The 539,806-nt window shown below is 59.0% G+C and overlaps 30 protein-coding genes, 1 long non-coding RNA gene and 2 other non-coding genes across 70 annotated transcripts in view; 13 read left to right on the plus strand and 20 right to left on the minus strand.

Annotated features, from left to right (window-relative positions):
• Positions 1-11,708: 11,708 nt before the first annotated feature.
• Positions 11,709-17,478, minus strand: FAM174C (family with sequence similarity 174 member C). The gene is made up of 3 exons (XM_072845100.1): positions 17,026-17,478; positions 16,168-16,329; positions 11,709-15,576 (listed from the first exon to the last, which is right to left on the minus strand). The coding sequence occupies exons 1-3, from the start codon at positions 17,277-17,279 to the stop codon at positions 15,573-15,575; spliced, it is 420 nt and encodes a 139-aa protein (XP_072701201.1). The 5' UTR covers positions 17,280-17,478; the 3' UTR covers positions 11,709-15,572.
• Positions 17,479-21,387: 3,909 nt separating this feature from the next.
• Positions 21,388-26,348, minus strand: CIRBP (cold inducible RNA binding protein). 4 transcript variants are annotated; one of them, XR_012039595.1, is made up of 8 exons: positions 26,193-26,348; positions 25,259-25,367; positions 25,066-25,172; positions 24,530-24,668; positions 24,356-24,440; positions 24,162-24,226; positions 21,710-21,815; positions 21,388-21,545 (listed from the first exon to the last, which is right to left on the minus strand). XR_012039595.1 is itself a non-coding variant. In XM_072845385.1 (7 exons), exons 2-7 carry the CDS (start codon positions 25,359-25,361, stop codon positions 23,720-23,722), a joined length of 516 nt encoding a protein of 171 aa, XP_072701486.1. In that variant the 5' UTR covers positions 25,362-25,367; positions 26,193-26,348; the 3' UTR covers positions 22,995-23,719. The 4 variants fall into 4 exon arrangements, 2 of the variants coding, with proteins under 2 accessions (XP_072701486.1, XP_072701485.1); XR_012039594.1 differs by having other exon boundaries at positions 24,162-24,229; XM_072845385.1 differs by lacking the exons at positions 21,388-21,545; positions 21,710-21,815 and adding an exon at positions 22,995-23,736.
• A 30,984-nt stretch (positions 26,349-57,332) lies between these two features.
• On the minus strand, positions 57,333-71,902 carry MIDN (midnolin). Of its 2 annotated transcripts, none has more exons than XM_072845507.1 (8): positions 71,736-71,902; positions 69,387-69,612; positions 68,218-68,305; positions 67,871-67,933; positions 61,698-62,084; positions 61,000-61,132; positions 60,584-60,877; positions 57,333-58,182 (listed from the first exon to the last, which is right to left on the minus strand). In XM_072845507.1, the coding sequence occupies exons 2-8, from the start codon at positions 69,602-69,604 to the stop codon at positions 57,920-57,922; spliced, it is 1,446 nt and encodes a 481-aa protein (XP_072701608.1). In that variant the 5' UTR covers positions 69,605-69,612; positions 71,736-71,902; the 3' UTR covers positions 57,333-57,919. The 2 variants fall into 2 exon arrangements, with proteins under 2 accessions (XP_072701608.1, XP_072701609.1); XM_072845508.1 differs by lacking the exon at positions 71,736-71,902 and adding an exon at positions 69,730-70,224.
• A 16,113-nt stretch (positions 71,903-88,015) lies between these two features.
• ATP5F1D (ATP synthase F1 subunit delta) lies at positions 88,016-91,724 on the minus strand. 3 transcript variants are annotated; one of them, XR_012039627.1, is made up of 6 exons: positions 91,518-91,724; positions 90,257-90,410; positions 89,699-89,787; positions 89,034-89,161; positions 88,393-88,471; positions 88,016-88,141 (listed from the first exon to the last, which is right to left on the minus strand). XR_012039627.1 is itself a non-coding variant. In XM_072845855.1 (6 exons), exons 1-4 carry the CDS (start codon positions 91,647-91,649, stop codon positions 89,039-89,041), a joined length of 498 nt encoding a protein of 165 aa, XP_072701956.1. In that variant the 5' UTR covers positions 91,650-91,724; the 3' UTR covers positions 88,016-88,141; positions 88,393-88,434; positions 89,034-89,038. The 3 variants fall into 3 exon arrangements, 2 of the variants coding, with proteins under 2 accessions (XP_072701956.1, XP_072701955.1); XM_072845855.1 differs by having other exon boundaries at positions 88,393-88,434; XM_072845854.1 differs by lacking the exon at positions 88,393-88,471 and having other exon boundaries at positions 91,518-91,722.
• On the plus strand, positions 91,704-100,795 carry CBARP (CACN subunit beta associated regulatory protein). 6 transcript variants are annotated; one of them, XM_072845847.1, is made up of 10 exons: positions 91,704-92,306; positions 94,640-94,831; positions 95,450-95,614; positions 95,726-95,787; positions 96,137-96,302; positions 96,374-96,548; positions 96,743-96,895; positions 97,238-97,445; positions 97,562-97,745; positions 98,031-100,795. In XM_072845847.1, the coding sequence occupies exons 2-10, from the start codon at positions 94,791-94,793 to the stop codon at positions 99,211-99,213; spliced, it is 2,337 nt and encodes a 778-aa protein (XP_072701948.1). In that variant the 5' UTR covers positions 91,704-92,306; positions 94,640-94,790; the 3' UTR covers positions 99,214-100,795. The 6 variants fall into 6 exon arrangements, with proteins under 6 accessions (XP_072701948.1, XP_072701950.1, XP_072701947.1 ...); XM_072845849.1 differs by having other exon boundaries at positions 95,469-95,614; XM_072845846.1 differs by having other exon boundaries at positions 94,760-94,831.
• Positions 100,796-100,868: 73 nt separating this feature from the next.
• Positions 100,869-147,879, minus strand: STK11 (serine/threonine kinase 11). Of its 2 annotated transcripts, none has more exons than XM_072845852.1 (10): positions 146,169-147,855; positions 135,929-136,012; positions 131,948-132,037; positions 130,555-130,687; positions 129,934-130,070; positions 129,276-129,403; positions 120,830-120,887; positions 111,690-111,883; positions 103,014-103,248; positions 100,869-101,476 (listed from the first exon to the last, which is right to left on the minus strand). In XM_072845852.1, exons 1-9 carry the CDS (start codon positions 146,456-146,458, stop codon positions 103,040-103,042), a joined length of 1,323 nt encoding a protein of 440 aa, XP_072701953.1. In that variant the 5' UTR covers positions 146,459-147,855; the 3' UTR covers positions 100,869-101,476; positions 103,014-103,039. The 2 variants fall into 2 exon arrangements, 1 of the variants encoding a protein (XP_072701953.1); XR_012039626.1 differs by lacking the exon at positions 100,869-101,476 and adding an exon at positions 103,763-104,684 and having other exon boundaries at positions 103,111-103,248; positions 146,169-147,879.
• An 8,013-nt stretch (positions 147,880-155,892) lies between these two features.
• SBNO2 (strawberry notch homolog 2) lies at positions 155,893-223,681 on the plus strand. Of its 4 annotated transcripts, none has more exons than XM_072845248.1 (32): positions 155,893-156,024; positions 170,168-170,391; positions 171,509-171,588; positions 178,564-178,687; positions 196,854-197,018; positions 202,886-202,978; positions 203,624-203,720; positions 204,126-204,286; positions 204,743-204,876; positions 205,410-205,500; positions 206,855-206,998; positions 207,517-207,634; positions 208,067-208,172; positions 208,365-208,518; positions 208,915-209,091; positions 209,752-209,849; positions 212,357-212,439; positions 213,479-213,679; positions 214,245-214,420; positions 214,626-214,757; positions 215,043-215,178; positions 215,838-215,950; positions 216,468-216,539; positions 217,043-217,151; positions 217,470-217,544; positions 217,912-218,055; positions 218,262-218,356; positions 218,707-218,799; positions 219,019-219,150; positions 219,385-219,461; positions 219,640-219,830; positions 220,281-223,681. In XM_072845248.1, exons 2-32 carry the CDS (start codon positions 170,266-170,268, stop codon positions 220,901-220,903), a joined length of 4,320 nt encoding a protein of 1,439 aa, XP_072701349.1. In that variant the 5' UTR covers positions 155,893-156,024; positions 170,168-170,265; the 3' UTR covers positions 220,904-223,681. The 4 variants fall into 4 exon arrangements, with proteins under 4 accessions (XP_072701349.1, XP_072701348.1, XP_072701350.1 ...); XM_072845247.1 differs by lacking the exon at positions 155,893-156,024 and adding an exon at positions 156,635-156,789; XM_072845249.1 differs by lacking the exons at positions 155,893-156,024; positions 170,168-170,391; positions 171,509-171,588 and adding an exon at positions 177,726-177,922.
• A 1,556-nt stretch (positions 223,682-225,237) lies between these two features.
• On the minus strand, positions 225,238-227,721 carry GPX4 (glutathione peroxidase 4). The gene is made up of 7 exons (XM_072845269.1): positions 227,633-227,721; positions 227,114-227,208; positions 226,750-226,894; positions 226,482-226,633; positions 226,332-226,356; positions 225,863-225,922; positions 225,238-225,519 (listed from the first exon to the last, which is right to left on the minus strand). Exons 1-7 carry the CDS (start codon positions 227,705-227,707, stop codon positions 225,487-225,489), a joined length of 585 nt encoding a protein of 194 aa, XP_072701370.1. The 5' UTR covers positions 227,708-227,721; the 3' UTR covers positions 225,238-225,486.
• A 297-nt stretch (positions 227,722-228,018) lies between these two features.
• On the plus strand, positions 228,019-231,130 carry POLR2E (RNA polymerase II, I and III subunit E). The gene is made up of 8 exons (XM_072845584.1): positions 228,019-228,298; positions 228,475-228,649; positions 228,792-228,907; positions 229,339-229,419; positions 229,644-229,702; positions 229,883-229,961; positions 230,416-230,495; positions 230,810-231,130. Exons 1-7 carry the CDS (start codon positions 228,242-228,244, stop codon positions 230,479-230,481), a joined length of 633 nt encoding a protein of 210 aa, XP_072701685.1. The 5' UTR covers positions 228,019-228,241; the 3' UTR covers positions 230,482-230,495; positions 230,810-231,130.
• Positions 231,131-231,140: 10 nt separating this feature from the next.
• Positions 231,141-252,739, minus strand: ARHGAP45 (Rho GTPase activating protein 45). 3 transcript variants are annotated; one of them, XM_072845583.1, is made up of 24 exons: positions 252,563-252,739; positions 251,735-251,996; positions 249,137-249,467; positions 247,248-247,391; positions 246,039-246,123; positions 245,478-245,550; positions 244,887-244,965; positions 244,361-244,498; positions 244,061-244,125; positions 243,409-243,519; positions 242,704-242,784; positions 242,276-242,455; positions 241,902-242,039; positions 241,409-241,599; positions 240,923-241,083; positions 240,416-240,493; positions 239,477-239,578; positions 238,932-239,095; positions 237,992-238,180; positions 237,479-237,616; positions 235,722-235,960; positions 235,125-235,386; positions 234,543-234,645; positions 231,141-234,352 (listed from the first exon to the last, which is right to left on the minus strand). In XM_072845583.1, the coding sequence occupies exons 2-24, from the start codon at positions 251,822-251,824 to the stop codon at positions 233,961-233,963; spliced, it is 3,534 nt and encodes a 1,177-aa protein (XP_072701684.1). In that variant the 5' UTR covers positions 251,825-251,996; positions 252,563-252,739; the 3' UTR covers positions 231,141-233,960. The 3 variants fall into 3 exon arrangements, with proteins under 3 accessions (XP_072701684.1, XP_072701683.1, XP_072701682.1); XM_072845582.1 differs by lacking the exons at positions 251,735-251,996; positions 252,563-252,739 and adding an exon at positions 250,892-251,114 and having other exon boundaries at positions 241,445-241,599; XM_072845581.1 differs by lacking the exons at positions 251,735-251,996; positions 252,563-252,739 and adding an exon at positions 250,892-251,114.
• A 735-nt stretch (positions 252,740-253,474) lies between these two features.
• CNN2 (calponin 2) lies at positions 253,475-258,912 on the plus strand. The gene is made up of 7 exons (XM_072845573.1): positions 253,475-253,634; positions 256,836-256,957; positions 257,337-257,403; positions 257,514-257,651; positions 257,823-257,939; positions 258,257-258,403; positions 258,476-258,912. Exons 1-7 carry the CDS (start codon positions 253,572-253,574, stop codon positions 258,740-258,742), a joined length of 921 nt encoding a protein of 306 aa, XP_072701674.1. The 5' UTR covers positions 253,475-253,571; the 3' UTR covers positions 258,743-258,912.
• A 3,756-nt stretch (positions 258,913-262,668) lies between these two features.
• Positions 262,669-276,732, plus strand: ABCA7 (ATP binding cassette subfamily A member 7). The gene is made up of 48 exons (XM_072845230.1): positions 262,669-262,734; positions 262,837-262,930; positions 263,159-263,300; positions 263,376-263,503; positions 263,600-263,694; positions 264,077-264,166; positions 264,309-264,546; positions 264,678-264,817; positions 264,892-265,008; positions 265,176-265,355; positions 265,429-265,637; positions 265,735-265,911; positions 266,116-266,338; positions 266,442-266,663; positions 266,792-266,996; positions 267,066-267,182; positions 267,372-267,543; positions 267,753-267,884; positions 268,013-268,152; positions 268,237-268,374; positions 268,554-268,765; positions 268,904-268,976; positions 269,269-269,471; positions 269,613-269,661; positions 269,894-269,956; positions 270,583-270,737; positions 270,841-270,965; positions 271,057-271,131; positions 271,385-271,580; positions 271,711-271,805; positions 272,052-272,084; positions 272,324-272,429; positions 272,530-272,604; positions 272,846-273,015; positions 273,086-273,263; positions 273,361-273,476; positions 273,685-273,829; positions 273,918-274,041; positions 274,148-274,277; positions 274,370-274,490; positions 274,618-274,680; positions 274,757-274,863; positions 275,101-275,242; positions 275,312-275,446; positions 275,526-275,629; positions 275,717-275,809; positions 275,918-276,155; positions 276,234-276,732. Exons 1-48 carry the CDS (start codon positions 262,669-262,671, stop codon positions 276,381-276,383), a joined length of 6,501 nt encoding a protein of 2,166 aa, XP_072701331.1. The 3' UTR covers positions 276,384-276,732.
• Positions 276,733-277,398: 666 nt separating this feature from the next.
• On the minus strand, positions 277,399-277,505 carry LOC140643747 (U6 spliceosomal RNA). Its single transcript, XR_012039639.1, has one exon. It is a non-coding gene; the product is annotated as a U6 spliceosomal RNA (small nuclear RNA).
• Positions 277,506-277,813: 308 nt separating this feature from the next.
• TMEM259 (transmembrane protein 259) lies at positions 277,814-292,067 on the plus strand. Of its 2 annotated transcripts, none has more exons than XM_072845089.1 (11): positions 277,814-278,634; positions 280,887-281,153; positions 281,479-281,647; positions 283,841-283,951; positions 285,281-285,403; positions 285,749-285,849; positions 286,780-286,837; positions 287,151-287,234; positions 287,801-287,933; positions 288,340-288,439; positions 289,321-292,067. In XM_072845089.1, exons 1-11 carry the CDS (start codon positions 278,401-278,403, stop codon positions 290,167-290,169), a joined length of 2,229 nt encoding a protein of 742 aa, XP_072701190.1. In that variant the 5' UTR covers positions 277,814-278,400; the 3' UTR covers positions 290,170-292,067. The 2 variants fall into 2 exon arrangements, with proteins under 2 accessions (XP_072701190.1, XP_072701191.1); XM_072845090.1 differs by having other exon boundaries at positions 281,479-281,593.
• A 36-nt stretch (positions 292,068-292,103) lies between these two features.
• GRIN3B (glutamate ionotropic receptor NMDA type subunit 3B) lies at positions 292,104-299,774 on the minus strand. Of its 6 annotated transcripts, none has more exons than XM_072845088.1 (11): positions 299,156-299,774; positions 297,582-297,641; positions 297,043-297,329; positions 295,495-296,545; positions 294,887-295,032; positions 294,560-294,675; positions 294,235-294,386; positions 293,983-294,147; positions 293,760-293,827; positions 293,308-293,631; positions 292,104-292,896 (listed from the first exon to the last, which is right to left on the minus strand). In XM_072845088.1, exons 1-11 carry the CDS (start codon positions 299,642-299,644, stop codon positions 292,683-292,685), a joined length of 3,072 nt encoding a protein of 1,023 aa, XP_072701189.1. In that variant the 5' UTR covers positions 299,645-299,774; the 3' UTR covers positions 292,104-292,682. The 6 variants fall into 6 exon arrangements, with proteins under 6 accessions (XP_072701189.1, XP_072701188.1, XP_072701185.1 ...); XM_072845087.1 differs by having other exon boundaries at positions 297,582-297,683; XM_072845084.1 differs by having other exon boundaries at positions 297,043-297,641.
• A 2,052-nt stretch (positions 299,775-301,826) lies between these two features.
• Positions 301,827-313,212, minus strand: WDR18 (WD repeat domain 18). The gene is made up of 10 exons (XM_072845732.1): positions 312,941-313,212; positions 311,364-311,474; positions 309,748-309,881; positions 309,046-309,187; positions 308,260-308,403; positions 307,958-308,022; positions 307,720-307,844; positions 304,081-304,247; positions 302,939-303,007; positions 301,827-302,648 (listed from the first exon to the last, which is right to left on the minus strand). The coding sequence occupies exons 1-10, from the start codon at positions 313,148-313,150 to the stop codon at positions 302,517-302,519; spliced, it is 1,299 nt and encodes a 432-aa protein (XP_072701833.1). The 5' UTR covers positions 313,151-313,212; the 3' UTR covers positions 301,827-302,516.
• Positions 313,213-315,059: 1,847 nt separating this feature from the next.
• ARID3A (AT-rich interaction domain 3A) lies at positions 315,060-339,249 on the minus strand. The gene is given in 10 exon segments (XM_072845674.1): positions 315,060-316,745; positions 316,974-317,063; positions 317,152-317,448; positions 317,784-318,031; positions 318,225-318,408; positions 319,462-319,534; positions 334,159-334,474; positions 335,140-335,443; positions 335,446-336,127; positions 339,128-339,249. Coding segments are annotated over 9 exon segments (1,860 nt in total). The 5' UTR covers positions 335,561-336,127; positions 339,128-339,249; the 3' UTR covers positions 315,060-316,512.
• A 383-nt stretch (positions 339,250-339,632) lies between these two features.
• On the plus strand, positions 339,633-349,396 carry R3HDM4 (R3H domain containing 4). Of its 2 annotated transcripts, XM_072845098.1 has the most exons (8): positions 339,633-339,771; positions 343,365-343,519; positions 343,655-343,773; positions 344,795-344,918; positions 345,439-345,524; positions 346,837-346,922; positions 347,293-347,348; positions 348,044-348,287. In XM_072845098.1, exons 1-8 carry the CDS (start codon positions 339,728-339,730, stop codon positions 348,145-348,147), a joined length of 774 nt encoding a protein of 257 aa, XP_072701199.1. In that variant the 5' UTR covers positions 339,633-339,727; the 3' UTR covers positions 348,148-348,287. The 2 variants fall into 2 exon arrangements, with proteins under 2 accessions (XP_072701199.1, XP_072701198.1); XM_072845097.1 differs by lacking the exon at positions 345,439-345,524 and having other exon boundaries at positions 348,044-349,396.
• A 114-nt stretch (positions 349,397-349,510) lies between these two features.
• LOC140643748 (U6 spliceosomal RNA) lies at positions 349,511-349,617 on the minus strand. Its single transcript, XR_012039640.1, has one exon. It is a non-coding gene; the product is annotated as a U6 spliceosomal RNA (small nuclear RNA).
• A 262-nt stretch (positions 349,618-349,879) lies between these two features.
• Positions 349,880-361,476, plus strand: MED16 (mediator complex subunit 16). Of its 3 annotated transcripts, none has more exons than XM_072845096.1 (15): positions 349,880-350,026; positions 350,474-350,682; positions 351,098-351,205; positions 351,423-351,592; positions 352,504-352,935; positions 353,851-353,956; positions 354,651-354,806; positions 355,162-355,373; positions 355,649-355,855; positions 356,283-356,493; positions 356,704-356,837; positions 357,244-357,436; positions 357,690-357,906; positions 358,312-358,395; positions 359,514-361,476. In XM_072845096.1, exons 2-15 carry the CDS (start codon positions 350,547-350,549, stop codon positions 359,638-359,640), a joined length of 2,493 nt encoding a protein of 830 aa, XP_072701197.1. In that variant the 5' UTR covers positions 349,880-350,026; positions 350,474-350,546; the 3' UTR covers positions 359,641-361,476. The 3 variants fall into 3 exon arrangements, with proteins under 3 accessions (XP_072701197.1, XP_072701195.1, XP_072701194.1); XM_072845094.1 differs by lacking the exon at positions 349,880-350,026 and adding an exon at positions 350,033-350,375; XM_072845093.1 differs by lacking the exon at positions 349,880-350,026 and having other exon boundaries at positions 350,033-350,682.
• Positions 361,477-363,037: 1,561 nt separating this feature from the next.
• LOC140643495 (complement factor D-like) lies at positions 363,038-365,491 on the minus strand. The gene is made up of 5 exons (XM_072845323.1): positions 365,425-365,491; positions 365,025-365,178; positions 364,584-364,728; positions 363,925-364,182; positions 363,038-363,349 (listed from the first exon to the last, which is right to left on the minus strand). Exons 1-5 carry the CDS (start codon positions 365,489-365,491, stop codon positions 363,176-363,178), a joined length of 798 nt encoding a protein of 265 aa, XP_072701424.1. The 3' UTR covers positions 363,038-363,175.
• Positions 365,492-367,985: 2,494 nt separating this feature from the next.
• Positions 367,986-372,398, plus strand: PLPPR3 (phospholipid phosphatase related 3). Its single transcript, XM_072845322.1, has 8 exons — positions 367,986-368,108; positions 368,777-368,896; positions 369,060-369,245; positions 369,448-369,577; positions 369,784-369,979; positions 370,089-370,146; positions 370,485-370,658; positions 370,771-372,398. The coding sequence occupies exons 2-8, from the start codon at positions 368,822-368,824 to the stop codon at positions 372,031-372,033; spliced, it is 2,082 nt and encodes a 693-aa protein (XP_072701423.1). The 5' UTR covers positions 367,986-368,108; positions 368,777-368,821; the 3' UTR covers positions 372,034-372,398.
• Positions 372,399-378,691: 6,293 nt separating this feature from the next.
• PTBP1 (polypyrimidine tract binding protein 1) lies at positions 378,692-410,261 on the minus strand. 4 transcript variants are annotated; one of them, XM_072845909.1, is made up of 15 exons: positions 410,133-410,261; positions 405,860-405,890; positions 393,786-393,861; positions 392,642-392,814; positions 391,449-391,595; positions 390,065-390,235; positions 389,159-389,269; positions 388,600-388,774; positions 387,912-387,989; positions 386,494-386,642; positions 383,753-383,786; positions 383,165-383,257; positions 382,584-382,800; positions 382,253-382,330; positions 378,692-381,834 (listed from the first exon to the last, which is right to left on the minus strand). In XM_072845909.1, the coding sequence occupies exons 1-15, from the start codon at positions 410,138-410,140 to the stop codon at positions 381,702-381,704; spliced, it is 1,674 nt and encodes a 557-aa protein (XP_072702010.1). In that variant the 5' UTR covers positions 410,141-410,261; the 3' UTR covers positions 378,692-381,701. The 4 variants fall into 4 exon arrangements, with proteins under 4 accessions (XP_072702010.1, XP_072702009.1, XP_072702011.1 ...); XM_072845908.1 differs by having other exon boundaries at positions 387,900-387,989; XM_072845910.1 differs by lacking the exon at positions 410,133-410,261 and adding an exon at positions 410,022-410,042 and having other exon boundaries at positions 387,900-387,989.
• Positions 410,262-421,452: 11,191 nt separating this feature from the next.
• LOC140643607 (uncharacterized protein KIAA1958-like) lies at positions 421,453-436,551 on the plus strand. Its single transcript, XM_072845651.1, has 4 exons — positions 421,453-421,539; positions 429,653-429,741; positions 430,536-431,736; positions 434,960-436,551. The coding sequence occupies exons 2-4, from the start codon at positions 429,739-429,741 to the stop codon at positions 435,805-435,807; spliced, it is 2,052 nt and encodes a 683-aa protein (XP_072701752.1). The 5' UTR covers positions 421,453-421,539; positions 429,653-429,738; the 3' UTR covers positions 435,808-436,551.
• A 2,971-nt stretch (positions 436,552-439,522) lies between these two features.
• MISP (mitotic spindle positioning) lies at positions 439,523-446,621 on the minus strand. 3 transcript variants are annotated; one of them, XM_072845648.1, is made up of 6 exons: positions 446,491-446,557; positions 444,900-445,038; positions 441,978-444,149; positions 440,884-441,095; positions 440,404-440,442; positions 439,523-440,128 (listed from the first exon to the last, which is right to left on the minus strand). In XM_072845648.1, exons 3-6 carry the CDS (start codon positions 444,022-444,024, stop codon positions 440,042-440,044), a joined length of 2,385 nt encoding a protein of 794 aa, XP_072701749.1. In that variant the 5' UTR covers positions 444,025-444,149; positions 444,900-445,038; positions 446,491-446,557; the 3' UTR covers positions 439,523-440,041. The 3 variants fall into 3 exon arrangements, with proteins under 3 accessions (XP_072701749.1, XP_072701748.1, XP_072701751.1); XM_072845647.1 differs by lacking the exon at positions 444,900-445,038 and having other exon boundaries at positions 446,491-446,621; XM_072845650.1 differs by lacking the exons at positions 444,900-445,038; positions 446,491-446,557 and adding an exon at positions 445,773-445,899.
• A 2,945-nt stretch (positions 446,622-449,566) lies between these two features.
• Positions 449,567-469,470, minus strand: PALM (paralemmin). 4 transcript variants are annotated; one of them, XM_072845574.1, is made up of 9 exons: positions 469,268-469,470; positions 459,473-459,521; positions 458,175-458,255; positions 457,941-458,071; positions 456,525-456,648; positions 456,045-456,066; positions 455,699-455,788; positions 454,525-454,656; positions 449,567-452,972 (listed from the first exon to the last, which is right to left on the minus strand). In XM_072845574.1, exons 1-9 carry the CDS (start codon positions 469,270-469,272, stop codon positions 452,386-452,388), a joined length of 1,221 nt encoding a protein of 406 aa, XP_072701675.1. In that variant the 5' UTR covers positions 469,273-469,470; the 3' UTR covers positions 449,567-452,385. The 4 variants fall into 4 exon arrangements, with proteins under 4 accessions (XP_072701675.1, XP_072701676.1, XP_072701677.1 ...); XM_072845575.1 differs by having other exon boundaries at positions 455,699-455,761; positions 469,268-469,469; XM_072845576.1 differs by lacking the exon at positions 454,525-454,656.
• A 1,183-nt stretch (positions 469,471-470,653) lies between these two features.
• PRSS57 (serine protease 57) lies at positions 470,654-472,532 on the plus strand. Its single transcript, XM_072845856.1, has 5 exons — positions 470,654-470,738; positions 471,015-471,168; positions 471,392-471,536; positions 472,010-472,270; positions 472,356-472,532. The coding sequence occupies exons 1-5, from the start codon at positions 470,669-470,671 to the stop codon at positions 472,530-472,532; spliced, it is 807 nt and encodes a 268-aa protein (XP_072701957.1). The 5' UTR covers positions 470,654-470,668.
• Positions 472,533-475,592: 3,060 nt separating this feature from the next.
• On the minus strand, positions 475,593-485,521 carry FSTL3 (follistatin like 3). Its single transcript, XM_072845746.1, has 5 exons — positions 485,378-485,521; positions 482,318-482,503; positions 479,096-479,311; positions 477,141-477,368; positions 475,593-477,026 (listed from the first exon to the last, which is right to left on the minus strand). The coding sequence occupies exons 1-5, from the start codon at positions 485,436-485,438 to the stop codon at positions 476,974-476,976; spliced, it is 744 nt and encodes a 247-aa protein (XP_072701847.1). The 5' UTR covers positions 485,439-485,521; the 3' UTR covers positions 475,593-476,973.
• A 12,583-nt stretch (positions 485,522-498,104) lies between these two features.
• RNF126 (ring finger protein 126) lies at positions 498,105-507,155 on the plus strand. 2 transcript variants are annotated; one of them, XR_012039628.1, is made up of 10 exons: positions 498,105-498,195; positions 501,450-501,508; positions 503,000-503,063; positions 503,609-503,850; positions 504,509-504,577; positions 504,663-504,732; positions 504,964-505,057; positions 505,512-505,627; positions 505,861-506,073; positions 506,966-507,155. XR_012039628.1 is itself a non-coding variant. In XM_072845894.1 (9 exons), the coding sequence occupies exons 1-9, from the start codon at positions 498,121-498,123 to the stop codon at positions 506,008-506,010; spliced, it is 939 nt and encodes a 312-aa protein (XP_072701995.1). In that variant the 5' UTR covers positions 498,105-498,120; the 3' UTR covers positions 506,011-507,155. The 2 variants fall into 2 exon arrangements, 1 of the variants encoding a protein (XP_072701995.1); XM_072845894.1 differs by having other exon boundaries at positions 505,861-507,155.
• LOC140643730 (uncharacterized) lies at positions 499,245-500,206 on the minus strand. Its single transcript, XR_012039629.1, has 3 exons — positions 499,942-500,206; positions 499,709-499,848; positions 499,245-499,520 (listed from the first exon to the last, which is right to left on the minus strand). It is a non-coding gene; the product is annotated as an uncharacterized lncRNA (long non-coding RNA).
• FGF22 (fibroblast growth factor 22) lies at positions 507,132-514,718 on the minus strand. Of its 2 annotated transcripts, none has more exons than XM_072845896.1 (3): positions 514,401-514,718; positions 510,619-510,722; positions 507,132-510,313 (listed from the first exon to the last, which is right to left on the minus strand). In XM_072845896.1, the coding sequence occupies exons 1-3, from the start codon at positions 514,648-514,650 to the stop codon at positions 510,122-510,124; spliced, it is 546 nt and encodes a 181-aa protein (XP_072701997.1). In that variant the 5' UTR covers positions 514,651-514,718; the 3' UTR covers positions 507,132-510,121. The 2 variants fall into 2 exon arrangements, with proteins under 2 accessions (XP_072701997.1, XP_072701996.1); XM_072845895.1 differs by having other exon boundaries at positions 507,132-510,316.
• Positions 514,719-515,147: 429 nt separating this feature from the next.
• Positions 515,148-534,306, plus strand: POLRMT (RNA polymerase mitochondrial). 2 transcript variants are annotated; one of them, XM_072845891.1, is made up of 21 exons: positions 515,148-515,304; positions 516,168-516,263; positions 516,936-517,603; positions 517,985-518,115; positions 521,038-521,224; positions 521,720-521,869; positions 522,034-522,201; positions 522,541-522,711; positions 523,418-523,657; positions 523,907-524,686; positions 525,219-525,341; positions 527,321-527,443; positions 528,438-528,617; positions 529,379-529,465; positions 529,766-529,879; positions 530,579-530,628; positions 530,920-531,018; positions 531,353-531,425; positions 531,919-532,001; positions 532,598-532,668; positions 533,534-534,306. In XM_072845891.1, exons 1-21 carry the CDS (start codon positions 515,247-515,249, stop codon positions 533,581-533,583), a joined length of 3,702 nt encoding a protein of 1,233 aa, XP_072701992.1. In that variant the 5' UTR covers positions 515,148-515,246; the 3' UTR covers positions 533,584-534,306. The 2 variants fall into 2 exon arrangements, with proteins under 2 accessions (XP_072701992.1, XP_072701993.1); XM_072845892.1 differs by lacking the exon at positions 529,766-529,879.
• A 705-nt stretch (positions 534,307-535,011) lies between these two features.
• The window catches only part of HCN2 (hyperpolarization activated cyclic nucleotide gated potassium and sodium channel 2), a 15,255-nt gene continuing 10,460 nt past the window's right edge, over positions 535,012-539,806 (minus strand). Inside the window, exons 3-8 of the mRNA XM_072845646.1 lie at positions 539,684-539,806; positions 538,408-538,626; positions 537,992-538,138; positions 537,443-537,683; positions 537,099-537,263; positions 535,012-536,948 (exon numbers count right to left, since the gene is read on the minus strand). The exon at positions 539,684-539,806 is cut by the window's right edge and continues 39 nt beyond it. Coding sequence (XP_072701747.1) covers positions 535,996-536,948; positions 537,099-537,263; positions 537,443-537,683; positions 537,992-538,138; positions 538,408-538,626; positions 539,684-539,806 — 1,848 coding nt within the window. The 3' untranslated portion in view covers positions 535,012-535,995. The remainder of the gene's footprint in view (positions 536,949-537,098; positions 537,264-537,442; positions 537,684-537,991; positions 538,139-538,407; positions 538,627-539,683) is intronic.

Raw genomic sequence — 539,806 nt, forward strand, 5'->3', positions numbered from 1 at the left:
CTTCCTACCAAAGCCAACCTGCAAACACCTCGGGCCCTAAAAGGGGATTTTCCCTCCGTGCCCGGTTTCACCGATGCCGCGGGCTCCGATGAAGGGTTCAGAAGAACCCGACTCGTGCAGGGCAGAGCACGGGTGCCCCCTTGGTCCCGTCCCACGTGCACGTGCCAGGCTCCGAATGCAGCGTCAGACCTGTTGGCAGCCACCAAGAAGCTGGAAACCAACCCGAAAACCAGCCGGTGCCCGACTGCTCCGTGGCCGGGGAGAGGGGCTGCCCAGGGGGCTGCTCCATGCGAGTCCCTCAGCAGTCGGCCGAGATTTTTTTCCCCTCCTCCTTTAATCTTCTGACCGCAGTGAAACCAGACTCTTTGACTCGGCCGTTTTGCTCCTTGTCCCAACAACTCGGCCTGGGGTCGATGCCTGCACCCCAGCCAGAGCTCTGCTCCTGGCTCGAAGGGTGAGGAAGCAGAGAGGGTTGGGTTGGCTCCACACAGCAAAGCGGCACGGCAGGAACGAGAGGATCTGGGGCTTTCTCTGGTAGACCCCTGCCCCTTCCCAAGCCCAGAAATCGGCCCCAGGAGCCCCCGCTCTCCACTACAGAGCACTGACGGTTTCTGCTGCAGACCTGGCGACGGCCCAGGATACCCCGACGCAGTCCCCAGACGGGGCACCCCTACAACTGCAGGGCTTGGGACCAAGCAAACAGGTAAGCAGGAGATCCACCCCCAGGGAAGCACCATTCCCCCGTGAACACAGCGGGGAGCAACACGGCGTCGAGCACCGAGCAGAGCCCAGCGCGCGTGCCCTGGCCGAGGCACGCCGACCCAGGCGGGAGCGGGCGCCGGCACAATCCGGGTGTGCCGTCGGTGCTCCCGGCTCGGCGAGGTGTCGGCGAGGTGCGGCAGGCGACCGGGGGGCGGTCAGGGCAGGGCTGTCCCTGGGGACCCCGGGTCTGGCCGGCACGAGGGTCCCGGCAGGTCGGCGGCGCGTCAGCGGAGCTGCCCGCAGAGCCTGGCAGCCCCCTGCCAGCGCGGTCTGCTCCAAAGACAGCTCGAGGAAACCTGCCGGTGCAATCGCTCGATTAGCTCTCCCATTTCAGAGAAATGAGGCAGGACTGGTGCTGCTCCGAGATCCATTTCCCCCCTCCCGTCTTTTCGTGGATTTGCATCTCTCTTTTGGGCAGCTCCCGTTTCCAGCACAGAAAGGGCTCTGTTCAGGTCTCCCCCCTCCTTTTCTAGCAATTGTTATGTTAAAATCCCCAGGACATGTTTCTGCAAAGAATTAAAAGAGGGTGAGGAAGAGATTGTTTTCGTCGGTGTCTCACTAAGTCTCTGACCTTGAGCGTGAATGGAAAACAAGAAAAAAGGGACTTTATGCTAATATCACTCACTAAGCACAAGGGGGAAAAATAATAACGGCAAATGAAGATTATGAATGCAAATCAACTTAATAAAGAGACAGGGTCTGTGCAGGAGTCTTGTTTTGCTCTTGTATAGATGACTTGCGCTGTCTGGTTGCGCTGCACCCCAGGTCTAATCATTACAAGTTATATCAGGAGAGGAAAAAAAAAGAACAGGAAAGGTTTAATTCTCTAATTATGACATTGTTCATTTCCCCTGCTCACGGCTGTTCATTTCAAGAGGCGTCTCACACCGGCCCTTCGCAGGTAGCTCAAAACCCGTCTCCCTCAAGTAACTTCCAGCCGTTTACTATCAGGAATCGGCCCACCGCCACGCAGGTCCTGCTGTGCCGGAGCCGGATCCCAGGCTCGGGACCCTGGTCCCGCATTAGGGGGGTGCAGCCACTCCTGCAGGTACAAGGGGACGTCGTGTCCGTGCTCCTCGGAGCCGCATCTCCTCCCCAGCCAAGGCTCCAGCAGGAGAAAGCCATCACCCAGGCGGGGTCCGGGAGCCGCGGGACCACCCTGCTCTCCAGCCAGCTCCTTCGGCAAGGCTCTGCCTCACGCACGTTTATTTTTTTCCTCCCCTTTTCCATTCTCTCATCAGCCTTTTCAGCCGAGGCTGCCACACTACGGCATGGGGACTGGCTCTCAGCATCTGTGCACAGAGCATCCAGCGTAACAAAGCCCTGATCCTGGCAGGGATCTCAGGCACTATCATAACACCATCATAATAGCTTTAAAGCAGCGACAGCCCTGACAAAGAACACAGTCACGCCAGCCTTGTCCACATTCAGATCAAGAGCGGCAGCGGGAACCCGCTGGCTTCTTTTGAGTGGGTATTTGTTTACACGCAGGGAAGTTGCGATGGAAATGGCTGGGGCTGGTCCTTGGCGTGGCATTTCCGAGGCTGCGCGAGTTTAACTGCCTCTTTTGACTCTCTAAATGCACCTTCGCCACGGGTGAAACGCTCCTAGACAAAGCTCTGCTTTGTAAGAAGTAAAAACCTGAGCTCGGACCCACACGCATTAAGAAAGGTCACTACCTTGCTGGAAGATGCTGAAAACCCAGGTCTGCATGAAAAGGTGATGCCGTCGCTGCTATTGCGTCTTCCCAGGCCCTCCCGGGGCAACGTTTGGGGCACAGAGGGTGCTGCCTCACTGGAAGTTAGGAATGCTTTTCCTTTCTTCCACAAAAGCAAAATCAAGGTCAATTCTATTTAAATGAGCCTTACGCTGGCCTGGGAGATGAAATCAGGCCCCAATTCAATTTAAAACTGATGCCCTGCTCACTACAAATCCCACCGGGCTAACTGAAACCCAGGCTGAATTAATTTCTGAACTGCCAGGGCCTCCAGCACCCCGCTCCCTCCCAGCCCCGCTCCTCTCCGGGGACCCAGCACGTCCCCAACTTCGAATAAAGCAGGCCGGTTCCCCCTGCCCCGCGCTGCCGTTTCAGGCTGCCTGCAGACCCAGGGCTGGCTCTGCCCTCAGGACGCGCTTGCAAACTTGGTCTAAACGGGCTAAAGAATTTGTGGCGTGTTTAAACGAGAGCAAACCCTCCGAAACCCCACGATCCAGGGAGCAGGTACCTCGCCGAGGTCTGAAAACCATTCCTCCCGCTCCGGGTCACACTTCTCCATCGATGCCACGGCAGCACGAGCCGTGGCTGGTGTTATCTTCATCCCACAAACACCCCCCTTCCCTCCCCTTCCAAACAACATCCACAAGAGAGTTTAGGCTGGGAACGCAGCTCTTTAATCTCCAGCAAGCCTTTGACAACCTGTCTCGTCCTGGCTTTTAGCTGCGTGAGAGCTGTTCGCTAATGGAGCATTAACCTTGGAGAGCTTCTGCAATTACTCCAACACTAATTCTGACAGTTTTTGGTGTATCTGTTTGTTCTTTTGACAGGCAAAAGGAATTTCTTTCTAAAAGCTGTTTGATACATTTGAGACCTTCTGTCCACATTTTCTTTTTTTCTGCTCGAGATGGGAAGGTGGGGGAGAACGAGCGGAGGTAGAGACGCTACCTTCCCGCAGACACGTCGGTATAGGCAAAAGTCAAGATATTTCCCCCCTTCCAAATCCCTCCCACCTCTGCTTTAAGTCACAGAAGCGTTTGGTCTCTCCTGACCTCATTAGGGTAATTAGTAAACCTTTTGAAGCTGGGAGAATGGCTCTGAGCTGTGGGAAAGTGATGAGAGCAAAGAGCCTCTAAAAGGAGCGCGCATGGATGGAGAAAGGGGGAGAAAAACATCTTCTGCCGCGAAGAAGTGACCTGCAGAAACGGAGGGGAAGGGGAGGCGGACGAGGAGCATGCTGGCAGCCTTGCTCCCCGGAAATCTCCTTAAATTGCCTCTTTTAAGAGGATGGAAATCCAAGTCCTGGTTATCCCATAAGACGCTGCGGGCAACCAAAGAGCAGGGAAGAAAAATGGTGGTGGGGCAGGCGCGGGCTGAGACCCGAGGATCTCTCTTCAGTTCTCTGATCTGCCACCGCTTCCCTGGATGCCCTTTGGCAAATCAGTTCTCGCTGTGCCTTAATCCTTCCTTCATTTAAAAAAAAAAAAGGTTCCCTACATGTTATCTGCCTCAGTCTTTAATAGTCAGACCAGTTGTTCTGAGGGTACCCAGCCCCCTGAGCTGGAAGACAGGGATGGGGAGCAGAATGAAGCCCCCAGAATCCAAGGGGAGATGGTTAGGGACCTGCTACACCACTTAGACACGCACAGGTCTATGGGGCCGCGTGGGATCCACCCAAGGGCACTGAGGGAGCTGGCGAAGTGCTCACCAAGCCATTTTCCATCCTTTACCAGCAGTCCTGGCTCACCAGGGAGGTCCCAGTTGACTGGAGGTCAGCAAATGTGACACCCGTCTACAAGAAGGGCCGGAAGGAGGATCCGGGGAGCTACAGGGCTGTCAGCCTGACCTCGGTGCCGGGGAAGCTGATGGAGCAGATCATCCTGAGTGCCATCACGCGGCACGTACAGGACAACCAGGTGACCAGGCCCACCCAGCATGGGTTTAGGAAAGGCAGGTCCTGCTTGACCAACCTGATCTCCTTCCACGACAAGGTGACCCGCCTAGCGGATGAGGGCAAGGCTGTGGATGTTGTCTACCTGGACTTTAGTAAAGCCTTTGACACTGTTTCCCACAGCATTCTCCTGGAGAAACTGGCTGCTCACAGCTTGAACAAGCGTAGTCATTGCTGGGTAAAAAACTGGCTGGATGGCCAAGCCCAATGAGCTGTGGTGAATCCAGCTGGTGGCCGGTCACCAGGGGGGTTCCCCAGGGCTCTGTGTTGGGGCCAGTCCTGTTTAATGTCTTTATCAATGATCTGGACGAAGGGATCGAGTGCACCCTCGGTCAGTTTGCAGATGACACCAAGTTGGGCGGGAGTGTTGATCTGCTGGAGGGGAGGAAGGCTCTGCAGAGGGACCTGGACAGGCTGGATCCATGGGCTGGGGCCAACTGTGTGAGGTTCAACAAGGTTCAGTGCCGGGTCCTGCACCTGGGTCACAGCAACCCCACGCAACGCTGCAGGCTTGGGGAGGAGTGGCTGGAAAGCTGCCTGGCGGAAAAGGACCTGGGGGTGTTGGCCGACAGCCAGCTGAGTATGAGCCAGCAGTGTGCCCAGGTGGCCAAGGCGGCCAACAGCATCCTGGCTTGTATCAGCAATAGTGTGGCCAGCAGGAGTAGGGCAGTGATCGTGTCCCTGTACTGGGCACTGGTGAGGCCGCACCTCGAATGCTGTGTTCAGTGTTGGGCCCCTCACTCCAAGAGAGACATGGAGGGGCTGGAGCGTGTCCAGAGAAGGGCAACGGAGCTGGGGAAGGGTCTGGAGCACAAGGCTGATGGGGAGCGGCTGAGGGACCTGGGGTTGTTCAGCCTGGAGAGAAGGAGGCTGAGGGGAGACCTCCTCGCTCTCTACAACTGCCTGAAAGGAGGCTGGAGAGAGGTGGGGGTCAGTCTCCCAAGTAACAAGTGATAGGACAAGAGGAAATGGCCTCAAGTTGCACCAGGGGAGGTTTAGACTGGATATTAGGAAAAATTTCTTCACTGAAAGGGTTGTCGAGCACTGGAACAGGCTGCCCAGGGCAGTGGTGGAGTCGCCATCCCTGGAGGTACTTAAAAGATGTGTAGATGTGGTGCTTAGGGACACGGTGTAGCGGTGGGCTTGGTAGTGTTAGGTTAACGGTTGGACTCGATGATCTTAAAGGTCTTTTCCAACCTAAACGATTCTACGATTCTGTGATTTTCTACATGGAAAACATGCTTCGGAGGGAAAGGGCTATCTCCGACTGCGTGCCTGCATGGCCCCCAGCGAAACCACCCCAGGTGGAAGCAGCGCACAATGAACAGCTTGGTCTGAAGTCTGATAAGGCAACGGGGACATTCCTGCCGGCTTCAGATGGAGGAAGAAAGTTATTTTGGTTTGAACACCGCTTTCACTAAAATGGCCCGAGCCACCAGTTAACACCTGCATGCGCATGTCTGAAAGGAATGGGAACCTTCATTAAGGACACATAGTCCTCCCTTCCTCTAATAAACACAGAAAACGTTTTCAGTGCACTCATCCAAGCCAGTCAAGAAGCCAAAACGATGACTGTGGAGAAGCTAAAGTTATAACATGGATAAAAACCTCCACTTCTGAAAGAAAAAAGCAGTATCTCAAACCTTTGCTATATATCACAAAGGGCACAAACCTAATACTTCTCTGCATTCTTTAGAAATAGGGAGTTTGATGTGAGAGAAAAGCAGATTAAAATAACACCGGCAAAAAAAGAGATCAGAATATACCCTGGTACCAGAGAATTCGAACCAACATGTCCCCAGGTCCCGCTGTGCCTTCAGCTGCACACAATGACCGCCACACTGCCATCGTTCTGCTCAGCTTTTCTGAGATGCCCCATTATATGGGGCTCCCCAGCCTGGTGCCACAGCAAACCCTCCATCCCTCCAGGAAAACATCCCGTCGGGAGCTGCTCCCCGGGGATGTCCTCGGCTGCAGGAGCTGGGCGGAGGTGGGCCAGCCCACCCAGGCTGCCCGGCCACCAGGGATTTCGGCAAGATGCCTCTGGCCTGCCTTGAACAGAGGCACAAGGTTTAGATTTGATGCACGCGAAAGCTAAATGAACGAATTATGACCACGCAGCCTTCAGGGGGCCGTCGATGTTCCAGAGCTGGGTGACAACTCCGGCAGTGCCCGATGGTGGCCGTGGGCACGGGACCTGCAGGGACAGCTTTGCAAAACACCCCAAGAAGGCATTGGGGCGGGCATGCACGGGCATTGCCCACAGACAGCGGCGGGTTCAAAGGACCGTGTTGGTCACGAGCAGGACTGTCCCGAGCTGAGCAACCACCAGGCAGGGAGAGATGAAAGTCGTGTTTGTTGGAGAAGCCAACCTCAGCTGGGATGGCCTTGGAGAAGGCACCGCTGTAAGGCAGGGCCAGGATAAAACCACCCCACAGCCCTGCCTGGGGTTTTGGAGGTAAAGCCGCACCATGGCCCCCCCCAAATGCACAAAACCCCCCAGCTTCTTGTTCACGGCGTTAATGCCCGTCAGGTTTTTAACTATCAGAAACAGTATTTACACCGCTTCTGTCAGAGAGAGGGGGTAGCGCGCACTCAGCTCGGGTTGAACAATGAAACGATTAGGATTATTTTAAGTACGTGAGGTTTTCTCTTTAAAAGAGCAAGAGTAATTAACCACCAGAACGTATTAGCAGCATATCAGGGATGCAGTAAATGCTCCATCACTCAGTTGTTTCAGACGAATGCTGGCATCCTTTCAAGAGAAACCTTCTAGTTTCACCGCACACAAAAAAGGACAAACCAGCCGGTGCTCTGCGGGAGGCTGAGCACGATGAACATAATGGTCTCTTCTAGCTGCAAAACCTGCAAATCTCAACACTTCCATTTCCCGGCTCTTATTAACCAGCAGACGGGAGCGTTACTGTGATTGCAAAGAGAGCAAGAGGATCCCCGAGTGCCGACAACAACAGTTGCTGTGGTTTGCAGCATGGCCAGCATGGAAACGTACCAAAACCAGGAGAAGCTTCCACCAGGCAAGGGAGTGAGGAGGCATCAGCCGATGCAACCGTTCACACACAAGTTCAGTGCCATTTCAGTTCGATTTGCTGGCACTGGAAGCAACGATACAAACCTCTCAACGCCCAGGAGCCACGATTACCAGGAATCGGGTGATGTGCTCCAACATGTCAGCTCCCCATTTGCCTACATCCCAGAAACCAATGTTAATTAAAACGGCTGGTAATTGTCTGCAAGCACCTCTACATGGGCAGGGCGGTCCCCGAACCCATAAGAAACCCTGCTGAAGCAAACAAGATCCGTACAGATCCACAGCAGTCCCACAGCCCATGGAAGCACTTCCACCAAATCGGACCCGACATCCCCGTTTTCTAGCGATTTCATCTCGTAGGGGCATTGAAGTTTCATCCTCTCAACAGGTATCCTTGGACGTGGGCTTTAGCTCGCGTCTTTGATCTGGCAACGTAAAGAAGAAAATACCGAAGTGTAACATCCGAGACGTTCATCTCAAATTTAATTTTAGGGACATCTTCTCCCTTCCATGCATGCAGTCACACATTAGCATGCAACAGAAGTACAGCATCCCCTTTAATGTTTACTCATCCTTAGATTGCAAAAATTGTTGTGTGAATTCCTTCTTCAATTAGCTCTGGTACTCAAAAAAAAAAATTGTTCCGTTGCCAGTACAGTTATGATCATTTCTTTCCTTTATACTTTTATTCCCCAGTGTAACTTAAAAAGAAAACGCTTCTCCATTCTCCCCTGCAAAGCCCCCCTTTAAAAATTTTTAAAACAAAAACAACCAACGTTTCTAAAGGAAAGGCTTTTGTGGCTGAAGTGCCACTTCCATTCACCTTTCCATCATGTAAGGGAAGAAAATAAAGATCAGAAGAAGGATTTAGACAAAAAGCCAACTAAGTAAAGCCAATTTTTTATACAGAAGAATCCTGCTAGTTGTGTAGAAGAGCTTTGTTGAGTGGAACAGAACAGACATCAGAGGAGACTCTACAGCAGGTTTTCAAATATTTCCAGCTCCCTTCCCAACGTGCAGCCTGTATTCCACAACAAACACAGAGACATAATTTCAGAGCAGCTCCAGTACCCACAGAGCACTGCAGAATTAAGTCTACCATCTTGTTTGCAGCATTTGGTGAGGAAAACTACCCCGGACGCTCCCTGCGAAGAGTCCCCGGAGCCGGAGGGACGCTGACAGCGCCTTCGGAAACACAGAAGGCAAAATTGTGAGCGCAGCTAAAAACGTGTGCGTGGAGGTTGCACTTCCAAGAGACACGGACACGCCTGAAGGTCCACCACTCCGCAAGCGTATTAGCAATAAATTGAACAAAACGCTTGCAACATCTTACCACAACTACACTCATTTCCTCACTCATCGAGGGCTGCCTCTTGCCGCTTAACACCGCACCCGGCCAGTCCCACCCCAGGTCGTAGTTTCAAGCAGTGTTTGCAAGCCAGCCGTGAAGAAGATTCCTCACTTTCTCCTTCTTTTACAAATATGAAATCTAAAGCACAGGTGACCTGTGTGAAGCCAGATGAACGGCAAGAAGCAGAATACAGCGCTTAGCTCGCAACGCTGCCCTTCCACAGAAGGGGACCGAGAACCTGGTGCATTCATGGTGACATCAGTAACAGCGCGCTGGAAGGCCCCTAACCCAGGGGATGGAGATCTGCCAACGCAGATAATGCCACCTATTACAGCTGAGCTTCTCCGCAGAACTAGAGGAATCTACCTCCTTGACAAAGGGCTCTGAAATCCATGAATGAAACATCCTTTACCCATAGTGAAACCCTATGTTTCTCTTTTTTTTCCTCCCCTGGTGACTGGAGGGACTTGGACCATCTCTTCTTCTATACAACGAACAGAGAACTTGCAGACTATCGTCCACACACGCACCCAAAACCCCCAACTTTATACATGAACCCTCATTAAAAAAACAGGTCTGAGTACCGAGAGCAAGAAAAGTGCTCTTCTACGCCAGCAGAAAGCCGAGAGGTGGTTCCTCCCCCAGAACCCTGCTGCAGAGGTTATTTTGCACTCCACGGAGCACGGCGGCAAGGTACAACACTGCAGCAGCAAACAGGCTAGTGAAATCAAAAGAGCTTACCAGCACTCAGCAAACGGCCTGCAGTTCCCATTTCGAGGAAAGAAATTTGCATCCAAAGCACCAAGAGTACTTTAACTTGAGTTTAAAATAAATTCAGAGCAGATCCATGCCGCCAGCTTGTGTTTGTGACTGGAATCCCAGCCAGCGCCAGCCTGAGCTTCTCCCCAGCTGGAGACCTCAGCGAGAGCCTCTCCTCGGCTGAGGTGAGAGCTCCGGCTTGTAGCACAGAGCAGACAAAGAACAGGGCCAGGAAAATGGTGTGGAGGACAACACATCTGCAGCTAATCCAGCACGCACAGGCCACAGCCATTAGCGCTAACTGGGGCCACCAGCCCCCTGAGCCTGAAAATGAACAAGCACTTGGTTTGCATCCCATTGCAGCTCCCAGCATCTCACACAGCCCAGGGCTTGAAAGCCTGATGCTGTCCTGCCCGTGCTGCTGCCACGGTGAACGCTCTCCATTAGCTCATTAAGCACTGCAGTTAATTTTGCACAGCACGCTCCCCAGGGAAAGCCAGGTACACACCGAAGGGTGCTGCTCCGGTAGGGTTGGGTTTTCACATGTCTGTGCAATGCTGTGCCGCGCTTACTGGAGGCACACGGACTGGGAAACATGACTTGAAGGAGAAGGGAGGAAACCCTGGGCCAAGCTTTAGTCCTGCTGGGGTTTATGCCAAGCCTTGGACCAGCCCAAGACAACTCTGCGCTCTGCACAGACAAGCCTTTCCCTCGTGGTAGCGAGCTCCCGTGCGAGCAGGGAGCGTACAGCTTAATTCAATCAAATTAGGGTATCTTAAAACTTTGTCTGTCCCAGAATCATAAAAAGTCTTTGCAAACAAGTACTAACAGGGCTAGGTTAAATCCAGCTGAGGTAAAGCCCAGGGTGAGAGCACCACCCGCAGCTGGGAGAAACCCTCTCCAGGCACGCAGCTCCCAAAGAGACGCCCCAAAACCTGCTGCTCCCCCACCCCGAAGCCAAGAGACACAGCCCCTGAGAGGGCAACTTCCACCTCATTCCCAGACAGCTGCTTGAGGGAAGACTTGCCTTTGTAAGGCATCAGGATTTATTTTCAGATTCACCAGGTGCTGCCAGTGCCCCCTGAGCCGGCATGTTTGGTCTGCGAGTGCCATCTACAGGGTTCCCCTGCTCACCGGCCCCTCTCCTGCCAGCTCCCTGCCTGGCCCTAACACCAGCTGCCCTCTCCGCACAGCACGACAGAAGCCCCTACCAGTAACAAGGTTAAAACACAGAGCAAACTAAAGCCTCTTCCCTCCCGAGCTGTGCCATGCTCCAGGACGAGCGTGCAGCCACCCACCTCCTGGGCATAGGACACGGGGACACGACCAGGAGAGCAGGGTGGCAGAGCGGGACACGGGGAACTTGGCTTCTCGTTTCTTCAGTGCCACTAATCTACACAACCAAAATCTGCACAACCACCCTCCTTTGCAAGATGGATGCAAAGCAGATGTTAGTAACCAGGGAACACCCTTAATTTTGTTCAGGCTTTAATTCTTTGCACTGAGGAGCCAGGACATCCCCACCCAGGGGACAGCCTCTCCTTCCCGACTCCCAGATAAGCAAAACGTAACTTGGTTCTTCTACAGCGGAGTGGCTGGGATCACCCTTGCAGGGATTTGTCTTCTGTACGAGAAAAGGGATTAACGTAAGAACAGGGAGAAAAGAAGGGGAGGAAGCTTTAGAACATTGAAACAAACCCTGAGATGATGGGCGAAGGCGAGCACCAGGCAATGAGAGAGAAGTGTGCGTTTAATACACAAAAAGGGTTGATAGCGTCACTCTATTGCCAAGCAGAGAGCAAGGCAACGCTCAGCTAGGGCAGCTGAGCGGAGAAAGGCTCCATAAAAGCACCATCCCATCGGCTCAGCAGCAAGCCGGCCACGTGAGGTGCCCCGCAGAACAACCCCGAATGCTGGCGGCCAAGCACACTGCCATGGAGGAATTGGGTGAAATGGAATGCTTTATTTCATTTGTTTGAAGATACAATGGAGGGGGGATGCCGTAAATGAAAGTAAAACAATCAATCAATACAGGACTGGTTGCTATTTAAAAATAAATCAACAATTCAAGCAGGAGGCTGAAAGACTAACTCCTCCATTCCTGAGAGCACAGACAACACAATGCACTCAAGCGCTGTTTTATTGACTTCTTGGCAATCTGCTCAGACCACAGGTCCATCTCCCAGCACTTTAGCGCTGCAGATCCCATTCCAGTCGCATGTACAAACGAAACAAAACAGAAGCACGTTAGTAACAATAGAGAGCTGATGCTCATATCGCTCTCAGTCAATCTCATTAACCTCAGCAGATGGTCCAGTCGATTTGCCTAGTAGTTCAATATCAACAGCAGAGGATTCGATACAGCCCTCCAAGAAGATCAGAGAGGCAATTACGTAAACTTTTGAAATTAGGCTTTGGCTTAAACAATAGTGATTGTTTCAAGCGAACTCTGTAGCAGCCACTTGTGACACACGCAGGCCGGTGACTGCGCAGCATCGTAGGGAACCGCGCACTCCGCTCTCGGTCCTCACCACCCTGCCCCCATCAGCTCCGACAGCCTTTTGGCAAGGATCGGCAGGAGCCCTGCACAGGCCAACGGTAATGGGCAGCCAGAGTCCACAGCCTCCCACTAACACCCTGATTCACTCTAGAGAAAGAAAAGTGCAGCAGTAGCTGGTGAGGCATCAGCCTGCCCAGGGGCAGACACACCTTCCTCATACAAGCACAGCACTGCAGCGATGCAGCCGTGCAGCTCCCAGACCGGAGCTGTCTCGCATGCTCAGAGCACAAGCGTGTCTGTTTGCATCCGTGTATTTAAATCTATGCTGAAAAACTACTGGAAGTTATAACCGTTGTAAAGAGACCTACTAGGCTATCTACACGGGTATCAAATACACATAAAGTAACTAAAACTATAACTGCAGTAACTACCGAACTGCTCTCTTATTATGGAAACATAATGCAAGGCTTTAAAAGCCACTATTATTAGCAAGATCTGCCCCCAAAAAGCCTGCACTGGCCTCGCGCTCTTTGCCCATGGGTGCACTGTTCCACCGCTGTGAGGAGAAGCTGCTGCAATAGCTCCAATTTATTCTTCCAGGAGAAATGGAGATCAGTAAAAGCTGTGCCAGCAATAGATTTGTCCTCAAAGGAGTCTCGGGTCTGTAATCAGCACCTTTGTTTTCTCCTCTCAGAAGATGCCTTTAACAATGATTTAGAACAGAGCAGGAATGTAACGTCTTGGCCTCCGAAGAGCAAATCCAGACTACCGCTGCTTCCAAGATGCAGGATGCTTCAGGGGAAAATGGAAATAACCACACAGGGTCACTGATTACGGCTCAGACCTGTCTCTAGCCAAAACAGGATCAGAATAAAAGTGACAGCAATGCTACACTACAGCCCCACAATCACGTTCTTATTCTCCACATGATGAAACCCACCCCTTCAAAGACAGCCAGCGGAAGGACTCTGAAAACATGTACGTGGTGCATAGATACTGGGCTGGCACACCCTCTGGGCCTTCAACCTAACTACCATTTGCCTACGTAGTACCAGAATAGGGACCTCGTTATGTGCTCTGGCTGTATCCCTCCACATCCTTCCCTGCTCAAATTCTAAATACCTATTACAGCAAAATCAAATTCTATCAAAATTATTTTCATGGTAGAACCTACGGCTTGAGGTCCCCTCTTTGATCAAAATCATTCAACTGTTAACATTAAAAAAATCATCCGCTCTTGCGAGGTAAGGAAACTTCAAAATTGCAAAACCCATCTGCCCAACGAAGAGCAGAGCCTAAAGGATGATCAAGTTAATCACCTCAGATAAAGAAAGGCCAACGAATGTGTCAATCAAAACGCTGAGCCAGGGCACGCCAGTGGACTGAAATACAGTCAGGCTTACCTGGCTTCGGCACAACGCAAGAAACAACTTTGCAGAGGGAGTCGAAGAGCCAGAGAAAGTTATCAGCATGTATAGACCTGCCAGCCTGTGCAGGATCAAGGAAGATACGCTACCACGAATCAAACCAACCAGCTCTCTGATCACCCAAGGGGCAGCAACGGCCAGATTTAGCCATTACTGCTATCCTCACAGAGGAACGCAGCGAACGCTTTCATCTCTGCATCAGCTAAACAAGCAGAGAGTACCTAAAAGAGGCATGAAAGGATACAAATGATATGAAATTAGGGCACATCCAAGTGCTGTGTTCACATGACAGCATTACTAAAAATATATATATATTTAAAAATCTTTTGCACGTGTGCAAGACAGAGCTGCCAGCACCTGGGGTGACATTTCTCCAGGAAACCTCACCCACTCTGCGCTGAGAAATGCTGCCCCTCGCACAGGTGAGCACCGGGATCACACCACTCCCTCAGCTGCCTGATGAGGGATTTCAGAGCAGCAGCCAGACCCCGAGCTCCCAGGTGACTTGCAGCAAAACCATTTCTCCTTGCTACTTGATAAGGATATCCCTTCTGCCCCGCTCTTTTTGTTAAGTGTCAGTTTTGTCCCCTTACCAAAGAGGATCTGCTAACCAAATGAGAGGAGCCATTACTCCGAAGACATTCTCGGTCTTCATCTTAAAGGTAAGGTCAAGCAGGGAACTCCCTGGCCTGCAGGGTAACTCCCTTGGGTTCTCCTAACAAAGGCACTACCAGTTTTGGGTGGAAGCGGGACTTAAGGATCCAGGTCTGCACTGCCCGTAGTTTTTAAGGAAGGGCCTTCCCTTCAAGGCTAAAACGTGCCATGAACAGGAGCACTTTGCAAGCATTTTTCACCATTTTAGCAGCAGATGCACCTAACAATGGCCTTCTAACACATTCACATTTGGTCCTACACAATAAGAACCCAAATATCAACACAGTGGGCTGCACAGAAACATCCCAGTTTGCTGGGCTGACAGCGGGACATAGCTTGAGTACCAGCAAACGGAGTGAAACTCCAGTACCCTTTAAGAAGAGATTATTTCTGAGCCAGGGCTGTCTCGGTTTAAGAATCACAGTTCATAGGGGTTTGGGTCCCCCTTTTCCAGGTATCAGATGCTCAGAGACAGGTCACTCATCACACTAGCAGTTAAGGTTCTCTGACTCAAACCACAGCGCTCTGGCTCTTCCTCGGGTGACCTCAGAGCCAGCAGCTCAAAATCCAGAAGCTTGGTAAACGTCACACATTTCTCTGGTGCACACACCATTGCAGCTGGGCAGAACAGGCTGAACACTCGCAGCCCCACAGACTACACGACTGATTGCTCTTTTGGAGAAATGCTCCTTTGGGCTAAGTGGCACCTTTCATTTGTAAACGTCTTTGCTCTGTAAACCCATGTAATGACCTGTATTACCACGTGTAACTGCTAACCCTGCAACTACAAGAACACTGATGGATTTAACTCATTCCCAAAGCTATTCTCTGTCTGAACTAACACAACACTATCCACACCCACCGCTAGCGTAACAGACAACAAGAGCTCTCCCAGCTCCTACCAGATCAGAGCTGACTACAGAGACAATTCCTAAAGAAGTAACCTGATAGTGGATGAAGGAAAGAGGATCAGCCTGCAAAAGGAATCCACTTGCCTGATAGTTCAAGCTGACTGCCACAGTCGGTAGAGAGGGATATGAGCACCTATAAAATACTGAGAGGCCAGCAGACACAGCTGCAGCACTTCAGTCCAGAGCGGCAAGATTTCAAATGCTGAGCATTCATCCAGGAGTTACGTTTTCCTCAGCATCTCCCCGTGCAGTTAACAGCACCCAACACAGCATCCACCTGCATTTAGCATGCAGCTCCACCTTTCCCCAAAAATGTGTGTGAAGAAAACAGGTTTGGTCCCCTTTCCCCTGCCCCAGCTATGGAAGTGTTTGTACTGTTAATGAATAGTCATTATAAGCAATTATAAAAAATAAAACTTGAGGACTGGTAAGGTGATTCCACTGGACTTGCACCCCCTTGGTCAGTCTGTGCAGTTGGTGCCACTGGTCCCAAATCATCTGGAAAAAAGAAGACACCCAGCATCAGCGTGAGCATGTACAACGTGACAGATCACTACCAACCTCAAAACAGCTGGGGGAGCTGAGAGGCCAGACAGCAAGCTATGCCGAGGTAATGTTCCTCCTCAGCTTTAAAAAACACATCCTCCAGAGAAATCAAACTTGCGTGATCCACAGGATGAAAGCACATCGCTGTGAAAGCAGGAATGGATGCCCCGATGGGACCGTGAGCTTCAAGCTGCGATGTGACTCGGGAGCAATTCCCAAACTGAAAAAAACAGGAGTTTTTGTCTTCCTGTCTAATGCAGGGAGGCTCAGACTGGACAGGAGGGCTGTCTCTCCCTCCTACGGGCCTGCTAAACACAAGGCACAAAGTGGTGCTCCAAACAAACCCGGTACGTCTCTTTCTGTGCTTGGTCAGAAAATGAAGAAAAGCAAGATAAAGTCTGTGTGCCAATACAGAGAGACCACACACAGAAGTTTAATTTATGCAGATCTGGTTATAGGATCTGTGCCAAAGCTCCCACATCTTTAGAAAAGGAGTCTTAGCCCCTTGCGAGGAAAAGAGAAACATACAAAATACCCGCTTACCGCCTCAGATTTCTTGTTTCAAACACCGTGTCCTCGTCGCTGTCGAACGAGGCCATCTCTATGTTCTCATCGTAATTCGACAGGAGGCCATATTTCTTCCGCTGAGGTTTCTTCAACCTGAATTGAGTTTTGCGCTCATTTCTGGGTCCCTCTGATCTCGGGCTGGGGGACACAGAGGGCACAGAGTGAGTGTGCTGTCACACGACAGGTTTGCACAGAGACAGGGCTTTTATGAGTAAAGGGCAAAACGAGTGGCACTGGGAGACGTTTTATCGCTGCTAATTACCTTAGGTAATTAACAGTGGCATGAATTTACAGCAGCATTTCCCAGGCAGTACCAGAGGGATGCACGGGGAAGCACAGCTCCGGCCTGGCAGAGGGAGGGATCCAGGGCAAACAGGGCACAACCCCGGGGCCGGGGACCGGGACAGGCAGGGGCACAACCCCGGGGCCGGGGGGCGGGACCAGGGCAGGCAGGGGCACAGCCCCGGAGCCCGGGGCGGGGGGGACCGGGGCAGGCAGGGGCACAGCCCCGGAGCCCGGGGGACCGGGGCAGGCAGGGGAACAGCCCCGGAGCCCGGGGCGGGGGGCACCGGGGCAGGCAGGGGCACAGCCCCGCAGCCCGGGGCGGGGGGGACCGGGGCAGGCAGGGGCACAGCCCCGGAGCCCGGGGGACCGGGGCAGGCAGGGGAACAGCCCCGGAGCCCGGGGCGGGGGGCACCGGGGCAGGCAGGGGCACAGCCCCGGAGCCCGGGGCGGGGGGGACCGGGGCAGGCAGGGGCACAGCCCCGGAGCCCGGGGCGGGGGGGACCGGGGCAGGCAGGGGCACAGCCCCGGGCCGGGCCGGCCCGCACTCACCGGAACGCCCGCAGGAGGAAGTAGAGCGCGGCCAGCGCCGAGAGGGCGCTCAGCACGTACACCGCCCGCTTCAGCACCGGCAGCCCCGATCCCGGCAGCGGGCCCGGCCGCGTCCCGTTACCCGCGGCCGCCCGCGGCGCCTCCGTGCCGTTGAGCGAGCTCGACGTGGCTGAAGGAGCGGGGGAGGCGGCCCAGCCGACGTGCAGAAGGAGGAGGAGGAGGAGGAGAAGGCAGAGGGGCTCCGGCCGCAGCATGGCCGGGCCGGGCCGGGCCGGGCCGGGCCGGGCGGCGTGGAGCGGCGAGCGGCGCCTCAGCCGGGCGGGCGCAGGAAGGCGGCGGGACGGTGCCGCGCGGCGCAGGCACCGGCCAGGCCCGGCGGAGCCGCACGTGGCGTTCCGGGGCAGCGCCGTTCCGGGCCGGCCAAGGGCGCCCAGCCCCGGCCCGGCCTCGCCCCGCCGCCCCCGTTCCGCCTCTCAGGGCGGAGGCTTCTCCCCTCTCAATGCGAGTCCTCCCTCAGGGCCGCCATTCCCCCTCACAGCTGCCACAAGCCCCTCAGCGCCATTTCCCGCTCAGGGCCACCGTTCCCCCCTCACAGCACGACTCCCTCCCTCAGGGCCGCCATTTTCCCCTCAGGGTCCCTGTCCGTCGCCCCCCCCCCCCCCCGGCCATCATTTCTCCCTCAAGGCTGCCATTTCCCTGCCACCATGGGCAGCCGGAGATGAACATTGCTTCAAACACGAGCATTCCGAGTATTTCCGACAACCGCCTTGTTTCTCCACAGGATCTCCGGACTGACCCGGGGGCTCCGTCAGTCACCCTGAAGCACAGCCCCACGTCCCCCTGCAAGCTTTCCTCTCAGGGACAGGGCTGGAGCTGCCCGGACACACGAGACTTGAAGAAAAGGGCATTTTGGCTGGAAATGGGTCACCCCCTGCAGCTAGCTATTCCCTCAACCCATCCCAGCAACAAATCATTAATGCAGTGCCATAATTAGCGATGCCAAAATAACAGCACCTCGAACTAGGCCTCTATTTTTGCACCTATTAATTACTTCTGCCTGCGTTTAAGCATCTAGGCATCCTAGTTAGGAAGGCATTTCAAATAATGCTTTGTAAGGATTTACAGACTGAATTCATTTAAACGTCACCCGACTGCATTTTTATCAGCAAAGGTTTCTCACACTCTCTCGCCCCTATATTTAATATCATCCTCTATTAACATGCAAAATCCTCCCTGGTGAATTGCTAGCTACAGCCCCCAAAAGTGTGTCAGCTGATTTCTTTTTTTAAACCCTGTTCACTTAGATAATTTGAAAAAGGTTAAAAAAAGAAGAAAAAGTAGGTTTCAGGAAGTGAGCTGGATAATCATTCCCATTCTGCATGCACCAAACGTCCCCAGGGGCCTCATGGACTCTCACACGAGGAAAGCGCGATGGCTCGCTACCTCACTGAATTCCTTTGTGCCTGGGACTCCCCAGCCAGAGAAAACATTTCTCAGTAAGAGCACAAGTTTTTAAAGCTGGCTTTACCCATTAATTTAGCTTATTTATAGCAGCTAAGTGTCTGGCCTCCATCACACCCGCACTGGAGAGCTGATTCAAGCGGCAGCAGAACAGGAGCGGCGGCTGTGCCTCGGTAGGTTGGCAAACCACCACAGCCTTCCTTAATAACCAGGCTTTACGGCGTGGACCAGAGAATACGCAATCAGTTCTGCCCTTCAAACATGCTGCAGCAGTCATTGTTACCGGGCAAAATGCTCACCTAATTTCTTCAAAGGCACTTAGGTGGTATGAGCAGACTTTTTTGCATAATACACTGCTCTTAAAAGACTGTCCTTCAAGTGGGGCACAGCATAGCCAAAAGCCAGAGAAGTATCAGTAAAAAAAAGGGGGGCATGGGAGCAAGATAAGGATAAAACAATCAAATGTGTTCTTTTAATACAAAAAGGGTGAGCAGGAGAGTAGCAGAGACCATCAGAAACCCTCTTACTGCCTTCACATATCACATTGCAGCCTCCTGCCCGGTTCTTTCCAAAGCTGCCAAAAATATATTCACAGCTGTCAGCCTCTCTAGCAGTATAAATCCTCCTCCTCGTTATTGAGCTGCCACATTTTCAGGATTTAACCAAGAACAAGACCTCATTTTTCATGAGCATCAGGCACGTGCATCAATTCAGTTTGAGCCAAGTGAGCCCGGTTACAGTGGGTCTCTTGGAAAGGCAGTGCTCATTTTAGAGCCCCGTGCCAGCAATCGGTCAGACCAGCGGGGTAACAGAAATAATCAAAGCTGCTTCCACTCTACAGCATAGCGTGGCAAGACATGGGTATAACAAAGATGACAGCCTGAAGGGCAGAGACATTTAAGGACAGTTTGAGTTAGTGTGATGTATCGGAAAACATCCACCACTACATAGGGAAGAGTTCTTATAATCCACGGCACACAAGAGAGTCAAGGACCAGCTGGAGGAATTCAGCAACCAGCACTCACCTGACTTCATTACAAGCCAATGAGACAGGGACTAGGTAGCAAGTGGATAAAAAAATTAAGAATATTCTACATGTACAGAAGAGGAAGAAAAGGGCAGTTTGCCTGGCTACTTTTAACTTTTTGATGGTCCATTTTGAAGATGGGACTTAAAACTGGGCAAGAGAAAACCCTAATCCAACAGAGTTGGGCTTAGAAAGTTTGATCTCTACAGCATACTCCAACTGACACAAAAGGCTGAAAATTCTCCCAGTAACTTTACTGCAGAGCAGGTAAAGGGTAACAGACCAGAGAAAAGTTACACGTCATCAGTACTGGAGTGCAAACTTCCTGCAAGGACACGTGAATTCCCTTGCTCTGTGCCTTACCTGCCCTTCCACAGAGCGAGGAAAAACCCGTCTTTAGCGTCCAGCACCACACTGCACAGACAGTGCGAGCCCCGTAGGTCAGGGACAGAGCCACAAGACAGGTATTTGTTTGGATGCAAGGTAGGGCAAGCAAAATTACAGCAGTTAACAAAACAGCAATCAAGAACCTTAATTAAACACAACCCAAGTGTTTTAACTCCTGCACAGAGTAAGTCTCTGCAGAATACAACAGACATCGCAAATAAAAGGCAACATCTGCTATTTAGGGAAGATGGCACTGAGTCTTTTATTAGCCATTCTATTCCATAGTCAAAGGAATCAATACAAAGTTGCAGTCTCTGCAATTGGTGGCTTATTTGCCTTTCATCTTCAGCCGAATTTCCCATCCACACATACCAGGAGGATTTGCTCTGACTCCTCTTTCAGGCACAGGCAAATGTTTTCAAAGTTTTAAAAAATTGCCAGCTGTTAGGACTGTGCTATTAACCCATCCAGGCAGCTCATTCTTTGCCCTGTATCTGTACAGGGCACCTTCCTGGCATTAATCAGAGTGGTGAAACCAGTTCCTATCCCCTCAGAAAACTGTCCTACCAGCCTTTTTGAAGCCCGAGTGCTCCCACCATCCATCTGAAGCTTAATTGCAGTACTCAAAAGCTGCACAGCTCAGTACTGCTTCAACCCTCGTCGTGTTCCTCTTCTCATCTCCAAGCACCTAGCACTTTTCACCTGATGAAGTTGCTCTACTAGAAAATTCCAGGACATAAAAGACCAGAGTTAATTTGCTAATACTCAAATTGTTATTTTCCAGACTTAGATAAAAATAATTTTTAATGGAAGTGATCCTAAAACCCAAACTGTAAAGTCTGAGTTACAAATAACCACTTCATTGAGATGGGAAACCCAGGGCAACTTTGTCTTGAGCCAAGTACTTAAACACACAGAAACCATCAGTTGCAGCACAGGCCAATCTCATGTCCCACCTGAAAATCCCAAGGTGTAGAACTTCGGAAATGTGCCGCCACTTCTCTAAGTAGCAGAACCACCACATTAACTTGCATCAGCAAAACAATTTTAATTAATGTGTATGGAAGGAAATAATTTGTTACCCAAGCTCGAAAAAGCTTTAGCATTTAAGTGCAAATTAAACTTTTGTATTCTTTACCATTTCGACTGGCAGAAGGCCCTTCTGTTCTGCACAATACCGACTCCTCATTTATGCAACTGCTCATCTGACAGTTCCTTCAGGTGTTGCCGCTTCACTGTCAGTTTTGCAGAGGCACAGACTTAGGGTAATTAGGCCACTTAAGTCAAGGTTACAGCAATGCAATTAAATTTCTTCCTCAAACTCACCCTGCAAGACAGGTTACCCTCTCTGTCCACCTCCCCAACCAGAACAGCACTGGTTTATTTTGCACTTTTAGCTGGGCTGTACACCAGGTAACTATATTTCTATTGTATGCCTTGGCCACAATCTAATATTCTCATGTTTCCCCACAAAAGTACTACAGAGATTCATTTTTTCCACATTCCAGTATTTTATTCTAGCTTGACTTATTTCCTTGTTCAATTGACCTATATAGAAATCAGTAACAACACTGCTCAAAGCTCTTCATCTCCACCACTCCACACAATGGCTGTCCTTCTTGGTCTTCTCTGACGCATTTCATTGCTGAAATAAAGTTAAGACAGTAAATTTAAAGTCTGTAAATTTTCACCCAGAAACTACTGGTCAGTTACCACTTACAGAATAGCACTGTAAAACAGTAACAGAGCCAAACCTTTTGGCTCAGGAAAAGCTACACGGGCAAGGGGCAGGCTGAGCAGAGACGTTACCTGGTTGGCAAACTCGTGTCTTGGTCCTGCTTCCTTGGAACGAACACTCTCCTTCCTCAGAATCCCCACTCAGCTTCCCTGTCGAGTGTCCCATCTTCTCTTCAGCCTGCCAAAGCAAAGGTGCATTAATAAAAATATCAAACGGAGCCTTTACATTGCCACCCACCTCCCCCAACACAAGTCACATCAGATACGAGGGTTTCACAAGCCATTCGCTGAACCCATCACATCACAGAAGCACAGTCTGGGAAAACTGTTCCAGGGCTGGCTGATGCCTTTGATATGCCAGCCAAAGTATCATTTGATCCCTAAGCAGAGAGTTAACCACTTTGACATGGCTGCTTAGGAAGTGTGGGCTATGGGAAAAAGTTAATGGCAACAAGTAGGATGGCAAAGAAAGCTACAATTAAAGTGAGCAACTTAATGAAGTCTAGGAAGATTCTCAATAGATGAACACATATCAAGTCAGGGAATTCGTTTCCCATCTTGCTTCCATACCTACTAGCAAGACATGACTGCATGCCCAACTCTGATCTGTGGAACTGAAGTTGTGCCACAAGCCAAAGGTTGCATACGGCATGGGTTAAAATTTTTCCATCAGTTGACCAAAATTGTCAAAGGAATATTTCACAGGTACATTAGACTTTCAAATGAGCTCTCAACAAGAGGAAGGATGCGGACATGAGCAAAAGGAGTTACCTCGAATTACAGGACTATTTCCACATATGAACTAGCCAAGAGAGCAGCTTTCGTCTCAGAGGTTTCTGTTGGAGGCACAACACTTCTTTTCTCCAAGGACACTGCAGTTTCCATATGCTAGCAAAGAATTCTTAGAACTTGTAAGGCAATGACAAAGCTAGCTAATTACGGCAATTTACCTACCATTGAACACTTGTCAAGCTAGTAACTAGTCCAGTTACTAAAGGACTGATTCTTCACTACAGCTTTTCAATGCAGGCTATTTCAGTATTTTCAGGAAACATCAATTATCCTACCTAACACTAGCGTTCCCTCGACTTCTGACTTAGGCTGTGAGTACTAGAACATCCTAAGGTATATACTTTCAGTCCTCTGCCTCTAGACAAGTTTGACTATTCTTACGTGAAAGTATGTCGACAAATTCACATGTCAAGACCGATTAAATTCTAGCAACTGGTCAATAAATCTGGCTTGCTCTGACACTGTCACTAGTCTTCTCCTCTCCTCTGGCATCCTCTACTACTTAGACTGTTCTTCATCTTCAAGGATTGTGTTGTGCAATGAAATGTAAATGTCAGGAGCAGAGTTCATTTCAGACGGTCTTTTAATAGGCTTCGTAAAGCCAAAGAAAACTGTATACAAGAATCCTTTACCACTTCAAATACAATATCAATGGAATATGCATATTTCTTCCAGTAAAAAAGGACAATATAAATAAACATTTTCAAGAACCTCTTTTATGGTAAGTTTGCAAGTCTATTTCTGGGTAATTTACATCATTACAACAGTAAAAATACCGTTATGCAGGTTGAACATACAAGCAAGTTTCTCTTTAGATATATCAAGGTGGTTTGCCTTCCAATTTGTACCCAGGCTGCATTCCTACCTTGCTACACTAAAGGAATGTTACAAAAGACGAAGGTAATGCACTTAAAAAAAAAGTCCACAGCTTGTTCAGCTTCCAGTGAACATTGAATTAAAGGTCCTTTCTATCTCAAAAGAAACTGAATTGGGGCCCCAACTTCACAACTTTAAAAAAAACACCTTGGCTCATCATGAAGGATAAAATAAAATCTGAAGTGCTTTCAAAAAAGATTAAAAACACTTGAAAGCAGAGCTTTCTTAAAGAAAAGTCTAATTAGACCATCTTATATCAGAAGCTGTCAGGCTGTGTTTGACAAGATTAGAACTGATAATACTACAAAAGTGAAAATACAAGTAGATGTACTACACAATAACGATTTCAGCGAAGCTCCAAAAATCTTTATAAATACAGCCATTGGAAGGACGATCTTGAGTCAGGAAGGATTTTTACTCGTTGTGTGTAGCTGAGGACAAGAAGCAGGCACAATTGTAAAGGCACTGAAGCATAGACAAGTTCCAGCATTTTACTCCCTTGCATTATTTCAGAAGCTAGTGCTAGTTCGCTACACCGTAAGAGAACTCCCCCACCCTTGATTAAAGTTTGTTAGGGCATCCGAGTTTTGTCTTAAGTCTCAAGCTCGAGGAACGTATTTTAAAAACTTGCTTTGCCTTAGATCCAAGCAACTCCTACACATGCATTACAAATTAGAAATTTAAACGGCACAACCACGTCCAAAGCCTGGCAGATTGGTTCTTACGGGCAAGAACAGAAATAGTGGTACAGTCCAACTGAGCCTTACAGTATTTCCAGACTCAAGTACAGGGTCAGAAGGTTTAGAGAGTTCCTACAGCATACGTACTCATCATTCCCATTTGAACCAAGACTTACCGTAACTGTCATAACTGTCTCTGTAGGATCCTCCTGAAGACCTGTCGCCATAGCCACCTTGACTCCTGCTGTTAAAAACATTCACATGCTTTGTATTTGCTCAACTGTTTCTGGAGCCTATTGACATTCACGTCAAACGGGCAACAGGCTTCAAGAGCTTCGCAACAACCCGCTAGCAGTTGCAATGACTTTACCTGCTATTATAGTAGTCTCTGGAGCCATTATATCCTCCACTTCTGGAATCAAATCTGCTTCCGCCATAGCCTCTCTCTCCGCCTCCTTGAAGAGACACCACATCATGGGGTGATCATCATTCTGACGAACGCCATTACCACTTCAGGAACTGCAAGTCATTCACGCACACTCACCTCTAGAGAAGCCACGGCCCCGACCTCTGCTGCCACGGAAAAAGCCTCTGCCCCCAGAAGACCCCCCTCTGTATCCACGAGATCTGTTCTCTGATGATTTTCCAGCCTGGTCAACTCTGATCTGACGTCCATCTACAGACTACAAACAGAAAAAAATAAGCCACCTTGATATTTAAACATTTAAATAGCAAAACACATACACAATGAGTTAACACACCTTCATTGTTAGCTAAGCCATACCAGAATTTACTAGTTCTTACAAAGGTTTTATTTAACGTCACAACTAAGCCAACCACACAAGTTGATGTTCAACCAGCATATACAGGCATTCCTATAAAGGGTCACTATTTTTCAGCCATATAGGTTGGGTCATGAAACTTTAGCAATTGGTATTCTTTATTATTTATATCATTTCATTGTTTTGAGACACTAGTATTTACCTGTTTTTCTACGTGGCATTGAACAGAAGCACATCTTTTGGAATTCTCTTACTACATTTCAAGGAAATCAAACAAGCTGTTCCAAAGCCTCCTTACCTTTCCATTCATGGCCATCATTGCATCTTTAGCATCATCTATGTTTTCAAAAGTGACAAAGCCAAAACCTCTGGATCTCTGAGTCTCTCTGTCTTTCACCACAACAACTATAAAGAAGGGGGGAAAATGCATCAGCACCTGTGCAGCCTAACAAGTTTACAAAAGTCATCACAGCTTGGTACTGCGATCTTACCTTCAGAAATTTGTCCATATTTAGAAAAGACTTGTTCCAATGACTGCTCATTGGTGTCAAAACTCAGTCCACCGACAAAGAGTTTTCCCTCATCTGATGCCATTCTGACCTGCAAAGTCAATGTATCCGAAGTCAATACCTCAAAAAAAAAATATTCCCACGACGTCGGAAAAATTAAATTGGTTATAACGTCACCAATAATTCGTTCCTATACGACGCATACGCTCAAACTCCGGTGAACTAGTGCTTTATATTACAGAGGATATTCTATAGCTTGGCTCCGGACCAAGCGCCTTCCCCCGGGAAGCAGAGCTGCAGCCAGGCATGAGGGCCTGCCGCAGCCGCCAGCAGAGCGGCCCCAGCCGCGCAGCGCAGCCTGCCCGGGCGCAGGCAGGGCCCGGAGGCCGCCTCCCGGGCGCTCACCCCACCGGGCTCCCTCCGCAGGGCCCCGCGGCTCCGCCGGCTCCGAGCGCCCGCCACAGCGGCGCTCCCCGGCCCGCGGGCCCCGCTCCTCCCGGCGGCCCAGCGCGCATGCGCGCTCCACGGGGCCTCCCGCCGCCCCGACCCCCGCCCGGGCGCGAGACCCCCGCCCCCCGCCCCTCCCTCCCGGCCCGCCCACCTGGCGCAGGCGCAGTCCAACGCCCCTCCTCCCGCCCGCCGCCATTTTGCACCGTCGAGGCTCGTCGCCATTTTGTTTCCGAGGGCGCATTCCCCCTCCCCCCGGCCCCTTCCCCGGCCCGGCACACAGCCGGGACAGCTCCGCCGGGCTCCCCGCAGCCGCGGAGGACACCCGTGCCGCGGGAGCGGCGCCCCGTTCCGGACTCCCCCACGTTCAAGCCCTCTGTCTCCTAAGACACATTTCCTTGAGCTCTGGCGCTCCGAGCCTCCCCGGCCCAGCCCGGCCGCAGCCCGCCCACCGCGGCGGGCGCCTTACCGGTGCCCTGGAGGTGCGGGATCCACACAGCACTTCAAAGCTTCGGCGCGATGTACGCTGAGGCTGGCGGGGCGGCGGCTTATAAACGCCCGCGCTGTGTCCCGCCCATCTTATGAATATGCAGATTAACCCCACTGCAAGGCGGGGCGACTAACGCCACCAAAGTGCTGCCGCCGCTGCACCACCTGATTGGGCTGGATCTTGTTAATATTCATGAGCCCCGCCGGGGGGCGAGGGGAGGAGGGAGCGAAAACAAAACCGCTGCATTCCCCCCCGCCCCCTCCTCCCACCTGGGGGCGGGGCGCGGAGGGAGGCGCGGATTGGCTGGGAGCGCGGAGCCCGTCGGCCGGGAGAGCCCCTGTGAGAAGAAAGGAAGTGGAGGCAGCTGATTGGCCGGGGGCCGCTCCGGCCCCGCCCTCCCTGGCGGCCGGCACGCCGAGGGGGGCGTGTCCACGCTGCCCCAGTTTCGCGCCCTTCTCGGCAATGCGGCGGCTGCAGACAAAGGGGCCGCCTGAGGGGGCCGCCGCCATCTTGGGTGGCGAGCGCTGCTGGCCCTGGCCCGGGCCCGGGCCCTGACCTCGGCCTCGGCCTCGGTCTCCCCCCTCCTCCCGGGCCGTCCTCCCGCCGTGTGCCGCCCGCGCCGGGCAGGCCCGCTCCGCTGCTCTGCGTGTCCCCTAGGTGCGGCCTGCCCGCCCCTCAGGGCCCCGCTGCCCCCTCTCTCCCCTCCTCTGAGGGAGGCAGCGGGGGCCGGCCTGTCCGCGGCGCATCAGGGCCGGAGCCCCGCACGCTGCAGAGGCCCTGCCTGTCCCCACGTCTCCCTACGCCTCAGCACTCAGCTCGCTGCCAGAGCGGGGCTCCGTGGCACGGCGGTAGGTTCCCCTCGTCCCTGGCAGGCCCAGGGTCACGGCTTCGTCGCCCCCAGGCGCCCACGCCCGAGCGAGCACGCTGCCCCCAGAGCCGGCAGAGCCTCCCGGGGCGGCCGCCCTCCTCTCCCTGCCCCGCAGGGTTAGGCAGCTATTCCGCCTTCCCTCTCCCTCCTCCTTTGAAGTGTTGTGCTGGTGCCTCCACACCCCCACACATGCTTGGGAGAGCACAAATGAATGTAAAAAGCAACCCCATCGCTGGTTCCAAAGCATAAATGGTTTTGTTTAAAAAAATAATAATAAAAGGACTTTACTCAGCCCATTTTTACTGACATGTTTAAAAGCCCACCCTGGGGTTTTTCTAAGGTAAGAATGTGTTCAGCATTAAAAACTTCCTTATTGAAAGAGGAAACTGCCTGACAAACACGTGTCTCTGCAAGGGACTACACCGGTTTAAAAAGCCCTAAAAATAAAATTTTCCAGTTTTTCATACAGCAACTACAACCTCATCTAGAAAATGCAGAACAGTATTTTAAAGCATCTGAGAGGAAGAGACACACAGGAGGAAAACAGCGGCGTGCAGACAAGAGCCGGCAAGAAAGGGTGGAAGAAAACAAGGCGAGGACAGGCCTCTGGAGGTCACCTCATCTGTCCCCCTGCCTGGAGGCAGGACCGGGCCACATCGGCTCTGCCTCGGAGAGGAGGTTACACTGCGAGAGGAGCCGGTAATTTCCTTTGCAGTTTGCAGCAGCAGGAGTGTGCGCACAACCCCGGCCTGCCTCCTTCCCTCCCGTCACCTCTGTAGTGCCCAGAGCGTTCCTGGTCGGAGCAGGGCTGCAGAGAATAGTAACACTGGCGTTGTTTAAATCAGGGCTGTTTGTTCGATAACACGACTGATTTCCTAACTGAGCGCTGAGACAGAGTAAAAAGAAACCGTCTTCTGCCCACTATTGTTCTGTAAAAGCAGCGAGTACCCTTTCTCTGCCTCACAGAGTAAGGAAATCGGGCTTTTCCTCTCTGATTTGTTATTACAGCTTTTGGGATCTACAGGAAAAGGGTTGTTTTGTACACAAGCGCGTCTAGTAATTATGAAATACAGAGGAATCTCGGTATTGCACTCTGCCCGAATCTCAGCTGTTGTACACACAAAAATAGGTGTTTCATTACTCCTCAGCGTGGCTCTCACAACAGCACGCTGTCTGCGGGTTTTGTGTTACAGTGCTATGGCATCGGCGGTTTTGCCAAGCATACGGGGCCGGCAGGGACAGCGCTGCCAGCTGCCGCCAAAGCGCTCGGAAGCGTGTAAAAAACCTGGTATTGATGAGGCACCGATCTAGTAGTAGTAGTATTTTCTTACTGACAAAACCATGAAAAAACTAGTTAACTTTCCAGTCCTGAGAGCAAATTAACAACACTGAATAATGATAATAATAATATACGTTATATATACAACCTATTGGTGATTAAGTGTATCTGATAAGCTTTGCAGTAAAAGGAGAAGAAAAGGTTCAACACTAGGGAAATGTTAGAGCAATAGTTAAAAAGAGAATGAAACTGAATAGTAGGATAAAGTAGTACAATAGTTTATGCAAATGAAAAACCTGTTTCCTGATTTGAGGAGGGTATTTTAATTTTAAACTCTGGGTTTGACTTGTTGAATGAGCCTGGGCTATTTTTCAATTCTACCCAATTTTGCGTGGGGCTGCGTGGTCCATCAGTGCACCGGTCAGTCGTGGCCCGGAGGAGCGAGGAGGCTCGTCTGCCGTTAGAGACAGCAAATCAGTTTTTGCCCTTCAAGAGGGAAGAGAGCCCAACCCTGAGCTTGCATCCCCAGCATGGCATTTTGATTAAATTAGCGACGCATTAACGTGAGCATTTCTGGTCCATGATGAGGGCAGATAAAGTGACCTTGACGCATGGAGCCATTTTCCTAGCGGCACGAGTGACAGCAAGGACGGCTCCTTGGGATGCTGGAGGGGAGGAGCAGCACCGCGCCGCCGGCCTGTTCCCGAGACCGGCGGTACTGCAAATGTTAAGGGAAAAACACCGGTTTTAATTGTTTGTTTAATCCCTCACGCAAAGCCAGCGCAGGTTGGGTGTTTTGCAAAATAGCACTGTTAACCTTCCTCTGCTGCTTCAGGGGAATTTTAGTCCCAGCAGAATGAAAGGCTTGTGGGAGCAGTGTAGCTCCTGTGACAGTGAACGGCAATTGCAGCTCTGCCCGGATTTCTCCCCAAAAGTGTGATTTTGGTCTCGTTTGGGTGCGTGTTGATGCCTTTCCTTTGACACTGACAGAGTCGCTCTGTGAAACAAGGTGAGAGCCAGGCCGAATCGAGATCGCCCGTGCTGCCTCCACTCCCGTCCCAGTTCTGCAGCTCTCGGGAGGTTTCGTGTGCTCCAGTTCCGCTTATTCCTCCCTGCCTGATCCAGGGCATTGGACGCAGCGCATGTCGCTTCAGCCTGCAAACAGGCAGCTACGGCAGCCCCGCTTCCCCCTGCCCGGCGCAGGCAGGGGTTCCTGCCCTGCCCGAGGGGCTCTGGGACGGACCCAGTACGGGGACATCTCAATACGTAGCACAGGGCTGAAACCAGCGCTGGGGAGCAGCCCAGCAGGTAACTCGCCTGGCAGATTTTGCAGGTTGTTACGGCTGTTAATTAAGCAATGAAATATAACGTGCATGATTTATGTCACTAGAGCAAACCTTCCCGCAGCAGTGGCTGGCACCGACACAGCTCCTGGCCGGAGGGTCCCAAAGCGCTCGACGCCCAGGAAAGAGCACGCAGAGTTAACTTTGCACCGTTCCTGCTGGCGGGCCGGACGCCCGAATCCCCCCTGCGCGAGTTTTGGAGCCGAGCATCGTCGTTTGTTTTCTCTGGCCAAAGCCCATTTTCAATCACCTGTAGCTGTCTGTGAGCAGGGACTGCGGCTGCAGTGACCTAATATGGTGAAAGCGCCGGCGCTTCGTCAAGGACCACAAATAGCCGTCTTGAACTGCGCGCTCTTCAAAGCAGAGCCTGTGTCTTCATGTATGTAGGCTGCGGTGTGCAATGGTTGCTAAATAGTAAATCACAAGAGGCTGGAGGGATCTCGGGGATCGTCTTTGTTGAATCAAGCGACCTCACGCCTGACATTATTTTCACCCATTATTTAAAACCTCCAGTGACAGAGATTATGGTACCAAACACCATATCAATGAAAAGACTTATTTCTTGGAAGAGTCCCCCTTCCAGCAGCACGTCAGCATTTAGTGCCACATCGAAATACGTTTGGGGAGCACCGATACGATGGGCTGTGCTAAACGCCTGCCCTCGCCTTCATCACCGCGGTTCCCAGAGCTATACAAGCCTCTCTCTTGCCTCCGAGGGAGTTTTGCCTGGGGTGCATCCTGCAGCCAAGCAGCCCTTCCTGCAGCACTGTGGGTTTCTTTGGGGGGGTCCCCACTGAGCCACGCTTACTGTCTGTGTTTGTAGGGACCTTTTTCCAATCCCCCGCGCTCCACGCTTTTCCACGGCACACAGCAGTTTGGCGTTTGCCCAGAGCCACGCAGCAGCTGAGTCTGAACCTGCTCAGCAGCGCTGGCCCCTGCTCGGAAGACTGAGCTGGGAGCCAAGGGCAGAGCCGAGGCATCCGCCCCGGGCACCGCTCTGATGAGGTTTCCAAACCCCAGAGCAGCCCTGCGTGCCTACGGGTGCCGTGGCCTCGGGCGAGGGCTGGGGAGAGGAGCTGCCAGGAGGGATGGGGGGAGAGCGGGTTGGGAAGGAGCACGGGGGCAGCGGGCCGGGGCGGACGGGCACCCGAGTGCCTTGCAACAGCGCTGGTCATCTCACGGTCTGCGGCTTACGCCGCCTCCGTGACGGCAGGACCGGAGAGGGGACAAACCCATCCCCGTAGCCCACGTTCGCCCCGTGCTCCGGCATCGCGTTCCTCCCCCTGAGCCTGAGCGAAGCGCCCGGGACCACCCTTCCCGCACACAGAGGGGCAGCTGGAGGGGGCGGCGGGGCGAGCACGGCTGCCCAGCTGCTGCCGCAGAGCACGCCAGCCCAAACCGCGCTGGCGGAAGAGCCGCCTCCTCTCTCTCTGCTGTTGTTGGGATTGCAGGGAAAGAGGGAACGCCAGGCCGGACTGAACCAGGGGTCCCCCGGGCCTCCATCCCGTCCCTCGCCAAACCGACTGCTCCTCGGTCTCCCCTGCAAGGGCAGCCTACGCTGCAAAGCAGAGAGGCTTCCACGGCCGCCTGCGCGCGGCGTGGGGAAAGCGCGCAGAGCCGCTCCCTGCACGGGAGGATCTCTGTCCCCCCCCCCGACCCTTTCTGTCCCCAGCGAGTCTGCGTGACCGCGCACGGTCTCATTGCCAGCCTTGGACCCAGAAGCAAGGAGCGAAATACTGAGGCGGTTCGGAATTTGGGAACTGGCAGTCCCAAAGCCCACAGGAAAAAAAAAATTCCCTTCTCTCTTACTACTTTCCCTGAGGGAGTTGCTTATCCAGCTTTGCAGTTTGAAAAAAAAAAAAAAAAAGCCCTGACGCAATCCTGCCGTTGCCATGGCAAGGAGCGTTGCTGCTGCATTTTCCTCTGCGAGTTACTGTGAGGGGTAGGACAAAGCCACAGCGAGCAAAGCGCTCAGATCCAGAGCAAGGCTTGCAAAAAGCTGCATGAAATCTGGGTTGGCACATATTGCCGTAGGGCGGTGGGGGTTACAGCAGCGTGGGGATACCCAAACCTGAATATCAGGAAATGAGTTCAGTTCCCAATCCACCCTGGCGAGAGCTCAGCCTCCGTCATTCCCGGCTTTAGCTCCGTCTTGTGCATCTTCCCGTCTTCTCTGACTACGCCCTTGCAACGAGCGACCACTTCGTCCCCGGTTCTCCATCGCTCCATCCCTGTCGCTTACACCAGCAAAAATGAATCCAGAGCGGCGTACGGAGTGGTCTCACCCCAGTTTAAGCAGCACACGCTTCACACGGGGGTAGGTACCTGCACGTGGCGGGAGGAGGCCAGACTGCAGACGGGCACCGGCGGATCACAGAGTCACAGAATCGCATAGGTTGGAAAAGCCCTTTAAGATCATCGAGTCCAACCGTAAACCTAACACCACCAAGCCCACCACTACACCATGTCCCTAAGCACCTCATCCAAATGGCTTTTAAATCCCTCCAGGGATGGCGACTCCACCACTGCCCTGGGCAGCCTGTTCCAGTGCTTGATAACCCTTTCAGTGAAGTAAAATTTCCTAATATCCGGTCTAAGGGAGGCAGCAGCACTGCAGAGATGCAGAAGGCATCGCCTGCGGGAGTTACAACCCTGGCTGCTGCTCGCCGGTACCTCACCAGTTTGGAGCTGGTGATGGGGAAGGCAGACCCCGTACCCAGGGGCTCGGGGTCTGCAAGAGCTGCTGGGGTTGAGAGGAGGAACAGCCCAGCTCAGAGCCATCGGCCCCAGGCAGCTCCTTCAGAAAGGTCTCCCGAAGGGCAGAGCCTGTTCCCCTTGCGCTGGGCCGCCCGGGTGCCCCGGGAGGAGGAAGGGACGCAAGCAGGACCCCGAGCAGCTCAGGGGAGCCCGGCCGGGAGACCTGAGACCTGTCCCTGGCAAGGATGGCGAGAACCAAAGCCCAGAGAGCAGCACCCCTGGGTCCCGAGAACCCAGTCTCGGGACAGAGCCCCAGCACCATGCTCCGTGCCTCTGGGGAGGGGATGCAGGGCTGGGGATGCCGGTGCACCCAGGCTGAGGTTCGGAAGGGATTCGGCACCGGGGATGCCGGTGCACCCAGGCTGAGGTTCGGAAGGGATTCAGCACCGGGGATGCCGGTGCACCCAGGCTGAGGTTCAGAAGGGATTTGGCACCGGGGATGCTGGTGCACCCAGGCTGAGGTTCGGAAGGGATTCGGCACCGGGGATGCCGGTGCACCCAGGCTGAGGTTCGGAAGGGATTCGGCACCGGGGATGCCGGTGCACCCAGGCTGAGGTTCGGAAGGGATTCGGCACCGGGGATGCCGGTGCACCCAGGCTGAGGTTAGGAAGGGATTCGGCACCGGGGATGCCGGTGCACCCAGGCTGAGGTTAGGAAGCTGGTGAAAATAGCATGTGGTAACCAAGGCAACAATGTAAATGGCTTGGCTCTAAGCAGTTTTATCAGGGACTGATGCTGTGCTTCTCAGCCAGATTATGGAAAACTAAATCCTCTGTTGTCACACCACCAATACCTGCCCAAACAGAGCTGAAATTTAGAAACACCTGAACACAGGTGCCACATCACACCTGAGAAACTGCAAGACCTCTTTTGGGGCGCACGATAGCAAGGGCTGTGCCCTGTCTGCCCAGGTTGTGCTGCTGTTCACCTGGGTCGAGGATCCATCCAGAGCCTGGCCACCTGCCCAGCCAAGACGGTGCCCATGTAGCCCTGGCCCTGCCTCTGCCCCAAGGTGCACATCGGAGACGTTCGGCTGACGCTTCCCAGCTTGCAAAGCAAACTGGCTTTGGGGTCTGACACCAACAGCGAGGCAGGGGATCGCACTTCGATCCAAGCAGTCGGTTTTGCCATCCTAGCTGGAAGGGCAGGTCAAATCTCGTGCCACTAACAGCTCCACGCCGTGAGAACAGCCTCGGATCAGCCACCACCTCGGGGGCCCGCAAAGGGCACGGCTCAGCCTCCCTTAGTTGTGTCCCCGGGCTTTCGGAGGGCTGAAGCGCACCGGCTCTTGTCGTTTGCTTCTGCAGTGGCTGCAGTTTTCGGCTCCCCTTTAGGGCCCTCAGGAACATCTGGAAGAGGCCAGGCTTTCTACAGAGCCCACACCTCTCCATGCCATGGCCGTGCCCCGCTCCCCTCCGCAGGCTGCCCTCACCAGGGGCCAGCTGCCCCGCAGCACGCAGTGGCTCCGGCAAAGAGCCTCGTCAACCCGCCTGGGCACTTGCAGTGGAATTTGTACCCTTTCCTTCTAGCGTCACCACCTTGCAGGCATCAGTGCTGACGTTACAGCCGCTGGTTACGTAGCGATGCTTTACTGGCATAAAACCTTTCACCTCCCAGCTCTGCCGCGCTGAAGTGCCAGGCTGTACCGTGGGCGACTTGGTTTGGTGCAGCAGCACCGGCTGCTCGCTCGCACCCACGGGATCCCGGCTGCCCGGAAAGCCCAGGTGGGGGTCTGCCCTGGCTGCTGCCCCTTCTAGCAGGGCATCGCCGGGCTCCGTAGGTGGGCTCTCCCCCGGCCCCCCTGCATCTGCCAGGGTCCCCCTGTGCAAAATGCAGCTACTTCTGGTGTGGAAAAAGCCGCCGCAGACAGAGACGTGCGTTTCTCTCTCCCACCTTCACTCCTGTCAACCTACCAGCTGTATTAAGGACTCATCTCGGTTATATAAGCTCTCATTAATCATCATCTAAGAGTATTTGCAGCATAGGAGTTCTTAAGGTCAGGAGATGCTACCCAAGGACACAATAAACAAACTTCCCCTGTGCGAACACCGAGTGACCTTGCAGGACAGAGAGGGCTGCAGGAAGGTTTTTATCCACAGTCTGTAGGGGAAAAAAGCTGCCAGGAACACGGTATCTCTCCCCAACAAGGGATGAAATACGCGCCGAGGTGAGCCAGCCTGGGTGCCGGAGGAAACTGGAGCTTTTCCGCACCCCTTGGCCCCCTCCGTGCACTTGCCCACGCTGCAGGGACTGGGTGGCACTGCCGGCACACTGGTGTTTGCTGCCACGATTTGCAGCAGGGCTGGTGGTCTTGTAGCCCCCCAGGCCCATGCAGGGTGGCCTTTGGTCCAGCTCCCTGCCCCAGGGCTGCCCAGCACACCCGGTGTCCCCCCTCCCTCCCTCTCTGCTCATCAGCAAGTCACCGTGCGCTGCCATTTCCCTGCCTGCGAGGGCGAGTGAATGTAAATCACCTCCAGATCTGCAGAGAAACGCAGCCCCTCCTGAGCAGCTTTATTGCTATCGACACAAGAAGCGGCGCGGTGGAGCGAGCCGGGATTCTGCGGGAACAGCCACGATTGCAGAAACCCCTGAACTGCAGCATCAACGTTTCTGCCTTGCCCAGAAGGTTCCCGCGCCCTCGCATGAGCTCATCCTGCACCGTCCCCCTTCCGAGCCTCCCCGCTCCGCCAGCAGCAGCAGCCAGGCTGTAACCCAACCTCTCCCCAAGCCCTCTGCGCCCGCCGCGCTGCAGAGGAGGAATGAGAAACGACAGCGGAGCAGATTCTTGGCTGTCTGGGTCACTTTCTCCCCACGCTGCCTCTCGTGAAGCTCCGAGTCATGCGACTCCTTCTCTTTTTTTTCCCTTAAGGCAGGGAAACGAGTCGGGAAAGTTCCCCCACGAGCTGATCTGGGTGAAGGCAGGTAGAGGCAAGGTCTCTGCCTCCAGCAGCACCACGCCTGCCCGGGGAGCCGTGCATTTGCAGGGAAAGGCCGGATTTTGGCATTGCACAGGCTGGTGCCAGCCCAGCACGGCCGCCCCGGGCTGGGGGAGCGACTCCTGGAGCGAGGAGCTTTTTGGGGGAGCTCGGCAACCCCCAGCATCCTTTGTCTTTGCAGTTATCGCCCCATCCTGCCTCCCCCTAAACTCGTGCCATCGGATTACCCAGCGCTGGGGGCTGCCAACCAGCCCCGGAGCGGCTGGGGAACCTCTCCCCTCCCGGCAGCCGGGCAGGGGGCTGCCCCACACCAGGCACGACGGAGGGGTCCACGGGCGAGCCGCTGCCCGGCCCCAGCGTGCTCCTCACCCGCCTGCGTCCCCTCGCCCCGCTGAACCATTACCTTGGACCAGGTAAAAGCCAGGACTTGGTACAGCCATGCTCCCCGCCACTGGCACCCGCAGGAGGGGAGGCTCCTTCCAAGGGCCGATCCCCGGGGCCTGCCTTCCCCGCGGGCAGGGTGGGGGCTTCCTCACGCAGGCGGAAAATGGGCCTGGGACCTTGCAAGAGGGCAGGGTGCAGCTCTGCGCAGGGGCAGCCGGGCCCCGGAGACGCAGCGTGGGTCTGACCTCACCCCCAGCCCTCCGCGGGGCACGGCGATGCCTTCGCCAGAGCAACCCAGATGCCCGGCATCCCACCGGCCTCACGCTTCTGCAAGGAGCCGCAATGCCCATTGCCGGCGTCCCGCCACCCCCGGGGCCACCCCGGTCCGCTTCCCCAGGCAAACCTGCGCAGGAGCCCCTTCCTGCCCCCGGCCCTCCCCGTATCGCTGCCCCAAGAGCGGCCAGGGAGGAGACGGGTGCTGTCAGCCTCCCATCCAGGCGAGGCGAAGGGCAGCAAGGGGCCGCAGCACCCCCGTGCTGAGCTCCCCACCGCCACGTCCCAGGGACGGCACCGGCACGTAGCCCCACTCTGCACGGGAAATTCTCCCCCCCCCAAGGCCGCCACGAACCCAGCCTTGCTGTCAGAGCCCCCGAAAGCGCTGGAAAGCCGCAGCCGGCTGCTAATTAAACAGCCCGGCGCTGCCCCAGAAAGCTGAGCTCTCCCCTGGCATCGCCGCCGCGCTGGGAGCTGGACGTGACCTGCTTCCCAACGCGGCGAGAGGGGAGGATGGGACCGAGCCGTGGGCCAGCACCGAGCGTGGCACTGCCCCAGCCCCAACACCCCCGAGAGCAGCAGGGACCACCAGGAATCCCCCAGGGCAGAAACCAGCCCTTCCCGGGGCTGCAGCCCCCTCCCCGGCTCCTTTAAAAGCCCAGCAAATGCGCAGTGGGATGCTGCTTAATTCCCTCCCAGCTGCTGGGTAATCTCCTTCCAGCTGCGCGGGGGGGGGTCGGGAGGGGGGACATTTCATATTTAACAGCATTTCTGCAGCCCCCTCCCCTGCTCTCGCCCACCCCCTCGCAGCCCCTTCTCCCTGCGTGGCCGGGAGGGAGCCGCTATTGTTCGGCGCAGGCGGCTGGGCGGACAAAGGGGGGCACCAGCGGCGGGGAGGGGGCGGGGGGGACGGGCTGCGGGGAGCTGGTGTCTGGGGGGGACGCATGGGGGTTCTCTGCCAGCCCCACCGAATTCACCCTCCCTGCAGGATGGGGCAGATCTAAACCAGACCCCCGCTAAGGGCCGGGGGCTGTGGGCGGGGGGCTGGGATGGGGGGGTTACGCCTTGGACGGGGGGCGTGCGGCTGGGTGTGCGGGGTACAGCAGGGAGCAGGGCTGCAAACACCCGCAGGGCTCTCGCCTCTCCCTCGCTGCTCTCCCAGCACCCCTCTGCTCCCTTCCAGCCCCTGGCAGAGCCGAGAGCGGGGCTCCCTGCCGCTGCCCCCCGACCCATGCGCTGCGCCCGGCGAAGGAGGCTCTGCCCTCACCCTCCCCAGCCAGCCTTCGCGCCGGGCGTCAGCCCGCAGCGGGCACGGGGCCACGCGGGTGGTGGAAAAAATGTGGGTCGGGCAGGAGAGAGGGCAGCGAAAGCACCGGTGTGATGAGTCATGCCTGGCCTCAGCACCGCAGGGCAGGGCCCGGAGCATCAGCCCCATATTTGTCCTCACTGGTGCTTGAGCAAGCGTGGGGCTGGCGTGGGGCTGGCCCCAGCCCCTTGCTGGCCCCAGGGCCGCCTGGCACAGCCCCAGCCCCACCGCCAGCGGCCGCTGGCACCGCACACGCTGAGGCAGCCGGTGCTGCGAGCGGAGCTTTGCCCCCCTCCCGCCTGGCTTTCGGCTTGCCTGTGCACCCAAAGGTGCTGGGGGCACCCCCTTACCCGGGCCGGGCGAGGGCAGGGCGCTGGGGGCGAGGATGGCAGAGGAGATGCCCAGCGGCACCCGGGGCCAGGCGCTGCCCAGCCACCCCGCCCAGGGAGGTCACGGTTTGCCCGGATGTGGGACAAGCATCGGTGGGACACGCGGGCCACCCCGACCCACCAGCCCCACTCGTGTGCCCCGGGCACCGGGGGGTCCAGCCCGGGCTCCTGTGCCTGGCTGCGGTGGGGGATCTGTGGCCGTGGGGCTCAGTGCGAGGTGGGCGCTGGGGGCTTCGGCCGGGCCCCCTGCCCGCGGCGGGCAGCCCAGCCGTGGCCCTGGCCGGGGGCAGCCCTGGGGGCCGAGGGGTCCGACCACTGCCCAGCCTCCGCTCCCCCCCAGGTTTGTGTTTTGGAAAAAATTAAAAAAAAAAAAAAAAAAAAGGCAGCGAGATCCGGGAAGCGGGGGCCGCAGTTCCTGTTTTAACGCCCACGGTTCTCACACTCGGCCCCGGCCCCCCCCCATGCTGCACGGGGACCGCTGCGGGCAGGGTGCTGCCGGGGGGGGCTGGCAGCGGCGGGGGGTGCAGGCCTGCAGCCGGGCTCTGCAGAGCTCCCGGGGACCCGCCGAGCCCCCCACCCCAGGGCACCCACAGGGTGGGTGTGCAAGGGGTGGGGGGCGTGGGAGCGGGCGGGGGCGTTTGCACGCACCGCGCTGTGCACAGCCCACCGCAGCCTCACCGTGCAGCTGCCGGACGGCAGCCACGCCTGCACCCTGCCCCACGGCACCGACACCTGCACCCTGCCCCACGGCACCCATGAGCTGCAGCGTGGCCGGAGCACATCGCCGCCCTGGGGAACCTGCCCCGAGCCCCTCGTGGTGTTGCAGCCCGGACCCCTGCCCCGGCCGGCGCGGAGCTGCGGGTGGGTGAGGCTGTGCTGGGACGCGGTGCCCGGGCACGGTGCCCAGCCCCACAGCGGGCTGCCACGAGCTGCTGGGGGGCTCGGCAGAGCCGGGGCTGAGCCACGTCCGGCCGGGCAGCCCTGACGGGAGCTGCAAGGCGCGGTGGGAACACGGGCTGCGGCTGCTTTCCTACGCCCCCACCCACTCCCCCCCGTGCCCCAGCAGCACCCGGCTCCCCACGGGCGGCAGCGGGGGTGGCCGGGCTCAGCCGGGCCAGCGGGACCCCCTGCTCACGGGAGCGGGGGTGCGGCGCGCCCCGGCTCACCGGTGCCAGCTTGCGGCTCCGCCACCGCCGTGTCCCCTTGGGCACGGCTCCCCACCGCGCAGCCCCCACGCAGGGCCCCAGAGAGCTGGCGGGGAGGGGAGCGACGCTCCATCGGCCTCTCCTGTGCCCTGGCCACGTCGCTTTGGGGATGTCCCCCATCCTGGGTGGCCGGCCCCGTCCCCAGCCGGCCCATTCTGCCCGCCATCTCTCGAGGCAGCCACCCACCGCCCCTCTGGGCCCCCCACCCGTGGGTGCCCACGGTGCCGGAGGGTGCTGAGCATTGCCGTGGCGGTGGCAGCAGAGGGCAGCCACGCTACATGCACGGCACCGATCCTGCCTGGCACCACACGCGTGTGCCCCTGCAGCCCACGCGTGTGCTCCGGCCACGGCCACGCTGTGCGCAGCAGCACCCCCGTGCCACCCCGTGCTGGGTCCCGTCCGCGTCCCCCTCCCCGAGCGAGACCTGGCTCTGTGGCAAGGGGCAGGCCAGGGGCACCCCTGGCTCCCAGCTGCAAATGGGGCCGATCCTGGCGCCCCGCACCTCCCTTAGCACCCCGCAATCCTGCCGCAGGATGGCCCGGGGCTTTGGGCGCCGGCAGGATCGGGCCGTTGCCCACCCACGCCTGCAGGGTTGAACGCATGCGGCCGTAGCGGCGTGCAGACCTGGGCTCCCCACGCGGACCCCCGGGTGCAGCGGCCGTGGGTGGCGTGGCAGAGGGGGCCAGCGAAGCAGCAGGAGCTGCCTGGGGACGGGGACCACCTGCCCGAGCCCCCGCCGCTCCCCTCGCCCACCCCGGCCCCGCACAGGGGGTGGTCGCAGCACCAGCGCTCGGGGGCTGCAGCCGCCCGGCCGCGCTGGAGGCGGTGGGTGGTCCTGGGGCTTCCCTGGCGCAGGGCCCAGCTCCAGCCCCCGTGCCCCCCTCGCACGCCTGAGCCCCCCACGCCGCCAGACCCCCCCCGTAGCCACCCAGCAGGTTCCCATTCCCGGTGCGGTGCCAGGCCCCTGAGCACCCCGCGGCAGCCAGCAGGGCCCCGGCAGCCAGCACGGGACCACGCAGACGTGCGGGCGCACGCGTGGGCACGCATGCACGGGAACGCATGTGCACAGAAACACGCACGTGGGTACCTGCACACACGCACGGGAACGCACCCACACCCCAGCGTGGAGGCTGCCGCAGGGCAGACGGGGTCGCCCACCGGCAGAACCACGTGTGCACGCACCCATGCTGCAACCCGATGGTGAGAAGACCGCCTCGCGCAGCCTCCGACACGCCAGCGGCACACGCGTGTGCAAGCGTGTGTGCAACAGTGCCGGCCGGACCCACCGCCGTGCAGCGAGCGGTCAGAGGTGACGGCAGCGTGAGCTCTCTTCCCTGTCCTCGAGTGACTGTCTGCTTCGGGATGAATCACACGCCGTCCCCGTGCCTCGGTTTCCCCACTGGGGCTGGTGGCCCCGGGCTCTTTTGCAGGAGAGGAACCAGACAGCGCCAGGGGCCCCGTCTGCCCGCCCTGCCCCAGGCTGGGGCCCCGCAGCCCCGCACCCCCAGGGCACACCAGCCCATGCACTCGGCTTCGCACGCGCGTGCACGCGCAGGGCACACATGCCAGTTCCCACACGCATGTGCACACCCTGTGCACGCTCTGCACAGGGACAGCTCACACCCACACCTCGGCCCTTGCACACGCACACACACACACACAGGCACACACGCTGGCTGGCACCCGCCGTGCACACACGTGTGCAACCACACTCATGTGCAACCACACACATGTGCAATCACACGTGTGCACCCAGTCAGCCCCCCCCCCCCCCCCGGCCCGGCACCGTGTGCCTGGGCCCCTCGGCGGCTCTGCACCCCCGCTGCGCCCCGCTGCGCCCCACTGCAGCGTCTCCGTGGCAACGCTCCGGATTTATCAATGGAGACACTGCGGGAAAACGCTCCCAGAGAGGCGGGAGAAGGGGGGGGGGGGGAGTTGGCCAGGAGCCGGTGGGGGACAGACGGGCGGCCACGGGGGCCGTGGGAAGTCGGGGCGCAGGAGGGGGCTGTGCATGCTTGCAGGGCGGGCGCACAGGCGTGTGTGGCAGGGCTGCAGCGTGCACACACGTGTGCAAGGGGAGCTGCAAACGGGGGGGGGGGGCTGGGTAGTCTGGCTCTTCCCCGCGCACCTTCCGGAGCCCCTCGGCGTGGCACCCCGGCAGGCACCGCGGGCTGTCGGGGGGCTCCAGGCCCTGCGCGGGCAGGGGACGTGCCGCAGGGGGCCGGGAGAGGGTCCTGTGGCGAGGGGCAGCCGCTCCCTGCCTGCAGACGGGCAGGATTTCCCTTCCCTGCTCTGCGGCTGGTGACAGCAGCAAGGGACAGTGAGGGACAGAGCTGGCGGTGGCAGCAGCCCCCGGCTCTGGAGGGGGCCGGGGCCGAGGCATGAGAGCAGGGACCTGTGCTCCCAGGTCCTCCCCCTTGCTCTGGGGGGATAGGAGGGGGGTGACACGGACGGGGGGGGCCAGGGCCGCTGGGTGCCCCCTGCCCGGGGGAAGTGCTGCCTGGTGCTTCGCACGCAGGCCGTGAGTCAGGCGCCCGACTCTATTCTCGGTCTGTCCCTGACTCAGCGCGTGGCCCTGGGCAGGACACGCCGAGCCCCACGCTCCCACCGTGGGGAAGGGGAAGCGATGCGGGGACCCCCAGGGCGGCGATGTCCCCAGCCGTGCCACAGGACCGGGCGCCCTCAAACAGCTCCCACCGGCCCCAGGGCTCGGTGCCGTGGCCCCGGCACTGTGCGTGCCACCAGCACCGCGGCTCGGCACAGTCCCCAGGGACCCGGCCAGGGGAAATGTCGCGGGCAGAGCCGTGGCACAGCTCTGACCCGACATCTGCCTCCACTTGGAGGCTCCCGCCGGGCCTCGGGGGACGGGACGGGGATCGGTGCCAATCGGTGCATTGGCATCACGCGGCTGCAGGACGGGTCACAGCCCGGGCAGGCTGGAACGGGGCAAAGAGCAGAGCTGGGGGCCCGGGACGCGGCTGGGGACGTGACCCAGGAGGGGGACGGGGCGGCGGGGGCGGCACCACCGAGCCGGGGCATCAGGAGGGTCACGGGCCCGCCGGGGGGTCCGGCTGCGACGCGCGGGGCGGGCGGGCTGCTCCCCCGCCGACACACCTTGTTTTGCCCCAAAGCAGCGGCGAGGCGCGAGCTGCCGGCTGGGGCCGAGGGTGGCAGCGGGGCTGGGTGCGGGGAGGGCGAGCAGCCCCGGGCGGGTGGCCCTGGCAGTCCCTGCCCTTGATCTCTTCCTGACCAGCGACCCCACGCCTCTCTGCCTCAGTTTCCCTCTTGCCCCTTCTCTGTTGAGATGGCAGGGTTTCCTGGCAGAGGGCTCTGCCGCGCTGGCACAAGCCCCAGAGGACACCGATGGCATGCGTGGGCACCCAAATCCCTCCCACATCAGCCCAGCCACCTCTTGCAGGAGCCACAGTCACTCCACACAAGAATGACCGTTAATTCATGCACGAGCACCCAGTTAATCCCTGCACGGAGGCACCAGCAGTTCACGCATGAGCACCCTACTCACACACGCATGAGCGCACCGTCCGTCTGCACACGAGCGCACGATTCATTCACACGGGAGCACATGCTCAGCGCATGCATGCTTGTACACTTGGTTCGCAGACGAGCGCCCAATTAATCCACGCATCGACATGCAATTACCTCACACATGACACCCAACTGTTCACGCATGAGCACCCGGTTTGTACCTGCAGGACCCGGTTAACGTGACCCACACCAGAGCAGGTACACCCAACCATGAGACCGCAGCCCCTGGAGCAAAGCCAAGGGCAGGCAGGAGCCACCATGCAGCCAGCGCCCGCCTCCCGTCCCCGTCACCCACCGAAGAGCCCGGACGGGCGAGCGCAGCCCCCGGCGAGAACATGGGTGGCTGAGATGAGGGGGGGATGGGGGGGCTCAAGCCAAGCCTGGGGTTGGGCGGGAGGAAGGTGTTTACCGAAGCGTTTGCTGAATTGTTTATGTTTTCCTCTTCCTCAAGACCCAAATCAGTGATGAGAAGTTTGAGTTAATTGGCAATAAATTAAATTAAGCAAAAAATTCCCGAGCTGAGACGGCTTTGCCAGCAACACCTGGTGCCCTCGTGCCTCCGTGCCAGCCCCGGCCCTGCTCGCCGCCCCTCGCTGGGGCTCGCCGTGGCAGAGCCGGGCTGGGCACCCTCGAGGGGACGTGCCAGCCGTGCCGGGCACTGCCAGGATTGCATCGGCACGGCCCGAGCTGCCACGAGAGACCGGTGCCTCTCCCGGAGCCTCACGTGCGTCGGTCGCTGCCCCGGCACGGTGGGCGGGTTCCCGCCATCGGTGTGGGCCCCTCGCATGGGGGGAGCACGGGCGGGAATTGCCCCGTCGCCCCACAGCAAGGCACGAGCACTGAGCCCCCCACCCCTGCACCTCCCGCCTCTGCCTTCGGCCTCGCGGCCCCGAGCAGGAGCCGGGCTCTCCCTCCTGTACGAGGCGCCCAGGCACCCTGGGGACGGGCACGGCTGCCCACGTACCGCACCCGGCGGGGACGTTCCCCGCAGCCGCTTCCAGGAAGGTCTGTAGAGGAGGAGATGGGGATCTCGGGTTCACACCAGCTCAGCACTTTCGCAGACCTCACCAGCCCCGTCACACCCGGCTCATCACATGCCTGCTCATACACACACACACACGCACCCGCCACGGGCCTCCGGCCAAACCCACAACAGACAGCGAAGAAAAGAGCAAAAAGGAGGAAAAAAAAAAAAAAAAAATCCAGTAAGTGAATGACCCTTTTTCCAGCCTCACCACAAAACATTCCTGACATTTTGGGCTACGCCGGCAAGGACGCGCGTATGCACGGGGCCCCGAGTCACGCTTGGGACTTGCTGGTGGTGACAGTGACGGCACAGCCCCACCGAGGGTCGGGGCGATGGGCCCGGCGCCCGGGCACAGCATCGCTGCAGCGCTCGCAGCTCCCCCCGTGCTGGCTGACACGCTGGCTCTGCCCCGGCTGCAGCAGGGCCTGGAGGAAGCTCCTTTGGGCTGAGAACAGTCAAAACTCGGAGCAGAGATGGGACCTGCAGGTCAGGGGCTTGGGCTGCATCTTAGGGGGTGCAGGACTGGGACCAGGCAGAGCCGGGCAGCCGGCAGCCCCGGGGGACAGCCTGGCCGTCCCCCAGCTCGCTCCCAGCCCGGCAGGGCATGCAGCTGAGCCGCAGGGTGCCCGGGCAGGCCGGCCACGGCATGGACCAGGGCAGTTGCATACGGTTGGGTTTTCCAACCCGCCAGCCGAGGGAGAGGCCGTGCGGCCCCAGCCCAGGTGAGCCCAGACCCTGGAAATCCCCGGCAGCCGGAGCCAGGCGCCCGCCCGGCACCGGCCACCGCAGCTCCTGCAAAGGCGCCTTCACCTCGGGGCGAAAAGCAGGCGTTTGGGGATCCCCAGCCCCGCCAGTGCCCGGTCACCCCCCCCGGCCCCCGCATCCAGGACCCCCGGCCACCATCCTGCTGGCCGCGGGGCAGGGCACGGTGCCTGCTGGGGACCGGCAGCGCTTCCCCTCCCGGCAGGAGCCAGGACGCCCGGCTGCTGGCCCAGGAAAGATCTCCGCTGTGCCCGGAAACTTGCTGACTTCTGAAAAAGAGGTCTTGGAAATAAAACCTCATCCGAGGTCCCGGGGACAGCGGGCTGGCGGCAGGGCCGTGCCGAGCGCAGGCGGCTGGTGGGCGCGAGCAGCAGCCGTGCCGCTGCGCTCTAACGCTTTATTAATCATGGCCTGGATCAGCTATTCCGTGATTTTGCCGGGATCGATGCTGGGCTGGCAGCTCTGTAATTAGCTGACTCAGCCTCTTTACCCTTCGCAACCCCTGGCCGAGCGCGGCTTTTTCCCCTGTCCTGGAAGTCCCCAGTGCTCTGCCCCGGCTCCCACCGAGCTCCTTGGCTGCCGCTGCTTCAGGGCTCCGGCAGCCACCGCTCGCTGCCCTCGGTCCCCCTGTCCCCACCTGCCTGGCACCAGCCCTGCTGCCCCTTTCCCACGCCCGTGCCCTCAGATGCAACCGCCGCTGCCGCTGCCCGGCCCAGCACCGGCTCCGTCCCAGCTCCTCCCCGGCTCGGGGGTTACCACAGCCTCTGCAGGGGAACCGTCCCACCCCGTCCCCACCGAGCAGCCAGCCCCGAGCATTGCCCCTGCAGAGCCCCTCGGGACCCCCCAGCCGCACAACCGGCTCCTGCACAGGCAGGGACGCGTCCCCGCCAGGTCGACCCCAGCCCCGCGGGGTCCCCGCTGCACAGCGGGAGCCGGGGTCCCCCCGCGCCCGTCCCGGCTGCCCGCTCGGAGCCGCTGGCGTGTGCCGCGGAACCTCTCGAGGCTTTTTCTCAGGGCTGAGCTACCTGCGCACGCCGGGGGTGGATTCGCTGCTTCGCTCTCACACCCCTAACACCTCCCTGAACGGCACCAGCCGAGCCTTGCACCTCTGGAGCGCTGCTGCCGACACCCGAAACGTCCCCGCGCTGCCGCGCGTCTCTCTCTGAACCTGGAGCAGCTCCAGACCCTGCTTGGGCTGCAGCCGCCCGCCCGCAGCCCCCAGTGCACCCCACCGCAACGCTGCTGGCGGTGCGGGGAGCGGCTGGGGACAGCGGTGCCCAGTGCACGTCCGCGTGCATGGCCACGTGCGCGGCTGCAGCGCCGCGGCTGCTCCCAAAGCCGCTGCCGCCCCGGGGGGCTCGGCAGATGGGGCGCACCGGCGGCTCCCCCGGCACTGCCGGGGCGCGGAGGAAGCGCGGCTTCACATGGACTCACCTGTTTGTTTGTTTAACAGATGAGTCATTCCCGGATCGCCCCGCGTCCCCGCGCCTCCCCACCTGCCTGCCGCTGACTCACCTTGGCTCCGCAGGCGCTCGCTGCCGGCTCTGGCGGCCGCTCGCCATGACCCCCCGCTGCCACCCCCCAGACCCCGGCCCCGCGGAGGGGACCGCAGCCCCACGGGGACACGTGGGGTCTGCTCAGGAGGGCGAATGCCGCGGTGCTTAGCAGCGCCCGGGACAGGAGGTGGCGAGGGGCAGAGTTAAGGGGATTCGGCTGAACCCGGTGGAAGCAACCGTGCCAGGGCACGGGCAGCGATGTGCCGCAGGAGGCCGCGGGCAGCGTGGGCAGGGGCAAACTGCGGGGCACGGGGCCAGGGCGAGCTCAGCAGAGCCAGGTGCTGGAGGGAAGGGCAGGGGTGGCTGCCCCAGTCATTGCGAAAGTGATTCTGGCGAGCAGGGCCTGGGAACGGGGCGAGCGGGGAGGGGGCAGCGGCTCCACCTCGCTCTGACTCACAGAGGCCGCCCCTGCCACGGCACAGCATCCCGGGCACCGCATGGCACCACTGACCACCGGCACAGCACCCCGGGCCCCCGCAGCCAGCCCCCGCCCGCGTCCCCATCCCGTCCCTGGGCTGTGACCACAGATGCACAGACCCGCCCAGGGCGCAGGCAGGACCCCATCTGCTCTGGCCAAAGGTGCTGGTGCCCTGGGCCCGTGGCACGAGCCCCTCTCCCCTCTGCAGCCACCAGCACCTGCCCCTTGCCCGTGCCCAGGTCCCCGGCGATGCCTGCGGGACGCTGCGGCACCCCGGACCCCCAGCAGGCGCAGGGCCGGCAGCCGGAGCAGCCGCAGTGCCCGGTGCCAGTGGTGGCTCAGCGCCAGGGGCAGGTGGAGCCACCGCCGCACCCCAGACCCGTGGCAAACCCACGGCAGGTGGAGCAGCCCCGGCCACGTTTGGTGCCGGTGCTGTACCGGGGCTTGCAGCCCCCCCAGGGGCACCGGCATGTCGGGCCAGGGAAGGAGCAGGTCGGCGACAGGCAGATCCCATGCCGTGGGGCTGGGACGGGACGGGGAGCAGCCGCTGGCCGGGGCCACTGAGGGGGTGGCAGGAGCCTGGGCAGCGGGATGGGAGATGCCCAGTGCCAGGCGTGCTGTCGTGACCGGCCCATGGCGTGCACCCAAAGGTAACGGCTCCACAGGTACCCCCTGAGCAGAGGGGAGCCCTCCCGGGTGGGAGCTCGGGGCAGCGCCTGGCACCGCTGCCCGGGGCTGGCACGCCGAGTTCAGCCAGGGCTGCGCGCAGCCGGCACCACCAGAAACACCCCGGGAAATGTGCCCGAGCCTGAACCCGGTGCCCAGCTCGGCTGGGAGTCGGGGCGTGCGTGGTGCCACCCCGAGTGCCCTGGGCCGCCTCCTCCCACCTGCCCAAAGGCACCGGGGTCCCCACGGCCACACAAGGACCCTGCGGTCCCCACGGCCCACAGCAGCCCAGGGAAGGGGCACATCCCCCCGGCGCTGCTCCCAGCAGCCCGACGGGGAGCCCCAGCACCCGGCTGCGTCCCACCGGGCCGGCTGCGGCTCAGGTCCCGCAGGCTCCACGTGGCTGCGATGGCCGGGCTGGCCGGGGGTGGGGAGAGGCAGGAATCCAGGACTGAGTCACGGCTTCCTCTGCGAGCCCGTGAGTCATTCCCCGGCAGCACCGAGACGCAGGGCCCGGCGTGCAGAGGCCGCTGGGGAGGCGAAGTGCGCACGGCTGCATGTGAGGGCAACCCCCGACATGTGCGTGTGCACGGCCCAGCACACCCACCCGCCCCGGCCTGCGCGCGCACACACACGCTGACATCGGTGCACGACCACGGGCAGGCGGTGGGGACACACGTGTGGCCCCACGTGCAGACGTGCCCGGGAGCACAAGTAAGCACCAGGACATGTGTGCATACGCACACGCATGCTCTCGTCTGCCCGTGTCCCCAACATGCACAAACCCAAACTGCCGGAGGACCCGTCTGTGCAAGATGCACACGAGTGCGGCCGTGCAAGCATGCACGCCCAGCCCCATGCAGACCTGGTGGCACTTACCCACCACGCTCGTACCTCGGACCCCGGGCTGGAGCCCACCTGCGGGGCTGGAACAGCAGCCGAGAAACGAGCAGCAGCTTCTCCTGCACCCCGTGGCCGTGGCTCCTCGCTCCAGATGCCCTGGGAAGGCAGAAGAGGCCGTCAGGAAGCTTCGTCCAGCTCCCGCTCACCCCGTGCCCACGCTGCAGCCCTGAGCTTTCTGCCACCACACACGCAGGCCCCGGCACGACCGGTGCCCACAGTGCCCCAGTGCCCGTCTGTCCTCCCATGCAGCTGGACCTGGGACGCACGGACGGCTGCAGCAGAGCCGGAGACGCAGGGCCTGCACAGCCCCCCCGCACACGCAGCCGTGGGCGCACACGTGTGCACGCGCATAGGCAGGACCTGCACCCACCCTTACGTACGGGACCGGGACATCCCCCTCTGCCGCTTGTGGGGTGGGTGCAGGCGGTTCGCACCTCTGGCACCCACAGCCACCATGCTCCCCGCTGGCACTCGCTGCACCCCCAGCGTGGGGCTGGACCCCACACGGCCACGTGCCCACAGGGGTTTCCGGGGGGGGACTCCCCGCCACGCTGGGGGGGTTCTGCGCTCTGCTCTGCAGAGCTGGAGCTCAGCACCACAACCACAGAGCGGGGCGGGGGGGGTGTTCAGGCTGCGCCAAGCCCAGCCCATGGTGGGAACCGCCGGGGCCTGGCGAGCGCAGGGCAGGGCTCCTGCCGCAGCCCTGGGTGGGGGCCACCCCGCCGACGTGGCAGCCGCCCTGGGTGGGGGTCAGGACGGCTGGGGCTGCCCGGGCAGCGGGGTGCGTGAGCCGGCAGGAGCCCCAGGGGAGCCCCCTGCAGCCGCGCAAACGAGGGGACCGCGCCCCCCCGCAGGCACATGGCCCCCCAGCCCCGGGCCCGCAGGGGGGCACAGGGACCCCCCGGCCCCCCCGGCCGCCGCTCAGCACCGGGGCTCCCCCGGCCCGGCCCGGCCCGGTCCCCCGCGGTGCTCGGCGCTGCAGGGGCACCGTGTGTACGGGGGAGGGGGGGGGGCGCTGCCCGCGCGGCGGGAGCCGGGGCGGTTGCCACGGTAACGGGCCTCCCTCGCGCCGCCGTGAATGAATGGGCCGGGAGCGCGCGGCGCGATCTATGAATGAATGAGCGCGCGGGGCCGAGCGGGGCCGGGGCGGCGCGGAAAGCCCGGAACGGAGCGCGGAAAGTCCGGAACGGGGCGCAGAGCCCGGAGCGGAGTCTGCAGCCCAGCTCCGCCACGCCGCCGCCCGAGGGTCCCACGCACGGCCCGGCCGGTCCCGCGTGTCCCCGCGCAGCCGCCTGCCCGCCCCCGAGCCCCCCCGCCCGCAGCGGCATCGGGCACCCGGGGCTGGGGGAGAGCGGTGGGTGCCGGTGCCATCCCGCTCCGCTGCCGCGGGATCCGGGCCGGGCTTTTCCGCCGGAGCGGGCCAGGGGTCCGGCTCGCCGGCGGGCGGCAAGACCCGGCCTGGATGCCGCGGGTGGAGGGGAAGCGCCGGTGCGGGGCCGGGGCAGGACTCGAGCTGCGCCCACCGGCCCGGCCCGGCCCGGCTGCGCGGCGGCCCCTGCCCTGCTCCGGGACGGCCCCGGCCCCGCGGCAGCGTCTGGCGTGGGTCCCGCTCCGGCCATGCACCGTGTGGGGCCGTCTCCCCGCTCCGGCCATGCACCGGTCAGGGCCTGTGACCCCCCACACACACACGTCCCAGCGGGGAGCACCCCATTTTCTTGCTTGGCGCCCTTGGACACTCTCATGGGACCCCTTTACGCCCAAGCCAGGCATCTCCGAGGGACACGCAAAGGGGCCGGAGCCCTGAGGGCCCCCCCGTCCTGCCTGCAGCGCAGCAGCCCCAGCACAGGCTGCCTGGAGGGCTCCAAAGCCGGAGCTCCCCCTCCCGCACCCCTGGCCTGGGCACCCCCAGGGCTCGCTGCCTGGGGGTGCCCAGGCTGGGCCCCGCCACCCCAGCCCAGGTTGCGTACCGAACCCTGACCCCTACCCCTGCCCCTATTTCATGGGTAGGGGCTGCTGCTGGGGCTCCCGGGGGACCCCGTCCCCAGGCCGCCCTCCCACAGGGCCGGGGGGGGGGGGGGGGCGTGGGCAGGCTGTGGGGTGCACTGGTCAGAGCGGGGGGGTCCCCGGGTGAGCCTTCGCCCCTCCGCAGGGCCAAGGCGCGCAGCCCTGCCCAGGCCCCCCCTCGCCCCCCGCCTCCGCCCCGATAACGCGGTTCCCAGAAGGCAGGATGGCGGCAGGGGGCACCGCCTTATCTTCCCAGCAGGGTCCGGGTCAGCCCTGGTTGTCATCGGCCCCAGAACGGGCCGTTCCCAGCACAGGCGGGCGGAGGAAACCGCATTGCAACAGGCGGGCTGGCTCCCGCGCCGGGGAGGGGGCATTCCTGGGCTGCCTGGGGGCTGAGTCACCCCCGGCCACCGCGGCCACGCACACGCGCGGCCACACGCATGGACGCGCCACGGCCACGCACGCAGAGCGCGTGCGTGCGGCAAAACCCGCAGGGACGCGGCGACGCGCGCGTGCGGAGCCACGCGGCACGGCCGTGGCCCTGCTCGCGGGAGCGCACGCACGGAGCGACGCACGCGGGGACTCACGCGGACGCGGCACGGCTGTGGGCACAGGTGTGGGGACGGGCACGGGCAGCACCGCACACCCAGAGAGAGGCAGCACAGCTGCAGCCGAGCACACGGGGACACGCGTGTGGGCACACGCAGTGACACACGCGTGGGCACACGCAGTGACACACGCAGCCCTGACCGCGCAGAGACACAACGTGCACCCTCAGGGACCATGTGCACGCAAGCATGCACATGCACATACATGCACGCACGCACGAACACGCACACGGGGGGGTGCAGGCATGTGTCACCCAGCAAATGCCACCGCGCAGCACAGCCGAGGGCTGAGCATCCTCCAGCCGTGAGCAGCCCACGTGGAGACCCCCAGCAGGCTGCACGTCCCCAGCTCCTGGGTGCATGGAGGACGGGGGGGGGCAGGGGGGCCACCGCAGCCCCCGGGGAGCCGGCTGCGGGGGTGTGCACAGGGCATGCGGCCGAGCGTCGCCTGCTCGCCGGGACTGCATCACCCGCACGCTGACGCATCGCTACCTGTGGGTCCCGCTGCTATATATAGCCCCACGCACGCCCCATCTGCTCGCTCGGCGCAGCGGCTGGTGGCGGGGGGGGGACGGGACACCAGGCTCCGTGCCCCCCGTGCCACCAGAGCCCAGGGGCCAGGTGGCCCCACGCCAGCCCTGAAAACCTCAGCGGCAGCCGGGGGGGAGCGCGGCAGCGGTGGCACCGTGCCACCTGGCAGGGCCCCGGCTGGCAGGGCCAGCGTGGACGTCACGAGGGCTCCTCGAGGTCCTCGTAAACACGGTGACGCACCGGCGCTGCCCTCCGGCCCCTGTGTCCCTGCCGGCCCTGCCACGCTGCCGGGACCACAGTGTGCTGGCCCCGCAGCCCACCCCCTGCCTGGCACCCGGCCGGGACCCCCATGGCGCAGGCTGCAGGGTTGGGGTGACGTGGGGAGACGCCCCTCGCCGACACTGGTGTCACCAGGGGCATTTAAGCACCGTCCCCTGTGTAACCCAACCGGGGGGGCTGAGCCTGAGCCCCCTCCCACAACACCGCCAGCTGGGAGATGCTTTTGGGGGGGGTCCCCATGACGCGGAGGAGGGAGATTTGGGGTCTTTGCTGCTGGCAAAGGCAGCTGGCAAGGGCAGGCAGCCAGACTGGGACTCCCAGTGTGACCAGCGCCGGTTTCCAGTGCGGCGCTGTGGGACGGGCTCCTGCTGCTGCTCTGTCCCCGCTCCAACCCCGGCCCAGCCCCATGGGGGTCCCTGGGGAGCAGGCCGGGCGGCGTGCCCCTGGCTCCGCGGCCCCCGTGATATCACCGCCCAGGCACGCCGGGCTGCCTCCGCCGACCGCGGCCACGGGCCAGGCTGGGGGGGCCGGGGAGGCCCCGCAGCCACAGGGGCCGAGCAGCGCACGGGGGGACCCTCTGCACCCCAGCTGGGCTGGGAGGGAGCCGGGGGACGCGGGGTGGGGGGGCTGGTGTGCGCACACCCCACGCACGCAACACCCACGCGTGCACAGCCGTGCTCACACACGTGTGCACGTGCACTGCTTGCACACGCGTGCACCCTCACAGACCGCTCCGGGGGACCCCTCGCTGCACACAGGGTGCTCAGCCCCTGCCCCCGGGGGACCCCCGGCCCCCCCTGTGCCGGCACCCCAGCCGGGGTCCCCTGGGGCCCAGGGGCTGCACACCCACGGCCGGGCTGCAGGCGCACACACGAGTGTGCACCCTGGCTGCATGCTCTGCGTGCACACGCGTGTGCAAGGGCCCGGGGACATGTGTGGGGTGGAGGGTGGCTTCGGGGAGTGGTGTGGGGCCGGAGAGAGGTGTGGGGCCGGGGGGAGCAGTGTGGGGCCGGGGGAGCGGTGTGGGGCTGGGGAAGAGGTGTGGGGCCGGGAGTGGTGTGGGGCCGGGGAGAGGCGTGGGGCCGGGGGGAGCAGTGTGGGGCCGGGGGAGTGGTGTGGGGCTGGGGAGAGGTGTGGGGCCGGGGGAGCGGTGTGGGGCCGGGGAAGAGGTGTGGGGCCGGGGGAGCGGTGTGGGGCCAGGGGAGCGGTGTGGGGCTGGGGAAGAGGTGTGGGGCCGGGGAGTGGTGTGGGGCCGGGGAGAGGTGTGGGGCCGGGGAGCGGTGTGGGGCCGGGGAGCGGTGTGGGGCCGGGGAGTGGTGTGGGGCCGGGGAGTGGTGTGGGGCCGGGGAGCAGTGTGGGGCCGCGGAGCGGTGTGGGGCCGGGGGAGCGCTGTGGGGCTGGGGAAGAGGTGTGGGGCCGGGGAGTGGTGTGGGGCTGGGGAGCGGTGTGGGGCCGGGGGAGCGCTGTGGGGCTGGGGAAGAGGTGTGGGGCCGGGGGAGCGGTGTGGGGCCGGGGAACGGTGTGGGGCCGGAGAGAGGTGTGGGGCCGGGGAGCGGTGTGGGGCCGGAGAGAGGTGTGGGGCCGGGGAGCGGTGTGGGGCCGGGCCGGGCCGCGGCCGGCCGGGGGGTGGGGTGCGACATTCCTTGCGGCGCTTGTTATTTTATCTGGTTCAAAGTCAGTTCCTGGAATGTTTTTAATTCCAGGACCCGTCCTGCGCCGGCAGCTCCTGCCCCAGCCCCCCCCGCCGCCTCCGCGCCCGGGCTGCTGCGGGGCTCGGCCCTTCGGGGGGGCCTCTGCACGCCGCGGCGATGCCCGGGGTGCACCCGTGGGTGCCCGAGCCCCGGCAGGTGCCCCCAAAGCCGGGCGGCGGGGAGCCCGTCTGCAGCCCCGCGCTGGGACCGCGCTGCCGGCGGCCGCCGAGTCCCGGCTCCTGCCGGGGCCACGCTGGCAGCTCGTCGCCCACCCGGCGCCCGGCAGAGCCACGCCGGCACCGTCCCTGGCCCGCGGCCACCGCCGGGCGCAGCCTCCGGGTGCCCCGGCGAGCGGCGGGTGGCACCGGGGCTCTGCGGGGCTGGGGCTCCATCCCGAGCGGCGTCCAGCCCCGCGGCAGCCCCGGGGGAAGCCGGGCGAGCGGGAGGTGACGGCGGGGGTCCCGGTGCCGCGGAGGCACGCCAAGCGGCCGGGCACACGCCGCCACGCTTGCACGCGTGTTTGCAGGCAGGGGGTTACGTGCGGGCACCCACAAGCTGTGGCAAAGGCCGGGCTGTGCTTGCGGGGTGGGGGGGTGTAGGGTGCAGTGGGTGGGCGTGCAAGGGGCTGGGCGTGCAAGGAGCTGATGTGCGGCCGCCATGCGTGCCTGGACTGGGCGTGCGCCCCATGCAGCGTGGGGCCGCGGCTGTGGCCGGCACTGTGGGTGTGTGCCGGGGCCCACGGGTGTGCCGGGAGGGCCGTGGAAGCCGCCAGGCGCTCGCCCGCTGTGGGTGTTTCCTGGCGCACCCTCTGCTGTGGGGGCTGGGCTGGGGGGGGCACCCGCCAGCCGTGTATGGGTAGGGGGGCCCTGGGGGGTCCTCAGCCCTCTCCTGCTGGCACCCACAGCTCAGGTCCCCCCGCCGCGGCAGGGCTGCACCACTGAAGGCAAATATTTGCCCCAGGCCCGCGGCCGAGGCCCCACCGGGTTGCCTGCGGGGTGTTTGCCGGGTGTTTCCATGCTCACCCGGCCATGGGCTGCACCCGGGCACTGGGGGGGCACCCGCTCCCCTGCCAGGAGCTGCAGCCGTGCACGGCCGAGGCCGGGGCACGGTCGCTCCCCCGGGGGCTGAAACACAGCAGGGGCGTGCTGGGAGCGTGCGCTGGCTCACGCGTGTGCCCATCTCCGTGTGCACAACCACAACCCCCTGTGCACAGCCCCCCCCCCGCCCCCCAGCACCCCCTGTGCACGCAGCCCCATGCGTACCCTTCTGCGAACACCCGCCCGCCCGCAGCCCTCGCCCTGTGCAAGCACACACCCGCCTGCACGGACGCACACCCGCAGGGTGACACCCGTGCTGCCCCCCCAGCGGGCACCACACCAAAGGCGCGACGCTGGCGCTGCCGGATTGCTCCATACTGGGAGGACTGGGCTGAGTGCAGCCTCGCCGGCGTGGGCCTGGCCCCGCAGCAGCGCCAGGGCAGGGTGGGGGGCCGGGGCGCTGGCCGGGCTGGGGGCAGCGAGGAGGAGGAGTAGGAGGAGGCAGGATGGGGTGCGGGGGGGGTGCAGAGCACCCGGACGCCTGGGCTGGGCAGCGAGTGCGGCTCTGCCTGGCCTCGCCCCGCCGCCAGCGACCCCCCCACTTTATCACCAGCATCTGCTGGCCCCGGGCGCAGTGATGTCACCCCGGTGGCACGGCGCGATGCAGCACCCCATGTCCCAGCTTGCCTCCTGCCGCGCTGCAGACACCTCCTGCGGGCGCCCGTGCCACGGCACCCTGTGCCGAGCTGGCCTGTGCCATGCCGTGCTGTGCCATGCCGTGCCATGCTGTGCCGTGCCGTGTCGTGCTTTGGGGCCAGGCCTGTCCCATGCACAGCACCCCAGGCCACTGACCCTGCAGCACCCCCTGGCCACGCTGCTCCCCCAGTTCCCTCGGGGCCCCCCAAACCCTGAGCTGAGGCCACGGGACGGGAGCAGACGTCGGGACCCCCGGGCTGGGCTGGGGGGGTCGGGGTCCCCGGAGGACCACCCGCAGCGTGGCTGTTTGCGTGTGCGTCCCCGCGCACAGCTGCCTGCGCGTGTCCGTCTGCACGCACACGCGTGCACGTGAGCAGCCGGGCATGAGCGTGCCCATGTGCAAACAGGCGGGCGTGAGCGTGCCCACGTGCGTGTGTCCCCCGCGCGTGCCCGGCCGGGCAGCGATTGCCTTAAAAGGCCTCTGCCGTTTGCTCCCGGCACGGCGAGCGGCTCCTCTTCCCATTGCCAAATTTGGCGCGAGTGGTGCGGGCCGGGGGTGTCGGGGGGGGCGGCCCGGGGCTCGCTCTACCCGAAATGACGTCAAAGCGGGGTGCTGGCAGTGGGACGCCCGGTACGGCACATGTCACCGCAGGAACCTGAGCCACTTCCTCTCCCGGCCTTGGCTTCCTCCGGCACTCGGCTGCCCCTGGGGGCTCGGGGTCTGGCGAGGCCCCCCCAGCCCCATGGCTGGACCCCCGGGTGTTCCTGCAGGGGAAGAGCCACCGGTCCCAGCTGGGCAATCCCGTCCCGTCCGCGGGGTGCTGGGGCCCCCGGGGGGCTCCGGATCGTCCCCCCTCCCCGGCTTCCTCCTCCAAGTCCCTGGGGTGCAGGGACAGGGCTGGACGGGGCTGTGGCAGAGGGGACACGCGCAGGGTGCGGGGGACAGGGCTGGGGACACAGGCAGGCACGAAGGGCCGTGGGCTTGGGGACGCTCCTGCCCCCTCCCCAGACAACAGGCGTGCCGGGGTCCTGGGAGTGCCGATGCCCACCCTGTCACCGCGTCCCTGTGCCGGGCGCAGGGGCGCAGCGCAGGGCTGCTCCAGCCCACGGCGTCCCCAGGCGTGGCTCCACGCAGCCACCCGTGCCCTGAGCCCCCCTGGTTTCCTCCCAGGGACCCCAGTGGCCTCTCCCCCCAGGAGCGAAGGGGCAAGGGGAAGCGGGCACCCGCGGGTGGGACGGCGCTGACTCACGTCCCCAAGGCCATCCCCACCTCGTTACCTTTCCCGGGGCGGGGGAAAGCCGCGGGGAAACGAACCTGCAGCTGCAGGTGGGGAAACTGAGGCACGGCCGTGCCAGGCCCTGGAGACTGAACCGGGGCGTCGGGGCGGCAGCGGGTTCACGGCCACCAACCCCTCCGCCCCGGCCTGCGGCCGCCCCGCTGTGACGCAGGAGGGCCGGTGAGGCCGGCACGGGAAGGAGGGTGCCAGCACCCACGGCTGGCCTGGCTGGTGGAACCGGCCCGGCTCCTCGGGGCAGCGGCGGAGCGCGGCAGCACGGCCGGTGGGACGGGGCCGCCTTCACCCAGGCGGGCGAGCGCCACGCAGCCCCGGAGGCCGGGGTCTGGCGAGGGTTGGAAACACCGGCCCTGGGCGCCCAGGGCGAGGGGACCCCAGCCCCATTCCCCCTTCCTGGGAGGAGGGGGCAGCTCCATCACACCCCCCCCCCCCCCCCCCATGCTTTTGGGTTTCCCTTCCTCCTGCAGGGCCGGGTGTGTGCACGCTTGTACATGAGACCGTGTGCATAGCTGGGCACACACGTGTGCACATGCATGTACCGCTCTGAACATATGCACGGCCATGCGTGCTTGGCCGTGCGTAGGGATGTGCACGGGTGTGCGCACATATGGATGTGCAGAGCTGAATACGTGCGTGGCTATGCGTGTGCACAGGTAGGGGGTACGCGTGGCCACGCGTGTGCAGGGGGGCTGCACACATGTATGTGTAGTGCTGAACGTGTGCGTGGCTGTGCGTGTGCATGAGGTCAATAACTTTAAGGCGCTGCACCCGGCAGGTCGGGGTGCCCGGCTGTCCCTGCACTGCCCTGTCCCACCCCCCCATCCCCACACTGACGGCAACGGCAGGCACGGTTGCATCCAGACTGCCCAAATTTATTTCAAAAATAAAAAATAAAATATTAAAGACCGAAAGCCTCGCTCTCCCCCCCGCCCCCCCTCCCCAAAACACACAAAAAAGACTTTTACAGACAAAAAACACATCACATGGGTTCTCTATTTGCACAGATCTCCTGACGAAAAAAATCAAAGTCGGACAAGAAAAAGGATTTCTACGGCCTATGCAAGACTATGTCAGTATTGGCTCAGTCGGGTAATTAATGTCTATAAATATTAGCCCCACGGCTTGCGGACAGCCATGACCGAGTACTGGGTTTGTTTATTTTTTTTTAATTCTTTTTTTTTTTTTTCCTTCTCCTTTTTTAAGTTAAAAAAGAAAATCCAGCCAACCAAGAGGCAGGCGGGAAGGAGTCCAGCGACTCGGAAGTTGGTCTCAGCCGCAGAGGGAAGGCGCCATTTCTTTTCTCCCCCCAAACAAAATTAAAACCCACCCCAAAACAACGCTTCCCCCCCCCCCCCCCCCCGGCTGCGGCAGCGGGGCCGGCGGCGCCCAGGCACATGCGTGTGTCCCCCAGCCGCCCGGGGGGGTCCCAGCCCCGCAGCCGAGCAATGCTACATATAGAAGGGAAGGAAAACGAACGGCCCCCAAACCCAGGGGAGCCCCAGCACCTCCGAAAGAGACTTCATCTCCTCCCGCCCGCACCAGGGGGAGACGCTGGGGGGCCGGAGCCCCCCCCGCTGCGCCCCTCTTCACAGCAAAGCAGCAGCTTTGATATCCCCCAGGGACCCCCCGGCTGCCGGGACCCCCCACTCCTGACTGGGGAGGATGTGGGAGGGGGCCAGCAGCTCCTGCCTGCTCCCCCCCCATCTCCCCAAACCCAACCGAGCCGGGGGGGTGAGGCTGCCCTGGCCGCCCCCCCCCCCACCCCCCCATGAAACGCTTCCCCCAGCACAGGCAGGGTCAGCCCCGAGGTGTCCGGTCGCAGAAGATGGCAAATCTAGAGGAGATCTGGCCCATGACAACAGAAATGACACCACCGCCAGCCGGGGCGGCGGGAGCGGGGCCCCCCCGGCAGAGTCCGCGGCCCCGGGGCCCCCCCCGGGCACGGCTCTATGCTACGACAAACTCCGATTTCATGTCCGCCTTGACCTCCGGCTTCCACACCGAGTCCTCGAAGTCCAGGTCCAGGCTGCCCTCGCTGGAGACGCTGCTGTTGCTGTTGGTCCGGCTGGACTTGCGGTTCGGCAGCCAGTGGTAGGGGGCCCGGGCGTCCCGGCGAGCCTTCCGGCGCAGCCGCTTCTGCTGCATCAGCAGTTGCAGCCGCTCCACCTTGCAGCGCGTCGCCCGGTTCTCCGTCTGCCGCAAGCGGTCCCCTGCAACGGCAAAGGTGGCGGGGGGTCACGGGGGGCTGACCTTCCCCGCACCGGGGGGGGACGACGCCGACGACGCAGCCCCTCCCCACCCTCCAGCATCCCACGGCACAGCCGCCAGCACGGATGCACAGACACCCCCAAAGCGGGGTCCCCGCCAGCCTGCGGGACGGCCGGCACCGGGCTGCTCCCCATGGGGGAGAAGCCCCTTCCTGCGGTGCTTTGCCAAAGGGGGGCATTTCCCCGGCGAGGGAGGAGAAGCGCCAGCCCGGCCGCCCCCTCCACCGCGGCACAGCAGCCGGCGCGGGCCCGGCCCCGCTGCGGCGCGTGGGAGGACGAACAATTGAAGCTCCAGACATGGGCTTCAGTGCTGGGAGAGAGGAAAAAAGGGATCCCGCTCCAGAACAAACTTGGCTGGGAGCGGGCAGGGGGCTGGGAGCACCGAACCCCCATCTGCGGCGGCCGGGAAGGGGGACACGGCAAAGCCACGCAAAGGGGACGGAGCAGCTCTGCTTCCCTCCTGCCTCAGTTTCCCCCATGCAGCCACCCCAGGACAGGGACACGGCTGCACCATCAGCACCGAACGCCGCTGCTCCAACGGCCCCACGTGAACCCAGCGGGTAAAGCCCCGGTCCGGCCCCAGATCCGAAATGCAGCCCAAACCTCAGGGCACCCACCGCTCGCCGACTGGCACAACGGGGCCCTGAGCTGGTCCCAGGGGACAGGGACAGAGCCCACCACGGCCACCCCCAAAGCAGTGGGGCAGTCCCACTCGGGCGCACCACGCTGAGCTGTGGCCCCTTGCACAGCCCCAGGACACCCCCCCCCCGTGAATGCTCCGGCATCACCCTCCAGACCATGGGTGGAAACGCACGCCAGAAACGGGGGGACAACCCCCCTGCAAACACAAGCGAGGCCCCTTCTGGGGCAGACAGGGGAGACGGGGTCCTGGCACGGAGCAGAGCCACCTGGGTGGCCCTGCCACAAGTGCCACCGGGGCTGGACGCCGGCTGCCCCGACCCCGAGCCGCGGTGCGGGGCCGGTGACAGGTTTGGGGGCATCTGTCTCCCTTGCCGGGAATTTCACACTGGTGCAAAAACGTGCAAAGGGGATTGGGGGGGGCCAGACCAAGCGGGGTGAGCCCGGTCAGGGAGGACCCGTCGCACCGGGGGGGGGCTAGTTTCCCCCCACCAACACACCCTGCCGCAAGGCGCAGGTGGCCCTGGGAAGCCCCGGCATCGGGCCGGCTGCGGCAGCACACCGGGACCCCGGCCACGTCACCGAGGGCTGGGAGCTGGCACCGAGCCGCCCCCGGCAGGGGCCCGGACCCCCCTCGGCCGGGAGAGAAGGAAGAGAAAACCCGGAGGGGAGGGCGAGCCCCCCCGGCCAGCACCGCGGTTTCACTTCTTTTCTCTAAGCAAATCACGGGGGGGCCGGGGCGGGCGCCTCCGGGCGCCTTCCGGCCTCGGGGCGCGCAGGTGTGCACCCCGCAACCGCCCGGGGAGCCGCCCTCCGTGCCCCGGTGGGGTCTGGACCCCCCCAGCCAAACCCACCTTCGCCCCCAGCCTGGGGCAGCGGGTTTGCAAATGGGGAGGTGGGCGAGGACTGGGAGTCCATGTCCCCCCCCCCAAAACCTCCACCCCGGTGGCAAGGGCAGGTCCAGAGCTCCCAGGGGAGCAGGGACAGAGACGGGGACATCGTAGCTGCCCCCCCCGTGCCCTCCCCGATGGGATCCTTTGTTTCCACAGGGTTTTGCAGCCAGCAGAGGGGTCAGAGCAGGGCAGGGGTGGGGGGCTCTCCCCCACGTCGCCGGGGGTGCTGGCCCCCTCCCAGCCACAGGGGAGGGCAGGGGCTCTGCCGCAGCCCCTTCCCATGGGTCCCGGCCGAAATTTCGCTGGCCCCTGCCCCATCCTGCCTGCCAGCCCCCTGCCTGCTCCCTCTGCTGCAGGCAGGAGCAGGGCAGAGCCTCGGGGTGCCTGGGCCTGCTCCAGCACACCCAGTTGGGCAGAGAGAAGCGAGCGGCCAGTCACGACAGTGGAAAAAATTTCTATAAAAACCAGAGGCTCCCGTGACTCCGCAGCCCCGGGCTCTGCGGGAGCGGGGGCTGTCGTGGGGAGCGACCCCGTGCAGAAAGGGGTCAGCTCTGGCCCTGCTGAGGGTAGCGGGGGGCAGGGGCTCCCCAGCCCCTCTCTGCCCATCCTGGCTGCAAACACCTGCAGACCCAAGCGGGACGGGACAGACCAAGGACACCAAGAGGTGCCAAAGCCAAACCCCAGTGGGCTCCCGGCACCGGCACAGGCAGCACGCAGGCGGCGCGGCCGGTCAAGTTGCCCCTGGCACACAGCAGACCCCGGGGGCCGGCAGCGGCCCCCTCCCATGCGAGGCACAAGGCAGCCGGGCTTACCGCTGGGCTTGCACATCCGGATCTGGCTTTGGCACTGGACGACGGGGTGCAGGGGTGGGGAGGCCGTGGCTGCCGGCAGCGGCTCTGAGGTAGTTTTGGTGGCGAGGTCCGGGGAGGCGGGGGGCGAGGAGGAGGAGGAGGAGAACTGCGTCTGGCAGCGGAGCTGCGTCAGGGACTGGGGCATGCCCTGGTAGTGTCGCGTGGCGCTGAGGAGGTCATTCAGGATCTGCAGGATGGTGCCGATGTCCCGCCGCGGCCGCCCGCTGCTGTCCTGGCAGTTGGGGTGCAAAGTGCCTGCGGCGATGGGGGGAAAAGAGGTGGGTGTGAGACGAGGAGCAGCCGCCCCCAGACCCACGTCCCCCACACCCGCCCCAGCCCCTCCACCGGAGCCCCCGGGGACGCTCGGCATCACTTACCGGAGAAGGTCCCTGAGAAGACCCCAGGCGCGTGGTTGACGAAGCTCTCGATGACCGCGCCGGGTTTGCGGGATCGGGCCGTGGGGGCAGGACTGCTGCCCGGGGAGCTGCTGCTGCGGGTGCCGCAGTCCACCTGGGCAGGCAGGAGAGACATGGGATCAGCCTCCGGGCAGGGGCCCAGGCGTGCCGGGGCGCTGGGGGGGGCGCGCAGCCCTGCTCCAGCCCTTCTGCCCCCCACAAATGGTCAGGAGACCCCTGCAGCAGCCCCGGGCAGGAAGCAGGGTCCAGCAGGCGCCACCAGCCCCAGTTTTACTGGGACACAAGGAACTGTGGCTGTCCCACCCCCCCCCGCGCACTGGTGTCCCCAGCCCTGGGGGTCCTGACAGTCACCCCCTGGGCCAGCTGTGCTCTGCAAGGGGGAAAGGGAAGCGGCAGCAGAGCGCGCTGGCAGGCAGCTCCTGCCTGGCCGTGGGGACAGGACGGGTCTGAAGACGAGCAGAGCGAGAGCCTGGATGACACCCTGTCCCCGAGCCCCTCCCGGGGACCTGGGGGCATTTTGCAAACCGGGCAGGGGAACACCCTTGTTCCACGCGTGGGGAAACTGAGGCAGGGAAGGGCATCGCCACAGCAGGGCTGGGAAGCGCACGGCTTTGCTCCCCTGCCCCAAAGGCACCGGGAGCCCCCCAGGCCCGACTCACCTCTGAGCAGGAGGAGACCACGCTGCTGTTCACCGTCTGCGTGCTGGCCCCGTGTGACCGGAACATCCCGGCGGTGACGGGAGCAGGGTGGGGGGCGTTACAGTACATGGGGGGGGCCGGTGCGGCGGGCGCGGGGCTGGGAGCCGGACTCTGCTGGCACGCAGGCACCACGGGGATGCGGGCGAAGCCGGAGCCGGCGCTGCCGTGCAGCGTCCGGCAGTGGGGGCTGGCGGCAGCCCCTGCCTCGCCTCGGCTGGCGATGACGTGCCGGTGCTGGAGCTGCCCGCTGCTCTGCTGAGCTGCCAGCTGGAGCTGCACGAACATCATATGGTCGCCCACGCGCAGGGCCAGGGTCAGCGGCGACCGTCCCGACAAGAAGTCGTTGACCTGGGGAGAGAAGGACCCCCGTCAGCCCCAGCACGCAGCGAGCCCACCACGCAGAGCCCCCCCAGCGCCGAGCAGGGGACAGCTGTTGCCCCCGCGAGTCTCACCAGGGCCGTGCGGCCGTAGGGACGGGTCATTAGGGCAGCGAGGGGATGACCCCCTCCCCGCAGCCCTTTTCCGGGGCCTTGGCTGTGCCAGCCTGGCAGGCAGGCGAGCCCGGCCATCGTCCCCGTGCGACCCCAGCCCGGTGCCAGCTCCATCAGCTGACAGCGCCGGGGGGTTATTTTTCTCCCTCCTGTCCTCCCCGCCCTTTCTGTCCCAGCACAAAACGGCTGTGCCATGCCCGCCCGCCCTCCCCGGCGGTGAACCCGCCGCAGCCAGGGTGCTCCTGCCAGCGCCCGGCGGGCAGGGCCGGGCAGGGGCCGCAGCCGGGGCTGCTGTGCAGCCGCACACCCGCCCCCGGGGCCAGCGCCGCTCCTCCGGCCAGCCCCGGGCCAGCACGGAGAGGGGCTGGGGGGGCTGCCCCCCGCCCCCAGCACACGGAGCGAGCTCCTCGCCAGGAGGATGGGAAGGGGGCAGGTGAGGACGTGCCGGGTCCCTGCTGTGCCCGCTGCCGTGGCTTGGGGCTATCAGGCAGGAAAGGGAGGGGAGGGCAGCCCACCTCCCCCCCCCCGCTTCCCTCCCCAAACGCAGCCCCGGGGAGGGGGGGCAGGCCTGGGGGAGTGGCGGCACAGGCAGGATCTGCCCCTGCCCACCCAGGAGCCTCCGTCGCAGGCAGGTGTCGGAGCAGCTGCAGCGTGGAGACAAGAGCGGGGGCTTGACCCTGCCCAGGTTGTGAGGGGGGCCCCCCAATCCCCACCACCTGCTGCCGCCCCCCCCCCAGCACACCACTCAGCCCCCCCAGGATGCATAAATCACTCGACATCTGTGCTAGGGAACGGGGGAGCCCCCCCCCCCCGTACCGCTGAGAATCCCCCCACATTCCGGGGGGGGGGGCTGGGGCAGCCGCGAACCCCTGCTCGTGCCTTCGTGTGCGCTGCCGGGGGGGTTGTGCCTCTCGCCCCCGCCAGCCCTGCCGCCCGGCCGGCTGAAGGGCAGGAGCTCACGCACAGGCAGGGCTGTGGGCAGGACACCGGGTCACAGCTAATGGGGATGACGCCACCGCCGCCCCCCCCAGCCGAGCTATTCTAGGGCACAGCAAGGACTGGCTTTCCCAGCCCGTCACGTGCAGCGCCGTGCACGGCTCCCGGCAGACGTCACCCACCCACACCCCCACCAGCACCTTCGGGGCGCAGCCATCGCCTGCGGCAGGATGAGGTGAGGGGTCCCAGCTGCGCTCCCCCATCACCCCCCTGGCCCCCCACCCGCTCCCCAGCCAAGGGCCAGCACCTCTGCAGAGCACAGCCCCCCTGGTCCCCCCCAGCCCCGTCCCGGCTCCCCCGCGCCCTGTTCCAGCGGAGGCCGGTTCTGAGAAGCCGTGGGAAAAGCAGCTTTAAAAATACCAGCAGCAAAGCCCCGAGCATGTCAGGCGGAGGCTGCAGAGGAAGAAGTGGGCGTGAAGGAGACACTGCAGCTCTGGACACGGAGGTTACGGGGTGAGGGGGCGGGAGAGGACGGCAGGCATGCACACGGGCATGTGTGCGCACACGCGTGTGCGTGCACACAGCACCTGGCCACAGGAAAGCGTCACCCCGGCCCCCATCCTGCCCCACGGCTCAGACTCTGCCTCGGTTTCCCTGCCCGCAGCAGCCGGGGACGGATGCGTGCCCGGCTGGCAGCTCTGCCCCCCCGCAGCACCGTACCGGCCCCACAAATGCGGCACCTGGTCCCCACCGCTCGGTCATGACCGCCCCAGCTCCAGCCACAACAGCCCCTCCGGCATTGCCGGCGCGGCCGTCACAGCTCCTGCGTGGAGCCCTCCGCGGGTGGCAGTGCCGGGCAGGCAGAGGCTGCCCACGGCCCCCGGACCCCCCTGGCCCAGCTGCTGCTCTTGGAGCCGGCGTAGGTGGGACATTTCCCACAGGGCACAGCCACAGAGACCCCACAGACCCCCAAACTGGGATCCGCACGCCGCTCTCCCAGCTGGGGTGCGGAGACTGGGTTTGGGGAAGGGGACCGGACCCCTCCCGCCACCCAGCAGGGCCCAGCCCCGTGCCCGGGACGGGCAGGGCAGCTCCCATCCTCCCCTCCACTGAGACCCTGAGTGGGGAGCAGGGTCCACTCGCAGCCCTCCCGGCCCCATCCCACGTGCAGGGGGGGCAGCGGGAGCAGCCGGGGCAGGAGCACCCACGCCGGCTCCCGCCGCCCTCCACCGACCCCCCGGCATCCCGGCTGCCCTCGCTCTGTACCGAAGCCTGCCCGGGGGAGCCCCGCACACCTCCCCGGGGCCCCCTGACGTCAGCCGGCACCCGAGGCCGCCTCCCCGCTCCATCTGACTCACACCTGCCTGCGTCCTGCCTGCGTCCTGCCTGACCCCTCGCCAGCGCTGCGAGAAACCAGAGCACCCCAAACCCACGCCGAGCCCATGCCACCGGGCGCTTCCCAGCGGGAACAAAAATAACCCCTTCCTCCCCAGGCGTGGGGGTCTCACGGCCGCCCCCCGGCCCCCTGCACCCCCCACACCAGGCAGCCGGGGGCTCGGCTGCAGCGCTGAGCCGGCTGGGCCCCCGCGGCACCCCGGGCAGGGCGGCCGGCCCGGCGGGACCACGGCTCCGGGGCTCCCAGCGCCCGCCCCCACGCCGCTGCCAACCCCCCCGGCGAAACCAGGCCGCTCCAATGCAAACACGTCCCACCCAGCCGCCTGCTCGGCCGCCCACGGCCAGCCGGGGAGGACCCCGTCCCTCCCTGCCAGCACTGCCACAGGGGCTGGGACAGCCCCACCGGGGCGGGGGTCCCGGGACCACTGGGCCCCCAAAGCCCCTGTGCCCAGGGGTCCCCCGGGACCCTGCCAAGCCCTGGGAGGGGATCCAGCTGCACCGGGCCGGGCTCCGGGCCCGCAGGGACGGGGCAAGTGTCTCCCGGCTGCTTCTCAGAAACGCCGATGACTCAGAGAACGCCGCATTCCCGCCTCGCTCCAACGCCTGGCCCCGTGTCACCCCGGCCCCCAGCCCCAGACACCCCCGGGCTGGCGGAGCGCGGGAGCTGCCCCCGGCCAGCCCCTGCCCCGAGCGGGGAGGGCAGCACCCCCACAAAAACGCCGGCAAGCTGTCCTGCTTCGGCTCCTGGCAGACCCGGAGGGGAAAGGCCAGCCCAGACCGAGGACGCGGCGGGGGGAGCAGGAAACGCGCCCCCCCCAGCCCCTGCGGGCTCCCAACACGCTCTCCAGCCGGGCGCAGCTGCGGCCGACAGCTGGGTCCCACCGCCGAGATGCTCGCGCCGCTGCTCGGGGGTTTTTCCATGCCAAGGAGGGCAGAGGGCCAGAGCCCCTCGGCCGCATTCCTCTGGCCGCAGCCCCTGGCAGACCCGGGCTGGCCAGGCAGGATGCGCCCCCGTCGTCCGTCCCGTCCCCCCCCCCCCAGCGCTCCGCAGTCGGGCAGAAGGGCTGAGGCTGCGGGATCAAATGCCAGCTGCCCGCTCGGGCGCTGCCGTGCCGGGGCCGTGGGCACAGCTCCCTGGAAAGCGGGGGCGGCCGCCGAGCGTGCCCGGCGGAAGGAAGCGTGGCGAGCCCTTCCACGAAGACCCCGTGCCGCTCAGTCGGGGCCCAGCGTCACCTCCCGCCCGGCAGCCGCTTCCCCAAGGCACCTGGGTGGGAGGGGGTGGCAGCGCCCCGGCCCCCCCGCCGCCCCCAGAGGAAGTCGGCGCAGCTCTCCCTGCGCTGCCGGAGGATGCGTGACGCAGGCAGAGCCGAGCAAAGCATGAATGAGAGGAGTGGTTTCCTGCCCCCCCCCTCCGCCCCCCAGGTGCTGGCGGTTCCTCCTGCACAGCCCTGGCTTCCTGAATCACCGACCCGGGAGGAACCTGCAGTGGGCAGGGAGGCGCGGAGCCGCTTCCCGCAGCCGGCACCGCCAGCCTGCCGCGGCACGCCCGGGCTGCCAGGCCCCCGGCCCGCCTGGCAGAGCCTGGAGGGGAAAACCGTGTTGCAGCCGCCGGCCCCGGTGGGCCACCAGACCGTAGCCCACACACCTCTCCTCCGCCCCTGCTGCGCTTGGCCGGCAGGGACCGCAGCCGCCCGCCCGATGGGAGCTGTGCTGGGCATTACAAGCCCCACAGATGCAGGGGGTACCCCAAGCCCCCCTGCTCTGGGCAGCCCCAGGGGTTCCCTGGCCCTGCTGCTCCCCAGTACATCCCACCTCACCACCCACCCCGGCGGGGAGCTGCGCAAGCCCACCAGAAGTGGCTGCAGGCCTAAGGCCGGGACGTTCCCCGGGACCCCCGGGGGGTGGGCTGCCAGAACCAGCCCCCTCGCACAGCTCTGCACCCCAGCTGGGACGGGCAGCATCCCTGTGAGCAAACCGGGCTCCACGGGGCCCAGGGGACCCTGGCAGGGGAAGGCAGAGGCAAGAGCCAACCTCCGGCACAGGACTCCTGGCCCAAGCTCACCCCCTTGGCCCACACAGGGTTACACCAGCTGCCAAAAGTCAAGGTCACCCCGGGCAGCCAAGGGCACCGCGGGTCAGCAAAGGTCCCCACGCACGGGGCAGCCCTGGCCCTTGCCACATCTCCGTGGGGTCACAGCCATGCCCCCACCAAGCCCCCCTGTCCAGCCCCGGGCGAGCGGCAGCACAGCGTGGGGCTCAGCCCCCTTCTCCAAACTCAGCAAGGCAGGTTGAAAAAAAACCAAAACAACCAAACCCCAAACCTTTAAAGAAATAAGCTGCAGCACTGGCCGGAAAGGAAGGAAAGAGTTTAACGGCAATAATAAAGAGACTTAAAACAAAGAAGCCAGGGCCTGCGCGGCTGGGGGTAAATTCCACCTTCGCGGCAGGCAGCCGGTGGCTGCGTGCGCACCCGCGGCGGCTCACCCAGCCCTGGGAACGCTTCCTCTCCGTGCGCCGCAGGCGGAGGACCCCCCCGCCCATGACACCTCCCGCGCTGGAGGCCGCCCCGCCAGCCGCCAAGAAACTTCACAGTTATTCTAAACACGGCCCCCGCCAGCACCACCCCCCACCCGCACCCCACCTCGGCACCCCAGCCCAAGGCCGCTGAGCGGGCACGCGGAGAGCGCCAGAACACCCGGGCACGGCCAATTTCCCCCCCGCATCCCCCCAAGGACGGCTCCAAGGAGAGGGGGAAGAGTCCTCTGGGCGCTGGGAGGAAAAAACCGGGCTCTGCAGCCCCACAAGCCCCCGGCACGGCCCAGTGGCCCCACGAGCCCCCGGCACGGCCCTGCCAGCCCCCCCTCAGCGCACGCCGGCGGCCCCGGTCCCAGTGCGGGGCAGGCAGCCAGCCCTGCCTCTGCACCACGGGGCGGGAGGCTGTGGGGGGCTGCAGCCTCGCACCCCCGGGCAGGGCCCTGGGCCGCCGGGCTCTGCCGCCGACCTGCTGCGTGACCTTGAGTGAGTCACTTCACCTCCCAGCGCCTCTGCCCTCCCCGGCTGCCGGCTTGTTTGGGCTGCGAGCGCTGCAGCGTGGGACCTCCCTGTGCTCGGTGCTGCACAGGATGACGGTGCCCGCCCCGGGCACCACCCTCAGCGCTCCCAACCCCTTCTGAAGGTGAAACCTAAACGAGGCACTAAACACCAAAGCCTTTCGGGAGAGGAAGAGGAGTCAGGTCGCAGCAGTCCCTTCCCTCCCACCGCCCCGCAGAGCCTCCTTTGTCTCTATCGGTGCCCCGGCATCGAGCCTCTCACCTGAGTTTCAGTTAAGCTTTCCAGAGCTTGCATCACCGACTGTTCTGGCCTGGACGCCTGGGACTGGAAAAAAAAGGAGGAGGGGGGGATTAACATTACAAATGCAGAGAAGGAGGGGGCGTCTGTGCGGCAGGAGGGGAGGGATGACATGTCACTTCCACTATTTCTACACAAGCCCTGAGAAAGCAGTGAAATATTAAACCTGCTGCCGTGCCCAGCCCAGCGCTGCCTCCTCAGCGAGGGCTGGGGCAGCGGAGCCGCAGGGCTGCCAGCACATCCTCGCCCAGGGCTTTAATAATAGATGGGGACGAGTGGGAGGGAGGGAGCAGCAGAAAAAGGCCGTTTACCATCAAGCCGGCCTCCACGGTGGGCACCAGCGTCAGCTTGCTTCCTTCCACGACCCCCAGGTCCTGCAGTTTTCCAGAACTGAGTCGGCTGTGGGGGAGAGGGAACAGATGCCAAAGGCAAGGTCAGCGCCGCCCCGGCTACACGCACCGACGTGGGGGGGACACCGGCCGCGAGCCTGGCTGCTCCCAGGGGACCGAGCCCCCCCTCAAGCACCCCCACCCCAAGTGTTTCCGACACCTGACAGGCAGGAGGGGAACCCTGCATCCCGCTGCCTCTTCCCCGCCTGCCCCCTGCCCCCCGGGGGGCAGCACAGGGTGCTGGGGTACCCCTGCTCCGTGCCCGGGGCAAAGGGGGCCCGGGGGTGCTGCCGGGGCGAGGGAGCCAGCGAGGACCCGGTCGGGGGCTGGGGGGGCCGCGGGGCTTCGTGGCACAGGAAACCTGCCCACGGGGGGGGGGGATGTGGGTGGGTGGGAGAGAGGCTGGGACCAGCGTGGGGTGGGGGAGGCGGCACGGGAGGACGTGCCCCCCCGGACCCGTAGGTGCCGGCAGATGGACGCGGTCTCCCCCCCTTCCCTTCTCCGATCCGGGCGAGACTCTTTAAGTTACTCCAGGCCGGGGCTGAGCACAGCGCGGGGGAGCCCGGCCCCGCTCGGGCTCCGCTCCACTCGGGGGGGCTGCGCAGCCCCCTCGGACCGGGCCTTTGGCAGACAAAGGACCCCCCCCCCCCAGCAGCCGCCGGCTGCCCCCGGCCCTCCCAGCGCTGGGGGCTCGGGGGGAGCCGGGCCGCGCCGCCGCCGAAGTTGAGCCCAGAACAAAGGGCAGGGCCCCCGCGGGGCACGGCCGGGCCCGCCGCCCACAAAGGAGCCCCGGCAAGGGCCGAGCGAGGGGGCGGCGGCCGCGCTCCGGTCCCCGGCACGGCCCGGAGCCTCCCTCCCTCCGCCCCGGCCCCCGGCTCGCCCCCGCCCGCGGCCCCCCGGGCTGCTCCCCCCCCCCCCCCCCGGCTCTGCCCGCCCCGACCCGCGGAGGAATGGGGCCAGGCAGGGGGAAGGGGGGCGGGAGCCTTTGTGCGGTGCCGAGCCCGGTGCGAGGGGGCCGCCCCCGCAGCCAGCCCCGCTGCCGGGGGGGATGGGGACCCCGGCGGGCCCCCCCGAGCCGCGCCGAGCCCTACCTCTCTTTGTGCAGCAGAGCCAGCCGCTCCTTGGGCACCTTGAGCCGCTGGGACAGCCGCCGCTTCAGCCCCTCCACCGTCTCCTCGGCGGGCACGGAGAGCTCATAGCGGGTCCCGGTGGTGGTGTTGATGTAGAGGTTCATGGGGGGCTCGTTCGGGACCACCTCGCAGGCGGGAGCCCCGCGGCTGCAGCTCCTGGCGCCGGGCTGCGGGTCCATCCGCCGACCTGCGGGGGGAGCGGCGGTCGGTGCCGGGGGGCGACGCAGGAACGCGGAGGGGGGGGGGGGAAGCGGACAAAGGAGGGAGCGGGGCCCGCTCCGCCGCACGCCCCGGCGGTACCCACGGGAACTCCGGCTCCGCTTCGAGTTCTCCGTGCCGGGTCCGGGAGGAGCCGAGGGGGGGCCGGGGGGCGATCCCCGGGCCGCGCTGGCACCGGCCGGGCCCTCCGCGGCCCAGGCAAAATAAATAAAATATTAAAAAAAAAAAAATTCTCCCGTTCTCCTCCCGCTCCGCCGGCTGCTGGCGGGGCCGCGGGGCTCGGGGAGGCGGCGCTGGCTGCCTGCGGGAGGGGGGCGGTGGAAGCGGCGCTGGCTGCCTGCTGCCTGCCCTGCCTGCTGCCTGCCCTGCCTGCTGCCTGCCGCCTCCTTTCTTTCTCCTCGCCGCCGCTCTCCTTTCTGTGCGGGGTTTCTGGGGGCGGGGTGCGGGCCCGGAGGCCGCGGCGAGGGGCGGGGAGGCGCGGAGGACGCTTCGCTCCCCCCTTTCTTTGGGGCCGGACCCGCCGAACCGGCAGCCGCCGCCGCCGCCGCTGCCGTGGAAGCGCCGAGCGGGGGGGGGCTGGGGGGGGAGGGCGTGCGGGGGGGAAGTTACAATGTAGCAACGTCCCGCGGGCGGGGCCTCGCCCTCATTCACTCCGGCTCCTCCGGCGGCCGCAGCCAATGGGAGCGCGCCCAGCGCCCAGACATCCGCGGTGGTAGCCAATAGGAAGCGGGAGCAGGCTCCCCACGTGGCCCGGTGGGAGGGCGGCCCGGCCGGATTCCTCCCGCCCACGCGGCCGCGCGGCCCCGCCCCCTCCACCGCCCCCCGCGCGCCCTCGCGCCGCGCCTGGGAGCCATTCATAATCCCGGGCGCACAACAAAGGGGCCCCGGGGCAGCGCGGGGGGCCCGGGCCCGGGCCCGGCCCCGGTCGGCAGCGCCGAGCACCCGGCGGGGCGCGGGGCTGCCCGGGGCCGGGGCCCTGCCGGGGCCGGGGGGAGGCGGCGGGGCTAGGGGTTGGGGGGCCGCGGAGGGGTGAACGCGGGACACAGGCAGGCAGGCTTAGGCGGCGGCCCGGAGCGCCGCGGCGGGGCGGGGGCGGTGAGCGGCCCCCGCACCGGAGGAGGCCACGGCGGGAGGAGACTGCCCGCCGGGCCGGGCGGGAACCGGAGCCCCAGGAGCCGAGTGACGCGGGGACACCGAGGCGGAAAGGGCGGAGGGGGGGGGGGGATATACACACAGTCACCCGCGGCCGGTCACACCCGCCCGGTCACCCTCCCGGTGACGCCGTTACAGCTACGGGAAACTGCCCGGACGCGGGGCTGAGCCCCCCACGCCCACCCCCAGTACACTCCCGCCCCCCACCCCAAATCCTGCGGCGGGGACCCCCGACCCAGCGGCCCCAGGCCCAGCCGCCCCGGCCCCGGGGGGGGGGGGGGGGTGTGGAACGGCCGCAGCAGCCCCGGGGCCCCGGCCCGGCGCCCTCACCGGGGAGGGGGGGGGGGCTATGAGTCAGCAAAGCGCGGGCGCCCTCTGCCGGCCCCGCCGCGCCTCCTGCGCCGGGGGGGGCCGCGGCGGGGTCCGGGAGCCCTTGCCGAGACACCGGGGAGCCCGGCCGCGGTTCCCCGCGGGGCCGCTGTCCACCCGCCGATACGGAGCGAACCAGCCCGGGCAGCCCCCCCTCGGCACGCCGCGGCTGGGGGCGAGGGGCCGCTCCCCGGGACGCGGCGGGGGGTGAGCGGGGCGCACACCCACCCCCCCCCCCGCCGGGAGGCCGCGCTCGGGGTCCCCGGCAGCCGGAGCGAGGGGAGCCGGCGCCGCTGCCCGTGCCCCGCGGGCAGGCAAAGTCCCGAGTGGCCGGCGGCACGGAGGGTCCTGGCGAGTGGGAAGCGTTCCCGGACACCGCAAGCGGCTGGGCTCTGCCGTGCGTCCCCCCCCGGGGAGCCGCCGGGCCCGGGGAAGCGGGGTCACCCCGCCCGCTCCGGGAAAAGCGAATGAGCGCAGCCCCGGTCCGCGGATCCCTCCCCCGCGCCCCCCAGCCCGGCGCGGGCCCCCCGACGGCCCGGCCCCCCCGCAGCCAGCCCCGGCCCCACTCACCGAGCCCGGAGCGGGGCCCCGCGGTTCCCCGGCGCGGCTGGAGCTCAGCTGCCTCCGGCGGCAGAAGGGAGAAAGAGACCCCCCGAAACTTCCCGGGGGGGTCGCGGTGCCGTGCCCCCTCCCGAGCGCTGGAGCCGGTCCGAGCGCAGCCCTGACGCGGAGCTGCTGGGGAGGTGCCCCAAGTTTTATCCCGCACCGCCCGGGGTGGAGCCTGGCGGGGGCAGGGACCGGCCTGGCCCCGGCACCGGCCCCGGCACCGGCCCCGGCCTCGGCGGGCCCCGCAGGTGACGCGGCCGCACCTGCTCCCGGGGGGGGTCCCGACCCTTGCCTCCCGGTCCCGGTCCCGGTCCCGGTCCTGGGGGTCCCAGCCCCTGCCCCCCGTCCCGGCTCCTGCTCCCGGGGTCCCGGCTCGGCGTCCCCCTGCTCCCGGTCTCGGCCCCCCGGCGGGGGGGGCGGAGGGGGGTCTCGGCCTCTCCCGGGGTCGCGGCTCTGCCCCTCCGGGGGTCCCGGTCCCAGCTCTGCCCCCGCTGCTCACAAGTGCTCGGGGCTGCACACGGGGCCGCTGCGTCCCGCGGGGGGGGCAGGGGGGGGCGCCTCCCGCGGGCGGTGCGGAGGGGACGGTCCGGACACCTCTGCCCGGCCGGGTGCCCCGTCACCGGGGTCCAAGTCAGTCCGTGCGCAGGAGGCGATGGGCTGAGCTCTCCTGGGGAGCCGAGCTTCGAAGCGGCTCCCGGCGGGGACTCTCTGCTGTCCGCTAGCGAGGCTGGGCCGTGCCCCCCCCGGGCCTCCCGCTGCCCAGCCGCCTACTGCCCAGCCAGGACAAAGCCTCGGCCCCACGGGATTTTTTGGAGCGGAGGAGAAGCGGGCTGTGGTACCGCTGGTGCTGGGGGGTGAGGTCCCGGCACCCCGGAGCGGAGGCCACGGGCCGGTTTCCCCCCGGACCGGGCCGGGGTCTGCGGGGCCGGTGGCCGCCCCGGCCTGCCGCAGGGAGGATGCCGGGGAGATGCTGCCTGACCGCGGGCTGACTCCGCCGGGCCTCTCCCCCGCAGACAATGCCCTGGCACACCGAGGCACAAAGCAGCTGGCGGGGGGATCTGGCGGCCGCTCTGCGGCGAGGAGGGGGCCGCGCATCCCCGACCCACGAGGCAGCAGCAAAGGGGGCCCGGAGGGAGCCGGGGGGAGCTCTCGGGAGCCCCAAAATGCTGCGGCTCTTTCGCTCCCGAAGGCCACCCCTGGGGTCGGCGCAGATCGCAGCCGGAGCCGCGCTGGGGTGGGAGCGAGGCCCCTCCATGTGCGAGGAGCGGAGCCGGGCTGGGAGGGAGGGAGGGAGGGAGGGAGCCTTTGTGGCGCAGCCCGGGGCCCCCCGCCCGCCCCGGCCCCCTCCGGGCTCTCGGGAGGGAGATGAGCTCAGGCGGCTCCGGCTCCGGCTCCTGCCATTGTTGTCCCTGGGAGAGGGGCCGGGGCAGGGACGCGCCATTGTTCTCCCCGGGAGCTGCGGAGCCCCGAGCCCGCGAAGCCGCCCCTGCGGGGGCCACGTCCCCAGCTTGCTGTGTGGGGTGAGGCCCCCGGAGCAGCGAGAAGAGGGGGCAGCCGGGCCCCGGCAGGTTTGGCCCTGCCACAGTTCGGGCTCGTGCACCGGCAGGGGCCGTGGTGGGGACAAGGCGTCACCCCGGAGCCACCTCCTCGTGGAGCAGGGCCCGGCTGCCAGCCCCTGGCTCGCAGCTCCGCGGCCCGGATCTGCAGGGAGGGACAAGGGGACATCATGGCCATGGGGCAGCTACTCCGGCACTGGCTGAGAGCGTGGCCCGCTCGGGTCCATCGGCAAAGTGTGCCGTGCCCCAAGGGCAGGGCACCTCCCCACCGGCTGCCACCACGTCCCCGCAGCCCTGGGGAGCCCTGTTCCCGGCCGCCACCCTCCCCGCACAGCTCCATCTCCTTCCTGGGAGGAAGCTCATCTCCTGCATCATTCCCATGACTCCAGGAGCTGGTGCTTTAGGAAGCATGTGCAGATTTCAGTATGGTTGAAGGTATCCGGAGCCTCCAGAGACATAAGCCGGGAGATCCCAGGATTCCCAGCAGCCTAGATTTTGTGTGTTTAGTTTATTGTGTTGCCCTGGGAATAAATCGTTAAAGATTACAGTCAGACTCGGGCATAATTGCTGTGCAGCATCAGAGGCTCCTGCCGTCTCCAGAGGGAGCGTTCTCCAAGGCCCGCACAGCTGAGCAGCTTGGGGAGAGATGATCCGACGAGCAAATACCTACACAAATCCCGCTGCAGGCCACACGCAGCTCCCGCAATCCGCTTAGCTAACCTGGGCCCTGCAGATTAGCCCCCGCGGTGGCTTGCGGCCACGGAGCGAGCGGCTCACGCACACCAGGGCGGGCAGCGCGGGCGGCGCGGGCGCCGGGGCGGAGGAGAGGGGCTTACCCGGGGTCCCGCGGGGACGCTTCCCACGGGGCCTGGCCGGTGCGCACGTCCCGGTGTAAGGGTGGACTCGGGCAGGACCGCGGTGTCGGCTCCTCCGCGTCCCTCGGCGCTGCCCCGTCCCGCCGGCCCCGGCTTCAGCTGGGAGCCCTGAATCTTTTGGGGGCTGGTTCTTGGAAGTCCTGTCCCTCGAAGGAAGGGAATTCCCAGCCCTCATTCTTTGGGGAAATCCCCCACCAGCCCCGGGCAGCAGCTTTTTTCTTTTCTTTCTCCTTTTTTTTTTTCTTTTTTCTTTCCTTCCCTTTTGGACTGAATTCCTGGCTGATTTCACAGCTTTGGCAAACAGGGATTTTATCGCAGGTCTCTGCATTCCCCTCGCAGGCGCGGGGTCATGGGATTAGGGCAGAGCTGACGCCGGGCTCGGGCAGAGCTGGGGAGAGGAGGGAAGAGGGGGGGGTCTCGCTCCTGTGGCTGCAGAAGACGCAGGGCTGCAGCCTGGGGGGCCCTTTTCCTCCACGACTTCTCCAGGCCCCCAGCCCGGGGAGGGGAGCGATCCCATCCCTGCGGGGAGCAGAGCTGGCACGGCCGCGAAGGGGCCGATGCCGGCAGGCACGGCGCAGGCAGCGGGGCGCAGCTGCACGGTGCCCGGTCGAGGCCTCGCCGCAGAGCTGCCGGCAGCGAGTGGGAGCGTTCCCACGGGCGCGGGGCCAGCGGCAGGGCGCGCGCGGGGCACACCCCAGCAGGAGGGTGCAGCCGAACCGCTTCACCTCCGCCTGCCCGGTCCGGCCCACCAGGCACCGCCGGCACCGCCGCGGTGGGCGAGGCGCAGGGCCGCTGGCTGGGGGTCCCGGCTCCCCCTCCCCGTCCCCCGAGCCCCGCGGGGCCGAGCAGCTCAGCCTTAGTCACAGTGGCGAGCGGTGACTCACGTCGCCCCGGCGTACTCAGGTGAGCCATCGCTTGTTGCTGTGAGTAAGGAGCCGGCAATCCCCACCTTCCCGGCACAGAGCCAGGCACGAACCCCCGAGGCTGGAGCCCCCCATCCCGCCAGGCTCGGGGCTGCCTCGTGGCGGGCGCGGGGTGTCCTTGGGCAGGACGGCGGTGCCTGTGCCGGTGACGCTGGTGGGGCTGTAAACACCCAGGCGTGTCCTCAGAAACACAATCGGCTCCGTGTGTTTCCCGGCTCTCGGGGATGTGTCCTGGTGGCCCTTGGCAGCGCGTCCGGGCGTTGCAGCCTGGGGACACCCCAGCTGCCGGCCCAATACAGCCAGAGCTGGTGGCCCAGGCTGGCCTCGCCTGCCATGCCCTGGCTCTGGGGCACCCCACACCCTCTGGGGGCTCTGCCCATCACCCCGGCCTCGGCCCCAGCTGAGGCCAGGCAAGCCCCAGAGATGAAGTCACCCCTGGAGTGACTCAGGCAGCCACGGGGCACGGGGGGGCCGGGCACCCCGAGCCACCCCGCGGGCGGGGGGGACAGCGCAGGGCTGGACGGCTCCCACTGGCCCCCGGGATGAGGCAGCTCCCGGCCGTGCCGTGCCGTGACCGCCAGTCACCGCAGAGGCTCCCACCCGCAGCCTGGCCCCGGCCCCGGGAAGGATGGCGAATCCCTCTGGATATAGCAGCACCACGGGCTCAGGTGTGGGGCCATACTTGGCTGTGCTGGGCCACGGCCCCGCTGCCCACAGTGAGGCCAGGGCTATTCTCGGCTCCCTGAGCTCACAGTCCCCTTCGGGACGCTGAGGTCTCCGTCCCTGCTGACGCAGGGCGAGCGGCTCCCTGTCCTCGGCTCCGCTGCCTCCCTGCCAGCCCCTGACGCCGCCGGCCCGTGGCCAGCACCCCCCGGCCGGGCGGGAGCGGGGATTTGACTCTCTCCCCTCACGGGCCGGTGCGGTACATGGGCAGGTTGGCCCAGCTGTGCCGGAGGCCGGGCACGGGCAGCCAGCTGGCCCCAGCCCTGCTCGACGTCCCTGGGTCAGCGTGCCGACGGGGCTGGGGGCATCTCCCCTGCCTCGCTCCCTGCCCAGAGCCCAGAGCCCAGAGCCCAGAGCCGCGCTGGGACAGGCGGGGGGAACCCTGGACCCTGGACCCCAGCACCGGCCATGTCCAGTCCTGCCCCGTGCACCAGCTCTGCCGCTGCCCTTCTGCCACCACAGCCCCTGTCCCCCCCGAGCCCCGTCCGGCACCCCAGCCCACAGAGGAGCCCAGCACCAGCCCCGCGCCGAGTGCCGGAGGCGGTGTGGCAATTGCAGAAATCACGGGTCAGGAGAGGTCCTGGTGGTTGCGTCAGCACCGTGGGCGCACGCTGCCGGCTCGTGCCCACGGACAGGACCCTCCCCTGGGCACGGGCCGGGGGCTGAGACCCCCCAGCGGGGCAGGACCTGGCTCCTGCTCCCGGGGACCCCTGGAAACGCGGGCGTCCAGCCCCTGCCAGGGTAGGAAGGGGCACGGGGGACACGGTCCCCCACCCGTCGTGGCCAAGAGGAACCGGAGCCCTGACACCCTGCACCCGTCCCTCCCACGGAAAGCCCTTTCCCAGCCAGGCTGGGCCTCGGGCTGGACCCAGCCCCGGTCTCAGCTCAGCACTGCGCAGTTGTTTCTCAGACGCCGCGACATTTCTTGGTTTGCTTTAAATCACCGGCTCCAGGAGTCAGATGACAACTCAGCTTGTTGTTGTTGTTGTTATTGTTATTATTGTTGTTATTATCATTATTATTATTATTATTATTATTATTATAAAGCTTAAGCAAGTTGCCAGCCCTGGGGAGGGCAAGGACCTGGGATTTCGGTAGCCTCCTTGGGTACACGCAGAACCTTGTTCCTGGGGTGAGCCAGGCTCATAAATCAGGGGGAAAGTACAATCCCCCCATCCCATCCCATCCCATCCCATCCCATCCCATCCCATCCCATCCCATCCCATCCCTCAGCTCCCACCGCGGGGGCTGGCTGGGGCGGTTTGTGGTCCAGCCTGGGCGAGAGCGGAGCCGAGGTTGCCCCGGCCGCGAGCCAGCCAGCACTGCCCGCACCGCACCGTGCCTCTGCCGCCATCCCGGAGCTGATCCCCTCGGCTGCGTGGCCACGGCTCCCCCCTCGCCCCGAAGCTGCCCCTGCCCTCGCCTCACCCCAGCCGGGCCCGTGGGTGCGGGAGCAGGGGCTGCCCCACCGGTATCGGCATCGCCCGGGGAAGGGGACCGTTGCTGCCATGGGCAGGGTCTCCATGGGAGCCGAGCGGAGGCAGCGGTGCCGCCGTCGCAGACCCCGGGACCCCATCACAGCCCTGCCCCGGGTGGTCCCGCAGCCTGGCCACCCCCGGGACTCCCACCGCCATAATGCACCGTGGCCACCCTGGAGGGGGTGGGGCCGGAGTGTCCCGCGATGCGGCGTGGGGGGTGTAGTCCGGCTGCCCCACTTTGGGGCGTTCAGTTGGGGTGCAGCATCCTCAGCACCCACCCCTCAACCCTGCCCCGTGGCCAGGGAGAGCTTGGCGCGCCCACCCGGGGGGTCCCACGGGACACGGCTGGCTGACGGGGGGCACCGACAGGCAGTGAGCCCACCCGTGGGGGCCTGACCCCGCTGCCCACGGGGCATCTGCCAAATCCTGCCTGCACAAAGGGCGGAGGCAGAGCCGGGGCCGTGTAGGACGGATCCTGGAGAGCCCGAGCGTCTGCCAAGGGCCGGGGGCAATGCCAGCACGGGGCCCCCGGGGCCCGGCGTCGGGTGGCCAGTGGGGGGGGTGCGTGGGGTGCCACGTCCCGCCGGGCCACCCCACGCGCTGACACACGGGCACACACTCAGCGCAGCGGCATCCCCGCCCCGCGCCTGCCCACTGCTCCACTTGGAGCTGCGTCAGGAATGCGGGAACCTCCTCCGGGCGGGGGGCATGGTGCCGGCGGGGTGGCAGGCACCCCTCCACCCCACCTCCCCAGCGCCGCCCTGGGGGGCTCGGGGCTGCTGCCCCAGCGGCTAGGGTCCGGTGGGGCGGCCGGCAGCCCCGCAGCACCGTGGGTTTGGCGGCCTCTGGCAGAGCGTGGGGCGTGGGACGGTGCAGACACGGGCGCGTGGGCATGCTCGCACACGGCCCCGCTGCCCAGTGCCGTCCCTGCCTCTCTGCCGAGGGCTGGCACCCACCGAAGCAGCCGAAGCCGGGGAGGAGGAAAAGGAGTGCCACGGGTGGGTTGTGCCGCAGGAAACCCCGACCCAGGGCGGGCTGGGGACGGGAGGAGGCGCTTCCTCCCGGCCTCGTCCCCGCACACGCGTGTGCAACCCCTCCAGCGGCACCGTCCCAAACGGGCACATGCACGCTCGTGCACATACACGCGTGCTCGCTCTGCACCCAGCAACCGCCACACACGCTCCCGTGCGTGTGCGCACGCTCACACACATCCACGTTTGCCCAGGTGGGTGCTGCACCCCCACCCACGCTCCCTCCTGGCCAGGCCGGACGCTGGCTCACGCCGTTCGCACACATCCCGTCATGGGCGCACGCACCCCCTCACTTCCCGGCCAGGCTGCGCTCTCCCCCCAGCCACAGTTCCTGTTTACGGTGATGGAGCCGCCCGGCCGGCCCTCCCTGCACCGGCGGGGTCTGGCCGGGGCAGGGGGCACCGCCACGAGCCCTGCCACGTGGCCCTGGCCGAGGGACACCGGTGCCGCTGCCTCGCCCCGTGCCTGACCCCGGGTCCCGGTGCTGCTTGGGGAGGCAGGGCCGGTTCCTGGCTGATGGCTGCACGCGGTCACCCGCTCCCCCACGGATGCGGGGCCACGGACTATTCTGGGAACGGCGGCAGGAAATCCTGGCGGGGAGGAGAGCCGGACCCCGCGTGCCACCGGCACCGGCGCTGCCATGCTGGGCAGAGGGGAAGCTGCCACGCGTGGAGGTGTGGATGCCCCTGACCTGTGCCCCGTGCTGCTGGGCACTTGGGCATCGGGCTGTCCCAGCACCCCTGGGCAGGGCTGGCTCTCGCCCTCCCTCCTGCCGGACCCTCCCGGCTGCCCAGGGATGCCGGCCGGAGCGGGGCTGCCCTGCGCCCCTTCCCCAGCGGGGGGGATGGAGGGAGGTGCCGTGCCCAGGGTCGGGGTGAGTCAGTGGGGAGCGAAGAGCAGATGGAGGAATCCAGCCCTGGGCCGGACCCACTGTGCCGCATTCCCCAGCGCCGAGACGCTGCGGGGAGACGGGCTCAGCTCATCCCCGGCGTGCTACCTGTGGGGAAACTGAGGCACCGACCAGGGAAGTGACTCATCCTGCACTGTGGCCTTTTAAATGCCCTGCTCTGATTAGATAATGGACGGAAGGATCAGAGAGAGCCGAACAACCCCTCATTAAACCTTTGTCTCCCCATAGCGCCTTCAGCTCCCAACGGAGACCTCGGCCACGCCGGGCCGGTGCTGGCCTGGCGTGGAGGCAGCCCTGCCCCGAAACACGCCTGCTCACATCCGCCACGAGGCCCCTGTGTGCCAGGCAGCTGGCGGCGTGGCAGTGCGCGGGCTGGAGCACGCCCCGGCACCCCGTGTGCCGGCAAAGGCAGGAGCCGTCCCGGCCAACGGCGGGGCTGCGGGGGCTGTACCCGAGCCCTGCCGGACCCCGCTGCCCGGAGAGCCCGGAGCCGAAGCCGGATGCTTCTCCACCCCCTCGCCCGGATGATGCCGAGAGCATCCCAGGATGCTGCTGGGTGGGCAGCTCCCTCCAGGCAGGCACAGACCATGGGGGTCCGCTGCCCGCCGGGCTGGGGGGGCCGGCGGGCAGGAACTGGAGCTCCCCGATTGCGTTAGCCGCGGTGATGAAAGAGGCACACGTGGTGGCAGAGCTCGAGCCACCGGGGACGGGAATGGGGAAGGAAGCGCCACGCTGGGGCTCTCCTTCTGCCTCTCTTCTGTCTCCTCTTCGTGCTCAGAACTCGGCCCTGGGGAGGGGTTGCCGTAGCCAGATTTACACCAAGGCTGTGACAGTCCTCCAGACAAGGCCGGCGTCTCGGGGCAGCCGGCACGGAGCGGCTCCCAGGCCGGGGTTTGGCACCGCGCGGGGCTGGGGTCAGGGAGGAGCGAGGGCTCTGCCGGCGGCTGAGCTTGGCCGAGACCGGCTGCGGCAGCCCCGGAGCTGCCTGGGCTGAAAGAGCCCTCCTGGCAGGGGGAGGCAGGTCCCGCTCTCCCGGTGCCTGCAGTCCCGGCTCCCCGGGGGCTGCTGGCGTGACCGGGCAGTCGCCCATCGGTGCTTCTGCGAGGGTGCTGCCGGCAGGGCCGGGACAGCGTCGGGTGCTCTCTGCAGGATTAGGTTTTTGAGGGGAAATGTGATATGGCAGCGATAGGTTAGGCTGCAGGAGATTAGATCATCTGTGGTTTTGGGAGCATCAGCAGAGCGGGGCTCTTGTGTAACCTCTGCAGCGCCTGCCTCCCGCCGCCCTCCCCAGGCGGCACAGCCCCTGCCAGCCCCCGCCGGCCCCCGCCCCGCTGAGCCCCTCATCACCGATGAACCAAAAATGCAGCGACGTCGCCGCTGCTTCGATGGAAACCGAGAGACTCGGGAGCCCGCCTGTGCTCGGCGCGGGGTGGATGCTTGGCCAAACAAGAGCCAAACAAAAGCAAAAGAGAAACTCGCTTCGCAGCAGCCCCAGCGCTGCCTGCCCTTCTCAGGTGCTCCTGGCAGCCTTCAAAGCGAAAAGCATCAGCTCACGTTTTACAGGAGATGCATTTCCAAAGGAAAACGCTGCCAGTTAAGCCCCCAGCCCGGTCCCTTCCCTTTTCCTCCAGCCACAGCCATTTGCTGAATCCGAGATGAAGTCAGAAAGCTCCCGGCCAGGGCCCCGCGCGATGGCCGTCACGGCCCGGCTCTGCTTATCTGACTCTTTGCTCACGGGACGCCCTTGGCACGAGCCGTCCGGCCTCGTGCCGCTCCTCCCGCAGCCGTAAGGAGCAGGTACCCGCAGCCTGCCGGGGGCTGCAGCGTCGCAGCTCGACTGGGTCACGGCCCCCCCCTGCCCAGCCAGGACCCCCGCACCGTGGAGCAGCCCCCAGCCCCCCCGGTGCGGGACGCCTGCGCTCCTGTGTCCTGCGGGACCGGGAGCAGGGGTGCTGCAGCACAGCCGGTCCTCGCTCCCCAAACTGGGCAAAGCAGCCCTGGGGAGTGGGCGACCGCGGTTGGAGCAGATGGGGGGATGTGGGGTGCACGACTCCCCGCCCCACTGACGGCGCAACATGCGCTTGTGCACACTCTGCGCCCACACCCGGCCCCGTCGGAGGGGCCCCCGCCTGCCCTGCCTGCCCTGCCCGCCCCGCTCGCTGCGGGAGATGCTGGCTTTTCCCACGCCCGGCCAGGAGCCTGCGCCCTTGGGGTGCCCCAGCTGGGACACGAGGTGCGGGGGCTGCAGCCGGCCGGGGTCGGGGCCCATCTGCGAGACAGGATGTGGGGCCGGACGGGGGACACAATGCGGGGAAGCGACGAGGGGTGAGCAGCGACAGGGACGTCCCGCAGCGGCGCAGGCAGGCTGGTCCTGGCACACCCAGAACCCCCCCTGGCTGGGAGCGAGTGGGGTCACAGCCCCTCCAGCCCCCGGCTCTCCCGGGCACCTCGGTGCGCTCCGGGGCAACCGCAATGGCCGTGGCCCAACGGCACAGCGGGGACGGAGGCAGCTCCGGCTCCTCCCGGCCCTCCGCGTCCCCCCGCCGCACCGGGCGCTCCCCAGCACCCTGCACCTGCCTGGCCCGGGGGGCCCTGCCTGCAGCAGCCTGTCCGCGGGCAGCCGGGACGTGAAGGAGCTGGTTGGGCCGGGCGTTGGGGTGGGAGCGGGGTCCGCTCTGCCCACACAGGTGTGGCCGTGCCGGCTGCAGGCAGGGAAGCTCCGCGCCCGGCTGGCCCCGTCTTGCTGGGTGGCAGCAGCCTCCCGCGCCGCTCTCCACCCCGGGGCGGGCAGGCACACCCCATCATTACGCCCCAGAGCAGCTGCCGGCGCTGCCCGGGCAGGGAGGGGATGGCGGGGGGCAGAGCCGGCTGGCATGGCCAGGTGGGGACGGGGACAGGAGCCGGCCTGGCCAGGTGGGGACGGGGATGGCAGGAAGCCATCGCCTACCCCGTTGCGTGGCCCTCGCCTGCCGGGGGGGAGGAGGGCGAGCGGTGGGCACGCGTGGCCCCTCCCTGCGTGGGACCCTGCGGGGGCACCCCGAGCCCCGCGGTGGCCCCGGCACACGGGGGGAAGCAGACGGGGTCAGGCTCAGCAGCTGCTCGGGCCGTGCCCCACGGGGCTGCGGCACACAATGACCCCATTGAGGTCCCGCGGGGCGGCGGGGGGGGGCACCCAAGGTGGCGGTGGCAGAAGTGACTCCAGTGTCACGCCAGGCCTCAATCCCTGCTATTTATACCCGGCGGAGGGGCGGCCATTCAGCACACAGGCGGCCTTTGAGGGAGCGGGGATGAAAGCGCTACCGTCCCCTCCTCCCCGCCGCATGCCGGGGCATCCCCGAGGGCAGCCGGCCCCAGCCCCCCCGGCTTCCCCTTCCCACCCCGAGCCCCAGCCCGGCGCCAGCCCTGCCAGGAAGCGCCCCACCACCGGGGCCAGCTGCAGCCGCTTCCTCCCGGCCAGCCCCGCCAGGAACTGGGGAGCCCGCGGGGGCTCCAAGCTGCAGCGAGGCGAGGGGCACCGAGCGGCGGACGGAGCCCCGGGGCTCGCGGGGGCTCGTGCTGAGACGCCGGGGTGCTGGGTGCCAGGCTCCAGCCGGGAACTCCTTGGGAACCTCCCAGCTTTACCAAGGGCGAAGTCCCGGCACATCAAAGGCAGGCGGGGGCAGCGGGAACCAGGGCAGGAGCCTTTGGTCCCTGCCAGCGCCCAGCTCCACCGCCCCACGGTGCTCCCACCGCCCCACGCCGGGGTCCCGTGCCGGCACACCTGGGTCCGGGGCTGTGCACCCCTGCGGCGTGGCACCCAGCCCATCGCTGTGGCAACCGCCACCAGCTCCGGGTGTATTTTCTGCACCGGGGCCGCCGTGGGAACCTGGCTGGGTGCCACCTCATTCCACTTGGGCTCTCTGGGCCGCCTTTGTAGCCAGCTTCGAGCCCAGCTGGCAGCCGCTTCCTCCCCAGCCTCCCCCTGCCCCGCGCAGGTCGTGGCCCCGGCCGGGGGGGCGGTGGGAGGGGGCTTCGCTCGGACCCCCAGCACGGGGCCGCGCGCCCTCCTCCACGCGCCCGGCGGCTTTGGGCCGGCTCCAGCGAAGCCAAGCGCGACCGGCCGCCAAGGCTGCCCCGGGCGAGGGCTGCGGCCGCCGAGCCCCAGCCAAGGCACCTGGGACCCCAGGGCAACGCGCCGCCCCCACTGCCCCTCGCCTGACCCCAGCAGCTCCCCCGGGGGCTTCCCGGGGGGGGGGACGCCCCCAGGGGTGGTATCCCCGAGCAGCGCAGTGCAGCAGCAGGGTCTGGGATTCCCACGTCCCGTCCCTGCTCTCCCCAGCCTGCAAGTGGCTTTCCCCATCCGTGCCTCAGTTTCCCCAGGAGAGAACCTGCCCCAGGCCAAGGGTTTGCCGCGCTCACCAGCACAGCGCTCAGAGGCTGTTGGCCCGGGAGCGGCATGGCAAGCGCCGTCGTGCTGGCTACAACACCCGCCCTCTGCAACACCCATCGGCACTCGCTCCTGCACCCGCATTTTGGGGGGTGAGGCCGGGGAGGCCGGTGGGGTGATGTCTCCCCATGGCTCCACCGCCATCTGCCGGCAAATCACCCCAGAAGTGGGCCGGGGCCAGATCCTGCCTGCCGCCGTGCCCCGAGCCAAGGTCCCCTGCTCCTGCCTGTCCTGCCCGCGGGGATTTTCCCTGAGCCCTGCCACGCTCCCACCACGGGGACGGGACCACGTGCGTGGGAGGTCAGCGGAAGAGGAGCATTTTCCAGTGCTGGAAACCGAGAGGAAAAAGGTTGCAGGACGGAACAATTAACGCAGCGCGGGTTAATCATTACAGCAGCGCTCCCCCCCTGGAGAAGGAAGTTGCGAGGATTCGGCCTTCGAGCCACCCAAGGGCAACGTGGCCCAAGGACACGGCCGGGCTGGTGCTGGCAGCGCGCGGAGCCTCCGCTGACCTTCCCACGCCAGGACCAGCGCCGCAGGCAGCAGCCCACGGCCACGGGGGCCGGGGAGGGGTCCTGGCCAGAGCCAGATCCGCACCCGGGTGCCGCAAAGCCTTGGCAGGGACGGGCAGGGTGCCGCCCGGCGCCGAGGCTCCCCAAGCCCCCCCACTCGGCCCCCTTCCCTGGGGGGCTGTGAGCGGGGCCGCCTTCCACCTCCACAGCCCCCCGGGCAGCGGGTGCCCCCGGCAGGGACAAGGGGTGGGGGGCAGCCCCGGCCCCGATGTCACAACACGGGCACCGAGGACGCGGGGCAAAAGCGGGGCGGCTGCGAGAGGCCGAGCACCGCGGGCTCGGGCAGGGAAAGGGGTGGCTCTGCCAGATGAGTCAGTGCAGCCGGGGGAATCCTGGGGCTGCGGTGGGGTTTGGGTTTCTTTTTCCTGCAGAGAGACGAGAGCTCGAACCTTTCCCCTGCATTCGGGATCTGGGTGGGACAGTGGAAATGCCATGTGGCCAAGCACGGGGAGGGGACGCCAGCGCCAGGAGATTCAGCCCGGCGGAGCCCGGCCCCTCTCGGAAATCATCCCCCAAGAGAAGAGATGCGGCCGGTGCCGCTGGCAGAAATGGTGATGCTTCACTTTCCAAGCGCTCCCGGCCCAGCTCCCCACCCTCCATCTGGCAGCAGAAGATGCAAGTCATGGGCGAAAGCCCTCGGTGGAAAGGAAGGAGGAGGGCGACTCGCCGGCCCCCCGCCCCGCTCACGCCATTTTCCAGGCAGCCCTTCCCTCCTGCGCATTAACGTTTCCCTCTCACGCCCACCCCGCCCCGCCGCGCTCGAAAGCTGGAGACAAACACATCCCAGGCTGCCCGCAATAACCCCACCACGCTGCGCCGACGCTCGCGGCTGCCACGGCCCGCGGCCCCCAGCGGGGACCGAAGCACAGGGGCAAGGTGCTGCCCCGGCACCCACCGCCCCAAAAAGCAGCGGGGAAAGACCTCTCGCCCCAGCTGCGGTTGGAGGTGACGGTCCCCAAGGGCACGTGCCAGTGCTCCAGGGACAGCCAAGCACCGTGCTGGTGCCACCGCCAGCCGGGACAGCCCCCCACCTCCCCAGGCCAGGCCGGGTTGGGGAGCAGAGGAGAGAGGATTCACCCGCTGAATCACATCAGCGGTACCGGCACGGTCCACGCCGGGGCTTGACCCCCATCTCCCCCCCGTCCCCCTGGCCCCGGCCGGGTCCGTCCCCGCAGCACCGATGCCGAGCCGGGAGCGGGCAAGGGCTTCGCCTCTGGTTCAGCCGTAGCCGCACGTCTCCCGCGCCACGCAGAGTCAGAGACCATTTTGGTGGCATCCAGCGGGACGTGACTGATCGCGGCTCCCGGCGTGGGCAGAGGGAGCCGAGAGCTCGGCGCGGCGATCCGGGGGAGGAGGATAACGCTGCTCTTGACAGAACCAGATAATTGGCAGTGATGGGAAAGGACAGAGGCAGGCGAGGGGCTCAGAGCCGAGGCCACAGCGCCGGGACCCTGCGGGGACCGGGCTGGGCTGCGAGGGGGAGCAGGGAGAACCTGGGAACACCTTGCCCTGCACCCCCAAACTGCAGGGCAGGGTGAGCGGGGCCGCGGTGCCATCGGCCGGGGCGCAGGCAGTCCCTGCCCGGCACTGCTCTGGTCCTGCCTGGCAGCGGCAGGGGGGCTGCCGGCGCAGGGTTTAGGTAAAAAAACCCTTTCCCCACACCCAGGAGGGCAGGAGAGCCCCTGCCCAGGGGCAGAGCTGCCTCCCGCGGCACGGCCGGGGCACGGGCGTCCCCAGGGTCTCTCGGCCACCCTGGACACGGGGCGAGCCGGAGGTGCCCTCACTGCTCCCCCCAAATGCAGACAAGCCCCAGCAGGCATCACGCCGCGGAGAGCCCGGCCAAGGGCACCCTGCGAGGGGGCAGGGCCGGATCCCTGCTGGCCCCCGGTCCCCCCGGCGCTGGCGGGAGGCAGTGGGAAGAGCTGGTGAGAGGACGCTGACGGAGACACTTTTTTCCCATCCTAAAAATAGCAGCTGGCCGTTTCCCCAGCTTCCCGGCCTCGCCAACGCTCTTCCATTAGATGAAAAAAAAAAAAAACCAAAAAAAAAAACCCCAGCCACCTTCCGTCAGAAAGAGAGCGGCTGCGTGTGTCGAGAGAGGCACACGCACGCCGCAAATAGAAACCGGGGACAGAGGAGAGTGAGAGGGAGCGGAAGAGGGAGCGAAGCCGTCCGTCCCCAGTTATTCCCGAGATGTTTTAATTAGCACTCGCTCTGACTTTGAGGCTTTGCTTATGCACAGCACAACGTATGACCTTTTAAAAAAAAAAAAAAAAAAAATGGAAAGAGAGGGGAAGGGAAGAAAAAGGCACTGGAGCAGCTCAGAAATCGGGAAGTCGGCTGAGCTTCAAATAGGCTCAGCGTCAGGCACTCAGAGGCTTTTAATAAGCTACAGAGTGAGAAATTTAACACCACAGGTACTATTTTTGATCACTTGTGGAGGGGGGGAGAGAAAGACAGAGCGAGCAAGAGGAGGGGGAGGAGGTGGTGGTGAGAAGAAGAGGAGGCAGCCAAGATTACATCCTGGGTGGCAGCGCCGAAAATAGCCGTGCCCCGCTCCGACTGCGGAGCCGCGGGGAGCCGAGCTCACGGCCCGTGGGGAGGGCAGGCAGGAGGCCGAACCTGCTGCCCGCTGACCTTTGCTGGAGCAGCTGCCCACACACACAGGCAAGCCAACTCGCGTTCCCAGGCTGGAAGAGTGCAGGGAAAAGGGGATTAGAGCAAGGCAGAGGGACTGCAGTCCTGCGTTCCCAGGGGCCGGCGGCTGCCTCGGCCTCCCCCGGCTGGTGAGCCCGCGCTGGGGGGGCTCGCGCAGCAGAAGGAACCTGAAATCCCTCTGGGGAGGCGTGGGGAGGACGGCACTGAGCGAGGAGCCTGGCAGCAGATGGTGCCGTTGGCAAGACACGCATCCTCAGGCGTCTGGCACAGGCAGAACCGGCCCCTCGCTCGAACCCACTCCTTCCCAGTGGCGCTGCCGTTTCTCGAGGTGCGTGGGGACGGGCGAGCTCGCTGCAGACACTTGAGCACCTCCCGCTTCCTCCCGGCTGCGAGGACCCCAGGGCAGCCTCCTCAGTCGGGGCTGCTGGCTAGCAAGCCCCCAGGCAAGCAGCGACTTCAGCAGAGCAACATCATCAGCCACCCCCGCCACACACGGATTCAGGAAAGACTCCCACCACGTACGGCATCTGCTTCCCTCTCCGCACCAAGCCTGTCTCCGAGGAGCAGGGGGAGATTTCCCCTGCTCTGCGTGCCACACGCACGGTGGAAACGCAGCAGCAGGGGAATGGGTCAAAGCCTGGGCAGCTGCTGTCCAGCTGCAAGAAGCACCGTGAAGAAACAGCCCAGCCGACGTGAATTCCTGCAGCAACGCAGCCGGGAGGCCGAGCAAAAGCCGGCGTTGGATGGGGCGGGGGAGTCAGGACAAGAAGCCTCTGGTACAGACCTGCGCTGCCCTGTGGATGCCTCCTCCCGCACCGCCGTAATCTTGCTGTCCAGGTGGATTATTGGAGGTGGAGGTGGCTGACAGCACAGGGAGGAGGTTATAAAATCTGCCCGATAAGCCTTCCGTGGGTGAATCTCCCCGGGGAATCCCCAGCCGAACCCCAGGGCCGTGCTGGAGGTACACCTTCCCTGAGCGACTGCACCCCGGCAGACCCCAGCGGGGGGGCAGGAGCCTGCCCCGGGCACCCAGCCGCCGGCGCAGCACAAGCTGCAATTTGCTGCCTCAGAAGAAGGTGACATGCTACGAGACGGGATTACATTTCCTTTTAATTGATCCGTTTTCTCCGCCTCCATTTGTCCCACACCATCTGTACAATCGGGGAAGCCAGGACAAGCAGGACAGTCTGGGGTTTCTCTACATCGACAGTGGGATTCCTGCAACACACAGAAGCGGAGTCGGTTTTAACGCAGGGTGGGCTCGGCAAAGCGGTGGATTCTGATCGAGGGCTTGGCCCTGGCTCAGGCTGTTAAACCGCTGCGAGTAAACAAGAGCCACCGGCTCTCTCAGACCTGACCTCACGGGCCAAAGAGCACAGGGACCAGAGATCAGGGAGATAGCGGGGGAGCCACTGCCCTGCTGTACCTGCTCCAGGGAGAGGCCATCGGGGAGGCTTTTGGTGACTCACCTGCCAGGCACAGCTCACGCTGCTGCGGAGTAAGTCTCCCAGCTGCCAGCACGTGGGAAGAGGAGGGATGAGGCACAGCCTTAGCAGGGCAGAGGGAAAAGGGGCCACGAGGTAAGCAGCCCGGCCTTGCCTCCCCCGGGACAGAAGCTGTTTGTTTTCAGTGGAAGGGAGCGTACACAGAGCAGAGGCCGCACATCGCTCTCCCTGCGGGGCCCCAGGCATCCAGCCTGCTCCCGAGCTGCTCGCTGGCGTGGGCTGTCCCAGCAGGGACCTGGAGGCAGCAGCGAGGCCCCACCAGTGACTGCAGGCTCCCAGCCCGTCCCCGTGGCACCCTGCGGCGGCGTGGCGTGGCACGGCACGGCGTGGCACGGCACAGCGCCGGGCCCTGCTGCCATCTAGTGGCTCCGGATCCGCTCCGGGCCGGGGTCCCCCATGAGTCCCCCAGAGCTGACACCCGACCACGGAAAGGGACAGCTCTCGTGTCACCGCTCCCCGAAACCCGGGCACGAGCCCCTGTCCACCCCCGGGCAGCCCAGCAGGCCTGGCTGCTGTGGGAGGAAGCTCCCCATGGGCAGCACGGAGCAGGGACTCGTCTCCAGAGCAGGTCTGGAAATCTCAGCCAGGATATAGGTGACATTTACCTTAATTACTCCAGGGCTTTTACAAGGGCTTCATTAGCTTCTACTTTAATCTGAGCTTCTGCTTTAGCTGCTTCATCAGATGCTGCAGCCATCTCTGAAACAGCCTTCTCCAGGTTTGATTTTGCAGTCTGAACATGAGAGCACAAGGAAGGCGTCATCGAGAGACCACCGCAGGACAGGCGACTTGTCCTACAGCCCTCGAGTCACTCCTCTCCCACCCCTCCCTTCGCTGCAGTCGTTGGCCCCACAGACCCGCTTACACGGCTGCGCTGGCAGCAGACGCCTTATCAACAGGCCCTGCTAGGGAAAAGCTGTTCCCGAGACTGAGGGGGGTGGGAAGGGGCAAGATCAGCATCTGACCGAGGGGAGGGAAGTGGCCTGGAGAAGGGTTAACGACTGCGCGGCTTCCTCTCTCCACAGCCTGTGGAGACTTGGCTGAGGAGGAGCTCTGAGCCTTTGATCCCTATCAGCGGGCGATGGGGAAGCTCGGGGTGAAGGCACAGCCCCTGGTCTGGGCATGCTTTCTGCAGCCACAGGAAGCTCCCGAGACAGCCGCCCCACGAGAGAAGCAGGGAGCAAATCCTCCTCCACGAGGGAGCCCGGCTGCCAGGGCCTGCCCGAGGGAGGCAGGGTGCAGCCCGGCCCACGGGGGCTGGGGTACTCACAGCCAGATCCAGCATGTCCATCGTCACCGCCTCCTCCGCCAGCACCTGCACGGTGGAGTCTGCGTGGACCGTGACAGAGCCGCTGCTCACTGCGAAGGCACAACGGCGGGGGCCGAGTCAGGCAGCGCAGGCAGGGCTGCCAGGTGGGCCTCGTTTGGGGTCCGCACACAGGAGAGCACTGGCGAGCTGATCCCCGGACCCTCCACGATCCCCTTTGCCAAAACCAAACCTAGCCGCCCTGCCCTAACATTTCCCAAGTCCCGCAGGGACTCGTTTCCTACCAAAAGGGAAGCTAAAGCAGGGGATGCTCCCAGAGAGTCTGAACAGAACCAAGAAAACCTGACCCCGGACCACGGCCTCGCACAGAGCCCCATCTTCCAGGGCAGATCCCCGGCCCCGCAGGGCAGCCTCCAGCAGCCTCTGGGAGGCTGGGAAAGCAGAAATCCCTGGAAGTGCACCAGGGCACACCTTGATTGGCAGAGTCTCCCTTGCGAAAGCCCTGAGAACATCCCCCCACGCACGCTTTCCTCCCTCCCCAGCTCCGCCTGCTGTACTTACCGAAGTACTTGGTGGCCGTGCCATCCTCAGCATAAACCGTCACGACTCCCGGTTTGAGGACCTGCAGGGTGGGGACGTGAGAGGCCAGGATACCGAAGGAGCCGGTCAGCGTGGGCACGTCCACCTGCTTCACGTTGGCGCCATTGTAAAACACCTGGATGGGGAGATGGAAACAGTCCGTCAGCAGGAATGGAGGGGAAGGAGAGAGGTGGAGGGACTCTGGAGGGCCGAGGGATGCGGTGGGCAGCCTGCTCCCACCCCGAGGGCCGGAGGGAGCAGTCCTGCTCCCGGCGGCTGGCAGGCCGCGGGGTTTAGCACACAGCAAGGTGTGACCAGGACAGCCTGAACCTTCACAGGGTGGGAGGGGGGCCGGGCTCTGGAGGAGGGGTCCTGGCAAACGGAGTGGGAAAGCGCTCCGAGCCTCCCGAAAGGCGTGGTGGTGGCGGTGGCAGGGAGGCGGCACGCGGAGACACGAAGTCGGGAGTGGGCGAGAGGCGAAGGGTGCAGCCGGGAGCAGCCCGAGACGAGCGTAGGGAGGCCTTGACGCCAACCGTCGCCGCTCCGATGGGAGTCAGCGATGCCGCAGCCTCCGTGCGAGCGTCCCACACAGCTCTGCCGATGCGGCGCAAATCCTCCCTTGCAACGCCGCGGCCCTGGCCCGAGCACCCTGCCAGCGCCTTGCCCCGGAGAGCGGCAACCCCGGCTCCGCCGCGGCCCCGGGCGCCTCGGGGCAGACAGAGGCCGTGCCCCGGCACCCGGGAAACCGCCCGGGGCGGCGGCGCCGGCAGCAGGGCCGGGCCCGAGCAGCCGCGGCGGCTCCGGCAGCAGGGCCGGGGCTGGAAGAGCAAGACCGTCCCCCCGCGGGCCCCGGCAGAGCTGCAGCGGGGGCGGGCCGGGGAGGGCGGCGGGAGAAGGGGGCAGCTGGCCGGGGATGGGGGGGCTCGGCAGCGGCGGGCCGCGGCCGGGGCCAAGGGCAGGCGCGGCGGAGCCGGTGCCGGCACGGCAGGAGCCGCAGGGACCGCCGCGCAGCCCCGCCACCGCCAGCCCGGCTCCCGATCGAGCCCGCCCGCTCCTTCCCGGCCCCGGGAGCCGTCTCCAGCCCCGCCGCTCCCCGCCCCGGCGCCCAGCTCCGTCCCAGCCCCGGGCACAGACAACCCTGCGGGGGCGGCAGCGCCGGCCTCGCCCCGGGGCCCGCAGCGCCCGCAGCCGAAGCGGCGGCGACCGACGGGGCCCGGCCCGGCGGGCCGGGCCCGCGGCCTACCTGCGTGGGCGAGGCGAAGGTGAAGGCCATGGGGACCGGCCCGGCGGCGGGGTCGGCATAGCCGCGGGCGCGGGGCGGCGGCAGCGCCGGGCGGGCGGCGAGGCGCAGGAAGAGGCGGCGGGCGCGGAACATGGCGGCGGCGGCGGCGGCGGGCCCGGGGCGACGGCAAGGGCGAGCGGGCGGCGCGGGGCAGGCCGGGACGGCGGCGGGACTACAACTCCCAGCCTGCCCCGCGCCGCGCGACTACACGGCCCGTGGGGCGCATGGCCGCCAGCCGGAAGTGACGCCACAGGGCGGGACCGAGGGGGAGCATGGGAGTTGTAGTTCCCGCGCCCCGCCCGCTGTTTGTCCCGCTGGTCGGGGCGGCGGGGCGGGGGGACGCGGCCCCGCAGAGCCCCGGGCCGGCCCCCGCCCCCCCGCTCCGCCCCGGGCGCTGCTGCGGGGCGATGGGCCCCGAGGGAGGAGCAGCCCCCCCGGCTCCGGCCGTGCCCCGCAGCCCCGGCGGCGCGGGGGCCGGTCCCGCCCCGCGCCCTGCCCGTCCCGCCGCGGGGGGCCCCGACCTGCGACCGCTCCCGGGGCTGCGGTGCCGGGGGCAGGAGGGGCTGGGGGGGCCGGGGGCTGCGCTGGCTCGGGGGCGGGCAGGGCCGGGGCGGGCAGGGCTCGGGGCAGCCCCTGGCCCCACGTGACGCCCGCGCCGCGCGGGGGCGGCTCCGGTTCATTCATAAATCCCGGGGCCGCCCCGCCGCACCGAGCGCAGCGGCGGCGATGGAGCCCCGGTCCCAGTTGTAGGTGAGTGTCTGGCCCCGCAGCCTCGCGACAGCCCCTATCGCGACAGCCGCAGCCGACCCGGCCGAGGGGAGCCCATCACGCCCCACTGCGCGTGGAGGTCCCGGGGGCTCCTGCCTCGCTGTCACCAGCCCTGCCCGCATCCCTGCCCCACAGCCCTGCTCGCATCCCTGCCCGCATCCCCGCCCCACAGCCCTGCCTGCATCTCTGCCTGCAGCCCTGCCTGCAGCCCCCGTCACCGGGCTGGGGCCGGGGGGGCCGTTGCTGCCGGGGGGAGCAGAGCGGGTCCCTCCGCCCCCCGGCCCAGCCGGGCCCCGCGGGACACACGCACGCGTGGGGCGCAGACCCGCCCCGGCCCTCCCGCTCCCACGGGCGCACACGTGTAGGAGCGCGGCAGCACCGGGGTCCCCCGGCCCCGAGCCCCCCCGCCCTGGGCACCGGCAGCGGGCGGGAGCGGGACCCCGTGCCCGCAGCCGCGGGGACAGCCCGGGGACCGCGGGGACCGGCCCCCTCCTCCAGACAATGGCCGTCCTGTTCCCGCCGGGTCGCCATGGAGACGGGATTCCTCCATGATGGGGAACAGGAGGGACATTCTTCCCGCTCACCCCGGCCCCCCGCGCCCCCCGCCTCGGGCCAGGGGCTGCCCCGCCGGGACCCCACCCGTGGGGTGCCCATCCCGCTCGGAGCCGCAGCCCCTCGCCCACTCCCCCGTGCCAGGCCTGGGGTCCCCCCGTACCCCCGGCACGGCTGGGGGCCAGAGGAGGGACCCCCCCTTCTCCTGCCCCTGGGGGTCTCGGGGGGGGGTGTCGTGTCACCCCACGCTGCCCCGCTCGCCCCAGCAGCTCAGAGATGCCCGAAGGCCGGCGCAGGCGGGGGGTCTCCACCCTGGGTGGTCCCCGGCACCCCGATATCCCCCCGAGGGGTTTGTACCCCGAGCCGTGGCAGGGCTGTCCCCAGCCCTGTGCGGCGCAGCCGTCGTGGCTCTCACCGCCGGCCGTGACACTGTCACCGCCCGCGCTGTCCCCGCAAGCTGGGGACAAGCTGGGCTTTTCCCACCCGGCTCCATTCACATTTTTCGCTGACCTGATTCTGAGCGGTTTCCGAGCGCCCCAGCCAGCGCAACGCCCACCCCTGCCCGCCACCCTGGGGCTCCCCCCGACACCAGCATCGCCCACCCTAGCTCAGCAGCCGGGGACACACGGACGGGGACACACGGATCCGCAGCAGGAGCCAGAGCTCGGCAGCCCCAGGGAGAGCCCCCCCGGAGCCGTGCTGGGCGGCACGGGAGCACGAGGAGGTCTCAGTCCAAAGGCTGCGGGGTTTATGCCACGGCAGGGGTGTGGAGGTGTCCGTCTGTCCGGCCGTCTGTCCCCTGGCCCCAGTGGCTCTTGCTCCTCAGGAGCTCGGCCCTTCTCCATCACCCGTGGGCCCAGAGGCAGCCCCGTCCCCTCCCGCATGGGGACAGTCCGGTGACGGAGCCGCTGTCTGGCTGACTCAGAAGCGTCACCCATCGTGCTCCAGTGACACCCACGCCAGCTCCCTTCGCGCAAGGTGTGGGGCAGCCGTCTGCCGCCCTTTCCTGCCCAGGTGCCCCGAGCGCTGCTCCCCCCTGAGCTCCCACGGGCAGGGGCCAGGCAGCCCGGACCCCCGGCAGCCCCATCCCCTCCGGCTGCGGTGCCTGGGTGCTGGGGGCCGCGTTTTGGCCCCGTGGCTCCCTGGGGACGGCAATGCTGGGGCAGCACAATGTCACCTCCTTCCCTGCGAGCCACCCCGGGGGGGACCCCAGGGCAGGGTCAGGCCCCCTCAGGGCAGGGTCAGGCCCCCCCAGACCAGCTCTGGCCACCAGCACCGGCCACCACTCGGGAGCTCTGGCTCCCAGCCCGGCGTGGGGAGCTGACCTCTCCCAGCTGCCGGCGTGGGGCTCCACGGGCGCAGGGACGGGGTCTGTGCCCCACGCGAGCCCGGGCGGCCCCGGGGCTGGGCGCAGGGTGGCAGCAGCGCCCGTCCCACCCCAGGGGCTGTGCCCGGTGGGGGGCGAGGGGGCTCCCCGGGGAGGGGCAGCGGTCCTGCCTCCTTCTCCCCATCCCGGGCCCCACCTGCGTCCCTGCGTCCCTGCATCCCTCCATCCCTCCATCCTCCCTCCGGAGCCACCTTCCCTCCCTCCCTCCTGACCACACCCTCCGCCCCTCCCTCCATCCTCCATCCTCCATCCCTCCCTCCATCCTCCATCCTCCATCCCTCCCTCCATCCTCCATCCCTCCCTCCATCCTCCCTCCTGACCACACCCTCCCTCCATCTCTCCATCCCGGTCCCTCCCTCCCGGTCCCTCCCGGCAGCTCCGCACCGCGGGGCCGGGCAGGGCCCGGGGCCGGGCAGGAACCGCCGCCGCCGCCGCCGCCCCCGGCCCGGCCCCGCCGCCCCGGCCCGGCGCCTCCCGCTGTCTCCCCCCGCCCCAGGACGCGCTCGGGCCGGGACGGACCATGAGCGATGACCCGACACCGTGGGACAACGCGACGGAGAGCACCACGGTGAGCGGGGCCGCCCTGCCCGCCCCTGCCCCCGCTGCCGTCCCCGGGGTCCCGGGGGAGGGTGGGGACGCGCGTCCCGGCGTGGGGCAGCGCCTGGGGGCGTGGGGTCTGCGTGGCTGCCGTGGGGCTGGGGTCCGCGCCCGGGTGGGGACAGCAGCGGCCAGCCAGCCCCGCTGTCACCCGCCCTGCTCTGCCCGTCCTGGGGGTGGGTGACACCTCTCTGTGCCCTGCGCAGCCCCCCGAGATGCTCTGCAGCCCCCCCGAGGTGCTCTGGGTGCTGGGGTCCTGGCTGCCGCCGCCGCCGGATCAGCCCCTCTCCCACAGCCGGGGCTGCCGGCCTGGGGGTGCGAGCACCGACCCCCGCGCTGGGGCAGGGCTGGGGTCCCATCCCCGCTCCCGCTGGGTGTGGGGGCCGCTGGCGGCTCCGCGCCCCGGCTGCGGTTGCCTTGGTGAAGGCAGGTCCCCGGAGCCGGCAGCAGGCCCGGGGGCGGCGGGGGAGCGCGAGCGTCTCCGGGGAGCAGCGCTCCGCGTCAGCCTCGGCGCGGGAGGGGGCTGCCCCAGCGCCCCGGCGGGGCAGGGTTTGGGGCTGGGCCCGTGACCCCCACCCCGGCGGCTCAGCCCCTGCCGCCCTGCGCAGGCGGTGCCCGGCGAGGTGTCCCCCCAGGATGGCTACGTGCTGCTCCTCGCCCTGCTCTCCATCTTCATCGGGGGCACCCTGGTCCTGCTCTCCAGCATCCTGATCATCTGCCGCCGGTGCTGCGAGGCCAACCGCCGGCACTCCAGGTGGGCAACGGGCTGCCGGACAGGTGATGCCGCTGTCCCCGGCGTGTGTGGCACCGTGAAGGGGGCCGGGGGTGCCAGTATGGGACATATCTGACCCTCCTCCCCCTGCAGAGCCAGCGATGACCCCGAGAAAACCAACACCACCTACCTGGACGACTCGCAGCCAGCCCAGGGTGAGTGCCACGGCGGGGCCAGGGGTGCCGCGGTGACTTGCCAGCGATCACCCCCCAGTAACACCAGCAGCACCCCCAGCTCCCCGGGGGGGGTAAAGCTGCTCTTGGGCCCTCCCCTCTTCTGGGTGCAGCCCCCAGCCCTGGGGCGGGGATGGCCACGCACCCCCCGCGCCCTCCGTCATCCATCCCAGCGGTGCCCTGGCTGCGCGAGCAGGACCGGCGGCCAGGAGCGGGGACCGCCGGGCTGGCATTGAGGCCCTGGGTACAGCAAGTTTGCCAGGCCTCAGCTGGGGAAGCTGGCCCGCACCGCGGCAGGGGGGGCCCTGGTTGTTGAGCCCCTTCTCCACAGATATCACCATCAAAGTGGAGGACCCCGACTGCCTGTCGTCCTCCAGCTACCGGGATGTGGAGAGCGAGCGGTTCCTGTCCTCCAGCTCCTCCACCGCCCGCCGCGTCTCCTTCAACGAGGCCGCGCTCTTCGACCAGGGCAAGAAGACCCAGGAGAAGGGGAGGAGGTGAAGCTCTGGGCTGGGCTGGGGGGGCCAGGGGGCTGGGGCCGCCCCTCCTAACCCGGCGTGCCCGGCAGGTACACGCTGACGGAGGGGGACTTCCACCACCTGAAGAACGCCCGCCTGACCCACCTGCACCTCCCGCCACCTGCCCTCAAGATTGTCACCATCCACGAGTGCGAGTCCAGCGAGAACAGCCTGGCCATGACCCCCCGCCTGCCCCCGCCCAAGCCCGGCCTCGCCATCTTCCAGGTGAGACCCCAGCACCCGGGGGGGATGACCGGGGGAGATGGGGGGTCCCGCAGCACCCCAGGGAGGCACCGCCGGACCAGGGTGGGAGTCTCAGGGCATTGCTGGATGCGGGGACGGGAGGTCCTGGGGTGCAGGGGGCCCCTCCTGGTCCCCGACCCTCGTGCGAAGCCCCCTGAGCACGCTCTGCCTTGCAGCCCCCCGCGGGGGCCCTGCCCCAGCCGGCGCTCCCCAGCCATGCCGTGTGCCCCAGCTCTGCCCTGCCCGGGGACACCTACAACTCCACCGTGGACACCAGCTTCGCCGAGGCCAGCCCGTCCGCCTCCTCCGACTCTGGGGAGGGCCCCTCGGTGAGTGCTGGGGTGGGGGGCCGGGACCGGGCAGGGGAAGGGGCTCTCCAGCCTCGGCAGCCTGCACAGCCCCAGGGATCCTGTCCCTGCCCCGATCCCCCAGCACAGGGGGGCTGCCTGCCCCCCCTGCTCCGTGCCAGGGCTCTGGGGAGAGAGGTGGGCATCCAGCTAGAAACAGGCTTTGCCCCCCCCCCTCCCCGCCCCGTCCCCGTCCCCTGCCCCGGGGGACATTTGTGCATCTGCTGCAGCTGGGCTTGGCAGGAGAGGGACAAAGGAGCTGAGCTGGGGGGGCTGGGGGCCGTGCCTGGAGCTGAGCGGGCACTCACGGCCCCCCCTCCCCAGTTCGCAGCAGTGCCCAGGAGCGGGAAGGCGGCTGGGGCGGGCAGCGCCAGCCCTGGGGAGCCCTCCCCGGCCTCCGCACAGGGCACGGTCCTGCAGTTCTTCACCCGCCTGCGCCGCCACGCCAGCCTGGACGGGGCCAGCCCCTACTTCAGGATCAAGAAGTGGAAGCTGGAGAGCACCCAGCGGGCGTCCAGCCTGGACACGAGAGGTGGGAGCCGGGGCATGGTCCTGCGGGGATGTGCCGGGCAGGTGGAGATGCGTGGGCAGGGCGGGTCACCGTGCCGGAACGCGATGTCCCCCCAGCGCTGCCCTGTGCCCCCCCAGGGTCCCCCAAGCGGCGGCAGTTCCAGCGTCAGCGGGCGGCCAGCGAGAGCATGGACCAGGAGGACCGGGACCCTCACCAGACCGACATCATCCAGTACATCGCCCGCACGGACGACGTGGCCTTCCACCCCGCGGGCGGCCCCTTCCTGCCATCCCCCGCCAGCCCCCCACCCTCTCTCGGCAGGTATTTTTCAGTAGATAGAGGGGATGGGGACGGGCGAGCCGGGCACCGGGGGACCCCGTGCTGCCCCGGGCACGGGGGGGGCTCCCACCTTCGTGCAGCTTTGGTGGGGTGGCTCTTGGGTGAGGGGTCCGGGGAGAGTCGGTGATGGGGAGGGTGGATCAGGGCATGGGCAGGGCGGTGGGGACGGCACGGGGGACCGTGTGGCACTGCTGCGAAGCCTGCAGGTGCTGGGCTGGCATCTCCCCCGTCCGCTGCTCGGCCGTGACACCGGGGTGGTGCCCGCAGGCTAGAGCCGGGCGAGGGGGGCGCGGGCAGCCCCGGCGAGGCGGGTGTCCCGGAGCAGCCCAGCGCCTACCACGACATCTGGAGCCTGCGTGCCTCGCTGGAGCTGTACGCCTCCTCCGAGCGGAGCAACGACCAGGACTCGGTGCGCAGTGACGGTGGGGACAGCGTCTCCTCTGCCGGTGGCATGCCCCCCTGCCCCTCCTCCTCCCTGGACGAGGCCGAAGGCCCCGAGGAGAAGCTCTGGGGTCGGCCCAAGCCGGAGGAGTCGGAGCCCGGCACGCGCAAGCTGCTGCAGATGGACAGCGGCTACGCCTCCATCGAGGCGCCCAGCCGGGGGGGCGAGGAGGGGCCACCCAAGGACCAGACAGCCTCCGAGAAGCGCATTTGCTTCACCAGCGCGGGGCGGAAAGGTACCATCTTCGAGAGCTTCGAGGGCCGGGAGCCGGAGGAGGAGGAGGAAGACGAGGAGGAGGAGGAGGAGGAGGAGGAGGGGAGCACGGCCCAGGGTGCAGCGGGTGGGGGACCCCCCCATCCCCCCAGCCCCCTGGCCTGGTCCCCGTACGGGCAGATGTTCCCGGGGCGGGACGCGCTGCCCCGGCGGGACTACAGCATCGACGAGAAGACGGACGCCCTGTTCAACGCCTTCGTGCGTCACGACCCCCAGTTCGACGAGTCGCCGCTGCGGGGGAAGCACCGCTCCCGCACCCACCTCCGCAAGCAGTGGCAGCACGCCAAGCAGTACAGCGACCCCGGCGTGCGCTACCCCGCGCTGGAGCGGCACCGCACGCCCCTGCGCCGCGGGGACAGCGCCAACTACCCCCTGGACGCCCGCTTCCACAGCCCCCTGCCCCGCATCGTCAGTGCCGGCGACGAGGAGGCGGCGGAGGCGGCCGATGGGGTCCCCCCTGCCCCGGCGCTGCCCGACCCCGAGATCCAGGTGATCGTGGAGGAGCCCGGAGAAGCGGCCCCCGAGCCCAAGGCCGGCTCTGAGCCCCCTGGGGACGACGACTGCCCCAGCCCCGGGAGGTGCCTGGGGCTGGGCTCCGGCTCGGAGCTGATGGACAAGATCGCCGGCGGCCTCGAGGAGCGGCTCTACGGGCACTTGAGGAAAGCGGGAGAGAGCACCGAGTGCGCGGTGGCCGTGGCGGCCAGCGATGCCCCCCCCGACCACAGCCCTGTCTAGGCCCAGTGCGAGGGGGAGAGACCCCGGCGCAGGGGGGCTCGGCCCCCACCGGGGTTCGGGGCTCCATCCCCTTCTGCTGCCGGCGTGGGGACCAGCCCGGTGCCCGGGGCGCCGTGGGAAGGGTGGCCCCGGCCTGGGAAGGCCAGGAGGGCGTGTGGGGTCCCCTGGCCGTACCCCCCCACCGTGGGGGTCCGGTAGCACGGGGTGGCCGAGCCCCCTCGCTCCCGGGAGCGAGGTGCCGGGCGGCAGCGGAGGGCCCCGGGCCAGGGGTGCCCGGGGGGGTCGGGGCGCAGAGGGGGAGCAGAGCGTTGGCCGGGAGGTCAGCGAGGAGGGACTTTGCTAATAAACCCCCAAACCCAGCTGAGGCCTAATCCTTACCTCACGGCAGAGCTGTGTAGCAGATACGCTCTCCCCTCTCTCTCTGCTTTCTTTACAAGCAATAATGCCTCCCGTCCGGCCGGGGAACGTCCTCACGGGGAAGGGGCCGGAGCTGGGCAGCCCCCGGGCCGGCTGGGGGCTGCTGCGGTGCCGCCCTGGCAGGGGGGACAGTTATTTGGGGAGGGGGGAGTCGCCTCCTTGTCCCCACGAGCCGCCCGGCGCCGCACGGAGCCTGGGATCTAAACTGGAAGCGTGGGCCTGGGGCTGCCGTGCCGGGGCAGGAGGACGCCCACGGGGTTTGTGCGTCCCGTCCCGGGGGCACGGGCGAGCCGTGGGCCCCGCAGCAGCACCCCGAGGGCTGGGGGGGGGGGGCAGGACCAGCCCTGGGGCACCCCTGTAAATACCCCCCGCCGGGGTGGGGGCTGCCCATCGCCTGCCCCTGCTGCTGTCCCCGCTGCCCGGCGTGCAGGGGGAGGGCAGAGCGTGGGGTCGGGCCAGCACGCGCCGTGGGTGACCCCCGAGTGCTCCGCACCCCTCGCCCTCCCCGAGAGCTCGGCGCCGGGCTCGAGGTGTTCAGAGGATATTTATTGATTTTTACAGAGGTGGATGCTGCTGCTCCGGGGGAGGGGTTTGCTTTTTATTGGGTTTTTATTTGTCTTTCAAAGGATGGGTGAAAAAAAGGAAAAAAACAAAAAAAAAAAGCCCAAGCTGTGTTACCTGGGAGAGGCGGCAGCGGGGCAGGCAGGAGGGGCAGGCAGGGATCAGCTGAGGGCCCCCCGCGCCCCTCCACAGCACCCCAATTGCATGCGAGTAAAGAGGCCGGGTCGCTGCTTCCCTCCGCAAAGCCTGTCCAAAGCACTAACTCGATCTACAACTCAGCGTTTTTAAGTCTATAAACAAAGGAGAAAAAAAAAAAAAACCAACCAAACCAACTGTGACTTTTCTGAGCTTGCTTCTTACCGTCCATCCCCGGGAACGGCGTCCTGCCCTGCCCGCGAGCTGCTGGGGAGGGCAGGGGCCTGGGGCCCGCTCCTGCCCCGGCGTCGCGCCCGTGGCTGCTCCCAGCAGAGCAGCGTTTGCCTGGGGGGGCCCGCGCCCACCCAAAAGGAGCAGAGCCCCCAGGAAGAGGGGCTGGCCCAAGACCCAGCCCATGCCCCCCACCCCGCCTGCTGCAGGAGGAAGGACATGAAACCCACCTCACTGTTTTCACTTTATTTTTTTTTTTTCTTTAAAAAAAAAAAAAAGAAAAGAAAAAAAGACGACGAACGCACCCATTCCCTTTTCTGAGCCCTTTTACAGCATGCAGGTTTAATAGAGTTTTGCTTTGTCTTAATACCTGTTTTTTTTTTTTCCTCATCTGGTTTATTTTAAACACATCACGATGTGTAGGAATCTCTAAATATACCGCAAATATAAACAAAAAAAAAAAAGAGAGAGGAAAATATATAATATATAACAGTAGTCTAAAACATAAAGTGCACGGCAATGGCTTTGCACGACTTCTACACAGCCAGGGTGGGCACGGCCATGCCCGGCAGGGAGAGGGGCACGGGTCCCACCGCACCCCGGCCCCGCTCATCCCACCCTTCCCATCGCAAAATTAAAAACAGAATCAGTGTCTTGATTGGCAAAGAGTGATTGGGGAGGAGGGGCAGCATCTTCGCAGCCGGAGATTTCATCTTCCAAGGTGGTAAGTGGGGCCTGGCCACCATCAGCTTCTGGTTCCTGGCGCTGTCCGGAGCGGGGGGCCGCAGGGAAGGTGGGGGCGGTTTCCTCAGTTGGTTTCCTCTGGTTTCTTTTTGGATTGCAAGCACGGTCCGCTCCCAGGAGAGAGGCGGAGATGGGGCGAGGACGGGGGATGCGGGCTGGCCTGGGCCCTGGGACGCTGTTTGCAGGAGAGCAGAGAGGAGGGGGGTTAGGCAGGGCTGGTGCCAAAGCGGGGGTGCAAACCCCTGCTCTGCTCCTGGCCCCTGCTGCGACCGCGGGCAGGTCGCACCCCGGGCCCTGCTCCGGGTCCCCCTCTCCCGCCAGCACCGCGCGGACGGGAGGGAGCGAGGGCCTGGGGACCCTCCTCTGTGCCCAGGAGGGGTGGGCGTGCTGGCACAGCGCCTGGCCCGTTGGAAGCAAAAACCCGAGGGGAAAGTGCAGTCAAGGAACTTCATTTACGCCAAGGCGAGGGGAGCGCCTTTTTTCTTTCAAAGGTTTTAAGGTGCTGACTAAAGGAGGGTGCAGTGCAAGAGCGGGTGATTTCCAACCCGGCCGTCCCGGCAATGCACGCGGGAGGAGAGCGGAGGCAGTGACCGAGCCAGGCTCCGGCAGCCGGCACGGACCTTCTCCTTCCCGAAACCGCTGGGCAGCTGCCGCAGAGCCCCCACGGCGGGTACCCGAGCAGGAAGGGGCGAGAGGAGCAGCAGATCCCCGGGGAGACCCAGATCCAAGGCATTTGCTTGCCGATAGAGTAACTCCCCATGCAGGTGACTCATTCCCAGCCATGAATTAAAGATGAAAGCTGCCACAGGGGCTGAGCGCAGGTCTGACAGCTGCAGGGGGAGGAACAGGCTTTTATTTCTGGCTTTTTTCACACCACAAAGCTGGTCGTGATCCAAACAGATAACAGAGCCTCAGCCCCACGGAGCGCCGGTGACGAGCGCAAGCGTGAGGCCGGGGGTGGATGAGCGCTGAACATGAGTCATTGCTGGCTCACTTATGAATGAGGGGTGGGAAGAAGGGGACAGGGCTGCGGAGCCGAGGAGGAAAGAGCCGGAAGGAGGAGGGGGAAGCGGGGAGGGCGCTCAGCTTCCCCGAGGAGAGGAAGGGGCTTGGGCACGGCCGTGGCCCGGCCACGGGTGACACGGCCACCTCCTAGACCAGGGGGGAGGTCCCACGGGGATCTCTCTCCGGGACACCGCTGGAAACATCCCGGTGCTCAGCATCCCGCTGCAGCCCAGCTCCTCCGCACGCCGCACGCTTTGTGTTCCCCCCAGTTGGGAGCAGCAGGGGAGAAAGCCGGGGGACCCCGGTGCCAAGGGAGGGGGGTTGTCACAACAGCCTGACCGCAGCCCAGGAGGGGAGAAAGGATTACGACAGCAGCTCTCGTCCGACACGGCAGCAGCTTGCGAGGAGGGGGGAGAGCAGAGCCAGGCAGGCAGCAGAGCAGGGCACAGGGAGGAGGGGGCACAGGGGGGTCCCCACTGGGCTCTGCACCCCCCCGACACTGCAGGGGATCCAGGCTCTGGCTGCCAGGGACATTTGCAGAGGGATGCGCAGGCCCCAGAGCTCTCCCCTCTCCGCACCCGGGACTACAAAACACCCTTCCTAGCTCCCTCCTGCTGCCCACGGCTGGGGCAGACTTAGATGTGTCCCCCCTTCCCTGGGCAGTCACCCGGGGTGACCAACCCCCCCGGGGACGCGGCCGCCCGTACCTGTGCAGAGCGCGGGGGCTCCCGCCTCACTGCTGCTTGCAGGTGGAGAGCTTGCGGATCTTGCTGCTGGCAGAGCAGGCCTTGCGGGAGGGGTTGGAAGAGGCGCTCGCCCGCCGCTCTGCCTTCGATTTGGTGCTCAGCTGTCCCGTCTCCGTCCCGTTCATGCACACGGCCTTGGGCAGCCCTTTGCCGCGGCTCTGCCCGTTCTGCCCTGCCTCCTCCTCAGGCACCTGTCCTGCAAGGGAAGGGAGGTGGTGAGGCAGAGGGAGGGCAGCAGCCCCGGAGCATCGCCTCCACCGAAGAGCAACCCTTCCCCTCGCGCAGAAGGCATGCTGCTCCCGAGGGAAACCAGAGCCCGTTTCTACACCTTTGAGGACCACGGGAAAGGCAGCCCAAACGGGGGCTGCGTGAGGCAGGCGGCCCAAGACCATATCTCCCTCCCAGCTCCCACCAAGGACTGGTTTTACCCCCGTTTCTCCAGCACGCAGCAGCTGGCGGTCCCCAGCACACAAGAGAAAAGAAAACCTGAGGCAGTGAGCAAGAACCACGGTCCTGGCCTCGAGAACGGCGTGCTCCCTCCTCCCCGAGCCGGCTGGGCAGCCGCCATGCCCACCCTGAGCCCCCAGGCAGCAGCCTGGCTCCGGGCCGGGAGCAGAGGGGCAGCAGTGGAGGAAGTCACTCCTCCTCCTCCTCCTCCCTCCTGCTACCTTCTCTGGAGGAGGGTGCAAGTCCCAGCCCCATCCACAGACCTGCGGAGTACCCTCCCAGGGGCTTGGTGGTTGTAGAGCAAACACCCATCTGCTTTCGCAGCGCGCGGGAAGGTCTGCTTCACCCGTGGCAGCGCGGCCGTGTCTGGCAGGGGCCGGGGACACTGCCCCTTTAGGCAGCGACGCGGCAGCTCAGCCATGCCACCGTCCCCTGAAGGGGACACCCAGATGGGAGAATGGCTTCAGACCAGCCCCTCTCCCCTCTTCTGTGGGCCAGCTCAGCGTGACTCAGCACAGCAGATGAAGAGCCATTTCCAGAGGCATCTGCCCACTGCCATGGCTGGACAGGGCTCGGGTCGCATCCGTTCGCCCAGGGAGCGATGAAGGGCCCCCCCAGCGCAGCCCCGGCCCGGAGCGGGAGGGCACGCAGCGGCACACGCAGCCCCGCGTGCTCCCGTGGGTAACGCGGCGCAGCCCCCGGCCAGGCGCAGGGCCGATGAGAGGATTCGTCAGGTTCCCGGCTCCCCCCCACCGGATCCAGCCGAGGCAATTTCCTTCCAGCAGGAATGTCACGCTCCAGGGCCCTTCAGTTATGACTCAGAGGCTTGAGTGGAAGCGAAGGCTGTAAGACGATTACGTATAATTTTCTTTAAAGGATGCTCAATCCTTTCTCCGCCAAGGCCGAACAGCACGTCATCTCTCTGTACTTGCGCCAGTGATCACCCCACCGCTGCTGAGCTCGGGGAGGAGGGGGACACACATAGGGTCGTGGGAGAGCCGCATCTCTGGAGGAGAACGGCGGGGGTCCACCTCGGACCCCTGGGCTCTCCTCCACCTCGCTGCATCCCTCCTGGGTACCGCTGCGGGCTCCCGTCCGCTCTGCTCCCGTCCTCCGTCCCCACACGGCTATTACAGGGAGCCCGGCAAGTCCTCCGCAGGTGAAGAGTCATTTGGGAGACAAAAGCTGCAAGGGGACACAGAGGTCACCTTGTTCAGACAAAGTCACCTTCAGCACCCACCTTCCTCTGCCCGGAGAGCTCGCGCTGGGGAGAGGGATCAGCCTCGCCGAATGCTCGCAGAGACCCGAAGCAGCAGCGGCGGTGGGAGCCTGGAGCCGGCACAGACCACGGCCCCTCTGCCTGGTGGGGACCAGCTTTGGTGAAGCCTCACCAGTGCGGAGACTGGGAGCAAAGCACAGGCTGCAGCAGGGCAATAGCCGGCAGGCTAGAGCAAACACGCATCCTTGGAAATAAGGCAGCGGATTGAGCACTTCCATGGCCAGCACGGCCTGGCACAGGCTGCGAGCACCAGAGAACCAGGGCGCTCACCAGGGAGCGGATTTCTTCCCCTAAAAGCAGGCTTAGCTGCAGCGCTGGGCCCAGGCAGGAACTACCTTGAGAAATTACCCTGCTGATTGATCTATAGATCAAAGCAGTCGGTTCTTCGAGCTAGTCAGCTGCGCTCCCGGCTTGCTAAGAGCTCGGGAGCACCTTCCCCGTGCTGTGGTTTGGACGCTCCAGCATGCCAGAGCCGGGCCTCTGGCCGTGCAAAAAGGGGTGAGGTACTGCTGGTCTACCACAGGCTCGGGCCAGGGGCCCAAAAACAGCGAGAAAGGGAGGGTAGGACGGATCCGCCTGTTGCGGGGCGACTCTGGGTTACAAATGCAAATCGATTCCGCCACAGACCTGCTGGTGAGCTGCCCCTTGTATCCGTCCCGATGGCTCCACCAAGCCTTGACACAGCTCCTCGTTACTGGCTTGTTGCCGCTTACCTGAGCGGTTCTGCCTTGCCACGGGAGGAGACAAGGATCGACTCGCCAGGGACGGCCGCTGGCTGCGTGCACCCAAGCCCACCGCTGCCAGAGCCGACGGCACCCACTGCGCTCCCCGGGGGGGGCTGTCCTTGCACCTCCCAAGAAATACAGACCCAGCTCCTCGCACAGCTCGCCACAACGGATGGAAGCACCCTGGACATCTGTCATTACCTTCAATACTTTCTGAAAATGACTCCAAGGTGAGAGGCTCAGGAGCACGAAGCAGAAACGCTAGCCGTACCCGGCTGTGCACTTCCAGACCTGCTATCGATCTGATCAGCTTCCAGCTTCTGACCCCTTCAGAGGGGGTGACTTGCTAGAAAAGGCCGAGACCCCCAACCTCTAGGAGCCCCTCCAGAAGACGGGGACACGCTGTCCCCAGAGCTCCTCCAGGGACGGGGCTCTCCCAGCGACCGGGGAGCAGAGCAGCTCGCCGTGGGTCAGGCTGCAGCCCCAGAGCAGCGCAGCCCGGCCATACCCCCCGCCCGGAGTTCAGGGTTTTTCCTCTTCTCCCTACATCCCAACCGCATGTCTGCGGAGCCTCAAATAACCCCATTCAGAGCAAAGCTGAACACTTATCCTTCCCCTCCCTCAGCTGAACTCAGGCCAAGTCCATTAACATTTCTGACTAGGGAGGGAAAAAAAAAAATCCAAACAGTTCATTTGTCTTTGTGTGACTCTTCCCTCCTCCCCCTCCCAGCCTGCTTGAAAAGCACAGTCCCAGGAGTCTATTATGGATACCAAGGAGGGAGGGTGAATTGCAAGCTAATTTTACCTCCTTCACCAATGACAGTTGCTGACGTTCAAATTAATGAAAATAAAAATTCAACATGGGATGAAGTCTTGGCAACTGTCCGCCCACGCGGAAGCCAGTGACCCAGTGCTGTGTCTGTTCAAACAGCTATATCCTACCTTACCATTACCGGTGCATGAACAGCGCTAAAAATAAAATAAATAAAAGGAGGGCTGAGAGAGGCATTGAGAACGTGCACGTTCGTCCTTGCCACCTCTCACATTTCTTAATGGCTCCATCCAGCTCATTCAGGCACAAAAAAGGTTTCAAAATAAAACCGTGAAGAGCTTTTGAATTGCTGTTTGTCAGACACAAACACGCATACATGATTTGCAGCTAGAAACGTACCTTTTCAAGCACCAGGCTTTACTTAAAGACTCCAGTCCTGGCTTTATTTTCCAGCCGCAGACTGAATGCTAAGGGAGCAAAACAAAAAACCCAAAACCCAGAATCAAGCTATGCAGCCATTTGCCTCTGCAGGAGGACTGGGCTGCAGTGCAGGAAGGGGTTAATGGTAGGGGAGGAAAAAAAAAAAGCAGAGCACACAGCCTTCTAAATCTGAAACGCAGCACAAAAGCAACAAGCAAGATGCTTACATCCATTTATTGCATATGCTGCCTCTCTCCAAAGAAGGAGGCAGCCACTTCTGGAGAGGATGCTTTGTCACGTGCTCAGTGCCACAGTTATTCTCTCCTCAGCACTTCCCTCAGAAGAGATGTTTAACACTGATTGAACCAGGGGCATGTAACATTTAAAGCTCTCTACAGAGCTGCATAAATCTTTAAATAACCCTTTAAAAATAAAAGCACATTCTCAAAGCCCATTCTTCCTGTGAAGAATGCAAGATTTAATGAGGTTCCCTCTTTTCCCCTCCCAAATTGAACACCCACTCCCACCTATGAGTCACTTGTACTCCTGCTCTCGCTGCCCAACAGAACCATAACTGAATTGATCAGTCATTTACAAGGTTTTTTTAATTTTTATTTTAATATGGAGTCACTGTTAGAAATGTAACACTCGCACGGAGCTGAGCAAGTTCAAAAGGATCCTGCAGGAAGACTTGGGTAAAAAAAAAAAAAGATTAACATTTATTTGCTGTGCAAGCTGCCCCCCTGCCTTTGCAAATGCCATGCAAACCCACCGGAGCATTCTGTACCCCCGCTCGGCTCCCTCCTCACCCCCGCTCCCCCATGAGCTTGTTGTGAGTGCTGCACTTTGGTGAGGGGATTTCTGTCCATCACAAACAGTGAACCGGCAAACTGCACCTTCATATCCCATCTCACCAGCCCCTCTTACTCTTTTTTTTTGTTGTTAACAGCCTTATTTTAAGGGATCTCTACAAGTCCTGTGAGTAGCTTGACCTCTGCCACAGCCTGATCAGAAGCCGTAGGGTAAAGCAGAGAGAATGATCCATCACAGTGGACCGGTTCTCAGCTGTTCAGTGCTGAAGTCCAAATCAAATCTGTTCCTGCCGGGTTTGGGGGCACACTGGACTATGCTCTCTGCCCTTTCTAGGGCAAGCCAAGCCAGAGGTGATTTGTCTGAAGGAGAAGAATTTGTTCGATGCTCAAATATGTTCCCAAATCAGGGGTGGCAAAGAGCCACACGTGTTCAGACTCAACGACCTACCTAAGCCAGGGCCCTGCCCGACGGCGGCGGCTGCTCAGGAGCAGCACAAGAACATCCAGTATAGAGAAGTCCTCCTCCTGCTCCGGATGGTTCCCTGGGGACTTCCTGAGCTGTAGCCCACTGCTGTGTTTGCTAGCCCCCAGGGAATCCACCCTTCATGGACGCATCCAACTCAGTCACCAGCACTACAAAAGCGTAACACCCAAGTGCCGGGAAGAGGACATTCAGACTGGCTGGAAACAACGCTTTATTTCACTATCTACCTAAGCAATTAAGCAACAACTCTTGAAATAACTGAAAGGTTAAAACCCGTCACCATTCACCAGGTAAGTTAAACCAAAACCATGTCCAGCTCACCCACCCTGGCTAACTGTAACATGGGAAGTGCTGGCCTATGGGGCCACAATTAACCTTTAGGTCTCTAATCCCTCTGAAACAGCACAAATTACACACGAGAACTCAAAAAAAATCTTCCAGTAATTTGCCTGTCATCTTCTGAATGACAGCTCTTATTTGGGTTTAAATACTGCTGTTTGCATTGGGAGTGTATAATAGCTGATATTACTGTTCTGGAGATGATCTCCCACTATCACAGTCACCTGCCTGTGTGGGGGTACCTCCACCTCAGCTGGCAGATAAGACGCGGCTGCCGGAGGAGCACCTGCACCAGCACGGGCCGGGCTCCCGGGCGTGCACGGGGCAGTAACGCTGCCCGTGGGATGCAGCCACAGCCGCCCACGGCGGGAGGAGGCCTGGGAGCGGACATCAACAGTCTAATGGCAGGGAGGCGTGCGCACGAGGGCACAATGCTTCGCCCGCTCGGTGCGGAGGGCTCAGCGCCAACCCTCACGCGACCAAGAAGAGGATCTCGCACGCTCTGCTGTTCTTCAAAGGGAGGGCAGAGCATGGTGTTTTTCCAAGTGCAGACGGTAACATGCAACTCCCAAGCTACAGGGCTGCAGGCCAGAGACACTCAACAGCAACCAGGACAGACAGCTCTGTCCTGGGCCTGCTGGACACACAACCGCTCTCTGATGCTGGAAATTTGCCTAAGCTTCCACTTTTTAATCACACGGAAGTGCATAAACCAGACAGCAACGCAGGCTAATCACCACTGGTAAAGTTAAAAAGAAACAAAACATTTTAACGAGAGTGAGAACAGACAGGAATGCATCTTCTGTACAAAATCATTCATGGGGCAGGTCTGCAGGAATGGGCTGGATTTCATGAGCCGAGTAACCCACTCTGAAAGGGGTCACAAACCGTCTTCCTCTGCAGCATGCTGACTCCCTACAGCCACCCTGTGCTTAAAAATAGAGAGGCAAAAACTAAAGAATGATTCCCTTGCAGAACAAAGTTACCTGCTTTGGAAACAATACAACTGTCCTGGAGATAGGTATGACCCTGATGAAGCCTGGGGGAAGCAAGGAGATGATCCTGCACTCTCCAGCCACTGCCATTAGCTCAGGCCACGGGAAGCCCAAGAGGGCAGTGGCTTTGGGGCCTAGGCTAAGCTTCACGCTCCTCTTCTGTGCCCATGGCTGATGGGAGCACGGCTTCCTCTCCAAACAGCTCGTCATGGCTGCTCAGTGCTCCGCTCTGTCCTCTAAGCCCTGCCTCAGCTTCCTCCTCTGCAGCTGGGAACGCACAGGGAAGCAACAGAGCACCGTTAGACATGCACATGCTTATTCTCTAGACTGATGCCAGAAAAGCAGTGTCGGACTGTCCTGGGGGCTCTTGGGTTGGCTGCGAGATAGTCAAGTGCTAAGAGCAACAGATCTGCTCTCACAGAGGTTATCGTCTTGGAAGGCTGGTCCTCCATGGGAGGTTACGGGCACACACAGACCAACCATACCCTCCTTCTGCCTTTTGAAGACAGTTCAGAAAGGAAAATGTAAAGCTAGAGAGGGATGCGAGTGATGCTGGTTATGGATTTTCAAGCCTGGCAGCCTCATCATTGTGCTCGGGCCCCACTGCCTGTGACAGGGCTTCCAGCCCCAACGTTTCTGCAGAATTACATCTCGGGCATTTATGCATGGGCTGTTCCCAGCAAGAGCTCTTGCAGAGGAAAACGGCTAACCTCTGACAAGAGGAAAAGCATCTGGCAGTCCTCTTCTCTCCTGCTTGTGTACTTAGAAAGGCCCTAGCAATCAAGTATGTGCTTCAGCGAGCCTATCGCATTTTTAAGAGGATCCCTCCTTTCAAAAAGCCTCCACTAAGCTGTGAGGAAAGGCCTGGCCCTAGTCAGGTTCTAGCACAAAAGTCTGCGGGATGTGAGAAGAGAGCAAAGGACAGAGCTCTGCAGGTCACCCAGCTGGCACTGGGACATTAGTTCTATTAGAAAAGGTTATAAATTACCCGACTGTCACCAGTGAATCAGCACTTGGAAATAAATCTATTTCACTTTGATGAGAGTCCCTTCATCTTGGCAGGCCCCACCTCCGACCCACCTACATATCGGTTTGGCTGAACATCTGAGCAGACACCCTGTTGGGGACCGTTACCCAAGGATGTCATACAGCATGGAGCAAAGCGCTGGCGTAGCGAGTTGGGCTCAAAGCAGCCTCTCCCTTTCTCCCCTTGGAAGCCAATCTTGTTTCAAGTTGTTGCCCAAAGAAATTTTCAGCATTGGGTACAATTACGATTCAAGGCCTGACACTTTATTCTTCCATGATAGTGCTTCAAAAAAGCAATTTCTGCCTAACCAGGAAACCAAGAGAAAAACAAGGTCTTCAGGTGCAAGGTTTGGTAAAACCAGACCTTGCTTTTACTCAGGTCCACAGAAGCTCACCAGGTCATCATTAAGGAAAAACTAAAGCAGCTTGGTTAGTCTTGAACTACAGAAACTAGGTCAGTTGCAGGTACCTCTAATCACACTGTGGTAAAGTAAATCAGCATCCCTACAAACAGTACTTGAAACCTTCCCTCCAAAACAATTAAACTAGGCCGCAGCAATTAATCTAGAAACTCATGTTCTGTTGATGTAGGCAGTGAGAACACAGGCAGCGAGACAAAGGAACTGCTGCCTTGATCATACAGTACCGCTGCTGCAATGACTGTAAAGCTGAGCAGTCTTTGTCCTTAGTCTTACCACAGACATGCCCTTCAGCCTTCTGCTCACGAGCTGCATGGCTTACAGGTACAGAGAGGCCAAAGAAGGAAAGCTACTTCATTACCACCGCTTCGTAAGAACCGCATGGTTAAAGCCACACACGCCCCTGTACTTACTGGTCAGCTTACCTTAAAACAACAGGAAATCCCTAATAAAGAAAGAAGCAATTCTGTAAACAGATAGTTACCAGACTGGAGCAGAAAAAAGGCCTCAGTGTAAGGCTACAAGCATCCTCCTTCCCCAGATGTGCCATCTACTCTGAACACTGAGTCATTTTAGGGCTCTGCTCCAAAATAACTCAGTCTAGCAAAACTGGCCGAAAGAATTAAATGTGCTAAACAACCAAGTCCAGCAGGAGCAAGCTATTACTGGGTGGAGGAAGGAAATTGGCATATGGGTAACACGCAGGAAGGGGCATCCTGGCTGATCAAATAAAGGACCAAGGCATCCGGAGCATCGTGGCTCACTCACTATGCGTCACTCACACCACTTAATAATCAATAGTCTCCTCCACTGCTGAAAGGATTATTCGGACCTCGAGGCCTTTCTCAAAAGGCTTTAAACAGACAAAACCAAAAAAAGCCACTTCTGCCCTACCTGTCCCAGCATCATTCTCTCCTACCTGGTACTGTGAAGTCCTGAGTGTAGATGATATCATCTTCAATGTCATACAAGTCATCATCTTCTTCCTCATTGTAGCCATGCAGATCTTCCAGATAAGGCACCGCCGTCATACTTCTCCACCTGTCCTTTGTTTCTGGGCTGGGAGGTATGGGCACCAGAGCCTCTGCCTGAGCATGTTTCTTACGAAACCAACTGCAAAGAGTTCAAGAGCAGAGTTTCATCAGTACAGCTTCACTTTTCAGAACGCATGGAGAAATCCTTGACACTACGAGATGGTCCCATTCCACCCCAATATTCAAAGGTATGTGCAGTTTGTTTACGGAAAACTTCCTAGCCAGTTTTGTGTCACTGCAGGTTTTTTAATGTGTAATAACTGAGAGAGGCGAGGGTCAAGAAAGGCCACTCTGTCTTGCTGACAATGCTGCAGGGACACCAACAGCTGCGTAAGGCGCTCCACGAGGTGCTCCATCCACTGGGTGCTTTGTCAGCTAAGGAGAAACTAACAGGTCTGCCTGGAAACAGAGTGCAGGAAGACGTTCTCCATCACCAACTCAAGCCCAAACTACCTACCTATAAGTCAAACCACATTATTAGAGCTGCTAGAGCTCCCAAGTTGTATTGCCAAAGCAAGCAGAAAAGGAGAAACTGCAATCCTAAAGTTGAGGCTAATCCAGTGCAACAAGACAAAAGAAAGGTTGCAGAATGTCAGTTTAAGGAGAGTGGTATTTACTCGCAGGTATTTACTTTAAACAGGCAGTTTTCAACAAGACCACAGCAAACACACTTATGCTTTATCTTCTTATCCCACCTCTGTCTCAAGGGACTTCTATTACCATTAAAACCAGTAGCCGTAGTGCTACCATCTGCCCAGTAAAGGATATCAGCTCTGAAGGCTGTTCTTAATCAGATCAAGAATCCAACAGGCTTGCATCACATCAGCATCTCAGAAGCCACATGGGTGGTCTCTTCAGTTTTTATCATACCTTCATAGCAGGGTTCCAACACCAGACTGTCTCTGGGACATCTATCAGCGCTGCATGTGGGCACCGAAAGTTTCCTAGAAGTACTGCTGGAACCTCCGCACTCCTACCGATCCTCTCTTGAACGCGGGTGCGAACAGAAGTTCCTCCAGACCTAGGTACTTCTAACATGCCTTTCCAGCCCACGCTACTCCTTGCTCCCCCTGCAACACGTCCCACAGCAGGGAGAATCAGCTGCCTATGGCTAGCAAATGAAAAGGTCAGGCGATGGCCATCCAGTCGCTCCCTCCCCGATAAATGGCGGTGTTCTCCTGCCTTTGAAGGTGGTGTGCCCAGCAGCTGGCTGTCCCTGCAGCAGGAAGGCTGTCCTACAGAGACTTTATCAGGCTGTCACTTACGCCTTGCCCTGGAGGGTCATTCTACACAGAGGAAGGGTCAGAAAGCATCAAAACCTCCCACATTCAGGACCATCTCCTGAACTGCAGCCTGCTTTCCTGATAAACTTTTGAATCGGCACTGATATCAACCCCCCTGTTTCTGCCCTGTGGGCTGGATGTCAGTTAAGCCACTGGGACCTATTCTTCCTGGTCCTTTGCACAGTAACAAAGGAAAGAAAAGCCTCACCGGATCAACTGCACTTGTGCTCACCTTGCTAAATATTATGTAGATGCCCCTTACCTGCACAAAGGGACATTCAGAGTCTTTCACAGCAGGAGGTAGCCTAGAAAGTCTAAGCCTTTTTCCTCCCTCTCACAGTTTACTTTGGGCCACAAAAGGGTGCTGGGGTCAGTGGTGACCCTTTTGTGCCACAAAAGGGTGCAGCACCCTGCAAAAGGGTGCTGTTACCTTGGGCCACAAAAGGAAGCAACTTACGGTCTTCTCTAAAAACACACCTCAAAAGCAGAGCAAGATCTAAAATTATCCCCTCGCAGCATATTCACTTCTTTGCCCGACGACTGCTGCCCTAGACAAGCCCGATGTGACACGAGTGCTTCCCCCTCCGTAGTTTGCACAGGCATCCAGTAACTCCTGGCTAATAACCACTGAGGAGGGCCCGAGGCCAGTCACCAAAGAGCTCTTATAAACCTGAGCCATCTGTTTTTTATCACTCTAGTTCCAAATTCATTTTAGGAAATAAGGATTGGATGCACCTCCTGCACAGAAGAATGGTAATTATAATTTTGTTCTAGTCTTGCATTGCTTTGACAGTAGGCCTAAAAAAAGTGGCAATCTAACAAAATTATCCAGCAAAAGGAAGGAGTTAGGAGATAAACAAATGAAAGTGTAGCTACTGGGACAAATCAGCTAGGATTCAAAGGAGGAGTGAACCCCTATCCAGAAACCCTGCTTCACAATTAGCATCCTCAAACCATTTTCCCTGTAGTGATTGACTTCTAAAGTCAGCCCACTGCTCTGAGGAAGGCAGCATCTTGCCATTTGCAGTAAGAAAGAGTGAAGTAGTCCCTATAACATAAAGTTTCAAAAGGAAATGTGTTTCAAAAGGAAATGTTTTGGTTAATCACAGAGCATGTCAACGTCATGCAAGGAATCCTGTTCCATCCTTCCATGCTTACAGTCTGAACAGATGGACAACCCCCCAAACAGCGATGAGGCTGGCACTTTCCAGTTACACACCCATGTGGATCTACTGGCGTTTCTTCCACGGCCATACCGTGACTAGACTGGAAGCCGTGGTGAAAGCAGCATATTTTAGGAAAGCGCCAGAGAACTGGACGCAGACCTAATTTGTCAGGTATGACCTCTGGTGCGTGAAGTGGCATTGCAAGAGTTAAGCAAAATGTCATCCCAGCTACTGGGCTGGCAGGAAGTGAGCGAGCGGGTCCAACATAACTAGATTCTGGCCAACAGTTTTAGCAAACCCTGTGGATGGCTTCCTTGGTGATGTGCATGGCGCACAGCACTCCTAATCTGATCATTTGATTTCCTTTCCTTGGGAGACTGCTTTTATCAAGGAAGTGACTGCCAAGATAGCAAATTCAGCCTAGGCTGAGCCAGCCTGGCAGGATCATCTAGCACAGGAACAGAAGACCCAGCACAGCCACCAGCTATTTTTGCCAGGGGCACTGGAGCTAGAGGGACCCAAACTAAATGCCAGGGACCTAAGGAGAATGGAATATACAGGACAAATGAAATCAGAATGACCATTATGAAAAGGAGTATTTTAAAGGGAGAAAGCCTAGAAGTCTATAGCAACTAGTGTTTTTATTTTGCTGTGTTTCAGCTCTGCCTCTTTCTTTCCTTCTGTCCTACTTACCAGGAGAGTAAAAATAGGTTTTTATTAACAGCAGAAACCTGAATCACTGTACTCTAGTCATAATGATTCCATCCTCTGGGAGGTGATTTCAAATACTTGCATATGCATATATGGTAATGAGGATATAGAGTGAGAAGAGAAATTCATTGAAGTTCTAAGAAAATCAAAGACCTCTTGGAAGAAGCCTCAAGCAATTCTGTATGGAGTAGCAGAGTATTTCCTGGCAAGCAATTTTCCAGCAGGGACAGAGATTCTGCTTTCTGCACTGGTGCTAAATGTTATTAGTGAAGATTTGCTCTTCAGCTGGGGACTGCTGGCTCCGTCAAATGCCCTAATCTGGCTCAAGAAGCTACTGGCCACTGACTAAGTGAGAAAGCAGCTGCTCTCCCACAGTGCAACTCTCCCATCGGTCAGCGATGCAGACAAGATAAAGTCCCTCCTCACCCTGCCTTCACCACTGACCCCAACACACAGGCTGGCTTAGCGTACTGCTGACAGAGTGCCCTATTTCACCATTTACTCCCAAACAGTTTCACTGATGTTTTCTGAGCCGACTGCCCTGGCACAAATCTAGCCATTTACCTGGTGCTCGCAGACTGCTGCTTCAGCACTAGGGGAAAAGCAAAGCTTTTGCAGATCTCAAAAGTGCCCCTTGTCCAGAACATCCCCTGGAAGAGGCAGATTCCTCTCTGGTCTGTGAAACACTTCTTAGCCACTCCCAGTCCTTTGAAACGGAGTGAAGGGAGCAGGAGTAAGAGATCATTTCTTACTACTTCGCAAGCTTGTTGAGAATGCCTGCAAAGCACAGAAACTCCAGACAGCAGCGGCACAAGTATTAACTGTGATCCTGCCAGTTAAGAAGCGGTGTCCAGACGAGTTGCTATAATCTACAGGGAGATAAGACAGCAAGGGTCAAGGACTGAATGAAAAAAGGAATCTGGGTTGACCAATGCTTAATGAGCCTGTCTGGTTTGCAGCTTCCAAGCTCAAATTTTACATCAGAAGTCATCACTCTGCTCTATAAGCAAGGTTAAAATAAGAATCAGTAAGCACAGCTGCAGCTTCCAGATACTTACAGCTAATTCACTTCCCATTCTAGGTCACAAATATTTCAGTTTGCTTGTTTTGTACATGGACAATTTTCTCTGAAACCAGATGCCAAGCTGCAGATCACCACCTTGCCAGCAAGGTTCGGTTATGAATGATTCTCCACCTCCCACGGTACCATGTAAGGGCTTCAAGCTTACTGGAAGGTCACTGTCACCACAAGGAGCAATTAACAGCATTCCAGTTTAATTCAGTCCTCTCGCAGACAAACGTGGAAGGTACACAACAGTAAGCCCTGGGGAAAGGCAACATATGCTAGCAATAAATATATAGCAGCGTCCCTGCAACCACTGCTCCAACTCCTGTAATACCAAGAGATGTCCAAGTTCTTAAGTCAGGTTCATAAAAAATAGAAGTGAGTAAGACAGAGAAGGAGTTTTCCCCGAGCTGATGCTAGGGCCAAAGGTGACAGCTCAGACTCCTACGGGGAGAGGTCTGCGCACAGATGGAGACTCACATTCCTTTAACACACCATACACAGTTGCATTATGAAACTGATTTGCAGAATGTGGGTAGAACCACCAAAGATTCCTTCCATGTGCCTGGCAGAGGCAAGGCAGGCAGGCCCAGGTGCCTCAGCAAGAAAGGAGAGGAGGAGTGCTTTTTTTTGTCTGTGTCCCGCCGAGGGGAGATTACTGCATGACACCAGGGACAAGGGATGGGAAAAGCCCATGAGTATACACGCTGCAGCAGAGGGTAAGGGAAACCCTTCTCACTCCCTCAAATGCAGGCACAGAACTCAAGGAGCACGCTCGGCACCTGCAAAGGAATCTATAGTGGCAACACACACAGATTTCCAAGGGGTTCACTACCCGGGGTTTGAACAGCACGGCAGAGCATCCAACAGCTACCCTCCAAACCTCGTGGGGAGGACTCTGGGGTGAGCAAAAGCACTCGGGAAGGTGGCACGGCAGTGTCAAGAGGAGACACTAGCCCAGCAGGTTAATTTGCACTTCCACTAATAAAAGGTGGAAGTGCCTTCCCTTTCTTGCTATAAACTCTTGCAATCGTATCTATGACTGAGCAAATTAAGTGTGACACTTCTGGAGAAGGAAAGCAAGATGGTTGCCTTGGAAACAAGGGACAGAGGTAGAATTCTGCATCCACTTCATCACTTTAAGTGCTGCAGCGGGGTCAGTGAATTAGTTACAAAATGCAGTATAGGAGCATTAAGCCCTTCAGCAAAAGCACGGGGCAGAGAGGAGATGGTGAATAATCTATAGGGAGCAGGTTGCTAACTCCCTGACTCTCGGCGGCTTTTCTTCACTGCCCCGCACCCCCACCCCAGGAGTGCAAAATATTCACAGGGGTGAACTAAAAGTGTCAGTTTTCCATTGAACATCATCCTATCCAGATCCTTCTGGGAAGAGCAGGTTTCAAGGCTCTTTCATTGTTATTCAGGGGTCAGCTTCTGGCAGTTCATAAACTCTGAGGTGACAGGCTGAGAGAGTTTTAATTCATTTCAATTTACAACTGGTAGGTCTGCACTGCATAGATTGACTAGGTTTGAAAAGCCTCTGAAAGCAAAGAAGAGAATTTAGCTTTGTCCTGCTGAATTAAAACAAAGTGCAGAAACATGAGTTTGATGCAAGAGTTCAGCTACAGAAGCGAGGAGTGGAGGAAGGCAGCTGGCAGGTATGAAACTAAGCAGAGTCTTCCTGCAGCGTTCTTCAGACAGGGCTGCCACTACAGGGGGAAAAAGCATTTGGAGCAGCTGACAAGAATAAAGGCTGGAATAGCAGAATTACCATCGCCGGGCAATAAACACGTGCCTGGCTGCCTTCTCTGCCTCCTGCAGCTCTGTTGCTTCATGGAGCAATACTCAACACTTCCTCAGTGTTTCCCCTGACCCACTGATTAAGCCTTTTATCCTTGATCCCACTACAAGAGCGAGACCCATCACTTTATGGAAGATGAAATGTGAGCTGTTTATCCAGCTCTGGATGGATCCTGGCCGCCCAGCTCCGTGGCCGCAGGACACCCGCTCCGTGACGCTTCCCTTGGGATCACCCTTCCCCGCAGGACGGGGGAATGCTGCCCCTTCCCACCGCGCTGACACGAGCCTGGTCTAGCAGCTTTGGGCTCCAACGCAAAACACGCTGCCCAAGACACGGGGGCTATTCCTGTTGATTTTCGGTGTGCTTTGATAATCTCGCTTGTCCGTATGAGCAAGTTACCAGTAACATCAGCTCAAAGACATGAAAGGAGACTTCCAGCAGCACGGAAAGGCGCTGGGTAATTCTGGTTTGAGCCAGTATCCATCTCAGCAGGGCAGCCCGGGTAAGTCGCTTGATGTTTCTATAGTCTAGTTCCTGTGCCTTAACACATGCTTTTGTGGGAGGAGAGTAGAGAAACCCAAAATCATTAATGACTTACTCCCCCACACGCTAGAAATCTAAGGATTCTAGAAATCAAGTCTTTTCTTACTAAAATGCTTTCCAAAAACCCTCTGACACTATCTGAATGGCTACCTGCTGTCCTTCCGATTGCTTTGTTCAATTTAAAAAAAAAAAAATCAGGGTCAGGTTAAGCATAAGGGCTAAGCTTCTCTTCTATTTAAAGGAAAGCTGAGAGAACCAAACACTGGATTCTTTAGCACAATGCTACTCGACAAAAAGGAGATGGACAGACACATCCAAAGCCCAAGGCTGCAAGCTCTGCTGTGCTTGATGTAATTATTAGGATGCCACAGCAGGAGGAAGGAGGCAATTACTAATAGGGGAGAAAAGCCTGTTAAGAAGCACTGGCTAAGCTCACAGAAAACTAATAAGAGACTAAGCCTTGGAAAAACTCCTGCCTTTGCAGGTAGAGTCTTTCTTCAGCTCCTCTCAGTGCCACGAGAGGAACAGCCTCCCCACCAGCAGCTGCGCCCAATTCGAGGGCAGGCTGTGCCTACAGAGCATGGCAGATTTGCGACTGTCCTCCTCCATGCCAGAAGCATGCTCTAGTTTCTCCTGCTTTCTAACTACAGGCAGGGTCTCTAGAGAAACCCCTTTGCTTCCAGCTGGGCAAAGCTGACGCAAAAACTCACTGCCACATGGGAGAAGTATAAAATCAAGTCTATAGAGTTGGATGACTAGCTCCAATACCTAGCAGATAGCAGCACATGGGAACCAACTACACTGCCCCGAACTTAGGGGCAGCTCACTGCAGCCTTTGGACCCACAGCATTGACAGGAAAGAACGTGCTTTCAGTGCTGTTCTCAACACTAACAGCGTACTCCACAGACTTAATTCCTGCCATGCTTCTTTACAGTGCTTACTGACAAAGCATCGGTTTGACTGCGTGGCAAGCTGATCACCACCCTACGACTAGCTGTAATGAACAGAACTACTTCATTACAAAGTACAAAAGCATACAGTGCTTTGCTGTCCAGCTTCAAGCGCTCTAGTCCTCGGTGGTAGATGGGAGGGCAGTCAGTAACAGCAGGAGCTATTGTTTGGAAGACCGGCTCTATATGGTGCTTTAAATGCCACGTGGCATTTAAGAGGCCAGCCCCGAGCAGTGTCTTTTATGGCCCACTATTATTGGGAGGCATGTGCATGGGGAAAGGCAGTCTTGAAAAGCAAATGCCTGGTCCTATCATCTCCCAGACCCAGTGAAATAACCAATGCACAGTGCTTGGCTACTATTTAAAAGAGTCAGCCTGACTGCTTAATTAATTGACCAGGCAACTACATAAGACCTGCCTCCCCGGCCTCTTTGATCTTCGCCAGGGGTAGGTCGCAGTTGCTCCTCTGCAGAACACCAGCGCAGTTCAAGCCTGTCAGGTTTTGTTCTGTGGCTCCTGCAGATGCCTCCCATGCCATAACATCTACCAGGGATCATCATCTGACAGCACACGGCTACCACTGCTGGTTTTTTTCAGACACACAACAAGAAAATAGTGCTCTTCCTGCCTGCAGGCAGCACAAAGGAGGCCCATCACCTTCCAGGATCAGAGCCTTGTTTTTACAAGGGTCCCAAAAGCTTTCTGGGCAAGCTTGTAGGCAGGACCTCTGCCGAGCAGCTGCGGTCCAGCAGGCAGCTCTGCGTGTCCTCAGAAGCACTTCCTATTCAAATAGGAGATAAGCTAATGCAGCCTCCGCGATGAAGCATCCTTATGATGCTTTTTGTTCTTGTACTTTTATCCGCCCAGGAAATCTCTGCTCAGAGGCAGCATGTTCAAACAGATCCTTTAAAGAAAAAAAACCAAAAAACAAACCCTCAGAGATAACGGGGCCTTTACCCCCTCAGACAATGGCAAGGATAAAGGGGGAGGATATGGAGGAGGGAGGATTATGACATTAAAGAGAAAGAAAAAAAATTTCCTATTGTCCTCGAACGCTTCTCCACATACTGATTCCATATGGAGCAAATACCAAGGGATATTTCTGTCACCAGACTGTCCAGAAAACCAGAACTAACACACATTACTAAACAGTCCTAGTTCCATAACCCAGCTTTAAGGAACTTCTGCTCCATTAGTACTAGCTGACCTCTGAAAAAAATTATCCAGAGCCCTTAATTATCAGGAACCAGTCACGCTAGAAACATATTTTCAACATATTCATTATTTACCAGTTAGCAATTCAAATGCTTTAACCGGATGCTCTAATAGGAGGAAAAAAAGCCAAGTAGAGGTTGCCAGAGCTCCAGCAGAGCTGGAGGAAGGATATCTAGTGACTTCCATGTGTCTGCTGTCAAAAGGAAAAATGAGTTGAGAGCAATAGCACAGGTACATTAGCATAAGAAGCAGAAAGAGAATGACTAATAGGAAGAAGCTGAACACTCACTTGTGCTGCCTTATCTGCTGTATTGAAAATCTCTTGGCTGGGTCGTATTCAAGCATCCCTGAAAAGAAGGAAAAAAAGTCCAGGTGTGATCACAGATGCTCTCAGCCAAGTTGAAGACAGGAAGCATAAAGCTCTACCCTTCCCTCCCCCCTCCCGCCCCCAACAGCGACTGCTGCGTCCAGTCCTCCTGGCAGCTTAGGGAGCCTTTACCTCCAGGAAGAATCTGCTGCATCGGTCACAGGAAGCTCAGCACAAAACCCCGACTTCATTGCTGACTACCTGATCAAGTCTGTGCCTCAGTTTCCCCACCTGCAAAGTGGATATGACCCTTCCCTCCTTCACGCTGCAGGGACAGAGGCTTGTACAGCCCTGGATCTTATGTCCAAGCACGTCTCCAGGCAAAGAACATCAAGACTTTGCATTTCATAGATAATGCTATTGAACTTTCTCCATGGAAGAGCCAAAGCCTTAGGCACAGCATATATCCAGTTGCTCAGCATCCCAGAAACCCTAGTCTAGTGAAATCCTATTCTGGAAGTACAGCTGGGGAGAACTGACAAAAAGATAACCCTACTGTCCATCCTTTTGCCCTAGCCAGGAGTTTGATGTCTGGCATCATCTGCTAAGATAACTGGGGTGGGGGTGAGAAGAGGGGGGGAGAGGAAAAGTAGCTTATCTGTATTTTCTCTAGGAGAGAGGGAGCTGGATTCCTTAAACAGACTCATGAGATGCCCACTCTGATCCACTGTCTTTAAAAAGCTTCACAACTCAACAGAAGGGAAGTAGCAAATTTTGCCGTGTTCTTCAGAAACTAGCCAATGGGACCTAACAAGTCTCACCCAGCAGCATCCAAGATATTCTCCAATGAAGGTTCCAAGAATATATTAATCTAATGAATGTTAACAAAGTCTCACTGCTGTACATTACATGGAGTTTTGCTTTTACTGGATGATGCCCCCTTGTTGCTCTTGAAGCACAAGCGCTGTTGAGTCTTGCACAGGTAGCACGAAGAGTAAGGTTTTGGAAAGAGGTGAGAGAACAGGAGGACCCCGTCTCCAGCAACCAGAAGAAAAGAAAGGCTAAGCAGCAGAACAGACTGTCAAACAGGAGTTAAGAAAGTCAGGACACGGAGCGAACAGTGCAGAGTGCTGGGGAGAGCCAGTACAAGGACACAATGAAAACAGAAGGACGGGAGATACATTTGGATGGACACTTAGGAAGGGAGGGCTGGAAAGAGACACTGTAGTTCAAGTAAGAAGTTGCAAGGGCTTTGCAGGTGAATTTCTGCAATACTGTTGAACAAAGGTAATGGAAGAGATAAATCACCAACAGCACATGCGATAACAAAAGCTGATCCAGAACATCTTCCTAGTCGGTTCAGTTTGTATCACGTTACTAACAGTAATGAATATGGGCAAAGAAAAGGTACAGCGTGGAAGGAATGAAGTTATTTTCCCCCCAGAAACCAAAATAGAGTTTGCCACGGCAATTTGTAAAGGTTTATCAGTGCTGATGACAGCACAAATAGCTTTAAGGCAGATGGGATCACTACTGATCGACATTGCATCACTATGAAGTAGGTTAAGGAAACACGGGAAGACCTCTCCAGGCTAGCGAAGGTCAAGTGCATCACAAGCATCTGGCCTCATAAACTCGAGGCACTAGTCTTCAGAGCCCAACTCTTCAGAGCTCTCTGAAGCTTTAGAGCATACCGGAAATTTATACTTGCCTTGCCAAAACCATAAAACCCACCATATGGCTATGCTGACTTACATAGCTGAGCTCGACTGGAGCTAAAGCAATAGCTCCCTGCTCAAGAGCTCTGAACCTTGAGAGTAGTTCCTCATCTTGGGTATCTTCTCCCCTGAATAGGCTGAAGCCCTATGAGCAAGCAACCTCCAGTCCAGGCTGCAGCTACAGATGAAAACTGTATGTGGCAGGAGGTGATTAATGCCAGCGACAGAAGCCGAACAGCTCAGCTGCCAGGTCTGCAACTGAGGAACACCACTGAAAGTGTACTTTGAGATGGTCTGACAGGAAGGGTGAGAGAAGGGAAGCTATGGTTGAACCATCTTCAGCAGAGAAGGGATCTGATCCTGAATCTTGCTGTCCTGCAAAGTGCTACAATGCTTGTAATACAACATTCAGGTGCTTTCATAGGGCTAATTCCAAGTTGTTTCCTCACCTCAGCCATAGTTAAAGAAACAATACTAGAGAAAGCCCTCCCTTCTTCAGTGAGTACTACGAAACAAACTTCCTTACAGTTAAAAAAAACAATTATCAGTTTAATACTGAACACAGCCTTTATCAGGGACTTTCTCCACAACAAGGGTCCTTGCAATGTGCTTTCCTCCTTTCTTCTGTACTCCAGCATGTGTCCGTAGTAGTCCCTGCAGCCTTCTCGGAATCACAGAAGAGCTGAGGTTGGAAGGGACCTCTGGAGATCATCCAGCACAACCCTCTTGCTCAAAGCAGGGTCAGCTTGCCCAGGACTGCGTCCAGTTGGGTTTCAAATGTCTCTAAGGATGGAAACTCTACAACCCCCCTATGCAACCTGTTCCAGTGCTCAACCACCCTTGCAGTAAAGGAGTTCTCATGTTCAGACATAATTTCTCCTCACGTTACAAGAAAAGAATAATTGTAAAAGAAGATGGGAAGGTGGTTCAGAGAAAAAATCCCACACCTAATTAAATTACCTATTAATAAGATTATTAGGCAGTAGCTTCACAACCGAGATGCCCAAATGTGTTGGCTTTTTTTTTTTTAAAGAAATAGGACTGCGAAGAGATCTTACATGAAGTCTAGGGGACACCAAAGCAAGTACTGGCTAGGTTATCTCATTAATGTAATCAGAAACAGGTAAGTCAGGACACCACCCTCCCCCTCCCCCCCAATTCATTTCTTTAAAGACCACATTTCAAGGTGTTTTTGGAATCCAGCTTGTTAGCATCAAGTTCAGGATAAACTTCTGCACGTCCAAGCAGATACAACTGGAAACTCTTCACAGAAATGTGAAGTAGAGTGGGACTGTCTCGAGGCTCTCGCACTTCCAGTTTGGGATTAATTTCACTAGGGTGCTGCTGAAGAGGAGTCGGAGCACCCTCATAAGCAGCTCACTTTGACCAAAGGAAAAAAAATAAACATGCAGCAATTCAAACACTGTCTAGGGAATGACAGGGCTAACAAAGAAATTTAAGGCATTTACCAGATGAAACCAGTACAAGCAGAGGATAAAGTTCTAAGGTAACTTATTAAAAGAGGTCTAACAGGACCAGTTACAAATAGCTATGGGGCAGAGAGCTGTATTGTTCTCAAGCAATTAAAAAGGCATAAATAAGATAATTGAGCAAAAAGAATGTTTACTTTAATGAAAAAGGACCATATTTTGGGCAATGTTTGACAAAATGGAAAGCCCAATCACCAAAAATGTACATTCACGCGTTCAGCTCTGACGCACTCATGGCAGCTCTGCGGCTGAAGTCCTGTACTGAAAAGAGACTTCACCAAGACAAAACATCATGTACTATTCACCAGCCAAGTCATCTAAGAGTGTCTGCCCACAGTAACCACACATACTCTCTACCATTTACGGTAAAGATTTCCATGCAGTTTATCTGCGAGTAGAGATGAGACACACTGAACAGGGTGATTCTTCAGGAGGACGCCTAACTCGCAAACCTCTGCTCCCGTGGTATTTCAGAAGGATTCGCTGTGCCCGTACATAGGATATTGTGCCCATTACAGCACGCCGGCAGTCTCAAGCCCCTTTCAAATTATGTCAAGTGGTGATCCGGAAGCTGGAGACCACAAACCTGTCTGAGCTCCTTACAGGCTCCAGCCCACACACTTCAAAAATCCTGAACAAGTATAGCATTATATCATGTGGTAGACTATCTAGTTTTTAGCAGACAGCACAATCTTAGATATGTCGTTTGAGAAGCCGGAAGAAATCTAACAGCAAGAGTTAATGAGCTCAACCTGGATTTCACTTCAGAGTCTCCAACTCAGATCAACATTTAAAACAACCAATACAAAAGCAGTATAAGTCCAATTTCTAAAATGAGACAGGACTTTTTCCCTCTCCTTCATCCTCCACAAGCATAGCCAGACGTTCTGACCAGAAACTCCCTCTGCAGGCAAATCTTGAGTCTTTGATCAAACACATGCGGAAGACTTGCCACTGGATGGGTTACAGACACCAGCCTGCCTGACGGTTGGCTCCGGGGACTCCCTGCTACTACAGAATTAAAGCATCCCACTGTCATCAGAACGCACATCCTCTCACCATCCCGGTAGTAAAAGGTCATGGCAGTTACACAGAAGTGAGAAAACAAAATGCTGAGAAACAAACAGACTTGTCCCCCATCACAAAGTCTGTAGCAGAGCCTGGAAATCAATCCAGACGCTTAATGCAGAGACTGCAGTCTCAGAGCTCTCTCTTTCAGTTAGAAAAGCATATTAGAAAAGGAGGAAGAAAAGCTGACCTTGTGCATTTTTCTTGTCCAGAAGCAAATTGCATACAAGTTGATAAGTCATGTGCAGATGGTGACAGAAGAACCTTAAGGCTATTTATAAATGCTTCCACTCTGACACATCTTTACTGACTGTACACACAGAAGCCAGAACAGTACTAGCCCTTCTCTTTGCCATCAGTGAAGAATATAAATAAAGCTTCATCCCTGATTAGGGAAGACAAAGAGGAGCAGCATCCCAGCTAATCTGTTGAAATACACTGTCATGCAAGTCTCTTTACCAGTCAAATACCACAGAAGCTTTAAGACCTCTAAATTCTGCTTCGTCTGGAAAGAGGAACAAAGAAATAGAAACAAGCTCAAAGGGGCGGGAGTAAAAAAAAACACTAAAAAAAGTAGTCAACAGAAAAAAACTTAAAAAGTGTATTCTACTGTTTGCTTCACAGACAGACCGGTACTATGGTCAACACAGCACTTATAGCCAGAGAGGAAACAAGCACTTTGCAGCATACTGAACTCTTCCTTACAATAAAACCAGAACAAATGCTTGCGGCACTGCAGAGTGCTTTAAGAGTCTTTTAAAAGCAATGCAAAGGCGAAACAAAGTCTCTAGTGAGATAGAGCTGAGCTGTGGGTGTCTGTGCTGCTCATATAAAAGCAGCAGACAGCCATTGACAATATCTGATCTGCAGGCTTTTGATTCAGTTTCAACCTGCTGCAGAAGTAGCAGGCACCTACCAGAAACACAGATGTTCTGGAGGAAAAGCATGCAAGTTTTGTCACCATAGCTACGTAGTATCACCACTGCAAGGCTCGGGCCTTGTCTTCAGCAGATGCTATCTGCTGGGCAGTGGAGATGCTCAGGCCTCCGAAGAATGGAGGGAGCCGAGGCAATCCCACTGCATAATTCAGTACCTCAGGCCCACTGGGTACTCTAACCACTAGAAAAAGTGAAGTGCATCAAACCAAACAAGGAGAATATCAGGAGTTTTTGCCAGCTTTGACTGTGTAACAAGTGCATACGACAAGATGAGGGGTGGGAGAGTGTTCTCGGGTGGGATGGAGGGAGGACAGTAAAAGGAATCCTTAGGACTTCCCACCACCCTGGAAGAAAGGGTCAAGTTGATAGAGAGACACAGACACCTCCTCTGCCTACCAAACGCACTCGACTTGCATCTCTGTAGTGTCCAGACACAGAAGGGATGAAGACAGACAGCAGCTAGCATGAAGGAGGCAACTCAGGCTGGGAGAGACGGACAAAGGGCATCAGGTGCCAGGCTCCTCTGTTTAAAATGATGCAGAAGGAAAAGTAAGAGATTCTGACTCCAGGTCTCATACAGGGGATGGAAAGGGAACTAAAAAGGGAGTTATTCTGCTAATGAAGGATAAGATTTGAAGCTATCAATATCCTCAGGACAAGAAAAGGGAAACAACTGCCACACTCATTTTCCCTGGGGGACAACACTAAGTGCAGCTGAGAGGCTTATCACAAGCCTCAAATGATTTCTGCTGGATGCTTTAGAAGACTGGCTGCCAGTCTACATGGGCCACTGGATTTACTCCATTTGGGCAATTCCAAAGCTCATAAAAAAGGCCGTGTTTTGAGTCAGCATTCACACATCAAACGCCACATATAGATCAGGACATCGTTCCCTGGGGCACGCAGATACAACATGAAACACACATCAGTCAGCAGTGCTGGGCCGTAAGCAGTAGCCACATTAATCTCAGCAGAACGGCCAAGATACCAGCTGCGCTGAGTGCAATTGGAAGCAATGCCTTATGTAATGCTTTCTGAAAGCTGTTAAAGCTAGGCAATGCTTTGTGAAACACATGGAAATAACTTCTTTCGTAACTGGTATGGGGCCAGATAAGCTCCAATAGTCTCCTATGAGGGGGATTGCAGGGGGTCTGCCACCTCCTCGGTGCTGGGGGGCTGCGGGGAGCCCCGCTGCAGGCAGCGGCGGGCAGAGCTCGGACAGACAGCACCACCTGCCGCCGCCGCCCGGCACCGAGCGAGGACACCCGCGTCCCCAGCTCTGCACCGGGCCGGCCCGCGGCGGAGGTGACCCCACGGGGCAAGAAAGCGAGTCCAGGCTGGAGCTGCAGCTCCTCGCAGCCATCCACGCAGGAGCCGGGAGCCCACGGGCAGCGCAGCCTTCCCCGCAGAGGCATGTCCTGGTTTGGGCTGGGCTGGGGTTAATGTTCTTCCTAGTAGCTGGTATAGTGCTGTGTGTTGGATTTAGCATGAGGATAATGTGATGACACACTGATGTTTTAGTTGTTGCTAAGTAGTGCTTATACTAAGTCAAGGACTTTTCAGCTCCCCGTGCTCTGCTGGGCGTACAAGGAGCTGGGAGGGGGCACAGCCAGGACAGCTGACCCACACCAGCCAAAGGGCTATTCCATACCATACGGCGTCACGCACAGTATAGAAATTGGGGGGAGTTGGCTGGGGGGCAGCAATGGCTGCTCGGGGACAGGCTGGGATCGGTCAGCAGGTGGTGAGCAGTTGTATCACTTGTTTGTTTTTCCTGGGTTTTGTTTCTCTCTCTCTCCCTCTCCCCTTGTTTTCCTTTTCATTACAATTTATTATGATTATGATTATTGTTATTAGATTTTATTTCAATTATTAAACTGTTCTCATCTCAACCCATGAGTTTTCTTACTTTTGCTCTTCAGATTCTCTCCCCCACCCCACCACGGGGAGGGTGAGCGAGCGGCTGCGTGGGGCTTGGTTGCCGACTGGGGTTACACCATGACAGGCACAACTGCTGCCATTTGCAGCATGAAGCACAGCCATAAAATGCTCTGAAATTGCTAATCTTTTGGCTAGCCACAAACTGCAACAGCACCGTGACCACATAGAGGACCCAGCGCAGTACACAACCCCCCGGTTTAGCGATAACATCCGTCTTACAAGCAGACCTGACGGCACTGCTGACAGGAGGAAGGGAAGCTGACTCAGTTTGCTCACAGTGCCCCACAGCTCTTCACTCACACTAACCTCCTAACCCTGTGTAGCACAAGAACCAGAAAAATAAACCTGAAACAAGACAGCATCATTTCATATTTGAGGTCTGATCTTTCACAAACAGCTGAAGACAAAGAAGAGAGAGCAAGCCCGTGCTAAGGGCTGGGGAGCAGTACCGCACCTGGCTGCTTTGCTGCCAATGAGGCAGCCGGAACCCTGGTCAGGATCTCCCCCGTGCTAGAATCACATCCTATCTGCTGCCAAACGGGCATCAAACTGGCTGCTACGCACAGCATAACTGCTGCCCTGACTATTCAGCTTTCAAAAGTAGAGACTGTTCAGCACTAAACCTCAAACTATTGCAGTAAGTGACAGGAATAAAAAAACCAAACAAAACCCACCACCCTCTCCTTCTACCCAGAAGGTGCCACTCCTGCTTCTACCACAGCCTCGTTGTGAAAGCAGGCACTGGCCACTTTGCTCCAATATCCTTGCAGCTCTAAATTTGGGGGGAAGGAGGAGACAACTGGGATTGAAGCAAATAAACTCAGAGCGGAGGCTGATGGGGAAGGACAGCAGAACCTGAGTACTCAGTATTTCATTATGGAAAGCTTGGGCAGGGAATTTAACTGAGTGTTCTCACTTGCAAAACCCACATAAATGCTATGATGCAATTTAAACCTCTTGTGGGCTTTGTCTTTAGGTTTAAAAGCTTCTTGGAGCACAAGAAACATAATGCGAGAACCACCTCTATAAAGAGTAGTGACTGCAACCCATGCGGTGTTTAGTGTATCTCAGGAAAACACCAGTGTTGAAGATCTTTCAAAGTCTTATAAGGTTCATAAGTGTAACCTCCCTTTCTAGCAGGATCCTTGGAATGAAGGATCTGGAATCTTCACAGGATACTTGCAATGAAGCTCTCCCCTGGCACTAGGCAAGCTGAGTATTTGTTGCACCTATAGATTTTACCCGTCCTTTTAGAGTCAGGTGGGAGACTCACCTCTCAATAAGTCTGAGAGCGGAGGACCACAATCCTCTGGAATTGTGTAGTCACCTTTCCCGATGTTTTCAAATAATTTATAGATATTATCCCCTTCAAAGGGGTATAGACCCGTTGTAATGTTGTATCTGTAAAGGCAGAAGGAGAAGCTGTATGAGAAAAAAGCACACAGAACAGGTGTTCAGTTCTTATGTGACTACGTAAACCAGAAGGTTTACGCCAAGAGGAATCTAAAAGATGAATATTTGACAGTATTTGGAATGCCGCTTTAAACTTAGCCTTCCTTTATCACAGCCTCTTCATTCACATGAGTCAAAACCACCAAGACACCTCCCTCCCTGACAGGCTGGGATGGAAGAAACGTAAAAATAAATACTAGAGATATTTGTGGTTTCTATTATTACAGTAGCTGTGCATCTTGGATGCTGAGAAATGGCTGGCAGAGTGACTCTCCGAGAGTAAATATTACTTTCTTCAGAATTACAAGCACTTTGGGGAACATATGCCCATCCAAAGGAGGGACCAACAGACATACACCCTCCCTGCTCCCCCCAACGACGTACAGAAGAGCAGCGATGACAGCAGATAGCACAAGACTGAGCTATTTGGGGGCTTGTAATTTCTTATTGCAATTCCTGGATGCTGCACGGGCACTTACAGTGTGACCCCTGCGGACCAGATGTCTACTTTAAAGCCTGAAAAGGTGTCAAGGCCATTGGCAATTTCTGGTGGCTGGAATGCTGGCGACCCTTGGCTCGTTCTGCACGTGTCATCCTCTGCAAACGGATGCAATGCCTGCAGCAGAAGAGACCGATTAGTTTCAAACTTTCAAGGCAGACAAGTTATAACTGTTAGAAAAGTTTCACCTGGGGAAAAAAAGGAGAAACTGCTACTGAAAATCTCCTTACATATCATAAGCACATGTCACTACAATAACTACATGCCATCAGTAACAATTCTTGCACCACTCCCACCTAGCTAAGACAGTCTTCATATAGTAAGAAGGATAAGGTTATGTAGCTTATCGCCATTTCACCACACTTTTGGGTTTGTCTAAGACCGATGTCTTCCTCTATATGCTTCCCAGATGGAAGTTTTGTGCTGTTATCAACAAAAGTGTTTTGCCAATTACAATAAATATTCAGTCACTCTAGAGCACTCTGCAAGTTTAACAGAACAAAAGCCTAAGTGCACAATAAATTAACTGACACCACAAAGGTGACCTAAATCTAAATGTCACGCTTCCTACGTTCCTGACTTGGCCACAGTTCTCACATACCTCTGCTACGCCTAAATCAGATATTTTTAGTGTCCCATTGGTTGTTAGCAGGAGGTTCCCCGGTTTTATATCCTTGTGGACAATCCCTTGGCTGTGCAAGTATTCTAAGCCGTCTATAAGCTGACAAAAGTACCTGCAGAAAGGGTTAAGAGGAAAAAAGTCAAGCACTTCCACAGACTAAGACTATGTGAACTACTGATAATACGTAAAGCAAAGAGTGCTGTTATTGGAAACAAGTTGGAAATACATTTACACTTGATGCTTAGGAACTTGAGATTGAACTGTGGTGTATAAGAAATGGTACTTTATCGTCTGACAAAGTCAGAAGTTACCTGCCAGAGCTCTGCAGCAGTGTGCTAACCACTTCAGACTCTGGGCTCCTCCTCACCAAAGCCCTCTTCACAAGTCTGCGTATTTTGTAAGTGCTGAGCACCACGCTGGCACAGACCTGATAGTTAATTCTGACATCTGCTCTAGTCTAGGCTAAGTTAAGCTAGCAAAGATGCTCTTCCAGTGGCATAGCTTCCTCTAACAGGGGGTGGGAAAAAAAGTTTCCTTTAGCCAGTAGAAAGGAATGTTTTGCTGGTACAGCTTACTGGCTGAGCAAAGGAACCATGGATATGGTCAGAGACTATGGGCAGGCCCCTACTGTAACGTAGCAAGCACTGCGCATTGACAGCCTGGCAACAATTGCGCATGCACATCTTTTATCTTGTAATATCCAGAAATAATACTTGACTTAATGTGCCTGTATTTCACGTAGGCTATCTGTAATCTCAGACACTTTTTTAAACAAAATTAAAATAGGACCATAAAAATATATAGTCACCACAGATCTGCTGGTCTGCCCTGATTTGATATACAAGACAATCTTCTTGTATCTATTTCCAGAAGTCTAAGGTTCCTTTACTTGTAGAGTGAAAGGGGCTTCAGATTATCCTGTCTACTAACTAAACAAGCTAACAGATCACGCTGGATATTGCCAATCCTTAATCCATCCAAAGACCTTTAATCTCTTGACACTGAACTGTACGGCTTGCCTCCATTTAGGCAGGGCAAGTCCTCACGGATTCCTCCACTGCACCCATCTTTGCTGAACAGCAGAGATGTAGGAAAGGGGCCAGAAAGGGTTGTCATGCGTCTCATGAAGGAAAACAAAAGTAACAGAAAATTCAATAGAAAGATGTTTTTTCTTCCTAGAATCTAAGGGCTATCCCTGCCACCACTTCGTTAGTTTTTCATTTTTTCCATGGATGTAAAAGATGCAGTTATTACACAAAGCCAGTTTTACTCTAAAGTGCAGCCAGCAGCCTAAGCAGAGTAGAACGTCTCGAATTCAAGAGAGCACAGTGGTGAGAGGCTAATGCAGCCTAAGGAACAAAACCGTACTTACCCGTGAGCCTGAAAAACTGGAAACCTCTTTTCTGGGACACTGTCCAGCATTTCCTGCATCCCACACACGCAGTACTCCATCACCATATACGTGAAGGCAGAGTTAAGGAATCTTCAAGGTTAAACACTTCTCAGGCAAATGCTGTGTGAGGACTGCAGCCCCATCCCAGTGCAACTGGAGAGCTGCTGCACCGGCACTCCTGTTACTGGGTACACACACGCTGGAGAGGTAGAGCCGGCGCTGTGCTGCACCTCCTGAAGTAGCGACCTTCCTCCAACTGCCTAACAGGAGGAGGCAACGAACCCATGAGAAAACTCTTCTGCTTAATGACCAGTTGCAACTCCGTGATCAGACCTGAACCAGGATGTGAACTCCACAGAAATGAAGTTGGAGATCTCACAAGCATGACAGAGATAGGATAATACTCTGAAGTGGCAACAAAAAGTTAGGGAACCCCTGGCAGAAGAGCTGTAGGTTGTAGTATATTCTCAATACCCTGGCTGTTCCGCACTTGGCATAAGTGAGCTCCCATCACCTTCCCCAAAGTTTGTTATTCTTAATTTCCTGTGTCAAAATGATACTGCCGTATGCGCTTACTTAACAGCTGCTGCTTACCCCCATCCCCACAGTAGTATTTCAGTAGCAGGAGAAAAGATCCCTAGAGAACTGGGAAGCTTTTTTGAAACTGCATGGATTAAAAAAAAAGTTACAAGAGAATGCCAAGAACTAGTGGCACTTTTTAGCATTGGTTCCCTTGCAGCATATTCTAGTTTTCATCTCCTTACGCTTTAATGTTGGGGCCAAACAATGGAAACGACAACTGCCTAAAGCAGTAATTGCCTCTTTTCCTCCTCTCCCTAGGCTCTTAAAGGCAGCCTGTGTGCTGAGAGGGGCTTGCAAGAACAGACCCTGAGACATCTGGTGGCTTTGCCAAGGGAGTGCACCTTCGAGATAAAGAGCAGAGAAAAGCATGACTGTCAGGCAGCCAGTGTTCTCCAGTAACACAAAGCATTTCTTTGGTCACTAATTATTCCTGGCAGATGCCTTCTTAACCTAAGTCTAAAATAAGTTGCTTATGTCCCAAGATGCCATCTTAACTCGAGGCAGAAGAGGCTGAAGAGACGACCTGTGCTTTAAATGGGATCTGTGCTAAAAATTGTGTTGCCCTGTTGCAGCACGTTCTATCGAGGAGCTCAAAACACCATCCTAACTCATTAAATTTGTGCTACATTCCCCACATGAGCTGCTCTTCAGAGGGACACTAAAGCACTATAAGATTTTATGATGGGCACAATGCCACCCAGTAAATCAGCAGAAGCAAGAATAGCAGAAAGAGCTCCCAAAATTCATTCCTACCATTTCTTACTCTGGAAGAAATCTGTGAACTACTTATATCACAGTGATGTGGAAGACATCAACTCTCCCACCTTCAAGAGAACAATACTAACAGTAGATTCTATAGACTAACTCCCGGGAAGCAAAGCCCAGGTCTCGTTCTCATCTACAAAGGACAGCCTGATTTTGGTTTCATTTGCTGCCAGACTGTTTTTCACCCCTTCTTTTGTAACTGATCCATCTCTGGTTGATCAGCCAGATCAGAGTACAAGCTTTCAGGCTGGAGCAGATCTATTACAGGTGCCCCAACAAGACCGAGACTCTCAATTCTTCTAATCAATAGGGTTCTGCTCCCACGCACAACTGCACATACCAGTACCAGAAGCTGTCGAGAGAGGGTGCCAACTGGGATGCTGCTTATTGAACTGGGTTTATTTTCTGCCTGGATTAGTTCTCCATTCATCACTAGCTCTGCATTCCCAGCCACAGCAGGTCATCAAAGCAGCCCATTAAATACTAAATGCAGTTGATATTTTTAATCCAGTCATCACAGCTTTCCCTTTACCAAAGAAAATCACTGAAGGCTTTGACGAGGCAGGTAAGTTGTTAAAACACTATCTTCCCCAGTATAAACATGGCTGAAGCCTGCAGTTCACTTCTATCAGCAACAGGACACTCAGGTGAGAATAGAATCCTTCCTTCTTCTGCAGGCCCAACTGCAAATGCCACAATAGTCATTCTGGAAATGAGGACTTTTCTTTTTTAGTAGTAAGAGGGAAGTTGACATCCCTATCCTATACCCCACTCAGCTTCCATCTTGCATTGCTTCCTGCAAGGCACTAATACAGGCATTTGCATGACTACGCAGTGAAATGAGTAAGGGAACTGACCTACAGAGAAGCCAGCCTAAAAGAGAAAGTTACTTTTCAGCTGGATCTGTTCCCAAACCTGTTTACCATGTGGCTGCACAAGCATTTGTACTGCCACATCCTCAGACATGCTGCACAGGCACCGGCAGTGCCAACGAGAAGCTGGAGAAAGGTTAAGCAAGAACGTGATCGTGGATGAATTCCTGCTCCCAGCCCCAGTGAAAACCACACATTTCTCCAGGTATTGCCACTCACATGCACAGAACAAGCAGGTGTAGAAACAAACTTTCCAAGAGTGTAGAAGCAGATAAAAAATAGCGAAGTCAACCTCTACTTGCAAGGGAAAAGTACTGAAAAACCATTTGTTCTTTTTCAAACACTACTGTTCAGGAGGTAAAGCAAGGAACCTCCTCTGGGCTTAGAGAGGTCACGTTTCTGAATGACCGTTGTGGTTGTCATCACCTGTTACCAACACATGAGGTCTCTCTCGGGCTCTTTTTCCCCATGCTTCTCCTTTAGCATCCCAGCTTCTTATTAATTAAATGGTATCTTTCTATAGACAGTAATTGAATTACAGGCCTTTCGGTCTGTTAGGGCTACAAAACACAAGCAGAAGTTGTCGTGCTTTTTTTATACTAACGATTTGGTGGCAGAGTGTTTGATCTAATTAAAGCACACAATTAAATTACCCATTTTATGAAGTACTGTAATTGGAAGACAGCATTTAGAAAACACTGTCAAAAATAAAAGCAACCATTTATAACATGTACTACAACAGATCAGCTCAATAAACTTACAAACTAGTTCAAGTCGAAGTGCGCTCTAAGTGTGGCAGACTCATTAGAAATCCAGCTACTCACTTGCGAGTTAAGGCATGCGATTACATTGGTCAGTGTCTATGCGTCCGTGGGGGACACACCGCACTGGAATAACATGTTAAAGTCTGAAAGATGCACCGAGATCACAAGCCACAGCTTTGTTTCAAGAACTGAACAGTTTAGCCTCAAAAAGCTGGGCTGTAGATCTCACAGGAACAATATGCTTTCAACCTCTCATGACTGTTACAAGCTTTAGGTCACTTAAAGCACTATCACAAGGGACTTTCACACGAACAACAAAATAGAGGAGGCTTGGGAGTTCATCTTATCTGGTTAAGGATAACCTGCAGCAAAGCATACCAACTGCCCACAGAAAAGGCAGCACTGCAGCAGTACAGACCCTCCAAAGGCAAGGAGAGAGCTGCAGGCACCCGGATGCCAGTGAGCAAGTGGACTTTTTTTTTCTTCTTTTGAGGGAAAGAAAAAAAAACCTAAGCCACTGCCAAGGACTTAAAGGAAAAAGCATTACAAAAATTGATTTCACATAGGATAGACAATAAAAGGTCCATTTTCAGGGGGAAAAAAAGCACTAATATATACCACAGCTAGGACAGGAGGTTAGAAATGACAGATCCACAGCTATTTTTTAATCTCCGAGCTGCTGAAGGTCACACAATAAAACACAGTATTTGAGAGCCAGTTCTCTCCTACCCCAGCCCTGCATCTGTAACCTGGGGACAATATTTCCTTTCCTAACTGGGAAGCTGGGAAACTTAAGAAAATGTACTTGTGTGGAAAGTATTCCAGACATGCAGTATGTTTAATACCAGTGAAAGCAATTTTAAGCTTAAGAAACATTCAAAAGGGCCTTAACAAAAGCAGAACTATAATGATTCAGCACTATAGCAGAGAACAATGGGAATTCAAACCTTGTTAACAACTGTGTGAAAAAAGGATATATTTTCTGCTTCTCTTCATTGTATAATACATCTACCAACTGGATAACATTTTTGTGCCGCAATCGTCGCAGGAGCTGAATTTCCCTGCAGGAAGAGAAAAGGAAAAAAGTTATGTTTGAAAAACCTATTTCCTTAATATGGAATGAAAATTAATGTTTTCTAAGTCACATGGATTTTAAAGACACTTCAAACCATATTAGTCCCAGCTGCTTCACCTAAGATACCTATGGGTGCTGTTTGACAGAAGGTCTTGTGTGTTCTTGAATTCATTAGTCCAAGGTTAGACCATGAAAATACTTACTGGTCACTGACTAGGACTCTGAACAAGTGCCCTTTCAGTTAACACTACACAGCCAGTCAGTTTTCTCTGGGCAGGAATTTTAGACCATTGGTAAACAAGAGCAGGACAACTATTCTCAAGGAGCAACCTACCTTTGTGCCGGACATGAAATTGGTCATAGGAATGCCCTGTGCCAACGCTTTGGTGCCATTCAACACAGGCTGCGTTACTTCTGCTCATATAAAGTTTTATTCTGTACTCCAATGTAAGCCTTATTCCGGTGTTACCTATAAAATCTGTGCAGTGCTCCCCTTTAGCTATTTGACTGGTCAACAGTAGGACGTTGACAGCCGAACAGCCCCGTTCAAAGCGAGCAGGAACAAGACAATGGCAAGCTTGATCAGAAGTAGTGCATCATGCTGAGCCGACCCACAGAAAACAACTCCTGGTGAGATCCTGCTGGACCCTCAGCCACCAGGCTGCGTGGAAAGAGAAAGCAACCTGAGGACGGACTCTGCAAATCCCCCGCCTCCACGGGCAGCGCTGGCACTGGACTTGCAAGGGCCTGGTGCAGCAAGCCAAGCCTCCGCCTCCCACCCAGACAAGAGGGGTTTACAGTGTCCCCTGCGGTCCCCTTCTCAGCTCACACCCTCCCCTATGGCCCTGGGCAAGTGCCTCACCGTTCCCAGTTAAAGCTAGTGCTGACTAAAGGAAAGGTATAATTGGAACTGAAACGCTGCCCTGCCAACTCCTCAGGCAAGTCAAAGCCTACCCTGATTTGCTCTGCACGTCAAAGACGCAGCTTTATCAGCTTCCCTCCCATTAAAGCTTTTCAAACAATGCTGGACTGTTGGGAGCTTAGCTCACTATCAGTCTCTTCAGTTAAACCCCTAAAGATGCACTACATTTATGTTTACCATAATATCTAGGACAGTCACTTCCAAGACAAACCTTTTATGTTTGCACTTCGTGCTTCTTTACACGTAAGTGTCATCTGTAGTTACAAGAGCAGAAATAAGTTTGCTTGGGCTTCCAGTCTTCATACTTCAGGGTGTGTTTTTAAATCAGCATCGTGACCAGGAACAACCCCCACAGATGTCAGTGGAACGCAGCATCGTGCAGTGAGGTGCGCTCCTGCTGTCACAGGCAGGCAGTGCCCGGTGCCAAATGCGGCAGCGCCGCTAACGCACTGTATAACCCATTTCAACACAAAGTCTGTTATTTAGCTGGGAAGCAACTTGCATATCAGTTACTTGCCAAAAAAAGAAATAAAAAGTTTCTATACCTAACAAGCAATTCCTTCTGATAGTTGTATTGTGAACTGATAGAAGTCATTTAAACATAAATATAAAAACATCAGAAACTGGCTAATCTACTAAAGACATGAACAAATGAAACTAAATTTATTTTTTTATTATACCACATGAAATTCATCTGAAGAGGGGCTGTTCCGCAGAACATGATTCTCTTCAGAACATATAAACTACAGAAAAACCAGGAGAGGTACCTCACTAGCAAAAAGAGACAACTGCATCACCAGCAGCCCTGCATCTTGCACGATGCACGTGGTCTGCAGCCAGAAAAGGGAAGACAGACGACATGCCGAGGCTGCCAAAGGGGCAGCGAGTCTCCAGCCTTCCCGACCCCAGAAGCCCTGCACAATAGACGTCAGAGCTGAGGGATGGAAGAACTCCAGAGATGTTCACAGGCAGGAGATGACAACGGCCTCCCAGCAGTCCCTCAGCCCCTGCAGAGCTGGGTCCCAGCAGCCCCAAACCCTGCCTTGGCACCCCTCAGGCTCACCTCCTCGCTCTTGACCTGACCCATCCAGAGACCTCCCACAGCAACACAACCCTGCTCCCCGCCGCACGAACCACGCGTAGAGCTGCTTGGAAGTCATGCACAGTTTAACAGCTACAGGCTGCCCACCCCTGAGCACCACCAAATACAAGAAGCTGTTCAGTGTCGGGGTTGCAGGCCAAAGACCCCTGAGCTGGCCAGTCTGTTAGTCCATTTGTGTGATCAGTTTAAGGGTCTTTACAGTAGAGTTAGTACAGAAATCATCCTGAAGACACATCAAATTCCCCATATGCAGTAGCCAACTATTGAGGCAGTTTCATAGCGCCCTTTATCAAAGCTATAACTTCCAGGAGAAGTCAAAAATGAAGCAATCAATGTGAGAATTGCAACATTAGTCTCAAGAATGAGTCGAAAACAGCTAATAACTACATTTCTTCCAAACTTTATTCCTAACTTGACTGAATGGTTCAGAGATCTGAACTGAATCCTCTGTTTGTGGAGAACAAATAATGTAAAACTGAGTGACGGGACATCTTCCCTTGGCTATGAAAATGGACCCTTTATGTCATCTCATATCAGCTATTTTGATCTGTGTCTCTTGGGATTTTGTGCTGTGCTCCAAGCCACATTTTAGTATCTTTTGCATTAAACTCAGCCTGCAAAATCCCACGGATGCCAGCTGTGAAGAGAAACAGGAGGATCAGGACAGTCAGGTCAGGGTGGTTCTGTCAGTGTCTGGAAGTGCAGATATTGCCCTTCACTTTGTTCTTCTGCTAAACTGTAAATAAACTCTTCTTTCCAGCTTCTTTCTCATGCTGTTTGGTAAGTTGCTTTAAGAAGCATGGTTACATTTCCACAGTTTGGACTCTTGAAAGCAGCATTACAAGGAATTCAGAGCACAGCTTCGGAAGGAAGAGCCTCTGCCCAAACACATGACACACGGAGCTCGGAAAGCCACTCACCCTCGCCTGCACAATTAGCCAGCCTCTAATAACAGGCTGTGGCCAGTACAAAGGCTTGTTGATGCATCACATCTGATTAACAAACCAGTAACTGCTCCTTCGAAAGGCTCCCAAGATGCAGGAACGCAAGCAGGTTTTTAAAGAACTTTTAAGGATCCCTGACCAGTAGTATTACTTCACTACCAAAGTCTAGGTAGGCCGGGCACTCTTCCTTTATCATATATGGCTTAAAAAAAAAATATGATAGCTAAACAGAAACCTAGGATAACAAGGCAAAGCTCAGAAGAGTGTTTAGCTTAAATGGCAGACAGATTTGCAAAGTGATGCAGCCGCTCTAATTATAGTAATGACCAAAAGGCTGAAGTGGATTAAATTAGCATAGAAACTGCAGCCAGCATTAGTGTAGGTCTAAGAAGTTTCTCCGTAATGAAGGGAGACGGGCTGAGTGCTCAGACCAAGCCGGCAAGAGAGGGACTGAACACACATACTTATTTAAATAAGACTACTTTGCTGTGAAAGCAAAGAAAGCTTCCAATATTAGGAACACATTTAAAATCCTGATCCCAACAGCTCCCTGTGTAATATGGCTTGAAAGCACAAATACTAATTCCTTCCACCTTTAACGGACTAATAAATATTTCATATTTCTGTAATGATTTTTTTTTTCCAGGAGGACTTTGTGAACCAATCTTAAATGCCGGTGAAGTGCACCCACCTCTGGGGCAGAAGCCAAGCAGCCCATTTCCCAGAGGAAAGATTATTTCTATTTTTAGCTACTCTTGCATTCTAGAACGAGTGAGGAACAGAGACAGCCAGACCACAGTCACCTCCCGTTCCATTTCAGTTTTCAAACTTCACCGCCTAAGTGAACGTAGGTGCTCACCTCATCAGAAGGTGCCTAAATTTACATTTTTCAAAATTAACAACAAAAAAGCCACCCCAGCCCACTGCTTTCTTTGCCATTTGCCTGCACAACAGTGTTTCAGTTGACAGCACTGGGAAAGAGATTTGCATGCCTACCGTTTACTGCCTTTCCTCTCAACCAAGGCAAGGTGGCTTCCTGCCTTTCCCATACTAGCCTAGTGAATCTGCTCAGTTTTTCAGGATACCCTCCGAGCTGCTGCAGCTTTGCCTCCTTTCCTTGCTACCTCTAAAATTTAACATTAAATTGAAGTCACAACAGTTGCTTTTGAGATCAGACCTCTCCCCAACGCAGAGGGAAAGGGAGAACCCCAGCGAGGGGGCTAGCCTGTGCTTTCTGCAATGTGGTAATCACCTCCATACCCATCCTACTCAACACCACTGTTATGTGGCCAGAATAGTCTCCATTATGGAATTCTGTTCCTAGTTTTCCAGACTAGAAAGCCCTCAAGTGTGCAACAAGACAGACTGTCAGAGTTTGGGGCCTGTTTCAAAGTATAACCATCTTGGAGGAAGAAGGGAAGAGAAAATAAAAGATCTTCTAACTCAAAGGTTTCTATGTGGTTCTGTCAGACCCGTTAAGCTCATCCTGACAGATTAAGACTTATCCCTAGCAAGGTACCTTGCTTTGGCAAATAACAGGGTGTTGGTGTTGCTCAGAACTGTATATAGCAAAGCTGCCTACTTGTACCATGTGCTACACAATTTTGGAAGATGCCAAGGACAGCCAGGAAAGACGACATTCTTTCCTGGACCATTCCAATAAGAGCGCATCTTCACCATAAGATTTAGCATTGTTTGTACGGTTTGTTTCAAGCCTCAGTTTCATCAAATCCATTCTTGCTTAAATAAAAATGAGCAGTACAGCCAAAAGATTCATTCCCCTCCTTTGGTTGACAAGTTTCCTCCACAGGTCTAACCTTTCAGGATTTTACTGGAGACACATGACGGTGAATCTTTTCCATACTACCTACCAGGTCAGATCGTATGTCAGAAACCAGGGTTTACAGCAGGTCTGCAGCGAGAGCTTTCAGCCTGGAAGCAGCTTACCCTCACCCACTCCTTTACTCTCTGGCACACAACCGTGCCCATCTCAAGCTCTCTACATACGGCACGTGGTACTGAGGAGCCAGGCACAAGGAACTGGCACACCTCCACCGCAGAGCTGGTGCCACAGCGAAGGGAAGAGACGTGCAGAGAACAGCTCCATATGCCAGTTCTGGCACATACCATAAAGCCACTAACACCATTCTTGCTAACTGCTACAAAGGACTCAAGAATCATTCATGGTCTTTACGCAACTGAACAACTACATTATGTATTTATTTAGACTGATTTTGTAATCCTGTATAGCCAAAGCAAGTTTTAATTACAAGTTAGTATCCCCAATAAAAGCAGATTAACTTAAAGGTCTAGCTTGCGAACAGCTTTTTCCTGTTTATTTCACCTAAAAAATAGCCCTCCACTTGCAAGGATGCAACTTGTCATCTTCATCCACGTGAGAAACTGCACCTCTTCGCTCTCACAAGCATGAGTGATGCTTCAGATAAGAGACTGAGCAGAGCACTTCACTATTTCCTTCTTCAAACTAAGCTTTACACGTCCGAATGTACATCGACATGGGGAGGGGCTGACATCATTACATGTTGATGAATCTAGTGCTGACCTACATCTTTGAAGTTTTAGTATCCAAACGGTTCTTCTCCAGCTATTACCCAAAATAACGTTGTGAGCATTATAGCATCTCCACCACGTTCCCACTGCCTCTCCCTCCCCTGGGGCCACAACAAGTCAAGACACAGAAACACCCACTGTGGTCACCGCGCTTCTTTCTTTACGTGCACCCAGAAGCCCCCGAGAGGTTAAATGCTGCCGACACAGATCAGCACGCACCCTCTGCCACCAAACAGATCAGCACGCACCCTCTGCCACCAAACAGATCAGCACGCACCCTCTGCCACCAAACAGATCAGCACGCACCCTCTGCCACCAAACACGGCGACCTGGACCCTGACAGCTCTCACCGTGCAGAAGCTGACAGCAACAGGCAGGCCAGCCCTCGCAGGCAGGCCCCTACTCCAGAACTGCGTGTGTGAGCCCGAGGGACTGCTAAGGGAGGTGAAGATCGCAGAGTTACTTTTTCCTTTTACTAGTTCCAGGCCTTCCTCCACACCACACTCCCAGCAGGGATGCCTGACACTACAAGCCCTATATCCACCACAGCACAGCTACCTGCGCTCTTCTACGGATTACAGTCTCCAACATTTCACCACTGAACCCAAGCAAATATCCAGCTTAGCAAAGAAAATAACAGAGCCACCCGGTTACATATTGCAGACCTTTTTGGTTGGGAGTGAGGACAGGAAACAGATGAGTCAGCTTTAGCCCATCTTCATCTAAAGCACACGCCTCTGCAGCTTGCAACAAGTCCTTCCTTCAGCAGAACTGTCCGTGTTCTGAGGTGCGAGACTCTTGATTTGCAGACCCAAAGAGCAAATTGTCAAAGTACAGGCCTACTACACATTTTAAGCCTCTAAGGAATTCTAATGAGCATATATTCAAATCTAAGTAATCACTGAGTGTGGTAAGTACAGTACAAGACACCTGGGATACGCACAGAAAGTCCCAAACACTTAATTAAAATGTGAGGCTATTAGCACACAGTTTTATTAAACTTGTGCTGCTAGAGACAAATAGTCTTCCAAATTTTCTTTCATCTTTTTGGCAAGCCTACTAAACTAATTTTTTTATGTTAACTGGAAGCAGTAATTAGCCATAGCACTGTCTGGTTGACTAAGCCACCCCAACCTTTCTCTAGAGTGACTGAAGAGAAATGCAGATTCCCTAGACTGACTTAGGGAAATGGGAGTCTTACGAGTTTAAACCCTCAACATCCTCACCAGGATTCACAGATCCCTTAAGGGCTCATTTTTCAGGGGCAGAACTGGAGTATTTTGAAGTAGAGAAGAATCATTCAATTTTATAAGTCTCAAACATCTTTCAGTCATAATTTCTAGGTCCCCAGAACTCTTTACCGCACCAAGAGACAGGGCTGGGGCAACCAGCCCACACACGCAGGATAAGGCTGCAGCCTCAAACGTTAGTAAGGAGTAACACAAAGATGGCATTAACAGTCAGAGCTCCTCGCGTTGTAACTCCAGCCCCATGTATCCAGGGTCCCCAACGCAAGGCACGGCCCTGTACCATCCTCCGCAGCTCATCGTTATTGTGCTTTCCCTTGCTGTCATTACCCTCTGTATACTACCCACTCACCTAATTACCCAAGGGCCAACAGTCTAGGAACTGTTTTCTAGGGAATTTCTTTGATGACACACTATCAATGCAAGTTTCACCTTCACCACAGCAGCAGCAATACCGAGGCATCCTGCGATAATGGCAGAGGCACAAGCCCATTGTAATAATTCAATTACATCTCTGTCAAACAAACCAAGTCACTTATGCAGCTTTTTCCCCTATGGTAAGAAATGCTGGACATCACTTTAGTAAGAAGAGGCACCGTCTTTGCAGTTAAGAGAAAACTGTACAAGGTATTCTGAGGCTGAAAAAGCAAATGGTCACTTCCAAGAGATAAGCACTTTTAAACCAAGCCTGAACACACGCCCTAATTGCTCAGACCCTCTGCCAGCGCACTTCTAACACGCCTGCAGCACTACACAAAGAAATGAAGCCGCAGAGAGCAGGCTAATAGTTAAGGCGTTACGCAGTGATTCTCCAGCAGAGAAAACAATTCATCAGGGATTCCGAAAACTCTCACTCCTGACCATTTACCATGATCGCAAACGCTTTGGAAGAGCCTTCTGCTTGCACATACCACCGGGGGCACCGGCAGGGAGAGGGAGCACCAAGCACTGGTCTAGTTCTGGTGGCAGATGAAGAGATTTTTAACCTCAGAGGGCACCAACTGAAGTTGGGATGTTTACAAAGATTAGACAACTAATCACACTCATCTCGCACATGTACTGAGCTGCAGACATCCTTGTCTAGATAAGGATGCAAGTGGGACTGGAAGCAGGCCTCACTAACACAGGAATGACATATTTACTTTTTACTGCACTTATTAGTAGCTTTTAAGAAAGAAAGTAGAACCTATTGGTGCGATTCAGTTCACAATCTGATTTTCTGCTGTTCTATTACATGCGAGTAGTTTGCCAGGTATAAAGCACTCAGCAAAACTGCTCAAACGCAGCTGTAGAAAGTGAAATTTTAATGGAGTCTGGCCAAGCAATGTGACATTAAAAAAAAAATTATGTTGGAGTACTTTCCAGTGGACCTGGAAATACAGCAATGGTTTGCTTCCCCCCATCCATACTGACCAGTCAAACCATACAGGTTTGATGGCGTATCTCACCACAACAGGTCTACTCAGAGCGGAGACAGCTTTTGCTGCCTGTTGTGGTAGTGCCAAAGGGTTTTGCTAAGGTCAGATTTCCATGGGTACCACAAAAATATGACATTTTGCCCTAAAAAAATTCACCACTGAAAAAACAGATAAAGCAAACGAATAGGTGGACAAAGAGAAAAGGACAAGGTGACAAAAATAGGAACTTGAACTAAAGTAAACCCTTGTTACAAGACAACATCGAAAATCTGCCTCAGTGTTTTGAAGCAGGTGCAGCTGAGCCAGAAAAACATCCACGGCAAAACAGAGCAGTGCTTGGCTAGTCTGCTTTAATAACTAACCTCAGTGAAACCAAACAAGACATTCACAGACAGGCTCTGTGCATGAATAAAACTTCTACAGAGTTCACTTCAGGACACAGGACCATCACCATGGCTCCGATACCAGGAAATTATCCTGTTCTTTGGCAAGCCCTTCTTCAGTAAGAGGGGGAAAAAATAGAAAATTAAACTTTCACAAAGGAGGGAACAATCTTCCCCTTCTCCAGTAGAAGCTCTCGATGTAACTCAAGGAGGCAGCAAGGGTGGAAAGGGGCACTCATGCCTTTACCAGAAAAGCAAGAAACATTTTATTACACATTAACCAACAGTTTACTCTGATTCTGAACTCGAGCCAGCAAAGGAGAGAAAGGGAGGTCCCGGCATTAGGATTTGTGACTATTTCATAGCTAAGTCTGTCACTGAAGGTTAAAAGGCAGACTTAAACAGCTCACTGACAGAAGTCCCGGTACAGGATGTGAAATATCTCGCAGCTGAGCTCGGAAACTCAAACCAAACTGCGAAACAGAAACAAGACTCTGCTAGGTCAGGGCTCTACGCTCAGCACGCCACAGCTAAAGGCGCAATACAAGAGTCTTCTAAACATCTCATAAGTTTTCCCTCCCACTACGAGATAAACCCTTGCAAATAGTTTGTTTTGGCTGCGGAAGGCTCCCCTTCACAGCAGATAAACAGCTATCTCGCAGGGCTGGGACAAACAGCTTGCTGCGGAAAACACAGCTGGCTGCGAGGTCCCCGCAAGCAGAGCACAGCCCCAAGAAAAGGGAAAGTTTCACACACCCAGCCCCACAGATGAAGCATAACACCAGGCTTCTCCCACAGTTAATTTTAATTAGTTACTTGTGCCCTGACTAATCAGCATGTAACTGGCACTTCGAAAGCTTCCAAGCACAGATCTTGAGTCACTGGGAAAAAAAAAAAAAAAGGTTGACAACCCTTGTCCCCATTTTACAGCTGCAGAAGTCAACTGAAAAGAGCCTTGAATTACTTCCCAAACTCATCAGACAGAGCGAAACCAAGAATAAACCCCAAGGCTTCCTATGCCCATTGGGTGCCCAATACATTGGATCACGTTCCAGGCACCCACTACATGGGTAGGAGCAACAACTGCCATCCCAAAGAGCTCAGGAACCACACGCCCCTAGACGGATACACAAATACTGCAGACCGCAACGACACAAAGTGTATTTCTGCACTCTCAGCTCTACCACCTCTCACCTTTCCTAGCCAACAGCACCACAGTTTACCTCTTCAACGTGAAATCTTAAAGAGGAATTCCTTCAAGAAATACTATTTTACTCTTTAAGCAATGCTATTAAAGAAGTGGCGTGTGTTACGGGCTGTCTGTTCAGACAGACAGACCTGCCCCTCTTGCCCTTGAGAACCAGCTCCCTTCCCTGTTCCCAACCTCCGTACTGGCTGCAGTTCAACGGTAAAGAGATTCCCGACTACCTACGGTTTAGGAAGCACTTCCACAGCAGAAGGCCAAGTTGTTACTTAAAATGACACAGAACTTCACCTGGAAAATAATGACAAAGTTTAACCCCTCAGTTCCCAGCTACCAGAAATATTTACTCACTTTTTCACATTTGCCTCCCCATTGGGAATTCTGCGTAGCTTCTTCTTCTTCAGTATTTTCACAGCTCTCCTACAGAGGGTTTCAGAGTCCAACATCTCCTTGACTTTGCCGTAAGACCCTTCTCCAAGTAAGTCTCCCATCAGGTATTTGCCAATGAGCTTGGCCCTTTTCCGCCGTGGCTGGTAGATGACCTCCGTAGAGTCAATGCGATGGATAAAAGTGTCCATCCCCACAGACATCAGCTCGCTCTCTACAAACATACCCAGCTGCTGTGGCTCCTGCATATCCATCCTGGATTAAGTTCCTTAACCTGTTTTCCTTAAGCACTCAGGGTTTTAATCCTGTTTATGAGTTTCCAACACTCCCTTTTACTCCTTCTTGAAAAAAAATATCCAGAAGATTGTACAAACATGAATAAAAAAACAAAAACAAAAAAACCAAAAAACCTATGAGCTGCTTCCAGCTCAATTGGATGCTAAAAGATCCAGGCCTGGCTCCAGTAACACAATGTCTTTTAAAAAGAATATATATCTTTGACCAGATACACTCAGTTTGGGACTTGCTTTGCCTCCGACCTGGTCCCACTGCTAGGGTTCTTTCAAGTCAACTTGGCCTTTAACTTGGCCCAGTTTGATTCTTAAGTGCTAGGTCATCCTCTGGGACTTTAGGCCACCACATAAAAACAGACAATTGCCGAGTCTCTTTCGTGACTTTCCATTCCTAGTAGATCATAGTCACCAACTCCAAACCGGGTGGCAGGGGAAGCGTTTCTGCCCTGCTGTCCTCACCGTCCGGGTATGACACAGATGGGGTTTTTTCAGCCGTTTGGAAGCTGGAACCAAGTTTCTTTGAAGGAGTTTTCAGAAACAATTCTAACGTCTTCGCTTTTCACGCCTACAAAAGTTTGAGGCCTTCGGTGCCTATCAAGATCTCCCAGGGGCATCCTTCAACCACCTGGATTCCGCCTGGCACATGATGTGTCACCACCACTGGTCCAGGTGTCAGCCGGTGCCAGACAACACAAAACCTGCTAGAGCTTTACCGACCCACCTTAAAACGGCAACAACCGGGAGGAAGTAATTCTCTCTGCCCAGTACCCAAAACACCCCATTCCCTTGCCAAGGGAAGGTCAACGAGGAGATGCCAACCTCGCCCGGGGTCCCCCCCCCCACGCCCCTTCCCCAGGTGTCACCCGGGGTGGGGAGGGAAACGAGCGGCACCGCAGCCGCCCCCGGGGAAAGCGGGGAAGGGGCGAAAGCGGGATAAAACACTTGCAGTGCAACCAAAGTAGCGATGGAGCCAGGAGGGAAGGGAGCCCCGGGGGGCGAGGCGGCCTCCGGTTGCTCCCCAGCCGCAGCCGAGCTCCCCGCTCCCACGGCGGGGCGGGGGGAGCCCGCCCGGGACGGGCCCTTCCCCCGCGGGCCGGGGACGAGCCCCGCAGGCAGCTCCGGCCGCTCCCTCAGCCCCGGGCCTCCGCACCCCGCTGTCGAGTCGGGGGAGGGGGGCGGGCAGCCTCGTCCCCCCTCCCCGCCGCCGGGCTCGGGAACCGGGCCGGGGCCGGGTCCCGGCGCCGCGCTCCGCCCCCACCGCGCCCCCCTCGCCTCGGGGGGAGCCCCGCCAGCCGCTGCCCCCGCTCTGCCACCGCGGCCCTGCCCAGGGGCCCGCTCCAGCCGCCCCGCGAGCCCGCCGGCTCCCGCCGCCGCCCCTTTACCCCCGCCGCACCGCGCACGCCGCCGCCATTTTGTTTACCTCCCGCCCCCGCCCGGCCCCGCCGCGCTCCCGCCGCTGCCCCCTCCGGGCCTCGCACCTCCCTGGCGACCGACGTGCGCTCCCATTGGCCGCGGCGCCGGCCCCGCCCCCGCGCGCTCGCCCGCTGGTTGGCTGCGGCGGCGCCACGAGGGGGCGGAGCCGGCGGTGCGCCTTTCGCTTCCGGTTGGCTCGCCGCTTTTCCAGCCCGCCCACCCACTCTGGCGGGCGGCGGGGCGCTGTGATAGACCGCGGGAGCTGTCCGTCACCGGCAGGGGCGGGGCTGACGGCGGCGGGGCGGTGGAGGGCAAAGGGCAAAGGGCAGGGGGCGGAGGGCGAAGGGGAAGCGGGTGCCATGGAGACGGGGCGCGGGGCCTGTCCCCGCCGTGTCTGCGATCGCGGCCTGCCGGGGCCTGCCCCGCCGGGGCGCCGGGCCGCCGGGAGCGGAGCCGGGCCTGCCGGGGCGCGGAGCCCTGCCCTGCCGGGAGCCGGCCCCGCTGCCGCCGTCCTCACGGGCTGCCCGCCCTGGGGCTGCCCTGCAGCAGCGCCAAGGTTGGGGTGAACCTGGGGCCTCCCCGGTCTCCCGTGCGCCAGCTCCCCAGGCCTGCGGAGCTCCGCTCAGCTCCCGGTGTGTCCCAGCCGCCTCTGCCCAGGGCAGTCGGGCAGGGCCGGGCGGGGCTGAGCGGTTCCTGCTGCCGGTGCCCTCCCTGCCACGCAGAGCCCGTCCGGCGGGTCTGTCGGCGGGGAGCGGGCTCAGGTCTGGCCGGGGCTGACGGCCGGGCAGCTGCTCCTCCACCGCCGCCTTCTAGGAACAGTCAGCGACTCGGCACTGCCCGTTTTCGGGCAGAGCACAAACGCTCTTGAGTCAAACCGCGTCTTTCTTGGGAACCTCGTCTGCTGACCCGTACACTTTGTGTTAAATTTAACGTGCGTTAAACCTCTGCAAGGTGTGCGGGGAATTCTGCTACGAGAGCTCTCCTGAGGTGGGGATACCCTTCCCCTCCTCGGTGCCCGCCGGCCCGTCCCCCGGCACTGCCCGCTCAGGCCCCTTCTTCCCGTCCTGCCCCCACCGAAGGCTCCCGATGGGTCCGGCACACTTGGGTGTTTTGCTGAGGGCATTCAGTCCCAACGCCTGTTTTCACGCTCCAGGATAATAATAAATAACGGACAGCAAATAAAACAGAACGCGGTTTTTATCTGTGACCCTCAGAGGTGATACAGGCACCGGGGACGCCGCAGCAGCCTCTGAAGTGAAGCCAGCGCTGGGCTGGGAGGCGGCGTCTGTTTTCTTTCTGCTGTGCGTTGTCAGCGCGGGCACTGAAGTCTTCCGTTCCCGATCAAAAGCGCGACTGGGGAAGCGTTTCCATCGAGTCGACCGCAGCGTTCGTGCTCCTGCCGATCCTGGAACCCGCAGGCGATCCTTGCTGCCCGTCCTCGGCAGCGCGACGGCCTCCTCTGGCCGCGGGCTCAGGTGTTGGGGAAAGACCATCCAGTGATCCCTAAACCACAGCTGACCCCGGCTGCGTCCCGACCCTTCCCCGCCTGGAGAACGGCCGGGGACGTCGCTCTGGCTGCGGTAGGTGGATTTCCTGGGGAATTTACCGACATCATTTGTCGTCTTCGTTCCAGATGCTCGCTCATGTACCCCCCCCGACCCCCTCGCCCTTTTTTTCATCTCACAACTATTTATTTGCCTTTCGCTGTGTTTCAGCAGCAGCACCCAGGGATCACCCCAGGCCCCGGGAGACACACGGCGCCGTCGGAGATAATCCTGCCCAAACGGCTTATCCCCCCAGCAGGCAGGACAGGCAGCGGACAGGCAGGGACGCTCCTCCCAGCACAGCCAGGCCTGGAAACGCAGGGCCAAAACCCCCTGCCAGGAGCCCTCCGGTCCCCCCGAGGCAGCCCCCAGTGCAGATCACCTCCGGCACACGTTTATCCTTTAGAAACCTTCCCACCCCCGGCGCAGCCCGCGCCAGAGCTGAACTGAGGCTCTTGAGGGAGATTGTTCCTAATATGTCATGCAAATTTCTTGGTGCCATAAATCTCCACAGGCTTCCCGCTTTCTCTGCCAGCACCAGAGGCCATACCAGGTCCAGTCCGGTGTCTCTGGCTCCGTACTCGCTCGCCCGCCTTGCAAAGCTTCTCCCGCAGCTCTCCCAGCCGGCGCCGGTGGTCCCGTGCTTTCAGCAGCGCGTGTTTAAGGGCATTTAAAGGCAGGGACACAGATTCCTCAAAACCCCCCCAAGCTGGACGCTGCTGAAATCTGTGTAAAACTTGTTCTTCTCCGCTTTTATTGCAACAGGAAAGTTTCTATGTGGGAGAAAGAGGGAGTGGGGAGCTGCCCCCTCCCGGCAGGGTGGCCGGTGGGTTTGCACCGACCCCGCAGCCCCGAGGACAGCTCTGCATCAGCCCGAGCAGCGAGGGAGTCGCTGCCTGGGCTTGTTTGTTTTTTAAAGGCTCTGTTATTTGTTTGACAAATTTCCAGCTGTTATTTTCTCTTATTTGTTTGCCACAGTTTCCAGCTGTTGCCGTTTGCTCTGGTCGGTGCGTTACAAAAGGAGAAGAAAACATCCCTGATTTGACACGGGCAATGGTTCCCTTTGAATAAGTTGTGGTTTTCTTTACGTTGAATTTTGCACTAAAACATGTTATAAGCCCTTCTCCCGGAAGGGATTTGGTTACTTGGGAATATCTACCTTTATTAAAAAATGAAAATAGCCTGCTAGCCCTTGTGGCCATGCACAAGAGCTTGGAGAAGGCTAGGGAAAAAAATGAGAGGGCATGACAGCAATCCCCAGCACAGCAGTTCCAGAGAGGTCCATGGTTTCCTTAAGCTCCTCTCTGGATTTGGGCAGCGGGAGCACTTCCTCCTCCTTGTCCTGAGCGAGGGGACACCCGGCACCGGGGGGTGACACGTGGGAAGCCGGGGGGGTTGGATGAGGCCAAACAGCTGCAAGGGCGTCCTCCAAAATAGCCGCCCAGCGCCCAGCTCCACCGCCCCGGCCAGAAACCCCGGCACGTCCCGAGGGGGACGAGCTGTTCTCAGCACGGGCGCTGGCACGGCCACCAGCCCCAGACAGCCTCGGCGACAGCCAAGACGCTTCTCCTGCGGGGATTCTCTGCCGTCTAATAAGGCTCGGGCTTCACACCGCTGCTTTCCCCCCATAAGGGCGTCAGAAGGGTCTCACCGGGCGCACCGGAGCACGCTGCAGCCTCCCTCCCAGCCCAGCCAGCACGTGCCCTGCCAAATCGCTGGGGCGAGGGTTTGCGCTATGACAGCCAGCTCCAGCTCCAGCGTAGAGGCCGCCGGCCCAGCCCGTGCCGTGCCAGCTCCCGCCAGGGAGCAGCTGGTCGCAGGTGCCGGCACGCTTGGTCCGAGCAGTTACCAGCTGCACACCCGCTTCCAAACACACGGAGGAACCAAGATGCTTGCGGCCGCAGCTTCCCCCCAGGCCCTGCTGCACTAGGGGTTAAAAACCCTTTAGCAAAGGGATCGAGCCGGGCTCGGCTGGGAGTCACACATGGGGCACCAGCTCCAAAAGCTGAGCCGTTATTTTGAGGCAGGACAGGACAAACCCACGAGCTCTGCCTTTTCACGAGAGCTCCTGGCACCCCACAGGATCACAAAGCACAGGCAGGAGCGCCCTGAGCCCATTTTGGGGGGGCTGAGCAGTGTCACAGCAATCCCTCCACCCTGGGATCCCCAAGGCTCGGTGGGTCCCCAGGGACGGGGGTCAGAGCACGGTGATGCTCCGGGTCTCACCCCAGCTCCGTTGCTGGTTTGTCTGGGGTGTCCAGCCCCAAAACTGCACGAGGAGGTAGGGGAAGCTCCACGGGCTGCTGAGCATCTCCCGAGCACAGAAGAGGGGGTGCACAGGAGCAGGCTGCCCTGCCGAGCCCCCCCGGCTCCTGCCTGCAGCGCTGCTGCTCCCTCGCAGGCTTTTCTCATGACAGCGCCCAACCACATGTGATTTACTTCGATCTTGGCACCGAGTCCAGAGTGCTGGAAAGCGATCACCCAAATTCTGGTAAGTGCCGTGCTTCCCCTTCCCGAGAGGGACGGGTTCCCAGCAGCAGGAGGGCAGGATCGATTGGAAACCGTCCACGGCAGAGAAACCCAGGCGGGAGGCAGCTCCCATTGCTTCGGCTGCAGCTCCCGTATCTGCGTTGCATCAGCCGCACTCTGCTCCCTGCCCGTCCTGCTGCCCACCCCACCGGGCTGGCAGGAAAAGAGGCTCCCCCGGAGGCGAAATCCTGCCCGACCCTCCAGGAATGGGCAGCTGGAGGGGGGCAAGCCAGGGTCTCACTGCAGGGACCCCCAGCACACAGGGGGTGTCCCCAGGCCCCCTCGGATGCCCCAGCACTGTCTCCCAGCAGGGCCTTGCAGCTCTGTCGGCTTTCCCAAGCATCTGCACCAGCATCTTCACCTCCAGCGGGGAGGTCAGCCTGCCCAGGAGCCCAGGGGGTCAGGCTGACACCTACAAAACTCGTTGCATGTGGGCCACCGCACGGTGCACGGCCACCGCTGCCACCTCGTCCCCTCCACCGGATGGGGCAAAGCCCAGAGCCCTCGGCCACGGCCCCACTTCCCAGCCAGAGGGGCAGGGAAGGGTCTGCCCAAACAGGAGGTGGTTTTGCAGGACTCTCCCACCCCAGGACGGTCCCTGCCGGGTCCCGTCCCTGCCTCCCTGCCCGGTCCAGCCCCGCCACCAGCACAGACGGGACCCCTGGCACTGGGGCAGCCCAGCTCCCGGCAGGCTGCCAGTCCGTCCCCGTGGCCGCTTCTTCCCGAAGCTGCGGGGAGGCACGGGGCCAGCTGGGCGCGGGGGTCCTCGCTCCTCACCCCTCCTCACCCCGGTGGAAAGTCAGGGGATTTCCAGGCCGTGGGAAAAAACAGGAACCGGCCACATGTGACAGCGGCCGGGCTCACCCCAACACGGCCATGGCTAGTGGGAGCCGCTCTGCAGCACGCACAAGAGCAAAGCCTGCTGGACCAGGGCCCCAGAGCTCCATCTTTGACCCCATTTCCCTGGGACCAGGTGCCCCCCAGGGACCCAGCTGCCCAGGAAGGGCTTTTTCTGGGGAAGCCAGGCTATTTCCTGGGCACATCCCTCCCCTACAAGGGCCAAAGCATCAGCACGCAGCTCGGCCGGGTCCCCAGCACATCTCCTCCTTGCACCCCACCGGTACGGGCACAGGGCAGCCCCAGTGCTCCCAGTCCCACCGCCCCAGACCAGCACCACTTCTGCTTCATCCCCTCCTTGGGGGTTTCCTCTCCAGCCCATCCCAGCTCTGCCCAGCAGGGAGGTGCAGGGCAGGGCTGCCATGGAGGTGACCCCCCACACAGGGGGGTGCCAGGGAAGGCAGAGCCCTCTGCACGCCAGGAGCATCCCTGCCCGCTCCCCAGCTCTGGGGGCTGCGGCTGAAGGCAGCCAAACCACAGCCTGTCGCTGCCTGCAGCAGGGGCTGTGCTGCAGCCTCACGGCTTGGGAAATGCCTGTCTCGTGTCACAGCAGCAACAGGTTCAACAAGAAAACTTGCGCTGGCGTCCCCTCCAAGACGCTGCCTTCTCCCTGTGCTACTGGAACAGCAGCAGCAGGCTCCAGAGGAGGTGTTCCCCATCGGCACCCACCCCACTGCCTGTTCTCCCCTGAGCTGAGCCTCCCCACCCCTGCACTTGCCCCACCGGGGTCCTACTACCAGCACAGCCCAGGGGTGCTCCTGCAGAAGCACCTGGAAGCCCTCCCCTCCCTTATTAAGAGGTGGCAATTAAGGCAGAGGCTTTATCTGCACTCCTGCCCAGGGAGCTGTGCTGTTGCAGGAGAGGGTGAGCGGCAGGGTGGGCTGGGGCATGCCCAGGGCTTTGGAGCAGCTCCTGCCTGCAGCCAGAGCGTGTGGGGCTCGGTGGGGCACGGGTGGCTCGGTGGGGCAGGGTGCCCACACATCTGAAGCGTGGCAGCACCTCCCAGGCTGTGCCCTCTGCGGGGGGAGTGCTCCGGGGCAGAGCCCGCACCTCGGGGCCGCTGGCTTTGTGGGGCTCCCTCGGTGGCAGCCCCTGGGGACTGCGGGCTGGGGCAGCGGGGCCAGCGGGTTCGTGTCTAAAATGGGAACTGGGCTGGGACGGGGGGGAGGAGGCGATCGCGGTAAGTGAAATAAGTGGTTTTGGCACCAGCTGCAGAGGCGTTGGTGGTTATGGGAGGAGACTGGTTCATTGCTGAATGGATCAGTACATGTTCTTCCAGTGTATCTACTTATTCATATTTATATCATACTAAATAAATAGCTCTAGGGGATTTTAGACCCTTAAAATGCATGGCTAGCTAGACTCCAGCAATTGCTCTCAGATAAGATGGCTGGTAGCCCGGATGGGGATGAGGACGGTCCTGCCTGGCCCACGGGGATGCTGCTCACGCCTCCAGTGTGCCCGCGGCCCCGTGTGGGGCAGGAGCCAGAGCAGGGCAATTTATTACAGGGATGTGATTTAATGGAGCCAGAGCCTTTGGCGTTAAGCTCTGGAGAAAGGATATTTCAGAAAGCATGAGACATTAATTTCATTAATTAATGCGTGCAAATGAATGAAGTCTTCTGAGAGCAGCACTCATTGATGGGATTAAAAGCCCAAATGTGACAAACTCTGTGCTTGGGTCTGAGCAGGAGAAAGGGAACCTTCCCCTCGGGGCTGCAGAGGGGACGTCACCGGAGGCAGCACTGCCCTTCCCCACGGCAGAGCCTGCGGGATGGGGGTCCCGGTCCAGGGTGCTCTGGCTGCGCCACGCGTGTTGTGGCCATTGGGAGAGGGGGGCTGTGTTCCCCTCCGCCCTCGTGAGGTTCCCCAGCTGGTTTAGGGGGCTGGGTTCCGGCAAAGTCATCTGCTAACGGCAGCAGGTTGTGGGAGAGGCGAGGGAGCCTGGGAGGCTGAGGTTTTGCTGCTGTGGGCTCTAAACTCCCCAAGATGAGATGCTCAGCTCCTGGAAGAGGGAAGGGGCCCAGCCGAGCGTGTCTGTGCCCAGCCAAGCGCACGCCTGAGACTCCCCGGCAGCACCGAGCGGGAGGGGAGCTGCCTTCCTCCGGGGCTGCTGCGAGAAACCCCAAACCTTTTGTTCTCATCATCTCCTTTGAAGACAGCTCCTTTGATGGGTACGAAGCTGCTCTCGCTGGCAGCCAGCCGCTGGGCGGGCTCGTGCTGCTGGGGTTTGCATGCAAACCCCAGCAGGGCCAGGGTCCCACACTCCCTGAACCCCTTCAGAGGGGACTGCCCCGCTCCCGAAAGGGCCTTCGCCCCCCAGCCTCATCGGACAAAGACTCCTAAATGTCCCTAAATCCGGGCTGCCTGTGCTGTGCCAGCCCGCGCCTCGCTGCGGCCTGGGGCTTCGCTGTGGGCGCAGAGCCCGGGGTGTTTCCCGTCAGCCAGCTGGGTTCCCTGTTATCAACGGGATCATCCCCGTACCGCAGCCGAGAGGCTGGAGATTAAACCGGAGCGCTGGGCCCCTGTGCCAAGCACCGCACGCAGCTGCTGCCGGTGGCAAAGCGTCTCGGCACGCCAGAGCGGCAAGTTTGCCCCGGCCCCAGCGTCACAGACTTCCCTGGTCAAGGTCCCCCCTCCCTCCCGATGGTGCCTCTGGCAAGAGCCCGATGTTTCCAAAGGCCAAGCAGATAGCGGTGGTTCTGGTCTGCCGGCGCTTTCCTTCTTGGGGATAAATCAAACCCGAGATACCCGTGCTGCCGCCGCTGCGTTAGGGATGCCAACGTAAAAATAGACCTATCTGGCAGGCTTTTTTATATGACCCCATCAGGACTTTTGTGCTTATCCTGAGGCTTAAAAGGGGCACAGATCCAATGTAAGCCATGGGAAATTAAAAAAAAAACCAAAACATTACAGGAATGGGTGGGAGGGAGAAGCCAGGAGCGTGGGGTGAACTGCCAGAGCAGTTTATTTTTCAGCTCTGTGATTCAGCACTTCAGCTGATTTGCAGTTAATTCTTCGAGCAGGACTCCTGCGGGATGGCAGCGAGCGGACATTCCTTGGAAGCTGCTCAGGATTTTAGCGTTTCCCTTTTCAGCTCTCTTGCTTCCTCTGGAGGCAGATAGCCGCTGCCCTGTTCTGCAGGTAGGAAACCCGAGGAATTTCCCTTCCTTGGTGAGGAGAGCGACCCGCCAGCACCCACTGGGGCCGCGGGCCGACGCTGGCTGCGTGAGCGGCCGAGGCCGCCCAAGACTTCGGTTTCCCTCCGCAGTCGGTGCCTTCCCCGCGGGAGGCGAGGCCGACGCTGCCGGGCCCGCGTCAGCGCAGAGGCCGGCGGGGCGGGCCCGGAGGGACGGGGCTGCCGCACGCCCCGCCGCTCGGAAGGGCCTGGGCGGTGGCTTCTGGGCCGGGAAGCGCCGCTCCGCGGGCAGCTCCCGGCGCTGACCGGAGGGAGGGCGGCGCAGGCCCTGCCCGCGGGGAGACGCCGGCTCCCGCTGCGGCCGGAGACACGGGCCCGGGGGGGTCCCTCGGGCCCGGGGGGTCCCTCAGCCCCGGCCCTTCCTGGCCCCCGCAGCCGCTTCCCAGCGCCGCGGGCCCTGCTGCCTCTACACCAGCCCGGGGCCTGGGCCCTCCCTTGCCGGCTCTTACCGGGGCCCGGGCCCGGGCCCGAGCCCAGTCCCCGTCCCCGTCCCCGTCCCCGTGGCCGTGGCCGTGCCCGTCCCCGTGGCCGGTTCCCGCCCGTGCCCGGTTCCCCCCCGGTCCCGGTTCACGCCGCCCCGTCCCGGCCCCGCCCCCCGCCCACTTCCGGCCCGGAAGTCCGTGTCCCCCCCAAGATGGCGGCCGCGCGGAACCCGGAAGTGCCGAGAGGCGGTGGCCGCCGGGCGGGAGCCTGAGCCCCCCGGGACGCAGGTAAGGGCGGCCCGCGCCCCGCTGCCCCCGCCGCGGATCCCGCGCCGGCAGCCCCTCGAGGCCGGGTCGCGGGGCTGCCCCCGCCGCGGCGCTGCCCCGGGGCCGGTGGGGCTGAGGCCTCGGTCCCCTCGGGCCGCCGCCGCACCCCGTCCCGGTCCCCTCAGCGGGCGGAGAGCCCTGGGCCCCGCTCCGTGCGGCCGGGCCGGGGGCGGTCCTGGGGCCCTACGGGGGGAGCGCGGCCCCCCGGCGCGCCGCCGCCGCGGCCGGGCCTGCCCGGTGCCGCCGGTCGCCGCTGAGGGAGCGGGCCGGGCCGCGGCGGGGCCCTCGGGCCGCCCGGGCCGCGTGTGGCTGTGCCTCGGGGCCGGGGAGCAGCCGGGCTGGGGGCAGCGAGCGCCAGCCCCCGCTGCCCACCCCCCCCCCCCCCCGGCCGGGCGGGTCGCTTGTGTTTCTCCACGCGTGTCCGTCTCTCGGGAGGTGCCACGGGTGGAGCCGGGGTTACGGCGGTGAAACGGTTACAGCCCGCTGAGCGCGGTCGCCGGGGTCTGTCCCGTTTGGTTTGCGAAGAGCCGGTCTGCGTGTCGACACCCGCCGCTAACGTGTTTCTCCGTCGTAGAAGAACGAAAGACGCGGCAGAGCGAAGCTCGTCCGGCGTCGGGGCCGTTTCTTCTGCCGCTGGTCCCGGTTTCGGGGAAGGACCAGCCTCGTCTGCCTCTGCCTAAGGCCTGCTCCTGGAACGGGAACCGTTGCCTGGGCAGCAGCTGAGATGGCAAAGGCCAGCGAGCCCTCATTTTTCTGCGCTCCTTGTTCAGCTGCTTTGAAATCCGGTGCTGTGAAAATGTGTACAGAAATCCATCGCGGGCCAAGGCCTTGGTTGCCAAGTTTCTGCCTGTTGTGGTGTAGCTCTTAATGGCCCAATTAAGAGCCTCTGAAAAATAGAGCTTATGCTAACAGACTCTTAACTCTAGTGCTGTTAGCGGTCACCGGTGTACTTGGTTCTTAACATAATTAAACACTAGCGCAAGGTTTAAGAGCTCCATTCTCGAAAGTAACTATAAATATCAGCATAAGAACTGTGACTTCAATTTAGCGTGCTCCATTTACAATTAAAATAAGATGGCCTTTTGCAGGGCAAGTTCTGCAGGTTCAGTGCTGGGATCTAAAAGCCTGCAAGGGTGTTCCTGGCTTGTGCACTATTACTGTTGGAAATTTAGTGGGCAGAAAGGTATCGGCTGTACCTGTGCAGTGCCGTTGTCTTCTGCAGGTTATCTACGTGTCGCCTGAAATGTTGAGCTCTCTCTGACCTACGTGGGTATGTCTAAACCGAAGAGCAGCCGCTGCTGGCAGTGCGTTTCAGTGGAAAATTACGTGCTAATACTTTTGCTTTGAGTTCAGGGAACGTTGTGCATCCCATAAAGCAGTAAAAATTTTTGCAGAGTTCATTAGGTAGGATGCCAGCTGGAGACTCTGGAAGCCTGAATTCTGTTCTTATCTCTGCTGCTTGCTCTTGTTTTGATGGCGGTCTATTTGCTTGATGTTCGCACCCTCACTTTCCCGCAATAAGACTTAGACCTGTAGCAGCTCAGCTGAATGAAGTCTCGTTCAAACACTAGTGTGAGTACTCTTCAGAGGAAGAGCGCTCGAATTCTCCAAAGTACTTTTTCAATCATTGCCAAAGTAGCAGCCTAAAACCATCTGAAATCTCAGTGCTTAGCACTGGCGTAGTGCAAAGCTGGCGTTATCCTGCAACCACTGTATTCCGTCTGCCAGCCTGCCCAGTGTTAGATGCTGATGGGCATTAGAGAGTCTCTGTCTAATTAGAGAGTGGCATTTTTTATCTGGGGCTATTTCATGCAGTAGCTAGGATGGCTGATGAAAGTTGAAAAAGAAAGGTACGTTTCCCCCTCCTCCCTCCTTCGATAGTGTTTTGCCTGTTCTTGGAACCATACTCGTGCTTTTGCTGGGCTTTCAGGCCAGCTGAAAGAGAAGCTATTTTTTCTTTATAAAGGAAGATGTAACGGTAAACCCACAGAACTTGACAGGAGATGGCACGGCCAGTGCATTTTGCAACTTTTTTTTTTTTCTTGAACGATTAGATCTCAAGTTTGATCTTTTAAAAGCGTTCCGAAAGGTTTTGCTGAGTCCCATGTGTGGGTTTTTCTTTTCTTATGTATGAACTCATACTTTTTAAAAAAAACCCTAGAAATTCTTACTGTCTTGCTAAATGTGGTTTCCTCCCATACTTTACCTTCTTCAGGGTCTTACATCCTCATCCTTGAACAGGAACAGACTTCTCCTGTTTGTCCCTCCCTTTAGCTGCCTGGTTGCTTGCTGTCGAGTGTTGATGTTTTGTTTTGTGCTTGCTGAGCTCTCCACGCAGTGGGTCCCCCCCTCTAATCCCTGCCGACTCTGGAAGAAAAAAAGCAGGACCAAGCGTCATGTTTCGTCATGTGCCAGACATGGGACAGGCTGCATCTGCCAGACCGGACGCTCACTGAAAAGCTACAGCTACTTTCATCGCAGGTTTTTTTAACACTAAAGTATACATGGACAGGAGTTTTTTAAATTTTTTTTGTTTAAAATAGTGAGCGTATGGTGTGTTTGAGGGTTGTGTTCCCTGACTGAATAGGCCTCTTTAATGGTTAAGTTATAGATCCCTGAAATGGAGGGTCTATAATAAAAATGCTGACACAGGTTTAAAGCTTTTTGAATAGTGACACTGTAATAAAGAGCCAACTGTGTAGTCACTGAATACTGCGCTGTGACTTTTAATCGTGAGAGTCTGGATCTCTCAGGAAAGCCTTCTAGGCTTAATTAGGAGTTTTATATTCTCCCAAAACGTTTTTTCAGCTTAAAACTCTTCACTCTTTTTTGGTAACACGATCAAGGTCTGTAAACATGTAGCTATGCAAGAGGGGAATACATGCCTCTCACAGAGAAAGTATACATTGAGCGTGCCTGGAGGTTAGCTGGGTTGAAATGGTGTTTATGTGCTTACGAGCAATAGGGAAGCAGGCTTTGATGTCCTGGAGTATTTTTTCTGCTGCGAATGGCTGCATGTGAAACAGAACATCGAGGCCTGCTCAGCTCCGGTGGAGAGTGTTTCTTCCAACCTGTCTCTCGTCATTGAAACGGGGGGTAGAGCAAAGCGCAGAGAATCCGCGGACCTCTGTTTTCTTGGCTTCTGACCTTAGTCAGCCAAGTTCTTTGTGCTCTTCTCTTTCCCTTTAATTAAGTAGTGTAATGACGCATTTCTACCTTGCAGGTGTGCTTCGGAGGTTGACTTCATTAGTGTTTGTGTGGGGCTTGTGTTACAGCTCCGTCCAGGTGTGCTTCGCTGCTGCCGGACCTTGGCTGTGCTGAGCGCCGTGGCTGCCGTGTTAGCCGGCAGCCAGCACCCGTCGTGCTCTCGCCGTGGTTTCATTTCTTCCAGGACTGCACTGGTGACAGGCGTGAGAAGGGGAGCAGCTCTGACGCTCCCGGTGCCCTGCTCGGGCTCTGCCCCGCTGGCGGGGGGTGTTCAAGCCCCTGCTTTTGAGAACAGTTTCGTGCATTCGCTGTCTGAGCCGCTGGACTGACTCAACCTGAGCTCTGCCTTACAGGGCTTGCGTGTTTACGCTTTGAAAATTTCAGTGCATGGTTGTGTGAGGGTGATGCTGTATAGATTTACACAAAAATGTGCTGAGTGTTTCTTGGCAGAAGCATGTGTAGTGAATGGGGAGGCATTTTTGCTCTGTCCAGGAATAGTCGTCTCTCTTCTCCGAGGTGGAAGAGCAGGGACAGATGGAATCTGTCCCTGCCGTACAAGCAAGCTTTACTTTGAGCCTGGGTCCCTGCTGGGGCAATATTTTGTTGCTCAAAGCAGAACGTTTGAATTTAGAGACAGACCATCAGTGAGAGCAGCCTGCGAGCGGAAGGGATGGCCGTCTGCTTTGCAGCCGCTTCACTGTAGGGAAGTAACATGAAACTTGGAACAGTGAAGCGGGGACCCGACAGCTCCGCTGGTGGAGAAACAGAGCCCAGGGAAGCAGGAGAGATAATGTTCTGGAGTCACCGTGAGCTACATGAATGAAAAGTGAGGTCAGCATTGCAGGTAGCATCAGCAATTAACTTTAATTGTGCAGCCTTGAAACAAAAGTATCTGTGGAAGAGTTAAGGCAATGTATGTTGGTGGATAGATTAAGGAACTTTCTGTTGTTGCTAAAGCTGCCGTGCCACTTAATTGCCTAATATTAATCCCTGGAAATTTAGGGAATGGCACATTGGGGTAGATGCCAGCAACAAGACTCCAGATTAAGCTTTTTCCTTCTCATTATTTACTCTTGCATTTCTGTGCGAGGATTAAGGCCACTGTGACTCTCACAAATCTCCAAACAGCACCAGGGAGTGTCCCAGTGGTGGGCGGTGCGATTCTGGGTGCAGCACAGGCCTTGGTTGGTGCAAAGGTGCTTTATACTGGTGTTGATCCCTCTCATGGTGGGGAGAAGAATGACCCTGTTGGTGTTTGGTAGGGCCGGGTGGATGACGGGGAGGTGAGCCTCCTTTCCTTACCAGCTGCGCTTGCTCTGGGGCCTGAGCTTGTTCCCGTGCGATGGGGTGGCAGTCACCGTCTGTGCAGTCTGTCTCCATACGTGGATGCACTCGGCCATGCTGTACGGCACCTCCTCGCTAATGGTATGGCTATTTCCATGGCAGACCTGTACAGTATAAATACAGCCGCTGTTCTCTTCCCTAATAAGTCAGATTTTGCCCTGACTTTGTCAACCGTGGTTCCTTATTGTGTTCCTTGTTCTTGCCTGTGCTCCTACAGTCCTTGCAACGTGACCTGTCTCTTGAGTGTTGTTTTTCAACTTTTTTTTTTTCCTGGCACTTATAATAATTAAGTCTGTTACATGCTAATTTAAACCTGCCTGACTTGCTTTAAATCTACCTGTGTGGGACAGTTAATATTTTCTTGTAAAGAGAACTTTTCCTTCCAAAAAGCTGTCTTTGACTCCCCCCCCCCCGTATGGTCTGAACTTCAAATGAGGAGGAGCTAGCACTGCTTGAAGCGTAAAGCTCTTCCTTTTCATTCTGGAAACACCACTGTCTTTGGAGGGCAAGTTTGCTCTTTTGCCTGCACCACCATATATCTTGCATAGATCTGGCAAGAAGCTTTGGAATGATCTCAATTCTTCTTCCCTTTGCTTACAGCTATCTCATTCCAGCAGTTAATCTGTCAAATAGATTGTTTCACCCGGCAATTCCGTATGGAGCTGCATAGCCCAGGTAAGCAGCAAGGGTTGCCCCGTTTCCTCCTCAGTGTTGCTCAGGCGCCTGGCTGTGCTGTGCCTACGTGCTTACAGCTCTACGCCTGTACAGAGCAAACGCTCCCAAGCACGTTCTTCCTTGCCGACAGTGTTCAGGAGTTCAAGGTGGCTTAAAGTCCTTGGGTTAGCGTGCCCTAAAGTGATTCCGTTTTCATCACCGATAATAAGTATCTTTTTGGTTGGTGTTATCCTATGCATTTGTAACTGGACCGGGTTGTATTCCTCATCTGCCTAAGGTTAGATTTTTCACCCCTCTTTTCTGTAACTCTAATGGTACTTTGAAGTTGTCTGCATCAGGCTCACATTTTTTTCACGATTTCTAATATGCAAGGTTGGAGACATATTCTTCCTTTCTATGTTTCCATTGAGATAAGTGCATGGAATCGGTATATCTCTCTCTTCTAAGATCGTTCCTGGTAAGGAGCAAACTTTGGATTCTTTGGCTTTCAAATATAAATCGACCAGTTGCTTGCTTAAGAACAGTAGAGAGCTAGAGTGAGTCACCCAGAGTATTTTCTGTTTCTGCATTAACTTCTGCCTTCTTTGTAAATTAACTTGAAATTCCTTTTCCAACAGTGTTTCAGGTACTTAAACAAACAGTACTGTATTTAATTTTGCTCTGCAAAGAACTGGATTTGCCTAATGAAAAAGAGCTAAGTTGCAAGCAGTGGAGAGCATGAAAAAATGGTATTTCCATTCATGTTTTGCCTTATCTGCAGGGAAAAGATTTGATACTTCTGTTCATGTTGAACTTTTGTACTCGGATGCTATCTTTTGTCTGCTAGGCCCTATTCTAAATATGATGGAGCCTCATGGTAGCTCTGCGAGGGGACCATGACTGTATCAGAAGGGTAGATCCTAGCTTCTCTCCCTTGGTTTTCCTGTTTCTCCGAGTGAGTCACTGCCGGTGACTGGGGCTCTGAATCGAACCCTTCCCTTCTCATCCCTCAAGGCAAAACATTGTTTGGTCTAAACTGTCCAAAAATATGGCAAGAAGAAACATTAAAGGGGAACTTGAAGCTGCCTTGGCACTTGAGACATAAAAATGGCTTGATGTTCCGTCGTATGAAGTTCCCATTTCTTTGGGCAGTTATATACTAATGGTGTTCTGCAGAATTCCATCCAGCTGCAGCTCCCGCGGGTGCCCGTGTCGATGGCTCACCAGCGGCAGCACGTTGGTGGAAGGAGTGGATGGAGCGGGGTAGGGGAACGAGGCTTGGGGCTCCCTTTCTGCTCCGTGGGTGTGGGTGGGCAGGTGGGAGGGGAATTAATCTGCAAGCAGGAGAAGGAACTAGATCAAATTTCTGAGGTCTTTTTGTCATTATTGAGTGCATGGTAATTCACGATCAGCAGGTTTAGCTCTGACTGTTCCATGCATACCTGTGGTTTCCTAGCTGTCTTCCTTTAATGGAGACAATTTAAAATACGCTAACAAAGCCTGAAACACAACAGGAGGAAGTGCTTGCATTTACTGAGTGTACAATGGGTTATTTTCACCTCTCTTGATTGCAGATACCCGTGAACTGAGCCCTTACCCACAGCTCTATCGATCCTGATTATTGCAGAGCAGTTTGTTATGTTTTTCAAATTGGAAATTGTCTGCTGCAGTGCTGGTCCAATAAAATTCTAAAAAGCTCAAGCTGTTAAAAGTTAAAATTTGTGCTCTGTAACCTCTAGGCGTGATGAATTCCAGACTGAAGCTGCCCCTTACTGTCTGGACTGAATAGCAAACCTTTAAGAAAACTGTTATTAATATTGAAACTTTCTATAGCTTAATCAGAAGAACTCGTGATATAATCAAATTGCTCACGGGGCTTTATCACGCTATGCAGGGAACCAGTTTCATGATTAAACATAGGCTGCTCAGCCGTAAACGAGCAAGTCCAATGGGTTTTTTCATGCTCCTGTAATCATTGCTTGAGTGCCACCACTCTGAACCTGGGAGATCACTTTGCTGTTTCTTGGCGATGCTTGCAGAAGCAGATTACTGAAGTTCTTGAAGTTAGGAACCTTGTCCAGGCACTGGTCTGCAGAGCCGGTGTTCTCCTCTCCCAGACTTTACCCTTTATGCCTTTAACATAACTGCTGGGAATGGGAGTCTCATCTTTGGTGATTCTAGGAAACTTCTCAGCTTGGTCTAGGTAAGCAGCTTTACAGATTGTGCTTTGAGATTTTCTGTAATTATATAGGTTTTGTGGCAGGGAAATGAAAAAATCCATTCCAGTGAATTTTTTTTTTTAGGGGATTTATCCTTGCACTGTTTGGTGGTGTAGTTTTTTTGGTTTGGTTTTTTTTTTTTGGTTTGGGGTTTGGTTTTTTTTTTGGTGGGTTTGCTTTTTTTGGTTGTATTGCTCCCTGAATAGTTATCATGGCAGTGGAGTGCTTCAGTTAATTCTATGTGACAAATAACCCATCTGGAAAATCAGTCTGATTACTCTGCGGTTATATGAAGCATAATCCACTTGGGAAGCTTTTTGAAATTCCTTGTTAGTGGTTGGTACCTCCTTGTACTAAGGACCGTTTCCTGTGCTCACGGGGATGTGACGTATGCCACGCACCGGGGTTTGTTTCGGTATGATGTCCTAGTATGACTTCTGTCATTGAGTTCAAGGTCGCTATTTTCCATGATTCTGCATTCTTTATTTTCTAGCGCTATGAAAAACTTGAGTCAATTCTCGATTCTTGAATTTGGTAGTAGCACTCTGCTTGTTTAGGTTCTTTTTTCCTAAGTAGAAAATTTAAAAGTGAGTAATTGGCAAACATCCCGTGTCTGGTTGTCAAAGGCTAACAGGACAGGGGAGAGGTTTTTAAAAAGATTTTTTATCTGTGACTTGTGAAAGAGAGTTTTAACTCTATGGTTTGAATCTTAGATGGTACCAGAGGTTACTCTGAAACTTCAGAAAAAATAAGTATTAGTCTATGTAACTAGAACCTTTTTTGACTGCTAAGATCAAAAGTTGGCATCAGTAATTCCATTTTTGTTCACTGCTGGCTCTGGAGTTTCTAATACTCCCAAGTAAATTTGTTGCTGATAGTGCCCTAGTCTTGTTTTTAAATACATCCTGGTGGGCCACTTGCATGCTTGTGCAATGGAAATGACCTTAAACTAGAGAGCTCTGATTTGCCTTAACGGTGGGAACTGTTACTTTGTTGGAGTATATTTGGTAAGAGAAGAAGTGGCAAAATGTTTAAGGAAAAGTTTGCTGTAACAGTTCACTTGCAAACTGTGGGTCTCTGTGTTTATCAGTTTTTATTGTTACAACGACAGGATGGGATGTGGAAATGAGAGCGCTTTGGCTTGCAAGGAACTTGCTGATTTTCATGGTTTTCCATGATGAGGCTGCCTGGAGGATGGTGAGACAAGCACATACCAAAGGCTGTTTCCACTTCTCCTGTTCTCGTGACAGGTATTGTCCTGCTGGCCTCGGGCTCATGTACATCTCTGAAACTGGCTTCAGTCAGTTTTTTCTTTATTTTTTTCTTGGAATTTGAGTGCATAAGCCAGACAGCAGCCCCCTCTTATCAGAGTGTGAGCTTATAGCGAGAGCTGTTACAAACTCCATGTTAATCATCCCAGGAACCTGATGTAACCGCCGTCTTCCTGCATGGAGAACAGAAGATTATTCTGCAGCACTGAAGCTTTGGCGGAGCGGAGAAGGTTGGGTTTGGTGATGTCCAGCACATGCTCTGCTGCTGGGTTGCTCGTGCTGCTCTGGTTGGACAAGAAGTGCCTTCAGCATCCTCTGGCATCGAGGCAATGGATGGAAAGGGTGCAGGGTGTAGAGTGAATTCTTGATGCCTCTTGCTTCCTTCCCGCTGTTATCGATGCTTGGATGTATTTTGGAATATACACTAGCTAGAGACCCCCCGTAAACCAAGGTGATACCGTACTCCAGCTTTCTGATTCCCATGTTTGTATTCAGACTTTAGTGGCTTGTTCTGTGTAAGTAAATGCTGACAGGGCACAATTGCATTTATCAGAACTAGCAAGGAGCTCACGTGGGTGGATGGTTAATAGCAACCTTGTGATGGTTATTAGCTGTTGTATGACGTGTGCGTTATGGTAATGTGTCTTCAGCAGTGCACCGTTTTCTTTTGGGTTAACTAGAAAATGTTGACGGGATTCGTCCTCTTTCGGTGTGGCCTGGGGACAAGACTGGGAGTCCATGACATTTGGGTTTCATTCTTAACTGTTACTGGTTTTCTTGGCATCTCCGAACAAAAGATCTCTAGATTTTTGGGTTGCCCATCTATAAGGCTGGACTACTGTTCACTTTGATCTCTTCAGAGGAATTATGTCATGCAAATTCAATGTGTTGTCTTTTACCATCTGACCATTGCTCAAGCATAGAAGTTTACAGTTCCTTAAGCAGTTTTCCTTCATTTTGCTGATTGGGTGTGATGTATTGTGCAAGAGTTTTCCTAAGGAACTAACTCTGTTTTAGGGAAAGGCACTCTGCTCTGCAGAGAATCTGGCCAGTGCAATCTGGTGTTGCCAAGACACGAGATAATGTAGAGCAGGCAGGGAGAAATTCTGATATTGATTTTACCCTTCATAAGTTACTTTGGATGTGTGAGTAAAGCTGTATATTTGCTACAGCTGTTACGGGAATAACTGCTTCTGATTTCTTATCGAAAGCTGTTATAAATGGGAGGAAAAAAAAAGCAGCAAAACCCCCTGAAGTCACTGGTGAAAAGAACAGACACGGTATTTTAAAGGCACCAGAGGATGTCGATATCTCTAAAGCAGTCTGTGACATTGACCCTTAGGTCAGCAAACCTCACCACCTCTGTTCAGGAACAGCTGAGCAGTATTTAAAGGTAATCTTTAAAAAACAAAACAAGGAAAAAAAAGGCTGTCTTCCTTACAGCCTTGCACTGCCAACGTCTCTCTTGAGTTGGAAGGCTGGAGGATCTTGGAGCAGGTTGATGGAAGTGGAAAACAAACCTAATTGTAGGTTTGCTGCTCTGCTCCCTGCTGCTTCATTTGGGGATTGGGATGTTGTAGCACAGGCTTAATTTGTAATCTAGGTCCTCTTGTCAAATCTACCAAGACAAGAAGAAAAGCGGGGAATTTTATGACTGGGAGGAGGAATGAGGCAGGGCTATTTTTTAAGCAAACCCTTCCATTTAATCTGTTTTGTGCACTGGAGATAAGTGGAGCCATGATAAAACTTTGTCGTGTCTCTTATTACTTTCTTCCTTAGATGTAACTTAAAATTTCATAGGATCTCTTGTGGACCACCAGTGGCATCGGAGAACAATTTAAAGGAAAAGAAAAAAGGAACCCTAAAGCGCAGCGAGGAAGGCATCCCCTGGGATGATTGTGTAGCCATCATGCTGAAGCATAGGTTCATTTCTCGCTGGTGACGCTTTTTACTGCTTCTCTTCACAATGGGCTTGGGGTCAAAGTCTGCATTTATGCATCCCTGTTCACGAGTTCTGTTGCAATAAATCATGTGGCTTGGGAGGAAGAAGTCCTTGAATATTTTAATGTCTTTGCAGTCTTCTGTGCGCAGAGCCACTTGATAGGTGGGATGTGAATGTTGGGCTGCCTGAGGAAATTCATCTGCAGTCCTTTGTCTTCAGGAGATGTAACATAAAGCAGGTTTCGCTTAAGTAATAGGACTTCAGCATCAACGCTGAATTTGTGCGTGGCTGGGGCCAGAGGACCCACCAGTGGTACTGCTGCTCCTGCAGCTGCACTGGTGAGCTGACTTTTGTCAAGGAAGGCTGTGATTAGGCAGCTTCTAATGAGGCTTCAAGGCTACAAGTGGTTGACAGGCTGTGTTTTGGGAACCCTGGTGCTAACGTTTGGCTAATAAATCCAGAGGCCTGAGGCCAGTATAACAATATTAATTAGGATGCTGGAGTGCTAGCTAAATGTTTTTAGCTATTTTTTGCTCCTGGGCTTATGGACTATAAAGCCTGAGTGTGGATTTTATGGTGTAATAAAAAGAAACACTTCTGCTTGTAAAAGAATGAGACTGCAGTAAATCTCTGGTGACATAAAGCTAGTGAAAAGGATCTAGGTGATCCCAGGCCTTTGTAAAGAGTATTTATTCTGTTAGCGATTAACTAAAAGGGTCTGAGATTTTTGTAGCTTAATCATCTTTTCAGGTAGCCTGGTGTTACTTCTGCTGGTGTATAAACTTTATTCTCTGGAGGTGGTGATGTTTCCTTGTGCTTTCCTGGGGAAAACGCTTGCATCTTGGTCATCTCTTTTTTTTTTTTTTTTTTTTTTTTTTTTTTTTTTTTTACAATTTGTCAGGCTGTGGGAAGAGGCAAAGACTGGATGAGCAAACTCTGCAGTCTGTTTAAACCCACGGCTGCTGGGAGGACTGGCCAGTCTGCTCCTGGGGAAGTTGCCTTCTGCTCCGCAGCCCCACCCCGATGAGCCGCAGCTTTCATCCAGCACGGGCTTGTGAGCTTACGTAAACCGTGTGCATCCCAGTGTGACTACCTCTTTAGCTAAAATAAAAGGGGAATACTTTTTTAAACCGCAAAGTGCTTAGCCTCTGGCAAATGATTTAATTCAGTCTGGAAGCCTGCGTCTTGTGAAGGCATTTGTGCGCCCGCAATTTGTTCGAGGAGCAGAGGCAGCGGGATTGTCTGTCTCTGCTCTTCACCCGGAAAGTCCCCTGAATTCGAGGGTTTTGCCTGGCAACTTTTCACCAAGGGATTGGTGTCGGCCTCTCCACCCTGGGCTCGGCAGGGATGTCGTTGGTCCCCTGCGGGTTCTGCAGCCTGCGCATGCGAGCCCTGCTCGAAGCTCTCCTGGAATGGCTGCTGCCACCAGAGAAAGAAAGAAAGAAAGAAAGAAAGAGTCACTTTAATTTCACTTTCCATTACAAACGCAGAAATAATTTTGTCCGCTGAAAGGTCACTTATTTTTAAAGGGACTCTGACTCAGAAAAGACTTTTCAAAAATACTCCTTCTAGCAAGTAGTATCTTCTAAGTGATCAAAGCTGGCGTATTTTACATTGCAGCTTCAGTTTGTGCTACTTAGTTTTTCTGCTTGGCTAGCTTGCTCGTTGAGAATATATTGGCCATTTTCATTTACTCGGCTGTCATGCTGGTGGCAGACAGGGTCATGGGAGGCAGAAGAGGGACAAAGAAAGATGCAATGGAAGTGGACATCATGGATGCTTTTCTCTTGCTCCTCTGGTTGTATAGATTGCTTTTACCATATCTTTTTTTTTTTTAATCCATTAAATCCAATTGGAAATTGATGTTCTGTGGGGTTATGGAGAATTTAGCGGGAAAAAAATCAGACATTACTTTGGAGGTTTTGACTGAGAAGTTGCACTGAAGGCAATGTCTTATCGTGAGGTTAATCCCTGCCTTAAAACTCTTGCTTTAGCAAGCCTGATTCTGAAATCTCATCTTGCTAGCAACAGGGAAAATGCAAGACAGCTGGTACATTCTTATATTTGTTAGATTAATAGTATTCATGCTATAAGTATGCTATCCGGTTTGACCTTTGTGCATAGCAGTGGTGAAAAGTATTAGTGCACACTGCACTGTGAAATTAGGGAGACATCAAAGCCCAGCGAGATCGGAGATGTGAGTGCGCTCAGACCCCGCGAGGTGATTCACCCATTGCTCAGCGTGGCCATTGGTACTCCGTGGAACGATGTTCTACCTACATAGCATATTTTCATGAAAACGGGGGATTTTGGGGAACTGATCATCATGAGTTTGCACAGAAGTGCACAATCTTTTTGTATCTTAGACCGGAAAATTCCTCAAGCTAAAAACCAGCTGTGTGTCTACTGCAGAAATCACAGATGATTGTGATGATCTGCCAGACTTCCGCAGTGTTTGCAGCGAGGCAGGAGAGGTGTGTTTAATGTAAGTTCACAGGTCTGGGTGAATTCCAGGTGTGGTGATATTTGAGAACTCTCTTTCTCAGCAGAAACCTCTCTTTTATAAAGAGGCAGCAGGCATTTCACAGGCTGACGTCTGTTTACTGATCTCTTAGCTACATTTGGTCTTGGAAGTGGTTTGTTTGTTTTTTTTTCTTCGCCCCTTTAAAAAAATTTAAATGTGCATTTCTTTTCCACCCTAGGACATGGTGCAGGGTGAAGAGCACAGATAAAGAACCTTCCACCACTCCATAGCCTGTTCCACCTGCCCTGAGGACTTCATGCGGCAGGACGCAGGCTGATGCCCTCAGCACGCCCTGCCATGGACGGGGGGAAGAACTATCCGCAGCACGAGCACCAGCAGTCAGGCAATACACTCTACAGCATCCCCGGCCTCCGCTCCCAGCTCGCCGTGCCAGCCATGGAGGTGAGGGCCCCAACAGCTTCTCGGGGAGGGGCAGGGAGAGGCTCTTTGGAGAGCGTCACCAGAAGGGCTCTGAGCAGAGCACTCCAGCCTGTCAAATCCTGGGAGTCCTTGTGCGTGTTTACAGGAGCTATTTACCAGACTTTCTAGGCAGCTGTCCAGGGGCATGAAGTATTGATTGGGAGTGCTGGAGGGTTGAGGTGACGGCTGTCTGCTGCCTTTGAAGTGGGAGGAGGAAAACAAGGCTGTGATTAAAACAATGCCTCTCTCAAAGCTGGTGGGTGCCAGGCTCCTCGGGAAAGGACTAAAGAGTTTACGCAGAATTGCAGACTTTGTTTCTACCCCAGCTTGTCTCTCTGAGACATGCTAAATCTATTGCTGGGTCCAGCTGTGCCTTTTTTGAGAGTGGCAGAGATGAATAGGGTTGTATTTGTCCTGCTACTGCTGCTAAAACAAGACCGGGTCCCTGATGCATTTGTTCTCAACAGGGCAAAATGCAAACGTCTATCCCAAAATAGCTTACGTGTTCCTGCAGTTTTCTGGCTTTATTTATAACTCTTGTTTGAGTTTTGTCACGTATGGGAACACAGAGGTTAAAAAAAGAGGCCCATTTCACCAAGTGCATGTTGCTTCAAGCATGAGGTATCATTGCTTTGGACGCAAAAAAGGACAGATGAAAGACTGATCTGTAGCTGAGTAATAAGATACTGTATTCTTTCCATGATTGTATTGGTACATGCTCAGCTAAAAGCTTCCCATTAATGTTGGAGACTGTTTAGGGAGGTGGGAAGACAAAAAGAACGATGTTTTTGGGTGTTTACCTATGCAAGCCAATTTAAAGTTAATGGGTTGGTGCTTGCTTTCTGCAGAGACTGAGCTTAAAGGGCTGGGAAAGGGGACAGTAATAGGCAATTAGGTTCAAAAGCTCAAACTGGAGTGTAGCACTCTATTTCTCCTCCTGTGAGAGATGAAGAGCCACCTCTGCGTGTGGAAGGCACTGAGGGAGAGAAGTCATAAGCCTGGCCTGGGGTCTGCAGCTGTAGGTAATGTGAGGACAGGACAGTAAAACAGGACTGTGCCAGTCCTCTCCTGCTGTAACTGTTCTGGTTTCTCCTTTCAGAATTCCATGCTGGCTGCCGACTCATGGAGTAGCTGCTACCCTGCCTCTTTCCCAACCTCATCTTTCCCAAGTGAAAACCAGTGAGTGCTGTTCTCCTTTGTATAATTCCCCTCTGCTCTTGCACACCCCATGATTCAACTGTTTCTTTACTGCTGTCCTTGTTTACTTTATTTCACTAACTGATGGGGAAATAATTGCATCACAGACTGATCTTGTGGCATTTCATAAACTGCTACATCTTGGAAAAAGCAGCAAACATTTTTTTTTTTTTTTAAAAAAAAGATAAAAACTTTGATTTCCGGTAAACCTGGAGGCTGCTATAAGGGAGGAACAGCCTTGTTTTAGCCTGGATTTCTTACACTAATGGAGTTCTTAAAAACACACCGTTAGCACAATCTAGCTGAGCAAATACGTCATGCAGTCTAGCTTTATACAGCTGGTGCAGACAAGGAAGAAGGTATTACTGGTACCAGGTGGCAGACGTACAGGTGAAGTGAACTTAACAACTTTTGCTGTGTAGGTGACTGGAAGCTGACTAAATACTACCATCTCATGTCTACATTGAAAAACGTGTAGAGGCCCTAACTGTGCAAGCCAGCGTTCATCAAGAGTCATGACTTTTTCTTCTGGTTATAACTGATGTTCTTCACTGATAACCTCATCCCACAAGGTGTGAGGTGATGAGTTACGGGCTCGTGTGAGGAACTGTGACTGACTTCTAAGTAAAGCTGCCTAGTGTACAGCACAGCTTAGTGCTGTAAAGCGGAGTTGTGATGGGTTTCGGTAACCTTCCCGTAGTAACAGTGGCCCTGTCTGATGGGAAAGACATCAGCCATGTGCTTTCTAGATTCAGTGCAAAAACTTTTCTAGATTACATGCCCAAAATAGCATTTCTGAGGGATCTTCGCGTAACAATAAACATTGTTCTTCCTTCTCCCCCTTTATGATGAACCTCCATCCGGGATCAGAAGGTAGGATATGACAGGAGATGTTTGGGACAACATGAAGCGGCCTTGTGCCACCACTGAGTGACTTGGATTGGAACTCTGTTGCGACTGGGAGATGCTGATTGTTGGGAAGAAGGTTTGAAGGCTGATCGATGGCTGCTTTGGTCTCTGTGAGCACAGGGAGTGTCGCAGATACACAGGATGTGTTTTTATTTAGGTCAGAGGTGGGAGGAAGGAAAAATAAAAGAAAAATAACCTGGTATTGTGAGCTAGTAACTGTGTTCCAGGTGCTCGAGGATTTAGTTTAACCTCCTTCCTAAAGGGATTTTAGCATCTTTGTGGAAAAGCAGAGATATCCATCCTCGGGAGTGTGTAAATTCCAGCCTGGCTGGCAGCAGCGAGAATGAGCTCCTCTGTTCAGAGGGACGAGCTGCGTTTTGTCTCTGTATTAGTTCTTCTTGCTTCTCACGTGCCTGGTCCACCTCAGTCTCCAGAGTGAGCTAGCCAGCAACGATAGGGTGGATGGAATAGGGCAGTTCTTGACGTAAGATTGCCAAGAAGCTGTCCCACAGGTGCTGAATGGAGCTCTGCCTTGCTAGCTACTCCCCAAAGTGAGAATTTGAGAGGAGTTATCAGATAAGTTCAGTGTCTTTGCTCTTAGCTAGCCTGTCTCTGATTGGAAGAGGGTGTACTTTTTAAGCATGATTCCTGTAAATTACACTTTGTGAGGCCTCGAGAGAGCTATAACAGAATTTCTGTTTTGCTGTATTGAACCACAAGATTAGATTGTGTTTATCTATTGTGTTGGGTTTTTTTCTTTGACCATTTGTTCTGGCTTTGCCCCTTGCTTTCTTCCTGTTCAGTGCTGCTCTGCTGCTCCTGTCAACTCTGCTGGAAACCTTATCTAGTTATAGCCTCGATCCTGCAAAGACATGCCTGCTTTTAACACCAATGTAAACTTGTCGACTTTGCTATAGTTACTTTTGGAAATGAGGCTCATTGTAGCAATTCCTTGCTAGAGAATGATTTAGCCAAGGCTGCACCTTTAGCTTTCCTGTTTTTTTATATCCTGGTAATTGTAAAAATTACCTTTCAGGTGAAATTTTCCATATCTGTATTTCACAAAAAACCAAAGAAGTCCATCCTTTTGTATTTGAAAACTGCAGCTGAATCTTTTTTTAGGTGGATTTAGGGTTAGGGCGTTACAGGTAGGAATCCTGAAAGGGATGGAAACATTAAAAAATGGGATTGTAAAGGGAGTTGTAATTATAACCTATGTTGTAAAATAGAAAAATGCAGATGGCATTAGAGTTAGTACAAGTTTCTCTTCAAAATCCTTGCAGAAGAAATCTCATTTGCAAGTGGCTGTGTTTGGACATGGCTTATTCTCATAGCAACAGCTTTGTCCTGAAGCAGGTTTTTCCTGTTTCTTTTCAGTAGTTAACTTGCATGCTAGAGAATTTCTTTAAAAGATACCAAAGCTTGCCTCTTTGTTTCAGATTTTCCTAACCTGAAAAATGTAAACAGTGTATTAAACCTTGCTGAAAGAACAAATGAGGTTCAGGTCCCCTGTAGGGAAGAGCTGTAGCTCAGTTAATTTCTAAGGCAGTTATCCCTGAAGAGCTGGGCTTCCTTCGCAGCTGTAGGCTCAAGACATTCCGTGCTTCAGGGAAATCTGGGTCAGTCCAGTTGTGCTGTTGGAAGTGGTGTCACACATCTGCAAAAACGTACTTCTCAAAACCTGGAGCAAAGCTTTCTTCTGCAATTTCCAAAACACACAACACCCTATTTTCCTGCTGTTTTCATGCCCTTTTCTACTTTGCCACCTGCCTGTGGAGTATTACTTACCATAATAGTAAAGTAGGCTTTGAAAAACATAAATTGGTCTAATGATGGGGAAGAAGAGTGCCAGACTGATGCCGAGGCAGCCTGTGACCTCGCCAGCTTGTCTCTGATCTGCTGGCCTGAGATGTGGAGTTTGCATCTCTGAACGGAGGGCTATAACATCAGAGCATGAAGTCTGGCCAAAATACACATAGGAGGTCTCCAGTGAAATTGCAGCATTGCCCCAGAAGGGCTTCAGACGCATCGGACTCATTGATGAGCAGCTGGTATGAAGCATGCGAGGCAGGCACAATATCACAGTAGTCTAAACAAGTGGTGTTATAGCAAGCTTAAGCTGTCAAAGTATGGAGACCCATCTCCGGGAGGGAAGTGCATTGCATTGCTCACCTCTGAGATGTGGATTCCTGTAAAAGCCTGTCCACAGTGTGTTCCTCTAGATCCTGCTGTTGAAAGTCCTGAGTTGAGGAAAACTGAAGGAAATTATCAAATTCTTTACAGAAAAAAAACCCCAGCAAACCAAAGCAATCCAACTAACACCACACCCCCCCACCCCCCAACATTCTGTTGGAGTATGTGAAATAGCCCTACCCTGAGACCCATAGGCTGGACTGACATCAGATGATTTGGGCGACTGAGATGTCAGCTCAGGTTTGCCTCGTACCAAACTCTTCCACTGCTGCTATGTTAGAGTGGGTGGCAGCAAAAAAAAGCAGTCTTGCTCTTTAAAGCAATTGTCTGAACTTGATATAATCCAAAGGTGCTCCCCACCCAGCTCATAATGTCCCAGGACTCAGGGATGAAAGACTTTCTCTGGGCAAGTGCTTTATTCCTTCAAGAAGGGTAGGAACCATCTCTGCAGTAAGACTGTTGGTGCTTGTTGGGTTCTGAATGTTGCACACCTTCGTGTACTTTCCTTCGTGTTTTCCTGCAGGAGAATGTCCCTCTAGCTTTCTAAATATTCTTTTCATAACAGCTGAATTTTTGGGCTTGGTTTTATTGGCTTGTTTTGCTTGTGGGGCAGGGAGCAGACACTTATTTTTCTTAACCAGTACCTGTTGAAGGACATGTATCGGGTCAGCACACGTAACCTCGTCTTCACACAACGAAATGCTGATTTCTACAAACTCTTCAGCCAGATTCCCTCTTTCTCCTTTGTGAAAGAGAGTTCAAACAGAAGCAGGAGACCAGCATTCCTTCCCTTTTGTCTGTGTGGTTTCATTGGGGTGACTACCTTTCCGCAAAGCAAAGTGGTGTTGATGCTGGCTGAGTCGCAATGGAGCATTCCTCTTCTGGTTGGAGCCAGCGCAGCCTCTTCTGACTGAAGAGCACAGCGCTTCTCCGAACTAAACTTCACTTCAGTGCAGAATTAATTTCTCTAAGAACTTAATGACTAAATGTGTTTAGTCATTTGGGTTGAAAAGTTCTGGTTTTATTCATCAAGAAGATCAGCACTTGGTTTTCTGCAGCTGAAAGAAGTAAAATAAGATGACTCCAAACTCCCTGGCATTAACTCATTAAACTGTGATCTTGGTGCTGAAGAGACAGGTTTCACTGACTAAATGATAAGCACATGTGTTAGTAATTGATGTAGGGCCTTGATTGCTTCAAGAGCCAACCTCAATGATTAAAGTGAATCAGTGGCCTGAGAGGGACTGGTGTAGCTCTTGCACACAACCACTGGATGGACCTCAATTGTGCGTGTCCCTGGCTGCCTTCCGAGTTCAGTCACAGGGGTTTTGGCTCTGGGATGGGCCAGGTTAGCCGGAGCCTGGCTCTTCATGGGCGAGTTGAGTGTCTCCATGGCAGGACACGGAACTTGCAGTGTTGGAGTTGATGAATGCAGGTGGTGTGTTCTGTTGTCCAGGACACCCGGTTCCTTCTTTAGTGCTGCAGCTCGAAGTCAGATCTGAGGATGTGAGTCCAAATGGGCAGTCTTTTGTAAATCCAGTGTGATTAAACCCAGTAAAATGATTTTTAGTTATCCAGTGAATACCCTCAGCCTCTGAGGGGAAGCTTTTGAGCCAGAGTAGCTTCCATGGAGCAGTTTACCAGTAACTAAGTCCTGGAGAGGGTGAGCAGGTACGTACAGGGCAGGCTGTTTTCACATCTTTGCTTTGGCAATACAGCAAGGTTCACATGCTCGATTCTTCCAGTTAACACTTTTTTTTTTTCAGTTTAATTCAAGCTAACTTGTCAGTGGCTTTATGCCAGCTCTTCAAATGCGGGTGAATATCTTTAAGTTCTTATTGAAAAAAAGGTAAAGCACAGCACCAAAGGTACTAAAAGGACTTTGGCAAACACTGCATACTTGGTGGCTTTCCTAAGAGGATCTCAAAGCAGTGCACTGAGTTGCTGTTGGCTCTTATTTCAGACTGCAAGAAGAAAGTGCATCTCACATTCACAGATTTGAAAACCAAGATTAAGGGAAGCAAAATAACATACCAAAGCTGGTCATTCCACAGCAGTTCAGGCCAGGGAGGTTGGGCTGTCTTGGTCTCCTTCCTGTTACCTTAACTGACTCTTGTCCAGACCCACGAGGTGCTGGTGAAATAGGAGGCGGTGTTCACTTTTCCGGTAAAAATAGTTTTCCCCTTCCCTGGTTAGTTCGTTAGTGCTGGCCAAGCTCTGTCCTCATGCAAGAGAGATGGTGAGACCACAGCGGTTTCGACTTGAAAGCAATTTAAACAAGCCTTTCCCTGTATTCAACATTCATTCCCAGAATTTATGCACAGATTTTAATTTGCCTGAATAGATTAGGAGGAGCCGAGAGCCAGTGCTGGATTGTCAGAGCTACTGCGTGCAGGTGTGCTAAATCCACCCCTCTGCGTTCGCAGGGTGACTTTCGGTGCGTCTCTGCAGTAGGTAAAACAGCGGCAGCACTGAAAAGAAGGAAAAAAGGAAGAGGGGGAGGGAGCTGTTCCTTTCCGAGGGTATTATCTTTAATGATGAAAAAAGAGCAGGAAAAATGTGTTCGGCAGTGTGAGATAACTGTGTTTGCACATAAATACATATGTAAATGTTAAGCATGGTGTATTAATGAGCTGCTAGCCACACATGGCATTTTAATTGCTTAATAATACTTTGGCAGTGCAGTCATTCCCCAGCTCTGCTCCTGGGTAGTATTTCTTCTTAAATTTTGTTTCTCCCTCCCCCCCTCAGTGCCTTGTTAAAGTTTATTGCTGTGGGTTCTGTAACCCTGGCATTATGAAGAACGTACAACTTGCCACAAGAGGAAACCAGTCAGATCGGGTGAAACATTTTAGTGGTTCCAGCATGCAAACGTGTTGGGTGGCGATTGCCCAAGCAGCATGAGTGCACAGCCCTTACGGGAAAGATTACGAAGCACATTCCTTGCTCCTGCAGGAGAGGGAAAGGGCTTGTGTGTGTAATAGCAAAACCAGAAGATGGTCGTGTAGTGCAGGCCAGAGGCTCCTCCTGGGAAGGAGGAAGGGAATTGTCTGCTCTTTTGCAGCTCTTACCTCCTCTCTGCTCGGAGGAAGCTGGTGCTGGGGAAGGAGAGGCAGGAGGAAGCGCTGGCATGTGCCCTACCCAGGAGGGAGCAGCTGGAAGACCTTTGCTTTTTTCACTTGTTAGTTCAGCAGAGAACTTGCTTTGTAACTCGGTATGGTCGGTTACGTCCATAGTTCATCTCTGTCTGGGCTAATAGTTCTGTCCAGGGTTGCATGTCCCTAACCCTTCCATTTTTATCTGTCTTTAAGATGTGTGACTGGTAAACCTTCCTGTCGGGGGTGTGCAAAGGGGGGTGTTTGCTTTCCCTCTCTGCTCGTTTGCAGGGCTGTTTCAGTTTTATGGCCCAAACTAGTGTTCAGGTGTGGTATTTCCGTGAAACTTGATGCTTGTCCTTATGCAATGTGATTGTCAGGTTCCATCACACCCATCAAACGCTTGGCGCTGGGACATCTCAGAGGCTTAATTTTGCTTTGTTGTTAGGACTGAAATATTTAGTCCTGCAGAACCTCTTTATCTATTAAATCCTTCCCAGTTTACACAAATTGCTAAGAATTGAATTCTTAATACAACTTTCCCGACTCTTACGCTACTGAGTCTGGGAAGTAGGATATAGCTTGTGGATGTATTATTTTGCCTAGACATCTCTTCTGGATAAACACAGCTTTTTTTAATATCGATCTCCTGTATGTGTCATCCCATAGTTGCAGCTTCACCACTGATGATGGAGTCTGAAGCAACCTGAGAAATACTCAGGGCTGACAGGAAATAACTGCTTTTCCCATTTCCTTACAGGCAATATTTTAATTCCCCTCACGATTTTTATATGAATTCCATCAGCAGACCACATTTCTTGGATACAAACTATGCATCTGTGGACCCCACTGACTTCTTACCAAAAAATGGTGATTTTCCTCAGGTAAGTACATAGCTACTGATGGCTTTGGGGGAGAACGATACTTTATGGTGATGGGTTTTATTTTCAGTATTGCCTTATTGAGGGGAAAAGAAGAGATGTGCAATGTCTTAAATTTGTCCAGCACCTGATAGGAATTGTGTGCAATTGGGATGGATTCTCTGACAACAGCAATTCAGAAGCTATCCGTTGGCTTGGTAGGAGCTTATCTGTGGTAAAATTGCTTCTGTCTTTTAAAGTGATGTTTAACATAAACACTGAAAGTGCATGGGAGAATCCTGCTTGCAGGAGGGTATAGGTAAGTGTGAACGTGAACACGCTTCAGTCAGTTAAATAATTTGCCTCCTGAAACACTCTTCACTCGCATATGTTGCACGTGCTTTCTCACTGATTACAAGTGGTGGATTCCTGAATAGTGAATATTTAGGGATTACATCAACTCAGTGCCTAGCAAACTGAGATTGGAGCCAGTTCATTTTTTGCAGAGCTGAAGTGTGGGAGGAATGAATAGTCACCCTGGTTCATTCAGCATCTTTAGGGACCAAGAGGCATCCTCACCCAGGGGTCTCTCTGGGTGGGAAGGAGCTCTTTTCCATGGCATTTTTGAAATGTTGCACTGGCTTTTGGCAACATCTCATTATAAGATTGTCAGTAAAGACTGGAAAGCAGCTGATACGACAGAGCTGGCTCGGAATAAAGAAGGGACTAGCTATATCCTTTCTAGGAATTAATATAGATATTATCAGTGTCTGGCTGTCTGTGTTCTTTGCATTAGGGTTTCCCCCAGCATCTGAAGGTACATAATGAGTAAAACTGCAGAATGTTACCCTGCTTTGACCTATCAAGGCAACAGCCAAACTGAATGAATCCCTAGTCTTGGCTCTCCTATCTCAGTAAGTCACTCTTCTGGTTATCTGGGAAGCATGCAGGTGCCAGATGCAGTCCAGCGTCCTGCCTCTGGTAGGCAAAGGGCACAGCCCGCCGTGCTTCAAAACCCTGTGGGAAGTAGCCAAGGAGAAGCAGTGCAGGTGGAGTTACAGAGCACCCTTTTACTTCCAACCCCTGACTTGTGTCCTGAACCATTGTCTGAGCACGACTCTCCCATCAGATGAGAAACACGAGAAGGAGCGGGGCAGTGGCAGTGCTCTGGGACAGGCACATGCTTCAAGCCCTGTGCAGAAGAGCTTTCTCGGTTAGACAATGCTACAGGGAGCTTATATTAGAAATTAGTGACTGATATTTTTTTAGTATGCTTAAGGTCTTCTAATGAGACCTGATTAACAGGTTGGTTGGAGGCTCATCAGTCGCTGACAGATTGGACCTTCAAGCCTCAGGGGTGCTTGGAGGGTCTCAGAGGAACCTTTAAGGTGTGCAAAATCATGGGCTATCTTCAGAATCTTCATCTGTGTTATTTATAAGTCAAACTTGTTTCACTGGAAGTATTATTTTTTTCTCATCACAAAGAAGCTTACCGTCAGAGCCAAGCTTCCTCTGAGTGTGGGAACTAGCTAATCTGAACATCACAGCTGCCTGCTTCAGGTTTGTGACTCGGTGTGGTAGATAAGCGCAGGGGCACTGTTTGGGTGTTGTGTAAGATGGAGCCAAGTTTGTTGTTTTCCCCTCTTCTCTGTTCAGGTGAAGATTGACCTTTCTGGATGTTTCACTATTAATTCGAAGCATGCCTTACAATGTAGCCCTAAGTTGCTGAAAACAGTGCAAGGGAGACATGAGGGTAAGCTGGGGCAGTATGGATGTATTTCATGTAGCATCATGCTTTGACACACCGAGAAATACTTCAGTAGGTCCCAGTAAGCTGCTGTGTGCTTTTGAATGTATTTTATTTTCAGTAACTGTTGAATGTCAAGACACATGTATAAACAGAAACCTTTTCCTTCGTAATCTGTCTCCTCTTCCTGCATGATTCATTAATTGCTGCATCAGCAAATTGATGCATTTCCCCTCTTCTTGAGGGGAATGTGTTAATGCCCCCTTAATTGTGCTTTTATTTTCTTGGCATGGCTAAAGAGAGGTTTCGAACCTCCTTGGGGCTCTGATTTCTGCAGGTTTGGATGGGGATTTGTGCCATTTGAGGTGAGCCACTGGTGTGGTAGCCCAACTTCAACTGCCTGAGCAAAGCTGCTGGGCGTGCCTCACGTTAGTGACTCGCCTGACGCAGCGGATCTGGTTAGTCACCAGCAGCTGTTGACCAGAGTCTTCTAACTGGATAAAAGCAGATAAGTAAATGAATCGTAATAGCATTGATCTTTGCCTCCTGCAGAATTAATTGTGGGAGGAATGCGACAGAAATGTGATCCCATCAACTTGTGGAAGCCATTTAGCAGGCTGCGATGGGAAGAGGGAGAGAGGTCCTCTCCATAGGTCTCAGCTTGCAGGTCTGATGTAGTTTGGCTGATGGGTTTAATGCAAAAAGGGCTTAATTATTTCTTTAAGTTATGTATTTTCTAGTATCTAAGTGGTCGATCAGCTTCCTTCCCCTGCTGCATCACGGAAATTGATCTCAGCCAGCTTGGAAGAGCACCTTTTTGGAGATTCTTTGTGAAAAGGAGATGCTTCTTTGTGTCGGCTAGGTGATAAAAGAGCAGGAGGGCTCTGAGACAAACCAGACATAAATGACCTCAAATGATTTCTGGAACAAGAAATAATTCTTGTGCCACTCTCATCCTTTGGGAGAGGAAGTGACAGTCGGGAGCGAGGTGATTGTAGGCAGTTATGCTTTTGCTTGGACCCTTTCTTTGCAAGCCAACTGCTGTGAGACTGCACCTATTACAACGTGCTTGCAAGTGTTCTTCTGCTTCAAGTATAGAAACAATAAAGTGTCCATCTCCGAATCTAACACAGCCAAGCCAGTTCTTTTACTCGGGTATTGTACCACATAATAGCAGGTAGTACTATTTACGTTCCCACGAGGAACAGAGCATTTATATGGGTGCTTTTCTGTGCTGGTTTGTGGTTGTCTGTAAGCCTATGCACTGAGCATCACTGCTTGGGGCTTTCTGCAGATTCCCTGTGTGCTCTGAAACTGAGAAACACTGAATAAGACCTTTGTTAGAGCTTTGTTTTCCAATCTGAAACTGATCTGATCAAGCTTGTACCTCAGAGGGATGGTGTCTGTCTAGAGCTGCCACCGGGCAGACGGACAGGAGTGCTCCCCCAGTGTCTAGTGTGACAGTGCCCATTGATGTGAAATAACACTAGTGTTGTGCTCAACTGTCTCTTGAAGAGGTGTTTCAGGCTTTAGTCATCCTCCAGCTCAAACGGCTTGTTCTGCTGAAGTGTGGAGCCAGATCAGCCTTTCTGAACGCTCGGCTTTTGACTTTTGAGCTTTCTACGTGGTTTGCTCCTAGTGCTCTCACATATTATAATGCAATAAGCGCTAACATGGAAATCCCTTGATAAAATCTAGGGCTTTCTGAACTGCTAGTCATTGCTCATCCAAAGAAAAGCTGATAATTGTTTCACTGGAGCCAGAATTAGAGCCTGGATCTGGTAGAGCAGCAGGCACTTAACTGGAAGCAGTGGCATCAGCCTGGAGTCATCCGGGAGCGTCCTGGAGCTTTTCCATCCCTTGCTTCGGCAATATTTTCCACTTTACTGATTTCTTGCTGTCCCAGATGCCAAACTGTTAAATATTAACAGTCTGCCTGGAAAGCTGAAACATGCCATTCAGAAGGTGTGGGAGCAGCTTGGGTGGTTATGGTTTTCCAGGTGACTGTATAGGAAAGTACCTATCTTTTCTGTACTTGCCTAGTGTGGTGGTAGGAGTGGCAAGTCCCGTTAAACTTTGTGCTGTTACGACCATGCCAAACAGAGGAGTGAAACCAAAGAGGGAACATGAGGAGTTTGCTGCATGCATTGGTAAGAGATTCTTGATTAAATCTGTGGTCACTGGGCAGACAAGATGGATTGAGTGCTTATGTGAGAACCTGTGCTGCCTTCGTACATGAATAGAGACTATTCCCTTGTCTGCTCAGATACCAAAATCCTATCTGTGATAGTTCAACAGCACAGGAGAGCTTGCTATCCCCTTGGGCGACAGCCCTTTGTGTATCTCAGCAGCCTGCCAGTGCTTGACTTCTGCGTGCTGTCCTGGGGGGGCAGAGGAAGGAGATGGAAATGTCATCTCTGATCTGGAGCAAAGCTTTGTGATCCCTGTGTGTGATCTGACAGCGAGACGGTGAACGCTGCCTCCCCAAAATGTACCTGCAGCTGTTCTGGGCTGCAGCGGGACTCCAGCCTGGCCTTGGACTGCGTAGCCTGTAGGCAGTTTGTCTCCTTAAAGAGTTTTCCAGGAATACTGAAAATGGATTTAAAAAGTCTAAAGAGCAAATGGCTAATGATTCTGAGGTATTTGTGTAGTAAACACTTTCTGTTGGTGGTGATGATCGGAGGATTGTTCATGTGCCATAGGGTTTGGAGGACTCGAGGATTCGGAGAGTGGGAAGGCCGATGCATTTTCCTCCAGCACTGGCTCCCCTCTATCTTCTCTCCATATTTTGTTTCGGAGGTCCTCAGCTTGGACCTTCAGAGTGTAAAGCCTTTGCTGGCCTGAGGATGCTGTGAGTGGGAGTTGCCACATTTCTTAATTGCTCTGGGAATTTCTTTTTAGTTGAATCATTCACCGCTGCCACTTGGGTCTGGTGAAGAGCGATTTCTGTGTGTATCGCAGCAGCCTCGCTGAATGCCTTCTGCATATCGGAAAAGGTGCTTCATTTGCACGGTCAGAACGGCCTAATGTGAACCTCAACTTGTTTCCTCCAAAATATTTTTTGTTTTTGGCTTGCTGTTGGGTGATTCATCCTTGCCGGTCTGTTGGCATTCTTTATATAAACAAGTGGCTTAAACTGAGGTTCAGAAAATAGTTATATGAGGCCATATTGGGGTCTGATAGCATTCCTTGATCTTGGGAACTGTTGTCTTAAGCCAAAGTCTTGCCCAGGCTCTGTGGTGTCATCTCTTTATGTAAAAGTCTACTGATTGCACACATGTCCTTAGAAATCGGAGTCCTGAAGAGAAGCAGGTTTTGCTTTCCTTTGCTTCCCTCACTTTCTGCTGTTTATTCCTCCAGCCTCAGTGCTGGTGGGTTGGAGTCCAGTGCTTGTGTGCAGTAATTCTGCTGCAAAGGCATTTTTATCATGTCAGTGCTATCCTGTGTCACTGATGGTAAGAGCTGTTAATTGCCACAACAAAACACTAGATCCAGGAGGTTTTAACTTATACTTTGGCATCTGCTGTCCCTCAGCAGGGGTGTGTGGTGAGCTGTTGTCTGTCCCCAGAGCCTCATAAAAGCAGAGCAGCCTCTTCTAGAAAAGCATACCTGTCACTTAAATACTTGCTGCTCTTAGCCACCACAGACTTTTCTTTAAACTTCACTGTTCTATCCTGTTTAGAATTACTTAAAGCACATGACTCTGCCCATTTCCTCCTTCCTTTTGTTATTTAAAATGATCCTGCCTGTTTCTGATAGTCAATCTGTTTCCCTTCGCTTAACTTCATTTGACTTGCTCCTTGTGGCTATCCAGAACAGGACTTTTCTGAACGCACGGAAGCCTCCTCTCCTGACTTCATTTGCCATAAGTTACACTGAAAAATAAACCCGATCTTTTTGCAAGTGAGGGTGAGCAGCTCCTGTTGAGTGTGGAAGGTGTGGACAGAGCGGGTGTGCAAGAGGGCTCTGCAGAACTCCTTCCTTTTCTCCTCAGTGAAGCAGCTCTATGCTTTGGCAGGAAACTCAGGTATCCTTTCTGAAATTTGAGTTGTGCTTGGACTGGAGGAAGGAGGGCAGTCCAGATCGATTTAGCTTGTGGGGGCAGGGAAGAATTGGCTGCTCTTGGGTAGAGTAATTTGCAGTAATGCTGTAAAGATGCAGTTACAGCCTTGTTTGAGCCGCTTGTGGTGTGTGGGGGCTCTTGACCACATGTGTTAATCATAAACCAGCCCTCTTTTCACTACCAGCCCCTTGTAATCTCTGATGAATCTATCTTGTTAAAGGTGGGGGGGGAGAAATTAACCTACTCTTAAAAAAAGTATTAATTTTTAAAAGTGCTTCAGTGCACAGAGCTGTGGTGATTTAAGAGAAATCAATGTAACAGTTATTAAATTATATGAAAGACTTGGTTCTGACTGAAATGAAGAGTTTCCTGGAATAAGAAACGTCCTGGAGCTTCCTATCGCTGTCCTGGAGTTATGTCTACAGGGAATACAGATATTAAAATCAATTTGAAGACAATTAACTGGCTCTGGTGCCTTTGAAGCATTTTATGAACAAGTTGCTTTACATGCTCATGTCTTTGTTTTTGCACTCCAGGGTTGGGGTTTTGGCTGACTTAATTACACTTTAAAAACACTTTTGGTGTGATGCCTAACACTTACTTCAGGCCTTGGTTTAGAAAAAGGAAGGCTGTGATTATAACGGCTCATCCGACCTAGTTACAGTAAGTATGGTGAAATTGTGTTGGTGATGATGGTGTGCGCTCCTTGGCAGGACGGCCACGAGCGTGGTATTTGTGTGTCTGCCACTGCCCTGCTCTCGGCGTGGGCTCCTGCCTCACCGTGGCTCACCGCGTGTAGGGTGCCTGGATGATGATACATCAGATAATGCACTTTGAGGTGATCCACCAGGTTACACAGCCATGCACCCGCCTGAGCTCCCAACTTGGAACTGAGCGAGTATTGCTGTTGGTGTGCGAGGAGACAGTGGCATCAGCCTGGGCTGTTGGCACGTGTGAAGGGGTTGGCTGCTTTGGAGGTGAGCTGTGCTGGAAACAGGCACACCGGTAGCTGGTCAGTGCCCATGCGCTGGGTTCACAGCGAAGGGCCAGACCAGGCAGGTGTGTGTGGGTGCTACAGCCCTTTCCTGGACTGCAGGGCTCGGACACCAGCACAGGATTGCCCGACCGAGTGCTCGGTTTGCTCTGATCGGCTGATTTAGCCACCCTGAGCTGGTTACCGAGGAGGAGGGGACACATCTGGGATGCAGCTGACGTTATTCTAAAGCAAGGTCTCCTTTAGGTTGGAGGAACCATGCTTTAGGAGTAAATCTTTCCCTTCCGTGTATAAGAGGAGCTCTTGGGACTATCTGAGGTGGAGACACCTGTGGTTAAGTGAGAGTAATTCTGCTTTTGAGGCATAATTTGTTGTCAGTTGTGCTTGGCTGCGGATTGCAGGAGCCAGCCAAGTTGCCCCATGGCCCTAGGGAGGGGGTACAAGGGCCTGGAGGGCTCTGGCATCTCCCCCATCTCCCCCGTTCCAGACTTGTTTTCATCTGTATTGCTACCTTCAAACAGTGATGTCCACCTCTGGGCAGGAGAGAAGGCACAGGAGGTGATGGAGAACTGCCTTCTGAAGCTCTTGGCAAGCACTGTTCTCTGCCTCCTCCCCTTCATAAAGCTAACAAAAGCAGGAAAAGTACTGGTCTGAAACAGAGTGCTCTTAAAAAATGCTGGTAATATAATTTAATAGCAGACCACTGGGAGACGTTTTAAAATAGATGCTTTAATTCAAAGCAGAATCGGTCTGAGTCAGTCTGATCAAGTGAGTTTCCCCATCTCCAGTTCTGCTGGCAGTCACTGTGTGTCCTGATCCGTAACGTGGTCAGAACAGCAGTGGTCCTACCACAGCAGTCGCCACGAGCAATATCGCCTCTGACACGCAGACCTTCTTCAGTCATTTTTGTTTCCCTGGCCTCATAAGTTTGTTATTCCCCGAGTCGCAGCATCTCGCTGCCTGCTGCTGCGCACTGGTTTCCTCCAGCTTTCAGGATCACCTGCAAGAGTTTACTCTCTCGCTGGCTTTCTATTATACTTCACAAGTTTTCCTGGTTTCTCCTTATTTTAAGGCTCTCTGCACTCCCTCCAGCCCGGGAGATCCCCTCTGCGCTTGCTCGGTGGCAGGCAGTCTCCTGGTCCTCTCCCCATCCCTGAACAAGCAGCAATTGCCTTCCACATTTCCAGTCCTCAAGGGAGCCATGTGCTGGCAGGGCTTGCTGATCCGAACACCCCCCTCACACACGCTGAATTTCAGCTCTGGTTATAAAATACCGACCAGCTGCTTCGTTATCCTTGTTCTTAGTATCTGTTTTAAAAATAAACCATTTGTGGTCTCAACTTGTCAAAGCCTCTCAGTGCAGTCACTCACCACGCACCTTGCTTCCTCTTGCTCGCTTTTGAAACTAGAGCAGAGGCTGCCCTGTGCGTGGCAGGAATGGCTCTTGGTTCTCAAAACAGCCAAAATGCAAAGCAGAGCCTTGCTGCCAGCTGGGTGAAACCAGTCGTGTCACGGGAACAGGAAAAGCAAGGCACGGTCTGTACAATACATCCTCTCCCATCTTTCATCCCTCTGAAAAAAAAAAAACAACCCAACCCTGTTAGGACAAACCGCGTGTGCAGATATTCAGTACTCTGCCACCCTTTAGCTATAGACTTACTTTTCCAAGAGACGTTGCTGTGATCTGATGATCTATCCTAGTCACTGCTCGGGTATCCCTCCCGCATGTGCAGCTGCCTCTTACGTGGGATGGGTACCCAGCAGCTTGGCATGCAGAGATGTTCAGGGGCCCGACGGCTTTTTTTCACAACGGTCTCACCGGCTCGGGAAGCCGAGCCTGGAGCATGCTTGGACACATCTGAATATCCCATCTTTTGGCAGCTAAGTATTTCAGGAAATTTAGTCCTGAACTCGTTGGTTGCATGAGGGGGATGAGCTGCCAGGTCTTCTCCTGTACGGGTGTGTTAGTCTATATTGGTTTGTATCTGTGCTTTCCTAGAAGTTGAGCACATGCTTTTGAGAAACCACTGGCACGTTCAGGAAGCTGTTCTGTAGGGCAGTGATTAGGAGGTGGTAGAGGATGCTGTGGAGGTCACCCAGCAAAGTCACTAACTGGGTTGTGCATTTCAGTCTTTTTGCTGGAAGGCGGTAAGTCAAATTAATGTGAATGCTGGAATAATCCTGCTTTTCTGTCCCTGTCTGTCAGCACGTGTGTTCGTGAATTAATTGTGGAGAGTGGAAATGCTGTGGCATGCCTTCTCCCCTAGGACAGGTTGTTAAAATTCCAGGTGGTGGTTTCTCAGTGGGTTACCTTATCTTCTGTGATTATATTATTGTGGTCTTGCAAAATCAATTTAGCAGTCCTGGTTATCTATAACAATGTCATATGTCTTGCTTCCTTTTGGCAGTCCAGTTGTGTTGCCTACATTTTGCCCCATTTCTCCACTAACAGAAAAGGAAGAGAAAATAAACCACGTCCTTTTTTAAAGGTTGTATAAATACCAAAACCTTGCAGGTCTTAGGCAAGAGTTGGTGGTTTAATCAAGGTCACACAGCAAAGCAGTCACCAGCAAGTCACTAATGAAGACGTTTCTAAAATGTATTTAGTCTCTTCACTTCAAACGTATCATTAATGCACCTATCCCAAGCTCCAGGGCACTACCAGCTAATTAAATACAATCAAATTCAGATAAAAGCAGCAGTGAAAACCCACTGCCTTTCTCCACCCCAAACCAGTTGCCCACAGAAACCAAACGCTTCATTTTCACCACAGTTCCTGCAGAATGCCTCTCCTGTAGCAGCACTCGTGTAGCTGCTGCTCGCGGCCTTCACCGGGCGGTGAAATGTGCTCTAGTAGCAGAAGGAGCCCAGCAGCGATGCTCCAGCTCCTCCCGGGGCGAGGGCTGCGGGGGCTGCCCTTTCCTCGCTTCCTCCGACTGCGGCACCAGCATCCCTGGCTGCAGTCTGACTGCCTGGGGAAAGGCATTTTCCTTTCCCATTTACTTATTGAAAAAACTCTTCTGGACTAAGTGTTTTGCATGATGGAACATGGGTCCTCATTATTAAGGGCTATTAATGTATTAATCCCCGTGGAACCGCTGTGCTGCAGCTGGTTGTGCCATGTACTCGGCTGTCCTTGGAAATGAGCCCTGGTGTGGGTTTACCACCTGCGGGTGGTTTTCCAGCCCCGGAACCCAGCGTGTCTTTCTTGCAGGGGCCGGTCCTCCCTCCTCATCTGATGTCGTAAAGCAAAACTACCCCCCTCAGGTTTACCTCCCCTGATTCTCAGAGGGGTTGGAGAGCACCTCATTTTCTGCTCTCATCTCTCGCAGGCCTGGTAGGGGCTTTGCTGTCTTCTGTTGCTCCAAAGTTTTGTTTTTGCCTCGCAACGTGGGATTTTTCCAGCAGTTCTGGGCCCGAGGCCCCAAGAGCACTTGCATCAGCAATGACAGCAGGCACCAAGCGCCGGCTGTAACGCAGGACAGTGACGAACTGCGTTTCACTTGAAGCCGTGCCATGATTGCGTGGAAGGACTTGGAGCAGGAACAGAGATCTGCAGCCAGCGCTCCTCTCCCCGTCCTCAGCGTGTGCATCTGCACTGCTGGGTTCATGCTCTGCCGCGTTTGCTGGCCAGGTTGAGTCCCTCTCCCTGCCCTCCTCTGGTGGCACGGCTGCCCGAGAACGGCTAGCAGCGAGCCGTGCCAAAGCTGGGCTCCCGGACATGGAGCGGTGCAGCCTCCAGCCTGGGTCTGAGCCGCAGCAGCCGAGCCCGTGGGAGTGGAGGGGACTAACCCCGCGGCCAGAGCCCGGCACCGGTGCTGCTGCCGGCTGTGCTGGGGCGAAGCAAACAGGAACCTCTTGCACCCAAAGCAAACAGAAAAACTCTCATGTTTTTTTCTGCGGGGTGGTGGGTACTCTGGCAAATTCGCTTCTCCTTCAGCCTCGGGCAGCGTTGGAGCAGACTTTCCTTAAGCTTACGATGAGTGACTCCCTTTCAGATGTCCCTTTTTTGTGCCTTTTTCTCTTCCCCACCAGAAACGTTGCTTATTTCTGTTACCAAAACTGTTAAATAAAGTCAAAAGGGAAGGCCTTGGAAAAAGAAGGCAATGTTCCTGGACACAGAAAAATCACAGTGATTTAGAAAAGAAAGTTAAAAAAATAGCTACTCCTTTTTATTCTCTAATTGCAATATTTGGGGTGGGGCAGATACTGAAGACAAAAGAAAGCACGTGGCTCTTGGGGGCAGGGGGGAAGCTGTGAATACTTTTCATAATCTTTTTCAGTTTGATTACTTCATCTGAGCCCCCGAAATCGGGAGGGCAGGAACCCCCAGCCCCAAAGCAGGAGCTGCTGTGGGGGAAACACTGGTGCTGTCTTTGGTGGACGGGGGGACGAGCCAAGGGGAGCCGGGCTCCTGCCCGGACCTCTCCTGTCCCGTGTCTGGCCACGCCGCTGCGGAGCACAGCTTTGTTTACAGTGCATCTGTGGTTGAATTACACCACATACAGTAATTCTCATCGCATTGCCAGTAATTTCACTGACTTACCAAGCAGGCATCATTTCCTGAAAGTCAGCCCTTGTACTTAGAGGAAGTAAGAGCACTCTCCTTCATGACTAAACACTATATGCAAATTTCCACAGGCTTAGGACAGACGCACTGTATGGCTGTCCTTTTTTCCTCCATTTTCACTCCTTCCTTCTGCATGTTAATTTTTAAAAACCCTTGATGAGCTCTCTTCCTGGCTGTTGCTGCTGTCGCGGTCATGAATGAAGACCTTTCTCCATTATATACTGAAAAATCTCACCTTACTGCTTCATCCACGTCCTGCTCTGCCGACAGCAAACTGAATGCTGTTCTAAAATGTCCCAAATGCAGTTCTGGCTAAAGTTCCCATCTCTCTACAAGGTAATGCCTGATTTTTCTTTTTTTTCTCCTCCTTGGAATTCCCGGTGTGTTTTGTTTGCAAGGGTAGCCAGCTCCAGCTGCTGCCCCGGGCTCGTGTGTCCCCCATAATTATTGCAATGGCAGCAGAGGCTTAGGGGTGACGACTCTCGATGCAAGGCAGTGGGAGCAGATTTACTGTGCTGAAGATGTGATTTGTGTTTGGCTGAAACGTGTGGTACTTGGAGACTGTTCCTGTCGGTTACGACTTGGTCACTAACTGTGAAACTCGGAGGAAGAGGAGCTGTGTGGAGAATTGATCGGTGTGTTTATGTAGTTGTAATAGCTTTAGGAGTTTTATTTTTAAGCCAGATGCTGGGTACAGAAAAGCAAGGGAACCGCTTGCCAGCCAGAGCACTGAACCCTTAAGACTGCGAGTTTATTGCCCCATATTTAGAAAGACTTTGGATTTTGGCAGCTAAAAGATTTTCTTTTAGTGATTGACTTCTTACATTGCAGCTGTTAATTCTTGATTCTCTCTTTCCTGAAACATAATTTGCTTAATCTGTGATTTTCGAGGCACCAAATCTTTCTTGTCTGACAGTGTAGCTTTGTTCATGTATGTATGTGTGTGCCTGTGTATATATATGTTGGGTTCGGTTTTTTTTTTTTTAAAAACCCTATCAACTGTGTGCTATACAGCGGAGTAATTGATAGTTGCTGTGCAGAAGGAGTATTTGTTTCCTCTATGTCTGGATTGTGAGCAAATAAACCATTTATATTGATGGCTTGATAGCCAAAAATATTTTTAGGATGCATAGTCCTTCTGTATTTAGACTTCACCTGTTCTTTCATTACTTTTAACAAAGACTTTGTTTTGGCTAAAGGAACTGAGCTGTTTCCAGTGGCTGGGAGAAAGAGGTTAACTGTTTGGGTGGTTTTACCCTGATTTTTTTCTGATCTTTTCTAGGGAGTTAATTCTTGGTTTTGGTAATTTTTCTGTTTTGGGATAATGATAGAAATAATGCGCCATAGCAGCATCAACTGGCGATGCATTTGCACTCACAGTTTAGAAGTCCAGCAAATGATTATCATTGATTTATCAAGTTACTCACTAGAGCATCTTCTGACATGAAGACCAGACGATGATTTGTGATCCTCTATCTCCCGTTCTAGGACGTTGATGTTATTTCAACTTCAATGTGAAAAAGGAACATGCTGACGAGTCCCACAGCCAGCAGCTGTGCATAGCCTCGGCATCGGCTGGCTGTTGACCCCTTATAAAATTCTCCATTAAGCAGTCACCCTGCTGCAAGGGAATCGCCCTTTTGCCATTTTATAGCGGGCTTCTATAAACTTCATCTCTGACTCGAGCAGTTTGTTCTGAACCGTGTTTTCACAGCAGACTTCAGGGTCTCCCTTTGTGTCCGTCCTTCTGTAATGGGAGAAACTGGGAAAAGTCTGTGCTGTGAGACGCAGCGCTCGGGGTTGAGATCTTCAAGCTGGCGTTTCACCCAGGTGTTCGCTGTCCTGGTGCAGAGCGGTGTTTAACAAAGCAGGCTGAAGAGATGGAGGCAAAGCAGGTCTGCCAGCCCCCTGCGGTAAAATTCTTCTAACCAGTGATGATCTGCAGTGTGCTGTCTGGATTTTGGTTGTAGGCTATGCTAAATTGGAGGGGACCCCCCCCCCCCCCCCCAACCAAATAGCCTGATTCCAGAAATAAGATTTACACAGAGAATGGTTACAGAATAGCGTTTGAAATAAAGATCCTGCCTTGTGGGATAACTTCCATCTGTTGCAGAAATTTGACTTCCACTGAGACATAAAATAAGTGCTATTACTGGAAAAACCTCTTATTTCCAGTGAGAAAATGTTAAAATTCTTGATTAATCGGTCTTAAACAGGGACAAAATAACTCGCCTTAAATCCTGACAACTGAGACGGGTGACCTCTCTGGAGCAATTTCACCGAGCAGCTTCTCAAGCATGTCAGACCGTTCGAAAAGCAGAAGCAGCACTTTCCAGATCTGGGAGCTGGCTTTGCAGTCCCTCCGCTCGGCTCATCGCCCCTTTCCAGCGCTTGCTGCACCTGTAATCTCCTCACTCTTCATGGTTTCTTGGGTGTCTCTTCTACCCCCAACGTCTTAATCTCCTTTTCAGGTGCTTCTGTCTGTGCATAGCGGGCTTTTGGCTGAGGGTCTCTCCTAGCTGGGATCAGCTGTAACCGGTATCAGTGGGTCTGAGAGTGGCTTTATCCCACTGAGGAAAGGAATCCTTTTGCTCACTCTGTTATTTCATGAGCCGATGGTTTAGGTGATGATCCTTCCTTTCCCTTGAGGAGACTAAGGTAGCTGCTCCTGTTTGCTCCATATAAAGCAGTGGAGTAATTAGTCAAGGCATGGTTTATAATGACACAGGTTGCAGTTATCAGTGTTGCCTTGTATTAAACAATTACACTGCATTTTGTACATAAGCAAGTCCAATTTACTGGGGTTACACTGTAAGCTCTCCAGGGCGGGGATCTAGCAGGTTACTAGTTTTAGTGCTCTTTAGATAATGTAATTAGGTAAGACAAATGGGAGACTCTGAACGTTTGTGACTAATGCCTCATAATACTGCAAAAGGATGGGCTCACTGAAGTAATTTCCAGGACTAATAATATCCTCTCTCTGACTTGGAGGCTGATTTCCTCTTCCCCATTTCAGTCCCGTGCTCCGAGCAGAGGGAGTGGTGGTGGAGATGGTGGGGCTGGAGCCTTTGCTGGGGGGTTGAAGGGGCTGGGGTCGGGAAGGCGGAGAGCGCTTGCCGGGGTGTCTTGGGTTGTGTTACGGTGCTTTCACACGTCCCGTTGCTATTCCAGCCCTGCACTTTCCTCTCTTCGGGACCCTAATGGGCAATGGCCACCCTAGTCTGCTCTACAGTCCTCTTGTTGCCATGCCTATGTGTTTGCAGATGTTTCCTCCTGAACCGACTTCTGTCAGTGGTATTTGCAAATGAATAAAACCTGCACAGAAGTGTCTTACCATAGCTCAGCGATGAGACCGGGTGGGGATCTGAGACCATCCAGCTCCTTGAGATGCTGCTGCTGCTGTCCCTGGGTGGTGAAGCCCTCAAGTGAAACTCTGTCAGTTAAATGCCCAAGTAGATCCACGTGGTAAAGGTTTTCATAATGAAAAGAAAAAACGAAAACCCCCTGGCTTAACAAAGCTGGGTTTGCCTTGCAACTCCAGCCTTTTGGTTTCGCTCTTTCTTGCCTGTAGCGTGGTATCTCCCAGGCCTGCCTGTCCTTGAGAGAAGAAAAATGTGCTTCTCCTCTCAGCATGCAGATTATAATAAATGCCTTTCATCTTTTAGATTTCATGTCAAGGATGATGATGTCTCCTCTTGCTTGTTATGAACAGGAACTAGTTCTTGCACCTCCTCGTGTGAGCTGGGCTCTGAAGGCTCGTTGGGAGCAAGCTTCCGCTCTTCGTCATGCCTGCCGAACACTGTGCAACGTGTGTGAGGTGGGCCAGGCCCGAGGTGTGCTTTTTTTAGTTTTGCATTCAGGATCTCCCTAGGCACCTGTGAAAAGTAACACGTCTGCGTCTCGGGACCGGCTGCTTCCCCAGCCGTTGTTTGTTGCCTGTGGACAAAGCACTTGTACCGTCAGGGATTTCGAGTGGGAGTGTTGTAGTTCCAGGTCCATCTCAGGAGCTGTTTGGGTCCCTGTGTTGTGGTGGGTACTCAAGAAGATAGTAGCTGTTGCTTCTAGTGCTGGGCTTTGAAAGACACTTCTTCAAAGCAATTCTTATGAGCCTCTTGATACCAGTCTGTATTTATCCCCTGTGTAGTATCTGGACTGTCAGACACCCTAAGTGGAGTTTCCAGCTGCTTTGGGTCCTCCGACTGCTGCGTAAGTCCAGTGTATCAGGTACCAGAGCAGACGGGTGACGGAGCAGTCCATCTCTCTCTCCTTTCTGGGAATGGCCAAAAGAGTTGCTACAAAATTGATCTAAACTGTTTTATACCAGGCATAGTATGAGAGAGTAGTATTAGGTGAATTGTTAAACTCTCTTCCTAAGCCCAAATGTCAGTGCTCTCTGCTTTACCTGTGTCCCGGTTGGATCTGAAGAGATGTGGTAGCACAGGAGCGTAGATCGTGGTGACAGTCTGGAGGCTGTTGAACTCCTGCAGCGCTTGTTCTTGGGATCTTGAGTCCAGAGGAAGCAGCAGAAGGGTGGCGAGGACAGCAAGGGGAGATGATGGCTTGTTTCAGCAGCACAGTGGTTCGAGGTAATCGGCAAGTGTCTCTGCAGAGGACTGCAGGGTTGAGAGAGGCTACAGACCTTGGGAGGTGGGAGTTAATGGAAAAAAAAAATCTCAATAGCATGAACAATGTTAGCTTGAATCCCATATACACTGCCCGTACAGTACTCTAAAGCAGGAGCTTAAGGCTGTGGGAGGTAGACAGGCAGGTTCCCGCAGGATGCACAAGGCACTTGCTCTTGCCAAGAAACACCATATTTATGCAAGTGTTTTCCTGCTTTCTCGAGTGTGAAACAGAGCCCCATTTCCAGAGATCACGTAATTCTGCAATGATAAATCTAGGTGCCTGCTTCAGTCTCTGAAAAGCCTTGGTTTCTGAGTAATCCTAAAATAGCCACAGAAATATCAAGAGTAGGAGCTGCACAGGAAACGCTGCCCGCCTGCTGTTGGGCTGACAGCAGCCGTGTCACACATGAGCACAAGCACCCGGTGCTAGCAGAAGGGTGTCCCGCATCGCAGTACCGCCCTGGCAGCACAGCCTAACAAACAGCCCTGTCTCCGTGAGCCTTTGGGTCCCCCAGTTGGTTTTTGACAAATGCAAACTTTACACATCGTGCCTGCAATCTGTTACTGCTTGCCTTCGCTTTAGTGCATCGGTGCTCTCGCACAGCTGCCAGCGCCTGCACCTGTGGCTTCGGAGTAGCGACTGTCTTCTTGGGTGCCACACAAGACATATCTGGGAAGAAGGTGAAGGGAACGTGTCCCGATGGTTTTAAACTCTGCAAAAACATAACTTTTGATAGCAATCGGGGGGGAGTCTGACCCAGCTCTGCCTGAAGCCCTTAGGAACAGCGCAAGCAGGCTGAGCTGTTCATGATTTTATGTCAGGCAGGGCTAAGTGACTTTTAAAAAATCTTTGGCTGCCTTTCCACCTTGTAGTAGGAAATTGGCCCTTAACTGGAAATGAACAGCGATTTCTCCTCATATCAGACACTGCGGCTCTCCTGGCAGCCACGCTGTGGTATTATCGCACTCATTTGGTTATCTGGCCTAGCGGAGAGCTTGAGCTGGCTGTGTGCTGACAAACCCGACCCTTGTGAACAACCACAAAACTGATTTGTGTTGGCAGAGTCCTCTGGGGCACCGAGAAAGACCTGTTGGTCTGTCTGCATGTTCCTTTGGGACAGAGGCACGTCTCCAGCAGGACCCGTGTGCTGGAGCTTGGTGTTTCGAAGTACGTTGCTCTTCAGTAAAGAGCAGACAAAGTTTTTCTGCTTTGAAAAAGTCTGAAAGTGGTTTTTGACGTGGAAGGAGAGCAGAGGTGATGTGATGGAGTCAGGGAAGGTGCAGTGATCTGTGCCAGAGCTAAGGACGTAGAGTAAGAAGTGCTTTTTAGCTATCAGTTCTTGCCACCTGAAATTTGAAAAACCAGACAAGGAGTCGATGATAGGGAGGGGACTGAAGGCTCTTTCTGAGCTAGATCCGCGTGACTCAAACCACCATCATCACTGGGTTGGCACAAAATAAAACAATTGTAAGCCATCCCAGCACAGGCACCAGAAAAAGAGCAAGGGCAGAGCCCAATTCTCGTCACTGAAGCACACTCCCTTCTTGTCCGGACTGAAGCATGCCCTTGGGAAAAGGATTGGTAGATTTGCCAGGATTTATCTAGATGCAAATCTAGATGACACTGGCGCTCCTTCCCCCCTGCTCCTGGCAGCCTCCTTTGTGCAGAAGCTGGCATGAGGGGACTAATTTTTTCTGAAGCCTCCAGATATTGCTGTGTTATAAATTGCAATTAAATAGCTGTATGATTATCAGGCGTAGCTGGTACTCTGTGGGCTTCTGTGCGTGAATGAAATACTTGAGTCCTTTGGGTGTTAGACTGAGGACTTTTCACCCCTCAGCAGTCTTTTTAATCAAATACAAAGTTGAGGTGACTGATGTCTTGTTCAAAACTCTTTATTCCACTCCTGTATGTGGAGATGCGCACAGTCTGAGTTAGTCTTGAACGTGTACTGGCACTTCTGTCCAGTCAATTTTTTTCTTAGTTTTTCAAGAAACTGAGATTTTAAAACAGCTGCTTAGAGCATGTCCTCATTTACAAGTTAATTCTGAAGTTTTGTGGAGCATGAAGTAACAGAGCTGCTAATTTAATAGCAAAAAATTAAAACTTCCTGGATGAGTAGGTGTGAGAAAGGAGCTCCCTGGTCTTCTCATCCTGCATCCTCTAACTGTGGTCACTTCTCCATTTCAGGATTCTTCATACCTCGATGAGCTCTCCAACAACAACTCCCTCTTCTCGTCCCCTGCGGATTCCCTCTCTGACATTGCAGATCCTAAGGACTTCTTGCCTGCCGATAGTCTGAACCACGTGCCAACACTATGGGATGTAAACACGCCGCAGCAGAACCAAATAGAGGTACGGGCTGCTCCTCTTCCATCCTCCCCATCAGACAATAAATACCTCAGGCTTCATCCCATGCTGTTTTCACCAAGAAATTAAGAAACTAACCCAGTTCCCTACAGGGGTGAAGTTGCAGTATGATGATGATGTTACCAACTTCACTTGAGGAGGGAAGGGGTGAAGTGATTACGCATACTTTAGTCTCCTGGAAGCAGGAGAGAACCCAGACATCCTCAAAGGGACACGTGCACTCTTTCAGAGTATGGTGCAGGCACTAGCTCTTTCTTCTGACAGCTGTGGCAGGTGGGTGCATCACGAGGAAGATGTATCCCTAAAACATTCAGCAGGTCCAGAGTGGCCTGCAACAGGGCACTCAGGAGTGCTGAAGAGATGGACTCAAGGAAAAGCACTGTGACATAGATCATTAACTGTCCCCAGCAGCAGCCACCACCATTTGTTTATTCTCCATGGCAAATATTTTAGTAACAATGACTAAAAAACAAACTCTGTCTCAACTTAAGACTGACCATTTGTGTTTACTTTGTGAGTTGAAGTCCCTGCAAGCTTTTACATCTTTGAGTTTTCCTGGGCGTGTGATCTCCCGGCAGTCCCACAGCAACATGTGGTTCTGTGCATTTTTACCAGCCTTCTGCCATCTGTTTTCCCTCATCTGCTGGGACTGATTACTCACTATTGCACAACCTGGTATCAGTCACTATGGGTAGCCGCTGGCTTTGGTTGTTGGTGGAACCGATACCATACACATCTGCTGAATCTCTAGATCTCAGCTCTCACAGTGGATGCCCAGCCATGCAGTAGGTTTCCTTTGTAGGTCATTGTCTTATGAAGATTGTGGGGAAAAAACATTCAACGTGAATGCCCCAGAAGGCAATCTGGCATGCCTGTGCTTTAGTCACTGTTGTATTTTGGGGTTCTGTTGTGTTTATAGAGGCTGCAGTTTGCAGTTAGTCGTGTGTCTGACCGTAGTTCCATGATGAACGCTGGCTGTTTGCCACAGCTTGGAAATAAGAGTCTCGGCAGCAGTTCTGCTTTGAAATGGTGCTGCTGTGTGGCTCAGTGACAGGTTGGCATTGAAGGAGTGTGGCTTGGTGGCGAGGGTCCTGGCCTGGGACTTGGGTAATCAAAGCTCCTGCCTGCCTCAGACTTTCTGTGAGATCTTAGGCCATTCATGCAGATCCTCAAATCGGACACCTGAGCTCTTGCTGAAATCACTGAGATTTGATCACCTTTATAGACCTTTCCAGCATCTGTTTGGCCCTCAGCGTGTCTGTAATTGGAGGCAGAGAATACCACTGCCCTCCCTCCTGGGGATAAATGTGTTACAGATCAAGGGCCATGCCGCTGTGCTGGCAGCGAGGGCTGCACAGGCAATCCACACGCAGCCTGGTAACTTTGGACCAGTTGGAACTTGAAGTTTGAGACAGCAGGAAGAGAGCAGAGCGATTTGAACCAAAGAAATGTTTGAAGACATCACAGGCTTGTAAACTGGATGATTAAAAAAACTGGAAAACAGATACATCCCCCAAGACAGAGAAGGCATGTGCCTTATTACTCCTAGTCTCCTATTATTATTGGTTTTTTACATAGTAGCCTAAATCACTACAGAAATAGTTCTGTCGTGTCTTGTTTCTAAACATGTGAACTCTGGTCGAGATAACTTGATGCCTAAAAAAGCTTGTAGTTTTGTGACTGTGGAGTATAACAGCAAAAAATCTACTGGGAAGAGCCGTTCTAATCCAGCGTAAAGAATGCAAGTGAGAAACAAATATGTGTCATGTAAGTGTGAGGCTAACTTGTCTGACCGTAGCAGAGCAGCCGTCTCAGGTCTTGTTGCATGCTGTTCTTCACGTCCTCCCCTCACCCCTTGTTGTCCTGCAGAGCACTTGGGTTCAGATAAGGCCAATTAACTCCTTGGGATTCCATTTATAAACGACTTCCTTTTGAAAAGAATCTCTAGCTATTTTAAACGTTGTCTTATCTGTGTTTTCTGAATACAGAGCTGGTTGGGGGGGGTTGTTGCTTTTTTGGTGGTTTTTTTTTTCCTACTGAGTTTGACATTTCGTGATGAGGTGTCAGTTAAGTACATCCTAGTCAGGAGATTTCAGTTCATTTTTGCATGGAGGTGGTAACTCACAGGACACTAGGTAAATGGATTGTCAGATTGACTCACGATTGGCAACTGTTTTACTACCTGAATTTCAAATATGCTTTTTTTGTTGTTGTTAAAGGAGGCAAACAAGTGATCTGTTGCAAAATCTCGAGGCAGTGCCGAAGAAAAGGTTCCTTACTGTAACATTCAGTGCAGGACAGAGACTTTGCTGACATCCTGCACCAATAGACAAGCAATTTAGATAATCTTTCCCTGTCCCTTCCCACATCATTACACCACCATCATTTTCCGTAAAATTGCAGGAATTTTGGCTTTTGAGTACTGGACTGGACATCGGTCACGTTACACTGTATGTAGCCCAGGTGAATTCAGTCCTAATCCATTTGGATACGGTACATCCCCTCAGTTGGAGCTGTGCAGTCAGCTTTTACCCAGGAGCAATGGCCAGCCTTGCACTGTGTTGTCAGGACAGTAGTTAATTTACTGTCTCAGAGAATTTCAGTCTCAGAGATTCAGGCGGAGCAGAAACAGCAATCTCTAACCAGCCCTGATACGCGGGACATCTCGTAAGTGAAGCTGGATGCATCCTGCGTGAGACCCACATACGGATCCCAGGTACGAGAACGGCCTTGTGCCTCGTCCTCTTTAAAAAAGAAACGAACTGTCTTCTGTCGTGTAGCAATTTGAAGATAGGGTGTGGAAAAGGCTATATCCGTATTTTAGCTTTCCTCCTTCTTTCTGTCAGCTGTCACTAGCACTGCGGAAGTGGGTTTACAGAAAGGGGGACAGAGCAAAATTGGAGAAAAGCATCACAGTGAGACTGTGCAATGCCGAACATTTCAAGCTCACTAAGAAACGCTTATCTCCAGTGCCCAGTGCCGAAGCTTTAGGTGGAGCGTTTGTGATTGAAGAGGAAGTGGCTGGGCGCAGAGCTGCCTTCATGTGCCCACGTGGAGAGAGCTGTTATCCGTAAAGAAGGGAGATATATCTAATGTGTTGGCTCTGTTTATCATTTCAGGAATAGGCAGGGAGGGAAGAGCTACTACACTGTTAAATATTTGCAGGAGTTAGCAGAAAAAACACACTTGATTCATTTGTAATGGAGTTGTGAAATACCTTTTAAAAATAGTTCATGTAATCCATTGTGTTTTCTCACAACCATCTCACAAGTTTACAGTGTTTTTAAGATTGGGGAAGCAAAGCCCTGCCTCTGAAGCCTGTAGCTAGAATTTCTGTGAGTTGCTGATGTCGTTTTTTCTGTCTAACTCATTCACAGCACTTTAAAAATGTGAACACCATTCTCCTAGCTCAATACATAGGGAATGAATTTATGCAGAGGGGAGTTGGCTTGTCAGCCAGATGTGGCTGTTTCTTTTCCCATGGAAGTCACGGCAAGATGGGGCAAAACGGAGAATAATGCAGAGAGGAAAAAAATGGAGTAAGACCAAGTCTTGATTGTGCAATTGTCAGCAGCTTTACTGAACGAGTCTCTCTCCTGCACAGATCCAAGTGTTCTCATGTATGCTGTGCGTGCCTCTTATGTTAATGTTTTCAGATGCGTACCGTAGAGGAAGGAGAAAATCAAACTGGGATTCGGGCGAGAGTAGAGAAAGGAAGGAATTGTACAGGTTCAGTCTGGGGCAAGATGATATATCACCCACCATAGCTCCTGGTCCCACCTGGGCTGGCCCTCACGGCGTATTCTCAGCCATGCAGTTAGTTTTTCAGTGCTCCAAACAACCAAGGGTTCTGTCACTCCTTTGCAGTACCTGAGGTGAAACGCTGTGTGCCAAAGCCACGTTGCTGAATTGGGATAGCAGGGATTTATACTTTGAAGATTGCCTGATGCAAAACCAGACCTGCGTTAACTTTCCACTGCTAGAACTGAGAGAAGCGTGTCCTGCCATTCCCAGCAGATCTGGGCCTTTCTCTTGCCTAAGAAGAAACTTTTATACTGAGCTCAGATTTGTAGGTGGAGATGTTTCACCTGCTCTCCAGATTTGTTGGCACTGAAAATAGCTCTTCCGTCCAGCTTCCTTCTGGTAATTCTGACTCAGGCTTCCAGTAATGGAGGGTGTTTTTTTCTTTCTTCTTCTTTTTTTTTTTTTTTTTTTTTTTTAATTTAAAAAAAGGAAATAATCGGCGTGTTTATGCTTAAGAACTTCCCATCTTTCACTTCTGCTGGTGGAGCATGGGTCTCTCTCTAAGTCTGGCACTCTTTGCAGGCTATAAACTTGAAGTAGTGCTGCTTCTGGAGTCGCTGATTACTTTGGATGCCACGAGCTGCTGGCTTGACCTTGCTCGCTGTCGGGAAATTCCAGCGTGATTTTGTTTGCGTGGGGGCTGACAAAGGATCTCCTCGATTGTGCCTTCCCAGCCAGGAGTGTCTTGGGAGCTCTCCTAGCTGGCTGCGGTGCAGCGGGCTGGATGGTCCAAAGCCATCATTAACTCTGAGACAGCGGTTGGCGCCTGGAGAGACCTGGCCAGCCCGTACGGCAGCCTGACCCCCACCATCGCTGGCCTGCTGGGCATCTCGGTGCGATTTGAGCTCCTGGGCCTCGTGGCTGGTCTCCGTAGTGGAGGTCCTCACCAGTGGAGGTCCTGGTCTCTGCAAGAGTGAGGTGAACCTGAGGGGCAGCTGGAAGCGTGCAGGCTTTGGTGGTCTCAGGCAAAGGATAGCGATCCTTAACCTCGGGACAGCTGTTAATTGGTGCTGACCCACGGGTTGTGTTCTGGTGCGGTTATCTAATTACTTGGAACAGTGGTTTTAATGCTAAAACCAAAATTGCAAAATTGTTAAGTAAATGCTTGCCTCAAGGGCAGTTTGTAAGAAGATGTAAAGTGGTGGTGTTCTGATTTAATGCTCGGTCCTTTCCCAGCGATGGCTTTTGGTTGCAATTTTGTTCAGTCTTTCCCATTCCCCCTGTTTGGATCTCCTTGGCTGTACTCCAGTCTCCCCTTCTGGTCCCCAAAGTGATGCTGTTTCTCTTCCATTAGCAAATCCAACCCAGAGCTCTCAGTTGGACTCACCAGTTCAGAATAAAACATGCGATCCCGCAATGAGAATCTGCACAGCTCCTTTTAACGGGGACCTGTCTTGTTGGGAACGGCAGAGCAGTTTTGTACACGGCTCCCTTCAAAGCAAATGGGAAAACAGTGACTAATGTAACTGCTCCAGTGCAGAGCAAATCCAGTATTCCCATAATAAACTTCGATCAGGTTTTGACAGGGACCGCTGGCTTGTCAGAGTCCTTTGAAAGTGGCGACGTTTGCACAGGTAATCTGTTAGTGCTAATGGGAGGTGTATGAAAGGTGGGCTTATGCCTGAGATCTCGTGTTTAAAGGCAAAACGTGCCACTTTGGGATGACCCGTCTCAGTGCTGTGTAGTTTGGCAGAAAGACTCCAGTCCTGCAGGTGTGGGAGGACGTGTGTCCCTGCAGGCTTTCATCACACGTGGGCACATGCACAACATGTTCACACTTCTTGCAGGAATGTGTTTACCTTGGTCAGTTATTCCCTGTATGTGTTGACAAAGGCATGTATGGCATTTGCAAGGTGTATTAGTTTCCAGAATATTGCCCAGGGCTTTTCATTCACAAACAGAAAGTATTAAAGCCGACTGACATCATCAGAGTGTGAGATCTGAGTACAGAGCACAAGTATCTTTACTGTTGTTGTATTTTCATAGTTGTTGGGGTCGGAGGGCTGAGGGTTAAGACTGCTTTCTCACCTGCACCCTTTCTGTTCCAGCTGTTCTCACCCAGCAGATCGTTCACTGGCTTAAACTGTTCAAATGACCATGTTCCTGCTGTCCCCAACACCCCGCTCCTCATAAGCTACCAGGTGAGAACGATGGTTGGCTTCAGTAGGATCGGACACCAGGCTCTTACTTGGTAACATCGCAGAGCAGAGGGGAGCAGTTCTGACCATTTTTCCCTTCAGAGGGAGTGAGACAAGAAAATCAGACAGATACAGGTCACTGCCCTTTCCCAGAAGTGTCTTATATTTCCCTTGGTGGAACCTTGCTATGTTAAAGAATTATTTGGGCTTTCTTTACAGCTAAACCAGCACAGTCTATAGAGGCTGCTCTTCCTGGAATTGCATGACTTTGCTTTATGCTGCTGAGTACCATGCTGAGTTTAAAGCTGGTCTAGGTCCCTTACTCAGGGCCAGATTAGAGCACAGCTGGGCAGAATTCTTGCTAGCCCACAGCCCCTCTGAAAAGTGATGTAAACATCTTTCCCTAATTTGGTGTGGACTAGGCGTTGAAAGTAGCTCTTAAAGCACTTGCTGGGCCCCCGGGGTGGGCTCTCGCAGATGTTTTTCCTCATGTTGCTGTAGTCTAGAAATGAGGTGAATTGTGTTTGAAGGGTTTGTGAATTTGCATAGGGATGGTTTAAATGGTACTTTCTGGCACTGGGTAGCACTGCGTGTGCCCATAGTTCAATGAGAACGTTAACATTTGGTCAATGCTGTGTTTCTTTTCAGTCTCAGGCTCCTGCAGAAGAGGAGGATGAAGGTGAGGAGGAAGAAACGGAAGAGCTGGGGCAAACGGAGACCTATGCAGAATATATACCTTCAAAGTGTGAGTGTCTTGCCATCGCATGAGTATGGGAAGTTCTGTTAACTCCATTGTGGACCAACCTAGTTAACTGCTCCCTTATTTTCCTGCAAGCAGTATATGGTGTTTTTTGTGGCACATCCCAAGCTTGTGATTTTCTAGGAAAACTTTACCAGTGTACTGATCCTTTGTTGGTGCTACGCTAATTTAACAGAACACTTTTCCGTTGCTTGCTTTTGGGGGAGCCATGACTTGGTTTTGGCAGTCTGAAATTTCAATGGAACAAAAGAGTGAAGAGCAGGTGTTGGGCTTCTCTCTTCTCTTCCCGAGCAGAGGGCTAAGACTATTACTATGAGGTCTGCAGTCCTTTTTGAGGTGCCCTGTGGGAGTGAAGATCTTGAGTTATCTGTTTTCTGCGTTGTCATTTAGCCAAGATTGGGAAGCACCACCCTGACCTCGTGGTTGAAACGAGCACTCTATCCAGCGTCCCCCCGCCCGACATCACCTACAGCCTTTCCCTGCCGTGCTCCGTTGCCGACAAAGGGTCACTCTCTGCACTACAGCTGGAAGCAATCATTTATGCCTGCCAGGTATGTGGCTCCACCTCGCCCAGCTTGCATGTCTTACACTAGAAAGGAACTGCCTTTTGTACGGACAGATGTTCAGGTGTGTTTTAAAATAACCTGTAATATAAGTGATGAAACTTCAGAAGCTTTGGCATATGGCATTTTAAATGCCTTTTGAAAGGATTATTTGAAGCCAGGGACTTCTGAGGGGTCTGTTTCCCAAAGAGGCAGGAACTCTTGACTTTTGTTGCAGAGGGGAGTGCTTTACATTTTGGGGGCCTGGGGGCCTTTTCCGTGAACTACCACTTGTGAGCTTGGCCATGACACTTAACCATTCCTGCTGTCATTTATCTGAGCAGGAAATGCACTTGCATCGATGGGATATGTGAAAGGGTTAAGTGGTGCTTTTATAAGCTCACATGAAAGCTGTTAGCAAAGGCAAATCCCATTTAATTCCCATTTCTTTTCTTGATTTTGCAGCAACATGAAGTTTTATTACCCAATGGGCAGCGAGCTGGGTTCCTCATTGGGGATGGTGCTGGAGTTGGAAAGGGCAGGACAGTTGCGGGCATCATCTTTGAAAATTATCTTAAAGGGAGGAAAAAAGCTCTGTGGTAAGTTGTTTGGTTTGGGTTTTTTTCTCTTTTCCCGTAAGACCTTGGAGTTAGTTTGGATCTGGGAGTAAGGAATTCCTTAGTGCTGATGTTGGCTTTATAGTTGACTCATGCTGTGGCCTTTGGTAAGTCGTTTCCACCTCTTTGTGCCTGTTTGCTGCCTGTGAAATGGGAATATTTCCCCTGCAGCGGTGATGGAGAATGAGTCACTATGAAATAGCAGATTATGTACTACTTGGAGCGCAATGTCAAGTCTATGCCCGCTGTCTTTGAAGTCGGTGGAGGGACTTCATTTGTGGACTTCCCGGGTGCAGACTCAAGCCCCTAGAGTATGGGGTTTTACTGCAGGATACACACAGCTTGTCGTAAGTGGCAGACTGGAGTCTGCTGTAGCATCTTGCGTTGAGGTGTGTGGGCAGTTGGAAATGCGACAGTTTTGCACACCTACTGTTGCTTTAGTCAGAGCTATTAATCACTGTGCATGCCCTGACTATCTCCTTAGGAGATAACCAGACCCACGTCTTGCTTTGCAGGTTCAGCGTCTCCAATGATCTCAAGTATGATGCTGAGAGAGACCTGAAGGACATTGAAGCCTCCCACATTCCTGTGCATGCTTTGAATAAGGTAAGGGAGAGAAGTTGTAATGGTGTTCTGGAAAATCAGCCTACAGTAGCAGTTAGATGGATCCGCCTTAGCATGTAAAGTAGCAGTCGTTTCTGCCTCCGCGTGGCTGGTGGCACAGGCAGTAGCAGACAGCAAGCTGCTTGCTGTTCCCTTCTCTCAGCATGCTCTTCCCACTCTGGACTTTTGCTATTTTTATACGCTCTGCAGAGCTGCGTTGTGAGCACAGAGCTGTTTCCTGCAGGGAGTGAGAAGTGTCTCCAGGCAAGTGCAAAGTGCAGCAGGACCGGAACATTTCTCGCCAGTCCTGAAGAGTCCAGCAGAGGGAACAGCCCCTGTTAGATGGGGCCGTACTCCGCTCTCCTGGGCTAACGTTTCCCAGCGCTGGTTTCATGGAACCGCTTTTCAGAGCATGCGAGTAAGGGAGCACGTGTAAATGCACAGATTGGTGCCTGGCAGGGGGCTGCAGACACACGGTGCCATGGCTGAGCACGTGGGCATTTCTCCCCAGCTGAGCGAATCAGAGAATTTTCAGACTTTCTTCCAGTTATTCAGTGATGAGGATGAAGTATTTCTCAAAAGAAATGACCAGCAGTTGTGTAGTGACTATTCACAGAGTTCTTTGTGGCCTGTGCTTTAGTCTCTTGTCCAGTGCATCAGCCTTGTCCAGGCTTGTGTTTGCCACACCGCTGGCCAGTTCACGGAAACACTCTCCTCTGGTTTTTAATGGTGTTGAACAACCAGCTCTTACAAAGTCAATGGAAACCACATGTGTTCAACACCTCTGAATGCACTCTATTAAGAGACTGAAAGGGATGTTTGTTTTCAGACTAAAAAGGCTTTAAGTGGAACTTTCTTCAGATTGGGACCATGGGTTTTTTCCCCCTACCTTTTATTCCATGACAGTAAGATAGGCAACAGCCTCACCTGGTCAAAGATAAAATTATTTTCTAGAATTAATTAAAACAGATGGGAGGGTTCAAAACAATTGAACATTCTGTTCCTTAAAAAAAATGAAGCAACTTCAGTTGGCCAGAAAATGGAAGTCCTAGCGTGGTCTCCACATTTCACTGCATGCGTCCAGATGTGCTGACACATCGGCTAGTGGAACTTGTCCAGAGATTTAAAGTCCCTGTCATCACCATATCTCAGTGCCAAACAGAAGTGCTAAAGACGTCAGCTACCAGCAGTCTTTTGTCCGTTCTGCTCTCAGATTGGGTTTTGTTCTTGGAGGCAGGAGCATGTGTCCTGCACAGTCACAGCACAATCAGCGGTATCGACTGTGGGCAAAGAATGGGTGCGACATACCGGGGACAAGCCTCATGAGTGTGTCTGCTCTTGTTCTTCCTTTCTGCAGATTAAATACGGTGACACAGCTACCTCAGAAGGAGTCCTCTTTGCCACTTATTCTGCGCTGATTGGTGAAAGCCAGGCAGGCGGGCAGCACAGGACACGCTTAAAACAAATTTTGGACTGGTGCAGGGAAAATTTTGATGGAGTTGTATCCTTTTAAAAAAAAACCAAAAAACTGGAGAGAGAGAGAGAGAGAGAAGAATTGCATGCTTGTGATTATACTTCACCAAGGAACAAAGAGCTTGGGGCCATCTGAAGTCACTGGGAGCAGCTGTGCTGAGCAGCCTGGTGCCTTCAGTAGATATTTAAATGCTGTAAGCACATGCATCCCCCACGCTTCTCTCTCCTCTTCCGCAGGCTGCAGTGGTAATGGGAGGAGGGGAAGAACACAGCTGGGATTAACCTTTTCAGCATTCTTCTCCCTCAGCAATACAAGACAAGACACACCTTGGAAGTGAAGGGAGAGGGAGGGGGAAATGACTTTGGGCTCTGAGGAGCAGAGGACTAGGCAAAACCAACAGATTTCACGCAGTGTGGGGAACGAGTCACTCCTGTTGATATTGGGACTGGTTCAGTTGGCTGGAGGAGGCTGGGTTGTATTTTCTGTCTGCTCCCATCCTCGTGATGAAAATAGATCCTTTCTCCTTAACTGACGTTCCCCTCCAGATTGTGTTTGATGAATGCCACAAAGCCAAAAATGCCAGCTCTACTAAAATGGGCAAAGCAGTGCTGGACCTTCAGAACAAACTGCCTCAAGCAAGGGTTGTTTATGCCAGTGCCACAGGTAAGCTTCTCTCGGCATTGTGTGGGCGCCGTGCGTAAACGGTCGCCAGTCACCTCTGTGATCTGAAGGATGCCCTTGAGATGTGAGCACGTACGCCGAGAGTACACGTTCATGCAAGAAGAGGTGAATGGTACTGCAGTGCTAGAGGGGAGCCTAGGGTGCTAAGATCTGCCCCGAGCCCCGTCGCTGCCCATTACTCGTGACTTTTTGGCAAGTCAGACTAGTTTGTCTCCAGTTAACCTTGTTCCTGGCCAGCTGTTCAGCTGTATGATGATGCTTGCCCACTTAGTGTATGGAGGGCAATGTTTGGAAAGGTCCTTGGGTCTCCTGAGGCATGATGGCAAGGACCGTCCTCTTAAGAGTTCACTGTACTCGACTCAAAACTATTCACAACTTCTGTGGTTTTGCTGACAGTGAATTCTGTTCAAACAGGTGCCTCTGAGCCAAAAAACATGATTTACATGAGCCGCCTGGGAATCTGGGGGGAGGGCACCCCTTTCAGAGCGTTTGATGAGTTCCTGCACGCAATTGAAAAGAGGTAAGTCATGTCCAGCATCCCTTTTCACGTGGCTTACATTTTGTGGCAGCCTTTGTTTGGGAAATGGTGCGATGCCTGAGGACAGTGTCTGAGGACAGCGTGAGCCAGGAGAGGTGGTGGTTCTGCAGAGGCACCTCCCCGGTGCCGCCCTGTAGCAGAGGAAGGGGTTTCACAGCTGTCTTCCTCTCCCAGGGGAGTTGGTGCAATGGAGATCGTGGCAATGGACATGAAGGTCAGTGGAATGTACATTGCCAGGCAGCTCAGTTTCACTGGAGTGACCTTCAGAATCGAGGAGATCCCGCTGGATCAGCAGTACAAGATTGTCTACGACAAGGCAGCGAAGTTGGTGAGCTGGTCCCGCTGCAGTGGGGAGACTGATGTTTAATTGCGCTTTGGGCACGGGCACTTGTTATGTGGGAGGGTTTGAGGACCCTAATCGTGGCCATGACCACAGACTTTGTAAGAAAGAAAAGGGGTACGCATGCTCAGCTTACATAAAAAATGATCTTATATTTTTTTGCTTCTATTTAAAAGTTCCCTATTTGCAAACCAGAGCTTGCAACATCATGCTAGCGCAGAAAGGAGAGAATGACCAGACTGTTCATTCAGCCTAACCCAGTGACATAAATACTGATGTTAAATCAGGTTATCAAACCCCAGACTGTTCTAATAACCTCCTGCACAGCAGTAATGAAAAAGAAAACTAAGATATTAACTTGGCCTTTCTCGGTATTGTCTGCAGTGGGCAGAGGCCTTGATGGTGTTCCAGCAGGCAGCCGACTGGATCGGCTTGGAGTCTCGGAAATCCTTGTGGGGTCAGTTCTGGTCAGCTCACCAGCGCTTCTTCAAGTATCTCTGCATTGCTGCTAAAGTCCGGCGACTCGTTGAGCTTGCCAAGGAAGAGCTGGCGAAGGATAAGGTGTGGTATCAGAGCCTCGCTGCAGTGGCAGCAGCCATCAGTCTTACAAGTGATTTTTTTGTAGTCTGCAACCAAAGGGAGTTAATTATTGTTCAACTTGACTTGAAAGCAATTTCAAACCTCTTTAAGGATGAATTTCTCTCCAGATTAACCAGAATGAAGTGCAGTGTCCAGGTTTCTGAGAATATTCACGGTAAATTATACTGGGGAGTTAACATGGTCTCGTCTTCTGAGGCATTACCCACCGCTCATTTGTGGTAGATGTGGGCAAGCTGATCTGAAACAGTATTTTGGGTCATGTTCAAGCTCGAAGAGGTACCAGATCCTTCACGTTGAGCACAGCCCTGTCCTTTCATCCATCTGGATGTGATTTGGAAATTCTAGGCAGAAACTGCCTAGCAAAGTCAGTTAGCTTCTGTAATCGGAGTCATCCTCTCTGTGGTGTGAGCAGATGTAGGGTTTTGGATGTTGAAGGACTTGAGATGGTTCTTGATCAGGAGCTCTGCTACAGGCCCAACACGTATGTGGGGTAGGGTCCAAGGGAGACGTACCTGGGACTGTGAAATACAATCCCTTGAGCCTGTAGCTGTTTGCCCTGACACCGGCTGCGGTACGCCCTCCCTGACGCCTTGCTGTGCCGTCCCTTGTGTTTCCCTGCAGTGTATCGTCATCGGCCTGCAGTCCACCGGGGAGGCTCGCACCAGAGAAGTCCTGGATGAGAACGATGGGCATCTAAATTGTTTTGTCTCTGCTGCAGAGTGAGTTAAAAATCCCTGTTTTTCTGCTGGGGAGATGCATGGGAGGCTGGAGGCGTGCTAGGGAAAGCCCTGCCCTGGGGCCACTTATCACTTGCAGTTCTTGAAATGCAGTTTCATAACGCCTCGCCCTGCACAAGCTGTAAATAGAGAGGACGCTTAGCTGGGTCCTTGAGGCACTATTTCTTCAGCCTGCCTTTATGAGCTAGATCCTGGATTTTGAAGTTTCCTGTGGTCCAAACTTGCATGAACAGCCTGATCCGACTCTCTACACACTGAAAGGAATTGGCAGGCGTAGGAGAGCGAGAAATACGAGCTCAGATGTGGTTTGTGTGGGTCTGACTTTGGAAAATGGGGCTGTTGACAGTGAAGAAATGAGCAAGAGAATCTCATGTAATGACAGAGGCTGGGATGATAACGTGAGGCAGCATCGCTGGAGCAGCGAGAGGAAGGAGTGGTCCAAGGAGTTTAGATTTGCCAGTGTTGGCTTTCAGCACGCGTACGAGGCAGGACACGTTCAATTACCAGGCTTCTGCAGTGTCCTGGTTGTGTTGCCTTTGTTCCTAGCTGAAGGGCGAGTTGGTTGTGCCTGAAGTGAAGCCAGCAGCAGGACTCCTGCTACCCATTCAGCAGAGAACGAGGCTTATGCTCCCCCACATTTCTACAGCTTTCAATATACTGGCCCGTCCCATGAACGCAGCTGTTCCTGCATGATGGGTGACGAAAACCTGGGACATCGGGTTGAGTTGTGTCTCCTCTGTTCTGCAGGCGACAGGGCTGTTACTGCTTTCTTTTGAAGTGACTTTTAATGCAGGTGAAAGCAATGAGAGATGCCAGAGACAGTATGTGTCCAGTTTAGGCAAAGCTTTCCTCCCTTATTGGTGGAGGGGTTGTGTTGGTCTGTGTCACTCCGCTGTCTCCAGTCCATTCCTGAAAAACAAATTCCAGTTTGGTGACAGTGCGCAAGGCGAGTCTAACAACTGCTTGGATTGATTTGGTCTCTTGGATTGGTTTTCATGTCGCAGAATTCAGAGGAACTTGGGCTGGAGGACTACGTGGTCCCTTTGAGCCTTGCTCAGCTGTTGAAGGAGGAAGGGTCTGTTAGTGATCACGCACACTGCTTGACTCTGTCCCCAGTTCTAGAGGCAAGAGCTCTTTGCTCAGCAGCATTGGCCAGATAACTGAGTGTCTTCTGGCATCTGCTGGGCCTCCAACTGCAGTGTCCTGGTTTTACAGCACTTCAGGGGATTTCTTGATGGGAGTGTGCTGGGAAGAAGCAGTTGTTTAAAAGATGCCAAGAAACGGGGTTAAAAATAAACAGATTGTTCAGTGAGTGAATACCAGCCCAACCCTTTGTTTGCAGGGGAGACGGGGAGTACAAGTGTCGGGAAAATGAGCAAGGTTTCATGGCAGGGAGGCTCCAGACCTGAGAGTGAGTCTTTGCATTCTGAGCCCGGGGTCACCCCAGCACACGGGACAAAAGGGCTCGTCCTGGTGCCGTGTAATCGCAATCACTTGACAGCCAGCACAGGGCTCTGCCCGTTCAGGGAGTGGTGCTGTCTCTGTCTCCTTCAGCCCCTCACACCAAGGGTCTCAGAGCTCCCTCCCTGGTTCCCAAGACTCCCTCTTTCTCACACGGGCGAGTTGTCATGTCCATACCTCTCAGCTGTTGCTTTCAACGTTTGTTGTTTTTTTTTTTTTTCTTCAACCAGAGCTCATTCAGCGCTGCCTTCTCATTGCACTGGGGGTTCATCCCCACCCGACATGATCAGCATTTAAGCATTTGCTCTGTTATTTGCAGAACAGCCCACAGAAACATTTGTTTTCCACCTCTTATGATTTTTTCCATTCACCTGAAACCACTACATATCCGTGTTTTGTCACTTTTCTCTGTTTGTGGGCAAGCGAGCCCACGTCCAGTTAATCGGAGGACTTGGTGGAGCACATTTGTTGGACAGCCTGACGGTGGTCTCTGCTATCAGAGCATGGAGAGGGGCTGGGACGCTGGGACTTACTGGATTTTTCAGTAGTGATGTAACAGCTTCCCAGTATAGTGTTTCCCGTTTAAAACTCTCTCTTAGTTGCTATATAAAGGTCTTGCAACTTTGGCATGCCACGTGGTCTGCTGCAGTGTCTCCCTGGAATGGCTCTGCTCCCTCCGCCAGCAGGGAGGCCACGGCAGAGAGCATTTTCCCCAGCATTACAGTGCTTTGCATCCCTCAGCACGCCCGTTTCACGGCTGAGGATCTGCTGGCGCAGCCCATGCTCCCGTGGCCAACTTCTGTGTCTCCCAGCAGAGCCCGTTGGTGAAACACACTCAGTCTGAGTTGCTGCTGTTCTGGAGAGCCATGCTGTACCAGTGGCTGGCTGATCACGCGCTAGTAATTGTGGTGCAGGATTTACCCCTCTTTCATGAAATGTGGTGCTATCTCAAATACACATTGCTACATGATAACCGGCAGATGTTCCTATTCCTGGTAGCTAGAATAAATTTTGCATCTTACTTTCAGAGGCGTCTTTCTATCACTAATTCAGAAGCACTTTCCTTCAACCAAAAGAAAGAGAGAAAAAGGAACTGGCATTAAAAGAAAACGTAAGAGCACACTCCACTGCCCAGCACCTGACCTCCTGCCTTGCTGCTTCACCCCAGCCACTCAGCTTTTTCTTTTTCTTTTTCCCTTTTCCCTACTTCATGCTTTTTGCTACTCTGCCCTGGTTTCAGTTTGCCCTCCTGCACATCTCCCGTCACTCTCTCTCATCTGGAGGACGGCAGCTCTAGGTCATTCACCCTTTCCTCCCTCTAACCCACTTCCCTGTCACAGCGTAGGTCCTCGCCTCCACCACTTGCCCAGTAGCTATGCCCCTCTCCCTCAGCCGCTTCCTTGCCGAGACTGGTGGGCAGATTGCACAAGAGTCCTGGCTGCATGTCTGAAGCCCTCTTGCAGCAAGGGGGGTTTCTCCGCTACCCCTTACTTAGAGCACGGCAGGTGTCCTGGGGGAAAAAAAAATCACTTCCCTGCCAAACTATTGGCTGCGGCTGCAGGTAAGAAGAGTTTTGGGATTTCTCCTCCAGTGGGATGTGGGAAAGGGGGAAGAGGGGGACAGCAGCACTGGCAGATTGTGGAGGTTGTCCTGACTGGCTGCTGTTGCAGAGCAGCCTGCGCAAGCTGGTTTGTGAACCCTCTCACGTAGCAGGGGCATGTCTTACTGTGCTTGGAAGTAAACAATGTCCCAAAACACTGGCACCTTCCCGTGTCCTGCACATTCCTCTGGAGGCAATCAAACCTGCGGACTCCTTCCCCTGAGGAGTTAGCACTGCTTAGAGCCGGCTGTGTGTTCATCCTGACGTGTGCAACTAGCTTCAGCCCTGATAAAGATTGCCTTGTTCTTCCTTTCTCTCTCTTCCTTTCTCTTTCTTTCTCTTTCTTTCTCTCCGTCCCCCTCTCTCCTTCCCTTCCTAACTCCCCCTCGCCTCCCCGAGAGGCTCTGTCTCTCCAAGATCAGCCTTTCATTTGGGGCAATCTCAGCTATTTTTGTGATTTCTCCTCCTCTTTCTGAGCTGGCACTTGCTGTTCTGTATTGATGCACAAGGCTGGGGACTCTGCCTTGACACCGCTTGCTCTCCCTTGCAGGGAAGCAGAGGGGCCGCTGCGCCAAGGCTCTGAAGGGCATGTGTGACCCCGCGGGCGTGATCAAGATCAGCGATGACAGCAGCACCGACTCTGACATGGGGCTCGACAGTGACTTCAACTCCTCCCCGGAATCCGTGTTTGAGACGGACGATGTCATCTTCGTTGAGCACACCTACAATGGCTTCGCAGCTGAGGATGGAAGTAAGGAGAGCAGAGCAGGGGTCAGCTCCTTCCTCCCCGGGGGGAGCTGGGAACAGGAGTCACTTCGTTCTAGTGCGTGGCACCCAGTGCGTGGGTGCACGGCTGGAGACAGCCACCCACCCCAGGGCCCCGCGTGGGCAGTGGCAGATCAGACGTGTCCCTTGGAGGGTCTGGCTAAGGGGCTTGCAGAGTCAGTGAGCTGCTGCGAGGAGGCTTTCTTGGTGTCGTCTTGGAACGGTGAAGCGCCTTCTGTGCTTGGGACAGCTTTATGATCTTGGCTAGATTTTATCCTGTGATGGTCAGACTTGGGATTGTGAGGTTGATTCACATTAACTTGCTGTGATCGGTGAGCAGGAAGAATTTGCCCTGCGTGCTCCTTTCCCCACCAAAACAGGGGGAAGCACAGCGGGAATTCACTCCATGCTCAGCAGCATTTATTGCAAGTCAAGGTGTCTTTGCCTGCTCATCAGATGGTGCCCCCAGAAGCCCTTTGTGACTCCCCCTTCCCCCCCGGCTCTGATTTCCAATTATCAGGTACTCTAAACTTTTGCATTTTACGTTCCAGATAATTTTCACGTGCTGCCTTCCCAGAAAGAGATTCATGGCTTGAGAGAACTCGAACATGTGGAAAAGATGAAGCAGGACCTCCTAGCAAAAGTAAAAGCACTGGGCAAAGAGCTACCTCTCAATACCTTGGATGAACTGATCAATCACTTTGGGGGCCCGGAGCATGTGGCTGAGGTACTCCTCACAATCAAGAGTGTATTTCGGTGGCACTGGGTGACAGGAAAAGGGGCCAGTAAAGGGGGTTCCTGCTGGAAGAGGGTTTCCTCTCCTTCCTTGCAATCTGTAAAAGCTGTTGAGAATTGACTTTCTAAATTGACTTGGTGCGCCGTGCAGGTCTCTCCCCTCTGCTAACAGCCTCTCTCCTGTCTGGTGTGTGCAGATGACGGGGCGGAAGGGCCGGGTAGTTTGCAGACCGGACGGCTCCGTCATGTTCGAGTCTCGTGCGGAGCAAGGCCTCTCTATAGACCACGTCAACCTGAAGGAGAAGGAGCGTTTTATGAAAGGGGAAAAGGTGAGTCAGGTTTGAGCCAAGGAGACCTCCAAACACCTGCATGGGAGCGAGTACACTGAGAGGGGAAGGAGAGGGAGGGTGCCTTTGCATGCTTTTGCCTTGCCAGCTTCAGGCCAAAAAGGCTCTGCAGCTTTTCTGACTGTCTGTCTGACCTGCTGGAGGGTGACAAGGAGTCCTGGGTCCCTTCACGGGCTGGGGAGTTGCACTGTGGGCTGTTTCATGAAGTGGTTTGCAGATGTTCAGGAATCTCACTCCCCTTTCTCACTCGTTGTCTCTCTCCCTTAGCTTGTAGCAATAATCTCTGAGGCCTCCAGCTCCGGTATCTCTCTCCAAGCAGACAGACGGGTGAAAAACCAGAAGCGCCGGGTCCACATGACACTGGAGTTGCCCTGGAGCGCAGACCGGGCCATACAGCAGTTTGGTGAGGGCTGGGTGTTCTTGGTCACTGTCCCCTTCCCCTGAGTGCGGTTCAGACCACGGAGCCTCTGGCAGCCCTGGGAAGGAAAGGTGCGCGTGGCCGCCCAAGCCAGGCTCGTGCTGCAGCCAGGGCAGGTGTATTTAGCTTTCTGAGATAGAGCACCTTGCAGAGCACAGTGCTCCTGTGTTTTGCCAGGATGGAAATGCAGACACAAAGCAGTTGTGACTGATTTATCTTGTGGGGAAGGTTTGCGTTGACTTCAGGAGTGATTTGCAGTGTGGGAAGGGGGAACCCTCCCATACACGTTAGCAGTGTGTCCTCATGACACATGGCCGGGGTGCCTGGGGATTTCTGTTCCACCCTGGGGAGGCTCTGTAGGATGGGGAGGGACAGTTCCTCAATACGTGAGCACAAAAGAAGTAATGCACATCCTAGCTCAAACTGGGGAGTCACTCCTCAGCCCCAGAGGGTCAGGGCTATAAACTCCACTCTGCCAAGGTCTCAGCAGCACCAGGGTGATGAATGTGACTGTGCCTCTGTCCTTTGAAAACCAGCATGATAGAAAGTTATTTTGGCGCGCTCACCTCCTGCTCAGCTTCCCTTCCCGTACCAGCCAGGCTGTACCAACATCTCCTTTCACTTCTGTTCTCATGTCCCTGTAGGCCGAACGCACCGATCGAACCAGGTTTCTGCTCCAGAGTATGTCTTCCTTATCTCTGAGCTGGCAGGAGAGAGGAGGTTTGCATCCATCGTGGCAAAACGTCTGGAGAGCCTAGTAAGTGCCCTGCAGCAAAGAGATTAATGTGTCAGGTCCAGTTCTCTCTGAAGAGCTTCGATTTCGGTGTTCCCCTGGCATGGCCAGTGTAACTAGTACAGGGGATTGCATCACCCCTGACCGAAGGCATTGCAGTTGTGGAACACAGAAGGCTTTCAGCATCCTGGGATTTGGGAAAGGAAGTGAAGAAGAATACGTAACCAAGGCATCAGGAGGAATTTCAGGGAAGCAGAACCCAATTCCAGATGCTGGAATTCCCCCACTGTTATGGGAGCGTAAACCCCTCTGTTTCCAGAAAGCTGATGAAATAATTAATGGAATAATTAGTTTGTTTCATTTTTCTTCACTTCTGATAAATCCCCAAATACTTTGGTAAAGTCTCAGTATTCCAGAGGATCACTGCCTCCCCAGAGCATGTTCTTATCCTGGCCTCTTCTGAGACGTGGCTTTGGCCATCCTTCTCTGGGGTGTTGCAACAGCTAAAAGTAAGAACTTTTTGCTTGGTCTGCCTTCCTAGGGTGCCTTAACCCACGGAGACCGACGGGCCACTGAATCCCGAGACCTCAGCAAGTACAACTTTGAGAATAAGGTAACTTGTGGCTGTTCTCGGGGTAGCTCAGCCAAGGAGGGGTTGAAGTAGTTAGCAAGTACCTTCAGTGGGAGCCAGAGCCAGGAAGATCATTGCTGGCATCTACAGGCAGGATCTGGCCTAGCACCCAGCTCCCCGCGGGTAGCCTCATGTACAGCATACAGAACTGCGTCAGTAATCAGCGTTGTGCATCTGAGCACCACACTGGTGCGAGGGTTGTGCTCCCACGGGGGAGCAGGGAAGGGCGCTTGGGCCCCTGTCCCCAAGGGAGCTGGTGCCAGCACCGGGGTGCGGACGAGCAGGTTCCTATACTCTGGTCCCATAGGGACAGAGGAGGTCCCTGACACACGGCTTCCCCTTGGCACAGCCACCAGGTCAGTGGCCTTTCCTGGAGGCGATGGCTTTCTCCGCGGCACACAGCAGAAGTGTTGCGACACACTCAGTCCACTGCTGGGCTGCCAATGTGGGTTTGTCCCAGATTAGATTCTTGTCTCCTTTCACAGTACGGGGCTAAAGCACTAGACAGAGTTCTCTCCACTATCCTCAACCACACGGAGAACAGAGTTCCTGTGCCCAAGAGCTATGACAGAGGGGAGGCTGCGTTTTTCCATGGTAAGAACATTACCAGCTCTGGGGTTTCTTTGCATCTTGCTGGCCAGGTCGGTCTCGGGTTTGGGATGCTTGAAGAACGGAGCAGCAGGCTGGAGCAGAAGGTCAGAGAGGGGAACAGTACCACTGGCTTAGCAGCTCACTAGTGAGCAGGGCAATTGGCCACCCAGATGCATGTCACCCTGCCAGAGGTGGGGGAAAACGGGTCTGGGACAAGCTTAGCTGTGAAATAACGGGCACAGCTCGTGGGGAGGCAGCCCTGCAGGACTGCTGAGGAGAAGCTTAACCCTAACGTGCACAAGCTGTCTTCTGCCATTCCAGAAATGAAGCAAGGTCTCATCTCTGTGGGGATCTGCTGCAATCAGATGAAATATGGCACCGTCTCAGTGGAGAAGGGTATGTGTCAAGCTTTTCCTGTCCAGCGTAGGGGAGAAGTGAAAGAGGCAGGGGTGTCCTGGCCCACCCGGTCCATCTGCAGGGGAGCACAGCCTCGAGGGGTTTGCTGTGCAGCTGGGGCAGGATGTTTGCTTTGAGGGGAGGGTCCTGTGGGGATTAGCCCACACTGCAGGTCACATTTCCCTGCGCAGCCTGGCAGCTGGCTACAGCTGGAGGAGCAGCCCTTGGGCTGCTCTCTTGTGCATTGGCGCTGTGCTGCCGTTGGGAAGGGACGATGGGTGGCTTGTTGGGTGGCTCTCCTTGGGAGCGTGCTGGTGGGCTACATGTCCGGCTGCGCCATGTTCCCTGACCCAGCACGCTCTTGCAGACTGCTCCATCACCAAGTTCCTGAACCGCATCCTGGGTCTGGAGGTGGACAAGCAGAACATGCTCTTCCAGTATTTTTCTGACACCTTTGACTATCTGATTGAGAAGGACAAGAAGGAGGGCAAATACGACATGGGCATCCTAGGTATGGAGAAAGAGGGGTGGCCAGACCTCTCCCTACCGCATCCCTGAGGTTCTCTGCTCCTCCCTGTGCTGACTGATGGCTGTTCCACGGCCACAGCCATCTTGGGCACTGCGGTGTCCCCACACAGCACAGATCTTGAGGCTCTTGCAGGGAGAGGAGGTGGTATGGGAAGATGTATCTTACAGCAGTCTTTTCTCCTTCTACAGATTTAGCCCCAGGAGTGGATGAGATCTATGAGGAGAGCAAGGAGGTCTTCCTGACCCCTGGGCACCCGCAGGATGGGCAGGTTGTGTTTTATAAGGTAGGCAGCCTGCACAGCTATCTCTGCAGTCCAGTCTTCTCCAGTCCTTCCCAGTCTGGGGCTGTGAGCTGCTGGGTCCCTCCCCCTGCCCTGTGGCTTTGTGTCATGTTTCAGTCACATCTGCCTTGGCCGTGAGCAGGTGACTGATGCTGGGAGTTACACAGAGGAGGCAAGGAGAGGCCCTGCCCCAGGGGCTCAGGCTGCCGTACCCGTGAGGGCAGTCTGGAAGTGCCTCTTTCTAGGCTGCAGCAGCAGCAACTTTGTATTGAGGGTGCGATTTGTGAGACAGACACTGATGCACTTGTCCTGCGCTCTGAAGTTACAGAATCCCTCTGTTTGTCCCTGTTTAGATCAGTGTCGACAGAGGCTTAAAGTGGGAGGAAGCTTATGAGAAGTCACTCAAACTGACAGGATCCTTCGATGGGTTCTACCTCTCCTACAAGGTAGGTCCCGGGGCTCTGCCAGGGTGGCACCTCAGCTTGTGGAGAGTGACTCCAACAGGAGAAGGTCCACCATGGCTGTAAGAGGTCTACGTCTGGCCTCTTGCTGGGGGCTGGGAGATGCTTCCAGGAACCCCCATCCTGGAAGGAAGGGGCTAGTTTAGAGAAGTATGGGCTTGGGGAGAGAGGCTGTGACTGTAACCATCAGCTCTACCCCGACAGATGCGAGGCTGCAAACACACCTGTCTGCTGGCAGAGCAGGGCCGCGGGAAGAACTTCATCCTCTACAAGCCAAATATTGGGAAGCAAAGCCAGCCTGAGAGCCTGGACAGTCTGCAGAAGAAGTACCGGCGGGTAGGTGGGAGCTGCAGCCCTGCAGTGTGGGGAGAGGGAAAAGCCTCTTCCTCTGGGCAGGGGTGGCTTTGGAAGGACATCTGCTGTAACCCCTCACAGCTCCTTGTAGCCCTGTTGTGGATTGGACAGAGATAGTGGTAGCACCTGTGTGTCCTGACTCCCAGCCCTGGATTTCAAGTCTCAGCTGCATGTTGGACAGTGGAAAATCTCTAACGCTGTGTGTTTCTTCTGCAGGTGCTGCCCGAGGAAGCCAAGGAGCACTGGGAGAGCAGTTACCACTTCTCCTTGCAGAAGTGTAACCATGCTGTCTGGTAAGGCATCTGCAGCCCCAACCTGTCCTGCCCTCCCCAAGGCAGAGCTGGTGTTGGGGAGAGGGTCCCTGGCTGTGGCATTGGGAAGGGCCGCGACAGGGAGGCTGTGGGTGGGGGATCCTGCTCTGCCGTCAGAGCCTGGGCTGATTCGGGTGGTTTTTTCCCATTTGAACTGAAGGAACAGGAGCTGCAAGCTGATCCAGGAGGGGAAGGAGTGCTTCCAGGGCATGCGCCTGCGTCACTACTACATGCTGTGTGGGGCTCTGCTGCGGGTCTGGAGCAAGATCGCCAGCATCATGGCAGACATCACCAACACCAGCTACCTGCAGATCGTCCGCCTCAAGACCAAGGAGAAGAAGAAACAAGTCGGTGGGTGAAGTGCTGGGAAGGGGAAGGGGAGTGGGACATTTTAGGAGAAGGAAGAAAGGGTCCAGCTGCCCAGTGCCAACATTCCCTTGCCTAAACAGGGCCATGTCCCAGCCTGGAAGCACCCACTGCTTAGGTGACCCCATGGAAAGGAGGGGAGCTGGGGCTACCCTGACGTGTGTTTGGGCACTGGGCAGAGGGCGAGCCAGGCCTGAGCTCCCCCCTCCGCGGCCATGGGAAGCGGTACTGTTGCACCTGCTGCGAGCCTGCCGTGGAGCTGCTTTTGCTCTGGTTGCAGTCCTGTCTCCCTGCTTTGCCGTCCGGCCGAGAGGCGAAGCGGGCTGGGAGTGTGCTTGACAAATAGGCCCCAGTGCTGCTGCCCGTCGCTCTGTCCCCACAGTGCCCCATCCCTTCCCGAAGTGCTTCGGGGACTGATGCACGTTCCTCCCCTAGGGATAAAGATCCCCGAGAGCTGTGTCCATAAAGTGCTGGAGGAGCTCAAGCAGATGGACGAGAACGTGAAGCGAAAGCACAACCGGCTCCTCCAGGCCCAAGAGCAGAGCCCGCAGTTCTCCCTGCCGCTGCACATCCTGCCGCAGCCCCTGGACCTCACGCAGACGGGGCCCCAGGTCCCCTTGCCCAGGCACTCCCTGCACCAGGACGAGATCCTGGACTTGACCTACAGCCCTCCCAGCAACAGCATTCCCGATGTGGTGATGAACCCAGAGCCCGGTGCGTTGTGCTTCCCCTCGGAGCCCGTTCTCCAGCCACACCAGCAGCACAGATTACCCTTTGGCTTCAGCCACCCTTCTGCCTTCAAGAGCCCGGTCCCCGTCCTGGAGGGGAACGTGCCTCTGAGCTCCTCGCTGCATGAACACCTGCCTCTGCCTCACCCAGGACCCTTGCAGACACTGCAGCAGCAGCAGGAAGATTTTGTCCAACAGGATGGGAATATCAATTTTAGAGAGATCCTGGAGGACATGCTACGGACGTTAAATGGGGGCCCCCAGGAGAACATACTCCCCCAGGAGCGCCAGAGTGTGATCCAGTTCAGGGGGCGTTTCCCAGACTTCTGAAAGCCAGCTGGGCACACCCGGCGATGTTCGGCCGCTGTGGATCCATATCCTTTGGTGCAGAGGTGAGAGCTGGGGAGCCCTGGCTTTTCTACTGGTTTGGACTGACCCTTTTCTGTTCTCGAGGGAAGAAAAAAACCCTATAGTTCCTTAAAGCAAAGTTTATTTATATATAATATACAGTCAGGCATGTATAGATTTGTATGTAACATGCGCTTGGGGGGAGTTGAGTGCTGCCAAGTTCAGCTGATCTGGACTGATGGTCTCTGCTGTGTTCAAGTCCTGCTCAAAGGTCAGTGCCCGTGTAGGACTGAGGAGAGAGGCCCGCTCCTCCGCGCCCGTCCCCCTGCAGACTACTGAATTTCCAAGCTGGGTCGTGCCTTCCCCAGCCCTCCAGCCCAGAGACCTGGTCCCCCCCGAGAGCTGGCTGACCAAACTCTGTCTGCGTCGGCTGCTGCCAGCTTTCCTCTTGGGCTGCCCCAGCCCTGCTGTCGACCCTGAGGCTGCTCTGGAGGGCTGGGTCTGAAGGCAGGGGTGAAGGGGAAGGAGTCGGGAGCCACTGAGCTCAAGTTGTCCCTCTGTGCAGGGCTGAGCAGGCGTAGCTGAGAGAAGCAAAACTGACTGCCTGCTCTGCCCTTCCTGGGAAGGGACACCGACACCTCTGGGGCTGCCTGAGCTCCACGGGAGAGGGCAGGAGCTGGCTGCACCCGCGCCTCGTTTGTCAGTATCGTAGCAGAGCTTGTGAGTTTGTCAGAGCTCAGCCACGCCGGGACCATGGGGGGATTCCCCGGAGCAGAAGGGCCACGTGTCCCATCAGCCTGTCCTGCACTTTAGCCTCGCAAGGTCACTGTGGCTGGCCGTGCTTTGTCCAACTTCTCGCTATCGTGTGGTGTCCTTTCACCTGGCCGTCTCACCGGTCCTGTTCTCTAGGGCTTGTCCTTGGCTGGGCCATGGACGCAGGCCCGGGTGTCTGGATCTGGGCGACCGAGCCCTGCCCACCGCTGACCTTGGTGAGAGCTGCTCCCAGGCCCCAGAAGGGAAGAGTTCCCTGGTGAGTGCCAGGGATATGCAGTATCGCTGCTCATGCTGCAAATTCAACCTCCAATACCAAAGAGCAAAGGTCTGCTTTGCAAAGCGCTGCCCCAGACAACGCACTGCCCCTCGGCCAGGAGCGGCTGGGCGAGCTGCCTTCTCCCCAGGACAGAGGGAGCCTCCAGCCACTTCTGTCACCATCCCTGTTCCAGCAGCATCTCACCTCGGCAGGTCCCGGGGAAACTGTCTTTTGTTTTCTCTCTTTAATCTAAGGAGTCTGGCAGGAAGCTGCCTGCTGGCAGGAATGCTCCAGGCCTGGCAGCTCCTCCGCAAGCCTCCCCTCTGCTGTGTTTCTTTTCTCTGCCTTGAGTCATCAAGGTATTTCCTAGAAGCGGCACCAGGATGTTTTCAGGGGAAGGACGTGAGACCTCCCCTGGCTGACCCGGCCCCTCCTTGGAGAGGACCTGCGGAAGAAGGTCCAGCCAGGAGAGGTGGCTGCTGGGGTCCCCCACGCCCTGACACGTCAGTCTTGAGGGGGCTGGAGCTTTACCGTGGCTGGTTAAGTCCCCTCCTCCAGGCAGAGAGCCTTGACACCCCCCCATGTCCCCCCGGGGCTCAGGGACTGGCAGAGCGTCCTGTTGCTGTTGGGAAGTGCTTTGGGTCAGTGTCCGCAGTGTTTGTGCTCCTGCTGAGACGGGAGCTGCCTTCCCTGACATTAAGACCATGGACCTGCCCTGCGTGATGCACGCGTGGGCTCGTTTTTGAGGTTGCTCTGGTCCCTGCCCTTCATTCTGGGGGCTTGTCCTTACCCCCCACCCTCCCCAGCTGGCATCTGCCTCCCACCAGCCTGCCTGGCCGGGGTCAGCCCTGCAGTTGCTCAAGGCTGCGTTTTACTGCATTCAAGGAAACCTCCTTACCTCGAAGTAAACACCAAAGACGGGGAGCCCCTGCGTGTCCCCGCCCCAGGGCCCTGCTGCTGCCCCGAGAGGTTTGTGCTTTTCCTGCAGCTTTGCTCATGGCAGCCATGCTCGCCTCTTGCCGTGGGGCCGTCCGGGGATCGCCGCTTTCTCGGGGTGCCGCAACAGCCTTTTCCTAGTCCTGAAGAGAGCAAGGCTCTCCCTTTCCCCAGACCCTCCTCTATTTAAAATATGTCCCAGTCCACACCACTCGTGGAGAGGCCCTGGCTTCGCCCATGTCCTGGTTCGTTCGCTCGGCTCTTGCTGAATTCTCAGCAAGGAGAGAAAAGGATGCCAGGAAAACCCATTTCAGAGAGGCTCAAACTCAGGAACAGCGAGGAGGAATTCTCCCGCTAGGCACCCTCCGCCAGCCACTTCTCCGCCATCACCCGGAACCTTACCTGGTGGCTTTGATGTTAGTTTTAAAATATATGCAATTCTCCCTCCCTGATCTCTGGAAAGACAGAGAGCACCTTCAAGGAGGCCCTTCCCTGCCCCGATCCTGTGTTTTTGTCAGGGTTAATAATATGTAACAATATCTTTTAACTAAATTATTATGCAGTTGTCCTACTGATTGTATGTATTTTTAAATGAGTCCCTTTTTTTCTTCCCTTACACCTTTTTGTTAGCACTTTTTAATCCGCTTGTTGTTTGCCTTTGTTTTTCTATGTGTATTTATAATTAATTGAGATGTATATATGTAAAGAGATTTTTTTAGAATATGTGCCTTTGACTAATAATTCCTGAATTTTCTACTTGCCTCAGAAGGATAATTTTTCATTCTGCTCAGTAAAAACGGAAAGGAAGCCACATACGAGATTTCTGTAAGTCCCAACTCTCTGTCTGTCTCTCTGTCTGTCCAGAGGCGTAGACCTGTCCCAGGATCCCATCTGGGACTCGGATCAGGATAGGGAATCCGAGGGCCAGGGTCCCACTGGCAGCTGGAGTTGATCTCCTGCGTCACCAACTCAGTGGCAGTTGAGGACTGCTGGCCCGAGCCACCCCCTTCTCCCGGGGCCGAGCGGGGCCGAGCCAGGCAGGGGCTGTGCGGAGGAGGATCTCTCTGGAGCCAGCCCGGGCACTGGCCTTCAACGAGGCTGCTCCTTCCCGGCTTTGCTGGGGAAAACACAGATGAAAGAGCCACTGTTCAGCCGTGTTCCTCCAGCACGAGCTGTCGCTGCTTCCTCACTTGTGGCTGCTGCGGGGCCGGGACATCTCGCCCAGGCACTGCTGGCCCCGCTCTGTCCCCGGGGAGGTGGGGTGGTGGTGAGCCATGGGCGCCGGCAACAGAGGAGCAGTTCGCACCTCGCCTTGTGCAACCGCGGCTGGGCATTGCCGGCGCTGCCGACAGAGTTCCTGCCCGGACCGAGTGGGGCAGCTCCCGAAAGCAGCCCACCTACCCCGGGGGAGCCGAGCGGTCAGGCAGGCTGGAGCAGGATCCTCCTGGCATCCTTGATGTGCTGGGCTGCAGGCACGGGGCGGGGATCAGACTTGTGGGGGGACCCCAGCAAGGACCCTGGGGGTCTTCCCCACTCCACCCTTGGCCCCGCATTGGGGACAGGGCTCCCCATGGGGGCCTGGGGTGGTTGGGGGCTGTGGATGTTAAGGGGAGACCCAGCGCCTCCCCCAGTCCCTGGGGAAAAGAGGCAAAGCAGCGCTCCTGCACAGCAAATCACCCGTGAAATGCGAGCTCTCCCTGCCCACGGGAGATGCTGGCCCTCCGTGGGCTTGGCCAGACAAGGCTGCGCCTTTGCAAGCGCCAACGAGCTGCAGCCAAGACTTCCCGAGGAGGATGGGTGCACCTGCGGTCCTGCACGCTGCAGTCAGACACGACTCGGGCTACGTGAGGTATTTCACCGTGTCCCAAGCCGACTCGGTTCTGTTTTGCAGTAGTTGCTTCTGGACACGGCTTGCGCCATTGCTGGAACTGGCCCCTTCGCTGCCCTGCCAGGGCCAGGAGGGGTAGTGGGGCCAGGGGCGTGCTGCTGAGCACCCAGACTTTGCCCGTAGTCTGTCAGCCTTCAGCTGCCTTGGGAGAAAAACAACCCTGTTGCCTCATTGGGGCAGATGCCTGTTGGTTTAGGGCGAGGAAGGATTGCAGCTACGCTCCCAGGGGGACACATGCCTTCCCCCTGCTCTGCATTTCCCTGCGTGAGCCCCTCAGGAGCGCCGGCTGACCCAGGATTTGTGTGCAATTCCCCCCTCAGCACTAATGAGGATTATCCCTGCTGGGCTCAGGAGTTGCATAAGGTGTTGGCTCCCCTGCAAAGCTCTGGGTTCTCACCGGGAGCAGCGCAGCAGATCCAGCCCTGTCCTGTCCACTCAATTCCACACACCCAGACACAACCGGTCATTTCTAATGTTTATTGCAAGGAGATACGAGATCCTGCTTTATGTCCAGAGGAGAGGGCTGCCCAGCAGCAGCCACCGGCCCCGTGCAGCCTTCTTCCAGCAGGTGCACGCCAGATCTTCAGGTCTGCCTCACCAGCGAGCTGGCTTGAAGACAGGCCGTCATTGGGGCTGGGTGAGAAGGCTCCACAGGCAGCAGGAGGGCTGGTGCTGGGTCGAAGGGACAGCGCAGGAGTGAGATGAGCAGATCTACAGGTAGGCAGGCAGGTCCTTCTCGATCAACTGTGAGAAGGAAGGGAGCATCGCACGACAGGAACATCGCTGCCCCGAAAACATGCCCGAAGCCCCCTCTGTCCACCCCTGCTTGGAACCACCTACCCACCCTGTGCTGGGCACCCACTTTCCCTGGTGCCACAGCAACCCTCCCAAGAGCACAGGGGTGCCTGTTCTCCCCCCAGCCAAAGGGGAAGAGAGCTGAGACACGGCAGCAGAGCCTGCTCCGGAGCAGTGCTCAGCCCCAGCACCGCCGTGTTTCTCTGCAGAGAGCTGCTGCCAGTGTCGTGCTTCCCCTTCTCCCGTGGGTCAGGCAGAGCTGTAACACCAGCCATGCCACCAGCAGACTTACGTAGGGATCCTCCATTGGACTGTACCTCTTCACCACCTGGCCCTCCCGGTTAATGAGGAACTGTGGAAGTGAAGCAGCACCCAGGTGAGCGAGTCCAGCTGTAACATGGGCTCTGCAGCCCTGCGACAGCAGCAGAGCAGCCCAGGAGGCTGCTTATGGTGGGGTGGGGCTGGGGCAGGTCCTGCCTGCAGAGCTGTAGCCCCTGGCAGACCTGCTCCCCCCTCAGCTGGTTGCTGCCTCTGTGGGACAGGGCTGGAGATAACCAGGCTAGGGGCTCCTGGGGGTCTCCGGGCACAGGACAGTGCAGGAACCCCTCGGGACGCTCCTACCCCGACATCCAGGGTAACGGCACAGAGCGGAGCCTGTGCGTGAGGATCCCTCCTCCCTGCAATGCCTCAGGGGCTCCCACTGCCCCCAAAGAGTGAGGGTGCGACCCAGGCGAGCCTGGGCCAAGGCAGCTGTGTCCTACCTTCGTGAAGTTCCATTTTATCGCACTAGGAGAAAAAAACCACAAACAAAAAAACAGGAGTGAGACTGTGGCAGAAAAAACCCTTCCTCTTGCTGCAGCAAGCTCCTCCCTGCCGGGGTGGCTTCCACAGCCCCCCCTTCCCACACTCACTTGCCCAGGGTGCCTCTTCCTTTGGGCTGGTCCTTCATCCACTTCCACAGCGGGTGGGCATCGTCCCCGTTGACATCGATCTTACTGTACATGTCAAACTTCACACCGTAGTTTTCAGCAAATGCCTTAATCTGAGCGTTGTCCCCGGGCTCCTGAGGAACGCCACAGAAGGGGTGGCCCTGTGAGCGTCTGGGGCCGCACACGGAGCCCGGCCGGCGAGGGCCGTCCTTGCGCTCCCGGGGAGCCCTCGCCCCGTGCCCCCACATACCTGTTTTCCAAACTGGTTGCAGGGAAAGCCCAGGATGCGTAAACCCCTCTCAGCGTATCGGGCGTGCAAGTCAACAAGCTGAGTGTAGTTTACAGCGGTTTTTCCTCATTTTGAAGCCACGTTGGTGATGATGCAGACGTAGCCCCTGGAAAGGGGGTGAATGAGCAGCCCTTCCCCCGGCAGGAGCAGGGAGAGGCCCCTCACCTCCCCGGGGCGAGACGCCCGTAAAGAAGCTGCTCTCCGGGTTATGCAACGGATCGCCCGGGCGCGGCTGAATCACCGAGGCCCTTTGCGCCGCGTTCCTCCCCCAGGGCCCTGGGCCCCACGCCCCACGGCCGAGCGGCGCCCGGCCCTTCCCGCCTACCGGTACTTCTCCAGGGAGACGTCGTTGCCATCGATGTCTCGAGCGTGGAAGTCATAGATGGCCTTGGCCGAGCGCCAGTCCTCCGCCTGGGCACACTGCGGGGACGCCGGGAGACGCCGTCAGCGCCGGCCGCCCCCACCCCCCCGCGTCCCCTCCGGCCGGGGGGAGCCCCGCAGCGACCGGCCCCGCACCGGCGGCTCGCCGCCTCCGTCCCCCCGCCGGGGCCGGCAGCTCCGCGCCCTTCGCTTCCCAGAGCGACCCCCGCGCTCCCCGGGGAGGGAGGGGGGGGAGGCCTCGCCCGCTCCCCGCTCGGCCGGGCCCGCGCCCCCGGCCCCGCGCCCGGCCAGGCCTCAGGCCTCGCCGCCCGCCCTAGGGCGCCTCGCGGCCGCGGCAGCAGCCCCGGGAGAGCCCCGGCCCCAACCCCCACCGACCCGCAGCCCCCGCCGCCCTGGCCTGGCCCCGGGGTGGGGTGGGGTGGGGTGGGGTGGGGCGGAGCGGGCCCGGCCGGGTCGCACGCACCATGCTCCGCACCGAGCCCCGCGCCGCCGCCGCCCCGCACAGCAGCGCCCGCCTGACCGCCCGACCCCATCCCATGGCACCACCCCGCCCCCGGCCCCTCGGCCAATCGACGTCCCGGGCGCTCGGAGGCACCGCCCCTTGCGTCCGCGCAGCCAGTCGGCGCGCAGAGGGGCGTGCCAGGCGGGCAGGTGACCCATGGCAGAGCAGGGTGGGCGGGGTCGCCGCGGGGATGTTTATTGGGGGACGGGCGAGACCATGGGGGCGGGGGGATAGGGACAGACCATGGGGCGGAGTGGGGGAGGTCAGGCCGCGGGGCGCCGCGGGCCGAGCCCCCCGCCGCGGCGGCGACTTCCTTTCTGACCGACGCCTGGGCCGCGGCCTCTCCCGGGCTGGGACGCAGACAGCCGGGGAACCGCCCCGGCTGCGGAAGAGGGACCCCCGGTCCCCCGAGCGAGCGAGCGGCGGGAGGCGGCCCGCGGCGAACTACAGCTCCCAGGAGCCCCCGCGGTCCAGGCCCCCGCGGCCGCCCCGGCGCCGCCTGTCGCCGCGCGGGCAGGCATTAGCGCGGGCGGCCCGTGGGGGCCTCGGGCGGCGCGGGCGGCGGGCGCCATGGACGACGAGGAGGAGACGTACCGGCTGTGGAAGATCCGCAAGACCATCATGCAGGTGCGGGCGGCGGCGGGGGCTGGCGGGGCCGAGCCCGGCGGGGCAGAGCCCGGCGGGGCAGCGGGGGCTGCGCGGCGGCCTGGCGGTGGCCCGGCCCGGCCCGGCCCGGCCCGTCCGCGGGGCCCGCGGCGGAGCGGTGACGGCGGGGCCGCCTGACCCGAGGGCGCTCCCGGCAGCTCTGCCACGACCGGGGCTACCTGGTGACCCAGGACGAGCTGGACCAGACGCTGGAGGAGTTCAAGGCGCAGTTCGGGGACAAGCCCAGCGAGGGCCGGCCCCGGCGCACGGACCTGACGGTGCTGGTGGCTCACAACGACGATCCCACCGACCAGATGTTCGTCTTCTTCCCGGGTGAGCGGCGGCGGTTCCCGGGGCCGCGCCGCCTCTGCCCGGCGCGGTCCGAAGCGGGGCGGGAGCGAGGGCTTCGCTCTCGGAGGGGCTCCCGGAGAGCGGGAGGGGGCTCTGCCTGACCCGGGGGCTGCTCCTTCCCCAGAGGAGCCCAAGGTTGGGATAAAGACGATCAAGATGTACTGCCAGAGGATGCAGGAGGAGAACATCACCCGGGCGCTGATCGTGGTGCAGCAAGGCATGACCCCCTCGGCAAAGCAGGTACCAAGCGCCCTAAGGGACGGCTGCCTCCGAGTCGGGGTTGTTGTGGGCCGTGGATGGTCTGCTTTGCAGTGCTGCTTTAGGTTCGTAAAGCCTGGAATTTCCTTCCGGACAAAATCTCCCGCTAAAGCCTGTGGCACCTTAATGCAGGCTCCTTCTTAACACGCAAACGTATCTGACCAGAGCAGCCGGTCTGGTTCCAGAAGAACAGCTGACGGCCCGTCAGCAGTCGGGAGGTTGATGGGAGAAAAGAGGATGTTTGCCAGCGGTCAAGAGATCTGCGCGCTCTTTGCCTGCGTAGCTGTATCTGTGCGAGCACGAGTGTAGCGATTCCACGTTTGCAGTGACTGGTGTTTGCTGAGGCGCAGGTCTGAGCGCAGGCAGGGCTGCCCCGAGCAGCGCTGCAGCCTGACAGACCTTTCCCTTTTCAGTCCCTGGTAGATATGGCTCCCAAATACATCCTGGAGCAGTTCCTGCAGCAGGAGCTTCTGATCAACATCACAGAACACGAGGTGAGCAGCGTCGGGCAGGGGAGCGAGGGCGGGATGATCAGTCTTTTGCGCTGAGCCGTGACTCGGGCTGCTCTTAGAGACCTTCCCTCGGTTGGAAGGCCAGGCTGAGCGCCGCAGTCGTAGTTTTCTTCCTTACAAATGTGTTGCTTCTCCCGCTGCTGTGAGGAGCCAGTCGCTGTCTCTGGCTTTCTGATCTTACAGTCTCTCTCCCCTGTTGTTTACAGTTGGTCCCGGAGCACGTTGTCATGACAAAGGAAGAAGTAACGGAGCTACTGGCCAGATAGTATCCTTTGTTTGTTCCTTCCCTTCCTGCCTGGGTGTGATGCGTACTTGCTTTGGGCTGAAAATGAATACGCTCGCGTGCAATGGTTTATTGCTTTGTTCCGTGAGCTCTGCTAACGAACGGGCGCCTGGGCCAGTTGCGTGTTCTGCTGGGGGAGCTTCTCCTTGACTCCCTGCGCAGTAAGCTGAGAGAGAACCAGCTCCCGAGGATACAGGCCGGTGATCCTGTGGCCCGGTACTTCGGAATAAAGCGTGGTCAGGTAAGAGAGAAGTAGACTCGGGCAACAGTTCCCTTGGGCAGGGCAAGGAGCTGAGGTCCCCTACAGTGCTTCAGAACTCTTGGAGACAGGACGGGTATCTCTTCCAAACGTAAAAGCTGTTGTAGGTTAGGCGTGGACGTGCGTAAGCTGAGCAGGCTTCTAGCACGGACACGGCGGTCTCGGCTGCCCGCGGGATCGGCTGGTAACAGCCAGCAGATGTGACGCCAGCCCCACGCTCTGTGATCTCCCCTGGCGCTGGGGGGTGGCACTTCCACGCTACGCTCCCAGCTGAAGCAGGGAGCCCAGCGCCGACCGCCTCTGTGGCTGCCGAGTGCCGCAGCTTTACAGCCACGCTGCCTGGGCCTGCGTGCGCGCCTGCGTCGGGCAGGGAAGCCCTGCAGGGGAAACTCGCCGCCAGCTTCTCCCTCGTGAGTTCCTTCTGTCGGCCTTCTAGGTAGTGAAGATCATAAGACCGAGTGAGACTGCGGGCCGCTACATCACCTACAGGCTGGTGCAGTGATCTGGAGCTATCGGGTAAGGCGGAGTGCGAAACCCTCTGGCTAGCGGAGGGCTTTGGGCAGTGCCTTAGACTTAGGCTGGGCCGTTCCAGGATTGACTTGAAGTGAGCTGCCTCCAGGAAAAGATTATCTCAAAACTTTAAATCATTTGTGGAGGGAACTGCTAGTGAGAGGACAGACCAGAGCGAGGCTTACCTGGTCTCATGCCTCAGTATCCACCGTTCAGGACGTGCCTGTCGGTGTTCAGGGCATTCAGTGGGGCTCGGCCTTGAGAGCGGTCTGCTGAGGGAGGCCTGAGGTGATTCACATCCCGAGTTCTCTTTCTTCCAGGTGTGGAAGAGTTGTGTGACACCTCCCCATCTTCCCATCCACCGGCAACTTACAGACCCGCTGAGATGTCTGCCTTTTTGTAGATGGCTGAGAAAATTCTCTTTCCATGTTGCCTCTAGGCAGTCGTGTTACTTGGCCTAATTCCTTGTTTTCCAGCGTGGACTTGGCTGTAACTCCTTACTCTTCACTAAGGACTCATGCCATGGAAGTAACCTGAAGCAAGTGATTTGTGCAGGGAGGAAGCGAGTGGAAAAAGGCTTTTGCTTTCCTATTTTATTTATAGGATCCTATTTTTAATAAAGCTTTGTACTCTCGCTGTTCCGCACTGGTATTGTATTTCTCAGCCTCTCCCTGTACCAAAGGGCTTCTGGACTTTGCGAATTCCCATGTTTTTCATTCTGTTTAGAATTAACTTGCTGCTGAGGCTCTGATGGACTCTCCGTCAGGGCTGAGCCAAGGGCTGACCCTGCAGAACTCTGATCCAGCTGTCGTGTGCAGTTTTGACGCTGCAATTCAGACTTACCTCATTGCTTACCTTATCTGTTCTACCCTCTGGCCCTTGTTTTCAGACCTTGGTGGTCAGATATTGCAATGCAGAGTTGCTTATCACCCCCCAGTCACTTTCACTTTAATCTGTTCCAGGTCTCTTGAGGGTTTTTAAACTTGTTTACTTGCTAGAAATACTTGGAGTACTTCCTTACAGCGCTTAGCCTCCCGCTGCCATGGGCGTATGCATCTGGAAGACTCTGATCTCCAGGACAGGCACGGGTTGGAACACACTGATTTTATTTATTTTTTTGGAAGCATGTCAATCTGAACGCAGCGAAACGTAACGCAGCTTCATACAGCAGTACAGGCATGTCATAACAAACACGCTTTACTTCTTCCACACTGAACTAATACACAAATAGAAGGGTGCCTGTTACCATGTGAAGCTCAAGCGTAGCTTTTGTCCCTTCCCTCACTCGCATTCACCTGTCATCCGTCCTCGCAAACACACGTGGTACCGCCCGTGGTAGCAGTGCTGGTAGCAAGAGGGCGGTCGGCCTCGTTCCTCTTGCTACCGTGGAAATGACCTGCTGGAAAAATCCAACCATCTTGTTGAAGAGCTGCGGACAGAATGTCTCACAGGTATCTCCAGCTCTTCTTTGGCTCAGTTATAAACCATTTAGCTGTGAATTAACTTTGGTTTTGTGTACCTTTAACCTACTATGCTGAGATGCATTTCCGATTAGTCTCGGAGAGCTCTGGGAACTGGAAAGCCCAGGCCCTCCCCTGTGCTGGAGACTGATCCTCTAAGGGGTCAAACGTCTGGTTGATGGCCCAGTTCTACAATAACGAGGTGCATGTAACCCTCCAAATGCTGCTCGGTGTATCTTCAGCTGGAACACCCCTCCTGCTTCACTCGCTTGGCTTCCTTGGCCGGAGATCTGCCTCTGCCTTCCCCCTCGCTGTCCCCTGGGATGCTCCTCAGACCTGGAGCGGCGAGGTCTGACGCGTGAGCAGACAGAGCGAGAGATGATCTGGGGTCCAGCATCCCGCTGAGGAAGGGTCTGGCTAATTATTAGAAAACAGCTTTGGGTTTGTGCAATTTCTTAGGAACCGTGGGCTGCGAGGTGCCCTTGCACATCTGTCCCCGACCGGGAGCTCGTGGTCTTTGCTTGTCGTGCGTCCTCCCGGGCCGAGGGTCTAGTGGCACGCTCAGCGGTGACGGCAGGAACGCAGCCCAGGTACAAGCAGCGTAAGAGAAGGAAACAGCTTTCAGCTCTTTCAAAGCTTAAAATCTACTTGTTTCTCTATGCTTCAGTGCAGAAAAGTCTCGTAGCTTTAAAAAAAAACAACTTTGGCTGGTCTTGTTTAACCCTTTAAGTTCCTTTGCCAGCAGAGGTAGTGGATTCATGTTGAAGGGTTATCTCTTTACAAAAAAAAAGCCTCTTACACTGGCAGGGGCTGTGACTCGACTCAGGCCGTGGCGGTCCTGAGGAGGAGGCATCTCCCCTTGGTGACCTGCTCTCTGCCCAGCTCCATCTCGGGGCCAGCTGGAAGAGCAAAGGTGTAGTCCTGGACTTGCAGCGTAAGATTTTTGGAGGCCAAATGTCTATCCAAAAAACCGCTGAGAGATCAGGCAATCAATGCTCAGGACCCTGCAGCCAGGAAACCCTGTCCCCTGAGCTTGCTCACAGCCTGCGGGTTGCTCTTTGCGTGGCTCCTGCCAAGTAGAAAAATGCCCATAAATACAAGCAGCAATGCAAATCTTGTCAGCCGAGCCAGGAAGGGCACGTCGCTGGTTGAGCCCTGTGTTGCTGAGAAGTGCTGAGGCAGTAAATTCATCGCTGGACTTTGGGTGCCTGGTACAGCCAGCTATAAATGATAAATGTACCTTGCAGGGCCTGGCAAACGGTGCAGCCACGGCCCTAAAGGCGAGGCTGGCTCTGTGCAAGATGGTGCGGGTAGCTTTTACCCAGCTACGGCGAACCAGCACTCCTCTGGCCGCCTCGTCCCTTCCCGGCGAGCTGTTCCCCAGGCCGGCAGAGCCAGCCCGCGCGTGCGGTGCTTGGCCTTGTCCGTCTGTCCGTGCGGTGCCCGTGCCTTGCTGCAGTGCCCGTCTCCCGCCCACTGTTGGGGAACTCTCCCTGTGTCACCTCCTGGCAGCCTTGTCTGCTCTTCCAGCCACAGCCAGCGAGAATGGTCAGATCCTTTGACTCTTCCTATCTCGATTGCTGCAGTAGAGGCGTAGGATTAGGGAGCGCGGCAAAAATTAAGCCTGTGACCTGGCATGGGCACAGCAAAGCCCTGGGTTCCTTCCCAGTCCGGAACAACAAGCGAAGGGTCTGCCCTGCTTCAGCTCCTTCCCAAGAAACGCTTCGTGGGCTGCTGGGTTGAGCAGGGGCTCCCAGCACTCGAGGCAGACTGACCCGATTTTCCCCGTCGGGAGCCAAGGGGCTCAGGGGTTTTGTGTGAAAGCTCCAGCCACGAAACAGCGAGGACTGGCCTGCAGCTGACACACCAAACCCCCCTGAGCTGCCCGTGGCTCCGTGCTGTCCCTCCCCACCCCTCAATGTCACAGCTTTGCGAGTCGCTGCACCCGGGTAGTTTCTGGATTTTGCCCCTTTGCCCCGTCCCAGCGTCCGCGGTATTTTTGTTCGGTGGCTTAGATAAACCGGGGCTGCTGCTCGCGGCTGTCTTGGCACCTGGCTGCCAGATGCCGGGCAGCGGCAGGCACGGATGTGTTGTTGGACTGGTTTGTGTTGTAGTCCGTGTGGGCAGCGGAAAGGCAGCTCTCGGGGTATTCTTCTGCATCGCTTTGCTCTTCTCCCGGGGGGCTGCAGCAGCGGGGAGCAGTGCCCTCCACGTCCGACTGGCCCATGCTGCAGCTCCGGCTCCACTGCCCCTCGCTCCCGTCGTCGCAGAACTGAGCTTCGTCTGTGCTGGTCTCGCTCTCCTGTTTCGTTAGCTGGGTTCGTGGGCTCCCATCCGCAGCGGCCAGCAACTCCCCGCTGTCCTCCAGCTCGGAGTCGGAGTCAACGGAGCGGTCGCCGGACTCTGCGGGACAGAGGGAACCCTGTGCTGTGCTCTTGCCCAGCACCACGGCATCAGCAGGAGCTTTGTTCAGGGAACTTGTGGTCTTCAGGACAGGGGAAGGGCTTTGTGTCATCGCCACTAGTGCCATACCTCGTACCTCCCGAGAGACCTGTGCCCGCTGGGGAGGAGCCACCGGGTGCCTTTCACTTACCTGCGAATGAATCGGCGCTGTAATCCAAATTCCCCTTCTCTGAAGAAAGCTCTAGGTAGGGGCCGCTTCCAGGAGGAGCTGCGGGCTGGGAGCCTGCGTTGGCCTGCGAGGAAGAGGTACAGCGGTGAGGGCATGGAGGAGAAGAAAACTCTCATTCGCTGCGAAACGGTTCCAGAAATCTCATTGTTCACTGGAGAAATACCAACTTGTCCCGGTGTAAAAGTGCGTAGGCTCCATCCTCCCGCCCCCTGCCTGTCTCACCTGCTGAGACTGTTCTTTTGGGGCAGAAAATCACTCGCAAGCGGAGTGAGGACATGACGAAGCAAGGCGGGTTTCCTAAGAGAAAGGCAACAGCACGGGCCAGACCCGTACCATCGTGTGGCACAGCAGGGACGGGGAACGTCGCTGGTGCGATCCGCGGGGCAGAGCACGAGGCCGGGGCAGCGTGCAGGAGAGGGGTGGGGGTGTGAGGGCTGCAGGAGGGTCTGCCCCAGCTGATGGGCTCCGGGTTGCGAGCGCAGCCAGGCTGTCCCGGTGGGCTCCGCGTGCCCTACGGGTGCTCCCTTCTCCAGGGACTCCTACCAGGTCAGAGCAGCTGGCTGCCTCCTCCGTGCTGTCTGCGGTGTATCTGCTGGAGTCGGCCAGCACCGCGGCCTCCTTGTTCTCAAAGATGGTCGAATAGAAGATGATGAGTGCCTCGATGATGCGAGCTTGGTGGGGATAATCAACCAGCGAGGACAAGGAAATAGTGGCATCCGTGGGCCTTGGGCGCATCAGTGTTGGCCCAAAGACGATGCCCAGGTTGCTTGAGGTCATCTTGTTGTCCTGTTCCACTTCCACGATCCTGGGGAGGAGGAGGAGGAGGAGGAAGAACAACTCGTGAGAGCAAGCAGGGAGAGGGGACGGGTGGACAGGCAAGGCTTGCCCAGCCTGCCGCATCCAGGCTGGAGGAGGTGCTGGGCTGGCAGCGCTGGGGTCCCCTCTCGTGGCACACACGAGCTTCGAGAGCGGCAGAGAAGTAGCTGCAGCCACAGATCTACCTCCCTGCTCCTGGGAAGGGCTGGGCTGTCCCCGCTGCCAGCGTGGGTCCAGTGGGGAGGCCGCACTGACCTTCCCACTCCAGGGAAGAAAGGGAAGGTGCCCCAGCACCCGCAGGGGCTCCGGACCTGCCCTTCTCACCTTCTCAGGTGCTGCAGGAGGTACTGCAGCGTGGCCATGTTCTCCCAGGGAAGCTCCTTCAGCAGCTCCTTCAGCTTCAGCACCAGGTTCACCACCACCTTGTCCGTGTCGGCCCCTTTGTCCACCAGCTCAGGGCCCCCTTTCCCGCTCTTGCTCTTGGCCTCGCCGCCCTGTAAGCTCTCCTTGGCCAGGCCCATCAGCTCGTTGTACATGCGGAAGGGCATAATGGGCTCCGGCAGCTGCAGGCAAGAACAGGGGAGGTGGGTGCTGGGGAGCCGTGCCTCCCGGTCCCCGAGACCTAGCCCTGCCCGGTGCTGTTGAGCGGAGGAAACCTGGGGCCCTTCTACAGCAAGGAAACCTCCCCGGTGCGCGCAAAGCGTGCTATCCAGAAGGTAGTGTTTATTTATCCATCTCCTGAAGCGTGTAAATCCAGCCGCGTTTGTCCTAGCCAATTAGGACCTGTGAAGTTCAAGCAAAAAGCAGCGTTTGATCAACGCGTGGGTGCTCTCTGCTGGATGGGTCCCTCCAGGTCAAGGTTAAGGGATTCTCTTTTTTCCCCAGCGAAGCCCTGGCCTGGGGTGGGCACAGCAGCAGGTTCCCCAGCAGACGGGAGGTGTTAGAAAGAGGACAGGAATGAGTTGGTCTGGGGGTGGAGAAGGCAGGATGTAATCGGCATAGCCTGCAGCAAAGGTGGGGCTGTGGTTAGCTGGGAACTCTTGCTTTGAAGTTTGTATAAAGCAGCCAGAGCAGCATGTTAACTAATTGGTGGTTTTGCATGGCTGGCGAAGTTTTCAGGGTGGCTTAAACAGACGGTTTTGGGGACAGGCTGCCTCTCACAGCAGAGCAGGTTCCCTCCAGTCCGGCACTTTACAGAGGGACTTTAAACCCATTTCTCTGCAGCGAGACCTTGGACTGTGACCTCTCTTTCCGCTCTGCTTTTCTCTGGAGAAACCTCGGAGGCAATTCAGAGCCCTCCTCTCCTCTCTGTGCAGGGAACGCGGGGACAAGGCTCCCTCCTTGAGCTGAGCCCCGCTCGCGAGTTAACGCACGGGGCCCTTCTGCGGAGTTACACCAGCCCTCCGAGAAAGGCAGCACTAAAGAGTTAAGCGGCGAGGCTGCAGTGCGAAGGAGAAGCTGCTTCCTCTCCTTCTGCCTTGTGGTGGCTGGTTGGAGGATGTGGGTGATGCCTTCGCACTGCCAGCTTTCGCTTGCGTATTGGCGTTCGCTGGGGGTGGAGAACTGCTGCGAGCAGGGCACAGCGCCCGGCTGAGCCCACCGCAGGGCGACCCGAGGGGCTCGGAGACGTGAGCTCAGCCCCGGCTCTGCCGTGCAGAGCGACCTTTGCTGGATCACTTCCCTTTTCATCTGCCCGGTTCCCCAGTTGCCAAGGGGAGGGAGGATTTGCTGCTTCTGCACGTTGTTTTTCTGGGGATGCGAAAGCCGCTGCTGCAGCGGCGGAGGAGCCACGCGAAGCGATGGCGGGTGAGTTGTGCGAGGGCTCACCGAGAGCAGGAAACCCGCGGTCAGGTCGGAGGAGGCGCAGCGTGAGCGCTCTTCCCCACTCGTGCACGTGGTCCCATCTCCACTGCTGATCCACTCCCACCACCCCCGCTGCCGTACAGTTATTGAGCCCAGTTTGTGCAGAATTACTCCTGCCAGAGATGACTCGGTGAAGCCAGGTTTGGTTTTGGGAACGTGGTTCCTCTGGCCCCCTCTCCCCTCCTCCCCCCCAGCAGAAGGTATCACCAGCACCTTACCTGTCTCAGGTAGAGCTTCAAGACGTTGCTGATGTCATGAGGGGAGGCCTGGGACAGCTCCACCAGCTCCTTCCCATTCTCAAATGCCTGGCAAAGCTTCTCCACGCGGGTCTTGACGCCATTAACTCGGTAGATGCCCTGTAAAAGAGAGAAAAGTGGAGTTGAAGTGAGGAGAGATGCTTCTCTTCCTGTCTGCATGAGACAGGGAGCTTCTAGCTCCCACCCTCTCCTTTTGGGGCTGGAAATCCCTCTCAGAAGTCGTTCTGGGACATCCCCTTCCAGCTCAGATGTTACTGTCATTTCTGTTTCATAGGAAAGAGGGAGGCAAGAGAAGTGAGTTTCCAAGGTCAGAATTTGGGGTATCAGGGCCAAGTTTATCACCTGGGACTTTCTGGCTTCCTGCCTCTGCTAATCTGAAAAACGAGTTGTTGGTTTTCATACCAAGGCAGATCATTTCAAGAGAAGGCGGCTCAGCCAGCTTAGCTGAAGAAGAGGGAAGAGAGAGTGCGTCACCTTGGTTTTCAGTGCCCGCTTCTCAATCTCAGAAATGCACTTCTTGATGATGAAGGGGATGCCATCTGAGCTACTCTGAGAAGCCTTTGTGAAGTCTTGCCCGAAAAGCTGCAGCTTCCCTTGGAGTTTCTTGTGCCCGCACTGGATGGCCAAGGTTTCCAGACACTTCTTGTGGCAGGCCAGGTAGCACTGGAAAACACAGGGAAATGCGTGGAGGTGGGAGACAGCACCGGGGGTTAGGCAGAAGGGCAGCCACTGAGAGACCAGGCATCGCCCAGAGAACGAGGAGCTCGTTGAGCAGGACGGCAGACAGGAAAAATGCCGTTCTCGGAGACACCGCAGGACCAATGTGAAGCACGTGGACCCCTCCCCAAAGCGGCACGAGGCCGATGTTTTGAGCGGTGTGTTCCCGACAGCTGCTGTTGGTCAAGTCAGTGGGGATCACGTCCCCTGAACAGAGCAGCCATCCTCGCCCTGCATGGGGTCAGCCCTCCTCAGCCCTGGGAGCGACTGGCCTGTCTCAGAGGGACAGACCCCAAGCCACGACGGAGCATGAACCAGTCCTAGAACCGGACAAAAAAGCAGCAGCAGCCGGGAACGTCTTCCTAAACCCAGGTTAGAGCTGTGCTAAGGTAGACCTGCCCCAAAGTTCATGCTGGCACCTCTGCGTCCACAGGGAACTTAGACCTCCTGGCTGTGGCTACCCCCGTGGTTTGGACCACACGCGTGTCAGGGCTCCTGGCTGGTTTCTACAGCAAACCTGTGACACCCAAGTGAGACGCTGCACCGCAGTACGCTGCTGCAGAGCGTGTGGCTCTCATCTGGGGACAGAGTGAACCGCAGCACTGTACACAGGGAGCGGTGAGGTCACCCCGTTCATGGGACATATCCTCCATCTCTTCCACCCACTGAGCTCTCTTCCCACTTCTCCCAGCTTTACCTCCTCGCATTCTGCTCCCTGGAAGTAAACGTAGCTGTTGCACTCCCGACACTTGGAAGGGGCACGGAGCTTCCTCAGCCGATGAGTCTGGGCAGCCTTGGATAAGCCAACGTTTCGGAAGGGCCCTGTCGGAGCCGCCATCTCTGGCGTGATCCCATTGATGCCTACGAGCAGAACAAAAAGCAACGCAGCTGCATCCTGGCTCCTGAGGAGGTAAGGTGAAGCAAAGCTCGAGCAGAGGGGTCACTGTCACAGAGCAGACGACCAGCCAGATGCACTCGTTCTTTAGCAACATTGCAAATAACCCGTGCTCTGAGGTGGGCAGCCCTGGCTCATCTGTTCCCACTGCTTTGAGCAGAGCTCAGCCCTTGCTAAGGGAAATGCTGTTGGGCTCCTCGTGGGGTCACCGTCAGGAATCCTCCCAGCAGTTGCTCAGTTTACCTTCACAACTACTGAGTTTGGGAAAAGTCAACCTGCAGCTAGCTTTGCCGTGGCGTGCGGGTGCGCAGCAGGAGCACCGCGTCACCTCCCGCGCTGTCACCTACTCTGCTCAAAGGGGCTGGCGTTCTCATCCTTCTCTTCCAGCTCTTCGCTGGAGGACATGGTGCCGTTGGAAGACAACCGCTGGAGTTTATGGCTGAATTCACCTGTCGAAAGAAAACCCACAAGCCAGTGAGATTACTGGCAAAGTTGTCTCTCTTCTGAGTGCGCTCTGATGCTCGTGGCTGATTCCCACAGCAAGCAGTCGTGTGCCTTGTGCCGCTGGGGCAGCTCTCTGGAGAAGATGAGAAGCTGGGAGCTGGCAGGGGCTGTGCGTGCCCGTACATCCCATCCCATCCCATCCCATCCCATCCCATCCCATCCCATCCCATCCCATCCATCCCATCCCATCCCATCCATCCCATCCTCATCCCATCCTCATCCCATCCCATCCCATCCCATCCCATCCCATCCATCCCATCCTCATCCCATCCCATCCCATCCCATCCCATCCCATCCCATCCCATCCCATCCATCCCATCCTCATCCCATCCATCCCGTCCCATCCCGTCCCATCCCATCCCATCCTATCTCATCCCATCCCATCCCATCCCATCCCATCCCATCCCATCCCATCCCATCCCATCCATCCCATCCTCATCCCATCCCATCCCATCCCATCCCATCCCATCCCATCCCATCCATCCCATCCTCATCCCATCCATCCCGTCCCATCCCGTCCCATCCCATCCCATCCTATCTCATCCCATCCCATCCCATCCCATCCCATCCCATCCCATCCCATCCCACCCCATCCCCATCCCATCCCATCCCATCCCATCCTGTTGGAGACTGGGATCAGAGCACTTATTTACAACACAGTGTTATTACAAGGCAGATAAAAGAGAGGAGCGGCAGGTCTCGCCTAGCTCCGATGCTCTGGTTTTAGGCTGACCGTATTAGAAGGGGAAGGACTGCCTGCCTGGGCTGTTTTCGGTATCTACCTGCGCTTGAATCCAGGCTGCTGTCACCTTCAGTGGTGGAGGTTGGCCAGGATTTGTGGACCTGGTGTCCCCTCCCACCTGCAGAGGGAAACACACAGTCCATTTGAGATTGCTTCCTGCGTTGAGGACAGAAACACGGGAGAAGAGCCTAGACTCTTGGAGACACTTAAATTACTGAAGGAAGCTGCTTGGTTTCCTGTTGAGAGGCTGCTGAAGGGGCTGTGATGCCTTCAGTAACGCATCCAGCAAGGGAAAGAAGAGATGGGAAGATGGAGCATGGTCTGTTAGGTAGCACTAGCAAAAGCAAAAAGCCCCCATGGAGCTGATTTTGTGTCCTTCAGGAAATTCAGCTTGCGAGGCTTCCAGCCTGTCCTACTGCTGCGAAGAGAAGCCCCACCTCGGTACCCATGGAGGTCCTGCTTTGCCCCTGACCAGGGGGAGGACGCAGCCTGCTGCGAGCGGTGCCGTGGGGACGGCGACGCAGAGGCTCCTCTGCTCCGGGCTCACCTCTCCGCTCAGCCGCCGCAGCCCTGCTTTGCTGCTCCTTGGCTCCTGCCCCTCCTTCCGAGACGGTCCCGTCCTTGGGCAGCCCGGCCCCGTCAGAGCCAGCATTCGTTGAGAAGTCATTGGCATTGAAGCTGCCTTTCCGCGTCCGAGTAAAGGGGGACCTGGTGGGCAGAAAGAAGGAGAAAAGGGAACATCCAAGTGGATGAGAAGGAAGGACACTTGAAAACCTTATTCATGGCTGCTATCCACCTGTCCTGGGATTTACAGTCCCCTGTCTCAGGTACTAGACAGCCCGTCTCATCCATCGGAGGATGTGAGGGGAATTCCCCGCTGCTCCAGCCCCGGATTTCCCAGCAGGAGCTGCCTTCGGGCACACCGAAAGCGTGCTGGTTTCTGCAGGGGAGCACAGTGCCAGCCCAGGGAAGGGTGCCAGCGACAGAGAAGAGGCGTGTAAAACAGCAGTGGTTTTCCCCTCTCCTTTCCTACCAGGCGTTGTGCGAGACGTAGGGCTCAAAGTCGTACTGGATGTCAGGTTCGTCTCCTCGCTGCAGCTGCTTGACGTGAGAGGCGTATTGCTGCCCGGGGTCGTAGAGCTTGCTGCTCTCACACAGTGTCTGGAAGTTGACGGGCAGTGGAGCCGTCTGCATGTGCATGATCTGGTAGAAGGAGATTGTGGCCTAAAAATAACGTAGAGAAAATCAGACATGAGCTTTGTGAGGCGACATACATGGAAGAGAGAGACAAGGAGCTCCAGGTTAGATGGGAAATCAGGAGCACAGAGCGCTGCTTGGTCTGCAGCCTTGAGCCTTGGCTTTTCAGAGCCCAAGGGAGTGAAGAGAGCTCTACATCCACCTGGACCACATCTGAAATAGGAGCAGCTAAGCCAGGTCTGCTGGGGAGGCAGCTCTGAACCTCTCCTGAGCAGGGTACGGCCACCCCCTGCCCTGGGGACCATCCCAAGCGAGCAAGCCCCACTCACCGTCTTGATGACCTGGTCACTCTGTTTGATCACTTCGTGGATCTGCCGCAAGGAGTTCACCTTGGTATCCTCCAGCTCCTGCTTCTGGGTATTTGCATCGGCAACACAGGTCCGATACGTGGCCATCGCCTCTTCTGCCTGAGAGGTGGGAGAGCAAGAGATGGGAACAGTGCATAGGTAAGGAGAACAAGGAGAACAGCTCTCCGCACTTGGACCCCGTTCCTCCAGGCGTTCCTGCGCCGTGTCCGAGGATCCGCGGGGAGCTCAGTTCAGTCCACTCAGCTCAGGGCTGCCCCTGTACTAGGACAGCAAGGAGTGAGAAGGTTCTTGCCAGGCAGACACTCAGCCGGAGTCCAGAGCTCTCATGTCCCTACCTTGTTCTTGGCTTCCTCTTCCAGCCGCCTCTTCTTGTCCAGGGTTTTGGTGGTGATGCTGCTGGTGGTGTTCTGCTGCTCCTCTTCCGCTTTCACTGCCATGTACTTGGCCTTGTCGTGCTCCTCGCTGCGCTGCATGTATATCTGCTTGGCCTTGCGCAGGTTGACCTCTGCCTCTTGCTGCCAGTGAAAACAGTGACCCCGGGTGAGGACTGAACTCTGCAAGGGGGTCGTTATCCCCTGCGAGCTCCCCAGGGCTCCTTCCCTGGCCCCTGCGCCCCGTGTTTCTCCGGCGTCCCCCAGCACAGCAGAGGCTGCTGGAGAGGGGCAAGGAGTCCAGCATCCTCGGAGGGGTGCATGTCCCGGGGGTACTCCGGACTGGCCTCGGGGAGCGCAAACCCAGCCCGTGCCGTGTGGCTGTTACTCACCAGTTTCCTCTGCGCCCGGTGCCACTGCTCCTTGATCTCCTTCCTCCGTTTTTCATGTTCAAGGCGTCTCACTGTTAGCGGCTGAATCGGGAGGGAGAAACAACCCCCACGGTGGCCTGAGCTAAATGCTTGCCGCTCTTCCCTTTGCAAAAGGCTTTGCAAGGAGAAGTTCCCTGTGGCGGTTGTTATCATTCCCCAGCGCGTCTGGGCTCGGTTACAGGGAGGGTTTGTGTCATGGACAAAAATCTGCAGCCTGGGAAGTGCCAGATGCAGTTTCCCTCCAGACTGAGCTGAGCAAGAGCCACCCTCTGCAACGACCGGACATCAGCTCTGGAGAGCGGCTGTCCCTGGGAGATGGGTGGTCTGTGCTGGAGGGGGAACATGGGAACGCAGAGAGGCCTCGGGTGAGGTGGAGCTCGATAAGGAGGTGCCGTTTGATTTGCCAGGCTTGGGGGCTTTCTCCTAGATGCTGTATCTAACCCCTCGAAGGACCCGGCATCTGGCTGAGAGCTTGGGCTCATCGATCCGCTGAGGCCAGAGCAAAGCCAGGGAATGCCGAGCCCGAGCGGTGGCTGAGCCGAGCAGCAACTGGATTCCAGTTTCTGAAAGAGCTGCCTGTGGCAGAAGGACTAAGGAGACCACCAGCCTCCCTCGCTGCCCAGCCGCCGGGGAAGACCCTTCCGAGATGGCCTTTCATCCTCTCACCTGGAGGAAGGTTTGGTGCTGCAGGGTGTTGGCAGCCTGCAGAACCGACGTCCCGTGCTCCATATCCTGCTCCAGGGCCAGCAGGTAGATGGACAGGAAAGGCATGTTGGTCTGAGAAACGAGAAAACGCGTGACGCTGAGCCCCAGCACTGCAGCGTGAACCAAAGGAGACGCACCCTCTGGTGCCGCGCTCGGGGAAGAAGAGCGAGAGGCTCGGCTTGGCTGCCCGCTACTGCTAAAAGCCCTGTCCTGGACCGAGGCAGTGTGGTCGCAGGCTGCCAAGGGACTGCTTGGAGGGAGGTCGGAGGGGGCTAGAAGGGCCCCGTGGCGTCGCCTGCCCGGCGCCTGGGCCTCAGAGCAGGGGCTGGGGCACATCTGGCGCGTGAGCCTCCCCGGGCTCTCCCTGCTGGCACAGCCGGCAGGGCCAGGGCAGTACCGGCTACCGATGGAGGAGCTTTTGCAGGGTCTCAGCGTTATCCTTTGCTTTGGCTTGGATGCGTGAATTTTGCCACACAAAGAGCTTTGGAGAACTGCACGCTTGTTCTCCTGGGCAAAAAGCTGGGTCACACAAAACAAGCTCTCCAGGGCTGCTTGCTCCTGATACAGCCCGACAGCCTGGACACCGGGTGGCTCTGGGGACATGTGGGCTTACCTCCTGACTGATGGTCTGCTTGCAGCTGTTTGCCATCTTCTGAAGCCCTTTGGCGAACTCCATCTCTGGAAGAAAGAGGTTGGAAGTGAAAAGACGTACGAGAGACCAGGATTTCCCTGGGGATTGGGTTCCTTTTGAAAAATAAATCAGGAACTTCAGGAATGAAGTTCACCACTGCCCTTGCAATGCCTGACTCCCTCAGCCTCATGCCTCGTAGAGGACCTCGACCTGTTCTGATGCTGCTCCAAGGAGTTCAGCCCCGCTCCGGAGAGGACCCACCCGCCGTCCTCCCCGGCTCACCCAGCGTGGTCCTTTTCTCCAGGTAGCCAATGAGGTCCTTCATGTACTTGGAGATGTTTTTGGCGTACTGGAGGGCAGCGTCCACCCCCCCCTCGCAGCGCTGCAGCGTCACGTCCACTTCCTCGGCAGGAGGACGGCCTGCGGTGGGACAAGGTGGGGGGAGAAAGAGGAGAGAGACACTGAATGTGCTGCTGCCGCTGTGTTCGCTGACCCGCTCCCTCCAAACGCCTCCGAGTTCCCAGGAGCACTGGAACAGCCGGGAAAACCCCAGGACCGCCTGGCTCCCCCCCGCCAGCTCCGTGAGCTTTCAGTGCAAACCTCCCCATATCTGTGCTGGCATCGTGCTGTGCTGGTGTCCTGCCGGCTCCCGGTGCCAGCAGCAGCTCTGCTGCCTTTTCTCAGCCGAGGAGCCCTGTGCGGCTCAGAACAGCGGCAGCGATGGGGAAGACGCCGGTTCCTGCCGGCCGGTCTGCTCAGCCACGTACCCCACCACCCCAAACCCTGCACCCGGTGTCTGCCTGCTTACCTGCGTCATAGCTTTCCATGCCCGAAGGCATGCCGTCTCCTCCAGGCCCGGGGATCCCCCCATAGAGGCTCTCCATAGTCTTTGGGAATTGGGAAAGAAAAGGGACTGATCAGAGAAGAGGAAGGGGAGTAGTTGGAGGGGCTGGCGGGTAGAGGGGAGGCAGAAACCCGGAGCTGCTGGAGCCTTTCTGCTGTTGCTGGAAGTCTCCCATGCCCAGCCCGTGGCCCTACAGGAAGGCCATGAGCTAACGGGAACATCGCTGGAGAAATACCTTGCTCTGCGCACACACTAGACCAGGGCAGAGCTAAGGAGAGCAACCAGAGCCCTGTTTTCTGCCTCTGTTGACAGAGCTGCTCCATCCCTTCCCGAGCCACCTTGCCCTTTGGATCGAGCTGCCAAGTGGCTTTTCCCTTCCTTGGGATGGCGGCGAGGACAGGAGCAAGCAGGCAAAGACTACGCGCAGCTCCGATGGGCTTGGAGGTGAGCTGGGAATCCCACGTCTGGGGCCGGGGGCTTCAGCCCCTTCCCGAGCCGCGTCTGAGCGCCCCGGCACATCCCGAGACCCACGCGATGGGAGCGGGCATCACCCACCTGGTTCTGGTCGCTGGGTGGGATGGAGAGGATGGTGCTGCTGTCCACCTCCCCCATGAGGAACTCGGACACGCTGTGACGAGAGGAATACGACTGGGCTCAGCAAAAGGAGGACGGGCAGTGACAAGCAGGGCTGTCACCCAGCAGCACGCGACCCACATCCGAGGGACTGGGCGAGGGCCAGGGCAGTCGGGGCTGCGGTACTGGTTTCAGTGGGGATCAGCTCAGCTCCACGTGACGTGGTCTTGGTAATTCAGGTGGAGGAGCAGAGCTTGGCCCAGCACTGAAGAGGGGCCGGGAGATGGAGCCTACGGGCTCGAGCAGGCTTTGGGGTCCCTCCTCGGTGCTGGAGGCATTGCTGGTGCGAGCGGCAGGAGGAGTGAATCTGCCCTCCCCGCGGGGTCTCTGCGGTCCCCAAACCACCCCCAAACCAGCCGCCGCTGTGGGGCTGTGCGTGGGCGAGGGGACGGGGAGGAGGGTGGAGACATGTCCTGGCTGGCAGGGGCCACGGGGCCCATCGGGGGACCTTCTCCGGGGGTCGGCTGGCCAAAAGTCCCTTACGTGCTGCTGAAGGACACTGCGATGGTCTCCACGGCCTTCTCGAACTCCCGCTTGTCCGTCTCATTGTTGGATTCGTAATGGAAACCTGGAAACGAGGAGACGCGGAAGCCCTGTCACCACAAGCGCCTGTCCCTGCCTCAGCCAGGAGAAGGACCTGCGGGCTCCTGCTGGCTCAGGAGCTGGCCCAGGCTCGAGGGAGCAGCGGGGAGGAGAGGACTGTCCCTGCGGATGACAGACGTTCTCTAGGGCAGCACAGTGTCTCTGCTCCCCCGTTTCTCCCGGGACTGACTTCCCGGCCAGCATCGCTCGGCTCACGTTTCTCTTCGCTCCCGTTTCCCAGGGCTGCTGGAAAAGTGCTGCTGACCGTGGAGCTGCTCCACTGCCTCCACTGGCCTACGGCACCTCCAGAGCCCCCTGCTCCGAGGCGGGACGGCTTCCTCCCAGAGGGCTCTCGCCCACGGCCGAAAGAGGAACTGCCGGCGGCAGTGGGAACCGGTGCAGACGGTGCTTGGCAGACGCCCAGGCCAAGGGACGCTCGTGGCGCCTTCGCCAGCGGCCAGGGCTTCTGGGCAGACCCTGGTGCCTTTCGGGTCAGCTCCTCTGGGGTGCCGGGGCTGGTGACCTGAGCCCCCCTGCTGCGGTGAGGGGCTGGGATCTGCTCCCACCCCTCTGTCCGGGGACGTGGGCAGCCTGAACTCGCTCCGTCCCGGCCCCGCGTGGGGCCAGCCCCACAGCAGACCTCCTGCCACCCGCCACGAGGCTTCCTGTCCCCTCGCGGTTGCTGCTCGGTGTCCAGGAAGCAGCACGGTGACGCAAAATGTTGTGCTCTGCCTGCGGTTAGTGCAGCCGTCCCCCTCCCCGCTGGTGTAACTGTGGGCAGGAGGTGGTGCCCCAGCCAGGATCTGGGCTCCACAGACCCCGCTCTTATAAACACGAGGTGCTGCCAGGAGCAGGATCCGATTATTTAAGTGTTTTTCCTGCGGTTGTGCTTGGAAAACCCCAGGCAGGGATCAGGCCTCTGTCATTTCTGACACTACATTGTCCTTGAAACTAAAACACAGCAAGCAGGCAGCTGATGCCTTCACCCCCTCTGCCTGTCCGTGGGGCAGCTCCGCTCCCGGCAGCCCCGCCACGGGCTCCCCAGGCCCTGCACATCCCAGCACGGGGCAGGACGGGAGCGGGACAGAGCTCCTGGCCCCATCATCTCACCCTTGACTTTGGAGATGAGGGTCCCGGCAGCCGTCAGGGTCTCCAGGGTGTTGAGCAGCGGGTACTTGTTGATGACCTGGCGCAGGATGCGGAGGGTTTCGCCCAGGCACTCGTGGGCCAGCGGCCGCTGGGGCTCCTTGGGGTCTGCAAGAGAGGGGGGCTGAAACACTGCCCCGCGTCCCTGCCCCACGTCCCTGCCCCGCGTCCCTGCCCCACGTCCCTGCCCTCCGGAGCCTCCCATCCACCCCCTGCCAGCCACGTCCTGGGCAGGGTCCCGCCAGGCTCCCAGACCGTGCAGCCCATCCCCTTGGCTTTGGGGGGGCAGGACTGGCACGGCCATGTCCCGCTTGTCCAGCACCTCCCCAGCCCGCCCCTTCCATCCCCGCCGTGGCGAAACCAGCCGGCGTGTCCCCTGCCCGGTGCCGCAGCGGGCCTGGGGCAGCCCGACCTTTTAGGCATTTTTTCCTCAGTAGTAACTTTTTCCCTTGAAAGCGGTTTGGGAATTTCCTCCTCGTTTCCTTCCCTTCCTCCCCACCGGACGGGCACTCCCAGCCGCCGGGAGGGATGCGGCAGGTCCGTCCCGCCGCCATGCCCCATCCAGCCAGGCTCGCCGCGTCCCACGGGGCCCTTTCCCGGGAACCGTCCCCTCCACGGGCTCCAGCTGCCAGCCCGGGGGTCTGGCCCGGCTCCCCGCCAGCACGGTGCCGGGGCTGGGGCTTGGGGCCGGGCACGGGCAGCCTTGTTAGGGGGTGAGGAGCCTGCCGTAGGGAAGCGCTGGGATGGCAGACTGGCACCGGCCGCCTGGCCGGGCACACCCCCCCTCCCCATCGCAGCCCCCAGCTCGGGGTCGGGAAGGGGTTTCCTCCATTTCCTCTCCCATTTCCAGGCCCCTTCCGGAGTGGGAAGTGGGGAGACCAACGGGGCTGGGAATGGGGCTGGATGGGTGCAGAGGAGAGCCGGACTCTCCAAAATCACGGCTGCGTCCCGCAGGTCAGCCCCAACCTCTCCCCATCTCTTTGGCGGCTTGGGGACGGCACCGTCCCGGCTGTCCCAAACCGGGTCCAGCAAAACCGCGGACCCCGAGCAGGGACGGCAGCAGGACGGTCACCATCCGGATCAGGGATGTTTCCTCCCCGCCCTGCAATGCCCAAACCTTCACAGGGACCTGGAGGCATCGCCCTCCCGGCTGCCATCCCACTGCCCCCCGGCAGCGCAGCCCCCAGCCACGTTCCCGCTGGCCCAGCCGTGGATCTGGCCGCTGGGGCCGTCGGCCGCAGTGCCCCGGGCTGGGCGCTGCCGTTTTCCATGGCAAGTGGGGATGCGTCAACATGTTTGCAAAGCCAGCGACGAAAACACGGTGTCATGTGACCCCCCCCTCCGCAGCCCCACCTCGCCGCGGGGACCACAAGACCGCCGTCCTCGGGCAGGGACACCCACGTGTGGCCCCACGGCCCACCCAGCCCCGCGCCCGCGCCAGGGCACCGGCCCCATGCCGCCGGCCGCCCCGGTGAGGTTGGTCCGGCAGGGCAGGGGCCAGGGGGCCGTGCCTGGTGCCCTGCGGGGCTCCGGGGGCCCTGGCAGGCAGCTGGCACTGCCGCGCTGTAAACAGGAAAGCGGGCGGATGAAAATAGCTCGCAGGCAGGAAGCCGCGTTATCCTGGCTCCGAGCTCCCGGCAGCCACCCGCCACCTTCTGCCCGTGGCTGCTGCGGCTCCGCAGGGCCCCCCGGGGGTCCCGTTCCCCTCCCGGGCCAGGCAGAGACCCCCACCCACGGGTCCGGTCCCTTCCCGGGGAGGGGATGCTCCCGTGCCGTCCCCGCGGCAGCGGGTGGTTTGGAGCTGCGTGGGCAGCACCGGGGCTCGCGGGGGCCGGGGGCATCCCGGCACTCACCGTCGCGCAGCACCACGTCCCGCAGGTTCTCCAGGGCTTCGGCGAAGCGGGCCACGTCCGTCAGCAGCTGGGAGATGTCCTCCGTGTCGATGAAGGGGCCCTCCCCGCCGTCCATGGGGCTGTAGGACATGGGGGTCTTGTGGCCCTTGGGCACGGGCCGGGGGCCCGCCGGGGTGAGGGGGAAGCCGGCGGCGCTGGCATGGCGGCTGAGGCTGGTGGGGCGCTTGAGGGTACCCACGGTGCTGGGGCTGGTGCTGAGCTTGGAGCTGGCGGGGGGCAGCTCCCCCGGGCCGGAGCCGGGCGCCTCCAGGCAGTCCTTGCGGGAGAGGTCCTGGGGAGCAGGGACGAGCGTGAGGCCCCGGCAGGCACGGCCGGTGCCACGGGGCACGGCCGGGACCCCGGCTCGGGCAGGGAGAGGGCAGCACCCCGGGACCCCCATGCCACCAGCCTGGAGGGACAGGCTGTCGTCTGAGGGGCGGGTGCCAGACCCTGCAGCCGCGCGGTGCCTCGGTTTCCCCAGGTTGGTACCCTGGCAGAGCCCGGGGGCGATCCTGCCCGGCCGCGGCGTGGGGATGAGGCATAGCCCTGCCCGGCATTTCCAGACCTTTGGGGATCTCGGGGTGGGGGGGACAGTCTCAGGGCCCCGCAGGGCGAAGGCAGCGACTCCGCCAGCGAGAAACCAACAGCGGAGCAGCAGCTGGCAGGGTTTGGGCGCTCGCCCGGCCAGGGCCACCGTCCCCACCGTCCCCACCGTCCCCACCGGGCCGCAGGCAGCCCCCGGCAGCTGGCATTGCCCAAGGCTCCCGGGCTCCCGGCGAATTCACCGCTCCCAGCACGGGGGTTTCACAAGCAATATCAGCTCTGAAACCACAGGCCAGGAGCCGGCCCGGCCCCCCTGTCTGCCCACTTGCCCCGTGGCCCCAGCTGGCCCCCGCCAGCCCCTGAGGGTCCGGGTTTGTCCTGGGGAGCACCCGATGACCATGTGGGTGACACTGCCTTGTCCCCACCAGCACCCACCGCGCTGCAGCTGCCCATCCCCGGGGGGGCTTTGGGGACCCTGGCACGGCCAAACGGCAGCAGGATCCGGCCCCACACGTCCCTTCCTCTTTTTCGCCCTGTCCCATCCCCAGGTCGGGCACAGCCCCTGCCCTGCCAGGGATGGGGCAGGGACGGGGACACCTCCCCGGCCGCTATCTGGAGACTTTGCAGATGTTTTACGGATGGAGGGACCCCCCAATTTCTAGGGGTAAAATTGCCCTGAGGGAGGGGCTGGTACTGGCACCTTCCGGGGCCGTGCACCACGCAGGGGCCACGCGCCCAGCGAGGGTCCTCACGGCACAAGGAGGGGACCTGCGGCCAGCCTCGTCCCTCCAGCAGCTCCTGTCGTGACCCTCAGGCACCCAGGTGTGACATGAGCGTGCTGGGTCTCAGCATCCCCAGCCGGGCGCTGCCGGCTCGGCGGGGCCGGAAGCCGTGTTTGGTACCAATGGGGGAGACACGGGGCGCCTTCCCCTCACGAGCGACCCGGCCGGGAGCACGAGGCTGCCGCGGGCGAGAGTGAACCGGGGCAGCTCAGCCCCACGCTGCCTCCGGGGTTGCCCCAGCCGCGGGGCTGCAAGGGGGCTGCCCAAAGGCCCCCACCCCAAAATGGCTGGGGCCATTTGAAAAACCTGTCCCCGTCCCCTCCCAGGGTGCAGCAGCCCCGGAGACCCCGGTCCCTCCCCACCAGCGCCCGCGGGGTGCACCCGGCCGTACCGTCAGCCACACGGCAGGCGCGTGGGGCAGCGAGTCCAGGGAGGGTTTGGGCGAGTGGGTTTTACCCGTCCTGCGGCGCTCTGCCGAGCAGGGGCTGTAGCTGTTCCTCCCAGCCGTCCGGCCCAGCATCCCTCCGTCTGCCACCCATAGGGGCTCTCCCGGGGGGAGTCGGGGAGGAGGGTGGGGACGGGGACAGGGATGGGGATGGGTGCCCCTTGCTAGAGAGCTGCGGGCGGGCTCTCGGGCCCCATCGGCCCCATCTTGCCAGCCCCGTCTCGCCCCACGCTCTGCGGGCTGGGGCGCGGGCGCAGCGCAGGCGCGGGGCGGGCAGTGCCAGGGTGCGCAGAGGAGCCCCGGCCACCAGCCAGCCCCGCGGAGGCGAGGCGCTTCCTCCCGCACCCCTCCAGCACCGGGGGGTGCCCGCAAGTACATAAATACACGGCAGAGCCAAGGCACCGGGGCTGCCCCCGAGCCCGGGTGTCCCCCCGCTCCCGCCCCTGTCCCCTGGGCAGTTTGGGGGTTTCTCTGCCCTCCCCAAACCCTCGGCCGCAGCCCTCACCGCCGGGCTCCCCTGCCCTTGGCCAGAGCCCCCCATTTCCTCCCCGGCCCCGCTCGCCCTCCTGCCTCCCCAGGCTGCTGCTCCGTCCCCTTCGTCTGGGGCAAAATCTCCCCCCCCAGGCCCAGTGAGCAGGGTCCTTCCTCAGCTCCCTCCTCCTCCTCCTCCTCGCGGACCCCCTGGCCATACCCAGGTCTCCCTTCCCACCCCGCGGCTCTTCCCAGCGGCTCCGTGGCCCCATGGCCCCCGTGGCCCCTGCCCCGCTGGGGGGGACAGGGGACACTCACCGGCAGGGTCTGCGGGACGGGGCTTCCCGCCCGGCTCTTCTTGGAGATGGAGGGGGTTTTCATCAACTCCCGCTTCTTCCGGGAGAACATGGTTCCCGGGGGTGGCCAAGCCCCTGCCCTCGGTGGCCTCTCGCTCGGCGTGGCCGCGGTGCCTGGCTGCCAGCACCGCGCTCCTCACCGTGCCGGCCACATTCGCCGGGGCCAACTGTCAGGAGGGCGCGTGTGACGCCGCCTTATTTCCTCATCGGCTTCGCAGGCGAACCTGAAACAGGAAAAGCCAAATGCACACCCAGGGCGCGAGGCCGGGGGGAAGGGGGACCCCGGCTGCCCCTCAGGGGGCTCGGGCCTGTTCTCCAGCCTGGCAGGAGGCGGCAGAGAAGAGGCCATTGCTCTCGGGGCGGGGGGCTCGGGGTGGCCGTTTGTGGGGAGGGGGGGAGGGGGTGGTGCTGCACCCCACGGCTGCACAGAGGAGTCCGGGGGACAGAGAGCCCCACGCTGTGGGACCGGGGCTGACCCCCATGGGACCCCAGGCCTCTGTGGGGTTCTCCCCTGTTTTTGGGGGTGTCTGTCAGTCCAGGGAAGATGAGCCCCGTCCCGCGGGGCATTGCTGGAGGCCCCGGGTGTGGGGGCGCGTGGGATGCAGGGCTCCGGGCTCCCACCCGTGGGATGCTCCCAGCTCTGCCTCCCCCGTGGGTTCTGCCGGTGCCGGTGCCGGGACGGCCCGGCCCCAGCGGCCCCCCCGGGGTCACTGCCCTGCCGCTGCCCCTGCCCCCGGCCCCCGCCAGCCTGCAGCCTCTGTGCACCCACGGCCCCCCACCCGTGACTCACCCACCCACGGGGTAACGCAGCCCCTCAGCGGTCTGTTCACCGACAGGAGCACCCAGCCAGGCGGCGGATAAACCCCGGGAGAGGGACGCGACGGGACGCGACGGGACGGGACGGGACGGGACGGGACGGGGCGGGCCCCCCCGGGGTGCCGCTCCCGCAGCGTGGGGACCCCCGGGCGGGTCCTGCCCCGGCCGCTGCCCACCGGGCTGCTCGGGGCGGCTGCCGCCCCCGCGGGCGGCCAAGGGGGGGAAGCCCGCTTCGGCCCCGGGATCCCCCCCGCGGGGCCGCGCTGCCGGCCGGGCCGGGGCCGCCTCTCGTGGGCCATCTGCCGGCCGCGGGGCGGGGAGCGGCCGGGCCGGGCCCCGGCCCCGGCCCCGGGCCGGACCCGGCGGCTCCCGGGGGTCGGGGCGCGGGACGAGCTCGTGGGGTGCGCGTGGGGGTGTATGCGGGGGGGGGGGGTAGGTAGAGGTGCGGGGGGGGTGCGCGTACGCGTGCCCCGCCTGTGCGCGTGGCCGTGGGTGCGCGCGCGCGTGTGCGTGAGCGCGCGTGTGCAGGGGAGTGCCCGTGGGTCGGGGGGTGCGTGTGTGCGCGTCCGTCCAGGGATGTGCCCGTGGGTCGGTGGCGGGCACATCTGTGTATGCGCGTCTATAGGTGCCCGTCTATAGGGGTGTGCGTGTGCCCGTGCGCGTGCCCGCGTGCGGGTGCGCGTGTGGGTGCGTGTGCCCACGCGTGCCCGGGACGGCTCCAGCCCCGACCCCGGCCCCGGCCCCCGCGGGCTGCCGGTGCCCCCCGGGTCCCCTCGGGTCCCCCCGGTCCCGGTGTCGGGGTGCGGGGCCCCCCCGCGATCCGGCCGCTCCTGCCCTTATTTGGGCATTTCGGCCCCGTCCAATCAGCGCGGGGGGGCGGCCCCGCCCCCCGCCCCGCCCGGCCCCGCCCTCCCGCCGCTCCCCGCTCCCGCGCCGCTCCCCGCTCCGGTGCCGGCTCCGCTCCCCGCTCCCCGCTCCCCGCCATGAGCAGCTCCCAGTTCAACAAGGGCCCGTCCTACGGCCTCTCCGCCGAGGTCAAGAACCGGGTGAGCCGCGGCGGGGTCCGGGGGGGCCGGTGCCACCGGGCGGGGGCGAGTCGGGGGCCGGGGGGTGCCGGGGACACCGGGCGCTGCGGCTCCCGGTGCTCCTGGGGGCCCTGGAGAGCCGGGCATCCCGGTGCGGCTGGGGGGTCCCGGTTGCATCCCGGGGGCCTGGAGAGCCGGGGGGTCCCGGTGAGCCCCGGGCATGCGGAGCCGGAGGGGGCCCGGTGCCTCCGGGGGCGGAGAGTGGAGAAGTCCCGGGGGTGGAGATCAGGGGGTCCCGGCGCCACCGGCGGGCGGGGAGCCGGGGGTCCCGGTGTGCCGGGGGCTCTGAGGGGCGGGGGGTGCCGGGGCTGGGCTCCCGGTCTCGGGGTGCCCAGGCCCTGCCCGCGGGGTCCCGGGGAGGTGTCTCCAGGGCACCGGGGCTGGGAGAGGTCCCGGGGACCGGCCGCCTCGCCAGCCCCCGCCCAGGCCCGTGCGGTGGCCGCTATCGCCCCTCGCGCCCGGCAAATCCCGGGGCACCGTTCCCGTCCGCACCCGGGGCTGGGGGCGATGGCCCCGGCCCCCCGCGGCTCCGGACGCCTTTCGCCGCTGCTCCCCGCCGCTTCTCCGCTTCTGCTTCCCCGCAGCTCCGCGTCCCCGGCGGGATGCTCCGACCTGGCCCGTGGCCCCACGGCCCTCGCTGGGGACGGGGCTGGTGGCCCCAGCGGGGCGCGGGCAGGAGCAGACCCCGGCCCACGCCTGCCCCTCGGAGCCCGGGCCCCCCCGGCTGGGCACACCCGGGGCACCCTTGGCCACCCAGGCCTCGTGTGCCCGAGCCACTCTCCCGCAGAGGTGCCGCCGAGGTGCCGCGGGGCCGGAAGGGGAAAGGGGAACCGGTGCCTCCGGCCGCGCTGTCTACACCCCGAGGAAGGAGCCGGGCACCGCAGGGTGCGGGCAGCTGCCCTGCCTGCCAGGCCAGGTGAAATCTCCCCTTGACCGAAACGCTGAGGACAGGGCTGGGGTGCTGGCGAGCAGTGCTGGATGCCTGGGTGCACCCCGCGACTCCGGGTGCCCCTGTCCCAGCCTTCGCTGTGCCCCTTGCAGAGCGGCTGTGCCGCTGCGGCGGGGGGCACAGGGGTCCTGCCGGGCCGGGGGAGCGGGGGGACACAGCAACCCCTTCCCTCGGCTGTGCTCCCCCGCAGCCCGGGGCTGTGGTCAGGGCTGGGCTCCGGGGACCGCTGCCACCCCGGGTGGTGGCACGGGCAGTGCCCGGCCGGTGCTGGGTGAGCAGAGGCTGAGCCGTGGTCACCCGCGGCCCCGGGGCAGTTGGCCGGTTGCCCCGTGTGGCTGCACCCTGCCCGGGGACGCAGGAGCTGCCCGGACGGGGCTGGGGCAGGCAGGAGAAGGGGCTCTGGGCCGCTGCCTGCGCCGCTGCCGGGGCTCGGCCACGCATGGCTGTGGGGATGCGGCGGCCGTGGCCGCGGCTGGGGCCGGGCTCTCCTTGCCCGGCCTTGCAGGGGATTTGCATTTCATCACTGAGCGAAGACGGGCCCCTGCTTGCATCTGGGCTGGGCTCACCAGTGCTGAGCGGGTGGACACGCGCTGGAGCCTCGCCGCTGCACGCTCTTGGGCGCTTCAGCTTGATTCAGCAAGACTTAAGCCAGTTTAACTGCCCTGGTGTGTGCTGCTGACATCACCGACTGGGAACCAGTTAAACCAGTGGCAGCCTCCCAGTCCATTCAAGGTGCTGCAAACTGGGCTGTAGTGGGATCTGGTCCCCTCTGCCCCTTCCTGTGCCCCGGGGAACCCCCACACTGGCCGTGGGCTGGGAAGAGGAACTGGCACCGGCTGCCCTCGCACCGGCAAATCAGCTGGTAGGACAGTGGGATCCCCGGCCGGGACGCGTGTGGCGTCGTGAGCGTGACCCTGCCCGGCTGGCCCGGCCCTGCATCCCGCACCGGTCGAGCTTCCCCTTTGGGGCCGGAGCTGTGGGGCTGCAGCTCAGCGCAGGCTGTGGGCACGGCCGGTGTCTCCCCACCGGGCAGCGGGGCTGGACCGTGCCCATCCCGGGGTCTCCCTGTGGCCGGGATCCCCCGGGGCTCACAGCCCTGGTGCGTACCAGGACCGGGAGGGGACGGGATGGCGAGAGGTCGGTGGCTGCCTTGCGGCCGTCCCCGGGTGCCGGCTGAGCGCAGGGGGGGCCGGGCTGGGGCAGCGGCAGCACTCGGGGCTCCCAGGCTCTTCCCGTGCAGCCCCCTCCTTCCCGCCCCAGGCCGGGGTGCCTTTTCCTTCCCTCGCGGGCCAGGGCCGAGGCGATGCTGCCGGTGATGCCGCCGGCCCGGGCAGCTGGTCTCCATTTGGGAGGAGGCGTCCGCATTCCTGGCATAGCCGCGGTGACCAAGGAATCTGCGGCGGCGCGTTCGGCACCGCCGGAGGGGAGAGCATCGTGCGGCCGGGGACCCCCAGGGCTCGGTGCCGGGCTCCCGTGGGCTCCAGGGGACAGGGAGGAACAGGCCCTTGGGGGGGCATTTCCCCCCGGCCCCTGCGGGCAGTTCCTCCTCATCCTCCTTGGAAAGGTTCAGAAGCCGCCGTGTTTGAGGGGCTCCGTGCTCTGCGGGCTCGCGCCAGATCCGGCCGCGCCAGCGCCTGTGTCTGATGGCAGCATGGTGCTCGTGCTCCCGTCCCCATTCCCATGCAAGGGGCACAGGCTGGGGGACGGGCAGGGGCGGCGCGGCTGCCCTTGCTCCCCAGACTGTGCGTATATTTGGGGCAAAACCAGCCGATGGACGGGGATGCGGGAAGCTGGAGGCAGGGGGAGATGTCCTCCCCTGTGATGGGGTCACACTGTGGCCTTGCTCCCAGCCGTGGCTCTTGCTGCCTGCACCCCCGGGGGGTTCCTGCGCACCAGGAAATCGGGGCTCAGCAAATATCCCAGGGCTGTCCAAGCCACCCGCTGCGCCCACCTCGCCCGCTGCGCCCACCTCGCCCCCTGGCTCTCTGGGGCTGGGGGCAGCCAGGCTGTGGGGCGCAATCCACTGCCCTGCAGAGGCTGGGGACGGGGTGCCAGTGTCCCCAGTGCTTCCCGAGGACAGCGTTCGGGACTGGGCTGCTGTCCCCAGACCTCACTGTGGGTCTGTGCCCGGGGTGGGGGAGCCGTCCCCCATGAGGGGTTTGGGGTGCACGCCGGGGCCGTGCCTGAGCTGCCCCCTCGCCGTCCCCTCCCAGCTCGCCCAGAAGTACGACCCGCAGAAGGAGGCTGAGCTGCGGACGTGGATCGAGAGCGTCACGGGGCAGCAGATCGGGCCCGATTTCCAGAAGGGGCTGAAGGATGGGGTGATCCTCTGCGAGTGAGTCCCACGCTGCTGACCGGGCGATGCCGAGCGCAGCCCCTTGGCCCCTGCTCTGTTTGGACGGGGACGCGGGAGACCTGCCCTCCAGGGGACCCCCGCCAAGCCCTTGGGGTGGGAAGGGCGGGTGCTGGATCTGGCCATGCCCATGCCGGTGGGACCTGACAGAGGTTTTCTCTGCGGCTCTGCTTGGCCGGAGTGCCCCCAAAGTGCCCGTGTCTGGGGGGAGCCCTGGGGGCCAGCAGGGACTTGGGGGGGGGAAATCACCTCGTGCTTGTGGGGGAGACCTGGGCTGGACCTTCCCGAAAAGGGCCCGTGCCCTGCTGCCGCCTGGGGTCTCTGCCCCACTGCAGCCCCCGCTCCCCCTGCCTCCCTCCAGGCTCATGAACAAGCTGCAGCCCAACTCGGTGAGGAAGATCAACCGCTCGGCTCAGAACTGGCACCAGGTAGGTGTGGGCAGCCCTGCCTGCAACCCGGCTGCTGCGGCGGCCCCGGCTCTGCCCCGGCCCCTCTGCCGTCACCCATCAGGGTCTGAGCCCTCTCCCCCTACCCCCAGCTCGAGAACCTCTCCAACTTCATCAAGGCCATGGCCAGCTACGGCATGAACCCCGTGGACCTCTTTGAAGCCAACGACCTCTTTGAGAGCGGGAACCTGACGCAGGTGCAGGTGTCGCTGCTGGCGCTGGCGGGCATGGTGAGCGCACGGGGACGAGCAGCTTGGGAGGGGGTGCAGCCCCATGGGGACCAACTGAGCAGACCCCCAGCTTGGGGTGGCGCCCGTGAGACCCCACGGCACCCCCTGCCCAGGGAGGAGAGGGTGGGAGGTCTGGGACCCCCGTCCTTCCTCACCACCCCTCCCTGGCAGGCCAAGACGAAGGGGCTGCAGAGCGGCGTGGACATCGGCGTGAAGTACTCGGAGAAGCAGCAGAGGAACTTCGACGAGGCCAAGATGAAGGCTGGGCAGTGCGTGATCGGGCTGCAGGTGGGCTGGCCCCGTGTCTGCTCCCAAGGGCCAGGGTGCCGGGTGAGGGGACCCCGGTTTTATCAAACCCTCAGCACGCACCGTCATGGCTCCAAGCACGGCTGGGGGGACCTGAGGCTCAAGGTGCCTCGAGTGTCCTCGGGATCTGGGACCATCTCGGCTCCGTGTCCGAACCCTGGCACTCAATGTCCAGGAGAGGCTGCGCCTGGGCTGGGTCAGGGAGCGCTGCCTGTGCCCCCCGGGCTGCGGGGGGACGGGGAGGGAGGAGAAGGGGCACATGTGGGGCAGCGCTCGGTCTCACCAGACCCCCTTGTCAGATGGGCACCAACAAGTGTGCCAGCCAGTCCGGCATGACGGCCTACGGCACCAGGAGACACCTCTACGACCCCAAGAACCAGATCCTGCCGCCCATGGACCACTCCACCATCAGCCTCCAGATGGGCACCAACAAGTGTGCCAGCCAGGTGAGCCACCGCGGCCGCGGTGGGGAGGGGGGGGAGACCGTGGCCGAGCCCTGCTCCATCCTGTCCTTCCAGGTGGGCATGACGGCTCCCGGCACCAGGAGACACATCTACGACGCCAAGATGGGGACGGAGAAGTGCGACAACTCCTCCATGTCGCTGCAGATGGGCTCCAACCAGGGTGCCAACCAGAGCGGCCAGGTCTTCGGCTTGGGCCGCCAGATCTATGACCCCAAGTACTGCCCGCAGGGCAGCCAGGGCGAGGTGGCCAACGCTGCCTGTGACCAGAGCGGGGACCCTCCCGGGTACCAGTACTACCGCGAGGAGGAGGAGAGCTACTGAGCGGGACGTCACCCAGCCCTGTCTCGCACCATCTCGTGTACAGACCCCACCGCCAGCAACATTCCAGCCTCTACTTTCGTCATTCCTTCTTTTTAAACTTTTTTTTTTTTTAAATTTTTAAATGAATCTATTTTTCTGAGCAAGGAAATAAAGACCCCGTTTCTAGAGAAGAGACTGGCTGTTTCCTGCAGCCCATGGGCATCCCCGGGCCCCAGCGCAGCCCCGGCATTTGCAGCAGGAAGGCGGTGGATGCTCCAGCACTGAGGAGCGGACGGTGTGTCTTCTCACGCAGCCAAGACGATGCGTTCCCACCCAGCACCCACCACACCGCCCCGTGATGCTCTGCCGTGGCAGCACCCGGATCCCTTGGCAAGGGGGGGAGCAGTCGCCCACGCTGCCCCCGGTGCCGCTTCTTGTCCCCGTGCTGGCAGGACCCGGCTCAGCCCCGCGGAGGAGAGGGGCTCGGGTCGGCGGGATGTGGTGGGACCGCGGCCAGGAGAGACCCCCGGCGTGGGGGAGCCCAGGGTGCTGCGGGGCCTTGGCCAGGGGACGGGGGATTGTGTGTGTGTGTGAGCGTGTGTGTGCGCACCGCCGGCAGCCTTGCGCTCTCGCGTGGTCTCTGGAAGCGAAGCTGGAAATGCCTTTTTTGCAGAATTCATAGGGACCAAGTTTCCGAGGCTCCAGTCGTGGCCGCAGGGCTGGGCTGGGACCTGGCACACCCGGCTGCGGCTCCCACAGCCGCAGCAATCGGATCGCCGGGCAGGCCGGAGCCAAGGCTGGCTCTGACGGCCGCATCCTGCACCACGGGGCGATGCCCGAGCGCAGGCGGCTGCCAGGGCGGCGCGCGGGGCGGGGGACACCGGTGCACGGCGCAGCCCCTTGCTGTGCCCGTCGGCTTCTTCGCCCCGTGGGGTTTTTAATGCAGATGCTCTTATATTGAAACCTTTTTTTTAAAAAAAACCCCAACTTTTTAACTTAAGCAGGAGATGTTTTCTGGTGCAGGCTCCTTGTGTCGGTGCTCAGGCCGGGTCCCCCATGCCTGGGCGGGGGGTGGGAGCTGCCGCAGACCTGGGCAAGACCCCAGAGGGCTGAGCTGCTGCGTGTCCCCCGGGGCCGGGGGGCCGAGCGGGAGCTGGGAGCTGGCAGTGGGGCGAGCGGTGCCGTGTGCCGGTCCTGAACGTGGGCAACCAAAAGCCTCCCGAAGGGACGCGCTGCGCCGGGCCCTGCCCAGGCAGGGATCCGCGTTTTGGGGTGAAACGCTGCGTTTCAGAGGCCGCGCTCCCCCCGCTCGGGCCGTACCGCCCGCGGCAACGAGCAGCTCGGCTTCGCTCCCGGGGGCCCTGCGGTACCGAGCTGCCCAGGTCCACCGGCGCCAGCCCGGTGCTACCGGCTGCGCTGCCCGCCGCGGCGTGACTCAGCGGTCTCTGCCTTCGGGGACCCTCCCGGGGCCATCGCTGCCACCCCCGGTGCCCCCCACCCCGGGGCTGTGACAGCCCCGCGGGCTCGGGGACCCCGGCGGGGAAGGGGCTGTCCCCCCGGAGCCCGGCGAGGGGGGGACGCGGGTGGGGGGCCTCTCCCTGCCCACGGCCTCGGCGGGCAGCCACGGCGTCCACGGGCAGTGGGACGGCCTCTCACCCGGGGGGGGGGTCTCAGCCCACCCCAGGGCCGGGCTGCCGCGCCCGTGGCGGGGGCTCCGCTGCCCCGTGTGGGGCCCGCAGGGGCTGGGTGTGGCAGGGGTGTGGCAGGGGCGGGGCGGGGCGGAGGGTGCGGCAGGGCCACAGCTGGGCAGGGGAAGGGCAGGGCAAGCGCAGAGGCGGGGAGAGACGGGGACGGGGACGGGGACGGGCTCCTGCCCCTCGCACGCCCCTGTGTCCCCCCGCCCCGCGCCGCACCGGCCCCTTTAAGACCCGCTTTCCGTGACGTCATGCCGGCGGCTACTTTGTAGCGCGGGAGGGCGGGGCCTGCGCGCGAGCCCGGCGGAGCGGCCCGGCGGAGCCCGCGGGGTCTCTTAAAGGGGCCGCGCGGTGGCGGCGTGAGCAGGTAACGGGGGGCCCGGGCCGGGAGCTGCTGCGGGCGGGGGGGGCTGTGCCGCCGGGAGCCGGCCTCGGCTTCGCAGCGTCCCCCCGGAGCTGTCCCCACGTCCCCATCATCCCCCCGGGGTTGTCCCCGTGTTCCCCCCGGGGCTGTCCGTGTCCCCCCCCGAGCTGTCCCCATCACCCCCCGGGGCTGTCCCCATCATCCCCCCGAGCTGTCCCTATGTCCCCCCCCGGGCGGTCCCCATGTCCCCATCATCCCCCCGGTCCCTCTGCCTCCCCGTGGCTCCGCACCCCGCCCAGCGCGGAGCTCGGTGCGGCGGGGCCGGGGCCGGGGGGGGCCGGGGTCGGGGGCCGCCGTGCTGCCGGTTGCAGCGATGGGGGGTGTTTGTCCCCCGTGGGGTGACTGAGCAGATTCCCACGCGTGTCCCCTTCTGGGAGGCGGCTTCTGGAGGATCCCGGTGGTCTGTGTTCGGTTTGTCCCGAAAAGAGCCGCTGCCCCCGGCCGCGCTGCGGCTCCTCCCGGCCCGGCAGCCCCGCAGCATCCCCCGGTCCCGGCGCCAGCCGCCGGTGTCACCCCCAGCCCGGCAGCCGCCTCTGGGCCCGGGGCGCGGGGTCCCCCCCGCTCCCGCTGCGGCGGGGGTGGGTGGCAGAGCTGCCCCCAAGCCCCGCTGCCCCCTCGGGGGAATCCTCCCCCGGGCCCCCGCTCTGCTGCCGCTCGTGTCCGGCCCCGCAGGCCGATTAGCCGGATTTCCCAGCCGGGATCCTAATCCCGCTGGCTGGTGCCCGCTTATCCCCGCCGCGCCCGGGGACCCGGCTTAACCCCGAGCGCAGGCAGAGCCGGCAGCGGGCAGGCCATCGCCTGCCTGCCCTCCTGCCCGGGCCGCGGCCGGGCATGGCGGAGGTGCGAGGCCGCGGGAGGCGAGAGGGCGGGCGGGTGAGTCCGCAGCTTCGGCCACCAACGCGGGGTGGTGGAAGGGGCAGCGCGGGTGACCCGGGGGTGTCCCGAGCTCGCGGTGGCCCAGGGGCAGCTCCGGAGCTGGCCTTTCCCGGGGCGTGGGTGTTCACCGGGCAGGAAGCTGCGAGTTCGGTCGTGCCACCTCTGCCTGCCGGGGTTTGGCACGAAGCCGGCCCGTGCGGCCGGATGGGGAGGCTGCCGCTTTGCTGCCAGGTCCTGGGGGCTGCCGACCCGCTGGGCCCTGTCCGGGGGCGGGTGAAGTCCCAGGAGCTGTCTGGGCACAGGGGCTCGCTGGGATGGGGCTGGGACGGGGACGGAGCTGCCGGGGCCCCAGCACAGCTTGGGGGGCACCTGTGGGACCTGGGTGTCTGAGCTCATGCCTCAAGCCCATTGCATGGGGGTCATTTCCCCTCCTGGGGCACTGAGGGTCTGACCAGAAACACCCGACTTCACTGCTGGCCCGGCCACATCCCTCACACGGGGGAAACTGAGGCACGGGCAGGTCCCAGGCCTCCCCCGGGCTGCCCAGCTCTCCGGGGCTCGGAGCCGCTCCTGTAGCCGGGGCTGCTGGGGTGCCCGGCTGCTCCCCGTGCTTGCCGTGCTGTGTGGGTCCCGCTCACCGCTCCTAACGCAGCGCTGACCTGGAGGGACTTGCAGAGCTTGTGCCCTATTTTGCTGCTTTTGGTTTAGAAAAGAATGAGATTTGAGGGCTTTGCTTCGGAAAGGAGCTTTGCTGCAGGAATGCCAGGCCGGCTCCTCCCAGTCCCCGGAGCTCAGCCGTGTGCCCGGCGCTTTGCCCGGTGTGGGATAAGCCCCGAGCCAGAGGGAAGCGAGAGCCCCAACCGTCGCCCCCAGCTTGGTGCTGACTCCCCCCCGCTCTCGCCCGCAGCCGGAGCTGAGCGGGGTGCGGGGCACGCACCCCCCGCGCCCCCGCCATGGCCGTGGGCACCCAGCTGGGGCTGCTGCTCTGGAAGAACTTCACCTACCGCCGGCGGCAGCGGGTGAGCGGGCACCCGGAGCCACTGGGTCCTGGTGCGGGGGGCAGGCAGAGCCCTGGGGGCTGAGGGGGACAGGGACCCCCCCAACCATGGGTCTCCCCCCAGCTCCAGCTGGCCATCGAGCTCCTGTGGCCCCTCTTCCTCTTCTTCATCTTGATCTCGGTGCGGCAATCCCACCCGCCCTTCAAGCAGCATGAGTGTGAGTGTCCTGTGCCCTCTGGGGCGGCCCCCCCCCGTGCCTGCTGGGGACCCCCCTTGCGTGGGAGCCCTGCGGGGCCCCGGCACAGCCCTGGGTGGCACCGGGGAAGGCAAACCTGCGAGGCGGACGTGAGCCGGGGGCTCGCTGGCATCTCCCCGCTCGGGGGTGTGTGCGGCCCCGGGGGTCCCGCGCTGCCCCCCCCCGGACCCATCTCTCCCTCTCCCGCAGGCCACTTCCCCAACAAGGCCCTGCCCTCGGCCGGGACCCTGCCCTGGCTCCAGGGCATCGTCTGCAACATGAACAACCCCTGCTTTCGGCACCCGACGGCGGGAGAGGCCCCCGGCCTGGTGGGCAACTTCGACGGCTCCATGTGAGCGGCGGGGGGCTGCGGGGCCTGAGCGGGCAGCGGGGCCGGGGTCTCACCGCCCACCCTGCGCCCCCGCAGCCTCTCCCGCCTGCTGGCCGAGGCCCGGCAGGTCCTGCTCCGCGCCGATGGGCAACGGCTCCTGCACAGCTTCGCCCGGCTCCTGCCCGCTCTGCGCCGGCTCCGGGGGAGCGGGGCTCAGCAGAGGGGTGAGCACCGGGGACGGGGGGTGCCGGGAGAGCGAGACCCCCCCCCGGCTGACCCCTGCCCCCCCCCAGCCCTGCCGGTGAGGGACTACCTGAGAGAGGACGAGACCTTCTCGCAGTTCCTCCGGAGCAACACATCTCTTCCCCCCGCGCTGGTGGACGAGCTGATGGGGGCTCGGCTCAGCCCCCGCGTCGTGAGTGTCGGCGCAGCACCCGCTCCCGCTGCCCGCGGTGCCGGCGGCTGCGGCGTGACTGGCCTTCTCCCGCCAGCTCTCCCTGGTGGGCACCCGCCTCCCGCTGAAGGCCGTGGTCTGCGACGCCTCGGAGCTGGGGGGCTTCCTGGCCGGGGGCGATGCGGCCTCCACCCAGCGCCTGCAGCGGGGGCTCTGCGCCCTGCCCGGGCCCCAGCTCCGCGCCATGGAGGGCTCCTTCCTCTCCCAGCTCGACCTCCCCCGGCTCCTGGCGGTGAGCCCCCCGCCCGGGCAGGCGCTGGGACCTGCTGGGTGCTGGAAGGCGCCGGGGCGGAGACCCCCGCCCCCCCCGGAGGGGCTGTGACCCCCTTCCCATGCATTGTAGGAACGGCTGAGCTCGGAGGCGGGCAGCATCGCTGGCACCGTGGAAGCCGTGGGCACCTTCCTGCGGGATGCGGCATCCCTGACGGAGGAGGTAGCACCTCGCTCCCCGGTCCCCCGCACAAGCGTCCCCCCCTCCGCCCCCCTGCACCCCAGCAGTGCCCCGCTCTCCGCGGTGTCCCTGGGCATCCCTGTCCCCCGCAGCCACGCTCTGCTCCCCCTCCCGCTCTCCCCAGGTCTCCTCCATGACCAGCCTTGCCGAGCTGCGGCGGGAGCTCGGGGTGCTGGCGACCCCCAACGCCAGCGCCTCCGGCTCGGGCGCCTTCAGGGCCCTGTCGCGCATCGCCTGCGGGCACCCCGAGGGCGGGGGGCTCAGGGTCCCCTCCCTCAACTGGTACGAGGACAACGACGTCAAAGCCTTCCTGGACCGCAACAGCTCGGAGCGGAGAGCCGCGGCCCCGGGCAGCGCCAGCAGTGAGTGGGCTGGGCTGCGGGGGGGCTCGGCCAGGGGCTTGCTGGGCACGGGCCCCCGGGGCTGCCCGGGAGGCGGCAGGGGGCCAGCGCGGGGGGGCCGGTGGCGAGGGCTCGGCTCTACCCCCGCCCAGGTCCCTTCTGCCGAGAGCTGGTCCGCAGCCTGGAGTCCAGCCCGCTTTCGCAGATCTTCTGGCGGGGGGTCAAGCCCCTCTTCGTGGGTAAGATCCTGTACGCGCCGCCCGGCCCCGGCCCCGACAGCATCATGGCCGAGGTGAGCGGGGGGCTCCGGGGGGGGCTGGGGGGGGGGGCTCACCCCGGCCCTGCCTCACCCCCTGCCCCGCGCAGGTGAACCGGACCTTCCGGGAGCTGGCGGTGCTGGGGGAGGTGGGGGGAGCCTGGCGGGAGCTGGGACCCCGCATCTACGCCTTCCTCAACGGCAGCCTGGAGATGCAGGTCCTCCGGGTGCGTGACCCCCAGACCCTCTCCCCACCGGGGACCGGGCTGCAGTGGGGTGCGGGATAGGGGTGCGGTGGGGTGGTTGCAGCTGGGGCTCCTGGCCGGGAGCGGGGTGGGCTGCAGCTGGGAGCGGGGTGGGCTGCATCGCCCCGCCGTACCCTGGTGCTTTGCAGGACCTGCTGCTGGCCCCGGCGACGGCCCAGCTCCTGGACGGGTTCCTCAACGGCACCTCCTGGAAGCTGCCGGCGCTGGCTGGGTTCCTGGCGGGGCCGGCGGCGGGGCCGGGGCTCACCTGGCACCAGGTGTACGCCGATGCCGACACGGTCCTGAGCACGCTGTCGCAGTTCATGGAGGTGCGTGTCGGCCCAGTTGCCCGGGCGGGCTGGCTCCCCGAGCCCCGCTGAGCCCTGCCTGCCCTGCCCGCAGTGTGTCTGCCTGGACAAGATCGAGGCGGTGGCCACCGAGGAGCAGCTGGTGGCCCGGGCCCTGGAGCTGCTGGAGGAGCAGCGGTTCTGGGCAGCTGTGGTCTTCCAGCCCCCCACCAACGCCACGGCCCCCACGCTGCCCCCCCACGTCCGCTACAAGATCCGCATGGACATCGACGATGTCACAAGGACCAACAAGATCAAGGACAGGTCGGGGGACGCCCACCCCTGTGGCCTCCACGGCCGCCCGAGCAGCCTGTGCCCACGGTGGGGGGTCCCCCCTCCCAGCACCGTGCTCTGCCCCCAGGTTTTGGGACCCGGGCCCCGCGGCCGACCCCTTCAGCGACCTGCGCTACGTGTGGGGGGGGTTCGTCTACGTGCAGGACCTGGTGGAGCAGGCGGTGGTGCGGGTGCAGACCGGGGCTGCCCCACGGACGGGGGTCTACGTCCAGCAAATGCCCTACCCCTGCTACGTGGACGATGTGTGAGTGGGCGGTGGGGGATGGCCCCGGCCCCCCGGGACCCCCGCGTGACCCACTGCTGCAGGGGACGGAGCCAAGTATCCTGCAGCATCGCTGCCCCGGGGGGGGGGTGGCACGGGGCTGGTCTGTGTCCCGGGTGTCCCCTGCTCGGCGGTGGCCCCAGGGTGTCAGGCTGGAGGTGGAAGGGCCGGTGCCATCTCCCGCAGGTTCCTGCGGGTCCTGAACCGCTCGCTGCCCCTCTTCATGACGCTGGCCTGGATCTACTCTGTGGCCATGATCATCAAGGGCGTGGTGCACGAGAAGGAGACGCGTCTCAAGGAGACCATGAAGACCATGGGGCTGAGCAGCGGGATCCTCTGGCTCAGCTGGTTCCTCAGCAGCTTCATCCCCTTCCTCCTCAGCTCTGCCCTCCTCGTCCTCATCCTCAAGGCAGGTTGCAGGATATGGGGGATAGCGTGGGTGACGCGGGGAGTGTCAGGTCTGGGAGTCGGCACGGGGGGCTCTGCAGGCTCCAACCTGCCTCGATCCGCAGCTGGGAAACATCCTGCCCTACAGCGACCCGGCCGTCATCTTCCTCTTCCTCAGCACCTTCTCGGTGGCCACCATCAGCCAGTGCTTCCTCATCAGCACCTTCTTCCCCCGCGCCAACCTGGCCTCGGCTTGCGGTGGCATCATCTACTTCTCCCTTTACCTGCCCTACGTGCTGTGCGTCGCCTGGCGCGACCACATCACCTTCCCGCTCCGCGTCCTCGTGGTGAGCGGCTGTGGCTGCCCCCTCCCCGATGCCCCTCAGGCGCCCCGGGCGTGCCGGGCAGGGGGCTTTGGGGCTGAACCCCCCTGGGCCGGTCTTTCTGCCCATGCTGCCCTTCTTGCTGCCGCCAGAGCCTGCTGTCGCCGGTGGCTTTTGGCTTCGGCTGCGAGTACTTCTCCCTCTATGAGGAGCAGGGGGTGGGCATCCAGTGGCACAACCTGGGTGCCAGCCCTGTGCCGGGAGACCCCTACAACTTCGCCACGGCCATGGGGCTGCTGCTGCTGGACGCCGGCCTCTATGGCCTGGCCACCTGGTACCTCGAGGGCGTCTTCCCAGGTGAGCACACCCCCCCGGCGCCCGGCAGCCCCCCCGGCCCCGGCCCCGCTCAGCCCCTGTCTGCTGCAGGTCAGTACGGGATCCCCAAGCCCTGGAATTTCCCCTTCCTGAAGAGCTACTGGCTTGGAGAGCCGTCCTCGGCCAGGCACCCCCCGTACCCCACCAGCCCCCTCACTGCGCCCCAAGGTGAGCCCCTGCCCCTGCCTGCCCCGGAGCCACGCGGCTGAAGGGCAGCAGCCACCGAGCTGGGCTCGAGCCTTCCTGCCCGGGCTTTGCCCCCCGGTGAGGGGGCCTGCCCCATGGCGGGGGGTCCTGCCCCCCCATGGCAAGGGGTCTTGCCCCCGGCGAGGGCCGTGACCCTCCGGTGGCTTCCAGTGCTGGTGGAGGAGCCGCCTGCCCAGCTCCAGCCCGGCGTCTCCATCCGCAACCTGGTGAAGATTTACCGCAACAGCAGCCGCGTGGCCGTCAACGGGCTGAGCCTGGACTTCTACGAGGGGCAGATCACCTCCTTCCTGGGCCACAACGGGGCTGGCAAGACCACCACCATGTGAGCTGGAGGGGCTGGGGTCTGCCGGGGGGGCTGCATGGCCACGGCCGGGGGCCAGGAGCTGAGCCTGGCTCTGCCCTGGCCCTGTCCCTTCCTGGGTCCCCGCGAGGCCGGGCTCTGAGCATCCCGCGTAGAACAGGGCACCCTGGCCCCGAGCCCCGCTGGTCCTGCGCTCCGTGACCCCCTTTCCCTGCCGGTCCCCCATCCAGGTCCATCCTGACCGGCCTCCTGCCCCCCACCTCCGGGACTGCCTATATCCTGGGCTGGGACATCCGCTCCGATATCGACAGCATCCGCAAAACCATGGGGACGTGTCCCCAGCACAACGTGCTCTTCGACATGTAGGCAGGGGCAGGGCAGGCGGGGGGGCAGTGCCGGGGGCTGGCGCAGGCAGGGCTGGCGCAGGCAGGGCTGGTGCAGGCAGGGCTGCCCGCCTCATCCCTGCCCGCCCCATCCCTGCCCGCCCCAGCCTGACGGTGGAGGAGCACGTCTGGTTCTACGGGCGGCTGAAGGGGCTGTCGGAGGAGCGGGTGAAGGCGGAGATGGAGCAGCTGATCCAGGACATGGGGCTGCCCCACAAGCGCCGGGAGCAGACCAGGAACCTCTCGGGTGCGTGCGGGGGGCAGGACCAGCACCCGGGAGGGGGTCCGTGGCCCCGGGCCCCCCCTCAACGCTGTCTATGCTGCCCTGCAGGCGGGATGCAGCGGAAGCTCTCAGTGGCCATCGCCTTCGTGGGTGGCTCCCGGGTGGTCATCCTGGACGAGCCCACGGCCGGCGTCGACCCCTACTCCCGCCGCAGCATCTGGGAGCTGCTGCTCAAGTACCGCAAAGGTCAGGGCTGGGGGGACGGGGGGGATCCCGCTTCCCCCTCCGTGTGTCTGGGCCCCCCAGCCACGGAGAACCGGCAGCAGGGCCCATGGGGCGAGCAGGGAGAAGTGCTGGTGGGGAGATGCCCACAAAGGGGGGTCCAGCGAGGAGGTCGGGGGTCCAGCCCGCTGCCTGCCCCCCAGGCCGCACCATCATCCTGTCCACCCACTACATGGACGAGGCGGAGCTGCTGGGGGACCGCACCGCCATCATCTCGCAGGGCCGGCTCTGCTGCTGCGGGTCCCCGCTTTTCCTCAAGGCCAGGCTGGGCACCGGCTACCACCTCACCCTGGTGAAGCGGGAGCAGGTCGGGACGGGCGGGAGCACTGGCACCATCCCCAGCACCACCAAAAAGGTGGGTCCCTCCGCCCCGCCGAGCATCAGCCAAAAGGGCGGCCGGTGCCTCCATCATGGGTATCGGGGAGTGCCGAGCCCCAGGCTCGGGGTCGGATGCCGTCGCGGGGTGCCAGGCTCCGGCCGCCCTTTCCCGCAGGACGGCAGCGACTCGGAGCACAGCAGCGACACGGGCCTGGGCAGCGAGCGGGGCAGCGAGGCCAGCGCCGTGGGTGAGGGTCCCATCCCTCCCTGCGCCCTCAGTGCGGCGTCACCCCCCGGGTGCTCCCCACGTGTCCCCCGTCGGCCGGGGGGGGGCCTGTGGGTGCATTCACAGGGTGCGCCCTGCCCTGCCGCCGGCTCTTGGCCCCCCTGCACTCGTGGGGTGGAAGGGGCTCCCTGCCCTCCTGCCCACTGCAAACCTCCCCCGAGGACCCCCAGACCGGGCACACGCCAACTTTGGCCAGCTCCTGTGCCGGCCACTGGCCCCTGCCCCAGGTTTCCAGCCCTCCCCGTCCCCCCCAGATGTGGCCCAGCTGTTGGCGCTGATCCAGAAGCTGGTCCCCGGCTCCCGGCTGGTGGAGGACATTGGGCACGAGGTGCTCTTTGTCCTGCCCTACAGCGGGGCCAAGGACGGGGCCTTCGGGGACCTCTTCCGCGAGCTGGACGCCCGCCTGGGGGAACTGGGCATCTCCAGCTACGGCATCTCCGACACCACCCTGGAAGAGGTACCCGGAGGAGCTGCGGCGCCTGGGGTGCCCACCCTCCCCGGAGCTCTGCCGGGGGCTGCCCGCGACCTGGGGGATTTGCCTTGCCAGGGTGGTGGGTGCTGGCGGCCGTGTGTAATGCCAGCCCCCTCCCGCCCTCAGATCTTTCTGAAGGTGGCCCAGGACATGGGGGTGGAAGCTGACACGGCAGGTAAAATGCCTCTGTGCTGGCCGGAGCTGGCCTTCGGGGTGCCGGGGTGCGGGGGGGGCAGAGGGAGATGCTCAGCAGCCTGGAGCAGAGGGGTGCGGGTGTCCCCAGCACCCCGTGTGGCCCTCGCCCTTCCCAGGGCTGGGGTTCCCGCTGGGAGCACCCATAGGTGCAGGGAGGTGTCACAGGCTGTGGCCTTGGTCCCACCTTGGCGCTCTCACCCCCGTTTTGTCAGGCACAAGGAGAGGAGCAGCCCCCGGCGAGGGGGGGGACGCGGAAGCAGCCGACGGGGAGCTGGGTAAGGAGGGGGGAGCTGAGACCTGGGACCCTCGAGCCGCCCGGCCCCTGCTGCTGGGTGCCCCCTGCCTTCACCCCCTGGGCTGGGGCCGCGGCACGCGTCCATCCGGGCACGCGCCCATCCAAGCAGGCATCCCTTCGGACACGCATCCCTTTGGGCAGGCAGCGGGCAGGGGGGGCTCAGGGACGCTCGTGGTGGGTTTGGGGGAGCCCGGCTCCGTACAGGGGTCGGGGTGGGACATGAAATCCCAGGGGACGTGTCCGGGCCCCTTCTCCTGGAGACAGAGGTGGCGTGGGGGCAGCCGCGGGAGTCTGGGGGGGCTGCGATAGTTTGGGGAGCCGGCTCTGCCCTGGGTCGGTGCTGACCCCGGCTGGGCAGGCGCCGGCGTGGCTGTAACCCCTCTTTCCTCTCCTTTGCACTGAGCCCAAGGAGCCCGGCGAGGTAGGAGCAGGGGGCTGGGGGAGCTGGGGGGGGCTCCCGTCGCGTCCCCGCGTCCAGCGCCCCGTCCCCGCCAGGGTGGGGGGACGCCCCTGCCAGCACACCGTCCCCCCACGCCGGGCGTGAGCCCCTGCCCCTCGCCGCCGGCTCTGCCAGGGCTGGAGCCGGACCCCCCTCTGCCCTTGCAGCGGAGGAGCCCCAGGAGACGGACCTGCTGCGCGGGGCGGCCGAGCAGGCCTGCCGCAGGGTGAGGGGCTGGGCGCTCACCCGCCAGCAGCTCCGCGCCCTCTTCATCAAGAGGATGCTCCACGCCCGACGCAGCACCCGGGGCTTCTTCGCACAGGTACGGCCGGGGGACGGGAATGGGACGGGGCCGTGGCACGGAGGGTGGGGAGGGGATGGGGCAGGAGGCTGCGGAGCCGGCCCTGACCCCCGGCCCCCGGCAGATCGTCCTGCCCGCCGTCTTCGTCTGCATCGCGCTGCTCTTCAGCCTCATCGTGCCGCCCTTCGGGAAGTACCCACCGCTGCGCCTCCAGCCCTGGATGTACGGGCAGCAGTTCACCTTCTTCAGGTGGGTCCCCATCCCTGTGTCCCCCCATGTCCCCCTCCCCCCTGTCCCGCAGCCCCTGCCGCCGCCGGCTCACTCCCGCATCTCCCGGCAGCAACGACGCCCCGGGGGACCCCGACACGGCTCGGCTCCTGGACGCGCTCCTGGCCGAGCCGGGCTTCGGCACTAAGTGCATGAAGGACGCTGGGGAGGCGTGAGTGCCTGCGCCCCGGGGGGCTGGAGGGGCTGCGAGGGGGCAGCTTGGGCTTGGCCCCCGCCTCGGCGCCTGCCTCTCCCCCGGGAGCAGCCCTGCCAGCCGGTGCCACGCTGCGGGACCCCCAGCCATCCCCGTGGCAGGGGGCGATGGCAGCCGCGGGCGGGGGGCACTGGCTCGCACCAGGCTGGTAACGGGGGTCTCTCTCCCCCCGCGGTGCCGCGTCCAGGACGGGGCCGTGCCCCCCAGCTTCCCACCCCGATGGCTTCTTGACCCCCCCGGCCCCGCCAGCCCTGCTGGAAGCGCTGCGGCGTGGGAACTGGACACGGGCCGAGCCGTCCCCCCCCTGCCTGTGCAGCGGGCCGGGGGCTCGCAGGATGCTGCCCGACTGCCCCGAGGGCGCCGGGGGGCTCCCACCGCCCCAGGTAACCCCCAGCCCGCAGCGGGGCCAGCCCGGCCCCGGGGCACCGGCGCTGCTGGGTGCGGGTGCAGGTGACGCTCTGGGGAGGCCAGCGGGGCCAAGCGTCCGTCCAGCCCGTCTGTCCGTCCACCCAGATGCAAAGGGGCACAGGCGACGTCCTGCAGAACCTGACGGGCAGAAACATCTCCGACTACCTGGTGAAGACCTACCCCCAGATCATCCGCCGAGGGTGAGTGCTGGGGCCGGGGACACCGCGGGGACACCGCGGGGGAAGACGGGGCAGGGCTCTGGCACAAGCTGCCACCGCGCTGGAATCAGGGAGGGACGCTGGGGACCAAACCCAGCCAGGGCTGGAGGCAGCGAGGGCACCGCAGGGTAAGGGGGAAGTGCGGGGGGGGCTTGTGGCCAGGCAGACAGGCGCTGCCGTAACATATTCCTCGGGGGGGGTCTTCCCCCCCCCCCCCATTTCTTTCAGGCTGAGGAACAAGAAGTGGGTGAACGAGCAGAGGTGAGCCCGGGCAGGGGCTGGGGTCTCGTGCAGATGCGGGGGGAGGCAGGAGCTCCCCTGTGGGGTTGGACAGAGCCTGAGAAATCCACAGGCAGAGTCCTCATCTGGGCAACCTCAGCCCTTCACTGCGTGTCCCTCACCGTGGCATCTGGGGGGGTGGGGTGCCCAGGGCAGGATGGAGGGGCCGGGAGGGTTTCCATGGGATGGCAGGTTTGGAAGTGCCCATCTCTCCCCCGCAGGTACGGTGGCTTTTCTCTGGGCGCCGGCGGCTCTCAGGCCCTGCCGTCGGCGGTGGAGGTGGATGCGGCGGTGCTGGAGCTCCGGGCACTCTTCAACGTCACCCCGGTACGGCCGGGGCTCTGCTCCCCCCGGCTCGGCTCCGGCATCCCGGCGCTGGCAGGGCTCTGGCCCGAGCCTGCTCCTCACCCTGTGTTCCCACACCCAGGGCAGCCCCTTGGACCGGCTCCTGGGCAACCTCAGCCGCTTCATCGAGGGCTTGGATGCTCGCAGGAACGTCAAGGTGCGCCCAGCCCCGGGGCTGGGGGTCCCGCAGGGGCGAGAGCTGGGAGGCAGCGGGGACGCAGCACCCGGGTCCCCATCCGGGCTTGGAGCAGCTCAAGAAGGACCGAGCCCAGCCGGGGCTGGAGGGGAGCGGGAGCCCGGTGGGGTGTGGGGTGCTGCGGGCGCAGCCGGCAGTGGTGCCGGGGTGGGCGCCGGGGCGGCAGGGGGGCTCTGAGCTGCCGGGCTCCCCTGGGCTGCAGGTCTGGTTCAACAACAAGGGCTGGCACGCCATGGTCTCCTTCCTCAACGTGGCCAGCAACGCGCTGCTGCGCGCCCGGCTGCCTGCTGGCACCGACCCCGCGCTCTATGGCATCACGGCCACCAACCACCCCCTCAACCTCACCAAGGAGCAGCTCTCGGAGGCCGCCCTGTGAGTGCCGGGGACAGGGGTCCCGCAGGGTCCCCCCTCGTCCCGGGCTGAGCCCTCCCCTCCACGGCAGGATGGCCACCTCGGTGGACGTGCTGGTCTCCATCTGCGTGATCTTCGCCATGTCCTTCGTCCCGGCCAGCTTCGTGCTCTTCCTCATCGAGGAGCGGGTCAGCAAGGCCAAGCACTTGCAGTTCGTCAGCGGGATGAAGCCCATCACCTACTGGCTGGGCAACTTCGCCTGGGACATGGTGCGGGACAGGGATGGGGACAGGGATGGGGTACAGCTCCCGGGGGGCCAGGTCCCGTTTGTGACACCACCCCCCCCCGGCTTCTCTGTGTCCGCAGTGCAACTACCTGGTCCCTGCGCTGCTGGTCGTCCTCATCTTCCTCTGCTTTCAGCAGAAGTCCTACGTGTCCTCCGCCAACCTGCCCTCCCTGGTCCTGCTGCTGCTGCTCTACGGGTGAAGGGCCAGCGGAGCCCAGCCGGGGCTCAGGCCCGCCCTGGGGCTGGACCCCGGGGAAGGGGGGGCACAGGGGGCTCTGAGCGGGACCGGGGGCAGCCCTGGCTCGGGGGGTCGTGGTGATGGGGCATGGGTGCCGGCTCACCCTGCCGTGCCCCCCGGGACAGGGGGTGCATCTCAGCCAGCCTCTGCCTCTCTGCCCCTCCAGCTGGTCCATCACCCCCCTGATGTACCCGGCCTCCTTCCTCTTCAGCATCCCCAGCACCGCCTACGTGGCCCTGACGTGCATCAACCTCTTCATCGGCATCAACGGCAGCGTGGCCACCTTCGTGCTGGAGCTCTTCGTGGACCAGGTGACCCCCCCGGGCTGCCCTGGACCCCCCTCCCATCCCCGTGGGGCCGGTGCCAGCTCACTCACCCCTCTCCTCGCTGCCCTGGCAGAACCTCAACAACATCAATCGTGTCCTGAAGAAAGTTTTCCTCATCTTCCCCCACTTCTGCCTGGGCCGAGGCCTCATCGACATGGTGAAGAACCAGGCGATGGCCGATGCCTTCGAGAGGTTCGGTGAGTCCGGGGGCATCGGGGCTGCTCCCCCTCCCCAAAGCCCGGCCAGCACGGGGGCCCTCTCCGGTGTCCCCCCCGCTCCTGCAGCCCCTCTTGCCACTCGCAGGGGACAAGCACTTCGTGTCCCCCATGTCCTGGGATCTGGCAGGGAAGAACATGTTCGCCATGGCCATCGAGGGTGTCGTCTTCTTCCTCTTCACCCTCCTGCTGCAATACCGCTTCTTCCTGCGGCTCGGGTGAGGACCAGCCATGGGGTAGCCATGGGGCGGCTGTGGGGCAGCCGTGGGGCAGGCAGCCCTGGAAGTGCCCCTGCCGCCATTGCCTCCAGGCCGTGGGCTCTGCAGCTGCCCTTGCTGGGGGAGGAGGACCGGGACGTGGCCAGGGAGCGGGCGAGGGTGGGCAGCACCCCCCCGCACGGCCACCTCCTGCTGCTGAAGGACCTGACCAAGGTGCGTGCCGTGGGGCCAGACCCTGCCCCGTCCTCGCTGTGGGGCTCCAGCCTCTCCCATAGCCCCCAGTCCCACTGGCGGGTCACGGGTGGGGAGCACCCAGCGCTGCCTCGGCTCTGCCACGCAGGTGTACCGGCGCAGGAAGGCTCCGGCGGTGGACCGGCTCTGCGTGGCCATCCCCCGCGGGGAGGTGAGTGCTGGACGGACGGACAGGTGGCACCGCGGGCAGGGCCAGGACCGCTGTAACCCCGGTCTGCACCCCACAGTGCTTCGGCCTCCTGGGGGTGAACGGCGCAGGGAAGACCTCCACCTTCAAGATGCTGACGGGGGACACGGAGGTGACGCTGGGGGAGGCCTGGCTGAAAGGGCACAGGTGGGCGAGACGGAGGGACCCCACGGCCGACCCGCTGCTCCCCTTCTCCTTGTCCCCGCAGCACGCGTGCTGTCGTCCCCGTCCCCACCCGGTGCTCCTCCTTGCCCTCGTCCCTGCAGCACGCTTGCGCTCGGCTTCATCCTCATCCTCATCCCTGCAGCGTGCTCAGCCTCGTCCCTGTCCCCGGAGCTTGTCCCCGTCCCCGCCGCGTGCTCAGCTGTGTCCCCGTCCCCGCAGCGTGCTCACCGACCTGCAGTCCGTCCACCAGCACATGGGTTACTGCCCCCAGTTCGACGCCATCACGGACCTGCTGACGGGGCGGGAGCACCTGGAGTTTTACAGCCGCCTGCGTGGTGTCCCGGAGGAGGAGACCGCCAGGGTAGGGCCCGCGCCCTGGCCCCCCCATCCCAGGGGACCCCCATCTTCATCCCCTCCATGTCTCTCGCAGGTGGCTCAGTGGGGCATCGCCAAGCTGGGGCTGGGGCCACACGCGGACCGGCCAGCGGGCAAGTACAGCGGGGGCAACAAGCGCAAGCTCTCCACAGCCATAGCCCTCCTCGGCTCCCCACCCGTCGTCTTCCTGGTGAGTGGGGGCAGCAGGGGGGTCCCACGGCAGCACCCGGCCCCTGCCCGGGCCGATACCACCGCCGGGGCCGTTGCAGGATGAGCCCACGACGGGGATGGACCCGCGAGCCCGGCGGTTCCTGTGGGACTGCATCCTCAGCGTCATCCGGGAGGGCAGGTCCGTGGTGCTCACGTCCCACAGGTGAGCCCCCCCCTCCCGGGGTCCGCGGCACCGCTGGAGGGGAGCACCCCTCTGCACCCGCGGGGCCTCACGCCTCCCTCCCGGCAGCATGGAGGAGTGCGAGGCGCTGTGCACCAGGATGGCCATCATGGTCAACGGCCGGTTCCGCTGCCTGGGCAGCGTCCAGCACCTCAAGAACAGGTAACGGGACCGGGGGCTCCGGGAGGGCTCCGGCAGCGAGGGGCAGCCACCCTGCGGGGACGGGGACACGGCCGGTCGCTGCAGCGATGCTCCCCCTCTCCTGCGCAGGTTTGGGGATGGCTACACGGTGGTGGTGCGGGTGGGTGGCCCCGGGCCGGCGCCGGTGGAGAGCCTGATGCAGCGCTGCTTCCCCGGCATCGTGCTGAAGGAGCGGCACGGGGGGCTGCTGCAGTACCAGCTGCCCTCCCGCGCCGGCTCCCTGGCCAGCGTCTTCAGCGTCCTGGCAGCCCACCGCGGCCCCTGCCACATCGAGGACTACTCCGTGTCCCAGACCACCCTTGACCAGGTGACAGGGGACGCGGGGCACGAGGGCCTGGGGGCCGGGGTCCTGCCGGCGCTGCCCCTCACCCTGCTCTCCCCGCAGGTCTTCGTGCACTTTGCCAGGGAGCAGAGCGACGAGGACCCCGGGGGGGCCGCGGCCCCGGGGCAGGATGCGGCCCCGGCGGTGCCCAGCCCTGGGAGGAGGCTGACGCTGTTCCTGGAGGATGACAGCTGCCAGGAGAGCGCTGTCTGAGCGGGGCCACGGTGCCCCACGGACCCCCTCCCCAGCCATCACCGCAGCACGACCCGGGGGCCCGGGGCTTCTGGCCACCCCGGACCCCCAGAGGCTGGCCACATCCGTCCTGCCGGCACGGGGCCACCGTCCCCGTGGGACAGGCCAGGCACCGGGGAGGGCCGGAGCACCAGGGCGGCGCTGGCCCCAGCTCCCCCTCGGCAGGTCGTACGCTCGGGGGGGCTGAGCTGGACGCGGGGGTCTGCGCCGGGCCCGGGCAGGGCCGGGTGCTGGGGCTGGCCCTGGACCCCGGACCCCGGCTGCTCGCTGCCAGAGCAGGGCCTGCTGTAAAAGACCAATTAAATAAAGACCCGCGGTACTGCCCGGGGGCTGGGTCGCCCTCGCACGGCTGCAGCCCCACGAGGGGCACACGGGGCACGGGGCGGGGGGTACGGCAGGGTGGGTGGCAGCAGGGTGGCCCTCGCACCAGAGGCACGGGGCGGCTGGTGTGGCCCCCTGCTCTGCTGCCGCCCTGCAGCCTCTTCCCCGCGGCTCCCCGAGCGGCCGAAGGCCAGCCAGGGTCTTCCTCACCCTGGATGGTTCCCAGGCAGGGGCAGGGGTCGGGTGGGCAGCGGGCTGGGCAGTGGTCCCTGCCTGCCACCCTCCCTGGGGCTCCTTCCTCTCCACCTTCTCCCCCTCTGGGGTGCCCTGGCGTGGGGCAGGGGTCTCACCCCCTCAGCCGCGTGTCCCCTTGGGGTCTGTGCCACGCAGGGACCTGAGCAGGGCTGGGACCGTGGGGCGCAAAGGTTTCAGGGTGCCCATCTCCTCCCTCACCCCTGGGACCCATCTCCTCTGGCGGGGGGGGGGGCACGGACCGTCCCCACAGGGCTGGCGGGCTGCGCCCGGGGCTCCGCCTGCGCCCCCCCCTGCCCGGTGCACCCCGCGCCTCCACGGGCAGTGTCTCGGGGACACCGCGGGCACGGAGCGGGGGCCAAAAAGGGCTCCCCGGGGTTGGGGGGTTGCGATCGTCCCCGAAAAAAATATGGAACGCTTCACGAATTTGCGTGTCATCCTTGCGCAGGGGCCATGCTAATCTTCTCTGTATCGTTCCAATTTTAGTATATGTGCTGCCGAAGCGAGCACGAATTGCTCTCCCCCCGCAAAACTATTTAAACCTCTCCCAGTTTGCAATTTTCACGCCATGGCGAGTGCCTCCAACTCAAACTCCCACGCCTTTCCTCACGGGTCACACTCCCAAGCGATATCCGTCCGTTTCTACACTCAAAATCCTCCTTTTTGTCAGAAATTTTGGCGTTTTCATGGCTGAGCTGCCGTGCGGAGCTGCCGGCAGCGCGCGGTGCATGGCGGGAGGGCTTCTACTTTGCATTCCGGGGCGGGGCGAGGCCGGTGCTTGTCCTCCACCGTCCCAGAGTTCCCCGGTGGCGCTCGCGCAGGCGTATTGCTGCTGTCGTCGGTGCCGGCAGAGGAAGATGGCGGCGGGGCGCTGAGGGGACGGGACCGGGCCGTTCTGCACCGCGCCGCGCCGTGCCAGGAGAGCCGAGCCGAGGCGCCCGGTGCGTGTCGGGCCGGGCCGCCCCGCCCCGCCCCGGTGACGGACCCCCCCCATGGCCGCAGGGCCGGCCCAGGAGCCGCGTCCCCGCTGGGCCTGCTCGGGCCGCGCCGCTCCCGGGCCCCGCCGAGGCAGAGGCCCGCTGAGCCCCGGAGCCTGGCCCAGGCTCCGCCAGGCCTGACTTGCCTTCCGCTCAGGAGGCGTCTGCGGGCAGGAGGCCGGGCCGGGCCCGGGGCGGCGACCCCTGAGGAGAGCGGGACGGCGGCAGCGCCTGCCCGGCGCCCCGCACCGCGCAGCTCCCGGCACGGGGCTTCTCCCGGCCCCCTCGGAGGCAGCGCTTGACTCTCGCCCCGAGGACCCCTGCGGAGCGGCCGCCTCGCCCCGAGTGCGCTCTGCGGAGGAGGAACGGCTGCTCCGGCCCAGGTCAGCGCCACCAGCGCCCTTCGGCTCCCGGCCGCAGGCGTCAGGATGTCCGAGAACCAGCCGAACGCCAACAACCACCACCCGGCCAACAACACCGGGGGTGGCGGGGCTGCCGGGGGGAACAACCGGGGTGTCCGCAATCCCAACCTCAACCAGAACCCCTTGATCAATGTGCGTGATCGCCTCTTCCACGCGCTCTTCTTCAAGATGGCAGTGACCTACGCTCGCCTCTTCCCACCCTCCTTCCGCCGTGTCTTCGAGTTCTTCATCCTCCTCAAGGTGAGGGGCAGCTTTACGGGGGCTTTGTGGGGAGGAGTGGACATTCCTCTTGCTAGCCTGCAGTCGGGCGCTAAGGCATAAATTTCCTTATAAACACAAAAAAGCTTGGCTCTGCTAGAGGTCACAGCCTGTGTTTGGGCCACCGACCCCAAGCTGTGCACTGAGCTGTGGTGGTCCCGACACCACCAGAGCTCTGGTACCACATCTGGAAATAAAAAGGGGATCACTGAGCCAGCTTGCTGGGCAGCCAGGCTGGTGTGGGTCAGGTTCAGGGATGTGGGCATGAAAGATTTCTATTTCTGTTTCCAAGCAATCACTCTTTTTGGATACATTGCATACGTGAGATATTTGATTGCTGGAGTTTTGCTGGAGTCTTGTCTTTTCTGAAAGCAGTTAATGCCCAACCCCATTTTAACCCCGTTTCTTTTTAGCAGTCAGTGTCCTCAGCTGTGCCTGCACTGTATCAAACCTCTGCGTAACAGGGTAAAAACCCGCCTGCGTTCTTATCGATGTGGGTGCAGGATTGGACACCCACAGAGGGGCCTGTCACTGTCTGTGGGGTGAACTGCCCGTAGGTTAAATCCTGCACTGCGTCTTCCAGGGAACACGCTGACGCTTCTTGCCAGCACAGGAAATTAGAGTAAGGGGAAGGGGAGAGAGGAGCTTACCAGGTGACAACAGCACGCTTCTGCTCTGAGTTTCTAAAATTCAGCCACTCAAAGCAAGAAAACATCCAGGACAACTTGTCTCATACTGCACATATACGTTTTCTCCCCTCCCAAGAAATGTTCCAGGTTTTAACATCTCTGTCTTTTTTTTTTTTCCCCGTTGTATAACTGGATTCAGGCAGACAGGGAGACTGGAACAGGGATGGTGCTAACGGCAAGGCTTTCAGGCAGAGCGAGTGGTCCGGCTGGTAGCGGTCCCTGCTGCTGTCTGCTTTTGATCAAAGCACTCCCAAGGAAGTAAGAGTATTCGCAGGCCATCTGCAGAGAACAGCCTGCTCCCGCCTGCAGGGTTAGGAGTCAGCCAGACTTCAGCCTGGTCTCGGCTCTGTGCACAGGGTACTGGTAGGAGGTGAAGTCAGAGACCGCGGTCCTGTGTGTGCTCGGAGTTCACGGAGTGCTGGCACTGCTTGTGGTTCTGCCGGCTTCGTCGTGGCCTCTCCTGCGACGAGGGAGGTGTTTCTGATTTACCTTCCCTAGCGTCTTCCGATGCAGCTCCTCTGCAGATGCGATGTTTACCAGTCTGTTTATTCATAGCAAATAGGTCAAGAATGAAAGGTAGCAAGGAGAGCTAGTTTAATTAGGAATGAGCATCTGAATGCAGTTGGAAAGCAAATGTATGAAACTCAGCTGTACTGCTTACTGCACCAGCGTTTCTCAGAGCTTTCAGCTGTGAACTGTGGACAGCGTTGGGTAACATTGTGCTGGATTTACTACCCTCACTATAGGGAACGAATTTTATTAGTCCACTTTGTTTTGCTGTGACTTTATAGCTGTTCCTTGGATTGAGCCAGGGCAAGGGCGTGGTGATGCTCCACAAGCCCAGCCTCAGCAGGCCGGCTCGACCTCCGCTGTGGCAGAGTCTGTACCTCGCAGTGGCAAGTGGCAGATCTGAAAGCGGAGCTGGCAGTTCTGCCGTGGGTTTGTGTTGTCCTGCTCTTGTGGTGGGTTGTCTTTTGTGGAGGTTTGCCTTTATTCGCCCTATTATTGGGCAGTCTTTGGGCTTCAACAAGAAACACGTTGTGCCGAGGAGGGAATGGTTGAAAGCCACAGATGCGTTTCCGTTTCTTTCAATATGCTTTGGAGCCTCATCACATGTTGGTGCTGGGTTTGATCGGTTTGCCTGCGGTGCAGTCGTTTTGGGGATGGTGTTGGTTTGCAGGACCTTGCGCGGCGCTGGGGCCTGTGCGTATGACCTGTGCTTTCAGCAGGACACGTGTCCTGCACAGGTATCGGTGGCAGCTCTGGTCTTGTGAACAGAAGGAAATTGTTCTTGCTGCTGTCTCTGCTGTGTTCCCCTGTTGACAAAGCAGTGCTGAAATTGCCTGATTCTGGGCTGCTTTATTGTTGATGCAGAGACCACTGGGGTTGGAAAGCATAAAAGTTCTTGTCTACTTGCAAATTCATGTATCTAAATTAACCCAGTGTCTCTATGGGCAAAGAAGAGATGGTTAGAACTGGGGAGTCTGTAAACAGGTCAAGGTTGGTTGGGCTGATGGTCTCTGCTTTGTTTCTTGCTGTGTGTAGGCTCTCTTTGTGCTCTTCATCCTGGCTTACATTCACATCGCCTTCTCCCGCTCACCCATTAACTGCTTGGAACACGTGCGAGAGAAATGGCCGCGCGATGGCATCTTGCGGGTGGAAATACAGCGCAACTCGAGCCGAGCGCCCATCTTCCTGCAATTCTGTGGTGTTGAGAAGTTCCCAGGAATGGTAGTTGAGTCCACAGCTGAGGAAGAGGAGGAGGAAGAGGAGGAAATGACTGTGGATATGTTTGAAAACAGCTCTATCAAGGTAAAGACGTGTTCCTTGTGTACACAGAAGGAGATGGGAACCTGGATGTTGGTTTGGGGAGAAGTGGTTTGTTAGAATCTTAAGCATGCCACAGTCCCTCTGTGATCCCTCTGTCACCTGGAAACAGTGTGTGTGTGTTCTTGGCTTTTCCTGAATCTCCACGTTAGCCTCTGATGGTTTAAGATGGAAAGTAAAGCCAGAGAAAGTGGCCTCTTTTGTCCTCCTTTTGGTGGTGGAGGCCTTCGCTGGGGGCACAGAGGGAGCACAGAAGATGGGATCTGAAGTGACTGCTAACATGACTTTCCCTGCCACGATTTTCCCACAGTTTGAGCTGGATATCGAGCCCAAGGTGTTCCTCAAGCCATCCCGGGTGAGCAGCACCGAGGCACTGACCCACAACGAAAGCCAGGAGTTCTCGTTTAGTGAAGCAGCCACTAAAGGTATGCAGCCTCTGAGGGAGACTGTGTCCGAGTTTGAGATGCTAGCCAGAGCAGGTAAAGACAACTTCCACTGCTATCTGTGCTCTCTCCTTCCCCTGCCCCGTGCATCTTCCCTGCACGTCTCTTTCCTTCTGGCTTTTCCGGGCACGTGCACAGTAACCTTAAATGTCTTCCCTGATGCATTCACCCGTGGTTAATCTTGTCAATACTAACACTAGATCCACAGCAAGATCTTTCCTTCGGCTGGAGGGAGGCTGGGAGTCGGGGGTTCTCTGGGCTATAAAATTTGCTGAAGCCTCTTGGTCTGGCATCACGTTTCTGCGGTGATCAGTGCCAGATACCTCGGATGAATGTAAACCTCCGTCTTCTGAGCAGTTCGCTGTCCTATTGAGATCTGCAGGGATCCCCCTGACAGCGCACATTTCTCCTTGTATTAACAGGGTTTGGGCTGTATTTTGAGTCCCTGAGTCAACACCAGTACTTGGAATAGCTAATTAATCCTGAAAGCCACTGGGCAAGTTTTAATGAATTGCGAGATACAGCATTGCTGCTCTGCATTGTTCAGGATATCATCCTGCTTTATCCCTCCCCTTGTTCCAGCATGACTCAAGCTGCTAGTGTCTCACAAACTCTAGAGGGAGATTTAGTGGCTTTGTATTATTTAAAATGGAATTCCAGTGTTGGAAAACTTCTGTTTCTAGTGGTTAGGGGAGGAAATCCATTAAAAAATATTGATGTTAAAATAGAAACATGGTAATTGGATTCTTATTTAATTTGCCTTTTTCACTTACACTTTTGTCCCTGGAAAGACTGGAATTCTTTGCTGTTCAGAAGTACTGGGTGTTCTAGCTGTGGAGGATTGTGAGACTGGACACTGCAATGGCACTGTTCCCTTGGTCTTGCAGTGGTTTTGCTTGATGCTGATCCAGAACTCATTAATCCTGAATTTAAGATCATTAAGTCGCATAGGACTAGAGAGCAGTAAATATTTTTTGGTGCAATACCTTTATTAATAGTTGCCTAAGTTCTGCAAGAGAGTCACATTGTACAGGGCTGTGTGCCCGGATGGGCTGTGCCTTGATTTGCTGAACGCCTGGTTGGAAATGATCCAGCAACGTGGTGGGAGAGAGAATTGTGCTGCTTCCCAACATAGTTTAAAAATTCATCTTTTTCAAATGGGTCTCAAATCCCCAAATACCTGTCTTTACTGTTTTTCCAGGTTTCTTGTGCTGTAAGTACACCAAATTTGATGTTTAGGCAGAATATTTTACTGTGGAAAAAGGCTTTATGACACAAAGGAAGTAATTCTCTTGTTGATATTTAAACACTTTATTTCCATTTGAGCTTCAAACTGTTTTATAATGGAAACAAAAGATGAAGCAAACACACCAGCCTGTGTTTGCTGCCCAAGAAGTGGGACCACAGGCGGGGAGGTAAAGTGGGCATTTCTGTCAGTGATGTGTTGCTGTAAGTCAGAAGAGGCAGGTACATTTCTTTTAAGTTACTGTGTCCTTTTAACTTTTTTGCTGTGTTGTTGTGACATGCCTGACAGCTGCCTGCCATCGCCTCTTGCAAGATAACGCTGTGACAGTTTGAAAGATCAGGGATTAAATTGCTTGGCTCTGACTTAAGCAGGAGGTTTTGTCCTTTCAGAGGTGATGCAGCAAAAAGCATCTGTTTTGAACATTTCTTAAAAAAAAATAAGGAAATAAAAAAATCAAGGAAACTTCAGGCACCAACATTTTTTTGGAAAGCCATAATTGCTCCTGCCTCTAGTTTTGAGATTTGTAATTGCAGCAGTGACCTCTGTCTCCCGAGAAGGGCAGTGCTCTTGCCCTGTGGAGTGTTTTCTTGGTGTTCAGCAGGTGTAAAGTGTATTTTGCTCCTGTTTCCTAAACAAGATAGAAAGCGGAAATTGAACAGAGCAAGAACAAGTGGTCTAGGGCTCACCAAGCAAAGATGTGGGCAGATTCTGGAGAACACTTGACAGAGCTTGGAACCACTGCCCTGAAGCTTTCCCAGAAGTTTCACATTAAGGACTAACATCAAGGGAATGGGCTGCAATTTCAAATAATTTGTATTGATTTGTTTTAAATTAGTTGGAGGAAGCCTGGAGCCTGTGTTTGCAATGGATTCTCTTTTCCAGAACGTGGTGGGAGCGAGGGAGGGAATCCAGAGGTGCTATGTCTTCTTGGTAATTGTTTGCAAACCCTGCTGTTGAGTCTCCCTTCCCACCCTCCCTTGCAGTGTGGCCGCAGGAAGAGTACATTGTGGAGTACTCGTTGGAGTACGGGTTTTTGCGCCTGTCCCAGAGCACTCGCCAGCGCCTCAGCATCCCGGTCATGGTGGTGACTTTGGGTGAGTGAGGGAGCCAGCCCACTCTGGTGCAGGGGTGGGTGAGTCCTCTGCAGAGACACCTACGTGCCGTTTCCTCTTTAGTCTTGTGGAAACTATTTATAACAGTTGATGGCGCTCATTTTCTACGTGGGAGGGCTTCTTTATGGAGTCCTTATCGGTTTCATACCTTTCGAAGAGGAGTAGTCTGAAATGGTGGAGCCTGTTTCAGTGACTCCTAATGTTATGTCCAGCACAGTTTTCTCATTGAGGAAGGAAGAACCTCATGGTACCGAGGATCTAGGCTCAGCATGGAGCAGCAGCAGCACAATGTTAGAGACCAGTGGCAAGAGCAATTGCGTGTGTGTCAGGGACGATGCCAAGCAGATCTGCTTGGCACTGTCTCAACGTGCTTCTGTGCCCCGGTTAGCACCAGCAGACCGTTTTCCTGGAACAGCGTTCTCTTCTCCTGGCATTTGCTCCATTAAAAGCTGTCCAGGCCAGAAATATGGTCTCAAACTTTCTCATGCCTGTGATCATAATTGATCTGTAACGAGCTGTAGTGCAACAGTCAGACTAGAGTTCATTATTTACTCCTAATCAAACTGATGTACAGCTGGGCTGGAGTATTAAGCAGTGATCTCATATAGGTAATGGGCAGTTTCCATGTTAAATGTCTATTTACTGACCTGGGTTTTCCAATTCAGCTAGGCAAACTCCTTCAGAAGTATCTTAGTAATTTCCTGAAAAATTATTTGTGTTCTTGCTTCCTGTTTTGCTTAGATTTGGGTTATTTTTACAAGCTGATCAGTGTTTGTACAGTAGCATATAGTACCAGCTTCATGAGATGGAACTGAACAGCCTTCGTTAGTGCCCAGAGCCGTGGGGAGGCGTTCGCATGTCCTCCGCTGCAGGAGGAGGGATGGGGATGGTGGACCCCAGCAGTGTCGTGCTGAGGCCAGCTGATGGCTAAAAAGTCTCAACCTGGCCCTCTGAGTCTTACGAGAACTTGTTTCTCTGGGCCATTAGTTGGGGTGAGCCTAGGGAGATAGTCCAAGCCTAGAAGGCAAACTCCCTCTATGTCTGTGCCAACAGAGCGTATGACAGCCCTGATGTAATTCTTAAGGCCTGATTGACGTTAGCATTTTGACAGCGTGGCTAGATTTGTCAGGGTGTGACATTTTCCCTCCCAGTCCTGCGCAATTTAGTTATACTGCCAAAGGTCCGAGTGCAGACGCAGGTCTGCTGGCAAATGTGTCCTTTTGAGTGATGAGAAGACTTGTGTGCTTGCCTTGCCGCCTCTGTGGCTTAAGGTATGAACAATCTGAATGGGTTTTTTTGTCTTCTCTCTAGATCCTACCAGGGATCAGTGCTTTGGGGACAGGTTCAGTCGCTTATTGCTGGATGAGTTCCTGGGTTACGATGACATCCTGATGTCAAGCGTCAAAGCTTTAGCTGAAAACGAAGAAAACAAAGGTAAGGCTTGGAGGAATCGCTTTCAGCAACTGTGCAGAGCAGTTGATATTTTTGCGATGGATGCATGAATATCATCTTCTGACTATTGATTAATCTCTATGCAGGGAACAGTTCCCTGTGTTGTGTAGGGATGTTATTGTCAAGGACAAAAGGAAACGAGCGGGAGGTGAGAGATGTCTGCAAACGTGATTTCCTACTGTCTTATTGCACTGCATAACAACAAGAGTGCTGCCATGAGGAGGCGTCGCCATAGATTTGCTTTAAATCCTATTTCTTTAGAAAGCACTGGAAGTTTATTCTTAGTTTGTGGGTTAATCACACTGAGCTCGTGGCTTTTTTTTTCAGGTTTCCTTCGCAATGTGGTGTCTGGGGAGCACTATCGCTTTGTCAGCATGTGGATGGCTAGGACTTCGTATCTGGCAGCCTTTGTCATCATGGTCATATTTGTAAGTTGACAGGAGTAGGCATTGCCTGGACTCTGAGCCCGGTGCTTGTCAGTATATGTTTGATGTTACAGTACAGGCCTGAGCTCTCATCTGCTTTTAAAGCTAAGCTGATGGAGTACGAGGTTCTACTCTGGTGTTTTGGTTTTTTTTGTTTTTTTAATGCGGGTTCTTAAAGTCCTAGAAGTGAAACAAACAGAGGAGCTGAAATAGAATGAAATAATGGGTTTTTTTGTCAAAAGGGAGATTCAGGTTTGGGAGTCTCTAAGTGTAGTTAAACACTCAGGGTGCCAAGGCATGACGTGCAGAAGTTTGTCCTCTGAGACTTTTAGGAACAGGTCTAACTCATTTGCCAGGAGTCATCAAGATAGAACCGAGTCTCCTGTGATTATGTGAGGTGATCACAGAGAAGTATTAGCCAAGGTCCCAAGTGATAACTAAGCCTGTGTTCGTAGTCTTGGGTGACTGTCTCCCTTTGTGTCTGACCATCCACCGATGCAGCTCCTTGTACGATAATATTGTGGCCAGTGAGAGAGGAGGAAATGAGTGCTGGGTGACCATTGTCGGAGAGGCATTATGAGCTGCTGGGAGGAGCACAGACGTAGGACAGGAAGAAACCCTAGTTCCAGCTCTGCTGCTGCTGTTTGGTTTGGTCCCTGCTCAAATATTCAGAATCAGTCTCTTCACAACCAAATTACGTACTGTCTGTTTTGCTGCGGTAATACAAAGATTAGTTGCTGTTTGTGAAGTCCTAATTACTCTTTGGGAAATCGGTCTGCATAGCTCAAACAAACAAACGTGGCATATGCACAGCACGCTGTGCAACACTGCAAGTCCAAACTTGCCTGTCCAGGCCTCTGCCGTAGTGTGATTCTGAAAGTGACTCCCTGGACCTGTGCGGCTCTAATGCTGGCTTCTCTTCTCGTATTTCAGACTCTGTCCGTCTCGATGCTGTTGCGTTACTCGCACCATCAGATCTTTGTCTTCATTGGTAAGGATTTTCTAAGGGATTTAGGGTGTACAGGGCACTGTGCCTGCTCCAGCACAGTGTATCACGTATATACTCTTAACTGTTGTTGTTTAGAAGGGTCCTGCGTGCAGCTGCGCAGGGAATACGTCCCCCCTGCACCCCTGTCACCGTGCTTGCGAGAGCTGTTCTGTCTCTTGACAAGTATCAGGAACAGTGGGCTTGGGACAGTGGGCTTCACTGCACGTTGCGGTGCTCTGCATGGGGAGTAGTGTGGGGGTGGAGGGTTCTGTGCCCCCACATCCACTTTGTGTTATATATGTTTTCCTTCTTGCAGTTGACCTGTTACAGATGCTGGAAATGAACATGACAATTGCGTTCCCTGCAGCTCCCCTCCTCACTGTCATTCTGGCTCTAGTAGGTAAGGACATGAGCTTGCTTCTTGTGTACGTGCAGCAAGTCCCTCTGGGCTCTGTAGGAAGTATAATCCCCTGTTCTGACCTGGCCACGGCAGGTGGTTAGTGTGTCCGCACATCACAAGGTGGAAGGCTCTGGAATTTGATGGCACAGTGAGCTGCATTGTCCTTCTGGGTCCCCTGGAAAAGCCGTTCATTTGGAAATTACGTAAACTGAAGCTTTGTCTGACACTTTAGTTCATTTCAGATTCACGCTTCCCGTGACCACGTTGCGTTAGCACAATTTGAATTTAAAAAACAAGCAACAAAAAACCCTCCAAAATCTGCGCTGTCCTGGCCAGCTGATCCTCTGGCCTGTGTGGTGACTGTAGTCAGCAGTGAAACATGTTTGCCCTCAGCTGCTGCTTTGAGCAGAGCTAACTTACCCTGCTGTGGTCTCTGCTGTACAGTCGCACAGCCCCAGCTCTGGACACGACGGAGGGTTCCTTCACGTGCCCCTTTGGGAAGCCCTTTGCCGAACTGGTGTCTGTGCCCTGCAGCGTGCTGATCTCAGACACCCTCTGTCCTGTAGGTATGGAGGCCATTATGTCAGAGTTCTTCAACGACACCACAACTGCGTTTTACATCATCCTTATTGTGTGGCTGGCTGACCAATACGACGCTATCTGTTGTCACACCAATACGAGCAAGAGGCATTGGCTCAGGTAAGAGCTGGCTGCGACCCCGTTCCCGTATTGCGCCTTCTCACTGCGTGTCCTGTTCTCTGGTGGGAGGCTGCGTCAGATCCCTCCCAGGCAGGAGGGTTTCCGCTCTTGAGAGCTTCTGTACGTCTCCTCGGGAGCTGCCCTACATGTCATAGGGGACAAAGTGCAATCCCTTCTACTTTGGGTCTCACACCTGGGTCTCAAGAATCACCTCAATCCTTTGCCTGCCCTTTGGTTTGCCCTGTTGAAGACCTGTTCGTAGCGAGGCAATTCTAATTACCTGTTAATGGGAGTCTGCACCACCCTGTGCGAGGTGTCCCAGCTCAGAACAGAGTTAGGAGTGGAAAGAAACTCAGGTTTGTCCTGTCCGTTGACGTATCCTGATATTTATTGCCTTCCTGTCCAGGTTCTTCTATCTGTACCACTTTGCCTTCTATGCTTACCACTATCGATTCAACGGGCAGTACAGCAGCCTGGCTCTCGTCACCTCGTGGCTCTTCATCCAGGTCAGTAGCTGCCTCTTCTGCTGCACCTTGGTGCACGCAGCCGCGTGGAGGCTGGTGCCGTCCTGTGAATTCAGTCCTGGTCACTCCACCTGCCCCAGAGGGGTCTGGCTGCCTGCGCTTTAAACTGTTACATTGCTGATTGCTCATACTGCCTGTGCTGCTAAAAAGTGAAGGAAATCAACCGCAGTTGGTTTTTATCAAACTTCTTGTCAAGCTGAGTTTGAGTAGCAATCTTTATTTATATAAGAGATTGAAATAATCTCTGGTTTGGAAATGGAACAGCAGAAGGAGGCTATCAAACAGGAGGACTTTTTGGTCACTGGCTCAAATCCAGCCACGTGACTGACAGCAGGCTGATGTCAGGTGAGTTTTGGAAGGTGTTAGGGAAGGATTTCTGTCCCGTCTTTCTGGAGGAAATCCCACTGCGGATCTCCTGTGCAGAGGCTGAGGAGTTGGTCAGATCCGTGCAGTGAAGATGCTGGCAAGACCAGCTCCAGATTGATGTCTGCAGTATTCTGGTTCAAGCAAACCTTTTGCATGTCTCTGGCTGTTGACCTGCCCCTTTCTCTGCTGCAGGATGGAGACGGGCAACTGAGGGTGGGCCAGCGAAATGCCTTTATCCTTCGTGTTCTCAGCCCTTAAAAGGGAAGGGGGGTTGTACTCCATTGCCTGTCTTCAGAGAGAAACTCTAAAAGCAGTTTTCAGGAATCATAGTAGAAGGGATAAATCTTTCCAAAATTTCAGATAACCGCTTGGCTATCAGAGCAGCCGAATTCTCCCGTCACTGTCTTTACAGCGAGAGGAAAGCAGAGCTTTCTAAGGTACGTCTGGGCTCGCAGCCCAGGCCCAATGAGTGACTCCTTTCCCTTTGCCTTCTCTAGCATTCGATGATTTACTTCTTCCATCACTATGAGCTGCCAGCCATTCTCCAGCAGATCAGGATCCAGGAGATGCTGTTACAGAACCAGCAGGTGGGCCAGGGCACTCAGACGACACTCCAAGACAACCTCAACAACAACACTACAGCCGCCCCCCTTGACGTGGCGAGCCGCCGACCCCACCTGGCCGCCGGGCCCTCTGGGGAGAGCAGCAGCCCGGCTGCCCTGACTCCCAGCGAGGCCTCCAGCGTCATCGCCGCTGCCACAGCAGCTTCAGTTGGCAGCGATCTGAACTGGGTAGCTGAGACAGCCGCCATCGTTACAGAAGCCTCGTTTCTCTCCGACCTGAGCACTACCCTCCTGGAGCCAAACGTGGTACACGAAGCCGTGGCCAACGGGAACCCTCCGGATGCTGCCACTGCCTCCAGTTTGGTTGCCCGCATCAGGGTCAGCAGTGACCACCCGGAGACGGCCATGGGCTCCATCACCATTGAAGTCACTTCAACATCTGTGGTGGCTGCAGCAGATGTTCCCCCCGCCGCAGAGGCGGCACCAGCTGCGCCCCTCGTCCCGCTGCAGGAGGAGGGGGCCTCCGTCCCCAGCCCTTCCCGTCCCGAGCAGACTGAGGCTGTCGAGGGCTCAGACAGCCAAGCAAAACCTAGTGGCAAGAACTGCGTTGCAAACAGCAGCGTGGCAGAGACCCCTCCAGCCTTTGTGGAGGACGCTGATCAGGACAGACGCTTGGGTCGTGCTCTCGGGGACCGGGGGGAAAGCAGCCCTTGCCCAGCGCCGGCGGATAGTACACCTAGCTCCAAACCTTGCGCGGAGCCAGACTTGAGGAGCCAGTCTTGAGTCCCTGTCACTGTAACTGTGGACTGCCAGGAAGGCATTTGGATTTCGTTTGTTACTATTTCTCACTTCACCATCATCCTTAACCCATGAATTCCTCTTAGCAGAGGCAGAGCGGCTGGGACAGAGAGAAAAGGTGCTGCAGTGAACACCCCTGGGAAGAGCACGTGTGCGCTTGTGTATGAGAGGCTGATGTGCGTGGGACTGCCGGGAGGGAGGGAGAACGCGTTCGCTCCCACGGCCTGCGAGGCTCCGGGGCCTCGTGCCGTGGCTGCCGGCGAGCAGGCTGCCTGCTCAAGCCTGGCAGTCAGCTCCGTGCCCCGGCTTTTCCTTGCCCCCGGCTGCCCCAGCTTTGCCCCCTGCAGTCGTGTTTGCAGTCCAGGTGCTGTTCACAAGTGTGAGCCGACTTGTGACAGACCACGCGTGTGTGTGTGGCAACTTTCTGGTTAGAATAGCAGCTGCATGTGAACAGGGAGAGTGTTTTCAGACACCCTTGGGAGAGCCACAGAGGGCAGAAGAGAAACCTGGTAAACTTTCCTTCTCCTTAAGGGGAAGAGGAGCTTAAGACCTTCCCCGAACACTGGATCTGCTCATGCTGGGGCAAAGCTGGGCAATAACCAAAGCAGAAAATGCAGTTCAGCCCCATTTTATCTGTCCTTGAACTTCCTTCGGTCAGGGGGCTTGGGGGGTAGAAGCTGCTGTGTCCAGGTTAGAGCTTCCATCTTAGGAGAGATGCATTTCGCTCGGCTTGGAAGCAGCAGGGTCGATTCCTGCGCTGGTCAGCCCTGGAGAAATGCTGTCCCTTCCCGCAGAGGTCACCAGCAGCAGGACTTTGGGAATTTGGCCTCTCTTAGATGTGTGTGGCCAGCATAAAGTGGGAGCTCCTGGCGCAGGCAAATGGTCTCGAGTAGTATCTGCTGGGAACTGGTCTGTAGCGTCGGTGTCTGTAGCAACGTTTGGGACAAGGAGGACGGCAGCTCTGTCTCTGCACAGCTCTGCTTTCGGTGCCTGCCGCTGTGGGTGATGTCGTTTGCTTTTCAGTGCCTTGTCCCTTCAGTGGGACATGTTTGCATTTAAGATCAGCCCCATCCCAGAGGAGAGATCGGCTTTTTGCTGGCTGAACCGTTGCATGAGATGGTTTAGCAAAGAACCAAAACACTAAAGCCAAGACATTTCAGCTTATTTTCCCTCATTTCCCTGGCAGCGAAGGTGAAGCTGGCTGTACCCGACCCCTCTGCGGTACAGCTGGCTGATTTGGTACCACGGGGCTGAGCTGGGGGGCTGCGACGGGGACCGGCCGCCCCTGAGGGCGGGCTGGACCCACGCGAGGATATGGCTGGAAGGAGGGGATACGCTTGTAGGTAGAGCGGAGCACGCAGGAGTGCGTCGTGTCTGTGGGGCTGAGAGGAGAGAGGAGCTCGGGGAGAATCGTGGTGGAAAAGGGCAGCGCCGGCAGGCGGCGCGTGGGGCACTCTGCTCTTCGGGGGGGAGCTGGGTCGCTGTAGAGGTGTCCCCGCGTTCAGCCTCGTCTCCCCACAGCTGAGCAGCATCTGTGGAGTCCTTCTCCCTTGGAGGGCTCTTGTGTGCATCTCGGTGTCTTCCACCAGGAAAGGGTTTCCGTGTCAGCACCGTGGCGGCTCAGAGCCCCCCGCTTCCCTTTCTCTGCATTTCCCCCCCAGGTGCCCCCCCTTTTTTTTTTTTCTTCTTGTCTCAAGGAGCCCTGGGTGTTGCTCTGGGGAACGGGGGAGCCTGCTCGTGGCCAGCATGTCAGATCCTTCTGCAACCAGCCTTCCCGGGAAGGGCCCTCGGTGGCAACTGGCTCCTTGCCTGCAGTGTGGATGTGCCAGAGCGCAAGGAATAATCGTAGGCTTTGAAGAGGAGAGGGTGGGTGGGAGGGGAAGGGGGGAAACAAACCAAATGATTTGATGAATGAAGAGTAGAGTTCATACTATTTAATTAATGTACAAAAAGTGTTTGTATATAATAAATATTATATCTAACAGCTGCTGTGGTGTTGCTCTGGTGTCCTGCTAGCAGTTGTGCTGGGTTCCTGCTGGAAGTTGAGGTGTGAGGATCCCTGCGGCTTGGGTGCGAGCGCGGCAAGTCGAGCACTCGGTACTTCAGAGGCCCCTGCCACCGTCCTGGGGTGCCAGCGTCTGCCCCGGTACGGCTCGGAGGGGTGGTGGTGGCAGGGCAGGGAGGGCTGAGCACAAGTCCCCGTTGCGGCTGTGCTCACCGCTGTTCGGCAGCCCCTTTGTGCGAGTGGAAAGGCTGCGGGGAGGGAAGGTCTTTCTTTCGCTGTGCTCTCGCCCCGGTCTTTTTACGGCCGCCCACGGTCACCCGCAGTTGGACTGTGGGATGTTGAATTTCCTCCGCTGGCAGGGGCGAGGGGAGTGCGCTGAGCCTGCAGGCTGCTCCGCGCTGCGTGGGCTGAGAATCGGCCGGCACCCGTGACGTCCGTCTCTCACCGTCTGCCCGAGGAAGACTCCGTTTCTGGTTTGAGGGGGCTCTGGAGATCAGCCCGGCGTTGCACCCCTGGAGCTGGCTCTCCCGGAGGGGAGGTTTGGGTCTCGGCCTGTCCTGCGCTGTGGGAGGAGGGCTACTCGCCCTCCTCCTCCTCCTCCTCCTAATCCCTGCTGTCCTGCAGTGGGCTGGGCCGGGCTGGCATGTGCCTGCGGAGGGAGGGGAAGGGTTACCCTCACCCCAAGCCTTGCTGCATTTAGCTTGCAGCTGGAAGAGAAAAAGCAGACCTGATCTTTCTCCATCATCTTTATTTACATGGTCTAAAAAACACAGCGTTGCTGAAGGGTCTGCCAGCAGCTCGCTGCAGTGTGCCCTGGTGCAGGGGCGTCTCCTCTCACCTCAGCCCGCTGCCTCCCCCCAAGATAACCCCCTGTTGGCAGCAGGATGGGCGGAGGAAGGTGAGGAAGAGATGAAGGCCCGGAGCTGGGGAAGGGAGGCAGCCCCAGGACATGGTCTCTCCATCCTGCCCCCCAAAGGCCTTTTTCCTTCTGTCCCTCATCTCTTTGCTCCGGCTCCAAGCCAGGGGAGCGGGTGGTGGTCTGCCCTGCCCGGCTCCCTGCAGAGCAGCCCTCCCCAGGAGCGGGCCCAGCACTGCCCCGGCCCCCCGCCCCGCATCACCTCTCCTGGGGCTCCTCCGTGGCCGGCGGCGTGGGCAACACCCGGCCACTCTTCGCCGTGCCCAGCACGGCCACCAGCTCGCTCTTCCTCACCAGGGCTGCACGCAGCTGGTCCCGCATCTCCTGGATCTTCTCCTCCAGCTCCCGGAGCTCACTCTCGCTGGCCGCCCTGTCTGGCAGCCGCAGCACCCGCCCGTTCCTGGGGTGCTGTAGGGACCCCTCACCCTCGGGTGGGGCTTTGTCCAGCTGGAAGCGCACCCGCCGTGCTTCCTTCCGCAGGGCGCTCCAGGGCTGCTCCGGCACCTGCCTCGGCTGGAGGTCGCACCTTTTTGGGGAGGGGGAGAAGGGTTGAGCTGGGGGCTGGGAGGTCCCTCGTGGCCCCCCAGGACGGTGGGTGCCCACAGGGAGGAGGAGGAGGAGGAGAGCGGGGCAGGTGCCCAGCCCCAGCCCTACCTCTGCTCCAAGCTCAGCCGCCGGCTTTTCTGCTCCTCCGTGCCCGTGTTCAGAGCCCGGTGGATTTTCTGTGGGCAACAAGGGAAGAGTGAGATGGGGGGTGATGGTCTGGGGGCGATGGCCCAGGGCCGGAGGAGGGCAGAGGCTGTGCAAGGGAAGAGAGAGCAGCAGCATGGGGGGTTGTCTTTTGGGCGCCGGGCGAGCCCGTTCCGGCCGGCCTCACCTGGCTCGTGTGCAGCCAGTAGTTGAATTTCTTCTTGCGCTTGATGCAGGGCAGGACGAGGCGGTAGAAGACGTGCTCGCCCAGCGAGGTGAGCAGGGAGCCGCTGAGCCCGATGCAGAGCAGCACGAAGAGCCCCGAGAAGTGGTAGATGCCCATCTGCAGGGTCTGCGGGGAGACGGGGGGTGTTGGCTGGGCTGGGAGGGGGGGTCAGCCTCCCGGAGCCCCCCGAGCTGAAGGCCCGGCCGCCCGTACCTCTGTGACGGCGAAGACGCGCTTGCCGCAGGGCACCATCTTGTACCACTTGTCGTGCAGGAGGTCGATGAACCCGGCCGACTTGTAGCGGCTGATGAACTCGGAGATGTTGGAGGTCAGCAGCGAGTTCTGGGGGAGGCCAATGCCGTAGCCTTGGGGGGGGGAGAGAGCGGTAGCGCTGGGGCGAGGGGGGCACAGCCCCCGCCACGGAGCAGGCACCCTCCCCGCCATAGCAGGGCATGGCCCCATCCCAGCCGCAGCCGGAGCACACGCGTGTGTACACATGCGCACACAGAGCCCCCCCGCCCGCCGCAGCCCCCCCAACCTTCGATGGCGAAGGGTTTGCCCACGGTGAGCAGTTTGCAGTCGGAGTCGATGGAGACCTCGTAGTCCAGCAGCGACTTGTCCATGATGAAGGCGTTCAGCTTGGGGGGCTCCGTCCTGCACCAACACAGGGGGACCCTCAGGGATGGGGCTGCTCCCCCTTCCCCAGGGTCCCCCCAACCTGGCACCCCTCCCTGGGGTGGGGGGGGACGTGTGTGTGCGGGGTGGGGGTGCACAGGCTGCAGGGATGGAGCAATGTCTGCCCTGGGAGGGTAAAAAAGAGGGGACCCCCCCACACGCTCTCCCCCATGCCCTCCCCGCCCCTCACTTGAGCATGGTGACGCCGGCGGGGGTGGCGGGGACGTTGTAGCGTCGCATGTGCTCGTGCATCTCGGGGAAGCTCTTCTTGATGTACTCCTCAGCGCTGCTCTCCCACACCGTGCCGAAGCGGAAGCCCTGCGAGGGGTGATGCAGCTGGAAGGAGGCACCCGAGCATCAGTACCCCCAGCCCGGGTGGGAACAGCCCCCGGCTCCCTGGGGACACGTCCCCAGGCCCCGAGCGTGCGCGGCCCCGGGCAGGGGGCTGGTTCTGGGCAGCCCGAGGACACGCAGCAGCAGCTCTTGCGGGGTGTCTGGCAAAGAGCCCCTCAAGGGCAGCCTCAGCGGGAGCACACCCCGCTTCTCCCCCGCCCTGGAGCTGAGGCCAGGATTAAATGCCGGGGTGGGGGGGGACACGAAGCTTCCTGGGGGCCTGGGAAGACCCCCACAGCCTCGGGAGGGGCTGTGCTGCAGGACCGGGGCTGGGGAGACCTTTCATGCTCATCCCAGCAGGGAAGGGACAGCAGGAAGGACAAACACCCCCCGCCCCCCTCTGCCCCCTTCCCTGGACCTCAGCCCCATCTCACCCCATCTGAAGCAGCCCGGACACTCTCCTACCTTCGGGTCGTGGATGCCTGAGAGCTCCTCGAAGGTCTTGTCCCCCACCATGACGGCCGCGAGGTTGGCCGTGTAGCTGGAGAGCACCAGGAGGCAGAAGATGGCCCAGAGGTTCATGAGGAAGCGGCCAGTGCAGCACTTGGGCGTCTTGCTGGACACGGTGCGCCCAAAGAGGATGGCGTAGCAGAGGTTGAGGGCTGAGGAGTAGGAGAAGATCTTCATGCGGTTGCGGCCGTGGGGGGTCATGCCGTAGGGGCTCTTCCATTCGTACAGGGTGAGGAAGAGTGCCGTCGTGTGCAGGGCCACGAAGATGCCCACCCACATGGTCCAGTGCAAGGGCCACATGAAGGCCCCGATAGGCGACGCCGTGTCCTTGGTCCTCACCAGGATGCCCAGGCTGGTGGAGAAGAAGGGGCTGGTGAAGTCAATGACTTTGCTCCGCGCCGAGTTGATGCTGAAGGAGGTGACGGCCATGTGGGCCGCGCCGCTGAGCAGGTCCCCCACCAGCCCCGTCCAGCGCCCGTTCTTCCAGGCCCCGTATTTCCCATCACCCACAATGTAGAGCTCAAAGTCAAAGGGCACGTCCTCGGCCAGCTTCTCCAGCAGGTCGATGCAGTACCCGTAGCAGCACTTCTTGTACGCCCGCGGCACCGAGCCGTTCTTGGCGCCGAGCTCCTCGAAGAGGGCGTCCAGCACGGCCGAGTCGTTGGTGCCGGGGTCCAGGCAAAGCTGCCCAGCCGGGCAGCTCCCGTCCTCATCCGCCTCCCTGGTGAAGACGAAGGGGTGCTCCACCAGCGTCACCACCCGCAGCCTCATGCGGGCCCCCCCGGCCCCCTCGCCAGGGCTCTTGCGCTGGTGGTGGCTCTGCCACGCGCCCTCCTCCAGCTCCAGCTTGCCGTGCTGCCAGGTGCCCACCGTCACCCAGGTGGGCTCGCCCCGCGAGTCTCGCCGCAGGCTCCAGACGCGGTACTGCTGCTCCAGGCGCACCAGCGTCGCATTCTCCATGCGCACGGGCCCCGTCCGGCCGTGGAAGGATGTGTTGGCCAGGAACCTGGCGGGGGGGGGGGGGGGTCACAGCTCCTGCATCACCAGCTCTGGGGCTGTGGCCGGGAGGAGTTGAGGGACTGAGGGATGGGGCTTGGGCCCAGGAGCAGGGGGTGCCCGACAGGGATAGAAAGGGCAGGGAGGAGCAGCAGGATCCAGCCCCGCTGCCGCTACCCTGCAGCTCGCCATGCTGGCAGGGCCAAGTGTTATTAATATTTATAGCGCAACTGTGCTCGGGCAGCATTAGGGAGATCTGAAGTGACACGTCCCCCCCGTGCAGCCAGCACAAATCGTGTCCGGGGGGGCAGCGGGGACGGGGGGGGGAGCTGAGCCCCACAGCAGCGGCTGCACACACCAGGGACTGCGCTGGGCTCCGTGCGCTGAGCCCTGGGTTCCCCCAGCTCTGCCCTCACCCCCATCCCGGGGCTGGGGCACAGCCCCCTGTGCACCCCGATACAATGGAGTCGGGGCGGGGGGAAGGGGCACCCACGGCACCTCCCTTACCGGGAGAGGAAGAGCCCCGAGGACTCGCCACCCGCCCGGCGCCTGTCATTGCAGTTCACCGTCGTCTGCAGGAGAGCCAGGTCGGGGCGGACGTGGGCGGCGCTGCCGATGGCCCGGGACACCAGCTCCACTGCATCCTGGATGAAGAGCTCCAGCGGCGGCCGGTTGACCTCCCCGTAGGCCAGCAGCCCCAGGGGCAGCCCCTTGGTCTGCAGCTCGCTGGTGCTGAGCGGGGAGCCCAGCATCCAGTGAAACTCCTGCGGCAGCAGCCCCAACTCCTCGGACGCCTGGAAGACGAGCCGAGCGCGCCGCAGGTCACAGCCGAGCACCAGCACGGGGCTGGAGAGGGCCCTGAAGCGTTCCCCGTGCTGCCGGAGGTAGCGGCTGGCCCCGGGCTCGTCCAGGTAGCCGAGGTCCAGGATGGTGCGGAGGAAGAGCTGGGAGCGGCGGGCCCAGAGGCCGAGGAAGCCGGAGACGTCCCAGGGGTGGCAGAGCACCAGGCTGGTCTCCTGCCAGTCATTGGCCTGCAGGACACTCACCAGCACGTCCACCAGCGTCTCCAGCGAGCTCTGCCGGTCCATGTGGAAGTGGAAAGGGCTCTGCCGACACACAGGGGTTGTGGCTGTCCCCCTGCCCTGCTCCTGCCCGTGGGAAGAGCCCAGAGGCAGCACCAGACATTGCCCCTTCTGCCCTGGAGCCACCCTGCACTCCCTGCCCGCTCCCTGCCTGCTTCCTGCCCGCTCCCAGCCCCGTCCCAGCCTGGGTAGATGGTCCCCCCACCCAGTGCTGGCCGTGCACCCACCCCTGAAGCCAGCGGGATGCCCAGGGACCAGAGGGAGAGCCCCGGGGAGGAGACCCCTGTGGGTTCCCTGGCTGGGCGGGCGAGAGGGTTCATGGGCACCCGAGCAGTGGGTTGTGCGTCCCCCTGCCCACACACAAGGGTCTCACGCTCCCAGCCAGGCGCTGCCCCAGCTCCCCGCAGCCGGTGCGCTCCAAGGACACGCTGCTCGCCAGGCAGCAGACGAGCCCGTGTGGAGGGCACCGCAGCCTGCACGCGTTCACCGCCTGCCCGGGGAGAGGCTGGCGGGACAGGGGCGACCACGGTCCTGCCACATGCCGGGAGAGGAGGCACCTCTGCCCAGGCACAGCCCAGGGTCAGCGTGCACGTGGAGGGGCCCAAATGCCGTACAGCCCCATGCAGAGGTGGTTTGTCCCCAGAAGGTACCGGCCGAGGGAAGGGAGAGGGACAAATCCAGCCCCAAGGACACAGGGCTGGGCCAGGTCTCGGCTTGGCAGGGTCTGGGCTGCGAAACGCAGCACCACCAGCGCGTACGGACATCGCTCCTGGGACAGTGGGGCTGAACCGGGCGGCCCAGGGGACTGCGGGGATCCAGCGCCGAGGCATGTCCCCGGAGCCCTTCTGGGGCTGGACCAGGGTTGGGACTGGGGCTGGGGGTGGGTGGGGCTGCCGGGGGAGCCAGGGAAGTTGCCTTGGAGTGGGAGCTGGGATGGGGCTGGGATAGAGCCAGGCAGGGGGTCAGGAGAGAGATGAGAGGGGGGGGCTGGGATGGAGCCAGGACAGAGCTGGGACAGAGGCTGGCATAGAGCCAGGAGGGGCTGGAATGGGGGCCAGGAAGCGGCTGGGATAGAGCTGCGATGGGGGCCGGGATAGAGCCAGGATGAGGCCAGGATGGGGCCCGGGATGAGGCTGGGATAGACCCAGGATGGGGGTCGGGATAGGGGTGGGACAGGGCCGAGATGGGAGCCGGGATGGAGCCAGGACAGAGCTGGGATGGAGCCAGGAGGGAGTCGGGATGCAGCGAGGATGAGGGGCTGGGGCAGAGCCGGGATTGGAGCTGGAACCGGGATCGGGATAGGAGCCGGGACTGAGCCGGGAGGGGAGCCGGGAGGGGGACCCCCGGGACAGAGCCGGGAGGAGGATGGGGCTAGGAGCCGGGATGGGAGCAGGGACGGAGCCGGCGCGGCAAGCGGGGACGGGAGCAGGGCCGGAGAGCGGCGTCCCGGCGGCCCCGGTCCCCGCAGCCGCGACCGAGCGTCCCGGCGGCGAGGCGCGCCCGGGCGGTGCGGGTGCGGGTGCGGGTGCGGGTCTTACCTGCGCTCGGAAGGGCAGGGGCCCGCGGGTGTCGAGGAGGCTGACGAAGGGGATCTGGAGGGCGGCGGCGAGGAAGTCGAGCTGGAGCAGCTCCCGGCGGGAGCGGGGCAGCGCCAGGACGGCGGCCACGCCGCGCACCACCAGCGCCCCGCAGAGCCACCGCGCCAGCGAGCCCGGGTCCCGCGACGCCGGGGCGCCCGCCACCACCTCCAGGCTGAGGTTGTAGGGCAGCGCCGGCCCCCCGGGGCCGGGGCCGGGGCCGGGGCCGGGGCCCCCTCCGGGGCTCCTCCCGGGGCCGCCCCGGGGGCCGCGGCCCGCGGCTCTCAGCAGCGCGGCGCGGAGCCGGGCGCGGCCGGGGGCGGGGGGCGGCAGCAGCGCCCCGAGGCGCACGGCGGGGCCGGCCCGGGCCAGGACGCGGCAGGGCTGCGGGTGCCCCCCCGCCGCGCCCAGCGCCGCCGCCAGCAGCCAGAGCGTCCGCAGCCCCGCCATGGGCCCCGCCACCGGCCCCGCCGCTCTGCGCCCCGCCGGGGCGGGCCGGGGGCGGGGGAGGCTCCGGGCGGGACGGCAGCGCCCCCCGGTGCGGACCCGCCCGGCTCCGCAGCCCGCAGGGGCGGGCAGGGACCGGCAGGGGCGGGCAGGGACGGGCAGGGTCCCGCGGGCAGCGCCCGTCGCGGCGCCGGCAGCGCCGGCCCCTGCTCCCGGCCAGCGGCGCCCGCCCCGGCCCCGAGCCGAGCGGGAGGGTCCGGGGCGGCCCCCGCAGCCCCCGGTGGGTCACGCCGGGCACGGCCCACACAGCGCCAGGCCCGCCCGCACCCCCCCCGCCCGCGCCCACGCCGGCCCGGCACTCGCCCACGCCCACGCGCGGCGCGGGTCCCCCCCTCTCCGCGCCCCGCAGCAGAGCGGGGACCCCACCCGCCCGGTGCGAGGGCTGCGGCCGTGGGGTCCCCGGGAGGGAGCGCGAGGTGCCCCGGCCCAGGAACCCCCGCGGCTTCCGGGGGGTCCCAGCGGCTTTTGGACCACCGGGACCTTCCCCCTCCTCCTCCTCCTCCTCCTCCTCCGGCCGGGCGCTCCCCGCCACCGCCCGGGCTGGGAAAAGCCCCTCCGGGCGGTCGCTGAGCCGGGCTTGGAGCCGCAAAGTGCCCCTCCCCGCCCCCCGGTAAAGGCCACGACCGGATCCCTCCACCCCTCCGCCATCAGAGACGCAGCCTCCAAATCGGGGGGTCCTGGGGCCGCAGGGCCCGTCCCGCTGCGCGGGGAAGGGGCGAACGGCTTCGGGCTCCTGCGGCGCAGCCGGAGACGCAGCAGCTTTGCAGCCTTCCTCCGCAGGGAGGGAAAGCGGGGTCACCTCCGGGTCTACGCCAGGGAAACTGAGGCACAGGGGCTCCTCGCTACCAGGAGCACAAGCGTCAGCTGCCAGGCAGACAGAGAGCCTCCGCTAAATTAATAAGAAAGAGAAAGGGAGCAACGGAGCCAAATACCAGCTGGCAAAAAATATTGATCACCAGACAAATTAAATGAGTCACAGCTAATGAATTCCCTGGTCGGAGACGGGCCCGGAGGGGGGAGGCCGTCCGAGCAAATCCCGCCAGGGCATGGGGAGCGCTGGTGGCCCCTTCTCAGGGGGTGCTGGTCCCCCCAGAGCAGCATCCCAACCCCGGGGCCCCCGGCAGCTCCTTCCCGCAGGGATAAAGGCGGCGCAGCACCCGCTGCCCCAGGCAGGAGCTGGGGAGGGGGGGGCCGGCAGGCTCTTGGCATGAAACCCCCCCCCCCCCTCCCCAGCCTCTCCCCGGGTGCAGCACAGGAGGGGGCTGGCAGGGAAGCTCCGTCCCCCCTCCTGCTCTGCCCAAGCACAGCGCCCCGACACAAACCCCACTGAGGGGACTGGGAAAGCGTGGGGCGAGGGCTGGGGTCCGGGCGTGGGGGGACGCAGGCTGCCGCCCTGCCGGGGACCCTCGGGGCTCTCCCTGCGGCAGGGACACGCTCCCACCGCAGCCCCCGCCGCCGGCGGCCCCCGGCTCAGGCTGAGGCTCCCCGATGCGGCCGATTAACGTTGATCCAAACTGTCAGGAGGAAGGTGGGGAGCAAAAGGAGAGAGAAACGCCGCTTATTAAGCTAAAAGCATTATCTCAGCAAGCTGGCAGGAGCGTGGTCTGCACGGACGCTTGCGTTATTAAAGTGCCCTTTAAATCAACTGCGCTTACTTCTGGTGTATTAAACTTCTGGTGGGTGCACACAGGGACGGCCACGGTCCCCGAGATCCAGGGGACCCCCCTCCAGCCCCATGGGGACAGGGAGCAGAGACGACCGAGCAGTGCAGCTTCCCCCGGACGAGAAATCGCATCCCTGCGTGCCGGGGAAGCGGTGGTGGGTTACTGAGATCTGTGGCCAGCAGCGGGGTGTTAAAGAAAAACCTCAGGCATCTTTCACTATAAAAAACAAATCTTTTATGTAAAAAATAAACCTAAACAAAACCCACAACCCCCGCTGCCATGCTCGTGACAATACAAAAGGCCGATTCCCCAGAACACCGTGAAAACAAAGTAGCTGGATCCAAATATATATAAATCGTCAACTTACGAGATTGGAAATAGCACCTTGCTGGCCCCCCCCGCCCCTCCCCGAAGGAGTCAGCCCCGCACCCCGAAACCACCACCCACGCTCTGAGCCCCAGGACACCCCTCCACAGCCCCCGGCCCTCCTGCCCGCCGGACCAGGAGGACGGATGGGGCGGTGTGGGAGCCCTGTCTTCGGGCTCAGCGCCCCGGGGACCCCCCGCCTGTCCCCACACAGCCCCTGCTGTCACGAGAGTGGAACAAGCCCACGGCAGGATCCCGGCTGTGAGGGGTTTCGTGATACCAAGCAGCGTTTCCCAGAGCAGGATGGGGGGAAGGGGTCTCTAAAATCCAATCTCAAACCGGTATTAAGAGAAAAACACTTTTCTGTCTGCACTGCAGGGTTAAGTAACGAAAAGAAACAAAAAAGGGCCAGGGGAAGAGACAAGGAAAGAGCAGGAGCTGCGTCCTGAACCCCTCCCTCGGAGCCAGAGACACTCCTCCTGCAGCCGGCCGCTCCGAGTCTGCCCCCGCCGGCACCGAGCAGCGAATCGGGGTGAAAACGGTCCCTGTGTTGTCCCGCACGCAGCAGCCCCGCAGCCCCCGCGCTTGTCTCAGTCCCGTGTCACGGAACGGACGCCAGGCCGGGCAGGCAAATGCTCCAGCGTGTGCCGCGTGACAGGCGCTGGCGGGGACGTGAGCCAGGCGTGCTTGCACGTCTGCATGTGCAGGTGCCCGAGGGCGGGCTGGTTCTTCCCCAGGAGCTGGGCAGGGAGAGGCAGAGGGGCGTGAGGGCAGGGGGTGCCTCTTCATTTGGCTGGTTTGGTGATGATGCGAGCGGAGAAGTCAAAGAGGTTCTTGTTGATTTTCCGGAGGGTGCTCACCTCCTCTTCCAGCTCGCTCACCTGGATCGTCAGATGCTCCTGGTCTCCCACCAGGTTCTGTGACAGAAAAAGGCGACAGAAAAGCTTCAGACACCCGGCGCTCACCTCTGGCAAGTGGAGGCGAGCGCTCCCCGGGACAACAGCAAATCCCAAACTCTTGTCCTCTCCCTCCTCCATCTCCTACTCAAACTGCAGCCCCTCCTGCCTACCCCATCAGCAAATTCCAGGCCTCGTTCCTCCCCCCAGCTTTGCGCAATGCCCTAAGGACCATCTCAGCCGACGAGAGGACCCCCCCGAGGGATCTCTACCAGAAGGACGCGATTCCCCCGTCTCGGAGCAGCTCTCACCTTTTCCCTCGTTGAGTACATCTGCGAGTACATCTTCTCAGCCTTCTCCAGGTAGCTCTCCCCAGACTCCTGCAGGGACCAGAGAGGAGACGTTGATACAGAAGACCCAGGCCCTCTTCCAGCACCCCCGGGCAGGGTTCCCCGCCGGAGAAGGCAAAGAAACCCCCCCGGCTGCCAGCACGGGCTGAAGCAGTGACCGAGCAGCAGGGTAAGGCAAACACTGCGGCACCGGCAGAGCCTGGCTGGAGCTGCAGCCCCTTTCCAAAATGGAAGGTCTGTGCCCGGGGCTGGGCAGGGACAGGGGGCCCAAAACGGTCCCCTCGAGTCTGCCTTGTGCGGGGGTCTGCCAAGCCCCTCTCGCAGCAGGACAGAGCCCTTTGCCTGGGCAGGGGGAAGCTCTGGGCTCGCTGTGCTGCAGGCCGCTCTCCCCGGCATCGTGCTGAGAGCGGAGGAGCCCGACTCACTGCAGAACTGACATTTCCAAAGCAGCACCCGAGCTGGCCCTGCGCTGCCGGTGTGCCATCCCCTCGCCAAGCAGGGGGCAAACGGCCCCTCCCGGACCGGCTGACACCTCCCCTACAGGGAGCTCATCCATCAGCCATGGCAGGCGACAGACGCTGACAGAGGAGAGCAGCTCTGGGACTGCCGGCAGAGAGGCCAGGGGACGGACGGACCGGCACGGCACGGCACGCAGCGAGCCTGTGATCACTGACGGTGCAAGAAACCCCCCTGCCTGGGGACAGCCACACTGGGGTGGCCTCAGGGTGACACCCTGCGCCCCAGCCAGGACCCGGCTCCACTTGGAGACCTCGGTCTGGGGGCTCCTCTCCCCCCGCCGAGAGCAGCCCAGACGCAGCCGAGAGAAAGGGAAGAGCCCGCCTGCTCCCGGCCTGGCCTGCCCGCAAGGCTCCCACCACAAGGCAGTTAATTGGGCAATTCCACCGCCTTAGAAAATGGCACTTGGGGAAGTTCAGTAGCACGGGGGAAGATGAGAACAGGCTGTGGAGCTGCTGCCCATCAGCACCGACCAGCCACCGCCGCTGCTCTGGCCGGAGGAGAAATTTTGCACCCCCCGGCACAGACCCCCTGCCCGACCTCCGTCTCCCCCTCCCCAGCAGCCTGCCGGTCCCCCCGCCCCGTACCTGCTGGTGGAGCCCGAGGCGCAGCGTCACTCCCTCGCTTCCCTGCTCGTCGTTGCTCTCGGTGCTGTGGAGGTGCTTGCTGAATTTGGGGAGAGGCACGCTGGGTTTCCCGTCCGGGTTGAACATGTTGGCTGGGGCCAGCACTATGAAGGCGTTTGTAACCGGACCTGGGACGGGACAAGAGGAGGGGATGGGTCAGACTTCCCCTCGGAGGGGTTGCCTCTTGCCTGGCATCTCGGGCAGCCCCGGGAACAGAGTACAACCCATGGCACGGGCAGCTGCCAGGACTCCTGCCTTCCTCCCCAGCACCTGGAAGAGGCTGAGCCCCTCTCCCCGTCCTCGGCAGGGAGCGGGGACGCGGCTCCGCAGCCTGGGCCCGGCAGGGAGGAGCGGGGCGGCCCGGCCGTCCTCCGCAGAGCCAGCCATCCATCAGCGGCTGCCGCTCTCGCAGCTGTCTCCCGCAATGATCTATCACACACTCTCGTTTGGCAGAGCTAATGAGCGCTTTAATTACTGCATTTACCCACACAGGCTGCTGCTTTCTGTCAGCGGCCCCCTCCGCCCCCCCTTCCGAACTCGTGCTCGCTGGCAAACTCCCACCGCTGCTCCCCACGCCCCAAACCTCTCCCTGTCAGACACAGCGACCCCCAGCCCCCCGAAGCCCCCCGCACTGCCTGCAGCACTTCTCCGGCAGCCAGCGGGCTTGCGTGCGAGCAGAGCAGTTCAGTCACCGCTAATAAATCCCCGACCATCCATCTTCCCCCGGCCAAACTCGACAGCGCGAAGGGAAAGGTTAAAAGGATCCAGATGCACCTGAGCGAGGCAGGCTGCCGCAGCGCCCGCCCAGCGTCCCCGCCAAAGGCAGGGCTGCGAGGGAGGGAGCCCGGGGGGGCCCCTCCGGGGCTCAGAGCCACCCGAGGCTTTCAGTCCCTGCAGAGGAGATGGACAAAAGCACCTCCGATGCGGACGAGGGCTCCCTCGCCATCATCTCCCCCTCCAGCTAGACCAGAGCCTGCTCCGAAGCCTGACCCTCCCAGGATCCAAGGCCGGATCCCACTGGTGAAGCAACGGCTCCAGTGAATACTCGGCCCAAAAGCTGCTCTGCCAGCAGTCCCAGGCTGGCCCCGAAGCTGCTCTTTGCCAACACTTTGCTGTAACAAACCATTTGTTTTACTCTTGCTCCTTCCCTAAAGACAAGACGTTTGCTGCTGCTTATGAAAACATCCATTAGTGACATTACCGCTGCCGGTTCACTGGCAACTCGAGCAGCAATTTGAAAGGAAGAGACTAGAAAGGCGGAGAGGAGAAAATCTCACGAACTAGCCCACAGATCTCCAAATCTGGTCACCATCCAGGCGCAGATCCCCCAGCCGCTCTCGGGCCCCGCTGGCCCCATCCCACCCCCCTCGTCACGACGGCTCAGGCACCAGGCGGTGGGTGACACCCTGCCAGCGTGGGCAGAGGGACCGGGCTCAAATGGGGGAGAATAAATAATCCGGCTCCCAATACTGGCAGCTGCCGGCAGGATGGATGGGCTGGAGCATCCCCAGGGTGGCCTTGCACGAAGGAGCCCTTGGGGACGGTCTGTGCCACACGGTGTTTGCGGAGAAAAGGATGGAGCTTGTGTGACAGGACAGGAACCAAGGCCCGGAGGGATTTTGGGGCAGTGCTGGCAAGAGAACTGGGGAGCGCTGGCCTCCCCATCCCAGAGGTCCCCTCCTTCCCTTCGGAGCGGTGCCAGCCACGCTGGGTGAGCAGGAGCAGCCCTGCCTTGCCCGGCACAGTCACAGCTCATTACCCGAGAGCAGCAGCCCAATTTCTCAAAGTCCATCCGCCTGCTCATGCTCTGCCCCCCCGCCTGCCCACCCCCATTCAAGGACAAGCAAACCTTGCTGGTAAAGCCCCCTGCATCTGTCCTGCCTGCGCAGCCACGCTCCTCTCGAGCCCTGAGCCACGCTCCAACCTCTCCGATCTATTTGCAGCACCATCATGGGGGGAGGGCAGTGGTTCCTGCCTTGCCCCCAGCTACCCGCTCCGCCCTGCGAGCAGAGGGACCTTGCTCTCCCAAGCACACCAGGCCGGAGGTTGCTGTCATGTCAGCCGCGGCAGAAAAGCCCACGTCATCCCTGCCTTGGGAAGGGAAAGGCTCAGGGAACGCGCTGGAGGGGTGAGCAGGGCGGCAGCAGGGAACAGACCTTGCTGGGAGGCTCACATCACTGCTCGGAAAGGCGGTGAGAAAGGCCAAAGGGAGATGGCGACCCTCTGGAAACCAGCGCTGCAGGGAACTCGCTGCCCCACTAAGACAGGGCACGGCTGCTGAAGAGAGGCAGCGCTGGAACAGAAGAGCCGCAGAGCCCCTGATGCAGGGAGGCTGCGCTCTGTGCGGGGACCCTCCACCTGCGGTACTGCTCTCCGGTGGTGGGCTCCCCTGGATGGCAGCTCCTGATCCAGAATACCGCTCCCACCCCGCTGCCGGGCTCAGATTAAACACACAGCAACAGCAGTGTGCTACCGGTGCCAGGGCTGCCGGGGAAGCCAAATCCCTGCCCGCAGAAAGAAGCGAGCCAGCGGGGGCTGCAGAAAGCACCTGCATGTCATGGCCCCGGCACCCAGCGGCACGGCCAGCCTGGTCCTGCCTCTCACGGGAAGAGCTTGTGTCCATCTGCACTCCCCTGCCGCCTCAAGGAGGGTTTTAATGCCTGGCTCACAATGAAAGTGTGCCCCCCCCCCCCCCCTTATGACTCACACAGCTCGGATTTTGTCTGCTTTCACCCCTCCAGTGCTAGTGGAGCAAGGTTGGATGGGTGCTGCAGTAGGTCCCCATTAGAAACAGTCCTTGGCAGCAAAAGGAAAAGAGGAGAGGGTCTGCAGGGGGCCTGGCTTTCAGCGGCTGCCCTGGGGCAGCAGCTTGCCCACCTCTGTCCAGGGGCAGCCTCGCAGAGGAACAGGGTCTGACTTTCACCACCGTCGCCTTCTGGGAGGGTTTTAGGCAGTGCCCAGAGAGCAGCGCTGCCAGCCTCACCGGCAAGAGCGGTGTTCGGAGACCGGAGACCACCACAATCATAGAAGAAATCCACTGTTAGCAACAGCTCAAATGCAACAGAAGGGCTAAATCGTCCGCTGCCCTGAGGTACCCAATTGCTGATCTGAGCCTGTAAAGGTTTGTTTGCACAGTTTATCGGAGCCATTAGACTGAAATCCCAGACGACTGCTTATATCGGATTCACTTCAGGCCTAATGAGCTCATGGGTGCTAGGTGCCGGGGTCACAGCGACAGTCTGTTCTCCAGACACATCCTCCCCCTCTCACAGCCTCCCCAGGCGTTAGGGTGCGTGTGGGGCAACCACTCCCTTTGGAAAACACGGAGGAAGATCCTGGATGACCTCAGTGACAGGGTGAAATCTATGACTCACTCCCTGACAGTGCACAGAGGGGTTGTTAACAGACATGGGCAAGGTCAAAACATTACTCCAGACAGCTAAGGCGTCCCTCTAATGCCTCTACCCTTCCTGGAGGTGTGAAGCAAGTACCAGAGAAATGCCTGAAGTGCCCAGGGCAGCATCAGAGCAGCAGAAGCGAGACAGCAGCGGCCTTTGGCAGTTGAGGAGGAAAGGATCCTGGAGATAAGGGCATGCCTACCTTTGTGATTCATCGTCTTCAGGCACTGCTTGCTCTGGATGTCCCACAGCCGAACCGTTTCATCATGTGAGCCAGAAAGCAGCAGGCTGCCATCCGTGGAGACCGACAGACACGTCACCTGGTTCCTGGAATGGGGAAGAAGAAGTTTAAACTCAGGATGACCCGAGGACTGCCAGAAACTGGCGAGGTGGGCGGACAGGGGCGATGAAGCGTTTGGCAGGTATGTCTGGTCCCTCACCTGTGCCCTTTGAAGACCTTCCCGTTCTCCCGCTCTGTCTGGAAGGTCCGGTCTCTCTGGACCGGCTGCAGAAATGAAGGAAGGAAGGGAGAGAGCAGTTTAAATTCAGGAAGACCGAAGCCAGCAGGTTCATCACTGTGTCTGGAGGGGGCAGAGGAGATACAGGGGAACCCAGGCCCTCCCACGCCCTGGCAGGTCACACCAGTCACGTATGCGGGGAGGTGACAGTAGCTCAGGGTGCCACGTCAAGGCTGGGCTGCACGACAGCAGCACCGAGCAGACCTGCAGCCCCACGCACTCACCCAGGCACAGAGGTCAACCTGGAAGATGGATCCGTCCATGCCGCCACAGAACATGTGATACTCGGAGAGGTCAAGAGTCACAGCCATGATCCCCACATCGAAGAGGATGGAAAGCAGGAGCTCCCCAGATGAGATTTCCCAGAGCTGGAGTGAGAGGGTACAGGAGATTTAGGGGCTTAAACGCTAACGGCAGGACTGGAAGAACACGCTGCTGCTTATCAGCGCCTGCCCAGCGGCAAGCTGGCAGCACGTACCGGTATCCCCTCCTTCCTGCGGATGGGGAAACCGAGTCCAAGGCATAACCACGGCAGAGCCCAGGATCAGCTTCTTCGTGACCGTGACACAACAAGTTTCCCAGGCAGCTCCAAAACGGCCCTTAACCCCCCCGTGTGCCCGTCCTGCCCCACAGGGCAGACCCCTCCCTGCAGGGCAGGAGGAGCAGGCTGCGGACTCCGGGCTCCAGCCTGCTCTGCTCCCTGCCCTTGAGACTAAAGGGCATCAGCGAGGGGAATCAGAGGAGCTGACCCCAACATTCCCCAGGAGAAGAGGGACTGCAAAGCACGAAGAGGCCCAGCCCAAGGGCAGGTGCGGAGAAACTGCTGGTGTTTGGAGAGGCAAAGCCCATTAGGTCTGGCAGCTCTGAGTCATCACAGAGACAGCCAAGATATTCAGCTACTGCAGCCCTCACAGACAGCTCTGCTGCAGCCCAGCAGAAACTCTGCCTTAACCCTCCGGGGCCTGCGCACCTCTGGGACTCCTGTTTGGTGGGGCTGAGCCCAGCCTTACCTTCGCTGTCTGGTCAAGGGAGGCTGTGGCAGCTCGTGCCAAGGGCCCTCCAAAGCCACAGCACAAGTCCGTGATGGGGAGGCTGTGTCGGGACCACACGTGGCGAGGGGCAGGCATCTGGGAGGGCTCTGCCTGCAGCACGCTGTAGGGCAGAACAGAGAGACAGGTTGGCGTGGGAGGCCAGCAAGAGCAACGCTGGGGATGCCAGAGCAAAGCGGCTGTGAGGAGAGCTGGCCAAGGCTCTGCCTCCTCCGGGATGGCTCTCCTGGCTGCAAGGACCAAGCAGGACACAGAGGCCGTCAGCGGCCACAGCACGTGTGATACCGAGGACGAGGGCCGCTACTGAGCTCCCCGTCCCAGAGGACACAGAGAGCTCAGCTGCCATTAGCAGGGAAAGGGCACAATCCCCTCTGCGTCAAGCAGGAAAGTAGTCAGAGCCATATGCCGCAGCTTGGGAAACTCAGATGAGACACTAGGAAAAACCTCTCTGGCAGCGAAGATAACAAGTGGAACAGCCGCCTCAGGAGGGCACAGACGCGTCATCACCAGCAGGTTTTACGAACAGCTTGGACACGCAGGCTTAGGCACAGCTGATTCCGCCTCCGGGAAGCGGTGGCTGATCTCTTGTTCTCATATTCCTCGCCCAGATGCTCCCCGTCCCCTGTACGAATGGGCCGAGACCTCCCCGCGGGCCACCGTTACCTGTAAAGGTTCCACACCAGGGCCAGACAGTCCTTCGCCCCTGAGAGAAAGTGGCTGCTGTCGTCAGTAAAGCAGAGGCATGTGAGGTCCTGGTAGTGTCGGTTCAGGATGGCTAGGAGGTTCCCGTTGGAGACCTAGAGCAAGGGCAAGGGCAGGAGAATATTAAGAAAGGAGCACTGAGATGCAGCAGAAGGCACTTTGAAGAGATCCTGCCAATGTTAACTCTGGAACCTAGCGATGCCAGTGCCGTTTCTCTGGTTGAGACACAAGCGTGCAGTAAAGATTTCCTGTTTACTGTTAATATTATTCCAACAGCTTCTTCCACCCTCCTGCGACATCTAACGAGGTGGCTGCAAGGGTTATGAAAGCCGCAGGAGGCTGCGTGCCACCCCAGGGGTTGCTGCACTTCAGCACGGCTGCGTGGTCTCGGGCCCATGGAGGCTGTAGGGTGGACAAGGAGTTCCCTAAACCTAGAGCTTTTCTTGTTGAAAGGCAACACCGCAGACAGGAAGGGACCCAAGGAGGCAGTGAGGGAGCCCCGTACAACAGAACAGAATCGACTCCCTCTCGTTGTCTGAATTACACCTAAAAATAAAACCAAACCGCAGTTCAATGGAGAACAAGTGGTTTCACAGAGAAGGCACAAAACTAGGGCTCTTGGGCCCACTTCCAGCTCTACGATGGTTTCCACGCAGCCTCTCCAAGGTGCCTGTTCCCTCTGCCAGGAGGACAGTGCCATCACCCACTCCAGGCAGACGCTCGGAAGCGTTTGCAAGGCAAGGCTAGCTGGGGGCAGACAGAAAGGGCCACGTTCTGCAGATGAAGCAGAGCAGAGACCAGCTCAGAGCATCACGAGCGAGTAACTCCCACTTGCTGCAGTCTCAGCCCCAGCATTCCTTGTGAGGACTTTTTTCCCCCAACATTGCCACAAGCACATTTTTTAAAGAAAAATCTGATTAATTAAGATAGAGCCACCCACATAACAAGGCTCAGAAACAACCGCCAGGACTGAGAGCTTTCCAGGTTAGACATCTCGGTGTTTAATCCCGGGGCTCAGAACAAGCTTGTTCTTTTATTTGCTTGGTGAAGTGCTTAGAATGTAGCGTAATCCCCACGTAAACACACCACTAATTAAAAATAGAAGGATGATGACCAGAGCGCAGCAGTCTGCGGACATCCAGATCACAAGTCACATACAAATATTAGGCTAAAACATGGAAGCAGCACTAAAGGGAAACTAGGCCCTGTGTTTCTGCTTTGAGGGAGCAACACCTGACCCCTGAGGCATCTGTAGCAGCTTGGAAAGAGAAGGGAAGAACAGACCTAAGTCTCATCCAGCACCTCCCACCACAATTCCTTTTCCTCCCTGCTTCGACGAGCTGTCCCGTGGTCTGCATGCCCACGGAGGCCGCCGTGCAACCAGCCCCAGCCCCTCGGGGCAACACGGAGCTCAGACTGCACCAGCGACACCTGTAACGAACAGGACCCAGCAAAGCCTTCGCCCCACCGTGGAGCCCAGATAATGTGGATTTACTGACACCTGACGGGACAGGGGCACTCGCTAACCGTACAGGATGCGGATCGCTACATCCCCGTTCCCCGCGCCAGCCCCTTACCTCCCACAGGTAGATGCTCTCAGCAACCCCGGCCAAGATGTAGAGCCCGTTGGGGGAAGCTGTCAGGCAGGTCACCGGCCCAGGGCATATGATCTTCTGCTGGAGCTGGTCCTGGGGGCAGAATGAACACAGTGACCCTTCAGTAGGGGCTGGAGTACGGGAGGGAGAGAGAAACAAGACCCTGGTTCCCTTGAGACCGGCCTGTGGGAGAAGAGGCAGCTCAGGCAGCGTCCAACGTGCTGCGGCTGCCTGTGTTTGAGCCGTGCCCTCAACCCACATCAGCACTGCCGCGGTTCGGAGATTCAATGCTGAAGAGGAAGATGGTGGAGAGCACAGTCCATGTGTGCAAAGCGCATTGGATTGCTCTGCATGTTGCCGGTTTTGTTGCAGTTGCTTCGTGTTTAGCCCTGCAGGGAAAAGGTAAATTTCCCTCCCACCCTCCTCCACCCGCACAGCTCCAGCCACACGCAGCAGGAGAGTAGCGAAAGGCAAGGGATCTGGACGCAGTTATGCTCCACAGCTGGGGAACCTTGGAGATTCAGCAGAAAACAGGCGCAGAAGATTACAGCAAAATAACATTGATAAAAAGTTAAAAAAAAGAGAACGCGAGCTCACAGCCTGGGAAAACAAGCAGCAGGTCTGAGAGCAGCTCCTCGCAGCTTGGGGGAAGTGGAAAAAGCAGACCCTGAGCTGTGGCAGCGAAAGGGCTGCGCATGCTGAAACCCACGGGCTGCTGCTTCTCTCTGCAGCAAAACTGAGGGGAACGACAGGGAACAGAGAAATTACGGCTGAATTTGCTACTGTCCCGCCCTAGTCGAAGCACGAGCAGGATGCAGCTAGCAGGAGGAGGAAGGGGCACGGCTGTGCAGGGACGGGGGAGGTTTGCCCGACTGCATTTAGGCTTCCATTTTTGGCTGGAAGGCGCAAAGAACAGACCGAGGTGACGGGAGGCTTCAGGCGAAGGGGACCCGGCCGTGGGGCGCCCGCGTCTCCCCGCACTCTGCCTCGACAGGGACGGTCGCGTTCCCGGGCAGGCCTGGGAGCCGTGCTGCTTCTCTCCAGCCTCGGGAAGGGGAGCCGCGGGGGGGGCACGGCCGGGGGGACACCGGCCCGGAGAGGAGCCCGGCAGCCGATTCCTCCTGCAGAAAACACCTTTCCTGGTGGTTCCCGTGCGATCGGCCGGGGCCCCTGGGAAGGGAGCCAGGACTTAGGGGATCCCTGACCCGGGGGGGGAGGGGGCTGCAGGCAGGTCCCCCCGGAGACGGGGGAGCTCAGGGGCGTCACCGGGGGGGTCTCTGCGGAGAGAGGGGCTCGGGATCTGCCCGTGGTGATGGGGGTCATTATGGAAGGAGGTGGCCGGGGGGCCTGACCATAGAGACGGGGGGCCTGTACGGAGAGAGGGGCCCTGGCCGTGGAGGCGGGGGGTCTCTATGGGGAGAGGGGCCCCCACCACAGAGACGGGGGGGCTCCAGGGAGGGAGGCCCCGGCGCATCCCCACAGGGACGGGGGGTCCCTCCGCGGGGCCCGGGGACGCCCCCCGAGCCGAGGCCTCCCGGGCCCGCCCGCCGCGCCGGTACCTTCCTCTGGAGCTCCCAGACGTTGATGTAGCTCTTGCCGAGCTGGGCCCCCAGAAGGTGCTCGCCGCCCAGCAGCGCCAGCCCGCGCGGCCCGCTGTTGCCGCCGCGGTAGCCGGGCAGGGCGGAGCCCGAGTGCAGCTCCCAGACGGAGCAGTTGCAGAGCGGCCCGGCGGCGTCCGACACCAGCGCCACCTCCATGGGCGCCGCCATCTTCGCGGTCCGCCAGGGCCAGAGAGAGCGCGGCGGCCGCCTAGAGCGCCGCCCTCCCTCCGCCCGACGCCGTGGCGGCGGCCAACCAAGAGCGGCGCCGCCAGAGCCGCGCGGCTGCGCGGGGCGGGAGCCGCCGCAGCGCCCGCACGCGGCAGGAAGCTCAGCAGGGCCCGCCCCGGCCCGGCCCGGGATGGGAGACCGCGGGCACCCCGTGGGCAACCCACAGCCCTGGGGGCTCCCCGTGGGGACCCCATGGCCACCTCACAGCCCTATGGACACCCGATGGGGATCCCATAGCCCTATAGGCGCCCCGTATCTTTGTGGGCACCCCGTGGGGACCTCATGAGCACCCTATATAGTCCTATAGGCACCCCGTGGGGACCCCATGGACACCCCACAGCCCCATGGGCACCCTGTGGGGACCCCATAGCCCCGTGGGCACCCTGTGAGCATCCTATAGGCACCCCGTATCTTTGTGGGCACCCCGTGGGGACCTCATGAGCACCCTATGTAGTCCTATAGGCACTCCATAGGGACCCCATGGCCACCTCACAGCCCTATGGACACCCCATGGGCACCCTGCGGCTCTATAGGCACCCCACAGCCCCGGGGGAACCCCATGAACACCCCAGAGCCCTATAGGCACCGAATGGGCATCCTATAGGCACCCCCTGGACACCCCCAGGGACAGAGACCCCGGACAACACAACTTTTTTTTTTTTTTTTAATATTTCATCAACTTTACAGGGTTACAATTGTCTTAAATATTCTGAAGTTTAAATACAATCTGTATAATAATGTTATTATAAAATGTAAACTTTCAGTGTTTTTATTTTATTTTATCTTTTTTTTAATAATCAAAAGTTTCAATACCTGAATGTTTGCAAAACTGAAATATTTCACCGGGGGCCCGGGTGTGCCCGAGGCCGCCGCTCTCAGAGGTAGAATGTGGTTTTTATTCTTTTTCTTTTTTTTGTCTTTTGTGTTTTTTTTTCTTTTTCGTTTTTTACCTGAGTTAAGATATGCACGCTGGGTAAATGCGTCTGCAGCTGTGTCCGTTCCTTTTTTCTTTCCAAACCCCAGAGAAACTGATTTAGGCTTTTTTTTTTTTTTTTTTTTTTTTAAATCGATATGCAAAAAGAAAAATAAAGTGGAAGGTAATACGCTCTCGAAAAAAAAAAGGGGGGGGAGGAGGGAAGAAGAAGGGGGGGGAAATAAAAATAATTAAAAAAAAAAAAACAACCAACCCAAAACAGTGACTGTACAAATGCAAAAACTCACTAAGAAAATCTAACGCCCACCCTGGGCACGAGAAACCCCCCCCCGGGATTTCTCCTTGCGGGGAGCTGGGCTGGATCCTAACAGCAGCAGGAGCCGGACGGAGCCCCCCCGGACCCCCCCCAGGGGACGGGGTCCACGGAGCCACCAAGGGGCATTTCCAGCTCTGGAGAGGGGGGAAAAAAGGCTGAAAAAAAAAAAAAAAGGCTGGAAAAACCCCAAATCCCCTGAGATCACCGCTTCCCCAAGCTAAAAAAAAAAAGGGGGGGTGTGGGGGGGGTCCCACCAGCACGGACACCGCCCCCCCCCCCCCCCCAAGGGCACCCGGGGAAGGGGGAAAAAAAAAACCCTGTGCTCGAGGTCGAAACCTGAGGAATTGAGATACCGAGTTTGGGGGGCAGGGGGTGTTTCGGTATCGGGTCGCGATTGTGTCTCACGCAGATGTGGGCGAACGTTTCGCGGGCGGGGTGGGGGCACAAAAAAAGGCTAAAAAAATTGCAAAAAACTGAAAGCTGGCCGGCTGGAGAGATAACGATGCTTAAAATAAATCCTTGGGGCTGCGGGATGCTCCGGAGGTCCCGAAGGACGCTCTGCGTCCTTCGGGACCTCCGGAGCATCCCGCAGCCCCCCGAGCATCCCCATCATGGATACGAGCTCCTGCATCCCATTGCTAAATTGGATATTTTATGCCGGTCCCCTCTAGAACCCCCCCCCGTACACCGCCCGGATCCTGCTCTCACCAAGCTGCTTATTTTTGGAGGAAAAGATGCCCAAATTGGCTTTGCACAGTAGGATTATGATGGGGGGGGGGGATAAAAATAAAGATTTGCCTGGCTTTTGGCCCCGCTTTCCCCCCCGACCCCGTGGGGATGGTGGGTGGGATGCAGGGGGGAGCATCCTGCCTTCGCTGAGCAAATCGGCTCCGCGGTAAAGCCTGGATTGCCGCTGCGGTTTAATGCCGGACCCCCTCCCCGGCGTGGGTTGGGGGTTTGGGGGGGGGGGGGCAATGGCTTTTGGCTCGATTTTCTCCGCTGAGAAAATAAAGCAACAGCCTGAAAGCAGCGGGTTCCCAAGGATGTGCCGGCCAGGCGGGATGGGCAGCAGGACAGGCAGCGGTACAGGCAGCAGGACAGGCAGCAGGACTGGCAGCAGGACTGGCAGCGTGCCCCCCCCACGGCATCCCCAAAGGCGGGCGCAGACCTCCAGCCCCAGCCCCGGCGCAGAGACTGGGGAAACTGGAGGCTGGGGGGTACAGGCAGGCTGCCTGCGCCGGGGGCTGCCCGCGCCGGGGGCTGCCAGCTCTGCCCGCTGCCGGCACAGCCCAGCTGGGACGGGACCCCCGGTCCCCCCGGCCCCGTCAAACCCCGAGGTCTCGGGGCGCCCGTGGGGCTCCCCGGGGAAGGAGCAGAGCTGGACCCGGCCACCGACAGCAACGAGAGGCGAGGAGAAAGGAGGTTACGTGGTTTCCAAGCTCCTGTTTCCCTGATGAACACTAATATATATCATTTGTATGTTAAAGTTCGATTCTTTTCTCTTCTTTTCTTTTTAGAGAATAAAATAGAAGCTATTTACAACAAAACAATCAAACAACAACCTCTTAAAATCCCATATAGTGAGTGTAGTTCTGAAAATAAAGGGGGAGGGAAAAGGATCTAAATGAATAAAATATCTCCCGATTTCCAATTTTTTTTTTATCTTTTTTTCCTTTAGAGAGTGCCGGGGGGTTTCACTAAAGCTCGCGTCGGCAGGCGTCCGTGCGTCTGTCTGGAGGTAACACGAGTTAAAAAATAATAATAATAATAATAATAAATGTACAGTGCAAAGTGTGATGTGAGTGAGGTAAACAGTCCCGGACCGGCGCGGCGCAGCGGGGCAGCCGGCGGCTCCGGCAAAACCCCCGGGCTAAAGCTTTTCTCCTCGCAAAGGAAAACCCAACCAAGACGAGAACAGGGGCAGAGCCCGGCCAGACCCCGGTGAGACCCCGTCCCCCCGTGCCCCGACCGCTGCCGGGCGAGGGCTGCCGGGGCGAGCTCTGTCCCCCCGCCGCGGCCGCAGCGTTGGCGAGGGGGCCGGGGCCGGGGGCGTTAAGGCGAAGTGTTGTTGGAGGTAGAGCTGGGGGGCACGGCCAGCCCGGCCGGGGCCGTGGGGGGGACGCCGCCACCGCTGCTCCCCACCCCGCCGCCACCACCGCTGCCGCTGCTCCGGCCCCCGCCGCCGCCGCCGCCGCCGTTGCCTTTGCCGTAGGCAGAGGAGGGGAGTGAGGAGGAGGAGGAGGAAGAGGAGGAGGAAGGGCCGGGCGTCTGGGCGAACAGCACACCTGGGGAGAGAGTGGGGGGCTGAGCCGGGAGGCGGCACGGCCGTGCCAACGCTGCCCGCCCGCACCGCGTCCGCAGCCGAAGACAGGGCGAACGCCAGCAGGAGCGAAGCCGGGTGGTGCGCGGCAGCGGCGGCGGCAGCGGGGGCTGCCGGGCACGGCGGAGGTCAAGTAGCCCCCGGCCCGCGCCGGTGCCGGGGGGAGCCCCTCACGCCGCTGCCCGTCCCTCACCTGTGTAGACGATACCGTTGATCTCAACCGACATGCTGATGCTGTTGGTGCCGTTGCTGCTCAGGCCGGCGGCGGAGTCCTGGCGGTTCTCTGCTGGGGGAGAGCCGGGTTACGGACCCCGCCGGGACCAGGGGCCGCGGCGGCTCTGCCGGGGCGGGGGGCCGGGGCCGGCACTAACCTGGCGAGCGGGTGCCCTGGCTGTTGATGCGGATGCTCATGGGCAGCTGGGCCGTCATGGCCAGGAGGTTCTGCTGCAGCGCCCGCTGCATCAGCCGCTGCTGCTCGTCCGTCACCAGCGCCATTTTCTTCTCCGGGGGCTCCCCCGACTCCAGCTTCTCCCGCAGCTGCTCCAGCGCCGCGGCTTGGGCGGCCGCCGCCACCTGCACCGCAGCCGCCTGGGCTGCCACCACGGGGTGGCCGGCCAGCGAGACGGGGAGCCGGCTGGGCATGGAGATGGGGATGGGGGAGTCCTCCTCTGCAGGGGCAGAGCGGGCGGTCAGGGACGCGGGGGACAGGGACAGACGGGTGCCGCCGCCCCGGGGCGTCCCCAGCCACGGCACGCTGGCTCGGGGCCCCTCCGTGCCTCGTGTCCATGCCGGGGGCTGCCCAGCGCCTCCCGCCCCTCCGAGGGGAGCCAGACCCGGGCGACCGGAGTCGGGGTCCCTGACACAGCCCCGGTGCCCAGAGCCCGGCGGGGGGCCGGGAGCGTGACCCCCAGCCTGCGGCACCCAGCTCTGCCCCTTCTGGGCCTGCGTCCCCGGTGCCGGGAGGGGGCTCAGCCCGCGGCCCGGACCCCGCGGCAGCCGTTACCTTTCTTGATCTTCTGGACGGGAGCGATGGACCCGCCGTTGGTGGCGGAGGCCAGCCCCAGCGCCGGCACCGGCAGCTTGGGGGAGGAGAGAAGGCCGTGGGTGCCGCCGGGCGAGTAGGTGAAGAGGGAGCTGCCGAAGCCCTGCCGGCGGCCCTCCCGCCGGTTGCTGTCGATGGCCGCCTGCAGCTCGTTGGGGTTGCTCAGCCCTCGCTTCTCACATTCATAGGGGTACAGGTACTTCATGTACCTGCCGGCGGAAGGGACGGGGACGGGGATGGTGACGTGGCGGCTGGTCACCCCCTGCCCACGTGCTGCCCGCTCCCTCCCCCCCGTCCCCGTCCCCGTCCCCATCATCCCGCGCAGGGCAGAGGGAGCAGGGGAAGCGCCGAGCCTGCCAGAGGATTCGCCCCCCCCCACCGCGCCGAGCCCCCGCCGCTCACTGGGTGCGCAGGGTGAAGGCAGCGCTGGTGATGGAGGTGGGCAGGTTCAGCCCCTTGGTGATCTCCCGCCACAGCTTCTTGTTGATCACCTCCACCAGGCCGCCCTTCTCCGTCACCAGCGTGTACAGCATGTACAGGTCCAGCACCTGCTTGGCCATGATGGGGATCCGGTTGACGGGGGTCCCTGGGGAGCGGGGGGAGGAGAGAGCGGGTCTGGGCTGCTGCTTTCTCACCCCCGTGGCAAACGGGGGGGGAAGCCGGTGAGACCCCCCGCGAGGTAGCGCGGGGGCCGGGGGGCTCCTGCTCCTCCCTTCCCTGCCACCATCTCCCTTCCCCCTCGGGACCCCCCGCCTCGCTGCCACCTTGCCGAGCATCAGCCCCACACACAAAGGAAACAGAAACTCGCCGTTTTCAGCCACAGCCCCCGAAACGGGGCTGAGCACGGTTTCTCAGGCTGAGGTCAGCGGCACCCGGCAACACGAGTTATTTATAACGGCGGCGGCGCTTCCCGGTCGCGAGGGTCCCGCCGAGCCGGGGGCCGCGCACGCACCGGGGGTCACCCCTGCGGCGACGGGGAAGGGGCCGCAGTGCCTCCTCCCTCCCGGGGGTCTCTGCCCTCCTGGCACCGGCAGGCGAGGGGGCTCAGGGAGGACCCCGGCGGGCGCAGCCGGCTTCGGCATTGCCGGGCCAGCGGCTCCCCGGCCCCCCCGCGCCGCACACGTGCTTCCCCCAGCGCCTGCCTGACAAAAGGCTGAAGGCAGCGATGCGTCAGCATTTCCAGCGCTGTTTTCCACGCAGGAACCAGACCCTCAGCCGGGGGAACGCTTGGCTTTCAGCCCTTTCCGCCCCCTCGGCCCCCCGGCACCCACCCCAGCCAGCCCGGGCGGAGCGAGAAGGCAGCGGGGGGCTTCCCCCTTGGCAATAACCTGGGGAAAGGACAGCGGGGGGAGGCAAAGCCGGGGGCAACGCGCCCAGGAGGGGCCGGACCCTGCGGGGAAGGGGCCGCGGGTCCCGGATGCGATGGGCACGGGGAGCGGGGCCGGGCGAGGGGGGGCCGCAGGCGCCGGCGCAGGATCCAGCCCAGCAGGTTTGACCCCGCTGCGCAAAGAGGTTAAAAATTAACCGGCGGCGCGGCCGGAGCGGTGACCTCGGGGTTGCAACGAGGGGCGAGGAAATGAGCCCCCGGCCCCAGGAGGGCAGGGGGGGAGCGGGGCAGGCGCACGGGGGGGGGGCTCACCTCGCTTCTGCATGAAGCTGAAGAGGTCGTCCAGGAACTCCTTCCTCCTGGGGTCGCCATCCAGCTCGTACAGCTGCACAACGAGAGGAGAGAAACGCTCAGAAAAACCCCTCACCTGTGCCCCCCGCTGCCCCCCGCCTCCCGGAGGGCCCCGACCCTCCCGAAGCAGCGTCCCTGGGGTTCGTGCCCGCCGGCCTGAGCTGTTCGGCTCACCGTTCGGCTCAGCGGGGGTCCCTGCACGGGGCCACGGGATCCTGAGGGTCCCTGCGGCTGGGGACTGACCTGCGGCAATGCCCCGGCAGAAGCCCTGGGACGGCGGTGCCATCCCCCGCCTGCCCCGCTCGGAGCTCAGCCCCAAAACGCCGGTGCCAAAATCGCAGCGCTGCCCCACGCCTCACCCGCGGGCCGGAGGGGCTCCCACGCCGCAAGCGCCGCGATCGGCCCCCGGCTCCTCCCGGGAACACCGATTCTGGTTATTTTTAGCATCCACCGTGTGCTCAGCACAGAGTGGAGCAACGCTTTGGTGTGGTCCCTCCTCCGCACCGCACCTGCAGCGCCCAAGGGAGCCAGCGCCAGGAGCCGGTGAGCTCATGTGCCACCGTGCAAGCTTGTGTGCCATGGGGCGAGCTCCTGTGCCACGGCACAAGCTCGTGTGCCATGGTGCGAGCTCGTGCCTGCTGCGGTGTGCTCAAAGGGGGTCCTTGGGGGTACGGCCCTGGCAAACGAGGGTCATGACGAGGCGAGGAGGGTGCTGAGCTGGACCTGGTCGCAGGATGCCCTCCCGGCAGTGGCACGCCACTGGCTGCTGTGCTGCCCGGCAGAGCCTCTTCCCCTCTGCCTGGCGAGGCTGGCACTGAGCACAGGCTGTCCCGGCGAGGCTTCGTGCCCACCGGGCAGTGGCCATGGGGCTGGCAGCCTCTCCTCCTGCAAGAGCATCTCCCCCCGAAGCCACCGCACTGCTCAAGGCACGACTGCCGGAGCAAACCTGGCAGGGTGAACCGCACCGCGCTGCGCTGCACAGCCGGGACACGTCTTTCTGAGCCGGGGCAGGCAGACCCAGGCAAGGCTTCCGACACAGCCGCGCCTCGAGCACCCGGTTCTGCTGGGGCAGCTTTTGTCGGGACCCCACCCCGCGCCCGACAGCCCGGCACATTCCTGCCTGATTTATGGCAGCAGGATCTGCTGGCCTGAGCGCCCCGGCATGCAGGCAGGCAGGCACGCCACGCCGGCTCTGCCTCTCCCCGGTGCTGGCAGCCAAAGCCCAGCGCGGTTTCTGCCTGCAGGCGGTGGCTGGCGGGTAATCCTTGCCCCCCAGGAGGGCTGTCAGTGCAGGGGCTGTGTGGGGCTGGCGCTGCCCAGACGCCGTGGGGATGGACGCCGCAGCCCTCGTCCTGTCCCCGCCGCCCCCGGCCCCTCGGTGCTGAGCGGCTCCCGCTTTTCTCAATGACAACTTTGAACAACTGCCAGCGGAGCTGCGGCCACGGCAGCCAGGAGGGGACTATAAATATTACCACGTAACTCACCAGGCACGCACCGCGGGGCCGCCAAGCACGCGGCGGCACATCAGCACGTTAACCGGGTCACCGATACGCCTGCTCGTCCCGCGGGCACGCCCGGCACAGCACCCCGGCAGCACCGGGACCCGCGGGGTGGCCATTGCCCCGGCTGTGAGCAAGGGGTGCGAGCCACGGCCCCCCAGGGAGGATCCGGACCCCGCAGGGCTGAACTTGCCCACCGGCACCGATGAGAGGGATCAGTGGGGCCGTGCGATAAGAGGGGCAGGGCGCTGCAGGGAAGCCATAAACCCCTGGAAGCCTGGCAAGGCTCTCCCGGCCCCCGGCAAACCCCCCGGGAAGGGGCAGGAGCCGCCACCGCTTGCCCAGACTCCTCCAAGCCGCCCTCCCGCCCCAGCGAGGGGTGCGTGCGCAGGGGGAGCCTGGAGGGACCGCGGCACAGAGGGAGCAGAGCGGTTTCCCCCGGCGGGGCAGGGGCAGGGGCAGGACGTGGCGCAGCAGGCACCGCCGTGGTTTTTCGGGCTGAGCCACGCAGGCTGCTCCCGACCGGCCGAGGGATGTTGGGCTGGCGCCAATCCAGCCTCCACCGTTTCCTCGAGAGGCTCCGAAAGCTGCAGGCGGAGAAAGGGCTTCCCTGGTGCCCGCCGCCACGGCACGATCCTGTGGGGTGCTGAGCCCCCCGCCACCCACGGGGCTGCGCTCGAGCCTGTGGCTCCATGGCCCGTGGCACCCCTGACCGCCCCCCCCGGTTCACCCCAAGCCTAAACCCCCCGCGCCCCATTAACCCCACTAACGGGGCGACAGCCCTGCCTGCGCAGCAGGACCTGGGGCAGAGGCTGCAGCCTCCCAGCACCGGCACCGCGGCAGAGATGCTGCGCCCCAGCACCGTGGGGACCCCCAGCACCATGGGGACCCCCAGCACCATGGGGACCTCCAGCACCACGGGGACCCCCAGCCCACGGGGCGGCACCAGCCCGACCAGGGGATTAAATACAAACCTAGGGAGGGAGAAGTGCCGTGGCACAGCAGAGGGGAGGGGGGGCTGGAAAACCATCGCCCTCCTGCTCGGGAGAAACGAGAATGTGAAAAACCTGACGTGCTGGCAGCACGGGCCGTGCCCCCGGCACCGGCAGGGCTTCCCCCGTCCCCAGGGCCTGGGGTCCCGAATCGCAGCGGGGCACGGCACGACTGCGTCGCACTGGACGTGGAGCCGTCCCAGCGCAGCGCCCAGCGCAGCACGAGGGGGTCACGAGCAACCTATTAACCTGCAGAGCTCTAAAAATTGATTAGCCGTTTATGAAAACATCGGTTCATTCAATTTTTATAAAGCCAGCTCTTAAATAAAGCCGCTCTCCCCCGGCTGCAGGGGGGAGCTGCGGCTGCGTTTGGGAAGGGACGAACGCACCGGTTCCTTTACTGCCGCGACCCCCCCGGCCGTGAGCCCCCCCGGGCTCCGTCCCAAGGGGAACGGACACATTTAAGAGGATGAAAGAAAATTAACCGTCAGCTGAGGAAAGCGTGTGCCGGCCGGGCCGCAGGGATTAGCAGCAGACGGCGGGTGGCTGCCCCATGTGCCGTCTTTCCATGCGCCCCCCCACTGCCCGCCAATGCCGGTGGTCCCATGCCGAACTCCACCAGCCCTGGCCACTCTCCCTGGCCCTGGCCCTGGCCAGGATGAAGCCACAGGGGGGTCACCAGGGCCGGCGAGCAGAGGGAGCCCCGTTCCTGCTCGGCACCCTCGAGGCCCTGCCGGCACACCCAGCCGGGGCTGCCAGGCAAAGGACATTTTGCAAGCTGCCGCTTGTGGTTACTGGCGAGATTTCGACAGCTCCGCTGCGCTCGGCTGCTGCTCACCGGCCACCACCACCCTGGAGCGGGGAGACGGGCTCGGCCGGGCCAGGGCTCCCCTGTGCCAGGCGCTTCCCCAGCTGCGCTCCCAGGAGCCTCCCTGGACCCTTGTCCGGCTCTGCCGATGCCAGCAGAACCGCCGGCGTGAGGGCAGCTTCCCGGGGAGCTTGGCCAGCAGCGCCGTGAAGCAAGGACGTGCCCCGCCGTGGCCGGGACGTGCCCTGCCTGCACCGCGACGGGCGCTGCGTGACCGAGCGGCATCCGCCGAGCTGTCCCCGTCCCCCCTCCCCCCCCGGGCACAGGCAGAGACGTGGAAGGGGGCCGAGACGAGCGACGTCCAGCAGCCCCTTGCAGGATTTCCTTGCGTTGACAGCGTCCCGCGTTTGCTGGGACGACTCGCTGGCAGCCCGCGGCGCTCCCGCGCTGGCGAGGACGTGGCAGAGGAGCCGTGCAGCCCGCAAACACTGAAAGGCAGCACGGGCATCATAGGAAAGCTTAGATATTGCATCTCAAAATAAAAATTGAGGAACAGAAACGTTCTCATTTCAGCAGCGTGCGAAACCGAGCATGCAGCCGGCCTCGGCACGGACCGGCTGCCGCTGGCACCACCGGACTGAAATCAGCAGGTGCTGATCCCCTGGCTGGTGCCGATGCCCCACCCGCCATGCTCAAGCACGGCTTCTGCTCAGCACAAAGCGCGGTTCCTTGTCGGGGAAGCGCGGGCGGAGGCGGTGAGGCTCGGTGCAAAGGTAACGCCGGCTGCTGGGCAGCGAGCCGCGGGGAGAGGCCGCCCTGCCGCTGCTGACTCAATAGATTTACATTTCATAATTAGGGAGGCCGCAGGGAGGTGGAAATGACTTAATCTGTAACGCAGCTGCCCTGAGAATATCCTCTTACCGTGGGGAGGCCGCCCGGCCGCGCTGCCCTGCTGAGTCCCCACGGTGAGAGCGCGGTGCCAGGGGATGCCGCGGCACGGCCGACCCCAGCCCGGTCGAGGGGACAGGAGATGCCCCCCACCTCCCCAAGAGCCCCCGGGCTGGGGGATCCGGCCCCGTGCAGCCGGCGCTCCCAGTGCTCACCCAGCACAGGGCAAACGCCCGGTGCCACCGGCACGGCTGGCTCCACGCCGTGGTGCCCGACCCGCCTCGCCGCCAGTGCAACCCCCATCGGCCCCAGCCCTCCGTCCTTGCGGCCGGCTGAGGACGAGGTGCCAGATGGCCGTTGCCAGCAGATATATAATTAAGTGGAGGAGGAATTAGGAAGGCGGCGGGCGGGTGGGTGGCGCTGACCCCGCACCCCAGCGCCCCGGCAGGATGCCGGCCCGGCGTTTGGTGTGGATGACCGGATTAACGTTTCAAACCAGATTACGGGAAAATCCCAACCCGTTGGCTTTCAAAGGGCTGGCGGGGAGGCGGCCCCTCGGCAATGCCAGGAATGCAGGAGAGAGCCCTCGGCACGGGAGCGGTGCGTGCCGGGGGTCTGCCGGGCGGGACCGAGATAACACCCCCCTCCCGAGCAGCCCACCGCTCCCCTGCGAACACCCCCAGAGCTGGGGGCGAAGAGCGCAATTAAAGCAGGGAGGGGAAGCGCCATTTAACGAGGCTCCGAGAGCCCAGCCCCGGTAATGCCGGGGCTTATGCTGGAGCCGGGCGAGTCTCCCCATCGGCAGGAGCCCCTGTGCCCACCCCACCAGGAGTCACAGGGACCAGGAGTCACAGAGAGCAGGGGCGTGCGGGGCTGGGTCTGCGGAGGAGTCCGTGTCCCAGCGTCCTGAGCCAGCGTCCTGCATCCGAGTTAACCCCCCCCACGGCTCGGTTCCGGGTTTTCAAGCCTCGGGGAATAATTTTCAAGTTTCTTTTCCATCGCCAGGAAGTCTCGGCACTCCCGGCTTTCCTCCCTTCTCTTCGAAACCAGTTTGGGACGTGCACACCGTGAGCTGGGGGGACAGACCCCCAAAGGCCACAGCGCAGGGCCGGGGGGGCTGGTGACTCCTCCAGGGGGGCTGACGGCCTCGCAGGGGCTGAAAAGGCCCGATTTTCTGTATTTAGGGAAAAAATACAACAAAGGCGGCCGCAAGGGAGAGCCCACCCCGGTGAGGCGCCTGCGGCAGGTAGCAGGGCAAACGTCCTCTCCGATCGATTCCAGCCCGGGCGGCGTGACGGGAGCGGGGCTCCTTCTCTCCCTCTTTCTTTTCTTCCTTCCTTCCTGCGAGCGGCCCCCAGGGACGCGTCCCTTTGTCCCACTGTCAGCCGAGGGCCGATGCCGGGAGGGGGAGAGACCGCGCACGCTAACGAGTTATTTAACGAAGAATAAACACGCGGGTGGTGTTTCCCGTCCTGCTCCCAGCCGGCGCACGCAGCCCCCCGGCCCCCGGCACACCCAAGCCAGGACCCGCAGCCGCGGAAGGGGGCACTTATTCAGAAGAAGAAAGTAATTTGTAAAAACGGGAGCGAAGGGCTGGCGACGAGCCCTGAAATGAAGTGTTTCGGGTGACACTGGTGAGGTGGTTTCCTGTAAGATGGTGGCTGAGTCAGGGCTGGGGCTGCCCGAGGCCGTGCAGCCCCTTCTCCGGGCTGGGGTCCGCACAGCCCCCTTCCCCAGGCAGGGCCGTCGCGGTGAGTGGGGGGCAGCGCCGGCTCGGCCCCCGCCGGTATCGGGTTTGCTGGGGCTGATCCCTCCCGGCAAAGGGAGATTCCAGCCCCGGCACAGATCCCGCCACAGATAAAGCGCTCGGCTTAGGGACGGGTCACCTCTCGCCGTCCCCATCCCTAATCCCTGCGAACCCCCCCAAAGCATGCCCTCCCCCCGGGAAGGGGCTGCCAGGGGGCAGGGGCGTGCACCCCCTCCCCAAAATCCCCAGGGGCGGCCCCCCACCACCTCGCTCGCCAGCTCCGAGGCCGGCTGGGGATGATGGGACGGTGCTGCCGGGAGCCTCGCCCGCATGGGACGGGACGGGGCCAGCTCCTGCCGCCGGCGGCCGAGTCCACTGACCGGCCCGGCGGGATTCCTGCCGCCTGAGCGCGGCCGGGGCCGCCCGGAGCAGGGGGCCGCTTCTGCGGGGGGAGCCGGGGAAGGGGCCGGGGAGCGCTGGGCCCTCACCGCCACGCTTCCCGCCGGCACTATTGTTCCCACCGGTTCCCAGCATTGTCCCTTCTGCGGGTCGGCACCGCCCGGCCCAGGACGCAGCCCTGCAGCAGGTGCCTCTCCCCGCCGGTGCCCCCTCCTCGGGCTGGGGGCTGCGGGACCCGGCGGGTGGCAGATCCATGGGCGCTCCTGCGGCACAGGGACGAGCCCAATCCCAGTCCCCAGCCATCGCCCCAAAGGGCCGGGGGTCCCCAGACCACCTGGGCTCCCACCAGCACCTGCAAACCCCCCGAGCCACGCTGCAGCCGCATCCTGGCCGTGGTCCCGTGGGAGCCACCCCGCCGGATGCAGGGCAGGGGACAGGGACGAGCGGGAGCCCACAGCACTGCAGGCCCCCATCCCAAACCAAGCCCCCGGCAGGATGGGGGTCCGGCGCAGCCCCCACGCCCGGCCCCACCGTCTCCCCAGCCAGGCTGGCAGGAGCAGCCGTACGGACGACGCAGGGGGACGCAGGCTGGTGTCAGCGCTGTCACCACGCTGCGGAGGGGGACGTTGAATGGGCGAATTAGTCGCCGTTTAACCTCCCTGACCCCCCATTGTCCGCACGCTGTCAGCCACCCTCCCCGCCACGCCGCGGGGCTGTGCCCGCCCGGCTAGCTGGCAGCCGCCGGGATGCTCCGTGTGGATCCACGTCCACGCACCGGAGCCGTGCTGGTGCAGCGCGCTGCCGGGCCCAGAGCGATGCTGGCTCCCAGGAGGCTGCGCTGTTGCCGTTTTTCCCCTTCCCGCAGAGGAGGAAGCGAATCCTGCTGCAACTGCATTTCAGACGACGGTTTCAGAGGGACCTGCTGGGCGGCAGCTTGCCGGGCTCCGGCTAAAACAAAAACCGGTTCAGCGTCTGAATGCCGACGTGTGGCACGGGCTGCCGAGAGGCCACTGCCGAGCGGCGGGGGGACAGGGCAGCTGCTGCCCCCCGCCAAGCTGAGAGCCGCTGGCCAGGGCAGGCGGATGGGAGTCAGCCCGGCATCGGCGGCTCTCCCGGCCCTTGCGTGTGCGTGCCGGTGCATGCCCTTGACACATGCTCGCTATCGCACCGGACCTTGTGCAAATATTAATTCAGTGGAGTCAGGCTGTGTTGAGAAAGCTCGTCCCAGGGAGCAACACCCAGCGCCTGGCTCGCACGCTGCCGGCGCGGCTCCCTGCCGCCGGCCGGGCGGACCCCGGGTGGGCAGCCGAGCCGGAGCCCTGTGGCACGGACCCGGGGAAACCACGGCCAGAGCAGCAAAGCTTTTCCTAACAGAAAAGCGGTGCAAACCCTTGGGGCACCCAGCGGGCCCCCGCCTCGGGTTGTCCCTCCCTGTGTGCCCCCAGACCTGCCCAGGGTGACACCCAACAGGGCCGGCAGGTCGAGACCCCCGGGCGAGGACCCGACCCGGGCGTGGGGGCAGGAGCAACAGCTTCGTTGGCCCTTGCAGGCGAGCCAAGGTTTAAATTCCACCATATGTAAATGATCGCCTTAGAAAGGGGATCGCTGTAAGCCAGAGCAGATGAGTCACCCGGGGCTTCCACCGCCCGACCGGGGATTTGTCTAATTGCAAATCTGTTCCTGAAATGCGAGGTCCCGCACCTCAGTCCACCCGTGGGACGGCCGCTCCGCCGACCCCGCCAGCGGTCCCCGCTGCGGTGGGGTCCCGGGGGGGGGGGTCCCGCCGGCCCCGCGCGCCCTGGCCCTGCCCGTGGGAGCTGGAAGAGGTCCAGCAGCCACAGATGGTTTTGACAGGCAGCCAGCTGCGGGCCATCAGCCCTGGGAACCATCACCGCAGAGCTGCTCCGGCACCGCCAAAACCTTGCTGCTTCCTCGCGCTGCCGACGACCCACGGAGGGGAGGGAGGCGGCGGGGGACGCTGCCACGGCTCCTTTGCCGTGGCCCTGACGCAGCACGGGAGCAACGCTGGCTGCGGCAAAACTGCTGCCTGACCCCGTCCCACCGCAGCACCAGCGCGGGCGGCAGCACAGGGCAGCGTATCGCGGGTGTTTGGGTCTCCGAAAGCAGGCGCTGCTGCCTGAGCGGGGGTCTCCACAGTGGCCGCGGGCAGAGGGGTGCTCGGGGGGGGACAAGGAAGCCCTTTCCCGCAGGACCACCGACACCGGTGACAGGGTCGTCCCCTCCCCACGGTACACACGAGGAGCGGGGACCGGCACGCCTGCCCCTGCATGGGGAGCAGAGCCCTGGCCCCGCAGCCCCAGCACGGGGCGGATTATCGCCAGCTCCGTCCGGAGCGGGGGCACAGGCAGATTAAGTGACTGAGTGGAAGGGTCGGGGAGCGGGTCAGGAGCCACGCCGGGAGCTGCGCCCCGACCCCCCCAATCCGGCTGCCCCGGCAGGCTCAGAATCCGGTGGGCGGCCGCCCGGGCAGAGCGGGCAGCGCAGGCAGGTGTGCTGTCAGGGACGTGCCCAGGGGAAAGCGGGGGGCTCCCCCTGTCCCCGAACCGCCACCCGCCCCTTGCCCCGGCCCCCGATTGCGGCACGTCCGGCCGGGCCCCAGGACCGTCTGCCATTTCTCCTGTGGTTTGGGCCAGAAATAGGGTGATGGAGCAATGCTGCACCCTTGCCCAACCGCTCCGCTGCCGGGCGGCTGTTTGCTTTGCTGACAAAGGACCTGCTCTCCTCTCTGCTCTTTTTTTTTTTTTTTTTTCTTCTTTTAAATAAACCCTCATTCCTGTTAGTTCAGCTGTGCCGGAGCTGGGAGGTGGCCGCCTCCTCTGCAGCCCTTGAATCAGCCCGGGGGCCCGGTGCTCCGGCGGGGCCAGGGGCTCTCAGGGGGACACCAGCAGCGATGCCCAGGTCCACCCAGGAGCAAACAAAATCAGCCGGGCGAAGGCGCTGGCCGGGCACCCAGGGCAGGAGGGACGCATCCCCTGTCCCCCACCTCGTTAATTATCCCGGGTCTCGTTGGGACAAACGGCCTCACGCAGACCCCGGATGCTGGGACCGGCACCCGCAGGCCGAGCCGGCTGTGCGGGCACCCAGGCATCAGGCTGGGGGGGCACTCGGCAGCTAAGCTGCTCTCGCCGAGGAGAAGTCCCTGACCCCCGGCTGGGGATCCGGCAGGATTACAGCTCCGGGAATGCTCCCTGAGCACCGTGAGCCGATTACCGGGCTGGATCCCTGGCCAGGAACACCCTTCAGCGAGCTGGACGGCAGCACGGGGCGAGACAGGCTGCGCCGGGGTCGCGGGGGAGGACGTGGCCCTTCTCCCGGCACGGGTCCACCTGCGACTGCACCGCGGCCCCCGGCACCCCGTCCCGCTCCAGTCCCCTCCTCGCCTCCGTTATCTGCCGCCGGCCCGGCCGGGCGCCGCAATCGCCTCGTCCCGGCGCAGAAGCGTCCAGCCGGGGGGCCCAGGGCACTCCCCTTTATCTGTGCCCCTGCCGTGCCGCGGCACCGGCCGGAGCAAAACCGCCTCTGGGGTGGGGGGACGGCAGCCCCTGGCCAGGCGACGACACTCGGGTGCCCCTTTCCCTGCGCAGGGGCCCCCTCACCCTCCCCGGGGGCGGCTCATCCGCTCGGCTGGCTAATGCAATAAAGCTCTAATCAATATTTTAAAGAAAGTAAATGGACCCTCCCGCCCTCGCTAAGAGGCTGCAGGGCCCCCGCTCCCGGCCCCGCTCCCCCGGCCAGCTTTGGGCTTTTTAAATAAAAATAATCCTCAGGAGAAAGGGGTTCAGGGCCCTACACCAGGGGCTCTGCTGCCCGTGGGGGCAGAGGGGATGGATCCCCCCCTTAACCGGAGCCCCGGGTTTCTGCACGGGGCTCTGAGCCCCAGGGCTCCGGAGGAGAAATGGGCTTTTCCTCAGCCCCTCGCGTGGTTCCCCTAGGACAATCCCAGCTTCATCTTCCCGGGAGCCACCGTGGCCCCACCACGTGCGCGGCCCCGGCTGGTCCCCAAGCCTGGGAGCAGCAGGGCGGGTGGGGGTGTCTGGTTTTGCCCCCACTGCACCCAGCGTGCCACCCGCCAAGGTTGCAGAGTTGCTTTCGGCTTTTTTTTTTTTTCCCTAACCGTTGCACTTTGAAATGCCGTATCTCAGGGGAGCGCTACTTGGCAAAAGATAAGGGCTGAGGTTTTCGCCCTCCACGTGCCACCAGCGTGGTTCAGATGTCCCCATTTGGGACAGCTTCAGAAACCTCCCACCCCCCAAAAGCACTGCCACCCCACCGCCGGCACCCCACCGCCGGCACAGCCTCCCCCCGGCACCACGTCGGCTTCTTAAAGCCTCCGACGCTTCCAGCCAGCAGGGGCAGAGACAGGGGGTTAAGCGTCAGCCTGGGGCACCCCAAATGGGGCACCCCAAATGGGGCACCCCGAAGGGAGCCCAGCGGCTGCTGCAGCCAGGCGGAGCGGAGGGAGCACCGGGGGTCAGACCCCCCCACGCCGCAGCCGCCCTCCCGCGGGACGCGGTGCCGGGGTGCCGGGGTGCAGGCACCCGGGGGAGCACAGGCAGCCGCTGCCTGTCACAGGCAGCGCAGGAAACTCCAAAAAAGGCAGAGGCAGGAAACTCCGGCCCCGTGGGCTGCCGCTGCGCCCAGGACTCACGCTCCCGGTATTAGTAGGGCGCAGTAATAGCGGTAACGAAACAGAAAGGTCAGGAGGGGGGTTCTCCACGGAGCAGCAGCAGAGCCCCCCCCGCTCGCCCGCCGGGGCTGGGGCGCAGACATCAAAGCAGGTTTTTCCCCGGCAGCCCCACGCCAACGGCAGCAGCTCGCCGGCCAGGCATTACGCAGCAGTTTGTGGCGGCACGCAGCAGCGGCGCCGGATTTTTGGCAGGGGTTGGCTGAGCCGCTCACGCTCTGGCAGCTCATCAAAGCCCGGCTCCCCCTGCGAGCATCACCCTCCGGAGCGGCGGCACGACGGCAAACGCCCACGGCGCGAACTCCGGCACCCGGCCGCGGTGCCCTGAGGGACGGATGCCGGGGTCACCCCCAGCCCCCCGTGGCACAGCCCACGGCCAGCTGAGACCCCCACAGCTGAGCCCTGCTCCAGGCCGGCAGCCTGGACACGCTGGCATCGCCCCGGTCCCCCAGGGACCCGTTGTGCCTTCTGGGGTGAGGTTAGAGACAACCCCAAACCCAAACAGGAGCTAACGCGGCCCTGGCCCGGCCACATAGCCCGGCACGGCGGCAGCACGGGGCAACGTGCCGACATCCCACCGGACCCCTCCGCCCCCGGCGGGGCTACAAAAGGCGCAAGATCAAAACGAAAGCGAGCCTGCCCTCGCTGCCGGCCGGCGCACGAGGACGACATGACGGCCATTCCCCACGGGGAGCCTCCTCCCGCCCCAAAAATGCCCCTTTTGCCCCCAAGAAGCTATCGCGCCCTCGGCAGCCGCAGCCCCCCAAGCCCCCCGCCACGCCGGGGGCTCCTTTGTTCTGCTGCCCGCGCAGGCAGCGCCCCGGGTCAGCTGCCGAGCTGACCTCTGCCTACGCGGTAGCCGTCCCCGGGGACGGGGAGGTGCCACGTGCCGGATCCCTAGCCTCCATAACTCTTCCTCACGCCCTCCTCTTCCTCCTCCCTGAACCAGGCCCCCTCCTCCTCCTCCTCCTCCCCCCCCCCCCGGGCCCCCTGCGGCTCAACCCGGCCAAGCCCCGGTTTGTGGGAATCTGTCCCAGATGGGTCAATAAAACCCCGCGGTGGAGGACAGGGACAGCCCCCCGGCACGCACGGAGCACCCGGCGTTTCGGTGTGGAGATGGGCACGGGGACTCGGACGGCGGCAGCGCCCAGCCAGCACCGCGTCCTCGAGCACGGAGAGAGCCGGGCCAGGGAGGCCGACACCAGCACATCCGGAGCTGAACCCGAACCGCAGCCGCAGGGAGACCTGGAGAGCCCCAGAGGTGGAGGGGGCCGGACCACCAGCCCTGAGCTGCCTTGGGGGGCCCGAGCCTGCTTGGAGGCGGGGAGAAAGAAATCGGAGTCACCCGCCACCCCCAAACCGAGCCCACGAAGCCGCAGCTTGTCCCTGGGAGGTGCCGGGGGGCCCCGGCTCAGCCGACGCGCGCAGGAGGCTGCGCACTCCCCGCAGCCTTGTGGGGAGCAGAGGTGCTCCCAGCAGCTCATCTGCAAAAAAAGAGGAACCCCGAAACAGCCCCTTCCTTGAGCAGCATTTCCCCGCTGCAGCGGGAAGGCCCAGCGCCAGCACGACCACGTTTGCGGCACCGCGTCCCCGCCGGCTCTCCTGCACAGGGGGATCAGGCCACGGTGCGCCAGCACCCCGGTGCTGCCGGGATTTCCCCCCCGATGCGCCTCCGCCCCGGCAAAGGGATGGCAGCAGTGGGAGCAGGGGCAGGGAAGGGGTGAAGCATCCCCGGCCAAGCAGCGCCGGAGCCACGGCGGCCACCCCACGCCGGCACTCGGTGTTTACATTCCTGCTGCTCCTTCCCAGGCTGCGCTGGCCCGGCTGCGCCAGCTGGGCTGGGGCTGGGGCGCTCGGCGGCACGCACTGGAGGGCGGCCAGGAGGATCTCCCGGCCAACGCCGCGCCGAGCAACCCCCTGGCCCGGGTCCAGCGGCCGCGATCCGAGCGCCGGCGCGCTGGCGGGCTGACGTGCCGGGGAAAGCCTCTCCCGGCTGGGCGCTTCGCCTCTTCTCCTCCGCCCACGGCACAGCGGTGGCAGCCGCTTTCCTCCCCCCTCCGGCTGCTTCCACGATTAACTCCCTGCCGACCCCGGGAAGCTTTCCGCTGGGAAGAGAAAGGGAGGGAGAGGGGCAGCTCGGCCCCTTTCCCCGGCACGGCTTAGGGGGAAGAGATGGGGAGGGGGCAGAGGATGCGCTGGGACTCGGGCCGGTGTCCCCGAGCGCTGCGGCGGGGGACTCGGCGGAGACTACGGTACAGTCCATGGCACATCTACGCGCCCCCGCGGCAGCGCGGCACGGGTCCTGCAGCCAGCCCCAGATTTTCCCGTTGGATCCCGAGGGCTGGGAGCGATTGCCGGGTGCCGGGAGCGGGTGCACGGGTCCAGTACAGCACCAACCCGGTGACAAACAGGAAGACCACAGCTGCGGTATCGAAAAAAGCCTTTTCACAGATACGAGATCACGTCCCCAGTCCCTCAGTCCCCGACGGCAGGAAGCACAAAAGAGAGAAACCGCAAGAAGAAGAAGCAGCGTGGGTGCAGCGGCACGAGGGACGCGCGGCGCAGAAGCACGCCTCTTTCCCCGCAGCCGGGCAGGAACGCAACAGGGAGGGCGGCCGCACGCTCCGTGCTCGCTTGTGCTTCCTCCACCAGCCCTGATGTGAGGCTGCCCGCGTCCAGATGTGCCAGCAGATCCCGGCAGCCCCTTCCCCCTTTCGGGAGGGATGCGACGGACCCTGCCCCTGCCCCGAAGGGGCAGGGGCAGGGTCCGTCGCATCCCTCCCGAAAGGCCACCGTGCCCCGGCCGCTCCATCTGGGTCCCATCTGCTGCTGTTGGCTCCCGTCCCTTCCCCCACCCCTAAACTCAGATGTATTTAAACACACACATCAAAGGCACCGAGCAGCCCCCGGGGAGCCCCAGCTCGCAGCACATTTCCTTCTATTAGCTGAAAGCGGGGCGCAGCGAGCTCCAGCGCCGGGAGAGAGTGGGAGCGTGCCTGCCTCCTGCCAGCCCGGCTCAGCCGGCACCGGGAAGGTGGTGGAGGGGGCAGCCGGGGTACTTGTTCCCCCGTTTCACTCTTCAATCGCATTTTGGTGGCAGCAGGGGGGGCAGCTCTGCCCCCAAGCATCCGTGGGGCCGGAGCCGTCCTGCCGGGCATCACCTCTGCGGTGATGGTGATGGGGAGGTAAGCCTGGTCCCCACCAAAAACAGCTTGGGGAGGGTAGAGAAGAGGAAAACCAGGAGTCCCATTCAGATTTGCAAGTTTGGGGTGTTTTTTTCCAGCATTTTCAGCAAGAATCCTCCCAGGTCCCCGCGGCAAACACCACCGCACCGTCCACCTGCGCCAGGGCCAGGCCACGGTGCCCACCGGGACACAGGATCCCACCAGAGCCACCAACCAAAGTGACAAGGGAGGGGGCGAGGCTGAGCCCAAGCGCTAAAACCCCGGAAAAATCCCACGCTTTCTTAGCAGCAGCTCGATCTGAGAAGAACACAGCCGGAGGCAGCACCACCAGAGGCATCTCACCGCGGCTCTCGAGGACGCAGGGACGCGCGGCAGAGCCGAGGAGCAGGGAAGGGACGGGCACGGGGGGGTATACGCGTCTCGGCGGGCACCTACTTGCTTGAACTGCTCCTCGTAGGTCCAGTCGCCGTGGTCGGGCGCCGGCGGCGGGGGCTGCGCGTGGCCCAGTCCGGAGGGGAGCCGCTCCTGCCCGCCCGGCAGCCGCTGTGGCTCGCCCCGGTAGCGCTGGGGTGCCGGGGGCTTGCGGAGCAGCAGGGATCCCGCACCCACCCGCACCGCCTCTGACGAGCTGAGCCCTTCCTCTCCCACGTCTTCATCCTCCTCATAGTCTTCCTCTTCCTCCTCTTCTTCCTCTTCCTCCTCCTCTTCGCCCAGGTCTTCTTCAAAGTCGTCTTCATCCCACTTGCTCTTCCTAGAGCAGGGGGCAGAGGAGAAATTTGGTCCCATGCTAGGCAGGGGGCTGGGTCCCCGAAGCCGATCCCTCTCCCCTGCCTGCCCACCCCACGGGCACCCACAGCCACGGGGCTGGGAGCACCCACCCGGCACACGGGGAACCTGGCAAAGCCCCGGCGCACCCCGTCGGCGGATGGCAGCCCCGTGCGGCGCTGCCGGCCGCCGGCATCCCAAGACAGCAGCTCCGGCGGCGAGCGGGCCTCTGCCAGATGGCTCCGAGCCCCGTTCCCTGCCCTGGAGAGGACGTGGGCTGAGAGGAGGCGGCTGCGAGGGTCCTGCATAATTTAAAGCCAGACCAGGATCCTCTGTCTCAGCCCCACGTGGCTCCCTGGGCAGAGACGAAACGTCGCCCCACACCAGCCCGGCACGAGGAATCACGGCTGCCGGAGCCGAGCTGCAGCTCTCAGTGCCTCCTGCTCCAGGACGTCCCAACGACGCAATGTCCCAACGAACCCGGCCGCCCGCCACGGTGCAGGCGGCCCCCCGGCAGCCTCCACCACTGCCCCTGCCAAAGGGAAGCCTGCGTCCCCAACTGGCCGTGCCAAAACCCACCGGGGCCAGACCGTGTCCCTGCTCCTTCCCCGAACCCGTAAGAGCTGCTAGTCTGTGCTAGCGTATACTCACAGATCCTCCTCGTCCTCCTCAGAGCCCATCTCCTGCTGGTACCCGCCATCCTCCTCCTCGCCACGGTCCTCCTCCTCCTCCTCCTCCTCCTCGGAGGCCTGGCTCTCATCTGACAGCCCCGGGCTGGACGAGTGGCTGAGGCCAGCGGCCGCTGCCCGCATGGCGGCCAGGGCGGCCATCTGTGCCCGCTGGATGTGCGCGCTCTCGGGCTCCGCTCCTTCCTCCGAGGGCGCCGGGGCCGGATCCTGGCCGCGGGCCCGGGCTGGGGTGCTGGCGGGGGTCTGCCCCGGGGCCGGGGGCTGCGCGGGGGCGGCGTGGAGCGCTGCTGCTGCTGCTGCTCCTGCTGCCGCGCTTCCAGCGCCTGCTGCAGCCGCGCGCGCTGCTGCCGCTGCAGGTTCTCCATCACCGCCTGCAGCTTCATGGCTCGGCCGGCGGGCGGTGGGTCCCCGGGGGGGCGGGGGGCGAGGCCCCCGGGGGGCAACGCCCGGGAGGCGCGGGGGGCAGCGCCCGGCACGCTGCCGCGCTCCAGCGGGGCTGGAGGCCAAGGCTGGGCAGCGCCGGGGGGGGCAGCCCTGCGAGGGGGCTGCCGGGGCCCGGGGGGGGCGAGGGCGGCGGAGCGTCCGCAGCACCGTCAGGCTGTCGGGGCAGGAATCGCCGCCGCCGGGTCAGGGCAGAAGGACGTGCCCCCGACCCCCCTCAGCCTTGCCCCGACGTCTGCTTCGCTCGAGGGCTCCGGCGGGATCCGCAGGCACGAGGCCGCTCGTCAGGAGCGGGGCGCTGCCGCCGTCGGCCGAGCGCGCCCCGGGCAGGCACCGAAACCTCCGCAGGCTCAACAGGCAGCGGCGGCAGCCCGGCGCATCGCCCCCTCCCTCGCTGACCGGGCACTTTCCGGGGGGCGGCAGCCTCGGGGTTGCGCGGCGTCCCCCGCTCGGGGCCAGGCGTCTCTAGTCCTCGGCCGGCTCGGCTTCCGGCAGGCGTCGGCGCAAACCTGCCGGGAGAAGCGGAGGAGAGGGTCAGCGGAGCTGCCGGCCGGAGCTGGCGAGCAGGAAGGAGTTAAAGACAGCGCAAGAGCCTCATTAATCTCGAGCTAATGAGATAGGGAGGCCGGGCCCTGCTGCTGGAGGGGGAAGGGGCCTGCCGGACCCGATAGCCCTGCCTGGCCCTGCAGGGGCAGCGGATACCGGGATACCAGCGCCCGCAGATAACAGACCCGCAGGGAGGGCGCGGGCAGAGCCGCCCGACGCGTCCCCCACGGGGGACGGGGCACGTGCCCACCCGGGGACACCGGGGACGCGCTGCACGAGAGCGAGGGGAGCGAGGGGAGCGAGGGGAGCGAGGGGAGCGAGGGGAGCTCGGCCACCGTGATGGCAGGAGCAGGCAGCTGCCAGGCCAGCACCAGGGCACGAGTGGCACCAGGGTCCGCACCGCGCGGCAGAGGCCCCTTGCCCAGCGGGGTCCCGAAGCGCGGGGGGATCCGCGTGTCCCCGGGGCTCCAGGGCAGCTTCCCCTGGGACGGGCAGGCAGAGCCTCGCTCCTCGAAACCTCGGCAAACAGGCTGCTGCCGGCCGCCCCCGCACTTCTCCCCTTCTCGGGGGCGGTGGGTCCTCCGGGGCGACGTGGGGCTGCGAGCGGCTCAACTCTGCTTCACCCCCGCCGACACCCCCGGCACCCCGGCCTGGAGCCCCCCCGAGCCCCAGTGCAACCAGCAGCCCCCGGTCGGACAGGGCTCTGGCGGCAACAACTTCGGCATGACCTCGCCTGTGCCGAAGGCAGGGAAGGAGCTCGCCACGCTGCCGCCGCGGCACTGCCATGTACGGGCATTGACTCACGCGGGCAATCACCCTGTTTCTGCTGCCCCGGGGGCCGGTGGAGCGCACGCACCCCGGGACCCTTGCAGGGACCCACCCGGGGCCGGATCCGGGGCCGGCTGGGGACGCTCCCCGGGGACACGGGCAGCCCCTGCCACGGGGGCAGGACAGCTGGCGGCACACGGGAGCCGGCAGCTATGGCGTGATCCTGCAAATTCTGGAAAGGGGAACCCGTTTCGAGCACGGGCCGGTGCCGCCGCCGATTGGGCGGCTGAGTCGGAGCCGCTTCCCCCGCGCCTCGCTGCAGCGGCGGCCGCATCCGCTCACAGCCCTGCCGCGCTCAGCTCGGCTCTCACTAGCGAATGCACCGCCGCTGCGGACAGCCCGGGGCTGCCGGCTGCACCTCAACCGCTGCTGCCGCCTCCGAGAGGAGCCGGCACCAGGGCTGCAGGAGCTGGTCGGCCGCTCGGGCGCTGCCCAGTCTCTGCCCGTGCCTCAGTTTCCCCTCCCCTACGCCAGCCATCTCCATCTTGCCTGCGCGGAGGGGAGACGTTGGGGCAGGGACCCTCCCCTCTCTGCACAGGCAGGGCTGTCCGCACGGGGCTGCCCCGGAGCGGCGGCCACTCGCCAGCCATGGCCGCGCTCCCTGCCGTGCAGCCGTCCCGTGCCGCGTCTGAACTCCGTCCCCCGCGCCGGCAAGAGCCACGAGCAAAACCGGAGCGAGACTCGTCCCAGGCACGTGCTTCTCCGGCCCCGCTCCGCCGTGGCTCTGCTTTGCCACGAGTCGCCAAATTACTCAGTGCCAGCACCGGTGCTGCTGAGAGCGGGGAGCGGAGCTGCGTCCTCAGGCACCCTGGGCCGCGGCCGTGCCGGGGCCACGCTGCCACGTCCCTGCGGGGAAGCAAAGCCCAAGCGCAGCCGGAGCCTGGCGGCGCAGCAAAGCCAGAGCCAGGGGACTGTCCCTTCGCAGAGGGGCCCCGGCCTGGCGGCCGCGGTGACCTTGAGCTGTGCCCCTTTGTCCCTCCGGGCCGCGCGGGCCCCGTGCCTCCCCACCGTGCGGGCAGTGTCGTGCAGCGCGCGGGGGATTTTGGGCGCTGGTGGCGGCACCCGCGTCCCACAGGGCAGGTGCTCGAGAGCGACAGCGGCTACGCCAGGCTAAAAATACGTGGCGGCGGGCGGGGGTGTGACGGACGGGGCCTTTGTGCCACCGACGCCGGGCCTGGCCGCTGCTGGACGCCCCCGGACACCCCCGGCCCGCTGCCCCCAGAGCCCCGGCTGGGCTCAGGCCACCACCCGGGAGGGGACTCCGAGGGCGTCGCAGAGACTGAAGCGAGGACAAGGAGGAGGAGGAGGAGGAGGAGGAGGAGGACGGGGAGCCCGGGCCCGGCTGGTGCCCGTCCCCGGGGACGGACAGCACTGACCGGGGGGGCCGCGGGGCTCTCCGGGGCGGGGGAGCCGCGGGAGGGACCCCCGGGCCGGGCAGGGGGCTCGTCCCCGGGGCAGAGCCCGGCCCCGGCCCCGCTCCCCGCGGCACGTGGCACCGGCTGCGCCTCGCCCGGCGTCGGGGCCGACAGCCTCCGGCTGAACCCGGGGACGGGGGCGGCGGGGCCCGGGGGGGGGGAGGGCCGGCTCCGCGAACCGGGGGGGAACGGCCGCCCCCGGCACGGAGGGACGGGGCCAGGCCAGCAGCTCTCGCCCGGCCCAGCGCGGAGCCCGGCCCCGGCCCCCTCCTCCGGCCGGAGCCCCGGGAGGCCGCGGGCCCGGGGCAGCCCCGGCCGGGGACACAGGGCGGCGGCGGCACCGTCCCGTCTCCCTGTTGGGGCCCCCGGGCGGGGCGGGGCGCGGGGGGCTCTAACCGGCCGGGCCAGTAACGCCCACAGGGGACGGAGGGTCCGGGCAGGGCCGTGCCGGCCGGGCCGGGAGCGGCCGCGGAGGGGGAGCCCCGGCCCCGCGGGGGGAGGGGGGAAGCGGCCGATAAGCGGCCGCGGGGAGAGAGGGCGCCCCGGTCCCGCCCAGCAACCCCCGCAGGGCTCTCAGCCCGCCCAGGGGCCGCAGCCGGTACCCGGCCCCGGTTCCGCCCAGCCCCCGAGCGGCGGGGGGAGACCCCGACCCATGGTACCGGCCGCGAGGGGGTCCCGGTACCGGCCGCGGGGCCGGTGTGGCGGCGCGTCCCCGCTTACCCGGTGGAGGCCGTGCACCGCGAAGCCACATAGCAGCCGCGGCCGCCCGGGGCTCGGGCTGCGGCGGGGCCGGGGCGCGCTCGGTGCCCGCACGGCGGCTGCTCTCCCCGCGGGCGGGCGGCAGGGCCCGGCCCCGCCCCGCCCCTTCTCCCCATTGGCTCGCCGCGCCCGCCCCGCCCCGCTCTGCCCCGCCCCGCGACGCCATTGGCCCGCCTCCCCCGCCGCGCCCCGCCCCGCCTCTCCATTGGCCCGTCCCCGCCGCCGCATGCAAATGTCGCGCGCGGCGGGGCCGACCGGGAGCGCAGCCGCAGCGCCGCCCCGCGGCCGGGCGGGGGAGCGCCGCCGTGCAGGGCGCGGCCCCTTTAAGAGCCCCGCGGCGGCGGAGGCGATGCGAGGGGATTTAAAGGGGCCGCGGCTCCAGCAGCCGCCGATCCCCGGTTCTAAGGGCTCTCCCCCGCACCCCCCCCCCCCGTGACCCTGCCACGCCCCTCGCGGCGCCCCGGGGCGGTGCTCCCTGCGGCACCGCCCCCCTGACGCTACTTCCTGCGGGGACGCAGAGGCCCCGGTGCCGCCGCCTGGGCCGGGCCGGGCCGAGCGGCCATGGTGGTGCTGCGGGGCGGCGCGGGCCCTGAGGAGCCCTACCCGTGAGTGCGGGGCCCCGGGGCCGGGCGGGCCGTGGGGCGGCTGGGGCCTGCCCGTGGGGCGGCTGTGGGCCTGTCAGGCCCCGCCGTGGGGCTGCGAGGGGCCGCCCGGGGCCCGGCTGCGGCCTCGGCTCCGTCCCCGCTTCCGTCCCCGCTTCCCCTCCCGCCCCCAGCACCCGCCGGTTCGCCCCGCCGTCTCCGAGCAGCGCCTGTCCGCGGGCTCCGCTTCTCCGGAGGGGACCCCTGAAGGGCCGCGGTGGGGCTGGGGGGAGCAGCGGGAGGGGGCGGCCGCCGTGCCCCGGGCCGCGATGCCCCGTGAGAGCTTTTGCCCCGTCGACCTGGCGCAGGAACGCGCCTGGACCGGGACGTGGCTGTGTCAGAGGCAGGAGGCCGTGATTAGGCTAATGGGCTAATTAGCGTTTACCCCGCCGAAGGTCATGGGTGCTCTCTGGGGACACCGGCAGCGGAGAGGCGACGTGCCGTGGGGGAGCCGGGCCTCGGTCCCTCGGGGGACCCGGTCCCGGCGGGCGTCCCGCTGGGCCCGCCTGCCAGGGCGGGCCGGGGCCGCTGCGTCCCCCGGCGGGGAGCCCTGACGGGGCCGGGGCCGCTGCGTCCCCCGGCGGGGAGCCCTGACGGGGCCGGGGCCGGGGGCCGCTGGCCCTGCGAGCCGAGCCCGAGCCCGCTGCTCCCAGCCTGCGGCAGTGGGGGGCTCGGGACGGGGCTGCCCGGAGCCGGGCCGCGGAGCCGGGAGCCTGCGGGGCGGCTCTGCCCGGCGGGGCTTTCTCTCCACGGATGCAGCGGTGCCGTCTGGCAGCGGAGGCTTTGCTTTGAGCGTCGGTGCCGTGTCCCGCTTGCTAAACGATAAATAACAGGAACTGGTTAAAAGTCTCCTGACCGGGAACAAGGGGCTTCTTGTTTCTTGCCTGGAAATGAGAAGTGGGGAAGAAGCAGCTAAACCTTCTGTGCTGTGGCCCCAGAGTTGCGGAGCTCGTCTCCATGGGGTCGGTGTTTGCTCCGGTCCCCGGGGACTGAGCTCTGCTGGGACCCTGCTCCCTCGGGGTGACAGCGGCCGCGGCAGCCCGGCTGCGGCTTGCACGGGAAGGGATCCCGACGCTGAAGTTACCGATAAAGGACTGAAAGTGGAGCTCGTCCGAGACCGGCTGCTCGCTCCTGGCTGGGCACCTGACCCTGTAAAGCCCAGCTCTGCTGGCGCAGGCCTAAGGTCACTGTCACCTGTGAGTCTCCCGGCTTGGAAATGAATCCTGCAGCTCTGCCGAGCGCCGGCGGGCAGAGGCAGCGGTGCCAAACGGCAGACGTGGCAGCGCAGGGTGCCGAGGCAGGGTGCCAGGCCCGCAAGCACACGCCGGGCAGCCTCGGCGCTGCTGCAAATGGCCCTGCAGGGTTTGGGGAGCAAGAGGTGCGTGTGGCTCAGCAGCCCTTTCTGCTGCCAAGGAGCTGGGGCTGCGCCTGTCCCGAGGCCCAAGCCCCGGTGCGGGTCAGGGGAGGGCTGGGCTGGGGCGTCCCTGGGGGTGCTCCCACCTTGGTGACACTTGCACAGCTCTTTTTAACATCTTTTTTCCCCCCTCCAGCAGAGGCTGGAGGATGAGCCCTCTCTGTTGTCCCGCTGCCCTGAGTTAGGGCTCAGGAAATATTTTCTGCCTGTTGCTTTAGACTCCTTTTCTTTGAAGGGCTTTTTCAGTGGCGCAGCCGTCCTGGGGCCATGCCGGTGAGCCGTGACGGCTCCTGGTAGTGCCAGGCTCGCAGCTGCTGAGCTCTGCGTACTCAAAGCTCCAAACTGGGGCCGGTGGTAAGGTGACTCCCTCTATTATTTTTTTTAACCACCTTTGTATCAAAACTTGATCCGCAAGCGCTGGTCACTCTCTGTGTCGAGCTTGGGTTACAGCTCCCCGCCCATCTGTTAGTCATCGCCGGGGTTACGTGCATTTCTTTTATTTCTTCCAGGGCCACCTCTGCGGCTGTTTTCTCTCCAGCTGGAGTGGGGAGAGGTGGGGTTTTCCCCCCCGCAGCAGCAGAGGCCCCGTCCCTGCCCCTGTCCAGGGGAAGAGGGGAAAAAAGAAAAAAATCAAGGCCTTGGCGTGGGTAAGCAGCTGGCTGCCTTCCCGGGCTGCTGGGCTGTAATCGGGTGGCACAGCCCTCTCTGCCCCGGCTGCTGAGGATGGCTGTGCCAGCGCCTGATTGCGGTGCCGGGTCTCCTCCGAGCCCCAGGGTGCTGGAAAGGAGGGGACGCAGTGGGGACACGCTGGGGAGAGCCGTGCCTGGTGTGGGCACGGCCCGGCGGAAGGGGCAAGACCGTGGTGCTGCCATGGCGGGGGGACAGCGGTCAGCGTCACTGCTCCTTGCTGCAGTGGTGCAGCTCCCCTTCCAGCCCTGCCTGTACGGGCACGTGGGGGTGGTTTGTTTTGGTGGGGTTGGTTTCTCGCCCACCCTCTGCTGCGCTAAAGGAAATCCACACAAACCGGAGAGGAAGCTGCAATGCGGAGACCTTAGCAAGTGGGCAAAGAACAAGTGAAAATATAGTGAAACTTCCTGTCTTTGGCGGGGTTCTAGTGAACTTTGGAACAAAAGCGATTGCATTAAATGCCCGGTGAGCTTCTCGCTCATCACTTGGCTTGATTTTCACACGAAATCCTCTGAGTTTTATGGTCGTTCCAAAACTGTACGTATGTCTAAGTAATGCCCTGACCATAGAACTGTTATTGACAGGAGCCAAACACCTTTGAGAGTACCTGGGAGCGGTGCAGTCTTTCTCCCGGGGGCTGTAGCTTTATGGCAGCGAAGGCTCCTGCTGCTGGGGCCAGCAGGCTTGCTGCCTGGTGCCCGCTCTGGGAGGTGCTGGGGCGGCCGGCGTCTGCTCCAGGCCCCGCCGGCTCGTGCCGCACAGCAGCTGGTGGTGCCGCCCGCCAGCCGCGTCCCCGCAGGATGGAGAACCAGTGAAACCAGCCCTTGGTGGGGCAGGGGAGCGCCCGGCTCCGGGGTGGTGGTGGGGAGCAGCCGCAGCAGCGTAACGGTCTAGAGGGAAGAGCCAGCCCAGCCAGTAAGGGTACGACCAGGGCGGGCGTTACCGCTGCCTTCGATAATCAGATGATAGGGCCCGTTGCCGATTGCTGCGGCGGCCGTGTGGCAGGACGGCACCGACGGCTCCAGCGGCACGCTCTGGCTGGGTGATGGCGAATGCGAGGTGCCCCATGCACCCAGACACCCGCTGCACCTCGGGGTCCCTCCCCAGCCTCTGCCTCCGCGGAAATGAATCTCTTCATCTTGCCTTGCATGCTGGTGGAGTTAATTACCCAGAACGTCTAGCTGCTAATGCACAGCTGCTTTAAACAGACCAAATCCTTGGAGCAAGCCGTGGTTCGGCAGCGTAGCGTGCCGTGAGGCTGTTAGCTGTGACCGGAGGCGTACAGGGCCCTGTGGAGGAGGATGCGGTGCTTATTGCACTGACGCTGATGGCTGATGCTCTGCCTTCCCCGTCGTGGGCTCTCCCCGTGCAGCTCCCTGTCCTCGCGCTGCTGTAGCCGCCCCAGGCCATGGGGGTCTCGGGTGGGCTCAGTCCCTTCTGCCGTGTGTCCCTGCAGGAGGATCGAGGACTGCCTGCCCCCGCTGGAGGACTCCCCGTCCAAGAGGTTCTCCCCCTCCAAGCGAAAGCAGTATTATATCAACAAGGCCATCCGCAACTCGGACCTCATCCCCAGGGCCAAGGGGCGCAAGAGCCTGCAGAGGCTGGAGAACAGTAAGGATCCGGGGCAGGGTCTCTTCCCAGCGTGGACTCTTCCCAGGCTGCGTGGCGAGCAGGGGGGTGCTGGGGGTGCAGGGCCTCTCTGAGGGCGCTGCCTCCCCTCTCAGGGGCTTTGCTCTTTCCTCCTAGCTCGCTACCTGATGACGCTTCTGGAGCGAGATGAATGCGGGAGCGACGAGGGAGAGCTCGCCCACTCTGCCACCCCGAGCATCTTCACCGAGGCCTGTAACAACGAGACCTATGTGGAGGTAGGTGCAGCCACCCGCCTGCTCAGGGCTCGCTGGGGAGGCCCTGGCACGGCGTGTGGGGTTGTGGCAGTACGTGGTGTCCGTACCTCATTCCTCTGACCCGAGGAGCCCTCTGCCTCCCCGCCGGAGCTGCTCTGCCCTAGCTCCTGCCTGGTGTCACGGTCGGACCCGGCGTCCGTGCACCCGGAGCCCGGCTGCCACCGTATGTGCCAGGGGGAGATCAGGTCCCGGGACCTGAGCAGGACTTGAGCAGGACCAGCAGTGCAAGGGCTGGGTCCTGCTCAGAGCCTGGCCAGGCCGGCTTAGTGGAGGCTGGTGCTGCCCCAGCAGTGCCCGGAGCGCTGCTGAGTGCCCCAGCGTCGTACCTGCGGAGCGACTAACGCTGGGTGAGCTGCAGCGCTTCCTCTGAAACAGGCCCCTTGCCAAACCCCTCTCTTGCTTCACGTTGCCCAGCCGGTGTTGCGATTCCGGCTCTGTAAACGGGTGTTTTGAAACTTGGCTTCTCTCCTGTTCGATGCTCAGGGCTTTGGCTGCAGAGCGACCTGCACGGTCTGTGTGCATGCTCTTGGCTCTGCAGAGCTCTTCTCTGTCAAGCCAGGCTCAGGAAGTCTGATGTAGACCTGGGTTTGAGGCTGGATTGCATGGATGGGCTGTTGTGTCAGCACTTGGACTCCCAGTAACTGTTAAAAAACCACCTTTGTGTGTTGGCTCTGAGTGTTAAATCTGCATCTCCTCCCAAAGCAGTTGTTATAAGCTGGAGAGAGAGGGAGAATGGTCGTTGTTGCTGGAGCTTGTGTCCGCCGTGGTCTGCCTCTGTGCTGGCTGGGGCAGCGTCGCAGCTGCGGAGCTCTGCCCAGCCCCGTTCGTTCCCCTCCCCGAGCTGCCGTTCCTGCTCTGCCTGGGCTGTCCCTGGTAGGGGAGGAGGCTCGCGGGGTGCCAAGTGGGGCTCTGAGGGTGGCCGTGCACCGCCACGTGCCCCCTGGAGACCTCTGCAGTGGGGCCCGGTGGTTTGTGTTGTCAGATCTGGAACGACTTCATGAACCGATCAGGGGAAGAGCAAGAGCGAGTCCTGCTCTACCTGGAGGAGGAGGCCAGGAAGAAGCACAAGAGGAAGCTGCCCATCAAGAACGAAGACAAGTGGAAAGGTGCTGGGAGGGGACGCTGGGTGGGGAGAGCCTCTCCCTTTCCTCCCTCACGTGCGTTTTGGGAAGGGCGCTCTTCCCTGCGGGCTGCATCCCGCTCCCTGCGCCATCCGCTCGTGGCGGGGCCGGGGGACGACTGAGCTGACCCCTCGGGTGCTGCAGCGGGGGGGGGGGGGGGGGGTTATGCCCAGCAGCCCCCCCCCCCCCAGGGACCCAGGAGGGTTCGTGGGAGTCGGGAGCGGCTGGGGCGATGGGCGCAGCAGCCGTCCCCTGATTGCAAACCCCCAAATTTCAGCGCCCTCCAAATGCTCCTTTGCTGGGGAGGGTGTTGCTGCTCTGGGGGTGGCTTTGTGCAGATCGATGAACAAAGGAGGTGGCCAGCTGGGGTCCTCTGGGGCGGTTAGGGGGACCTTGGGCTCCTTCCAAGAGGTGATGCCGTGCGGCTGCGGCCAGAGCCGTCCCGTGGGCGCTGGGGATGTGAGCCATGTCCGAGTCCTTTCTGTCTTCTCTCCGCCGGCTCCAGAGCACCCTGCCTACACGCCCAAGGAGTGCTTCCAGCGCATCAGCCGCCGCCTGCGCTCCACCCTGAAGCGGGGCAGGATCCCCATGGTGAGCCGGGGGCTACCGGAGGGCGGCGGGGCTGGGGCAGGCCGGGCTCTGGCTGCCAGCACCCCACGTGCAGCTTCGTCCGGAGCCATGTCCCGAGGGCTGTCCCCCGACCTCGCGCGTGGTCACCGAGCCAGACGAGTGCCGAATTTTAGATGAGCTCCTGGGGAATGTGCTCCAGTTCTTGTATGACCGCTGCAGTGGTGGCTGATTGCAGAGACATTCAGCTCCCTGTGCAGATGGGTTTTCCTGGCTCAGTTCAGATTTTTCTGGTAGTTACAGGACACTTTTATGTGGTCGTTTCCCAGTCTCTGCTCGACAAGCAGCAGGTGACAGGGGAAATCCAGCGCGTTTGCCCACAGGGGCAGCAGTGGAGCCTTTGGGGTCTTCAGAATGGTCCACACAAGGCTATTTGGAAAAACTCAGATGCATTTTGAAAGGGGTCAAACTGCATAAACCGCTGAGCAGACAATTAAGCCTGGATGGAGAGGCAAGCGTGGCCTCGTGGCGCCTGGCTCAGGGAGCCGAGCTGGCACGCGCAGCCCCTGCGCTGCGCTGCCTGCCCAGACACTTGCTCTCCTGGGCCCTGGGGGTGCCTGGCTCCTGCTCCCTCTTCTCAATGGTGCTGTTTTCCTGCTCTGTTTGTTTTCCTTGCTCTAATTAGAGTATCTAAAAACAGCCTCGGCTCCTCCTGCCCGCTGGCTTCTGCTCAATTTGTTCTCAAATGAGACTGGCTTCTGCTGCTTGTCTCTGGGGTCATGGTGCTCCGGAGAGCCGCATCGAGCTGATCTTTGCCTGTTGGGAGAAAAGGAGATGCAAGGCACGAGGCTTTCCTGGCTGCCGCCGCTCCGAACATGAGGGACAATGCCAGCCCTTGGCACACAAAGTATGGAGTTGGCAGGGGACGGATTCTTCCCCGCCACAGGGGCTGGAGAGGGGAGTTGTCTCCTTTCCTTGTGCCTTCCTGGCGTCTTGCATCCAGATGACTTGCCTTGGAGCTGCTGGCAGTAATTCCTCGGGAGTCGGAGGCCCTGTTGTGCTGGGGCTGTGCGGACGTGGCAGGGGAGGGCGGTTGTGGTCACAAAGTGCCTGTGGCTCTGCCTGGCCCTGGCTGCGGCTCCTCAAAGGCAAAACGTGGGTGCTGCGAGGGGTGCAGAGCTGTATGGGGGCAGGTGGCTTTGCCGGCGTTGGGGTACACCCGGCGAGCGCCGGCTCCCTTCACCCGGCTCCTTGCTCTCGCCTGTTGCTGCAGGGTCTGAGCAGGGTCCGGCCACTGCTGCCCTCTCTTGCTGACGGCCCCTGCTTCTCCTTGCAGGGGACGCTGGAGGGCATGGAGGAGGAGCTGCTGGCCTTCTTCTCCGTCACCCCTCACTCCGTCTACACAGCGCTGATGGACAACAGGTATTTCCCCCCGCCTCGGGCTCTGCAGGTGTCGCTGCTCCCCGCAGAGCGGGGGCCGGGGTCCCGAGCCATGCCGGGGTTCCCAGCTCACCGCGGCCTGAGCCAGCTGCCACGCACGCAGGCTGCTCCACCCGGGTTCCCTGTGCCCCGGAGCTGCCTCCGCTCGGCCAGGCTCGGCCAGCCCCCCAGGCTGGGGACACTCGCCTGGCCTGTCCCCAAGGGAGGGATGCGCTGGGGGATCCCTGCACAGGGGCTTGTGGCACTTTGCACTCCCTGTCTCTGATCCGTGGGTCCGTGGGAGGAACCGTGGCACTCGGGAGGTGCTGGTCTGAGATGCGTCGGCTCTGAGCCTGTTCCCCATCTCCCCCAGCTTCGAGCGACTCCTGCTCCACGCGCTCTGCCAGTACATGGACCTCATCTCTGCCAGTAAGAGCCTCATGTTTGTTTTTGTTTTTTCCCTTGTCTTCGTCGCTATCTCTCCTCTCCAGCTCAGCCTCTTCCTCCCCTCCTCCTCCTGGCCCCACCTTGCGCTGCAGCTCACAGATAACCCTGCTCTCCCTCGGGAGCCTCAGCCATGGCCACGCCGCTTCGCCAGCACTAGCGGTGGGTGGGCAACATCAGCCACCGCCAGGGGCTGAAGCCCAGCAGCCAGGGTGATGGCCAGGCCCGGCTCTGCCTGGGGATGTCCTGTTCACAGCAGTGCTGCCATTTCTCCTCTTGTTCCTGGGTTTGGATGGCCCAAGGCAAGAGGCTGCTGCCTCCTCCCGCAGCGAGCGGCTGTGCCCACACCCTGCCGTGGGTTTCCCTAGAAGGTCTTGTTGCCAAGGCAGGGGAGGAGAGGCACCGGGCCCTGTCCCTGCGGAGGAGTCTTTGCTGCTGAGCGTTTCATTAGCAGCTGCTTGTGGAAAACAGCATGAGAAGCGCTAACGATGTGAAGTGGAGCCCGTGGTGCTGGCAGGGATGCGTGCAGGGGGCTGGGGATGAGGGGGACGCAGTTGCCTTCTTTGCAGAGCACAGGGGAACCTGTGCTTGCCATAGAGGGGAGGTTGCTGGGCTGGGGAGGCCGTGTTTGGGACCCGCGGGGGGTCAGTGGTGCGCTAACTGCTCCCTCTCGCCCCCAGGTTCGGACATCGAAGGGAAACGTCAAATGAAAGTGAGCAACAGACACCGTGTCTTCCTGCCCCCCGAGCTCCTGCTCTCAGACTACCTGGGGCAGATGAGCTGATACCCCGAGGGACGCCCTGCCCCTCGCTCGGTGTGCTCAAGGCTTCCTTCATCTGCTCCTGGCCTCTCCCAGCCCCGCTGTCCCCTCGGGCCCGGCCTGCTGCCCGCCTCTCCCCTTGCCGAAGCGGGGTGCGGTGCAGACCAGCGCCCTCCTTGCGGGGCTCGTCCCTTCCCCTCCTCCAAGAGCAGATGCTTGACGGTGCAGAGCCGGGGGCTCACGGCTGCGCCCGGACGGCTCGTGGAGCCACGCTTTCCTGGCCGCAGGCAGCGTGGCCCTGCCAGATATCGCCACGCTCCAGGCGTGAGGTGTGGGCGAAGCGGGTGCCTATCTGTCGTGCTTGCCCTGTTCCCCAGGTTGCAGCGCTGCTTCCCGGCTGGAGCTGCTCTCCCAGGAACTGTTTGTGTGTCTATTTATAGCCCAGGTGCTTTTAAAAATAATCGGGCTGGGCCAAACCCACCTCTGGCACTGACGCTCGTGGGGTGATTTCGGTCCACGTTGTTCTGTGGTGAAACAGCTCCTCGCAGCTGCTGAGCAAACGCTGAGCCAGCGGAAGAGCCTCAGGGCTGTTGCGTTCCTGGGGCAGCAGCGCTTTGTCCAGCACCCACAGCTCTGCGCCCAGGACGAGGCACGTCGTAGGGGGCTCAGCCCCGTGGGGCAGGGTGCGGTGTGGGGAGCGACCCGGGGGCAGGAGCCACTGTCCCCTCCGAGCTCCCGGGTGCTCTTGACCCGCTGGTGTTTCGGCTGTCCCCTACCTCGTACACCAGCCTGCGGCACGTGGACCTGCCTGCGCTGCAGGGCGCCGGGCTGTTTTTAAATGTAATATAGCCTGTGTTTTTTAATGTGTGTGTGTGTATATATATGTGTGTGTGTGCGTGCTGGAGGAGCGCAGCCTGGCAGCCTGGCCCCTGTGCTCTTGCTGCTTGCCCACGGCTGCTGTGGGGCAGACAGGGCACTTTGTGGGTCGCCCCGTGTCTCGGGCTGCTCGCAGGGGTCTGTCACTCTGGCCTGGCCCCTGCTGCTGTGGGGGCTGCGTGGGGGGGACCCCGCCCAGGACCGCGCCTCTGCCTGTTGCTGCTGGGGGTCTTTGCTGGGTGCTTTGGCTCTGGGCTCCCTGCCAGCCATGAAGACACCGACCGCCATTATGCGAGGGGACCCCCGGGGCAGGGGGGAGCCCCTGGCACGTCCTTGCGCCCCGTTTGCTTGTGTGACTCGGGTGGTGTTCAGGAACAATAAAACCACGGTGCTCCCACGCTGCGGCTGTGTCTCTGCGTGGGGAGGGGGGGGGGGCCGGGCGGGGATGGGGGTCTCGGCGGGGGTGGGGGGGGCTCCTTGGTCACCGGCCGCTGACGGGCGGGTCCCGAAAAAAAATATGGAACGCTTCACGAATTTGCGTGTCATCCTTGCGCAGGGGCCATGCTAATCTTCTCTGTATCGTTCCAATTTTAGTATATGTGCTGCCGAAGCGAGCACGAATTCAGGGGCCCCCTCGGCGGTATTTAACGCTCCAGAAAGCAGACATAGTTCGGATAGGGTGACTGCTCGCTCTCTCTCTCGTGCGGGTAAATCCGTTTTGAGCCACTCATTCGCCCCCCCCCCCAAAAGCCCCCACCCCTCGAGCACTCGCTTCGCTTCGGCTTCACAAAAAAAAATCTCCCAAATCCGCAGGTTATCTTTGCTGCCGCTGCCCCGGTGGGTTCTGGGTAGGCATCCATGCAAACGACGGCCACGGACCGGCACCGCCCTCCAGCGCCGAGGGCCTCCGACCCGGGGTGTCCGCAGCGGTGCCTGAGCGCGCGGGGCGCAGGGGCGCAGGCGCGCGGAGGGCAGCCCGCAGGGGCGGGGCGGGGTCCTCGTGCGCGGCGGGAGGCGGCGCGGGCCGGTGAGTGGGGCCGCTCCCGCCGCCCCGTGAGGGGCCGGGCCTGTCCCCCGCTCCGCCACCCGCTGTGGGGCCGGTACCCCGGCGGGCAGCCCCCCTCTGCTCCCCCCGGCGGGGCCTCCCCCCGCCTCACCCCTGCGGCAGGCCCGGCTTCCCCGCTTCTCCCCGCCGCGAGGGGCAGGCCGCGCTCCCGCCCCCGCCGGGGCTTCTCCCGGTGCGGGGCTTGTCCCCACACGTGTCCCGGGAGGACCGCGCGCCCGCCACACACACCCCCCCCGGGGGCTGGGGTCCCCGCTTGCCCCTGGGGAGCCGGGGGGTGATGCCCTTTCCCCGCCCGGTGCCGGGGGTTGAGGTGCGGCGGGGCCTGGGCGGGTCTCGCTGGGGGAGCCGGTGTACCCGGGCCTCTGCCTGCGGCCTGTGACCCGTGGAATTGGCTGTTCTTGCTTCCAGGGAGGAGTGAGCGCCTTTTCCCTCTCTGCGGGGTCCCAGGGCCAGCGGAGCCCCGGGCTTTGCCAGTGGCGCAATGGACTTGGCGTACGTCTGCGAGTGGGAGAAAAAGCCGAAAAGCAACCACTGTCCTTCCATTCCCTTAGTGTGCGCGTGGTCCTGCCGCAACCTCATCGCTTTCACCACAGACCTCAAAAATGAGGAGGAAAAAGGTACGGCGTGCTTGTGGAAGGCTGGGTAACATCTCCTGGAAACTCGCAACGCGTTCAGGCCAGTCCTGCCATCAGGAACCGCTGGGCCAGGTGGCCTGTGCTCTGCTTGGACCCTAACATCTCTCACCTCCGCTAATCGGCACGAGAAACTTGTGCTCTTTTCCTTGCCTTCCTTCGGTTTAACGGGTGTTTTGTTTGCTGGGGAGTGGTTCTCGCTCTGCTAAAGCAAGGCAAGCTCTGCGTTGGTCTCTGGTACCTCGCCTGCGTTGCCAAGCTCGGTTGTTGTCCTTCCCAAAATTGCTTGATGGAAAATATTTTATGTCTTCCCCTGCATCAGCTGAGGCTCTGTGGGTTTAGCGATGCCAGCTGGGTAGCTGGTAAGGAGGGACAGTGATTCACTTCTCTTTTCCTGTAGATCTCACTCATATGGTCCACATCATCGACACTGAGCATCCGTGGGACGTCTATTCCGTTAACTCTGGCCATGCTGAAATCATCACTTGTTTGGAGTGGGATCAGTCAGGTGAGCTTGGATCCCCTCTCTTATCCCCACGTCCCGCCATTCCTGTGCGTGCGCTTCCTAAAACGATGGTATACGATTTGTCGTGGAGAGGGAGTTTGTCTGTTGCTTTGCAGCCATGAATTGTCCGTCTCCATTCGAACTGCACTTGGGGTGGTTTGATTTCTCAGTTGATTTTTTTGGCTGCACCCCTGGTTCTTACGAGGCGCCGTTGTCGCAGGCTCCAGGCTGCTCTCGGCAGACGCGGATGGCCACATCAAGTGCTGGAGCATGACCGATCACTTGGCCAACAGCTGGGAGAACACCGTGGGCAGTATGGTGGAAGGGGACCCGGTTGTGGCCCTGTCCTGGCTGCACAATGGCGTGAAGCTGGCTCTGCATGTGGAAAAGGTTTGTCCCAGCTCTGCAGGGGATCCGGTCGGGAAGGCTGGCTTGAGTCGTTAGCAAAGGGCGTGGGAAACCCCTGTCTGGGTCCCTCTGCTCTGGGCTTTCTCCATGGCCTTGGGCAAGTCGAGTAGGGGAATTTTTCTGGTCAAAAAGAAAAGTCAGATTCCTAGTTCCCCCTGAATTTCAGCAGGGATTGGATGCCTTGTTTCTCTTGGCGCTTTAAATGCGTCTTCCTTAGTCTGGTGCTTCAATTTCCTTGCCTGTAAAATGGAGATAAATGCATTTCTTTGCCTACCAGTAGTAGTTCAGAAGAAACGAGTTTGAGGTCCTGAGGTCTGATCCAGGGATTTGGGAATGGGAGCCATATGTGTATGGAGATAAGCTGCTTGTTTAGAAACATGTCTAATTCTGTCAGACTCAAAAAGAGCAAGTCTGCCAAGTAGAAGTTACCTACTTACAGTTTTCTTAAACATTAACTCTTACGGTGTCTGACAGAGAGAAGTCTCCCTCTCTTTAGTGCTGGAGAACCCGAGGCACAGGGACGTAAAGGGTTGCGCAGCGGGTTGGTGTCGGAGCTGGATTTGGCCACGGAAAGGGAGAGGGGGTGTCGGTCTTCCAGGTTCGGCCCACATAAGTGGGGTTGGAGCTCTGTGTCTGGGGTGCTCTGAGAGCTTCGCTGACGGGCTGGTGTGTTCTGCTGCCGCCTGCGCAGCTCGAACTGCTCTGGCGCGGGGGCAAAGAGGCCTCTCCAGGGTCACGTAGCAGAGTTCGGTCTGTGAGCTCGGTGCCCTCGTCTGACTCTGTTCAGCTCTGCAGACCGCGCTGCAGCGACTTAACGAGGAGAGCTCCGCAGTCGTGAGCGTGCTGCGGGTATCGGGTGCCAATGTCTTTGTGTTGTTGATCTTCATTCACAGTCTGGAGCATCGAACTTTGGTGAGAAGTTTTCCAGGGTCAAGTTCTCTCCGTCGCTGACGCTGTTTGGTGGGAAGCCCATGGAGGGCTGGATCGCTGTGACCATCAGTGGGCTGGTGACGGTCTCTCTCCTCAAGCCCAACGGGCAGGTGCTGACATCCACAGAGAGCCTGTGTCGCCTCCGCTGTCGCGTTGCCTTGGCAGATGTTGCCTTCACTGGTGGGGGGAACATCGTGGTGGCCACATCAGATGGCAGCAGCACCTCCCCTGTCCAGTTCTACAAAGTCTGCGTCAGCGTGGTGAATGAGAAATGCAAAATAGACACCGAAATCCTGCCTTCCCTCTTCATGCGCTGCACCACAGACCCTGCCCGCAAAGACAAATACCCAGCAATCACTCACCTGAAATTCCTTGCTCGGGACATGTCAGAACAGGTGAGCATCTGCTGTTAAAGCAAGTAGGAGTTAAATGAATAGCAAGGAAATAGCTGTTTGCTCCACCTTTGTCTTCTCCGCATGGCTCTGGAGGTGAACGATCATGTCCTGCAATGCCCTTTGCGTTTCTAGTTGCTGTTTCTGGAAGTGCTGCTAGTTCAGCTTCGCCGTCAAGCAGGCTGCACTTAAAAGGTCTGGGGGTGTAAGGGTGAGCCCTCCAGTTCATGGGAAAGCAGCCTGAAAAGCCCCGTCCTTCGTTAGCCTGATTATGCTTTGCTTTGTTTATTTTGCACATCTGGCACTGGTTGTTAGGGGAGCTCTGCCGGGCTGTCCGGGAGGTTCTGGGATGTGAAGACTTTCATCTTTAGGTCTCAGCTTCAAAGCAGAGACCTCTCCAGAACACTTAGAGCTCTTGCTGCGTGACTTAAATTAGTAGCTTAACTGTGTTTGCCAGGGGATTGATAAAACAATTCTGGAAAGCTGTGTGATTCGATGAAGCCCAACCTCTCTTCTCTCTCCTCTGGTTAGGACGGAGTGCCTTGTTGGAGAACACAGTGTCTGCTCTGGCTTCAAAGTCAGTTCAGTTCCTGCCCTTTCCTTTACGTTTAGTTTACAATATGTGTGAGTGACATCAGCGGGTCACGGGCTTGTGAGAGATGAGATCATTTGTGATGTGGAGCGACACAGGCCGTGATAACACACGGCAGAGTTCTGCCTCTCTTTCCTTCTAGCTGGAACTAGGGACTTCATATTGCTGATACAATCCTCTGCTTTTTGCTGGTGGAATATAAACGAATTAGGAGAAGGAGCGTCAAAATCAGGGGGAGAGGGAGGGGCAGAAGATGCGACGGGATAGTGTCTTCCCCTGTTGTAAAGTTTGTGCGTGTGGTTGCAGTATGGGTTTCTGTTTTGCAGGTGTTGCTTTGTGCTTCCAACCAAAACAGCAGCATCGTGGAGTGCTGGTCTCTGCGGAAAGAGGGCTTGCCAGTCAATAATATCTTTCAGCAAATCTCCCCTGTGGGTGAGTTTCTGCACCGGATACTCTTAAAAACAGGAGCGTGGTCTAAGTGAAAATGCAAGACAGGTTCTCAAATCCATTATCGCATATGTGGGATTATCCAGAACCCCGTATTTATTTTTCAGGTGTTCTCAGTCACATGCTCTATTCCATCTGTTTGCATCTTAGGCAACAAATTGCTGGTTTCCAGGAAGTGGTTTAATTGTTACTTTCACTCAATAAAAGACATTTTCTGTGTTATGTTGTGCAACCATTCCTCCTGCTGAGAAGCGAGTGAGCCAAACCTTCTAAAGGAGAAAGGTCGTGCAGCAAAGCTAGTTTAATCAAGCTATCCAGTCTGCATGGTGTTTCCACCCGATTTCAGAGATAACAAAATGAAATCTATGCAGTTTGTTCCAGTGAAATATAAAGGATTCTTGTATATAAGGATTTTTTTAATCACCACCAGCAGAGCCTTCCATCAAAAAAGATTTAGCAAAGCAAGTTATTGTTTGTACAATTACCGAGATCAGAAAAAACCCCACAGAAATATGAGAGAAATATACTGGTCTGGTAGAGTGAGCAAATAGTCAGTGCTTGATCTGTAATCCCATTTAGTTGGGGAGTGTGGGCAGAACTCGGCAGGGGAGAGGGGGGCGGCAGCATTTTCTGATCTCTTTGGGGAGAGATGTCTCACGTATTTACTTATTTTTCAAAGTTGGAGACAAGCAACCCATGATACTGAAATGGCGGATTCTTTCTGCCACCAATGACTTGGATCGGGTTTCGGCTGTGGCTCTGCCGAAGTTGCCAATCTCCCTGACCAATACTGATCTGAAGGTGGCGAATGACACCAAATTCTTCCCTGGATTGGGTAAGGAGTCTCTATTGTCTTTCTCCAAAATACATAGCTTTTGCCTGAAATTTTACCTTTGTCTTCTGAACTATAGCCAAAAGTGAGAATGTGGAACAAACCATAAGAAATGCTGATAGGAAAACTTTCAAAGACATGGTATCTTCCTAGCCGTCCCATTTAATTTCCATGGAAAGAGGCGTATCTCTGTGAAACGCGGACGTGGCCTCAAGATATGAACGTGCCTGTGAGCCCCAGGCTTTTGGGCACTGTGTTGTTGCCACATGGGCTTTCAGTGGCGGCCGCTTCTCTGGGCGAGGTCTGGGTTATACCCAGAGGAGTCATTTGCTCAGCCTTGGTTGTCTTCTCTCCCCAGGTCTGGCTTTGGCTTTTCACGATGGCAGCGTCCACATTGTTCATCGCCTGTCCTTGCAAATGATGGCTGTCTTCTATGGCTCTTCCTCCCAGCGCCCAGTGGACGAGCAGACTATCAAAAGGCAGCGAACTGCTGGTCCCCTGGTTCACTTCAAAGCCATGCAGCTCTCCTGGACGTCTCTGGCCTTGGCTGGCATTGACAGTCATGGGAAGGTATTGTGTTCTGTTATGGGGGGGTGTGTTAGTTCTTCTCATCCAGGCTCTCTCTTTATCTCTCTAAGTGGCAATGGATTATTCAGAAAAGTTCTGGGAATGTTACTTCCAGCTGTGTGATCCATGTTAAACAAGAAGGGATGTATCCCGTTACCGCAGGAGTTGTATGTTTGGGTCAGGGATGAGCTGCAGTTGTCCGTGTGTTGTGCGGTGGCTTTGTGGAATGGTTTCAATCCAGTTCTTGATGGGGATTTTCCTTTACCTCCTCCCTTCAGCTGAGCATGCTTCGTATCTCCCCCTCCATGGGCCACGTGCTGGACATGAACATGTCCCTCCGTCACTTGCTGTTCCTGTTGGAGTATTGCATGGTGACTGGCTACGACTGGTGGGACATCCTGCTCCACGTCCAGCCCAACATGGTCCAGAACCTGGTGGAGAAGCTGCATGAAGAGTATATGCGCCAGAATGCAGCCCTGCAGCAGGTCAGCGGGAACAGAAGCTCCCTGGCTTCCTGCAGAGGGTGGGCACGTGGAGGGCTCTGAGGGCTCAAAACTAGTAATTGCCAGTGCTCGGAAGACAGACGGCTCTAACTACCTGGCTGTGCTGTCCCCAAATACTCCGCTCGAGCAGTATTTGAGGTGTGAAGAACCTCCATTTAAGCCGTGTTCATTTTTGCTAACGTTAGTGGGTCTCTACCTGTTGAAAACTTCTGGTGAGATGGTAACATCTATTTTTGGCAGAGATTCTGGGAACAGTAGCACTGCTTGTACATGCACAGAACAGTATTCACTATTCATGTCATTCTTGTAGCAGAAATGGAGAGTAGAGAATAAAGCAGCTTGCTTTAATGAGTTTATTCTAATTCTGCCTTTACTTCTGTATTGTTCCTGGTGTCTCTCTGTCAATCAGGTCCTCTCCACGCGCATCGTTGCCATGAAGGCATCTCTCTGCAAGCTCTCCTCCAGCACGATAGCCCGTGTGTGTGACTACCATGCGAAGCTGTTCCTGATCGCCATTAGCTGCACCTTGAAATCACTGCTACGCCCACACTTCCTGAACACCCCAGACAAGAGTCCCGGGGACCGACTCACTGAGATCTGCTCCAAGATCACAGATATAGGTAGTGATGGCTCATAACATCAGGTGCTGCGTTCTGAGTGTTTTGTATCGGATCGTTCCCCTCTTAGGTTTGATATAAAGTGTCACGGTCTCATAGTAACTCCCTGGGTTTGTGGAAGAGGAGGGTGACCTCTCTTGGCACCGCAGGGATGGGGGTGAAGTTTGGATCCATCTTCTTCCTGAGCCAGGAGATGTCTTGCTTCTGTTTCAGACATTGACAAGGTGATGATTAACTTGAAGACAGAAGAGTTTGTCCTGGAGATGACCACGTTGCAGTCCCTGCAGCAGCTCATCCAGTGGGTGGGAGATTTTGTGCTCTATCTGCTGGCCAGCCTTCCTAACCAGGTGAGAGCCCAGGGTCCTGCCAACAGACCAAGAGGAGCAAAACAAATCTGTGTGCAGTGTTTGGGTAGCTTTAGCCAAGTCACACACAACCCCGGTGTTCCGCTCAAAACAGGCGCTTGGGAGAAGAGTGTAAGAAACGGCAGAAATACAAAGTGGTCCTTTCTGTGCCCATCCGGGAGTCAGTGATGTAGCGACTGGCAGCTGCATTCCGAGAAGCAGGCTCGGTAGCTGCCTGACTTGTTTAAAGCTTTTATGAACCTCTGTGCGCCTCTGACCTTCACGGCATCCTCTGGCAGCGAGTTCCACAGGCTGTGTACTGCTTGGAAAAAGGAGTTGTCTCGAAACAGAGCAGTGGTTCCAGCAGGCTGCGTGTAAGTCCCAATCTCAGCGTTTTTCCCCTCTGCAGGGCTCCCCTGTGCGGCCGGGACACAGCTTTCTGCGAGACGGAGCGTCCTTGGGCATGTTTAGGGAGCTGATGGTGGTGATCCGTATTTGGGGACTGTTGAAGCCAAGCTGCCTCCCCGTCTACACAGCAACCTCTGACACCCAGGACAGCATGTCCCTCCTCTTCAGGCTCCTAACTAAACTCTGGCTGTGCTGTAAGTGTTTGCCAGTTTCCCTGAACAAAAGAATCCTTCCTTAATGTGAATTGTGCGTGAAAGGAATAATAGCGGGGAGTAATTTCTGAGTGGGTCTGTAGTGTTTAGAAAGGGCAAGTACAGCTGCCAAGTTTATTGTTTTCTGTGCTGTGTTGGCGGATGGGGGAGGAAACTGCACGCAGTTCTCTCGATCTCTAAATGAGAAACTTAAAGATCACGCTGGTTCTCTCTCGCGGCTTCATTTTCCATGCAGGTCGTGAGGAAAATCACATAACGGAGCCAGATGATACCCTGATAGATGAATGTTGCCTCCTGCCCAGCCAGTTGCTCATTCCCAATATTGATTGGTTGCCCATCAACGATGGCATTATCAGCAAGCTGCAGAACAAACAGCTTGTCCGCCTGCAGTTTGGGAAAGCTCCTGGGCTCGTCGGTCACACTGTCTCTTCCCAGTTTGATGCCTTTGTCAGGTAGAGAGACCTGAAACGAATAGGTGGTGTGGTGAGAAGAGGGTGTCGGGAGGCCTGGGGTCCCTGCAGCTCTGAGAGGTCAGTGGGTTTGGGACGCCCGTGTCCTTTGGCTTGTCCACTCGCTGGTGTGACCCAAGAGCAGTTTATCCTCTCTGCTTGAATTCATGTCTTAACTTGCAGTGGGCTGGGGATTTAAAGTATGGAAAAGAGATGGCAAATGGAGGGGGGAAAAAAATGCTGGTTTGTGATTAGGTTCATGTCAGCACGGCCTTGAATCCCACGGCACTTGGTGGACTAGGTAGTCAAAGCCTGTGTCACGTTCGCCACTGAAATGCAGCTCACGTCCTGGAAACAGCTTTTAGAAAGTGATATTCTAGAAAAGTTCCCATTCTTCTTCCTACCCAGGGCGCCTGGACAGCCCAAAATTGATCATCTGAGGCGGCTCCATTTAGGAGCATACCCAACAGAGGAATGCAAATCCTGTACCAGGTAAGCGATGCGAGCGTAATCCCTTTAGTGCAGAGGAGGTCTTGGCAGAAACTCGAACTGTTCTTTTGTCATTCAAAAGCTCTTTTAGTCTCTGTTTACCATCCTAGCTGGTATCCCAGTAACATCTTATGTTAATTGTGTCTGCAGGAGGAAACGCTGCTTCTATAATAAGGCTTTTGGTATATGGCACTACCCCTTGCTTTGGAAGAAAGCACTTGTGGTTGTATTTAAGGCATCCCTAACCTGGAAGACTGAGATCCTTAAAATGCTTGTTGAAGAGCAGCATCTCTGACTCGAGATAGCTGCTGCTGTAGCATTGCAGTATGGCTGTTAGATTAGAAAATATTATTACTTTGCCCGGCGCAAAGTAACCCCCGCTCTGTGAGAATTAACTACGTTCGTCATTGCCAGTGACTGAACTACATTTCATCTAAGGGCTGAGTTGTGCGTCATGGAATAAATATGATATTGCTTTAACAGGAAAATCTGAGAGCAGTCAGGCTGTGCAGGTGAATGGAGACCAGAATTTGGCCTGTAAGAGTCTTTACTAGTGATGAGAGATCCCCAGCTTGTTTTGCAGGTCTGGTCTTTAAATAAAACTACCTGTGTTCTTGGAGAGGAGCTGGTGAGAGGAAGTAATCACAGTATCCATGGTGCCAGTTTTGGGTCATCTTTCAAACTAGGTTTGCATTTTAAGTCCTTTTGTGCTGTCCTCTTCACCCTCACAAAAGATTTCAAAATAATGGTGCAGGGAGCAAACATCCGTCTAATCATGTCATTGAATTAGCTTTAATTATTGGTTTTAATAGAAAGTCTCTGTAGCAGATCATTTTTACAAGATGACTGTCTGCTGTTTCATGTATAAATAGCAGCTGGGGGCTGTTGTCCTGAAGACAGCCTTCTGTTCCAAGATAACCTCTCCTCATTTAAGATAATTGCTCGCACGGTTTCAGCCGGTTTTTAGTGCTCACAAACATCACCTGCAAATGACAAAAGCTGGTTTCCTCCTCAGATCCCTTGCTCCCTGCGTGGTCCGTACAGACGCCCCAGCAGGGCTGGCTTTTTTCCTGGGCCTCTGTGTCTCCCGGGCCTGGCTGCACCCCTCTGTTTCTTTCCAGGTGTGGCTGTGTTACGATGCTGAAATCGCCAAACAAAGTCACTGCGGTCAAGCAGTGGGAGCAGCGCTGGATCAAAAACTGCTTGTGTGGGGGGCTGTGGAGGAGGATGCCCCTCAGCTACTCCTGAGTGCGCTTCGGCGGGGCACGGAGGGAGCAGCGAAGAGCTGCTCGGAGCTTCCTTCCTGGGAGGCGTTAGGGACAGAGGAACGGCAGCTCTTCTCCTGAGCTCTCGGAAAGCATCGTCCTGAGGCTGCCTGGCGAGACGGTGCCAAGCAGCTGACCAGCAGCGCTGCTGCTTTTCTTGCATTGATCTTTCTGCCGTAAAAGAGGGGGGAGGGAGCTCTTCCTCTTCTACAGGGAAGAGCCAGAAGGGAATGCCAGAGGTTCCCCTGTCAGTGCCGAGGGGCCGAGGGCCTGGGAGGAGAGAGCCCTGCTGCGTTGGCGTCCCTGGGCTGGGCAGGCAGAGCGGCTGGGCCCGGGCGTAAGCCCTTGCGTGGGCAGAGAGCGGTGAGGGGTGGTGGCTGGGGGTGGACAGACAGAGTCCCCAGCGAAAGAGGAGCACATAGCTGGTACCTGATGTTCATCCTTTGCTGCAGGCTGCCCTGTTTGCCTGCACTTCTCCATCCTTTGAGTAAACTTGCCGCTCTGATGGGGGACTTCACCGTCGTACCTATCTGTGTTTTAACGGAGCAATTTCTTCCCCCTCCGGAGGAGCAGGAACAGGAGAGCGTTGCTGCCTGGAGCAAACCCCTCTGTTTGGCTCTCACTGAACCGGCAGCTCTTTTGTAAATAAAAGTGCCCTTGATTTTGTACAGAATGTTGGGTTTGTTTTCAAAACTTCAGCCATCTTTCGTGTGACTTTGGTCGGGACGGTTGATGCACGAACAGAAGAGAAGCAGGAAAGCCCTGTTATAATTGCATGTCTGCTAGGAAAGGAGCTGCCATCATTTGCAAAATTGGAAGGGGAAATTAATGTTTTCAGGCTTCTGTGAGGTTATTACGGACACAAGAGGAAAAAACATCAGGTCATTAGCATTATTGTAAGTGTCCAGCTTCAGACAAAGCCAGACACTTCAGCATGTTTGAGGAAGAGCGTTCCTGGTGTCCAGCTCCGTACCGCTCCCAAGGTCAGGCGAAAATCGCATCAGCCTCTTGCCCTTTGACAGTGCTCAGCTACACCTTCACCGGGCACTCGTTTGCTAGAAATTGCCAGCTGACGGTGCCAACGTTGTTGCATCTGCTGAATCTAGTAGCCCTGGCCCTTCAGATGGCTGACCCGGGCTATTGGCCTGTGCTCGCTCTGCTCTCTAAGGTCCTTTGCTTCTCGGGGTGGGTTTTTAATTGCAGGAGGAGAGCCCTCAAGCCTCCCGCCCTCCCAGCGAGTCGGGGTGTCGCTGGCTTACTGCACGGCACAGCCTTGGGACTTCCAGACGGCAGAAGCTCCTCGGGGCGCTTGCTCCGGGTTTGCCCGGGAGCTGTCGGAAGCCCGAGTGGGGAAGGAGCTGCCCACGGGAGCTGGGCTGGAGCAGGCAGCTGCCTGCTCGTGGGGAGCTGCTGAGGAAGACCTGCCCTGTGCTTCTGCTGAGATCGAACCAGGCTGAGGGTGCTCAGCACCTTTCCAGAATCGGACCTAAACATCTGTGTGGTTTGACAGAGCGCAGTGGAGATGCTCGGAGCAGATTTGTGGCTTGGCCAAATTCCTGCCCAGCCAGACAACTTTGGGGTGTCCCCAGAGACCATTTAAGGGAGAGAACAAGCCAATTTTTATGTATTCCTTTCCCTCTGGAACTGCATTTTCATTTATTAGTGAAAAATTGAGCTGATGGCAAAGAGCTTGTCTCTCAGCTCTGCTTAGTGTTTTGCTGTATGGAGCTGGTCTCTGCCTTGCTATTCTGCTGGTAATTAAGGAAAATCAAATGGCTAATTAGGAAAGTACAACTTCTTGCTAAGGCTCTTCTCCCCGTAAGTAAAACTGTAATCAACCCTGGTCCTCGTTAATCTTTTTCTCAGAGAACGGGGTTGGGGTTATTTCACGTGTGGTTGCTGCTGCTCTTTGCACAGAGGTGGGACCGAGCGGCCGCTCTGCGGGAAGATGGATGCTCGCGTCCCCCCTTTGCCTCCACCCGAGATGGAGCCCCAGGCCGGGAGCAGCTCCCGAGGCGCCGGCTGAGCTCGGCCGGCGCGCGAGCGAGGGACTGCGGCTGCGTGCGCAGCAAGGGATGGAAGGTGGCTTTTAACGTCCGGGACCGCTTTCTCCTCCTCCGTCCCCGATATGAGGCCTTCTGCCTGTACGGCTGGACCACCCTCCTGCCGTGTGTCCGTCGCTCCTTGTCCCGCTCTGCCCTGCTCCCAGGTCGGGGATGCTGGAAGGGTCTGAGGATTCCCTGCCGCGATGCTGCTGATCCTTTCTGCCTTCGCCGTGGCCCTGCTCCCTCTGAGGGCTGGGGGAGCCCCGTCTGCGGGAGGGCGAGGGGCTCCTCTGCGCCGAGGTCCCGCGCCGGCCCTGCCGCGATGGGGGACGCAGGACGAGGACCGGGGTCCTGCCGGGGCAGCGGCGGTGCCGGCCGCTCCTGGGGCTGGAAGGGGTCCCCCGAGGAGGACGGGGACCCTGCCTCAGCCCTGCTTCTCTTCAAAACAAGGGCAGGCCGAGAGCCGAGCGCGAGCATCTCCCGGTTCAGCCCCCTTTGCCTTTCCACGGGGCCCAGGGTCAGGGATCGAGGGTCCCCGCACGGATCCTGCCCGGCCTCGTGTCATCCCCGTCCCCCGCTCCGTGGGAGCCGGTGCTGCCCTCGCCTTATCAGCAATTTGCAGATTCTGCTTTAACAAACAGCCGCACAATGACCCTGCGGGAGGTCCCAGCTTGGGACCTTATCGCCCTTCGCACCTTACGGCCGTGCAGCAGGATGCGTCCCCTGCTCCCCCCGAGGCACAGCTGCCCGGCCGGGGCGATGGGCTGGGGGTGCTCGGCTGGGGGGTACAGGGGTGGGAGTGGGGCCAGGGAGGGTGCTGGGGGGGTCGGCGGAGTCCATGTGCCCCTTGAGGAGAGCCCGCTCCAGGGCAGGGCTGGGGTCGAGCGCTCACAGCAGTGAGTTTGGGGGGGTCTCAGCACATGGCCAAGGCAAAGGAGGGGATGGGGCTCCCTCCAGACGCGTGGGTGGCAGGGAGCGGTGGTGGGGAGGGGGGGGGCCCTGGCCACACCGTCCCCACGGTCTCAGCCCCGGCATCTCCCCACCTCGTGCCCAGCTCCTCCCAGTGCGGCCCACACCCCCTGGGCAGGGGGCTCCCATGCAGAGCCCCCCCCGGCCCTGGCAGCTCTGCAGGAATAGTCATCGCTTTATTGCAGCAGGTCGCGGTCAGCGTTACAGGCGCGTTCAGCAAAGCCTGCGGCTTGCGCCAGCACGGGGGGCTGTGACCCCCTGCCTTCCCCCAGCTGGGCCCCGTGCTTTGCGAGCGGGGCGCCAGGGACCCCCTTCCCCTGGTTTCTCGCCAGGCCCCCGGCCCAGCCCTCCTCCTGGCGTGGGGACGCGCTCCAGGAGCAGGTCGGGGCGGCGGTGGGAGCCCCCAGCGCTCGGTGGTGCGGCTTTCCCCGAGCGGCAGCGTGGGTGCTCTGGCCGTGCCGGCAGCAGCAAGCCGTGGCGTGGAGCCGGGTCCCTGGGGATGGCTCAGCGAGCGTCTCCCTCCCCGGCCGCGGAGGCCATGACGCTGTCGATCCAGGCCACGTACGGGGCGATGCGGGTGTAGATGGCGGGTTTCTTGTAGTTGCCGCAGACGCGGGAGCCGGCCGTGACCACCCCCTCGGCCACCCCGCCGCAGACCAGGGGGCCGCCGGAGTCTCCCTGTGGGACCAAGGCTCATCAGCAGCACCGAGGGTTCGCTGGCCTGTCCCAGCCTGTCTCCCACCCCGTCCCTGGAGCTGAGGGTCCCCACCTGACCCAAGGCTCTGCAGGGGGCAGAGCTTCAGCCCCTGGGCGCTCTCAGCCGCGGGTTTCACCCGCAGGAGCTGTGGGTTGGGGTCAGTCCTGTCCTCCCTCGCCAGCCCTCGCTCCTCCCCTTGCTCTGCCAGGACGTGGTGGGGCAGGCGGGGGGCTTTCAGCGTGGCCGCTGTCCTCCTGGCAGGCCCATCAGTGGGTGCCCTTGGGGCACGCTGGGTTGTGCCCGTGGCCTCATCCCTGTCTCCAGGCTCACGAGAGCTGCTTTGCAGTGGCCAGCACAAGGCAAGGAGCCCCCGTCACCCTGGGGACGCAGCCCCATCCTGGCCCGCAGCCTCACACCCTCACCTCTTCCAGGCTGCAGGTATCCATCCCCCCAACCCCCCCCAGGCCCCCGAGGGGGTCGGCAGCCCCAGACCGTGGGTCCAGCCGTGGTTCCGTGTCCGGGAAAGGAGGGGGCAGGAGGCCGGGGCGAGCGGTACCTTGCAGGTGTCCTTCCTGCGGGAGTCGGTGCACATCATCTTCTCGGTGATGGTGTGGTCGTGACGGGTGCGGTGGTTGCAGACATCACGGCTGATCACCGGCCGCTCCACCTGGTAGAGCTTGTCCGGCCGGCGGCCGCTGTGGCTGATGGTGCCCCAGCCTGCCACCTCGCACACCGTGTCGGCTGCCACGTCCCTGTCCTCCCGCTGGAACGGCAGCACCTGCACGTCCGTGTTGAGCTCCGCTTTCTCCTCCAGCTGCCACGAAGCAAGAGGGGACCTAGGTCAGCGAGAGCTGGCTACGGCCCGGGACCCAGCCGGGCACGGTGAGCGCAGCCCCAACGCTGGGACTGCCCCAGCCTCGGCCGCGCTCAGGGCTTCTTCTTCCACCTGCAGCCCTCGGGACGCAGCCCCAAGGACTGCAAGGAAGACGGAGGCATTTGGATGCAGCCCAAAGGTCTTTGGTTGGGGGAGCGAGAATGGTCCCACGGGACAGGGAAGGGGGGACAGAGGGGACCGAGCAGTCCCAGCCTGGCCTCGAGGGCTTCCTCCCGTTGTGGTCAGTGACCCCACGGGGTCCCAAGGGGCAGAGGGATTTGCAGGAGGGGGACTGTGCCCGGCGGGCGGGGGGAGAAGGGTCCCGGCGGCCCTGAGCCCACCTGGAGGAGGAGGAGGTCGTCCTTGTTGTTGTGGATGCTGCTGCCGGGGTGGGGGATCTGGGCACGCACCCGGTACAGGCGTTTGTGGGGCTCCGGCTCTGTGAGCGAGTGGGCACCCAGGAGGACCTGGAAGACTTTGCCGTCCCTGGAAGAGAGGCAGCGCGTGGGGCGCAGGGGCTCTGCCCAGCCCATGGGGCACGCGGAGCCGGGGGTGTCGCTGCACCGGCCATGGAAATGGGGTGCTGTGGGGTGCCAGAGGGCCCCCCATGGGGTGCTGGGAGCTCCCGGGGGTCCTGCAGCCCCTGCTCAACCCTCACTGCAGGCAGGAGCAGACCCCTGGTGCTCCGATGCCAGGGTCGGGGCTATGGAGCAGGATTTGGCCAGCAGCCGCCCCCCCAGCACAGAGCAGCCCCCAGGCTGCCCCTGCCCCCCCGCACTCACGCCTCCTCGGTGCAGTGGGCAGCGCTCAGCACCCACTGCTCGGCGATGAGGAAGCCCCCGCAGACGTGCTGCCCGTCCAGCTGCAGCGAGGCCATGTACGGCCTCAGGTGGGGCTCGGCCTCGTAGCCCCCCAGGATCCGTCCCCGGGGCTGCCCTGTAGCAGGCAGGAGAGAGGCCGGGTCAGCCGGGCATCGCCCCAGCCAGCCCGGATGGAGCACGGGGAAGGGTCACCCCAGCAGTCCCCTCGCGGCATCCCCGGGCCCCTCCCCGTGGGCCAAGGCAGCACTCGGCTGTAGACGGAGGCAGGAATCGGGGGGCTGGGCAGGACCCCCACCCTGTGCTGGGGACATCGCTGCCCCAGCCTGTCCCCATCCCGGGGGGCGGGGAGGGCTGCACTCACCATTCACCACGGCCCCCAGCAGCAGCAGCAGAGCGAGGATGAGGAGGGGAGCGGGACTCAGCCCCATGGCTGCAGTGGAGCCCAGCAGTGCCTCTGCCCTGGCCGCGGGGTCCGTGGGCTCTGTGGGGCGGATGCTGCTCGGCTGGGGCCGGGGCCGGGGCTCGCTTTTATGTCCAGCTTTGGGGCGGTGTGGGGGCAGGGAGGGGGAGTGTGGGGGGGTTTCCGCAGCGTGGGCCAAGTGTTTTTAAATATTCAGCTTATAAAAGGGGTCAAGAGTTCCCGGCACAAACAGCGCGGGAGGGAGGAAACAGCCTGTCCCAGCTGCCGGACCTGGCACCCGCTGCGGGGGATTTCTGCGCTGTTGTTTTCAAACCGAATCTGGCTCTTGGCACGTGAAGGCTCCGGCACATGCGGCAGCGCCCGGGCCTGGCCCCAGCCCCCCCGGCCCAGGGACCCCAGCCCGGCTGCCGGGGGAGGGTCTGTGGGAGCGTGCTGGTGGGTGCTGGGTGCCAGCTCGGTGGGTGCCCAGGCCTGTGGAGCGGAGCTGCGCATCCCCCGTGGGTTTGCCCTTGGGGCTGGCGAGGACGGGGACAGCGGGGTCGGGAGCACCAGCACCTGGTGGGGGTCCCCAGGGGGAGACCCCTGCCCCGAGGGGAGCTCCTGCGAGGGCTGGGGTGCGGTGGCGGTGGCAGGGGCGGTGGCGGTGGCAGGGGCGGTGGTGGCCGTGGCAGCCCCGGTCCCCTCTGCCTTTCTCCCCGGTGCCACTAAGCGGAGCCACCGCCTCGGCTCCCGGCCGGTCCGGGCGCGTCCCCGAGCTCCGGAGCCGCCCCGAGCCCCCTCCCAGCCTCGTCCCCCGAGCCCCTCACCCCGCCTCGGGTCTCCCCCGCGGCCAGACCCAGCGCCAGAGCAGCGGCCGGGCCGGGGCCGGGGCTGGGACCGGGGCATGGCTCTGTGCCCGTTTGGGGCCGGGGTCGCGGGGGCCGGCGTTGCCCACCGCCGGATCCGGCCACGTCGCGGCCCGCAGGCTCTGCCGTGCTCCCGCCCGCACGGCCGGGACCGAGCGGGGCTCCCGGGGAAAGCGGGCAAGGGGCTGGAGCCCACCTTCCTCCTCCTCCTCCTCCTCCTCCTCCTCGTGCACCACGAGCCTTTACAGCTCAAAATTGCCGGGTTCCCTTCGCCCGGCTGCGCAGACACCCCACCACCCCGAGCCGTCGCCCGCCCGACCCCCAGCGCCAGCGAACCCCCCCGGCCCTGGCCCGACGGGGACCCCGGCGAGGAGGGTGCCGGGACGCAGGCCCTGGGGTGCCCCGGGGCGAGGGGGTCCCTCTGCGGGGCAGCTCCGGCTTGGGCATGCGTTGGGCAGCGCATGGCGGGAAGGGGTCGGAGCACGCGGGCGGGAGGAGAGCGTTGCGGCGTGGCCGGCTCCGGGGGTGGCCGAGTCTGGCTCAAACCGGGGATTTTCCGCAGGGAGAGCGGCTTAACCGTGGCTTCCAGGGATTCGGGATTTAGACGTTAAATACGCCGGGAGATTTCTGCCCACTTAGGGCCAAAAATGGAACAAGGGCAACGCGTGGCGGCCGGTGCTGTGGCGTGGGGCCACGCAGAGCCCGGACGGGACCGTGAGTGGGGGGGAGGTGGTGGGCTGAGTGTGGGGAGCAGGACATGGGGCACAGGATGTGGGGTGTGGGGTAGGGCTCGGTCAGGAGTGGGGTCCGCTGCAAGCGTGGGGCAGCAAAGGCAGGGGAGGACAGGGCCGGGGTGCCTCGTCCTCCTCCGAGAGGTGCTGGAAGTCCCTGGGGGAGCAAAGGGAGTTGCACCCATTTCCCAGCCCTGAACTTGGGGACACTCGAGGCTCCAGCTGAGGTTGGCCTTGGGCTCCGTCCCCGGTGCTCCTGCGCCGGCACCGTCCTCGCCGAGCACAGGAAAAGGGTTCGCCCCCAAGTCGCCTCCGAGGCCCCCGGGACGCAGCGGTGCCCGTGGGGAGGGTGGGTGCCCCATGGCCGCCGTCCAGCAGAGCCCAGGTGGGTGCCGGGGGCTGGCGGAGCTCTGCAGGGGTGGGTTCGGGGTTCACGCACCCCCACGCTGCGGGAGCCCCGGCTTGGCAGCCCTTGGGTCACCCCAGCCCTGGGGGGGGGGGGGGGGGGGGGGAGGGGAAGCTGGGCGAGAGAGGGGGCCCTGCAGGGCAGGAGGGTCCCCGGAGCAGGGCTGCGACCCCCACTGCCCCACTGTCCCGCAGCACATGGGGGGAAAGGGCTGATCCGGGCGAGGCCGGGGCAGGAGGGAGCCCCGGGGGAGGGGCGTGGGGCCGGGCCCTGGGGCCCCCGGTGCCTGCTGCAGGGCCCGGGGTGCAGAGCAGCTTTCGGGGCGCAGAGCGGCGCGGGGGGGGTCGGTCCTGCTTGCTGCCCCCGGCCCCGCCCGGCCCTTTGTCTCGGCCCCGACCCCCCCGGCCCCCCGGCCCCGGCGCCGCGGGGGCTCAGCGCCCCGGGAGGGGCCGGGAGCGGCGGGGGCGGGGCGGGGCGGGGGGCGGCGGGGAGGAGGAGGAGGAGGAGGAGGAGGGGGCGGGGGCGGAGGAAGCCGCCGCTCCCCGCGCTCCGCCGAGGCAGGAGCATCCCGGCTCCAGGGGAGCCCCGGCCGCCGCCCCCCCCGCCCCCGGCCCCGCTTCGCCCCGGGGCGGCCGCGCAGAGGTGAGTGGGGGCGGCGGGCGCGGGCTGCACAAAGGGGCCGCTCCCCCCGCCCGACCCCCGCCCGCGGCTGCGGCACCGCCGGGAGCGGCCGCCCCTCCGGCCCCTGCCGCGGGGGAGCCCCGAGCTGCCCCCGTAATCCCCCCCGTAATCCCCCCCCGTTAATACCCCCCGTTAATACCCCCCGTTATTGCCCCCCGCTATTGCCCCCGTTGCTCCATCCCCGTTACCCACCCCCCACCCCCTTTTTGCAGCCGGGGCTCGGTGGCGGTTTCGGGGGCTGGGGCCGGGGGTGCCCGGGGACCCCATCCTCGGCTCGGCTCTTGCGGGCGGCACAACCCCTCTCCACGCCCTCCGCAGCAGCCTCGCCGCCTGTCGCGGTAGCGGCCGCCTGTCGCGACAGCCGAGCCTCCGCCCCACCTGTTGTCGCAACCCCCGGCTCGACCGGACCCCCCGGGAGCTGGGGGTCCCCTGGGGGGAGCGGGGACAGCCCCTGCCCCGGCCCGGCTCGCCCCGCGGTGATGGCCGGGGGGGTCCCGGCGGGGGCAGCCCCCGGGTACCGGCAGCTTCTCCCCGCCGAGCGGCTGCAGGGGGGCAGCGGGGTGACCCCGGGGGCTGCCCGGCCCCCCGGCGGGCCGAGAGCCGGGGGTGACGCTGCTGCCCCACGGCAGGGCGGAGGTGCAGCCCGGCGGGACCCCGGCGCCTGCCCCAGGACCATGATCCCCCCCAGGGAGAAGGCCAGGGCTCCCAAGGACAGCATGACGCTCCTGCCCTGCTTCTACTTCGTGGAGGTGGGTGCGGGGGTGGGGGCTGAGCCGGGGGCTCCTTTCCCGGGCCCTGGTCCTGCCCTGGCACGGAGGGGACGGGGCCTTCGCCCCTTCCCAGCAGGGCAGTGCGGTGCCGGTGGCCGTCGAAGCGGGTGGCGCGGTGGTCCCGACGCTCTCGCCCCCCCAGCTGCCCATCGTGGCCTCCTCCATTGTGACGCTCTACTTCCTGGAGCTGACGGACCTCTTCAAGCCGGCCAAGGTGGGCTTCCAGTGCTACGACCGGGCGCTCTCCATGCCCTACGTGGAGACCAACGAGGAGCTCATCCCGCTACTCATGCTGCTCAGCCTGGCCTTTGCCGCGCCCGCCGCCTCGGTGCGTCCCAGGGCTCGTCCTGCTGCGGGGGGGTGAGGATGGAGCCTGCCTGGCGGCAGAACCTGGGCTTGGGGTCCTGGTGCCAGCAGCACCAGGGGACCGGTGCAGGGAGCCTGGCGCACCCGCAGGGCGGCACTGCCGACGGCCCAGACCCCCCAGTCCCCACGGGGCAGCACCCCCTGAGCTGCCGGTTCCTCCCCAGATCATGGTCGGGGAGGGCATCGTGTACTGCCTGCAGTCCAGGCTGAAGGGACGCGCCGGTGCCGAGGGCAGCATTAACGCCGGTGGCTGCAACTTCAACTCCTTCCTGCGCCGGACCGTAAGGTTTGTGGGTACGTTGTGCTGCAGCCCGGGCAGGAGGCCTGCCCTCCGAGGGGCCTGGGGCTGGAGGGGACGCGGGGGCACCCTGGAACAGCAGGAATGCGCAGCCCCACCCAGACCCCAGAGACCGCGCTGTGGGTGCCCCGGGGCTGGGTGGGCCCTGGGTGCCCCGTGTGGGACAGGGGGTGACCCGCCGTCCTGCTCCTGCCATCCCCAGGTGTCCACGTGTTCGGGCTCTGCGCCACGGCGCTGGTGACGGACGTTATCCAGCTGGCCACTGGCTACCACGCGCCCTTCTTCCTGACCGTCTGCAAGCCCAACTACACGCTGCTGGGCACCCCCTGCGACGCCAACCCCTACATCACCCAGGACATCTGCTCGGGCACGGACAAGCACGCCATCCTCTCTGCCAGGTACGTGCCGGGGGAGACCCGCGCCACGATGCCAACCCTTCCGCCCCGTCCCAGCTGCGCCCCCCCCATCTCCTGCCCCGTCCCGACTGCAACCCCCGTCTCCCCGCAGGAAGACTTTCCCATCCCAGCACGCGACGCTCTCGGCTTTCGCTGCCGTCTACGTGTCGGTGAGTTCCCGGTGCTGCCCAGCTCTCGGCCCCGCGTGTGCTGGCTCGGGGGCAGCGCGAGCTCCGTGCTGCCGGGCAGCAGCATCCCCCTCCTGTCGGCACACGCCCTCCCGTGCACGGACCAGCTCTGCCCGACACATGTGTGCCCGTGTTGGGGCGTGGGTGCGTGCACACGCGTGTGCACCCGTGGAGGCTCAGGCACTTGCAGTTCCACGTGCACCCAAGAGCTCTCTGCATGGCCGGGGAGGGGGGAAGCTGCAGTGCCGTGATGGCAGCGGGTGCCAGTGCCGTGAGCCGTGACTAACAGCCTGCTCCTGCCCCATCGTTGCCGCTGCCAGATGTATTTCAATTCCATCATCTCGGACAGCACCAAACTCCTCAAGCCCATCCTGGTCTTCGCCTTTGCCATTGCCGCCGGCATCTGCGGCCTGACCCAGATCACCCAGTACCGCAGCCATCCTGCCGACGTCTACGTGGGCTTCCTGATCGGCTCCGGCATCGCCGCCTACCTGGTGGGTGCTGGTCCCCGCGCTCAGGGCAGCCACGGTGGCTTGGGAGGGAAGGATGCTCGGCATGGGCCGCAGTCCCCGGGGCTGGGCTGACCCTGTGCTCCCCCTCCCGCAGGCTTACCACGCCGTCAGCAACTTCCGTGCCCCGATGGAGAGGGTCCCGGCGCCGGTGCCGGCCAAGGACGCGCTGCGGGCGCTGACGCAGCGGGGCCATGACTCCGTCTACCACCAGAACAAGTCGGTGAGCACCGACGAGCTGAACCCGCAGACGCGGCTGGAGGAGGTGGCGCGGCCGGTGCCGCGGGAGAAGAACTCCCTGGGCAGCCTGAAGCGGGCCAGCGTGGACGTGGACCTGCTGGCCCCCCGCAGCCCCATGGGCAAGGAGAACATGGTGACCTTCAGCAACACCCTGCCGCGTGTCAACACCCCCTCCATGGACGACCCCGCACGGCGCCACATGACCATCCACGTCCCCGTGGACGCCTCCCGCTCCAAGCAGCTCATCACCGAGTGGAAGCAGAAGTCGCTGGAGGGCCGGAGCATGACGCTGGCGGAGGAGGCAGCGCATGGCCAGGGCGCGGGGGACGCCGGCGAGGATGTCCCCCCCTCCCTCTACCCCACGGTGCAGGCACGCTCGGCCGAGCGGGCGGCCATGGGGCCCCGCGTCCTCATCCAGCCCCGGCCGGGCGCCTCGCAGCTGGTGCACATCCCCGAGGAGAGCCAGGCGGGCGCCGGCGTCCCGGCCGGCAGCGGGGCGGCCGTGCGGGCCAAGTGGGTGATGGTGGCAGAGAAGGGGGGGGCGCAGCGGGTGGCCAACCCCCCGCGCCTGATGCAGGTCATCGCCATGTCCAAGCAGCAGAGCATCGTCTCCGTCACCCCCAAGCACTCGGAGACGTCCTCCTCCTCCACCAGCTCTGACTCCTCCCAGTACCGCTCGCCCTCCGAGCGGGACAGCTCCAGCATCATCACCATCGACGCCCATGCCCCCCACCACCCCGTCGTCCACCTCTCCGCCGGCAACGGGCCCTGGGAGTGGAAGTCGGGGTCGAAGGGGCCGGAGGGGCCAGACGCCTACGAGCTGGGCGAGATGGGGAAGGATTTCCGCGGCTTCCGCCCGGCCAAGAGCGCCGGCGTCTCCCCTGGCTCCTCCGTCAGCGACATGGAGCAGGACGAGCCACGCTACGGCAGCCTGGCCGCCATCCCGGGGGTGGCGGGGGGCGGCGGGGAGCGGGGGGACGCCCCCCCCGAGGGGCTGCTGGGCACGGCCAGCCGGGAGTCCACACTGCGGAGGAAGCCAGCCGAGAGGGACGGGCAGGCGGACAGCGAGGTGGACCACTACTACAAGAAAATGCAAGCCAGCCGGAGGTTTAAGGACTGAGCCCCCATTGCCTTCCCCGCGCCCGGCGCCCCGCTCCCCTGCCCCGGCCTGGGGGGGGCCGTAACGCCGGGGTCCCTCTCTGCTGGGGTGGGGGGGCGTCAAGACAGGGCTGTCTTTGGCATTGGGGTGACCGAGTGGCACAAGGCCGTGGCAGAGCACGGTCACGCCAGACTCTGAGCCAGCCTAGATGTGTGCGGGACCCCCCAGTGCAGCTCCTCGCTCCCGCCCGGGCAGCTGGGGGGGCTCGGGGGCCTCTGTCCCCCCCGGCCTGTGGGGCTGGGCGGCTCCAAGCACTTTTGACTTTCTTTTTTGTCTCTAACACAGGTGCTGACATTTCTGAGGGGTTAATTTATTCTGGCTCTAGAAGTGTACGGGGAGGGCGGGGGGAGCAAATGGTGCTGAAGGGTTGGGGGGCTGGATCGAGGAGTCCTGGGGGGGCTGCCATGGGGCAACGGGTCATGGCTCGTGTGGGGGTTTGTGGGTGCTGGGGGTCCTGCAAGAGCTGGGCGGGAAGGGTCGTCGCAGACCCCATCCTGCGCCTGGTGTGTGTTGGGGGGGCGGGAGGGTGCTGTTTGCCCAGGGGCTCTGGGCACGCGGAGGCTGTACATAGTGCACGGGCTGAAGCAGAGGGTGGGCGCTGGGGTGGGGGCGCAGGGTCTGGGGCTGGCATGGGGGGAGCCGAGGCCGAGCTCTGTCCCCAGGAGCAGCAGCCCTGGGCTGCGGACCGCGGTTCTGGGGGGACGGGGGAGGTCTCCAGGCTGTGAACGCGTCTGTCGGGCAACGGCTGGAACTGCTGTGGTTTGAAAAGCAAATAAACACGTGGATGTTCCCTGGCTGGGCTCCTTCACCAGGGTGGGGGGCTGCTGGTCCCACGGCTGCTGGGGGGCAGGACTGGGGCTCGCCCGCAACCGCAGGGGCTGCTCCGGGCGGGTGGGTGCCGTGGTCTCACGGCCAGGAGAGCCCCAGCGCTGCCGGGGGCAGGGCTTGGTGCGGTGGACTTGGGCAGCGCATGAGCGGCCCTGCCTGAGCCTGCGCCACGGCCGAGCAGCCCCAAGGCAAAGGGGGGTGCGATGCTGCTAATGCACTGTGTGACCCCCCCTCCAGGGGAGAGGTGGCCGGCCGGGGCCCCCACCCCTCCGAAATGGGCTCAAGGTCCTTCTCCCCCTTCCACAGCCCAGGTAAAGCCCTTCCAGGCTCCCCAACCCGTTAACCATCAGCCAAGCACAAGCAATTCCATTGCTACCGCCCACCGTGTGACCACCCATCGGCTGCACCAGGTGAGGAGGGGGCTGCGAGCCATGCCGGGCACGCCATCGCACCCCGGGGAGTGGGGGGCTGCGTGGCCCCGGGGCATCGCGGCCACGTGAATCGTCCTGCAAAGCCCCGGGGATGGAGGGGCCCAGCGCACCGAGACCCCCTCGCCATCCTCCCGCCGCAGCGGGAAAGTGCCGCTGCTGCAGTTTCCTGCAGCGTTGCTGTGGCAACGTGGGATCCAGCACCGTGCTGGGCTCCCGCGTGTCACTGCCAGCAGTGGCACAGCCACGAGGCCGGGTGACACCCCCGGCCGGTGCCCCGTCCTCCCACGAGAGCAGCGCGTGGCCAGCGGAGCCGCAGCAGGGAGGATGCCAACCCAAGGGCAGGGACCGGCAGCGAAGGCGGCAGCAGCGGTGCAGACACTGAGACCTCATCTGTCATCCTCCCGTGCCACCGCCTCCCCCAGACCCATCTCCGTGCGGTGGCAGCGAAACCCCGTGCGACCTGGCCGTGGCACGGAGGAGCATCTGCTCCCATTTGTCATGGCTTGTAAATCACCCCGGGGAGCAGCGGCCACCCACCTCACACCGCCCTCCCGGGGAAGCACCGCAGGCAGGGACCGGGACAGCCGGGAGAGCGGGCAGGGTTGGGCAGAAGAGGTGGAAAAGCAGCCGAAGCACAAGGGAGCAGAGCAGGAGAGCTGCCACGCCGCTCTTGTCCGGCGGGCAGAGCCGGACGGGCCAAGGCATGGCTGCTCGGAGGGGTTACAGCAGTTCCCAAGCACCATGGAGCGGAGGCTGGTTGTGCTCCACAGCCCACGGGAGCTGCCACGGAGCAGGGGCTGAGCCCCACGGTGCCACTGCCGGAGCCGTCCCAGCCCGGGGTGCAGCGGCAGGGGCAGCCCGTGTCCCCTCAGAAACAGGGCGATGCGACGATGGCACCAAACCGCAGCTGCCAATTGGATTAACGGTGGATATCCCCGAGCCTCCGCCTTGCAAACATATGGATTATCCAGCATAACCCTGACTCGCTGCTGGAAAAGCCACCCAGGGATTAGCAGGAGGATTGCTGGCCACAGCTCGAGGTCGGGGGGCTGCGGCAGGGGCCCCGGGGGGTTGCGCCTGCCTGGTTAACGGTTTGGTGAGCCGGGGGGGGTCCAACGCCGTCCGGCAGCATCGCAAGGGCCACGGTGCTGCTGGCTGCTGCGTCCAGCCTCGGTGGGGGTGACCCGGGAAGGTGAAACGGAGCCGCTAGCGACGGCCGAGGCCGGCTGGGCCAGGCGCCCTGCTCTGGCAGCCCTTGGTGGGGGGAAGGGGAGATGCGGGGGGCTTACATCCCCCAGCCCCACGCCGCCGCGCTCACGGCTCATTGCGGTGAGCAATGGCGTCGCACGGCGCTTCACGCTGCCTGTGACCCAGCGGTTTCCATAGCAACTGCCAGCCTCGCACGCTCCTGCAGCCCCCAGCCCCCCCCCGGCAGCCCCCTCAGCAACCGCTGCTGCCTTGCTTGGGGACACACAGGGCCCGGGAGGGAGCGGGAGCATCCTCATCCTCATCCTCATCCTCATCCTCATCCTCATCCTCATCCTCATCCTCATCCTCATCCTCCTCCCCCCGGCCCCTGCCCAGGGCCGCAGAGCACCCCTGCCCTTGGCTGCAGGCAGGAGGAAGCTGTGAGGGGGTCCCAAGGGGGCTGCCAGACCCCATCTCCTCAGCCCCATCACCCCCACGGGCGGGGGACCGGGCACGGCTGGAAGCTGCGTCGGGGGCTCTGCGTGAGCGCCCCGGCCCCGCAGCTTTGAGAGGGGCCACGGCTCCTGCTGAGCCCGCAGGGAGCGGGCAGGGACGGGCAGGGGAGAGCCGCGCTGCCCGAGCCCGGCTCCCCTGGCACGGGCCCCAGCCAGGCCCCTGCCCTGGGACAGCGAGTGTCCCTCCAAGGGTGACACGACCTTTCCCACCTGGGACAGCCTCTGCCAGGAGCCCCCCGCACACCCCCCGACCTCTGAGGTGTGAAGCAGGAGAAGCACCCAGCTTGGTGACCGGCAGGGGCCCGGTCCTGCACCCTGCCCCGTTTCTGCCGACCGGCACCGCTTGCCCCGTCCGCCCCCCCGTGCCGTATTTGCCCCCCAGCCAGGGGTACCCGCTTTGTGACCCCCTCCAGCTGCAGGGACGGGGGGAGAGGAGAAGTCGCCTCATTAACCAAACCCCAGTTGCTCATTGCTCCCGGAGCGCTGGGCATAAATGCCGATTCCCTCACGACCTCGCGAAACACCGACATGGGATGGAAGGGGAGGCACCAGCACTGGTCACGGGTCAGGATTAGGGACCGAGAGGAGGGATTCGGTTTCCTAAACCGTGCGCTTTAGAGCGGGACGGCCGCTTGACAGCCATCCACTGAATCGTCATTTGAAAAGCCACAACGTCACTCGGAGCGCTCCAGCGCCCAGGGTGCAGCAGCCCTGGGTGAGGGGGTCCCGCCTCCCCCCTCTCCAAACCGCACCGTTCAGGCAGTTCGCAGGGTGCTGCTCCCCTCGCTGGGGCCCGTTGCGAGACGCTGACTACACGACGGACGCTTGGCAGCAGGGGACGCGTGGCCTCAGCAAATACCGGTTCGGGCCCAGCAGCACGAGCGGGTTCAGAAGCATCCCCCGCAGCCGGGCAGGAGCATTCGGGCTGCTCCGCCGGGGCACCCTCGGAGGATCAGCGGCGGCCTTGGCAGGGCTGGGGGTTCCGCCCAGTTCACTGAGTTCACTTTCCATACCTGGAGGTTCGACCATACACGGGTCGGTCTCTTCTCCCAGATAATGAGTGATAGGATGAGAGGGAATGGCCTCAAGTTGCACCAGGGGAGGTTTAGACTGGATATTAGGAAATTTTACTTCACTGAAGGGGTTATCAAGCATTGGAACAGGCTGCCCAGGGCAGTGGCGGAGTCCCCATCCCTGGGGGTATTTAAAAGCCGTTTGGATGAGGTGCTTAGGGACACGGTGTAGTGGTGGGCTGGGTAGCGTTAGGTTTACGGTTGGACTCGATGATCTTAAAGGTCTTTTCCAACCTATGCGATTCTGTGGAGATGCTGAGGACGCTAGGAAAGACCGGCCTTTCATCGGGTGTTGATTCTGCAATGAACTTCTCCCCCCTCGCTCTGGACAGGCGCTTGTGTGGAAGAGCTGTTTGACCCAGAGAGCCGGTGAGACCAGCGTGCTCCCGCTGAAAACGGCCCAGGTTTCCCCAAGTCAGCGTTTTCCCGTTAAAGACATCTTCAGGGAAGTTCCCTCCACCCCCAGACAAGACGGCCTAATTGCACGCACGGGTAAGAGCTGGCTCTGCGGTGCAGGAGCACACACGGGCGAGTCAGCCTGGGCCTTTTCCCTCCAGCACCCGGCCACGGGCTCTGCCACAGCCCTGCCTCCTCCCGTTGGCACAGCGGCTGCAGGAGGACACAACCGCTCCGGAGAACATCCCCGCCAGCCCGGCCCCTCTGCGGGTCGCCCAGCCCGCTGGGCCCCTCAGGGCTTCGGCCCTCGGCGGAGCTCGGGCAGGATCCGTCCCCCCGCCAGGCAGCTGCCGCGTTCCCATGGCGACGCGGCCCCTCACAGGCGCCCGCCCCCCCAACCCGTATTTGCTTTGCCTGCAGCAAGAGCTGGGAGACCGTAATTACTGCACCAGGCAGCTGATCAGCAATTCATTACTTGTCGAGGGGGACGGGGACGGGCATCCCGCCTCGCTGGGCAGAGGAGGGTGCTGCGGGCCTCGTGCCTTTCACAGGGCACCACCGCCTGCTTTTCCTGCTACGCTGCCTGGTTTTCACTAGGAGAAATAAATGCAGAAAGAAGCCGCTGGCCACAGCTTTACCACATTTCCACGAATCTAGCGGAGCACCGGGAGCTGCCTGGCCCGGGCCAGCAGGGTCGGGCAGGACACCGGCCGTGCTCTGCTGCTGCTGCCCTTCTGGAAGATCAGGTTGCAACAACCTTCCCGGCATTAATGAGCATCAACCTTATCTAGAAAACCAGACAGGAACAGCGGACGCTGGTTCAAATAGCCAAGCCTTCGACATTCAGGAGCGCGCTGTGCACCTTGTAACCGGAGAATGCGCCAAACCAAACCAGGAGCAATTAACTTGCTCATTCCTGTGGGGCAGCGATGCATACAGCTCGGCATCGCTTTCACACAAGCGGCAAGACAGGCGAGGGAAGAGGCAGCTGTTACAAATCCTATTACACTTTCAAGGAACAACAGTGATCTCTTTCAGCAGCCCGAGGCTCCTGCAGGACCCCGCTCAGCAACCTCGGAGGCCGAGGTCTGCACCCAGACGCCTATGAAATAAGCTTGTGTTTAATGCAAATGTGCTCAACACAAAGGGAACGCAGCCGAAGGACAGAAAACAGCACAGCCACAGAAGCAACAGCTCCGTACGTTTATTCTCTCCATCCCTGACAACGTGGGGTGCCTGCCCACGTGCACCGGTGTTCCCAGCACCACCGTGCTGCGCCCCTCGGTTCTGTTTGAGATGCGCAGCGATGCCGGCAGCTCCCGACACTGAGCCCAGGGGAAGCGAGCAGCCGAGTCCCCGGATGGGCTCCAGGGGAGCACACCCCATCTTCCCCTACCCAGGGGCCCAGCCAGCCCCTTTCCCACGCCCCTGTAAGCATCCGCTCCCCTTCAAAACAAAGCTTTGGGAGCGCCATACCCAAAACCTCACAACCACCTCCATGGCAGCTGAGGTCTATGTCGGGCACATTTACTTTTGGAAAGGAGTTTTAACCAGTAAGAAACCAAACCTCTGTAACAGAAAGCTCTGCTCCTCAGGGAGCTTATCGGCACCCAGGCACGCCCAACATAGCTGGAGAATTTGCACATTAGAGTAACCCACAGGAACCAAAGCGATCCTTCGGACCACTTCTACGGGAGTGAAACCAGGGACAACACCCGCTCACGCTGGATGTGGAACTGCGCTACATCCAGCTAGCCAGAAAGCTTTGACACATCTACAGCACAAAACTACAGACAGTATTATGTGTTTGACTTGAAAGGGGGTTATTTCATGGATATTAGCTAGAATACATGGAAAGTTTAGGAACATGAAGTAAAAAAAAAAAGTGTTGGAGTGTGACAAAGGCAGAGCATCAGTTAAGGCCCTACAACCTCATACCTCTGAACTTCATTCAGGCACGGAAGGGCTGGAGCATGAGCAGCTGGAACGGATCCGCATGCCGCAGCCACCCCTTCCAGGCTCAGCCTTGGCTCATCACCGCTCACCCTGCACAGAGATGCTAGCAGGGACAAACACCCTGCCAGCCCAGAGGTATGTGAAGAGTCAAAGTTATGTAAAATGAGGCAGCTGAAATTACATTAGAAGGAAAAATCAGAAGCAAAATAGGCACAATAAAAAGATAGGAAAATCAGAAGCAAAGAATACAGAAGAAATTTATTGAAAGCACAAGTACAGACTGGCCAATAACTGCTTTCTACAATCTGAACAGTAAATAATGGAGCTACAGAAAGGTACAAAGGTTGTTATAAAATAGCTTTAATTTCATTTCTTTTTGCATTACAAACATTCTTTGAAAGAGGCAATGGAATTCTGATGTTGTGTATGCTTACCCTCCCCACCCCACCTTCCACAATACTGAACCTGTAATAGCTGTTATCAAAATATACAATACATCTGTTCACCATAAAAAACTGGGTTTTGCTGCCCCCTCATGTCTTACAACAGGTATAAAAAAATTATAAATATGTACACCCTTTTGTTACTCACATTCTTTACATGCAAACACAGGGATCCAAAGGAAAAACCCACAATTGCCTGGGTTCCGGGGTTACCTCAATTAATTTGCTTGCATTTTGCAAAATATATATAGCCTGTGGGTTGACCAAATCAGTGTTAAAGGCCACCAGACAGGTTTCATTCCAATAAGCCTCCTCCCAGTGTCTCGGGTGAGGTCGATTGAATGCATTTGAAGGTTAAACCACAGCTGTTCCACTTGGGTTGCGCATGGATCCTCGCAAGGTCGAGTGCTGCCTGTGGCGTACTCGGGAGCACCAGCCAGATCGCCCGTGCTCCCTGGCTGCAGGAGGAACGGATTTTTCACTTGGGGAGGAAGGGAGATGAGCAAATTAACTGACAACTACCAAGACACCAGAATTTGCCTTCCTGAACACAAGATGCTGGCAAGGAAACACGGAGCCTTCCGGAGAGGCAGATCACAAGGCTTCGTTAACAGGCTTACTCAGATCTAGAGGTAACTGAAACCAGCATCTACTCGTCAGCTGAACTGGGGCAACACTTTCCTTGAAGACGGTGTCACACTCCTCAGCCGCAAGCCAAAGACTAAGGCAGACAAGGATTACCAATCTCATGCCAGCAACCCAAGCTGAACCCTCACTCAGACTTCACACACTTCTCCAGCATAATTCACACCCTCAAGAGTTCAGGGAGGAACTAAGAAAAGTTAAGACTTTTCCAAACACTCAGTGCTAGGCAAGTCAAGAGCTCCCACACGAAGCAAGGAAATCATAACTTGCAACACTAAGACAATTAAAAAACAAACTTTGGTCCACAATTTGCAGAAAAACCCTGAAAAAAAGTACAAGATTCTTGTTATTTTGCATCCGAACAGGTTGCAGGTTAGAGGGAAATGTAAGGCAACATTGGATTACACAAAATAGAAGGCAGAATGGCCCGGGAAAGAGTTGTAAGCCAGAAAAAAAATAAACAGTTGTATCATTGGGAAAAAACGATCTGCTGCATTCTACTTTTAATAAATTCCCTTCCTATAACTTAAGAGATCTGGGCTTATAGGTTAAAAAGGTAAAAACTTTAGCCTGGGTCCTTTTACTTAAATTCACAAGCTATTTGTGCTTGTTATCTCAAACACTTTGCTTTAAAAATCTGCTTTTCTTAACATGTTTTATCGATTTCGTTACATTACTCATCCTCAGTCATGACCTCAGCCTGGTAACTAAATTCCTGCCCTACAGTTTCAATTACAAAAAAAAAAAAATAAGTACAGTATACAAGGGTAATACCACAAAGGAGTAAATTTAGATTACGTTTATACCATCTTATCATTCTATAAAAAGGTACTTAAACTATTTCTTTTGCATATAAAGAGATTAGAATATTTGGTCAACTGGAAATATTGCTAGGCACAGATGACAGCAACAGCATCAAAAAGTATAATACAAGAATTAAAACAAAAAGCTCAAATGCTGAAGACATGCTATAAGAATGATGGCAGAGCTACATTGGTCTTGTTAATCTCAAATCAGGGGCACGAAGGTGACTCACATGAACACCTTTCTAAACGTGGGATATCCAATAATTCTTCAAATCCTAGCCAAGTATTTAGATATATATATACACACACACAATTTTGACAAACTCTTAATGATTCGTCTTCACAAGTGTCCAACAGTGGTTAATCTCGTCTCTTGATCAATGCTCTTGTGAAGGGCAGAGCCTGTTGACTTGCTATTGACAATGGAATGTAATTTGGTCTTGGGAATGCTTCCCCACCCAGACCTTTTGCTTAGTCTGAATGTTACGGACAAAGGATCTTAAATAACTCCCACTTGAAGGTTTGCAGATGGCAATAAACCACAAGCAGATTGGAAAGTGGCATGAAGACACATGATACTATGCAGATTGAGACATTTCACCGACAGTGGGATACAACTGCCTGAAGAGTCAAAGCCCAATATTTTCTTTATCCACTTTGCCAGCTTCACTTGTCCTTCACTACAACAAGCCGATCCAGTAAGCCAGAGCTCACTCATTCCCCTCAACTCCCCCAATCTACTCCCTACAGTTCAGATGTTTTCCCCAAAGAAGTAAAAGGTTTAAGGCACAGGATAGCAGATGCACAGTTAAGGTAGGATCAATGCAACTTATTTTTGTGCTGGGCGAGTTGGGAGCTCCTATACACCATGCATTTTGCAAAATCCTGACTCAAAGGCGCTAAAGTGAATTTACACAGTGGTTTTAGGTCTTTCAAGGCATGGATGGGTAAAGAAAATAAAAAAGGCATCAATGTGAAACCTGATAAACTTGTTAGGATCTGCTTTTTGGGGGAGAAGGAGCAGGAGGGGAGGGGAATTTCCCAGAGCAGGTTCCAAAGTGTAAACTTTAACTTGTGATTTTTATTTGAACAGTCAAGATTGTTACCCATCACCGCAAGGTTAGCAATATGAATTAGATTTAATTTTTTTTTTTAAAAACCGGTAAACTGATTTCTCTTTAAAAAAATAAAATCTCTGGTCTTTTAAGGTCACTTCAGCTGCATTTTTAAAGTGGCTTTTTTTTCTGGAATGATGGAAGTTGAAACCCTAGTGTTCAGCCTTTTAAGGTCAAGGCTGAACCCAAGAGGTTTTAAGTCAAGTCCATTTTGTCTCACACCTTCCAAAGCTTTAAATGGTGGACTTCGAGAAGGACACACGCAGGTGATGATTCTCACCCAGGTCATGATTATGGAGGTCAATGAGTGATTGAATGGCTTCTTCCACAGAGCCCATCTGGATCAGAGCCATTTTACGGTCCTTCCTGACAAGACAGAAGTTTAAGTCACATTCAGTACGACCATATGCAGTTGCCTAACTCGATGCAAGTTTTCTTACCTAGCACTCAACAAGACCAGCAGAAAATTAACTACCTGGGTACTTGCAATATACTTTCTTTTTATATGGAAGAGTATAGCTATATGATGAACATGCATATCCAAACTTCTCACTCAGCTACTTTAGTAGCTTCATCAACTCATCTTCATCAACTCATACTCGCCATGCACTCAATCCAGGGTTACTCTGGAATTCTTTATCCCAGAGAGTCAAATACTACATTAGAGATGCTTCTGCTCACCTTTCACTTAGCCTGAGTTGGAATTCGATCAGAACTAAGTGCTTCCACCCTTCTCATACTAAAAAGCTCAGTGTAAGGACAGGATGTAAGAGAAAACACTTACTGGAAGAATTTGAATCCTTTGACCATCCCACCATTGCCTGAAAATAACATCTTAAGGTCGTCTTCAGTTATTGAAGGTCTGAAACAAATAGTTTTTCCAGTCAAATGTATGTTGACAGACTAAATTAGTCTCTCAAAACCAATTCATAGCAGAGCCTTTTCTGAATTCTCTACTAGTACCTTCTTGGACTGGAAAGGCTACAAGGAACAACAGCAAGATTGGCAAGCTTTCCTCCTGCTAGCAGCAAAAAGCTGACCGTACTTACTCTCACACTAAATTTGCAAACATTTTTGTACTCGGCCATACAGGAACTCTCCATGCAGATACTTACGGAATATTGGACAGATGAAGAGTGGCAGAAGGGGGAAAGATGTTTTGGAAATTTTTGGAGCCTGGTTTCTTGAAACGATGTAGAGGAGAATTTCCATAGTCCTTAGTCAGACCTTGGTCTTCCTGTCCCTCACGGGGAAGTTGTACTGTCTGATGCTTGGACAATGTTATACGGATTGGCTTCCCGTGAAGCTTCTGACCATTTAAATGGCTCATGGCTGCAACAGTTAAAGACAGCGCTGACTACAATGGTATTTCACAGTCTTCTTCAGACATTTAAATCAAAGCTAGAATTTCATTCTAGTTCTTCCCTATGCAGATACCACACAAACTGCATGACAGGCATTGTTATTCTGCCTTATGGGATCATTTATTCTATTCTCCCTCTAGATGATCTTGCATGAAAGAACCATACTTTTTCCAGAGCTGCCCCAAATCCATACTACATATGCAGGCAGGCAATTAAGTGCATGGACACATTCAGGTTTTGGGTCTTTTTGGAAGAGAAGTACTGATCTTAAAGCTTTAATTACCCATTAGGTCTCTTAATGCTAACACTCTGATACTTTTAAGCTTGCTTACCAAGCTGGGCCTGGTTTCCATCAGCCATCTGAACTAGGGCATTCTCTTTCTTATTAAATAAAATCTTCACCCTCTGCACATCACCATAGACTCCTTCAAAAAGTGAGGAAACAAGAATAGTCTTAGGTAGGGCAAAAAATGAAGTCTCATTCAACTTAATATTAGCTAATCAATCCAAGAGCAAAAACATTCATTCACAACCAGAATGGATCTCATTCCAACCATGGTTACTTATTCTGCTCTAATTAAGGAAAATTCTTATATAGCAGAATAATAATGGAACAATACATTAAAGAAAAGATACTGGGTTTCAGCAAAAAGCAAAAATCTTACTGCCAGAAGACTGGACAATTTAGCATGCTATCACAATTTAAAACTCTTATAAGACATGCAAAGCAATAAACCATGCATAACTGAACATAAAATAAAGGCAAACTAAATTAAATAGCAAACTAAGTAAACAATGTAAAAATGAAATTATGCATTCAAAAAAATGGCAAACTGCAAACTGTACATTTTTGAAGTATCAAAAAAGTAATCTCAAATAAATGAAAAACAAGGTAATAAAAAGTGTGAATAATAACATACCGAAAAGAATAAAGAGGCATTGGGGTGTAACTCTCTTTAGAGAACAGCAGAGCAAGGCAGCGGAGGGACAGGGAAGAGGTAAGGAATCGAAGGGGAGAGCGAGGTTGCACAAATCGTCCACAACGAGGAAGGGCAGAGTCCCCGCAGGAAATGGCGAAATTGGTTGATGGATGATGAAGTTTTCAAGATGGTTAATATTGAAGGGCAGGTTGGTTTCCGAAGAGCAGGGTTTTTTTTTTTTTTTTGGAAGGGGAATGTTTTTATTTTTTGTTTCAAGCAACAACAGGAAGCAGAAGTACCGTGCAGTCAGTTGGCAAAGAAATTCCGGATCAGGGGAAGAAAAAAAATTCAGGGATGGGGAGAAAAGAAAAAAGTAGCAAAAAACACAGGTCAGTAAATACATAAGGAAATATGTAGTGTTCCATCAGTCAGATTTATAGAATTCTACATACAATAACTTGTTTACAGAAACAGTTAATAGGTTTTACCTAGTGGAACACAATGATAAAGAAAAGGCATTTTTACTTAAGATATACAAAGAAGTAAGAGACAGTATCACAGCAGAGTGACTTCTACAGGCTTTAATATTGAATTAAATTGCAATGGTATTTCCTAAAATTTGACTAAAAATATTTTCTGATTACAAGAATTTCTTAAAAGAAATGACTTCATGGATCAAGTCAGAAACACAGCTGTATTTCCTGCTTTAGGACCAGTGACTACAGAAGTAATCCACATTGCAATACTTAGCCCTAACAAAACAAGGGAAGTCCAATTTAGATACCAATCAGTGCCTTTAAAGCAAGCGATTACCTGGATAAGCAGCTGTACCACTATGAAAAACCTCAAAGGTCTGCTAGGAGCACTTGCTGTAAAGGAACTGGGTACCTCATTTGCAACAGAAGCCTATTCCCTTCCATCTCCGTGGCTTGACCTCACCATGCGGAAATCCAAAACTGCTGTTACTCAGCCAGAAAGGCAGGAAAAGCATCTCCGCTCCCAGTGACAACACTAACTTTGCATGCAGCCAAGAGTCTGCATTCAAAGCAACAGTCAATGCAAGCTGAGACACACAGGCTTCTTCCACTCATCATGGAAAGGAAAAACGGAGTAATTTCAGTTTCTGTGATTCTCATTCAGAAAAAACGTTATGCATTATCGCAGAGTAGTCACTCCAGAGAAATACTGTCTCTTAACTAACTGGTTGTGGCACAGGTAAGTTTCTACAACACTGATTATACAGGCAATGGAAAAAGTTTCAGGTCTGTTAGTTCACAGCTTCAGTACAAGTATCAAAGTCTCTCTAGCCCAAAGATAAGCTGGATGGATAGTGAAGAGCTCAAAAAATACAAGGCATGAAATAACTGCTTGCTCCTACTTAAACAAGAACTGTGCACACCGTTCAGACACTGCTCAGAGCTGTGAACATGTGCAAATTAAACAGCGGTACAGCACAGTCCTTTGTCCTGTCACTGCCATCCAGACAATGGAAAGTCATCCCAAGAAACACACGCTTGACAGTATGACACTGGTCGAGAATAATGATGCCAGCTCTTAATGTTTAAGACTTTTGTTTGAACAGCAAGTAATTGGGACCAAGTCAGAGATGACAGTTCCTGGAATGGCAGGGCAGTTCCTAGGTAGAAAGAGCAACTCATCCAAACCAAAGCTGTATCAGTCCTTGCCATTATTTCATGCCCTGGAGAAAACAGTAATGACAGATAAAAAGAATAGTCTGAAATTCTGGTTCAATTGGTTCATCTCATCAAGAGTTAAATATTTTGATCATTCATCACATCCAGGCTTCCCCTTTGATGCAAAAGAGGTTTTGTGGTTACTCTGACATCACTGGTAAGTTTTATAGCTTTGCAAAGTAGTATTAACTTGTGTGCACAGTCCCACCAGTTAAAGTGTTTTTTTCAGCAGAGACTCATCATACTCTACTGCACACACTAGAAGATTCTACACTTTCAATCCAACAAAGAGCCAAAAGCTGACTGAAGAAAAATCCAAGATACCCATATCAAATTCTCTCATGATGCTGTCTTTCATTAAAGAAGATTTTTGTTCAAATATTACTTGCTTTATTTTTAAAGAAACCCAAATAGTTCAACTCACTAAGTTAAGTGGAATTGAAAATGTAAACTGTGAGCTGTTAAGGGGTTTAGCTAAGGAAAAACTTCCAGGAATCTTGGAAAGGGAAAATGTGCAAGCACATGGCAGAGGAAATACTGCACAGGTACAAAGTCAAGCTGGCAGGGATCCAGACACTACACAGAAAGAGCAAAGGTCAGAATGAACTCTCTCTGTAGTTGTGAATTAATGTATTAAAAACTAGAACATGCCAAGGAAAAGAAAGAATGGACATGACTATTCTGTGACCCAAATGACACTCTTCCATGGGAATGGCAGGGAGACTCCAAATAAAAGAGGGAACAAGGGACAGGCATTGTAGTCTTTATGGGACAAGAGCAGGCAGGCAGCATCCTTGGCTTTGAACCAAAGAAGAGCAAGATTTTAATTTGAGATGGACTTTCTCATTTCCCTTCAGCAACTAGAGTACTGATCTGCTTTGAGTTTCAGAGCTGGCAGAGCACGTCATCTGCTTTTCTAGTTTTGCCGCTTCCTTTAGGATACAGTAGGATTTCACTTTCAATGAGTTTCAGCACAATCTGTGTTCAGAAAGTGAAAGCAGAGGTAACAGGAAGGAGAAAAAAAAGTAAAGTTAGGACTCCACTAACCTCAGGATTCAGATTGCTAACCAGCAGAACAGAGTTCCCTGCCCCAGTGAGGCCGGGAATGGCAATCCGTCCTGCTGCAGCCGCTGCAGCTGCTGCTGATGGGATAGCCAAAGGAGCTAGCGCTCCATGAACATTTGGAACTGACAGGCCTGGAAATTAAAGAATATTAACCAGTAAAGAAATTAACAGCACGTACTCTAGTGTATTTGCTGCACCAGAAGGGAGAACAGCACGCCTTCTGTAACATGCAAGTAACCATTCAAAACACAGTGACCATACATTCTAAGAGCAACAGGAGCCTCCAATTCTGGTGCTGCAGGAAATGTTTTAATTTCTAATAGTATTTGCTCTTGCAGTGCCTGGTGCGTAACAGGTGCCTCTCAGCACTATCTTGTTGACTACAATATTTTGCATGTTTCACAAGAAGCGGAATCAGCACAAAGCCTCAGCTCTGTTGGTGCAGGAAAGGTATCACAAACAGTGCATTTGTAAGGGTCTTTCCAACCAGTGCATGCCAAAAATGCTTTGTTCTTTAACCATGCATGTAACAATCAGATATCGTATGCTACCATCAGCTAATCCCTTCTTGAATGGAAAAACATTAAAGTTTTATTTATAGGCATTTCTAGGTTGCTCACAGTAACATCTGGCACTTCCTTGTATTAGTCGGCCAAAGGGAAGAGCTTTAGAGTTCAAACAATTGCTAGTAATCGATTAAATGAAACTACTTCTCAAAGTGGCATTGTCTACTTCCCCAACAGGACAGGATATTAACACACACATCAATGGTTGAATAGTTTGATCTGTGCTTGTTTGTCATAAGCAAGGACATTCCATCAAGTTACAAGAAAGTCAATATAGCTTGGTATGCTGTGAAAAACAAAGCAAAAATTGTTTAGTCTAGCACTCCAATTGGAGTGCTAGTGTATTTAGCACCTAAAACCGAAGTCTTTAATCTCAGGCATCTGGCTACTTCTGTAAGTAGCAATAACTTGTTACCTGCAATATAAGCTGTAAACTTCACAGTGCAACTTTAAGTGTGCGTGACTAGCTTCATGTTTAAATACTAGCCTTATTAAAAATATTTAGAAAAAATGGACAAAGATTCCTTGCTGTTGACCACATTTACAGCTATCAAAGTGAGTTCCCAAAAAATACTGCCTTTACTGTCTCTCCCATCCTGCTACTCCTATTCTCCTCACCACTGGGATATTGCCTAGCCAGAGGTGCCACAGCTGCACACTTGCATTCCTAGCTGAGATTATGTACTGAAACACCATTCCCTTCTGTGCCTAATGCCAGCATTTTGAATTTACATAACTAACCCCAACAAAAATAATTGCTACTTAGCTTTAAAACATCAAGATGCTTCAACAACAGAAAACCTATATAAAATTTCAACTTACGAAATACAGTACCTGCAGCCTGAGGAATTGCAAAGGTAGGAGGAAAGCCAGCTCCCGCATATGGAGAAGCGGAAATTATTCCTGGGGCACCTGGGAAAGATGCACACATTATACAAAGACACCCAATAGCAAGAAAACTCTAGACTTAGCTGGAATGTCTTGATCTGTCCTTCAACATAAGCATTTAGCTGAAAGCTAAACCAAAAAACATAAACAGTAATTCAAAAGTGCCTCTAATGTAACATTGAGCTTCAAGAAATTACAAAAACTATCCCTCCTCTAACTCTGCTGTTCTGAAACAGCTATTAGAATATAGCTGCTGACCAGAATACAAGCTGGTGGCTCCTGTAACTGTTTAACCATAACATGGTTTTCCAAGTATAGGTTACAACACCCCAAATTATCACTGAGCCCATACTGTGGCAAAACAGCAGATGGCACTAGAAGACCAGACAGCTGGAAAGCATTCAATAGTCCTCGCCCAAACAGGGAAGAGCTTTCAAAGCAGTAGCATGCGCCCACATCCGTATGTTCCCACTAGTATTTTGCACTAGTCTGATTCAGCAGTTCCCAAACTCTCTTCATTAGTCACACTGTATTCCAAAATTTTGTATGACCAAATACACTGGGATTACGTCCCCTCCCCAACTGACACACACATCCGTTACATTTGCCCTGCTCCCGCTTCAAGAATTCTCACCAAAAGCAGCTGCCATGGTCTGATCAAGAGAGGGCTGGTTATCCCCAGAAGGTAGGTCTGGTCGTGTATAATCTCTGCTCTTATCGTTATTGTATTTTACATTGAGACTTGTGAGCTTTGAGAAATCTATGCGCAGCGTACAACAGGCATTGTAGATATTCTGTCCATCTAAAGACTGCAAGGAAACAAACCATTCTTCATCCAAGATGCATTTATACTAAGATCACAGCAACAAATCTCTGAAAAGAGAAGGTGTTACATCATCCCAGGCACCAGTGTGCATCTTCAGGTGGAGCAGGTATCTTGCTTTGCATGGAGAAAGCACTGCTTCATTTTACCCCCTTTGGTATTCACCCACGTTAGCTGTACTGCTGGGGGGGGGGGGGGGGGGGGGGAGGGGAATTCCCTCCCACTCACCATTAGGGCAATGCTCATGTAAACCTACCACCACCACCGAATACTCCAAAATGCTACTTTCTAACATTGATCCTAGATTAATAAAAGCAAGCCTAAAAGCTAAAACAATTCAGGTGTTTAGCACTGCAAGCATACTACTCACCAGTTTGGCATGCTGAGCACTCACTGGGTCAGCATACTGTAACAGGGCCTGAAATTGGTTGTTCTTCGTGAATGTAATTATTTTCAAGACTGTACCAAATTTGGAAAAAATCTGCAAGATAATATTTGCGTATCTTGTTACCTCATTTCCAGTAAGTTGATTTCATACTGATCTCCATAATGAGAAGCAGAAACAACAAGAGTTATCCTTTCACCTTGTTAGCTTTCCAACTTAAAAATTTAATGTTTTAAACTACGCAGTGGGCATTGTTTAACTTGCATCATGGCATCAGACTAAAAAACATCAGGGTGACTGAACTGCCCCCTTAATAAAGTTTTTGTTTGCTATGAATTCTTACAGAGGAAGATTCACATACACCTTCACAAACTGGAACTTTTCCAAGAATTTCAGGGATTCTTACATGCAGTCAAGCTTGCATTTTCAACATGAAGATTAAGTTAAGCAAGCACAGCAGACAGCAGGAACCTTCCGAATAGGCTACTGCCTAAATAACTCCTGGACACTGTATTTGTTTCCCCCTACCCTCACATAAGGAGGTGTAGCAGCTACTTCTGCTAAACCCTAGACAGAACTTGAAGAGCTGTCTTGAAAACACAAATATTTGTCCCTTGCACTGTACCAGACTGGAATCCAATTAAAATGGACAAGCAATCAAGTCTCTGGAAATTAAAGTCTGGCCAGATTGGGACCAAAAATAGAAGAATCTTGTGCAGGGGGACAGAGTCTTCAGAAAGTAGAAATTTGACAGCTATGTTCAGAACTTGAATTATACAGATTAGAAACACATGCTCTTAGAACGCAGACACTGCAAATACAACAATTCACTATTTGTTGCTACCCCTCCCTCCAGGACAATCCTCCAGAAGTTGTGGTGACATGTTTTACCTGATGCAGAACATCTAGAGTGACAGGATAGAAGAGATTCTCAACAATGATCCTCAGGACAGGGCTCTGGCCAGCCATCGCCATTCCTGCATCTACTGCTGCAGCAGAGGCTGACAGCGCTAGGTTTCCAGACTGAACAGAATTCACTGCTTGCAGAGCTGCTTGGGCACGCTGCAGAACCAAACATTCTGTTAGACCAACACTTCTGCTTGCAAAAATACACACTCAGCTTTTCTTGAGCTTCCTATCTGCAAACTACTAGCAGAACTTAACAGCAGAACAACAGAAAGCCATTTACTGTTCCTAAGGCTGGGGATGCAATGACTAGCATATTTTAAACGTGGACAATACAGACCATCCCAATCTGCAAGAGCAATGTAAAAATACAAACTAAATAAAATATGAAGTACTTATGCTACTGCTAGAACCTTGCTCAGCATCTACCGATGCAGCAAAACTATTCCATTGTTTAGAAAAAAGGAAAAACTAGGCTCTTCTGGGGCAAAACACCATCTCCAGAATACTACAGAAGCTGACAAGACTGAAAGATTAATACACATCTGCTATAGGTATCCAGGAGCGAAAACCAACTTGGATTTTTCCTGTAGAGTCCCCCTCACGCATATAACATTATGATGTGCTCGCTGTTGTGCATCAGATTCTGGCTTTGTTAGATGCACTGAATAGTGGCATTTCATCTGCACAGCACTAGATGCTCTGATCCTGATGAAAGTCAGCCTGAAAAGTGAGAGGAGGCAAACTGGATGTACTCGGCGGCCATCCCTGATAAGGAGGCACAAAGTAACTTGAACTTCTTTCCAGTGTTCCTGTCCTGAAAGATTGCCAAGAGCAGTTGAGCCGAAAAAGGGAATTTTACCCTATGCAGAGCATATCTTGCACAGAAACTCTAGACAGGCCAAGCCTTAAGAACTGCTGTGTTCAAGTGCTGCCTGCCTCAAAGCTAGCACTTACCAGCCACAGATTGTACTCTACTGCAGACAAGTTTTGCCCCATCAGAAGTCTTTCACATGTTAGAAACAAACGTCCTAAAGCACTAGACATTAATCAAGTCTTTAGATAGGTATTCAGTTACTGTTTCTAACTAAAGAATGCTAAAACACCACTTCTCATGATCTCATATTCACTATGCATTTTCTTCCCCTGACATTAAGGCAGTTTTAGCAGCTCATTTAACAGTCTGCGGAGACTTTGGATAAAAGCTATTACAGGAGTCCTTACTCCATAAGCTAGAATGCTCCGTGTAGCACTGATAAGTTACGCCAAACCTCAAAACCCTCCCAGGCCTACACCAGCAGCACAAAACTGTAGCAGAGAACTGTCTGTCTCTCCCACCAGTACGACAATATAAAGAACAAAAACTAACTGCTTGGTTTGGAGAGTTGTCTGTCTTAAGCTCCTTGTGGTTGGAGAACTGAATATAGATGGGCTGGCTTCGAAGGACTGGAGTGACTGTGGTGTAGTAGTTTACCATGGTGTTGGCTGCCTCCTCCGTATTCATTTCTATGAAAGCCTGCGCAGAAGTCAAATCCAACATTGATATATTATTAAAGCAGCTCACACTAGGAGACAGCATTAACACTTGACAACCGCGTTACATGGATTGATGACCTTAGGAAGAACTTCCAGTTGAATTGTAACTGTATTTCATTTTCACAACTGCATTTATATGCAAGTTTTTGTACACAGAATTGTTTAAGAACCAACTGTAGGTAGAACAAATGAGGATATTCACAGTCCAGACTGACTTAACGAAGGTAATGTTTCAGTCTCATCCTAAGATCTCCATGCTACATATATTTAGGAAACTGGCAGTGACAGAAGTGTCTGCAAGAACACAAGAATACAGCAATAATCCAGACTCTTAACACTTATATTAAGCAACTTTCCATACTTCTCTACAGGGCAGTAAGCCCACTCACTGTTCCGTACCTTTATGGTCTTCTCTACTTCAAAACAAAAATGTAAGAGATTGTAGCAAGTCATTACATTAAGTACTTACATATAATCACACCACGCAATATATCAGAGGCACATTTTCATAATAAGATTAAAGACATGGTATTTTAAGCAATGATTAAAGTTGGCTTGCTTTTTTACTCCTTAATTTGTAAGACAATTTTAGTTACCAAATTAGTGCACACCTTCTGCATTACCCAAGAGTGTTTTAGCTCTACCCAGCTAATTCATTGTATCTGTAAAGGTGTCCTTAGTATGCAAAGTTACACTGGGGGTTACTCAACTGTCAAGCTGGCTTGAGTGAAAAAGGCCAACTCATGTCACTGCTGTCCAAATAATTTACCTGGTCTGTAATTTAAAAACCAGGCATAATGCTAATTATAAGTGACAACCTATAATTATGGATTTAGCTCCTTATACAGTCTGAAAATAGTATTTTCTACAGCTCATGGGATAATCATGGAAAAGTAAAATAATAGTATGCAGAAGTTATTGACTCCTAATACATGACAGTTGTTTAAACAACTTGGATCTGGTTTACTGATGACAAACTCATCAGGTCTTTGACATAATCCCTGCTTTCAATTATACACACAATACCTGATTTTTTCCTTTCAACATTAGAAGATTGGTGACCTTGCCAAAAGGTAAACCCAGAGAAATGACTTCTGCCTCCGTGACATCACTGGGGAGTTTACGGACATGGATTACTCGGGATGGGACCCCAGCACTTCTACTATCACCTTTGAATTTTTTGCTGTCGTTTCCATTAGCTGTAAAAAGCAAGAGTTACTGCATATTAGAGTAGGTTTGAAAGAATATACACGCACTTACCACTGTTGACATACAGTTTGTGCTGCCCATCCAGTTATTACTCCCTATTACAGAGAAATTCCACAGTCTAATTTAAACAGAGTCTGAAGACACATAGTTTTACTCTTCTCCCAAGTTACACGATGCAAGTGACATAGCCAAATGCCACTGCAATGGAATCAACTCTCCAGCGACCGATTTACAGCTTGTTTACAGTACACACCCACCCACATTTCTACTTTGTGTAGGTCTAAGCCACTAATGCTAGATTGCTTCTTTATTCCTTTTCACTTTGACTGGTATTCTTGGCAATGAAGCTGTTTGAAGGGGACATCTTAAAGCAAGTGATATTAAACCAAGTATGAACCAAAACGTAATTTTAGATCAGCTGGATTATACATAGGGTAAAGACCATCAGCAGCACAAGACATGAGCTGATACAGTCTGGCAGGGAGGCCACAGGCAGAACGTGAAGGGACTCCAAAGACAATGGTAGCTCAAAGTAAGACAATTCAAGGCACTGACAAGCACAGAGGGTAAAATTCCGGACTGAGCACACAAGGATACTGTCTGGGGTGGGATTACTAACCTCTAGATGGTGTAAAACTCCCAAATAGCAGCAAACTACTACATACAGCCAAAATAACCCTACATTAAATTCAATTGTGCTTTAAGTATAATAGTTTACAGCAAAGCCTGCATGCTCCAATTCTGTAAAATCCTTTTAGCAACTGTCCTGCAACAATTTTATTCAGTCTGCTAACCTTTTAAGGGTATAGGGCAGAAGTTTATTATTATTCAGCACTGTCCTACAAAAGGCCTAATAAGTACTAAAAATGAAGAGATTTTAAAATTAAGTGGAAAAAACCAGACCTCCTCATAGTATTTGCAATACTTATCAATTGCTATTCTTTTTTATAGGCAATATTACCTGCAGAAGAAGAGTTGCTGCTCATGATAAAGGGTCCGTTAGTAACACAAGTAGAGAAAAGCTCGTCAGATCCCCGCTGGAAAAGAAAAGACGAAAGGTAAACTGACAGCATTTTTACCAAATTCTATTCAGGTACTCCTAAAGCAGAACAATTGAGATTAAGGTGTAGAGAAGCTGAACAGAAGCGTAAGTGAAAATATACTGACAGTGGGCAGTGAACCTCACCTCCATCATAAATTAAATATAACTAAGATCCAATTTAGTAACTGAGTAGCACTATCCAATATCTCTTTTCAGCTATGCATTAGGAATCTTAGGAACTGAAGCATTGCTGAATTGTCTGAAGCCACTAAATGCAGGTTTGTGCAGATATTCACATTCTCCTGTTGTATCTAACAAAACAGATTTCTGACTACCCACATCAGACAAGATTTTCATCTTTCTAGGTTAAGCTAGAACACCACTGTAGTTGATCAGGAATAGCAAAAACAGATAGGCCTCCTAGCATTCATCAAGAGGACAGATTATTTTACTGAGGGTTACCAGGAGTAAGGAAGTCTTAAGCAAAATAGAAGTTATCAGAAGCTGGCCAAAATTGTTACTGTATGACTTGGCAACTATGAACCAAAGATGTATATTTTCCAGTTACAAGCAGAAGATGCGACTTGGAAAAATTGAGACCTGAAAGAAATGGATCTCTTTCCCCTCCCTACCCCAAAAAAGGCAGATCAGGAAAGTAAAGCTTCCAGCAAAAAGCTACTTTTCAAATTTTACAGCAGAAATAGGTCCACATATAATAATCTGGATTCTAGAACAAAATAGTCTGATCATGGGTTTGTTGTTTTCCAGCCACAATCCCGAGAACAGCAGCAACAACTTCTAGGACAACAGTACCATGAAGTCTCAGTAAGTGCATTTAAGTCAAAAGACCGACTAGCATTCTGAAGCAGAGAAACCCGAGTACCACAGGTACAGAATCTTTGTAATCCCATCCTCTACTGCCTTGCACGCTAGGAGCTGTTCTATGTTAAAGTCAACATGGCTACTTGCAAAACAAAAAGCTGTGAGTAGCACAGCATATCCTAACGTCTTGATCCTTCGATTTTTCTTACTGCAGCACCGTGCATTTGAACTCCACGAGGAAGAAAACTCCATACTTGACAAAAAAAATCTAAGATGAGCTGCTCCTACTAGAATTAGACTACCTAAATGAACTGGTATTGCAGAATTACAGAAGTGCATTTATTCTAGGCTTTTTAGAAGCTGTAGGTACGATTCCATCTATTCACACAATGTTATTGAATTGCAGGAGCCTGGCACTTCTCCATTCCCTGCAAATAAAGCTAAACAGATCTATGGAACAGATTACTGTATGCAATGTATGTGTTTCAATTCATTACAGCATTCCCTGTAAAGTCACCCAAATTATATCAACTGACCAAGACTAGTCTAACCCAAGTAGGAGGTACGAACAACACTACTAAGACAAAAGCAAACAAGACTACAGATTACTTCTTAGTACAATCTATACTTACATACAGCTTAAAATCAGTATAGTTTAATTTCAGACAAGTTACATAGACTTCAAATCCCATTGTAAACTGTGAGCAAACATAGTAATAGAAATCTAACATACAAAAGCATTTTCTCATAGTTTTCTACATTACTCTTACACAGAAATGCCACACTAAAAGGCTTCCATCAACAGAAAAAAAGAACAGAGCTCATCCCTGCCCTGGCCAACTCCCACCCATCTCAATGGAAACATACCCTGCTTCACACTGCGCCCACCAGAAACTATCTTCCACCATGCCCTATATCTGGTGGCACCTGCAGTAACAGTATCTGCACAACAACAAAAGCTCTGCTCAACTTCCCCAGCAAACAGGTTGGAAAAGTAGGTCACACCAGAAGCCCCAGAACACCGAATTACAGACAGGTTTTGGGCTTTTTTCTTTTCCCCCCTCAAATCCTGAATTTCTTGTTTGACTACTCACTGCTAGCTCTTCAAAGACAGGCTCAAGGACTTTGATGTCCTGAATATGAGAAATTAGGCCAGGCTCCAAAACCGCAGTTCATGTGCTGCTGCTGGTCACCTGCAAGCGCTGACCAGGTTCCACAAAGGCTATGGACACCCAGCAAGGTTTCCTTCTTCTAACAGGGTGTAGTAATTAGGAATAGGCCTTGTAACAGCTAGTCTAATGAGCACTTGCATTCCTGAGTACAGTGAGAGGCAAGCCAGTCTGGGAGGCTATTAGACTGTGATCCCATCCTTTTGGTGACTCAAATTAATGCGCAATCCCAAGGTTAAAAAAATCCACAAGTTTACTGTAAAAATGCTCTTGTGCCTGAACCGCTGCAGACACTACAGGTACAGCTTTACTTTCTGTGGCCTGGGATACAACTGGCAGCTATTTACAAGAACCACCCACCAGCAAACAAAAGCCCTACCAATGCAGACAAGTGTTTATTGGCCTCATGAAAGCCCTCACATCAGGCCCTAATGGGCCTTGAACTTGTAAAAAGTCTTCTGAAATAGCAACTTGTAAATTTCTGAACATACAGAACTCCAGCACTCCCAGTATGAATCAACGCGTCTGTGCAAGCATACTCAGGCAGCCCTTGCAATCCATCATGGAAACGCCAGGAGAACAAGCCACATATTTGGCTCTCATGGAGGCAACACTAGGAAACTATAAACTGGAAAAACAAACATTTATACGATTATGGAAAGAATTTAAATTCCCTGAATTTAACTTTCCTAATGGCTTGTTTAAAATAAACATTTTCTCACATATTTGAAAATTTACTTGCAGGGCACTTTGACAAAGAATGCTCCTTGCTGCTGGTTTCCACATGTCGATGTTTCTTTAATGAAAGCGCAATTTCAAATCCACTCCCCTCTTATCTTGGAGACTGTCTACGCTGCCCGCTGTGACCAGAGCCAGGAGGCAGAGGGGGATGATTGTTCGACATCAAAAGAAGCAGCAGTCAATTTGTAAGCTTCCCAGCTGGAAGTACATGCAAACGAAGAGGGAAGACTGCAGTAGTTGGAAAATTGCAATTATTCCAAGGTCTTTTCTCTATACAAGGAAGTTTACAGACAGTACTTACATAGTACTGTACAGTTATACGAAAATTATTCCACACAGACTCCCTTGAAAAGAATGGTTTTGAAGTGCAAACCTAAGAAGCGCACACCCAGTGCACCAAGGAGGTACGCTGGTTACAGGGTGCTGCCATCCTCACAGGGGTACAGACCACTGCTGGCAAGCTTCCCACAGCAGAAGGAAGTTGCATCGACTATGACTTTTTATCAGCGCTTTTTCTTCCTCTGTTACTGCTGGAGCTGATCTCCGATAACCACAAGAAACCTCTATTGACGGTTGCTTTTTGGAATTACCTAACCTGAGGCAAACTGAAAATAAGCGCTCTATTAACCTGCACTCAGTATTGGGAACATCAGCAGGAGCCCGCATCAATCGCCTGTCTTTACGCTTGCGGTGATTGCCATAATCTCTTTCCAGACTCTAACATCTTTTCTTTCTGTACATGTTAGAAGCTATGAATAAGCTTTAAAACCATGTTACAAATTCAAATGCTCCATACCAAGTATCCTAATTCAGTAGAGCCAGAGGAACCAAAGCGAGCCTGGCTGTTTTAAAAAGGTTTAGAAGTCTCTCACCAACAACGTATCCATTGGGTATTTTGAATTATATTGGAAAAGCCAGTACAAAAGCTATTGGTTCTGAAGTATTATATTGTTTCACGTAAGTTTAAAACTATGCAAACCCAGGGAAGGGGAGGAGGTGAGCAAACGGCTGTGTGGGGGCTCGGCTGCTCGCCAGCGTCCACCCACAACAGCACTTTTCTACCTTTTTTATTCTCTGACTACCATGGGGAGGCCCAGCCATGCAGTGCTTCGCTCGAGACACAGTTCCTCAGATTCTGAAGTTCACACCCCTGCTCACAAGAGGCATTAATTTATGTTGACATTTCTGTTTAGCTAAGTCTTTTGCAGCTGGTATTTTTATGACAAGATTAACAGAAGCAACAGTGTGCTAGCAGTAACACTGCTCTACATAAAATTCTCCATTTGAACTAACAAATCTCTTCCTGTTTATAGAAAACAAAACACCACTTTGAAGTTACACTGCCAGATCTTACCTAGACCAGGGCAAGGCTGTTTCCACCACCAAAGTCACCAGTCGGCACACATACTACTACCAGGTAAAGCACTGCCTGGCAGCGTTTCTATGACAGCAGCCTCCTTTTATCCACGACACTTGTGGCTACAAAAGGTCTATTGCTCAAGCTGCATTAATTTAATAAAACACCCGTGCTCCGTGTAGTCTTGCTATCAATACTTCTTTATTTCCCTTTTCTGAATTAGAAAGTCTGCTGCAAGGCAGAATGCTAATATTTCATATTTTTTCTAAGTTATCTTTTTGACCACCACCCAAACTGTAAGCCTGTTTTTGCTTTAAAGTTTTAACAAATAAGTTCTAAGAATTTTGAATTAGTCCAGGCTTTCACAGCTTAAAAAGCAACTTCTAATTCATATGAAAACTATCAACTGTCTCATTTTCACTAGGATTTTACCTAAACTTTACCATAGTTTGCAATGAAGCCAGCGATCACCTCAGCTTCTACCAGCACACCTAGAAGTACTACAGAGATTCTCAGTTGCCCTATATAATCCTTCATCTGCTTAAGATCCAGTCACTTATTTAAAATGGATTACAATAAGTCAACTGCATTCTGTCCGTGCAAAAGGCTAGAAACAAATACAAACTAAATGACCATAAAAATATTAATTTCAAGACAAACAGGTGATAACAGGGGATCAACTTTCAGAAAGCCACAAGTGTCACAGGCAGAAAGCAAAATTCAAGCAATGACAAGAAGACAGGGCATATGGGAAGGAAGAGCACAATGACCAGAAAGGCCAGCAAGCTACAGGCTAGCCAAGTCCAAGATGTATGAAAACCTGTTTCCTTCCCTGGCTCACTGAGGAAATCCTACATAGCAGTACCATTCTCTGCCTTCGGATCTGGAGCACCATACACTGCTCTAACAATTTTTAAACAGACTAAGGATAGCAGTATCCCTCCTTCTTGTGAGGGAGAAGATAGATGTAGGAGGCATACAGGCCATCAGCTAACATGCACTTACAAAAAGCAAAGCAGGTAACACAGCTGCACCTGGAAAATCCCTCTCTGAAAATAAACCAAGAAAAATCTGTACTGTTAGAAGTCCTTGGCCTGCTTTTCTTAAATTCACATAAAAACCCTCTGTCAGAAGTCTTGTAACTCTGCCTGGCCAGAGCATGTAAGCATCGTTCTTCTACTCCACTTTCCCTACATTTGTAAAAAGACTTTGGACCCAGTAAGAGACCACCATAATATTTTACACACAAAATGACACACAGATCATTGAGAAGCTCACGCAAACCCTTTGCTCTGATGAAAGAAGCAAAAAAGTTTCTTGGAGAGTCTCTGAAGTATGCTTCAAGGGCTCTGTATGAGTTCAGTCCCAGAGGAATGGAAGAATGTACTTTGATACTTCAGTTCACAGCTCAAATCACTTCGTGAAGAAACTAATAAGAGAAATCCAGTCTGATGACATCATCATTCACACTCATGTTACATTCCAACATTCCCCCCCCCCCCCCCAAGAGATTCAAGAGCTAGAAATGGAACTAAATTTAAACTAGTAGGAAGAAGAATTCCAGTTTTCCTTGTCTTCTACAGAAGACTCACTTGCAGCAAGGCTCCCTTATGTTACCCCCATGTGCCCCTCTTGCCTCCAACACTCTTCAGTCAATTAAAGGTAGAGCAGTGTGAATAGAAACATTCCGATTTGGGTCACAAACAGAAAGCGTGAGTCAACCTTTTGTGAAAGCACCTCTGAAGAACACACAATACAACTGCATCCTCCTTTGATCCTAGTAAAGTTGAAAAGTTAGGGTAAGATAAATTAAGATAAAGTAACTTCAAGATCCTGAAGATTGTGGCCTCTGAGGTGGCTGTTAAGTGAAGTGTGATACTGCTGTCCCACCAGTCTGTGAGCAGCAGCTACAAGCTCGGTGTGTCACTCACCCCTCCACTGCGCCCTGTTTGAGACACACAGCTTATCACCCGATCAGAGCCAAACGCAAGAGGTGGGGGTGAGGAATCAGTTTAGTTCACCAAATTGCTCATTGCACTCCTGTATCATTTATCAAATTAAATCCAACCCAGTAGTCAGCACACTACATTGCTATAGTGAATCTATGGTGGAGGCATTAGCATATCTGGCAGGCATAGAGCACTTTTTTTAAAGCTACGCTCTGTTCAGCTGGGGCCAAACACCTGCCACCTACCACTTAAGGCTTTTTAAATTGGTATAACCTCACTCTTGTCTGGACAAGATTTAGTCTAATACCTTTACAAAAGAGCCAGCATGGTAAACTCCCCACTAATATTCACAACAGCATACTGGGTACACACACACATTTTCAGCATCTTTTGAAACTAGGTTAGTTGGTCAGGGCATTGCAAAGAATTTAGTGTGTTGGAAAATTATTTTCCTACCATACGTACTGCCACAATAGCTGGTACCATTTCTATAGTATACAGGTAGATTTCTGAGTTCCTAAAAGACACTAGAAACTGAAGCATTACATTAAAGCAATCGCTCACACAACTCGATGTGGTATTTTGCAATAAGATGCATTACGAGCTCAAGCACACACTGGCTTTAGAGCGAAGCCGGATCCTCAAGCCACTCATCAGCCCCTCCCTGACTTTCTTTCTCAGTCCTTGCTACTATGGAGACACCATGTGAAACAAACCTGCCCTTTGAGCAAATAAAAGGTGTGGCCATTCTAAATAGCCCCAAATTCCTAAACTCCAAGTACTGCAGTAATGCAGTCATTCTGGCTTTGTAGGGTAGCACACACCCAAGCTTCATGATATACTGTTCCCAAGTTGAAACTTAACCAGTAGTCAACCTTGAGCTTTTTAAGTCATTGCAGTGGAGCAGGCAGGTCCTTGGTAAAGCTTCATACAAACACTATCAGAAAGAAATACTGCTGGATGAGTCACTTCAGGAAAATGGAACCGATGAAAGAACATTTTGTGCTCAAATCTGTAAAATGGCAAATTGAACATGCAGGTTTAGAAGGAACTCCACGCTAATTCAATCTCATCTAAATTGCAGTTGTGTAATAACTATAATCTGCTTTGGCAAACACCGAGCAATCATTACACTGGGATTACCAAAACACACTTGCTGAACTAAGCACAGCATTCAACAGGTTTTCATATGAAGCTTGAAAGACAGCTATACCAGAACCACGTAGAATTTGAAATTAAATAATGCTTACTCTTCTTGCTCATGAGATGACAACAAATGTGGCACCAGCACATCTACATCTTCTAGTTTAACAATACCTGAAACAGATGTCAGTGACTCAGAGACCAGAGTCTATCCCTACACTTGTGAGATTAAAAAGATAAAGTTGAATAAATTAATGTGTGTTAAATATTTTGCTTTTTCTTAAATCATCACAGATTGAGGGCAAAGTAGGCCTGAGGTTAAAACAGAATATTTTCTACAACCATTTTATTAGCTATCATTTTCCAGAAAGTCTCACACAATTTCATTTTCATCTACAACAGGAGTCACAGCTTGTTTCCTTTCCAAGTGCAAGTAATTTGAGTTAGCTTCCACATAAAAAATTGGTTTAGATGTGATGGAGAAACTGCTTTAAACAGATCTAATAGCTGATAAGCCTGTGGTAGCAATCTTGCTTAGCATCTGTGCTTCAACCAATAGCTTAAATTCCTGTTAAACTTAACACAGATTTAAACAGTTTTCATAATCCAACCAGAGGGCTTACCAACTGCCCTGCGAAGGAGTTATCTATAAATTGAAGACACGGGTGCATAAGACCTGTGTGCAACACTAACACAGATAAGATCGAGCTATTTACCAAATCCAGCTGACAGTACTTGCCAAAAGACATCCATGTACGCTGCTACCAACATGTGCTTTACATGTGAGATCATGCCTGTTAGAGAGGCCACAAGAGCCAGCTTGTTGCAGCCTAACTAAAGCCATAGGAGGGAACTGGAATTTCCTCACAACATTCTTGGCCTGCTGCCTGAAGCCATAATTACTGTTCCCATGGCAAAGATCCTGGCTTGATCACAAATCACTTCTATGCAGTCAGCCTGTATCACACTCTAGCAAACCCTGTTTTAAAAAATTAACTTCTCAAATGCCACAGAAGCGTACTTTCTTTTTCTGGAAGCATCATCTTTCAAAAAGAGCCCAACTTAACCAAGAAACTACAAGATTATTCAGCACCTAAACTATTCTGAGACTTTTTCAATCACTGCAATGCAACTTTACTTAAAGAATAATGACATATCATAGTTCATACTCATTCTAGTAAGTCAGTCCTGCTCAGAGACCATTACAGCCTAAAGAGATAGTGATATCTAGGCAAATTAAAGAAAGGGAAAGGAGATACAGAGTGATCTTGACCAAATTACTTAGAAGAGGCAACTGCGGGGGTCAGACCCAGTACCTTAGAGTTCAAATACAGTGCCTCCATCTTAAGGCACTTCCTTTCTTTTCAGACAGCAATGAAATTATGGGAAGAAGTAAGTCTTAAATCAGGTGTTTCTAATCTGCAGAACATTCCAGAAGGCTGTGCATCAAGAGCCCCATACCAGAATTGTAGTGAGCTTCCTAAATAAATTCACACACTTTAAACTGAAGAGCCTGCGGACCAGGCTAAATGTGAAGCCCAGGAACAGCTACTGCAATTACCACCCTGATTAAAACCAAGACCATCAGGCAGTACAGTGCTCAAGTAGTAAGCCATGAGAACATCTGGGGACTTCTTAAGCTACAGAACCTACATATAACAAAGGCCTCAGAACGATTAATAGAAGCAGGTATGAGTACCCTTAATATGTAAATTAAGGATGTGAGAAAATCCTAAAAGGTGCCAGCACCCTGCCTTTTAAAACGATAAAGTAGAGCAAACTGATACGTACTTTCACAAAGCCCTCAATTTCAAAGTCAGACTTCGTAACCAGGAACACTTAGAGCAGGAAGACAACCGAGAGGCCACTGTAAGTTATCTTGGACAATTTGCTCAGCAGTGTTTTAAGTTACAGGCACTTTTCCTACTTGTCCGAGAATTCTCCAACTTAGGGACGTTCCAGTCAATAATAGAACATCGAAAAGGTCTACTGGTGTCTCAGTAGCATACTGCCTAAAGTACAACACGACCTGACAACTTTTGGGGACTGTAATGTCCTAATACCTTAACAAACTGGATGGAGTACCATTCCTACCTTCTTTGTACGTACATGGCAAGAATGAGTAGGTTTACACCTCAGATTAAAAACAGTTTTCCAGCTCAAATTTTCATGTCTAATTTAGAAGCTCAGCCAGCAAGCTCTCTTGTGAGCACAGCTTTCAGAACAGACACTAACAAAGTAGTTTATCTCCACCTGAATCGCGTTTCTCTGAATATGTTTTATAAAGTCAGTAGATCACAAAACTACAGTTCCACAGCATTATTTTAAGTTATGAAGCAATTATAAAGAATATCTGCTTCTGAAGGGGGGGAATCAGTTAATCCTTGAAGTGATTTCAGCGATGTCCCAGGGATCAAACAAATGCTGATGGATGAACAGAGCTCTATCATTGAAGTTATTCTGGCAAAGGCAACACTGAAAAGCTTCTGTGATATTACAGAAAACTTCTGCAGTCCCTTCAAACTACTTATTGGCAAACCAAAGAAGGGTAGATTGAAGTGGAAGCAACACACAAAAGCAACAGCAAAATTTCAGGAGCGCTGCAGCCAATGAGGTTTGACACTTTCCACAGAGGTACGTATTTTTAAGAAGCAATTGATACAGGATTTGATTACACAGCTTTTTGAAACAGAGTTGCCTGTACCTCTCTCCGTGCAAGAGTCCTGCAGTCAGAGGATCTTTAGTACAGAAGAAGCAGAGCCTGGGGAAACTGTCTGGACATAGCTGACCACACACGGCCATGTAGAGGATGCGGGCATAAGGGAAGCCTTCACTTTGTTCCTAGCTGTGCGCAAACGTGATTCTAACTCACCTAAGCAAATCCATGACATATAACATGTTACACCGTAACATTACAGATGTACCTCTATTACATGATCTACACTGGCATATTCAATGCCTTATTTAAACATAATCAGATAACATGGCTATGCCAAAAATAATTTTAAAACTTACCTTTATCAAGATGATTCCACTTTCCTTTTTGCTTCTGCCACTCTAAATTTTGATTCAACTTTCTCAAAACCTGCCTCATCTGACTTGGCAAGAAACCTCATTTTTGATGCACGCTTTTGTCTCACCACTCCCCACCCCACTGTACAAGTAGCATAATTGTGGTTGCAGTTCTGTCCTGTGCTAGGAGTGAAAGCATTTGGAGGGGATTTCTCCCAGTCCTCGTTTCAGACATTTAACTGTGCTGCACTAGGGACTGATATCACCCCCACGGACGGGAGTGATGAGGCACACCATACCACAATCCTGAAGCTTTTCAAGATTCACTGAGGACTACAGTTACAGTTTCAGAAGCTTCCTGGTCAAGTTTAGTTATGTAAAACAACTCTTTAAAGCTGCAGAAACTTAAAGCTGCAAATTACACATTGTTAAAAACAACTGAGGGGACTTTACCTAGATTAATCAGTTTACTAGATGTTGTATCAACTGCTCTACAGCAGTCACGGGATGACTTAGTCCACCTGTTATAATGGCTATGAACTATTAACCAACCTTATTGTCCAGGCTCAAGCCTTTCCTTTTCCTCTGATGGCAAACAACTCCTTGCAGCCGATAGCTTTCTCAAACAGAACCAGACACTACTATGGCACCACGATTAATTCAAATTTCAGATTCTCATACGAGGAAAACTTAGAATAACCTTTCCCCTGCAGCCATTAAATAGAGCCCCATCATGTCTTTAATGCTTCTTGGAAACCCTAAAGCACTAACAAACATGCCTGTGCTTAACAGCAGTCACATCTAATTTTGCACTTTCAATACAAAATCTGCTGTTTAGGAGCAAGTTCTCTCCAATGCTCCTACTTCACTTAGGTAGACCTAACAGAGCTCACACTACACAAGCTCAGCTCTACTTCAAATCAGTCCTATCACACACTGCATCACTTCACCAGCCTATTCAAGTTGCCACACACAACGCTCTTTCTTAGTTAATAACGAAGACGCTAACACCACACAATTCAGGCCATTAAAAAAGCTGTCAGATTACTACTTTGAGGCCCAACATTCAGACACACACTATCTAACCAAAAGAACTCACAGGGCTGAACTTACTGTAATCCTGATCCCAGAGCATTAGCTACAGTGTTCACAAAGTGAAATGAAAAACCTTTAATACATGAAGGAGTGCCAGTCTATCCTGCACATTCCAGTTCAACATTTCGCAGGAATGAGCTTTTATCCTGTGAACACAACAGCCTATTACCACGCACAGCAGATAAGGAGGCTCCTGTCAGCACTTTGAGTTTCAGGGCTAAGTCTGCACTTTCAAAACCTGAGACTAGAAGGGTAAAGGTCATATTTACTGTACTCGCAAGAGAAAAATCAACAGCTAAACACTCAATTTTTTGTGGCAGAAGGGGTTTTGACATATAACTGAACAGGAATTCACATAAACAAAGGAAATAAAGTTCTCAAAAGGACCAATTTCTCCATTGAGAAGTATTGTCTAGCACACAAATAACAAGCATGGCTTGACATTTTAGGAGGGGAAAGGGCTGTTTCTAAATGCAATAAAGTTCTTTTCTGACAGTTGATAATCAGTGTCCAAATGCCAGGAGCTAAATGCTGAGCTATAATAAAAGTTTTAAATGCACATGAAACTAAATTACCTTCTGGTTAAAACCAATTTACATGGTACCAGAAATGAGCCTTTAAAGCTGAAGATCTACATTTGGTGAGGCTAAAACTAGGTCAGATGCTGAGCAGTGTAAAAAGAGAGAAAAAGTGAGAAGTGCCTACCTTTGTACCAACTGTTATATCTTGGACAATGCTGTAGAAAAAAGAAAGAAAAGGATTAAAAAAGTTAGATAGGTTTGCCACAAATATCCAGCATAGTTTACAGTAGTAAGAAAAAAGCAAGTCAAAGTGCACAGTTGTCTTTGCAAGTGAGCCAAGGACAGTTTACACAAAGAAAAATTATTAGATGGTGATGGTGGAGACCCAGGACCCAGCAGTGCTAGAAAACTGCAGCTCTTCCACTTCCTACAGTGGAGCTCGCTCTCTTGCAAGGGTACCACAAGGGACCAAGACCAAACCCCACCGTTAACACGGCCTGGCATCCTTCACAGGAAAGCAATGCGGTTAGAACACCACCTCTGACCAAACCAAGAGCAAAAGCATCGAGTCAACTCCATCACCAACATTCACTTCTGCAACTCTTAACTGTGTGTTCAAAGGAGTAACCTCTGCTAGGCTGTAAAGAGGCCATCTCTAGCAAAATCATCGAGTCAACAGTGAAGACGACTAATGCTGGAGCTCCAGCAGCACCACAGACAGACAGCACACATCACGCCGAGCTGGGGCTGTTCTCTCAGCCAAGCGAAGCGCCTGTGCCGGGCTTACAGCAGCCCTCCAGCCAGGCTAACACCACTGGAGCCAGACCAGTGCCAGACTAACAGAGCACAATTAGAAAGAGCAGTGAAGAGGTCCAGGCAGCTCCCAGACTGGGCTATGCCTGCACACAAGATTCCTCTACCAATTCTTTCCTACTCAGGAAAACAAATAGTATTTTTCCCTAACACAGATCTGAAGGAAAAAAGTTATTGAACTGTACCATATATGCTTAAACCTCCTAAAATGAGACTTCCCGATTACCTAGCATAAAAAATAGCGTTAGCTGTACCTCGAGCAACTCGTGCTAGCTCTTGTCAACAGTGAACATTAAATATCACAACATACATCTACTTATAGCAACTTTTTTCATTAATGGAATCAGAATGACTTGTCTATGGCTTGGCTTATTATACCTGGGTAATCTTCCAGAGTATTACCGTACCTACACGTTACTCTCTTCTGTGGGAGCGCTCAAGACAGCCTAAGGATTTCAGTTATACCCTTGCACTGAAGATTATATCTTTTTTTTTAAATGAACTCCAAATGACTGTAAAGCAGCAACATAAAACTGAGAGCAGAAACAATCGTTTTAGATTGACATATATGCGTCACTGCCTGTTTCAACTCCCGTCTTTCAAATAGCTGACCATAATTTCAGAGTAAAGAATCCAAAAGTGGCTGGCTAACAGACCTGCAGCAATTTTAAGGAAACACGGCAGAGAAGCAGAAGGCAGGGCAGTCATTTTTAAAACAGCAATATGAAATCTGAAGTACTCAAGAACAATTCTACAAAGTGATTTAATGCTAGAGAACTTGCATTTACTAGTTCTTCCTTCCCTACCTGCCTGCAACAATTCATAACTTTTCAGGGAATTAAATACTGCTCGATCTTAAGTCATTCATGTTTCACCAGCTCCACAAATAAGCCATAACACAAGTATAAGCCAGCTCAGCTCCTCATACTTCCTCTTCAAAACCAACCTGCCATGTCATCATAACCCAGCAATTTACAGCTGGAGTTACAGTCTGATCCAATGGCTGCTGCCAGGAAGCCACGCGATAGTTTCTTTTTTCCAAGTGAACTACTTAAAGAACACTCTGTATGAGAACGCCAGGCTTTGCAGTCCCCTGATGTCTGGTCACCAGCAAAGACAGATGGGTTTTGCTGCACTTTGACAGCCAGCAGTAATGAACTAATTAAACCCATCTGCACATACCAGTTTAAAGAACCCTAATCATTCTATTAGAATTACTAAATATGAGTACACATTTCTTCAGTTTACATACATACATTAACCCAGCGATTTTCATAACTTAAAAAAAATTATTTCCAGCAAAGCATAACAAGAACAGGGAATCTCCCAAGTTTCCAAAACTCTCAAACTTACCCCAGAGCAATTTCTCTTACTTCCTGTTCCTCTCATGGGCCTCACACACAGGAAATGTTTTACATAAAGTAGCCTTAAGAGGGGATAGTATTTAAAATTATCCAACAGGAAGAGCCGCTTTATTTGCCAAGAATTATCAATTTCTGGAATATTGCTGTAACTCATTTGATAACAAATACCGCATGAATCAAGCGCCAACAGTATTTAAGAATTTTTATTCAAGAAATGTGCAATATACTTCCAGTTAACACACACTCCCCTCTCAATAAATGATCATAACTTAAGCTTCATTCTCTTGTCAACCTTAAGTAGGGGATTAAAACTTTTCTCATTTCTGAAAGAATAGGCAATAAAGCCTTTCATAAAAATTACTTTTTACATGGAATGGCATAATTCCTACACAATGAGGGGAAAAATTAAGCAGCACCAGTAAAACCTCTAGGTCATTTTCCAAAGCAGCATTTCCCATACGATCTCCTCACGTACTTTAACAAAGCAACTTATTCCAACAGGATCATTTGAAAAGCACAGCTACGTATCGTTTTAGGTGGGAGAAGCAGACAGAAGCAGCCTGTAGCCAGACAGGCCACTCACCGCCAGCTAGGCAAACATGTAAAACCATTTTCAGAAGCAGCTCTCGAAGTTTCAACAGGAGAGAGCTTTCACAGCATGAACACAACATGCACCAAGATCTTCAAAAGATAATGGATAGTTAAGACTCGTATGATATTTATACTAAAATTTCTACAGTAAAATAACAACTATTTTAACATACACAGTAAATCAGCCTTCCTAGGAACTATGGAGAAGACAGCTGATAAACTGATTTTTGCCATTAGAATATATGATCTGGCACGCTGAAGATTTTTTTTTTTTAAATATCATTCAACATGATGAGCAACTTGTTAAAAGCAGAGCAACCTGAACTGCACCCTGGACTGTGAAAATTAATAAGATACACGATTTTTTTTTCAAGATGAAAACAACACTGAGACACCAGCTTTTCAGTGTGTAAAAAAACCAGACATGTGACTGCGCCTAATTCTCACCAGACTAGTGTTCTGAGGCAAGAAGCAAGGAGGCACTAATTTGGGCTTCCCGTACTTAAGGCTCTGGGAAAACAAACTGCTTACTGGGAGTCCTTTAGAAGTATTTTAACTACTGCACTCTAGAAGAAACAAAAATCAAATTACTAAAAATCACACCATGCGAGAGACCTCATTTCTGACAGAGTTGCCTTGATAAAACAGTTTTAAAGCAAACCCTCCCGAACCGAGACACCGGATGAGGTGGTGATTAAAGAGAAATCAATGCTGCCCAAGATGAGAGGTGCGCTCTAGAAAAACTACACGAGTCAAACAGGCACGGAGGAAAGTTTTGTCTCGAAGGAGTTCAGAGCTGGACAATAGGAGGAGGAGGGAGCACGAGAACAGCTCTGCTCTACCGCTGCAGCTCTACCTACGGATCTCAGGTAACACTGCAATGGAAACCTTACATCCAGCGAGCCTCCTGGCCTGCCCGCAAGCGTTACAGCTCCTCGGAACGGGATGCGAAACTTGTGCTGATCGAAAAAACTGCTCACAAAAGAACATCCAGCGAGAGCCCCCCCCGCCCCCCCGCTTGCGAAAGCGCCAGACAATAGGAGCGAGGCCCCGGCGTGAATCAGCTGCCAGCCCCGGGCGCGCCCCCCCCGCCAGGTGCGCCCGCTCCCGGCACCCCCTGCCCCCTCCCCCGCGGGGCCGGGCCACCAGAGGCGCCGTGCCCGGCCCCCCCCAGCCGCACGCCCACGCGGCGCTCGCAGCCGGCCGGGCCCCTCGCGAGGGTCGCGCCCCCTTCCCCACGCCCAGCCCCGGCGGGGACGGGGCGGACCCCCGGCACGGAGCGGCTCGCCCCGGCGGGGCGCGAACACGAGGCGGGAGGGGAGCGGCGGCGGGAGAGCGCGCGGCGGCCGGTCCGCACGAGGCGCCGCGCCGGGGCGGCGGCCCCGCAGCAGGGGCCGCCCCCGCCCCCGCTCTCCCCCCGCGGGGAGGGGCTCCGGGAGCGCGGCCCGCGCGGGAGACCCTCTCCCGCACCGCCGGCGGCCGCCCCTCCCCTTCCCGCCTCGCCTCCGCCGGGCGGCCCGGCCGCACCCTCGGCGCCCCCCTCAGGTAACGCCCCAGCCCCCGGCGCGGGTCCCGAACCTCGGCCGCCTTCTCCCCCTCCTCCGCACCCCGGGAAGGGTCCGGCAACGCTGCTCCCCGGCCCCCGGCGCGGTGCCGCTCGTGCCGAGGCCCGGGCCGGCGGGGACTCACCCGTCCATTGCACACGGAGGAGACCCGTCGGGAACGGAGTGGAGGCGCCGGAATAGCAGGAACGAACCCAACCGCTCCGTGTTATAGACTCACAAAATGGCGGCGCCGCCCGGCCCGCCTCACCCGCGCCAACGCCCCATTGGCTATCGGAGATGTCATCTTGATAGCAGGGGCGGGGATCGCCCGCCTCCGAGGGTTGGCGCCCTGGCGCCCCTCGCGAAGCCTATTGGCTGCAGGCGGGATGAGGGGCGGAGCAAAGCGCCGGTGCGCGGCGCGATTCGGTAGGCGAAGGGAGACGGCTGGGAGGAGCCATCTTGAGAGCGGGAAGGATGCCGAAATGCCACACGGATCCACCATCTTGATTGGGGGCAGGGCATGGGATAACCGCATTGGGCGCCATCTTGAATACGGGCAAGGTCCCAACGTGCACATTGTGCTGTCACCCGCAGCGCGGGCCGGGGCCTGCGGGAGCGGCCCAACCGCCGCCGCCATGTTGGCTACGGGCAGGAAAGCCGCCCCCTCCTGTCCGTTGCCATCTCGAGTAAGGGAGAGCGGGCTCCTCGCCGAAATTAGGTTAGTTATTTAGCACTGCCAGTCTGGGGACTTTTAATGGCGCTAGACAGCCCTTAGAAGTTTTCTTTAAGATACAGGACAAAGTCTGTTTAATTGCAGTTAATGTCTTAAGGATAAAGATTACCCAGTGGGTGAGAGAGAGAGAGAGAACTTGTGAGGTAAGACATAACACCTACCTGCTCTGCTTAGGCAGCAGGGTAATATTTTTCCTAAGTTACAGTCCTGACACCATTTGCTGACCAAAACCAGCTTTTCTTCTGGTCAGGTGGACCTCAGTGGTTAATTAAATAAGTTTGTTTCACTCTTAATGTCTGTCATTGCCTGTAGGCCTTACTTCTGCAGAGATGGAGGTAAAATCCACGGATTTCCTGTCTTTGGGGATTTTCAAACCTCTGGAAGATTTCCTTTTCAGGTGCTGGGCCATCTATAGTAAATTTAAGCCTGCTACAACGGACTTACCTGTGTTAGATACTTTCTGTGGCTCCCTTAAAAATGATTGTTGAGCTTGTTCATGTGCCACAAGATGAAGGCCCCTTAACAAAAATAAGGGAGAAGATGTGTCCGTCTGGTTCCTGCTGTAGACGGTGCTGGTGCATTTACTTTGTTCACGAGGACCAGGGTCCTGATGGAGCCCGAGCAGATCTTAGGATCATCCTCCTGTCCACCCGGACATTGATGGTTCCTCTCCACTAACATCATTCTGTAAAGCAGTTTGCTTCCATAGATGAAATGCTGCATGTCTCTGTTTAAATATAGACAATATTTGCTCACTGGGAATTCTACTAGCAATTACTCATTTTCTTTGCCTCACTTGTCATAGCCCCATCCGTTGACTGCAGCACAAGAATTAATTGTCCCAGACCTCGCTACGAGTCCCTTGTGTAGCATTGAATCAAATATCAAATGTCCAGTCCACATTGATCATTAGCTGCAACCCTGTTTTGAGAGTTTCTAGGCAACATAATACCGGTCTTGCTGTAGAAAGGATCCTTCGTACCTCACCAGCACACCCTCTTTTGACTTTTTTTGTGAAAACATTTGTACAATTCTGACAATCCACCTCTATTGTCAGTGGTAAACAGTAAAGCACAAATACAGATCAGTGCCGCTGATGGAAGCACCTGAGCTGTAACACAGCTGTGTCAGTGGTACATATGTGAAGGTTCAGAAAAAGATTTTTAAAATATAGTGCAAATGAAATTCGGAGTCTTATCCTTGGGCAGTGTTTCTGCTTAATGTCAGGTAACTTTGACAGGTACAGACATGCATTTTATATTCTCATTTCTCTCTGAAGCGCACACTAGACACATGAATATGGAAAAAAACAAGTTACAAGTGAAACTGTCTATTATTTTATCCCAAACACGTATTATGGTGTTGGTTCCTATGACCAGATGCCTTCTTTTCTCAGAGAGTGGGGCAGTGCTCAGATATTTTGGTGGCCAGGACCAGGCATCAACTTGCTGCCTCACTCTTGTCACCATTTGTGAAATGCAAGAGCTTCCATTGAGCTTGGATCTTACCATGAGCTGGTAACTCCAATTTCCATACCTCTGGTTTATTGGGCTCCCCGGCCATTTGGCCCTTGTTCCAGCACTGAAGTTTAAAATGGAGAAGTATGTTCTTACCTATTGCTACAGGCGACTAAAGGCCTCATCTGAAACCAAAGTTATTTTACTAGGTACTGCATATGAAAGGCTCAGCTTCTGCCACAGATAAGAGATTTACAACTTAGATGGGGCAAAGAATGGGAAAATGATGGGATTATGCGATCCACTTTAGAGTTGCTGAGCTGAGAGACAGAGAGATAAAGTGAGTTGATCAAAGCAGAGCAGGAATTTAACTCCCATCTCACAAGCCACAACGCACTTTCTTGAACTATGCCTATTTTAAGCTGTATTTCCCATGGAGGCATTTCACTTCATCTTCCCTTCAGAATAATCTGTTTTATATACTGTAAGTAAGAAATCCCTCCATAGTAGAGGATGCTATGGAGACAGAATCACTCCTTTTTTTTTTAATACGGAATATTTCAGTTCACTTGTAAAGAAGTGTACCCTAAAGAAGGGTACCCTGAACATGACGCAAAGGCTTTGAAAAATGTCATTAATGCTAGATACTGGTCACTAATAAGAACAGTATCTGGTTTTCTGGCGGCTATTGACATTAGTTTATTGCATGTGCAGCTATCCCAGCTGCTTTTCAGGTATCTTTGGAAAAGCAAACACAGGTGGATGCCATCAAAGAATTATTACTTTTCAAAGACCTCTCCTGTGCAAGTGTGGTCTAACTTAAAAGATTCTTTTAAGGTTCGCACAAGCTCACTCAGATGTTCCATAGTTCTAGCAGAAATGCTGATTATGCAACATTTCGTCAGACATTTTCCTGTAATATTAACAGAATTTTTTAGACAGCGTCTTTTCAGATATGGAAGCGAACCGACTAACGATACTATTGGGTAATGCACAGTCTTTCTCTGAGCCAAACAGGAAAATGCTTTTAAGAACAAAATAATACTTTATAAAAAAAAAAAAAAAAAAACAGCTGGGACAAAGACCTGCCTCTATAGATGTTTTTGTTTGTTTTGAAAAAGAAACCTACATGAAAATGGCCATGTGAAAAAAAAGAGGAGGGAAAAGGGAAAAAATACGAATCAGCTTCTTTTGTACAATCCAGCAAAGTAGTCCCACCCTCCCCCGGGCTCTGGTTACTCACTTGCTAGAAAGGCCTTGGTGGGACACACCCAGGTTTTTCTCTTTTTAAGCCCTTCCTGCCTATGTTATCTCTTCGAATTTAATTTACCATGCAGGGAAGAAAAATCCTCTGGAAAAAAAAGACCCTTTTCCTGCCTTTTTTCCTTTGTCTTTTTAAAATAGCTCTGAAGCCTGTACTACATCCACAGGACACTTCTGTACATAACTCTGCTCCTTTGCAAACTAGCAAAGTTTTTTTTCCCCCTTCTCCTTCCTCTTCCACCCAACGTTTCTATCTGTGACTTGAAAATAAGAACCCTCCTAAAATATGGTCTCTGTTCAGGAACCCAAACTACTGTGCATAATGGTATATCCTAGATACTGTTTTTAATGACAATTGTTTTCCTGCAAGTTCCCCTCCTCCCCCATTATTCACAGTACCCTGCAAGGTCCTAAACCAGGAAACTCTTTCATATATAACTTTGCTACTAATATAGTCCCAATGAAACTTGGGCGGCAGGGGCTGTTTCAAATACTTCCGCTTCTTTTTGTTGCTTTTATTTATTTTAAACCCCTTTCAATTAACATGGCTGTTTTGTTTAAAAGAGTATTTGCAGCTTTAGCAACATCTTAGGATGCCAGAACATTCTTTTGTGCGTCATTCATGATGCCACATCACAGCTCTGGAAATGGTTAGTCTCGAGCTAGCAGAGAAGGAGCAAACTCACTGCTGTGTTTATCAGTCCGACAAGAAGATGCACATGGCTTCTGATGGGCCAGTCAGTTCACACAGGGCTCACAACTGCTGAGAGCTCAGGTGTCTTCTCACCCAGCGCATACCTAAGGGAAGGGAGAGGAGCAGCAGGGCCAGCAGTACCATGGGTGGAAGTCAAAAGCCACACGGGCAGAAAGCCGGGGTTATTGGGGGAAGACGTGTAGTACACAGAGGATGGCTGGAGAGCTGGCTATGTTAGTTCCAGTGCTTGGGAACAGTTCATTTCTTAACTGCAGATTTGTGGTTTTACAGGCAGTATGTATGTATCGTTAGCAAGGGGAGTATTTTTTCCACTGATCCTAAGAGTTTGGCAGCATAAAGTATTATAAAAAAGTGTACCAATTGGTAATTGATAAATAAATTGGTTTGGAATTGAGCTTAATATACTTCCAGTATTGAATAGCAGTAAATGTTTCTAACCAGCGTACAAGTTCCCTAAGCTGGATTTTTGACAGCTGTGCCACCACAGCAATTTGAGGCCTCCCTTCCAGGGACAAAGTTGAAAAGCACTTTCCAAGCGAGTATATCTGCACTTGGAACTTTTATTAGTCTTGCCATTGCACATTCTGATTTCACCTTTTAACAGGACTGCCAAACTGTATCTACAGGTATTTTTTGTGCCGCGAGTAGTTATATCAACTTAAAATTTTAAGTATAATCACAAGAGCTCACATTTTACATTTCTTTCCTTTCTAATCTGTGACAAAATGAGAGACTTATCTGTATGTGTTATTCTGTTGTTATCAGTCCATGTTATTTCAGAACTTCCCTGTCTTCGCCGCTCCTCGCGGATGGTTTTGGGTGACTCATTTCCTGTGAAGGATGAACCAGCCATTTCCTGGCTATTCAACACAGGACTTTTTTTCTTCCAGTCTGTGTTAGAGCAGTGTGGATTCATCTATGGTTTGATTATACCCCCTGCAACTTATACCAGCACTGCAACTCTTCACTGCAGCCTTCTGAGAGAATAAACTGTCCACATGTGTTGCTTAGGGATTGTGGCTTGCCCCTGCTCACCTGGGCCCTAGGCTCCGTGATTTTGGTGTGTGGAATTAAAATAATTACAGCGATGCAGATTTAACAGTGCCCTCCTTACAGTCATTGCAACCTGATTCTTAACTCAACCCATCTCAGCTCATAATAAATGGAATGTTAAAAAAAGCAGCATAGGGCAAAGATACTGATCTTACAACACATATCTAAGCCCAGAAATTTTGAATTATCTCATAAGTGCTACCAAGACTGCATATTGGCATTTGAGAAATCTAGGTAATGCCCATATTGGGTATTTGTGTTACACACAGGTTACTAGAAGACTGGGTGGGTTTCTGTATTGATTCTGTGTCTGTAATTCCAGCTCTTTGCTCCAACCTGTGTTTCCAATTTCCTGAGCCACTATTTAGTCATACTTCACATTATGATTCTAACTGCTGTGGACAGCTTGCTTCAACAACGCCACCCAGTTAAAAGATTGGCCATTGTCACACCAGCCTGAGGTATCACAACTCTTTCGAGGAGCTTTTTACTGCTATTTTTTATATTATTATTTTAATCCTATTTCCCATAATTTAATTTGACTATTTAGATTCATTAGCCTGTCATACATCTGTAATGTTTGCGAAGAAAACCCACACAATAGGGATACTGCCTCTTGAGTCTGAATGTAGCACATGTTGTAGGGATGATCACTGAATAATTCATACCCTTAATGATTTATTCATGCCCAAAAGCTGGATACCTCCTCTGTGACTTTCCATTATCTCAAAGAGAATGCAAGTTCCTATTCAAGTATACTCATCTTAGGAGTGCCAGCAGCAGCCCCGGGGTTGGCACACGAAGCAGGGTGTCAGGCAAATCGAGCAGGTGTGCATTAGAAGCCACTCCTGTATGAGGTTTCTGAAACATTTCTGCTCAACAACAAGTGGGAAGCTCTTGCCATTGCAGTGCCATGTATATCACCCTTGACACAGAAGCCAAAATGTAGGTACATTTTTTTTCAAATTGTTCGGAAAGGAAGGTGGGTGAGCAAGCACATTAAGCTCTTTTCTCACGTGTAAAGTGAGATGCTGTGGTCATGATGCAGGATGTTCTGAGCATGGAAAACAGACAAACAGGCCACAACTCCATGATTTGGGGCTGTAGAGCTGATCTTATTCTCCACGAGAAATTTCAGTTTTATTTTCCATTGTAAAGTTACAGATTCTGAGACAATTGATATAAGCATAGCAAGATTGTTTCCTACCCTCTCAGGAAACCTTGCAGGAAAGCCTGGACAAATAGCAGCAGTTCACACTAATCTCTTTCCTGTCTAACGTGGGCTATCAAAAAATACGCCTTTGGTAAAAGTTTGTAAGACCATGACCTGAGTCTCCTGACCTAGGTGAAGATTGTGCAAGACATTCAAATTCCATCTGTCTAGAAAGTATGAAAGATGATTCTGTGTTTCAGCAAAGTCTCCAGACCCACAGGCAACACTACCCCTAGCCGGCTGGTAGGAAATTTCCTAATTGTTTATCCTGTAATCCTGACTTCTTTTGTCCTTGGAATAGGCTCTACATCAGCATAATTAAAAATGTCAAACATGCTTGAGAAACTCTCCAAGTTGCTAAAAATGAATGTGAATTTCCTCCCCACAACCTCGCTTCATCTTTCCCTTACTCTGGCCTCAGCTTTACAAAGTGGTCTGTTTCCAGCCCTTCAGCATAGTTTGCATTCCACTGCCAAGAATGAACATTTATTTCTACAAACAACCCTCCTTACAAGCACATCTCCCTGTGCTATCCTAGGGCAGGGAAATAAACATAATTTCTGTTCTGTAGCTGCAGTTCTACATTTCTTTTTTCTTTATTCAGGGGTAGTTTTTGCAATGAAAGATCAGTGCAGTTCAGTCGCTTTCCCGTGCTACAAATCTGCTCAGAAATGGACTGGAATGCTCTTTCATTTCCTTGCAATGATTTTATTTTATTACCCTCTAATGATGGTGCCAGTTTCCTGATAAAGCACTTAGGGGGTCTTGATGGCTCAGCAAGCAGATTTTCAAAGAGGTCTCAGTCATGCTGGAACTTTGAGGGCTCCGCGTAACTCACAGAACCAGAAAGCCCTAGTGCCTCTTTCTCTCAAAAGCACACCAGTAAGCGGGTTTTCCCAAGTCCGTTATCGGGCTGCTGTGTTACACTAATTCTTCAGCAGCGCAGCTGACATTGTAAGAGAGATCAATGGTAAATGAAATGGCAGCTACCAGGTGAGCAGCACTGTGACAGACTAGGGTGGACTGGGAGCCTGAAGCTCATGCATTATTTCTAAAGCATCACTCACCTGTCAGGCTGAGGTATTGTTCGCTGAAATGCTAGCTCATCACCTATGTCCTCTGTTGTCAGGTTGTCTCCCATCGCATCTGCCAGTTAAATGGATATTACACAGATGCTAGATGACTCCAGACAGGGGAATTTCATAGTCTGAGCACAGTTCATTTAAATGAAAAAGGGGCCCTAAAAGAGAGATACACATGCAGAGCATCTAGAAATTCTCCGTTAGATGTGTATGTCTGCAAGCTGCTCACTCTCTTACTGTAAGCATGTCGGGTTTTGCTGTGTGCGAGCCAGCTTCCATTTCTCAGTTGATATAATTGTTTGTAGCTAAGAGTAATATTTAGATTTATAATGTTTACAATTACCTCCACCAGCGAATAAGATAAAGTGGTTTTGTTGGGAACTCTCTGACTTGCATTTCTAAAGCAACTTTCTAAGAAACGAAGCATTTAAGTAGTTTCTGAAGGATCCAGGGGAATACTGTTTTTAAAAATAACAGCAAGATGATGTTTTAGAATGTAGTCCCAATGCTGTCTTTTTAGGAAGAAAACACGGACAGCTTCTTTAACTGTATTGCCAAACCAAAGTCAATGAACTAGTGAATGAATTAGGAGTTTTTAGTGACTACTTTCCAGGAATCATTACTGAATATTTTATAGATCTTACTGCTTTCTTAGTAAGCTTACTGTTGCAAAATTTGCAAAGACATATTTACCTTTGCCTCAGTATAAGGTGTCAATCTTTTTCTTCTTTACTGTGATGCACAACGAAGGACTGATGTCCTTTAAGAATATCCCCGTAACATGCCCGAGTATGTACTCGGGTCTAAATAGACATTGCTCTTTTCAGGAAGAGGAGCATAATTATAATTAGGCCTTGTGCTGATTAGCTTATACAGTAGCATCACGACTAATATATAGCAGGAGAGAAAAACCTCACATTGAACATGCAGCTGGCAACATACCACTACCTCCTCCTCCCTAGGCTTCCATTCAGAGCAGGATTTATTCTAATCTTGCGGGTTATAATATGCGTGCCTGGAGCACACCAACATTATCCTTACTGGATTCTTCACATGGCTTTTCAGTATTTTTCATTAAATTCTATCAGCGAACGTACTGGTAGAAATTTCAGCAACATTGAAGAGGTGTCCTATTATCTAAAGGGACCTATTATCTATATGCACACACAGAGGCATACCTAAGTACCTATGTGTAGGTAGCACAGTAATGGCCATGTATATTCCTCTGTATTTGAATATGCAACACCCTGATTAGTGCAGTAATTCCCCTGGAGATCAGGGAGAAACAAGTGACCCCAAAAAGGGCATGGCGTAGCACAAGGACAGAAACACAGAGACATACCAGCTCTATTTTGGAACTGGCAAAATTGTGCTCCCTCTTCCCCTTCCCGAATACTTCTTTCTGATGTCATGCGTGCAGTTTATAGGCGCTTCAGCAGCGCAGCTGAATTAAAGTCCTTGTTTCCACATTGATTCAAGAACAAATATGTCCAAATACATCTGAGAAAGTAAGAGGACTGACACACCAAACCGCTGCGTGCCTGCCATGAGGCCTGCATTGTCATACAGGCTAATAAAGACATCATTTTCCCAGGGCTTCAGCTCTATTAAACACAAAGCTCCAAATGATTTCCTACTTGGATCAAAGATGTGTTTGTTCCAGTGCCACTTAAGTTTAAAAGGCAATACTGGGAATGAATGAAATCTCCCCAGTGGCAGCTGCTGAGGTTCAATTGGTTTGTCAGTGCCATAATTATGCAGCGGACGTCTTCTGTTTGCTGGCCCATATGCTCCTGAAGGATGTTATGCAATGGAAACAGTGCAGGGAAGCCTTGCTCCCAAAGCTAAGGGGTTTTGGCTTTTGTGGTATGAAGACTTGCTTGTGTTTCAGATGGTGAAAATGTTAAGAAAGTTCACATTCTGATTTCAGACGTAAAAATGGAGTTGCTCTTATTTGATCAAACTAGATGGAAGTGTGTGAAAAGAAACAGTGGCCTACATCCAGTATCCTAGAACTGATGTTTTAATACAGAGACCAATCACTTTTAAATATTATTTACATAGTTACAGCTGGCCCCTGACAGCGAGTGCTCCCCTCCGCTAACGTAAGGAGCTGTCACTGGGATCAGCGGCAGGGTTTGGTGTGACCCTTGCTGCTAAGAATAAATGTGGCTTCCTGTCCAGCCGGCCTCCGCTGCGCAGCCCATCCACCCCTTCCCCACAGCACTTCTCATCTTCGTAGGTTAGGGTCTGGATGCTGATGAGCAATGTCTGCTCATTAAATAGCTATCTCCTTGTCTAGCAGATTGTACGGCAAATTTTCTGTGTAACAGACATGAGTGTGTAGTAAGAACTGCAGAGTATTAAATTAAGCATTGAAAGAACATTAAGACATGAACCTGCAAAATGTGAAGTCAGGGAGAATTGAGAGCACTCGAGATCTCAGTTGCCAAAGGAACACGATATCCTTTAGAACGTTTAATATTTAATTTGGTAAGATGCTCAGATACTAGGGCAGGGAATGCAGAGGGCGATGACAGAGAGCACCGTGCGAGGGGTGCTTCATGTCAGTCACAGGGCCTTAACGGTGCCCAGAACAGAGGCACAAAAGGCTCCTTGTTTGCAGAACTGTCAATTTTATGCACAGCTACCTGCTCAGCACACACACCATGCATTTTCTAAACACCATTTAATTCACATGTGTTCCTGTTAAAAACACACCATCAACACCGCTCGAGAGACTCCTAAGGATTGGGCTAGTTAGAAAGGAAAGAACCAGTGACACATCTTAAATGCTGGAGATCTGTCGCTGACTGACTCCCAGCTATTCATGTATTGCAAGCACTGAAAGCCACCAGCATGATTTTCATGAACTGGAACAGCCTTCTTACAGAGCTGAGTTTAATTCAGAGGGGCATCTTCAGCTAAATTTTCTTGCTTTAAGGTCAGGGCTTAAAAAGATATGTAAGTGATACTTCATTTATTGAGAAAATACTTAATTTCATACTGCGAGTTGACCAGTTACTTCTGCAACAACTAGAAGTCAGCTAGCAAGATTCTTCCCTCTAAGTTTGGTCGTGAGGACTTAAGTACACATATGGTCACCAAAGGAACAAAAAGGATTTTATGTAAACAGAGCAGCACGGCTGTGGCTGTGACCCAGTCCTCGAATAGCCAGGCCTGCCTTCCAAGGAGCTTGGCCATGCACAGATAGCTATTTTGAGGTACCCGTTTAGGCTTCAGTGAGCCAGCAGCCTAGGTGATTTTCTAAGAAGCATTCACTGATGCCTTAGTCATCTGAGAGTGTCTGCTGGAAGATCCAGTACGAGACAGCTGGGTTTGCAGTGCAGGCTTGGAGAACGTTTCAAAGCATATTTTCAGAAGTGCCTTTTGTGCACTCAGAGCAATTTCAGTGGAGAACTCCAGGTCCAAACCCACCGCTGGCTCAAGTTTTGCTTGAATCTGTAGAGTGGGCTTAATTGTTTGCTATTGCTCACGCTTTGGGAAGTGTGTTATCACTGCTGTAGGACAAGGGTTGGCAACCTCTTACGGATACCATGCCAGAGTGTATTTTTCTTTTCCAAAGTAGCAGCTAGGTGTGCCAACGCTGGGTTTCGCTGCCTCTCCAAGAGGCAAGATGCCATCCATCTGTGGTATTTTTCATCTGTGAGGCTCTCGGCTCCTGCTGAATGCAGCACTCAAAGTGGGAGACAGAAACTGGGAGCCACTGCCTCTTACTGGTGCCTCTCCAGATACTGCCGATCCCAGCTCCTGCCTCAAGCATGCCATTCAGAACCCATAAAAATTGAGTGCAGACTCAGCGCTCAGGGCAGAGCCTTTTGCTTATTGCTTCCATCCCACACAAGGGATCTTCATGTTCCTTTAAGACCACTTTTCTAAATAACTAAGGTCTTCTCTCTCTCCCTTACTTCCTAGGCTTCCCTGTCCACTCGGTGCCAGTGAGATTCTCATCCTTCTGCAGACTGCTGTGCTCCGCGGGAGGCTTCCCGAAGCATCTTGCGTGACCTTGGAGGAGGTAAGGGAGAGCGTGGCACTTCAAAACAAGGACAATAGTAGAAAATTAAATAGGAGCAAAGGCTCCAAAGGTGGGAAGCCGGCAATGCTCCCAAATATCCTATCCGCATGGCCAGATATCATGAACTAATGAATTTGCCTGTGGCCAAAAAGCTTGGATGCTGCTTGGTAAGATGTGTTTTGTGAGGGACAAGCACCTTGCCTTTCCATGGGCACTGCACCCTGGGTTTCCCTGTGCCAGCTGTGGGCATCTGCATCTGCCTGAGAGACCCCAGCAGAGACTGTGAAAAGTGATCCCACACAGAGGGAACTTTCCCTCCGCTTTGGTTACCAGCAAAGTTAGTTCTTCTACCTCCAGGAGCCATTTACCATCACATCCTCAGCAAACCTTCATAAACACTTGAGATGTAAAAATGAGCTAGCTCTTTGCCTGTTGCTAGCAAAACTGACTTCTACATACACCCTCAGACTGAGTCACCATGGATTTAAAGTGCTTCTAAAAAGGTGAAGTCCTCAAGCCTGGCAATGGGTTGAGGTGTCAGTTGTTAAAATTGTTCTGTATTATAAAAAAGTAGGTTACTACGTCTCATTGTGAACAATTACGTCTAATTACAAGTCACAGATTCACCACAAATCCTATGTAATAGCAAATTTCTACCGCACTTCATCCAGCGTGTGTTATGAAGTAACACATTACCTCTGGTTTGCGGACAGGTAATGGTGTGATGCAGAACAGAAGGAAAGAGTGTTTTGGCTCGGGTCAAACAGAGGGGAATGGATGCTAGGCCCCGAATCACGGCTCAGTGTTTGAAACTTTGGACAATGTCTCCTCCAGCTTACAGCAGTGGTTATTCCATTTTAGTTTAGCAGATGGTAGAAAAAATGGCGTGTGCCACACTATGATTTTAGTTAAACTCTAAAAGGCTGCTCAGAAATACATAAAACAGCAATAAACACTTTGACAATAAAATTAAGTAAGATTTGCAACTTCCCCTTAGCACACTCCCAACGGGATGTTAATTTTTGCTGTTTGATATAAAAACGCTATCAACAGAAGGGGGATCGCCAGAACCGGAGGCACAGTAACACCCCTATCCCTGCCCCCAGGACTGCGAGTGGAGGAGTTCCTGTAGTTGGCTGAGGCACCGTTACCGGTCAGCAGTTTTACGCTGTATTTTTAGCAGCAGGATAGCAAGTTTCCTATAAAGTTGGCACGGTGAGGTCAGTCAGTCTACGGTGCGAGCGCTGCACTACGTTTTTGCCTTTCCCGGAGCTCCGGGTGCAAAGGTCCTGCCGCAGGACTGAGGAAGGGCCTTGGACGGGGCCTCCCCCGCAGAGGGGCAGGCGGCCCTCGGCCCCTGCGGCGGCCGCTCAGCGCCGGAGGGCGTCGGGGCAGGGCTGCGGCCAGGGCCGGCCGGGGCGGGAAGGGCGGCGGAAGGCCGCGTCCGCCGGCCCCGGCCCGCGGCGAGCGCTGCCGGCTGCGGGGCCCGGGCGGGGCGGCCCGGCCTGGCCGGCGGCCGAGCACCCTCTGCCGGGGAGCGGCCGAGCGGCGGGCTGCCGGCTGCCGCAGCTGCGGCGGCGAGCTCCAGCGCCCGGGGCAGGTCGTAGGAGAAAGAAAGAGAAAAGAATCCTAAGGTTTTTTGCGTCCTTCCCGTCTGGCTGCTGAGCCCGTTGCAGTCAAACCCCACGGAACCGTGAGGATTAAAAGTGGGTTTTGTAGTAGATGGCGGTGTTATCCCATGACTGCAAAGCTCGTGCTTTATGAAAAATACCGCGGCGAGTGAGAGAAGCAATTGAGTAGCAAACACTCCTACAAATGCCTTCTTGCCAACAGACATCTTCTTCCATGAATTAAGTGAAAGAAGATCATTTTAATACAAACGGCTGCTGGGGAGCAAAGTAAGTTCCCACAGTCAGTTCTACGCCGATACAATTATGTACTCGTCCATAGCACAGGACTGAAAATAAAAAACCCCAGGAAGAGTAAACCAGCCTGCATATAGAATTGTTACAGAAAATAATGGCCCACTATCCCCTGGCAGCACTAACCCCAACTGTGAAGCCGCTCACAAATGGCAGCGTTAGCAGGGTAACTCACACAATTATTAATCGACGTTGTAGCACTTTCTGCCCAAGTAACAGACTTGTCCTTCACTAATTTCAGCTTTCCCACTTCTTCCTGGGGAAATAAAATATTAGGACCTATTTATAGAAGTTCATGGTTTAAAATTATTTTTTTCCTTTACTACAGCTGTTTTTAGGGGTTGATTACTGTTTGTTGGACCAGGCGATCCTTTGCCAGCTGGCCGCGGCTTTTATTAGCTCTTTTACGAAGACTTGACTTAGAGCTCACAGTTATGTTACAAGGACAGCAGCTCTGTAATGCAGACCCTCAAGAGAAGAGATAATTAGGACTCATGAAAAAAATTGTGTCTGATTCTTTGAACAAAAACGCTCTTGTTTAAGGAATGTGGTGCTGTAGGTTAATATTTAACAGCAGTCTCTCTTCTCTCGCTCAGAGCTGGTGCATGCAGTTAGACCCTGCCCTCCATCAGATATACTGGATATTATTTTCTGGGAGCATCTCTCAAAATGGAGGAATGCCGCCCTGTAGCAAGTACAGAATGTATCTTGGGAATTGTATTTCTGCAAGTAGGACAGGAGATACCGGTGGAAGGACGTGGTGAAGCAGGAAAAGAGCTGAAGAGGTGCTGAGAAGGCTCTTGTACAGGGGAGGGGGAGGAGAGAAACAAACATTGCAGAGAACAGGAAAAACAATGTGCTGGGAAATGATTAATCCACCCCAAAGGCCCTTGCTAAGAAGTGGTGGGACAAGCTGAATGGTTTTTGGCAGCCATGAGCTACTTCTGCTCTGCTCTCAACTCCCGTCTTGCAACCAGATGTGTTTAAGTACAGCTTCATCCCATTCCTGCCCCGGACACCACATCCTCCCGTCAGTGTCCCTCGCTCCGTTCCTGGCAGCTCTCTGGCGGTACGCCCCCTCCTGTATGTGTATTTTAGAGCTGCCCCGTGTCCCTCCACCTCCAGTAAGGGTTTCTCAAGTGAGCGAGAGCACACAATCCATGCCAGGGGAAGGGGCGGGAGTCAAGTTTAAGAACTGCTGCTCTGTATCCTGTTGTTTTCCTACCCGGATTGTTCCAGTTTCCTGCACTGTCTTATCTGGAGCTGAAAAGCCAAAGCTCTCGTATTTACTTGCTTTGTGCGTGCCTCAGGTTTCTAATCTGCAAAATAGATGTTATAAAAGACTTAAGAGAAACATTGCTAGGACTATTGCAGGGTGGAGGGACAGGAACAAAGTGGTTAAAGGGCTTCCAGTGCCTATACAATTAGTTTCTTTATTTAGTTATCCTGCTTGCATAAGCCTGTGTATGTCACAGAGGGTTTCAGAGAACCCTCAGCATACCATAATGCTGCACAGAGTCCACTGAAATGTAAAGAGTAAGATTCAGATGTTTACATTCTCAGGTGATGCCAGGTACCTGTGTTTGACAGACCTTACAAGAGAATCATTTTCAGAAAGTGCCAAGTATGTTTTTTTCCCTCCCAAGGGCTCAAACTGGACACAGAAAAGTCTTAAAAGGGAATAAGCGCTTCAATGCTTTTAGTCAGCCTTGAGTTTTAAGAGCTCCACTGAAATGCCGTAGACATCTTTGAAATTACTTGGCCACATTTTCTTGAATACAGAGGTAAAATAAGCATATACTGTGCTGATGTCTTGAAAGCTTACTGTGTAGATCACACATGTGAGAAACCAAAATCTTGTCAATTTTTTTTTAACTTTTTTCCTCTAGTGAGCATGAATTCACTTAACTATAGGTTATATCAGTGCACTAAATTCCCTATGGGTTAAAAAAAAATAAAAGAAAAGATTTACCGTATAGCTCTGGAATGTCCTGTTTTTCTGCACAAAGGTGTGGGTCCGGCATACACAGTGTCCGTTATCAGATGGGAGCCTCTCCTGGAAAGATAATTAAAATGCTGCATCACTCACAGCCATGCAGATACTGAACCACACACAAGGTTTCAAAACAAAATTCAACCCCCAACCCCAGAACCCTCCCCCACAGGGATCCTGGTTTTGTTGGAAGCAGGTAAAAATTGTGGCAATGGTCAAGATGGATAGTTATTAATTGAAGAGATGAGAAGTATGTCTGTTCAGCCTTTGTGGGTAAATACATATTTCATTTTTTTCCGCTCAGTTGTAACTGTAAATTCAGACTCGTTCCGCTTGACAGTTTCTTTGGAGGTACTCTCAACTGATGTAAATATGAGAGCAGGAGTGGGCTGAAGAAGTATCCTTAGCTGATTACCAGTGCCTTTATTTGGAACTAAATATCAGGAGAAAAAAGGCTTTTTTTCAAAGAGATCAGGAAAAGGAAGACATGTGCTTGGAGATAAGGAAAGATAAAAGCATTCCATTTAAAGACACTGGTGATAGAAATCAAGATGTTCATCTGCCAAGCCAGTAATTTCATGGCCTTATGACCATGCAGAGCTTCCGTTTCTGTTACCTTTTCCCACACTACAGTAAGTAGTTTTCCCTTACTTACAGTAAGCACCAACTTATTGGCATGAAAGTTCCTTTTAGTTTGTCCGAGCAGCTCAGCCCTTTAGGGAAGAATTACACAGGTTGAACTTGAAGATAAAACTCTTTGACTTCAGAAGGGGAAAAATGGTTCTCCTATAAGTTTATGTTCAGCTTTCTGAAGCACAGCGAGGCCCAGGAATAGGTTGTGAATTCCCTGTCCTTGGAAGGTTTGAAGACAGGTTAGACGAACCTCTCGGGAGAAGTTTGGGCAGAGCTCATTTTTCTGTGAGGAGTGAGGACAGCTGAAATGGCCATTTGAGGTGACATCCAACCCCATTTTCTATGATTCATTAGGAGTGAGATCACAGTGACAGTAGATCCTATGCAACGCCTAGATTAACAGAGGTCAAGAGCTCAAAATGCATTCGCTGCTTTAGAACAGGGTTTTTTGGTCCGTTTTTTGTTTAAAGCAAGCAGCGGATTTCAGTTAGAAAATTCTTTGAAAATCCTAGCTCTACATGTTTCACAAGCTAGCATATGCAAACAGCAAAGCATCCTAGGCTAAAATTATCCATACTATAATTAGAAAGCCGTAAGAAGGAACATATGGATTGATACTAGCCTAAGTGCAGAATGGCCTTGCAGAGCTGTACTGCCATGCAGCAGTTTCACCCCCAAACGGGAGCTGTTCCGATGCCTACTGTTCATCCCCCATCGGGAAGTACAACTGACGCGCTGCGAGAGATTTGACCTGTGCTTTTCTCTTTCAAAGGGACATTTAGTTCCCTGCCCTATCTCCTGAGGTTAGAGAGGGCTGCTCTTGTATGCTTCGCTTTTGTTTCCTTTCCTCTTGGGTTGAGCTTTGCCTAACTACCAAAGACTCATTAATTGTTCTACAGGTATTTGTCATTGTAGTCATTACCCCTGCCTCGCTCAGGCAGCAGACGGGCTCCCTCCTGCTGGGCAGCGTGGAGGCCCACACCACTTTCGTGGCTTTTTTTCCCCCCTTCCTGCTCGGAACAATTAAACTTTTGCCCAGAGATTTTGCATGCTTACTCACTTAGGCTTCGCATCCAGCAAAGCACATTTAGCCTTGGCATCAGCGGATCGAAGCATTCACTTAAAATGAAGCAGGTGGGTAAGTGCCCACCCAGCTGCAGCCTTGGAGCTCCGCAGCCTGTCACTCTGCTGCCCCTCAAGTTTCTGCAAGTTTGGAATTGGCAGAGCAGGGCACACGTAAACACACTTCAGAGGGCTCCTCCTCAGTGCAGGAGCTTGGCCAAAAGGCAGTTTCACAATCACTGGGTTTTGTTTGGTCTCAACCCTACTCTGGAGGCCCCTGCTGCCGGATGCTGAGGATGGGGGTACGGGAAGGGGGAAGGCAGCTGCCCCCACCCACAGCCAGCCAGGCGCCTTCAGGTGCCCCTGGGCCCCCTCAGACCGGCCCTGCTGGCGGTGAGGGGCTTTGGGTTAGGGCAGGTGGCCATGGGGAACCCCAGGTGACCCCGTCCTGGTGCCAGGCTGGAGAGGGAGAGGGTAAGGGCCTTCCACTGCATGGTTGCCACATCCCCACCTCATGTCACCGATGCTGGCCAAGCCCTGCAGCAGCCACCACACTTTGCCCTGCACATGGGGCTGGCGGCCACCCCTGGGCAGCCCGGCCGGTCACACTCTTACATCTCTTCTTCCAGGCAGGGCTCCTCAGCCTCACCCGGGTCCCTCCTCGCCCTGGTGCCTCGTGCGGAGCTGGTAAGCACGGCTGGTGGAGGTAGGGCACTAAAGGCACTGGGCATACCCTCTGCCTCAGATGCTGGTACACAAAAGGGCTTCTGCAGTACGGCAGTTTCCTGCCTGTGCACTGACAGGCTTTCCCTCAGTTTAACTAGCATGCTCATGAAATAAATCCCTGCAGACAAACACTGCATTCACGGATTACAGAGCAGCCCTACATCTGTCAGCTGGGATGGGCTTCTCCCGTCTTCCGCAGCTTGCTCAGAGAATAGGATTGTGCAGAGCAGGAGACCCAGAGGCTCGAGCTCACGCACCCGGTGAGGACACGTACTCGCAGTGTGCTGGGCTCTCTGCACGTGTGTGCTCACCTTCAAAGCCAACAAGGGCCTGTTCTCACTGGGAAGCTGTGTCACATTTAGGCCAGAGCTGCTCAAAGAACCAGTTTAGACAAGATTCCTGGGTCCAGTGTTTTCAGTCTGGCATCCTTTACCATCACTAAATGCAAAGCTTTTAATTAATAATAGACTAAGATGCCTGGAGCAAAGACTGCCATTATGAACTGTAAATGCATGTGGTATCAGTCACATAGCATCATAAGGCTTCTTGGCTCTCTTGCAATATGTATGTTGACGGTAAGTTACGTGACCGATTGTTCTTCTCTAACCTGTTACACAGAAATGATGATTACTTTCTAGGCTACTACACAGAACATTTCAAAACAGATGGGAGAATTTCAGATTTAGCCTAGTAAATGAGTTACATATTGTCATGGTTTAACCCCAGCCGGCAGCTCAGCCCCACACAGCTGCTCGCTCACTCCCTCAGGTGTGATGGGGGAGAGAATCAGAAGGGTAAAAGTGAGAAAACTCCTGGGTTGAGATAAAGACAGTTTAATAAGGAAAGCAAAAGCCGCGCACACAAGCGAAGCAAACCGAGGAATTCCTTCGCTCCTTCCCATGGGCAGGCAGGTATTCAGCCATCTCCAGGAAAGCAGGGCTCCATCACGCGTAATGGTGACTTGGGAAGACAAACGCCATCACTCTGAACATCCTCCCCTTCCTTCTCCTTCCCCAGCATTATGTGCTGAGCATGACATCGTATGGTGTAGGATATCCCTTTGGTCAGTTGGGATCAGCTGTCCCGGCTGTGTCCCCTCCCAGCTCCCTGTGCCCCCCCAGCCTGCTCGCTGGTGGGGTGGGGTGAGGAGCAAGAGCCTTGACTCTGTGTGAGCGCTGCTCAGCAGGAACGAAAACATCCCTGGGTTATCAACACTGTTCCCAGCACAAATCCAAAGCAGCCCCATACTGGCTACTATGAAGAAAATTAACTCTATCTCAGCCAAAACCAGCACACGTATGCAAATAATTCTTTAGTTAGAAAACTTCCTCTTCTTTTTACTATTGAAAAGTCAGATAATGTCAGAATCTGAACAAGCTTCGCTATTTCTGGTACTTCTGTTTCTGCAGTTCACTCCATTTGGAGAAGTAAAGATTGCTAACCGCAGCCTGCGTTCAAAGGGCCAGGGCTGAAAGGAACATCTCGCAGAGTCTGGTTTTTAAAATTCTATTTTCAAATATTTATATTTTGTTTCAACTTTGATTGGTATGCTGTAGAGGCTAATCCTGCAAATATTTACACAAGTCAAGCTTTCTATGTATAGTTCATTCGAGCTCAATGGGAGCTCACCTTAATGAAGGCACATTTTCTGCAGTAGCATTTATTTTGGACTGAACATTGAAAAATTTAGTTGCATCTGCTAGCCAGATATTTTTTTTTAAATATATATATGTATATACACACACACAGACACACACACGTATGATGATTATTTTAGGTTCTGAGAGAGAAAGAAAGAATATTCAGACAGTCACTTACTGATCTCCACCTGAGAGAAGGCTCAGTGAGATAGAAAACAGCAGCATGGTAAGTATTCTTTTATAGCATAAATGATACCATAGACAATTGTTTCTAACAGAATCAATTATAGCATTAAAAAGGCTAGATTTTTTAAAAACACGTTTTAGATATGTGGATGCAAGGTCCATTTTTTAGTTTCTGAAAAGCATCCCAAAAGCAACTTCTTCATATATCCAATTTCCCTTTGATGCAAGTAGTGCTACCATTTTGACAGATGAAAGAAGTATGAGCCCCGTTGGCCATGGGGATGGGAGACCGAGAAGCTGGTTCCTGACACTTTCCCTTGTTATTTTCCATAAGCGAGTACAGAATTGGCCATGGGTACAAGCTTGCTGGGATCACAGGACTCAGACTTGCAAACAGAGCGCTACACTTCAGCAAGTTACCCTTCCGTTAGCTGAGCTGTGGTCGCTGCTGGGGTGGTTCAGTGAGGGTGTTAATCTCGGTTATGCTGTGGATTTTGAACATGCACGTGAACAGCTGCTGTGGCTCAGCTCGGGTATGATAAATTCTTAAGCTGAGCTACCTGATCAGGACTCAGAGCCCATAGGTACGCATAAATTATATCTATAATAAATTAATCATTCCAGGACCATGCCCACAACCTACCCTCCAGGTCTTGAAAGTGGATGAACTTATTTATTTTAAAGAACGAACAAATTGTTTTTTAAAAAGAATCGTTAGAGGAATCACTGATCTACAATTACTGCTCCATTGAGATGGGGCTAGAAACAGTCCCCTGGACTGCTATTTTATGCACATCCTCTTTCACTTAAGTTATCTCCAACACATTTTTACAGAATGAGAGTGTCAGTGACAGAAGGTGCAGCGATGCCAGTTCACTTCGCATGGATCTCTCCAATCTTGTGACCTGGGCACACACTCATGGGACCATATGCAATCAAATCCCAGCCTTGGAAACTGTGCAGAACATGGGTCATCCTAGCAGGGACAGTTCTGTTCTGTGGATATGTGGAGTTGGACATGCGTATCACTGGCAGTGTGGAAAGTTATATGTCAGGAGCAGAGAAGAGAATGAAGCTGTAGAAAAGAGAAAGAGGTTAGTATCTTCTGAGGCTTCATCAAGGGAAGCTAATTTAGATGAAAAGAGGTTCAGGATGACCCCATCTTTTGAGAGGGCTAAAGCAGATGCTGTTAGCACAGGGTCATGTAGCAGATCTCCAGGGGTCACGCAGCAGAAAGACGACGCAGTCTACATAATACATAATGAACCGTCACCCAGAGAAAATCGAAAAAATAGCAAATCCACGAAATCATGCTTTGCAGCAGAGCAGCATTTGTCAGAATCTGGTGGTGAATTCAAAACTGACAGACATAAGGTGAAGCTAGAAAGCAACGAAGAGCTACAAATCATCTCTGACGAAGAACAGTGTATATCAGATGAAGAAGACCAAGGAGACAGAATCAACCAGAATATTCTGTCAGAATCACCAATTAAAGGTGTAACTTCTGAGGTAGATTTGCAAATGCATCGCAATCGGATGATGGCATTTAACAAGCCAACAGCCACCCAAATATCTGGCTTTGCCCCAACAGGAAAGCCACCCCTAACTCTTGCCTGCGTTCTGAAGTCCCCCATCAGCAATCAAGAGGGCCTGGACAGCAGCTTCGTGAGGTTAGGTGCTCTTAATCCTGCAGGGTCCATAACTGAAACTTCTAGAGCAAGAAGTTCCTCTGGGTCAACCGTACCAAAAGAACACTTAAAATCTGTTCCCGGCTCCAACATTGAAGCAAAGGCCCAGCTTGAGTCACCTGCTTCTGTGACATTCTTTGAGTTTGAAGCCATGGTAGATGTCCAGCAGCAACTCCAGCTGAGCCCTCCTGAGCATGGCATACCAGGAATAGGCTTAATTGGGAACATTACTGAAAACCCTATTGAGGAGAGTGAACCGTCAGGATCTGGGCACGCACCTCATCTTTCAGCCTCATTGAGTCCAGAGAGCAAGACCACAGACCATCCACCTGCATCTTCAAACAAAAGTAAGAGTTGGAGTTTTATTCCTGGAGGGGTTTGTGGGTGTGTGGGTGCGTTCTATTAATCACTTTCCCAAAATATTAAAGGAGGGTGAGTTCATATAGCTACCACAATCTGTATTGTAGCATGTAAGTAAATGCCTCTGATTTGGGGCACTCTGTTTCTACTAAAAGGGACGAAGAAGGTTCCTACCTTAAGCAATCAGTGCTTCAATAGATGATGCTGTTCACTGAGGTACCCAAATGTGTACTTGGCTGTGGCCCAGCCTTAACTACCCAGTTTGAATACGTTGGTCTTTCATTTTACTTAGTATCACCACCTAGCATGTTGGCTGTACGTAAGAGAGAGTCCCTGTGAGAAGCTGGAGACAGAGATGGGAACTCAGGTCTCAAGAGAAGACAAGAGGAAATAACTTTTAAAGCAGGGAAACAGAGAAATTGTGGCTGACACTCTGGCTGCACAAAAGGCAATGGCAAAACTCCCAGAAATTGCAATGGGAGCAAAGTTTCAATCCTGCATATTAAGTTACATGAGCTAAACAAATTGCTTTAGTACTTTTAAGAATTTCAAGATTTTCATACACGCTGTCCTTGGAATCCTGCTGGAGTGGGGAGAGTTATAATTGCTCAAACATTAACTTGCAAGATACACTGCTTACTAGGGAACTTTCAATACCAAGGTTAAGTCATGCACAGAGCATATTTTAAATGATCTGTATCATAAGAATATGCTGTCTGATGAAGATTTTGGAAGCCTACCTAGCTTGCGGCTGTTTTAATCCTGCTATAAAACAGACACCGTCCACACAAGAAGGAACAGCTGACATACTGTGTGTGGACATTATCAAAATTATGCTAGTCTTTTGCAAGTAGTGGGGAAGCCATCAATGAAATTGATTTAATTAATAAATAATCATCTTTTAGGATAGATGTGTATAATACACTGGAGCCTTAATGCCAGGTACATATATATTATTTAATCTAATGATTAAACACCTCAAATAAAATGCAAATGTCCGGGTTTTTAAATAAGTTATAGTAAAGCCACAAAATTTGCCTCTATAATGATTTGAGTGCCTGCAGGTGCTATTTCCCATTAATACCAAGTAACCTGCTGTCTAGTCAGTTTTATGGCTTTGTCTGCTAGTATCTACGTGTAAACAGTGAGGCAGATTTTAAAAATATAATTCAAAGAGTAAGAGTATATGTTTTCCATCCAGTGGCCTAATGCCTTGGCTCCACCTACCCGAGAAGCAGCCCCCAGCAGCATGTGTCTCACTTCCCCGTGCTCGGTACGAGAATCCCGTTTCATATTCCCCAAAACCTGTTCTCTTCCCACAGTCACAGTCCAGCCCCACGGCCTTGTCCGTGGCACCCTTGTCCGCGGCATGCCGGGCACCCAGCCCAGCAGAGCTGCTGCGGCACTGCCCTGTGGCCGCGCGGGATGCTTCCCGACTGCCCACATCTCCAAAACCGCTCCCTCGCTGCAGGGCAGGGCTGTAACCCCGTCCCACCCCGAGTACCTGTCCCACTGCACCAGACATTTATAGCTATTTCTCTGCTGAAATAATGCCCTGTCTCAACCAGCCGTAACATTAGAGAGCAACAGCCTAGTGCAGGTTTCTGCAGCGCAGGGGACAGGACAGTGTCCTTCAAAAGAAAAGAGATTACTGAAATAGTATTTTGGGGTTTGTCTGTAACACAGTGTGTGCACTTAGAGCACCATTAGTAGTTCTGAATGGATTTGGGGTTACAGACATTCATGTTCCTTATGGAGCCACAACCGTACCAAAGGGCACAGTTGTTTTTTGTGAACATTATTTGACTATTTTTGTAATTGACAACATATATCATCAGAAGGGACTGGGAATTCATCTGGGAATGTCTGTGTATTAGCCGTTTCTGCCAAGATAAATGGCTTATGGCTCAAGCAAGGCTTCTGCGTATATTGATTTACAAGCCATTCATCTCTTCACGTAGAGCAGTCAGTAACAAAACAAGCAAAAAACCCAAAACAGCAGCACAGGGATCAGTAAAATCCACCTCAGTCCAGCCACAGCATTTTAAGGTAATGACTAAGCGTGTATAAAATAACTCGGTGCAAGAAGGGGAATCTTTAGATGTTGGCTCTAGAATCCTTTTCAACCTACCCCTGATAAGCCCTGGAAAAGTCACAGGCGAGCAGATGGAGCTTTTCAGCAATCCAAAGAATTAATTTCTCATGCTACATCGAACTAGGTAGATGTGGTATTGCCATAGCAACTTGAGAGAGAACCCAACTGGAATCCTGGCAATCCTTTAAAAAAACAAAGCAAAACACTTTTACTCATCTTTTTGCTCTCCCTTACTATCTACTCCTAACTTTTGCTTAATGTTTTTATTTCACAATGAGAATTCTCCTGCCTGAAGAGATTTTGGTAAAGAAGAATGCTTTGAAATCTATTTTGCATAACGCAAACTATATTGTACAATGCTCTGAACATGTGAAATGGATGCTACTTAGTCCTGAGGCAGATCACAAGATCCATGTACAGGCCAACTCCCATCTATTGTAACAGAGCAGAGTTTGGCCACTGCAGTCACCATAAAATACACGCCAGAGTAGTTGGAAATTGAGGAAAGTGTATCAAGTCCATTTGGGGTTGCTTGGGCTTCACAGCCAGCACTTCAGGCCCAGGACTGCAGTCACTGGTTACATGGCCAGTCCCACGAGTGTGGGCCTACGAGCGCACTCTGTCAACTCCAAAGTCAGCCAGGGTGAAGTTCAATGTCAAGCCAAGCCACCAGTGACAGGTCCAGTCTCCAGTCCTGTATTGCTGTTGGAGAAGACCCGTAGAACTTGCACCAGTGCTTTCCACATGTGCACCCCACAATGACATTCAGTGATTAAATCTCATTAGGAACTCATTCTCTCCCATTTAAACATAATTCAAAAAGAAAGAATATCTTAAGTTTATCTACGTGGTAGGATGCAGATTCACCAGCCAAGCGAGAAAGAACAAGCAAGCAGGCAGTCCTTTCCCTGTCCAGGCTGGTGCTGCCAGGTGGTGCTGGCTGGCTGGTTGAGGACACAGATCTAAACCAAAGCTTTAAAGGAAGGGGTTTGTGAAAGTCCCACAATCTCTTAATTACTTTTAGAAGGAAGGTGAACATTATTCTGCATCTCCTTATGTTTCACTGATCTCCTTGTAAGTTCTTGCTGTCCACAAAGCTGTGTCTTATCTTTTAGATGTGTTGAAGAAGTGGGAGAAAAAGAGAAACCGTAACACTGGCGATATAAAAATTTTCAAAGACTGGCTGGTTTTACATTGCCCTTCTGAAACACACGAGATCTATAAGCTGCCACCCGAAGTCCTCGATAATTACCTGGCCTCGTTCTACAGTTCTGCAAAGAGACAGAACGGCACAGATTTTTCTGCCAGTTCTTTGCACTTCTTTCAGAGCAGCATAGAGAGGTACCTCAAGGATCACAACTACGAGTACAGCGTGGTTAAAGGGTTGGAATTCAGAGCGTCTCGGGAAGCCTTGAAACTAAAGCATCAGCACCTATCTCAAAAAGAGAGAGAGGGAGAGTGGAGCATTTTGGAGAACCTGACAGATGAAGACGTGGAGTGTCTTCGTAAGAAGGGACTTTTAAGTAAGACGCACCCTCAGGGCTTTTTGCACCTCATGTTCACAAATATCATTAGGGGGTTTGGGGCAAGCGCACACAGTCAGAGCCATAATCTGTACTGGGGACAGCTTGTGCTAAAAAAGAATGAGGGAGAGCTGGAGTACTTGGAGTGGAAGGATGATCTGAGTGCAGACGTAAATACAGGGGAATTGGGTCCACGTCTCTTTGCCAAGCCTGACAATCCAGATAACTGTCCAGTCGCAGATTATAAGGAGTATGCCAAGAGGAGGCCACTGGACATGCTTCATGACTACGATCCGCTTTATCTAGCTCCCAAGCCTCTGTGCTCCATATGGGACCAAATATGGTACTGTAGAAAGTCACTGACAAAAGCCAAAATGGAAAAGATCTTGAAAGTTATTATCCAGCAAGTCAAAGGACCTGTAAAGAAGTCCAAGAAATAAAGGCATCCATTTAGTTTCTGCTGTGCCACTTTTGGTAGGAGTACATTTCAAAGTAGCCTTTGAAAGGTTTAAGTGGCACTATTTAGTGTGGGTTGAGAACATCCTTCTCTTCAGTTTCACCTTAGGACACAAGTCATCTACAAATTTGCATCGCCTTAGCTTTCAGGTTAAGTGAAAAACATCTACTGTTCTATTAATGGAATTGATAATTCGGTAAGTTAAATAAATATGAGAATCTTAGGTTTCACGTTTGTAAAACAAGTTAATATTCTACTGTGTTATTAATGACATGAAAAAATAGCTAATGTGAAGATGGAGAGGGCTCAGTAGCTGAAGAGCTTGGCTAGGAGTTTAAGCTGCACTCATATTTCGGGGAGCTGACACTTGTAACAGTGTTTAGTCTGTAGTATAAGCCTATCATAAAAAGATAAGTAACACGAGTTAGTTCTGGGGTGGAAGGAGAATGATGAAATGCCCCGTTTGCCAACTGCTAATCCATGTCTCGTGGGAATGCTTTCAACAAGGTTTATATCATTTTTCTTAGTGAAAGATTTGTAGATTTACAAAGTTGTGACTGTGTTTTAAAAAGTTGTTTAAAATGGCTGACAGCATTGAAAGGTTTTATGGTGTTTTCCCCAGAGTGCTAAATATAGCTACATAAATACACTTTGGTAGACGTAGTCAGCTTTTTTTCAGCTGTTCACGTACTATTCAGTCAATAGATTGTCTTACAGTCCAGTCAAGGCGTTGGGTTGACTTGTTGACACAACCTAATAAAAGAACATTTCACTCAGTCCTCTTTGGCTGGTCTATTTGTCCGTTCTACACAGATGGAGCCAGTAACCCCAAACTACCAGGTAATGGTTTCCCGAAATGCCAGCGTGTTCACTTCTTGTGCTCGGGTCTCTCCTGCTCTGATCCTGCTGGTATTCAGCGTTACAGAGCTGACCCCGAGGAGGATTTGGGCTGCGTGAAGCCCTACGGAGCCCATATTTGTGGTTTCTTAACGAGGTCTTTGTGGCCAAACCCTTTGCCAGAATTGGTCCTGTTCAAGCAGCATTTAATATCACCAAATAACTTACAGATGTTCAAAGAGCCATAAAAAAAAGACACACTCACTCACTCAAATGCTTGGAGGGCATCTTCCAGCCTTCCTCGTGCTGTCAAACACAGACGGCATTACGACTGCCGCAGCCATCGCTGACGGCCCTGTCAGGGCCCCGGTCAAGGCCAGCCAGATGTGCAGCTCTGTGCCCAACAGGCCAGGGCCAGGGCCAGGGCCAGGGCCAGGGCCAGGGCCAGGGCCAGGGCCTTTCCTACAGGGCTGGGCTTTACCCCCCCTGCCTGAAGATAACGACCAGATCAGGCTTTTCTTTCCTCTGTGCTGATCCCTTTAGTCCACACCCAGAGCTCGTTAATGAAAGGCTGCTGCCTTAAAGATCAGGTGGCACAATTAGCCAGCAGCATTCACTTAATCCTGTCACGAGCACATGGCACCTCCTGGTTCTCTGGGCGGCTACAAGAGAGAACGGCGTGAACACGGGGATAGGCAAGGACATCCCAGAACAAGGGGACGGGCAAACGGCTGCCCCCAACACGCAGTTACGGCGACAGAAGGCAAACCTCCCAGAAAGGACCGATCATCCAGCAAAACCAGGATCGCCGAACCCCTTGCCCCAGCTGCCCGCAGCCGTGCCCGCACACCCGCACCCTTCCCCGGCCCCAGGCCTCGGGCTGGGGTTACGGGGCTGAGCCACGAGCGGGGCTGCGGCGGCCGGGACGGGCTCAGAGGCTTTGCCAAGTGGGCATGGCAAAAGAGAACAGGATTCCGTAGCGCTGCGTGTGCTAAAGATCTGCATACGACAGTCTTGCCCTGAAGGGAGCCCGAGGAGGGAGAGCAGCCGTTCCCCTGCGGAGAAACCCTGCGTTCCCACGGCCGCACGCCGCTGGCCGGGGAAGTCACCTGCCTCTTTCTGCACAGGGTATCCGTGGATCCCGTTTACTTGTGTCTACAGTGGGTTTAAGCTAAATTTCCAGTTAATTGCCCTTCATACAAATGAGTAGCATCCTGTGTAACAGGCTAAATTAGACCTCATCAAGGGTTTAACTGCTGCGCTCAAAAGAGAGCAGCCAGAGAACTGTTTCATTTCGTACGAGCGAGGACGCAGTATTAGAAATTCTGAACAACCGTCCCAGGGCATGTCTTAGCAGCTCAAACCGTAAACCTCATTTCCAGTAATTAGGAAATTACATGTGATAGGCTGTTGCTAGGAGGAGCGTCTGCGACAAAAAAGGCTGTTGGAGGATGGCAGTCGGAGGACGTTGAGTACGCTTTTACAGTCAGAAAAGGACAAGGGGAAATCGGTCTCCCAGTCTCCGCTTCTATTGCGTGTTAACGAAGCCCAATTAAAACAGACTCAGTGTACCAGCGAGAAGACGCCTCATTAACCTCCTGCAAAAACTACTCCATGAGAGAACTTTGAATTGAATGTTTATGGCTGAAGTCAGGATAAAAACACTTGTAAAAGCTTATTTTTAATTAATGCATTTGTGTATATACTTGGCGGAAAAGGACTTCCAGGAACATCTTTTTCTGTGAGAAGTGAGACCGAATGCTCTTGGCTGGTCAGCGGGACGCCCTCCAGCCCTTGGGGCCAGCAGAGCTGCCGGCCGGGCCAGCGCGCTCCGGTGCCCGGGCAGCCCGAGAGCCTGGGCGCTGGGGAGACGGGGACCGTCGTGTTCCTGCTCCAGGCCTCGCTTCTCACCCGTCCCTGCGCTTCCTCGCAGGGCTCAGAGGAAGGAGAAGCTCGGGAGAAACGCTCGGGATGCTCGGAGGGTCGCACGCGCGCTTTTCCTCTTTCCATCGCGAGAAAAGACGATTAACGAGAGCGGAGACCAAGAGGCAACGCCAAGGGCTTTGCTCGAGGCCGCGGAGGAGACGAAGGGCGGAGGCTCCAGGCCCGTCTGCTGCGGGAGCCGTGCCGCGGCGGCTGCTTGGCGGGGGGCCCGGCGGCGGGGGGCCCGGCGGAGGAGGGCCCGGCGGCGGGGGGGCCGCGGCCGTCGCCCGCTCCCACCCCGCCCCGGCGGGCACGGGGCTCTCCCAGCCGGGCGAGCCCTGCGCGGGGGCGGCAGCGGGAGCCGAGCGGGCGCGGCCCTTCCGTGCGCTGCGAGGGAGGGAGCGCCCAGAGGCTCCTGCCGAGCCCTTCCTCTTCCTCTTCCTCTTCTGGCGCGGAGGGCGTCGGACCCGCGCCGCTCTCCGTCCCGAGCGCAGAGGGCAGGCGGCGGCGGGAGGTGCTGCCCCGGGCTGCGCCCGCGCCCCCGGCCCGGCCCCGCTCCGGAGCCCGGCCCTCGCCTTCCGGCGCTCAGCCGGCCCGGCCCGGCCCTGCCCTGCCCGGCGGCCTCGGCCGCGGGCTGCCCGGCCCCACGCTCGCCCGTGGGCGCTCGCCGGGAGCCATCTAGCGACAGCGGGGCCGGCAGCGGGGCCCCGGCCCTTCCCCTGCCCGGCAGCCGCAGGGAGCCCCGGGGCCGCGGCCCCCCCCCCCCCGGGCTGCGCCCCGCAGAAGGCCCCGGCCCCCCCGGGGCAGGGCTCCGGTGCAACGGCTGCTGCAAAACCAAGGCAGCAGGCAGACAAAAGGGGCCGGGAAGAAGGAGGGAGAGCAACGACTCTTTAATAAGTTACCAAAATAAACAGCACTTGTATATTTATGTACACGTGTATTGCGTTGCTGCGGCTCAGCGGATGACACGAGTGAAGCAGAAACGTTGATTCCCCAGTTTGATGCTGCTACTGATCCAAAGGGCTGCATCGGCCTAGGTGCCCTCCTAGGTGATGCCGGATGTTGTGGTACTTAAAACACCTAAAACCACTTAGAAATAAAATAGCTTTTTTGTAAGCCAGAGACACAGCTTCCAATGAGAGAGAAGTTAAATTACCGTATGATTTCATCTAGCTGTCTCCTTGCAGAAGTGATTAAAAGAAAGTGATCCAATTTTTCCCCTCTTAAGAAAAAAAGTATTACCTCACCTCAAAGGGAAGGGGGAACAAATGAGCACATCTAATGCATCGGAAGGATCATCTGTTATATTAAAAATGGGTGCGATTTGCGGCGTACAAGTCTCTGATTCTCGTGATAACCAGGAGCTGAACTGATCAGGTATTTAGATTGTGCATCAGTTGATCCCAAAGAGGGTGAGTATGTGGCCAAGTCCAGTGGCCCCGGCCCCGAGGGCTCCCTCAGTCATCGTCCCTGACGTACTGCCCTGCCTCCCAGCGCTGGGCCATGGCACTCTTGTGACGAATCACTCTGGTGCTTTCCACAACCTAAAGAAACCAGAAGGCACAGCATCTTTTTACAAAGAGAGTTTTATAGACAATCTTTTCTGCACAACTTGCCCTCCCAGCCAGAAGCCCCCCCTCTTCGGGTTAAATACACCCGACAGCGGCCACGACACATTCTGCCCAACGCGATGCCTACCCGAGCGGTGCCTGTGGCCCCGCGGGAGCTGAGACCCCCGTCCACCCCCTCAGCCTCCAGGACGGGCAGCGAGGAGGCAGGGCAGTGCAAGCAGAGCCCTCCAGCATGTAAAGGACTTTACCTCCGTGTTGATCTTGTCAGTGGGTTCAATGCCTGCGTACTGTGAAAAGGGGAAAAAACGGTTCAGATGATAACGGCAACCTCGCAGGGAAATATCCAGAGGCAGCCGGATATGGGGCATGGTGGGTCAGGCTGCCGGGCAGGGGAGAGGCGAGGTGAGATAGCGCATGCAGGCATGCCCTCGTGCCCTCCCCGGAGTGGGGGGACAGTTCAGGCCAGGACCCCCTGGAGGAAGCTGCTGCTCCCCTGCAGTCCCACCCAGCGCTGGCACCCTGAGCTGTGGGGTGCTGCCACGGGGGCTCGGCGTGGCCCCTTGCCGGTACCACCACTGCCGGCTCTACCACCAAGCTGAGCAGCTGGACCTCCAGCTCCGGCTGGGAGCCGGGCACAGCCACCTTCAGCCCTGGAGCCACCAGCCTTCTCCCGGGCTCCAGCCCCCCAACCGCGTGCTGCCCGGCGCAGGCAGGGCGGGTGCGTTCACCTTTCCGTCCTCCTTCACCCTCCTCCTCCGCTCCTCGAAGGGGCTGGAACGAGCCGAGTCAGGGGCGAGGGTCTCCGTGCTGCCCTGGGAGGGACTGGCCACTCTCAGCGGGGTGAAGGACGACGCCAGCCCCAGGACCCCCTCCTGGTGCGAGGCAGGAGTGGAGACGGGAGACTCGGACACCGAGTAGCTGCCGCTGACACCTGAGGCAGCTTCAAGAGAAAGAGCCATCGGGGGGTGAGGGACACCAGGACCACTCCTGGGGGCTGGGGTACCCACAGGAGGGCAAGGCTCCTGCCCCAGACCAGCCTCCTCGGCAGGTCCAGGGGTCTGGTCACGCCTGGGACCCCGTGTCTGGGTGCCAGCCAGGGATTGTCAGGAGCAAGGGAGGGGAAACACGAGCTGGGCACTTCTGGGCCCTTCCAGCACTGTTTTCTGTGATAGTATGACACAAAGTCATCAATATCTGAGCAGCTCTAGAGTCAAAAGCCGTGCCGCTCTTGCAGAGCCCATCCCTCAGCAGCAGCAGGTCCCTACATCTGCTCTCCCCAGCAGGCTGGGCTGGTCCAGCTGGCTCCAGGGACTTGACGTCAAGCACTTCTGCTTGCTGACCACAGAATCCCTGTCCAAGGAGAATTTTTTCTCCTGGGACAACTTGCTACCAACACACAGGGGTCCTTACGGGCATCTCAGCAAATCCTTGCAGGGAGGAACTTGGACCCTCACCTGCAGCCAGACTCTCCCAGGCCGGGACTTGATGCTTTGTCCCCCTTGGTCCCTGCCACAGCTGCTCTTGCTCTCACAGAGAGCCCAGGTCACCTCTGGCTGCTGCCCGCAAGAGGCATCTTGTGCAGACTGCGGACGCCGTAAGGGTTTGCTGCCGAATGGCTTCCCGTGCCTGGGAGAGGCACCTGCCTGCACAGGAAGGTCCCTTGGGACGGGCACCTCACGGTGCCCCTCCTGCCCCCTCTGATGGCTCCTGCTGAGACTCAAAGCCACGAGGAACGGGAGGGCGGGAGCGATGCCCATGGTAGCCCTGCCCCAGGGTCTGACCCCTGCCCTGTCCCATCCCGCCATTCCTCTCCTCCCCTTACCGGAGCTGTGCCGTGAGTGGGAGCCCTCCTGGGGAACGCCATTGCTGCCGACCAGGGAGTAGCCGTCTATCAGCTGCCGCCGCCGCCGCTGCTCCTGCAGCTCCTCTTCCCTCTGCAAGTCGCTCCGGATCTCCTCCTCGATCAGCGCCGATGTCTGGGGCTTCCAGGTCCTCAGCTTGTACTGCTCCTCCCGGCCGTCCTCCCTCCTTAGCGGGTTCTGCGTCCCCATGTTGTCCACGAAGGAGAACTTGGGCTTCCAGAAGGAGAAGGAGAAGTACTCTCTGGGCGGGACAGCCGTGCCGGCAGGGCTCGGGGTGGAGCTGGGAAGCCTTCCTCCCCAGGAATCCTCGCTTGCGCATTTGCTGGCGCTGGCGGAAATGCTCTGGGACACGGGGGGCTGATCCTGGCTCTTCTCCCTGGCGGCGAAGCGTGGCTGGGACTCCTGGAAGTGCGTGATGCTCACTGCGTAGCTGGGAAGGCTTCTCCCACCCCTGGTGTCTTCTGCAGAGCAGGGGCCGTGGCTCATGGGCTGCTCCACCGCAAACTCATTAACCCAGCTCCTCCGCTCGTCTGCCTTCCTCGGGGTGGGCTTCTGCGGGGGGGCTTCCTCCTGCTCGAACACCCTCTTGTGCTCGTCCAGCTCCTGCTGCGTCCCCTTGTCGTACATCCCCAGCAGCCTCCTTTGCTTCTTCAGATCTTCCTCGCGCTTGGTTTCCTGCTCGATTTCCCTCTGGACGTAAAGGGAAGCGCGGCCTTTGTCCTTCCCTTTCCTGCCTGGGCCGGGAGAGGCATGCATGGAGAGGAGAGGCTTGGTCTGGATCTCCACCAGCTCGTTGCTGGAGGTCAGCCGCTGGATCCCTCTCTCCTTCCAGAGGTTCTCCTCCCTCTCCATCGCCATGCGGATCTCCCGCTCAATGGGCGTCTCGTTGCTGATCTTCGTCTCCTTGCCCAGGCCACTGCTGCCGGCCCTCAGGTCCGCAAGGCCATTGAAGATCTCGTTGGATGCGCTTCCGTTGCTGTCATAGCCTGCATTGGCTTCATTATACATCTCACCCAAGCCGGGGTCCAGGTCCTCTCTGGAAGATGCTTTAGTCAGGCTCGATGTTTTCCTGGTAGGATAGGGCCTTTCAGCATCAGTCCTTCTGGGAGCATAAACCTCCTCCTTCACAGGTGTCTTGCAGGACACACTACAAACCTGATAAACAGTCTTGTCCGTCCTGCTCTGGCTGGTTGCCTCGGCATTACCGTAACCTCTTGCAGCCTTCATGGCTGTCTCGGGACTGTGCCACTCTTGCCTAGAGACTTTTGTCATCGACTCTGGCTTTGGAGACATGGCCTGTTGCCCTGGACTGAAAAAAGAGCCCGGGTTGGTCTTCTCCAGCATCAGGAACTGCTGCCGAGCAGTGGAGAAGTTGATCTGCTCCGTGTCGATATTTTCAGGGTCAACAGGCGTCGCTGCCCTCCCCGAGGAAGGCTTGTCGAAGCAAATGGCGAAGCTGGTGGAGAAGCTGCCCGCTTGTCTGTCTTCACCCTGGCTGCCCGTGCCGGCGCTCATGGAGCTCAGCTCATCCATGGAGCTCCACCTCTCGGCCACGGTGGAGCTCTTCCTCACCACCTGGCCCTGGATGACCGCTCTCCTCTCGTCCTCAAGCTCTCTGGCTTTCTCGGGTGAGATGTTTGGCGGAGGGACCCTGTACTGTTCCTGCTCATCCTCATCGTAAAGCTTCGAGGGTTTCCCCTTGCCTTTGTAAGCCCTGAGGTTGTACAGGCTTCCCGACGTCACTACCTCCAGCTTGGACTCCCTGTCCGGGGACGGGGTCCAGATATCTTTTCCACCATCCAGGAAATACGAGGGTGACTTCGACCTCGTTTTCCAGCCATAGCCGTTTTCCACCCTCTGGCTGCTGTGTTGAGCGGAGCCAAACACGTCGTCGTCGCTGTCGGCCCTCTGCTCTGCCAACGAGCCGGCTTGGTGAGCGTTGTTACAGTCGTGCTTGTGCGAGGCCTGCGGGAGCTGGAAGACCAGGCGCCTGGTGACTCTGTCCATCTCCTGGGAAGAGTCAGCATTCAGCCCTCTGCCAACCTTGCCCTGGACCGGGGACGCTGCTCAGCTTCGAGGTTGCCCTCGGGCTCCCGGCTCACCTGAGGACGAGGGGCAGGACCTGGCTGGCCCTGCAAGCAGGAGGGGAGAGCGGCCGTTAAGAGCAGCAGAAGGAGCAGAGGTCGGGGGCGCGCAGCTCCCTCTCCCAGCCCGGTACCGCTGTCCTCACCCGGGCTGTGACCAAGAGGTACCTGTGCCCAGGGGACAGTCACCGCCTACACAAGCCAGCCACGTCCCAGCAGTCATTTGCTCCATTTACCCAGAAATGCCAGGTCTCGGACAGAAGCAGCCAGAACACAAAGCACCGTTCCCAACGGGAACCGCCCCGAAGCCGACGTCCCCCTCCCGCCTCTGTCCCCCAGCCTGGCCGCGTCCCGAGCTGAGCCGCAGCTGCGAGCGAGCAAAGCCAAACCTGCCGCAGGCAGCCAGCATCGCCCGCACCACCAGGAGGGCAGCGGTGCTGCGAGACCGCGGGGCCGTGGGCGACGCCACGACCGGCTCGGCCGCACCAGCCTCTGCCACCGCCCTGGCCAGCTCTTGCCCGCTCCAGCACGGCCGCCCTCGTGCCTCACCGCGCACACCGGGCGGGGAGGGACCCCCGGCCACGGGCGGCACCGGGAGCATCAGCTCACGGCAGGGAGAGGCATCGGCGGCGCCAGGTCCACCTCTGCCTGGAATTTCTCCTTGCGCATTTGCGGGAAGGAGGCTCCAAATAGCCGAGCTATTGAAACAGCGTGGATCATAAAAATGGTTTCATGGCTCATAAAAAGGAGGGGACTTTAACCCCCGTATCATGCAAAGTGGGAATAAACTGTCCTGACCTTGGTGTTGATCCTCCTGCGCTGGCTGGGCCGGAGCTGGATGGGACAGCGGGTACCAGGGGAGGGACGGCCGGCGCAGGTGGGTCCCCGTGAGACAGCAGCTCCCACCGCATTGCAAACGTCATCCCCGGCCCGACCCCTGTGCCAGCAAGACACACGTACACCCTGGGCGAGCCGGGCGTGTCACGGGCGTGTGGCACATCCTCTCTCCCTGTTTGCCAAGGCGTAGCCACAACCCTGCCATCACCGCTCCTGGCTGGGCTCGCGTGAGCCTGAGTGGGCCAGGGGTGCGTCAGTGCCGGGCACCGCTCCCCAGGTGCTCGCAGCCTCCCGTGAGCACACGGGGAAGCCGGGAGCAAGGCTACAGTGATGACAGGGGTGGCCCAGAGCCTGGCTGCTGCGGTACCGGCGAGCATGGCTCGGGGTGAGGCTCCCGGGTGCTGCGGTACCGGCGAGCATGGCTCGGGGTGAGGCTCCCCTGGACGGAGGCAGGCGGCCACGAGTCCCTGTGTCCAGAGCAGCCCAGCTCGTCCCCAGGGCGGATACGCTGTGCCCCGGACGTGCCTCCGTCCCTGCAGCGACGCTGGTAACGGAACTCCCTCTGCTCACCTCCCAGCCTGTCTGGGCTGCACCCTTCCTCCCACGGGCACACGGGGCTGGCCCTGCAGCTGAGGAGCCCTTTCAGCCTTTCCTGGGGTGGGAGCACCTGGGTCTTGTCAGGGGCACCTGGGGCGTCCCGGCTCCCAGCCCCGTGCCTGGCCTGGGCGGTTCAGCCTTGCTGCCTGCAGCAGGAACGGGGCTGGGGTCAGCGGGGAACGCCGTTCCCGGTGCTCTGTGCCCATCTGAATTCCTGTAACCTCTTCAAGTTCCTACCTGTAACTCACTATTGCTCTTGTATAGCCCCCGATGACCTGGATAGTGAAAACTATCCTACTGTGTTTGGAGGGGTCAGAGGTTCCTGCTGGGAGGGGACTCCTCACCGGGAAGCACTGGCGGCTGGTGCAGGAGGGGAGCGGGCCCAAGGAACCAGCAGGGCTGTTATCGGGGCTCCCAGCCGGCACCACGCCGAGCGGCACAGCCCCTCCCAAAGCAGCATCCAAAACCATCCAACTCTCTCGGCTTGGCCCCAGCTGCCCGGCGCTGCGGGGCCATGGGGGTCCCAGGCTCGTCCCCCCTGTGCCGGCTGCCCCCGGCCCAGCCAAGCGCCACGGGGAGACGCTGGGCGAGCAGGCGGCATCGCAGCGCCCGCCAGCCTGGCCTGGGCCCCCCGCCAGAAAGAGACATCTAGGGAGCTTTCCGGGGTCCCCTGCCCCGGGGGTCCCGCAGCGTGGACTTGCAGTGTGCCCACCTCCCTGTGCCAACGGCCGCGTGCGCTCCCAGACCTGCCGACGTGAGAGACGTGCACGAGCGTGCCGTTGTGCCGCCGGCAGCCCCTCTGCCTGCCCACCCCAGATAGAGCCGGCGTGCGCACGCACCCCCTCGCTGCGGCCGGGCCCTGCGCAGGGACGGGTCCCTCTGAGGCTGGGGGGGAACGGCCGCTCCGAGCACCCCGGCACTGCCCTCGCCCCCACCCCGAACGTGCTGCACTTACTGTCCGGGGGAGCTGTCGGGGTGGGGGTCCCCATGCCCCCGGGAGGCCGCGCGGGGCACCCAGCTGAGCCGTGTCCTGGGGAGTGGCTGGGGTGGGCGGTGGTGGGGCACGGGGGCCGACAGGGCCGGCGGAGCTGCGGGGTCCTGATAAGCTCAGCCCAAGCCCGTGGGGAATTCCAAGAACTGCGCCGGGCTCAGCGCTGGCCGCAGTTCAATGACCTGTTCCCGACACCCCCACGCCGCCGTCACCCTGCTGCAGCTGGCTCCCACGCCTGCGGGGCTGACCTTGGCCCCCAGCCTGCGGCACGCGTCAACACGCTGACGTGCCGATGCACCAACGTGCTAATACACCGACGCGCCGTGCACCGGTGCGCCAAAGCACCGACATGCCAGTGCATCGATGCGCCAATGCAGCGGTGCGGCAGCGCACCAACGCGCCGTTCTGCAGGCACGCTCTGCCTCTCCGTGGACACGACCGCAGCACTGAGGAGGTCTGAAACTCCGAAGAGGGCCGGGGCGTCGGGCTCTTCTCCGACCCCGCGCCCCGAGGCAGCCTGTCCCCCACTCGGTTCTCCCCACGGAGGAGCACGAACGTGGGCTCAGCCATCCCTGGCAAGAGCTCGAGCTGCTCCCGGGGACAGGCAGCGCCGGGCAGGGAGGCAGCCCGGGGGTGCACAGCCGGTCTGCCCCAGCGTCCTTCAGCCCTCTGAGACCACCCGGGCAGCCCAGGACAGGGCAGGGTCCCAGCCCCTCGGCGCGGGGGACGCAGCGGTGCCTGCTGGGGAGCGTGCGGAGGAGCCTGGGTGAACGCACCGGGAGCAGCCACGCTGGGAGCCTGCGCTTTCCTGTTTACGGCGCAGGGCCGGCCGCCTGATAACCCCGTGTTTGCTCAGGCAGGGCTGGGGCAGGTGTCCTCGCTGCCATGGCAGCCCTGGCTCTGCTGGCCCCGCCACCCCGGCGGCCGTGGGCGTCTGCCCTGCGCTGCCCTCCCCGTCCCCCTGCTCCCCACCAGCCCCTCGCAGCCGGGCAGCTCCCTCCTTCCCTGGGGCCGAAAGCAGCCCCCTCCCAGTGGGGACAAGACCCTGCACCTGGTCGGGAAACCTCGGGCACCCTGTACCCACCAGGCCAAGGGCAGGACCGCGGCACGGCGGCCGTGATGCTCTCGGTGCCTGTGGCCGTGGCTGCTGGACCCCAGCGGAGCGGGCGGCGTCGCCGGCACCCGGCACCTGGAGCCAGCACAGGGCGTCAGAGCCGAGCGGGCAATGCTGTGCCAGGGTGCGCAGCCCTTCGCTGCGCCTGCGTCTGGGGCAGGAGGTCCCTGTCCTCCTCCTCTCTGCCCTGCCGCGACAGCTCTGCGCCCCACGGGAGCCCGCTCCCGCTGGGGAGCCCCTCCCGGCTCCGCTGCTGCCCGCGACGGCCCAAGCAGGGCGATGGGGTCAGACCCCGCTCCCCCCAGCTGCCTCTGCCCAGCTGCGGGGTGCCCAGGAGGTCCCACTTACCCCCGCCCGGTCCCTTGGTACCCCGGCCCCGCTCTCTGGGCTGCCCGCTCTGGCACGGGCTGGCCCGCGACGGCGGCTTCGGTGTGGCTGCCAGGCGGCTCTGCGTTTCCGGGTGGGAGAGCAGAGTCTGTTTTACCGCAGGGTTGAGACAAAGTCCACAGGCGATGGCCAGGGAGCCGGGGAGCGCACCACGCCCGCGGCAGGGTGTGTGTATGTGGCTCGCTGGGCTGGCACCGGGCAGAGTCAGGGCCCCACCACCCCAGAACGAGCCCTGGCATCCCAGCCCCGGGCAGAAGCGGGACCCACACCAGCCCGGGGGTGGGCAGAGACCCACGGCCACGCGGTGACGGGACCTGGGGGGGCCCTGACCCCAGCGCCGCCCCTTGGGACAAGCGGGAAACCGGGCTGCCACGTCTCCTTCACCCGGGCGCGCCTGCCAGCATCACACCTGCATCCCTTTCCTCCCAGCATCCCAGTTCCCACCCGCCTCTTCCTACCCGCTCCTCTGGCACGGCCACGTGTCCATCACCCCGGCGCCGGGGCTGGCAACGTGGTGGTGCTGGGATGGCATCCCAACCGAGCTGCCCTTCCTTCCCCGTGCCCCGGGCTCCAGGGCGGCACAGAAGACCTGCCACGGTGGGGTGCACCCGAACACCTCCCTTGCCTGGTGTCACCGTCGGTCTGGGGACAGACACCTCTGAGGCATCGGCAGGGGCCGGTGACACGCAGGGGTGTGAAAGCGCAGTGCCCCTGCCCAGCTGGCTGCCGCCGTGACCAGGCCCTGCCAGCCACAGGAGGGAGGAACCGAGGGGATTTATTCTGCTGGGACAGACCTGTCGGGGCTGGATCCCAGCCAGCCCGGCAGCTCCCGGCTCTGCCCCATGCCAGTTGGCTCCGGTGCTGCCGGGGGGGGGAAAGGGGTGCTCCGTGCCGCAGCGGCGGGCGAGCATGGGCAGCGCGGGGAGGCAGTGGGGATCCCCCGTGTCCTGCCTGACGTGCCGCTGGGCCGGCATCGGCTTTGCTGGGGCTCGCAGCCGACGGGTGGGTGATGGTGCCGAGGCCTGAGCACCGGGCACAGCCCTGCGGGACGAAGGGGCAGCAGGGCACTGCCAGGGCAGCACAGGGAAGCTGCCGAGCAGAGGAAGGGCTCTGTCACCCCCAGCGACAGCACAAACGCCCCTGCACGTGGCTCTTGCGCCCGTGAAACAGCCGGAGGGGTGAGGCTGCGGGAAGCCTCTGGGCAGGGACGAGAGGAGCCACAGCCCAGGCAGTGAAGGGGCAGCAGGGCCCATCCCCATCATCCTCATCCCCAGCATCCCCAGCATCCCCATCCCCATCATCCTCATCCCCAGCATCCCCATCCCCAGCATCCTCATCCCCAGCATCCCCAGCATCACCATCCCCATCATCCTCATCCCCAGCATCCCCAGCATCCCCATCCCCAGCATCCCCATCCTGGCCCCTTTCCACCCGTCCGTGCCCAGTGCCCGTGCCGGGGTGCCGAGCGCGGGTGCCAAGCGCTGGGGTGCCGTCCCTGGTCCCCATGCAGAGGGCGGAGGCGCCGGGCTGGTTGTTCACACAGTTTATTTGCTCGGTTTGGGTGTCTTACAAACAACGGGGAGGGCCGGGGAGGGGGAAAACTTCAAACGGCTTCGGCACAAGTGAAAAGCACGGGAGCGCGGGAAGTGCACTTCAGCGGAGCCGGGGGGGACGGCGGGGGCTGGCCAGGACGGGGCTGGGGCGCGCAGCCGGGCTCCTCCACCTGCTGCTGCTCAGCCCCTGCCAGCCCCGGCCCCGCGGGGGCCTGATCCCGCTCCCTGCCGCCGTGGGGGCCGGACGGGGCCGGGGGCCGGCACTGGGTCCGAAGCCAACTGAGGGGCAGGGGGTGCCGAGGCTGGGAGGGGGCCCCGGCTTGGGTTCGGGGGGGAGATTGCGGGACCCGGGGTGGGATGGGGCGAGCGGCGCTGGCCCCCGGTGAGGGGGTGGCGGGAGGTGACGTGCATCCCTGCTGGCGACCTCGTCCCGCAGACGCCCCGCGGCACCCAGCCCCAGCACCCCGCTCTGCGGCACTGCGGCCACAGGGCTCCAGCGATGCCCGTCTGCAGGAGAGGCTCCCCCTTCCCCCGGGGGTGCCAGCCCCGACCCCCTTCCCCGGCTCTGCCTCTCCCAGAGGCTTTCGGTGCCCGGCCGGGGCTCGGGGCCGGGCTCCCGATGGGGGGACTGGCACGGCAGCACCGTGAGCCCCCCGCAGCCTCCAACAGCCCCTGCCCCCCTCCCCTGTCCCTGCAGACCAGACTCTATTGGGGGAAAACCGCAGCCTGGGGGGCAACTGGGATGTCGTGGTGGGGGGGTCACTGCTCACACGAGGGGGCTGGGGGGGAGGGAAGGCCCTGGGGGGCTGCGCCCCATCCCTGGCTGCTCTGCCACCCGCATCCCGGTGGGCTGGGCAGCGCGAGGGCTGCTCTGCGCCTGCTTCGCCGGGGGCTCAGGGGGTCCCCGGCGACTCGCCCAGCCACGCTTGGCAGCAGGGACCCGCTCACGCTCGGACCAGGACCCCTGTGCCGTGCCGGCTGGTGGCTGGGCCGCGCTCCGGGCTGGCTGCGCCCTGCCCAAAGCTCCTGTGCCTCCGGGGCGCGGGGACGGGGCGCTGCCAGCCCGGCTCATGGCCGCAGCTGGCTCAGGGGCAGCTGACGTGGGGCACCAGGCGCCGAAAACAACCCCGGCCTGGGGCCGGCACACAGGGCTCCGAGCCCCGGCGTGTTTGGGACAGTGCTGGCAGGAGATGGGACCCCTGGCAGCGGCCCCCGTGCCAGGGCAGGGCAGAGCCGTGCCCCCGGCCCGCTGGACCCACAAGGCGGCGGGGGGGGCTCAGCGGGAGCCGCGTGCCCAGCGCCTGCGAGATGCGTCGGCTGCTGCGGCAGAAGCGCCCAGGGTTTGGGCAGGGCTCAGCACCCATGGGTGCTGCCATGGGGCCCCCCGCCCTCCCCACCTGCCCCAGCGGGTCTCAGCGGGGAGGAAACGCTGGTGCTGGTGGTGAAATCCCCGCTGAAGGGCTGGGGGGAGCGGGGAAGGCTCGCAGTCCCGGCACGGACACGGCGTCCCAGGGCTGCCCTCCGTGGGACACCGGACCCCCGGCAGCTCCCAGTGCCGGGGGTGAACTGGGCTGCCCCGCTCGCCTCGGGGAGCTGACGCTGCAGCCCGGGGCCCCAAAACGCGGCTCTGCAAAGCTGCCGGGCAGCAGAAGCAGGAGGGGGACACGGTGCTGGGCCACGCTCCCGCTGCTGCGAGGAGGCACGGGAGCTCCTGCCCGGTCCCCGCCCCTGTGGGGCTGGGCCCCCCCAGCTCCCCTTCCCTCGCTGCCGCTGCCACCCACGTCGCGAGGACACGGGCACCCGGCCACGGCACCGCTCGGCCCCCTCGGCTGGTAGAGCCCAGCGACGCCGACATGGCAGCCGAGGCGGAGGAATGGCCCCGCGGGAGCCTGCAGAAGCCTGCAGCATCGGCACCTGGACGGTGGCAGCCGTAACCGTGAGCGCCAGGGTGAGGAGCTCCTGCACGGGAGCCGAGTCCAGGGGAGCAGAGCAGGGCTCCCGCCCGCAGCCCGGGGACGGGCTGGGGCCGACCCCACGCGTGGCACGTGGCCCCCTGCGAGCTCCTGGCACGACGGACGCTGCCCTCGACGCCCTTCCCTTGCCTGGACAAGCTCCATCCCGGGGGGGCTCACAGCTCGGGGGGCTTGGGGGCAGGGGGACGGGGACGTGGGATGCAGCGGGGACATCCGCAGGCAGCCGGAGGGGACGGCCCAGGGCCTCTCCCTGCGGGAGAAGCAGATGATGGAGGCGCGGAGAGAGGGGCTGGCGTGGGGCTGGCGTGGGGCTGGCTCCGCGCCCTCCGCGGGCTGAGCCAAGCGCGGGTCCCGCTGGCCACCGGCTCCCCGGGAGTCATCTACGGACGTGGCGGTGTCCTCCGATCCCCCAGCCCGGCCGGCTCCATCCTCCGATGGCGGGTGGGAAGTTGCCGGTGAGAGGAGGGAAAGGCCCCGGCGTTGGCGGCAGGAGGTCACTGGCGTGGGGCGAGGCCGGGCCGTGGGTGGGGGTGGGCGCGCTGTGGGGCGAGGGGGGTCTCTAATAAATATCACAGGCAGCGCTGGTGGGGTGCGGCACAGGGTGGGCGTTGGGCAGACGGGGCGAGCGGTGCCACGGCCGCGGCTCGCTGCTGCCCGCTGTGGCTTCGCAGGTGCCGTGTTGGATCTCCCCGGCTCTGCAGAAAGAAGGGTCCGTGTTCGGTGGGGGAGGGAGCCCGGTGTGCCGGGGCGGTGGGCCTGGCTAGCGGGGGCCGGGGCGGAGGGGGCTCGGCGGGGGCAGCCTGCTCTGGCGGTGGCGCGGGGCCGGCGGGGCTCACATCACCGTGCAGCACTTGCAGCGCTGCTTCTTCACGTCCGTCTCCTGCTCGGCCTCCTTGGCGTCTGTGGCGTTGGCACCCGGCTTCTGCCCACCCGGGCCTTCCTCCGCCAGCGGCTGGGCAGCCACCGGCTCCACCGCGGTGCCGTTGGGCGGCGCGTGGTCCTTGCACGCTGGTTCCGGCTTGCTCTCGGCATCCTCGATCACCACCAGCTCGGCCTTGATGGTGCCCTCCAGCCCCAGCACCTTCTTGGTCTCGTCCTCATCTTCCACGTTCTGGTAGCCCATGAAGATCATGGTGACCGGCTGCTCCCGGCTGGGCTCCGTCCCCTCGCCCGGCGGCAGCACCACGGTGCTTTCCCGCGGCTTGGCCTGCAGCCCTGTGATCTCCCGCCGCGGCGTCGGCTTCTGGCTGGCCGGGGCGCTGCCGGCCTCCTCGCCGGCCTTGGCCAGGGCTTCCCGCCCGGCAGCTTCGCTCAGGGTGGCCTCGTCCGCCTTGTGCAGGAGCTCGTCGACCTCAGAGGAGCTGAGGGGGTGGGCCCCATTCTGCAGGGCCCCGTCCTCGGCGCTCACCGCGTGCACCACTGCGGGGACAAGAGGAGGGAGGGTGAGGGGGGCTCGGGCCGGGGGGCTCGGGCCGGGGGCACAAGTCGACCTGGAAAAGCTCCTGCTGGCGCAACCTGCTCGGACCCGGCTCCTGCGAGGCCGGGGAGCGGCACCTTCCCCTCCCCAAAGGCCCTGGCACCGAGGCCGGGACCCCCTGGCAGCACCCCGACCCCCCCTTTGGCCGGAGCTGCTGCCGGACCCCCCCCGGCATCGCCTCGCCCGTGCCCGACAGCAGAGGGGGAGGCCGAAACAAAAGCACAATGCGAGGAGCCGTTCCCAGCCCTTGGCACCTCCGAAGCCTCAGACCTGGCGAGCCCCGCAGGAGCTGCGGCCGTCTGCCAGGTCACCGACAGCCTGCCAAGCTGGCCGCGCTCGCCGCGGCGGGATGGCGTCCGGCTGGCACCCGACTCGGCCGGGGCCGACACGACGCTTTGCGGCAGATCGCCGCTGCCACCCCTAAGACCCCAGTGAGCGCTTGGCAGGTGCTACCGCACCGCGCCCCACCGCGTCCTGCCGCATCCCGCCGTGTCCTGCTGCCTGTGGCACCCGGCGGCCCCATGCCCAGGAGGGGACGGGGCTCTTCCACTGCCGGCACGCTTCGCACGGCTGCTTGCGGCGCTGGAGGCAGCAGACGCGCCACGGGGAGAGCAGCCTCCCGCTCATCGCATTTTCCACTTGACCTGGGGCATCATGCGATGATCAGCGCAACGGCCTCCGCAGCCAGTCGACGGAGTGATGGACGACAACCCGGCTCGGCCGGGACCAACGCCCAGCTGCCCCGGGCCGGCTGCTGCCGAGGCGGCTCCTCGGCCCGTCCTTGGAGCTGGGGGTCCCGGGGCAGCGGGGGGGCTGAGCCAGGCGGCTGGTGGAGGTGAAGCCAGCGCGGCCCAGCACGGCCACGGCCACGGGGAGGGTGTTGAACGGGACCAGCCGCCAGTGCAGCACGGTTTCCTTGGAGAGGCGGTCGGTCCGCTTGGCCACCACAGTCCGCAGTAACGCGCCCCAGCAACGTGGCTGGTCCTTGCCACTGACGCAGCCATCCCTCGCGTGCCACCAGGCCCTTCGAAGCCAGTTCCCGGAGGTTCCCAAAAGCAGGGGCCGCAGGCAGGGACCGGTCCCTGTTGCCGTGCCTCCTCCGCACCCGGTGGCGTGGCCAGCCTGGGCGCGTCGGGCCGACGCGGTGCCGGTGCCGCGTTCCCCGCCCGCAGGACAGGCTCCTGAGTCTTGGACGCTGCAGATCCTCTTCTCCATTCTCCAGTGGTGCAGGGCTGCGATGCGCAAACCAGGGCTGGCCCGTCAGGACCGTCTGCACCACGCCGCCGGGACGGATCCCACGCCGGCCCGGCCAGGGCGCAGGACTGGGGCCGGCGAGGGGTTGCCCTGGGCTGTCTCCCCTCCGGAGCTGGCGAGGACGGCTGGGAGCGGCCCCAGCCCTTCCTAGCCCCGGCACCTGCGGGGATGCTCGGGCGGCCGCTCCCTCGTCCCCTGCCCTTTGCTCTGAGGCCTCCGAGCAGTGCGGGACGGCCGTACCTTTCAGCTCATCCTCGTACACTTTGACCCCCTGCAGACAGTGGTTCTGGGGGAGCAGGGTGGTGCTGGACAGGACCTTGGTCTCCCCAGTCACTCTGTCCTTCTCCACCGTGATCTCCACCGAGTACATGGCTGGGACACAAAGAGGACAGCGTGCGTTACGGTGGCCCCGGCCCTCCCTAGCCCCTGCTCAGCGGCTGGCAGCGGGCAGGCACATGGTGGCAGCGGCGCGGTGCGGCGTGGCGCGGTGCGGTGCGGTGCTTAGCGGCGTTAGCAAGGCAGCAGGCGGCAGCGAGGATTTGTGAACGGCAGAGGCGGGTGCGACATCCCAGGCACAGCCTTCCTACCGGGACCCGTGGGGCTGTCGCCATCCTGGCACTGCCGGCATCACCTTACCTCCACGGCTTCTGCATCCCAGCCGGGCCCTGGAGGCACTGTGGCGGGCGGCGCCACGTCTGTCTGTCCGGCCGGTGAGCGGTGCTGGCCGCAGGGGCCTGGGCTGGGAGCCAGGCTCACGCTTGTGTCCCCTGCTGGGGGTGCTGGTGCTGGTGCCGGGGCAGCCCCTCCGCCCCTGTGGGATCCTCGGCATCCCTCCTTCGGCTCCCGGCCAGTCCCTGCCGGCACTGGGGTCGCCTCGGCCCGGTGGCGCTTTGCTCCAAGGACCCCAAGTCGGGCTCTGCCCAGCGCTGGTGCCTCAGCCCGGTCTGAGCCATCCCCAAACCAGAGCACACCCCTCCAGCAGAGAGCCGGCCGCAGCCCCCCCAGCGTGGGCAGCTCGGCCCCGCGCACCCCTGCAAGCTCCCTGCCGGCGGCCAGCCACGGGGCTGCGGGTGCTGGCGCAGGGTCAGCCATGCCGGCAGCCGACGCTCCGCTCCTTCTCCCACGCTCCGAGAAGCCGCAAACAGAGCGGGAGGTGAAGGATGAAACCGGAGCAGAGACATGGAATGGGGGGCGAGGGGGGGCCCTGAACCACGAACCAGCCGTGGGGCGGAAGCGAAAACAAACCCTCTGATAGCCAACAACTGATGTTCTCTGCCTTGGGCGTGGAAAGCCATCGAGCGGTGGGGAGCGGCGGTGGCAGGGCTGCGGGGCGGGCAGCGAGCCGAGGGGCGGCGCGGGAGGGGAGGGGGAAGCAGCGGGAAGGAGCGCTCCTCCCGGGGAAGCGGGCACCTACCTGCCTTCATCATGTCAGTGCCTTCCACCACCTTCATGGGGCTGCTGGAGACTTTCTTCTCGGCTGGAGACGGAGAGGAGAGGGAACCGCCTGAGCCAAAACGATCGCCTGGTTGTCCACGCGCCCGCGGGATGGACCCCGGGGAGGGCGGCGTGTCCCACGCGGCTGGCGCCTGGGACGGGCTCCCCTGCCGCAGGGCACTGCTGCCCAGGAGGGGACAGGGACGCGGGGACGGGGCTGCCCCGGCTCCCCCCACCCATCTGGCCCCGGTGCCGGGGCAGCACGAGGGGGCGGTGGGCGCCGCCTCCCGAGAGCAGGAACCGCAGCCGAGGCGGGGATCACCTACCCTTGACTGTGCCCAGGGGACTCTGCAAAACAGAGGGGAGAGGTTAGGAACCGCCGGCAGCCGCCACGCACCCGCCGCCCGCGCACCCACCGCCTACGCACCCATCCCCGCCGGGGCAAGTAATCCCCGGCCCAGCCCCACTGGCACAGGATCTGCAGGGCAGGGGCTCCGAGGGTGACAGGGACACATGGGGTGGCCAACCCGCCCAGCTCGGCTGGGACCAGGGCCCACCGCAGCCACGCCAGCGCCCCGGTGCAGCCCCGCAGCCGGTCGGCAGCGGGTGCCCGTGCTCGGCCCCTCCACCAGTGCAACCTGCCTGCCACTGCGCCGTCACCCCGGCAGCTCCCTGCTCCGCGCCAGCAGCAAGAACCAGCTCCGGTCTGGCGGGGGCTGAGCAAGCGCCAACCCCCCGGCACCCCCTCTCCCCCTTCACCCCTCCTGCAGCAGGCAGCCCTGCCCCTGGAGAGCGGCCGTGCCCACCTTCTGCGTGTTGGCCATGGCCTCTGCCTTCTCCTCCTTGGCCGGTGCTGCCACCTCCGCCAGGTTCTCCTTGGTGGAAGCCGCCGAGCTGCCGTTCTCCAGCGTCTCCAGCTCCTTCTCCAGCCTGTGGGGAGAGTCGGGGCTGAGAGGCCGTGGGGAGCCGCGGTGCAGGCAGCCGTGGTGCGGGCAGCCGCAGCAGACCTGCAAACATGGGCCGGCGACACGGCCCCCCAGCTCTCGCTGTCCCCATGCGACCCCCCAGCTCTCGCTGTCCCCATGCAGTGACCGAGCCGAGCCAGCCACACGCTTGCCAGTGCCCTCGCTTGGTGGCACGGAGCAACGCCGCTCCGTCACCGTTCTGCTCCCACACGCGTCGCCCAAAGCCTGTTTGAGCTTCCCACGAGGGCGAGCGCCCGTTCCCAGCCACTGAGCCCGGGCAAGAGCTGTGCGGCAGCAGGGCCCCACTGGGACGCGGTGGAGGTCAGGGGAGCCCCCATGCATTCACGTCCGTGTAAATTAGGGCCCCTCTGTCGGCGCGGCGGCGGCAGCCCCCGGCAGAGCCCCCCCCTTAACTCCCGTCTCCCCGCAAGGCGCCGGCGGAGGAATGCACCGCGCCATTAGACGGACACAAAGGCCCCTTCGTGCCTGACCCCTCTCTGCACCGATGCTCGGTAATTACCAGCATAGCCGTGACTGATTGCATTCTTGCAGGGCAGCCGGGCTGCCGGGACACCTCTGTGCTGGGGGTCCCAGCCGCCCCCCCGCCTTCGGCAGCCCAGGCACGAGGGAGCTGGGCAGGGGCTGAGGCTTCTCCCTCCCACCCTGCCCCTTCCCCAGGGCCTGAGCCACCACGACGGGGACGGACGTCCATGGGGAACCAGCCCCCCGTTCCCCCGCCGCTGCGATCGCGGGTGCTGGGCACCGAGCAGCCGCCCGCCCAGGGGACCCCGGCCCCACAGCTCCCACTGACGCCCTACAGAGCTCCAGCCGTGGAGGCGGGCGCGGGGACAGCCCCGGGCAGGAGCGCGGCTGGGGCTGCCATGCTCAGAGAGGCCGCGGGGCCGGGCGGGCTCCGGGACTGGCCGCAGCCCCTGGACAAACGCCGGCAAGAACCCAGCCGGACGGGTCACGGCGAGAGCGGCCGAGCCCTGGCAGTGCCACGGAGGGACCTCTGCTCCCAGCACCTCCGGGCTCCAGAGCAGGTGCTCTCCTCCGAGCGTGGCTGCGGCTGAACCCGAGCGAGCGCGGTCGCACGGCAGCGTGCCTCGTGCCTCGTGCCTCGTGCCCAGCGCGCGGGACCGAGCTGCATCTCAGCCTCCCATCTGCCCGGGCGGAGGAAAGGTCGGGGGTCTCTGGAGTGACTCGGGTGCCCTCCGAGCGCACCCCGACACCCTGGCCCCGCACCGTCCCCGTTACCTCTGGATGGTTTCCTCCAGCTCCTTGGTCTTCACCTCATCCTCCTGCATCTGCTTCTTCATGGCCTCGTCCTCCTCGGAGGCTGAGGCCGGGGCCCCCTCCAGCAGCCATCTCTCCCGCAGAGCCTTGGACTGGGGAGCAGAAAGGGGTCACGGTCCTGCCGCCCCCACAGCTGGGGGGTCCCCAGCACGTCCCCGGTGCAGAGGCAGCCCGGGGGTCCCCGGGGGTCCTCACCTTGAGATGCTGCAGCTGCCGCCTGTCGTCCTCGAGCTGCCGCCTTTTGTTCTCGATCTCTGTCTGACGTTTCCGCTTCTCCTGGAGGGACGAGAGCGGCAGAGCCGGGGTCGGCGTGGGGAGGGGGTTGGCGCCGGGCACTGCCGGGGCAGGGCCACCTCCCTCCCGGCCAGGGCAGCATCCCCGGAGTGGGGAGGAGCGGGGGGCGAGGGGCTCCTGGGGGGTCTGACATGGGGACACGAGCCGTACCTGGGGCTGCAGGACTGGCCCTGGGGACAGCCTGCCGGGAGCTCCCCAGCCCTGCCCTCACTGGGGGAAACTGAGGCACGGACGGAGGGTGCAGAGAAATCAGGGCAGAGCCTGGAGTCTGTTCACCGTCTCAAAACGTCACCTTCCCCTCACCCGGCCCCGCTGAGCGAGCTGGCCAGCGCAGGGAGAACCAGCCCCAACGGCCTCTCCCCGGCCCCCCGTCACCGCACGTCCTGGGGCTGGTCCAGACCATTTCAGCAGAGTCAGTCCCAGCCCGGGAAGCGTCACCGCTTTCTCTCTCCTCTGGCCCAGAACAATTTGCCCTTTGTGCAGCGGAGATCGGCCAGCAGTGGGACGGGACAGGGAAGCTGGCAGCCCGCGGCGGGCAGGGGAGCTGCTACGGGACAGCGACCGGGTTTAAAACCAACCCAGAGCCCTGCTGGGTGCTGGGGAGGGGCTGCCCAGCGTGGCCCCCGCCTGCTCACGAACTCGTATGGTTACTAGTGCTCATAGCGGGCAGGGCCCGATCCTGCACGATCCTCAGCCCTTCCCTGGGAAGGGGCAAGGGCGGCATCATCACTCATTTCCCTCTCACTTGGGGCTCATCAAGGCGTTGCTTCATTAATGAAAACTCCCAGCTGCCCGTCGCTCGCTCTGTCCCCCTTTCAGCAGCGCAGAGCCAAGACCTGCCGGATCCCGCACCCCGGCTGTGGCACGTCCCTGGGCAGAGCCGCCGCAGGGCAGGATGCCCTGGCACGGGCTCCCGTGAGTCCTTGTTTGGCTGCTAGAGACCCCCTGCCCGGGGCTGGGTGCCCACGCGGGCTCTCCTGCTCCTGCCCCTGCCTGCAGCCTCGGAGCAGCTTTCCAGGCCAGGGGCAGGGGCTGGGGAAAGAGCGGCACAGCCCCTGCGCCGGCACGGCCCCTCTGCCCGCGCTCTCCTCCCCGCTGGCGTCTGCCCCACGTGCTGCAGGCGATGGCGCGGGGACGTGGGGACACCAGCTCAAGGTCCGGCACGCTCGTCGTGCGCTCGCAGCGCGCAGGGGACTCACCGCGATGGCCTGCAGCCTCTCCTGCTGAAGGGTGCTGGCCTCCACAACCCTGCAAGAGAGCAGAGAGAAGCAGTGACGAGTGCAGGCGGTGGGTGAATGGGGACATTGTGCCACCAGCGAACCGGACACAGCGCACGGACAAAGGCTGAACTCTTCCCTTCCGCCGGCTGCTCTCTCCCCTTCCCCTTGCCCCCCTGGAGCCTAGCACCCCTCGCCCGCACAGCTCCTCCAGGCACCCCTTGGCCCCCCGCCCTGCCCGAATCCCCTGGGAGAGGCACCTGGGGGTGACCTGGCACGGCGGGACCTGCTCCTCCCTCGGCCGCGGCACAGATGGAAACGGTGACCGTGGAGGGGCTGGAGTGGGACGGTTCTGGCCACCCCTGTGGTTCAACCTGGCTCACACTTTCCATTCCAAGCCCATTTCTTGGCTGCTGACACCTTTCCCGGACGGTGACCTTTCCGGGCTGCGCGCACAGGCACACGCGCGCACACGTGCACAGACACACGGACACACGCAGACGCACACATTGCAACAGGCTCCGCTCCAGCTGGGGTTCGTGTTCCGGGGCCCGGCACCCGCCTCCGCAACGCGAACTGCCGCGGCCGTGCCCGGGGATGCTGCCGGCGGCAGCCGCCTCGCTGGCCCCGACGCAGCTCTCCCGGGTGCAGCTGGGCCCCGGGGTGCAGTGAGGAGGGGCTGCCTTGACCCCCGCAGCCACGCGCCCGCCTTCCCGTGTCCCAGTGGCGCGAGTGCCCGGGACCAGCTCGACCGGCAGCGCAGCCCCATGGGGCCCGGCAAGAGCCCCCAAGCCGCGGAGCATCAGGTGCAGGTTCAGCAGCCGGGAGCCGCAGCGTGGGGCCGAGGGCGTCTGCCCGGGGCCCAGCCGTGACTGGGGATGCTCCGGCAGCACAGGGAGCCAGCTGGCTGCTTGCCAGGCGATGCTAACGAAGCGCTTAGCTGTGACGGTAATTAGGGTGGCAGGCACGGAGGTATCGTCAGGCGATGGATCATTGCCGCTTACTTCCCAGAGCAAGGGACAGCAGAGCCTGCGCAGGCAGCCGCTCTGGAGGAGACACCGGCGTGGAGACACTGACCCGGGCTCCGGTCCCTGTGGACGAGCCCTTCCTCTGGCTGCTCCCTTGCCCCCGGGGCTGTCTGCGCTGCTGCCCCGGGCGAGCAGGAGGGAGGAAACATGGGTGGGGGGTCCAGCTCCGGCCCCTGCCAGCGGCTGTTCCTGCAGCTGGCAGATGCTGGGGCCGAGGCGGCGGAGGGGACGGCTCCTGGACTTAATTTATGCCGGTGGTTAAGCGCACATCCATTTTCGCAGCTCCCAGGAGCTCCTGCCCCGGCCCAGCGCGTGGAGCCGGGATGGCTGACGCGCGGGGGCCGGTGGGACACCCCCGCACCTGCCTCCCCCCCGGGTCCGTCCCCGCACGCCTGGCTGGGCCCGAGGGCTTTGAAAGTGCAATTAAAGCAAGAGGCAGACAGTCTCTTCCCAGCGGGCAGGAGGGAGGGAGAGGAGCGGCCGCAGGGCCACCAGCAGTCCCAGCCCATGCGGGCGGCGAGGGGCGAGGGGGGGACAGGGAGGGACGGGCAGCGCCGTGTCCCCAGCGCAGCGGGAAAAGCCATTAGCAAGGAGCGAGTGCCAGAAGCCCGGTCCCACCCCGGCCTCGCTGCGGCTGCGCGCTCAGGGGCACGCAGCGGCTCGGGGGCCACAGACCCGCTGACCCGGGCTGAAGCCATCCCCGGCTTCTTACGGCACCGACCGCAACGGGAGCAGGGCTGGGGCCCAGGGAGGGCAGCCCTGTGCCCGGCAGCCCCGGCCCAGCTCGGGGTGCCCGCTTTGGAAGACAACACGGACCCCGAGGTGCTGCTCCGCACCCGCAGGCTGCGGGCACCCCGGCGGGGGGTCACCACCCCCGCTCCCCGGGTTTCTCCCCACCCCAGCTGCTGCATCGTCTGCTCCCCGGGGGGTGCAGGCTGGGCTCTGCGGGCGGCCCCGGGCTGGGGGCAGCGTGGGCGGGAGATCTCCTCCACCCTCCCATTAAGGGCCTTTTCCGAAGGTGGTTTTACACACGGGGCGGGCGCGGGCTGCTGCGCCCCACTCGGCGTACCTCCTTGGGCCGGGCTCTGGTCGCGCGTGCCAGCACGTGTGCCCTCGCACACGCGCGTGCCCTCGCACCAGGCCTGCAGCGGAGGGGACAGCACACACACGTGCAAGAGCCGGGCTTTGCAGCAAATCAAATGGGCTCTGCCAGGGTGCGAGGACCCCCTGCCTCCGCCTGCCACCTCCCCCAAGGCAGCGATTAACCCAAAGCTGCTCAGAGCCGCCCGTCCTCCCCTCACCCCGCACCCCGGGATCCCGGCGGCGCGTGAAATCCAGGCCAGAAAAACAAACCGGGGAAGGTGTCGCTTTTGTAGCGGTTATTTTTGTGCTGTTTGTGGCGACGCTGTGACTGTTCTGCACGCGCAGGCGCACACCCGCCGCTCGCAGCCTCCCATGTGTCACCCCTGGCAGCCCAATGCCGCACCCCAGACGGGAACTAAATAATTACAAACCCAACGAGAGTCGGAGCGTCTGCGAGTCCCTTTGCCCTCCCCGCTCGCTCTGCTGCCGCTCCCTGCCCGGTTGCGTGGGGTCCGAGAGCCGCAGCACCCAGCACAGGGACAATGGGGGGCGAGGGGCCGACCCCGCTCCCTCCCTGACTGACCTGAGCACCAGCTGCACCCTGCAACCCCCCCACAGCAGGAGACGTTCCCTTGTGGGGAGAGGGGCCGGGGACAGCGGGTTTCCTGAGGGAAGCCTCCTGTGCTCACCCACCAGGGCCATGAGCCGGGTCTGCCCTTCCCCAGCCCCGTGCCCGGGGTCTCGCCTCGCCCCCAGACACGGGGGAACTTTCTTTCCCAGGAAAGACAGACCGAAAGCAGTTGCGCTAGCCAGAGACGGAGCTGTGACAAGGACGGTGATGGAGCTGGCAGGCCCCCACGAGACACCCCAGCACGCAGGGCCTGCCGGGGGGAGCACGGAGCGGGTGCTGGGAGCAGCATCCACATCACGGCCCTACACCCTGCCCCGGGCTCCAGCCCAAGGGGTGCAACTTCCCCTTCCCCCTCCAAACCAGCGAGGATCCCCCCGGGATTCGGGCAGCTGGGACGGCTCTCTGCAGAGACAGATTATGAGCAAAAGCTGAAGGGAGGAACCGGCCGCCCCCCACGCCCTGCCCCGAGCCAGGGCTGCCCGAGCGGCCGCGGGGCCAGGCTGGCACCAGCCCCACGGTGCCGGGGCTGCCCTTCGCCATGGGCGCCTTCCTGCTCTGGGGCCAGGGGTCCCCCCGAGTCCAGCTCTCGGCACCCCAAGCTCAGAAGGCTTTGGACCAGGGCCTGTTTCTCTCCTGGATCTTGCCCCGTCCGATGGATCCAAACTTTTACAGCATTCCTGAAACGTTCTGTTCTGCTTTTCCTCCCTCCTCCATCCTCTTTATTTTCCATTATTTGCTACAGTCTCCGCATTCCCGGGTCGAACGCCAGGAATCTTCCTGGCCCAGGGAGAGAGACGCAAAACAGGCCGGGTGCCCCTCGCTGCACCCCCCGGCCCCGCCGCCCGGCCCAGCGGCCTGCGCTCCCCAGCCCTGCTGCGGGGCCCGACCCGAGCTCCGGCCGCGGGGCCTCACCCCTCGCCCTGCGAGAGCGGGGCAGCGGGGACAGCGCTGGGGTCCCCAGGTCCCTGCCACCGGGACAGGGCGGCGGGGCGGGAGGACGGGCGGAGGGGTCCCGCCGTGCCCGGTCCCGGGGGGTCAGCGCGCTCGACGAGGGCAGGAGAGCAGAGCCCCGGGGCCGGGGCCGGGGCCGGGGCCGGGGCCGGGGAGGCCCCTGCCCCGGGCTGCCCCAGCCCCTCCCCACGCCGCGGCACGAACCGGAGCGGCCTCAGAGCCGCCGTTCCCCGCTCCCGCCGCCCGCCCCTCCGCCCGTCACCGCGGGGGCGGGAGCGGCGGCGGCGCCGGAGCCCGGGCCGGGCCGGGCCGATGGGGCCGCGCAGCCTCCGGCCCCGGTGAGTGACGGCTCCGCCGAGCCGGGAGGCGGTTCCCTGGCAACGGCGCCATGGCAACGGCGCCACGGCAACGGGGCGAGCCGCCGGGGGGGTGCGCGGCGCGGGCGGGGCCGGGGGGGCCCGGGACCCCCGGGGCCGGGACCGCTCCCCCCCGGGGCCGCTCCCGGGCCCCGCGGCCCCGGCGGGCCAAGGCCGCAGCGTCACCACCACCAGCGCCCGGAGGCTTCGGCCACGCCAGTGCGAGCTGCGGATCCTTCCCGGGTGCCGGGGAGGGGCGGGAAAGCCCCCCCAGGGCCACCAAGCCCAGGGCCACCAAGGCCACCAAGGCCAGGGCCACCGAGGCCACGGCCACCGACCCCCTCAGGAACCACGAGCCCAGAAAAGAAACCCAAAGCGAGCCCTTCGTCCCCCCTCTTTTCACCCGCTCTCATGAGCTCCGGGGAACAGGCTCATGCTTTCCTGCCCGCTGTCCGCTGCGCGCGTGTCCCAGCCCTGCGGGTCCCAGGGCAGCTCCTCGAGCCGTTCCCGCATGCCCCGCGTGGCAGGGAGAGCCACGGGCCGCGGCACAGGAGACGAGGTCGACGGGACCGGGGACGCAGGCGGCACCAGGGGATGACGCCCCGGGAACTCCCGCCTGCCCGGGCAGCCGTCCCGGGACCCACGGACGGAGCCACGCACACGTGCGAGCACGCACGCGCCCCGTGCACGCACCCACGCTCTCCCTTGGCTCTCCAGCTCTTTCCAGCCCTGCTGATGCTGCCGTTTCCTACCATCACAAGGGAAGCCCGTGACCTTTTGTCTCCTCCCCGCCTGACATGAAACAATAATGTTTATTTGCCTTCCTCTGTTTTTTCCCTTAGCTCATCCAAATGTGCGAAGAGCCGTTTCGAGCTGCTCCTCCGCTCCCCTTCCACCCGCTCAGCGCCGAGCCAGGGGGATGGCAGGGAGAGAGCCCTGCACGGGGGCATCACCGCCCGGACCCCCGTACCGACACCGACCCCGGGGAGCCGGGCCCTGGTGCGGGGCCCAGAGCCCGTGTAAACGGCAGCACCGGCAGCGATTGAGGGACCGGCACTGATTTACACCACCGTTCCCGTGCCAAGAGCCAAGCCCCTTGGCTGGGCCCGGAGTGACGCTGCCGTGGCGAGCGTGCCTGCGGAGAGTCTGCAAAGCCTCCGTCACGAAGCCATTAGCAGCGGGGCGGCTATCGAACGCCCTCGTTGGTGGCGGGCACGGAGGGGAGGGGGCCGCAGCAGCCCGGGGGCCGGCACTCATCGACTGCAAAGGCAAATAAATCAGCGGCCAACGGCCCGGGCGAGGATGGCCAGAAAGCTGTGCTGCCGAGGAGCCGAGTGCCGGGGCGGCTGGGCACAGGGTCCGACCCGCCTGCTCAGCTCCTGGTGACACGGGGGCTGCTCCCGCCCTGCCCCACGGTGCCGGCTGCCTCCACCCCGCATCGGTCCCGCTCCGTGCCTCTCCGTGAGCCATGCCGTCCCCAGGGTCCCGCTGCCTGCGCAGCCCCATCCAACGCTGCTGCCCTGGGAGGAGACGGGTACGGGGGGAGATGGAGGGAGGCGGGAGGAGGAGATGGCAGCCCCAGGCTCCCGAAAACGCAGGATGCATTAGAGCAAGCAGAGCTGCCTGATTGATTCTTTGGGCTGAGACGTGGGCTGGGAGTGCCAGGAGAAAATGGATCCCATGAATATTTGATGAACGGAGGCTTGGGGAGGGAGTTTGATTGGAAAATTACAGATCTTTCAAACAATGGTTCAAGTGCCCTCCAAACACTTGGGTTTCCAGCTCCCTTCCAGTTAGAGGAGCAAGGCTCCACCAGGAAACTCCCCCACGATTTATGAATGAGAGTGGAGCCGGCCTCTCCCCATGCCCGGGAGCACTGACCGGCTGGGACAGGCAGCCCCAGCGCCGGCCTGGGACACGGCGCCTGGCTCCCCGCCACCTCGGGGTGGCCCCGGCCACGTCACTCGGTTCCTGGGCTCCCGTTCACACGAGGCAGCGCAGCCTTCCCACCCCAACGCCGTGCACACGAGCGCACGCGAGGCTCCAAGGAGCCGGCAGGAACGCGGCTCCTGGCAGGGGCACCCCCGTGAGCCCCGGGCACCCGCGGGGAGCTCGGTCCTCGGTGCTGAGCCAAGGGGCCGGGCTCAGCCCTCGCCCAGCCGCGCTCCACCAGGAAACACCTGGCTGGGGCAGGACCCGCCCTGGCTCCCCTCTCTCCTCCTGGGCCGCTGCAGGGCTCATCCTCACCCCCGAGAGCGGCTTCTGTCTGGGGCCCAGGGGCTCGCTCGCCTCCAGACGGAGTAAAGACAGACGCGGGAAACCAGGCTCCTGCGCACGCCTCTGCCTCCAGCCCCGAGCTCTGGGCCTCCACCCGACCCTGCCCCAGCGCACGTCGCCGGCCCGGCTTTCCTCCCGGCCCTTCCTTGCTGCCGCCACCTCCGCCGCTGGAGACGGGCCCGCGCCACAGCCCAGCCAAGCCCCGGCACGGCTCAGACCACCGACCCCGCGTGGGGAAAGGGGCTGTTTCTGGCCAGGAAGTGGGAATGCCAACACCAGCAGCTTCCCAGGAAACCTGCTCCGGTTCCTCCCCAGCCGCGTGGGTCCGGCCGAGAGGCCCCGTCCCACGGCGGTGGCCGAACTCTGAACCCCAAGATCTGCCAGCCCCGAGCAGGGCTGGGGTGCCGTTGTGCGGCCATCTGCGGTGGAGCTTTACGGCTTCCTCCGGGAGAGCTGGGAAGGGCGACGGTGCCGTCCCCTCGGCTGAACACAGGGACAGGGACAGACCTGGCCCCCTCCGGCTGCAGGCAGCGATGACGGTCCGGCCTGGGGAGCATCAGCTGGGGTTTGCTTCTCCCTGGAGGCAGGCGGAGAGCAGGGTCCCGAGTCCCTTCCCGAAGGGCTCCCAGGTTATTCCTCAGGCAGAAATCTCCCTCCTTGCCCCGGGTGCGACTGTTGGCTTTGGATCAGCGGTGGGCAAGGTCAGGAGGGCAGGACCAGGAGAGACCCCGGACCCAGAGGGGAGAGCAGCGACCCACTGAGACAAACTACCGGAGCAGCCAGACGTGGAGATGCAAAATCTCCAGCCGCTCAAGAGCATCAACGGCAGCAGGAGCAGAGGATAGGCGAGCAGCCCCGACAGGACCAGCGCAGCCTTTACAAGAGCTGGAAGCTTTCAGCCAAACCTCCCTGGGCACCAGCGGCTCGCGGCAGCCAGGACCCTCCTCCAGCCGCTGCCGGTGCCAAGGCAAAGCAGGAGCCAAAGCAAGGCCAGCAGCACGCTCCCCAGCGCCCGTTATCTGCCGCAGAGCCAGGCCGACATCAGGGAGCACCTCGCTGTGTCCCCACCCGCCGTGGGACTCTCCTAAACCTCCGGCCCCACGACCAGGCTCTGGATTTGAGGGAGCAGGACTGACTCGGTGAGACCCGGGGCCGGGGCGCCGGGGCTACAGGTCCCCCTGTAAACCCAGACCCACCCGGGGGAGCACGTTGGGGCATTTTAACCACCAACGACTTTTACATGTTTATTCCAGCCCGAAAGCTCAGGAGCGTCCTCCTGAAGAGCCGTAGCTGGTCGAGCAGCCGGAGGGGCTGCACCGGTGCTACCCACGCAGAAGCCACGTGCACCCCTGTTTTGCTTTTCGGCTCTGCCCCGCGCCCGCAGACAGGACTGCGGGGAAGACGCTGCTCCCACAGCTCGGTGGGGCGAGCCCCCGCCCCGGGTCACTCGCGGGGTTTCACTCAAAAGGAAGAGCCATCGGCAGGTCCAGCGTACGGAGCTGGGGGGAGGGAAGCCCCCGCACCCCTCCACGGGCTCCTCGGCCCTTGCCAGGAGGGTCCGTCCAGAGCCTTGGCTGCTGGAGGAGCTCGGGGGAGAGCAGAGCGGGGTGCAAGGCAGCGTGCGGAGCCCGGGGGCAGGAGCCACCATCCTGCCCGGCACCGTCCCCTGCTTCAACCCCAGCCCTCGACACCTCCGCCCCGGGAGACCCCGTGCCCAGTCCCGGCAGCTCCTCCGCCCACTCCCCAGGGCACATCGCACCCCTCGGTTCTGCCCTTTCCCTCGCTGCCTTTTGGCAAATCATGCATGCACCTTCCGTACGGGTGCCTCCCCACAGAGGCACTTTTCTGAAGGGACCGATGCACCCAGGAGCTGCCCAAAGCCGCGGACCTGCCTTGGCGGGCTCTCGCACCGCAGAGCCTCCGGCCCCTCCAGCAACAAGGGGAGCCGCTCTGCTCCCCCAGCCCCGCAGACGCTGTGCCCCGGCCTCTGAAACGTCCCCAGGCCCCCACCGGTGCCTCCCGCGCTGCTCTCAGCCCGCCCCAGCCTCAGGAACCACCGTCCCAGCGCACCACAGCTCCACGGGGCTCCCCAGGTGGGAGGCAGACGGCGGCGAGCGGGACTTGTTGAGCACCCGGCATCTCGCGAGCAGGCTGGCCGGTTAGCCAGTTAATCGGTGCAAGGCGAGGTGCCCACGAGGAGCGGAGGGCAGCTGACCCCGGGCTGGCGAGCTGGATGGCCCCGGGAAGCCCCCAGTGCCAAACCCAGGAGATGCTGGGGGGACCCTTGTTTGCCATGGTGGGGACCAGAGCCACGGGAGGGACGGAGAGGCCTGGGTGAGCCAGGGCCAGCCCGGACGGCTGCGGTTGCTGGTACCCGGTGCATTGAGCGGCCGAGCAGCCCTGTGCCCTCCCGGCACCAGCACACTGCAGGCGGGAGCTGCTGGAGTCCCCGAGGGGCAAAACCAGTGCGTGGGCAGGATGGTCCCCGGCTACCGGCCTCCCAACGGCCTCCACCTGCTGCCTCCTTCCCCCATCCACCCACAAAGCCCCATGCCCAGCTCCGAGCCCGCCTGCAGGCACCGGCTGACCGGCCAGGGCCCCACCGCCGCACACAAAGGATAAGGCCGGGGCCGGAGAGCGTCCATCCGGCAGGGCCAGGCGTGCGAGGGTCCCCCCGTCGCAGCCGGGTCCCTCGGCAGAGAGCTGGGGTGCGTGCGCAGGGAGGGGTCCGCGGCTCACAGCCACCCACTCAGCCCAGCCACACGCAGCAGCAACAACAGGTTCAAAACACAAAAATAAACGCCCTTCCCACCCCCCCCGCTTCCCGCACCGCTGCCAGCGGAGACTCGCCCCCCGCACCCCCCGCGCCCGCTCCAGGGCCTCCGCCGCTGCACCCCGAGCTGGCGCCTCGGCACCCCACCGCAGGGCAGGGACCCGGGAGGGGCAGCACCTGCTGAGCAGCATCGGGGGGACGTGAGGCCCCGGTACCGGGGTCCTGAGCCCCAGGACTGGGGGGGTGCGAGCCCCCGGTGTTGGGGTCCTGAGCCACAGCATCTGGGGGGATGCAAGCCCCCGGTTTTGGGGTGCAAGCCCCGGCATCGGGGGGACGCGAGCCCCCGGCTTCGGGGTCCCAAGCCTCAGCATCAGGGGGATGCAAGCCCCCGGTACTGGCGTCCTGGGTCCCCGGGATCAGGGGGATGTGAGCCCCCGGTTTTGGGGTCCCACGCCCCAGCATCGGGGGGGATAGGAGCCCCCGGTATGGGCTCCGTGAGCCCGCGGTGTGGCGTTCCCGCAGCCCCGGTGCGGGGCTCCCGAGCCCCGGCACCCGGGGGGCCAACCCCCCGGTACTGCGGGGCTCCTCGGCGGCACGGGGGGGGCCGGGGCCCGGCGCCGGGGTCCCGCGCCCCGCGGCGGCGGCGCGGCCGGGGCCGGGGCCGGGGCCGGTACTCACTCCATTTTCCCGGCGGGCTGGGCGGCCGGCGGCGGCGGCGGCGGCTCCGGGGGGGTCGGGCCCGGCGAGGCGCGGCGGAGCGGGGCCGGCGGCCGCCGGCGTCCCGGCGCTCAGGGCCCGGCGGGCGGCGGCATCCCCGGCGGGGCTGCGGGATGCGCAGGGATGTCGGGGCCGCGCCGGTGCCCCCGCCTCCCGCGCCGCCCGCACAGCTCCGTCTGCCGGGCGCGGCCCGCCACTGCCGCCGCCCCTCACCCGGCCTCGGGGCGCGGCGCTCCCCGCCCGCCGCTGCCGGCGCCCCCGGGGCTGCGGCTGCTTCTGGGGTGCGGGGGGGGCCCCAAGCGGGTCCCGGCTGCGCGATGCCCGGAGCGGGGCGGGCGGGGGGGCTGCGGGCGCTGCCGGCTCCTTGGCCCGGGCAGCGCAGGCGGGACGGGTGTCCCCGTGTGTCGTCGTCGTCGTCGTCCCCCCCACCTCCGGGAGGGTCCCCACCCCGGGCACTGCCCCGGCCGAGGGCCACGCTCCTCGCTCCCGCTGGGCCGGGGCCTCTGCGTCCCCGGCACGCAGCCCTGACGGTGCAAAGGGCCAGCGGGGAGAGGATGGGGAAGGGGGGAGCCCGGGCTGGGCATCCCCCCTCGCCGCTCCCGCGTTTCCCAACGCAACGGTCGCGTTGGGCAAACGCTGGCAAACCGACACAGGAAGCCCCGAGCCAGCCTCCGGCCGCGTTAGGAAATCTGCCCTGGAGCAAGCCCGGCTCTGCAGCAAGGGTCGCCCCGGCAGTGGGGCCCCCGTCCCCCCACCCCGGTACACCCCCGCCCCGCTACACCCCCAGCCCGGCACACCCCCACCCCGGTACGCCCTGCAGCCCTTCTTGCACCCCAGAGAGATGCGGACCGGGGGCAGCAAACTGCCCCTCATCCCACGGCACCATCCCAGAGCCTGGCAGTCTCTGGAGGGGCCGAAAGACGCGTCGGGGCCGAGCACGGCACGGTCCCTGCGCAACCCACGGCAGCCAGGCTGCTGGCCGGCCCCGGGGACGCTGCCGCGTCCTGGGAGGTGTCTTGGGATGTGGTGGGGCCCTGCTGCTCCCACCTCTCTGCCAAGAGGAAAGGGGTTTCATCCTGATTAGCTCAAGGCACAAGAGGAGCCAGGCTCCTGGGTTGGGAAGCCGCTCTGCTTTCTCTCTTCCTTCCCCAAGCCGCTCTTCTCCCATCCACCGCCGACACAGCATTGCCCCCGTGCCCCCCACCCCACAGCAGTTGCGCAAGGCAGCAACACCCAGCGAGGAGGAAGCAGGAGGGAGATACCCGCCAGCACCCAGGCAGAGGCTCAGCCCCCAGAGTTATTTAAGCACCCCCACCCCTGAGTGGCCCCAGAGGAGGCGGCAGTGGCCCGTTCTGCGCCAGCATGGTCACGGCTGGGCTGTTCATCCTCAGCCTGGGAGGCTTCGTCCTGCTCCCGGCACTGGCCCCGGCAGGTAACGGGAGAGCTGGGGCTGAGAGGGCTGCGGGGCTGGTCCCCACGGCCGGGGCGGGGGACGGAGACCCCGGGTTGGAGCACCATGGTGCAGGGGAGGCTTTGCCCTGCCACGGTCAGCCCTCCTCGGCCACAGCCGATGCTCAGCCGCTCCCCGGCACCCACGGGTAGTGCCGGGGTGCTCGGGACACGCAGCCAGCAACAGGACAGACACGGGTGAGAGCTGTGCCCGGACTCCCCGGCAGCTGGTGACCACCCGCGCCCACCCACCCGCCAGGCACCCAGGGGAGCTGGATCATCGGGGGGAAGGTGGTGGCACCCCACTCCCGGCCCTTCATCGCCTCCATCCAGATGGACGGGCAGCACATGTGCGGGGGCTTCCTGGTGTGGCCCAAGTGGGTGATGACAGCAGCCCACTGCCTCATTCCCAGGTGAGCCATGCTCCCACGAGGGGCACGCACCTCCCGTCCCTCCCCAGGACACGGCACAGCCCCCTTCAAACGGATACCCCCGTCCCAGGGTGTTACGCAGTCCTGGAGCAACCCCCCTCCCACCCACTCGTGCTCCCCTCAAGCCCACCTCGCCAGCCCCCTTCTCCCCCTCCCCGATTGCCCCCCGCCGCGGCAGCACCCGCTCACGGCCCCTCTACCGCAGGCACAACCCCTCGGTGCGCGTGGTGCTGGGCGCCCACAGGCTGGAGGAGCCCGAGGAGTCCCAGCAGGTCTTCAGCGTCGCGGAGTCCATCGCCCACCCGCGCTACAACCCCCGCGCGGTGGACAACGACATCCGCCTGCTCAGGGTGAGTCCCGCGCACGCTGCCAGCCACCACGGACCTGCTGCTCTCCACGAGGTCGTGGGCACCCGCTGGCTGGGAGCTGGGGTGCCCCACGCCCCGCGGGGCACAGGAGGGAAATGGGGTGCCCCACGCAGGCCTGAGCCGACACTAGATGTCAGTGCTTCTCCGGAGAAGCGGGACCGCGCCGTGGGGTGCGATGGAGGCGGCTGAGGACACGCCGACCCCGGCCGGGCTGGCAGCTCCCTCCGCTCCCGGGCAGCCAGCCTGTAGAGCAGAGTGGGACCGGTGCAGAGGGGCTGGCAGGGGGGCCCAGCCTCTGAAGAGGGAAGGGAAGGGCAGGGCCGGGGGAGTCGGCACAAGCGGGGGGCTGGGGCGGGCATGTGATGGTGTACAGGGGGGTCAGGCCCCCAGGCAGGGGCGGCTGGGGGGCTCTGCCCCCGCAGCGAAGCCACCTGCGCCCCTGGCTCCCCGCCCAGCTGAACAGGTCGGCCACGCTGAACAAGTACGTGAAGCGGATCCGCCTGCCCTCGCCGCACATCGACCTGAAGCCCGGCACTGTCTGCTACGTGGTGGGCTGGGGGGACACCTCCAACTACGGCGACCAGCCCACCGAGCTGATGGAGACGGCCACCACCATCGTCAAGCGGAGCTTCTGCCGAACGCTGTGGAGGGGCAAGGTCTCGCCCAACATGCTGTGCGGGGCCAGCCGCAACACCACGCTGCAGGGCGTCTGCACGGTGAGTGAGCTCCCCACCCCGAGCCCCCCAGCCGTCCCCCTCCAGGAGACCTTGCTAGTCTCCCTCCCACCCCTTTGCTTCGCAGGGTGATTCCGGGGGACCCCTGATCTTCAAGGAAAAGGTTTACGGCATCGTCTCGTTCTCTGGGGAGAGATGCGGGGACCGCCGGTACCCTGACATCTACACCAAGATCTCCAACTACATCGACTGGGTGCATCGCACCGTGCAAGGGCACTGCCACCAGCAGCAGCCGAAGCCCTAGCCAGGGCTGGGAGGGGGTCCCGGGGGCCGACGGGCTGCAGGGAGAGGGGCCGAGGCATCTTGGCTGTCTGGCGGCGCCCAGGAGGGGAGAAAGGGGCCAGGACTCCCAGGTCCTCCCAGCTCCAGGGGCTTTGGGAGCTGATGCTCAGGGCTCCTTGACCCGGGGCAGGGCAGGGGACCAACTCTGCCTCTTGGCGAGGGGAGATGCAGCCCCCCAGATGCAGCACAAGAAGCCCCAGCACCTCACTCAGCCTCTTGCAGCGGCAGCGTTTGCCTTCCTCAATAAAGCCTCGTTTCTAGGCCTCTGTCCGTTCACCTTCCCTCTACACACCCTGCTCCCCCCTTACAGGGGGCCACAGCCCCCAGCTCTGGGACAGGCAGGAGCCCCGGGGACACTCACCCCCCCTCCAGCCCCTGCCCACCCTGATCCTGCCCCAGGGACGTGATGGGGAGCCCAAGACCGAGCCCGAGACCCCCCTGCCCAGGGAGTCAGCAGAGGCTGGGCCTGGGTTTTAGCCCCCTTTAATCTCCTGGTGGGCAGCTGAGCCCGGGAGGGCTGACTGGGGCCGATCCTTAACCCCACACTGCCCAGGCAGCTGCTGCCCATCGCAACGGGGCCGGTTTTTCCCAGCTTTCCCCTCTCCTGTCCTTCCCCCGCCGTGCTGCGTCCCCCTCTCCGGCCGTCCCGCTGCTCCTGTTTCTGCTCCGGTCCCCAGCCAGAGCCCCGGCGTGTCCTGGGCTGAGGCGGACGGAGCAGGGGTGCAGGAGGAAGGAGGAAGCGCCAGCCCTGACTCAGGACCAGGCCCTGCCCTGGGGGAGCCAGGATCTGCATCCAGGCACTGCCACCCCACAGAGTATCCCCAGCAGCGCCTTCCTGCCGGGGTGGGGCTCCCTGTCCCGTCCCGTCCCGTCCCGTCCCGTCCCACGCCGCAGCCTCCCCACCGCACTAAGGGACCCCCCAACACGGGAACCACAGACACCTCCTGGGGGCAGATGGGCTCCCAGCCGCCCGGCTGCGCTGGCAGAGCCCGCGGGGATCCCGCCGAGAGCCTCACCCGCCTCCCCGGCACGCTCGGGCCGCAGGCGCAGGGGCCGGGAGCTGCCCACGCCGGCCAGGGGACATGCGCCAAGCTGCTCAGCGGCCGCTGAGACACGCACACGGCATGCGACTTTGCCCAGCGTCGCAGCCGTCTCCAGGGACAGACCTCGACATTCCCTGCTCCTGGTTGTTTGTTTTATCTGCAAATTGCTGGCACGCCGTGGCCGCGGGACGCAGCCGCCCTCCCCGCCCGGGGGGTCCCGCAGGAGGCTGCAGCCGACCGCAGCATCCGGCATGGGCCATCTCACCACCCGCGGGGGCTCTGCCGGGGAGGATGAGGGCCAGGGCTAGGCCAGCACGCCGCGAGGTCCCCAGAAAACACCCTCATCTCGGCAGTCCCCGCGCTGGGGACTCCGGGGGCTTTGGCTGCCCCGTGCTGTGGGGCAGGAATCCTGGCGCAATCCTGGCTCCCCGCTGCGGGGCTTTGCGGTGGGGTCAGGGGGACGCAGCCACGGGCATCGGTGGCCTTGGGGACAGCGCAGGACACCCAGCAGAGGACAGACCCCTGCCAGGCCGCCAGCCTCCAAGGAAGCCCCAAATCCCCGTGGGCTCCTGGCATCGGCGGCGTGGGGCAGAGCCCCCCAGGATGCTGGGGCAGGGCTGCCAGCCCCGGGGCTTCTGCGCGCTGCCGGGAAGCCTGGAGAGCCGGTGCCTGTCCCGGCTTGTCCCAGACCACCCAAAAACCAGCGGGAAGGAGGCGCCTGACTCACGGCCGTGTTTTGGAAACCGAAATCTCCCGCTCATCAGCGGGAGCTGACGTCGCTGCCGCAGCCCATGCCCGCGGGCTCGGCACGGGGCAGCGCGCCAGGTGCTTCGGGGGCCAAACCCTCCGGCCGGGGTAGGCAGAGGGAGGCGAGCTGCCTCGGGGAGGAAGGCGCTGTGGGCGGGCGGTAGAGAAACCCGGGCCACACACCACCACGTGCGGCAAACGCTGGCGCCAGGGAAAGTTCTGGGCAGCGTTTTGGCAGCTCCTTTACACCCACCCCCAAAAGCCGGGGGGAGGGGGTATCACTGAGGTGGGCAGGTAGCGAGGGGCTGCAGGAGAGCCCCCGCCACGCCTGCCCCGGGCTGAGATGCTGCTGCTGGCGGCGGTGCCCGGCCAGGCTCGGCGCAGCTCTGGGGCACGGGAGATGCCCGGGTTTGAGCCAGGCTGCAGCCTGGGCCGGATCCTGCGTGATGCTCAGCATCCTCCTGGACCCCAGGGAGGGCTGAGGGTGCTGGGCGCCCGCCAGGAGCGAAGGTCTCGTTCCCCATCGCTGCTCTTTTTGTGCCTCAGTTTCCCCCTTGTAGCCCCCCCCCCAGGTCCCCGGGGGGGGTCGGGGGAGTCTGTCAGAGCCAGCCCGGCCCCGGGAGCTCCCCGCTGCCATCAGGGCCGTGCCGGAGCCCGTCTGTGCGGCAGGTCCTGAGCTGGGCACGGGCCGGGGGTGGCTCGGTGCCGTCCGGGGGCTGCGCCATGCCTGCCCCCGGTGCAGGGGACGCAGCCGAGGGAACCGCGCTGCCGCCCGGGCTCCTGCCGCCGGGGAAGCATCGCACATCAGGATCCAATTAATGGCAGGAATTGTTTTGTGAAATACCAAACCCTCACGGCACGGCCCGATATTGGGAACAGATTTATCTGCACGGCTGGTTGGCGTTCGCTCTTCCCCGCTCTCCCCTTTCCTCCCGCTGCAGAGAGCGGCCTCGGCCGGGCTGCAAAAACCCCAACGCCGAGCTGAAGCAGACGTGGCCTGGGAGCGGGGCCGAGCTCCTCACCTGCTGCCGGGGGCTCTCCCACGTCCCTCTGCCCACGCCTGCCTTGGCCCGGACCCCGGCGAGGGGGCAAGCAGCGATGCTGCAGGCAGCGCAGCCCAGCCCTGCGGGAAACAGCCCCGGGGACGCAGCCGCCTCCTGCGGCCCCAGAACCTGCTGAACAAAACCGGACCCGCAGCACCGTTTATTCTTTTTTTAATTATAATCCAAATTGTAACACTGCCGTAAAATGCCCCTAACAATACGGAATAGGAAATGTGTATGTTCCCATAGCATCTGCTTCAGGAATCAGAATGCAATCATACAAAAATAGAAAATAGGGTATTTTTTAATATATATATTATATATATGATATTTATATAAAGGCAATAGCTTCTCGGAGTCAGAGATGAGATGGTATTTACACAGGTGACAACACACAAAATGAGAGAAGAAGTAAAAATAAATACAGACAGTGTCGGCAGAGCAGGGGGTGCAGGACGTGGGGGTGGGCAGGGGCCGCGCAGCCGAGGGGGAGCCGGGCTGGGGGTCCCCGGGGGGGCGGGCAGGGCCATCGCCCTCTCCTGTCCCCCTCCACCGAGCCGTGCTCCCCGCGGCCACCCCGGCCCCACGGCGGCTCTGCAGCGCGGTCAGGAGCTGAGCACCAACCCGGGGCACCGCACAGCTGCTTCGCCCAGCACCGGCCCTGGAAATGCCTCAGGGGGCCGCGGACCCCCCCTTTCCCCAGCAGCCCGGGCTGCTTTCAAAGCGGTTTTTGGCAGGGCGGGATGAAGAGGGCTCTGGGCAGGGGCACCTGCAGCAGCGGTGGGCTCGGCCGGCCTGGGGGGACGGCCGTGCCCCCGGTCAGGGCTGCCACGGCCCACGATGGGCAGCGCTGCTCAGCCTCCATCGCACCAGCCCACCGGGCGCTGGCGTCGCCTCCGAAGATGGGTGGGAGCCTGGTCTGAACGGGCCCGGGAAAGCCTAAACTGAAATCCGTTTTAACATACACATGCTAAAACTTTGGAAAAAATAACATACATATATATATATACATATATATATATATATATTTGTATATATATATATAAAATCTCTATCTGTCTCCAATCTGATGCAGTGCCGTGCTGCCTCTCCTGCCGCTGGCAGCCGGGGCTGAGCCCCTCCGGGGAAGGCAAAGGCACAGATTCCCTCTAGACCTCAAGGTCCCGGCCAGAAATGTCAGCAGAGTACTGAGAATTCAATCCAAAAATAAATAGGCCCAGGGCTGCCGGCCAAGGACACGCGGGGGAGCCCAACGCGTGGCAGCACGGACACCCCCTCAGCTGTACGGGCCGTACGAGCGGCGGCAGCGGGCGGCAGAGAGCTCTGCCCGGCACCGGGCAGGCACCGGAGCATCCCTGGGGTGGCTCGGCATCGCTCTGGCCACATGGGCTGGCAGCTCCCTGCCCTGCTCCCCAGCCGGCAGGACCGAGAATCGGGCCCCCTGCGACTGCATAACATACACAGGTATAAATAAGGATCTTTTTATCTTAATAAATATCAGGTATATGGTTTGTACAATATACACATAATGCCCCTGTCTCCTGGGTCCGGCCTCGCGGCGAGGGAGGATTCACACGTAGTTCTCTTCGGCATTGTCCGTCTCCGGGGAGAATTTGGCCACAGCTGGAAACGGAGCAGGAGAAGGGGAGAAGCGGTGAGGGGGGTGCGAGGGGCGGCCGGCCGCTGTGGGTCCGAGCCCGCTCCCCCCACCACCCGCCCCCAGAACACCCCGCTCACCCGAGCAGCTCCCGGAGTGGCGCACGCCGATGGAGCGGCCGCGGTGGCAGGTGGCCCGCCGGAGGTGGCACGCCGAGGGGTAGGTGACGTTGTTGTTGCCGCAGAGGGCGTGGTCCAGGCTGGTGGGCTCGGGGCAGGGAGCCGTCCGGCACATCACGCAGTGGGCGCTGCCCGTCTGGTCCACCACGCAGGTGTGGGTGCCGGGGCACACCACGCTGGAGCAGGACTCTGCGAGGAAGCACACGCGGCCGTGGCTGAGCCTCCCCGGCTGGGCTGAGGCAGGGACGGCCGCCCTTCCTCCCGCAGCTCCTCCGACCCCAGGGAAACCCCGGCAGCTCGGGCCCCCTCCCGCCTTCAGCTACCGGGGCGCGGAGCGGAGCCAGGGGCTGGGGGGGTCCCAAGCTCCCCCATCGCCACCGCTCCCGGGGACAGGAGCTGGCAGGGGCCGACGTCCCAGGTGCGAGGGACCGCGTGGCCCCGCAGCCCTCGGGCTCGGCCCCAGCCGCAGCCTCGCCGCGCGAGGGAAGCTGACGTCCAGCTGCGGAGCCTGCGAGCGTGGGGCTGAGCCCGGCTTGGCGCGGTGGGACCTGGCCGGGGCAAGCGGCCCCACGCAGGTGCGTTGGCAGGGGGAGCAGCAGCCGCTCCGGCCAGGCTGGCAGCCACCGCGCCGCACGCCCCGGTGGGAAGGGAAGGGCAGGGTCACCCCGGACCCAGCCCGGCCCCGCGAGCGAGGGTGCGCAGGGGCGGAGGGAGCCTGCGCGGACAGGATCAGGCCCCGCACAGAGCTCTGCCGGGCTGGCGCAGAGCGGGGGTCTCGTGCACCCCGTCCCGTCCCGCAGCAAAACCCCGGGGTCTGTGCGGCCTGCCAGCCCCCCGGCCCCCCCACCCCAGCACAACCCCGCGGCAGCAGCGGGGGCACGGCGAGACCCGCAGCGCTCCCCGGACGCCATAAACACTTCGCAACACCGTCCCTCCTCCTTCCTCTCTTTCCCTGCCGGATTGGAAGGAGATTTGGCATCTGCAACTCCCAGCTCGCAACTCACATTTCTTGCCCCACATTCCCCTGTGCAGTCCAGAGCTTGACAGGCAAAGCATTTCAGAGAGGAGGGCTGGCAAAAATAATCATAATAATTCTGACAGTTCTTGGCAGGGCAAGGAGGATTGCTGCTCTCTTTAACAAAACAACAGAAAAAGGGGCTCGATGTTTGTAAGTGACATTTTACGGGCTGTTATTCCTCAGCCCGTGGCGAGGCTAAACCCCCGGCGCACTGACGGGCTGCATCGACATCGCAGGCGGCTCCGCTGCCGCGGCCCCACTGGGGTGGCCGGGCCGGGGCCCTGGGCGGCCGGCGGGTGCCAGCCGGGCGGGTGCCAGCTCGGAGCCGCTCCAGCCAGCTGCCGGCAGCGCAGCGAGGGCGATGCCGAGGGACGTGACTGGCCAGGGACGTGGGCCAGGGGCCGCTGCTGCCCATCGGCACCGGACTGGCTGCGGAGCAATGCCCCCTCACCCGAACCCCGCGTGCCGCAGGCAAAGCCCTGCGCCGGGGCAGACCTTCTCTTGCCGGGCGCAGCCAAGGCGGGGCACCAGCTACAAACCCTCCGTGCCGTGCTGGTGGAGCCTCCGGCCTCGGGGGCGATGGGAGCAGCCAGTGCTCTGGCTCCAACCCAGGACTCGCTGCCCACGGGGGTGGGTGGAGAACAGGGGAGACCCGGCTTCCCGGGTGGGAGAGGGGGGGACGTGCCCGGACGTGCCCGCACAACGCGGCGGGGTGGCCCTTTCTCGCGGTGCGCCAGGAGAGCCGGCGAGCACGTGGGCCTGGGGACCCACGCTGCCGTTCATCTCTTTCCACACGGGCACAGCTCGGACCGGTCCCACGCGGAGCTGGGAGCACAGGAGCCACAGGGGATGGGAACGGGACAGGGACGGGACGGGGTGGGGGCAGGACCAGACCTACTTTTGCATTTGCCCTGGTACATCACTTCGAGGTCGGGGTGGTCTCTGCACTTGGCCGTCAGCAGGTCACACTCGTCTCGGTAGGTGTAGCCGTCGGAGCCGCAGACCTGCAGCTTGCGGGGCAGGCTGGAGCAGTCGGGGGCACAGGCGCACTGGGGACGCCCGTGCTTCATCTTGCAGACCTTGTCGGGGCCGCAGACCACCCCCTCGCAGCTCTCTGGGGACAGAGGGGAGCAGCACGTGAGGAAGCGGCAACGGCTGCCACCACGAAGGGAGGATCCGTCCTGCCCGGGCTGGCCGGCACCCTGGCCCCATGGCCACACGGGGTGGGCACCGACCGGGACGGGGCCAGCATCAGCCCTCAGGGTCCCGAATCGCTCCTGGGGTCACAACACGCACGCTGACGCCGAGCTGCCCCGAGCAGCATCTGGATCTGCTCAGCTCCGCCAAGGAGCAGGTCGTTGGCTGCAGCTCCGCGCGATCATCCAGCGCTCGCCCCAGCCAGAGCCCCGGCCCTCCACTCAGCACCAGCTAGCTCATTTCTATGTATTTATTTTTTGGAAGGAGACGTTTCTTTTTCTTGTGCAATGGAAAATCTATCTCCGCAAGGCCCCAGCTCCTCCAGAAGGAACTGGGCTTCGCAAGTTGTCTGGGCAATCAAGAACGCCGCTTCCACCAGACAATACCCAGCCCTGTTTCGCTCCGGGCCTCCGTGACTTGAACACAAGAGCGGGATGCAGCAGCGAGCGCAGATCCCCAGACAGGCGGACGCTTTGTCCCCCGGGTCGCCTCCCAGCCAGCACGGAGGCTGGGTTCAGAGGGTCCCGCCAGTGCCCGGCGCTGCCCCGGGGCCGTGCCCACGCTGGCGGGGATGGAGAGGGGCCGCCGGCTCCAACCAGGGGCCCATCCCGGACGCCGGGGCCTCCGCGGGGAGAGGCAAAGGGGGTCGGCCCCCAGCCCATGGGGGGGACGGGGGCTTCTGGCTGGGGCAGCCGGAAGGCCCTCACCCCAAAGGGACCCTTTGCCCCCCGAGCTCCCCAGGACACGGGCGATGCCGCAGTTGGGGGGTGCAGGGCTGCCGCTGGATGCAGGGACGCGGCTCCACCAGCACCCGCAGGGAGAAAGGCCGGGCAGGACCCAGAAACTTCCCGAGACAGGGATTCACCCCCAAGCCAGAGGGATTCCCGCAGACAGGGTGTGTGCTGGGAGCTGTTGGGAGGTATGGGGGGGGGGGGGGGGGATTTCCCTGTGGGAGACGGGTCATTTTGGGAGACGGGGTGGGGGGGAGGAGGAGGAGGAAGGGGAAATTCCCCGTCTGCTTGGCCCAGCTCTCCCCAGGGGAAATTCCCTGGTGGGAGACAGACAGTTTCCTGGTTTGCTCACTGATTTCCATAGCTGGGGCCTGTCCAAGGGAAGGGGAGAGCAGCAGGCTGAGCCCCGGCAGCATCTCTGCCGAGAGCCGCAGGGATGAGACCCTGGGACAGAGGGGCACGACCCACGCCCCAGGGCTGCTAGAGCAAGCGGGACCCTCGTTGCACTCTGCTGTGGGACGCTGCCGCCAGCACGGCAGGGTCCGGCCACCCGGACCGCCTCAGCAAGGGAGGGAGGTGGCGGGGCCACGGGCCCGTGACCCCGACCCCGCAGCCCAGCTCTCCCCCCCCTGCACCAGGTCCCCGGGGGGGGGGGACACACACACCGTGTCCCCAGCAGCTGGAGCCAGGAATTTTGCCTCCCCCCCGGAGGCCGGTTGCGGAGCCCCCAGGGTCTGGCCAGCACCTTCCCGTGGGGCTCGGCCTCCCTGGCTGCTGGCGCAGGGCTGGTGGCTGCAGCCCACTTTATCCTGGAGTAACCTCTCCCGGCCCCGCGAGCCCCGGGAGCAGGAGCACAGCTCTTCTCATCCGCCCTTTTCCAAGGCCTCCGGCTCGCTGGAGCCCGGTGGGGAGCAGCACCAGCTCCATCTGGACGGGAGAGGCAGGGGCTTTCTGAAGGGTGGGGAGTCGCGGTGTACGTGCCGGCCGGGCTCTCCGGCGGTTTCAGCAAAGGTCCTGCTCCCAGAGCCCGATGATCCCCAGGAGCCGCGGTCCCCGCTGCGGTCTGTGGCTGCCGGCAGCCCCGCCGTGTCCCCCAGCCTCCCCGCAGAGGCGAGGGCAGACCCCTGGGACAAGGGCTGCCTGTCCCCACCGTGCTCCGCCTGGGCACAGGGGGAGCCGCGCTCCCCGGCCGGCCCCTGGAGAGGGTCCCAGTGCCGCCAGCACCCACCAAGCAGGGCCAGCCTGCCCAGCCGCTGTGGGGCCGAGCCCATGGTGGGAGATGGGGCAGAAAGCCAGGGCCAGGACCTCATTCAGCCTTCAGCTGGCACGGTGAGACACCGAGCCTCACCAGGATGGGGCCAAGGAGCAGCCGGGGTGGCAGTGCTGGGGGGTGCAGAGGGGCTGGAGAAGCAGTTTTGTTAAGAGCCTTTCCCCCCCCCCCCCTTTAAGCAAATAACAACGTGACCTTCCAAAGACCTGCTCCTGCCTACTGCGGTCAGCAGGTCCTCGAGCCATGTTCTCACACGGCCACGCAAGTGCAACTGGGGGATCCGCGCCTCTGGTGCAGGCCAAAACATCTGGCGGGGCTGGAACTCACAGCTGGAGAGTTTCCACTTCTGGAACTGCCCGTTACATAAAGCCATTTCACACACACGCTGGGAGGAGGCAGGGGGAGCAGAGGGGAAGAAATAGATCTTTTTTCCTTAAAAAAAACCACAACCCCCAACTTAAGAAGTTTCCCTCTGAGCAGACCTGGCGAAGGCAGGGGCAGGAGGCCCCAGGCACAGCAGAGTTAACCTGGGAACAGGGAGCCCCAGCTCGGCTCCTTGCACTCGGGCTGCCCAGCCAAGACCCAGGTCACGCATCCCACTCCGCCGAGTGGGATACAAAAATACACACAAAGCGAGAGCTGCCAGGGGACGGAGGCTGTCCCGTGAGCCCTGGCCCCGTGACAGTACCCATCCTGGAGCTGCAGCAGCAGGAGCACGGGGTCGGCGGTCCCTGGGGTCCCTGTGCCGTCCCAGACGGCCCAGAAGGGCACTGGAGAGCCCTGCCTGGTGAGGGCAGCCCAGCCCCATCGCTGCTGCTTCACCTGTAGCTGCGGGCTCCGAGCACCCTCCCCAGGGCTCCAAGCGTCCTCCCGGAGCAGAGCTCAGCCCTGCCGCACCCGCTCACCCCACGGCCACGCTCACCTTTGCAGGGGTGGCAGGTCACCAGCCCCAGGAAGCCCAGCAGGCTGATCTTGTTGCCTGGGTAGGTGTAATTAGACCAAGCCACGTCCACGTTGCCGTTGGCACAGCATTCCTCCCACGTCACGCCTGTCTTCAGGATCATGGTGCACTTGGCCTCCTTCCCCTGCTGCAGCCAGCAGATCCCACCTGCGGAGAGGGCAGAGGGTGAGGGGTCCCCACTGTGCCGTGCCACCACACGAAGGGCAGCGAGACCTCGGCTGTGGCCGGGCCACCCGCACGGCAGACACATGGGGACCGCACCAGTGCCCGGGAAGGGTCAGTATGGGACGAGCTGGGGAACCTAAAAAGGCTCTGTGCTGGCTCCCTCCTCTCCTGCGGAAGAAGGGCAGTCCCGGAGCAGGCGTCCCTGGGGGGCCCCGGCACAGTGCGACAGCTCTGTGCCCGCACTGCCGGCCCAGAGCCCCGGGGTTCCGGCAGCCCGGCTCCTCTGGCAACAGGCTCCAAACCCAGTGCTGGGACCGCAGGGACACACCAGCAATCCCAGCACTCGCAACCGATGCTCTGGGAGACGTGCAGCCAGGATGCGGGCTTGCAGCTTACCGTCTTACTCTGCCCTCTCTGCCTGCATCCCTGCCCAACTCCTGCCTGAGCCCACAGAGGGGAGGCTCCAGCCCCCACCCCGTCCCCGCAGGGCCCCGCTTTGGGTGTCCGATAGGCACCTGTGCTGCGAGGGCTGGATCCCCAGCGTGCGCCGGCGGCCCCACGGAGGGACAGGGACCATCCCTGTGGCACGGGGGCCCGACAGCCGTGGCCTTTGCGAGGAGCGGCCGAGCCACCGGCTGGAGCACAGGGCACTTGACACAGCCCTTGGGACGGGGCCAGCCCAGCGGCATCGGATCCCTCTGAGTCAAAAGCTTGTTTGTTCCTTAACCCCACGAGCGAATCAGTTATATTTTTTTTTTGTGAGTGATTCCTTTGCAATTTCCGCCTCTGCAAACCAGCCTCTTCTGACGCTTATTTGGGTTTATGCTCTCATTAGCTGCGCTTGAGGTTTGTTAAACAGCTAAAGATGTGAGAGAGGGATGGGGGAAGGGACAGATCCTGCTGGTGCCAGGCTGGAGTTGCTCCCCTCCAAACCAGGGATTGACCCTGCTCTGAAGCAGGGTCAGCACCCGCCTCGGACCCCAGGTGTGCATCATGTCCGCCCCCCACTTCCCACACACCCGATTTTGGTTCGGCCAAAAGCACATGGGGCTCCTGGCCTGGCCATGGCCAGCGACAGCTCCGCAGGGCAGCCGTGAACGGAGCAAGCCCTCAGGCTGTGGGAACCTGTGGCCTGGACACCTCTGGAAGCAGCAGCCGGGCCAACACACCTCTGGCATTGGTGGGTTCATCCCCCATGGATTTGTCTAATTGCTCTTTCAAGCCCATTTCTCCTTTACAACACCCCGCGGCCCCAATTCCCCCACAGTACCAAGCTCCCCGGGAGCCGTGTGCTGGCTTTGGACCGTGCTCGCCCCGCAACTGCTGCCCATGGGCACAGCCGCCCGCACAGCGATGCCACCCGCAACAGCACGGACCCACGCACCCCCTGCCCTCAGGTCCAGCCTCCAGGCGCAGCCCTGGTCAGCAGCAGCAGGGCAGCCGCTGCCTCCCGAGCCGTGCTGGGGTGCGGGGACCCCGACAAGGGATGTGCTTCAGGCAGGGGGGTCGGAGCCCACCCGCCCTGTGAGCGGAGCCAGGCGGCTGCAGGCCAGAGGGGGCCAGCGCGGGGCTCTCGGGGCGCCCCATCCTCGGCACCCCAGCCCCGAGGGTGCAGCGCTCCCGCGCTCGGCGTGGCTGGAGGACCCGGGCTCTGCCCAGGGAGGACGCAGCGTGATCCTGCCCGGGGCCTTCCAGCACTTGTACTCGACCCTGCGAAGCAGCAAGCAGAAATCCCAGGGGCTGGGGCGATGCCAAACGCAATCCCGGGGGCTGCAGCAGCACAAGGGGCCTCGCGGGAGCCTCCCCCGTCCTTCGGGGCATCCTGACCTGCCGCTATCCCGGGAGCGCAGCGCCTGCCCACGCTGGCAGGCAGCGATGGAGACAAATGGGACCGCGTGAGGGGGAAGACGGAAACTCCAGCACCGCTGCGGGAGAGCCGACGCTGGCAGTAGCAGCCACGGCTCTGCGGCGCTGGGAAGGGCTGCTGGAGTCCCGGACCAGGGTCCCGGCCGGCCTGGGTGCCGGGATGGGTTCCCTGCGAGGAAACAGCTACCAAAGAGCCCAGACGCCTCCCAAGCGCCCACGAGAGCTGCCAGCTCGGTCAGCCGAACCGGGAGGGGTTCGAGCTGCAAATTCCACACCCAGATCACGAACGGGCCGCCGTTCCCAGTTCTTCCTACCCGGCTCGGAAAGCTCCGGAGCGCAGCTCCCTGCCCCCCAGCCTGGGGAGAGGGACCCCCTCGCAGGCAGCCGTCCTGGGAGCAGCACGGGGGGGCCGGCGGGGCCGGCCAGGCTGTTGCCCCATCCCAGGGCACCCGGGGCCGCGCGATGCCAGGGTCGGGCACCAGCACCGCCACGGTACCGGACGTGGCAGCGGGGCCACGGGGGACCCTGGGCACCCGCTCCCGCTGCGGCAGCCCCGGGACCGAGCCCGATGGAGGCGGCTGCCTCCAGGGAGGGGCAGCCGGGGGACAGGGGCCACCTGAGCGGCACCGCCGGGCACCGGGCACGGCTCCGCCGCCACCCGCGCGCCTCCCGGTGCAACGGGTCTCGGCCGCCGAGCGCCCAGCCCCGCAGCCCGCACCCGCCCGGCCGGGGCGGCGGCCGCCGGGAGGGACGGGGGCGGGGGATAGCGGCGCCCGGGGGGGGGGGGGGGGGCGCAGCCCCGTAACGGCGCCGGGACCCCGGGCCGCCCCTGCCCCAAGCACCTGCCGCCGGGGCCGGGCCGGGGCGCGGCGGGGAGTGGCGGCACCGACGGCCCGGGGCGGCGGACGGAGCGGGCGGCCGCCGGCGGCAGCCCCGGTGCCCCCCGCCCCCACCGGGACCCCCCCCTCCCCCGGCCCGGGCGGCACTCACCGTGCGCGGCGGCGGCGGGGCTGCAGAGGGCGAGCAGGCAGAGCGCCAGCCGCAGCGGCATGGCCGGGCCGGGGCGGCGGGACGGGCCGGGACGCTCCGGTGACCTGTTGCCTGTGCGGCGGCGGCGGGGCCGGCCGCGCTATAAAGCGGCGGGGCGGCGTGAATCACCGGGCGGGGCGGCGGCGGGGGGCCGCGGCCGGGGCGGGGGCAGCGGGGCGGGGGGCACGGCGGCGGGTAAGTGCGGGGGCGAGGGGACGGGTGCGGAGAGCTGGGGTGCGGGGCGGGAGGGTGGAAACCGGGGTGCAAGCGGGGCGGCGGGGGCGGGGTGGCGGCGAGGGTCCGCTCGTCGCCGCCTGCGGGTGCCGGGCGGGCGAGGGCGGGGGTGTCGGGGTGGGGATGGGTCCGTGTGGCCTCCAGACCGAGCGGGGGGTTGGGGGGGCCGGCACCGCGCCGCTGGACCGCGCCGGGATGGAGACGGGGAGGGGAAGGTTTGGGGGTGCCCCCAGTGCTCGGGGTGCGGGGGCGGCGGCGCCCAGCAGCGGAGCAGGGGCCGGGGCAGGGAGGGCAGGGAGGCGTCCCGGGAGGGCCCGAGGCGTGGGGGGCCGCTGGGGCCTGGGCGCTGCCCAGAGCAGCCCCCCTGCCCAACCCTGTCCTTCCCGCACGCCGCTCCTTCCCCACCCACCCATCCTCGCATGAACCCTCCGTCTGCCTCCTCCCACCCTCCTCCTCCTCCCCACGGCAGCCCCGTCTGGCAGCAGAGTTACAGTAAGGTCTGTGTCATGTGGCTCCTTTCATCTTTGCTCCCTAAACACCGGCGCAGCTCCGCCGGCAGCCCAGCATCACCCACACCGCGCCGGGAGGGAAACTGAGGCATCGCTGGGTCCCGCTGCCTCGAGGTGCGTGAGCCCTTGTCTGGGCGAGCCATGCAAGGTGAGGAGGGGAAGGAGAAGAGCTGGGGGGGGGGGGATGTACCCCCCCATGGCACACACCGTCACTGTCCTCCCCACACGTCCCCATCGCTGCTAAGGCTGCTCCGTCCTGGCTCCCGACCGTGTGCCGGCCCCTGCACGGCGCGGCCTGGGCTGGGGAACCGCAGCTCTGCCGCTGCTGCCAGGCTTCGGGGGGCTCCCGTCAGGACGGGAGCGGGCAGGGGGGGCCGCGGGCTGCGGGGAGCCCAGGGCAAGGCGGGCCTTGCTCCCTGCTCGGTGCCGCCCCGCAGGGATCCCCCACCCGTCTGCCAGGGGGGTCGGGGCACAGCCAGGGCCCCCCGTCCGTCACCCCGCTCCCCGGGCAGAGCGCGGGGGACACGGGGCTCTCTGCCTGCCCCTGCTCCTCCTGCTGCAGCCCAGGGCCCTTCTCCAGCCCCGTGAACTTCTGTGTCCGTCTCCCGGCCGTGCAGCTGAGGAACGTTTTACCCTTTGCACTGGCCTCAGCTGAGGTCATGTTTTCGGCAGAACTGAGCTGGGTTCTTTCAGGAGAGGGGCCCCGGCCGGAGGGCCCGGGGGACCTTGCACCACCCCTCCGGCCCAGCAGCAGCCTCCTCGCTCCGAGCCGGTGCCAGCACAGCATGAGCAGCTCGGTTTGGCGCGGGATGGGGCTGGACGCAGCTTTGGTCCAGCGAGACGCGGAGCAGCCCGGGTCCCATGACCGGGGGGGGGGAGCAGGGGGCGATGCCAGCAGCCAGCGCAGGCAGAGCAGTCGTGTCCGCTGGCACCACCACGTCCCCGTCCCTCCCTCCGTCCTAAGGACAAGTCCCAGGGAAGGGCAGCGGGTTGGCCCTCCACCAAGGTGGATCTTCCCCCTCTTCTCCCTGTACAGCCCCTTGCACCCCCAGGGAGGGGACAGGAAAGGGGAGGGCTGGGGTTTTACCCCAGGTGGCATCGGTGCAAACCGCAGGGCTTCGGCGGAGGAGCCCTCGGGCCCTGCAGTGCCACGGCACCTCTGGGCAGCGCGTGGATGGGGCAGGGAGCCCCGCCACGAGGGACAGCGAAGGCTCTGCCGTCCTGGGGAGGACGGACGGAGCCGGCAGCCCCCAGCTGCGCAGGCTCCTGGCGTGCTGCTGGCCCCGGGCTGGGCAGCGCTGCTCCCTTTCCCGTCCCTGTCCCTGTTCCCAGCTGGCGTGACCCCCGGCTCGCTCTGCCGGCCTCGGAGCAATTGCCCATGTAAGGGCAGAGGGCCGGGGAGCCAAATCCCCAAGCTGGATTTCAATGAGTGAGCGGGTGGTGATGCACTCGCTCACATGCTCCAGGATGCAAGAGGAGCTTGCAGAGGCCAGGAAGGGATTTTCCCTGGCTGCGAGCAGCGTTGCACAACCGGCCGGCTCTGGCAGGGAAGGGGTCGGACCTCGCTCCGGAGCAGCAGGGCTGCCGCATCTGGAAGGGAGCAGCCGGGCTCCCGCTCCGCCTGACGTGGGGGCAGGAGGAGCCTGGAGGCTGGGAGGGAAGCGGGTCGGGCTCCTTCCCCGGAGCCAGCGTATCTTGGCGCTGCCTCGAGAAGGCCTGCCGGTGCCCAGGGGCTCGGAGCCCCGCCGAGGCCGCCCTGCTCCCAGCAAAGCCGTGCCGGGGGGCTCTGCTCGCCCCCTGCCCCGGCTTCGGCTCCGGCAGCCCTGGGAAGCGCCGTCCTGCCGTGGGCAGGGAAGCGGCTTGCCCACGGTCATGCCTCGGGCGGGGGCTAAGGCTGGTTCTCAAGCAAAGCTGGGAGCAAAACTTCACCAACCAGTCTGCCGCACGTGGGGTGATGCCACCTCCCCGCTCCCCTCCGCTCCCACGGATGGCCCGGGCGGTAACCGAGCCCCAGCAGCACCCGCAGAGCGAGGGGGGGAGAGGAGCCAGGCTAGGAACCGCGGAGAAACCAGCCCTGCCGTGGCAGCAGCACCCCAGGAGAATCAAAGGAGCCCGTGGGCCGGGCAGGGGGCTGGGGGCGGCGGGAGGAGCTGGAGCGGGGACAAAGGAGCTCTTTGCAGCCGCACTGAATGGCAGCCTCACATCTGACCTTTCCGTCTGGGTGCTGGTATTGTGCTGGGTCAGGCGGCTTCCCCCTACGGTTCGAGCTGCAGCAAGATTTCAGGCTGAGGTTCAAGAGCCAACCATCCTCCCCCCAAAACCCTGGCTGCTTCGTTCTCCTCCTGAACTGCTGCGCTCCTTTAAGGAGGGAATCTCGCCTCTCTCATCAGTTCAGGCTAATTAAACTCTGCTAAACCAATTAGAGCTGCAATTTGCAACAAGACATTCAATTGAGAAATGCTTCTCGCAGAGCCCAGGGTCAGGGCGCAGGCAAAAGAGCAAAGGTTTCATATTGACAGCGTGGACCCGCTGGCAGGCGTTGGGCAGGTCCCTGGACGTCTTTTGGTCGCCGTTTCCCCCTCGGAGCGAAGCGATCCCGGCCCCATCACGCTCGCCATTGCAGCGGGACTCCCACCTTTCTCCCATGCAAGCGGAGGTGCTGCCAAACGCCCCAGCAGCGTCCGCAGGGAGCGGGACGTTCCCGCAGCCCAAGGCACTGCCCGAGCTCAGGCGTAGCCACGGGGCCACGGGAACCCAGAAACCCCCGGGGATGGGAGTTTCGGTGCAGCGGGACCAGCTCCTTATCTGCTGAAGGTCGGCACCAAAGCGCAGCGAGAACCCAGCGAGCGGGAACCAGGCGAAGCTCGACCCGAGCCTCAGTCTCCCCCTCCACGAGCGCCCCTCGGAGCACGTGGCGAGTCGCTGGTGTGAGGCGCGAGCTGAAGGCATGGCCCCGGTGCTGGGGGCAGCACCAGCTCCGCAGCCCCGCGGCACACGGCCCCTCCGCCCCGGTGGGGAGCTGCCCCTCGAGGTGCGGAGCTGCTGCCGGCAGCTCTGACCCTGGGGCTGGATTTTCTCTGCCGTGCCCGCGTGGCTCCGGCCAGGTAAATCGGAGAGATGCTTGTGGCTCACGGCTGCATCACCAGCGTTGGGGAGAGAGTGGCGGAGCGGCGCGATCCGCACCTCGATGGCCTGGCTGGCCGCACTCCACCCCCAGCGCTGACACGTAGCTTCGCCCCGCGCCCTGGGGCAGCAGCGTCACCGCTCCGTGCCTCAGTTTCCCCATCTGCTGCGGCGAGATAATGCTCCTCTGCTTGATCCTGCACTATCTCACAGGAAGGTTGCAGGGATTAGTTAGCTAATGTTTGCAAGGAGCTTTGAAGATGAAAAGCCGTGAACAAATGCCAAGAAGTGCTGAGCTGGATTCTCCTCGCCGAGTAATCGTTTCATGTTCCTGGGACACTTCCACTTCTGCAGATGAAGGAGGGCAGGGCGGGAGAGCTTGTGTGTGGGGAGGGCAGGGGGGAGGGCGGCTTGCATATCTTCCCAAGACCTGCCCCTCCAAACCTGATCACCCGGCCTGTTTGACTCCTGATCAAACCCAGATCCCTCCCGCTAATGCCGTTCTGCCACCCCCACTGCACCCTGCGAACGCCCGGACCGAGGAGCAGGACTTGCGAGACGGCTTCTCGCAGCGTGCCTTTCCCCTCCCCGCCAGCCTCGCGGCTCTGGCCCCTAACGCAGCATCGCCTGGGCAGTTAACGAACGCACCCTTTACCTCGGCTTCCCGGCTGCCGGCAGGAAAGAGGTTAAACGGCGTGGCACCCGCTGCCCCCCTGCAGCCCCCCCAGCCTGACTCCCTGCCATTTGCTGATGATCTCCGTGCCAGTTTTCAGCGTATTGTAAAAGCGCTTGTATCTCAGGCAATTGGATTTAATTCTTTGGGTAAGATTTCACCAGGAGCGGTGTCAAAGGCTTAATTAAAGCCCAGATCTGTTCCGCTGTCCGCGCCCCCTCTGCACGCCCAGCCACTGAGTCCATCGGGATGGCTCTCGGCTCTCTGCTTTCGGCTGGGCGTGAGGTGCTCCCCGACCTTGCTGCTGCTGCTGCTGCTGCTGCTGCTCGGGGCCCTCTCCCCCTCCCCACCCCTCCCTTGGGTGGCAGATCCTGGCCGGGCCTCAGGGGCTGCCCGGGGGGAGACCCAGACCCCCCCCCCCACCCCCCCCCCCGCTGCTGGCACCCGGCACCGCCCTGTGCACTGCAGGGCCCAGAGCTGCAGGAAGCATCGTCCCAGGGCGGGTTTGCTCCCTCTGCCCTCCTCAGCACCGTTCTCCCGCTCGCCAAGGCTTTGGCTGCCCCCAGCAAGAGCCGCGCTTGCCCAGCGCCTCTTCCCTTCCAAGCGTCTTCGGTTCTGGTGTCCCCAGCTCTGCCCCGTGTCGGATGGAAGATGCTCTGGGCTCCGTCTTTGCTGGGGGAACGCTGGCGCGTGGAGCCAGGAGGTGCGAGCAGCGTGGAGCAGAGACCGGGAAGGCTGGGACGAAGGAAAACGGCAGCCAGAGCCGGGAGGCAGCAGGGACGTCCCGTCCCTTCCCGTCCCATCCCGCAGGACCCTGCTGCCCGACCCAGGAGAAGGAGCCAGGTCCGACAAAGCGCGTTTCCCCTCTCAGTGGAAGAACAGATGTCTCTTTCCTATGGCCTGCAGTCGGCTCTGGTTTTCATCTCTCCTGTCTGTGCACACACAGATTTATAGCTGCCTTAATGAGTTCCTTACAAAACGACCTTGTGGCCCACATGGCTGTCTGAGCCTTGCGGGGGGAGCCGGGGCGAGGGGTCGGCAGGGCTCTACCGGGGCCGGCGAGGCTCACGTCAGCAGCCCCGGACGCCTGCACGCCTGCCGGGGTCCAGCCCGAGCTGGGCGCGCTGTGAGCAGAGCGGGGAGGTGCTGGCTGCACCCAGGGCACGGCGCTGGCCGGGGAGGAAGGAGAGCGGGGCTCCACAGCCCCACACGGCCCCACACGGCCCCACACAGCCCCACACGGCCCCACACGGCCCCACACAGCCCTGCTCAGCCCCACACGGCCCCACACGGCTCCACACAGCCCCACACGGCCCCACACAGCCCTGCTCAGCCCCACACGGCCCCACACAGCCCCACACGGCCCCACACAGCCCCACACGGCCCCACACAGCCCTGCTCAGCCCCACACAGCCCCACACGGCCCCACACAGCCCCACACGGCCCCACACAGCCCTGCTCAGCCCCACACGGCCCCACACGGCCCCACACGGCCCCACACAGCCCTGGTCAGCCCCACACAGCCCCACACGGCCCCACACAGCCCTGCTCAGCCCCACACAGCCCCACACGGCCCCACACAGCCCCGCTCAGCCCCACACGGCCCCACACAGCCCTGCTCAGCCCCACACAGCCCCACGCTGCTGCCAGGGTCACTCCCCGCCGCACCAAGTGCTTCCAAGCAGGGAACACCTTCACGAGGAGGATGATGCAGGGAAACTACCCGTGTACACGCAGGCACAAAACCAGCCGTGTACACGACGCAGCGGGAAGAGCGGCAGGGCATCTCCATCCTCCAGGAAGCCGCTGGGGCAGGCGCGAGGACAACGCTGTGAGCAAATCGGGGCCTTCATCCCACGGGGCAGAGGAGGACGCTGCTTCGAGCGTCCGTGGGGAAGCTGCAGCAGGAATCGCCCCTGTGCCCGGCACCTCCTTGGGAGCGCCTGGCCGCCCCCCGCTCAGCCGTGCTTTCTGTAACCGTCCCTGCAGGAGCTGCAGCGGCTGCCGGGTCTCCAGGCTCGCGCGGCCGGGCTCCGCCACGCGTGACACGCTTCTCTGAGTAACTTTCATGGGCACGCCATGTAAACAAGCCGTGAGTCAGCGGCCGGGCCGGCTGTGCGGTTTCCCCAGTGTAAATGCTTCCTCTGCCGCGGTGGAAGGAAGGACCAAACCGAGCCTCGAGGGAAGAGCTGGCAGTGCCGAAAAACATAATGAAATCGTGTGGGGCTGAACTGGGTCCAGAGGAGCTGAGAGTTGGTAAAACCTCCTGGGTCATTACAGCCTCTCTGGCTCCTCGGAGAGGCTGCGGAGAGGTGCTGCTGGAGGAGGCAGAGCAGCACCCAGAAGGGCCGCGTCTGCCCCGCTGATCCTTGGTCCAGGAGCAACGTGCTGGGTATCCAGATGGGATAGCCGGGCTGCTGGTCACGCTCCTCCGATACCGGCCAGATGGAGGACGCAGACTCAGCTGGCACCTGAGCACGTTGCTTCCGCCTTCCTGCCCGGGGGGTCTTCTCCGGAGTGCTCCTGGAGCCCCACGCCGGCATAACCCAGCCCTCACCACGGGCAGAGCTCGGCTCGGGAAGGGGTGGGAGACGCCGGCCTCGTTCTGCCCATTGGCCCCACCACCAGACGCAGCCCCTGCAGCTGCGTCCCGCTGTCAGTCCGACGGATGAGGACGCAGGGACTGACGGACACCGGAGCACGGGCCCAGGGCTCCGGCGGGAGGCTGGGGCAGCGCTGCCCAGGATGAGGGCAGCGTGTGTGGGAAAGCAAAGGCAAGCGGCTACCGCGCACAGCGGGGCGCAGGCCGCGTGGTAGGCGAGGGCTGATCACAGCCCTCCCGCCGAGGGCCCGGCCTGGCCCCTCTGAGTCGGGGGAGAAGCCGTCCGACCGAGCCACTGGAGGGGCTGATCCTGCCCGCGTCCCGACGCCGTTCCCACAGTCGGACCTCGCAGCACCGGCCCTCGCCGGGAGAAGGTTTCCGCTACGAGCGGCAAGGACAACAGCCGCTGGGGCCGAGGCTGAGCCGAGCCGGGCTGGGGCATCCCGGCCCTGCCAGCCTGGTGGCCCCGCAGGACCCCGGTCCCCGGCTCTCCGCAGCCGGGGGTTCGGCCAGCGAAGGGCAGAGCCCCCGTCCGCCCCACAGCCCTCGTCAGAGGAGAAGCTTGATTGCTTACATGGCCCAGGCTTGCAGTTAGTAGAAAAACAAAACATGTTTTTCATATTAAAATTTCCCTTGAAAAACAATGGTTTAAATCAAGCGTAAGAAAAGCAAAGAATCCAAAAAGAAAAAAAGAAAAGGGAAATTTTTGGTGGAGCCCGAAAGCAGTCCCCCAAGACTCGGAACTCCCCCTGAGCCTCTGCGCCGTCGCCGCTCCCAGAGGCAGGTGGGCTACCAGACACGGGCACTGTGCGGCCACGACGCTGCCCTGCCTCAGCGGCTGCCAGCCCCTGCCTGCGGGTGAAATCCCAGATCCGGGAGATCAGAGCCGTGCAGGGAGCCGGCCGGGGACCGCGCGCCGCCATCCCCGTGAGGTCTATCGCGGCCGGTCGGCGCGGCAGCGGCGAGGACGGGGCTCAGCCCGCGCCCGCTGCTCGCAGGTTATCGGGAGCTGCCAGATAACTGCCGGGGCGGGATCCAGACCTGCAGCCCGGAGGTGCAAGGCTCGGGGAGACGAGGTGGGGGATGTAAATCTCCTGATCTGTCTGTGAGTGAATTCAAAGGGAGACTGATTCAAATCCGCCGTGACATGACTGGCTCGGGGCTGGCAGACAATCCCTGCAGTGTTGGTAACAAATCTTGCCGCTTTCCTTTGAGTGGCCTCCAATTTATTAATTAAAATAGGCAATTATATATAATGTGGGGTGGAGGGGAGCGGGGAGACCAGCTGCACCAGTTATTCTCACTTGGCAGGAACCGTGCTGGAAAGCTGCTCCGGCTCCAGGAGGTGCTTGTGCTTTCAAGGGCTCGAGGCAGAGCCTGGGACGGAGCCCGTGCTCAGAGCGGCCCCCAGATCCCCCGCCCGGCACGGCCGGGCCCCGACCGCCGGGCAGTGAGTGGGCTTTAGCCACAGCGACCGCTTTATTTAAGAGCACAGGGCCCAGAGGCCAAGACCTTTTAGAAAATGACTGGCCCGAGTCATCAGGGAGTTGGCAGCAGAGATGGAAGCTGCACCCGGTGTTGCCGGGATGTGCCGACAGCGCTGACCGCCCCCAGCCCTGCGAGGCAGGAGCGTGTGGGGCTGGAGAGGGAAGCCAGGTCCTTTTTTAAGCGTCGCCGTCCATCCCTCCGTGCTCATCGATACGAAACACGACGAGCCAGAGACCCCAGGCTTCAGCAGAGCACAACGAGCGTGGTGCCGACGGAGGGGGAACGCCATCGGCATCACGCCCATGCAATGCCACGGCTGCGTGCAGCAACACCTGCACGTCTGGGTTTATCTGAACGCTGCAGATCCCGTGTCAGCAAACTGGCAGAATTTACCCGGAGCCTCAGTGCTCCCTGCAGGACACGCCGACGTGGGGCCGGCTCCTCTGGCGGCTGACCACCGGGGCACAATGGCAACCAGACCCTGCGCAGCTGGTGCCGTGCCTGCACCCGGCTGGTGCCACGGGGCGAGTCTGGCCGTACGGCGCGTGTCTGGCCGTACGGCGCGTTGGCTCCCGCTGAGACCGTGTGCTCGGGGCGCGTGCATGCACACGCACACATGCCCGTGCCGCAGCCCGCCGGCAGCTGCACCACCGCAGCCCGCAGCCACCCCCCGCCAGCGCCTGGCACGGTGGCACTGTCTGAATTAAGTAACGTCTCGGGACGTGAGCTCATCGCCAACACCCATGGCCCGGGCGATGCGAGTGGCAGCGCTGGGTGCTGCGGGAGCGGGCCCTGACTAACCTCCGCTGCATCTGCACAGGCTGAAGGGAACGATCCCTGCCCCGGGGCCGGCGGGCACCACGGCGCAGGGCACCACGACCTCGGGCAGCTCCCACGTGGCACCCACCGCTCCCCTCCTCCTGACACCGGCACGGTCCAGAGCAGCACCGGGGTTTTTTTTTTTGCCTTTCCTGCAAAGCCCGAGCTGCCGCCCTGGCCAGGCTCTGCACCAAGCCCCGGCTGGCTGGGGGGACCCCCAGCCCCATCCGCCTCTGCTCCCAAGCACCCGCAGATCTTGTGGCAGAGGCCAATGCACCCATGGGTTCCTGTGAGCCCCGCTCAGGGATCGCAGAGGGGCACGCGTCCCCCTTCACAGCATAGCCCAGGTGGGATCGCGACTCAGAGCTGCTGGAGGAGCCTCCCAGCCCATCCCGTCCCCCCGGACAATGACAGGCCCAGGATATTTTCTGCTGCCCTTGGCCAAAACCCTCCCTCTTTCCCTTCCGCTTTCCCCGAGCGGGGATGGCCACTTTGCCCGCCCAGCTGCTTGCGGAGCAGGCTCTGTCTAACGATGAATCGATACTAATTCGGGAGGTGTCACCTCTTCGTCAGTCCTCTCGGAAGAGGGTGCAGTTTGCTTCTTTCTGCAGCACCGTGGGAAAATCCTCCCGGCCGCTGGCTTCCCAGGGTGACTCAAATTTGCTCCCAAGCAGACCCGGCTCCCTTGGAGGCAGTGGGCAGGCAGGGGACAGCCAAGTCCATAAACCCGATTCCTGGGGTGCGCAGCCCCTGCCAGACCGACGGCAGAGACGGGATGCGTCTACCCAGGCACCCCCGTGTCCCCTGCGGGGAGGGATTGTGGCCGGGGCCGAAGGCAGGGCACGGGGCTGCCGGGGGCAGCGGGAACCTCGAGCCCTGGAGAAGGGCTCTCAGGTGGGATCCCCTCTCCACGTTCAGCATCAGGGATGCGGAGGGTCGAGGTCTGGGCAGGGGACTCTGCACGAGCCCCGAGGCTGCAGGTCGGGGGGCACAGGCTGAGTGCTGGAGGAGCCGCAGCCCTAACAAGGAGCTTCTACGTGCCCGGGCTCCCCGAGGCCAGGGACAAGGTGGTCCTGCAACGGAGGGTCCTCGCCCCGAGCCGCCTCTCCCTGCGCAAACACGTCCCAATTAGCCGAGGGGCTCGGGGGGGTCTCTTCTCGACTGCTGCGTGCTGGAGGTGTTGGGGCGGCAGGGCACAGGCCACCCTGCCTGCCCTTATCTCCACGTGCATTCATATCCATTGCCATTTGCATCCCGACGAGTGTTGCCACGTTCAGCTTCCGCAGTTCCTGCGTCAGGGAATTCCAGAGGGACAAAGTCAGTGGAGCCGGATCCTTCCCTCCCCATCCCACAGGCACCCAGCACCCATTTGATCAAGTGGCAACTTGTCCTCCAACCATGAAACAGGGCAAGGAGAAACGCATCCACGTCCTCAGCGTGGAAGGGAACTTCCCTCCAGGGTGTGAAATGCCCTGGCCACGGCCACGGGCTCTGCTCTGCGGGCAGCCGGGCTCCGTCTGGCTCCAGGGCTGGGCCACGCCGGGCTGTCTAGACCCACCTCCCGAATAAAGGAGTTGCAGGACTCGGTAGCAGTTTCCTCATCGGTTGTAAATAATTGCTAACGTGTCTTATCAACAGCTGGGATCATCAATCAGCGACTAAACGACTGCCAATTTGTCCCACAGCTGCAATTTCTGCACAATCACCAACCCCTTCCAGAAGTCGCTGACCAGTTACCGAGCCGTTACGCGGCCGTTTCCCACCAGCACCCAGTTCACAGCGCCTGTCCCCTGTCCCCTGCGCCCCGTCCACCAGCACGCACAGGGAGGGGAGACCTTCGGAGGGAGCGTCCCTGAGCTTTTGCTTTCCAGGACTCGGGAGCTGCTTCACAAATCCCTCCCCAGCCTGCTCCACCACCGAAAGCTCCATCACCCAAAGCTCCATCACCGGAGTAGCAAAACCTGGCCCGAAGATGCCACCTGCTGGAAGCGGGTCTGGTGCCACGGGCCAGCAGGCACCCCGCAGCCCTGCTGCCCAGAAACCCCCAAACCCCACAGCCCAGAAACCCCAAAACCCCACAGCCCTGCTGCCCAGGAACGCCAAAGCCCCACCGTCCTGCCGCCCAGAAACCCCCAAACCCCACAGCCCAGAAACCCCCAAAACCCCGCTGCCCTGCCGCCCAGAAACCCCCAAATCCCGAAGCCCTGCCGCCCAAAATCCCGCCGCCCAGAAACCCCCAAGCCCCCCAACCTCACCATGCAGAAGCCCCCAAACCCCGCAGCGCCGGCCCTTGGTGCCGGGGACCCCGGCAGGGGCCTCGCAGACCCCGCGCCCCCCAAAAGCCGCAGCCTCGGGATCGGGCCGGGCTCCAGCTCGGCCCGCGCGGGATTCCCAGCACGCTCCCAAGCCGGGGGGGCCGCGCCCGGGCCCCCGGCCCCTTTCCGAGTCACCCAAGGACCCTGAAAAGCAAACTCCATCGCCAGCCCCCCGAAACCTCGCCGGCACGGGCCAGCGCCTGCGGAGGGATCTGGGGGGAAACACCCCGCTTGAGAGATTCCTGCTGGAATTCAACATTCACGTTCCTTTGTGGCTATTGCTACTTTTTTTAAGCAAATCATGCATTTTCACTGGAAAACCATTTTGTCTTTATTTTTGCAGGGCTCAATCTCTCCCCATCTCTTTTTTTCCTCTTTAAAAAAAAAATCATTCAATTTCTGAGCTATAATTTTAAAGGCCCCTTCCCGTAACTATATTAAAAAAATAATAATAACAAAAAAAGCGCACAGGAATAGGAACAAATCCAGGGGACAGACTGGGCAGGTCTCAGCTGCAGCCTCCTCCTCCTCCTCCCTCAGGGCTGCTCCCTCCCCACACTGCTCTAAGCAGGCCGTGAGGTGCCTGGAAGACCCAGGCAGCTCTCTAAGCCCGCGGTACGGCGGGCCCACAGCCCCGAGGGACTAAAAGGGGGCCGGGGGCGGTGATGGCCGGGAGCCCGGGGCCCCGCGAAGGCCCGGCCTTCACCGCCCCCAGCCACACAAATGGCGGCCGCGCCCGCCCGCCCGCCTTATAAACCACAAGCCCCGCCCCTCCATTAAGCCCCGCCCCTCAGCCCCGCCTCCCCGGAGCGTTTCCCCCCCGCCCCTTCTTTTCTGCGTTTTCTCCCGCCTCTGCCTTTCTTGCCCCCGCTCGGCCGCCGTCGTCCTCCGCCGCGCGTCGCTGGGCGGGGCGGGGTGAGGCGGCGGGGGGGGGTGGTAAGATGGCGGAGGCTTCACCGCAACCGGGCCGGTTCTTCTGCCCCTGCTGCTCGGCCGAGATCGCCCCGCGCCTGCCCGTGAGCGGGGGTGGGGGTCTGGCGGAGCGTGGGGGAGCCAGGGGCGCGGGCCGGGGGCGGGTGGGGGTCCGGCGGGTCGGGCACGTGGGGTGAGGCCTGAGGGGCCCGGGGGCCTGAGGGGGGGCCGGGCCCTCAGGGCGGGGAGGACCGAGGCGGGGGGCTCGGGGTGGGGAGCAGGGCGCGGGGGGGGGTGTTAGGAGGGGAGAGGGTGAGCGCTGTGGGGGTGGGCGGTTCCGCGTGTGGCAGTTGGGGTTCGGGGGGGCGTTAGGAGGGGCGGGGGGGGGGGCTCCGGAGCGAGGAAATGGGGGCGCTGGGGGAAACGGGGCGCCCCCGGCCGAGGGGAAGCAGCTGGTGGAGCCGGGGGCGGCGCGGCGGGAGCGGCCCTCCGCCCTGCTCGGCCTGGTGCGGGGGCGGCCCGGGCGGGGTGGCCCGGCGCGGCTCTCTGCGGGGCCGCGGTGGGCCGTGGGCTCCGGCCGTGCCTCGGGGCGGGTTTGAGGGCGGTGGGCCCGACCTGCAGCGGCCCAGCCCCGGCCCAGCCCCGGCTTCCCGCACCCCCGGCTGAAATGGCGTGACATCCCCTCGGCCCAGGCACCGTAACCCCGCCGCTCTGTCCGGAGCGAAGCGAAGCTCTGTGGGGCGATGAGGGGGTTTCTTTTTTGTCTCTTTCAGTAGGATTTAAATGAGCCTGAGAAAAGCCTCATGGGTGATAATATCTAAGACGTAGGCAAGTGCCCAGATGATACGTACGCACTGTTTCCACTCACTAATGCAGAAGTGCTTTGTAGGCGAGGTGCAGCGCGTGAGCAGATGTGCTTTAAGCGCTGAGTAAAACCCGTACTTGTAAGGAGTCATATTTTTCTGGTGTGGGTAGAGGTAGAAAAGGAGCGTTGGCTGTTGGAAAGGAACTGGCTAAAACATCATGGTGGCCCACGGCTAGATTTTCTGTCGATCGCCTGCCGAATGTTGCGAGATGTTACATTCGATTCGAAGGATCCCACCGGTCTCTCTTTGTCCTGAAACTTTTCACAGCGTCTTGTCAGAATAAGGCATTGCTTTTTGTTAATGTTTATTGAATTTTAGAAGTCCCCGATTGTGAGCATCGGTGTCTCTCTGCCACGGTTGATTAGACTTGGCCGACAGTTTGGTTTTGTGACGCGCTGTTTGTCCTTTCGCCCTCTCGGTCGGTCTTTCTGGTTAGGTGAGGGTAGGCCTTGCTGGTAAGTCTCACAGCTGGTATTTAAGTGTAAGGACAAAATTCTTGATGGTGCTCCTGCTAAATACATAGACGGGCTGGAGAAAGTGGCTCGGGAGCTGAAGGCTGTAACCTAGAAATATCGGTCGTTTATTTTTGTTGAAACACCCCGTGCTGCGTTTGTGCCAGCAGAGCACATCTGGTAGTGAATGCACGGAACTCTGGTAGAGAGCGGGCCACTTCTTTTGTTGATTCAGGTCTAGTTAATTGCTAGTTAATGAACTTAGGTTTGGGGGTCCAAGTTCATTCGGTTTCACTTACCGTTTGCAGACCGAGCTACTGGAGATACCGTAGCATATGCTGCGAAAGGAGTGATTCAAACAGCCTGAGAAACAACAAACTTTGACATTTGTGCTGTTCCAGCTGCAGAGGAATTTGCTGATCCCTGTGTTCAGAGTTGTCTGTAAGCACACAGAAAAAAAGCCTCTCTTAAATAACAGAGTTGAGAGGAGTAAGTTGCTCACTGCTTGAGTGTGGCTACTGTAAAAACTTACCCCAGTGGCGTACTGGTGGAAAGTAAAAGAGTATGGGGATGTTTCAGAGGCAGGGGCAATTCATCTGATTTTCTGTGTTCGGCACAGGAGTTCCCGTGTGTTGGTAACCCACTTTGAGAAGAATTTGGATGGTGTAGAAATGGTCTTGAAATCAAACATTGTGTAAATTGCGTAGACCCAGTTATTTCACAATCGCAAATCTAAAGAGTCCTGCGCAGAAGAGGGAGCAGCAACTTCTCTGAGTCTGTTTCTATGTCTTGGTGTTTGCTGCTTCCTTATCTTGCTGGGCAGGCAGGGGCAGCGTTGAGTGGATCGCTGGTGTTGCTGCCTTGTGCTCGGGCCTTATCAAGTTTTCCTGCAGCGGCTGGAGGAGCGATCCCAGATGTCTTATCGGAGCAAGCTCGCGTGGCTGGCATCCTCTCCTCTTTTGGGGAATCCATTGACTTTGTTTAAGGGCCTGTGCCAATTTGAACGTAGCAATAGTAAAGGGAAGTAGCAGTATTTTTAGAAGCTCTTAAATTTCTTCCATGCTGAGCCTGGCTTTGCCAGCGCGGGGTTTTGAGCGGTTGTGTTTGCCCGCGGTGGTTGTTCTGCCTCGGTCGTGGTTGGGGTTAGGTACGAGGTCTGACGCTTCCTCTTCTGACTCGGCGGTGCTGTGTGGTGCTGCTTCTTCTCAAGCACTGCAAAGTGAAGTAATTTCCTTTCAGGATCTTAAGCGTTCTGGGCTGCTGGTCGCTAGGGCAGTATGGTTGTGGAGTATAAATTCTTCACTAACACTAGGAATCGTGAGGAAAAGTGACTGTGGCAAACTCCTGAGGAATCCTGCTTCTGCACACACGGGCTGCTTATCCCAGCATATTCAGTCTTCAGTGTTAAAGGCTACAAGGGTGGCAGTGGCTTTCTGTAATGAGCGTTGAGCGTGGGAGTGTAAAGTTCTGGTATTGTGTGTTGCAGAATGACCCTCTTGTGTCTCCTTGACCTCTGTGCGGTGTGAACCCCAGGCTACATTAGTAACAGCTTTCCATTCAGCCCTTCCTAAGCGACAGTGACACTGTCATTAGCCCGTGCTGCAATTCCCTCCTTGTGTCTTTCATTGGGGCAGTTTGGCCCCTTGAGGGAGGTGGGGGAAGGCCCCCAAAACACGCAGCTATTTAAAAACTAGAGTTTGAGTGCCGCTCTTCTGGGAAGGCCGGTGGTTTTGCTTTCACTTCACCCAGAACTACATCAGATGTTATCTAATGCTTTGTCTATACTGGGGATTAATTAGTGTTATCTAAATCTTTTCTAAAGCCAAGTTCCAAACAGGCTCAGCTTAACAATTTGCCTCACTAGTCTGGTGAAGGCAAGTATCAGTGGTTTGGGGTCTTTTTGGCTCTGTAATCGTGGCATGTGTTTGGGACGATGGGCTGCAGGACTCTTCTCTTCCACCCCATCACACTGAAGGCACTCTTTGCAGCTTTTATGTACCACTTTTTTTTCCTCATTCAGTATTTCTCCTTCTCCTGTAGGACTATATTTGCCCACGGTGTGAATCTGGTTTTATTGAAGAACTTCCTGAAGAGCCAAGGTAATGTGCTGCCCCAAAGGCTATTGCTGGAATGAACTCAGTCTGCTTTGCTCTTTTCCTTTTTCTAGTTAAAAGGCAATGTTGGATACTAAATACACCATTTTTACTACTTCTGCCCAATATTTGGCTCATCTTTCCTCACTGTGGGTAGAGAGTGCTTAATTTGCATAGTTTGCATCTACAAGTAAATCAGCCATGGGAATGGTGAGTGTCATCCATTGCTGGTAAAGGGCAGGGGAGAAATGGGTTGGTTTAAAACAAACAAAAAAAAGCGGTGGAGAGGCTCTCCCCGTGGCACGTGGTAGCTCTGAACTGGTTTGAGCCACCAGAGCAGAGATAACCCCGTGAGAGAGGAATCTGTGGAATGGAGAGTGTATGTATGCTTCAGTGTATCATTTAATAACTTAGTTTAGAGTACTAACGGCGAAACATTTTGACTAAGACTTTGGACTCTGCACTGGAGCGGCTGAGATCTGCATTCACGTGCTTTACTGCTGACTCAGTAGTGGGACTGCACTCTGGCAGAGTCAGAACGGGCAAGAGTAGGAGAAATGTCTTAAAATGTTTCAGACAGGTTGGCCGGCCCTTGACTGTGACTGGCTTCGGGACAGGCAGCGTGCTGGCAGGCGTGCGGTGCGAGGGCACGCTGGGCTGCACGGGGGTGTGCCAGGCGTGTGTTGCTGCCTGCTGAGAGGGGTGGTCTTTACAGACTGAGGTTTCTCTACCGACAAGGTGACGTTTGGTCTGACTGCACCAACCTTAGAGGCTGAAAATCAATCCTGGCTAATCCTAACTGTATTGGTGATTTGCTGTGACCTTGAGAGAGTCGCGTAATCTCTGAACCTCAGTTTATTGTTACCATGAATGTCAAAGCATAGACCTGGATACTGAGCAGTAAATGTTCCTGCAGCGCTCTCAAAGCAGAAGCCTAACAGCATTAAGAGTTTTCCTAATAATCTGTCCCATTTGGTCACATGCCTCTGCAATAGAGAAGTTCCTTTGATTCAAGATTAGACTTAAGCATGTTTGGGTCATAGTGATCAGGGTTTGTACCTTAAGTCTTCTCTTCCTGGTGCTCCAGAGGATTAGCTGATTTGTTTGAGGTGGATTGTGTGGGGGATCCTTGCTTGACATCGTGGTTCAGCCACTTCTCTGTAGCTTCATGAAATCGGAATCTAAAAGGGTGGGGAGAGATGGGTGAAGATGTGGGAAAATTAAAGTTGCAGGGAGGGAAAAATGAAAATTGATATGAACAATTAGAAAAACAGCAGCTGAGGGCAGACTAGTTTCTGTACGGAGCTGAGCCTGCCCCAGGGCGGAAGGGAAGGCGAGCAGACCTCTGAGGTCCCTTCGAGCTCTGGCTCAGCACAAAACTGAATCGATCACTTCCTGTGTGCTGTTACCATGCAGCCGTGGTGTCTCCTCTTGCTGCTGGGAAAATCTTTTCGTAGCACCCTTCCGAGGCTTACCAGTGCTCTTCATTCTTCACAGGAACGCTGACAATGAGACCAGTTCCTCTACGTCAACCAGTGATCAGAGCAGGCATCCTTTTGAGGTAAGTCCTCTCTATCTCTTCCAACACTGTCTGCTTTGCCATTGAATTGAAGTGTTTTTCCATTAGTACATCATTTGAATGTTCCCCGGATTATGACAAAATTTAGGAAAGGAAGTATTAATATAATCCACGTGCTGCTCCTGAAATCTCTGCACGTCATATTTTTACTGCATGTTTTTAATAGGACCATCACTTGTAGCTTATTCTTGTTGTGAGGGGGCTAAGCTGGGATTTGGTGAGCTGTCTGGGTGTGTTGCTATGCAGTAGCCTCAGCTTAAAAGGCAGCAGTTACATGCAGCAGCTAAAGAGAAACCAGGGAAGTTGCAGTTATTTCTTACCTTCATACATAGTTTCAGTCTGTGCCTGTTCCTCACTAAGCTCCTTCTGAGAGTGCACTGATCCACCTGTGTCAGCCAAGGCTTGTGAGTTGCTGGGGATCCGAAGAGACTAGTCTTTGTTGGAAGGCTGAGAATATACCAGGTGTGGAAGCTAAGAGCTGTTTCTCTCCTCGTTACAATCTGTTCCCTGAACTCTCTCCCTCCCAGAACGTGGATCAGCACTTATTCACCTTGCCACAGGGCTATGGCCAATTTGCCTTCGGGATCTTTGATGACAGCTTTGAGTTTCCGTTCGGGTCCAATGTGCAGTCAGAAGACAACAGGGACTCTGAGAACCGGAGGGAGCGAGAGCATCAGTCTCGGCATCGATACGGTGCGAGGCAGCCCCGAGCCCGTCTTGCCACACGCCGTGCCGCTGGCAGGCACGAGGGAGTTCCCACGCTAGAAGGGTGAGAACAATTGCCAGGTTCTTGTGGAGGAAGCCCCGTTATTTTTCACTGATGAGAGTTAGCTGAAAATCAGCCCGTCCCTTGTCCTCATCAGTTTGAGGAGCAGACTCTTAAAGACTGCTCCTGAGCACAGCTGTCCAGTGCGACTCTTCCGTGGGTGCCCAGCTTTGCCCCATGAACTCGCGCTGCTGGATGGTCAGGCTTCAGCTGGGCCTGCGGCTGTTGGCAAGCTCTTGCCTTGAGTTTAGAGGGGCCATTTCACCTGAGCACAGAGGTGTGGGCTACGGTGTGGCTGGGAGTTCTGACTGTTAAACCTGCGATTAAAGCGTTCCCTGGTCATTACCAGGTATTACCAAAATGTTGTCCTCAGTGTGAGGGGAAACGAGAGAAAACAGTGGGCAACGAGACTAATGTTCCTTTAACTGCATCCTGGAGAGCCACTTGCCATCTTTGTCAGAAATTATCCCCTTACAAATAAAATATTGAAACTTCTGTTTGCCAATTAATAATCAGTTCATAAGATGCCATTGCTACAGGATGTTTTTCCTTTTCCCTCTGTTGATGCAACAGTATTTAGCCACTCCTTCTATGTCTTGTTTCTGGGCTGGGAGTTAGCAGACACTAATTCTTACATAATCCTGGTTTTCTTGTCTTTCAGAATTATCCAGCAGCTGGTCAATGGAATTATTGCACCTACAACAATACCAAACCTAGGACTAGGTCCTTGGTGAGTTGGAAGATGTACTGCTCTTTCTGACAGTGTTCTTGTTCGTACTCCCAGCCGAATTTAATTGTTGCCCTTATTCTTACAGGGGAGTCTTGCATTCAAATCCAATGGACTACGCATGGGGTGCCAACGGCTTGGATGCAATTATTACACAGGTAAAATCGGCATTATCGTGGAGCCTCCCGTGCTCTTGTGCAGTGTTGCAAAATTGCCAGCCGCTGTTGTGATGCAGGGGGGCAAGCCACTGAAGGTGCAGACATGGGAGAGGAGGTCCACGGTGCAGGCGATGCAGGGTTCAAGTGCCCTGGGTCAATAAACGAACAGATTCTGTGTGCTGCTGAGCTCATATCTTCTTTCTGCCTTCTGTGGCCTATTGTTTTTTTCAGTTACTAAATCAGTTTGAAAACACTGGACCGCCGCCAGCAGACAAAGAAAAGATCCAGGCCCTCCCTACCATACAGATCGCACAGGAACACGTAGGTACGTATATCTCCTCCAGGGAATCGTTCGCAAAGAGCTCTGTGAAAGTTCTGTGTAACGTTTTCTTGGGATTTTAATTTTGTCTGCTAGTACCTTCAAGGCCTAAAACATTTCAAAGAGGGGAGAAAGCTGAAGTATTGCTCTGTTATACTCACAGAAAAAAAAAGAGCAGCGTAGACTGGATGGATTTGCCCTAGGGAGGCAAACTGTTCTGAAGAGTTCAGCGTGGATAGAGATGAAAAGGCAGAAGGGAAGGGAACAATGAAGCAAACCCAGGGCAGCGAGAGGTGGGGTGATGGTGGTAGGAACCACAGAGCAACGAGCTTTCCGTTCTGCAGGGAGGAAGCAGCAGTGGGGGGAAGGGGAAAAGGTGATGGGATCCCGGGTCGGGTGCTTTGAGTGTCGTTCGTTCTTTTGTTGCTTAGCTGTGTTTTGCTTTCCCTTTATGATACAGATTCTGGGTTAGAGTGTCCTGTGTGTAAAGAAGACTATACAGTCGGTGAAAATGTCCGACAGTTACCTTGCAATCACCTATTCCACAACAGCTGTATAGTCCCTTGGCTGGAACAGGTTAGTGCCGGCTGAGTGGGTGACTTGGGTTTTGCAGCACTTGGGTGTTTTTTCTGGTGGTACTGTCCTCCTCTGTGAATATTTTCATACCTCCATGATGAGGCCTAAGCATGAGCAGCCTTTGATCAGAGGAAGGAGTGTCATCCTAGCCTTTTCCTTGAGTGCTGCTCCCGTATCGTGTTTCTAATCCTGTTTCCCACATTTCTTGTTTTGTTTTTGTCTGCTCTCCAAAGCATGACACGTGTCCTGTGTGCCGGAAAAGCTTAAGTGGACAAAACACTGCCACAAACCCCCCAGGACTCACGGGGATGAACTTCTCATCATCCTCCTCCTCCTCCTCCTCCAGCTCACCAAGTAACGAAAACTCATCGAACAACTCATGAATCTTAATCCAACCCTCTGTCCCTGGGGCCCTGTCCATTGTCCTTCCTCCCTCCCCAGCCAACGTAAGCAACGAAAGGGGCTTCCAGAGCAGAGCGAGGGGAGGGTAGCAAGGGGGAGGCAGCGCCCCCAGAATTCCCTTTTGAGTTCTGAAGACACGGAGACTCTGGGTCCTTCAGAGATGAGAAGCCTCAAGTTCTGTGATGGGGGGGAAAGAGCTCTGTCTGTTGATAAAAACATCCATTTGCCGCGTGGACTTTTAACCCTTGCAGTGAAAGGCTGCTGCGCTCCACGGATGGGAAACCTGAGGTGCTGAGCTAGCGGTTGCAATTCTGAATGGAAAGGTTGTTTGTATGGTTTTGAATTTGAGATTCCTTTCTTTATTTCTTTTGCTCCTCCTCCTCCCCTGGGATACTATCTCTTGTGCTTTGGAGATTGAAGTCTTTAAAATGAAAGCGTAACGATACTGCCTCCCTCCCAGGATCTCCAGCTGGGGAGGGCCCATAGTTGTCACTGAAGAAACGAACTCTTGAAATAGACCCCGTCACCCTTCCCTTCCCCATCTCAAGTCCCATTTATTTTTCTTTATAACCTCGCCCTTCTGATACTCAACACTGAAAGGGTTTTTATAATTTTAAATTATTACTGCTGTTAAATAAACGGACGTTTCAGCTCAATGAGACATTATGCATGATTTGAGGAAAACTACAGGGTAAGCTCTCCGGAGACTGCTGTGCTGAGCCGTCCTGTTTCACCCCAGGGCAGGCTGGGCTTGTCCGAGCCCTCCTGCATGCCGAGCGCAGGCATGCTGTGAGCTCCGGGCACCAGACTCTGACGTGACCAGCACCCGTACGTGCGTTGCCAGCCTGCAGATCGTTGAGCGGTTGGCTGCAGGATTGCAACTGAAAGCATCCTTGCCTGGTCTTTTCTATTTTTTACACCTTCTCCCTGTTGCAGTCCTGCCCTTCTCTCAGCCTGAGCGGACTTTTCCACTGTGTCGACATCAGGACTGGGCGTGCATCAGAGGAAGGACCAGCCAAATATCATTGTGATCGAATAATATACAGGAAAAACAACATTTTGGACAAAAATGTATTTCAAAGCTACTTAAAATACAGCTGATTAAAAAAGGAGAGAGACACAAATATCCAGGTGTGTTTCTGACTCAGTTTCTGTGACGGAGCTGGAGGCTGGAGAATGAAAAGAACGTGACCGGAGCGGGCAGTGACCTACCTGCTGCCTGTGTCCGTGCTGACCGGGCCGGGAGGCACGAGAGGGACAAAAACCTGGCTTCACTGGGTGCTCTCACCAAGGGCCTTCAGTTTTGGTCTGGTCATTCTGAATCTCCAGCGCAGCCCTGCCAGCTCCAGGAGAAGCCTCAGTCAGGAGCACGGGGCAGGGATGCACCCTGGGGTGGGAGACGCCCTCAGGGGAGCGTGCGTGCGTGGGGAGAGGGGTGAGGTTCCTGCTCTGCTTGGGCTTTTGCGGCACAGCCCAGCGCAGAGCGGGCAGGAGGAGCAAGGCGGTGGCACGCTGCTGCGAAGCGCGGGCCCGGGTGGCGTGGGACCTGTCAGCTGCTGCCGCTTTCTGCCGCAGGGACTGCGGGCAGTCGGCGGGTCTCCCTGACCCGTTAACCGGGTGTTTGCGACGGCGCCGTGCGCGCCAGGCCGCGCGTCGGGACCTTGCTGCGGCAGACGCCAGCGCAGCGGATGGGGAACCTGCCCCTGTGGGGTTGCTGGGGGGGACGGACGGAGCCTTCGGCGGCGCGGGAGGCTCCCTGTGCTGCTCCGGCTTTTGGGGCCCTGTGAGCTGGCTGGGGAACGCGCCGGCCCCCCCGGGCGCTCGAGGTCCTGGCACCAGCAGAGCTTCGGTGCGGCTTCCAAAGCAGTCTTGCCCGAGGACCTGGCCCTTCCTCCCGAGAGCTGTCTGGGAAGGGACCGTGCCCCCCGTAGGAGGGGGAAGGCAGGCGGCTCGTTTGGCGTTTCTCGAGCCGTTTTGGAATAAAAGAAGAGGAGGTTCATTGGAGAAAACGTCCCAAATGCGGATGGCAAGCAGCCTTTGCCGAGCCTGCCGGGGCCGTGCGGCCGGCGCTGAGCAACCCTCCTGGAATGTTTTTCCTCCTCGGCTTTGCCAGGGCAGCCAGGGCAGCCCAGCGGCGCCTTTCATCTCGGCGGGCGGGTGCCTGCGGGACGGGGGTTTATCTCAGGACTGGTATATCAGGGTTAATAGCTCATCCTCAGCCGGAGGTTGAGCCAGAAGCTTCTGCCACTAGGATCGTGGGCTCGGGAGGCTGAGCCTGCGTGTGCCCACCGGCTGGGTGGGCACAGAGGGAAGGCTTTGCTGTTCAGTCACTGAAACGCAGCCCGGGAGACCTGGAAAAACCTTCTCCTGCCACGTTTCAGCTGCTGGCTGCGGTGCGGGGTTCCCGGCTCCCCCGGAGCTCGGGGGGAGATTTCTGACGTGTGAGCAGTGCTCAGGGTGGGTTTCGAGTGGGCGAAGCGAAGCCCGTGGTGGGTGCGTGGCGGCTGCTGACCCACCGGGCAGGGGGTCCCGGCGGGGCTGGTGCCCACCGCGGTGGTGGCTGTTCCCTCTCACAGGCTTGTTTGGAGCTGGTTGGGTAAGAAATGGAACAAGTTTGGTGGTTTTCGCTGGGGCCATCACTCACGTCTGACGTGACAAAGTGACCAGGCCGCGATGCCGTGGCGGGCGTGGAGGGCGGTGCCGGAACGTGCCCTGGCCGGGAGGCCAAGGCGCAGGTGCTATTTCTGGCCGTGCTCCCCTGCGGGCAAGGGGCCGGTCCTCGCCACCAGCCGCCTTCCCGGCTCCATCTCTGCTGGGGACGATGGAGCGGAGCTGGGCTGAGCAGGGGCAGGACCAGCCCGGAGGCACTGGCTGCGGCCCGGGGAGGCCGGAGCTGGCCGGAGGCTGGCTGCCCCGCCGCACCTCGGGTCTCGGTCCAGGGCGTGGATTGGGCACCGTCCGCATAAGTGACGGCCTGTGGCCCAGGTGCTCCTGCTGGGGACGGGTCCCCAGAGCGGGTCTGGTCCTTTCTGCTCATGATGCTCAGGGTCTGCACGTGGGCGGGGAGCAGCGTCCCAGCTCCCCCCAGCCAGCGGCAGCCCCGGGGCTGGGGCTGCATCTGCCCGAGGGGTCCGGGCCAGCTCCTGTGGTGCTGCCCGGCGCCTGGTCCCACACAGCCCGCTGCGGCGGGACGCTCGACTGCGACCGGGCTCTTGGTCCGGCACCAGGGACCCTCTCGACCCCTCGCCCCTTATGCCTTGTCCCTCTGGGTCTCCGGGGCCGCGTCCCCTGCACAGAGCCTGGCACCTCCCAGGGGATGCTCCTCCTGGAGCTGTGCCACTCTGGCTGTGGGTCACGCGTGCGTGTGCTTTGCTCCGGTGCTAGCGCAGGGTCCGGGCTCTCCCCCGCCAGCAGCTGCTTTTTCCTGCTCCCTCCTTTGTGCCGCTGAACAACCATCGCTGTGTTTTCCTGCGGGTTAGGTTTTGGGTTGGGTGCCTCTCCACCCGCACGTGCAGGTGAGGGAGTGGGTCGATGAGGAGCTGGACGCGGTGGAGGACCAGCCGGGCTGGTGGCAGCAGGGACGATACTGGTGGCTGCAGCCACAACCCCGGGACAGCCAACCCCACCTGGCCCGAGCCAAGCCCACCACGAAGCTCCAAGACTCTCCCCGTTCCGTACCACGACACAGCTTTAATTACCAGGGGTGCTTGGACACAAGACAAACACGACCTGCCGTTACATCCCAGCCCCGCAGCCTCCGTCCCAGCCCCAGCCCCTGCAGAGACACCGCTAGCAGAGCGACGGCCGCCTGGTCCGGACTGCGTGGGTGGGGGCACGACGTCGGCGGCCCCAGCACATGGTGGCCGTGCTCCCCGGGCTGCGCCGCACCGGCTCTGCCTTGGCGGGACGGTGGGGAGAGCTGTGTCCCTGCGCGGCTGCAGGCTGCGTCCGGAGCGTCTGCCGTCCGCATCCATCCTCCGCCGTGCATTTAAAAATAAAACAATAAATAGCAAAAAAATAGATATGTACATAAATAAAATAACCCTTTTTTCCATTTTTTCCTACAGGACGGTCCGGAGCCACCCGCAGGGCTCAGCTGACGAGCATGGGGAGGAAGTGGGTGGAGAGGTGCTGCCGGCGCGTCTTGCCCCCTCGCTGCGGCCTGCCCTTGCTATTGAGCGAGAGGAACATGGGGCGGCCCCGGTGCCGCCAGCGCAGCGATGCGTAGGTGTTGTAGCCGTTCTCTTCAATGCGCTCCGTGAACTTGCAGTTGGGGCTGAACTCCTTCTGGCAGGAGAGGGGAAGGGGGTGAGGGGCGGCTGCGCTCAGCCGGGGCCCGTTGTCGCCCTGCTCCGGCGGGGTCGGACCCCGAGAGCGGGGCAGGGCAGGACCCCGGCTCCTTCCCGGTCCCCGGAGGGCAGAGGGGCTCTGTGGGTGCAGTCCCCCGCTGTGGGAGCAGGTCAGGGCGTGGGAAACCAGGAGCCCGCTCCTGGGCACCGGTCCAGGCGGATTTGGGACCCCCCGTTCCAGCTCTGCCCTGCGCCTCTGACCCCGGTCCGGTCCCTCCCGGGCGGCAGCGTCCGACCTACCGACCCATAGAGCCTCCCCTGCTTGTTCATGGCCAGGTAGAAGCCGGTGTGCACCGCCCGGATGGCCACGACGCCGACGCGCACCGACCGGATCTCGACGATGCCTGCGGGACAGGGAAGCGCGGCGGTGAGCCGGGGAAGGATGGGCGACCTCCCCGAGGGGCCCTGCCCCGACGCTGGGTCTGTGGCTGCAAAGTGCCTCCCCAAGGGACGGGGCCGCTGACCCTCGCCCGAGGCCGGAGCAGCCAGAGGGACGGCAGAAACGAGGGCTGCACCCTGAGCCGGGAGCAGGAGGGGGAATCTCTGATCCAGGGGGGATCTGATCTTTACTCCTCTCCTCCCCAGGGCCCAGCTGCTTCCCAGGAGCTGGGCTGCACGGGAGCGATGCCAAGCACAACCTCTGCTTGCCTGGAACAACCCGTCAGCCTCTGCCCGCTGCCGACCTCGCGTTTATCCTACCCTCGTCGGCAGCTCCGCCCGTGCATCCGTCCCGAACGCGCCTGTGGTGCCCCGGGGACCCGACCTGCCGCGTGCGGTGCCCGGCCCCCCACGCGCTCAGGGCACCGAGGCCGGCGTGGCCCTTGCGGGGCAAAGTGTGCGTGGGGGTGGCAGCAACGGCGCACAGCCACGTTATGGTGGACGGAGGCACCCGGGCAGAGGGCTGCGGGGTCAGGAATGTGGCCGGGACGGCGCTGCCCACGGATGCTGATGCCGATCGCCCGGCTGGCACGAACACGGACGTGCGGCCCTGCGCCGGGGACCGCGGGCAGGAGGGATGCGGCAGCGCCGCAGGACGTGGGGATGAGCCCGGGAGGCAGCTGCAGCTGGGCTGTGAAGCTGCGGTGGGGCCCGGCCACGGCTGGGCTGGAGTGCGTGTGCCCGGCCGCCGAGCTCCCGGCACAGCCGCTAATGGGAAAGGCATGTGGTCGGACCAGCGGCTCTGAGAGGGGAAACACCCAGAGCATCATCAGGGCCTCTGGATTCCTGCACCGCCTCACGCCCGCCAGCGCCCAGCCAGCCGAGTGCCGCTGCCAGCCCTGCTGCCCACCGGGCCACGGGACGGGGAGAAGGAATCTCCAGTGGGCAGAGATGCAGGCAGGGCGGCGGGCAGGGTGCGAGCCGCAGCAGGAGCTGCCCACGGGCACCGCTGCCCGGGGCTGCCCTGGCCGGATGGGGCAGGAGGATGCACGGAGGCTTTGGCTGGAGGCGGCACGCACGGTGCAGGGGGCTGCGGCCCCTGGGCAGGGGCTTTCACCAGGCATCGACCCCCCGGCTGAGGCGGCGTTGCCTGGGCATCGCCTGCCTGGGGACACTCGTGCCCTTGCTGGGAGCAGACAGCGTGGATATGGCACCGGGGCAGCATGAGGGCTCCCGAGCGTTTGGCTCCCTGGGGCCATGTGTAAGGAGATTTTCAGCTCAGCTGCCTCGGCGATGCTGCCAGCACCCGGTTCCGGCACCCGCCAGCACCCGCAGGGCCCGTCCCACTGAAGCCATTGATGAGCAGCAGCCGTGGGGAAGGGCTGAGCGAATGCCTGCAAATCCATCCCACTTGATCACCGTCTGGAACTGCTGCTATTTATAACAAAGGACTTCTGCTTTTCTAAAAATAACTCCCCGTTGCTGTTCCCAGCGCCCCGGCTGGCTCTGCCGTGCTTTGCTCGCAGGTGCCTGGCCAGTGCCTGGCTCTGCACAGGGGTACGGGCCCCTGCAGGCACGGGGCAGTAGCCCAGGGCCACGCAGCAGCCGGAGGCAGCTCCCAGTGCTCCCAGTCTCGCACCCTCGGCCCCAGCGGGGTCCCAGGGAGGCTGGGGCAGATGCAGGGCTCAAGGCAGGAGAAGCCCTGGGACAGCCCGTGCCACCCTGCAGCCGCTGGCAGGGCTGGTCCGGCAGCTGCCGCGACGGCTGAGGAGCAGAGCCCGAGCCCAGCCCAAGCACAGGTTATCTGCCACACCAATAACCAGAGCAAGCCCCATGCGACAGCCTGGAGCCGCTCCACCTGCCAGGCCCCATTGCCACACGGCCGAGGGAACGTGTTGGGGCGCTTCGTGCTGGCAGCGTGCCCGGTCAGGACTCCTGACAGCCTCTGACACCGCGAGAGGGTTCCCTGGGCTCCCTCGTCCCATGGCCGGCCGGGTGACGTCCTCCTGCGCTGGCCAGGAGACAGGGCAGCCCCCGCTGCCGCTGGGACATGGGCTGGGGGATGCTGCTCCCATCCGCAGCATCCTTCCCGCCCCAAGCCCCGACGCCCTGCCAGGGCCCCCCGGGGATGCTCGGGCATCTCCCCTTCCCAAGGCCTCCAGCATCCCCACCCTGTCCAGCCGCTGCCCTGCCGGCCTGGTGCCCCCTTCCCTGTCACAGGGGGCTGGGACCCAGCGCCCAAAATGGGCTGATACCATGGGTGCTGAAGCTGGGCTTGCGGCCCTGGCCCTTGCTGCAGCCGTACCGCGGATGCCATGTCCCCTCGGGACCCACGGTGCTGTCACCTGGAGGGGGCCCGGGTGGGAGCAGGCGGCCGCGGAGCCGAGGCAGGATCCCGGTGCTGGGAGCAGCCTCTCCACTGGCACGGGGATCCCGGTGCCGGCCTCCGCAGCCGCCTCTTCCCACCGCCGCACGCGGCAGCTCCCGAGGGCTGCAGGGTGGAGCAGACGCAGCCCCAGCCCCAGGGGAAGGCCTAATCCTGCCTGCTTGTTCCCAAGCTCCCGATCGCAGCACAGCCTGGGCAGCACCGACATCCCGCGGCCTTTGCCCTCTGCGTCCCCCCCGGGATGCACTGCCCGGCCCCGTGAGCCCTCCGGGCCCCTCTGCAGGAGCAGCCCGTGGGGAGGCTGCGGCGAGAGCCCCCCTCTGCGTGCGGCGGCGGGGGCTGCGGCTGGGCCCACCCGGGCCCCTGCGTGGCGGGTTTCCCTGCGGTCCGTGTGTGCCCTCAGACCGTGCCGAGCCCCGACCCGCTCCGCAGGCAGCGGATGCTCTGCGGTCCCCTCCGACGGGGCTGCTCTGCTCTCCTGTGCCAGCCTCACAGATGCTCGGTCCTGAGACCAGCATCGCCCCGAAGCTCCCTCTGTCCCTCCTCCTCCTCCTCCTCCTCAGCCTTTATCCTCCCCAGTGGGTTTACAGGGAACGATCGGATCCCCCCCAGTCAGTGCCGGATGAAGATAACCCGAAAAGCAGGGCAGGGGAGGCAGCCCCCCGACTGCGCTGGCAGGACGAGGCGGGACGAGGGACCCCCCAGGTCACCCCAGGCGCTGGGCAGAGCTGGCAAAGCGGCACCGGGTCCCCGGCCAGAGCACGCCGCTGTCCGCGCACCTCTCCTCGCTCCCGCAGTGCGGCGGGCAGCAAACCCCGGCAAAGGGGCTCCGGGGGCGAGGGCGGCAGGGGCCGCTCGGGCTGGAGCGAGCTGCCTGCCCCGGCCGGCCGTCTGCGGGGCAGCGGCGACAGCGGGGGCAGCGGCGACAGCGGCTCCCGCCCGGCCGGAGGAGACGCTTTGGCAGAGGTTTTTGCTGGGCGGGAGGAGCTGCGGGCGCTCCCCGGGCCGGGCACAGCGGGGTCCCGCCGCCGTCCCGGGGCGACCCCGTCCAGCCTCCGCCCGCCGCCGGCCGGGCCCTCGGCCCCGTGCCCGGCCCCGGCAGCGCCCGCCTCTGCCGCAGCCTCGGCGCCCCGGCGGGCTTGGGCTGCCCCCCGCCGCGGGTGGGAGAGCGGCGGGACCCCGCGCGGCCGCGGGGGGGCGGCCCCAGGCCCCGGCTCTCCCCGGTCGCGGTCCCGGTCCCGGTGCCGGCCCCACTCACTGCCCGGCCGCTCCCTCCAGCGCGTCCCCTCCACGCCGCCGCCGCCGTCGATGCGCAGGAAGAAGCGGGTGGCGGAGAAGAGCCGCCGCCAGCGCACGTCGCCTTCCAGGTGGCCGTAGCTGCGGGGGGGCCGCCGGCCGCCAGAGGCAGCGCTGCCCGGCCCCGGCCCCGGCCCCGGCCCCGGCCCCGCCAGCACGGCGGGCGCCCCGGCGAGGCAGGCGACGAGGGCGGCGGGGCCCCCGCGCCTCATGGCGGCGGGCGGCGGGCGGGCGGCGGGGCGCGGCGGGGCGGCGGGCGATGGGCCATGGCCGCGGCGGCGGCGACCGGCCCCGACGGCGCGGGCGGCCCGAGCGCGGGGCGAGCCGGCGGGCGGGCGGGGCGGGGCGGGGGCCGCGGCGGCCAATGGGTGGGGTGGGGCGGGGCGGCGGGGCGGGGCCTTCCAGTCATAAATCGGCGCCCCGACGGCTGCCCCGGCCGCTCCCGGTCCCTGTCTCCGGTCGCTCGCTGGCGCTCGCAGGGCGCCGGGCTGGGGGACGCGGGGCTGCCGCGGGCCCGGGGGCGGTGTCCGTCTGCAGCCCAGCCCGAGGCACGCCGGGCTCGAGGCCGGAAGGGGCGCGGGGCAGTGCCGTGTCTCCCCCGCGTCCCCGCCGTGTCCCGCCCCCCGCTCCGTTGCCGTCCCGTCCCGTCCCGTCGGGGCCGCCGCGGCCGCCAGGGGGCGCGGGGCGCGGCCGCGCTGCATCATGGGAGTTGTAGTCCGGCGCGGCGCAACTCCCGCTCCCGGCGTGCATCGCGCGGCGCCTGCGCAGTGGGGGCGCGCGGCGCAGCATGGCGGCGTAGCGCGGGGCCATGGCGCTGCTGCGGCTGCGGGCGGCGCTGCTGGGCCCGGCCCGGCTGCGGGGCGTGGGTGAGGGCCGGGGCCGGGGCCGGGGGCCGGGGTCGAGCGGGGCCGGGGTCGAGCGGGGCCGGGGCCGGGCCGGGGGCCGGGGTCGAGTGGGGCCGGGGCCGCACCGGGCACCGGGGTCGAGCGGGGCCGGGAACGGGGGCTGGGGCCCGGCCGGGCACCGGGGCCGGAGCGGGGCCTGAGGCCGCGGAGTCCCGAGGGAGTGGGGCGGAGGGTCCATGGGGTCCTGCCCCTCCGCCCCCGGGGCGGAGCTGGAGCTGTGGGGTCCCGGAGGCCTGACCTCAGCCGTGGGCAGGGAGCTGGGGCTGTGGGGTCCCTGTGATCCTGGGCATCCCCCCAGGACAGCGCTGGGGTTGTGGGCATCCCTGGCATCCCGAACCCCCCTCTGGGACAGAGGTGGGAACTATGAGGGGCATTTTGCATCATGAGCTCCCCCCTAGACAGAGATGGAGGCTGTGGCTCTCCTGGGGCATTGTCATTCTCTAAGGATAGAAGTGGGGGTCTCTGGGGTCCTGTCCCTGCTGTGGGATCGAGTCTGCCTGCTCTGGGGGTTGCTGGGGTCTTGTCACCCCGTGCAACAGAGCTGGGGTTTGTGGCGTCCCTGGGGTCATGTTCCCTCCAAGAGAGCAGAGCCGGGGGCGAGGGGGGTGTCCCTGTCACTTGCTGGCATGGAGCTGGCCCCTGCCCTTCTGTGGCACTGCTGCTGAGGTTGCTGGGACCTGCAAGCTGAGCTGAGAAACGCCACTCGCCCTCCCCACTGCCCAGCTGGGGCCCAGCCGTGGCGTGGGGCAGGGTTGTGGGGCAGTGAGCAGTGTAAGGGGTGAAGCCTCCTCTGACCTCCTGCTCTTTGTGTCTTTCTGCTGCAGGGATCCCATGGAGTGTTCTCAGGAACTACTCCTCTGCCAGCGCCAAGGAGAAGGCGAGCAGAAATGCCATCTGCGAGAGAACAGAGCTGCTGGAAGGTGAGCTGGGGAGAGCTGCAGGGGTTTCCCTTGTTCAGTGTCTGGGAAGTTTTCTAGGAGTCTTCCCATTCTGTGTAGCCATAAAGATCTCTGGCACTGGAAATACTTGTAGCCTGGATAAGGATGTGGGGCTTCCCATGGACTTGCTGGCCTCCCTGAGCAAGTTCCGTCCTGTCCCAAGGACCTGGAGGCCTACCCTACCCATAGGGAGCGTTGAGTTGCTGTAAAACACAGAGTGGTCCTAAGGGAGAGCAGAAGAGTCCCTCCAGGGCGTGTGAGGGCCCTGCAGACTGACCTGGAACGTGCCCTGGCTTTGGGCGCTCTGCCTTGGTGAGCCGAGGACATGAGGTCCTTGGAGAGAGGCCCAGCGAAGTGACCAGGCAGCAGGTTAGACAAGCATGAGCTGGTGCTTTTTCCCTTGCAGTGACATTGTTGGGTTCCCTGGGATGCTGGGATGGGGCACAGCACATGGGTGGATCCCAGAAAGACAGTGGTCAAAGCAGCTGATTGCTGGGAGGAGGGCTGGCCAAGGAGGGAGGAAGTCCTCGTGTGGACCCTCTTTTCCTGAACGTGTTCCTGGGCACTCCTGGAGGCGAGGCCCTGGGGTAGGACACAACCTTCTGCCCTGCCTTGCATCCCTTCACCTCTCCCTGGCTGTGTGTTTCCCGGCAGTGCTGAAAGCTCGAGTGAAGCAGCTCCAAGCCAGTAACGTCCCGGAGGTGACGGTCAACAAAGTGGAGCTGGCCCCGCTGGGGAATGGCAAGTACCAGGACCCGCTGCAGAATGTGGTGGCTCCTGGCCCTGCGGAAGAGCAGCCCGCTCCCAGAGGAAGGGATGAGAGCCTGGCCCGGCCCAGCAGCTGGGTTGAGAAGTTGAAGAAGGAGATGTACATCCGGCAGCTGAAGGTGGAGCGGAAGTTATCCATCGCTGCCTCCCAGCAGGCTCTGGGGAGCCAGGCCAAGGCCAAACCAAAGGGCAAGGCAAAGGCCAAAACTAAAGCCAAGAAGAGCCTGAAGAGCCCAAAGGGTAAAGTGGCTGCTGCTGCCTGGAGCTGGAGCCACGCTGGCCCCCACAGTGTCTACGCCCACTGCAAGCCCAGGGTGGCAGCAGTGAAGGAGGGTGCAAAGGTGCAGAGGCCTCGGAGGGTGCTGGAGGACAAGGACGGCAGCCAGTACAAGATCCTGCAGCAGACCATCCAGTCCAACCTCGAGTGCTTCCTCTTCTTGCAGCAGCCAGAGAAGGCTGAGAGGCTCCTTCTCTTGTACCACAGCTCCCCTGTGAAGAGGAAGCTTTTGAATGTCAATGCGTACAACATCGTGATGCGTAGCTGGGCAAGAAAGGTACCGAGCTGGGGGCTGCTGCTCTCGTCTGGCTGTCAGGTTTTCTGGGTGGCCGAGGGGGAGAGGGGGGGCTGGCTCAGGAGGAAGAGCCTCGTGCTTATAGAAGCAGTGGTCATGGTTTTATCTGTGTTTGTTTTATCTGTGTTTGTCACATCTGCCTTCAACAAGTGTTCAAGGAGGGTTTGGCTTTTGCTGAGAGGGATGGAGCTGATGGGAGGCCACTGAATCAGGCCACTGATCCCTCTGAGGTGGCTTTGAGGGGAAGAAGGGGATGGGGCAGGACAGCCAGGGCTAAATTTGAACAGGAGCAGAGGGGCGCGAAGCTGTGATTTGGGGCTGCTGGTGTCTGTGTCCACAGCCCTCTTCCCTTCTCATCCGCAGGGCCGCTTGCAGCGCATCAACCGTCTGTTTTCCATGCTGGAGTCCGTCGGTCTCCGGCCCAGCCTGGACTCCTACGCGGCAGTGCTGGAATGCATGGGCCGGAGCCAGTCGTCCACCAAAGCCATCTGGAGGTAACACACTTCACCTGCCGCAGGGTGCTGCCAAGCCCCGGGCGGCATCTCCACAGCCTGCCGCTGTGCTGGGAGAACTGGGAGCTTGCTCTGGGAAGGAGCTGCGCTGGCCTGGGGTTGGGAAGGCCTGCCCCTGCTGCGTGCACGTCTGGGTGCTCTGATCTGCTTCCCGTGGCCAGATCTAGGGGCGGGCAGGGCTCCCACAGCGGGCCCTCCTTGCCACTCCCAGCTGCTAGGGAGTTTGTCTGAGATGCTGCAGAGAAAGGAGATGTAGGCGGTGAGAGCAACCTTGCTTCTGGAGAGAGCTGTGTCTGCTCCCCCCAGAGCTCGCAGAGCAGCTCCCTGGGCTGGGAGCAGCGTCTCTCTGGTCAGGTACTCCTTGGTTCTGCACCCATCCTGGGCATCTCTCTCCCACTGGCCCCTCCATCACTGCCCAGTAGGAATGTCCTCTCCGTTTGTTTTTGCAGCACCTCTGTGGAGTTTGCCCTTCCTGGTAGGCTCAGCCAACAGCTGGCTTTGCAGGGTACTAGCTCTCTGGAGGAGTGCAATCAGGAGATTCAGATGGATTTTGTGGAGCATAATGGGCAGAATAAGTGTCGGACCCAAAGCGAGGAGCTGAAGGAGCCCTGCGAGATCCCGGCAGGCTGGGTCTAGGGGCAGTGCTTGGGTCTGGTAGCACAGCCAGCTGCCTTGCCAGAGGATGGAGAAAGCGCTCTGGTGATCTGCTAATGCTGCACAAACAGCCTTGGGTGGTTCGGGGATTTATCACTGGCCTCATGTGTCCCTTGGCTGGCTAACAAGTTCTAGATGCCTCTGAGTGAACGTCTTACAGTCAGCTGATTTAGAAGCGACTGGCATTGACTTTCCTGCCTGGGTGTGTGGGTGTTGCGTCAATACAGCAGTGCACCTGTAGGGCTGTCTATAGGCGGATGTTTATAGCACACCTGCACGGATTTGTCAACCCCAAGCCCCGCCAGGGCGTGTGTGTGTTTCCCCACAACTGTTTCTGTTTGCTGGCACTGCGTGTGTGGGTACGAGCTCGTTTCCCTTCCTCTCCTAAATGTGCTCTCCCAGCTGGACACGGCAGCAGCGTGGCCTGGAGCGCTGAGCCTGTGCCGGGAGCGGGCGAGATGGGGGTTGTTTCTCGCTCTGCTCCCAGACTGCAGGGTCCCTTTGAGGGTGTAAGGTGGGAGTTGCTTGTTTTAACTGGGCTGCTGCGGGGTAGTTTTTGGGAGAGTGGCTCTGCAGAGATGTAGAGCTGTTCCTCAGCAAAGCTCCTGCCCGCTCCCAAACGTACCGAAATGCAGCTGGGGCGCACGCAGCAGCAGGATTCGTGGCGCGTTGCAGATCTGGCTCAGGGTGCTGTTTGTCACCTCTTGGGGTCTTAACGCTTTCCCAAAGCTGCCCGGGGCTCCCTCCTGCCTGTTTTGCTTTCTGTGGCTGATCGGGGCCTGGGCTGGGGCCTGGCTGGTGCCACCGTCACCCGGGTCTGCCTGTCCTCCCTCCAGTGTCACCTGGCACGGGCCGGGCCAGTCAGCAGGTGGGGCTCTGGGCTCTGCTGCGCCCTGGATCCCGGCTCCAGCCTGGCAGAGCCAGGAGGATGCGGTCCCACAGCATCCTTGGTGGGGCTGGGGAGTGGGAGATCTTGGTGCGTGCAGGGGATTCTGGTCCCTGGCAGCGATGGGGGCTGCTGGGAAGAGAGCTTCTTCGCAGGCGCTGCGGCCGCTCCTGGTGCTCAGGCTGTTCCTGCTGCAGCCCTGCGAGCCGTGCTCCTGTGCCCTGACTCCCAGGCTCAGTGCATGAACCGCAGTCCCCTGCCCCTTTGCCCAAGCTGTGACCAGCCCCGTGGGTTCCCTTCTGCTGCCTCGGGCTGGAGGGGAGGGCAGGGTTATTTGAGGGTGAAGGAACCTGCATCTCTTTGCTCAGTCTCACAGCAGCAGCGGAGCTCAGTCTCCCCACCCAAGTGTGAAGGTGAAAGCTGCCTGCTCAGCAAAGGTGTGAGCTGGAGGAGTGGATAATTGATTGCTGTAACCTGAGGCAGGTGACCTTGTAGGGACGGGCTGTGCTCTGGAGGCAGCTCCCACCCCACCGGCTCCTGCAGCCCTGAGAGCTGTCTCCTGGCTGTGCGCAGAGGGCAGAGAGAGCTCCCGTGTTCCCGCAGGACAGCATCCTGATGCCAGGCTGCCCGACAGTCGTGCTCTTGGTGGACTGAGGCATCTGCCTTCTGGGGTTTCCTGGTTATGCCCATTTCTGCACCATTATTCCCCCATCTGGGGCTGAGCAGACATTGGTGCGGTCAGGCACGAGTTGCTGCAAAGCTTTCGGCGGTTGCTGTGTGGAGCGTGCTTTGAGGAGCATGCAGGAGAAAGGAAGAGGCATCCCAGGGCAAGTGCGGGGGGCACATCCCGCTCCCCGGGGCTGTCAGAGCCTTTCCAGCGAGTGCGAGAGGTTGCACCCTCCTGCAGCTGCTGGCATGAAGGGTGGCACAGAGGAAAGGTGCTGGGAACCACCCGTCATGGGGAGGCCCCACTAGCCCTCCTGGAATGGCCTGGAGCCGTGTATCAGTCTTCTGCCCTGTGCTCAGAGCTAATTCTTGGTGGGTGCCAGCCCCCAAGCCCTGCTTTAGGAGAGAGTTTTGCTTTTGTGGCTGCCAGGGATTTGGGAGGGGTGGCTCTCTGTCCTGTGGCGTGTCTCCCGTGGGTCCGGGTGATGCTGTTGAGGGCACAAGTGAGGAGGGAAAAGCCTGACACAGTCAAGGCTCTTGGATCCTCGGAAGGGGTCACCCCCATCTGTCTCCACTTCTCCATGCTTAGTCTTCTGTTAAAAAAAACTTTGTTCCCTGCCTCATTATGGGCTGATTTCTTTCCCAAGACACACAGTCCCCTGTGAAAGATTAAGCCTATCTTATCTGCCCCTCTTCAGATGTGTGCAGCAGCTGAAGAACGATGGCTTCCACGTGGATGAGCTCTTCCAAAAGTGCCTGTTTGAGGAAGATGAGAAGGAGAAGGTGCTGAGGGCCATCAGGATTGTCCAGCCCAGCTACCAGCTGCCCACTCCACCCAATCCCCAGACCTGCAAGTCTTCTCTGCTCCAGGACTTCTACTCCAAAGTAAGCCACAGAGATCAGGGATGTCTCTGCAGCTCAGAGGGGTGTTGGAGCTGGCCAAATGGTGTTCACAGGTGTCCTCAGGTCCAGCCCAGGACTGTCATGTGGGAAGAACTTTTTAGCCCGATCTCTGCTCAATAGCCCACGCGGATCATTGGGCAGCTCCTTGTTCTGAGGAAGTGAATAGCCTTACCGACAGCCTCAGAGAGGAACAGAGAAGCCGAGGGCTGGCAGGAGGGGCTGGAGGTGACCTTCATATGCTGGAGGGGGTGTCTGCGGGGTGTGCTTGACCATGACACAGGAACAGAGCAGCCTCTGGAGAGGCCTGTTACTCCAGACTCCCTGGGGTTTGCCAGCCAGAGACTCTGGACTCGGAGGTCCCAGAAAGGTGCCTTCAACAGGGACTCATACCACATGCCTCTTGCAGGGAAGCTGGGAGAATGAGCACATCTTCTCTTCCTCTGGCTTTTGGCACTTAATGTCTCACTCTTGTTGCAGGAGAAGCTGGTGTCGTACCCCAAGCTGGATTTCTCTGTGCAGGAGCTGCAGGAGCGCTTTCAGCAGCAGGTGGAGCTGGAGCTGGACAGCACTGTAACCATCGAGTCAGTGGAGTCAACCAAACCCGTGACCCCACAAGCCATTAAAGCGGTAAAGCTCAGAGTTTGGGGGCTGCATGTCTGGAGGGAAGGGGGGCCGTTCAGCCTTCGGGACCTGTGGGAGAGCGGCAGGGGTCGGTGGCCTAAAGAGGGGGGCAGCTCCCTGGTGACACGCTCTCACCACAGCATTACTGTCTTGCTTCCATTTCTGTGTAGCGCAAACTGCTGGCCACCCTTCGTTCCCGGTGGCATGACTCCATCCTTCAGGCCCTGCAGAAGTCAAAGCGCAACATGTCCCAGCTCAAGACGGTGTCAGGGTACAACATTCTCTACCCCTACCTGTGCCTGCTGCCGGACGAGGAGTACGTGGGCATCATGCTGCAGGTAGGACCCTGCCCTGCCCTCGCAGAGCCACAGGAACGGGGCTGCCCGGACAGCCATAGGGCTGCTGCAAAGCACTGATGTCCTGCTCAGGCCAGCAGAATCAGAACATGAGCCTCAAAGTTTGCCCAGGTTATTAGGTGAAGTCTCTGCTCCCTGTGCTGAGCAGAGAAGCCCCTGCTCTATCCTGGCCACGTTTCCTTCCTCATCACCTGCTCAGGATCACGGGAATCAGCATCTTTCTATGCTCCCCACACAGGGGCTTTAACTCCCGCTTTGTCTCTCTGCTCTGTCTTTCTGTTCCTCCCTCCTTAAGACCCTCTTTGCCTTCCCCTTTCTCAGATCCTCAACACCTTCTCTCCACAAGGAGAATCCCTGGCTGTCTTGGCCAGGGAGCTGGGCTCCAAAGTCTACAACAGATATGTCACCCAGAGGAAGCTGCGCAGCCGTCATCTGGAGAAGGTGCAGGAGGTCTATGAGGACTACATCCACCTGCTGGCAAAGGACAGCCAGGTAGAGGGGGGTCCTGGGGCCTGTGGGTTACAGAGCAGCAGAGCAGAGACGGGGTGAGGCAATCTGTCCACCTCCTCGCAAGCACAAGGTCCAGGTTCTGGGAATCTGCTGCTGCAGAGGCCACCAGAACCGGTACGGCCCCATCTAGCACTAGGCAGGGCCCCTGCCCCATGGCAACGGGCAGGTCGGGTCTGGCACAGCAGCGGGTATTTCTGAGCCTGAAGGTTTTAAATCGGCAGAGTTGATGCCTTGGAGCCTTGAGGAGGGTGTGCTCTGCAGGGCAGGACGGAAGGGGAGAAAGGGGCCAAGGCCACCGATCTGGGCAGCTCGAGGGCCGGATGAGCAGGTTGTTCCCAGAGCCGTCTGCATGTGGCATGGCAGGGGAGGCAGATCTGCAGTCTGGGAAGGAGGGTCAGGATGGTGTGGGGACAGGGTGTCAGCACAGGGATGTGGCGAGAGGAAGGGGTTTGCAGCACCGCTGTCCTGGCCTGCAGCAGAAGCAGGTTCTCGCCGTTGGGCTTGCCCCAGCCATGTCGGCAGTCCTTCCCCAAGTACCCCTGTCAGGGAGGACCTCACAGGGACACAGAGGCAGGAGGGTCCTTCTCAGAGCCATGCTCCATGTACATAGGTCCCATCCAGCAAACCCCCTGGGAGCAGCATGGCTGGCCCCTCCAGCTGACCCGGTTTTTCTCCTTCCACCTCCCAGCCTGACGAGTACTTGCCACGGGAATATTGGGAGAAGCTGGTGGCAGAAGCAGGCTTTGGGCCTTCCCTGAACTTGAAGGACTGCAGCTGGCCGTACATGCTCCTCATGCGCCTGGGTATGCACATGCTGGAACTCCTGGTGCAGGCTGTCAAGGTGCCCAGGAACATCCTCAATCCTCGCCTGGAGCACAAGCTTATCCCTGTCCTCTACCACATCTACTCCTTCCGCAGCAGCTGGCAGGTGAGCCTTGTCCTGGGGGCTCTGGTACCATGCAGGTCACCTCTTCATTGGAACCAGGCCTTTGGAAGGCTCTTTTCCCTCCCTGCCACCTTTCCTGCTCAGGGACCCTTAGAGGAGCCTCTGGTTCTGTGCGGACAGTGTCAGTACTTAGCATGATCGTTATGTATTGGCTGATTGACCACATGCTCTTCCTGACTCCAGCCCTAATCCTCTACTGCTGACCTTCACCTCTCTGATTCTTCTCTCCAGGTTGGGCTGATAAAGCCCCATCCCATCTTCTCCCAGATTGTGTCAGATGCTGCAGAGACCTTGCTGACCTTTAATTCCTCCGCCATACCTATGCTGTGCCCCCCGGTACCCTGGACCTCCCCCCACTTTGGTGCCTTTGTCCTGAATGACACCAAGTTGATGCGCTTTGTGGATGGGGCCATCCAGCACCAGCTGCTCCTGGAGCAGTGTCCTCCGGTGAACCTCCACCCTGTGCTGGATGCCCTGAACCAGCTGGGCAACTGTGCCTGGAAGATTAACCAGCCAGTGCTGGATATCATCATCTCCATCTTCAATGACAAAGGCAATGAGAAGCTGGACATCCCACCACCCATCTCTGAGGCCCCCAGGCCTCCTGCTGCTCCCAGCAATTCCTCTACCTGGAACAAGTCCCAGAAGCAAGAGTTGTTGCTGTACAAGAAGAAGACAGCTGAAATGCACAGCTTGCGCATGGATGCGCTCTATAAGCTCTCCATCGCCAACTACGTCAGGGACAAGGTGTTCTGGTTTCCTCACAACATGGACTTCCGAGGCAGGACTTACCCTTGCCCACCTTATTTCAACCACCTCGGTAACGATGTCACCCGGGCCATCCTGCTTTTTGCAGAGGGAAGGCCACTGGGGCCCAAGGGCCTTGACTGGCTGAAGATCCACCTCATTAACCTCACGGGGCTGAAGAAGAAGAGTGCCCTGCAGGAGCGGCTGGAGTATGCCAATGAAATCATGGAGGAGATCCTGGACTCGGCCGACCACCCGCTCACGGTACGTGGGGAACGGCTCTGCTCGCTCTCGGGGTGGAGTGGTGGGACCCTGAACTGCGAGGGAATAGCGTGGGCTCCAGGAGCCTGCAGCTAGCCCCAGGCGGGTTGGGAGATTCCCCTTCAGTGACCGAACTGAAAAGCAGGGAAGTTCCTCTTTGTTGGAGTGCAAACAGGAATTGTCCAAATATGCTAAGGAAAAAAGGGATCAGTGTTGTCTTTAATTTCAGAGGAGACTTAAACATTCCTCTTATTTAGCTTCTAGAAAGTAAAATAAAATGGAAAGCAAATCATTTTGAAACAAAAACATTTTGGAAGATAACGCTTTGAGAGGAAAAAGGGAAACAAAGCATTGCAGAGTTTCCTAAATAACACATTTCTGTCTGAAAACATGATGAAATATTAGGGAAATGGAGGCATGGTGGGAGAAGGTGCCTTGCCCAGTGTATCCCGAGAGCGCAGGGGCTCCTGCCTTTGCTTTGGGGTGCCACAAGAGCATTGCCTGCTCCTACCAGCCTGTGCTTTCCTGTTCCCAGGGCAGGAAGTGGTGGATGAACACCGACGAGCCCTGGCAAGCTTTGGCGTGCTGTATGGAAATCACCAAGGCCTCAAGGTCCCCGGATCCAGCAGCTTACATCTCTCACTTCCCGGTTCACCAGGTGGGAGGCAACGGATCCGTATGGCCTGTGTGGCTGAGCTGGGGGAGGAAAACAGGCAGGGCAGAAGCATCCAGGTCTCCAGTGCTGCATTTACTATGCCATGTGGCCAGGCTTTCTTAAGGGTGGGAGTGCAGTCTACAGGCATCTTGGCTTGAACTCAGTAATTTGCTGCTGCATGCAGCCATTAATGAGCCGGTACAGTTAAGTGCTGCTTTGCTTCCTTTGGCTGGAGCAGGGCCTGTCTGGGAGATCACCGTCAGCTGCCCGCAGGGTGAGAGCCAGGCCAGTCTTACCTTCTCCAGCTGCAGGATCAGGGCTGGCAGTCAGCCCAACCCTGGCTGGGTGGGACATGGCATGGCAGCACCTGCCTGTCTGAAGTGCTCGGGGCTGTGCTGAGGCTTTGGGGACCTTTGTTCTGCTCCTGTTCTGAGGCTGGAGCCAAGCAGCTCTGCAGGAGCAAAAGATGGGAGGCCTGGACCTCTGAAGAAGGGCTGATCTCTGCCCCCTGCATTCAGTGACATGGCCGTCATTCACCATGTGCCCTGTCCCTGCTTGGTCCCAGATGTGCCCACACTCTGAGCAGGGCAAGTGCAGTTGCTCAGGTGCTGCTCAGCTCTCTGAAGGCATCCGTCCTTCCCAGCCAGAGAGAGGAGCCAGGCAGCCGCTCCCGGCAGCCAGCGCTCGGCCCCCTCTCCCTGCTGCGTCCTAGCAGATCTGCAGCGCGCTCTGCAGCCGCTGCCCAGCCAGCTATCTGTCTGCACTGGTAAATCCCCTTGCTGCATGGGAGACAACGATGGGTTGTTTTCCTGGTGAGAGGGGTTTGCTCATTTATATCATTAGGAGATCAGGTGGCCCTACTGAAGTGGGGGGGAGAATGGGGGTGTATTCTGCCAGTAGCGATGGTCTGGAATATGTATGAGACTGTCTAAACTGATACTGTTATGACAACAAAAGATCAAGAGAGCAGTCGGGGGTGTGTGGAGAGTGCCGTTAATGAAATTCAAGCAAGAACTTCTTCTGGAGGGCACCCGAGTCTCTTTCCACCTGAGTCATCAGCGCTTGGTTAATAGAGGCAGCTCTTCTGCTGCAGCAGGGCTGCCGGAGCCCTGTCAGTTCTCTGCTCTGCAACTTGCTGCACTGCAGGGTGTGGGGAGGAGGGGGAGAGGAGGGTTGATCGTGCCGGCAGCTGCAGGCTCCCTTTGGCCAGGCAGAGCCCAAGCACAGGAGGAGCAGGGACGGTCCAAAGCAGCAGCACGTCTTCTGTGAGAAGCGTTTCTGCTGGTGCTGTTTGGGGAACAGCAGGACCTTCCCACGCCATCGTTCAGCTCCTGCCTATCTCATCCAAGCTGATCTTGGTCCCAGGAGGGCTGTCAGGGCAGCTGCTGTGACAGATCAGTCGGCATGCCTCTGTAACTGCAGCTTTGGGAAAGGCTGGGTCGGAGCTGGTTTCTGTCAGAAGGATGTTTTCATCAGCCGCGGAGCAGAGGCAGCATGGCTAGCTGGAGCCTTGGCGTCAGCTGTGGCTCGCTGAGTGCTCTTTGGCTTGCCCTGCCTCTTCCTGCCTCTGATCCCGCTCCTGGGTTTTCTGAGGTTGTTTTGACTGCCGGCTCTTGGGGCTTCTTTTAGCATCCTAGGCAGATTTGTTTTCCGAATTTTCTGTTTTCCAGTGTTTCCACAGAGCTCCGATGTCTTTGAAAATGCGTGGAGGGGGCAGTGTGATGTGAGCTTTTCTTTTTTCCAATCTCATGGGCAGCAGTAGCTAGTGATGAGACCCAGACAGGAAAACTGGCTAGAAGGAAAATGGGAAGTGGTGTGGCCCTGGCCACTGCTGGGAGATCAGCTGGAAACCTGTCCAAAGAAAGGGAAAAATGGCAATAACCTGAGCCAAGTGTATCTGTGCTGTTGAGCAGGGGTGGATGAGCAGGGCTCCATCCACACGCTAACACCTTGTTTCCACCCTGCTCTCTTCCCGCACGCAGGATGGCTCTTGCAATGGTCTGCAGCACTACGCAGCTCTTGGCCGGGACCTTATTGGCGCCAGCTCCGTCAACCTGATGCCCTGCAATGTCCCCCAGGATGTCTACAGTGCGGTGGCCCAGCAGGTGAGGCACAGGGGGGACACGGGGAGGTGTCCTCTTGGATGGGCCTCCCCCTTGCCAGCGTCTTGCACAGGGTCACTCCAGCTCCCAGGGAGAAAGGTCGAGGTAAGACCAGCGTACAGAGGGCTGGGAAAGCATGAGCTGGTCGCAGGCAGAGAGTCTCTCCCTCCCTGAATGGGAACCACTGCAGCAGCTGCAGTGGGGATCTGGCTGGACATCTGCCCTTGCAGAGGTAGCTATGAGAAATCCACTGGGATTTCTGTTGTCCTCACTTATCCTGCGTGAACTCTGGGAGAAGTCGGGTAGAGAGGTGGAAGAGAGCAGAGAGTGTTCCTCATCTCTTGGTCACAGCTGGCTGGCCTGCAGGTGATGGGATTTTCTTCCTTTGAGCTGGGTAGGAGGGAGGGGGGAGAGATTCAGCCTTTGGCACTGCTGCTAAGTCTTCAGTTTTCTTGGCAAGACATGATGTGAAATGAGTCTGCTGGGAAGTGTGCTGAGATCTACCAGACTCGCTCAACTGTCTTTGAACCCCTGGCTCTCCCTTCTAGGTCTCAGCACGTTTAATCCAGGCAGCACTGCACCAGAGGGTGGGAGGAGCACACGGAGGGTGCATGGTTTGCTCAGAGTTATCATTGGGGGTGGCAGAGGCGGGAGAACCTGAGTCCTGAGCCGCAGTCCTAGTGCCATGTCCTTGTGATGTCCGGCACCACCCAGCTGCCAAGTGACGCTGCTCTGCTGAGGCAGCAGTGGAAAGCTCTGGTCCCCACGGGCACGGTTATCTGTGAGATCCGGATGCCTCTTGATTCCTTCAGCAGATGATCTCTGTTAAGCAGGGCTGGTGCAGGTGGGCTGCAGGGTTTCTGACAGGAGTTCAAGCCAGGCAGCGCACGGCTGGGAGGGTCTCATGTCGTTCCCCTGACTTTCTCCCAGCCATGGAGGGGGCCTGGACCAGCATGGCTCAGGGTGGGGTGACCTCCTGGGGTGCTCTCCTCCTCAGGTGGAGGAGTTTCGGAAGAAGGATGCTGAACAGGGGGTGAAGGTCGCCCAGGTGCTGCAAGGCTTCGTCAGCCGCAAGGTGGTGAAGCAGACGGTGATGACAGTGGTGTACGGTGTCACACGCTACGGCGGGCGGCTGCAGATAGAGAAGCGTCTCAAGGAGATTGACGAGTTCCCTGAGGTAGCGTGTCTGCCCTGGCCTCCCCCAGCAGTGTTTTCCTCAGCTCTCAGTCCCTGCTGGGAGAGGTACCTGCACTGCCTTTCCTGTGGGTTTCCTTCCTGCCTCGCTCTCTCCTCACCCCCCCAAATCTCAGCTAGCAGAGGGACGTGCAGGACTGAGCCCCCATGCCTGTGCCAGGCTTGTCCAGCCTGCAGGAGAGCTGTCTGCCGGTACTTGTGGGTGGGGAGGGATTCTTCAGGTGGGGCTGCACCTCATCCTTCCTGGGCCCCAGCTTGGTGGCATGACAGCCAGACGCAAAACAAGGTTTCTGGCTGTGCTGTTCCCTCTGGAAGTGGCCCTTGCCTCTAGCAGAGCTGTTGGAGGCTTGCTCCTCCTGGTGCCTGTTTCTTGTTCTCTGACCCCACTGTGAGACAGTCCGTGCTGAGTGGGTGATTTGCCGTGGCAGGTTGGTGCTGGGAGTGTTTCTGCTGTTTCTGGGCAGATGAGGCAGCGAGAGCCTCCTGTTCGTCCAGGAACGTTACACAGAGATCAGCCTGTCCTCGGGCAAGGAGCCGTCTGAAATGCTGATCTCAGCCTCCCTCTATCACAACCCACAGCCATCTGCAACAGCTCAAGACTTAGCACAGTCTGTGATGGAGGCAATTTTGAGGCACCAGAGAGCAGGGAGATGCTCTTTTAGCTTACCCGAGGTCCCATCACTTTGCTTAGCATCTTTTGCTGCCCCTTTCCCTGACCCCTCGCTCTGCCTTTGGTCTGTGCAGGAATACTTGTGGGAAGCATCTCACTACCTCGTGAAGCAGGTGTTCAATAGCATCAAGGAGATGTTCTCAGCAACTCGAGATATCCAGGTAAGGTGCCCGTTTCCTCTTATCTCTCTGCCTTTTCTTCTTCCCTGGCCCACCCACGCATAAACCAGGGGATGCTCCATGGGGAGAGATGGTTCTTGTGGGTCCCAGCCCAGAGAGGATCCTCCTGTCCCAGCCCAGAGGTGTGGGACTGTGCCTGCTGCAGGGCCAAACTCCCCCGTAAGTGCTGCACTGTCATAGTCGGCGACAGGAGTCGGGCTTGCCTGTGCTGGGAGGGGATGGGGTCTCCCCACTGCCCGTACTAACTCCAGCTGCTTTCTTTCCCGCTTCCCTCTGCTAAAGAACTGGCTGACGGACAGTGCCAAGCTCATTGCCCAGTCGGGACGGACGGTGGAGTGGGTCACGCCGCTGGGTCTCCCCATTGTGCAGCCCTACTATCGGTCCAGTTCCACTGTGGTGAGTTTCTGGTGTGTGGGACCCATCTACCCCTCACTCTGCCGTGGTGGGGAGCAGGGAAAGGGCAGCCGGGCTTCGAGGCAGCAAGCTAAAGCCCGGCAGGTTGGCATCACCTGCGGGTGAGCCTGCAGAGCAGGTAGGATTTGTGTGTGCAGGTACATCCTCCAGCCTCGTTGCTCCCTGCAGAGACTGGAGTGTGTGGGTGGGCTGGTGAGGAAGCTCTGCTGCTCCCGTCCCACTCAGGCAGCTGGGGCATGGGCCCGTTCCCCGCACCGAGGAGCCTTCCTCAGGGCTCGTGTGATTCAGTCTCGCTGCTCTCGCCTCCCACGCGCTGCTGCACTGACTCACATCTCCCCAGCCTGTCTCGTCCTCGCAGCCGCTCACCTCCAGGAGCCCTTCTCTTAGCCCTCGTAGGGGTGAATCAGTGTATCACTGGGAAGGGGTGAAGGATGCCTGCCAGCATCCTCGGGAGGGGAAGCAGACAAGGTGTCCCTGAGGAGTGACAGCTGCCATGGTGACTGGGATGCCCTGGAAAGGTCCCTGCCCAGGTCCCTTGTTGCAGCCAGGGACATTTCCTGCAGAGCGGAGTAGCTCGTGGTCAGCATGATCCCCTCTCCAGAAGTACGGGGCAGTGCTCAGCACCTTGTGCTGGCTGGGCAGTGCAGTGTGACAGCCGATCCCCTTTCTCTCTCCCCGCAGCTGAATTGCGGCATGCAGAACTTGAGTGTGAAAAACTCCAGCAGCAACCAGTAAGTATGAAACCACAGCCTCTACTGAGCCCCTGCTGTCCCCAGCCTGTGCTTCGGGGACAAAACCTTCCCATCAGTGGAACCTGCCAATGAGTGCCAAAGTTCCTGGTATCCCCCCGAGCTGCAAAAAGCCAGCCGGAGGAGTGGGGTCCTGTGCTTCAGCAGGGCCTTGGGGCCCTCGAGGGCTACTGCCATCAGCCCCAGCTCTCGGCTGGCACTGGCTCTGTGCTGGCACTCATCTTTGGCGCTGGAAGTGCCCCAGCTCCTCCCATCTCCCGCTCTGTGCTGCAGGAAGCCTGATACAGTGAAGCAGAAGAATGCCTTCCCACCCAACTTCATCCACTCCCTGGACTCCACGCACATGATGCTCACGGCTCTGCACTGCCTCAGGTAGGGAGCAGGCAGATGGGGCTCTCCCTGGCTCCGGGACTCGGTCCCTGCTGGGAGAGTGTTACCAGGGCAAGGCGTGCGATAGGGGAAAGAGGTTTCCCTGGTGGGTGGGTGTTTGGGCCTTCTGGCAGAGAAGGGTTGAGAGGAGGCGGCAGGGACAGGGAGATCGTGGGGTTAGCCATCTCTCTCTGAAGATGTGCAGGTGCTGTGCAGGGAGTCCCCCTCCTTGCGTGGTCCCTGCTTACGTCCCAGCAAGAGGGCCTACGTGGGGTAGGGGACATGGCGGAGAGGGGGCTCTCAGCTCTACTTCATGGCACCTTCTGCTGCCTCCCAGGCGGGGCCTGACCTTCGTCTCAGTCCACGACTGCTACTGGACTCACGCGCTCACTGTGGACGTCATGAACCAGGTAAAAGTGTCCTCCCAGGTCCCTTGTGAGCAGGGATCTTGCTGATCTGTCCTCTGGGTGCTTGCCAGCCCTTGCCTCCCCTGGGCTTTGCTCCGTAGACTGATGTATTTACCCAGGCGAGGTGAACCTGGGGTGCTTGCTGGCTGACTTCCTGGCGCTGTAGTCCCGTCTCCTCCCACCCTTCAAGGAGCGTGTGAGGGAGAATCTGTGCCTGTAAATCAGTGCTAAACACAGGGCCTAGCAGAGTCAGTGCCTCTGTCCTGCGGTGGGCTCTTTCCCCTGGAGTGCTGCAAGGGCTGTTGTACAGTATAAATGGGGGTTGGCCTCTGCTTCACACCTCCCCACCCTGATTCCCTTCACCCTTGTCCGGCAGCCCCCCTTCCCCTGCCCGCTGCCCTCCCTGCCCCTCGCCTCTGACCTGTCTTGGCTGAGGAGCACTGAGGGAGGGGGAAATGCCTGTTAACCTGCGACTCACTGTTGCTCCCTGGATCAGATCTGTCGGCAGCAATTTGTGGCTCTGCACAGCGAGAAGATCCTGCAGGATCTGTCCGAGTTCATGCTGGAGAAGTACTGCAGGTATTCCTCGCCTGTTGGCAAACCCCCGCCACTGTCCTTCCCACCCACACGGATTCCCTCTCCCGGGGGTGGTTGTGCCCAGATGCTCACGGGTTGTGTCGCCTGCCTGGGGGTTGCTCTGGAGGGAAGCTGCGCTTCCTTCTTGACTGATGCCCAGATTGCCTTAGACCTCGATGTGAAAACAAGGTGTCTGCATCCTTTTGCTGCAGAACTGAAGTAGGGTTTGGTGCTTGAATCCCACATACAGGCCTGGGGCGGGCTGTAATGCCTGTGCCTTGGGTTCCCCGCTATGCATGAGGCTGTAACGAGCAGTGAAGACGCACGTTGGGTCGGCCCAGTGCCCTGTTAACCCTGTTACCACCCCAGAGCCAGCCAGCCAGCCCAGACCAGCCCAGTCCTGGGCAGGGTCTGTAGATGCCTCAGCACCTGCCTAGGGCTGCTGTGGCAGGGGCTGGGCTCCTGCTTCTGCCGCAGGGTGCGTAACGTGGTTCGGAGGAGCCAAATCCCGTTGTCAGGGGCCTGCACTGGGGAGCAGAGGAGGGTGCACCTTCTCCCAGAGCTCCCGTGTTGATTTGCTTTCCTTCTGGTTCATCCAGCCCCGGCAGAGAGACTAGAGCCCTCTGGCAGAAGAAACTGATGGAGCAGCTTTCGAATGTCCCCAAGACAGGTAGGAGCACAGGACAGGAACTGCAGAGCTCAGGAGCGGTTTGGAGACGAGGGGAGAGAGATGGGGGGTGGCCCCCAAAATCGCTGAGCTCATGTGGTGTCTGAAGCTGGACATAGGGAGGGGCTGGCCAGCCGTGCTAAAGCCGTCCCCTAAGATGAGGTTTTCCTGCCTGTGCTGGAGTGCAGAGCCACAGGGTGGTGCCTTAAGACATTCCCCTGTAGCATCCCTGTGAGCAGTCCCTGCCTTCCCTGGAGCTGAGCTCCTGGGACTTTCCCCAGGTTGACCCAGCTCATCCCGTCCCTCGTCTCGTTCCTCTCCCATCTGTTTCCAGCCACGAGGCATTTGCCTGGAGATGGGAGGGAGGCACTCGGCATGGTAATTGCCAGGATCTAGATGATATACATGCAATGGGATTAAGGCAATTAGTTTAACTCTCCCTAATCTCTTGGCCCTGCCTCTGCCCGACCATCTGGCTAACCTTTGTTCTGTCTTTGCAAAACGGAGCAGGCCAGTGCTCCGCGGCTGTTGAGCAGCTGCCGTGGTCAGCCCTACACAATCCAGTGGCAGGGATGGTTTGTACCGTGAGGCTGTGCGCTCCTCTCTTCCTTCCCTGCCTTGCTGCTGTTCTGCTCTTCTGCCTTGCTCTTCCTACCACTGTCCTAGATAAATTTGGAGGGACATCAGTTCCTGGAAGAGCTCTAAGATCCCTGCTGTCTTGACCTACCCTGCAGCAGGGGCTGAGCTGAAGTCGTTTTCTGCAGGAAGCTGAAGCGGGGCTCGCAACAGCTTCTCTCCCAGTTGCCCCATCTCCACCCTGCCCTGACCCTGCTCTCCTCTGACCTCTCTTCTCCCTCGCTTCCCCCAGGTGAATTCAACCTGAAGAAGGTGATGGATTCCACCTATTTCTTCAGCTGAGCCCCAGCAGGGCCCCAGACTACCTCTGGGCTGCCGGCTGCCTCAGAGGCTGCAGTAGGCACTGGCCCATGAGGCTTCTCTGTCCTGCATCTCAGGGGGAAAGTGAGTAGGGCTGCCAGCCCAGGAAAAGAAACCTGCCCAAGGGCAAACTGGGACTCCTCGAGGAGCACGGGAGCAGCCGTGAGGGGCTGGTGGGGGACTGGGTGTCTGCACTGTTTGCTGTTACCGCCTGTGTCCCAGGCAAGGGGCAAGGGCATCAAGCCTGGGGGAGGGCTGCACCTCTCTGCTGATGGTAGAGGGGGCCGGCTCCCCTCAGGCCTTACCCTGGCACAATGTACCCACCACTGCTGCGAGCTCCAGAGCTTGCCTGGCTAGTGCCTGTCCTGAGGTGCCATCCCTCTCCATCCCTCTCCACCAGTGGGGCTTGGACCTCCTGGAGTCTTAGGACCCTGCCTGGAGGGGCAGGCAGCCGGCTGTGGCTGCAGCGGGAGCCTCCTGCCCTTTCCTGCCCCGCTCTTGGCCGTGGGGCAGGTGCTGTTCTCCCTGCCCTGCTTCAGCTGCTGGGTGCTATCACTGCCCTTGCTGTAACGCAGCTTCTGTGGCTCCTGACTCTCACTTCCAGGAATCAGTTTCAATTCTGCTCTCTGGGTCTCAGGCAGGGAAAACCACTAACACAGGGTGGCGGTGTATGATACTGTAAATAAAACGTTTTTTTAAATACTAGATGGGAACTGTGTCCTTCTCAGCATCTTTGCCTAAAGGCTGCGGGGTGCCTGGGCTCTCCCCTTGTCTTCCCGGGGAGGTGGAACTGATGTCTCCCCAGACTGCCACAGTTTTGCTGAGTGGTTGGGCTTTAGTTATTCACAGGGGCGTCACATTCTGGAAATGCTTTTGTAGCAGAAACAGACAAAGCTTTCCCCCAGCACAGACGGGCTGGTGCAGCTGCAGTGGGAGCAGGGCTCTCGCAGGGGCTGGCTGCATCCCCTTGGCTCTGGTGTTTTGAGCCAGGAGCCTCCTGTCTCTCAGACTGGGGCCTTGCGCAGGCTGCGGGGCTCTGGGTTTGTGTCCCAGCTCCTGCAGCGGTTGATGTTTGGAGATCTGGCAGCTGGAGCTCTGTGTGGCCCAGCTCTTGGCTGAGCCCTGCACCGACCAGCACCAGTTCACAGCCTGCTCCCAGCTCCATCCGCTGGGACAGGGGGCACAGCCCTGCTGGCAAGGGGAAAGGTGCTGGGAGGAGGCTTTTCACCTTGTCATTTTTCTGGCAGGGAGGCAGCTCTTCAAAGGACAAAGCTGCCTCCTGCAGCCCAGCCTGGGGCTGTGCCCGGCGCTAGGGCTCCCAGGGCTGGGCGAGGGGAGTGGGAACAGCCGGAGCCGCGGCAGGGAGGGACAGGGGCGAAGGAGAAGCAGAGACGGAGTCGTGCGTAGCTCTGTCAGTTGCTGACGTTTATTGCACAGGATGGGCTGGAAGGGAAGGTGGACGCTTGGAGCGGGGCCCTGTCCCGCCGGCTGCGCAGCTACAGGGCGTTGGGCTGGCGTGGGCCCCTCGCTCACGGTCGCTGCATACATTCAACGTGGAAGGCTCCAGAGTGCTAGGCAGAGAGGCATACGTGCACACACCCACGCGCACACACCCTGCACACATACACCTGCACACACATGCGTCCGTAGGTGCACGCACACAGGCACGCTGGTACAGGCCGTGTGTGCCTTCCCCAGCCGTCGAGCCGGGACCGCCTGTGGGGCAGCGCCTGCCCATGGGGCACCCCCAGGCTCCAGCGTCTGCCTCCGTCCTAACGCTGACTATGGGGAGTCGGTGCTCGCGAGCCTCAGGGCGACCGTCCCTCAGACCCCCGCCCCAACTTACCTCCAGTCCTGGACCGTCACCCCTCGCCTTGGGTCTGTGGGAGGGGAGGCAGGGACAGGCGCAGGCGCCGGGGCTGGGCCAGGGTGCCTAAAGCCCCAGGGAGGTGTCCTGCGGATGCACACACACAGGTATGTATTCAGGTCATATATATCATATACAGAGTTGATCACGGGGGACGATGCAGCTGTGGCTTCTATGGGGCAGCCGGGGAGGCTGGGGGCAGCGGGGCTTCGCCGCGGGGAGCGGGAGATGGGGCCAGACTTTGGTCAGAGGCGACGCAGCCGGGGGCTCGGCCCAGCCCCCCGCCGTGCCCCCGCGGTGGGTGGGGGGCGCAGAGGCCCCCTGCCCACCCCCGGCAGCTGCCCCGCTCCGCAGCGTGCGGCGGGAGGAAGCCGGGGAGCGGGGCCGGCACCGCGGCGGGGGGAGGCAGCCGGTGGGGCGGCCGTGGCCCTCACCCGGCGCTCCTCAGCGGGGCGGCGCAGGACGGGTGCGGGGCGAGATGGGGCTCGCAGCCGTAGCCCCCTCCCGCGCCCAGCGTGGCGCGGAGGTCACAAGTTGGAAGACAGCCTGGACTTGGCCGGGTCCGTGTCGGGCGTGCTGGCCGCCGAATCCTTGCGGGCTGCCGCCGAGTCCTGCGGCAGGGCAGGCGGCCCCGCGTGCACCGAGCCCGTGGACGCCGGGTGGGCCGGGGCCCCCCGCGAGGGCGCCTGGCCCCGCAGCCCTGCTGGGGGGCCGGGGCCCGGCGAGGCAGCGGCCGGACCCCCGCCGATGGAGGCACAGGACTCGCGGGCTGAGGCCGGGGGGCTCTGGGTGCTGCTGGCCGCCAGCCCGTGGGGCAGGGAGGGCTGCGAGGCCGACAGGGGCCGCGAATCCTGGCTGAGGCTGCTGGTGTGCAGCGCCTGTGTGCTTTTGTGGGCGGCCAGGCGCTGGGGCGAGCCGGGCGCCGGCTGCTGGCTGAGGGAGAGCTGGGAGCCCAGCGGCCCCGGGGCGCCTCCGTAGGCGAACGTCCGGCTGGCCAGGGGGCTTTGGGACGGCGGGCTGGCCGTGGCCGTGGCGAAGGCGCTGGTGGAGGCGGGCAGGGCCGCGGGCTGCGCCTGGTCCTGCGAGGGCGAGGGGTTGGCGTGGGGCACGGGGGTCTGCGGCTGCTGTGGGGGGCTCTGCTGCAGCAATACGGGGGAGACGGCGAAGGGGCTGGGCACGGCCTGGGCGTACTGCAAGCGGCGCATCATGTGGGGCGAGCCTAGGGCCATGGAGCCCACCAGCGGGCTGGCCATCTGCGGGCAGAAGCTCATGGCGACGGCTTGCTGGAGGGTGGCAATGGCGGAGGTGACCTGGGGCTGGACGGGGCTGTACATGGCCGTGTGCTGCTGCAGCTCCGCCTGCTGCACCATCTCCCGGTCGTACTTGACGATCTCCTGGATGATCTCGTTCTCCTGGTTGTTGAAGACGCCCGAGTTGAGGTCGTGCTGCACTTTGTGGAGCAGGATCGAATTCTTCTTCCCTGCAGGGAGGGGGCCGGGACGGGGAGCGCCATGAGACCCTGCGCTAGGGCGATGCTGGGCCCCCCCCCCGCCCCAGCCCTGGCTGTACCCATGCCGCTGGGACAGCCCCCTCGCCCCCCTACCCCCCTCCAGAGCCCCCTGTGCCCTACCAATGCGGTCGAGGCGGTCGATGGCCACGGTCTCGAAGGCCCGTCTCATCATGGGGTACTCCTCCAGCACCTCGTTGAAGTTGTCCACCGAGAGCGAGTAGAGGCGGCAGTAGGTGTCTGCCCGGACACTGGCCGTGCGCCGGCCACGGGTCAGCAGGCAGATTTCTGCGGAGGATACACCGGTGCCAAAGTCAAAACACCACCAGCAAGGACTGGAAATGGGGACAGGCCAGGAGCATGGGGCGAGAACCACGGAGTGGTGGGTGCCCTGGGGCAATGCGGGTGTCCTGGTGCCTCTCGCAGACCCCGGGAGGGGACCTGGGCTCAGCCCCGCCAGCGCTCACCTCCGAAGTAGGAGCCGTCAGAGAGTTTCATCTCCTTGTTGCCCTTGGTGAGGATGCTGACCACCCCGTGCTGGATGAAGTACATCTTCTTGCCGATGGTGCCCTCGCGGATGATGTAGTCGCCCGGCTGAAACACCTCAAACTTCAGCTTGGTGAGCATCGCTGTGACGAAGTTAGGGTCCGCATTGGCAAACAGCGGCATCGAGGCCACCAGCTTGCGGCAGTTGAAGTTCACAATTTCCTGCGGGGGAAGGAGGTGAGGGACCGGGAGGCAGGGACGTGGCTTCCCTCAGGGCAGGCTCAGGAACACAGAGGGGTCAGCACAAAGACACCCCAGCGTGCAGCCACGATTGCGCATGGGCACACTCACGCTTGGAGCTGCAAAGCCAGAGCAAGAGGTGCTCGACCCCATGCGCGCGCGCTGCAGGAGCCAGTGGGACCCGCAGCCTGCCCCGCGGCAGGGAGCGAGCGGGCCCTCACCGTGGGCGGGCGGTCCCGTTCCTCACCGCAGCATCCCACAGCCGGCTCTCCAGCCCCCGGGGCCCTTACCTCGCGCAGGGGCTCGTTGAGCTCCCCCAGGATGCTGTCCTCGTCGAACATCTTGCCCTGGTAGCGGTGCTCGTAGTAGTCGTGGATCTTCTGGCGGAAGTCAGCGGGCAGCTTGTGGAAGGACATGTACTGCTCCACTTGCTTGTACTGTGGGGAGAAGGGGCGTCAGCGCCTGGATGGGCTGGGGCTGCGGGGCCGGGACTCCCCACCCACGTCCCTGCTCCATGGGGTGGGTCCCGGGCCCCTCCTGCCTGCCAGGTCCCGCTCCACCGCCCCGTCCCTGCCCCACGGATGGCATCGATATGGGGCTCTCGCCCCTGCCTGGCTGCACCCGCAGGCGCCGCTGCGGCTCCAGGAGGGGCTGCAACGGCCGGGTGCAGGACAGGAACCGTGGTCCCCGTCCAGCCCAGTCTTACCTTCTCCTGGTACTGGCGCCGGGAGGAGTCCAGCGACTGGATGAGGGCGGTGGCGTGGCCGATGAACATGGCGTAGCAGGTGGCCCCCACAATCATGCTCAGCATCGTCAGCCAGATGTCCGTCATGCTCTCGGGCGCCTGCTTCCCATAGCCGATGCAGAGCATGTGGCTCATCGACTTGAAGAGGGCAAAGGAGTACAGCTCGCTCCAGGAGTCGTTCTGCAGCGACAGGGACGGTGGCGGTGCTCAGCCCTGGCCGGTGCACGGCTGCTCGCACGTGTGTGTGCGCAGGCACTCGTGGGTGCAACGCCCTGGCTCAGGCCCGGCGGGTGATCCAGGTTCTCTGCCTGCATCTCCCGACAGCACTCAGCAACAGGATTTGTTTGTCTGGCTGTTTGTTTTTGACAGTCTCACCTTGCAGGTGAGATCCAAACAAACCCAAACGCCAGGCACGGCTGGGGCCGTGGGGATCTGCAGCACCCCGCTCCTTCCCAGCGGGTTTCGGCACCTCGCCGCCCGCCTGGCTTCGCTTCAGGTAGTCAGTCGTGTCACTATTTTTTTTTTTTAAGCTGATAGACAAAAGCGCAGCGAGCCCCTATGAAATGCTGTGACGGGAACAAGCTCTGGGTTTGCGGAAGCCACCGAGTTCCTGCACCGCTCGCGCTCAGGAGCCTGCAGACGTGGCTGGGACAGCAGGCAGCTGCAGGCAGGGACGGGCTGGTGGCTCCTGGGGCAGGAATCCTCCGGCCCAGCCTCATGCGAAGCCCTGGATTCCCCCCAGGGAGCGAAGCAGCCAGGGAAAGAGAAGTGCGAGACAGGAGGGAGAGGAAGGGGAGGAAGCCAGGTGGGGGGAATGGAGCCGAGATGGAGACACTGGCAGAATGGGACAAGACGGACGGAAGGAGAAGAGCCATTTGTAGCAGGCTGCAGGGCTGAGAGGGGGCAATTAGAAACGTGGCCCATTATTTATTAATAGCAGCTTTGTTGCTAATTAGCAGGAGAAGGCGGCAGGGGACGGGGCAGAGAGCTATGTCAGCATCTTCCTCCCGCCCGGATCGATCCGCTGCCCCCGGGTCCTGCGAGACCTCGCCAGGGAGCCCGGCCACAGCAGGCGCGGGGTGCCCTGCACACCCTCCGTGTTCGCGCTGTCGGGGCACCAGCCGGCGCGGGGATGGCATCTCCGGGGGTCAGTGGAGAGAGGGCGGATGACCCAGGGATGGACAGGGCCCGAGGGGAGCAGGGCGGGGAGCGTGGCAGGGTTGGGGCTGGCACTCACCACCATCCCGTTGATGGAGACCCAGCAGTTCTGGGGGAAGTCCTGCAGCATGGGCACGAGGAACTGGAGGCAGCCGTCCCAGTGGCAGAGCAGCAGCATCATGCCGATGAGGTTGATGATCCT

This window comes from Ciconia boyciana, chromosome 24 (genome assembly GCF_034638445.1).
Source record: "Ciconia boyciana chromosome 24, ASM3463844v1, whole genome shotgun sequence".
Taxonomy (NCBI): Eukaryota; Metazoa; Chordata; class Aves; order Ciconiiformes; family Ciconiidae; genus Ciconia; species Ciconia boyciana.

Excerpts from the sequence above, each read along its gene's own strand:
- LOC140643495 (XM_072845323.1), bottom strand. The coding sequence starts at position 365,491 with ATGGGGCTGAGTCCCGCTCCCCTCCTCATCCTCGCTCTGCTGCTGCTG. Across the intron at positions 365,179-365,424 it reads GCTGGGGGCCGTGGTGAATG|GGCAGCCCCGGGGACGGATC; the intron begins GTGAGTGCAGCC and ends TGCCTGCTACAG. Across the intron at positions 363,350-363,924 it reads GCAGGAAGGACACCTGCAAG|GGAGACTCCGGCGGCCCCCT; the intron begins GTACCGCTCGCC and ends TTGGTCCCACAG.
- WDR18 (XM_072845732.1), bottom strand. The coding sequence starts at position 313,150 with ATGGCGGCGCCCATGGAGGTGGCGCTGGTGTCGGACGCCGCCGGGCCG. Across the intron at positions 304,248-307,719 it reads GAAGACGATGAATCACAAAG|GTCCGGTTACAAACGCCTTC; the intron begins GTAGGCATGCCC and ends GTCCCGTCCCAG. Across the intron at positions 302,649-302,938 it reads TGTACTCAACGAGGGAAAAG|AACCTGGTGGGAGACCAGGA; the intron begins GTGAGAGCTGCT and ends TTTCTGTCACAG.
- PTBP1 (XM_072845908.1), bottom strand. Across the intron at positions 390,236-391,448 it reads ACAACTCTCCAAACCAAGCA|CGTGCCCAAGCAGCTCTGCA; the intron begins GTTAGTTTTTGT and ends TTGGTTCTGCAG. Across the intron at positions 382,801-383,164 it reads TGGAAACCAGGCCCAGCTTG|CCATGAGCCATTTAAATGGT; the intron begins GTAAGCAAGCTT and ends TAACTGTTGCAG.
- RNF126 (XM_072845894.1), top strand. The coding sequence starts at position 498,121 with ATGGCGGAGGCTTCACCGCAACCGGGCCGGTTCTTCTGCCCCTGCTGC. Across the intron at positions 503,064-503,608 it reads AGAGCAGGCATCCTTTTGAG|AACGTGGATCAGCACTTATT; the intron begins GTAAGTCCTCTC and ends TCTCCCTCCCAG. Across the intron at positions 504,733-504,963 it reads TGGATGCAATTATTACACAG|TTACTAAATCAGTTTGAAAA; the intron begins GTAAAATCGGCA and ends TGTTTTTTTCAG.
- TMEM259 (XM_072845089.1), top strand. The coding sequence starts at position 278,401 with ATGTCCGAGAACCAGCCGAACGCCAACAACCACCACCCGGCCAACAAC. Across the intron at positions 281,154-281,478 it reads TTGAAAACAGCTCTATCAAG|TTTGAGCTGGATATCGAGCC; the intron begins GTAAAGACGTGT and ends ATTTTCCCACAG. Across the intron at positions 281,648-283,840 it reads TGAGATGCTAGCCAGAGCAG|TGTGGCCGCAGGAAGAGTAC; the intron begins GTAAAGACAACT and ends CCTCCCTTGCAG.
- PALM (XM_072845574.1), bottom strand. Across the intron at positions 455,789-456,044 it reads TCCCCTGGGCACAGTCAAGG|GCGGTTCCCTCTCCTCTCCG; the intron begins GTAGGTGATCCC and ends GTTTTGGCTCAG. Across the intron at positions 452,973-454,524 it reads GTACGAGGATGAGCTGAAAG|TGGTGCACGCGGTGAGCGCC; the intron begins GTACGGCCGTCC and ends TTGTCCCCGCAG.
- MISP (XM_072845647.1), bottom strand. The coding sequence starts at position 444,024 with ATGGACAGAGTCACCAGGCGCCTGGTCTTCCAGCTCCCGCAGGCCTCG. Across the intron at positions 441,096-441,977 it reads CCACTCACGGCACAGCTCCG|CTGCCTCAGGTGTCAGCGGC; the intron begins GTAAGGGGAGGA and ends TTTCTCTTGAAG. Across the intron at positions 440,129-440,403 it reads CTGACAAGATCAACACGGAG|GTTGTGGAAAGCACCAGAGT; the intron begins GTAAAGTCCTTT and ends TGGTTTCTTTAG.
- PLPPR3 (XM_072845322.1), top strand. The coding sequence starts at position 368,822 with ATGATCCCCCCCAGGGAGAAGGCCAGGGCTCCCAAGGACAGCATGACG. Across the intron at positions 369,578-369,783 it reads CCGGACCGTAAGGTTTGTGG|GTGTCCACGTGTTCGGGCTC; the intron begins GTACGTTGTGCT and ends TGCCATCCCCAG. Across the intron at positions 369,980-370,088 it reads CACGCCATCCTCTCTGCCAG|GAAGACTTTCCCATCCCAGC; the intron begins GTACGTGCCGGG and ends GTCTCCCCGCAG.
- ATP5F1D (XM_072845855.1), bottom strand. The coding sequence starts at position 91,649 with ATGTTCCGCGCCCGCCGCCTCTTCCTGCGCCTCGCCGCCCGCCCGGCG. Across the intron at positions 90,411-91,517 it reads CCTTCGCCTCGCCCACGCAG|GTGTTTTACAATGGCGCCAA; the intron begins GTAGGCCGCGGG and ends CTCCCCATCCAG. Across the intron at positions 89,788-90,256 it reads CACGGCCACCAAGTACTTCG|TGAGCAGCGGCTCTGTCACG; the intron begins GTAAGTACAGCA and ends GTGCCTTCGCAG.
- POLRMT (XM_072845891.1), top strand. The coding sequence starts at position 515,247 with ATGGCGCTGCTGCGGCTGCGGGCGGCGCTGCTGGGCCCGGCCCGGCTG. Across the intron at positions 522,202-522,540 it reads ACGTGGGCATCATGCTGCAG|ATCCTCAACACCTTCTCTCC; the intron begins GTAGGACCCTGC and ends CCCCTTTCTCAG. Across the intron at positions 522,712-523,417 it reads TGCTGGCAAAGGACAGCCAG|CCTGACGAGTACTTGCCACG; the intron begins GTAGAGGGGGGT and ends TCCACCTCCCAG.
- MIDN (XM_072845507.1), bottom strand. The coding sequence starts at position 69,604 with ATGGACCCGCAGCCCGGCGCCAGGAGCTGCAGCCGCGGGGCTCCCGCC. Across the intron at positions 67,934-68,217 it reads CCGTGGAGGCCGGCTTGATG|TCCCAGGCGTCCAGGCCAGA; the intron begins GTAAACGGCCTT and ends TTTTTTTTCCAG. Across the intron at positions 62,085-67,870 it reads AAAGCTTAACTGAAACTCAG|GTCAACGACTTCTTGTCGGG; the intron begins GTGAGAGGCTCG and ends TTCTCTCCCCAG.
- CIRBP (XM_072845384.1), bottom strand. The coding sequence starts at position 25,361 with ATGGCATCAGATGAGGGAAAACTCTTTGTCGGTGGACTGAGTTTTGAC. Across the intron at positions 24,669-25,065 it reads TGATGGCCATGAATGGAAAG|TCTGTAGATGGACGTCAGAT; the intron begins GTAAGGAGGCTT and ends TTCTGTTTGTAG. Across the intron at positions 24,441-24,529 it reads GGGCCGTGGCTTCTCTAGAG|GAGGCGGAGAGAGAGGCTAT; the intron begins GTGAGTGTGCGT and ends TGTCTCTTCAAG.
- CNN2 (XM_072845573.1), top strand. The coding sequence starts at position 253,572 with ATGAGCAGCTCCCAGTTCAACAAGGGCCCGTCCTACGGCCTCTCCGCC. Across the intron at positions 257,652-257,822 it reads TGCTGGCGCTGGCGGGCATG|GCCAAGACGAAGGGGCTGCA; the intron begins GTGAGCGCACGG and ends CCTCCCTGGCAG. Across the intron at positions 258,404-258,475 it reads CCAACAAGTGTGCCAGCCAG|GTGGGCATGACGGCTCCCGG; the intron begins GTGAGCCACCGC and ends CTGTCCTTCCAG.
- SBNO2 (XM_072845248.1), top strand. The coding sequence starts at position 170,266 with ATGCCCTCAGCACGCCCTGCCATGGACGGGGGGAAGAACTATCCGCAG. Across the intron at positions 171,589-178,563 it reads TCTTTCCCAAGTGAAAACCA|GCAATATTTTAATTCCCCTC; the intron begins GTGAGTGCTGTT and ends ATTTCCTTACAG. Across the intron at positions 218,357-218,706 it reads GGCAGGTTGTGTTTTATAAG|ATCAGTGTCGACAGAGGCTT; the intron begins GTAGGCAGCCTG and ends GTCCCTGTTTAG.
- FAM174C (XM_072845100.1), bottom strand. The coding sequence starts at position 17,279 with ATGCTGCGGCCGGAGCCCCTCTGCCTTCTCCTCCTCCTCCTCCTCCTT. Across the intron at positions 16,330-17,025 it reads TTCCTCCTGCGGGCGTTCCG|CCCGAGATCAGAGGGACCCA; the intron begins GTGAGTGCGGGC and ends TGTGTCCCCCAG.
- CBARP (XM_072845847.1), top strand. The coding sequence starts at position 94,791 with ATGACCCGACACCGTGGGACAACGCGACGGAGAGCACCACG. Across the intron at positions 95,615-95,725 it reads GCCAACCGCCGGCACTCCAG|AGCCAGCGATGACCCCGAGA; the intron begins GTGGGCAACGGG and ends CTCCCCCTGCAG. Across the intron at positions 96,303-96,373 it reads ACCCAGGAGAAGGGGAGGAG|GTACACGCTGACGGAGGGGG; the intron begins GTGAAGCTCTGG and ends CGTGCCCGGCAG.
- FGF22 (XM_072845895.1), bottom strand. The coding sequence starts at position 514,650 with ATGAGGCGCGGGGGCCCCGCCGCCCTCGTCGCCTGCCTCGCCGGGGCG. Across the intron at positions 510,723-514,400 it reads CTGGAGGGAGCGGCCGGGCA|GCATCGTCGAGATCCGGTCG; the intron begins GTGAGTGGGGCC and ends CCTGTCCCGCAG. Across the intron at positions 510,317-510,618 it reads AGGGGAGGCTCTATGGGTCG|AAGGAGTTCAGCCCCAACTG; the intron begins GTAGGTCGGACG and ends CTCTCCTGCCAG.
- R3HDM4 (XM_072845097.1), top strand. The coding sequence starts at position 339,728 with ATGGTGGTGCTGCGGGGCGGCGCGGGCCCTGAGGAGCCCTACCC. Across the intron at positions 339,772-343,364 it reads GGCCCTGAGGAGCCCTACCC|GAGGATCGAGGACTGCCTGC; the intron begins GTGAGTGCGGGG and ends GTGTCCCTGCAG. Across the intron at positions 343,520-343,654 it reads CCTGCAGAGGCTGGAGAACA|CTCGCTACCTGATGACGCTT; the intron begins GTAAGGATCCGG and ends CTTTCCTCCTAG.
- FSTL3 (XM_072845746.1), bottom strand. The coding sequence starts at position 485,438 with ATGCCGCTGCGGCTGGCGCTCTGCCTGCTCGCCCTCTGCAGCCCCGCC. Across the intron at positions 479,312-482,317 it reads GACCTGCCACCCCTGCAAAG|AGAGCTGCGAGGGGGTGGTC; the intron begins GTGAGCGTGGCC and ends CTCTGTCCCCAG. Across the intron at positions 477,369-479,095 it reads GTACCAGGGCAAATGCAAAA|AGTCCTGCTCCAGCGTGGTG; the intron begins GTAGGTCTGGTC and ends GCTTCCTCGCAG.
- PRSS57 (XM_072845856.1), top strand. The coding sequence starts at position 470,669 with ATGGTCACGGCTGGGCTGTTCATCCTCAGCCTGGGAGGCTTCGTCCTG. Across the intron at positions 470,739-471,014 it reads CCCGGCACTGGCCCCGGCAG|GCACCCAGGGGAGCTGGATC; the intron begins GTAACGGGAGAG and ends CCCACCCGCCAG. Across the intron at positions 472,271-472,355 it reads CGCTGCAGGGCGTCTGCACG|GGTGATTCCGGGGGACCCCT; the intron begins GTGAGTGAGCTC and ends TTTGCTTCGCAG.
- POLR2E (XM_072845584.1), top strand. The coding sequence starts at position 228,242 with ATGGACGACGAGGAGGAGACGTACCGGCTGTGGAAGATCCGCAAGACC. Across the intron at positions 228,650-228,791 it reads GATGTTCGTCTTCTTCCCGG|AGGAGCCCAAGGTTGGGATA; the intron begins GTGAGCGGCGGC and ends CTCCTTCCCCAG. Across the intron at positions 228,908-229,338 it reads TGACCCCCTCGGCAAAGCAG|TCCCTGGTAGATATGGCTCC; the intron begins GTACCAAGCGCC and ends TTCCCTTTTCAG.
- ARHGAP45 (XM_072845581.1), bottom strand. The coding sequence starts at position 251,020 with ATGCTGGGCCGGACGGCTGGGAGGAACAGCTACAGCCCCTGCTCGGCA. Across the intron at positions 242,785-243,408 it reads AGCACCAAACCTTCCTCCAG|CCGCTAACAGTGAGACGCCT; the intron begins GTGAGAGGATGA and ends CTCCCGATTCAG. Across the intron at positions 241,600-241,901 it reads GTGACCAGGTCATCAAGACG|GCCACAATCTCCTTCTACCA; the intron begins GTGAGTGGGGCT and ends CGTTATTTTTAG.
- MED16 (XM_072845096.1), top strand. The coding sequence starts at position 350,547 with ATGGACTTGGCGTACGTCTGCGAGTGGGAGAAAAAGCCGAAAAGCAAC. Across the intron at positions 357,437-357,689 it reads AACTAAACTCTGGCTGTGCT|GTCGTGAGGAAAATCACATA; the intron begins GTAAGTGTTTGC and ends TTTTCCATGCAG. Across the intron at positions 358,396-359,513 it reads GAATGCAAATCCTGTACCAG|GTGTGGCTGTGTTACGATGC; the intron begins GTAAGCGATGCG and ends GTTTCTTTCCAG.
- ABCA7 (XM_072845230.1), top strand. The coding sequence starts at position 262,669 with ATGGCCGTGGGCACCCAGCTGGGGCTGCTGCTCTGGAAGAACTTCACC. Across the intron at positions 267,183-267,371 it reads CCCCCTCACTGCGCCCCAAG|TGCTGGTGGAGGAGCCGCCT; the intron begins GTGAGCCCCTGC and ends GGTGGCTTCCAG. Across the intron at positions 272,605-272,845 it reads ATGCTCGCAGGAACGTCAAG|GTCTGGTTCAACAACAAGGG; the intron begins GTGCGCCCAGCC and ends CCTGGGCTGCAG.
- GRIN3B (XM_072845082.1), bottom strand. The coding sequence starts at position 299,644 with ATGGCGGGGCTGCGGACGCTCTGGCTGCTGGCGGCGGCGCTGGGCGCG. Across the intron at positions 295,033-295,494 it reads CAGGCATCCACGACCCGAAG|CTGCATCACCCCTCGCAGGG; the intron begins GTAGGAGAGTGT and ends GCCTCCTTCCAG. Across the intron at positions 294,676-294,886 it reads GCCGGCGTCACCATGCTCAA|GACGGAGCCCCCCAAGCTGA; the intron begins GTGAGGGGCGGG and ends GTGTTGGTGCAG.
- LOC140643607 (XM_072845651.1), top strand. Across the intron at positions 431,737-434,959 it reads ACCTGCATCTTCAAACAAAA|ATGTGTTGAAGAAGTGGGAG; the intron begins GTAAGAGTTGGA and ends CTTATCTTTTAG.
- STK11 (XM_072845852.1), bottom strand. The coding sequence starts at position 146,458 with ATGGATATGCAGGAGCCACAGCAGCTGGGTATGTTTGTAGAGAGCGAG. Across the intron at positions 130,071-130,554 it reads CTGATTTAGGCGTAGCAGAG|GCATTGCATCCGTTTGCAGA; the intron begins GTATGTGAGAAC and ends CTTCTGCTGCAG. Across the intron at positions 103,249-111,689 it reads TCAGGACTTCACAGTACCAG|GACAGGTGCCTGAGGAGGAG; the intron begins GTAGGAGAGAAT and ends CTTCCCTTGCAG.